General features: G+C 36.9%; 13 protein-coding genes and 1 non-coding gene across 17 annotated transcripts; 6 read left to right on the top strand and 8 right to left on the bottom strand.

The window, feature by feature from the left end:
- Positions 1-9,659: 9,659 nt before the first annotated feature.
- Positions 9,660-12,322, bottom strand: LOC134794136 (lipoma-preferred partner homolog). The gene is made up of 3 exons (XM_063765842.1): positions 11,441-12,322; positions 10,363-10,598; positions 9,660-9,946 (listed from the first exon to the last, which is right to left on the bottom strand). The coding sequence occupies exons 1-3, from the start codon at positions 12,221-12,223 to the stop codon at positions 9,706-9,708; spliced, it is 1,260 nt and encodes a 419-aa protein (XP_063621912.1). The 5' UTR covers positions 12,224-12,322; the 3' UTR covers positions 9,660-9,705.
- Positions 12,323-19,341: 7,019 nt separating this feature from the next.
- LOC134794552 (uncharacterized) lies at positions 19,342-23,061 on the top strand. Its single transcript, XM_063766361.1, has 6 exons — positions 19,342-19,495; positions 19,651-19,907; positions 20,000-20,090; positions 20,521-20,962; positions 21,329-21,462; positions 22,852-23,061. The coding sequence occupies exons 3-6, from the start codon at positions 20,040-20,042 to the stop codon at positions 23,059-23,061; spliced, it is 837 nt and encodes a 278-aa protein (XP_063622431.1). The 5' UTR covers positions 19,342-19,495; positions 19,651-19,907; positions 20,000-20,039.
- Positions 23,062-26,510: 3,449 nt separating this feature from the next.
- On the top strand, positions 26,511-29,967 carry LOC134794489 (uncharacterized). The gene is made up of 11 exons (XM_063766301.1): positions 26,511-26,634; positions 26,705-26,750; positions 26,966-27,000; positions 27,109-27,129; positions 27,232-27,390; positions 27,698-27,878; positions 28,032-28,138; positions 28,417-28,560; positions 28,979-29,137; positions 29,494-29,611; positions 29,798-29,967. The coding sequence occupies exons 1-11, from the start codon at positions 26,587-26,589 to the stop codon at positions 29,836-29,838; spliced, it is 1,059 nt and encodes a 352-aa protein (XP_063622371.1). The 5' UTR covers positions 26,511-26,586; the 3' UTR covers positions 29,839-29,967.
- A 7,811-nt stretch (positions 29,968-37,778) lies between these two features.
- Positions 37,779-41,649, top strand: LOC134794135 (methionine synthase reductase). Its single transcript, XM_063765841.1, has 5 exons — positions 37,779-37,994; positions 38,081-38,227; positions 38,805-39,035; positions 39,701-40,390; positions 41,368-41,649. The coding sequence occupies exons 1-5, from the start codon at positions 37,872-37,874 to the stop codon at positions 41,581-41,583; spliced, it is 1,407 nt and encodes a 468-aa protein (XP_063621911.1). The 5' UTR covers positions 37,779-37,871; the 3' UTR covers positions 41,584-41,649.
- A 2,509-nt stretch (positions 41,650-44,158) lies between these two features.
- On the bottom strand, positions 44,159-49,781 carry LOC134794134 (serine/threonine-protein kinase PAK 3-like). The gene is made up of 2 exons (XM_063765840.1): positions 48,904-49,781; positions 44,159-45,526 (listed from the first exon to the last, which is right to left on the bottom strand). Exons 1-2 carry the CDS (start codon positions 49,598-49,600, stop codon positions 44,733-44,735), a joined length of 1,491 nt encoding a protein of 496 aa, XP_063621910.1. The 5' UTR covers positions 49,601-49,781; the 3' UTR covers positions 44,159-44,732.
- A 10,794-nt stretch (positions 49,782-60,575) lies between these two features.
- On the top strand, positions 60,576-261,050 carry LOC134794159 (myosin-4-like). 3 transcript variants are annotated; one of them, XM_063765874.1, is made up of 23 exons: positions 60,576-60,813; positions 71,656-72,130; positions 76,041-76,154; positions 81,278-81,358; positions 194,909-194,965; positions 227,542-227,610; positions 227,900-227,974; positions 236,763-236,909; positions 245,906-246,289; positions 246,805-247,326; positions 247,790-247,896; positions 248,845-248,977; positions 249,978-250,082; positions 251,021-251,172; positions 252,107-252,317; positions 253,589-253,798; positions 254,183-254,419; positions 254,990-255,175; positions 256,557-257,084; positions 257,719-257,904; positions 258,488-258,556; positions 259,411-259,491; positions 260,226-261,050. In XM_063765874.1, exons 2-22 carry the CDS (start codon positions 71,765-71,767, stop codon positions 259,465-259,467), a joined length of 3,996 nt encoding a protein of 1,331 aa, XP_063621944.1. In that variant the 5' UTR covers positions 60,576-60,813; positions 71,656-71,764; the 3' UTR covers positions 259,468-259,491; positions 260,226-261,050. The 3 variants fall into 3 exon arrangements, with proteins under 3 accessions (XP_063621944.1, XP_063621943.1, XP_063621946.1); XM_063765873.1 differs by lacking the exon at positions 60,576-60,813 and having other exon boundaries at positions 71,641-72,130; XM_063765876.1 differs by lacking the exons at positions 60,576-60,813; positions 71,656-72,130; positions 76,041-76,154; positions 81,278-81,358 and adding exons at positions 90,017-90,090; positions 147,468-147,518.
- On the bottom strand, positions 72,332-74,817 carry LOC134794487 (uncharacterized). Its single transcript, XM_063766299.1, has 2 exons — positions 73,348-74,817; positions 72,332-73,000 (listed from the first exon to the last, which is right to left on the bottom strand). Exons 1-2 carry the CDS (start codon positions 74,593-74,595, stop codon positions 72,365-72,367), a joined length of 1,884 nt encoding a protein of 627 aa, XP_063622369.1. The 5' UTR covers positions 74,596-74,817; the 3' UTR covers positions 72,332-72,364.
- Positions 261,051-265,288: 4,238 nt separating the features above from the next.
- Positions 265,289-270,393, top strand: LOC134794133 (hemolymph lipopolysaccharide-binding protein). Its single transcript, XM_063765839.1, has 5 exons — positions 265,289-265,410; positions 267,406-267,543; positions 267,890-268,090; positions 268,775-269,023; positions 269,980-270,393. Exons 2-5 carry the CDS (start codon positions 267,438-267,440, stop codon positions 270,132-270,134), a joined length of 711 nt encoding a protein of 236 aa, XP_063621909.1. The 5' UTR covers positions 265,289-265,410; positions 267,406-267,437; the 3' UTR covers positions 270,135-270,393.
- Positions 270,394-274,533: 4,140 nt separating this feature from the next.
- Positions 274,534-346,824, bottom strand: LOC134794206 (uncharacterized). Its single transcript, XM_063765952.1, has 6 exons — positions 346,728-346,824; positions 288,856-288,959; positions 283,503-283,619; positions 276,050-276,288; positions 275,250-275,471; positions 274,534-274,899 (listed from the first exon to the last, which is right to left on the bottom strand). Exons 2-6 carry the CDS (start codon positions 288,955-288,957, stop codon positions 274,728-274,730), a joined length of 852 nt encoding a protein of 283 aa, XP_063622022.1. The 5' UTR covers positions 288,958-288,959; positions 346,728-346,824; the 3' UTR covers positions 274,534-274,727.
- Positions 346,825-355,263: 8,439 nt separating this feature from the next.
- LOC134794131 (dnaJ homolog subfamily C member 21) lies at positions 355,264-363,643 on the bottom strand. Its single transcript, XM_063765838.1, has 7 exons — positions 363,232-363,643; positions 361,979-362,123; positions 360,116-360,263; positions 358,961-359,175; positions 357,974-358,198; positions 356,750-357,094; positions 355,264-355,957 (listed from the first exon to the last, which is right to left on the bottom strand). The coding sequence occupies exons 1-7, from the start codon at positions 363,420-363,422 to the stop codon at positions 355,412-355,414; spliced, it is 1,815 nt and encodes a 604-aa protein (XP_063621908.1). The 5' UTR covers positions 363,423-363,643; the 3' UTR covers positions 355,264-355,411.
- Positions 363,644-367,047: 3,404 nt separating this feature from the next.
- Positions 367,048-395,294, bottom strand: LOC134794189 (MORN repeat-containing protein 5-like). 2 transcript variants are annotated; one of them, XM_063765926.1, is made up of 9 exons: positions 395,156-395,294; positions 393,864-393,940; positions 388,342-388,391; positions 388,064-388,135; positions 386,952-387,076; positions 379,182-379,368; positions 375,881-376,048; positions 369,157-369,364; positions 367,048-367,246 (listed from the first exon to the last, which is right to left on the bottom strand). In XM_063765926.1, the coding sequence occupies exons 2-9, from the start codon at positions 393,873-393,875 to the stop codon at positions 367,097-367,099; spliced, it is 972 nt and encodes a 323-aa protein (XP_063621996.1). In that variant the 5' UTR covers positions 393,876-393,940; positions 395,156-395,294; the 3' UTR covers positions 367,048-367,096. The 2 variants fall into 2 exon arrangements, with proteins under 2 accessions (XP_063621996.1, XP_063621997.1); XM_063765927.1 differs by lacking the exon at positions 367,048-367,246 and adding an exon at positions 367,996-368,148.
- On the bottom strand, positions 372,842-372,913 carry Trnas-cga (transfer RNA serine (anticodon CGA)). Its single transcript has one exon. It is a non-coding gene; the product is annotated as a tRNA-Ser (tRNA).
- A 19,073-nt stretch (positions 395,295-414,367) lies between the features above and the next one.
- LOC134794156 (mucin-2) lies at positions 414,368-501,263 on the top strand. Its single transcript, XM_063765869.1, has 5 exons — positions 414,368-414,604; positions 452,026-452,080; positions 495,143-495,227; positions 496,356-499,647; positions 500,111-501,263. Exons 3-5 carry the CDS (start codon positions 495,169-495,171, stop codon positions 500,939-500,941), a joined length of 4,182 nt encoding a protein of 1,393 aa, XP_063621939.1. The 5' UTR covers positions 414,368-414,604; positions 452,026-452,080; positions 495,143-495,168; the 3' UTR covers positions 500,942-501,263.
- A 127-nt stretch (positions 501,264-501,390) lies between these two features.
- On the bottom strand, positions 501,391-508,914 carry LOC134794196 (uncharacterized). Its single transcript, XM_063765939.1, has 5 exons — positions 508,782-508,914; positions 508,148-508,216; positions 506,986-507,114; positions 505,864-506,103; positions 501,391-501,665 (listed from the first exon to the last, which is right to left on the bottom strand). Exons 1-5 carry the CDS (start codon positions 508,827-508,829, stop codon positions 501,585-501,587), a joined length of 567 nt encoding a protein of 188 aa, XP_063622009.1. The 5' UTR covers positions 508,830-508,914; the 3' UTR covers positions 501,391-501,584.
- Positions 508,915-509,146: the final 232 nt, after the last annotated feature.

Below are 509,146 nucleotides of genomic sequence, written 5' to 3'. Positions count from 1 at the left end.
TACTATTTTTAATTTTTATTTCTGTCTTTTCAGCTTGATTGCAATAGAAACATCAAAAGTGCAATTTGTAAATGCAAGGCAGGTCTATCAGGACAATGTAAGCACGTCTGTGCCTTAGTCCATTACGTAAATTCTGCAGAAAGTGCAGAATCGAAAACCAGTCATGCACAACAATGGGGCAAACCAACGTACCGACAGTTACTGGGTTATGATAAAGGAGTGACAATGGCAGAGTTATTTCCAACCCCACCAACAAGTATTAAACTTAATAATTTGATGAAACAACTAGAATCAAAGGATATTTCTACAGCTACGTTAGGTGAATCGTTAGCTCATACACCTTTGTATAAAGTTTTAGAGTTAGAAGAAAAACAAGAGAAAGAAATTATAGCAGCAGAAACGTTGGTCGACTTAGTAAGAATTACTGAAATAACTAAATTAAATGAAAAGATTAGCCAGCTAGTGCTAGAGATTTTTACATTGCAGGGCTTTGCTATTTATTATTACTCCTCTGAACTATCACTACCAAAACATTTAAATGACTTTTATAATGATAAAATTTGTTGTAATGTTGATTCTGGTTCAAATATTTGTTTTGAAACCATTGACCAAGCAAACAGTTCTCGTTGGTACACGGAAAGAAAATTGAGAATAACAGCAAGTAATGCACATAAGCTAAAGGGTGATCGTTTTGATGTAAACAGAGTAATAAATGATTTATTAAGTACAAAAAACATTGAAACATCAGCTATGAAGTACGGTAAGAAGATGGAAGAAGTGGCTTTAACAGAATATAAAAATAAATATTTTCCACATTGTGAAGTATTGAAGGTTGGTTTAGTGGTAAATATCCACCAGCCATGGTTGAGCTGCTCTCCAGACGCTGTTGTGATTTGTGGCAATAATATATGGGAAAAAAAATTAGTAGAAATTAAGTGTCCTGCAACATGTACAAATAAACCTGTAATTGAAAGAGATAATTTAGTTACAAATGTAAAATATTTACAATTTGATGAAAATGGTTTAAAGTTGAAACAAAATCACTCAATTTATACACAGGTTCAGATGCAAATATATGTTACAAATATACCTGTCTGTGATTTGTTTGTATATTCTCCTAAGGGAAGTGTACTAGTGTCTATTAAAAGGGATAATATGTTTTTATCTAACTTAGTTCTTCGTCTAGAAAAGTTTTATTTCACTTATTATTTACCAAAGTTATATGCCAATTTATTAGAAGAAAACAAAGAATAATTTTGTATTTATTTTATGTATAGTAGGTTGTTAAATAAAATAATTGAAGTTCAGTTAACAAAATGTTTTTATTTCCTCTGTTTATAACTTTCAAATTACTAAACAGATAAAGCGGAGTTTATAAATTGTACTTGAACAAATCAACTTGTGTTGGGCCGGGTTCGATTACTAACCCGGTGCTACACAATCTTAATTTTAAAAAGTTGATTTTTTCAAGTACAATTATAATGTTTAGTTTACATAGTGTTAGTCAGTATAAAAATACGTTATAAGCGGAGTTTCACAAAAATGTTGCTTTAAAACAGTACATAAAATATTACATTTATTGTTTAATAATTGGATTTTCAACATTTACTAACGCACAAACAACATAAACTATTTGATCTCTATATTTTAACAGACTAATTGGTATTTTATCGAAAATATGAAATTGCTTAATCCTCTGTATGACTCTTTCTATGTGGATTCGCAATGAAGCAATTTTATATGTTTCTTCTACTTCCTCCGGTGAAAATTGTTGTTCATGAAGAAACGGCGGCATAACTACAACAGCTTTTTTCTTATCAACTGATGTTTTAATAGCAGGAAACCCTTTATCAGCAAGGACAGTATCACCAGGCTCCAATAAATCTATCACTCCGCAATGATTTGTTATAAAACAGTCACTAGAGCGACCTCCATAACATTTAGATACAAAACTTATGAATCCACAAGGAGTACAACCAACTAAAAATTTTACTGTATAACTATGTTTATAATCTGAGTACATTTGAACCCTCTGTTTAACTGTTGGAGGACATTCTGTGTGAATCTCAGTACAGTCTATTATGACACGAGTATTTGGATAATCGATTTTAAATGACTCTGGCATATTAATTTGAACAGTTAATTTTGTGGGCCATATAATGAATTTTTTTAACACAGAGTGTAACAAAAACAAGTAGGTTTCAAATATTCTATGTACGGTTGTTCTGTGTATTTGAAATATAATACTCAATGCTGAAAAACGTAATCCTGTTTTTAGTTTCATCAGTGTAATAAGTAACTTTGTTTTTTTATTTATAAACTTGGTTTCGACATCAGGAAGTAAATTCAAGAGTAGATTAAACACTGAAAATGAAACCCCTGTTGTGTTAATTAAATTTTCATCAGTTTTCATTGAACTTATCCCATGAAATCCAGGGCAAAGCAGAATTTGTGAATGTTGGTCAATAGGGTCACAACTAAAATCCTTCATAACTTTGTTAACTGTAACAATATTTGCTTCACAACTTTTATGTGTCATTATTTTTGATACAATGTTACACTGGACCTCAGCAGTGCAAACACCATTATAATTAAATAAATTACATAAAAAGAATGGAGTATAAATCTCATTTTCACATGATATATTATCATTTTGACATCCGACACTTCGACTGGATGGTTTTTGAGGTTCAAGTTCAACACTATTTTCAGGTCTTAATTTCTGACAGGGCTTATCTTCTTTTACTGATCCTGCTCGTTGCATTCGACGTTGGTGTCTTTCAAATCTTTCAATTTTTTGTTCCAAGTTTTTTATATTTTCTTTAACAGGAAAAATTGTAGGCACATACGACGGGTGTAGAGGATTTTCTGATTTTTTGTTGCCAATAAAATGGGCGCTGCAGATGGTGGTATTTTTAGACGGGAGCCAGTTATTTGGACGTCTACTGAAAGAAACAACGGTTATAGGTTAGGTTCAATGAGCATCGAAAATTAAACTGTCTTCAATAATAATTACCCACAAAATTGGTGGTTTTTATATAAATAAAATCAAATAGTACTTTTTAAATACTTGAATGCATACTTACGTGTGTTTTACAACTGCATTTATCCATTTAATTCTTTTATCCTTGAGCCATGGCATGTGAGTACTATTAGTAGGGAAATAGTAAAATTTTACACCCTTGGAGTTGTTTTTGGATGTATTACAGCATCCAGAAATACAACAATACATTTTGATAACTGAAATTGGCAAAATTTAACACGAAAATTCAGAATTTTTTCCGTGGTTTGATAGTAGAATTTTTGACACTTGAGGTAAAAGTTTCGGATACGAGTCACGAGATGGCAGAGTCATCGCTACGCACGGTGCCTATAGCACTCTAACGCAGCATAGGTTTTACAAATACATATTGGAAAGGTTAAAAATTCAGTGTTTAGAAACCACTGCTCAAGTATCTTACTTTATACATACAGGTGCCTGATGGTAGCCATTCATCGGTAGAGGTCGATTGATAACTATATTGCATACTAGGGCAGCAAAGTAAGAAATACCAGCTAACATGAGGGAACAACTCATAATTTTTATCTATCTATCAAGGCTGAATATTTTTTATTGGGACACTTGAAGCAATCAGGCTGGCGTGTGAGTGATATTTTTACATCTAACCAGGACATTATTAGGCGCAGGGGATAAAGGAACAAAGATACATAAACATAGATATACATAAAAGTCATAAAATCTCTAGACGGAGTAAGTATAATTTTAAGTTTAATACCTATAATACAGTCATGGCATTCTAGATAACATTAAGTACAACACTAACAAATCCAATAACATACGCTTAAAACTATTGCTGTAAAGAAGCTTGTTGTAAATTACAAACTATGTTTTTTACACATTAAACATGGCACTCTGCATAAAAGCATAACCGGCACTACTCTGTATCTTTAGGTATTTAAATAAAAGTAAACAAAATCTACCCTCAAATGGCTGCTTAAGCCAGTTGAGGGTAGATGAAAGTTAAAGTCAGGTCGTTCAGTGACTGATCCAGGCGGTTTTGTATTTGGTTGGTTAACCAATAAATGTTATAACTACCCGAAAATATACAAATTGTTTACTTTTTTAGAGTTCCGTACCCAAAGGGTAAAACGGGACCCTATTACTAAGACTCCGCTGTCCGTCTGTCTGTCACCAGGCTGTATCTCACGAACCGTTGAAATTTTCACAGATGATGTATTTCTGTTGCCGCTATAACAACAAACTAAAAACAGAATAAAATAAAGATTTAAGTGGGGCTCCCATACAACAAACGTGATTTTTGACCGAAGTTAAGCAACGTCGGGCTGGGTCAGTACTTGGATGGGTGACCGTTTTTTTTTGCAGTTTTTTGCATTATGGTACGGAACCCTTCGTGCGCGAGTCCGACTCGCACTTGCCCGGTTTTTTTTAATACCTAAAGAGACAGACTATAGTACAGTCGCCATCAGATATATCGGAGCGGCCGAGGTGTTCACGGTTCACACATATCTGAACAAAAACTCCATTATCAAGATGATAATGTCCATGTTTAGACATTTTTGAGCACCTTGACCGCTCCGATTTATCTTATGGCGACTATACTTGCGCCGCTCTTGCATTTCACTGACATCAACTCCCATTATCATGAGCTTAGAGTCTAATTTCGTGAATCTACTCGCATTCATGAAATGCAAGAACTTAATTCTTAGAAAAACTTATGTTACAATCACATTCTACTCAACTAATACTGCAATACAATTACTAAAATGGTGAGCGCTACACAGCCTTAGCCTTATACGAATATACAAATGCTATTTAGGAATGTTTCAATAATACTACTTAATACGAGGCCGATGCAACATTTATATTAAGAGCCCATCAACGTGCACACTAGCGCCACTGCTAAATAATCGTGATTATTTAAATTTAACGAAAGATATTGAAAAAAGGAGGCCGCTACGTACTGTATTTTGTATTTAATAGTAGTACCTTTTGAATACATCAAACTGGTTTTTATGTTGCTGGATTCGTCAATCTATGAACTCAAAACAAAAACGGCCGTTTTAACTTTGGACGCATAGATTGACGAATCCAACAACATAAAAACTAGTCTTGTATTCAAAAGGTACTTAAATACAAAATACAGTACGTAGCGGCCTCCTTTTTTCAATATCTTTCGTTAAATTTAAATAATCACGATTATTTAGCCGTGGCGCTAGTAATTATAGTAATAATTGGCCTGATGACAGTAACAAAGAATCATGGAAATAATGGTTTCAAAGAAACATATACGTAAATACGATTCTAAAAAATGGCCCAATCTCAGTATAAACATTAGGATTATTAATATATTCAATAAAATAAAACTGCAAAATTCTCTAATCGGCCATTTTGACTGAAACGCGAATCAGAAGCGAGCTAAGAATTGACGTCATCAATGTATGACATATTTCTTAGAGCAACATAGACAACCTCATTGACTGTAATCCATTACGTCCTCACCAAAGAGTTTGGAAGTTCAAAAAAAATATTATTTCGCCACTAAACATTTATTACGTCCAAAAAATATTATTACACGATATAAAGTAAATATTTATTTGTTATTATATAAATAAAACGCTAAATAATACGATATTTCACATAAAAACTTTTTTAATTTTTTGGCTGAATGGAACTATCATTGCCATGTTGGCTGTCGTAACTAGAAAAAATTAAAAAGTAAACCCCGCGCTCGGTGATGTTCACTCAAAATTTACATGTATCTAAATAATTCATCTTAAATTGCAACCGTGTGAAAGTCTTTGTATAAAATGACTTATTGTGAACAATTTTTGTAATGTATTTATCACCCCTAATCGTAATATATGGTGCTGAATTAACAATATCATTCGGATTCAAGGGAAATTCGTAACTGTAAGTATGTAAACAATGTCTACCACCATAATTTATGACGTCACAAATAGCGTGTGAGGCGTTTTCGCGCGAGGTTTAAACTAGCTATAATAAAATGCAATTATTTATGTTAAATCTTATGAGTATAGCTGAAATATTGTGTTTTTCGGAACCAATACAAGTGTACCGATAATATTAAAAGGGATTTCAAAATTTGTCATCAGGCCAATTGGACGATCAAACCTTATATGTATAACCTTTTACCTAAGGAATATATGTGACGTCCCACGGTCAAAGGTACCTTATGGCGGGTATGGAGTTATGCATACCCCAGTAATCTACAATAAATAAGCTATCGATAACACAAAAGATCAACCTTCTAGGTTGCGTAGTTACAGAGATATGATTTTTTGAAAATAATGTTGTGAAATGAGCAACTTTACGATAGAGAAGTTTTAAGTTTAGCCGCCTAAAAAACTATGTTCCTGAAGTAAGTTACATAGTTGACTACAAATAATAATACCTTATATATCTGAGATTAAAAAAATATTGCGACTTGTTCTGTAATGCCAATAGAAACTTTTGATATCGACTGATTTATGTGTATACTAACCAATCTCTTGAAAATAAAGTTTTATTTAATTTTCACGATTGATTGCAATGCGCTCTCAAGATTTAAATTTTATCTATTAGAAAACGACACTGACAGACAGTTTAAGCAAAAAACAATACCGATTTAGAGGTGAAAATGTATTTTCTGACTTTTTCATATAAAATCACAAAATTGAATATTTTTACTTTTAATGTGACACACAATCAATTTTTCTGAGCACATATGAAAGAAATTCTGTCATTCAAATGAAATAAATCCTAAAACCGCAACTAAATACTATATTAAACCCCTTATGCCACTTTAAACTTACATAACAATAACAGTATTTGCTCCATACATTTACGAAAAGGTACCTTATGGAAATAAATCTAATAATACATCACTACAAAATATCAATCATATTACAGTTTATCTTTTATGAATAGAAAATATTAATTTACATTAAACTGCCCCAAATTTAATTAGTTCTTCGTCATAATAATCTTAAAAAAGACCAATAATTTGTATGTAATGAAAAGGTACCTTGTGATTAAGTTACATGATGAGGCATGATGATGATGGAACAGTTAGGATAAACTAATAATATTTTGGGGTTAAGATGGTATAAATCGTCTATTTCCTATCAATAATATATTTCGGTTGCTATTGAAGATAAGCGGCATTGAGGTTCAATGACCTCAGATATTCCATAAGGTAATGCGTCGGATATTGGCATTTTTCAGCACCAACCAATGGCTGATTTACTGCATGCGACCAAACCAAATGAAGATTATTCTAGTTAAGAAAGACTTGATGAGAGTAGCTTTGGTATAATAGCAGGCTACTTGGATTTGTGATGTCGGTCTATGTACGGTTATAATATTTGCGAGGCGCCCCAACCAGAACTGAAATTATCAAATTAGTTTTGCAGAATGCTAATACAGTTCTCTACCAAACTTCTTTTCCCGTATTGACTAGTTTTTTTGGGAATTTTTAATCTTTTTTCCATAAGGTACCTTTTCTACTAAACTCTGAGACGACATTACTAGGCTTATAACTAACTTATAACAAAAATAAAAACAGGTAAACAAACGTTACGCATTAAGGTTTCAGATCACACAATAAAAAAAAATTGAGCATTTTTTCACCTCTTTACAAAACATTTCATATCTCCGAAACTAGAAACCCTCATAAGGTACCTTTTCCCGTGGAACGTCACATATATTTCCCACATACGGCACTTCAAAAATGTGTTCTAGTTTCGATGAGGAAGACTGACAATAGATTTTCATTTTTGAAATGTCAGCCTGGTAAAGGGTTAACCCTTTGACGGCTAAAGCGCCAAAAGGTCAAAGTGTTTGACACGTGCGGCTAAATACATCCCAATATCAATCTTCGCGCATTGCGACAAGTTTTACAACGACGCGCCGCACAGGATCGGCCTGGCGTTTAAAAGGCTAATCTCTTCTGTAAAAACATCTAAACCTTTTCACCGCCAAGTCAATGGCTGTCCTTCTCAGGACAATATAAAACAGCTAATGTCAGAGCAAAGCAAATTGCCCTTGTCAGGGCACGTCCTGTTTCTATTATAAATCACAAACTGTTCTTGTCAGAACAACGCAAACGCCCTTGTCAGGGCACGTCCTGTTTCAATTATAAATGTTTCTTGCCAACACACGGTGTCAGTCGATGTACACGTTATGTAGATTGTTCCCACAGTGTTATCAGTGCCGTATAACATATCAAGTCGTGGCGTGTGGCGCACGAAATTGACTTGATAATCAAGTCAATGGCGGCGAAAAGGTTAAAATTACTAATATATAACTTTGTCCAATAATTATTTTAGCAACCAAAACATAGACCTTAATTACAATAGAGTATATGTATAACGACGATTATTTCACTTATAACTATAAAAATATTGCAAACATCAAAGTGGTCTTATTTTGATTAATATTTAGTAACAACATCACAAAATTGACAAATATGTATAATCAAAAGTACACAACTACTATATACAAATAAATGCATTTGAAACCCATGCAACATTTAAGGCTCCGTCACACAGGCGCGTTTTGCGGGCGGCGCGTGAGCGGGGCGCGCCGCTTTTACATATAAAACGCTCACGCCCCGCCCGGAAAACGCGCTTGTGTCACGGAACCTTTATAATTTTTGTAAATGATGAACAATTTTTCAAAATATTTTTATATTTAGAAAAATGTATATGTCTAGTCGCATTAAAGTACCTACCATTTAATATTCAAGATGTCTTATATGCTTTAAATGCAAAAATTGCAGGTAGTAAGTACTGTACAGTCAGCAATAACAGTAATGATCTGGACACGTTACAGTGAAGACAAATTTTAAGATGTTTTACTGAATAGCAACTTCTGCATGAGGTACCTAAATAAAATGATAATTGGCCTTTCAATCTGTTTAGAAAAGCCTCTCTTATTATCCAAATAATCAGTGAAGTATAAATATAAAGGTACAGTGACTTTACCAAATAGTGTTGTAAAAAAACTTTCAGTGGCAGGGGGGAATGGCTGCAATATCAGAAAAGTGTTGAGGAAATGAGGCGTTTTTCTAATACTTCTGATAAAGCTAAGATGTCGATATGGCATTTGTGAAAAATACAAACAGTATTTTCTACAGTTTATTATAGTTGCCAAACGCGTCATCTCGTTAAATGTTAACCTTTAAGAGCCCATCGACGTGCACAGTAGCGCCACTGCTAAATCATTGTGATTAATTATTTAAATTTAACGACAGATATTTAAAAAAAAAAGGGGGATGCTACGTACTGTATTGTGTATTTAAGTACCTTTTGAATACACCAAACTAGTTTAGGGAGCACACTAGTCGATATTCCGCGATAGATCCTGTATACGCTTAGCATTGCATTCCCTATACAGGTGGCCATCAAGTTAGGTAGCAGCTAGCCTCAACCTTTCTGCCCGGAACCATAGACAAAGGAAAGCAACTCTACTTAATTCTCTTTGTCGGAACACAGGGAAAATCCGCAGTCTTTGCAGTAACAGTAGGCCTAGCACATGATTGGTGCGACAGTATCTCGCGGCGAGACAGACTACCCGTCTTTTTCTATGTTAATTAAAGCGGGACAGGTAGTCTATCTCGCCGCGAGATACTATCGCGCCAATCATGTGCTAGCCCGGCTGGCGCTGAAAGATCTACTAGCAAACTAGTTGATATTCCGCGACAGGTCCTGTATGCGCTTCGCATTACATTCCCTACAATACAGGTGATCATCAAGTGGGTAGCAGCCCCTACCCTCTTGTCTAGAGCATAATGAAGACCCACAGTCTTCGCAGGAGTAGCAGGCGATGTGGAAGCTCTTGTCTAGAGCGACGATGCGGACGGTTTCTTCGGCGCCGCCTTCGGGCACGATCGGCTCGCGGCAGAGCGCGCAGCGTGGCGCGTACCTGAAACGGAGAATATTTTGATTCATAATTCATCCGATTAGGGGAAATACGACGGCAATAGTTGCGACGTCTATTACATTGGTTACTGATTTAAAAGGAAAAGGTTATATGAAAAGTGTGGGGCAGCGGAACTAAAAGCTATGATGCCTCAGCCAAAACGTGATGTGGCAAAAACATGAACTTTTGTGGGGCTACATCTACATGTACGTGTATGTGGGAAGTAACAACGGCATTCTGGGCGTGATCGTGAACTGTTATTTTCGATTGAAATTTTAATATTTTTTTTATTTACCTATTTATTATTTTAACTGTGTACGTCATTTTAATGTAATATGGATCATTTATTCTATCTGCAATAAAAATTAATTAATTGAATTAATGTATCCTGTCAGACTGAGAATGATCTTTAAACTTACCTTTTATGGAAGTCCTCTATGCAGTGTATGCGGTTAACAGCGTCAACTGTGAAGGGGATCCCGTCCAGGCTCTTATGGCACGCCACACAGGTAAAGCAGCGTGGGTGGTATGGCTTGCCCGTGGCCCGAAGCATGCGGTCGAGGATAGGGTCACCGCACACACAGCACTTCTCTAGAGTGGCCAGGTAGTCCCGCTCGCAGAGGGCCTTGCCCTGGACGGCGTAGAATGGTCGACCCTGAAATGAATTGTTTCGTAATTATAAAACTGTGTCCTTGTCTTTAGCACGGGGTGTGGTATAGGGCCACCACACGGCTCTCTACAATATGTCAAGAACGCACACTCATCTTTTTTTGGTCATATCATGTGGTCTAAAAGCATGATCTAGAAAGGCAGATTATCTTGGGTCAAGTGGATGATAAGCGTGCGCGAGGAAAATCACCCACGAGATGGTCTGATGTGCAGTGCATGACTAGGGCTGCCATCTCTAAATTCGCCGAACCTGGACAAAGACTTAAAAAAACCCGGACATTTGGCGTAAATCGCATTTTTTCCTCAGACATCTATTTATATGGTAAATAATTAAATTCAATAAGGTGTTTCCTCATATAAAGTGTCCGGGTTTTCCCAGGGGCACCTTTTGAAAACCCCCCGGACAGCCTCCAAACTAGGTCAAATCCGGGGAAACTCAGACAAATGGCAGCCCTATGCATGACCTATATGGCTTATATTTGCACACTATGGAGACAGAGCATACATGGTCGCAATCCTCAGCATTGACAGACTGAGGAAGAAGTGGTATAGGGTCTTGCATTTAATTGAAATCATTTATTTCAGGCAATAGTCCCATATAGTCTTAGTAGGTAGGACTTGCTATGACTCACACCATAGGAATCCAGATTAATTGAATTTCCCTTTATGAAAGTCCTTTATGCACTATATGTTAAGTGTATATTTATATTTTGTATTGAATATGTTGCATTGTTATTAATTTACTTTTAAGTATCTAAAATTATTAACTTAGGCATCCCCTTGGTCAGTATTACTCTAAAATTATGAGATTAGGTAATTCAAACTTGCCTGTAAATTGATACCACACTGATGGCAGCAGAAGCATTTTATGTGGTATATCCTCTCCATGGCTGTACACCCAGTAGTCTCGCCCATGATCTTGCCCCCGCACCGGAAGCAGTTACCACAGTACAACTCATCATCCGGCTCCGGTGTTGGCTCTGGTGCAGTCCCGACGTAACCACCATATAAGGATGTTCCAGATAACTGACTACATGGTCTAGGATTGATCGGTTCATATAGAGACTCATATGTTGAGGATGTTTGCGAACCGCCATACGTGGAAAAGTCTTGTGCGTTCACTGAAGCCGAGGACGGGGGGTAAGCCGAACCGGGGCGACGTAATTCACTATAGTTGGACTGTGCACCAACATCGCTTATTCTAGAAACTTCAGACCTCGCGTCTCTGTCGCCGTATATGCTCTCAGAGTTCCGCTGCATCGGAATGTTTGAGTAGACGTGATTAGTACCACCCGGTGGCAATAAATTGCTGTATAGGAACACATCGCCGCTCTTCACTCGCGCTGTATTCCTCACGATACAGCTCTTTACGGGCACTAGATTAGAGTAGGTTGAGCTCGTACGGCTCCCATACTCTAGTCTCGATGAGTAGGAAGGCTCGCAGGCCGACTTCACCATACAACTCTGAGGTATTTGCGGCTGCGGCACCTTATTTTTTTTGGGTGGAATCGAAGGTTTCATTTTGGCAGCATTTATGTCGTCCTGGAGCTTTGCGTCCAATTCGTTCGCGTAGATCCGTAAGTCTGCTAACTGTTTATCCAGGGTATTCATTTTGAAAACTTTTTATTCACCTTTATAATGATATTTGATTATTTCCCTCTAGCGAAAATCGTTACCTCTCGCGAAACACAATGCAAAACTGACAATTGTGGATGTATGTTGCCATTATCCACGGACCTAGAGAGTAAACCGGACAGAGTACATTAGCCAAAAAGTGTGTCCACATGAGAAGTCAAGGTGGGCCGTTGCATCTCTTTCTAATTAGGGTGACCATAAGTCATATGTACGTGGGATATTAGGATAACATTGAATATATAGTTTGGCCAGGATCTTTTCTTATTCGTGCATAGTTATAGAGAATCATACTGTATTTTCGCTGTACTAGTATTATGGCCTGAAAAGGGATGGATATAGTTTTTTTTCTCTTCTGTAAAACGCTTCACACAATCTTAGGTACTTAATTTAGTTGTTCTAAAAGCTGTTGCTAATAGGCGTACTGGACCACGAACATGGTGGATCGTCAGGAATGTGGTCCGCCGTAACGTCTGTCTAGAACACGGGTATGAGTGAGAGCATAAATTGTCACTGGAGCATAAATTAAATTATAAAAAATAAATATCATTTATTATCAGGCGACTAAGGCCGATAGATACATACCTCAAGCCCCCTCCAGACTATGCGCGTGAATCGCGGGCGAAGCCGCGAACGCGAGTGTGGAGTCGATTTCGCTGTCTGCGAAAATCGACTCCACACTCGCGTTCGCGGCTTCGCTTGCGATTCACGCGCATAGTCTGGAGGGGGCTTTACAAACTAACATACGTACAATAGTAAAAATCTTACAAGCTAAAAATTATTTCGGCGTCACCGAAAACCATAAACACCGAAGTTCGCAAATTGCGAGCATCTTTCTCTGTCACTGTAATTACTCCTTTATAGGAATAAAAGAGAAAGATGCCCGTAATTTGCGAACTTCGGTGTTCACGGTGGTAGGCCATCTGTGCGAAAAGAGAAGAGTCGTGAAATGTAAAGAAACTAGTGATGTGCCGTTCCCAGTAAATTTTCCAAAGAGGGTAAGCCCTCATTCGCACGAGCGCTTTTTCAACGCGCGTTAAAAAAGCATTTGAATGAAACAAATGGGAATATGTGTATTTGTTCACACGATGGTGGTGGCGCTTTTTATCAGACCTTGTTTTTTTTTTTCGACTTTAAGCGTTAAATCGAATTTAGCGTGTGGACGGATTCAACCCCTTTTGTAACGCGCGTTGAAAAAGCGCTCGTGCGTATGAGGGCTAAATTCCCAGTAACGTTTCTGGCCGCGTAGCCAAGATGCCGATCGCTTACGCTCCGTAGCGATCGAAACGCAACTGTCACTGTCGCACCAATATGGAAGAGTGATAGAGAGACATAATGCTTTTCGTTGTCGAAGCGATAGCGATTGTAACCTTGGCTAGGCCGGCTGGTATCGTCCCAAAAGTCAGTAAATTACTATAAACTTCTATTTTTCTTTTATTATCTATGTGTTTTTTTATTATTATAACAATTTATAAATGTGTCTGTAATGTTTAAGGACTTTGGATTTCAATTTTTGCAATTATTTATTATGTATTGGCTCTCATTTCACCAATTTAAACATGCCGAAATAAATACATACCTATTTATGAAAACTTACGTTTAAGTACGTAATAAGAATTGTGTAAAACCATAAAGGAAGTGGTAAAACTGGTTCTCATCGTGCCGACATCATGGTCACCCTAATGAGTTTGACAATGCCTAACTTGTATTTTTATCGTAAAATGTAATAATTGTGGCTTCCTTGTGAAACGATATTACACAATTAGAAATTATTTCACTCCCACAACCTTTAACGCAACATTTCTTCACCATTTTTAAGAAATTTTGCATTCACGTGTTTTGAAAATATGTCATCGGGTTAGGGATACCAATTAATATTCAAACTTACTACTACAATGTCTACCATATCAAAATTAGTGTTTTTTATTGTTGTGCACATGCTTGGTTAAATCAGTTAATAATATTGACATCATAATTATTCACAAATTTCCTAAAAGATATCAGAACCGCACTCTAAATATAGCACTTAAATAATATAAGAAGGTATTTAATTTCAGTAGTATATTGATATAAATACTACCACAATGGTATATTTTTAACATTGGCAACATGTGCGAGTGAGACACCGCGGCCCACCTTTGCTATCTCAAGTGGACCGTTTTCTCTGTACTGGTACGAACGCCTTTCTGGCTCGGTGATAAGGTTCAATTTAGTATGGCAAAAAAAGTGACAGTTCACTCCTTCTTATAACTCCGTGCCATTATCACATTATCACAGCACAGAATAAGTAATAGTACTTACTGTCCATTATTGACTCAAGTTTTTAGTACTCGAGCTAGACTTTATGATACTATTGTCAGGTCGAGCATTGTCATGCCGTGCATTAACATAGCCTAATCGGCCGCCTTGGTCATTTTCACAGTAAACAAAACTCATGTGTCGAAGTTAAGTGCGACAGAGAGAAAACAAAAAGTTGCGGCGACAAAGAAGCTCGTGCGCGCCTACTCTAATAGCCGGTTTAGACTCTCGCACGAGCCACGAGACGAGCCGCGAGCCGCGCCACAAGACGCGAGTGTGAACGGTAGGCTCGTGACTCGTCTCGCGGCTCGGCTCGCGCTCGCCTGGCTCGCGTGGAGGAGCGGTTTTTTGGGCACGAGTCAAAGGGGCACGCGCGGGACGCGCGCTTGCGTTCACACTCGCGTTCGACTTGTCATTCGATTATAAACCTTATGCCGTGCCGTTAGTGTTTAAAATATATTAGCACGACGAGCTTACGAGCCATGAGACGAGCCTCGAGCCGAGCCACGAGGCGAGAGTGTAATCATTAGCTCGACAGGCTCATGCGCTCAAGGCCACTCGAGGCGAGCCACGAGACGCGCCGCGAGACGAGCCGCGAGCCGAGAGTCTAATGCCGGCTACATACGTAACGATAAATCGTTGCGATAAAACTGTGCAGTCCGACTGTGCGATAAATCGAACGTTCCTAGTGCCTCCACACGCCTCCGATATCGGAGCCGATCATCAGTTCTCCGCAAAGCTCATCAGAAACAACATGTCATCCACAATGGCACTGCTTTGGAGTTAGATTTATGATTTCTCTATTATACAGATGTATAATGTAGGTAAAGCCATACAATTAAATAAAATTATAGTATGAGCGTAGGAAAACATGAAAAATCCCGTAAGTACATAAATAAGTTTTTGCCAAAAATTTCATTTTTGGTACAAGCTTTTATTGCTGACTGTACTTTTCTTACAACAGACAACTAATACTCATCAAGACAATTATAAAAACCCCTAACACTATTAGGTTGCGTTGTTTCATCACAGAGTTCCTATGGCCACCTCCTGTCTCCATCCTCAGATCAGCTCAATGGTGCCATAATATTGGATTGTCATCCGATTTATACATGCAAATTACAAATACAATGCAAATACAAAAAAAAATCAGCTCAATCGGAAACCGGGAAGTGGATCAAATTTAACTTGCTAGATTTGATTACAGACCGACAAACAGACAGACAACAGTCAGGTGAAACTAAATAAAAGCTTGCAAAAACAGCGACTACGAACAGAGAACCCTACTATCGGGTCACTGGCACTAAATGCAGTACCGTCTTGACCATAAGGGCACACGGGGCCCGTGCACACAGGGCCCCGTTCCTCAGGGGGCCCCGAAGGATAGACAGTAACAGTATATATATTTGATTACACATAATAAATGTTAGTTTAATTCACTTTCTTTACTTTCCAAATTCTAAAGTTTATTTTTTTCATTAATGTACTTACTTGAATAATAGGTAACCCACGTGCGCACACAAGCGAGCGACGTGAAATACTGCCGAAATGAACGGTCGCCATCCACACGCAACGATAAAACTGTGCAGTTCGCTTCGACAACGATTTTTCTGATATAATTTGCAACTGCCACCGATCAACGATTTATCGTAACGATTTGTCATACACACGGTTCGATTTATCTGCACAGTCGGACTGCACAGAGGGGCTACCGCGAAAACCGAAATTCGCAAATTGCGGGGATCTTACTCTTTTACTCCAATGAAGGCGTAATTAGAGTGACAGAGAAAAATGCCCGCAATTGACGATTTTCGGTATTGGCGGTAGCCCTACAGTTTTATCGCAACGATTTATCGTTACGTATGTAGCCGGCATATTCAAAACCAAAAAAAGTAAGACAATGTTGCCACTGCAATAATTTGTTTGTAATAGTAAGGCCCCATTCGCACGACAGCTTAAAAAGCGTTGCGTTAAAACCCGACGTTGGCGCTTTTTTACCGTTTCCAATATTTGTGTTCATATGAACGCTTAAAAATCACTTGTGAGTCGTACTGCCACGTACGCATCTCAGCAAAGCCATACTTTATTTGCTATTACGACGTATTATTTGAATATAGCTTGAATATTTCAGGAATTTGTAAGCATAAGTTGACATTTTTAAGGTGAAACTAATAATAATCTTGACGATTAACACCAAAAATTGACACTTGACAGCCAACTGACAGCAGCGCCGGCGCTTTTTCAACGCTTGTGAGAACAGATACACGGATTTCCGTATGGTCTATTCAATTTGACGCCAACGCTCAACGCCGAAAATCGAACAGTGCTCGATAAAAAAGCGCCGCGCTTAAAAACCGCCTTCGTGTGAATACATACATGGTTATCCATTTGTGTCATTCAAACGCTTTTTTAACGCGCGTTGAAAAAGCTGCCGTGCGAACGGGGCCTAAATTCCTTTTGATAAAATAATCACGCTAAGATAATTTATTTATTAAAGCAGATCTTGTCAGTAGAAAAAGGCGGCAAATTTGAAAAATGTAGGCGCGACGGGATATCATCCCATAGAAAATTAGAATTTCGCACCTTATTTTACTGACAAGATTTGCTTGACCAGCTTTAGTAATTTTACTCCTACGATTTAAAAAAGTACTTTTATTTACTTATTTTTATATAAATACAAGACGCGCTAGTAAAAAGTGGCAACATTTTCTTACTTTGTTTCTCGGCTTTGTTTGGTCTTGAATTACGTTTTGCAGTAGATATGATGTTGTATTAAGGCCGTAACACACTATCGCACCGCACCGCGACCTTGGTGCGTCGCACCCATAAGTGAGAGCGAGGAAGAGATATCTGTTTACCGCTCTCAGTTATGGGTGCGACGCACCAAGGTCGCGGAACAGTGCGATAGTGTGTTAGCACTATTACACTATCAGGTCAGGTCGAGCATTATTATGGCTGTGTATTGTTTTGCTTCAACCATGCAAAGCTTAAGCCCCCTCCTCACTCGTGCGCGAATCGCGGCGCGAAGCCGCGAACGCGAGTGTGGCGTCGATTTTCGCAGACAGCGAAATCGACTCCACACTCACGTTCGCGGCTTCGCCCGCGATTCACGCGCATAGCCTGGAGGGGGCTTTAGCTGTTAGTAGGTTAGTACAAAGAGAACATAACTCTCATAGTATTCATAGTTGTAGTGAATTGTCTGGCCAGACAAGGAAAAGTTTGGACTTAATTAAGACATTTTAACTTTCGCGTTTTGAACACATATTAACTCACATTTATAGACGGGTCTAACGAATTTTATTCAATTACCTTGATTTATGTGTGGATATTGTGAGTGTTGCGTGTTGGACTATTGACAATAATTAACATTATGTGTAGTGGGTGGTTTGAAAATGTGATGTCTACCCCAAACTTTTCCATACACTTTTCGTCGGGTAGTTGCACAAATCTCTGTTTTGACATTTTGCTGGGACATTAGTCAGCCGTGACCACGACCAGTGAAACATGTGTCGAAACGTCGGTAGGTAACACAAGGTAATTTAATAAAATTCGCGTTAGACCCGTCTATAAATGTGAGTTAATATTAATTAAGACAGTAAATAAGGAAAACTTTTAATCCATGTGTCGCCATCTAACTGATGTGAAGTGAAGTAGGTAGATTTAAAACTTATAAATATATACCACTGAAGATCAAAATTAGTAAGGTGAGTTTTTATTCCTTATTTCATTCTCATAACAATAAAATTACTAATTCACTTACATGTACATCTCTATTTTAAAACTGGTTATTATATGACTGTATCATATTAAATTATAATTATATGTTGTACGCATGTGCCTACAGCGAGAAAAAGAACTTGTCAACGTTTAAATGAACACGATTGAGCCTTCTACAAATTACAAAATTTGGTTGTAGGTACCTAATTATCGTTAGCCAGTTTTCGTTTCACGAGATTCACGACGATTTCAACAGATAACTATCTATGTCTTTATTAGTACCTAATATTGAGAAAAAAAATAAGTTTATCTTCTAATATGATCCTTTTATTCCTAAGATAAAGTTTGCCAATAAAAAATAAAAAATTTAACTTACCTATAACAAAAATATTGTACGGTTGAAAAAAAAAACTTAAAGTTGAAGGCCTCTATTTTCGGTAAAATAATTGTACCTATGGCGCAAGAACGTTAAGGTACTTAATAATATGCTTTTCACCACACCAGTTCGAATAGGTTTACTTTGCACTTAAATAACTGATAGGAAAGTTGCATTTTATTCACATGTGAGGCAAAGTAATCAAATGCAAATTTTGAGTTATTTTCTTATGTTTGCTGGTAGAATTTACTTATAAATGATGATTTTGGATGACAAATATTTATAAACATTCATTTGAATTTGATTTGGTCTGATTTTGTTTGATATTTTACATTTAATATTTGCTTCGGGTTGGTGTGGTGAAAAATTTTGTGTTTCACTCGGGGGCAAATTTTGTTTAACCCCCCGTGCTTTGAAACCCTCGCAACGCTCAAGATTCCATGTTTCGAAACATTCGCTACGCTCGTGGTTCAATTTTGGAATCTTTCGCTTGCTCGTGTATCAATATTAGCACAAGCGGTTAAATAACAACTTTGCCCCCTTGTAAAACAAATAACTATTTTGTTCTTGTAATTGATGCTGCTTTAATGTTTAAATTGTGTAATTATTGGTTGTTTTTCTATTCTTGTATGTAAATCTAAGAAGCAAGAAAACATTATTATATCAATATTTTTTATAATTTCATTTTCTATTCATGATACAGATGTCAACGACCGAATCAGATAATAAAGCTACCATACTAGATTATCTAAATGAGGACTGCTGGATGGCAGTGCTTAGCTATATACCTGTTAAATATGTCATACAGTCAGAAAGAGTCAGTCACCGATGGCAAGAATTGGTTTTGAAGTATTTGCGACGTAAGTACGAATGAGAAAATTAAGTGGCTTTTCACCTCAGCGGTAGGAACAAAATTGTACTTTGCCGCCCGAAAACAGGGAGCAAAATCAAATCAAATTTAAGTTAGTATGTTTTGTGTGTATGTGCTATGTGTCATTTGGTACTTAATTTACAGGTCTCCGAATTGCTATTCGGCATCCTCTGAACTGGTTATCATTTTGTGATGACGACTACGGTTTGAATGGAGCTTACGGGAATTATTATTTAGGTGATAATGAAGTAGTTGTCGTTCTCAATAAAAGAGCAGCCGATTATTTATCGTTCGCACGTTGGACCAGCAAACTTGGCGCATCTGTTGTAAGCACTTACTGTACTACCATTCACAATATGGAAACAATAGGAGAAAACTGTCCTAATCTTGAAACTCTCGAGGTAATTATAAAGTATCTTAATATGTACTCTTCGTGGACATGGTTATTGCGAGTTTTCAGTTGGAGTATTAAATTACCATTTTGCTTTTACAGATATTCCGAGAATCAGAAGAAAACTTACCAACCATTCATCATGAAAAACTTCAAGTGGTTACGGAGACTATATTTCAAAAAATATAATTGTGTAAGTATTTATAGATGTGGTCTACCTATACCTATAGATTTGCTTCTATAATATAATCGAATCGTTACGTCTTCATTCACCTAAACCAGATTCTGACTTGATCGAGTTTGGTAAGTTGGTATAGTACGTACCCATACTTATAGAGTTAGACCAACACAAGTCTGCAACAATTTTGATAGCACACGCAGTGCAAGTGTTATTTATACCTCATAATTTCATAGAAGACGTTTAAAATAATATAATACTTGCACTGCGTGTGCTATCAAAATCGTTGCAGACTTGTCTTGCTCTAAGTAACTCTATTATCGTGGTTTTGAGATCTAGTACTAGAGAGGTATTGTGAAGTTAGCAACTGTTTGTTTTATCCATTATGTTTTATCCACATTACCTTATTTTAAAGTCCTTAAACTAATCTAAGTATTTATTACAGGTCTCAGACGTATATATCAGTAGTTTTATAGCAAACAATTCCGTGTTAGAAGAATTGGAAATAAACAATAATGAAATCGTGACTGGTAAATGTTTGCTCAACATCAAATCGGCAGCGTTGAAATCCCTGATGTTCAATAAATGTAGAAAATTGAAAATGTGCAATTTGCTCGCCACTGCTAGCCGTCACAATCTGACAAAGCTGGAGTTCATTGATGTTCCTTATAATATATATGAAGATATACATTTAATCCTGAATAAATTGCCAAATTTAGAGCGTGTATTAGATGAAGTTATAAATTGCGATCATTTTTTCGAAGCTGTTTGTCGTCTGAGCAAGTTGAAGTTTCTTGTTGTAATGTATGAGGCGACGGATACGAATTTGGAAGACGTGACGAGGTGCTGTAAGGATTTAACAATTTTGGAGCTCGGAGATTGTCCTAGTGAGTATGATACAAATATAGTCATTTCATTCCAACATAAAAAAATTGAGGACGCTTTCGCCTTTATGATAGAAAAAAAATACCATGTTTAGAATCAAATAACATCAATCTAAGCTGTGAATGTAGTATAAGTATGTGGTATCTGTTTTAGCATACCATTTTATCAAATACTAGCGACCCGCCCCTCCTCAAGAATCACTCTATTGATAGCTGAAAACCGCATAAAAATCCATTCAGTAGTTTTTGAGTTTATGCGAATATACACACATACAAACAGACAGACGCGGCGGGGGACTTTGTTTTATAAGGTGTTAGTGATATTATGAGATCAACTTTTTTCTTACTTACCATGTTTTTATGTCACAGCCGTGTCATCTCGTGGAATGGGGGCGGTGATCCGTAACGTGGGAGCGCGTATCACCAGGCTGGGCATACCCAAGAGCGAATATCTGGAGGATGACGATGTGATTGCCTGCGTACGCGAATGCCCTAATCTCATGGTAACCTGGGCCTCAAGCTATAGAAATTTACAACATACTTTACCTGCGCAACTCCCTTTTTAACTTTTATTTTTTTTATTTATTTATTTAAAATTTAAGTCAGGCAACAAGGCCCATATTACAAATACCTTACAGACTAACATACATATATATTTTATAAACTTAAAAAACTAAACACTATTTATGCGACAAAACTATTTATGTGAGTTTTTATTTATGAGGGCATGAGCTGCATTACTTGCATGTGTTGTGCCAATTACTAAATTACAATATGTTTGAGATCAATATTATTGATTTATCCATTTTATTATCATATGTACTTATCTTTCCTCGCATCATACATTATAGAGGTAAAATATTGTCTGATATATGCCAACCCATTGTAATAGCACTATTTTAAAATTTCGTCAGTGGTTCAGAATTGCTTACTTTCTGTATCACAAAAACCTAAGATCAATGTGGCCAAATCAATCTGCCGGCGTACACTAGCGCGGTTTTCTAATTTCATCGAGAAGCGATTGCATTTAGTTCTAGCAGTCTATCCGGTTCAATTCAATTCAATATCTTTAATGTCAAAAAACACATGTCAAAATATACAATAGGTACACAATAAAATTAAAAATACATAATCTACACAAATTTAAAAGGAATATATACAAATGTCAGAGTACAAAGAACCATTAATTTGGCAAAGGACCATTTGGTTCCAAGGACCATTATGAATTATACGTTGTTTACTTAATTTTCGGAAACTATGAAAATTGTATGAAAAATACAAGTACATATGTCAAAAATTGAGAGACTAATATTGACACGAGTGTTTTTTACATGTCAGAGCGGAACATATTTCGAATTCTATTTGCAACAATACTTTTTTACGTTTACGACAAAAGAGGTTGCGGACGTTGCGTTGCGGTACCGTAATGGCAAAGACATATGTAACTTCGTATAAGATGAATATTCTAAAGTCTAAGGAAAAATCGTGCCTCGGAAATCAAGAAAAAGTCATTCTCGGATAGATGACGCACACACCTTTAGCCTATGCTCGGCTAGATGGCGTGACGACACCGTTTCATATTTAACAATTTTAACACATTGATATCAGTAAATGAACATGGGTCAAAATTATATAAAAATAATAAAATCATTTATCCATATATATAAATTTTTTTGATAATTTTATACGTTTTCGTTTTGAGTTTTAGTCGTGTGTCGATAGATGGCAGTAAATTTACTGTGACTACAAAATTTACTATGACAGGAACCCTCTATACTATCTATTCTCTTTGGTAATGGTACGCTGTCGCTGTCATTTAAAAAGAAAAGTTATGTAGGGAATTCCCCCGGTCAGATTTTGCCAAATAAATTTTAGTATTGTATTTGTCACAGTTCTTGGACTTGAGTGGGTGCTTGCGTCTGAGAGAGGGTATGCTGCGTGGGGCTGATGAAGCACGACACCTCATGCGCGCCCAGCGTTCGCTGAAACTGGTCGTTGAAGATACATTCCTGCATTTTGATGAAGATACGGTATTTTATCAAGTTATTTTATGTTATCAAGCAGTAACAGGGTTGGGCAGTATTTCAATTACATGTATTTGAAATACATTTTTGTATTTTGTATTTGTATTTCAAATACTACATGGAAAAGTATTTTGTATTTGGTATTTCAAATGCTGCACTCACGTGTATTTTGTATTTCAAATACTTCAAGCATCAAAATACATTTCTACAAAATACATTTTACTAAATTCTATAATCCTAAAATGGAACGTTTATTTAAATATAATATACGACTTGTACGAGGGCAAATACAATGCGCGAGCTATTCTGCGCGGAACTTTTCGTCAACAGCCAGGGTATAGGGTCATTGCAGTAGTTTCCGTCCATGCTCTAGTTTTAGACCACTTGACGGATTAGCAAATAATATATTTCATTTTTAATTTACTACTTGCGAAATATAATTTTGATATGTAGACAGATATATATATATATATTGTTTCGACATTAAGGAAATCAGTCCAAATTTGTGCAGCAATGTAGGTTTATATTCAAATTTCGTCAAGTGGACGTAAACTAGAGCTGGACGAAAACTAGCGCAATGACCCTATAAGTTTTTAGGAAAGGATATACGTTAAAAACCGGACAAGTGCGAGTCGGACTCGCCCACCGAGGGTTCCGTGCTTTTTAGTATTTGTTGTTATAGCGGCAACAGAAATACATCATCTGTGAAAATTTCAACTGCCTATTAGCTATCACGGTTCATGAGATACAGCCTGGTGACAGACACAAAAAAATTAAAGGTATTTTGTATTTGAAATACATTATTTTAAACATTGTAATTTGTATTTTGTATCTCAAATACCCGTCACCAAAGTAATTTGTATTTGGTATTTCAAATACTTTATAAAATGTATTTTGTAATTTGTATTTGAAATACGTGGAAGCCAGTATTTTGCCCAACCCTGACTGCAGTAACAAGTTAAAATAAATATACCGATAGAGTCCCAAAGTCCCAATACATTCTTTGACTCTTATCTTTTCGCACAGACTTTAACGAGTAAAAGTTTTCCCAATAATTGCAATTTTGAGGGTAGATTTCATTAAAGTGACAATTTTAATACGTAGTTTTCTATGAGTAGTTGTGCCACTACGTCATCTCATATCAATGAGTTCCTTGCAACGGAACTTATGTTCGAAATATCATTTGATCTTTACTCACCAATTGCTTTTCGGTCAAATATTGCGAGAAAACCTGCTAAGCGCACCCCGGGTTCCATTAGGAGAGTGATACCTATACATATATCTCTGTCAAAAAATTAAATAATTTGATGGTCATGTCATGTATCATTAAGAAAGTAACGGAATATTTAAACTGCATTTGTACTAATTAGTTTCGTTTTTTCTAGCCAGACTATCATGAGCTTAACGTGAGGTATTAGCTGCCGAGGCAACTGTGGGGCGGCTCGACTGCTTCAGAAAGTAAAATTAAAGTTTCCACTTTTTATATTGGTCTTTTTATTTATTTTTCACATATAACCTGGGAAGAGTGTGTTTATAACATTCGTCAAACGTCAAACCAATTTATATAAAGGCCCCAGTACACAATGGGCCATCGCCGACCACTCCAAGGGACGCAGCCATGCGGTAGAATGAGATAGTAATATCACTTGCTCCCTCTAACGCATAAATGCGTCCCTTGGAGTGGCCGGCGATGGGCCATTGTGTACTGGGGCCTTAAGAAAACGGGACGACACTACAGTGTTGCCACTTTTTAATTTCTACTCTTTTTTGCCAAGCTGTAGTCATAATTGTTTTCCTTCGTATTTTCTCGGAAACGTTCGTATTTGTCATGCTACTTCAATCAACCTCGGTAATTTTTGTACCGAGACTGACTAAAATAGCAAGACACGTTCGTAAGTTGCCGTGAAAATACGAACTATTTTTCACTATATTTATTTATTATTCACTAAATTTAATTAATGGCATGGTATTGGCAAGGTAATGCTCTACATGGCTCTTCTTACTACAATATTATTTTCACCTCACCAGCTCGAACAAGGGACTTTGCTACTTAAAAACAGTGAACAAAATCGCATTTTGCTCACGGAGTGAGACAGACATATCATATGTCATTTCAACATGTGAGACCTAATACAAGTTCGAAATACGAGTATGTACTTGGATTCTATTTTCTCTGTCCCTTAAATTTCACGTCGTTAGCAAAAAGAAAGAGACAAAAAAAGTTCAAACGATATTCAACGGTATATTGCTGGTTTATAATAGAACCCCAAAAAACGTCAGAAGGCGTCGTTCCAAATCACGTACGAGAATTAATTAATGAAAATAAACTTTAAAATTTGTTAAAATACAATATTTTACGTATTTTATTGTACAATCAAATATTGTACAGATTATCACGCAAAATAAATAATTTTACTTTTAATAATCTCTACTATGGTTGACAAATAGTAATATCCACAATTCGGTACGTATCTTGCAAAGTTTCTTTGGGGTCATCCATTAATTACGTCACACGAATTTCTAGGTTTTTTTACCCCTCCCCCCCTCCTTGTCACACTTGGTCACATTTAGCAAACCCTGGTGTGACGTCACATTTCTTCAACGAAATCGGCAAATATTTATTTAATATTTTATCAAAATATTTTTGACAAAAGAATAATTAGTAATTTTATAACCCAAAACTGATTAAGAAATAAAATTAAACGAATAAAAACGATTATCGTTTCAAAAACTTGTTATCTAAATGTATATTGGCGTATAAAATAATTTAAATAAATTTTCGGTTACTGATGAAGTTAAAGTGACGGTTCAAAGTTTGTGACTCCTCCTCCCCCTTGTCACAACATGTCACATTTTCTTGACCCCCTCCCTCCCCCTAATGTGTGATGTAATTAATCGATACCCCTTTTACAAAAATAGTTGTCGCTCGAAGTGTCAATAGATGTTCGTTATTTTCATATTATTTAACTGAAATTTATTTCGTTTTGTTTGTGTTTGATTGCGGTATTTAAAGTTAATTGTTAGAATATCTTAAGAAAACATGAGTGAATAAGTGATGAAGTAAGGATTTACCTACATTTTTCAGGTTCGGATTGTCTAATATATGTTCTCACTTCTGAGGTGAAAAGTTGTATGTAGAACACGAGATCAAAGTTATTTACATCTCGTGCGCTTTTGAGTCCTTTACTACGCTCAAGATTCTAAATTAGATTCACGAGCGAGCGTAGCGAGTATTATAGAATCTTTCGCTTACATAGGACTCAAAATAAGCACTCGAAGAAATATCACACGTTGCTCTCTTGTTGTACAAATAATTATTTCAGGTCGGCTGCCTTGTGTACAACCGCGAAAATTGAAAAACGTCTCTTGAATTTTGGTTTTCGCGGTAGCCCCGCTGCCGCTGCCTTTCCACCGACACGTAAATTTTTCCGTATCGAGATTTATCAAAACAATTTTCCCTTTGGTTAGGTACCAATTTCTTCAATTAATTTTATTGTTATTATTACTCCATTTTAACGATGCGATAACGCTATTAGTGCAAAATAAAAAAATCAAGGATTTCCTTCATGTGGCTAGTGTTAGGTGCTGGTGTTAACGGCAAGAATGTTACAGCATTTTAAACGAAAATGGTTTCTAATTTTAATTCTCCAGGTATAAAAAATAGATCAAGATGATATACATTGTTAACTATAGCAATTAAATAAGTCTTCCATTGTTTTAGATCCTAATAGCCAAGCAAAGTAATCAACAGAGTGGCGAAGATGATGGTATGTTGTCTTGAATCCTTAGTGGTTGGCTAAGTGGTTTTAGAAAAAAACCTCCAATAAGTGGTAGACTATTTTCTGTAATTTGTTTTCGGAATCTCATAGCTTTAAATTTGATCATAAGTGGTGGTAATATAGAGGGTAAATTCATATATCAACAGTATCATATCCAAGTAGCTAAACATTGTCATATTGTAAATAAAAATAATTATTTTCAGCTTTTATCCCAACTACGGAGCAGGCCGAGGAGGAGGTAAAATAAAAATTGGTTTTTAACCTTGCGACTTTAATTTCATGTTAGTAGTAGTAGTAGTACACACGCCTCAAATTATCTATCCTATATTATTTTCTGTAATTTCAGTGGCACATGGATTTCATGCCTGTAAGTAAGAATACAAATTTAACATACAATCTATTGAAATTTGGAAGGAGCCGAAAGGATCTTATTGTCAAAAATATTGTGATTTCCAATTATGAATTATAGACTGGGTACCTGCCTGATAGCGTGTACCGCGAGTTGGCGTGGTACGGCATCCTTCAGATCCAGCCGCTGCACCACAGCGCCAAGTTCAAGGTGGCGGCACAGCTAATATGGCAGCATACGCTAGGCCGGCCTCATGTCATCATGGAGAACCCACCTCAGGTAACACACTTTCACACTTTTATTTTATTATTAAATTTTGGGGTGTTTATGTGCTTTTGAGTGCCATGTCGACCCAGCAGTGATCTATTGTGACGGCCCCTTAAGTTCATTATTAATGCCCGTTGAATCCAGACACTTTCAGATTTTTTGGGCCGTAATGTTTTGTACCTAGGGTTGCAACGTGCCGCCTTAAGTTAGGTATTGTACTTCTTCACATTTTTAGGTCACTACCATTGTTGGACCCTTTGGTACTTTGGCGTTCAAAAAAAAAGTTTTGAATGCTATTTAGCTATTTGCTTTCTTACAGTCTACCCAAGGTCCGGGTAAAGTGAGCCGGCAGATCCTGGCGGAGGAGGCGGCGAAGTGGTCGCGTGAGCAGCGCGCGGCACAGGAGGTTCTAATGGAAAACATCAAGAGTGGCGGCAATGGGCTCACCATCCGCACCGTCGTCAGCGCCTCGCACAGAACTGTCTATATTATACAAAACGGTAGGTACCTATATTGTTTCCGAGTGATACTTATGCCTACAAAAATTGCTTCAGTCTGTAATCTACTTCTATGACAGAAGTTTAATAAAATTACGTTGGAAATTCATGATTCTCAATCATAAAGTCTGTTGTTCATTTGAAATGTTGTTCAAGGTAATTACTATGAATGTCCCACTGGCTCGGAGCCTGATCAGGACGCATACCGAACGCAGGCGAATATGCATGAACGGAAATGCACATTTGGCAAGGAGTCTGTAAAGGTAACAAGGGCTTTTTTTCTAGAATAGTGATAAAAACGCGCAGATCTCTTCGAAGAGAGGATAATAATTTTAAATTAATATTTCACACGGAATTCCAAGATATTATTTTCAGAATTGGTAAAACGAGAGATATTATCAAAGATAAAAGATGTTTAATTCATATATCCGATACAAAACTGTATATTTTGAGTAAGAACGTTCTTGGGATATCTCTTGAGTCTTTGCTGTGGGTAAGGTATTAGAATGGTTTTAATATTAAGTAAACCATTTTTTTACAGATAGATGTCGACCCCTGTATCGAAGCTGAAGTGGCTCCCATTGAATATTCTTTCAACGAAGGCTGGATGTTCTGTCTCGGCAATGGAGAGAGGGACAACAACTACTTCAAGAATGGGACGCTGGACTGTGGAAATAAAACTAAGGTAGGTAGGTATACTTTCGAGATAGGTGATCCAAGGTCGTTGTAGAAATATAGAGAGGCCTAAAAACTAAAATACTAATTTGAAGCTCAGCATTGCATATTGAAACCCTGATACAATACACGGTGTTTTTATTGAATTTTGTTAATTTCGGCGTATGGCTAGGTAAAAAATTACTATAAACCTTATAGATAATAAGGTTTATAAGTAGTTATTTTTTGTAATTTTCCTACAAAATATTTTAATGCTGCATATAAATTATGAAAACACCACACATGCAGTTGGCGTATATTTACTATGCTTGGTTAGAACATTTTAAGAGTTTTGGAGTAGGTAGTGCAACGTCGCAGGTCGCATGCTATATATTAAGCTTGAGCAGCTTGGGATGAAGAATTTTGATTATTTTTTCAATTATATTCAGATATCAATGGATGACTTCCTGAAGTTGTGCGCGATCGATAACAACGTAGTCATCAGCTTCGATTACTTTGGCGACGAGCCTCGCAAAGACCTGATACGGAATGCAACATTCTGCAGCACTTGGGACCCCTGCAAGATTTCATATCTGTACCGAATTGAGGTTTGCATATATAATCTATAATCCTCTTCTTAATTGAATTCACAATGTTATTTAACCATATTTAACTCCTCAGACGATATATGACGTAAACAGAGATTTTATCACACACCTAGTTTTATTAAAATTTTAGGTAGGTATGGAATATCAAAAAACTTCTGGCTAGGAGTTAGAGGTTATTGAAATTTGTTAGATTTTGTTGGAAGTTAAGCGACTAAGCGATAAGTTAATTGACTACCTAACAGAGAGGCTAAATTTAAAACTCTCTTGGTTAGATCAATTTAATGCACTGTCCTAATGTCTGTGTGGCTGTCTAAAGGATATAAAAATATTATAATAATTCTTTTTCCATTTTTCAGGCTCCTCCAGATGAACTGACCCCGCAATTCCCCACAACTACTGAGAACCCATGCGATACTACTCCATGTGAAGAGTGTATAGAGGGCTACACAGAAAATAAGGGACATGAGATTTCAAGTAAGTAAGAAAATGATGACAATGTACAGTAAGCTACAGAGATAACTGACCCCCTGAAAACAAGTTTCTGTGAACGGGGGTCAGTTATCTCTGCACTCTGCAGCTTACTGTACATGCTAGTTTATGGTGCAAGTTTCTTTGGATTTTGACCCAAACCCCAATAACCCGATAACTTAATTGTTACAGTTGACGATGCAAATGATAACGAAAAGGAAAAGAAGAAGTAAAGCGAAGCATAGAAGTGTACTATTTCTTGAATTAAATTTACGTCGTTATGTTTCTTTTTAATTTGTTTAGGTCGTATAACTCTCAGCTCTCATCTTGTTTTTTGTTTAATAGCCTATATACTAAATATATTGACACATAAAGTTATAAAAAAAACTTTATGTGTCATTGTCAATCAAAAACGTTTTCATCCTAAACATTAACACTTGAATCCCTCACTATGCTCAGGATAATTAAGATCAAGCACAGTCATAATAGAATCCTTCACTTTGATTACTTTGTCCACGCTGTAAATATATATGTGGTATTATCTATGAAAAGGGACCTTATTGTCGATGGCGCTTACGACACTAACATCGATGAGCACAAAACGTAGTAGTTTAAAATTGGGGATTCTGGCCCATTTTAGTTATTTTGATTTCCAATTTAGCAATTAAGTTTCTTTGATTACTGGAACATTCAATGTTGCTGTCTATCCAATGCGGAGGTCAATTTATGTTATGTGACGCTGATGAACTTATCAGTCATCGGGTTTAAAGGTCCCTTTGTAGTTTTTTTATAAATAACTCGTAAACGGTGACCTGTAGCAAAAATGTTCTGATACATAAGTAATCTGCGTAAAATTGTCTACATTAAATATGCTATACACTTTTTCGCTAGGATCAGTATTTAAAAAAATATTTAAGGTAAAAAGTTAAATATGATCAATTGTTAATATTTTTTGTAAATAACTCGTAAACGGTGGCCTGTACCAAAAAATGTTCTGATACATAAGTAATCTACTTAAAATCTACTCACACCAGAGGATGCTGAAGACCGGACGCTTAGCTAAAACGCTAGGTTGAAGGAGAAGAAGATTGATCCTAGCGAAAAAGTGTATAGAATATTTAAGGCGCTCTTATACTCGAGTTTTACGTTTTCAAGGGGGTGAAGCAGACGAGTGGTAGAACGGGCAGGCGGGCGCCCCGCGCGGCGCACCGCACCATTCCCGCGCAGCACGTCTACGTCCTTATTCTGACGACATCGGTATTCTGAATCGTCAGTTCCGGGATTTTTAGTTCGGCAATTAATATTGAAAAAGATTCATTAGTAAATTCGAATTTTGATGAGTACTTAATGAAATTAAAAACCGGACAAGCGCGAGTCGGACTCGCCCACTGAGCCCACCGAGGGTTCCGTACTTTTTAGTATTTGTTGTTATAGCGGCAACAGAAATACATCATCTGTGAAAATTTCAACTGTCTAGCTATCACGGTTCGTGAGATACAGCCTGCTGACAGACGGACGGACGAACGGACGGACAGCGGAGTCTTACTAATAGGGTTCCGTTTTACCCTTTGGGTAGGGAACCCTAAAAATGGTAGGTAAGACGGTGAGGTCGGTGAGTGTACCTAAATAATTATTAATTATATGTATACAATATGAGTGTATACTTGACTGATCATGTTTTTGTAAAAATCGATTTCGACTGGCAAAACATATTATTTTTTGGCAACCGGGTTTTTTAACCTAATTAGACCCCGCTTAATCCGAAATTGCCGGTTGATTGATCGAATTCTTGACTGGAAGTGAGATAGTTGATATTAAAGGTCCCTTTTTTTTAGTTTTTCGTAAATAACTCTTATACGGTGGCGCATAGCAAAAATTTTCTTAAACATAAGTAATCTGCATAAAATTGCCTACAAGAAAGATTCCGTACAATTTTTCGCTAGGATCAATATTCAAAGAGATATTAAGGCGGGAAAGTTAATTATAATCACTTTTTGAAGGTCTCTTTTTTTAGTTTTTCGTAAATAACTCGTAAACGGTGGCCAATATAAAAAAAAATGTTAAACGTTAATAATCGACACAACATTTTCAATAAAAAAAGATTTAGTATATTTTTAGCAGGGATCAATATTTAAAAAGATAATAAAGAGGGAAAGTTAATTATAATAAATTCTAAGGTCCCTTGTTTTTATTTTTTCGTTAATAATTTGAAAAGTATGACTCATAGCAAAAACAAATTTTACACAAATAATAAACATAAAATTTCCTACAAGAAACATGTAGAACACTTTTCGCTAGGATCAATATTTAAAAAGACAAAGCATCCGGTAAGTCAATTATAATCAATTTTAAAGTCCCTTTTTAGTTTTTTGTAAATAACTCGTAAACGGTGTCCCATAGCACAATAGGTTTTTATGAATAAATAATCTCCATAAAATTTTCTGCAAAAAACATCTGAACACTTTTCTCTAGGATCAATATTTAAAACGATATTAAAGGAAGAAAGTTAATCACAATCAGTTCACAGGTCGCTTTTTTTTCGTAAATAACTCGTAAACGGTTGCATCGGGGGCAGTTGCAAAAAATATTATACATAAATATTGAACATAAAATTGTCCACAAAAAAGGTTTTGTACACTTTTTCGCTACGATCAATATTTAATGAGGTATTAAAGGGGGTAAGTTAATTATAATCAATTTCCAGGTCCCTATTTTAAGTTTTTCGTAAATGACTCGTAAACGGTGGCCCATAGCAAAATAGGTTCTTGATGTTAACTAACCCCCCTTGGCTAAAAAGTGGCCTCCATGTTTAAAATTCATTTGTTTACGTAAGATGTCCGTCTTTGGGTCACGAATTTACATGTGTGTACCAAATTTCAACTTAATTGGTCCAGTACTTTTGAAGAAAATGGGTTGTGACAGACGGACAGACAGACAGACAGTGATCCTATAAGGGTTCCGTTTTTTCCTTTTGAGGTACGGGACCCTAAAAACTAAAAAAAGTGACATGTGAATTGATTGTAATGAACTTTCTTCCTTTAATATCGTTTTAAATATTGATCCTAGAGAAAAGTGTTCAGATGTTTTTTGCAGGAAATTTTATGTAGATTATTTATTCATAAAACCTATTTTGCTATGGGACACCGTTTACGAGTTATTTACAAAAAACTAAAAAGGGACTTTAAAATTGATTGTAATTAACTTACCGGCTGCTTTGTCTTTTTAAATATTGATCCTAGCGAAAAGTGTTCTACATGTTTCTTGTAGGAAATTTTATGTTTATTATTTATGTGTGATCAACAGGGTAAAGACCGGTAGTGATCACCGAATCGTAAGAGGCACACTGAATATCAATATTAAACTTGAAAGGTCCAGCCTGATGAAGTCTACGCTCCGACCTACTCGAGCCCATGTTCAAAACCCCGAAAGCTTTCAACTCGAGCTCTCTAACCGCTTTGCTTGCCTAGAGAACTTGGCTTCAGTGGACGAAATCAACGACGGGCTAGTGGAAACTGTCCACACAGTAGGGTCTAAGTTTTTTAGACCCCGCCGTAAAGATAGACCTCAGAAATTGACCGAGCAAACCTTAAACCTCATGGCTGAACGACGCTCGCTACAGTTGCAGTCTCCCGATGACGCGGAGTCATATAGGCAGCTCAATAGACGTATATCTAAGTCCTTACGACATGATCTGCGTCTCTTTAATACTAACCGTATTAAAGAGACTATTGAGCGAAACCAAGGCTCCAAAGTGTTCGCAAAGGACAAAGCAACGCAAGCAAAGCAAGGGTCTATTGGGCAAAGCCAGCTGACAAAGCTGAAACGGGAAGATGGCAGCATAGCGTCGAGCAAAGCGGAGGTTTTAGGTGAGATCGAGAGGTTCTATGGACAGTTATACACTTCGATCGCAAAGCCCGTTGACAGCTTGGTAGGAGATCCAAGAGCCAAGCTGTCCCGACATTATACCGAAGATATCCCGGACATCAGTCTGTACGAGATTAGGATGGCCCTGAAGCAGCTTAAGAACAACAAGGCGCCGGGCAAAGACGAAATCACTTCAGAGCTTCTGAGAGCGGGTGGAACACCGGTACTTAAAGTCCTCCAGAAGCTCTTTAATTCCGCCTTGTCCGAGGGCATAACGCCTGAAACATGGAATAGAGGCGAGGTGGTGCTGTTCTTCAAAAAAGGTGATAACAACCTATTGAAGAACTACAGACCCATCACGCTTCTGAGCCATGTCTATAAGCTGTTTTCAAGGGTCATCACGAACCGTCTCGAACACAGACTTGATGACTTCCAGCCTCCCGAACAAGCCGGTTTCCGAAAAGGCTATAGTACCATAGACCACATCCATACGCTGCGGCAAGTTATACAGAAGACCGAAGAGTATAACTTGCCATTATGCTTAGCGTTTGTGGACTATGAGAAAGCCTTCGATTCGGTGGAAACATGGGCGGTGCTTGAGTCTCTTCAGCGATGCCATATTGACTATCGGTACATCGAAGTGTTGAAGTGTTTGTATAATAACGCCACCATGTCGGTCCGAGTACAGGAGCAGAGCACGAGGGCGATTCCATTGCAAAGAGGCGTAAGGCAGGGAGACGTTATCTCTCTGAAACTGTTTACTGCCGTAATGGAAGACGCCTTCAAGCTCCTGGAATGGGAAGGACTTGGCATCAACATCAACGGCGAATACATCACTCACCTTCGGTTTGCCGACGATATCGTAGTCATGGCAAAGTCGATGGAGGAACTCAGCATGATGCTCGATGACCTCAACCGAGTTTCACAACGGGTGGGCTTGAAAATGAACATGGACAAGACGAAACTTATGTCAAATGCCAATGTTGTGCCCATCCCAGTCTCTGTTAGGAACTCGGTACTCGAAGTTGTTGACTCGTACATCTACCTAGGACAAGTAGTACAATTAGGTACGTCCAACTTCGAGAAAGAGGTCAACCGCCGAATCCAACTCGGTTGGGCAGCGTGCGGGAAACTACGTAATGTCTTTTCGTCCGACATACCTCAGTGCCTCAAGACGAAAGTCTTTACTCAATGTGTGTTACCAGTGATGACTTACGGCTCCGAAACGTGGTCTTTCACTATCGGCCTCATCTCAAAACTCAAAGTCGCTCAACGAGCTATGGAGAGGGCTATGCTCGGAGTTTCTCTACGTGATCGAATCAGAAATGAGGAGATCCGTAGACGAACTAAAGTCACCGACATAGCCCACCGGATTAGCAAGCTGAAGTGGCAATGGGCAGGCCACATTGCACGCAGAGAAGATGGCCGATGGGGTCGAAATGTGCTCGAGTAGAGACCACGGACTAGCAAGCGCAGCGTAGGACGTCCACCCACAAGATGGACAGACGATCTTCTTAAGGTCGCCGGAAGACGCTGGATGCGGGTCGCTTCCAACCGGCACGTATGGAGGTCCAAGGGGGAGGCCTATGTTCAGCAGTGGACGTCTTATGGCTGAGATGATGATGATGATGATGATTTATGTGTAAGATTTGTTTTTGCTATGAGTCATACTTTTCAAATTATTCACGAAAAAATAAAAACAAGGATTATTATAATAACCTTAGAATTTATTATAATTAACTTTCCCTCTTTATTATCTTTTTAAATATTGATCCCTGCTAAAAATGTACTGAATCTTTTTTATTGAAAATTTTGTGTAGATTATTAGTTCATTTTTTTTATATTGGCCACCGTTTACGAGTTATTTACGAAAAACTAAAAAAAGGGACCTTTAATATCACATATCTCACTTCCAGTCAAGAATTCGATCAAGCAACCGGCAAATTCGGATTCAGCGGGGTCTAATTAGGTTAAAAAAACCCGGTTGCCAAAAAGTAATATGTTTTGCCAGAAGAAATCGATTTTTACAAAAATGTGACCAGTCTAAATTATTCAATTTGATTAATTTTACAGCCTTTTAATATATGTTTACACAATTTATCAATCGTGACTGAATTCCGGATTGGTTAGATGGGTGTGTGCCTTTGCTGCCCAACTTGTTATAAAATGACAATATGACGGACGAATGTCTGAAATGTCACCGTATTTAAGAATTATTTTGCTTTTCTTCGTAAGTATGTTGAAAAACATTGTGTGTATAACATATTTGCATATTTATACTGTGATTACCCATTTTATGAAACGTCCGCTAAACTAGCACAGGTCCGACGCTGACAGTGGTCACGGGCGTACTGGCGTGAGGAATAGGCGCAAGGTATTGCCGCGTAGGGTGTAATTTAGTAGGCAAAATGTTGAATTCATCAAATGATGAATGAAAAAATTAACGTATCGATAAAAGGACAAGCAATAATGAAGATTTACTTAAAAGCTATCGACTGAAGTAAGTTTCATATACATTTTCGTCCTAGTACTTCTAACATAAGGAAATAAAGACAGTGTTAGGCATGTTTTCAACTTAAGATTCTATCGAGAAAATAATGAGCCGTCGTGTTTCTGACAAGCAATAACGTAGTTCAAGGACTGAAGTTATATATACTAGAAAATAATGCATGAAATCCTTGTAAAAGTCTGTAAATATGGTGGTGGTAATCAAAGAAACTTAATTGCTAAATTGGAAATCAAAATAACTAAAATGGGCCAGAATCACCAATTTTAAACTACTACGTTTAGTGCTCATCGATGTTAGTGTCGTAAGCGCCATCGACAATAAGGTCCCTTTTCATAGATAATACCACATATTATATAGGTATTAAATTACATTTAATAGTTATTTGTTATAGTTAGACCGTAAAAAGTCTGCAGCGATTTTGATAGCCCACGCAGTGCAAGTGTCATTTTAAACGTCAAACTTCTATGAAATTATGACGTGTAAATAACACTTCCACTGCGTGGGCTATCAAATCCGCTGCAGACTTTTAATGGTGCGACTATACACAAGGGAGCAAAGTTGTTGTTTGTTCATCGATTCCAATATTTAGGAGCGTGAAATACAAAGTTTTCGCCACACGAGGAACCCGAGGCAGATACTCTCCGTAAAACATTACAAATCTAATCCAATTTAAACTGTTGTGAGCTTAGAGGATATAACCAACGGAGACGCCATGTCTAAAATTTTCGGTACAAAATAGTCTGCCGTTTTTTGCGGGGGAGGGGCACATCAAATGTATACGTACGTCATGTCAGATAAACGTCAGTCCATACATATGGTTGACATGTGGTTGACCATTGGCCGCCTATTTTCGACAGAGGGGAACGCCTGTTAATGGCGGCTCCATTGTTAATTACTCCGAGGTTGTGAGACATATATACTAACAAAGACATATGTAACTTCGTATAAGACGAATAAAGTTTAAGGAAAAAACGTGCCTCAGATTTCAAGTAAAAGTCATTCTCGAATAGATGGCGCACACACCTTTAGCCTATCCTCGGCTAGATGGCGTGACGACACCGTTTCATATTTAACAATTTTAACACATAGATATCAGTGAATGAACATGGATCAAAATGATATAAAAATAACAAAATCATTTTATCCATATATATACATTTTTTGATAACTTTATACGTTTTCATTTTGAGTTTTAGTCGTGTGTCGATAGATGGCAGTAAATTTACAGTGACTACAAAATTTACAATGACAGGACCCCTCTATACTATCTATTCTTTTTGATACTAACATTGAATAATTTTACGGTTTACTCACTTGCTTTTGGTAGCTGTAGCTACCAGCTGTCACCCTTATTTTATTATAATAATAGAGGTCACTGAAAAATATCAAGCATGTGAGTGGTTAGACTCACTTGTTTTAAGTCACTCGCGCGACATGTTACTTAAAACAAGTGAGTCTAAACCGTAAAATTATTTAAATCTAATCCAAATGAATGCTATTAAATATATTTCTTTAAAAATCAACACTTAAAACGTAAAAGTCCTGGTACCAGCTAACGTGAAGAAAATAATCAAAAATGTATTAAATTGCTTTACACTGTAGATGCGAAAATGCAACTGTGAACATCACGTTTGTCAGTCCGTCCGTCCGTCACTTTTTTTTGTAGCATTATTGGTAGTGCATTATTTGGCTGTTCATTAACACGATTCCATAGTTTGACCCAAAGAGAATATAATCACTACGTGTTTGACCTATGGGTTTGACATTTGTTTGACACACACGTGCACTTGTCAGACTTGTCTTGTCATTTCATGATTTCATTCGGCGTCATGGCGTTCGCGTTGCGTGAATCAAAATCGCATCACTTGTAAATTTTGTTTAAATATCGTAAAAATGGTGGTCACATATCATTACCAAGACATGTTCGATGAAGCATTGAAAACTGAAATTATTACTTTACCCGCATGTAAAGATTCTAGCTTAAAACTTGAGTATTTGGAGATTGGAACCTCTGATGTAAGTTTGTGAAACATTTAAATGATTCACACGTGATTTTTGAACTGCATTTTGAATTAATTATTATATGAAATTTGTGTTTTAAGGTTACCGGGCCTGTCTATAAGGAAGCGCCACCTGCCTTACCCTTTGCGCGTTCAGAAGTATATGAAGCTCAAATATTGAGTTCTCGACGCTTAACCTCGGTTAACGCCGACTGCAAGACTATGTACGAAGTCACGTTTGATGTAAAGGTAAGTTTTATTCATAGTTTACAAAACCTGATTCTTACATACAGTATAAACTTAGTTTAGGTCCAATACTTGTATCCTATTCAAGGGGTAATCACGACCTATTGTCGTGCACCTCTACAAAACATTTTCTGAGACAAATTCTGAGAGATAAAAACTTTGTAATATGTTTCTTTTGAGTTTTAATCTTTAACTGTCCATTTTCTTGTACCTCTATCAGTGGGGAGACACTCCTCACTTTTGGAAAATTCGGCTACATTCGGGATCAGCATTGCTCCAAGCAATTATTAGGGTTGGCACCACTTGACGTCCTTTTGCGTGCACAACCACAGATAAGTTAGACTTGAATTTTGACAACCCTAAATAGGCGAAAGGGATAGTACCATACATTAGAAAGGGATGTCCCTGAATTGCTTTCAAACTTCGGTTTTGTAGGAAGTGTCCTTTCTGTATGGTAGTACTATTATTTATTCTGTGCCTCTATTTAATTATTATTAATTTAGATGAATCAAAATTGCATTCGTCTTGGTTATAAAGATTGCATAGTAGTTAATCTGAAACTTTAATATTAACATTTCAGGAGAGTAATTTTGAGTTTAAAGCTGGAGACACAATAGGCATCCTTCCTCGAAATAGTCCAGAGGATGTGAACTCTATCCTAGATCATCTGGGCATACCACATGGAGACCAGTTGTACAACCTTACTGTGGACAGCGGCTCAAAGACTAAGGTGCCTGCGCATGTACCCATGAGATCCACATTGAGACATGTACTTACACATTGTTTGGATCTGAGGGGAGTCTTGAAAAAGGTAATTAAAGTTATTAGCAACCAGTAATTTGACTCGTTAGTTTACACATGGCTAGTAATTGGTAACAATGGCCTAATTTCATGGCAACATGTTCGAGTTAAAGTAAAGGAAAGTAACAATTTTGAAGGAGATGTAAATTAAGGTTCATATGAAGATTGTTAACCTTAATTAATAATTTCAGCTGAATTTTACTTTACAGATGCCTTTAACTCAACAATGCTGCCATGAAATTAAACCATTGTGACTGATACACACACACATTACACATGGCATTTACTTTGGCTTCATTCATTCTCACATCAGATTCATAATTTGGGACTGTCACAACACATCATGTTTGTGTGTGCATGCGTGCGCGTGTTCGTGTGTGTGATTCATGATTTGTGTTTGTGTTATACAACATTTCCTTAGTACCATAATCTTGAACTTAAAGGTGTCTTAATGTAATATTTATTGTATTACTCATACTTAAGGAACTAAATTATTTTGATAATATGGAAATACATGGTAATATAATATTATAATATATGGTATTATGGGAATGAGACAGATCAAGAATTCAATGTTTTGAGATCACTGCAATAAATGTTGAGTACAATCCCAATTAATAATAAGAGTAAATGTTCCAATTATTTCATTGATTAGTTTGATGTTATTTCTTCCAGCTTTTTCTTCTGGCAATATCAAAGCATACCAAATGTGATACTGAAAGAAAAACTCTAGAATATCTATGCAGCAAGGAAGGTGCAGCGGCATACATAAAACATATATTGAACAGAGGCATATGCATCTTAGACATATTTACAATTTTCAAAACATGTCGCCCACCCGTCCATATACTACTAGCCAACTTACCCAGGTTACTACCACGACCATACTCCATAGTGAACAGTGGAGTGAAAGATTCCAGTACACTTCAAATTTGCTTTTCAGTTATGGAATTAAACAACAGAAAGGGACTGACAACTGGCTGGTTGGAATCACAGATTGTAAATGATACATTTGAAAATAGAATGGAAAATCTAAGTATAACAAATGAGAGTCTTAACAGGGTCCCTATGTATGTAAGAAAAAATATGACAGAATTTTCTTTACCTCATAATATTGAAAATCCTTTACTACTGATAGCTACTGGCACTGGTATAGCACCATTTATAGGATTCTTAGAAGAGAGAGAGTTAATGAAATCAAATAATAGTAAAATGGGAGAGGTGTGGCTGTTCTTTGGGTGTAGAGATCCCAATTTAGATTATTTATATCAAGAAGAATTGGAACAGTATGAAGATAACTTGACTTTGACAAAACTTGTAACAGCATTCTCTAGGATACAAAGTGAGGAAGCCAGACATGTTCAGGTTAGTAAATTAGCATATAATTTATTACTAATACATAGTATATTGTATTTTTTCTTACATAGAGACTACTAAGTAATATTAGATTGTTGATCTCCATCTAGTTGTGTGTCTTCTATGTACTAATACTAATTAATCACTGTTGTTCTTATATCAACACAGTGAACTACCATTGGTAGACAAAAGACATTCTTGATTTAGGAATGGACAGTTAACTACAACTGTTAACAAAGTCACATATAATAGATAGAGCCACTTAGACAGACATACGACAAAGGTGCAATGCTGTTTGGCAAGCTCTCCGAAAGTTCACTTAGATTAATAGGCTTTATATCTTTTTAGTAGCGCCACCTACATTGACACACAACTTTGTATGAAGATTAACAGTCTTTTTTACTTAGGTGTCTCTATAGAAGATTAGTTAGCAACCAATGATTAGAAAAGGCATGCGTAAAGCATTCCACAATCAGTGCGCGCCCAGACTCGGCCCAAGACCCGCTCATTGTAATCTTGATGGCATTAGTCTTGATCTATAGCCATTGTAAAGCCAATGAGACATAACAGACGTTTAATAAAACCTCTACATTGTACTACACATAGCAATGAAAGTGGGTACCTTTTCCAGAGAGATTCTGTAGAAATTCTACTTTTTTTCATTGTCTTTTACCAGTCATCATTGTAAAATTGATTTCTTTATTTTCATATTTTAATTAATGTTATTAAATGTAGCTTTTGTTAAATTACAGTGTAATGGTTTTATTATGGTCTATTAATAATAATAAACACAAGTTTGCAAGTAAAACCTTGTGTTCCTAAAGATGAATTATTATACATTTTCTCTCACAACGTGGCAACTTGGGTTCGGCCCGTCGCTCGATCGTGGATATTTGACGATTCTTTAGTAATATGAGGTTGCTAAATAAGACTAGGATCTAAATTAGAATTTTATCTACATCTCTAATTGATATTTTCATTCGCAGGATGCTTTAAATGAGAATGGCAAAGACGTAGCAAGATTAATAGAGCAAGGAGCGTCTGTGTTTGTATGCGGAGAAGCGAAAACTATGGGTGCTCAAGTCAAAGAGTGTATAACTAGCTATTTAGTTGAATACAGTGGTAAAACTCAAGATGAAGCTAAGCGGTGTATATCTCAGATGGAAAAGGACAAACGATATGTGGTTGATTTGTGGAGTTAGTGCAATATTTAATGTTGATATTTTTTGTACAGAAAGTAATTGATTAAATTACATATTTATTTATTAGGTATGAATTTCATTTTGATCAGACGAGAGCCTTACCCATTTCTTCAAGTCAAGACCAGCTCTTTGATGGAATGAAATAGAAAATAAATGTTGGTAAATGGATCGAGACGATCGAGACCATGAGCGTTTCGAAACGTTAAGGTAAATGCACCTATTTATGTCAATAGATTCGAACAGGTATAAAATAAGAAGACGTGATAAATTTTACAAAAATAATTTAATAGGCATATGATAAAAATGCTTCAAAAGTGTCATTGGTGTATAAAACTAATTGCATAGCATCTAGCTCCGAAACAAATTCGTTGTGCGGCTACAGCTAGGTCCTAACTAACTGCGATACCTAACTATAGTCTACGTATGATAGACATTAGACATATATATGTTGGCTGTGCGAGAAATGGTGAACTGTAATAATTATGAGACCACCATTTCTTCTTTTAGCCTAAATGGCTGTTGCTACACCAAGGCAATTATAAGGATTTAATATTGGACACAGATATAATATTGGTTCTTATTTGGTAGGATCGGTATTGATGCTTAATCACGACTTACTTAATTACACTTATTTCAGCTAAATTGTGAACACGTGTTTTATTAAGTAATTACACATAACATGTTTTGCTTTACATAACAAGAACCATAACTTATAATTAAAAAAAAGTTTTATTTATACAGTGGTTGTTCCTATATCACCTTGGTATAACAGCACGCCTTATGGGAAGCAGGCACTCACGGCAGGCCCGCATAGGCCACGATACACGAATAAAGCCTTTACACTTATAAACAAACCTCTTGACCGACCTTAGTGCACCTACGACCTAGGTACGTTTAAGGGCCTCTACAAACTTCACCGATATCACATGCGACTTATGATTCATTGCGGTTTTTGGTCGATCGATCAAATTCCTTGCGCGTTAGTAGACATCAGTGTATCAACATCGCGTGCATATATCGGTGACGTCTGTGGATCCCATTATTCAGATCGGTCAAAAAGGTAGCAGTTTGTTACATCTTGCTATTAGACATAAACTGTAACACATGTACAAAAGGACGATTTTATTTAAGCGCTGTATACGCTTTCGCAAATAATATTGCAGAAATATTAAAATATAATTTCTCTTAATAGCAAGACATACTTATACCTAGAAAATACAAGTTTAGGTCGGCGGTAGAACATAAGTTATGTTACCAAAAACTTTTAACTTTCAAACTAATACAATATTGGATACTGATAAAAAATACTAAAATTACATTCGTCTGCCCTTTGGCATGACGTAGGTAGCTCATAAAAATCTCAGTTCAATTGACGGAAGAATGCCCTTAGCGATAAGACTTAATGATAGGTAAACTGTATTGTGCATTCATGTACTTTAATCCGTTGTTATATGGTCCATTTTCAAATAACACATGTTAGTAAGGGCACCACAGTGCATCAAATAAAATGATAAGAATTTATAGTTTCTAATGTCTCGGTTTAGGATAACTGTTTAAACCTAAAACAAATTATGAGAACTGTTGTCAACTTGTTGTCAATTTCAACCTTCTAGCTAAAAGGTAAAACTGTTGTTTGAATCGATTATTTCGATACACCAAATAATTATGATTAATAAAGGGAAATCCTGCATTTCAGTTTGTTTTATTCCTATTACTATTTACTGTACTGTTGGACTAAAGCAATGTAGCATCTCCGTACTTCCAACAGGATAGAGGAAGTAGAAGATATCCATAAACTATAATTACAATGCTCATAAAATGTGCATGTGTAATTCTTTTGGTATGTCGCGACCTCTGTTATTATAAATTAAACTGTTTTGTGTTACGTCTCTAGATTACGTCAGTGTATTTTTCCTTATAGGATAATGCATTTCAATTTAGCTTACATTACACATACGAATAATTAAACATTGCACGTTCCAGTAGCAGAGCTATTACTCACATTAGATGGTGCTGATTGCTGATCACGAGTTTAAAACTGATCTGGCATTATTCCATATTAGGTAGTGTTAGACCAAGAAAAGTCTGCAGCGATTTTGATAGCCCACACAGTGCAAGTGTTATTTTAAACGTCAAACTTCTATGATATTATGACGTAGGTATAAATAAGACTTGCACTGCGTGGGCTATCAAAATCGCTGCAGACTTTTCTTGGTCTAACTCTAGGTATGTATCTACCTCTATACCTACTTGTGCGCCAAATATAATTCAAACTTTTAAATCGATCGAGTATATCAAAACTTCTTTCTTGGTATTATAAAAATGGAGTAGTAAAATATTATATTATTTCAGTCTACCGATATTGCAGTCTCGATATATTATTTTTAGGTTAGTTATTATTAGGATCCAGTCTGTTTTTTAGAAAAGTCAGGAATGTGATAAAATGCCGCTATTATCATGTATGATAAAACGATCAAGTCTGGTAGAAAAATATAGAAATCAAAGCATAGATAGCTTACAATATATGTTTTAAGACTAGCTACATTCAATATTTATGTACATTTTTGGTAAATAAATAAAAACTTCGCACCAATTCCATTAAATTTGTAAGAAAATGCTATCATTGGACAGATGTCGTATTTTTAAGTATCTAATCAAATTACAAAACGTTATCTCCTTAAACTAAATTTTATAACCCAAATCTAAATAATAATTGTAAATCCATTATGGCATTTTTGTTGTACATATATAATTTTAAAGTTCACTTAATATCAAACGGGAAGCATCACTCTAGGTACGTTAGTGATGTTACATATCTATATCGGAGGCGATAACTTATCTGCACCAACGTGACGATAAGACAAAAGCTAAAACGAGCCGTAGTATTGTCAAAATAAATAATCTTGTGATTCTACGCCTATTCATCAACTGTTCTTAACGTCTAGAGCGGGACACGCGTATACTTAAAGACACTGACGTTTCTAAATAGTCGTATTGTCATCGCGCACAATAGTGCAAAGCCTTTACAATCATAGCGAACCTTTTCAGTCATACGCCAATCGAAAAATACCCTTGGCACCTCATTGTACAAATTCTAAAAAACTGCTACAAAACTATCGATACAAAATAGGGAATGGAAGTTTCCGGGTTCATTCGAAGTTCTTGTGCAGGATTTTCTGCGCGGCTTTTATAAGCGGCGTCAGCGTTCGTAGCTCCATTGCGCAGCGCAGGAAAGGATGCTCTAGCAACTCCTCAGCTGTCGCTCTTAGGTCCACATCTACTTGAAGGCACTTGTCTAAAAAGTCCTGGAAGTTCGCCGACAAATTCTCCCACCGTGGTATCTTCGGCCGCCCCACAGCAGCTATCAAGTATAGCGCTCTTAGCGGAGTTTCTTTCATGTAGGGGGGCTCGCCTTCTATCATCTCGATAGCCATAATCCCAAGCGACCACACGTCCACTTTCTTCCCGTACTGTTTTCTCGTGACTACCTCGGGCGCCATCCAGTATGGTGTACCTACCATGGTTTGTCGTTTCTCGTCACCGACTATATTTGCGCAGAAGCCGAAATCTGTGACTTTGACGCTTCCGTCCATGCCTAAGAGTACGTTGTCAGATTTGATGTCTCTATGAATTGTGCCCTTGGAGTGTAGGAAGGCTATAGCTTGGAGGGTCTCGCGGCAGACCGCGGCGATCTGTCCCTCCTTCATCACGACCTCTGTAACTACATCTGTGAGCGACCCGCCATCGAGGAGTTCCATAGCGACCCATAAATGATCGTAGCTGAGGAACGCGTCGAGGAAATTGACCAAGTTTTTGTGGTTGAAACCTTTGAGCACGTTGATTTCGTTGAGGATGAGATCTTTTCTGGACTGCTTCGTGAGGTCGATGTCTTTGATCGCGACCCGCGACTTGTCCTTACTGTCAATCGCCACAAACACCACACCTGTTGAAGATGAAAAATAGTTTTAAGTAACCACATCATCTCTAGCGATTCCGGTAAGATATATGCGTGAAGTCACATTTAAAGTAAATTTTTGTAATGGCAATTTTGACCTTTTGGACCCAGACAATATTTTTTATGTTAAATGTTTGGGATTTTGGGATAGTCTTTCACATATGTAACTCTGATGGTAGTGCATGTGTAATTGTGTATGGTATCTACATTTTGATTACTTCAGCCATTAGGATGAGGAGGTGCATGTTTACGCCCGTGACTTTATATTTGCAAATTACTACGCGACCTAAGTTGTAGGCAAAACTTTCTTCTGTTTGTTAACTGATAGAGAATGCATTAAGGCCTTAAATCCGCCATTTGTACTTCCTGTGCAATTACAGGTTAAATCAATAAATATTTAGTTCCATTAAAGAGTACCATGTAGGTAAAACTGCCTGCGCTCGCGGTGTTTCACCCTTAGGGCGATACTCGTTTGAACGCCTTGCAAGTAGCGGGTAGTAAGGATTAAGGCAAATTTTTCTTAACTGGAACACCGCGAGCGTAGGCGATTGTACAATTAGCTGTTACTGGTCATTGACCCACATATGTTATGACTCGAATTTATAAACGCTTGCGTTTAAGCAGATCTGCTTAAAGGGGGACAAAGCACACAACACGTTATCCAAAAAAATGCTCCACTCCATGTGTATAGATAGGAATGTAATGTACCTAACGTTTTCAATGTCACAGTACTCATAATAGCAGTGGCAATAGCGCCACAGTGAGTAATCCGTCAGGTGAACTAGATTAGATAAGTGTCAATTGAAGATCTTTCCAGCCAGTCTGGTTGGCGCAAGGCAATTTCTTGGACAGATTTAAATGAATTTATTGCTTGAGATTGCACAGCCTACACTTATGCACTTACAAGGCTGGCTGTCACAGTAATAGGTTAGTCAATGAGAAAGTTTCAATCTTTCGAAGCAACAAGCAATGCAATGTTAGGAATATATACAGGGTGTCCCAGAACTACCACGTCACAGTGATACCGGAGGTAGGTCAACTCCAGAGGATCCTAACCAGCCTAACATGACCCCAGTAAAAGTTGCATGGTTTTACCTACTTCATGAGACCAACAAAAATGCGTAACTTTGTATGGATATTTTCTCGCAATTTATTGCCTTTATAGCCTTTATCTATACAGATTATCTAATACTAGCGACCCGCCCAGGCTTCGGACGGGTTAACAAATTATACACTTTAAACCTTCCTCAAGAATCACTCTATTGATAGGTAAAAACCGCATGAAAATCCGTTCAGTAGTTTTTGAGTTTATCGGGAACAAACATACAAACACAGAAACAGACAGACGCGGCTGGGTACTTTCTTTTATAAGGTGTAGTGATAAAAGGGATAATTCCCATTTTATTCTACAGAGAATATATGCACGCACTGTGTGTGCGTTCTTCTGACGTCACTGGACGTCAGTGCAGTGACACTGGCGTCACGGAAAATATATTCTCATTAAATACTTACATGTCGTCCAATAAATAGACTAGAATAAAATTGGTTTACCCAACTAAAACTATAAATACGAAAGTCTGTATGTTAGTCGTCTTGAAGAGCCACAATCATATCTAGAAAAAGCCACATGTAGCTCGCGAGCCACGGTTTACCGACCTCTGGCTTAAATAAAAGGGTCTAGGATATTTCCATTCCCAAATTTATTAACAATTACATTTTTTAACTTTAGTTTAGGTGTTCAGATGTGGGTGTAAATTATTCATATCCTAGGTGTTTAAAATTATCATTTAATTAAATTATAAATCTGTTATTTAGTTGTGTAATCTCTCTATGTTCTTATCTCTACCTGCTAAGCTATTGCAAGTAATGATGACAGTAGTTGCATAAGAGAAGTAATTGCAGTAAAGGTGTCAATCTTCAAACATTCCTCATTAACATTTATTATTGGCCATTAGGTAAAGTTTGGTCTAATTTTAATGATTAACATTAAAATTTAGTGGGAATTAAGGAAATAAACATTAAATAGATGCACATTAAAATAATAACTGTACCAGTTTCAAATAGACTGTGTGAAATGAAATTCTATACTTTGATAAATATTTCAAAATACATTTAGTTATAACTACATTCCAAAGTAGACAGTTTGCTGTGTTCATTAAAGGTCAAACACTAACTATATGTTATGCTTCATAAATAAAAAAAAAATGAAAGATGTGTGTTCTCTTAAATTATAAGACTACTCATTTTAGCTATACATATGTATAATTGTTGAATAGGGTGATTCACTTTTGTATGGAGAAAAAAAAGTTGTAATATTTTTCCTGACTTTGCTCACCAATGGAGTCTCCCCACACTAAAAACTATCTATTTCAATTTTCAAAAGAATCGAATAACGTTTAGAGGTTGCACAAGTTGAAAAGGTAGAGTGAGAACCCCATACATTGCGTGAAAATGAACTATGTTCTAAAATGACAAAATATAATGAACTGATACTAAAATCGAATGAGAAAACTCAATTTTGCGTCTAAAACACGATAAAAGCACTTTTCCTTTGGAAACAGGTGGAAAAACTGAAAAATCTTAATTAGAACATTTATCGAGTAACCAAAATCCAAGTTCACTACTAATTTTAAAATTTATTTATATGTAAAAGGTTCAGTATCACACTACTCTCCGCTTTGATGGTAGCCGCTTAAACCATTTTCTACCCTCCGATGTAGAGTCATTGGTTATTTGAAAAATCTTTGTTGATGTTGTGCAACCTCTAAATGTTGACCGATTTTAAATTTTTTTAACGTATAATATTTTTTTATCAGTTAGAACAAGAATTCGAGCAAAGTCAGATGAAAATCGAAAATTCGGAAAAATGAAACATCCTATTGTTGAAGATAATGTATATGGTAATATTTTCTTTTATTAAGGTAGGCAACCAATTACTTCTCTCTGCTTAACCCAAAAGAAATTTCAAGAACTTGTACGCTCTCATTCTAACTATAAAATCAATCAATAAAAAGTGGACGTAAAGTAAAATGTGCATAATTAAGCATAATAAAAACTGATGAAAGTAAATTGTTTTGTTTGTTTATACTTATTCAAATTTTAATTGAACCATGGTATAAGTTATGACTTTATGACTAACATATTGGGTCAAAATTATATTAACTTAACAATAATAGGGTTGAAAAAAGGTATCCATATTATAATAGGTTTACATTCAGACAGCAGGCGAACAGTTTTTTTTTGTTGGTTTTTTTTGAGAAGAAGTAAAAAAGTTTATGAATAAAGTAAAAAAAATTGGTATAAAGCAGCACCCGAGTGGCTACTAAACCAATGAAAACCAAGTAAGAAAAACAAAAAATATTTACCTGAGGCCCCAGCACCAAGGTCTTTGACCCTTTCGAACCTCATGTAGGGATCATCTTTATTACAAATTCTCTTCAATTCCTCATATATTTCCTCATCAGTTAGAGTTGCATTTACAAGCTCTTTCTTCCTTAATATAGGGCTCTCTTCTGCCTCATGCCCGATGAGTGTGAGGTCTTCAACTACAGCTGTGAGGTCCATCATGGCATCTTTCTTCTTCATGCCATGCTTGGTGGGTGCCGCAGGCATGGTTTGCCGGATACCATAGGACTCGCTTTGCACTTCCTCCTCACTGCTCTGCCCGAAAGACAGATCAGAATCTTGACTTTGGTGAGCATTTTTCTTATCTAATAACTTTTCTATTTCTAAATCCTCTTCTGTGATGGCTTGTTCTGTTACGAACGGTTTGAAGGGCTCGTTGGGCGCTTTTTCTTTTTTGATGGTGTATATGTGGAACTTGACCGCGGCAGCGGCCGCGTCTGGGTTTTCATGTTGCTCCGCGGGAGTGATCTGTGTGTTTAGCAGGCGCTGCCACGAAGTCGGGAGCCCTTCCAGCATTCCCGTCTCTGAATTCTTACTCACATGTATGTGTTGTTTAACATTTGTGGGCATGCCAATTTCCGTAGCTCGCTCCTCTTTTGTGGGCTTGTTCTTAGCGAACAGCTTCCCGAACACTCCTGTCCTCGAGCGCCCCGTCATCTTGTTTCAGTCTTTTTAACACTTATAAATCACTAGATCATTTCAATATAACGTCACTGTACACTTAAATCTAAATTCCTTGCATGATACATTTAAGAAATTACTTAATTTATCAACTAAAGGAGTGGCTTGCAATCACGAATGGTACTTATCACGTATCTGTCAAATGGACAACTGGACAGCGTCTTGTTCCACGCAGAACGTATAAACAATTAAAGCCGTATCGCCATGTTACAACTGCTAACTAAAAGGTTTGAGACTGGTCATCATTTTGAGACAATCATTTTGTTAATTTATATACCATGTAAAATTGATTTAAGCATTACGTATTAAACATGCTTTTATTTTGATTTGTTGCGTTGCAAGTTGTTAGCGTTCAGTACTAGTAAAGGAACGTTTTCATTCCGCAGTGTTGGCATTCTGTTGTGCAGATAAAAACCGGAATCTCAAGATGATTCATCCAATCGATGGTGACCACTGTGCGCGAAAAAAGTATTTGAATCATATCGAGAGATATTTGTTTGTTCATTGTAAACATTACAAATAGATACACTGATACATCCTGTACGGAAATACGATGATTGATAAACAGTTCAAATAGAATCCGTATGCTAAAAATTCAGAATAAGATTCTAAAGCTTTTCTTTAAAATTCTGGTTTAGCAGTTAATTTTCAGAAGTTCTAAAAGAAAAATACCCTAAAAAGGAAGTTAGTAAATTGGATCACAGTGTGCGTTTAATTCACACCTTCACTTGTTATAAAAGCTAACATTAGTCACAACTCACAAGGGACAATAGCCTATCTTCAAATATTTAATTCGTAATTGGCTCGGCGCAGATTACCCGATATTCAGCCGCCTACACCGCGGCCCGATCTGCGGACCAGAAGGGTCAATGGCCAGTGATAAGCTTAATTTAGCTCTAACAACATCTGTGCGAGACGTACAGGCCAACTACTTGAAATAGTTAACCGCGAACTTTATTTAAGTACTTACCTACTGAAATACTGTCCTTTTAAGTCCAATAGCGGATAGCGGTGCGGTATCTCAAAAACAATTTAGAAAAGTGAATTTTCAGATGAAGAATTAGGCTTGCAGGCAATTTGAGATAAACCGCTAATGGGGTTGGCCGGTCGAAGTATATCAGATGGCGCCATCATAGCTTGCCCTGACAATCTCTAGAATTGTGGCAAAATTTTGTTTTTTTAATGCCCTGGATGCCAGCTCTTTAAGCCAAATCTCATAGAAAAAGGGGCAAGCTATAACTGCGTCAAGCAAATCTTGTCAGTAGAAAAAGGCGGCAAATTTGAAAAATCGCGGGCTAGCAACACTGTGTTCGAATAATTCCAAAATCGCGTGTCATCTGTGTTTTATCTGTGGCCAACTTGTTTGTTGACATTCTGAATCGTTTTTATTTCAAGAGATATTTCTGCTGTGACCTGTTATATTTTCTGATATTTAATAAGATTGTGCATTACCTTAAGCAAAGCGAAGCCTGCAATGTATAATCATACTCGTTGATAGTACACATTACTAAAATTTTAGGTTATGACAAGTACTGGAAGAACATGGGAAGAACTTGGGAACTTTTAAGATTATGTGCAGTTTTTTTTGTTTTAGGGTTAAAAGGCATAAATAAAATTATAACGTATGCCTAAATCTATCCAATAAGACCACACATTGTGTCCTGGAAACCGTCCATAGGCCCACATATCTTAATATTTTCAGCGACTGATTCGACTACATAATTTACAAAGGTAAACTTTTAAAACAGTATTAAGAACTTTGATTATATCGCCGTTCTTTCGCAACATTACCTAATCCTTACATATGTTTGTTGCAGGATTAAATCTCGCTCAATATGAGGCGTTCGTAGTAGGTAGTTTCTCTTCAGAAGTTCAGTCAGACAATACTACTACGGCGGTTTATATACGTGTACAGCTCAACCAAGACGAAAAATAAATTTATTATTTAAAAATGTAACAAAAATATTGAGACCTTAAATATTGATGGAATAGATTATTCTTGTATAAGTTGTCCTTATGTTAGTCATCAAGAAAATATATTATTTAGGCTAATTTGTTTCATGCTCTCAGCTACTGCACATACCTATATACCTATGGGAAATCCTAGTTTATACTTGCTGAAACAGGTACAGTCAGCAGCAAAAGTTACTAAGCGGGCCAGGTGTTCAAAATGATCTTGACGTGACTTTATTATTAAGAGAATAAGAGTGTGTCAAGGTAATTTTGAATACCTGGCCCGCTTAGCAACTTTTGCTGTTGACTGTACCTATATATATTTTTAAAAGAAGTTATAAGTCGCTTTACATACCTGTTTGTTCAATATAAGAAAATAATGTAGTCAGCATTCATATGGAGCACTAGACGCAGTGTAGGTATAATGTTAGAAAAGTATTTTCACATTTCCAAAATGACAAGTCTTGAATAGCCTAATGTGCAAGTTAATAAAATTTCCTAACAGTATTCTCCTGATATATAAATGCCTTGTTTAATTATCAGCATACCAAATATAATTTAGCCGATATGTGTAACATTTTTAGCCCATACACAAAACAGCAGCATGAGCAAAATGTTACCAAACTAGCATGTAAAGATTATCCCTGAACTATAATTATACATACCATACACAACATAACAATATTATAATTGTGTTATATTTCTCAAACATATTTCCTAAACTTTAGCCTGGCAAACACAATTAGCCAGTTAGTCAGATCCAAGAAAATTATACTCATAGCTTTAGCATAAGACAAAGAGTATGATTCACTCTGTCTTTAGACAGTCAGTCCTGGGCCAAACTACATAAATAATCTATTTTATGCCTGCCACAGAACCCTACAAATTATAATTTGAATAGAAGATTAGAATCTCTTAGCACCATGAAATAAAATAGGTACCAAGGGTTAAATTAGACAAATTACTGTTAAACTAAACTAGAAATATTTAGTTTACCCAAGAAATGTTTATTGTAAGTTAATTAAAGTTATATAGGGAAGATAAAAGGAGTTAACATTTTGTAACAAATCTGTTTTATGCTTAAGATGCAATAGATGACTACAGAGTATTATGATGCTTGGTTGAAGTGACCAGGTAACCTTGGTAACTTCATATTTTTTCAATGAATGCCCTGAATTAAAGTGTAGGTAAGTTAAAGTGACCCTCATCTTCTCTTACATTTAAATTAAATAAGCACCCAAATATCATTTGTTTTATTTTTATTATGTATATTGTACAATATATACCAATCAAAATATTACACAGGTAGGTATGTGATATTGATCCAGAAAAGTACACTAATTTACATTAACAAGTGGCATATTATATTGTAAGTATCAAATATTCCACAATTTCCATTTTGCTATGATTAAAATTGAATTCCAACTGAGAAATCTAATAAAATATTTAAATCCAGTAGGCCATCCTGCGGAAGCAATGATTTTATTCATACATTCTAGTTTAATGGCATCTCTTCTTCATGTCGTTTCCTCATGACTGAGGATCGTGACCAATTACTATGTCCCTCCATTTATCGCGAACAAGGGCTATGGGGGTGCCCTCTGCATGGAACCACATGCTTGTTTTATGGAATCCGACCATCTTGCAGGGGCTCTTCCTGTAGCGCGCTTGCCTTCAACTTGCCCCAGTATGATGTCACGTTCGAGGCTGTGGTGTGGCGACCGCATTATGTGCCCAAAGAATCTAAGAGCCCTCTCCTGGCAGATTGTTGAGAGTCGTTTGGTGATTTTGAGTTCTCTCAGAATGGTTTAATGGCATAGACCGCTTCTAATTGTAATTTGATATCTTCAAATTTGTTAATCATTTTGACTAACATGGCTTTTAAATTGTCCGTCCATATTAAATAACAATTTCTAAAATTTTCAATAAGCCGCAAGTGACAATTTGAATTGACGTACGTAGGGCGCGCTCAGCGGAAAAAAAATCATATTCGTTTTAGTTCGTCGTACATTGCTGCTTTTCTTAGCGCAATACTGCTCTTTGAGTGTTGCCCTACTTTAGTTTGCTTTACATTGCTACTGACAAGATTTGCTTGACGCACTATATGATAGCTGGGATCTATGCAAACCTTTGACATTTGCCAACCCTCATTGGCTTAACTTCTGGCATAATGAATAGGTAGATTAGGTAGTACGTAGTACCTAAGGTAGGTTCTACATTCGTGGCTGTTGGTTCCCTATAAGGTGCCTACTTTACTTTGCTATGGCACTGTTGCGGCACTTGCAGCATAATCTCTGAAATAAAGGAAAAAATTAAATGACCTCCGAATAAGGTTATGGTCGTGCTGCTCCCGCATGACAAGACAGAATGTAGCGCCAAGGGTGCGAAACTCCTCCCTTCGGGCAAACTCGGTTCCGTTCGGCCCAGCATTGCTCCGAGCAATTATTAGGGTTGGCACAACTTGAAGTCCCTTTGCGTGCACGACCACAGATAAGATAATGGCTTGAATTTTGACAGCCCTAAATAGCCGAAAGGGATAGTGCCATATATTAGAAAGGGACAGCATAATTCGACCCTGAACCGCTGTCAAACTTCCTTTTTGTAGGAAGTTTCCTTTCTGTACGGTAGTAGGTACTATTATTTATTCTGTGGTAGCGCTCTCCTCTTCTAGGTAACACATATCAGAAAGCGACGCATTATAAGCAAAAAGAAAATAAGCATACAGCCTAAATCTCGATAAACAGTGGCCGGGGAACATTGCTCGTAGAGCCACACTCAGGCCACAGCCACAGGGGTATAAAGGTTTTATAGTACACACAATAAGGGCTCCAACATGGTGAATTAGAATATATAGGTACCTGGGGAAGCCTTTGACCAGCAATGGCCCCTTACGGTATTTTGGAATGAAAGTTTCCTATATTTTCGAAGAGAAATATTTTTCTCGGAGTTGGACCTAAGTAGGTACTTAACTTGACAATCGACCACAACTTTAAGTGTAGAGTCAAAAACTTCGAGTGACGACTTTTAGCTACATACTTAAGTAATGATGCGTTTCTTATCAAATCTAATTTCGACCAAGGAAATACACAGGCGTTAAATTAAAACAGATGTTAGCATTAAAAACAGTACAGGTTGCGTTATTTTCTCGTGTCTAACTGTCTATAAAAAGCTGTTTATTTTGCACACCTCTACACCTGCTCAATATCACTTCAATGCACTCTTGCAATAGATTTGACTAGCTAGTCACCACCGAAACGCTGTAATATCGTAATGAAAACACTTAAAATAGTCTTTGAGCTAACGTGAGAAGGTTTAAAATCAACTGTCAATAAATCATCTCGAGCGGCCAAGTGGTTTTGAGACCACTTATTTTGTAAATTATTCGTAGTGTGGTAAAGTTCAGTCCACCAACTTTCACGGAAGATTAATACAGTTTTACTATTTGCTATGAGGCCGTACCCTAAGTGGCAGTAATAAGGCTCATTTTACCTTAAAGTGATGGCAAAGACAGTTTACATATGAGATAGTTTATTTTGATTTTCTTCTGGATACGCTGAAGTAGCGAAGTAGTTGAACCAGCTAGTGATGGGAAAGGATAGGTAGGTACCTATATCTATAAGATCGGGTATTTTATTTATCGAAAAATTAAAAAATGGGATGAAACCTTTCACCCGAGTAAAATAACAAGGCGTAACAAAAGTAGTGGGGATCTGTTTACGTTCAGTGTCGTGTTCTGATTAGGAAAAAGTAGAAGATAGACGCGAAAAAATATTTTCACCACACCAGCTCGGAAAGGCTTACTTTGCACTTCAAAAACTGATAGCAAAGTTGCATTTTATTCACATGTGAGGCAAAGTAATCAAATGCAAATTTTGAGTTATTGTCTTATGTTTGCTGGTAGAATTGACTTTTAAATGATGATTTTGGATGATAAATATTTAATAACATTCATTTAGATTTGATTTAGTTTGATTTTGTTTGATATTTTACATTTAATATTTGCTTCGGGTTGGTGTGGTGAAAAATTATGTGTTTCACTCAGGGGCAAATTTTGTTTAACCCTCGTGCTTTGAAACCCTAGCAACGCTCATGATTCCATTTTTCGAACCACTCGCTACGCTCGTGGTTCAATTTTGGAATCTTTCGCTTGCTCGGGTATCAATATTAGCACGAGCGGTTAAACAACAACTTTGCCCCCTTGTAAAACAAATAACTATTGTTACTCACGCAGGAAATGGGATATTTTTTGGCATTTGTGTCCGTTTAGTGTTTATCGGGCAAGGACTAATTTGAAGTTCATAACTTTTCAGTTTTCTGCCATAACACTTTCAAAGTAGAAAATCTATTATAAGTAGATTGTTAATTTTTACTCGATGACCGATGATGAAATGTTATGGTTATAGTATAAGTACCTAGATAGGTGTTCAATCGTGTGTTATATTGGAGTTTTTTTAATTACAAAGTGGGTAAGTAGTTAATTACGTTACTTAGTGCTTGCCTTCTAAGTTAAATTTTGCGCAATGGAGATTTGCTTTAACATTTTATTAATGCAACGTATTTTATAATCAGCTTATTTTCGGAGTGAAAGCCATTTTGGCAACTTAATAAAAGCGATATCGATAAGGCCAAAAGAAATTGGATTAAATAGGTATTTAAAACACCGTCCGAAATAACAAGTGGTTTACCGTTAAGAATATCACGCCTGCGTACAGTCAGCTACAGAAATAGCTACCTGAGCGAAGTGGGGGCAATAACGGACCACAATTGCTTGTCAAGATGATATTTAAGGCTTGTGCAGATCTTTATGCAAATTAACAAATGAACGAAACAAATTATGAGCCTCTAAAAATATCTTATTTTTCCATTGTTTATATTCACTAGTAATTCTAGTGTGAAAGGGAAGCAACTCGCTAGGATTTGTTTAACATATTCATTCGGTTTAAGAAAACTATACCTGAATTTTACAATTAACTGTAGATAACCGTGCATTCACGGACCTATACCTAACAGAAAGCTCATATCATTATTGTCCATTAGTCTTTAAAAAAATGTAAATTAGTATGTGACTTGTTTTACTTGATAATAAATGATAAAATACAATTAAAGGCTTTTAAAACGCGCCCAGTAACAGACGATATAGATTGTATAATTTATCTGACTTTAATACAACGAAGTGAAGGTGTCATTAATGTAAACGTCATATTTTCATAGAAATTTTACACTTACGACGTCATTCCCACACTTTATTTTATTATCATTAGGTACATAAGGGGTCATCCATTAATTACATCACACGTTTAGGGGGAGGGAGGGGGTCAAGAAAATGTGACATGTTGTGACAAGGGGGAGGGGGGAGTCATAAACTTTGTGACGTCACTTTAACTTCATCAGTAATCGAAAATGTATTTAAATTATTTTATACGCTAATTAAATAAATAAATATTAATATTATAGGACATTTTTACACAAATTGACTAAGCCCCACGGTAAGCTCAAGAAGGCTTGTGTTGTGGGTACTCAGACAACGATATATATATAATATAAATACTTAAATACATAGAAATACTTAAACAACCATGACTCAGGAACAAATATCTGTACCATCATACAAATAACTGCCCTTACCAGGATTCGAACCCGGGACCATCGGCTTCATAGGCAGGGCAGGCATAATTATCATTTAAATAACAAGGTTTTGAAACGATAATCGTTTTTATTCGTTTAATTTTATTTCTTAATCAGTTTTGGGTTATAAAATTACTAATATTTCTTTTGTCAAAAATATTTTGATAAAATATTAAATAAATATTTGCCGATTTCGTTGAAGAAATGTGACGTCACACCAGTGTGACAAGGAGGGGGGGAGGGGTAAAAAAACCTAGAAATTTGTGTGACGTAATTAATGGATGACCCCTAATCATAATCATAATTAATCATATGCAATAGGGAATATTAGGCAAAGCTCTGCGTAGGTGGCACCTTTGTCACTTTGTGGCGCATACAGTAAACAAACCACATTGACACATGGCCTACCGCAAAACAAGAAAATCGAAATTTCGTTATCTAATCTCTCTATCACTCTTGCATATTCGAGCGATAAAGAGGCAGATAACTAAATTTCGATTGTCGCGTTTATCGGTAGGCCCTTGTTAACAAACCGCCTTGATGCATCAATGTCATATTTTATTGTCTGTGAAAACTTGTAAAAAAAAAGTTTAAGGCACAGTATGTATAAGTTAGTCTATGAATTTACTGAGTCGGTAGTGCTGCACTCTGGCGGCAGAATATTGCAGTAATATCCCCTATTAATGCCATGCAAAGTTATCTTGGTCCGACTCTACATATAGGGTTTTCTTTTGTGTCGTACAGTCGACGTCAAAGATACGTTTACAGTTTTGCACCTTACTCCTTTGTAATAAGGCGAAAAATGTAAACATATCTTTGACGTCGACTGTACTTTCTGTGTGAAATTAATAGGTGAATCTATCGATATCGATAACCTGTACTTCACTACAATCACTATTTTTAAAGTTTTAACCATAAGCGTTGGCTTAGCAGGCTTACGCCCGACGACGAGTAAACAATTCTTTTAGGCGCACGTTATCGTTATTTTTAGTCGATAGCTTTTGAATTCGCTCGTTGGCTGTTTAATACGTGTTGTATGAATGTTGGGACGGTGTTATGCAATGGCGAAAAATAGATATCGTTAAATTAACTCGCTCTAGTAAAATATTAGACTATTCTATGTAAACATACAATCCTACACATTACACGATTTTAGAACAATGTAACTATAAGTACTAATATTTATGTAATCAGTGAAAATTATCAGTTATTTTCTATTTTTACGTTACCGACTCTAGAAGATAAAATAGTTATTATGGACACAAAAAAATACAAGTTCTTTTGTCGATCGTGCTGATGGGATGGAGCAATAGACTAAGACATAATTGACAGGACAAAAATTAGGGCCTATATTTTCGTTTAACTACGGGTGCGGTTCACTGTATATAACAATTATGGATATATTATTGGTCGATATAACGATCAACGGATATAATTTATAAGACATATACATACGAATGACATATTTTTATCAGATATATCTCTCATACAGTATAAGAGGTATTTGCTATAATATCTTTTAACCTAATCTAAGGTAGTATAATGCACATACTTTATAATAAGGTTTGGTATATCATTAATTAGCCATTATGTACCCTATTATAGACATATTATTTGATATTGGAGAGTCGAATCAAGTATGGTATATTTAATATATGGTATATTATAAATGTTGGGTGATTCAATTTTATAGAAGTAATATTTAATGTATGTTATATCATATAATTATTATACAGCTAAAAATTATGTAATTTATAACTTATATTGGGTAATCGTTAGATTAAATTTATTTTATATCTACCCTTAACTATACAATATAAAATTATTTCTCTTGTTGGTATACACATTATTGATTAAATATTACCTAAGTGATATATGTTTCAAAATTATGCCATATGTTGTTATATCGAATTAAAATATATAATTTATTGTTGATGATGATCCTTCCGGCCGGTTTCGACCAAGGCGACCACTTTGACTCCTAGTTAGCTCGGCGCTCGTGCGCCCGAATATGGCTGACGTAGCCGATCTTTGAGGTGAACCCCCGCGCACATTGAGGGCACGTGAGAACACCAGCCACATAGTGGTAGTGAATGGAAGCAGGCTGGCGTGCTTTCAGCTCATTGCGTTTAACGTCGAGGTCAACTTTACGTTGCTCCTCGAAATCGCGCACTTTGTCATGCACCAGCCTGCGCCACTCAGGACGCTGTGCCGCCAAACCTTCCCACTGAGAGGGCTCGATGTTGCATCTTTTCATGTGCCGTTTCTGAACATCTTTGTATCGGAGGAGTTGCCCGCCAAGTTTCCGCTTACCCTCCTCTAGTTCAGAAAAAAAGATGCGCTTCGCCACTCTCTCCTCCGCCATACGCGATACGTGAGGCACCACCGAACCTGTCGACGCATTAGGTAAGCATCTAGTCCACCGACCTTGGTGCGTCGCAGAACTTCGGTATTTCGCACTCGGTCAGACCACTTGATGTTCATAATCTTACGTAGGCATTTGAGGTGGAACTGGTCTAAGGTACGAATGTGATGACGGTACACGCACCACGTCTCGGAAGAATAAAATCAATCAATAAAAAATAAAATAAAAAAAAAATCAAAATAAATAAAAAATATATTAAATTGAATCATTTATTGTTAAAGCGATCATTACACACCCTTTAACTACAGCTATTACTTATTCATATTTTCTAGCGCGTTTGAGTTAGTATTTAACATGTTGTTACTGATATCAATCTAGAACTAGATTAATCAGATCCGGATACCTTTGTTTGATATAATTATTGAAAGTCATAAGTAGTAGTAGTAGTAGTAGTAAAATACTTTATTGTACAAAAAGAAACATAAAACATGAAAGAACACACATCATTAGTACAAAGGCAAAACTTATCCCTTTCAGGGATCTCTTCCAGTTAACCCTTGAGCAATTCAATGCAATCATAATGTAATGATTGTCAGATAATCATTAGTCATAATTCTGATACCTTTAACTTTTCAGGATTTTCGTAAGGTTATTCTATGGATAGGTTCGGTTAGGTTTGTTTTATGGCAATCCTAAAAAGTTACGCGTTTCTGAGAAAAACCAAATTATGACTAACGAAAATGCGGACAAACAATACATTAAGACTTAAAACTTTATGGGAAACAATAGTGACTCTCATCAGATAATATAAAAAAAAACTTATAATATAAGTACTTAATGGATACTTTTATTGGCCGTCACTATGCAGGGAAATAATTAAATCGCGCCTCTTAAATTATAGCCACTACCTAACAACATACATAATGTCATATTTTTGTTAAATTGAACATTATTGCATGACGCACGCCACTTTCCCGCAGCTAGGCGGCAACCGCCCACTGAAACTCAGTCTCGACGTCCTCTCCGTGCGGTCCGCCTGTCGTTTTCCCCCGACTAACCCCAACTAACCCAACTAAACACGCAAAACGACTTTAGGTACTAATTCCAGTGCGCGGGAAAAGCGCCATTTTGGTTTTTATTTTTTCGAATGGGAAGCGACGCGCGCTAGTGTGTAGTGTTCGAAATTTGAATTTTGAAGTGCGTTTCGGTGGTGCATTATTAAGGATTGAAAGGATTTTTTGTCAAGGTTGGTATAGTACATTTTTTTTAAAATAATGGTTGGACTTGCAGGAACTTAAGTTTGGCGCGGGTACGCTGGGGATCGCGCAACGTTTGAGCAGCGTTCATAATATTTATTACAACTTTACTATTGTGATAAAATCTATGATATGCATATAACTAGCCTGCTTAGTTTAATGAGCGTGTCTTCTATATGTGTTACTAGCGCCGTTATTCTAGCGCTAAAAATCATATACCTGTCTACCTACGAATTTGGAATGGCAACTACCTACATATGTTAATATTGCTTCCGTTTGTGCAAAGAGAATTGAGTAAAAGAGGAACACAAGCTTAACTATAATCTACATAAATACATAATTCGTATTCGTTCTATTGATATTAATTAATTAATTAATTTATTTAAATGTTATTGCACGTATAATGAAAATGAACAAATGCCGGATGTAATGCCTCAAGGCATTTTCTCTATCAGTCAACCATTGGGTCAAACAGATAGGTACATATGCTACGTACCTATATATAAAGTCTGTGAAAGGTTCAATTCAAGGAGAATTAAATGTGAAGTTAATGCATAAGAATCCCTTTTAGGGCCACTTGCACCAATAATTAACCCGGTGTTAACCGGTTAAACCTGGCGTTACCATGGTTACCAGTATAACTTGACACTAAGTTAACGGTTTAACCGTTTAATCCCGGGTTAGTGGGATGGTGCAAAGAGTAGGTATTCCCATGCCTGAACTGGAATCGAATCAGTCCTATACAAACATCAAGGGGCGTATTCAGACCGTATAAGTTGTGATATCAATTAGATATCAATATTATTTTCAAACTCGCAATACTGACGTGACTGCGCGCTAGACGCTAGAGGTATATATTACTGTTTTTTTATTTAAAATAATATTTTGCATTTCGAAATAGGGTGTATTTCATGCTGTGTTTGGAAAGCTTTTCCCAATATTTATAATAATATTATGTTTAAGCTAGTCATACACAATGTGAGAATACACGAGGAAGAAGATTGTTTTATGACAGGCCATCTGTCAGTTTGCGTAACTGACGTAGGTAGCATACTCACTAAACTCTAAATCATAATTAGATTCCAAAAAAGTAAGACAATGTTGCCACTTTTTACTAGCGCGTCTTGTATTTATGTAAAAATAAGTAAGTAAAAGTACTTTTTGAAATCGTAGGAGTAAAATTACCAATAAATAAATTATCTTAGCGTGTTTATTTATAAAAAGGAATTTACTATTTTACAAACAAATTATTGCAGTGGCAACATTTTTTGGAATCTAATTATGATTTAGAGTATAGACAAAACATTGTCTGTGTTTCATTAATTAACTGCCTGTAAATGTTGCTCGTAAACATTTTTCTGCAACAATCTTTATTCATACATACAAAACCTTTATTCATACATACAAACAGAAAATGAGGGCAATGTGTAATACTTTATTGTACACAAATTACACAAGATAGGTATATGTATGAAGTTGAAGTCACGCACACAACAAAATCATGTAATGACAGCGAGATTTACAGGCTAAACTAAAATCCTTTATAACCCAAAGGCAAATCCACCTATTTTTATTAAGGAACCAATAAAATTCATCACGTCATTTAGTTGTATGTAGATTTAACTTTCAACAGAACATTTGACACACGCTTTAGGGCCGGTACAGACGGACCAACACTGTAATTAAGAGCCGATACAGACGAACTGCAACCCGACTGCAACTTGTATGGGAACTGCACGCCGACGAACGTTGCAGCTGGCGTGCACGTGCAGTCGCCTTGCAGTTCCCATGAAAATTGCAGTCGGGTTGCAGTCCGTCTTTATCGGCCCTTAATTACAGTGAATAGGTACCTCCTACCTATCTGCTAAACTTACTGCAGAGAAAAGTTACCACCAGTGCATACAAACTTCTATGCAACTAACGTCAGAGGGCCTACCGCGAACCACGTTCGACGTGTTGCCTCTCTGTCGCACTTGTTAATTCGTACGTAAGTGTGACAGGGAGGCAACACGTCGAACGTGGTTCGTGGTAGACCCTCAGTTACGTATGTATAACGATGCACGTAAAATTATATGACAAGTTCTTTATAGCTCTACACATATCAGATTTTGTCATGTATTGTTAAGCAATTTGCTGTGCAATATATTTTTCCTGGTTACTGCATCTTGGTAACTTCCCTAATTGAGCTAGTAACAAAATATTAGTGTCCGACCGAAACATGTTTTTTTGCCGAAACCGAAACCGAAACCGAATGTTCGGCTTTGGCTCTAGTTTCGGCCGAAACCGAAACCGAAACCGAAACTTTTGTAGACTTGTTAAAATCGTTGAAAAAATGTCATAAAACCGCTTTTACACACATATTATGGGGCTGTCAACACCCAATGTCCTTGAAATTGATGTTACTTAAGCAGTTTTTTAAGAAAATTACTAGAGTTAGACCAAGATAATTCTGCAACGATTTTGATAACACATGCAGTGCAAGTGTTACTTTAAACGTCAAAACTTCCATGAAATTATGACGTATAAATTACATTTGCACTAGTAGCACTGCGTATGCTATCAAAATCATTGCAGAATTTCCTTGGTCTAACTCTATTCATTCACCAGTCAAGCTAACATGTAGATACAGGGTCAACCAAAAAACCAACCAAAAACGCGAGCGCAGCGAGCGCGAAATTTTTTGTTAACAATATCGCAAGGCCGGGTACCGATCTTCACCAAAGAGAAAGATCCCCGCAATTTGCGAACTTCGATTTTCGCGGTTATAGCCCTGGGCCTAAAAGTCCGAAGTGCCCCAGTGAGGCGGACTTTCATGCGAAGTCAAAGCCGTGCTTCAGGCTTCAGGATAAGTAGTTAAGCACAGACTCCAACCAATATCCATTGTATTAAAAAGCGAGACCGCAGGCCGAGCATGGCGCAGCGAGGCCAAAGGCTAAGCTGAAGTAGAGGACATGTGGAACACAAACCAATGGTAAATTGAGGTAAAAAGTGAGGCTAAGGTCGAGCATTCGTATGAAAAACTGTACTGGGGACACTTTTAAGGGTTTTTTCTTCGTTTTAATCAATAGTCAGCTGTTCACAGCTTCGCAAAATATTAACTATTGAGAAAATCAACTTTGCGGCACTAGTTGAGCGTAGCCTTTAGCCTCGCTTAAAATTTGCCATTAGAGGTAGATAGAAAAATGAGTGAATAAGAGCGAAAAAGACATCGTTCGACTCGTGCCGAGCTGATACTCGGCCAACGGCTAGGTGCGACAGTGCTATCTCATTCACTCCGATACAATTAGACAGTGTGCGCGTTATAGGTATTGACAGCCTCTTAAGACTGCGTCGACCGTCCTGTGGCGCTCTCATTAGTGGAATTGTGTTTTATAATAAACCAATTAATTTCTGTACCTATACATGAATCAGAGGGGCTACCGCGAAAACCGAAATTCGCAAATTGCGGGGATCTTACTCTTTTACTCCAATGAAGGCGTAATTAGAGTGACAGAGAAAAATGCCCGCAATTGACGATTTTCGGTATTGGCGGTAGCCCTACAGTATATGTAGGTATGTATTAATATTGTTGTCCTACTTATTCCCCAACTTTTGGTCTTTGTCCGAAGTACCATTTCGTAAGTTTCGGCCCGGCCGAAAGGTTCGGCCGTTTTTTGGCCGAAACCGAAACTACAGCCGAAACATGATTTTTTGGCCGAAACTGGCCGAAACCGAAACCGAACCTTCGGTCGGACACTACAAAATATAAGCTTAAATATTCTGGAAATCTGAGTCTAGAGATCCAACTAATACTACTCCGCAAATCCGTTAGGTAATGTGGTGTACCTAGTACTAAAAAACCTAGATAAAAAAAAATAAACATAGTTATAAAATGTAATCAGATCGATATTTGATTATTTTAGTGCATATTTTCGTCATTTGATCGCTGTAAAACGAGGGAATTCATTTGTTTTTAGCGAGCCAATGACCTGATTTCAATAAAGACTTGGCTTTAGTTTCAAAAGATCCGTCTGTGAAAACAAAATAAATCTCTATTACATTGTTTTGTGTCAGGAAGATCTGTCCATTCGCTAATTAGCTGAGAGAAAGAATCCGTTTTGTGTTATATGTAGTCTGTGTTTATATAGAGTTGGTTTGGTTCTACTGAAATTATACATTAATATGAATGTTAGTTATAAATCGGTTTGTATACTTATAATAGATAGAGTGTCAATACTGAATAGCGTTTGGTTTCGTAAGGTGGAAATTTGTTAGAGTTAGACCAAGCTAAGTTAGCAGCGACTTTGATAGCCCAGACTGTTCAAGTGTTATTTAAACTTCATAATTTCATACAACTTTGACGTTTAAAATAACACTTGCACTGTCTGGGCTATCAAAATCGCTGCCAACTTAGCTTGGTCTAACTCTAGAGAAAGGCATTTTAATTTTACTTATACTTAAAGCTCGAAATACATGAAAGTCTAATGGCATTTGGTGTTAGATATAAACTTTCGGTTTATGTTTGATACTAATCGGCCGTTAGTAAAAATACATTTCTAATAGTCATAAAAACACAAGTAGTTTCTATTAAACAGATTTCTGTAGAAACTCTACTAGAGAATGACACTACGAGTTGAAAGCGCTCTAAATCATCAACAACGATATTAGCATTCCTTTTGTAAAGATAAACAAAAGATATGCTAAGAGCGACTGAAATTATCAATAATAGTAAAGTTGCGTGACGTTTCTAATACAAAACCAATAGAGGGCGACGACCCCTCCTTACTATTAATTTGTGGGGCGACCTCCCTTAGCCACTACTGAACCTTTTCTGTGTCAAAGAAACGCCGGACACGTAAGGATATCGCCTTCCGAGGATTTGTAATATTGGATAAGTATTTGTATAATTGGATAAGTAAGTACGTAATGAATCCGGTTATGAGATTTTCGTGCGTGTATTTGCGTAGTTTGTTGTTTGTTGTTCTATTTTTTCACGTTTAAGTTCACGTAGAAACAAACTTTGGCCGTTACAACTAACGAAAATAAACGTGAATGATGATCGAATTGTTGCAAATAGATCTCATCTAATCAAAATCAAAATTGATATAAAGTCAGCAAAAGACTTCAAGTGCCATTTTATACATTGATCAAACTAGATTCGCTGCATCGTATAATTTTGTTTTCTTTTTTCAAAGTCATCAATAATAAAAAAAATATACTTCAAATACCACATATGCAATTTGTTTAGTCTTATGCGACAGGGGTTAATTTGAACCTTAGCAGTTATATTCGTATAAGAAACAAAATTTCATGAAATAATTTCCTGCGCTAACTCTATTTTAGTGACTTGAACTTCTTAATTATTTTCTCTGTCACACGTTTTAAATAAATGACGTGTCTGTTAAATAAATACGGAGAAACCCCAGCCATAATAAGAAACAATAAGCCAGAATAATAAGTATCTTTGGATGGAAATAGCCTGACACCACGAACCGTTGACGAGGGTGGTTCTGGTGATTGCGTTCAAAATGTTACAGCTTTCTGGTTTTCACCGCTTTGACTAAAGTTTTGTTATGTCTTTTGACATGCAGCTTTTTCTGTAGTTTCTCATTTAATATGTCAGACAGCTTTGATTTTGACTGACTTGTGTATTCTTCGGCCTAGCGTAATTAGGTACTCAGTTTAGTATGCTCCGACCTCCTTTCAGGTGCAACCTTTAGGATGAGGAGGACATTGCAAATTTGATTGACTTCACAAGCCTACTGAAAAACTAACAACATGTAATTAGTAATTATTCAGTTGCTTTCCCAATAGGGCCTAACTAGTTTCCGATTGGTTTGGAACTTGGAAGTCAGTGGCTTTCGTAAAGATTAATTCCAACACCAATGCTTGAAGTTATTAGCTAGTTGAGCTGATGATCTCCTTAAGGATGCGGTCAAAAACTGCAATAAAGAATGGGTCCCTGAACTGTTATACACGAACTTTGAACTTGGAACTTTTTGAGGACTTTTGCAGGCCAGATTGTGTGAAAATTGGCGATCGTTTCGCAAGGTAGATTGGCAGATTTGCGGGCTAAATCCCGGCCCTATTATATAGGAAGAATGGAAAGGACAACATTGATTGACAAGTCCGAATAAAAGTAAAAACATGCATTTGGCGTTTCGCGTGGCCTTGCTCCGACGCTCCGGCGGCTCGGCTCGTAAATCGACCGCTTTGGCATCCAGCCATAAAATATTTAAAGGAACTTTGAAGGCCAGCGCTTCTGTAATGCTTTTTTGGCCTGTGGTACATTAGTGAACTGATCGGTAGGTACTCTAGGCTAATAACATTAACCCTAGCTAAAGTTAAAACTATAAAGCTGTATACAATCTATTACGTTTTAGTTCTGGTGTAGAGGTCGGTTTTCAAATCATGATCGGACTTTTAAAAGCACTTCGTGGTTCGCTGTTGCTTTGCTTTGCTGCGTCACTTTTGGTTTAATATATTGAGAAAAGAGATGGAAATAGAGCAACTCCATAAGTAGGTAAGTACCATAGCTACTAAGTGAATTGCCGGGGTAAAGTAGCCGAGTAAGATGGATGGCCAAAGCTACGAAATATGAACGAACAGAGTTTTTCTACTGACGAATTGGTTGGCCCGTGCCAGATTACTTATACTTAGAGTCTGTGCGGAAAGAGAAGATTTGAGTAATGTAAGGGAACCAATACATTCTATGACTCTTCTCTTTCCGCACAGACTCTATCTAAATATCTATCCTCAAAATTTCAAACAATTTGGTGAGCAGTGACCAAAATAAATCATCATCTTCCTCGTGTTGTCCCGGCATTTTGCCACGGCTCATGGGAGCCTGGGGTCCGCTTGGCAACTAATCCCAAGAATTACCAAATAACTTTGCTAAAGCAGACATATGTCTGCTTTTACCGGGTCCCTCAACTTTGGAATCAATTGGGGATTACGCACAACTAATATAATTGTACAGGGTGCAGCAATGCAAAGACAAATCTACATGTAAAAGTATAAAGAGTTCACCCCACCTTTATACCCTTTTCATTGTAGGTACCTACATAAGCGAACAAGGTAGGAATGTGTTTGTTTAGTTTGGTTGCCTAGAAACAGCTTAGGGGTCGACGCTCGACCACAACACTCAATAAAACACAATTTTAAATGCGGCCTTTAATCGCACTAGCACTATACTAGCTAAATATTATGCTTATGCTATGCTAGCAACAGCAAACTGGATCATTTTGTTATGAGGCCAAGAAAATAGTGAAATCATATCATTGTAGGCATTACGTAGGTATCCTATTTTACTTGACTTCCTTCAGATTACGATTGGGCTTTTTTATGTCAAGTGTAAATCATAGAAAGTCCGAGTGGGCTATGCGAGCTACGTCATGAATTATGATAGAGTTAGACCAAGAGAAGTCTGCAACGATTTTCAAACTTTTAAGAAATGACGTTTATATAACACTGGCACTGCGTGTGCTGTCAAAATCTCTGCAGACTTTTCTTGGTCTAACTCACCCCACCTTTATACCTGAACTGTAATTGTAGATTAAGCAATCGCAGTTCAGAATCTCATAGCTTCTACGCATTCATTTCTCTAAATATTGCAACATTATAAGAAATTCTGGCAAAGTTTGCAAGGACGATGTCAGTGGGTGTTTTCTAGATAAAATTGCACTGGGATCGTCATCTGTTTGTCACAGATATTTCGGGACTATTCATGATCCCGTCATACTCATCATTATAAATACGGGATGCTGGAGGCATATTCAGAATCGTGAAATATCATATCAATGTAATATCATATAATAATCATATCATTATTAGTGACAAGTGACAACAACGTCCACTGTTAGCCTAGCGGTAAGGTTTGGCATTAAAGGCTCCGGCCCGACCCCGGCCCGGTCTAGCGTGAGTTATCCTTTAATCGACGGACGGATGGAGGACGTAGTTGGAACCCCGGCTGGTACAATCAGCATCAATAGTAACCTAGCGGATAATACAACGCGCCAAGAGCATATATAGTCAGACCAAGCTAATTTGGCAGCGATTTTGATAGCGCAGTCTGTGCAAGTGCATGTTAAGTTAATGTCATCATTTCAGAGTTTGAATTAAAAAAAATATCAAATGTTTTGGACGCTACATGAGATTACGCCAAATTTTTCTTGATCATTATCAAAATGCCACTTTGAACATCCCGTTTGGAGAATCCTTACATTTCTACTTAAACATTATGACACTCCTTCACTTAGTCACGTCAAAGTCGGTGCCAGAGTATTTTAGTCCAACTAAACTTAAACACTATGTACAACACCCACCTGACCCTAGCCTCGCACAGGTCGCAGGTTCAGCTCTGTAATTGTCACAATTGCACGCGTCCTTTGCGCTTCCTTATTAAATCCGCTCTAATTCCTGCGCTTGCGCCGTCGACTGCACATTAACAGCAACACACTATTGTAGACCGTATCTCGTCGCAATAAGGTCCACGAATTATCAACGATGGTAGGACGGGTTTAATTGTCGCTGTTGAGGATCTTGCGACGAAAATACCTACTATAATTAGTGCGGCACATTGTTGCGGATTGAGATCTAATTTTGAAGGGCTGATAACCTGAGTATGAGGTATTTAGGGCAATCGTTTTCATAAGTGACTGCATTGAGTTTATACTTTAGTTGTAATTAAGTCCAACCACACACATTACGAATGCTGAGGCAAATAGCGAACACGAGTGTGTGAATGCAGAAAGAAACAGAGGGCCTACCGCTTAAAACGAAAATTTGATATTTCTTTGTGCGATAGAGAGGCAGATAACGAAATTTTGACTATCGTTTTTCGCGGTAGGCCGTCTGACCACTTGCCTCGCCTAGTATTTTGCCTCGCCACGCCACTCGCACGAATGTGTACTGTGTGGTTTCAGTACCTATGCTTACTCATTGTTAATCGATTCTCACTCACTCCTGGAAAACATGAAACATTCTGTGAAATGCCTCCAAAAACATTTCATCATAAATCCCGCTTTACCAAAAAAAATTTACGAGTTATTAAGCTAGTAATACATATATCATGTTGACCAAATGCTCATTACCAATACTTATTTTAGCAAGTACAATGGCAAACAATGAGACAGGGCGTGACAGCAGTCATTTGAGTAATGATGTCACCGAGTCCCGCTCAAATGAGCACTATTTTTATTCGCGGCTATCACGCTTTGAATATTTGGGGCAAACCATTGGTGATTTAGGGCAAGCCAGCAAGTAAAAATTACAACCCTTTTTGTCAGGAGGAGAGGCAAACACACACAAACACAACATAACAGATTACAAACCTAAGGCTAAAACGACACTCTGGTGTATTAAAGTATCTAGAGTTTAACCAAGAGATGTCTGTAACGATTTTGATAGCCCACGCAATTAGGGTTGCCATATGGAAGAATTAAAAGTCCTGATAAAAATCCGGACATTTCTTGTAGCAGAGATTTGGCGTAACTTGAACGACGCCCCGGCGGCGCGCTGCTCTCTGCGGTGTACTGTACGTGGATCTACTTTTCCCTTTCCCTTCGCCCGATCCCGTAGCCCCCTCCCCGGGCGCGCATTTTATTTTTATAAGGTCATTCCTAAAAATTCGGACACATGCCAAGTCCGGCCGCAATCCAGACTAAGGGTCAAAAATCCGGACATGTCCGGACAAATCCGGACGTATGGCAACCCTACACGCAATGCAAGTGTTATTTTAAACGTCAAACCGCGATGAAATTAATATGACGTATAAATGATACTTGCACTGTGTGTGCTATTAAAATCGTTGCAGACGTGTATTGGTTTAACTCTAATGGCTCCTCTACACGATGGCCCAGCGCCGGCCACTCCAAGGGACGCATTTATGCGTTAGAGGGAGCAAGTGATTTTGCTATCTCATTCTACCGCATGGCTGCGTCCCTTGGAGTGGCCGGCGCTGGGCCATCGTGTAGAGGAGCCATAAGAGTTTTGTGGATAATTCAAGTCGTTTTTAGGGAAAAGGCCGGCGGGTCTTAATGAGGATGGCTCTTACGCCTTTAATGATAATGAAGCGATACAAATGTAACGCTTCCAGATGGAAGCGCCTATAGCTTATAGGTAGGTTTCTTATGGAAAGTTTCTTAAAAATCTGAATTGGCTTATTTAGTACCGACAACATCTTAACACCTATAGCTGCACCTATTGCGTCTGTGCAGAAGAAACTAAATACACACATACATAAAAAAACTAAAGACCAATGGAGCGCCTCCCGCTTTTTGATTATCAGATGAAAATATCATTCATTCCAATTACAATTATCATTGCTATCTTGAGCCAATTGAAGCACAATATCCAAAATCATCATATACCAATTGGAAGTTTGAGTCACGGTTGACGGGAGCAACCCACAGTCTTCCTACATTTGTCTCGCCATGACCCACTTCTGCTCAACGTACCGTCATGAATCCGACAATGATGCAGTATTATGTAGAAATATTTACTAGTACGCTGTATGATTTGTTTTATTGCAATAAGAAAGTAAGGCAACTATTTTAGTCGGAATAACATGAGCAAAGAGCAATGGCTATTAAAGCATGACGGAATGCCTTCTGTACGTAAATGCTTAACGAAAAGTTTTAGAGATTAGTTACACCCGTGTTGTGTGTCGATACTCGATACTTAGGTACCAGTCTGTCATTCGTTTCATTCCCTTCTCTAAGAAGCGAAACTTATTGTTCAGGTTCTCGATTAAACCAAAGGGTGTCCAAGTAGGAATACTATAGGTACAAAATTCCCAGAATTAATTTTGATAGATCTGTATCCATCACAATAAAATTTCTTTTGTTTTCCAGAATCCTCAACTCGACCGAACCACGCAAAGAACGTCACAGTGCCCGTCAACACGAGGCCATAACCGCGGACGCTCGAGACGCATCCGACACGACACGGTGACGTCACGACATGGCGTCCACCGACACCTCGACCTCCAGCACCGGCCCCGCCGCCGACAAGCGGACCGTCGACGAGGCGTTCCTCAACAGGCTCAAGAACCTCGTCGAAAGGCTCCGGCTCGATAACGCAACCTTGAAGAAGTCCCTCGACACCGAGCGGAGCGGAATAAGAGGACTGAAGGCCCTCCACGAAGCAGCTATCAGAAACTTGAAGACTGAACACAGAAAGAAGGAGGAATTCCTAGAGAAGCAAATCAGAGTACCCTCGAAAACAGAGAAGTGCGAAGATGGTAACAGATTAGCGGATTGCAAAAGGTTAACCATTGAAATTCAGTCTTTAAAAGCAGCTAACAAAGGTCTTCAAGAAAAAGTCAAGGTAAATTAATACAATTTATATTTATACTTTTAACAAAAATAGAGTAAGCCCACTATACCTATTAACACTTCTTAATAGATCGAACCTTTCATTGCGTTGTGTGAGCTGAATGATTAATGATTGAGTAACACAATAAAACGAATTAGAATTCGTCTTATAGTCAACGTAATGTCCAGAGGCATCATGAGTTTGGAACCTGGCTTCCATGTCAGGGTTGAATATTATAAATAATAATTATTGCAACGAGTGTATCTGCACTCTTGTAGCTTTATGTAGACAGAGTTCTACTATAAAAAATATTCCACTAATCACGTAACCTCCTATTAGGACTAAAAACACTTCTTGAAGATTGTGCAAAGTTAATGCCTTCCGTTCTTTATTATTACCAGATAAAGCGTTGCCAATTTTAGAGTTAACCGTGAACTCCTCAGTTTTGACCCATTGCTGTAAGATTCCTCCTTGGAACAGATAATGAAGTTTTTTATCTATTACTGGCAGGTAAGGGCTTCCATAGCGTAGCCCGTAGACTATCGAGCAGGGTAAAGGACACTCTAACATTGTATGGAATAGGGGTCTGCCATATTTCAAGTTCGATGTTTTTCTGCTTATGTATTTAGCATCGCTTTGTCTTAGGAGAACTGCGTACTGAAATTGGCGCTTATCAATAAATGCTTTTATTTTCTTATCATTAAATGCCTCGATCCGGTTCTGGGCTTCGAGTTCTCGTCTGTATTCTGGGGTCAAGCTATTGTTGAAGAGTCGTAGATGTCTAATGTGAATGCCAAGTGTTAAATTGCTCGCTAGTAGTGCAGCCGCCGAGTCTATTTCGGGCTTGTATCGCGGATATGTTATCGCTGACGTTAAGATTCCCTGAAAGCAACACATTCTATTTTAGGGATAAAATATAGGAGTACGTAATAACATAGTTTGCGGTTTGCCAGATTCTATATGAAAACTTATAATAGGTACGAGAAATTTTTACGTGGGTCAACGCAGATTTTTTAGCATAATGATTGCGAAAAACGTGAAATTCATGTCAAGTATTAGGTAGATATTAGGGACAGAGGTGGCAGCTTGTTATTATGTATTTTAGCTAGTTTTCAGGGAAATCGTCAGCTTATTTTAGGACAAAGTTCTCGGCCAATTTTAGATTTCTTACCGAAATAGATTATAGTTTGTGAACTGTTGCAGTGAAATAAATATAAGTAGGTACTTACGTCGATAGCACAGTCGATTATCAGCGAATATATGATTATGAGTAGCACGACTGCTCTGAAGACTGGTCCCAAGAATTTAATAACGACTGTCTGTCTTATGAAGCATTTTACTAGTTCTATAACAGTCGTTGCGGAAGATTGTGTATCTTTCGGAGCCCACCATCTGAGCTCGACTTTAAGAACCACCAATGCTATTAAAAGCATTAAAAATATGTTAAACATGAATATCAAGAACATATCCGTTGAGATCAATTTCATCGTCGTCATAAATGTTGACTGTGGACCAGCTTTCTTTAGGAGGAAACACAGGGAATCTTGCGATAGAGGGTAGGTCGTGTCGATGTATCCGTAGTAGGAATTTTTAAGTATTCGTGAGTTCAGTTCAAGATCCGTGTAACCGTCCATGAGGTCGCTGGTGACCCCTGTGGCCGTCCCATTGTCCAGGAGGTCTCCCACCGTGCTTCCGTCTCGAGGTGCTAAAGCTTTGCATGAAGCGTTTAAGATACTCATCATAGTCGAAGCTAACCTCGAACTGCAATCAATTTGCGCAGTGTCGTCATAGATGAAAGGCTTTCTAAATACGCTCAACCGAAGCTCTCTACCATACAAATTTTCGTATTGACGAGTCAGCAACCTTCCGATATTTTTTTCGTTTGAAACATCTATGATTTGATCAAAAAACGGATTGTAAGTGTACATCCTCAAGCGTTCAGACCACAGTACAAGAATTGAGTTGGGAATTCTTCTACCCCAACATAATTGGAAATGTTCTTTCATGGCATAGTGGAAGTAGCTGTCCATAGTCACTTCTATGTTTATGACAAAGATGACTACACTTCTCGGTTTAAATACTCCTGTTCTACGGAGAGTGTAAATGACTAAATCATTGTTTTCTACAGTTAGTTGGTTGGACGTCACAATATAAGCTGTCTTTCCGTGTTTGTCGATTCTGGGTTTCGTTTCGCTGTTATTGCTGGTCGGGCAACCATCAAGGAGCAACACCGGATATCCGTCGTTATAATTCTCAGTGTATTTCAGTATCCTGCTCTCGAAATAAGTGAACTCGCAGAATATTATAGTGAAAAACCATTGACGGAAAGCATTGTAGATTTTATCGACGACTTGATAAGCAAAATCGGTTTTTGCACTCGTTTCGCTGTGGTACGCTTGAACTTCTTGAAATAGAATGGATGGATTTACACATAGTGAATGTTTTAGCAGTAAAGCTATACCGAGAACTGTTAGCATTTTACGAGAGCGGCTGCGGCGTGGGGCAGGACACTTGACACTGCAGGTTTTAAGGTCAGTTTTGTATTAAAAGGGGCGTTGATATGGTATCATTAAGCGGAATGTCAGCGCTGTTCGACGGCATGTCAATTATCGGTGCAAGGAAAATATTGGCTGAGGCAAATTGTGTCACCAAAAACAAATTAAAATGTGTAACGTTATCAAAGTTTTAATAAAGTTTGCTTTTGATGTGGATGGATAATTACAGCGTAGAGTATAATATAATAGCAGAGATTTTTATACACTGATAGTTACATATATATGACGTTCTATCAGGAGTAGGTACCTAACCGTAGAAAACCGTGCTATAGTTATTATATATGCCATTATTTGGTATTAATTAGGTATATCGTCCATCATATTATCGTGTTTTGAGTTTGGGCCAAATCATGTTCACAGCTTTTACTTTGACTCAGAAAAAATATTATTACCTGATGTAGGGCAAACCTTGGCTTATCGGTGATACTTGGTAATTCGGTGATAATGCATTGTTAAATTACGCTGAGCTCACAATGCTGAAATGTAAGCAATTAAATCGCTGCCAACCCGATTACAAGCATCAAAACTGACAGCTGCCAACGATTTTATAGCTCGCATTTCCTCATGGTGAGAACTGTGTAAGATTATAACGGAGTATCACCGAATTACCAAGTATCACCGATAAGCCAAGGTTTGCCCTAGTACCTACAGTAAGTGCCCCAACTTAAGTAAGTAGGTACCCACGTCGCTATACTTGCTGTATAGAAAAGTGGATAATTGTATTAGGGCAACGACTCTACCTTATGTGCAAAATCTGAGCTTACCACATCTTGCCACGACTTCGCACGAGACACTGATCGAGAACTCAAGGGGTCTTTTATGTAGGTATGTGTTATGTGTGTCATCATGGGAGAGACTAAAGCTCACAGACTCTGTTGGTTGGGCCACCTTGAGAGAATGGATGAAGATCAGAACGTGAAAAGACTAAAAGAGCATATCTGGGCCGTCCAGCAGGAAGACATCCTATCGGACGCCCCAGATATCGCTGGGGCGACATGGTGGAGGCGGATCTGCGCGAACTTCGAGTCAACAATTGGCGAGAGGTCGCACAGGACCGAGAAAAGTGGCGCTGTCTTGTGTCGGAGGCCAAGTCTCATTTTGGGTCGCTGAGCCAACGCAGTAAGTAAGTAGTATATTACTATGAAATCGTGCGTGTCGTGGCTACATGCTACATGTGCTAGTCGTGGGCACAGAATCGTTGTTTATTTTGTATATGTTAAAATAAAGGCTATATTCGGCCTATCTTACTGACTTGGCAGTAAGGAATCGGCGCGACATCAGTAGGTACTGCAATCAGACTAGCGCCTCTCAGAAATACTGTGTGCTGCAGTCAGAAAAAGGCCTAACATGCTTTGTGTGTGTTGCAGGTCGCGCAAGCGGCGGAGTGCGCCCGCGCGGCGGAGCTGCGCGCGCAGGCGGCGAAGCACGCGGCGCTAGAGCTCGCCGCGCGGAAGGACGCGCGCGCGCAATGCCACAAACTGGTAAGTGTTGTGAGGTGATGCCTAAGAGGTGCACATTTCTGCCGCCCTATGTGTTTAAGGGGGTTCCCACTTTATTATCTTTTTAAATATTGATCTCTGCAAAAAGTGTACTGAATCTTTTTTGTACAAAATTTTGTGTAGATTATTAACTTTTAACAACATTTTTAGGGTGTAATAAACTGGTGATATTTTTATAAAATCGATTTCGACTGGCAAATCGTATTACTTTTTGGCAACCGGGTTTTTTAACCTAATTAAACCCCGCTGAATCCTAATTTGCCGGTTGTCCGATCGAAATCTTGACCGGAAGTGAGATATTTGATATTAAAGGTCCCTTTTATTTAGTTTTTCGTAAATAACTCTTAAACGTTGGCGCATAGCAAAAAATGTTCTATTACATAAGTAATCTGCATAAAATTGCATACAAGAAAAATTCAGTACAATTTTTCGCTAGGTTCAATATTCAAAGAGATATTAACGCGGGAAATTTAATTATAATCACTTCTAGGGTCCCTTTTTTGTTTTTCGTAAATAACTCGTAAACGGTGGCCTATATCAAAAAATGTTGTTAAACGTTAATAATCTACACAAAATTTTGTACAAAAAAGATTTAGTACACTTTTTGCAGGGATCAATATTTAAAAAGATAATAAAGAGGGAAAGTTAATTATAATAAATTCTAAGGTTCCTTGTTTTTATTTTTTCGTTAATAATTTGAAAAGTATGACTCATAGCAAAAAAAAAATCTTATAAATTAATAATAAACATAAAATTTCCTACAAGAAACATATAGAACACTTTTCGCAAGGATCAATATTTAAAAAGACAAAGCAGCGGGTAAGTTAATTATAATCAATTTTTAAGTCCCTATATAGTTTTTTGTAAATAACTCATAAACGGTGTCCCATAGCAAAATAGGTTTTAATGAATAAATAATCTACATAAAATTTTCTCCAAAAACATCTTGAACCTTTTTTCTCTAGGATCAATATTTAAAACGATATTAAAGGAAGAAAGTTAATTACAATCAGTTCACAGGTCACTTTTTTTAAGTTTTTCGTAAATAACTCGTAAACGGTGGCCCGTTGCAAAAAACTATTATACCTACATAAATATTGAACATAAAATTGTCTACAAAAAAGGTTCTTTACACTTTTTCGCTACGATCAATATTTAAAGAGGTATTAAAGGGGGTAAGTTAATTATAATCAATTTCCAGGTCCCTATTTTTAGGTTTTCGTAAATGACTCGTAAAATAAGGCTCATAGCAAAATAAGTTCTTAATTTTCTTGTAAATAAATAATCTGCATAAAATTTTCTACGAAAAACATATTGAACACTTTTCTCTAAGATCAATATTTGAAACGATATTAAAGGAAGAAAGTTCATTACAATCAATTCACGTCACTTTTTTTAGTTTTTCGTAAATAATTTGTAAAGTATGACCCATAGCAAAAAAAAATCTGATACATAAATAATTTACATTTAATTTCCTATAAGACACATGTGGAACACTTTTCGCTAGGATCAATATTCATAAAGCTATTAAAGCGGGAAAGTTAAATAATGTGTAGAATTGATTATAATTAACTTACCCCCTTTAAAACCTCATTAAATATTGATCGTAGCGAAAAAGCGTACAGAACCTTTTTTGTGGACAATTTTATGTTCAATATTTATGTATAATATTTTTTTGCAACGGGCCACCGTTTACGAGTTATTTACGAATAACTAAAAAAAAGTGACATGTGAACTGATTGTAATTAACTTTCTTCCTTTAATATCGTTTTAAATATTGATCCTAGAGAAAAAAGGTTTAATATGTTTTTGGAGAAAATTTTATGTAGATTATTTATTCATTAAAACCTATTTTGCTATGGAACACCGTTTACGAGTTATTTACAAAAAACTAAATAGGGACTTTAAAATTGATTATAATTAACTTACCCACTGCTTTGTCTTTTTAAATATTGATCCTAGCGAAAAGTGTTCTACATGTTTTTTGTAGGAAATTTTATGTTTATTATTAATGTATAAGATATTTTAACGAAAAAATAAAAACAAGGAACCTTAGAATTTATTATAATTAACTTTCCCTCTTTATTATCTTTTTAAATATTGATCCCTGCAAAAAGTGTACTGAATCTTTTTTGTACAAAATTTTGTGTAGATTATTAACGTTTAACAACATTTTTTGATATTGGCCACCGTTTAAGAGTTATTTACGAAAAACTAAAAAAAGGGACCTTCGAAGTGATTATAATTAAATTTCTCGCGTTAATATCTCTTTGAATATTGACCCTAGCGAAAAATTGTACTGAATCTTTCTTGTAGGCAATTTTATGCAGATTACGTATGTAATAGAACATTTTTTGCTATGCGCCACCGTTTAAGAGTTATTTACGAAAAACTAAAAAAAGGGACCTTTAATATCAAATATCTCACTTCCGGTCAAGATTTCGATCGGACAACCGGCAAATTCGGATTCTGCGGGGTTTATTTAGGTTAAAAAACCCGGTTGTCAAAAAGTAATATGATTTGCCACTCGCATCAAGAAGGAGAGCGATTTTGATTTTTTTTGTCTAGTCTATTAAGTTGTAAGGCGGATTGCGCGAGCAGATGATTGCCCGCCGCGCGGGAATCCATACTGTGCTATATATTAATTATTAATATTATAAAGGCGAAAGTGTGTCTGTCTGTCTGTCTGTTACCTCTTCACGCTTAAGCCGCTGAACCGATTTAGTTGAAATTTAATATTGAGATAGTTTGAGTCCAGAGGAAGGACATAGGACAGTTTTTATGTCGGAAATCATCCCTGAAGAGAGTGCAAAGGGGGGTGGGATTGGAAAGCGTTAATGCATTGCCTAATAATTGAAGTAAGCAATGCGTGAATTGAATGATTGCTATTAGCATTATCCAGGCGCTATACCTACTTTAGCTGCTGTCACTAATTCCACGCAGACGAAGTCGCGGGCAAAAGCTAGTACACAATAATGCTACACGTTTTTGGGGCTTGGGGCCAGAAAATGCGCCGAAAGATTCTCTCTGACCAAAGAAGCTTGACGGCTCGGCCACGACATTACGCGACTGGCGACAGCGGCAGCGACAACCATAGCTGGGAACGAAAGGTCCGATCGCTGTGTCTCGCTCCAACCCATGGTTATCGCTGCCGCCGTCGCAAGTCGTGCAATGTCGTGGCAGAGCCATGACGCTGACGTTAGTTGCGTGGACCGCCATATGTTTGTTTTTAAACCACGCACGTCAAAAATTTCACAAATGTATGGCCGACAAATTGCCAGTCCTGCCACCACGCCACATTTTTACCCATTTCTCTATCGTTTTCTCTCTTGTTAAAACGTATGCAGTAAATGTTCATTGAATATTTTTGTGTCTTGCACACTCCAGCCACAACAAACATCACGGGTGCACTGAAACCGTGGTTCCGGGTTCCGGCAACGACGGGCACAAACTTAATACGTTAGTACTATTAAAACCGTTGGCTTTTATTGATACTCTAATCAATGAGGTTTTCTAGTAAATTTAAGTAATTTTGCTGTCCTTACATAAGAATGTTAAAAGTGCCTTAGCCATTTGAAATTTTAAGTCATGGTAGGGGAGCCCAAGAGGGATTTTTGGAGTTACTCGAGTGCGTCAGATCAACATAAGGGGGATCTTGCATCCTGTTGAGTAGGTAACTAGCTCCACCATGTATTATGACTCCTTAAAACAGAGCAGCCCGTCAGAATACATAGTAATAATAATCGATCGTCAGAAATTCTCGAGCGCGTCAGATTAAGGACATTAGGGTGTAAATGTATGGGCTCCCTTACATTCCACGACTCTTCTCTTTCCACACAGACTCTACGAGTAGGTATAGTGGATTAATTACTTGTTAAAACGTGTCCATTTCAATAATCTGACGATTTTAGCGACCCGTAAGCGAGTGGCAGATCAACTACTTAGTTGTTGTTGATCAGGCGTAAGTGGCGTAACAATTATTTTGGCTTAACAACATTCTCTTTAGATCCAGTCGATAGATCCAAAATGGATCTAGTGGGAAAAGTTTTTCTTCTTAGATCCAAAATGTATGTTGACATTTAGAAACTGGATCTATAGGGAAAATATAAATATCATTAGATCCATTAAATTTATCGACTGGATCTAAAGAGAATGATTGCGTCTAAATGATCAAACTAAGTAAGTTAGGTTGATTTGTGTAAGACTGATTTTATGTAAATATTTCTCAAATCACAAACGTGCATACAAAACATGCAAATAAGTAATTTTCACGGTTTATATTGTTCGTTGACTAGTGTATTGTGCCTCATTTGTACCTAACCTTACCACACTGATGTCTGATACAAATCAACAACCATTGATTTATGGTGATTTTGGACTCTGTTACTAATTGCCTGATGCTGATTGATCGTTGGCTCAACTTGTAACAAGAAAACACGTAATAAATCCTTTGTTAATCCAAAAGTAAAAGTCTTCCGACGACATTAGTGTCATTACCAAGGTCATCTAATACTAGAGTCTATATACACAAAGAAACGTAAATGTCAGTCCGAATTAACTTGGTTACATTTAACATAATTTTATCCATCGAATCATAAATTGTATAATTTACCTAATGCAGGGACGTGGGTAGTTTATAGCCAGACTAAACTGGAGTTAGACTTATACAAGTTTCCTTATTAAAGACAGGACCTATATAAAAGCTATGTCCTCTGTTCGTGGAGCTAGTTATGAAATCAAAAATAGTTTTTTTTTGTTTGTAGCTGTATCCGTAATTGTTATGCGTATACCTATGACGCAAATTAGACAAAAACAACTAAATGAAGTTATTTAAATAGTTTAAACAGAGAAAAGTGGACTTTATGATAACCATATTAGGACCTGTTACTCTGACGACTCAAATAGGCCCCAGCTCTTACAAAATTGATTAGGAAAAGATCAATAATTTTCATCCGTATCTATTTAATTTTAGTGCTATCGAAACAGGGTCCTAGTTATTTTCGTGTTAGAAAGTTAGTACTAGCTATGTATGTACTAGCAGTGCACTTTCCGAGTTACTTTATAGCGCCTACTAAAAAACTAACAGCAATGTTGTTTGTACGCAGCTGGAGGAAATCAAATCGAAGGAGCGAGTTATATTGCAGCTGAAGAGAGAGGCAGCGAGGGGAGCCCAGGACAGCACACAGGTAAGTTTGACTAAGCTATCATTTTATAGATTTTGAAACTGAACAGAAAAGCTGAGAAAATAGGTATGGTTACAAAAAAAGTAAAACTGCTAATTAGAATCAAATGAAAACGTGATACACGCGTCTCTTTAAGGGGCCCACTGATTAACAGTCCGCCGGACGGTATCGGCCTGTCAGTTAGAACAAAATTTTGACAGTTCCGAACAACTGACAGGCTGATACCGTCCAGCGGACTGTTAATCAGTGGGCCCCTTAACACTGTTCACAGCAAAGCTTATTTGAAACGTTGATCAGAATCAGGACGTGTTTAGAAATTGGTAACAAACATCTAAGTATAGTTGAATCATCGAGAGCGTGGAATTGCATATGTACAAAGAGAATAGATAGTATAGAGGGGTCCTATCATAGTAAATTTTGTAGTCACAGTAAATTTACTGCCATCTATCGACACACGACCAAAACTCAAAATGAAAACGTATAAAACTATCAAAAAATTTATATATTTGGATAAATGATTTTATTATTTTTATATCATTATGACCCATGTTCATTCACTGATACCTATGTGATAAAATTGTTAAATATGAAACGGTGTCATCACCGCCATCTAGCCGAGGATAGGCCAAAGGTGTATGCACCATCTGTCCGAGAATGACTTTTTCTTGACTTCCGAGGCACGTTTTTTCCTTAGACTTTATTCATCTTATACGGAGTTACATATGTCTTTGATATGTAGTAGTATTGTTTGTTTACAGGCATTCTATATTTGAATTTTCTATTTTCTTGTACTATCAGCATACAACCACTACAAATGCAATTCCATCTTCTCGATAATTCAACTATACTTCGCTTTTGACAGACGATTTTTATAATTGTGACAATAATTACCAGAAAGTATTGGTACGTAAGTATAAATATCTGGGAGACCGAGCTTTGCTCGGAAAATATATAAAAACTCAGAAATACGCGTTTTCCCAGTCAAAACCTAGCTAGATCGATTTATCGCCCCTGAAAACCCCCATAAAGCAAATTTTATCGAAATCATTAGAGCCGTGATCTCCGAAATATATGTAAATAAATAAATAAACAAGAATTGCTCGTTTAAAGGTATTAGATTACATAATATGTATTTAAATTACAAGACAAATACCTATAGCATGCGGTGTAAATAGGTATAATTTTGAAGAAAAGGTGATACGGAGTTTCGGTCGTTGGTGGCCCAATACTTTAAAATTTAAATACCTACGACGAAAATATATATTTAGCAGGACAGGAAACTATCCTACCTGATATATCTTTCAGTAGTTGACTTGCTCGACTGATTTTCTCTTATATGGAACGGAACTTGTTGAATATTAGCACATTAAAGCTCGGCAGAAAAAACGAATTAATTATTATCTTTAATATTGTAATACATTATTGAATTCATTTCTTTTTGATAATAACTGACATCAGTTGGATTATTTGATTGACATGACAGTTTACAACATTCTTTTATCGGTGGCCATCAAACAGGCAACCAAACTCCTTGGTGAAAAATGAACCAAAAGGTAACTTATATCGGTAGCGCCACCACAAGTATGAGCGTACAAAATATTATTAGCATTAACTCATTTCCTCCTGCCTTCTCAGTCGTGAATACAAATGCTAAGGGCGGTTGCATAATGTCACCGTTTTGTCATACGTACTTACCATCCACACTGTTAACTGTACATCGGTGGACCTTAATGCCTTTAGTAATAAGGTCCACCGTTGTACAGTCAGGAGTGTATTGCTGTTTGTACGTTTTACGATTTCCAGAAACACTCAAACGCAGTGTTTATAGTTCTCGGAACACTAGCTTTGGCTGTCCTGGGAACTGGTTGAGCCAAAAAGACGATCCTGTGCGGGTTATAAACCGAGGTAAACGGCGCATGACCTCTGTCATCTTATGCTTTTGAATAAGCTTGTGGTAAAATCTAGGTTGTTTAAAGTTGAACATTATTACTATGTCTTCGAGGAAACTTGCACGTCTGTACTTTCATAAGTACAGACGTGCAAGTTTACGTCAGTCGCTAGTCTACGTGAAAAATAACAAAATTCGATATTATTTTCTCTACCCACACGCTTGTTCTTTTAAGGGGCCCACTGATTACCAGTTCGCCGGACGATATCGGCCTGTCAGTTGTTCGGAATTGTCAAAATTTTGTTCTAACTGACAGGCCGATACCGTCCGGCTGACTGTTAATCAGTGGGCCCCTGATATATAATATGTTGTAGGTACCACTAAGAAGTTCAAGATATATAAAGTTTACATTGTGGCTTTACCAAAATAGAAAAAAGAAGATTCGACAGTCACTTTAATCGCCGTAAAAACATTTTAACAAATAATTTATGTATTATGTAGTCAAAGCCGACATTTTCAAAATCAACGCTCACTTGGTTGATCATCTGAATCATCTCATTCATCTCATCTCAAAATGTAACTGGTGTATCTCTAATTACATTAAATAATGATATAAAAATAGTCATCGATAATTCGATATCTAAACCACGAAGGCCTAACAATAGCTACCCAAATTTTAAACAGAAATATCAATTGAAAGTTTGAAAATTCCACCATTTCCGATGGGCTTTTCTCCACGTTGCTTACAAAAGTAAACCAGTGAAAACATTTTCCCCGATCACGTATAATTTCTTTAGATTTTGAGGCCACTTTTATACTGGTTCTCAAACAGTGCGCTTAACAAGCAATAATGTCTCTGAGGGCCTACCGCGAAGCACGTTCGACGTGTTGCCTTCCTGTCACACTTACGTACGAATTTACAAGTGGAACAAAGAGGCAACACGTCGAACGTCGTTCGCGGTAGGCCCTCTGCATTCCCGAGTCGTGTGAATTTGCCGCAGGCTGCGCGGGAGCAGAAGGGCTCTTATTAGAAAACTCACTAACTAGTTGACTATACGCAAACCACTATAAACATGAACTTCGATTTAGTATGGTTGTTATAGATGTAGAGGTCTACTTATACTGGAGATGAGTAAACAGACGAGTAAAATCGTTTCGTAAATAGGTACCGTAGCCCCGGGACGGTAGGTAGGTACCCTAATCAACTTATTAAATTAAATCATGTTATTTAGGTAAATGTAGGGTTAGCGACATGCAATCTATTCTAAGATATGATATTATGTGAGATGTTTGGTTGGTTTTAATGCTTTGGTACGATAACTATAATATAAGCGACCATACGTGGACCACATTAATTACTTGAAAAGTTAACAATATTCTCAAACTTTCCTGTGAAATCAGGATTACTAAGAGCATGCTACCGACCCGAAAGTATCCTGAAAAAAATAAACGAGAATGAAACCTAAACCTAGGTCTAGTTTGGATTTGACTGCTTTCGCTATAAAACCAACAAGACGCTACTGTAGAGGTTAGGAATGGACCAGTACGGATATGATGGTCGTTCTTGTCTACGTGACAGCGTGATAAAACGGTATCCGTCACTTTCAATCGCGCTCTGTTAAAAAGTGACGGATATTTTGTCCCGTGAATAAAGCATCCGTAATAGGCCTGCAGGATTCGAATTTCGAACCCGCGTCCACGACATCAGTTTACCAAAAGCGCCTGACTTTATGATTGCTTACTTACTACCTAAACAATTTTTCACTGTTGTTAAGTTACGTTACATGTTATTTGCGCGTCATCGTGATACTGTTACCACGCATGCGTGAACTGCCATGGCAAGCAGTTAGTTAGCAGTTAGACACGAGTATAGTCAGCGTCAGTTAGCGTATGGAGCTACACGTCAAACGTATCATAAGTTTTACAGAAAGAGGGTATATTTATTATCGTCTAGTACCCACAACACAAGCCTAATGAGCTTTCTGTGCTCTGTTTCTGTGGGACTAGATCGATTTGTGTAAGATTGTCCCGTAATATGGAATTATTGATATATATAAATGTGTAAAATAATTACAGTTTTGAGAGATATATACCGCTGTTTTTTAAACTATTAAAGGGTGGCAGATACTGACTGTGCGCGCGTTATGCTATCCGGTACTTTTCATGCTGACTTTACTTTACATTTGGGTGTTGAAAACATCATTGCCGTTGTAGGCGTTTCGTTAAATCGACGAAAAACCGTTGCAGATGATGTTGGGATGAAAGTGCGAATTTCGTAGTTTTGTAACGATTGTTTAATAGTGTTGGTACAGTTAGAGCTAAAGTAACAACGCGAATGAAGACATCAAAATGATTGCAGCCTACAAAGTGCATTCTGTACCTCCGCCTAAGTAAGTAACCTATAGCCAATAAGTCAGCGGTTCGCAAACTTTATTGGAACCCTTTTGAAAAACGAAATATTTGACGGAGCCCCAAATAAAAAAAATCGTTAGTCACTATTTAGGTAACTGTGGACCAGAGATATAGAAGAGCTGCTTATAGATTTGTTTTCGCTGTTTCTCACGGAGCCCCCACAGAGGCTTTGCAGAGCCCTAGGGGTCCGCGGAGCCCCCACAGAGGCTTTGCGGAGCCCCTAGGGGTCCGCGGAGCACACTTTGAGAATGGCTGCTATAAGTACAGTCAGGTGGGGTTCTATTTGCTTCGGCTAAAAAATGGGTATGACGTATGGCGTGGCGATGAAGGAATTAGGTAAGTGACAACATGACGGAAAAGCAAAATATACTGTATAGATTTCCGAGGACCAGCTTAATAATAAAAGAAAAAGCCATACTACCAGAACCTATGTCTATTACTTATATTAGTTATTAGGTTTAACTAAATTCTACATAATCCCGGATAATGTATTATGTTTAGTTTGCGTAACATAATTTGCATCGATTTGCCTACGTGACTAGCGCTTAATCAGCTAAACAGTTTCCAGGTGTATTGAGTAACTTCTATTTGGACTCTACTTAGACCTGTTTTTAGAATTACGGAGGCAATTTTCAGACGTTATACCTTGTAACTGAAATAATATGAGTTTAGGCCCGTTTCGAACTTTAGGATACGTCAAATATATCGGCTAGATACGATATGGATTGGATATGTCAGTGTCGAATGTGACGTTTCTTCAAACAAAAAAGTCACTTTTGACACTGACATATATATATCGTATAGGGTTGCCAACTTTTTTTTAGTGAAATATAGTATTTTGCTAAATTACATATAAAATATATAGTACACTGAAAGAAAATATAGTACAGTCAAGGAGATGGTATAAAACAAATGAAAAGTATGCCAAATCTCACGCGTGCCAGTAGGCGTGTGTAAAATCATGGGTTGGACTAAAGCAAAGGGGTTGCATTACTTAGAAAAAAATTCATGCGAGTGATGTTATTACGACACCTATTTTTCATGACGTTATCGTACCTACGTTAAAATAAGAATCTTTTATTTGAAACTTTTCTCTAAAATCAAAAATGGCCGAGATATTTAACCCGGAAGTTGAGAAAAATCTAGGACATTAAAAATTACGATGGATGTTGTGTCATCATAACACCTATTTTTTGTTGTGTTATTCTAGAGAATACGCTAAAATAAGCATGTTTTGTAGGAAACACTTATCTTTTAAATCAAAAATGCCCGAATTGTTAGACTTTATATTTTAATATTTGAAGGAAGTGTCAACAAGCGAGCGAAACGAGCGAGCAAGACCTTCCTGGGCAGAGCCGACTTGGATATGATTAGGTTAGAAGACTAAGGCGAGAGCAAAGCTTCGAGGTATTTTTTCTCAACAACCCAAAAAACGTAATTACACACATTACACAGCAACTTTCGTGTTAATATCCCAACTTTCGGGTCAAATATCTCGGCCATTTTTGACTTAAAGAAGAGTTTTTCCTACAAAACATGCTTATTTTAGCGTATTCTCTACGATAACACATTAAAAAAATAAGTGTTATAATGACACATCGAAATTTCGAAATTTTCCAAGTCCTAGACTTTTCCCAACTTTCGGGTCAAATATCTTGGCCATTTTCGATTTTAGAGAAAAGTTTTTCCTACATAACATGCTTATTTTAGCGTTTTGATTGAAATTTTTCTACGATACCTATACATTTTGCACTTTTGGTCTTTTTTTGCACCCCCTTTGCTTTAGGCCGACCCATTGTTCCTATTATAATCCTTATTACTTTGATCATTATCAGATTATCATTTTGGTCATCCATTTCTTAAGTAGTTTGAAATATTATTTCAATTTATTTCGTCGATGCAAAGTTACAAACTTCTGAAACGTCACATCACAAGATGAAAAAACCGTTGACAGTTGGCTGAGCGCTGTACATGAGGACGTGACAGTGACACTGATAGTGTCACTTTTGACATAACACTCTTGACAGTAACATTGACATGTAGGTTCACGTTCAAGCATGCAACACTCGCGCTTGTTCAGTTTAAGAACTTATTTCATATTTATGAAAAAAAAAAGCACAGCGTAAGGACCCATCGAAATATAGTATTTTTGCGTACTATATAGTATCCTAAAAATATATAGTACGCAAGACCGAAATATAGTACAATACTATATTATATAGTACGGTTGGCAACCCTATATCTAGCCGTAATATTTGACGTATCTTAAAGTTCGAATTGGGCAGTTTGTTAGTTTGTTAAACAAACTAACAAACAAGTAAATGAGGTAAACTATCTTCATCATCATCATCTCAGCCATAAGACGTCCACTGCTGAACATAGGCCTCCCCCTTGGACCTCCATACTTGCCGCTTGGAAGCGACCCGCATCCAGCGTCTTCCGGCGACCTTAACAAGATCGTCTGTCCATCTTGTGGGTGGACGTCCTACGCTGCGCTTGCTAGTCCGTGGTCTCCACTCGAGCACTTTTCGACCCCATCGGCCATCTTCTCTGCGTGCAATGTGGCCTGCCCATTGCCACTTCAGCTTGCTAATCCGGTGGGCTATGTCGGTGACTTTAGTTCGTCTACGGATCTCCTCATTTCTGATTCGATCACGTAGAGAAACTCCGAGCATAGCCCTCTCCATAGCTCGTTGAGCGACTTTGAGTTTTGAGATGAGGCCGATAGTGAAAGACCACGTTTCGGAGCCGTAAACTATCTTAGTTTACCTCATTTACTAGTAAGCTACGCCCGTAGCGCCACGTCTAAGCAAATTTGTTATCTTAACCACTCTTAACTGTGTTCGTGATTGTAATGTAATATGGTTCAGTTATCTGTCTGTACTAAAGATGAATTGATTGATTGATTGAAAAAACATGGTTTCCCGGATTGAAGTGAAAATGGTTTGTAGAGGCGTAACGACAACGACCAACGTGTCGTGATTAGTGCTGAATGGATCGAAATTGATTACTTTGATTTAAACTAATTCCCGATGTCCATTAAGCTAAAGTTTTACATACTTACCTAATTAAAAAAACATACTATACCGAGGTACATGAGGGGCTAGCCGAGACCAATCGATTGCGCCGTAGCGAACGAAACGGTAATGTCTCTCTATGACAGAGATTAGCATCTTGGCTCTTCATCTCATGTTTAAATCTCTCTCTTCTTAATCGCTCCCCCATTGCTGAGGATCGTGACTCCACTTGCGCTTTATAAATTGCCTCCAACTGTTTCGGTCTGTGGCTTGATGGAGGGCGGCATGTTTAAATAAGAGTCCGTTAATTGCGTTACACGAAATTTTTGTGTTTATTTTCATAAGGTTTAGTGTGTAGGTACATTAGCGTCTTTACGAGACCTCTGCGTCATTATTTTACTGATTAAAAATTATTTTGAACTCAATAAGATCAGATTCCTTGTACGTTTTTATGGTAGTTACTGGAAGTCAGAGAAAGTTGATTTGAATAAGAAAACACTTCCATAAGCAACTAAATCCCAAGTCCCAATTAGTCCGCTTCTCTAATAGAGCATGGTATCGATAACAAAACACTTAAAACGTCAGGACCACACGTGATAATAAAGAAATGTGCCCTCTTCCCTAATCATAAGCGTGTCTATGGAATAATTAAAAAAAACCGGCCAAGTGCGAGTCGGGCACGAAGGGTTCCGTACCGTAACGGCAAAAAAAAACACGTTTGTTTTATGGGAGCCCCACTTAAATATTTATTATATTCGGTTTTTTGTATTTGTTGTTATAGCGGCAACAGAAATTTTACATCATCTGTGAAAATTTCAACTGCCTAGTTATCACGGTTCATGAGAATCATGAGATACAGCCTGGTGACAAACTTAAAAAAAAAGCCCTCCTTTTACAAGTAAATAATAATATGTACTAATAGAGTTACAGACAAACGGTGTAGACTGAGCCCTTCTTATCGTTGAAATATGTATCGCTCACAGGCAGTTTTTCGCGGTAGAGAAATTTCGATTTTCGTTTTTCTTGGTAGACCAATCTATTCTGATAGAGTCCCGCCGGACCCTAAAAAAGATGCGGGATACAAAAAAGCGTCTGCGTCCCATTATCATCGGTGTGGTCGTGGGCTAACCGTTCCACGTTCAAACTGCCATCCACTTCCATACGGACTCTAGCAGTCGCGGCGCGCGCACGTTGAGACTCCGCCTGTCGCCGCTAGGTTGGCAATCCGTGTTCCATTTGATTTGAAAATAACGCTCATCTCTACTGAGCGTTGACTCTAATCCAGTGAAAAAGTGTTCTGTGACGTTAGTGTTAAGTTTTTTTTAATAAGTTTTTAACTTTGTGACTGTGTAGGTACAGCCGTGTAGTCGTGATCTAACGCTGTGAGACTTTATATTTCGGATTTACTTTCTATCTCTGTAAGTACCTGTTTTATTGTTCCTGTTTATCTTATTTCGAGTTTTCAATTCAAAGAGAAAGCATTTTTTTCGAATCTTTGTGGATTAAGCTGTAGCGTTTATTATCATGTAAACTTCTTATTGGAATCTGTTTGGAATTTTAAATGAGATTTGAAGATAATTCGCTAATTATGCCGTTGTACTGTTATTTGCTCTAATTTAGTAAATTGCGCACTACATTACAACGTAATTAAAATAGTTTCAAATGTGCATGTAGTAATGTAAACATTGCGTTTTCGATTGGCTAACATCATTAAAAATAATTACCTATCGTCGGCAACAATATCAGGAACGTATTATTAACACTAGTTAATTAGGAAAATATTTGACAGGAAACATTGTTCTTGTGATATCGCTACAAAATAACGGTTTATGTTACTGGCCATAGCTGTTGGCGATAACTTTTTGTTGACATAAAACTTTTTATTCGAACGGTTGTTCCTAATTTAAATTTTGTTTATTTTTTAAATAATGATAGTGTGTGAGGACAGTTAGTGGCCGACATCTACTATAGTTGAATCATCGAGAGCGTGGAATTGCATATGTAGTAGTATTGTTTGTTTACAGGCATTCTATATTTGAATTTTCTATTTTCTTGTACTATCAGCATACAACCACTACAAATGCAATTCCATCTTCTCGATAATTCAACTATAACTCCGAGTTCGTCTAAGCTAACTCTGCACAGACTTTTAAGTAACAACGTGTAGGTATTGGTTTCATTATAAACGTCATATTTCAAAGGAATTTGGCGTTTTTGTAGGCAGCTCCAAAATGTTGTTACTGTAATGTATGTGCAGATATAGCTTAGACTCCGACTCTAGGTAGAGACGACATTCTCTAATGGTATTATTTTATTTTACACAGTTTTCAGCATACTTACACCAAATAGAGCTACGTATTAAGGTAAATCTGCACTTTCTAGGTGACGTCCTTAATGATCATCAAGTTCACTAATTTTCCCATTCTAATATAATACTCGTATCTACTAGCTTGATCGTTGATGAGTGTATGTATTTAGCTTTGGTAGCGAAACCAGAAACCACAATGTTCGAGTGAATCATGTGGTTTTACTCATACTTATACGATTGGATATGCACCTACTAATTCCCTATGCATTTTTATTTACTTAGGTAGGTAAGCACATAAAGTTTATCGCACACTTATACTATAAAAGGCAGATTTCCTGCCATTAGGCGTTCTCTACCAGTTAACATTTAAGCCAAACTATACCTAATATTTTATTTATTGTTATTGTCTGATTAGCCTACTTGATGCTTGACGGACGAGGACACGTATTGTCATAAGTACACCGGTATCATTATAATTAGGTGTGTTCGGCAAATATGAAATAACCCTATAAATCGTCAAATAACCTTGTTACATTACACACCGTAATTTTCCCAGTTAATATTACGTTACCTACAGTTTCGCCACACCATAGCTAATAACAAAGGAACGCCTTTTTAATTATAAATACGAGCTTTGAGGGCTTGGTTAGGACCTCGTTGCACGAAACCTCCAGTTATTTTACGATCTATAATACACAGACTGGCATTATGGACATTACCTTTGCCTCTTCAGCCGGCGGGAGTAATAAAAAGTAACAATTTGTTTATGGCATCTCTGTAAGTGCTTAAATGGGAGCGAAACAGTTCAAACAGCTGACTAACGCCATTTGTAGAAAGAGTTCAACGTTACTTAATAGGATTATGAGCAGTACTTTCTTCTGCGTAACAGTTGTAGGTGTTCTGTTTTGTTGTGTGCATAACTGCAATATAATAAAATAGTTTTTATGAATGAACCAAATCTCTAATAACATTTATACCTAACTAATTGAAAATTGGCTACTTTCCTAGTAGTCAAATTAGCTTCTTTTTTAGAACTGTCAAAACGATTTGCTAATATTGAATTTATATGAAAACGCGTGTAGTGACGTCACAGTCAACTCACCTACTTATGATACTTCCATCCGATTTATTAAATAGAAATTGTGTTTAAAAATAATTGCTATCTATGTTTCTCTAATAATGACCTGGTGCTTTATTTCGTGCACGGTGTGAAATAATGTATTATAAGTAGAGGAAAGTACCCAATCGTAGTAGAAAAAGTAACGGTACGGAAGGTTGATTTTTTTTTAATTTTGCGTAAGAATTAAATTTGGCCAGTCTGTACTTTCCACCTGTGAAAGAGGTCGATAATATATCACCGATCACATGATGACTGGAAATTTCAATGCTGGCACAAAAACATCGTTATTAGCGGCACCGTCAAAAGAAAAAATGAATGCACAATAATTCGCTCTATTCATGCCTGGAACCTGTACTCGATAAAGGTACAAGTGCACCCATCGGACAAGTATTCACTATAATAAATAACTGTCATTCACTCCGTCCGTCTGCTCGTAAAGAACTTTCTACTCGTCCGTTGAATACAACGCGCCTTGATAATTGTGCTTTCAAAACTTATCGTGTGTTTTGATGTACATTCGATGAAGGGTTTGGTGATTATAAGGCAAATAAAAAATGTAAATAAATTGTGAGGATAAATATTTAATAATACTTATATTAAGATGCGTTATGGTCAATTTGTAGACATCAGTTTTAGAACCCATTAAAGTAACCGCCGATGCATATTTGTCGATATATAGTGGAGATATTGTAATATATAAGTAGTTACTTACTTTAAAATATTAATTTATTAAAACTTTTAAGCAATTTTCGTCTGGCCGTTGTTGCCTTGACCGGCGGAAATTAAAAAGATTAGTCGGCGAATATGGATTCTAAATTTAAATTGATGTAAACGCTTTCGATCAAGCACAATCAATTTACTAAATTATACTATGGCCATGACACGCCTTCTTAAAATAGCTTGAGTATGGAAACTACGGTAGATGTTACTTCATTAACGATATTTTTACCAATTTCACTTATTTAGTGATCTTTCATCCTCATCTTCACTTTAACAATCGACTCAAATGAAACGCCGAATCGATTGTTTACGTTAATTCGGTATAAGTAAACGTTTTCCAGTGAAAGTAAGATGTTCTTATTTTCTTATCTGTGATGCTGGAATTATTCTAAGATAACATGCACTCGAGATACGTGATATCGCACGTAATAATAGAGACGAGATAAAAATGCAGTCACGAAACTCGACGTGTGACCATGAACACTTAGCACAATTAAATTATCTTTCTGAAAGTGGAATAATAAGATACACACGTTTTTATTGGTAGGTAGATGACATGACATATATAATAGTCTGACGAAAAAGAGTAGAAATTAAAAAGTGGCAATACTTTCAAATCAATACATATAAGAAAACGGGACCATGCTACAGTATTGCCACTTTTTAATTCCTAGGTAGTCTATTTTGTCAGACAAGTGTCTGAAACCCACCCATACCCATTCGCTTTTCAAAACACTAGTATTATCCATCCTTTTAAGTATTTACTACAGTGGAATTGCTTAAATGCTTTCCACATTTGTTTCACAAAATAAATATCTATTTTTGGATTCAAAACACTTGTACATATATAAGAATAATCCCATCTACATATTTCCCATAGAACGAATGACTCATTTACACGTCAAACTTGAAAAAACACCTTCACCATTCAGGTCGCCCGTTCACCTATTGACATATGACCTCGTAGTGTATGGAACACAATTGAATGAATGGAAAAAATAATAACAACACTTTGCATATGTATTCTAGTGATTGATTGTTTGTTTTGAACTCAAATTGCGATCTCTATTGACTAAAAAAATGTTTATTTATACATAATCACTATTATTGTTATTGTTTTTAGGGTTCCGTACCCAAAGGGTAAAACGGGACCCTATTACTAAGACTTCGCTGTCCGTCTGTCTGTCACCAGGTTGTATCTCACGAACCGTGATAGCTAGACAGTTGAAATTTTCACAGATGATGTATTTCTGTTGCCGCTATAACAACAAATACTAAAAACAGAATAAAATAAAGATTTAAATGGGGCTCCCATACAACAAACGTGATTTTTGACCAAAGTTAAGCAACGTCGGGAGTGGTCAGTACTTGGATGGGTGACCGTTTTTTTTTTGCTTTTTTTTTCTTTTTTTTTTGCATTATGATACGGAACCCTTCGTGCGCGAATCCGACTCGCACTTGCCCGGTTTTTTTGTTTGATATTCTTATGCGTATTTGATAACGGTTGCATAAATTGCATTTGATTTAATTGGTGTGAGTTAAAAAATACTTAAGAATATAAATGAATGTAATTAGTTGTTAAATGCTTTTTAGTCGTAAAATATATCTTTGCTTTCACAAATTTCACTCACATTATAAGTTATAACATGAGCGTTACTAAAAAATATTGTTTTTATTTAATTAGAAAAGGCAATAAAAATAAATGAGACCGTAGCATAATTTCTAAAACCAAATATCCTAATTACAAAATTCCTAAAGACAGAAAATCGAAAATCAAAATGTCTAATGTACGAAATTCCTAAAAATGCATGTCCTAATAGATACTTACACTTTTAATCGAACGATTTCATTTTCGAACATCAATATTCCTTTGTAGAAAATGCCTATTGACAATACTTTCAAAGTCAATGTCTAGTACTAAAAAATGACAGTATGTTCTTTGAAACTCAATATTTCTAGTGCTCTTCTTTCTTTCCGAGAACATTTCCTTCTTTATGACATTTGAACTTGCTCCATAGGTCATTGATCTCATGGAGCCAACAAAGATGTTCTAGAAATCAATCACTTTACTCTTAGCTAATTCTTCAGCTCTATATATATAGCATCATTATCATTACATACCTATAAGGTGCATTGGGGTAACTTCGAAAGCGGGGTGATTATGAAAATGGCAAATACATAAGTATCTATAAAACCAGAAGCACTAAGCACTTAATACTTACGCGACGCGGTGGGCAACTAGCATGTATACCTATGTATAGTATATTCTTCGTTTATTATTTTTACGATTATAACTATCAGATTCCGATACTTAGAATTATAACTTGTTGCATAGCGACTATAACACGTTTACCACTTAATCGGTCGTAAGGAAATGGGCAGTAAAATTATAAAATACTAGCTTCCAGTAACAGTTTCATATTCAAGATTACACCATACATTAGGTACATATGTAACTGTATCAGTGTAATAATAGCTTGGATCAACGGAAGCGACGTTCGCGAAACTTTGACGCACCGTATTTGCAACCCAAAACTTATTCAAATGTATACTTTGTTATAGTGTACATAAGATACACAATTGAATGGATTTTCAAATGCAGATACGATGGTTTTTATTTTAGTGCGGTAAAACTCAGGCGACGTCAATATCTCGTGGTTGGCCGTCTGCATCGACTATTGAGTGACAACATTCAATTTCGAACTGAATTCATTCAATTTGATATCAGTACTTTGAAATCTCACATATTTGTCTACGCGATAGACTTGAACGAAATTAATCAGAATCACTATTTTAAATATACCTATTTAATTAATATGCTACTTGGCGCTTAGCTATCACATATAAGTTTTATATTACATGTTTATTCGCGGAACATAACATGTAGTTACATATATAGATATGTAGATATCAACAGGTTATTAATTATCAGTAAGTAGGTATATTTAAGTTTCTGTGGACATTTGTGTAACGTTATTTCAGTTCCGTGACTTCCGTGTCAACTTTATCTTTTATTTTTAGTAACTAGGTAGTGCATCTCTAATAATAGGTATAAAAAAATGTTCTGTTTTTGAATTCATTTAAAATAGTTTAAGAAAAATACACAACAAAATAGTTATAAACAAATACAATCGTTAGCCGTTTGTCCTGGAATAATTTCATTACTTTTCAAATACCTATTCTAAGTGAGAGGTATGAGCACGACAAAGTTTCAAACTAGTGTTTCAGAATAGAATAGACCCCCTGCAGAGACCTTTACGTCAACGAGCACAGATGGCAGCAAGGTTTAGTTTAAGTTAACGAACTACGATAGCGAGATCGCCACGGATACGCAATGTAATCGCGATCGGTCGTGCTGTCGCGAGGTTGACATCTGCTGCGAGCCGTGCGGTCGAAGACACCTAATCAAGGCTGTGAATTAAAAAAAATAATTATAACTTACAGTACTTGGTACACTATCAGATGGAACTATGTAGGTTGCAAAATCTTTAAACAAACTTTTTTTTAATATTGAGAGTTTTAGTTCAGAAACTGATTAAGTGATTAGTTTTCAGTTTTTAGGTAATAAAACATAAGATCTTAATCAGCGATTGAACGTGAAATTGTGTTGACTCATCGTGAACTAATTAAACTTTGATCTTGATTAGCAAAAGAGGTTAAAAAGCTTCAACCTGCACGTTGAAAATTACAATTACAAAGTGTCCAATATACGGCTCCACCGATCGAAGATCTAATTTTCTTCGGTATTGAAATCTATACTCGCGCGTCTTCGTACCGTTACAAATGATTCTGTGCAGTATAATGATACTCGTGACGGCGATGTGCTGTTTATGGAGGAGAGTGCAGGCAGTTTCTCGCAGTGTAATAAATCAACTTATGGTTTACGAGTTATGTTTAGGTGAATTTTGTACATACTTCCTGCCGCCAACTCCAGCGAGATCATTACTTCAGTCAATCATAAACACAAATCTTACCTTAGGTACTTATGCACTTAATCCTTCACAGAGTTGGCTACCTGCATTCTTCCGATGTTACTATGATTTTTACTGAGAGATACTTACCTAAGTTAGACTTGAGTCAGATAAGAATCTTCAGTTTTCAATATTTACTTTTTTATTCATTTTAAAGAGATTTGTTACTTTTATTATGATGTCGCTCAAAGTTGACTTCAAGTTATTTCATTAGCTCGCTACCTAAAAGCACGAATGATCTCTATAAATCAATCTGATGAAACGAAGGCCAGACATCTTCGTACGAAGTTACTTATAATATCCAACAGCATTAAATAGTTAGTGATCTGATATCCAGCAATCTTCTCACGTGTTCAAATTGCATCAATTCGTCGCACAGTTTAAATTACAATTTTGAAATTAATCACCAGGTCAGTTTTATATAAGCCGAATTTGATAGTTCATGCGCGTTGCGTGATCGCGATTCGTTAGGGTTTCGGTCTCCTTGGCCGGTGTAGAAATCACAAATTAAAACGTTTATACGATTCTACAATTTCTAACAAGTTCACATTGTCTGCTGAATGAGTTACTTGCTCGATCAAGCGAGATAGATGTGAGACTTTTTTGTGAGATCTAACGCGGCATTGGCCTGCAAAACTCTGTTAGAACTGATACACGAGTAGGTATTGTTGTTATACTTATAATGTTACTTAAGTGGACAAATGTACTTACAATCTGTTGTAATACTTGTAATGTTTGCAATGCAGACGCTCTTCGAGATCATCTTCTTGGCTGTCATTTGGTTTGACGGTGACACATTGCATAATTATCCGCAACTTCCTGGCTTGAGTAATGCGGGATCATTTAATAAAGGAAGCACGCATTAGTGTTACTTTACTTAGCCTGTCCATCTTTAAGATGAACTTCCTTGTGATTTAGATCCATTGAACCCTTCTGCATTTCCATCTATAGGTATATGCACCAAGTAGGTACAGATATTTGCAAGAAATATGTCAAAGTAGACCAATATGTTCTAGAATTTTGTTTGCACAAGTGAGCTCTGCTCAAGAAGTGGCAATATCTTTGCATTAAAGACAACAAATTGTCCGTTCTTCTTTCAAATGTTGAAAACAAGTTTTATGCTGCTTATCACACGGCTGCAGAATAATGTCATCCATCAAACGAGATATATGAGGTACTGTGTTGCGTGAAGTGAGGTAAACATTATCCCCTACGTGCTAATAAGCCAATTACCAGCCTCTGGGCCCACGGCGTCACGACCTCACGTTCACACCACGCTACTGATATCTTACAATAGGTTTTCTCTCATTTTCTTGTAGTGTCGTATTTACGTTTAATACGTCTGCAAATTGAGCCATGATCGATCACTTTGCCGGTAGCTGTTCGTTTGAAACTATAAGTAGGAACACATAAATGCAGTCTACACTGTATACATTCTTACATGTAATGGCATAACAGTTTGAACAGGAAATTATACCTAATAAGTACTGTAGTTTTTTTTATTACGATATAGAATTCGGTGTAAGGAAACACTAACATATGAAACATCGAATTCCTGTTTCACGGAATCGAATGTATTATCCTTAATATTGACATTTATTTTGTATTCTTTCAATGAATTCACTGGTTTCCATCCCATCAGTGCATTTCGTCTGACGGAATCACACTGTAATCATCTAGGAGCTCCGCAATACAACATCTCAATGCCATCAAAAATTCGGCTCGTTAGTATCGTCTCGTAGTTGACAACTGTTTTAAATAAGAACATATTGTATTAACCACAGACGCTTGAATAGTGTTATAATTATAATGCTTGCATTAATCAAGTTTGCAGTAAAACACGAAACTATCCTGAAACATAAAACGACTTCCAGTCCAATTTCTATTGTATCGCGCATCGCCCGCGCATCGGCCATTTTCCAATTCAGGGGCGTTTTCAAACCGCTAAACGAAAGCGTTTGTCCGTCATTAAAGCCGCATTGTTTCCTGAAGGCAGTGTTTGTCCACGCATGGAGAAAGGTGCCACAGACCGCTGGGTCAGCTAATGAAGGAAAGGAGATGTTCAGTGGTTGATTTAATTAGTTGGTGATTAGGTACTGTATATTTATTTAGGTGACATTGGGTAGTTGAATTATAAGCCGCATGAAAAACTGTAAATATAACACCATCGATCATATTATTGGCGAATTAGAGGCGTTTTTGATCTCGCGATGCTATGGAGAATGAGAATACTGCAATATTGTAATGTAACCAGGTTGAGGTTCTGAGTGAAACAGCCTTCTTTACACTTTGTTGTCAAACTTACATACATATATACTTGGACAATGAGGTTGAGAATATGTCTTTGCCTGCTGCTATCGTCTTCGTATTTTTTGTGTTCGGTTCCTAATAGTAAATAATTTGGAATCTAGTCCTCTAAGGCCAAGCCAAATTACTCCTATTGCTAGACTAGCCTATTAGTACTACTAGACTGTGTTTTATCGACTCTCTCGCCTTCGTGTCCTTAGATTAAAAACCATTTAGGGACCGGACGAGGTAACTTATCATATGCTGCAGGTCTAACTGGCCATTCCTTTCTATCACCCTGTTCAATTTTCTTTACCGGTTATAATGAGCGATTTGACCACAGAGGTGAACGATTCACTGGTTTGTCGTGTTTAATATTCAAATGTTTATGGAAAAGGGTCTTAATGCCTTTCTCATTAAGATGCCTTTTTCTAGAAAACATCGGAAATGTCTCCATTTCCCTTCATCGACGTATACTATCGTAACTCAACGTCGTTTGCCGGCAATGTGCGATGTGGTTTGAGAAAGTCAAATTTGAATTTCTAATATCCTATCTAATAATTAAATTATTATTTTATTAAATACGAGTACGCACCAGTCCGTGCGTGACCAACTATCCTATGAAATGAGAAGATGTACCAGAAAATTATACAAAATTATGTATGTGATAATTCGTGTTATAAGTGACCAGTACCTATCTAACCGGAAAACCATCACGTTTAGCAGTATTTAAAAGATACAGTACAAGTTATTTAGCAACAATAACTTTATACAGTGTATGCTGTTCATAGTTAGAACAATGGTATTTATTAGGGAATACAGGCGCGTCCTAAACGTCGTAGTTGATCTAATTTAATATTAATTTTATTTACACGAGATTATTTCTTAATTTTAAACCATGGAAGTGTAAAGTTGCGTATAAGATACACCGTAGTTAAATAAAAGCATAAGATGTAGTTGCTCTTCATCATGGTTTAAGAGCTTGCGGCCAAGAGTCCAAAATCATTTTCCGTGGGCTATTTCCTATAATTCCGTGGCCGTTTTGAGTATACTTCTTTCTCCCAAAAGGATTATAATTATCAAACAAAATAATACACACTTCTGATTGAATATCTCACAGCCTCCCGTCGAATATTGGCTGCGGTGCGGTGAATCCGCGAATAAGCTGTACGGTCACTTTCTCACCGTATGTAGCCCGCGGTAATGACTGCGCACTTGCTTCTTTCGCTTTTAGAGGTCATGCGAACACGAGGGACGTAACAATGGGCCATGGGCCATGGATAGGGCTTACGGATATGGGACGCTTATTGTTTACCACGAATTCTATTTAGTATGTAACCATTCGGTCTAGAGCTTTTTAGTCGATAGAGAAACTAGCGAAGGCAGTGGTCGCCCGCCAACCAATTGGACTAGAACCATCTCTAAGGACATGACGGAGATAGGCCTAACGCCAGCAATGACTAAAAATCGCAACAAGTGGCGATCAAGTATCAGGAGGGCCGACCCCAAATAGAGAATGCGCCAGGAAAATGATGATGATGAGAAACTAGCGAACAAGACTGTGCCTAGAAGAACTTATTTTTAATTAGTAAAAGAATTTTCAGTTTATACAAACTATTGAAACGTGACAATACTGATAACAAGCCAATGGGTAGAAATCGTGCCCATAGGATCTAATAGTATGTAAACAGGATGCCTTTCACTAGAGCTTTTAAGTTCTTGGTTTGGTCCAGAGAGTTAAGAGCAAACATCTCTACGATTCCTTGAACCGCGTAAAAAACTCGCTTTTTCGCCGTTTTGCTAAAAGATTCGTACTTCTGAGAAATATTTCCTTATGTGGCAAACCAAACAAGGTTAACTTCGTTGCGGCTAAATTAAGTACAAATATAAAATGTATTTTCCTACCGTACAATTTGCAATCTTTTACCATATTAGCAACGAAACGAAATTCGAATTGCATCACAGTTTCTAAAATAACTTACATTGCAGTGATATCAATACAACAGGAGGAAATCAATCACTAAGGTCAAGGCAAGGTATTGTTAAACGTTAATTCGATGTCAAAAATAAAATTTGGACCTTACCTGCTTGTAAAAAAGGCGTATGTTAACAAAGCTATGCACAAAAACATTGCCTACTTCTTGCAGTCGGAACTGTGGAGAGTCGACTGGGCGGAACGAGTGGTTTTAAAATACCTTTGGAAAACTTGTCGTTTTATAATGGGTTTCAGGTGACAAATGTAAATAATTATATCCACTTTACTACTTAATTTATTTATACCGTAGATCGAGTGTCGTCTTTTCTTGAAATTTAACTACTTTTATCAATTTATTTAACTACTTTTATCAATTTATTTCTTTGGTAATTTGTTGTAAGTTGTAGTCTCGTGCGCTGAATTGTAATTCTTCGTGGTACAGTTTAGGATATCCAGATTCCTTTTTAGTGCAAATAAATTATTGTTATACCATTATAAGATTTACAAGCGGTTTAAAATTGATACGAAAAACGTACTTGTTCCAATTCCAACTAATATGGCGGTATATGTACAATGTTTGTATTTATTTAAAAGGTTATTACTCCCAAGGTCCCAAATAGGGACTTGGTTTTTCAAAAACCTCAGTCAACAGTAGTTTCAATTATAGAATCTGACATGGAAATTAAAGTCATTACTCATTTTCCAATTGCATTACAAAATGATTTCGTTTGATATATATGTAACGTTTATTGCATTGTCAGCAGTTTAGAATTTATTGCTGCCTGTTTAATTTTGTTGGTTAGGCCGGGCCGTTTCCTAACCTAGTTTAATGTACTAAAAGTGCAGTGCTACAATAGTTATTTGTTTTACAAGGGGGCAAAGTTGTTGTTTAACCGCCCGTGCTAATATTCATACCCGAGCAAGCGAAAGATTCCAAAATTTAACCACGAGCGTAGCGATTGGTTCGAAAAACGGAATCTTGAGCTTTGCGAGGGTTTCAAAGCACGAGGATTAAACAAAAATTGCCCCCAAGTGAAACACAAACATTTTCACCACATCAACCCGAAGCAAATATTAAATGTAAAATATCAAAACCAAACCAAACCAAATCAAATCCAAATGAATGTTATTAAATATTTATCATCCAAAATCATCATTTAAAAGTCAATTCTTCCAGCAAACATAAGAAAACAACTCAAAATTTGCATTTGATTACTTTGCCATGTGTGAATAAAATACAACTTTGCTATCAGTTTTCGAAGTGCAAAGCCTTTCCGAGCTGGTGTGGTGAAAATAATATATTTATTATTTACCCGAAATAGGACCGTTTTCCTTAAAACATTTAAATTGCATTTAAACTGTAGGCACCAACCGCAAGAGAAAAAAATAAGTAAATCCGCAAAAATTCAGATTAAATCGCAACGCAGTTCAATAAGGTCAGAAATCCTCATTTAATTATAAATATATTAGAAATTACCGTTTAATTAAGAAATTAAAACCATTTATAGCTTTTAAACAACAATTGTATTCAATGAGTCACATTAACAGTACTCTACTTACAAATGAACAATAAAGACGTTAGTGCATTAGTCCTTAATAAATTAGCATTAACGGACTCTACTTACCGCTAAACGTACAAATAGTTTTATTATTGTAATTAAACCACGTCACTTACAACCTTTCAAAGTTGTATCTTCGAAACACGATGGCCAATTAACCTACAAATCAATGCAACTCCTTGGATTTTAATCTCATCCCTTACCAAGCACTCGATTTTATCATCCAGTGAAGTGTGACCTCTAGAACCGTAACAAAAATACAAAATCCAGGCCCATACTTATACTGGTTTCCTAAAGCTATTCTTTCTCTAGATGGAAACAGTCCTGACCGCATCTGGCAAGTTTAGCATACCGTTTTCGTCTCAATTAGCATGTATCTACATTTTGACGTGTCGATAGCTCACTTTGAACTTGACATTCAATCCTTTATGGTTGGAGAAACTTGTCTATGGCTAAGACGTGCTCAAAATGGCGGTAAAGCTAAAATGTCAAAAATATGTCAATACCATCCGAATATTAAGAGTCAGAAATGGAAACGAATTACTAAAATGTAGGTTAGTTTACCATTCTTGGCCTATTTGATATAAACGTAAATAAATATTATAAACCGATTATATGAACGTTCGTAATTTATATTTATTTACACTAACAATTTAATAAGCACCTGGAGTAGAACATTATTTACGACAGCTTTAATCCGGTCAGAGTAAACAGCTTTCCTACTCTATTATAAAACACTATTACTCAATTAGCATGAAAATGTAACAAGATCCCTGTTATAACAACTTTGTTACAATTTGTAATGTAACTCGTGTACCTACCTATTGATTTACACAGGTGTTAAAATTAAAAGTAATGGGCAACTTTACGCGTTGACTGAATAAAATATACTTTATTTGCGATAACTGGCTGAATGAAATGAATCTTTGTTCTTTAAAAAAGTTAAAAAGTGACGCAAGGGCGTATAGGTCCGTCCACGTCTTTCTTTCATTTATGAATAAAAAAATGTAGATATTTGTTGAAAAAGCTACCCTCAGTAAAGGTATGTGAAGAAAAAATCTCTGTCTGAAAAAATGTGACAACGAACTCGGCAAAGTGCGATTTTTAAATAAAATTTAAAAGTGCAGATCACAAGATAATAATAGCGATATATATTGTTTTAACATTTTTGGTGGTCATTAATGAATTTAATGATCGCCGAAATAAAAAAAATATTATATGATAACTATGTAAAAGAAGGATACAAAGTGTGGCATTGAAAATTTGGTTACGGTTGGTTTGAGTCAATAGCAATTGTAAGGAAAAGCTTACCTTGAATTACAACAATTTAACGTAAATGACTTGCACCTGTGTTTAAACACTTCATTTAAAGTGGTAAGTAAAGTACATTTGAGACTATACCTAATACTTGTCTGGGGAATAGGATCACCCTTTACGTCTACCACCAGTTTTGACATTGACATAACGCACACGTCTACGTAATTTACTTTCTGTACATCTCGCTCGCACTAATATGCGAGTACGAGCGAGATGCATAGAAAGTAAGTTACGTAGACGTGAGCGTATTTGTCAATGTCAAAACTGATGGTAGACGTACAGGTGCTTCTGGGCGCCTTGTCCGTTGACAGAAAATTCAACCCAATTTTTAACCTTTTATTTAAGTTTTTGTATTGTGTGTAAAGTTTATTGTCAATTTTTTTAGTCCGTTGTTGATGAAATGAAAAAAGTGATCAAAATAATATTATGTAATATCACCATCACAGGCCTTTGCGTCTATTGCAGACGATTTGCTGTTTAGACAACGGGTTTGGTGACTGTGGAGGCCGACTCGTGAGCGGCACGACCTCCCACATTTTTGGCCACATTTTTTTGGTTATATAATATAAGTTTACCTATAGTGGTTGTTTGTACCTAAAGGTGTAGGTCAAGATACTACATTAGAAGTTAAAGTAAATACTAATCCCCTTATTCATAAACGCGCTACAAACCTCAATTAGGTAAAATAATCGTTTGTCTTTTTCTGTCATTTTGACTTATGTATTTGTAAGAAAGAGATAAAACATAATTTAACTAAATCAGGCCCGTAAAGTTTTATGAATAAGGTGGTAAGTATTCTATTTACTACGTGTTGTTTGTAAGTATAGCATTGTATGATAACTGAGCTGATCTTATAAAATATATTTTTTTGTCGAATGAGTCACGGCGCAGGCCTGACAATAGTCTTGGCTGATCGCTATCGAATCTGAGGGCCTATATACCGCGAAACACGTTTGGCGTGTTGTCTCTCCGTCGCACGTGTAAATTCGTACGTAAGTGTGACAGGGAGGCAACATGTCGAACGTGATTCGCGGTAGGCCCTCTGGTCGACGCCTCCAAGAGCAACGAACTGGTTGAAAAAGTATGAAAACACGAACTCTTCGACTTATTGTATGGGGTTCTTATAACTTTAAAAAACTTTTATTATTATGAGATTGACTATTCAGCAAAAACTATAGAAATCTAAACTCTTAAAAAAAACCGGCCAAGTACGAGTCGGACCCGCGCACGAAGGGTTCCGTACCATTACGCAAAAACAGCAAAAAATTCACGTTTGTTGTATGGGAGCCGCACTTAAATATTAATTTTATTTTGTTTTTAGTATTTGTTGTTGGCAACAGAAATACATCATCTGTGAAAATTTCAACTGTCTAGCTATCACGCTAATATATCACGCATCATAAGATACAGCCCGGTGACAGGCAGACGGACGGACAGACGGATAGCGGAGTCTTAGTAATAGAAAACGTGAACAAAACAGGAACAAAAGGGTTTCCAAAGAAAGGTAACCACCACACCAGCTCGGAAAGGCTTACTTTGCACTTCAAAAACTGATAGCAAAGTTGCATTTTATTCACATGTGAGGCAAAGTAATCAAATGCAAATTTGGTGTGGTGAAACATTTTGTGTTTCACTCGGCGGCAAATTTTGTTTAACCCTCGTGCTTTGAAACCCTCGCAACGCTCAAGATTCCATTTTTCTAACTACGCTCGTGGTTCAATTTTGGAACCTTTCGCTTGCTGGGGTATCAATATTAGCACGAGCGGTTAAACAACAACTTTTCCCCCTTGTAAAACAAATAGCTATTTCACCACACCAGCTCGGAAAGGCTTCTTTGCACTTCAAAACGGATACCAAAGTTGCACTTTGCTATCAGTAATTCACATGTGAGGCAAAGTAATCAAATACAAATTTTGAGTTGTTTTCTTATGTTTGCTGGTAGAATTGACTTTTAAATGATGATTTTGGATGATAAATATTTAATAACATTAATTTGAATTTGATTTTGTTTGATATTTTACATTTAATATTTGCTTCGGGTTGGTGTGGTGAAAAATTTTGTGTTTCACTCGGGGGCAAATTTTGTTTAACCCTTGTGCTTTGAAACCCTCGCAACGCTCAAGACTCCATTTTTCGAACCACTCGCTACACTCGTGGTTCAATTTTGGAATCTTTCGCTTGCTCGGGTATCAATATTAGCACGAGCGGTTAAACAACAAATTTTCCCCCTTGTAAAACAAAACTAATACACAACAACTGGCCAATAACAAAGAAGTGTTCGAAATTCAAAATGTATTGTAGTTGATGGAAGAAGATAAAGATAATACTATTCATTTTTTATGAAACGTAATAGAACATACCATCGAAATGTAACAGCCAGTGCTCTTATTAAAACCGCGAGTTGCGCAACAATGAAATTGAAAATCGAAATATCAAAGCATATCGCCATATTGCGGAGAAAGTGGCCGGTAATAGCAAGGTAATAGCGATTTTATTTACGAGGAGCATTTTATTTGATCATTTGTTACGTGTCGTTAATTTAGAAACAATGTTTCGGTGTCGTGTAATGTTGGTTGTATCATATTGTATCCTGATATTGTTAGGTAGACTTGTGTGACTGGCCATATGCCTATTACGTAATATTAAGCTCATTTATCAATACAAAACTTACATTTTAGCGGTGAAGGAAAGCTTCCGGGAGCTTCCTTGCCAGGCATGTGTTTACGTTCTTGATTTTCATTGAATTTCTGATAATGGTAACTCGAAGCACTTGATTTCATAGTCTAGTCTTTATCATATGTATCCACGATTAATTTAATTGCTAATTAACTTAGTAAAAACAAAATAATAACAAGAATTTGCTTAGGAAAACAAATATTGTAAGGTTGTTTACATTGACTTTGACAGGTATAGGCGCGGTGACGTTCTGATATCGTTTTAAACCGCAAAATTCAAAAAACGTGAGGTAGATAAAAGGTTACAATGATTAAATAATTAACTTCTATTATATGTTTAATACATTATTATAAAAATAAACATGAAATACGTCAGTACGGACGCAATATTTGGAATCATAAAGGGAAAGATGTTAACTCAAACATACTTTTGGTTGCTTTAGTGTGCGTAGGTATCGTTAAAAAATAGTTTCATCAGCATTAATAGATTATGAACGTTAAAGTGTAGGACATAAGGCTTATGTAAACAAAATAGGATTTAAATATTTGAATTTCGAATTCTGTCGCCAGTTTTATGATCGTATTGTTCGGGTATGGTTCCGTTGGGGTCGGCAGATTATGAGCCTTAATGAGTGGGACATATGACTTAGTAAACAAACAAGGATTTAAGATCTTTACTTCTAAGAGGATCATGTCGCTATTTTTATGACTGCATTGATAGCCTCCACCTTGCTAACATTAAACGATTATGAGTATTAATATGCAGGGAATAAGCACTTTCGAATAGTAAACAAACGGGGATATATGACTCTTCTTCTTGAAGCGTTGAAACGTTTGTCGCCATTTGGATATTATATAAGGCTGAGCGGGCCTTGCTTACGGACGGATTCATTCTCTAATCTTTGGCTAGCAATGTCCCTGGCTTTGGGCGTACATAACGCTGGTGGGTGAAGTTTCTCTGCTACTTTTTCTGTGTTTGGGATTACCTGGAATTATCCTAGTAAATTTAAGCTTGGAGATTGTGTGTCTGTGCTTGATTGTACGAAGATAATATCTATCTTTGTGGAATTAAGTTAGGACTATGGCGGAGTTTCTTTGCTTTCTTGTGTGTGGGTTTTATCGTGAAGTTTTCTGTGGGTACTGTGTTTCTGGGTTCAGCTTTGGGGGTACAATACCGTTACAAAGCGTGGATTCAGAATGGCAGTGTTTAAGGGAATTTCATGGTTTTGTTTTATTTTGCGTGGGGTTCTTTTTGTAAAAGTAAACTATATTCTCATACCTTCCTAAAGAGTGTTTTTGCTATTTTTAAAGCCAGATCATTGTTTGGACTGACAGTTTGTCCAGCTAAGCATTCACTCCGCCTAACGGTGTCAAAGGATTGGATGGTTAGGAGTCTTTTGCTCCAAGTGTGAGAGAGCTTGGCATTCCCTTTTATACTTGCACAAGGGATGAGCATCTCACTGGTCTCAAAGTCCAGCTGTTTAGATGGATGTGGGGACGTCACGTGTGCGTCATCCGGAGTAATCTGGGCCCACTGAAGTCGGCAGTAATTGAGGCTAGGTCCCCGCTTAAATATATTTATCTATTTCGGTGCATTGGTACGTGCTTGTGCTGGTTGCAGGGCGGGACTCTGTCGTGATTGATATCATATCTCACAGTTTAGGTCGTGGCAGAGTTTCTCTTGTGATTGGTATATGTGTGTGCTAGGGTACTGATCCTATTATATACATGGAATAGGGCCGGCTTACTTTCTGTATCCTAGCTTGCGAGCACAGAAGGGGGAGCTACACACTACACTGGCCTGTAGGTTGCCTTCTCGGTTTCGCCTGCCGAACTTGACAGCTTCTCGTAGGGACCACACTTGCGTATATTACAAAGCATTAGGTCGATGGTAAGAACGAACTATGCTTTGAATGTACTAGATTAGGGACAATGGGTAGGGATAGGGTAGAAGCACACACTCAATTTGTTATCTACTAGGGTTCCTTTTAGTTCTGGTCTATAAAATTTATATGGTTGATATATATTTCTCAGTACGGGCTTCAAATATGGTATCATTACTTTAGAAGTCGTGCGGTAAGGTGATTAATTGTCTTAATTTCTTAGTGTTCTAATTTATCTGGGTAAAAAGATATTATATTAATTTTATCTATCACAATTCTGGTCTTCTGGAGTAGAAACGAAGTACTGGGTATTGTAATCAGGTTTCCAAGGTATTTACAAAACAAATTCTTTAATATCAAGCTGGGTTTAGGAACACAGACCTTTCTGAGATAGAAAATCGAAGAATGGTTTGTTTTAGGGACCCTTTGGCAGGCAGAAGTAATCCAGAGGATGTTTCGAGCTAAATATATCTACTGGTCTTGATATTCTTAGTCTTATAAAGTTTAATTTTTAACAAATAAACTTAGTACTTCGTTTATACCTCTAAAAATCAGATTTACTGTTTATACTCTTAGTTCTGGGAAATGGGATGAAAGGATTCGTATCCTTAGCTTTTGAATGTAAAAAAGATTAGTAATTTTGATGACTGATGGATACTTTGACACTTCTTTTCATCATCATCTAGGTGCGCTTATCTTCCGAAGTGTTGGTAAAAGCCCGTCTGGCTAACAAGTTAGGGTAGGTGTTCCGACTAACCTTGTTGACTGGACTAGGAGCCCCCAATCCTGCATCGAACGTGTGAGTAGCATCTTCGCAAGAAGCTGGTAGTTAATTATAATCTTGAAAAGTTAGGGTGTAAATGGGCTTATCCCAGGAATGCTACTTATATGTTATCCCGGAGGCTTAATAGGTGTGGCAGGTTTTTACCAACAAATATTTTATATTTATATTATCAATTATCATATATACGCTGCATATCTTCAATATCATTCTAGTTTTGGTTCTCTTAACATCATTTACATTACGCCATAAAACTCGTAGTATTTCCTATTCTTATAATTAAATAAAAGGGTTTCATTCTATTTCTTAGCTACGTCATAAATTATTTTAGTAAGTATATTAAATATTCTTTAATTAAAATCTAGGTAGGTAATAATATCTAAAAACAGAGTCCAAAATTTAGCTTTACTCATTAAAGAATCTAGGTTTCCGCGGTTCACTTCGAGGGGGTCCTAACTGCTAGCTAGACGATCACGACAAGGCCAAATTATAGGGGTAATTATTAAGGGGGGTTCTATTATATGTATTTATTAAGGGGGTATTTATAGATATATATTTGGGGAGGGTACAATTTTGGTTCCGTGACCAAGGGATCTAAAATGTTCCTTTTAGGTACATTTTGGATACAGAGGTTTCTAAAAATAAATAATAGTAAATAGCCCAATGGGTTACATTTTGGTGCCGTGACCAGGATGTAGGTTACCTGGGGTTACTACGGTTTTTTAAGATATATCTATGTAAAAAGTAGCCTTTATGGCTTTTGTTACCGTGAAAGTGGAGTGGGTATGCTTATTTTTGGATTCGTATTCTGTTGTGTTTTAAATAAAAGTCATGAAACATTAATTTTATTACTAAAAAAAATCTATCTAATTTTTCTTTTACTTTATTATTCTATTGTAGTAAGGGTTACTCTCTGTAGACGAAAACAACGTAATTTCAGTTAGCGTATTTATTACAACACTATGTACAATTTACTGATAACATGTACGTAACGAAACTGCTGTAACTTCAGCATGCGTATGCACTTATGCAGCCGACCAAGTTCTAATTTTCTCTTAACATTTCAAATCGATCGGAAGTTTGCATCTCCGACGTCATGATTCTACGTCGACACATCGTTAGCGTGTTCTATCTCGGAGGTGGCGCCATCTCTTGACGAGTTTGGTACTACATTTTTACTCGTTCACTGCTCGCCGTAATTAGGGTTTTCTTTTCATATTTTTCAGCTAAAGATGTGTGTCATCACAACTATAAATCCATCTTCTTGCGTCATTGATACCTGAAAAATAAAGTAACAAAATTAAAGTAGGTACATGTATAGCAATATTAGCGCTTATTACGGTTATTTTCACCGAAAACAATCAAGACTTATTTCTCTCGCGCCTTAGATTCGTTAAGAAATTAGTTCATCGCAGGTATCAATAACAATAATGAAATAAATAAATAAATATTTTCGAGTCAGTTTTTCACATATCCACAGCTGGTACTGCGGGTACTTGGCGGCGAGTACATACTTGTATGAATAAATACATACTTAGATACAAATAATGTCCATGATTCGAAGTAGCCGCGTCTTTGCCACGCAGCATACGTAGGCAGGGTTACTAATAGACTAGAGATAAGATAACATTACCTAAAATAGTCTAGGCCAAGATATCTAGTTGTGTAAGAAGTCATGCTTTAGTCTAAAGTTTTGGGGGCGTGTAACAGTTCATTTACACGAAAGAATACTAAGGTACAGGGGGCGTATTCTGCGACTTTCTTATTTTCTCATCTTAAAAGTCGGCAACACTTTTGCAAACTCTGTTTTGCGGTGCGACGGTAACCATTAGCCTTCCGGCGATTCCATTTCATTTATTCGTTGTAAAATCATGTATATAAAATCAAAAACGTGTTAAATAATTAAATAAAATCAGTCATTCGTCTGCTTTTGCCTTCTATATCATAAAAAAATAATAGATGTACACATGCGTTGATTTAATTGTTAGATCTTTGTTAGACGGCTTGTTTACTGATAAAATATCACTCTATAACCTACATAACAAATAATAGGGACCGTGCGCTTTGGTGGATCTGCCGTCTTGTGGGCTGAATCGGAAGCATGTGTACACATGTGGATTGCCAAGGCAGGTGCTGCCATCTACCGTTCTCGTCGGTACGTTTTCTTGTACAAGGTAGGTTTTGCCATTTCATAGAAGTTGATAGAAGGCATAATCGACACGTTTGCGCCTCGCACCAAAAATCTGACGGCCTACCATAGCTTTGACTTTTATAGAATAGTATTAAGAAACAGATAATTCTGTTAGGTACAATCTTACTATGTGTTCGTCTGAGTGACAACCACACATGCTAGAAATAAGCTTAGGTTGGTCACTGTATGCGAGCATCATACATTTGCTACCATAAGACAGGAAATACGAGCATGTATGTATGTATGAGCTTGGATTTGAATAGGCAATACCCAGGTTGAGTAATGTATGGTATGTTTAAAAATCAGCAATAGTACGTCATACGATAATTATTAGAGATTTAGTGGAACATACACATGTTCGGAAAATTTATCTACATACTCATTGGTACGGAACCCTAAAAGTCACAATATTTATCTAGAAGATCGCTAAAGTAAGTGTAATTACCGTTTATTGTTTTGTCATTATCAATCAAAGCCTCAGCGAGCTACCTTGTGTGGTCTCCTCACTCATTATCGAAGCAGCTCAAATAATTTCATTAAAATCGATTAGGATATGTAACGCGCGAAGCACCTGGACGAACAGTGTGCATACATAAGCATATTTGTACTATAAAGTGGGTATATCATCATAGGTTAGTTAGGATTACAGTACTGTTCTACTGACGGTACTTTTCAATCGTGTACTGAGTACAGTCAAATAGTACACAGTTGATTAAGCTAGCATACTAAATAGGTACCTAATAAAAACGTAAAACGAAGGATTCTTTTGTTCTGTAGTTTTTCTGGGTGTAGCAGTAACAGCAGCCATTTTTGCAGCAAAGTTCTTGAGATGAAGCCAGCAAACAGGGGTCTTCATGTATCAGTAGCAGTCAAGCGCCTTGGTAGTCTGAAATAAGTTAGACAAGTACATATTAGAAAATTCAGTTCAAATAATAGCTTTAGATTTTTAGGCAATATGTCAACATTTTTCTTAAGACATCCATTCACGGGGGCGCGATATTATTTTTAATGCATGTGTAGTGTAATGAAATATGTGGATACTTCAACAAAACCAGCCTGGGTTTGTCACGTACGCAATCATAATCATTTATTCGTCGCAATTCATGGTATTATTACAGATGTTTTCAGGTTAAATGAGTACAGCATCACATGTGCTCTCCCGAATTTCAACAATATTATCGTCAATATAATGACATAGTAAAAATATGCAAAAGTAGGCAGTACTTCATATTTTTCAAATTCCAAAAAAGGTTGAGAATCTTTGCAGGACATACTTCTATAGTTAAGTCACAAATAAGCTAGATTAAGTTTACTTAAGTCAACAGAATTAGAATAGGGTATGTAGGCTAAGCACAGTTTTGAACTCACCGCTCTGCCATCAAGAACTCTCCGCTCAAGCATTTGAAATAGTAGTGTCCAACATAAATCATGAGTTGTTTAGTTTATAATAAGTTATGTATTTATATAATGAGATGAAATACCTTTCATAAATGGAAGCAGTCAGCAGAAGTACAGTGAAGGCACCTTGACACTCCGGGACAAAGTCAGCCTCCGGGTAACACTGGAACCGGAATTATGGAAAACTTAGCTAAAGTAGGGTATATTTAAGAAAATCTACTTAAGTCTCATTAACAGGGTTTATTATTTACTACAGGTAGGGTCTTCACAGTTAAGAAAACAGAAAAAATAAAACTCTTAAGTTTTTTTTTTGTAGAACAAATGGAAAAATTTCAACTTATTTATTTTCTAAGTAGGATTAAGTCTAGAAATTACTGTTATACTTACTAGGGTAGTGTCGAAACACTCGGAGGAGCCTTTGTAGGCAACAATGGGAATTTGCTCCAATCAGCTTAGATGTCACCGGTTAGCAGACAGCCATCGCGTTGGTTTTGTTTGCTAAAAAAATGAAACGTACATTGTAAGTAATATAACTCACAGTTTAGGGGTCGAAGCACATATGCAATACAATACAATTATTGCACACCTCACATATACGTCTTACATGTACTGGTACAGGTTCACATTGATAGACTGCCTTTTCTAACTACCTTACTTTGTAGGTACACAATAGTCAACACCTACCCTCAATTGTCTACACATAACAGTAAGGTTTATTGTGACAACTGGCAGGTCCAGGTTTATGTTCACATATTTTTATTTAAGTTACCAGACAACTACGGGATCATTTTCAAGAGAAAAATACATATTCATCATCAGTTGTCATTAACATGTAAAGAAACCAGTTTATTTTTAGCTGACACTATCATATAGTTATGATTTTTATAATATATTGCATTTCCAGGTTCGAGAAGCACTTATTTCAAAAAAAATTCGTCGAACCATCTTTTAGAACAACAACACTTATAATTCAAAGTACAGTAAGGGCAAGCCTAAGGGTATTTATATGGTAACAGGGTAGTTATACTTACTGTTAAGGGTCAGGAAATATTCTTCAAAATCAGCAAATGGAGTTTTCCACACCATAATTTCAACTTATTTCTCTTCAATAACAGTTTTGTATATCACCAGGGAATCATTTTAATGCAGTTGTCAGCTTACTGAAACATCAAACATAGCTTTTAAATGTTATTGTAATACAAATATTGTAGTGGAGGACTAATATTATGTTAATTAGACAGAGTAAAACGAAAATCAAAGTAATTTTTTTTAAATACAGATTTTGCTTTGATCTCTTTCATTTATCAAAAAGAAATGTCTTTATGTTACTGAATAAAGAGTATAAAGAAGGAAATACAATCCACTAGGCGTCGGCATTATAAAGTAGAATGTTGAAAGTAAAGAAACTAATGCTAGCCATTTACAGATATGATCAGTCAGAAAAATAGATTTAATGATAGGTAAGTCAAATTGCGAACAATTATTTTCTGATTGGTGATATTCAAATGTATTTAACAGGGTCTCGATAGCAGTAACTTGTTTAAAGAAGAAACAAGAACATAACCTTACCTTGCTAGAAGGAATGATTCCCAACGTTCCCAACTTTGTATTTATTTCACTCGCACTGTCACACTGACACTGTCTGTACTTAGGCACGTAAAATAAATAAGTACACTGGATCAGAAATACGGGCACTAATAAAGGTTCCCTGACTATTTAGTTTGATGAAATAAGTAGAAGGAAATTCGTGGGATGATCTGTATTCCATTTTTCTTGGTCTTGTAGGTTCTTCGATAGATGGAAATCATTATGGACGCTCTCAGAGACTTTCTTTTTACCGTAGTATCTTTAAATTTAGCTCAGTGATATAATTTTGCCTTGATATTTGTTAAAGCATCTTTTTTTTTTTGCAGTTTACAACGGAACTTAGGAGCTTGACAGTTGGTAAAATTGCCATAGACAAAAATTTCACACAGCCAAATGTAGAAGTTGTAGGACATTCAGTCTAGAATAGCTTATGGTTTGGATCAATCAATAGATCGATTGTTTAGTTTTTCACATTGTAAAAATGCGTTTTATCATTCAAGTCATTCTACATAAAAATAAAAACTTAAATGATAATATATAAGGGTTTTTATTTTAATTTTGCATTATTCTCGTTATATATTGGAAACTTACTGAGTCCAATAAAATCCATTCATAGATAAAAAAATGAACCCGACCAAATTGCGTAGGTTATGTTTCGAGTACTGTAGGGGCATTTAGAACGTGTTTTTGAGTTTCGTCGCATTGCGTAAGCACGCGGAGGCCCGTTTGTAAAAACGAATTTACTTACACGATCGTAATGGTGGCGCTACTGTCACTAGGTGACAGAACGGGATAGTCTTATGTATTTTTCAGTAGGTGTAAAAGCGAAACCGCTATTATTGTTTGTCCTTGTCACAGTCTCGTGCAGTTGCGTATGTTTTGTCTCTCACGGACGCACGCGTGTAGCACATCTATAGGGTCCTACTATCTAAGGCGTAAGATCATAGATATCGGAAGGTAATAGATAACAATCGTGATGGTGTTGCTACTCACAAAAACAATTATTGAAGAATTATAGTTAAGTTTATTCGTACATATTGCTATAGATAAAAGGATATATTCTAAAAATCAATAAAATAAAGTTCAATTCAGAGCGGGGTGCGCGGGGTTCAAGTTTTGTGATGGAAGACAGCTTTTCACGGATACATTTTCGAGTTTGCCGCCTTTGCTACAGACAAACGTGGTTTGCCAAGTTTTGTTTGCATCTTAGAACTTTAAGTAAAATACGTCTCTGAAACTTTTGACAGTTCTTGGAATTTGTATACGCGGAGTAATTGTATTTTAAGAAATCGTAAAATGAGTCTGTAGATTGGTTTAATAATGGAATTCCTTATGTGAGACAAATAAGAATCATAGTGAGGTTTAGTGAAGTGCATATTAACAAACTGGGGCCATGTTATCTGATCAAAACGTGTTAAAATAAAATATGTCGGCTTCGTAAATAAAACAACTTTGTTTTGGACGAAATTATGGTATGAGGCAGTGATAAAATGAAATGGACAATGTTTCGGACGAAAATAAATGTAGATGCTATCCCGGAGTAGGTTCAGAAAAAGTGCAAACGCGTATTCAAGTGAAAATTGGGTTATTTTACGTGCATTTTGCAGCCGCAAGTAACGAGTGCATTTTGTAAACAAAACAAAATTATGTGTTTCCTTGTAGTAAATCTATGTTAAAATAGTGCAGTGAGTTAAGTCAGTGACGTGAAAAAGTGGTGGAAATAGTACTTATTATCAAGGAATGTGCATCTAACACGTGAGTAGAAAATTTTGTCGAACCTGGTACTTTTATAGGTTATCTTGGTATAAAAAAAATATGTTATCGCTTGTTCACAGTATATATTGCATGTAGGATTTATATATAATCTTTCTAACGTTCCAAAGTTTTAATAAAATGCTCTTTTAATTTTTCTATCTACATGATTCTCGATTAATAGCGTTTATCAAAGAATTTCGTGAAGTTTGGTTGTATTTATATGTGTAGATATTTGCGTTCCTTTTTGAGCTTATTATAATGAAAAAAAAAGTTGTATTTAGTCATTATATGCATTATATGCTATAAAAATAAAAGAAATTCAAAAATGTGATTGTTAAATTTGTCAAATTTGTTAACACCCTGATAGCCTAACGGTCACGACTGTGGGCTACAGTATGTGATTTAAATGTTAGAGGTCCGGGTTCGAATCCCGCATAGTGAAAGCGTTTTAATTTTTTATTTTTTTGTTTGTGAATTGGTTTTAATAAATCAGACAATTTTGCAATGTTATTGCTATAAATTAGATCATTTTATGGCTTCATTATATTTAAATTATTTTAGTTTCGTGGTTTATCTTTCTTATACAAGTTGTTTTGGATATATAGCTTAATAATACAAACTGGAGATGGAGTTATGAATAAAAGTTTTACGGTCAGTAGATTAAGAACAACTAGGTACCTACTTAGTTCCTAAGAGACCTAGATGTCTAACAGTATTATGATTCGGGTTTTGTGTTAGCTAAGTACCTATATTCCAATTGAGTGAGATAACGTACGTTTGAGGTCATCATCGGTTTCGACAACTGGTCCCAAGAATTGACGTAGGCACTAGTTTGTGGTAGTTATAGTGTACAGTGAAATTTCGGGATAGCTTAGTCACATTGCTTGCTGGTAACCGGATATTCGTGACAAGATGATTGTGCTGCCTATTTGTAGAAGATAGAAGAGGAATTCCTTAGCTACTAGTGTGATCAAGTAACAACAGTCGCGGCTACTTCCTACAATCGTTCTACGGACTGCGGACAATTTCAAGAAACAATATTTCGAATAGAAGAAAGAAGAGGAAGTTAATGAACGTTCAATAGAAAAAATTATGTAATTTTAAAAACTTAATCATCATCATCATATCAACCTTTTATCGTTCGCTGCTGAGCATAGCCCTCTTTTCGAGTACGCCAATTTTAAAACTAAGTTATTATTATATTTTAATATGAGGTAGTTAAAATCAAATAAAATTAAGCCCAATGTTTTGTGAAGGGATAATATTGTTGTATGTTTGTAGGTAAATTTTTATTTGGTGTAATATAATTGTGACAGGTCGATGACCTTTAGGTTACTTAATGACGTTATTTGAGTATGTTTTGCAGCATATATGGTAGGTTGCTAATACTGCATCAGGCGACGGGGTCATTCGGCGCACACGTGACAGTGTACTGTCTACGCCAAGGTGAGAGCAGCTGGACTGATTTAGAGGGAAGCGGAGCGCGAGGCACGGGTCATATTCATATTTATTGACAGGAGTGGATGGCGCCGTCTCACGAAGGCCTTCTGTACCAATGGGGTACCATAGGACGACAATATCATCATCATAAAACCATCATCATCATCATTATAAATGTCATATAGGAAGTGGTCAGAATTTTCACTCCAAATCAAGGTCTACTTTGATGCTTATTTATTTGGGAGTATGTTTGCATTGTTTTACGGGTCAATGGGTTAGTCATACAAAGGCAACATACAAGTAGAGTCAATTATGGGTTTTAAATTTATAAAACACGTTGCGGTTTTTGGTTCAGTTTTTTTTTGTGGCTTATGTTCATTGAAACAAAGTTGCTCAGTATTATGGGGATGACATCTGAATAATATGATAATTAACCGGTATATGATTATAGCGAAATAGTTTATTTTTTGGGTTCTTGGCAGAGCAATAATTAAACATTATATCAACTATCTGAGGTTGACAGTGGAATAGTTGAGCGCGTCTCAGAAATTTTTCATTATTTGAGTGTACAGTCAACAGTATTTTACGCTTGTTCTCTTCCTCGATTTCTCGTGAGTCATGACTGAGGGTCGCGACCATCTGCGGTCGGTATTTTGTTCACCCAAACCTGCCATTTTACACAATGCCTTTCTGTTAGGAGGCGCTTGTGTAGATTCTTATTCCCTATGATCGAAATAAATAGAGATAAATAAATAATAAATAAAATTAAAAATAATTGAACAAAAGTCCTGAAGTTAATGTTTACGTTTTTTTAGTCATCTAAGGCTAAAAATAATTAAAGGGTAAACTCGGGATGAGTGCCAGCAATTTTTTTCTTTCCTTATCAGATAGGGATAAAAATAATGGGTTAGTATTGGGTCAAGGCGGGATAGGGGATGTTTTTTTTTGAGTATAAATGTAATAATATGTAAACTTAAAATTCTTTTTATTTCATTTGGATTGCTTACCAGAGCATTGGCTGTCTGTATGAATCGTGTGATAGCGTAGTTGCGGAGGAATAAAAGTTTGTGTGCACTGAGAAATTAAAGTTACGAGGTTTTACGTAAGTGATGTACGAGTGTTTGTATGCTTAGTGGACGAATGTACTTGTTTTGGAAAAACTGGATTGATACAGATAGACAAAGGCGAGAGGGTAATCCAGACTAGATTTGTCGGGTTTTTGCAGGGGAAAAACGATGGGGGAGGGGGGAATACACAATTAGCCAGAAAATTTTTATCAGTAGGTTAGAATCCATTGGATATAGACCCGTTCCAAAAGGGTATTATTTTGTGGCTATTACTCTACAAGGTAATAATACTTATACGACTTCTACACACCTTGTCTTGGCTGAGATATATCCGACATTCGACATATTTTCATGAGCTGTGAGCGTCTAGAAGGACGAGGCTCTACTTAAGAGTAAATTGAAATTATATTTTTTTGTTTTCATTACTATACGTAATTAGTTTTATTACTTGATTATATGGTTCTTAGGTTTAGACAAAAATAATTTTGGTGTACCAAATTGAGGTATTTAATTGTGTCAATTTTAAGTTTGTTTAATGAAAAAAAAACACACCCAAACAAACTTAAAGGTCGGTATATTTTATTCAAGTATAAGACACGCACCAAGAAAACGTGGCTGAGGGTGATAGGGCAATGAAATTTGGTGTGAATTCTGACAATGGAGCATGAAAGCTTCGTACTTATAAAAATTAAAGGTCTCTTCGTTTTGCTTGGGAGGTTTTTGCTGTCTCATCTTATGCTCTTCTACGGAAGTGCGCGGCGTAAAGGGTAGAGACAGGAGTAATACTCGGTGCACCGGGTTGAGCTGGCAAGGACGAGTTAACTATTAACTTATTAGATTCACAACCTAATATCTTTGGCGAAGCGAGGTTGCTGGGGAAAAAGTTGTCATGATTCATTGACGGAGTTCTGATGGCCTAATTTCGGAGCTGAGTCGCTAACAGTCATTTAGTATTGGAAAACACACCACATGGTTAAAAAGGGAGGGGAAATTATCCGACTAATCTAGGGGAAATTGAAGTTTTTTATAAATTCCTGAAGTAATTCATAAAACACTTAAATTGGGGGCGGCTGTGACTGGCCATATGCCTATTACGTAATATTAAGCTCATTTATCAATACAAAACTTACATTTTAGCGGTGAAGGAAAGCTTCCGGGAGCTTCCTTGCCAGGCATGTGTTTACGTTCTTGATTTTCATTGAATTTCTGATAATGGTAACTCGAAGCACTTGATTTCATAGTCTAGTCTTTATCATATGTATCCACGATTAATTTAATTGCTAATTAACTTAGTAAAAACAAAATAATAACAAGAATTTGCTTAGGAAAACAAATATTGTAAGGTTGTTTACATTGACTTTGACAGGTATAGGCGCGGTGACGTTCTGATATCGTTTTAAACCGCAAAATTCAAAAAACGTGAGGTAGATAAAAGGTTACAATGATTAAATAATTAACTTCTATTATATGTTTAATACATTATTATAAAAATAAACATGAAATACGTCAGTACGGACGCAATATTTGGAATCATAAAGGGAAAGATGTTAACTCAAACATACTTTTGGTTGCTTTAGTGTGCGTAGGTATCGTTAAAAAATAGTTTCATCAGCATTAATAGATTATGAACGTTAAAGTGTAGGACATAAGGCTTATGTAAACAAAATAGGATTTAAATATTTGAATTTCGAATTCTGTCGCCAGTTTTATGATCGTATTGTTCGGGTATGGTTCCGTTGGGGTCGGCAGATTATGAGCCTTAATGAGTGGGACATATGACTTAGTAAACAAACAAGGATTTAAGATCTTTACTTCTAAGAGGATCATGTCGCTATTTTTATGACTGCATTGATAGCCTCCACCTTGCTAACATTAAACGATTATGAGTATTAATATGCAGGGAATAAGCACTTTCGAATAGTAAACAAACGGGGATATATGACTCTTCTTCTTGAAGCGTTGAAACGTTTGTCGCCATTTGGATATTATATAAGGCTGAGCGGGCCTTGCTTACGGACGGATTCATTCTCTAATCTTTGGCTAGCAATGTCCCTGGCTTTGGGCGTACATAACGCTGGTGGGTGAAGTTTCTCTGCTACTTTTTCTGTGTTTGGGATTACCTGGAATTATCCTAGTAAATTTAAGCTTGGAGATTGTGTGTCTGTGCTTGATTGTACGAAGATAATATCTATCTTTGTGGAATTAAGTTAGGACTATGGCGGAGTTTCTTTGCTTTCTTGTGTGTGGGTTTTATCGTGAAGTTTTCTGTGGGTACTGTGTTTCTGGGTTCAGCTTTGGGGGTACAATACCGTTACAAAGCGTGGATTCAGAATGGCAGTGTTTAAGGGAATTTCATGGTTTTGTTTTATTTTGCGTGGGGTTCTTTTTGTAAAAGTAAACTATATTCTCATACCTTCCTAAAGAGTGTTTTTGCTATTTTTAAAGCCAGATCATTGTTTGGACTGACAGTTTGTCCAGCTAAGCATTCACTCCGCCTAACGGTGTCAAAGGATTGGATGGTTAGGAGTCTTTTGCTCCAAGTGTGAGAGAGCTTGGCATTCCCTTTTATACTTGCACAAGGGATGAGCATCTCACTGGTCTCAAAGTCCAGCTGTTTAGATGGATGTGGGGACGTCACGTGTGCGTCATCCGGAGTAATCTGGGCCCACTGAAGTCGGCAGTAATTGAGGCTAGGTCCCCGCTTAAATATATTTATCTATTTCGGTGCATTGGTACGTGCTTGTGCTGGTTGCAGGGCGGGACTCTGTCGTGATTGATATCATATCTCACAGTTTAGGTCGTGGCAGAGTTTCTCTTGTGATTGGTATATGTGTGTGCTAGGGTACTGATCCTATTATATACATGGAATAGGGCCGGCTTACTTTCTGTATCCTAGCTTGCGAGCACAGAAGGGGGAGCTACACACTACACTGGCCTGTAGGTTGCCTTCTCGGTTTCGCCTGCCGAACTTGACAGCTTCTCGTAGGGACCACACTTGCGTATATTACAAAGCATTAGGTCGATGGTAAGAACGAACTATGCTTTGAATGTACTAGATTAGGGACAATGGGTAGGGATAGGGTAGAAGCACACACTCAATTTGTTATCTACTAGGGTTCCTTTTAGTTCTGGTCTATAAAATTTATATGGTTGATATATATTTCTCAGTACGGGCTTCAAATATGGTATCATTACTTTAGAAGTCGTGCGGTAAGGTGATTAATTGTCTTAATTTCTTAGTGTTCTAATTTATCTGGGTAAAAAGATATTATATTAATTTTATCTATCACAATTCTGGTCTTCTGGAGTAGAAACGAAGTACTGGGTATTGTAATCAGGTTTCCAAGGTATTTACAAAACAAATTCTTTAATATCAAGCTGGGTTTAGGAACACAGACCTTTCTGAGATAGAAAATCGAAGAATGGTTTGTTTTAGGGACCCTTTGGCAGGCAGAAGTAATCCAGAGGATGTTTCGAGCTAAATATATCTACTGGTCTTGATATTCTTAGTCTTATAAAGTTTAATTTTTAACAAATAAACTTAGTACTTCGTTTATACCTCTAAAAATCAGATTTACTGTTTATACTCTTAGTTCTGGGAAATGGGATGAAAGGATTCGTATCCTTAGCTTTTGAATGTAAAAAAGATTAGTAATTTTGATGACTGATGGATACTTTGACACTTCTTTTCATCATCATCTAGGTGCGCTTATCTTCCGAAGTGTTGGTAAAAGCCCGTCTGGCTAACAAGTTAGGGTAGGTGTTCCGACTAACCTTGTTGACTGGACTAGGAGCCCCCAATCCTGCATCGAACGTGTGAGTAGCATCTTCGCAAGAAGCTGGTAGTTAATTATAATCTTGAAAAGTTAGGGTGTAAATGGGCTTATCCCAGGAATGCTACTTATATGTTATCCCGGAGGCTTAATAGGTGTGGCAGGTTTTTACCAACAAATATTTTATATTTATATTATCAATTATCATATATACGCTGCATATCTTCAATATCATTCTAGTTTTGGTTCTCTTAACATCATTTACATTACGCCATAAAACTCGTAGTATTTCCTATTCTTATAATTAAATAAAAGGGTTTCATTCTATTTCTTAGCTACGTCATAAATTATTTTAGTAAGTATATTAAATATTCTTTAATTAAAATCTAGGTAGGTAATAATATCTAAAAACAGAGTCCAAAATTTAGCTTTACTCATTAAAGAATCTAGGTTTCCGCGGTTCACTTCGAGGGGGTCCTAACTGCTAGCTAGACGATCACGACAAGGCCAAATTATAGGGGTAATTATTAAGGGGGGTTCTATTATATGTATTTATTAAGGGGGTATTTATAGATATATATTTGGGGAGGGTACAATTTTGGTTCCGTGACCAAGGGATCTAAAATGTTCCTTTTAGGTACATTTTGGATACAGAGGTTTCTAAAAATAAATAATAGTAAATAGCCCAATGGGTTACACTTGGACCAAGAAAAGTCTGCAACGATTTTGATAGCACAGGCAGTGCAATATTTATACGTCATAATTTCATAGAAGTTTGACGTCTAAAATAACACTTGCACTGCCTGTGTTATCAAAATCGTTGTAGACTCTTCTTGGTCTAACTCTATTTTACCTACTTGTCAAACGGTCCTATTTCACCAATTTATCCATTATTGCTAGTAGGGTTATAGGTCGAATCTTTGAGCATTTTGACCGCTAGATCAACATCAGTACTCCTAAAACGCCTAAATACTTAGGCTTTCTGAAATTAGAAGATGCTACACAATAAACTTTGTGGCCAAAGTTGTGAAAGTTTACCTAAGATAAGTTCAATGGTTTTATTTAATATGTCGCATTGCAATGCAATGCTAGTTTGTGAATTGTAAACCCTGTCGATTGATGCGATATCAATTTGATCTGCCATATCTGTATCTGACTGTACAAATCAGTAGGTACATAGTCTCTGTAGCTAAGAATTAATTCAATCAATAAAGAAATCACGATACCTCAATAGCTTTTAGGTTTTCGCAAGTATAATTGGTTTGTGCTCACAATTTTAATTGCTCTTGCACCACCTATTAAAATCTACGCAAGGCTATCAACATGCTATCAATCACGCGCGTAGGTTACATTAATATTCATATATCGTATCACTTTCCATATTGATTACAGATTAGCTTGAAACGAGCTAAGCAGAGTAATACTGAAAGGTGAAGGACAAGGGAACATTCCTCTTTCCTCTGGCATTCCTGTTGCAATTGTAGGTAACATTTGTAACTCGACGAGTATTGCCACGCGTATCATCTCTGGCAATTTTAAGTCATTACGAGTATCGTCGACAGAGCATTCGTCCCTCTCGAGATTGCTAGAAAATAAGATTGTGTTATGATGACCATGAACTGTAGGTTTCCTGAGAGCCTACCGCGAACCACGTTCGACGTGTTGCCTCCCTGTCACACCTACGTACGAATTTACAAGTGCGACAGAGAGGCAACATATCGAACGTGGTTCGCGGTAGGCCCTCTCAGCATTTCGTTGCGATATCCTTCATGACTCCATTAGAATCATCCACACAACTTATTGATATCATGCTGTAATGTTAGATAGAACAAAGAAAGTTAAGCATAAGTTACATGAACATAAGCTACACTACACTACAACACTCTTAAAAAACTCACCCCGGTAATATTTAATTACCGTTAAACCGACCAAACTAGCATGTAAAACTAATTTGATAATGTTACGTTGGAGTTACTTCACGGCTTGCTCGAATTCATCGACTGATTTGAATACAATGCTCCCAATGATTCAGAGTCGATCGCGATTTTGAAAGCTCCGGTGAAGTAATCGTGAAGTTTGAACAGGTTCCGTAGACAATGACGTTGACAATTAGAATTTTAATGGTGGTACGCCTGCGGGTTGTGGCGCCATTGTGGTCTATGGTCTATTATATTTGTTATGTTGGTACTTTAGGTACGGCCTTGCTTCTTAAAATTCTTAAGGAGATAATATAAGCTGTAAACGCACATACAAAAACGAATAATATAATGCGTAAATTACCACCACAGATAATTTGTCTCATACTGCCTTTAAAAAACCCAACTGTTAAAAAAAACAAATGCTTTTTTAAATCAGTAGGTATTTACTTATAATATAACTAGAGAAACTGGCAGATTACAAAGCTTCTTTATCTACATGCTTCTAACTTATTGATCGCCTTTTACTTACAAAATCTCGTGCTGTATTGGCAAAGGAAAACCCTTCGTATCGTGCCATGACCATTTTAGTCAACGAGATCGATGACCCAGATGATAAGTGTTATTTCACGGCGGTTGGACTTTTCCTACTTGTTCCGGTCTTTGCCAAGTCTGATACCAATAATTTATTAAATATTTCCTAGTTAAGTATGTTCTTAGAATAATGGTTTGCTATTTTCATGTACAGTCAAGTGTAAAAGTAGACAGCTTATTAAAAATTATGTCCCATAGTGGCCATAGTTCTTAATTCGCTGACATAAGAGCTATGGGACATATTTTTGAGATGATTTGTGCACCCATATTTTTACACTTGACTGTAAATTGAACTGTTTGTAATTTTTCTCGTACATTCGAATAATTGGAAGTTTGTTCATGTTACATTAAATATTTCAAAATGTTTCTACAATATATTACGAAACAAAATTCTGCTTGAAGAGCCTGTTACACCTTCGTGAATTTAGTAACTTACGACAGGGACGGAGCAATACGTAGAATTGAGATAGGTACAGATATTCTCCATCATGTGTCACGTATTGCGTCGTTTCTCTTGTCAGGAAGAATTCTTGTCTAATTAGTGACAATCAGCAAAAATAATTAATGCTTTAATCACGTTAATATTTTAATCACAGACAAAATTATCCACGCACTCGTCCACCTAAGGTTCAAGATTATGAAAGTTATCCCCCGGTTTAAAAGCGAGCGTCTCGCTCGCGGCGTTCACCTGAGTTTTTATTGTTTACAATTTCTGGGTCATCGACCTCACGGAGCTTCGAAAATGTCGCTTCCATTACCATTTAGTAGCTCAGCTTAAAAACTTGCTTTTTAATATTTACACCAACCAGCTTCTAAAAGTTTACTTACTTACTGTTTCTAAACCCATATGTTTAAAATGTGATAAATCTTTGAGTGTTTATGTTAATGTTAACAGATAAATACCTCTGCTTTTAAGGTTTTTAGATAAGATACATAATATATGATGACACGGCCGGTGGCCGACTAACTGACTGATTAACTTTGTGGCCGTAGGTACTTAAGAATCGATGATTAGGATATAAAGTTAAAGCTCAAAAAAGTTAAAAGCATTCCTTATGGTTAGTTGGGGCTTTTTAAGGATAATAACGTAACGTAATAGTGACATATACCTATGTAGTACCTATGTTTTCGAAGAGTCACACGTCACACGGTCAGTGCAATAATATAGTCGGTCGGTGATACGGCATTTAGACAAAAATCCATAAAGCACTGAACCGGTTCCACTCAATTCATTTTAAATTTGTGGCCGAACAATGATAATTTAAATTTGGAACATCTTTAAGCACAGATAGCGTTACGGTTATGTTCTCACACCCACAGATACTTTCACCTAGCATAGACAATTTGTAGATGGCCAGAGTCACGACTGGACCTTGTTCTATGAGATTTGCTACGAAGGTTTTATTGGATTTAATTGCAAACGTGTTTTCGCCTCCAAGTTTAGAATTATTAGGTAGCCCATGAATTTTTATTTGATGACTTTTATTTAGTCAAGGCCCGTCTCTGTTTTTTCTAAGTTGCATTTCTCATATAAATTAATAAATACCTATTTTTAAAGTCTATATCACTCGCGCCTTAAAAATTAATCGATGACATACTTTCGACTAAAGCAGCGCCTATTACGAGTATAATCATAGGCCTTATGTTTGACTTTGTCGTAGCTATCTAAACTATAATACAGTGCGTACAGTGCGTATAATACAGTGCGTTGTATAAAATCTGCATACTATCAGATGGGCTATTGTGATTCCCTTGTTCTCCGAAGGCGGTAGAATGCAGGAAACGCATCCGTGTATTGTGCATGTCTACCTTGCATCCTGGATCATGTTATTAACTATTGTATAAATGTAAATGTAGACTTGTATTTTGATTCATCTTCGACCTTTCAAGTTAAATAAATCCTGGATATGTTGTTATAAAGACGATAATTTTAATTTTGTGAATGGATTATAATGTAATAATCTGGTGCCCTTGAGCTGGAGTGATTTTTCGAGCTGGATGGTCACTGTAGGAACTCTACATACTGTTTCAGCTCATAAAAATGGTCACAATGAGAAATTTATGTTTCAGCAGAAAAAGCTTGAGTAGAAAATGAAATTATTGAACGAAAATGAATTATGATCTAGTTTATGTAACTGATTTTACACATAGAATACTCGTATGTTATGTGGATATCTGTAACATGCGTAATATTATATCACATTTAGAGCTTGACGAGTCCGTTTAAGTTTTCACTTTCAATTTATAAGCAACCTCATTCACTCATAGATATTTTAGTAAACGTTCGTTTACAAACAGATAAAATAATTTCATACGTTTAATTAACAGCAAAGGAAAGTGACACGGTCTGGTGGGCATACATTTGACGGACATACACTGATGGAACCACAATGGATAAAGCCAAAGATAAAAATATTAGGATGGGCATCGTGATCATAAAGTAAATTTTATATGTAGTGTGTCCTAAATAGGCTAACCCAACTGCTGTTAGAAATTTCTGAATACAAAACAAGTGCAAAACTTATTGTTTTTTTTGTCATTAATCAAGTTTTCTTTGTATGCAGATAATTCTAATAAAAAAGCTTAAACTTGTCAATCATTCCTCTTAAAAGTACCTATCATCATTAATCAATTTCAACATAAAATGTCATAACATATTGTATCACAGCTATCGCAGATAATTATTGATACTGGCAATAAATAAAGCAGCCACACCGTGAGTGACATTCTAACATAACACGTCTACTATCAACTTAATGATGCATTGCACAGTATTGACAGTAGGTATAAAATAACTCGTATTTTTGCTGGTAAGTTGGTACTAGAAGACTACGTGTGAATGATTTAAGGTCCTATTCATCACGAGTTTGTTATAACCGGACTGTCCGGTCTGCATTCTCTATTATCCTTTACAAACTAGTAGAAATGTACCTCTAATTACACACGTAGTGTAGTAAATAAAGGTAGTGGACCCCGCAGTAATTCCTCAGCCAGAAAAAACTTTACAGTATGATAAAGTATCAATAAATAAAAAGTATTGTATAAATTTCCAAAGAATAATAATAATAGGATTTAAGTAAATACCTAAAGTCTTAAATCGTTAATATCTTTTTACGGAAAAATGCTCCGTTTAAACTTTCTTCTCCGGACATATTCATGTAACGTATTGCAACAATATATGAAATATCAAAAAAAAAATCCCCGTAGAAATACCAATATTAACAAAATATAATTTTTTGGCGTGTCTTGGACCGGAAAATTGCTCAGTCTAATTTTTTCACTGGAATGTCATTTTATTGCCGATTTATACCTACAAATTGAAAATCTAAAAAAGTTACCATGTAACTATACTTTTTTCAGAAATTGCCTTTTTACTCGCTGTGGAAAATTTCTCTATCCATTTTATTTATTGAATTAAGTTCACAGTTTTCTTTCCATTCAACTATAAAAACATCCAAAAAAAAAACGAGCGTATTAAAAACTAAACATATCGGGAGCAGTATATAGGGAGCGGGGTGTACAAGGGATGATATTTCTTATGGATATTTTGGATTTAAGTATATACGTGACTACTTAGTATATATTTAAAAATAAATCAGGCTGAGAAATTTTCCACTCTCAGTTTTTAATAGTTCTAAAATACATAAACTTGGGTATGCATTTTTTTTTGTATTTTCTTACCCACTACGCCAAATTATATTCTAAGATCATATAAGAAGGAAAAAATGGCAGAGCAATTTTCCGATGAAAATGAGCGTCAAAAAAGGAATTATCATAAAAAAAATATTCTCATGTTTGACAAAAGTTTTAGATTTTTTTCTAGTATCACATACTGATACAAATAACTTATTTGGTAAAATAATTTTGGACGGAGGAATTACTCGGTTCAATATATAAACATATTTGTATTTTTACGTATAAAAACCTAACTTAGGAGTGTTTTTTTTTTTGGATATTTCATATGTTAGTTTCGGCTCATACTATACAATAACCAAGCAAAATTTCATCGACTGAGGAATTAATGCATGGGTCTCCATACAACATCTTGCTTCGTTTACTCCACTAACGGTTGTTATGGACTTGAAGGTCAATCTAATACTGGTTTGGTTTGTCTAAAAGTTATCTAGGGACAACAGTAAGTGATGAAAGTGACAGCCGCGGTTTAAAACAAAGGCATGTATTAAAATAATTCATGCCTTGTGATTGTATTTGAGTTTGACTTATTTAGTTGCTGTGTTATTTATAAAAGTTATACCAAGTTATGTTAGTTAGTTGGTTGTTGTACTTAATTATAAGTTATTGATAGCATAGAGTTTGTATTGTGTTTGTTAAATACTCGTAAGATTTCAGGAGGTTTTTATGTCGTTCAGAGAGAGAGAGAGAGAGAGAGAGAAGACTTTGTCTCTTCTCTATTTGTCTCTAGCATTTTGTCTAGACACTCTGTACTGTAATATTTTCTGTATTTGATTCTGTATTCTTAATATTATTAGAATGACGTAGCTAGTGCTAAAGAAATAAATGTTAATGTTTTGTTCAAAAATCACATACGATATTATATTAAATTAGCTAACGAAGAATCGCTATAAATAAACCGCTTTCGCGCATCCTCTAGAGACATTAAAAGACAAATTATTTCATTTGGTCACTAGGCCACTACACAATACACACTTCATTACCTATTTCACTAGAAAACTATCACCACTTCATGTACTTTAGTGATTTAGAAGTAAAGTAGCTGTTACTAAGTGGCCACTTTAATAGTGACTTTCAGTAAGCTTGCATCTCTCGAGTTGTTTGACACAAACAATGGCTATAATCTTCTTTAACATAACTGTTAACTGTAAAAGCTTGACATCCATCAGCATTTGTGGAACAGAATATAGAAGCTCACAAAACTAGGGAATTATCATTATTATAGCGGTGTGGTGTGGCAGCATTGGGTAAATAGAGCATAGAGAACAATGACTGCGGAGTTTTTTTTAAATCATGGCCGACATTGTTTTAATAACTGTTAGGTTGGCAGTGCCATGGGAGAATTTTATTGCGCTTGGCGTTTTTCACGAAAGATTCTAGATATTGGATGGAAAAAAAAAAGTAAAAAGATTAGTAACTGACTGGGATGTCGCTCGAAAAAAGTAGGTACTAAAGTTATGGTTTGATTTTGAAATGGGGAAGGGTATGTTTTGATATATATTTTTTGAACTAAGCGAGTCTCTAGAGTCTTAGACCTGTCTCTAGACTCTGAGTCTAAACTAATAATAATAAAAAGTAAACGAAGCATTTGAGCCTAGTTATTGTATAACTAGCTGATATCTGAAGTGGAACAATCGCGTACACGCGGGCGTTACCAAACGTATTGTTGTAACTTAACTTTAATATGTCGGTAATTAGCTAGATTGGGGACGTGTTACGGTGCGGCTAGACTTTGTCAGCGACAGGTTGAATTCAGGTATTTTTAAATTACGTATTTTTTTTTATTAGCCTAAAAGGACTCTCCTCATTTTCTCCATTCGGCCCTGTCGCTTTTCATTTCCCCACATTCTGTGTGGATTGCGTCTAAGTCGTTTCGCCATTTCTTTTTTGGTCGGTCGTCTGTAGTGATATGGTGTCCCATGAGTCCCACTCAGTAGCCATTTGCAAACAACTATGTTAAATACATATTTTTAGGCTTGTATTTTGATATGAAATCGGTAGTCAAAGTCGGTTTATTTCCACTTGGTCTTGCGCTAGTTTCATTCAGGTTTTTCACGTCATGTCATCTGACCAACGAGCCAGTGCAGTGGTCTGCCCATTGACCCATGTTCAGCTTAACAACGATTTGGACCCTACTGCCACAGCTGACCAAACATTACTTGTCGGTATAGATGATAACTCTATCGTTTAATCATTGAGTAACATACAACTTAATCGTAATCGATATTTTAGCGTGCGTGCGATCCACGATTTTGAACCGCTATGAACCTGGTTCGTAATTAGGTTCCCAATTAAACCCATCAATAAGCCAATCGCCTAGCTCGTAATGTTGTGATGCAACCCGTAATGAGTGGACGCATCGTTGCAGGAGACAGGTGACCGAAGTGATCGCGGAAGTGCACGTGTGTATGTAATCAATCAGTGTGTGGGTGTTCATTAGACCACACATCGCTGGAGTACACTTTGCAACTTTTTGCTTTGAAACAGCAGCATAGCAGAAATTGAAAGAAATAATGAAAATAAATATATAATTATACAAATTAATTTACGTCAGAACAATTAAATTAAGATAAAAGAGTGTATAAAAGTGACGTTCGATAAAAAGGACCTCCACGGCTAGGAATGCCACGCAAATCCGCGGCGCTGATTTGCTGTCAATACAACACCCTTCTGCAATGCGGATCTATCAGTGACGGAGCATCCATAACTAGATTTCCATCAGCTTGCCTAAAATATCAAATTTACTCCAACTTAAGGGTCGTTCTCAAAAACAGGCATGTCTGCGGTCTTATTGCCGCGACCTGTACAAAATGTATGAAAAGAGTCGTGGCAATGAGACGCAACCGCAAACATATTATCAGAGACTGATCCTTAAAAGTTTGTTTAATTTGATAAACTAAAATTGTTTTAATGAACACGTTCACACAACATTTTATACCACAATAAAATATTGGGAAGTCGTTCGGATATAAGATCAGGTTAGTTAGGTGAAATTATAACTTAAGGCACCTACCTCACTTATTATACCGTCGGGTGACAAGCAAAAGTCACTAAGTACTATCGAAAAATTAAAGTGACAATGCACTTTATTACACTTGTAACACGGTTTATTGTCCAATAATTTCAATGGTGTTAGTTAGTGACTTTTGCTTGTCACCCAACGATACTTCTTGTTACTCTCAGTTCCAGTTTAGCGTCATTTCGCGCTTTTTTCCGCTAGATTGGCCTTTGTTAGCGATAATTAGTTAATTACAGTTTTAAGCTGTGAGATTTAAATCTTGTTAATCATAGGATGTATTAAGTCTTACATCGGAAAATTTCCTTGTAGCTTGCTATGTAAATTAATCTAGTTTTTCGAAGATATTGTGAAGAAACCGAACCAATCTCAACTAGGTTTAGAAAGGTCAGAGAGTAGCTTGTGATTTGTAAATAATCTAGTGTAGTGCCTATTAAATATATTAAGAACGGTTCACTCACGTATTTTAAGTCAAAAACGCTCATATACTTATTTAATAAATCTGTGTCTCACGGAAGTTTTGTTATTAAAATCTAGTGCCTAATATGTGTCTATGCAAAATTATTCAGGTTGGGTAGCCAACTGGACTCTGGGATCCATTACGAGACAATAACGAAGCTTAAATTTTTACTCTCATAATATATAATATACCTACATATAAAGACCCTAATTCATAAAATAATTTCTTGTTATTATAGTTGGTCAAACCAATTTGTCAGTCAGTAAGAACCAGGAAAACTATACTCCTCCTTTTCTTTTGGGTGCTAGTACTAGTGTAAGACAAAGATAGTATGATTCTCTTTGTCCATGATTGAAATGTGACAGTCCTTTGACAAACTATATTCATTCTTTTAAAATTATGGCTTCAGCCCATTGGGGCTATTTCGCCAGTGTCAAGGTCGTAGTAGCAGGGTAAAACGATTGAAATTGTACGGTTAGTACAAGACAGTGTACGGTGATTTAGCTCTTGTATAGTTGAATTATCGAGAAGATGGAATTGCATTTGTAGTGGTTGTATGCTGATAGTACAAGAAAATAGAAAATTCAAATATAGAATGCCTGTAAACAAACAATACTACTACATATGCAATTCCACGCTCTCGATGATACGACTATAAAGCGATAGCGGGCTTTACAAGAAACACGTGGACAACCGGCCGTAGACTCCAAAATGATGGTTAAACGTGCTTCAAGATAAATTCTCCATTCACTGCACACTACCACATTAGTTTACTGTATAATAGGCTATCGATATTACACTTTAAACAATATTAATGAGCAAAAAACGAATCAATTAATCTCGCCGCGTGCCATCAAGATGGCGCTCGAACCGGAAGTCCGACAAACTATATTATTTAAACATTTCTGGGCTGTCAGCTGTCAACAGTGACATTTCTGAAACCAGAAATGTCACAGTTGACAAATTATATCCATAACCGTTTGGTAACAAGAAATTACTATTTGAATAATCCTCCATTAAGTAACGAGTATGGTAATAAAACCTGCGCGGCCGCAGCGGATGCTGCGCCCTACGTCTATTGTTCTCGGTTCAAATGGCTTTGTTATGTCATTTTTCTGCTCCACTGCTGAGGTGACTGCATCTAATTTGAGTTCACATCAAACCTATGATCGCTGTCATCCGGTGTACGTTTGACCTAAAAAAGTGTATTTTTTTCCAAGCTATTTAGGATGTATTAATGTATTTCTGTTACAAGTAATACTTATTTTTAAAACCAATTCAAAAGATATCGAAATTTAGAAAAATATAGGTACTTTTTTATGGATGTTATCATAATTCTTTAATTCACACATAACACTAGGTAAATTATAATAATACAATATTAAAACTAAAGTTAAAACTAGAAAAAAAAATAAAAATACAAACTTAAAATTTCATTAATCTTAACCTACTTATACGGTAAAACTGTGCCCAGCAAGCAGTGATACGTATAATATGTATTTATTTATTTATTCGTATGGCAAAAATACAATCGTTCATAATATGATATACGAGTATAGTATATTATAGCAGTACGCCCAATTGCTGGATCCATTGGGTGACATTGTTGTCTAGGGTGAACAAGTCCCCGGGGTTGCCCTGGTATTTGGTGAGTGGGCATTCGCGGATAATGTGGTCCATGCTCTGCACCGCAGCCCCGCATTCGCATGCTGGCGACTCTCTCCAGCCACATCTGTGGAGAAACTCACGACTTCTACCCCAACCCGTTCGTAGGCGATTTAACTGGCACCAATTTCGTCTGGGTAGTGAGAAGCCTGCTGGTTTTTCTAGAGGGTCGATGTTTGTCATTAGGTTGGCGGGCAAGTTGTCGTTCCATTCGTGGGCCCATCTCTCATTAACGTCGAAGGAGGTGTTTAAGAGTATCGAGGCAGTCTTATGTGGCGGTTGACGTGAAATCAGCCGGTTGGGTGGAGGGTTCTTGAGATCGTCGTAGGCGGGTAGATTTGGGTTGGCCAGAATCTTCTGAGCTTCTCGGACCAAAGCATGTTGCCTTCTTAAGTGCGGAGGAGCTATGTGGCTCAGCACAGGTAGCCACTCTACGGGGGTGCTCTTGATGGTTCCTGTTATGCATCTCATAGCTTGTCTCAGTTGCACATCCACCCGATGCACATGCGCACTGTTGAGCCACACCGGCGCGCAGTACTCTGCTGTTGAGTACACCAAGCTGAGGCAGGTGGTTCGAAGGACATCAGCATTTGCTCCCCAAGTAGTACCCGATAGCTTGTGCAGGATATTATTTCGGGTTTGGAGTTTCTTACCCAGCTTTTCTATATGTGGCGCGTACGTAAAGCTGCGGTCGAGGGTCACGCCCAGGTACTTAGGCGTTGGGTTGTACTGTATAGTTTTCCCTGAGAATGTTATATGAGGTTGGTACTTGGCTGCTTTATTGCAGAGATGAAATGTTGTTACTTCTGTTTTACTTGCGTTAGGTACCAGGCGCCATTTTCTGAAGTATTGTTCAAGCGTGCCCAAGTCTCTGTTTAATATCTCTTCCGATGGTTCAAAGTGGGTACTTTGGCTGGTGATTGCAATGTCATCTGCATATATAAACTTTCGACTGGTGGTTGCTGGGATGTCATGTGTATACAAGTTAAAGAGGAGCGGGGCTAGGACAGAGCCTTGCGGAAGTCCGTTGTTGAGTGTTCGTACACGACTCTGCTTATCACCAAGGCGAACGGTGAATTCACGGTTACTCAGCATATTGTTGATAAGCCCCACCAATCTTTTACAGGGCACCGTCCTCATAAGTTTGTACATCAGGCCTTTTCTCCACACAGTATCGTACGCGGCTGACAGGTCAATAAAAACTGCGACGGTCTTTAGTTTATTTTGGAAACCCGCCTCTATGTGGGTTGTTAGCGAAAGTACTTGGTCTGCACAGTTTCGTCCGCTGCGGAATCCTGCTTGTTCTACTGGAGTGACATTGTCTATAAGCGGTCTTATACGAGTATAAATCAGCCTTTCAAGGACTTTATACACGCAGCTCAAAAGTGCTATAGGGCGATAGCTTTTTGGGTCTTGAGGGTCCTTTTCTGGCTTAAGTATAGCAATCACTTTTGAGCGGTTGAAGCCCGGCGGCAGTGTATTTCGCTGTAACATGTTAGAATAGAATGCCCGAAGCCACCTCCGACATTTTGGCCCAAGATGTTTCAAAAACTCGTTGCAGATGCCATCGATACCTGACGCCTTTCCAAGAGGCAGTTGTTTAAGAACTTGGTCCACTTCATCTTGCGTGAAGTCACATGATAGTTCATCATTGTTCTGCAACGTAGGTTTAAGTTGGGAAGCCTGGAGATTGATGCTTTTGGTTTCTAGTTTTGGGCCTTTCACTCGAGACACATCGACAATTCTGGTTGCTATGGAGTTAGTAAGTAGTTGTGATGCTGAGTTGGACTTGAACCCTGATTTTCCAGTTAGCTTGTTTAGGACTCTCCAGGCTTTTCTACTAGACGTTTTAAAATCCATGGCCTCAACTGTTTTAATCCATTTTTCTCGTCTGTTCTCATTTAGCGACTGGATAAGTTCGGCACCTACTTCATGGTCCCCGGTTCTCATGTAATCTCTGTATAGTTGTTCACTCTCTAGCGACCAACAGGGTGTATATGATTTGCGGTAACCTCTTGGAATGTTCCTTTTTGCTGTAGCATACAGGAGATTGGTGAAGCGTTTGTAGTTTTCTGCCACAGGAGGTATCCATCGTATTGCGGCCTCCATGCCTGCCGTGAACCCGGGCCATTTAGCTTTTTGGAAATTCCATCGAGGTAGGGGCATCGAGTTCGATATTGGTATTCTGATTCCAATCTCCACAAGTACCGGACGATGTTGGCTGTTTGGGAAATCTGTAAGGACCCTGCGAGACGTATTGAGAGGCATTCCGTTACAGTCACCGGTAACAAAGGTAAGGTCAGGATTATAATCCTTTCTCCAGCGTGCAGACCTGAAGGACCCCTTATCTTTCGCATCAAAGACAAGGTGGAGATTGTTATTTTCTGCCCATTCCATCAGTTGAATGCCATTTCGGTCGGTCCTGTTATAACGCCACATGGTATGATGGCTATTAAAGTCACCCGCATACACGCAGGGATGTGAGGAGATGGGGATATTCGCTGACCATGTACACGTTGGTGGTTTATATACATTCACAACAGTGAGGTCTTTAATTTTAACTGTGGAGGCATAAACATCAGGGCCGCTGTTACAGTATTCTGTGATCACTTCGACATCCGTAATGTTGGCGTTCACGTAGGTTGCCACACCGTACTGAGCATGATTTATTGCATGAACCACATTGTATCCTGGGATGGTTCCCCTTTTAAGAAGATCTTGTTCATCCTTAGTATGAGTCTCCTGCAATAGGAGCACATCCACCTTATGCTCTAATAGTAATCTATGCAAAACTTCGCATTTAGCAGAACTTAAGCTTTCTATATTTAATTGGCAGATTCGGGTTACAGGCCCTATATCTCTAGTCTGTTGGCTCGTAAAAGAGCCTTTTTTCGCACATCGGGGCATATTGCAAGGTATTTCTCGAACGATTGGTAGGGCTGTGAGGTCGTTATCGAAAAGACAAGTACAGCAGCCAAAGGTTGTTGCTCGATTAGCGCCACCCAGGGGACACGTGCAGGGTGTTGGTGGCAATTCCTGCGGACGTGAGCAACTTCATCCCCCCATATAATATGTATTAAAATGAGGTATCAAAATATTCTGAGATTAAGTATTAATATTTATTAGTATTAGTGTATTCCTACCAGGGATGTAACGGATGTGGTTTTAACGGAACCGAAAACGGAAACAGATGTTTTCAATTTAATTTAACGGAACCGTAAACGGAAACGGAACCGAAAACGAAAACGGAACCGAAAACGGAACCGGAACCAGAATCGGAGCCTGACTTTTTAACGATGTAGTCGTTTTCCCCTTTCTATAATAAACTTTCAGACAAAGTTTACACTTAGCCGTGTCCCCACTAACGTCATCAAAATAGTTCTTTATCAAAATAGTTTTTTTACACACTAACATTCACCACACACACTACACACAGTCAGTAGTCAGTACGTGAGTCAGTACACAACAGAACACAACCGATTTTAATTTTAATAACACGAATAAAACAAATTAGCATAGCACGTGGCAAGCGGGGCGATGAGCGAATGACTGGTATGAACCTGTTTGTTTTTGATGTAGGTACACCGCCGCCGCGCGAAGCATTGACATCCGTTATAACTTCCGTTTCAAACATAACGGAACCGGAACAGAAACGGATGTGTAATACCAAACGGAAGTTCCGCCTTAACGGAAACGGAACCGGAGCTCCGTAACATCCCTGATTTCTACTCTCTGTATCTTAAAGAAGCATTTTGCGTTAATGCTAATAATAACTTTACATCACACTACACACCTCACTAGATTTTGTAATATTTTTGCAGAACTTTTATACAGCCGTTTTTAAATGCAACTTACATGCTATCTTGCGCAGTATTTCCCGTCACCTTGTCATGTTATATTACAAAAGATAAGACACTTTGACCCAATAAATGTCGAAAAGCTTTTATTTCTTTTGTAACCTGACAAGTTGCACTATTCTACATTGTCTTTTGACAATTCGCAACATGACATTTATTGTGAGAGTCTCAGAATGTGCGGAATGTTGAAGAACAACTTTGTATGACGTAATGCGCTGCTGATTGCTATTTTTTACCGTTTTCTATGACATTACCAGTTTTATTAAAACAAGTAAAATTGTCCTTAAACGCGTATCCAGATTAGTCAATTTTTCGGCAATCTGATTCAATTGCCCGATCGAATCAGGAAGTGCGGACGCAAATACCAATTTGGCTCGCCGAATTCAACCGCCGATAATGACCGATATTACCGATAAAATGAGGTGCGGACGCAAGAATACCAACTTGTGTGGCCAGTATTTTCGTTCTGGGGCATTTTTTCAATTTAGAGAGCTCTAATATCACCATAAATCTAAAATTGGAGATTGACGCCAGTTTCATTTCTGATCAAATCGACCGATTTGATCAGTCCCGTCTGGATACCACTTAAGACTTAAGGTACCGTTAGGATTCAGACTGCACCAGACAAACTGACATAAAATAATGAACTGAACGAATGAGATTAACTGAACAGCTTCATTCACTTGATCCATTCAGTTAGCTTAGGAAAATTATCCCGATATTATATTTTCGTGGTTGTATGTTCTTCCTACTCTGTTATTAGTTATAATCGTGCGATTGCGTTGAAAATCCGCTAGATCCGGCAACCGTTCGGAAACGATCACGAATTAATAGAAATCCGCCACAGCATAAGTTTGGTAAAAACGTTAGATTTACATGTGCAGCGCATGATTGCCAAATAGTACGCTGACACGCGAACGCATGCGCGAACTGGAGCGGAAACGCACTGGGCGGCATTTCAATTGCTTAACGATCACAGGCGCGTCAAACTGCCGTATTCGAACTTCAAGATATTCACAAGAGACGACACGTATTAGATCCATTCTAGATACGTTATAGTTTAGATATCAACTAGTTCTCTTTTGCAGCGCAATCCGGGCAACCAATGTCACTTTTACGTTAGATAGAGTAAGATATCTATTAGATGTGAATTGGATCTCTAAGTCATATCCTGTGGAAATCGTTCAATAGTATCTCCAGAATCGCGCAAATGTCAAATTTGACGGGTTAGATCTTAAACATATCGTTATCGTACCTTGGTGATGTCTAAAAGATGTCTAATAGATGTCTATTTCCGAATCGGGCCCAAAGGCTCACGGCGCGATTCGGGAAATGAGTTAGAGATTCACTAGATATGAAATGGTAAAGGAATGTGACGTTCCACGGCAAAAGGTACCTTATGGCGGCTGGCGCTTACGCTATTATTAACGCCGCTCCAATATTCAGCCGGGGCAGTGGTACTTTTTGCCGTGTAACGTCACATATCTTTACTATTCCATCTAGTGAATCTCTAATTCATTTCCCGAATCGCGCCGTCAGGCGAAACAAGCTGCCATATTAACGGGGTGACTGTCAAATGCAAGGGTAACTTTAAAATTTTAGCTTTATGCCATAACATTTTTTTATGAGGGGTTTTAGAAAACGTCTGACTTTTGATGTTTACGGGAGGTTAGTTACGCACAGGCCACCTTACACTGGATACACGTTTCCACTCATAACACAACTCGCAGGAATACGGCGTGTGCCGCGCCTGCGACTGTTGCCATAACATAACGCTACCTGATCACTCTAGTCTTATAGAATAGAATAGAAATCATTTATTCAGACAACATATCAATACAAATAAAATAACACATCTATATACAAGTACAGGGAAAAAATAAACAAAGCAGTGGAAATAGAGATGTGAAGCCGAAATGGTCTCCACTCAGCTATGCAGCTGGCACGACTAGCGTGGTCAACGGCGCTGATTTTCTGTGGAGCCAGCGGTGTGTGTGTCTTCATTAAATACGACCAATTGTGTTACGTCTGCTTAAACACCTAGACAAAATTCAAAAGAGCTAGTCTAGAGTGGAGATTAAATAGAGAAGGAAGAGTTTTGGTTTTCAGAACAGTTGTTTAATTTACTTAAGTATGCTGTTTTAAACGTACATTCGATATCTCAAACTTAGTGCCTTCAGCATTAGGTGGTCTTAAAACAATGTTTGAGACAAACTGGAGGTATAGTCTGACAAAAAGAGTAGAAATTAAAAATTGGCAATACTGTAGTGTCGTCCCTTTCAAATCGATATAAGAAAACGGGACGACACTACAGTATTGCCACTTTAATTTCTACTCTTTTTTGTGACACTATAAAGCCATACCTATAAGAATATGTCATACCTATCATACCGGGTGTGGCCTGTAACACGAGCAAATAATTAAAACATAGATTGTACTCCTCAAACGGTGACACTTTTGTTCAACAACTGTTAAAAATTATGGAGTATTTAGACTCCCTATTTTTCATAGAAAATAAATATTATCTTCAATGGACGCCATCGCCACGCCATATCATTATGATTGACATTGCTTGTCACGCCTTAAACCAAGGCCCCAACGTTTTCTGTTCACTTTGACGGCGCAGCAACTAGTATCACTTCTCTCTTCTGGCTCTTTTAAAAATGCCATTTGTCAAAAAAGGACAACCATACTGTTGACAAGATGAACTTCAAATCCGAGTGTTGCCTTTTTTGGTCCATCCAGGCTGTGTATGTGTGCGTAAAAACGTGTATGTGTGCTCTTTTAGGGATGTGAAAAGTCGATTTTAATCATGTTATATATCGATAAACGCTACACAGTGGAACGAAATAGCTATTAATTGCTAATGAATAATAAATATATTAGAATATAATAAAATAATTCAATTATTGCGGAACACATATTTTAGTAGGTATTTATGTATTTTAATTAAATATCTGAACTTTCCCTTCGTTCCCTGCTGGGGCGTGACGATGAAATTGTGATCTGATAACCACAATAAAGAATAAAAGCGTTTTTGTTCATTTTAGGTATCGTTAAACCTTTGAAGTAAAATTAACGTTGCAAGAAATGTCGATAGTTTATCGATATGACTTTATCGACATGGTTACAGTAAGGTGGTGTTAAATTGTTAATCGTACACTAAACAAAAATGGCAACAGTGACAGCTCGCTGAGACGGGATCTCTATATATTAAATCTATGCCTTAAACATAACAAAATTCGCAATACATTGCGTCTTAGAATAAACTTTAAAGTGTATTAAAAATCAAACCCCAAGTTATTTTTAAAAGTCGCTGAACAAATGTTGGTCAGTATGAGGAGTACAGCACACTGTTAAATTTTTTGCTCATATTACAGGCCACACCCGGTATATTATAGCGCGCTTCGTTTTGCAAGTTTGTTTGTACATTGTACAATGACGAATCAAAAAAGGAACGAACTAGATAGGTATCATTAGATACAAATATTTAATAATATGTCCGAACTACATGTCCAAACATGTCTTAGCACGTATGAAATATATCAATGTCCTGGTTTCAATTTAGTAACTGGCCGTGCTATAATTACACACTCATACCTTTTCTGGCAACCTGTATCAGTTATGTTTCGGCTACTTTTGGTCCGTAGGCTGTATATGTAGGCTAAATCATGTCAATTGAGACACGTTGACGAAAACGTTTTATTAACAGGTAGGATTTCTTTATAAACTCAATTGATTGACACTTGAAAATACCTAAATGAAATACTAGTGTACTTATGGAACAATCTTTGCTACAAATTGGTCAAAAATAATTTCCATAACTATTTTTTTTTATGTAGTCGGATTTCAACTACATCAATCAGGCGGCTTAGCACGGTCGCGTTTTTATCCCTTGTCACCATGCCTGTCACGTTCTAACAAGTATGTAAGTGCGAAAGGGACGCGCATAGTGATAGTCGATAAAAATGGAACCGTGCTGAGCCCGCTGCGGCGTTGACGCGGGCGTTGTCTCTGTCAAATACCTCGATAAAATGAGTGACAGAGTTCTAATCGCGACAGTAAGACGATGTACAACGACAGCGACACAATTTAAAAATAAATTGGTAGTGATGTTGTAGTTTAGTACTTTGCAGTCGCCACGAATGTTGCCTTTATTACGCCGGCTACTATAATAGATCATTGAACGGTATGCGCTCGAGTTGCAAATGTTGCGGTCGCATAAGTTAATAAATCTCGCAAGCAACGGTGGAAAACACCGTGTATAGGTAATTATGTTAAAACGCTACGCATTTCAATTGATTTCCAAGAAAATATGCCGCTTTTCATTTATGCTCTATCTCCTGTTTTGCTATATTTCTATTAAGTTACTGTATGGGTTTAGCGTTCATTAGAAATATACTTACCAGACGTGTTAAAAAACACTGTAGCCCGATCATTTACATTAATTAAATTCATACAGAATAACTAAAATCCAGGATAGATAAGGGGAGCTGGCTGGAAGAACATATTGATCTCGCAACAGTTTTTATGAATCGAACCAAGTGTCATAAATATTACCTAAATGTTATAAATATGTGGAGCAGAGAGGCACTATTAGGGAACATGAAAAATAATTGCTTACAACATAATGCATAGTCATAGCAAACACACAACGGCTTCACAACTATCCCTATAATAGTATACATATACTCTGTGGAGATTCTTCAAGGAATCGAAGCAGAAAAGAATGAATTCTTTGCTACTGTAACTTAAGCACACGCACTTTTCATAGCATATAATCTCGATTAGCTCTTTGCACGCACTATGATTAAAAAGATAAATATTAGAAATCAGTCAATGACAATTAGCAGCAACCTGTCCGCCTACTCCGTGTAATCGGTTACCATTATCATTATCGTTGAGATTTTTGCTCTCAATGTACTCACAGTTGATTGACCATTTGTGGACTTTATCGTCTGAGCAATAGGGGTTATAAACTGTCAATTAACAGCGTGTACGATGGTACTTACAGTGACACTTTTTACTTACCATTGGTACACTTTAACTCGTTGCAGTAAGGATTAAATTCGGTCAGTTAATTGTGTCTATAGTAGCGCAGTGACCGGCGCTCGCACAGGTTTCATTTAATCACCTGGTTAATATTTATGATAATGGTGGTAAACCGGTCATTTACTACACTAAAATAAAATTACTGTTATTTAATAGCATTTCTATTTACTTAATTTAAAACATAGGTAAAGAAAAATTAATTCCCAGTTATAACTTACATATGAGGCACAAAACATACTGGTGTCAGGGGTGCCATTTTGTAGCTAATGAAACTTGCTATACTAGTCCCTAATACCTAATATGCCTAGGGACAATAGGGACTGCCACGTTACGCTTTTCAGGTTGTAATAAATTCGATGGTACTTCAGAGTAATTTGATACTTCTTTCTGCGTGCATTACATACAACATATGTAGGTAGACATGTTTTCATAAAGATGATAGTTGTTAGTCATCTTTATAACGTAATGTATATTGTCAGGTGCTGGATGGTTTGTATGTATTAATCTCGTATTACATGTTTAACTTACATCTACTTGTAGATGCATGATGCAGTCAACTTTTAGATCTAGAACGTTGTATTTAACAATATTTAATGAAGGTGTTATCAGTTTTTGTGATTGTGATTACGATCTTAAGCTTGAAAATATAAAGTTTAGATTTTATCAAATCTTTGTTTTAGACATAGTAAAGTTATTATAATTCTTCGAAGTAAGGATATTACTTACTTCGAAGAATTATACGTTGACGCCACCGTCTTAAAGTGATCGCAAATCGCAATTTACTTTGCATCTTGTGGCATTTTTTTGTCATTTTATTTTAAATTTTATTGGAAAGTAATAAAGTCATTTTCCGCATAAATGAGATATCTTAGTGCTATCGCCTTGTCTAATGGTTAATCCATAGTCAGGTTATAAACGTGTTTAAAGGAGTTAACTTTAATTAACGCTGACTAGAGTTAGTAGCAATTAGCGGCAAACACTTTAGTAAAAACCTTCAATCGAAGTTAATGTCTTGGTCTTGTTAATAAACTCTTAGGCGGCTCTTTGCTTTTATATTTATCCTATTAAGGAATAAATTTACGCGTACATACTAAAAATATACGAGTATAAACTACTGATAATAATAAAACACATTCAAGTATTTGCCTTTGGTTATAAAACAAGCTATATCAATATCAGTGCCTCTGATTTCAAAATGAAGCCTAATATGCTGATTAAGTACACTCAGCCCGCTGTACGTCATCACGATAACCGAACGTACCAACTTCGAAATAATATTAGGTTTCAAATTTGTGTTTTGTACCTACTACTATAGTACCTGACTAATGCACCAATTTACTATAAAAGAAGTGTAGATAGAATCATAAGTAACATCTATTATTCAAAAACAATGTCAACCACCGCACAATAATCATCGCAGCTAATCTCTTCACGCCTTTGTTTTTGTCGTGTTTGGAATTTTAATGATCATTATTTTTATTCCATTGCCTACCACTATTTATAAATCTTCAACAATAGGACGAGTCATCGGCATTACCGACTACAAAAAAGAAACAAATGCTTTTAACACTCCTACATATGTTTACTTTAAAATTTAACGAGAAAATGGCAATTTTTGGTTAGGCTTTCAACAATGATAGACTTCGTAAAACCGACATAACTAAAAAAGCGTAAAAGCGATATGCTCGATTATTTAGAAATAGTTAAATATTGACAATGTGTCTGTTTGGATAAAATGTCAGGTACCTTATATTTAGTATTGAAGAAATAGTATTTATGATGACATTAATAAACAGTTTCGGTATTGTTTAGAATATTTTAGATCACTCAGGGATGTGTAGTGGAGCCTATATAAATCCTTGTTTCAATTTAGTACTCCACAATGCATTGTATCTAGTAATATGTTGTACCTATAAAATATTCCGAAAAACCCTGTCAAAAGAACCAAATGTTTAAAAGTTCTAACTAAGTACACTGTAAGTTAACTCCTCTAACTTTGTCTCAGAAAATTATCTTCATTTCCCCTTTTTTCTTTATTTTTAAATATTTTACATTAAATCTCCGGGTGAAGAACCCCGTGTCCGACCACAGCTGGACCGTGATCACTGCTGGCCTACATCGGACCACCTACTTTTTCTCGATACCCATTATTGGCTTTCTAGCACTTACATTATGCATGTAATCTAGTGCATTATGAATTTCAAAGCACTAACTGCGAGTCTAGACTAGGGTGAAAAAACTGTCTTACTCAATAGACTTAAGTAATGGTGGTTGTAATACTAGTACTCTGTTCAGCTGTAATTGTCTTTTACAAATAATTACACTGCTTATCGATATAGTTAAAATGAGTCTAACTTCAATATAGAGTTTATATTGGCTATCTATCATTTTCATAATTGATTAATATTTATAAATATATTACTCATTGTGCAATAAAGACTTCAATTGGTTTAGAAATTCTTCCTTCAAGAAAGCCGCACATCAATAAGTTATAAGAAACAATTATTGCTTATTTAATAGCTATATTTTACAACCCTGAAACGCCATGAGAAGCAATAAACAACATGAGAAAGAGAAATCACATTGTAAACAAAAACTAGCTGTATAAGGCACTGCAGAGTAAGTTCCTCCCTAGTATTGCCTTATCAATGCCGGTTCTGATAGCAATCGAGCACTTTCGATTGCTCGGACAGCTTTCCTTGGGTTTGTTTAGTGGATTTGTCTATCTTGGGCTGATGGTTAGACGTAGTTTATTATACTTTGAGGGATTTATGTTCAGGGCCTTTTAAATACAAGTCTACAGTTTTACAAGTTTAAACCGGCATCGGCACTGGTCAAAAGGTCACTCGTCATTGGTCACACGTATGTCAATCCCATCAATATTGTCGGATTAGACTTGTTAATAATCAAGTTTGTAAATGATGAAAGACCCTTCACATGAAATCTTTATCCACTGTTAACCATAAAGCAGCCCGTGATCAACATGGTTATCTCGGTTCGGCGTAGCGCATTCTACTTTTACACAACTTGCACTGGGAACTGAAGTTACTTTTAAAAATCATTGCTTGACATAATCGTTGAGCATCCTGTAATTATAACATACGTTTCCTGCTAAAATAAAATCCATACCCGAAGACTCTTCGATACGCGACATCGATTCGCCAATCACCAATTAGCGAAAACTCGGTGTTTTGCCGAAAGCGCAATTACGGCGAAAGTTAACAGGTGGCACAATTAACTTACCTACACAGTGTATGCTGTAGTAGTTCTATTGCATTTTTGTGCTAATTCCGCGAAAAATGAGGAGAAAAGAATACATGACCGAGGTCTCTTCCAGAAGTCGTCGGTAGCATTAAGAGAAGGTATGCTAGTCTTCTGGACGGAGACGTATTCGTAAGAGTGCCGACAATACATCACGCAAAATGGCGCAAATTATGACGTCAAGTTCCGTAAACCCAGTCTGCGAAAACCTGCATTATCCTATGTCTCTTCTATCGTGTGCTTTACCAATAAAAGGTTGTTTGAAAGAAATTTAAGCGATAAAACCTTATTTGTTACCCATGCCCTGGTTCGTCACAAAATCCGATGAAAAAAGAAAAACCGGGCAAGTGCGAGTCGGACTCGCGCACGAAGGGTTCCGTACCATAATGCAAAAAAAAAAAACAAAAAAAAAGCAAAAAAAAAAACGGTCACCCTTCCAAATACTGACCACTCCCGACGTTGCTTAACTTTGGTCAAAAATCACGTTTGTTGTATGGGAGCCCCATTTAAATCTTTATTTTATTCTGTTTTTAGTATTTGTTGTTATAGCGGCAACAGAAATACATCATCTGTGAAAATTTCAACTGTCTAGCTATCACGGTTCGTGAGATACAGCCTGGTGACAGACGGACGGACGGACGGACGGACAGCGAAGTCTTAGTAATAGGGTCCCGTTTTACCCTTTGGGTACGGAACCCTAAAAAAGGCAATGAACTTTAGAGATTTTAATTTTTTTTACAATTCGTATGATTTCCAATGCAGTATAGTCATCGTAATGTTATGCATAAATATGCAGTTTATGTTCATTTTCAATATGCTAAATAAAACTGCTGTGCTAACAACCACAAACCAGTCTACATATATTAAAGACGAGTATCAACCAGATTCTGTAAAGGGTGATTTCAATGTAAATCCACTAGGTAACAACGTATTTTGCAATTTTTAAGACAGTAGTCAGTAGGTACTTACGTACACTAGCGTAATACCTACTGACGAAACCGATTCTCCGGCGACGATTATCGTAAAGTTCAATTCGTTATTATAATACTTGCAATCAAATGTCAGTAATATTGACAAAATAATTACTGTATTTTTATCAAGCCTTCATTATTTATGTAATTTTCCTAAGCAAAATGTTGCTCGAATATTAAAGAATTTACTATACTATTAAAGTTAGTTGCAATTTAACAACAATGACCTTCTCTTGGACTGCTGGTTGTAGTAGGATCATCCTATAACAAAAGGTAAACATCCGCAATGCATTTATTCCATCTCATGGGAATACAAACATTGTCAAACATATTTTACTACTGTCAAAATAATTTATTTGAATATTTTACTATACGGCACCATCCCGTTAACAAAAACGATAACTTTGTACTAATACCAACACTAATAAATAAGGCCCTAATTGTGCAATTAGTACGAGGTAATGGACTTAAAGTAATCATGTTTTCTTTTTCTTTTCAGGTAAGGAATCTTTTTTGTGAAAATGAGCAGTAAACACGCTGAGCATGTAACATAAGGTGAGTTCTAATTACAACCTAATCACTACATATTTTGTTTGACCGATTTAATTAATATAAATTAATATAAAAATTTAAGGTATATATCACTGAAAAAGATTCTACATCATTTAATTTTAAACAACCAGAAACGTCTGCGAACAATGTTCTTATTAAGCTTAGAATAAATTAAGAAGTGGAAAAATTACTATCTTGGGTGTGACTTTGAACTGAACTCACGGCATCTGGATCGATGCAAATCTTTCCACCATATGGGTCTAGGGGACCATATATTTTACATATTAGTACTTTTTTCGAAAATAAAACACCAGTCTTACCTAGTGAAATCATTAGGCCTTTTTTGTTTGTGGGTACTTTCTGCGAATTGTTTCCAAAGTCATTAGAGCAACTGAGCAATATTTCTAATGAAAAGCATACGATCATGTGTGTGAGAATAAAGCCAACTAGATAGAGTAGTAAATACCTAAACTGGCAAATACGTCATATGTACCTATATGAATAAAAAATAATTGGCTAAAATCCTATTCAAAGTTTTTCTCATGCCGTAATTCGATGGAATTAGGTTTAATTGCCGCATTCGTGCATTTCGTATGATTGCATGCATTCCTCGGATACTCTTCGCAAACAATTACCGCTTGCCTTGACTCATTTACAGTTTTTATTATGAGTATGTACAGTCAAAGAATTAAATTTTCTACCCATTTTGGACTTTGTCATAGTGACAAGTATGAAGTCTCTAGCGATTTATATTGATTGTCACTGTGACAAGGTACACAACACAATGGATCGGAAATTAAATTCTTTGACTGTACTTATTCGAATTATTTCAAATTACATGTGTGAACCAATATAAGGAAGTGTTATAGCTAGGTATCGATTATAAAAAAAAAAATCCTACTTCAAAATTAAACCTGAAATAATGTACCAACCAAGGGAGGTAAACAAGGAAGAGTGTCGTCTCTGAAGTTTTCTGTTAGCGTAAGCCACACAACACATACGATTTCAATCTATTTCCAGTACCTTAAATCCTTATTCGAGTATTGGTGTTGACCCCACGTACTTACGATTATTTGCAGACAAAGTACCGTGGAACTAACGAGACCTTTACAAGTAAGAAGAAGATACTCAGATACAATTTGATCGAAACTAATTGTATTATGTTTTGACATCTTGATGCTTGTTATCGATCCCTGTAACACGGTGTCCAAACGAATCAGAGATCAGGCTTGATCACGAGTCTCGAATTACAGAAGCGGTTGAGAAACCGACCGAGGCAGCCATTCCCATGTACCTTTTGCACTTTATTGCAATTATAATATAATGAAATAGGCTAGATACTATTTTTTGTATCTTTTACCAGACCTTGAAGTCGAAGTGAGCCACGGGTGACCATGTTTAAGTTTATGATCGAAGATGTTTTATAAGCCAAGATGGGATTGGTCTGATTTTATAGCTGATGAACTTACAAATATTATCTTATTAAATAATACCTATGTGTCTTCTGTTTTCTCTATGTTGCACATTTTTATGTATATACTTATTTATTTAATCGTTAGTTCACTGTATTTAAACTGACTTCTGCCTGTTGTATGTTTTTTCTCTTTTGTTACCTGCCGTGACTGTTTCACCGGTGATCTCATCGGAAGATCAGCGCAGGAAGTCGCCAACATCCTGCTTGTTTCCTCCTGTTTCTATGTTTATTATTTTTCTCTATTATTTATATTTTTCTCTTTTATTTTATATTATTTAATACGCCGCGCGGGGTCTTACTTCTTCTTCAGATGGCGCTTCATCCTTTTATGGGTTTTGGTTTCCTCTACTGTCTTCCTCCCGCTGTCATGATTCCTCTTCCGGTTTCTCAGCTTTCTTAGGTCTTCCCCTACACAGTCTAGCCATCTTGGTTTTTTTCGTTATGGCGCCGCGAGAACAGAGGTGTAAAATCAAACTAGTTCCGTCGGCTATAATTACATGAAAGTAGACGTAAAACATATTAACCTCAAGCTATTCATTAAGCAATTACTAGAGCAATTACAAACATATGCACCGAAAGTCCGTTTATAAAACTGTTTAATTCAAATAATCATAGCTATCAAAACCACAAGAGCATAGCGTGATCAGATCAAGATTAAATCTGTAAAAAGGTCTTTTCTACAATTAGAAAAATATAGATTTGAATCTTAAGTCAAGTTTATTTGAGTTTATATTCCTTTAAAAGTTTAAACGTATATGTAATCTTTTTGATAAAGTTGTCCAGCGTCAGATGGTGATAGCTCTATATCGCTTGTCAGTCTTGCTGTGACAGTGTAATGGCATAATAGCTAATCGTTTGTGGTTGGTATTCTATAATCTTTCGGAATGTGGTCTCGATAGAGTTATGGGTATGGCTTTCGTTTGCTTTCTCACTATATTTCATTATTTCTATGAATGTGTAAGGATGTCGATCTAATATAGCTTTTGTCATGCGACTATTGTTCCAATTTTATCCAGGTTCCCCATCGTCTACATCGTTTATATATAAATAATAATATATTCTACTTGACCTCTGAATCTCTGATTGGCCTTTGAACTTTGACAGAATCACAACAAATTATATCAGAGATCGATTTTTAGAGCTCCGCACAACTAGAACTCTTATGGGACCACTTCGGACTTGCAAATCGTTTAAATGCGTTTTTTTATGTGCATTAATGTAGTTAGAACACCTATGTATTCTACTAACTAGTCTAGTGTTATTGAAACAAACCAAACATAAACAAAATCAAACTAAATTCCTTAGGTTTTGTTTAAGTAACGGCAAATAGTCTTTAACTTTAACCATAAAGTTTATTAGCCTTAAAACACTACCTACAGTACCTTAGTTATTATTATTTATCGCACGAGGATACAAAATTCATTAAACGTATTTTAATAGCGTTGAAATGAATGTATAGTGCAATAGTGCTAACCACCAATTGTTTTTGTTAATCTGTATTTCTTTTGAATATTCTTTAGTAATACGAATTCAAAATTTGCTACTCTGCCTTTGGCGTTGAAATGAATGTGTAGTGCAATAGTGCTAACCACCAATTGTTTTTGTTAATCTGTATTTACTGGTGAGAACCTGTAATTGGCTTTTTGTATCACATTTATAAAACCTATTAATATGTTAACAGCTGTTGGATCTCCGAATAGTAATAAATAAATAAATAAACAAATAAATAAATAAATAGATTTAATGAGTGATTAATACATATAATGTGTGGTATTATACGCTGTAGTGATTTTACTGAGTGATATTTTTGCTGCCTAAGAACAAGTCTAAAAACAATTAAAATTATATCTTCGTCTGATACACGATATATATATAATAAAGTTAATAAACGCCATTATGTTTCTTATAAACATGTAGAAGATAAAAATCATGAAACATGTATGCAGTTTATTGTAGAAAAACTATTCTAATGTCTAAACGTTAATATAGTTTATTTTCTATTTATAAACTTTTGACGCTTTGTGAGACATATAAAACATGGGAGTCGCATGTCAAGGGCATTTTATGCGTGTTGTTTTGGGTCAATAACATGTATATTCTTTTACATACCTATCCGACATTCTATTTACTTATAGGCACCTACTATGAACGGTGATACAAAATTAATTTTGCACTTAAAAGCTTCTCTATCGTGAAACTACAACCTTAAGTTGGTATGATAAAGCTTTTATAGCACCGCGAAAATGCAAATTGGTCGTATTCTTTTATGATGGGAAAATTGTTTTCGTAAACACCTATCCTGGAATTAATTTCATTTGACTTTGAGCGTTTGGTGGAAGTAATTAAGGTGTATTTTTGAATTGAACTTTTGAAAGAGATGTGCCATTAGTCACTTTTATTGTTGCAAGGGCGCGGTACACAATTGCGGCTTGACATGACCTTGTGGTTTTTAATTTGTAATAGGCATTAGCTGTTATTTAACCCTCGTATGAAAACTTATATGGTTAGATAGCTGTGCTAAAATGTAACTTAACGCGAAGTAATACGGTCGATGTCAGTTTTAAATGAATGAATTTTAATAGTGATTATATGTCTGTTAATAGCATATAAAGATATAAGTTCACAGGTAGGTCAATGTCGTAATGCTGTTGTACGTTTTAGTTTTATTAACTCGGGCCATAAATATAACTTTTTGCTCCAATTTGAAATAATAACCTTGTTATGCTTTAGTAAACAAAACACACAAGAAAGAAGGCGAAATTATAAATGACATGTACATTTTTAGCATTAAATCTTTAAGGGGCCGGTATATGACGTTTTCGATTTAGACCTCACTTTGTAACCATAATTTGTTCAATAAATGTTTGATAATTGCATTAAATTACACGTACATTTATTCACGAAGAAACCGTGTACCGACTCTTTATGCCATTATATTTTTAATTTGCTGTTATTCTCTACAAATCGACACTAAAAGTATCAAAAAATCAAAATATGGAGTTCCGTTTGAGACAGAAGCAAAACAATTTTGTCTTTGACAGTAATTGAATTATTGTATGATTTTGGAAGCTAGATAATTCAGCTACCAATTTATTATCGATTTATATTTTTACTCACAAAGACAACACAGAAATTCAATTTAAAATGTAAACTTTCGAACAATTTCCATACATTGACGACATCACTCAAAATTCTTCTTCAAGTCAGATGCCCGTTGGGGCTACACCGGAGCACACGTGTACTTCTTCAAATGAAAATGACAGCTTGATTTTCTTGCTTTTGACAATTATATTGACATTAAATCATATACGCACACGAGAAAGCATACCAGTAGATAAAATGTATTTCAAAAAATAGGGTACATAAATATCAGCTCGCGTCTCATTTAAATTTCATTTGCTGTTATTTACGGGTCATTATTGTTGAAAACCGCAGTAAACTATATTAAAACAATACGATTACAGTCGAATTTAAGTATTATGTTCCTTCAAAACTCGCTTAAAATGAAAAAAGTTTAAAGACTCATCTTTACTGATTGGGATCAATTTTTATTATGCTGGTATCATTTTGCGTCATTTTAAAAACGTATTTGACTTCTGTATGTCAATGAATTTTGATGACAACTGTAATCTTGTATTATATTATAGAACTTTTATATTAAAATATTGCCTATTAACAGGAAGAGTTATGTAATTCGTATAAGTAATACCTGAAAGTCTTGTACCTAGATCTGTAATACCATGGATTGCGACGAATAAATTATTATGATTATGCCGTTCGTTCCGTCTATATGTATAATGCGTGTACGTGCTGTTCTCTGAAAATCTTCAAGAAAAAATAAAGGCTAGACCAGCACTAAGTACTAGCAAGTTTTTGCGGCTTTGGAGACCGAGATGAAGCTTTCCTGAAGCCTGTAGGCCAATAGCGTTGTGGCCTGGTTATTGTTATGTATACCTATGTATCGAATGTTTTATAAATTTACTATAAAAAGCAATGTTTTATTTCGATTAGGTCTACATTTTGTGCATATTGCATATCTGAAGTATTTTCGTACTAAACTTGAAACTTCCGTTGAAACTAAATAAAATAATTATTCCAAATGTACAGTCACCTGCAATTTATGTTACACAACGAAGGCCGCAAAAATATCTGACACGATCTTATTTGTAGAACCATAAGAGCATGTCACATATTTTTGCGACCTTCGAAGAGTAGGTACCGTCATTACTCATTATCATCAACTTTGCCCGCTTTTTTTTAAAACACGAATTTCTCAAAAAAAATCACATCATATGACTTTTCTTTGCTCAGCACGTCCATTGTGATCAAACGCATCAGTTTATGTGAAGAAAACATTTTTTTATCGTGTTTTTACCCATTTTTTTGCGTTTTAGAGGGCGGGCAAATAAAAAAATATCCGGGGTTTTCGCCAACATTGCCCACGTCAATTTGGTATTCAAATACAGCTCGTATATATGATGATGATGTCTAAGGATCACTTAAAGGTTTTGGGCAATCCTACCATTCCCTGTTAATAACTTAGCGATAAGTGTAAAAACTTTTAAATAAATTTGCTGGGCAATGTTGCCTACCCGTTTTTGCCCATTTCCAAATAAGGCTCGCCTAAGCATTTTACAAAGGCTAGGGTTGTCACTTTTGAGAAAATCTGTTACAATAGTTTAATGACCAAAAATATGATTTTTGTTGTGTTTTCATTCGTTAACGGGATAAAACATCTAAATAAAGGATAATAAGACAAATTAAATACAGTATATATTTATAAACTTATTTAAGTGTACAAACATAACCTTCTTTTACTTGCGAAGTTGGGTAAATTAGATGAAAGTGACAACCCTAATCCGTTTTTGGTGGTGGGCAATGTTGGTATGGATGCCAAATTACCGGATTACTTTGCCCACCGCTAAAACTTTTGTGTATTTAGGCCTTATTAGTTTAAATCTCAATAGACATAATCTATGCTTCATGTGTTATAACTTATAACTGAAACCCGGAAATATTTGTCAAAGGGTTCTCAATTTTTTCTACTTGCATTCATTATTTATCAATTTTTTGCCCGCCGAAATATACCCTATATTAGACAATTCGCTCAAACTCAAAATTCCCAAGTCAAGTTATGCACAAGTTTGGCATATACTTTGTTAGAAATATAACCAATTTTCTACTAAAAACAGCAGGGTGGCCATAACTATTATAAATTTTTCTACATTAACGAATTTGTTTAAAATTGTCGTTTTGGGCAAAGTTTCCCTGGAGGCAAAGTTGGCGCTAATGACGTAACATATTATTGCAGGTGACTGTACATAAATGTTTCGGTGATTTTGAGATTATTTTCCAGGTTAGTTTACTAACAATCAAGTTATGCAGATACCGATTTCGTGAACGTATAATAAGTAGTAAGGTACCGCTATTGTTTAGCGATACCGATTATTTTTGAAGGTAAAACTATACCGGTTGAAATATAAAGATATTAAAATTACAGCAGGGACAATCATTTTTTATAGGTGTACCTAAACCATCATTGGCCGAGCGTTAGCAAAGGTCTCCGTTTCAGCTTGGGCAAAAATGCTTTTGTATGTTCTCCTTTGCAGATCACATTTCTCAACTGATTCTCGTGAAAATTTGTAAGCAGGTTCGATAGAACTATTCTGTTTCGCTTTATCCGCCAAAATGGAATTGCCACCCTGCTGAAACTTTATTTATTTAAATTCCTATTGAATGGATTTTGCACCTTATGAAAAACCGTATAGAGTAGTAAATAACATTTTACATCTGACTCAATGACATCTTGTTTTATTCGCTTTAATTGTACAAAACGCGTATCTCGACAAAGCAATAGTAGGTAGTAAAACAGTCAACAATCAAACGAATAATAGGTACGTCACGTGTGACATGAACAGACAAGGAAAGCAAGATTAAATGCATTGTTTCTCTTTCATCTTTAAATGGAATGCTTTTACCCTAAAAGGAGGCTAGTGGTCAATACTAAACTAAAAGTCCAATCTTAAAAAAACATGATGGGTCACTGACCTGTCCCAGTAAAGTGAGGTAGTGTGCGTGAAGTGCGCTTGTGTGTGAAATGGGGTAAATTGACAGAATCTGATATTTTACCCACCGCTACCGTCGCCTTAATAGGCCTGGTCCTCCTTTATTGTCTCTACCATTAATTTTTATGGCCAATGGCAATTAAATTAGTCATCTCATACTATTAGTATTCGAAACCCGATGACACACATGTCCTTGGCCAAAATATCACAAAAACTTAATTTATTGTTATAGCACGATTATAGAACCATCATAAGCATCCAAATGTCATCGACCCAATCAGGATGAGATAATTAATGTATAGCAGAAATTACAAGCCAGATATCCTGAGTAATGATCATCTGATTCTACACCTTATATTAAATAGGCCAGAGTCGCTTTTTCCATACTTTTGCTTGACAATTTTGCATTTCTTTATATGGAGCTGGACTTAAATGGAATCTGGGCTTTGATGTCGATATATCAATATGTCTGGGCATCCGTCTGAGCAGACACGTCTTCGATTAGGAACTTTATTGCGATGGCGGTGGGTATATAATTGATTGATGTGTTTAACACGTGTCTTTGTTTGGTAAACATTATGGGTTGGTGTAGTGGTGTGCCTTGGTCACGCTACTTAGGTTTCAAGTTCACCTAATTATAGTTTTTGTATTTAGTTTATTATCGATACGTTTAGATTTTTTTTTATTTACGAAAAACGTAGGTACCTACCTACCTACTTACAGGTTGGTTTAAATATGTTACGTAGTAGGTAAGGTCAATGTGGCGAAGTCCGGCATACTTTTTTTTTTTGACTTTGGAGTGATCTAGTTCCGTTAATTATTCACCTATGTTACTGCTTGTAATCGCATACGATGAAGAATTTAATAATTAATAGTTTAGCCTTAGTGACAGATCATTTCAAGCACAAATTAAGCAAAAACAATGGCATTTTTTAAAATTCGGCGAGTAGACGGACTTCCCGTGCAGTTTAAGGAAAGTCCGTCTAGTTATGATATCGGCCAATATATGGGTGCGTATATGTTCGTAGTCAAATTCCTAAAAAGAACGGATGAAGACAATGAAAAGTGTATTTTAAACTTGTTAATATACGGTTCAGATTCGAAATAAACACCATTTTTCTAAAACAAAGGCAAGTCCGACCAAAATGGGGTAGTAAACCTTTTTTGCAAATAATTAAACATAATTATTTTTTTGTTTTCCGAAATAAAAGATCAATAGTAATTTTAAAATGAATTTTAATCGTTTCTTTTAATATACTGAGATCAAAATTTAATAAAGTAACATCATGCGCAAAGTCTGGAGGATTTTTTGATACCTTATCAAATCGTTATAATATTAAAAACGCAAAAACAGTTGGTAATCTCTGATTTAACGAAATTCCGGCATATGACGGACTTGCCTTGAACATAATAGACGAACTTTCCAACTTAGTCAAATTTTAATATGATAAATTGTGGAACGTATAATTACAAAACTAAGCTAATTTCTGATATTTTAAAAATAGAATAAAGACAGCTGGTTCTTATGCTACCTACGTAGTTACTTTCTCATGCACAATCTTTTCAAAAACTATTTTTAACAATTTTTTTTCGAACGGCTGTCGCACTATGACTTCGAGTTCAAAACACGAAAAGACTTATTGAGGCGGATTGCTCTGAAGTTGGTTGTCACAGCGCCATCTGTTTTACAGAGACGGAACTAGCGCGAAAAACTGGTTAATCGACTGAACTCCAAAGTCGCATACGCCTTCAAATTCAAAAGTTATAACGTGTTGACGGACTTGCCTTGTAGACGGACTTACCCACAGTGACCTTACGTAACTACTGTTGAAAAAAATCATAACCCTCCTTTTGCGTTGCCTTAGTTGGGTAAAAATAGGGCATTTTTTTCTCCTTACTATACTTAATGGAATGGACTGCAACTAACAAATTTAATTATCTATAAAACTCCCATTGTTAAAGGACTACACTTAGGTACTCTGGGACATTTTGCTTATGTTGATAAGTCATGTGGTGAAAATAGTAGATTCACAAAAGTCATTCACTTACCATACCAAATTCGGAACAAATGCTCTATGTGCGTACATAAAATCGTGTTTCCGAAAGTCATGCTTTCCACAAATTACTGTTAAGTGGAGACCTCTAAAATTCGTATTATCATCTTTTTAAGCACCTTTTAACACCTTTACGCAACCTCCTTAACTCAGCTCTGTTAATAGATGACTTATCAAGTATTAATACCGAAACAGCACACAATACAATGGTCTACTTATTGGAATCGAATTGAGTTAATTTGACCTATTAATGTAATAAATAAAATGGTATAAAATTTAAACTATATTTAATAATTTCAAACTTAAAGTAATTGACATGTGCAATTATTTATAATAAAAAGCGTTAGCTGACTGACAAGGTTAGTGACATGTCATTCCCAAAAGACAATCGACACAAAGTATCTCAATAGTAAAATTATTCAATTATTTTATATACAGCCTTCAAGATTAAAGATGATATACCTATATATTTTATGTATTGTCTCATTTTGAGCCAGGTCCTTAAAAGAATTGAAAAAGGACTGCTCAAACAAGTCTCTGAGAATATTTAAGTGCAATCTCATAAAACTGATTCGAGTCTAATATAGACTCGATTTCTTCCAGCTTTAATCATAGACATCATACGAGTTATAACGAGGCACTAAATCGTAGAAATACTCATAAATGTCAATCGTGCATTACCCGTTATAAGCTGACCTTTTGATGTCCAATCACTAATTTGTTTCGTATTGGGAAAATCTTGCATTCACGTCATATGGAGTAATTGGAGTTAGATGGGTGTATATAATTGGTGTAATAATGATCGTAATATAATATAACATCGGATATTGGAGGTGTTAAAGCTTTACTAACGAGAATGTTGCAACTGCAAAGACTTATCGCAAGAATCTGAGTAAAATCCTTCGGTTTTTCTCAATTACTTGTATTTACGACCGTAAACATATATTACATAATTATAACTGCGATTATTCCATCGACATCACAAGAGCATACACCATTATACATACAACCTACACTAATCCACTGAAATAAAATTATTACGTCACTGAAAAGATTGAACACATTGCACAATATGAATATTTCAGAAGCGAAAACTTTTGTTTTTGTAAACTGACCAGCAATTCAGTCCAAAATTCACACCATATAAAGAGCGACACAGCCCTAAAAATGTACCATATCGTTTCAGTAATACCCAGTTTCATTTGCAGCACTGTACTATACTTGATCATATCTTCCATCCATTGTTCACATGTACAACAAATCGACGTATCCTCCTAAACCCTCAATCTGCCCGTCGACAGTGCGTCACGGTTGCGCAATATATCCAACAATGGCTTCATTACTGGCAGATCGTACTGAATAAGCCTAAACGGTATTATCACCATTATCGGAGTCACGACGGCGGTATCGCGTCCGAAAACGTAAAACGTCGCGTATTAAGATGTTAGTTAAGGTAGCGTAGGCGTATAGTTAATAGGGACAGATGCTTCACATCGTATTTAAAATTTTGTGCCGGTAGTTTTGCGTGCACTCAACATGTATGACTTTATGACTTTCAGCTTTTAGATAATGAGCTGGCAAAAGAGTAGTAACAAAAGTAGCCATTATAAGTTTTTTATTAGGCACACAATGCTTGCCTATCTACCTATCTGACCTTTAATTTGGCTGCAAAGTTGCTTTTATCTGGTGTTTTGTAGCTAAATATAAATAACTAAATTAATAATAAATCTCACAGAGCCATAACACGCATTTTATGTCGAATATAAGAACTTTATTAGGGCATATTTTGACCTTTTGTTGCAGAAGAAACTCCTATACCTGCAAATCTTCAGCAAATTCTCCCTTGTAAAGTCGACGTACTGGTGCTCGACGCGGTCCCAGTACATGTCATCTTGAAACTTAAGTCATTGTCAATAGAGGTGACAGCAAGGTGTCATCTATTGGGCGTTAGCATGTCGAGCACTAGTACGTTTACCTTATGGGACAACGGTAGACAATTTCATGAAATGCTCTAATGGTACCTCTGTGCGTATCCAAGATGTGGCACAGTGCCGGTGGCGCAGATATCATCAGCCCGTCGCGCCGTGGGTGCGCGTTCGATGTCCCGGCGAGATACGCTTCTATGTTCCGAGAACCTACTGTTGTTTTAATGCAATGTATTCAGGTGCTTAAGGTTGGCACACTTTAGACTTGTTTAGAGGGCCTAGGCTTGTGAGGACCAGCTTATAACTAAGTAATTTACTATCAAATTAGATTGGCTATTGTGGTCGAACTTTAATTATTGCTCCAAAGTATCCAATTATTGGAGTTAATCAACAATAATTGTTGACAGGAAATTAATAAATTAAGATGACATTGGCTGTTGGCTGCAACTCTGTGTTGTATTGTCTGTGTATGTACGATTGGCAACAGAAGTAGACAGAAAGTCATAATAACATGCACATTAGACAATAATTTTAAATTTATAGACGGTGATCGTGTGTAGGTAGAAATTTTTTTTTGACACAGTAAATAGAAAATGCACTTTTACTGCTACTAACAGACAGATTAACCAACTCTATTCCCTAAAAACACAAACGAGCATCTGAAGTTTTATGTGTAGGTACAGAAGGCAATGTGCCAACGCGAAGAGTTTTCGTTCCAAGCACGCTGAGCGAAAGAGTTTTCGACAACACCACAGAAGAGCTGACGATGACGCGCAAACTCTAAATAGGTACCTATTTCTCGGGGATGCACAAAATTTCAAAGGCAATCGATTTTGCCGACATTACCCTTTAGGGTCATGATATTCCAGTTCCGACACCATGTCATTAAGGCGAATAAACTTTTAATCTATCTCGAAACAAATCAAAGTCGTGGGAATAAAAAACCGTAGCAAATCCGGTAGGCAACTTTGAATACTCGTCTTAATCCTTATTACAACGAGATAACGTCTATCAATGGTTAGTTGCTATCTAGACTAACAGAATGACACTTAGCTGAACATTCGTATGCCTTCTGGTCATTGCAATAAGGTATACAATGGTTCAGTTAACTGTAGACGATGGTACAAAAACCAGATGCATCGTGCAGCTCGGCTTAGCCGGTCAAGGCCCGCCGGTTTGGCTATTGTAGTTGATCAGCCGAGTGGCGCTGGACGTGTTCTGAAGGTTGAGATGAGTGAGAGGTCTGACAAGTACTTTTGGGCAAGGGCTGGCGTAGATTAGTGAGATATTATATTACGCTACAGGGGGCCTAGCCAAGATGACAATCGCTGATAGAAAACGCCAATCAAAACTTTAATGATCTATATGCAAATAGTCGTGTGAGTTTTCGTAGCATCTGTCCGATAGATGTTTGGCGTTTGTGATTTACGATTGTCGCCTTCGCTAGGTCCCCAGGTATTGAACTTTTATAACACACATACAAATTTTATACGGGGTTTTAGTATAGATTATGAAACAAATGGAATACTCTTTTCTCTCCTTCTTCGACCTTTTACTCGCACAATGTTGGGTATTAGGTCTTTTTATCAACCACCCATTTGTATCCAGTTCTTATCTTAATCTTCTTCTTCTTCTTATATTACAAAATTTCTTTTCATGCTGAAAGATTTTTTAAATACCTAAATGATGATTTTACAGACACGTTTTGTGGTCGCATGGCTGCACGCGTCTCGTCAGTTATTTGTTTTTAAATAGCTTTAAATAAACGTCCGTATTTTCAGATTATTGGCTAAACGATTAAAAGAGAACGTTTGGTGGTGTTTGCGGTTTTAGTTAAGGTACATTTTAAAACTTGCCATTTAATTTATTATAGCACTAAAAAAGGATTGTATTATATAGGTAATTTATCTGCATTTTAGGGAACAATTCTCACTAAGAATCTTTGCGTTGTATGCAAGTATTATCAGTACTCAAGTGGACATAAAATGTTTACCTAATGATGATAATTTAATTCCTTTATAAACCTAATAGTCTTGCATAACCTCAGCATTGTTTCCATATTCAGCTCCTCCATACATTTGCAGCTTCAAGTAAAGCCTGAGTCATCAGGCAGGTTGAGGATCGCATTTTAAACAGACGTAGGAATTAATTGACTGTGTGGGGTCGTGCTATTGAATTGCAATTAACCTACTTGCTTGATTAATGTTTTCATTAGAGGGTTAAATCCTGGTTGTTACCTACCTACAACCTATGCGTATTAGGACTAGTAGTCTGTACATACGACATGCAATTATGAAAAAGAAGACTCGACTCACGAGTAGTCTCGTAAAACTGAGTTGGGTTCGTCAACTTTGAGTTATCTTCTTCTTAGTCAGGCACTCTTGACAGAGTGGTCGTCATTTGGATTATAATAAAATAAAAATAGCCTTTAATACTGAAGTTTTGTAACATTATTACTCTATCTACTTAAAAATGTATCTTATCACTATACAATTATATTTTACTATTTTCTAGTTTCCATCGACAACTTCAGCTTGTCATTCGACATAGGCCTCTTCCAAGTCCTTCCAGGTACCGCGGTCTCTTGCTTTTCTGGGCCAGTCCACTCTCCACTCCGCCTATCCTTTTAATGTCATCTGACCATCGAAGAGTAGGCCTATTTCCGTATTTGGATTATACACATACCTAATTGAGACGAACACTATCACTTGTCATGTGTACTTAAGGGGCCGGTATATGACGTTTTCGATTTAGACCTCACTTTGTAACCATAATTTGTTCAATAAATGTTTAATAATTGCATAAAATTACACGTAAATTTGTTCACGAAGAAACCGTGTACCGACTCTTCATGCCATTGTATTTTTAATTTGCTGTTATTCTCTACAAATCGACACTAAAAGTATCAAAAAATCAAAATATGGAGTTCCGTTTGAGACGGAAGCAAAACAAATTTGTCTTTGACAGTAATTGAATTATTGTATGATTCTGAAAGCTAGATAATTCAGCTACCAATTTATTATCGATTTATATTTTTACTCACAAAGACAACACAGAAATTCAATCTCAAATGTAAACTTTCGAACAATTTCCATACATTGACGACATCACTCAAAATTCTTCTTCAAGTCAGATGCCCGTTGGGGCTACACCGGAGCACACGTGTACTTCTTCAAATGAAAATGACAGCTTGATTTTCTTGCTTTTGACAATTATATTGACATTAAATCATATACGCACACGAGAAAGTATACCAGTAGATAAATTGTATTTCATAAAATAGGGTACATAAATATTAGCTCGCGTCTCATTTAAATTTGATTTGCTGTTATAATATAATATGTAAACTATCTTAAAACAATACGATTACATCGAATTTAAGTATTATGTTCCTTCAAAACTCGCTTAAAATGAAAAAAGTTTAAAGACTCATCTTTACTGATTGGGATCAATTTTTATTATGCTGGTATCATTTTGCGTCAGTTTAAAAACGTATTTGACTTCTGTACGTCAATGAATTTTGATGACAATTGTAATCTTGTATTATATTATAGAACTTTTATCTTAAAATAATGCCTATTAACAGGAAGAGTTATGTAATTCGTATAAGTAATACCTGAAAGTCTTGTACCTAGATCTGTAATACCATGGATTGCGACGAATAAATGATAATGATTATGCGGTTCGTTCCGTCTATATGTATAATGCGTGTACGTGCTGTTCTCTGAAAATCTTCAAGAAAAAATAACGGCTAGACCAGCGCTAAGTACTAGCGAGTTTTTGCGGCTTTGGAGACCGAGATGAAGCTTACAGGCCAATAGCGCTCTAGTTATTGTTATGTATACCTATGTATCGAATGTTTTATAAATTACCTATAAAAAGCAATGTTTTCTTTTTATTTCGATTAGGTCTACATTTTGTGCATATTGCATATCTGAAGTATTTTCGTACTAAACTTGAAACTTTCGTTAAAACTAAATAAAATAATTATTCCAAATGTACAGTCGCCTGCAATTTATGTTACACAACGAAGGCCGCAAAAATATCTGACACGATCTTATTTGTAGAACCATAAGACCATGTCACATATTTTTGCGGCCTTCGAAGAGTAGGTACCGTCATTATCATCAACTTTGCCCGCTTATTTTTTAAAACGAATTTCTCAAAAAACATCACATCATATGACTTTTTTTGCTCAGCACGTCCATTGTGATCAAACGCATCAGATTATTTGAAAAAAAAAAATATTTTTTATCGTGTTTTTACTCATTTTTTTGCGTTTTAGAGGGCGGGCAAAGATATCCGGGGTTTTCGCCAACATTGCCCACGTCAATTTGGTATTCAAATATAGCTCGTATGATGATGATGTCTAAGGATCACTTAAAGGTTTTGTGCAATCCTACCATTCCCTGTTAATAACTTAGCGATAAGTGTAAAAACTTTAAAATAAATTTGCTGGGCAATGTTGCCTACCCGTTTTTGCCCATTTCCAAATAAGGCTCGCCTAAGCATTTTACAAAGGCTAGGGTTGTCACTTTTGAGAAAATCTGTTACAATAGTTTAATGCCCAAAAATATGATTTTTGTTGTGTTTTTCATTCGTTAACGGGATAAAACATCTAAATAAAGGATAATAAGGCAAATTAAATACAGTATATATTTATAAATTTATTTTAGTGTACAAACATAACCTTCTTTTACTTGCGAAGTTGGGTAAATTAGATGAAAGTGACAACCCTAATCCGTTTTTGGTGGTGGGCAATGTTGATATAGATGCCAAATTACCGGATTACTTTGCCCACCGCTAAAACTTTTGTGTATTTAGGCCTTTTTAGTTTAAATCTCAATAGACATAATCTATGCTTCATGTGTTATAACTCAAACCCGGAAATATTTGTCAAAGGGTTCTCAATTTTTTCTACTTGCATTCATTATTTATCAATTTTTTGCCCGCTGAAATATACCCTATATTAGACAACTCGCTCAAACTCTAAATTCCCAAGTCAAGTTATTAGGGCTTACGGCGATATTTACATCGAAAGCTGCATTTTTGGCAGAAAGCAAGCCGCTTTGCCCAGTGATACTAGGGACCAATCTGAATGATTTCATCCGAGGAAACACAAATTTCATTCACTAGAATTCAAGATGGCGGATCTTTTTCAAAATGGTGGCTGCAATATTTAAAAAAAATATAGACACAAAACGGCTGCACCGATTTTAGTGATTGATATATCGATCAATTCGTATTGACACTTGTAATCGAATAAAAAATATGGCATTTAAGAAATTAAAGATGGCGGCCGAATATTAAGAAAATTGTGTTTTTTTTTCTTAATTTTTTTCCTTCTAATGAAAATAACAACTAAATATTCTATAATATGATTACATATTCTTTCATTTAAATGAAACCTGATAATATTATCTGCAAAATAAAAGAATAATCTTAACAATCCGGTGAGTAGTTTTTGAACTATACGCATTTCAAAAAGCGTGTAACTGCCGTCCGAAACGGCCCGCTCGCGCGGCTCGCGTCAAAACTGAGAACTTTGATGATTTAAAGGTAAAAAAAGAACTGAAAACATATTTACTTTATTTATTGAGCTATAAATAAATAAATAAATTGTATTTCTGCTTATTATTTGTGACCATCACGGGAAAAGGTATAGCGCCTGGCGCTTACGTCGCTTAGCACCGCAATAGTATTGGAGCGGCGTTAATAATAGCGTAAGCGCCATCCGCCCTAAGGTACCTATACCAGTGGGTTCAAATTTATTCCTCTCTATCATCTTTGCCCGATGTGGTTGAAGTAAAAGAAAAGAAAATTCATATGAAATCAGAACAAAATATACCTAATATAATTAAATTAAATATATAGAGATGAACTACGCCAAACTGTCCCGCCCCTCCAATAGGTACTATTTCAATGTGTTTAGTATTGAAATAGTAATGGAGGGCGGGACAGTTTGCCTTGGTTTATCTATAAGTACCTTTTGTTTTTGCAAGTGCTGCATTGCACTGTGCAGGGTAGACCCACCCTCCGACACGTGCAGCGCATTGTTTCGCAGCCTATTTTACAGCCGCAATAGGGTATTTTCCTACTAGTCAAATCAGTTACTTTTTTTGAACTGTCAAAACGATTTGCTAATATGGAATTTATATGAAACATTACATCGTGACGTCACGGTCAACTCGCCTACTTTTTATATTTCTATCCGATTTATTAAATAGAACTTGTGTTTAAAAATAACTCCTATCTGTGGTTTTCTAATAATTATGTGGTGCTTTATTTCATACATGGTGTAAAATAATTTATTTTAAATACAGTATAATACCCTATGGTACAGGTATGATAATTCACGCCACATCGCCCTAGCATCAGACCATTGCGATTTCCAACTGCCATTAGATGACTTCCAATCCCAAGAGGATGCCAATGGCACAGAGGCATCATCAAGAATGAGGGCATATCACCCCATAAGTGGCCTGCTTGATATGTGAGACGGAGCGCGTGTTTATGTAATGCTCCCCGATGTTGGTGGGATGCTGGTTACCAATTTCTTTTTAGTAGCAAATAGCTCCTTACGTACCAAGTTGTCCGACGAATGTGCTATTTGTGGGTCATATAGGTAGCAGGTGAACTTTTCCGGCATAGCCATGATTTCTTCAGGAAGGCTTTGTAATGTCTGCGATATTTATTTCAAAGCTGGTGTAACTTCAGGGTGTGACAACCACGTTTTGAAGCAAGACTTATTTCCTTTTGTATGGAAGTAAGAAGTAGTGTCACACCCTGTAGAGATCTTATGAATAGGAACACATGCGGAAGAAGCTGATGGCCGCATCGTACTTCACGCAAAAGATCAGGCAGAACAGGGAATTAGGCGTATTTTGATTAGATCTTCCGATACAGATGTTTTGGTGTTATTGATATCATATCATATCATCAAGACTTGTTTCCTTTTGTATGGAAGTAAGAAGTAGTGTCACACCCTGTAGAGGCGTTCACGCCACGAAGAGCGGTTGATCTGTCAGGAACCAAAATATTTGCTATTTATGAACATCGATATAACGGCGTTTATTTGCAGTCCCAGTTAGTAGCCATAACTCTTGCAGGCCACTATCAATTGAAGATTGATGGGGTGATATGCCCTTATTCTTGATGATGCCTCTGTGCCATTGCCATCCTCTTGGGGTTGGAAGTCATCTAATGGCAGTTGGGAACCGCAATGGTCTGATGCCAGGGAGATGGCGTGAATTATCATACCTGGACCATTGCGGCTGTAAAAAAGGCTGCGAAACAATGCGCTGCACGTGTCGCAGAGTAGGTCTACCCTGTACAGTGCAATGCAGCACTTGCAAATGCAACTGCAAAAACGAAAGGTACTTATAGATAAACCACGCCAAACTGTCCCGCCCCTCCATTACTATTTCAATACTACACACATTAAAATAGTAATGGAAGTTAGTTTGGCGTAGTTCATCTCTATATATATAATTTAATTATATTAGGTATATTTTGTTCTGATTTCATATGAATTTTCTTTTCTTTCAGTTCATCCACATCGGACGAAGATGATAAAGAGGAATAAATTTGAACCCACGGGTATAGGTACCTTAGGGCGGATGGCGCTTACGCTATTATTAACGCCGCTCCAATACTATTGCGGTGCTAAGCGACGTAAGCGCCAGCCGCCATAACTTTTCCCGTGATGGTCACAAATAATAAGCTGAAATACAATTTATTTATTTATTTATAGCTCAATAAATAAAGTAAATATGTTTTCAGTTCTTTTTTTACCTTCAAATCATCAAAATTCTCAGTTTTGACGCGAGCCGCGCGAGCGGGCCGTTTCGGACGGCAGTTACGCGCTTTTTGAAATGCGTATAGTTCAAAAACTACTCAACGGATTGTTAAGATTATTTTTTTATTTTGCAGATAATATTATCAGGTTTCATTTAAATGAAAGAATATGTAATCATATTATAGAATATTTAGTTGTTATTTTCATTAGAAGGAAAAAAATTAAAGAAAAAAAACACAATTTTCTTAATATTCGGCCGCCATCTTTAATTTCTTAAACGCCATATTTTTTATTCGATTACAAGTGTCAATACGAATTGATCGATATATCAATCATTAAAATCGGTGCAGCCGTTTTGTGTCTATAATTTTTTTAAATATTGCAGCCGCCATTTTGGAAAAGGTCCGCCATCTTGAATTCTAGTGAATGAAATTTGTGTTTCCTCGGATGAAATCATTCAGATTGGTCCCTAGTATCACTGGGCAAAGCGGCTTGCTTTCTGCCAAAAATGCAGTTTCATTTCGCTAAGCTCTATCACTATATGCACAAGTTTGGTATATAGTTTTGTCAGAAATATAACCTATTTTCTACTAAAAATTGCAGGGTGGCCATAACTATTATATTTTTTTCTACATTAACGAATTTGTTTAAAATTGTCGTTTTGGGCAAAGTTTCCCTGGAGGCAAAGTTGGCGCTAATAACGTAACATATTATTGCAGGTGACTGTACATAAATGTTTCGGTGATTTTGAGATTATTTTCCAGGTTAGTTTACTAACAATCAAGTTATGCAGATACCGATTTCGTGAACGTATAAGTAGTAAGGTACCGCTATTGTTTAGCGATACCGATTATTTTTGAAGGCAAAACTATACCGTTGAAATATATAGATATTAAAATTACAGCAGGGACAACCATTTTTTATAGGTGTACCTAAACCATCATTGGCCGAGCGTTAGCAAAGGCCTCCGTTTCAGCTTGGGCAAAAATGCTTTTGTATGTTCTCCTTTGCAGATCACATTTCTCAACTGATTCTCGTGAAAATTTGTAAGCAGGTTCAATAGAACTATTCTGTTTCGCTTTATCCGCCAAAATGGAATTGCCACCCTGCTGAAACTTTATTTATTTAAATTCCTATTGAATGGATTTTGCACCTTATGAAAAACCGTATAGAGTAAATAACATTTTACATCTGACTTAATGACATCTTGTTTTATTCGCTTTAATTGTACAAAACGCGTATCTCGACAAAGCAATATTAGGTAGTAAAATAGTCAACAATCAAATTAATTAAATAGGTAAGTACATCACGTGTGACATGAACAGACAAGGAAAGCAAGATTAAATGCATTGTTTCTCTTTCATCTTTCAATGAAACGCTTTTACCCTCAAAGGAGGCTAGTGGTCAATACTAAACTAAAAGTCCAATCTTAAAAAAACATGATGGGTCACTGACCTGTCCCAGTAAAGTGAGGTAGTGTGCGTGAAGTGCGCTTGTGTGTGAAATGGGGTAAATTGACAGAATCTGAAATTTTACCCACCGCTACCGTCGCCTTAATATAAGTCTGTTAGTAGCTCAAAATATATTACAGTCCGTCTACGCTAACTTTGCATCGAATTGAATAGAACAATGTACATTTTTGAATTGCTATTGTATAGAAATTTGACATTAATGATGCCATTATACACTTTGTCATTGTAAATGCCAAGCAGAGTTATCTTGGTGCGACTCTATTGAGTCGCACGCGCCGCCTCTCGTGTTTGTCATTCATAACAAATGAAAACAACCTTTAGAATATCTTATACAGGTGACCTGTAAACCAACTATTATACAATAAGGATAGGGTTGACAGCACAACTAAAAGAAACCGTATTTAAGTAAGAATTAAAGGTTAGGTAATGTTATATACAAATTTTCTATACCTTTATTTCGTCATGCCTTTGATAAATCGGTCCATATAATCCTAACGGCAATTTACTAAACTTATTATACTAATTCTATACTTAATACATAACTAACGGAAGTATTTATCTATTACTACAAACGCCGGCGGGGACTGATTTCGAATCAATAAATTCAATAATGATATATCAGTATGCACGCCACTGCACAGAACAAATGACCAATGGTTCTTTATCAACCTCCTATGTCATTCACGTTGCATATAAATATGAACTTTATAGCCGTTAGTAGAAAGTTGATTGTACAGTGATATAATTTAGCAAGATATGTGCTTCTGAAAGTTATTGGTCCTAATAGGTTCCTATACAAACATGATTCAGCTGTAGGACGCGTATGTAACAATACATGTGGGACGCTTTCATCGCCCGTGGTCATGCCATTTTCGGTACCTACGTGCTAAATGAAAACTTTCGAAATTTATAATCAATTATTATTCATATTCGCAATACAGTACCATTAGGTATTAAACATACAGTTTCACCACATTTATTTTAATTTTTAATATATTATTTATGTTCGATGTGCATTGAAATAATATTAAAATTAAATCAATACGTCATTCATTAAATAAACTGTTCATCAAATTATAATACGTAGTTTCATTTATAAAACGATATGTAAACCTTTCATCCCACAGTCAATCTGTCGAGCCTAAAATGAATGACATTTGCAACTCTTTTCTTTCCTCTAGTGCCGTTTATGGTTGACCAGACAGGACTATATATTTATATCAAATATGAGTGAGTAGGTAATATGTACACGCCTAGGTCTTGCTTGCCTAATTCGATCACCTAGTCTCATGTGCTATTATATGTATCTAGGCCGCGGCGCTTGCAAAACTCACGCGCAAGGACAAAATATCATGGATTTGTTCATATTCATATCTACAACCCGATAATTTGGTTATTTTAATACTTACTTATTATGGTAATTATTTTAAAATGTTAAGGAATGTTGATTCTAAATAAGTATTTATGTTTAGAATAAACTAAATATTTCGTTGTGTTGTTTGTGTTTTTAATCGATGTGATATTGTTTCAGGTAATTGTCATTGTGATCAGTGCAAATGTAAAATTCATTTGGGGTGGTAAGTTATCCATTTTTTTGTAAAAATAAGTTGATTGTAGTACCTACATAAAATACTATGTTTATCTGTACTTTTCGCTACTTGTCTTCGTTAATGTACCTAGGCTTGTTGGGAACAATTTGGCAAAAGAAGTAAACAAGTGATGAAAAATGCACTTGACCAAGGCATCGATCAAAATACGTTGCGTAACCCAACTCGTACCTACTATAATTTTGCCATCAACCTAATGGGTGCATGTCAATTGACATTTGACTGGCCGTGGGTTGACAGATAATGATTTTATCGTCAGTCACCTGTGCAATCATTGCATTGTCTGCTGACATTTTGTCATTATTGTATGCTAATAATGTTGTCATTATTTTAGGTCCATTAAAACATGTTATATTGCAAAATATGTAGTTCCGCCACTATACCTACAGAGTGTCCGAAAAATAGTTTCCAAAGAGCCAAGCTGGTACTTAAAATAGCACTTGGCGTGAAAAAAAAAATAATTTAAAAATGTTGACCTGGTTTGAATTTTTAGCTGTGTAGGATGTAAAAACGAAACTCGGCTAAATCATTGTTTTAATCAAACAATTGCAATAACTGCATGCAGTTTTATTCAACCTTGTACCAGTTATATTGATTACTAATCAATGATTAGCTAGCGTTGTTAAACTGTTTGCATTTAAGTCAGCAAAAAATGCGTTCTAATTATTTATTGTAAAGTTTAATTATTTAGTACGTATGTAGTTTTATTTAACTTTTCGTAATGGAGAGCTAAAAAGTTCAAGCGAAAATTCTTGAATGCGTCGAGCCGTCCTTAAGCGCCACTTGCACCATGCCACTAACCCGGGGTTAACCGGTTAAATATGGAGTTACCATGGTTACCAGTACAATTTGACACTGGGTTAACTGATTAACCGGTTAAGCCCGGGTTAGTGGAATGGTGCAAGTGGCGCTTAGTGACAAAAAATTGGCCCGTTTTAAGTAGTGGTAGAGAAAACAAACAAAAAACGGCTTGTTGGTAAATTTTGCTGTGCGCACCTTTCATTTGTATGTTCACTAGGGGGCAAGACCCACTAGTTTGACATTCCTGTACTAGGTAAGTAAACCATAAGGATTAATATTAACAAAATAAATAAATTCTTAGTCAGTCATTCAGTCATACACAAGTTATTAGTTTGTCAACAGAAATACCTACAACTCATTACAAAGTTGCATGCAAGTGTTAGCGTAGATTTCAATCAATTACGTTTCAAGGAATCATAGAAAGTCAATTATTCACTGGCCAGAATTAATCGGAATAAATTAAATGCATTTCCATCGTTAAGGTGCAATGTACGAATTCCTGGCCTGAGAAACGAATGCTAAATTATTTAATGGTTGCTAGAATCTGGTGGTGCGCGGAATATAGATGTGAAATTCACATCTATATTCCATCACATCATGTGATGGAATAAAATAGAATAGAATATAAATAATTTATATGGTATCGAAATAAAACTTAACCTACAAATACATCTTATTCTAATACATTCTAACACCAAAATGGATGCCACTCAGCATTTGCCGATGACTAAATAAGATACTTAGCCATGGCGCTGGTTTCCAAGTCAACTATAGGGCTGTTTGCGGTTCAATTTAAAGCTAGCTATACATACCCCATAATACTTTCCCAGGGGGCGTAGTCAAGATGACAATGGTTTATGGACAAACCAACCTCGACAATTTAAAATGTATTGCGGGATGACTGATTCGAACGACAACATTACAACAACTTTTTTTTTGATAGCCGTTTCTATGTAAATATAAATACATTTACCTTTTATAAATTAATACGATTATTTCTAAAGTTAATGGCTAAATCATTAATATAATTACATTAGGTAATTAAAAAGATATTCCTTCTAGAAAATCTTCCTATCATTGCTACTGTTCATAATACAGGCTTTATACATTAACATATAAGTTTTACTTATACATATGTACCTATTTATTTTGTTATCGAATGTGTCGCTATTGGACCGCAAAGTAGTCTCATATTACAGCTGGTAACTCATACCTTACTTTGAATAAATGAATACACTTGTGCTAGTTTTATAAGTTACGCCCGATATTATAATATTTATTCATACAAGACATAGAGCATTGGCAATCATTTTGTACAAAAAATTCAATTACTTACTATTAGTGACTCGTTTTTATTTTACTAAGCTACTCCATAAAAAAAAGCCGGACAAGTGCGAGTCGGACTCGCCCACCGAGGGTTCCGTACTTTTTAGTATTTGTTTGTTATAGCGGCAACAGAATTACATCATCTGTGAAAGTTTCAACTGTCTAGCTATCACGGTTCATGAGATACATCCTGGTGACAGACAGACAGTCAGACAGACAGACGGACAGTGGAGTCTTAGTAATAGGGTCCCGTTTTTACCCTTTGGGATCCTTATTTAACTGTAATAGAGACCATCATTCGACGCGAGACACCTACTGGTAGTTATGTGCTGAAATACACGAAAAAGCAACATAATATCGGGCATCAATCCACGCAGGTCGGCTCGATTCGGGAAATGAATTAGAGATTCATTAGATATGACATAGTAAAGATATGTGACGTTCCACGGCAAAAGGTACCTTATGACGGCTGGCGCTTACGTCGCATAGCACCGCAATAATACGTATCTCGTTAATCTCTAATTCATTTCCCGAATCGCGCCGGGTGTCACTTGCGCATGCGCAAGTGTATAAAGTGCAGTGCGCGAGGTGAATGACAGTGACAGCGCGTGACAGATGGCGGCACCGTTGACATTCGCCAACATCTTCAGTAGTAGCTAGTAGTAGTAAAATACATTACAAGTACAATATAATTAGTACAATGGCGAACTTACATCTTCACACTATAAATACCAGAGGCGACTACCACTCAGTACCTACATGGTTACCAATCAATGATCTGTCAAACTGTCTGTGTGTGTGAGTATGTAGGTATTTCGTATCGAAATGCAATAGGTACCTACATAATTCACTTCTTTGTAGATCGATCTGTATGTGAGAAATTTCGTGGCCATTATCAGCTTATTGTACATTTTCTCGTTTCACTTGTTTTTTAGCTTATACAGGATGATTCATGAGACGTGAGCAGGACTAAGCCTACACAATCAGTAAATGTTAATGAATCGTTCACCACAATATTTAAGTAAAACAATCACGTTTTTGTTCTGTTGTTAAACTTTTTGGTAAGGACAAATTTATTTATCTACAATCATCCCTTTTTAACCGTTATGACAGCACTTTTAATATGAAAAAATAAAATGTCACACTTAGCGAGATACGATTTTTCAAAAGTAACCAGACTGATGTCATTCAATTTGGCACTTGTAATGGATAAAACGAAGAGGGTGACCATAAATGTCGCAAATAAATTAAAACTTTTTTTAAACAGTATAAAATAAATTAAAGTTAATCTCACAAATACAGGTACGGAACAGTTGCTTATAACTCTCATGAATCATCCTGTATTTTCAGTTTCTTCTGAGCTAAATTTGATACCTAGCGCATTTTACCGACCTCAATCAGCTAGCTTACAGCTAAATGTGGAAGTAAATACTTCAGTAGCTGCGTTAGTAAATTCCACATAACGGTGGCTTTCGTTCAACCCGAGGTGGTAATTGCAGCTTTTAGACGTCGCACAATATTTCACACGTCGCTGTTGCGTCATAAAATTAACAAGAGACGTAAACCTAATTGCGGTGTGTACACAGCAGCAGAAGTTGCTAAGCGGGCCAGGTGTTCAAAATAATCTAGACGCGACTTTATTGGTAAGAAGAAGAGCGTGTCAAGGTAATTTTAAACACCTGGCCCGCTTAGCAACTTCTGCTGCTGACTGTACTCGGTCGTAAGTTTGATAAAGTTGTAAGGTCGAGTCCACAAACATCTTTACTAGCCAAACGTTCGGCTTGTAAAGATGTCTGTGAACTTAATATTAAAATGTCATTAAAATTCCATTTATTAATATAAATTACTAAAAGACATAAACAGGAATATAAAACTGAAACTAACTACAATTAAAATAACTAAAATTAAAAATACCTATCTAAATTTGGTGCCCTCGGGAGGGTGCCCAACACGCAGGCAGCGTTCCCGCGCTGTATTGCGATGGCAATTTTCTGTGTGTGTGTAATAATAATAATTTACTAGCAGGTGACGAAGCTTTTACCTGATTTGTATTTGTATTGTGTCCACTTGAGTTTTCTCTCCTGTGGCCAATAGTTTTGTCAGTACTAAAGTTGAAGACAATAAATTGCAACCCCGAATGCTATACGTACCTAATATGAAGTTACATAATGTTATAACACTTATAACTAATTGTATTTCAATACCTATCTCATCCATTATGACCTTTAAATAACAGGGGCGCGATAAAATGTAACATGCCTACCTACATACATACGACATACGATACGTTCAATTACGTTCTAAAAACATAAACTTTTTTTCGTCAATCGGTACATATATCGGCAAACATCGGTTGCTAATGAGCGCATCGCAAAAAGGTGTCACAAATGATAATTACATGTGTCTTTCCTCCAATGTGTTAACAACTCGGAAACAAAATAAGTGTGATTTTTCATCTCGTGAATTAATCATTAGATGTTAATAATGATTGACAATGCAATAGTACACGTAACGATACGTGGAAGCTTCCTTTTCACTGCAGGCGAGTGGTTCAGCCGCAAAACTTTCAATCCGGAGGTGGCGGGTTCGAATCAGGGCTCGTCGCATCTAGAAACTTAAGTATTTGTGATATATCAGTGTGAAAGGAACTAAACTAGGTGGCCAGTAAGGAGATGGCAAGACGACCCAGTGGCGACTGGCAGGAGCATGCACATTGCACAAAGTTGTGGTGGAAGGCAGGAAAGGAATTCGCCCAACATGCAACAGTGGAACACAAATGTAAGCTGTTAAAAAAAGACTTGGTAAAAAATTACAATCAAGGGCTTGTTATCCCCTGGGTTGGGATGTGAGATTTTAGTCGGTTTTATATGTTTATCTATAATTGGAGTAACAAAGCGAACCCTTGGGTTTCTTTATTGGGATGTCAGATTTTAGTCGCTTTTATATGTTTGCAGAATCGGAGTAGTTAAGCGAACCCCTGAATTTCTTTATAATAACGATCGGTAAAAAGACTAAAAAGCTGAGATAAGGGACTGGGGAACATGATTGACAATGTAATAGAGAACGTAATGTATGCGGAAACCGCTTCCCATTTGCCATGAGAAGTGTAATTATACTAATTATGCAACGTTTAGTACAACCGTTTAGAACGCGGAAAGGGTGGCGGTTCTCAAGCAATTATAACATCTTTAGTTTGATACAAGAATGTGTGGAGAGAAGTGGAGATGACACTTATTCTAGGTTACAGAATGTGGAAGGACCTATCATATAAAGGACTTGGCGCATCGAATGTGATTTGTCTTGAGTTAAAGTTATTTATATCCAATATTTGTTTTGCTGCATCAACAGCTGAATTCCGGTAGACGAACACCGTAGTGGAGAGAGAATGACAGTGACTTTATTTCTAACGTTGTGTTATTGACTAACTAGAGGATAATTAAAAGTGCACATTCGTTGTTAATAGATATGGTTTATCGTTACAATAAGATTCAGACACAATTATTTTGTTTCGGCAGAGAATAATATTTCTTCTATGCAACAAAAAATCTCGAAGACAAGCATCTTAAAGTTTCCATGTATACTATGAATATCTGTTATTTTACGTACTTTAGAGTACCCAGGCCAGTGCGTGTGCTTCCCATAGGCTTTGTCTCTAATTATTAGTTGCGAACAATGTAGTTTTGTAATAATATATTACAGTATCAGCGCTTGTATTATGCGAAAAGACCATTTTCTTGTTTCCTTCAACGTACAAAGAAGGATATAGGTATTATAGGTACGCGTATACTTATTACTCTTATTAGTCGTCTCCGCGTTCGATTCGGAGTAGAAATAATATAATAATACCCAAATTTGAAAAAAAAAGTGTGGCGTACAACTTTTGATGGTACCCAAAACAGCCCATCAATTAAGAAAAATAACCGACCATTGCCATGCATTTATGGCCTAGATGTATCGGACCCTTTGGTCAAATGAACTTTTAAAACAATATATTTTAATCGGTTATTAGGTAATACTTAACATTGATTCTTCTTAAGATCAAACATCATTCACAAAGAATCCTACCAATGTTATTTCTATTAAGAATAACAACAAATGAAAGTGCAAACAGGAACTGCCGAGTGAAAATGTTTATGCAAACGAAGCAAATATAGAGGTACTGGTAGTGCGGTCAAACATGGAGAGGTATGCTGAGCCACTCCATCAGGGATGTTTGCGCTAAAGTGGGCAAGTGTGACGACCTCTGGGTGATTGATTTCATCACGCGATAAAAACAGGATAAACCATACCTCACGTCACCAAACGTCTTCTGATAACGCGTAAATACACTATTGCTTTCATACTATATTTTAAAAAATTCGCAAGCGGTTACTAATCGTAAATGCTTATTTGCCAAGCGGATTACATGTTTTTGGTTTTCAACAGATTTTTTTTAATTTTTTTTCTAAGAAATTCATTTATTACTAGAAACAAGTAAGGTAAACGTACTGGTGGTCGACGCGGTGCCAGTACATGTCATCTTAAAACTTAAGTCATTGTCAATAGAGGTGATAGCAAGGTGTCATCTATTGGGCATTAGTATGTCGAGCACTAGTACGTTTACCTTAGTATTTACTTGTTTTTTTGAAACAGTTTTTCGCTATTGTATTTTTTGACGTGGCACTTAAACGTGAAATCGTTCGTAAAATAAATGAATGCAAATTCAAGTATGGTCATGACTGTCATGAGAATTGCTAATAATAGTTATTTAAAATTTCCATTCACGGTATTACATTTAAGTACTATTGCTGGCGTCATAAGGGTTAAAACAGTTAAAGATTACAAAATACATAAACCATCGATCGCGCAACACGCGACTCGGTTAACTAATCGATTTATCACGAACTAATTCGATTATAAGCTAAGTCACTAAACGTTGTAATCGCTAATCCTAAGGGCTAATTACGTCAGTAGTGAATGTTAATCAACTACCTATTATCAATTATCTTACATCTACAACAAGTACCTTTTACGACGAGAAACGTGCATACGTTCACTTGCGCTCATTTTGTGCACGGAATACACTTGACATTAGACAGAGACTTGAAATCATGTAAACTTCTGAAGTTCCCTAATTCCTATTCCTTTCTTTCCTTCCTTTCTTCTTCTTCCTCTTCTTCTTTATTTTTCTTTTTATTTTTTTCTTTCTTTTTTCCTTTTTAAATTTCTTAGTTTGTTAATTTCTACGGCAAACAAATGTCGTTAAACCTTTTTTGGTCAATAGGTCGATACTACGATCCATGGTCCCACTTCCTTTGAAGTGTTAAAAACGGATCTCACGACTCTCAACAACGGAGTCATTCACCAGTCCCATTCACATTTAAAACTGCCCATGACCAAAACAACCTAACTAACATCGCTTCAATATTGCTTTAAGAGGAAGCCTGTATACGGATATGATGGTCGTTCTTGTCTACGTGACAGCGTGATAAAATGGTATCCGTCACTTTCCATCGCGCTCTGTTAAAAAGTGACGGATATTTTGTCACGTGGATAAAACCATCCATAATAGGCCTGCAGGGGGCCTAGAATTAGCAAAGATGACGTTGATAGAAAACGCCAATCGAAACTTAAATGTTTGGAAATAGTCACGTGACTTTTCATAGTCTCTGTCATCCCAATACATTTATTATTTTCGTTTGGTCGATGGCAGGGTACCCTGGTAGTACCTAGTTTAGGTAGGTTCGTGCAAAATGGATCTAAACAGCATCTTATAAAATAATAATAGTAAATAATGCTGGTCATCAATGGCTATTGCATCGCAGATTATTGCAATTTTTCTTTTTGGTTTGGGTGACTTTATGCATGTTTTTTCATTCAAAAACGATGGAAACAAATTGGCTGTATAAACGTAAGCTACTGGGTAGAAGAAAGAAATTGTACGCTGAAAAAATAAATTGATACGCCTACTGACGCAATTTTCTCGTCAGGGAGGAAAAAGGAGGTACATTGCATGGAGAAATGACCATGTGTCCTCTTAAGCTATTTCGGAGTCGATGGAAGCAATTGACTTACATTCCCTGTAGGTTAAAGTTGTAGAAGGTTAACACTTATGGCTAAGTAGTGGATGTTTGCCTGTTTGCGTTTCCCACGTCTGGTCCCTTTCCGATTGTTTGCGTATCGCATAAGCATCTGTCCTCTACGTTCTGGCTTTAAGTACGGCTCTTAACCTGTAAGCATGTTCGAATGGGTCACCATTTTGAAGTTATTTCCATGACCATGATCTTTGTTTATTTTGCCCAGCGAAAGAGACTATAATTTTTTTTTTGATAGTAACTGGATTGTTTTCCCCGGGTGCTCCTCCTACCCCACTTTTCCTTATTTCTTTCAAAGGCCGTATGTGTTTCAGGGGTTTCCAAAATTTCGATTTAAGGTTCGGTTCGGATAAACTCGCGGCCGTAGTTTGGGGACGTACTGGCGTACACGTACGCGCGTGGCCGTGAGTAGGAATAATAGTACATACATAATTATAAGAATAGTAGTTTAGCAACACTTTCGAATCAGTAATTTCCAGAACATTTTTTCTCACCCATTCTCAACACTCCTAATCCGAAACAAACATACCTTTACCAAACAAATCAATTCTCCGAAGGGCCAGACCAGTATTTTCCATGTCAGTCGGCTTCACACCTCCGCGTTCGTGGAGACTCGTAAATTATTAACAAAACATCACTTCCGCTCCGCTGCACCTGATTGAGCTGTGGTTAAGGTTTTATGAACAGTATTTTAACTCTACTATAACTGTCATAGTATCAATATAATAACAATATTTTACTTAGGATTAGGCGCATTGAGGGTTAGGAAATCAAAACTTTTAAACTCTGTTAAACTAAATATTGACATTAGCAAGAAGGGTTTTATTGCCTTTTTAGAACTATGATAATACTTACGCTACCATACGCATAAGGGTTGCAGATATGTTATCACACCAATACATTATAACATTAGTTAATGCCAGGAAAATAAATCCTTGGTGAAATTAATCTCGTGTTACGATCGTTTTATGATTCGAATAATAAATTTCGCGCGCATGTAACATTGATCCGGTCGACTTTTTGAAGTTACAATACTCATTGTTATAATATCGTGCTACAGCTTTTCAATAAAACTGAATAATTATTGCTCACTTTGCCCTTTTATAGGACAAGGCAGATTTATTGCCCACTTTCCTTTTAAGCGTTTTCTAAAGACGATATATTGTCACCTCGCGTGATAAGTCCCTATTTTATACACTTTCTAATTCAATTATAAATTTATGCTTTTATAAAAGATATAAAGCGTTTAGTTAAAACCTCCCACATTTATGTTAAATTTGTGCCGCCAGATAAACATGTTAAATAATTCGAATTTTATAGTCTTCAAAGTAGAACATAATAATTAATATAATGCTCGTCGACGTCACCATCCCTCACGATGAGAGTCTCGTGAAGGCCGAGAAGGACAAATCCAGTAAGTACCTAGACTTGGCTCACGAGATTACCGCCATGAGGGATGTTGACTCGACGATCATTGTTCCGATAGTCATGTCAGCGAACGGTCTCATAGCGAAGAGTCTCGACCAACATCTTGAGAGACTCTCGCTAGGTGGTTGGATCAAGGGTCAGATGCAGAAGGCGGTTTTGGACACGGCGCGGATAGTCCGCCGGTTCCTCTCTCTGCAGCCCTGACCACCGGCAGTATTGAGGGTCCTGCCCCGCTGCTGGCGGCATCCTAGGTTAGGTTTTTTTTATACCTAATGTGTTTATATGTATTTTTATATTTTATTTTTATATGCATATTGTAAAAAACATAAACTAAGAGTTGAAATGAATAAAGAAAATATAATAATACTTACACTCAAGTGCTTCATCTAAGCTAGACTATAATATTATAGCGACCTAGAAAGCAATTGACCGGAGACTGGCCTATACTTTGAATTATAATTCCAAGGTTTTACTCACGTTGGCACTTTTATCGAGTGGCCCACTTGAAAAGTAAGTGTTACTTCACTTTACGTGTTCATAAATGTGGGTCATTCCACGTAAAACTTTTTTCTAAAACTTCACAAGTATTTTATCTAACTTAATTGTTATTTGAGTGTATCTTTAGAGTTAAAAATAAGTCATTATTATTTTAGAAATATCTCAAAATATTATAATTAAAAGAGATTTATTCGGTAAAACGAATAAAAAGGATACACATTACAAATTAAATTACAAATAAAGCTTACACATACAAATTAAAACTATAAATATAAAAGACAAACCGCTCCCTGCCGTTCCTGGTGCAAAGGTGCCCATGATGCTCGCAGCAGTTCCACGCTGGATTGCCACGGACAGCCTTTGCACAAGGAACGTCTCGGAGCGGGGGCCTTCCCCTTTCTCTCTGAGTGTGGTCTGAGTCGACCAGTCGACGTCCTAAATCGCGCGTGAAGCACTTCGCATCGGCTCCTTATTTATCCTTGAACATTTAGTGAACATCAGTATCAGTGACAACTTATTTTCCAGCATATGAGCATACAAAAAAATAATAACGAATTGCGAGGACCTGTCAAAAATCGGTGTTGCAAATACGCAACCTGTACAGTTTTTGTACCCTGTTAATGCAGTTTATTCTTGAGATTATTTCCCAACAATTATACCAACCTTTAAAAAGTGAATAAAATTGAGCAAAAACCTTACAAGCCTGGTTTCCTGCTTTACTCCCTATATACCGTATTGTTCTGTTCTTGGCCGATTCTCATCGGACACTCTCTCGCTAAGAAGCATAAAATCCTAAGTCATCTAACTAAAGCAATCCAATTTGATTCTTGAGAGAATTAGATAAGGATCAAAGCAATATAAACTTTATACTGGTTTGTATCTTTTTGTACTTTGAACGTGTGAACTGGTGCACAATGGCCTATTGGGAACTCTGAGATTAAAAAAGTACCATATTCATTCCGCATTGATCGACCAGACCAGCCTCTTGAGGCGTTACTTCTCATTGTTTTTATTAGCTCATGACATCGTTAAGGTGACATTCGAATTGAGACTGCAGCAGCGTTGCTGTTGCAGCGTCAACAGAATGTCACTGTCAATTTCCTATATAAATTGCATTTATGTTGTTGCAACAAAGCTTTCGCAATTAGAACGTTCAATATGGCACTCATTTTATGAAAGAAATTGACAGTGACATCGCCCGGGCTAACTCTGCAGCAGTAATTTTTCAGTTCCCTCACCGGCCTCTACATACAACAGCGTTACTACAAAACTACTGTTCGCCACGCTTATTACAAAGGAGGCCTAAACAGAAAACTTCGAAAACAAGCTACAAGTAAATTAAATTCTCTTGACGCTTTAATAAACAGTAAACACGGCACTAACTATACAACGCAATTTTTTCTTTACAGTTGTATGGTGCGAGAGGTGGAACGTTATTTCGTGAGACATAAGACCTTAATGTCTTACATAGCCATTAAATCAAGCCGAATTGGCCTCCTGATCTGCCAAACGGTCGTGCGACGGTCGCACGGTCATTTCTTAATTACTTTCATTGTTGCATTGTATGCAAGCCTAGCACATTGGCAACTTGAGAACGGCCGATTATCCGCAGAGTTTGATTGTCTGTTATTTATCGTTGCAGATTGCTGGTTATGGGAGACTGACGAGATTGCGTGCTTTTATTATTGCAGATACCTCGTTTTGCAGTTTTTGTTACAGGGTTAACCCCCTTTAGGCAAGTTGCATGCGGCTTCTAGCACTATACAGCAACGATCCAGATAATATTTTCTATATCTCCGATATCTTCTGTCTTTTTGTGGACAGAAACGAGAATTCCTGTTAGTTTTAGGAAACCCAGTACCAGAAGTCTCCCGGTCGCGATGTAGGAACACATTACTTTCCATATTGAAAAATGTTCAGTTTATTTTCAAATTTGAATTCATTCTGTCCTAAAAAATGCAAAAATTAATAACATAAGTATTATTATGCTTTGGAGGATTACGGAGCATTACTAATTCAGCTAACGTATTGTAACTGTGTAGTTTTATGAATGGGAGTTTACTCATTTGCCTCATTCGGTATGCTGAACATTTGCTTTCGACATAGTCATATATCACCGAAACTGGCTACTGATACTCATCTACACGTGCCCATAATTCTTTACAACGGTTTTGTTTTAATTTAAGTAAAAATATGGTTGTTAATATGTATTTAAATATTATTTACACGACAATCTAGTTTGATTAACTTAGATTCTACAAGTCAACAATTGCCAAACAATGGGTTGCAAAACTTGCAAATGTGTAATAAATCCCTTATAAAATCTTAGGAGTAAACTCTATGGACATATCCGAAATACCATCAAAACAGTAAACACTCTTCTTTATTTACTAGACTCTGGTTTACACTAAACTGATATTGTATACCGGCATTCACTTACAGAACTGATATCTATGTAAGATAAAAGACAGTAAAAACTTGCCGAATAACTTTAATCAAAACTGAATGAGACATGAAATATTGCAGTAGGTCTGTAGAAACCGAAATCGGAATAGCGTCACGTAGTATCGTTCTCATGGAGTCTCGCATGCTTTGAATTGTTAATTGTTTATTGCTAAACGAAGTGCTGAATTTTTATTGTGCTTTAGCATAGGGCCATGCGTTAGGCTAGTTGGGTTGCATAATAATTTTAGTTGGAACTGCTATCAGTCAAACTGCCTGATTCGAACTTTAAAGGGGCCCATTGATTAACTGTCCGCCGGACGGTATAGGCCTGTCAGTTAGAACAAAATTTTGACAGTTCCCAACAACTTCCTCAATGAATAGATCTAGAAACGATATGAATTAGATGTGTCAGTGTCAAAAGAGACGTTTTTGTTTGAAGAAACGTCACATTTGACACTGACACACCTAATCCACAACGTTTTTAGATCTACTAATTGACGTATCTTAAAGTTCGAGTCGGGCCGTAATATATTAATATTTTTACGTTAACTTACGAAAAAAGAATGCATTCATATCATTGCAAATTTGCTATGAATTTTTTTTTATGTATTTTCATTTTTTTTGGTCAAATTATTTCGTCAAATTATTTCACATAATATATATGCTGCAGTTTAAACGTTGGGATACCACTAGGTGGCTTACTTGGCGATGATATCTTTTTTCTTAGTGCAATTTTCACCAACCAAGAGATAGCAACCAAGAAATCAAAACAATTTTCGGTTTTTGACTTCAATATTATGTTTTTATGTCGATTTGGTCAAACCGTACGAAAAATAATACTTAGAGTTTACATAATCTTTTGTCTTATTTTTATTTAGTACGGTAGAGTAGACTACAAATTAATTAACCAATTAAAAAACCAACAACATAGTTACGCACTATTACTTTGTATCTCGTCCGTGTCCGATACAGGCCTGTCCAGTTTCATAATCAAGTCCTTTACCGGGTTCGAATCCAGTTTGTCCACGCCGAGTACAGTTAGCGCCGACTTTGGAAGGTGGCTAGGATTTCCCGCAACCCGACTCCATGTGAATGCGAACTTCCTTGTCGCTTGAAAGCGATACGGAGTAATATGCGTGTAACTGTACTTGCGGTATTGCGAAATTATTATCATGATGATGATCCAATTCAAAAGCGGAAACCTATATTTCCCCACCAATTCGGAATACAAACTCGAAGTACACTTTTACGCGTAAGCTCAAACAGTATTTATTAACAATCCAAAAGCAGGCAAATACCTCCCCAGCCCCCAAGTCCCATTTGTTTTTTTAAAATTAGATTTAATTTGTACGCAAACTTAGATTTAATTTTTATGTTATCTGAATTAATTCACAAATGTTTTCACGATTTTTGTTTCTATAACGTTTCTGTATTACTTTTTAGTCATTTTTGTCACTGGTGGTTGATCATACCGTGAGTCTGCGCGCGCACTGCTAGGTCCCGGCAGAATACCAGCGCTGTGGCAGCAATGCTGCAGCATATGCTGAGTCGGCGCCTTTTCGCGACTGTGTAGTCGCAATAAAAAATCCTAGTAACTATGTAGTTAGTAATTAGTTTAGTATAGTACTTAGACATAAGTTTTAGTTTTATTCTTATCATAAGTTCAATTTTTTTGTCACGATAATGTTTTGCAATAAAGTTTTTATCTATCTATCTATGTACCATGAATGGAGAAGAAACATTAGAAGGTGATAAAAAGATCGAAAGATAGACAAACGAAAGAATTACTTTTTGTTTTCATCGCCAAAATAGGCAAATCGGTAAATTTATGGATGGTAATTACTGACCGTAATTTATAATGAATTGGCCCATGGCCGAACCATGTCCACCAATATGAACAACCCCGTGAGTCCCGTGACCTACCCATGACCACCCCCATGAGTTTCTACATTACATACTACTGAGAAGGCAAGGAGCTATGGCTCTCTTCAAATACTATGAATAGTATTGAGAGAGTAGTTATAGTCTGAAGACTACAAGGCATTTAAATTCTACTAATGTAGTATACCCTATAATGGACGTGGAACCGGTAATGGGACAAAAAACCACAAATCCTCTAAAATAAGTATCTAAAAGTAGTTTATAAACACTGGCTGTATATTATCATAAATAAGAGTCCTAGAGCTGTTTCATTTTGAACTTTATTAAATTCGGTTATTTTTTAAGAAATTGGCGTCAACCCAAAAGTTGTCGTGTCACTGAAAAAAAATACCACTAACAATTTTTAACAACTTCACTAAAGGAGGTGAGTTAATTTATTAAACGTTAATTAATTAATACTTGATGAAAACTAGAATGTGTTTTGTTAATTGCATTTACCATGAAATAAGGTATACAACACACTAAGTTGTGACTCCACAGATGTAAAAAAAAAATGTGGTATTTGGCCCAATCCCATTATAGGAGCTGTAAAACTGCATACCTCCTATGATTGACAATTTACATAATGATGCTTGCCATGCCATAATTTCATGTTTAAACAATACAGAAGTAAAATGTAGTTACGAAATATGTCAGGAGGTAGGCTCGGACTTCGGATAAATTGATATCGTTTTTACAAACTTTTATTTTACTTGCCCTGTTAGTTTGTATGTTAGTTAGTGTGGGTCAAATCTTGGAAGCTGAATTTGAGCCACTTTCAGATTTCTTCCGATTGACTTGAAATTTTGCATACTTTTGCTAATCGGATGATAATGCAATATTACGATAACATGGATCTGATCTGATGATGGAGACAGGAGGTGGCCATGGGAACTCTGTGATTAACGCAAACTAATTGTGTTTGGGTTTGTTAGAATTGTCTCGAGGAGTATTAGTTAGCTGTGGAAAGAAAAATACATTCAGCGATAAAAGCTTATACCAAAAATTTATTTTTTTGCCATAACTTATTCCATATTTCAATATTTTATACTGATAGAGCAATGTCCATTATAGGGGGCCCATTACTGGATCCACGTCCATTACCGGGGCGCCATTACTGGAGCTTTGGTGTCCATGACTGGAGAAAAAAAACATAGTTTTAATTTGTTAAGTATGTGGAAACTAATTGCAGTATCTTTGATACAACACGCCTGAAACATGAAAGGCGGATAGGACATTCATCTTTTAACACGCTAAGCGGTAGAACTCTTACATGTGTCAGGGAAATATCACAAATACTCAAAATTTCCACTTAAGTGTCCCATGACTGGTGCTGTTACGTTAATAGAATTTAATACCTACGAGTTGTCCATATTTATACCACTCGATTCTCAATTTCTATCACCCGATTTCAAAAATAGCATTACATCATTTTCAACAGAATTACGAGTAACGAAATCGAGCGCTCGAAATTCAAAAATTGGCTGCCTGATATCCAACACCATCCATACAGCCCTATTGTACATTATCCATCTAAAAATCCAGTTTGCAAGTTTCTAAGATATTCTTATTGTTCTCCCAGCGCCAGCGTTCTGTAACTTCTGTATAAGTACATTATGATGATCTCTTAGTCATCAAGCACCATTGTCAATTGTGATGTACGAAAACAAGACAATCTCGTGTCCACTTGTTCAGCAGCCCGCTGAATACAAATGATGTCATTATGTAATTCACGTCGTTTACATTGACGTCGCTTTAACATGTTACATTGTTCGCGTGAAAAGTGAAATGGTGGAAAGTTAAGTAACTTTTAAAGTTACAAGTGTATGTAAAGGGACTACGACGCTTATCGGAATAAATGTGTAATGAGTCTCTTGGACATGTAGATATTTTACGTAGCAATCGTTATGTACTAATATTTAAATTAAAATAGTATGATCATAAAAATGCATTTATTTACATAAAAGATATATATGATCACAATCTATTCTCAACAATCTCAACATTAAACAAAATTATTGTTTTCGATTACCACTTTGCCGGACGATATCAGCCTGTCAGTTGTTCGGAGATGTCAAATTTTGCGTTTAACTGACAGGCTGATATCGTCCGGCGAACTGGTAATCAGTGGACCCCTTTATTTTCAGTATTCACATTTAAATATTGAATTTCAATAGCCTCAGTTACACGTTGCGGTAGTAGACATGCAAGCAATAACATGTTAATCATCGTAAACATATATTGATTTGAACTATAGAAGACAACCTTACGTAAAATTCGCATAATCATGCAATTATATTGTCGTTTGACCGGATTATGCCGCGTATCTTGTTACCTCTCTCACCTTTACATAACGGCTGAAAGGGAATGTCAGTCTCATAACCTGTGTCAATTATTGGTCGCGTGGTCCAGCAGGGCTTATCAAAAGTCTACTTTATTACTATAATGATAAGGACTTAAGATAGTCAAAGGATAAGCTCTTTTGTGACTTGTGCGGCTTGGTACATTATTTTATTTGCATTAACACAACACAAGTTACAGCTTTTGGATGATTTGGGTTCCTTTTTGGGCGTCGTTCAAAATCTTCTTCACAAATACTCAGTTGGTCAGGTATTTGTACAATTAAAACAAGTACTTATGATCGTTTTAAGTTACTGGAATGAAAATATGCGAAAATAAACCTTGTTCCGTGCGACTTAAGTATTAAAATATATTAAGAAATACCCAAGCATGTATTCAGGGAGATTATTATTGAATTGTTATGTAGCAAAACCAGTCTAGGCATCTGTCGGTCACCTGTCGTAGGCAGCTGAAGCTAGGCGTGTAATTTAGACATGTGTTTGTTCAAAAACGGGATGAAGTGTGCTATTGTGACCGAAATAGCAATGCAGATGTATTGAACTATGCACTATTATTTTAATAAGTTTAGTAATAGGAAGAGAATACATTAACCTAATGTTCTATTAGACTTGTAAAACACGTTACCGCACATACACCTAGCAATTAGCTTTGTGTAATGTCTTAATTACTGGTACAGTACACGCAAAGTTTTAAACATAGGTATTTATAACAATCAGTGGTTCGAAACTGATTTTGATGAAGCTACAAAGCTGTATAGTATGTAAGTAGAGTAGATACGTGTACTTACTACGTTGACAATGTTTAAAGAGTAAATAGATCTGACGACGAAAAAATCTCAAAATAATGAAGTAATTTAGGGTTAGCTATTGCCTAGTAAAATCTTCATCCTACGACATCACTTGTTATTAATGAAGTTAAAAAATCCTAATTGATTTTGTCCATCTTTCCTAAATTCTTTCTATTTTTGCTACATTAAATGGGGCTGACCTGATTGCTAAAACAAGATAAATTAATATTACACAATGGGTAATTGATAATGTATCACCCGCGGAAGATGTAAATGAAAGCACCTGTTATAAGCGTCCAAATGAAGATGATGGTCGAATTATTCAAATAAGTGCGAGACGTCCGTGAGAAATCTCTTGGACATGATGTTTTTCGGTCAAAGTGTTAAGATCGAGCGATTTTTTAGTACATCAGTACATCACATACAAAAGCTTTAATAAACTAAGCGCCACTTGCACCATCCCACTTGGGGTTAACCGGTTAAACCGTTAACCCAGTGTCAAATTGTACTGGTAACCATGGCAAATCCTAATTTAACCGGTTAACCCCAAGTTAGTCGGTAGTAGTACTAAATTGAATACTTACAAGTATTTTTGCGTAGAATGATTTAGAATCTACATATAAGGACGTCAAATTCTTTGGTTCTGTTCAGATCGTTCGTTGGCTAGCATGATTTGAATGTTAAACATGAATTTTAAATATTAACAGTCATATTATTATGCCGCTCGCTATCCTAGATACAATCATTGCCTTCGGTTTTAGCTTGCTGCTAAATATGAGGATGAAAAGCATAGACGGGTAGTCCCTAAGTATAAGTAAGCATGGAAGTCCAGTCTTAGAAAAATAGATGTCAAGACTCGTTTAGACATCTACTGATCATCTACTAGATCTATTAATTGACGTATCTTAAAGTTCGAATCGGGCAGTTAATCATAACCAAAAACAGCAAAATCTCAAGAATTCCCTAATAATGATTCAGAGAGGATTTGTTTATAGTGGCGGATAAAGAAAACGTTCTTCGCTTATAACTTAGATCTCATCGAGAGAAGAAAGATGAATAGATATTAATGCAAAACGAGATTGCAATAAATATTTTTATTAACCCCATTAGTCACGCAAGATTGCTTCTATAAATACGTTTCAAAGGCAGTACCGAAAACACAGGAATTCCTTTAGATTTCTAGATTTATAGAAGTTAAAAGCTCATTTAGACAAATGATATTATTAGTGTTAGAGCTCTGTTACTTTTACTCCAATTCACTAAATTATTTTTTTTATAAAATATTCACTTTATAATGTAATTTCCTATATTAAAAGTAGGTACTGAAATAATTAGTAGAGTGGATAGTCCAGGTACGGCGTAAATAATATGGACCACCTCCATCAATCACTTAACTATCGAGCAATAATGGAATTTCACTCTTTATCTATGCATTATTTAAGGTACCTATAGACATGGTAATTTCCTGTCCAACTTTATCCGCGTTATCAGTAAAAAGTCGTAGGGCGCGGCCGCTTTCTTGCTTGCGCAACTCTTACGTCATTTGACTCATTTGACACCCAGGGACAAGACATGAAGGGAATGATAAATATTTATGCATTTTCACATTTTCTTTTAGTAAAAGTTAGTTGTGGGAGCGAGTTGCATCACTAATAGGACTTGACGTCTAATTATGTTAATGTTAATGTTATTTATTTTTATTTATGACTAGTAACAATTAGCGAATGATTTATGATTAAATAATGGCATCGCATGCGAATGTGATGTTTCGATTATAATTAAGAGGTTACGGTAAATAAAGTTTCAAACTTACTTTTAACAAGGAACGTTTGTTACCAACCTTATAATTTTATCGTGTAAAAGCACGTAAAATTATATACAAGAAAACTGATGTGTTTAATTAAAACTACAAACTTCGTAACGATTATAACTAATTGGTTATGAGAGTTATGGCATGATTACTTAATTATGAATGTATTTAGTAATTAATTATTATCTCGTTATTTAGGAAACACGAATTATATATTACATTTAAAGAAGATTTGTTGATTTGTGATTAAAAAGAGACGAGGGACTTTCTGTTTGACAGTTGCTGTTTATACCCTATCGAATTATCTAAAACTCTAAAGAATACATATGATAAACAGTCACTATCTAATAATCAAATTAACCTCAGAACCCCTAGTGTAAATTTCATTCGATACCGTGACGAGCGTGCACGTTTTGCGTTGTATATTTTTGTATAGTAACAGCACCAGTCATGGGACATTTAAGAGGAAATTTGGAGTATTTATGATATTTCCCTTGTACATGTAAATGGTCTTCCGCTTAGCGTGTTAAAAGATGAAAGTCCTATCCGCCTTTCATGTTTTAGGCGTGTTGTATCAAAGATACTGCAATGAGTTTCCACATAATTAACAAATTAAAACTATGCTTTTTTTCTCCAGTCATGGACACCAAAGCTCCAGTAATGGGCCCCCGGTAATGGGCCCCCTATAATGGACATTGCTCTATCAGTATAAAATATTGAAATGGGGAATAAGTTATGGCAAAAAAATCAATTTTTGGTATAAGCTTTTATCGCTGAATGTATTTTTCTTTCCACAGCCAATTATTATTGTATTAGATTTATCGCACATTTCTTAAAAAATAACCGAATTTAATAAAAAATCAAACATAATCAGCTCTAGGACTCTTATTTATGATAAAAATATATCCAGTGTTTATAAACTACTTTTATATACTTATATTAGAGGAATTGTGTTTTTTTGTCCCATTACTGGTTCCGTGTCCATTATAGGGTATACTACTATATGGAATTTTAAAATCATGCAGGACGTTATGGAAACTCAAAATCCCATACAAAATGACACTTAACGCAAACGCGTACGTCACGTTACGCTATCGAATGAAATTTACCAATAGGTACACTATTAGGGGTACAGATATCAATGGAATGATATAGGTAGTTTCGTTAGCATAAAAAACGCGTCAAAATCAAAAAAATCAAAATCAAAAAATATTTATTGTATGGTTATGGGTCGATTTAGTTATAACCGCAGAACAGTCACAATCACAATTGATAATTGCATAACGCCATCGCGTGCTATTCCATCAGAACGGACTTTCCAATATAATTAATAGTTCCAAGTTTCACGCATCAACTTATTCGGTTCATTTGGAAGCTCGGCGTTTTAAATGGTTCCAGTTTTCGAAGTTCTTCGTTGTAATTAAACCGTTAAATTTTCGCAGTGTTTCATGTTAAAGTAGTTCTTTAAGATTCGCGCTTTGCATGATTACTTACTGATGCCAGTGATGACTGGTACGTAGGAATACAATATTAAATGAGTCCCTGTTATTAGGACGCAATTAATTTACGCTGATTAGATTTTGATTTCAAGTTTTCAACACATAAACAAACTTGTGTAAAATATATAGATACTATCATCAGAAAAATACAATTTTTCCTCACGCTTACGTCATCAGTGAAGTCATGTTGCCGGCAAAGTGATGATTGTTCCAATCAAAATGCAAGCGGCATGGCATGATGCCACACAGTCTACCATGCCGTACCAGATGTGGTTGCGATTCATTGCCTCCATCCATATATGGAGAGATATTAATTATAGCTGTAAGTATGTTGTATTTAATTAGAAGACTGACTTGAACTGAATAAGTGTTCTTTGAATGGATTTGCTGTTGCATGAAGTAGATACAAATAACGTTTTCTCGAATTGAAATGAAAACTAAATTGGACATGCTCGGCGCTACACTGTCTCTCAAGTTTCTTTAGGTCTACAATTTAGAATTAATAAATTTTATTGACAATCCAAATGTTTACAATAAGTACTATTGTAAAAAAATATTCCAAACTGAAATAGACGTCATATACGAAAGAAAAAGTGACCATGGAATATAGCTTCCAGTGCCAAACATAATATCTATATTTGGGTGATTATCTCAACGATTTTTTTTTGCGGCGGAGCTGATAATGACAATGTGGACGAATTGTTTCACAATGGTATTTTTTTTCTGAAAACCTTACACAAATTATTATCTTAAGCCAAATCGCAAAATGTTATAAAAGTTATTGTTATTTATAAAAAAATTTTTTTTCACCGCAAATTATAATTTTGGTGTAGTGTCCCGAATCCGTTTTTCTTGAATGATTTCTATAGTAGAACCATAACATCCATTGATTTAACTAAAACTTCACAAACTTTTACTCGTTATTAGTCTACGTATATTATAAGAAAATAAAAGTGAACATGAATTGATACTCTAAACTAAGCATTAATAGTTGTCCTGGTAAAATAGTAAATTTTGGTGGTAAATATTGAAAATGAATTTTATGGTCGAACGAAACGCAACAAGGCTAACAAACGAGGAGTAACCTGTTAATTCAGGTCTGCTCCGGCACTGAGCGATGATGCACGTGTCGTATGTAGAGATGGGTAACTACCCGGGTAAATACCCGAAAGCGGGTATTTACCCGGTAAATACCCGATATTTACCTACCCGCGGGTAAATACGCGGGTATTTTCGTTTTTCTTTTAAATTTAATGAGTTTAATGGTATGTGAGTATAAATAAGATTAATTTAAGTATTTTTTTATAATGTTACATAAAATGTATGTTCAAACTAATTACGAAAAGGTTGCTATGAGGTGAAGTTCGATTTTAATATATCAGTACAATTATGAAAATCGTGTAAAATTATTCCCTGGCTTCCGGAAATGTTTTAAAACGCTTTTAATATACATTAGAAAGATGAAAATAAAGACTACTTATGAATGATCATAAAAAAAAATTGTGCAGTATCACAACTTGGGAAGCTCATAAGTCAAATACAGTTAGTTTTAGGACAAAAATGTATATAACCTTTTTTGTAGAAAATTATGTCTACTTTAGTTTGTACATACAACACTTTTCGATATTAATGACAAATTCCAAGAAATATGAAAAAGTTATATTTTATCCCCCTCCCCCCAACCACACCCCCCGCCGACCGAAGTTGGAATGTGTATTATCAACGTATAAGTACGATAATTTACTCAAATCTAAAAAAAATAATCTTATGACGGCCTTTTTTTAATATTTATCAAAATTGCACTAAAAATTCCTTAGTTACAACTGCAGGTTTCACTAAACCATTTCATTTTAAATGACACACAATAATTACAACCATTAACTCGGTTTATTTCTCCACTTTTACACAAATCGACATGTGCAACAAGAAATGAATCTACCCGTCCATTTGGGTAGATACGGGTAAATACCGGGTAGATGGGTATTTACCGGGTATTTACCTGGGTGGGTAAATTGGGTAAATACCCGCGACCCATCTCTAGTCGTATGACACTAGATCTGTCCATCAAACGCGTAAGTATCTAATTTTGGTGTATTAAAATACTTTTTAATGCAATTTTGGTGGTGTATCTAACTAATGACCGAAAAGTAGTTGTTTTTGTGTGAACTGTATTTAAAGCAAGTTTATAGTTTCTTTTTTAAAATATAAACTTGAAACTGAAGTGAGTGAAACGGTTTACTTTTAAATATACTTTTTTGCAATGGTTCTAATTTTGGTGCATCAATTTTGGTGGTAATTTGAAAACCACCAAAATTGATACTTATGAGCCATAACTAAGTAATTTTGTATTTGCTGTCATATATTTATATTTTGTATTCACAGCATTAATTACTAAGTGGATTGATTACCAGTACAAAATAAATACTTTACAATAAAACAAATTTTCACTTTTTGTAATTGCACTGACTTTAACCTACATTATTTGATCATGTAATGTTTTCATTTACCCTCAACTGACTTAAGGAGCCATTTGAGGGTAGATTTCGTTTACTTTTATTTAAATACCTAAAGATACAGACTATAATAGGGATGGTGGCCAGTAAATCTAATTTTGGTGGCAACCAAATTATTAAAATCATAATATCTCTAAAACTACTATGTATAATGAAAGGCCATTACTACACAATATTGATTGTGACTAGTTACGTATTATCGATACATAATTTAGACATAAACTACAAAAATAAAAAATCCCACCAAAATTAGGTAAATTTTGGACCTGTTGAAATTCACCCATTTTCTATCATGATTGTTATAATACAAGCCATAGTACAAGCTTTGCTTAGTTTGGGGCTAGGTTGATCTGTGTAAGATGCCCCCAGATATTTTATATTTATTTTATTTATAATAATGATTTCGCCTACTAAATATTTGAATAATAGCCAAACTTACCTGTCCAATCTCACCTGTTCAATAAGTATATTATCCGTTTTAACCATAATAGTGCTGCAAATATCCTAAATAAAGTGATTAATCAACATCTCTTCGAGCAAATTGCCACGACTGTGCCATTTTTAACTACTTAGGACAAATTTTATTCAGCTTACAACGTAACTGAAAGCGACATAACTTTGAAAGGCGTCAATGTATTCGCAAATCTCTCATTGACCATAATTGCACATCCTCAGTGCAAAGTCATTTATCATCTGACCAGCTTCCGATCTCTTAATCCTTAACGCTTTTTAAATAAGGTTTATAGTTCCTTGGTATTGCTAATCTACTAAAACACTGACAATCTTAGTTATTCTGTGAGTACAAGCGTTGTATCAAGGAATTAAGGATGAAAATTGTTTGACTGGGATGCATGACGAGATGGCACATCGTTGTGAGATCCCGGATGCTGTACAGTCATACTCGTTGCTTTCCTGTATCCTGCTGGGTTAATGCGTCTGATGTTACTTTTTTTTATAACTACTGCACTAGTTCTATGGATTCTGCGTGACACTTAGATTCTTGTTAGAGTGCAAAGCTTTTTCTCACATTTTTTCCATTTTTCAAAAGGGACTGATGTAAACTTAATATATTTAGTTTGTTACTAAAAGTTACACATAAATAACTTCTACTCGCTATATTTTCTTTTATTATAATCTTCAGCAATAAAAACCATTAAGTAGGTACCTACTAGACACTGTCTGGTAAGTTGATAACATGAAACTTGGTAACAGGAACATTAAATATAGCAGCATAATAGATATGTTGCTTTAATGTTCAGGCCAAGTTTCAAGTTACCTATCAGCTTATTGGTTTAAAACGAGAGCCTAAAAATTCGATTCGATTTTATGGCTTTTTGGCAGTTGGTCTTAGGCGTGGCGGCGGGTTATTGTCACTAAATAAATAAATAAATGAATGAATGAATTAACGAATGAATGAATGAATAAATAAATAAATAAGTAGGTACTATTGGTCTATACTTAACATACTATACTTTGTTAGGATTAGATAATTTCTTTAAATAATAAGTTGTCACATTTTTTTTTCATTTGTTACAGGCACCAAGAATGGAGTGTGGTGCCGCTGAGCTGAGTAGAAAACTACGAGTCGACCAGGTAACTACCATTCTTTAACGTGTAAATTATGCATACCAACCGCTTTTATGGTTTCTAAGATCTTACATTTGCTTAGCAAAAGTGTTACCAAATAGGAAAACTAGACTTTCCCTTTTACAGAAAACTTACACCGAGTTGACATGTTTTCTAATGCGCACTAGATGCTATCACTGCTATCAGTGAGAATGAGATGAATAATTACTGTCATTCCTGCGTTTCATACCCATTTTCATTTTATTTTTATTTAATAGCAATAGTTATACACTGTCAATTGTAATGTCAGTAGGTACTTACTTATAATAATAATGTAATTAATTAGTTTAATTACAGACTATCTTTGGCCTATAAAAGTAAGAGCAAATGCAACATTACCGTTATATTCTGGCTTGCCCTTTAAGATCCCCGTTACAGTACAAAATGTACGTTCGTTATTCACTTTCTAGTATTCCACTCGTATCTATTTGACACCTGTCAAATTACAGTAGGTCGGCTCAACCGGTTTGCCACCTGTTTAAAAAAATAAACAAACATAATGGCTTGTGGCCTTTTTAACGATACCAATTATGTCAGTTCGATTATCTACTTATTGAACGTTTAATATTATAATTTAAAGTACATGTATTTTAATATCGCTCTTTTAAATTAAACATGACATAATTTTATTTATGTTGAACGGTAATTGGACTTACTGTCATGAAAAAAGAAATTATATAATGAATCTTGTTTGCGAAAGCTTTTTATCAAGAATAATTTATTAGCTTACAGAATTCGAAATCCAGGGGCCCGATTTTTGAATTTCGACCGCTCGATTTCGTGTATTTCGTTCAATAATATCTCCACTACTAGGCATTTAAATTCTATTAGTAGAATGTGAGTGAGTATTAATCTATTAGTAGATTAGTAGAATCAGAGTGGTCAATACCACTCGATTCCCAATTTCTATCGCTCGTATTTCAAAAATTAGCATTTCGGTATTTTCCACCGATTTTCGAATGCATAATTTTGGCTTGCGATTCAGGATCTCAATCCCTGTTATAATAACCTATATACTTACTAATTGAATTAGTTCTTCTAATTCCTTTTAAATTACTCCTAGACTTTTCGTGGCCTAAAAATATCTAAAAAAGAATCCCCAAAATATTTAATAGACGTTTAGACTCATAGAGTCATAGAGTCAATTCAGTCACTAAATGAAACAAGATAGGCTTTAAATATTTGTGAATATTTTGGAATTAAAAAAAGTAAACCAATACAGATGGTGTTAGAATCCGATGAGAATCTAATAGTATCACTTGATAGCCGCGAGCGGTTTATGTAACGGTAACGCGTGAAGTTAAATGTCGAATATCGATTAATCGAGTCGTAATATCGATACGTTATCGAATAAAAACAAGAGCGTGAACGGTAATCAAACGAGATTTTAGATTACCGGTTGGCTTTTATTAGATTTTTAACGATCACTTTTTTCTCTAACCTTACTATTTGATAAATCATTGTTTAACAATAGGGATTTGGAGTCAAGTTGTGTTTATTTCGTTATTTTTATAAAGTGCGAAAAAGTTATGTAGGACATGCAGGTACCTATTTAAAAAATATTTTTAGAGCTGCGAGGTTAACGTCCACCCGTCTATGACGAGTAGTTTATTTATAAACCGTTATTCGACACAGGAGGGTTTTCCTGACGAAAAACGGCTCATTACATTATGGTTCCTTAAGATTGGTATTCGACATCCATCCATCCTCAATTTATGTCCAGTATTCCTGTCACCGTATACAAGCGCCTTAATTCAATTACAGTTACCTACGAAACCCACCCTACTGGAGTCACATGTCATAATCATAATAATAGCGCATAGTTATTTAATATACATAAGTAATTTTGCATTTTACCTGACGTAAAGACAAGTGGTGTCAACATTAAAATGCAAGATCCTAGACTCTGTAATTTTACAATATTCTAGATTCTCTTAGGGTAAACCCTCCAGTGAATGAACACCCCCCAGTGAATGAACAAAATCACGTTTTTTGTCTAAAATAAGAAATACAGCAATTTCCACCACTTTTCGTATTTTTTTTCTTATTAACAACTCTATTGTCTATGCAATGGCAACCCGTGATAAATTTATTTTCGACCAGTTTGAATGTAACTGGCATTTGAAGTTTACAGGTTTCTGGTTTTGAAGTTTTGTAAGGAAAAATTAGATCCCAGGTAAGAACAGTGTACGTTTGGAGCAACATATGAAGTGCTTATTTAATGTTTACCTGTACAAAGTTTAGTTATTTGGTTAGATTAAGAGTTAAACCTTCTATAAATGTACACTTTGTCGGCGTATTATGCGATTAAGTCTTTATTTTTTATAGTTCCATTACTGGCTTATCAAATGTTCTGAAACCAGTAAATGAACGGTGTGTTCATTTACTGGTGTAGTCTAGATTTACATTTTTTTCTAAATTTATATGTAAACGAAATGGTATTGAGCTTGTTTTTTGTGATTCTGCATAGAAAACGATTCTGATTCATTCAGCCAGTATTGGAACAAACCAAATGTCTATAGTCCATTTACTAGATTTTTCATGCCTATGTATGAACAATAGAAAATTTGGCTTGTTCATTTATTAGATTTCTACTAATTCTATGTATGAACAATGTAACCACGAACAACGCAATGACAAGTTTATTATTTTAAGCATTATTTGCTAAGCCTGACCTATTTTCATCAAAATATGCAGGTTATTTCTTGTTTTATAAATTGATTCTCTTTTTCTTATTAATATGTAACAGGTTTCTGTGTTATTGGTGAATAACCATCATTTTATTAAATTGAAATCAATATGGAGGGATAAAAAGATATGAACGCTTTCGCTATATACCTACTAAAATAGAGCTAGAAACGGTTTTTGTGTTAAAAATGTTTTTTTAATGCTGATTAAAAAGATGTAAATAATGTTCATTCACTGGGTTTTGCGGTGTTCATTCACTAGTTTTTATGTTCATTCATTAGGTTTTTGGGTACTTTTTGATTAATTCTGCTATTACTCAAAAACTATGAAAGTAATGAAAAATCGCAGAAATTACTTTCTTATTTATTAAATGAGGATTGATTAAATTGCAGTTAATTATTCCAATTATTAATGAATGCTGAGAAATGATTTTTCTAACTTCGATAATTGCTTAAGTGTTCATTCACTGGAGGTCTTACCCTACTTTACTTCTTTATTTACTTATTAGCATTGGCAAATAAGTTAAGTCTAACTGTAATTTGCAGGAAAATACGTAGAAATTTAAGCCCGATATGCAAGACGTGACGTGAACAAAAAAACCTACAGCTTTTGCGAACACTTCTACTAGTTAAAGCTACCTGCAATTTAGAAGAAATTAACTGCTAACTCAATGAAGACATTGCAGTGCGATCCTTAAGCAATCAGTTTAATTTTACGACCCGGAATGATACCCAACCAACCCAGCCCCCGAGCTACTGATAATTCGATTGTTAACTCGATGCAGTTGTGCAATCGATTCTCACATATCGATGATCATCGGTTTGGAACTCGAGCCAGGGGCGATCAATGCGTTATTTATTTGACTTTCTGTTTCGTAACATAGGAAATGCTCGGTCATTATTCTTTTTGTGATTGCAAATGACACATGTGCTACTCATTAGGTAATGGAAAAGTAATTCTTTACAGGTTACAAGAAACTTTCCTGCGCCTTTTATTGGCAACGATGATATTGCTTTGCTATGTTGAGCCTTTTATGATATCTGATCACGGAATGAAAGAATTATACAAAAGCAAAAATTCAGCAAATTATACTAAAATATGGTAAAATTATTTTCTTAGCATTATAAAAGAAAATTAGAATTTTATCTGGTTTGGGCAACAGAAGCATGACAATTTAAAAAAAAATGCGCATGTCCGGCCCTATAGCTATTGTTACCTACTAAAGGCTTAGGTTAACATATAACTATTTATTAAGAATAAGATACATAGAAAACATCTATATGTAACTTAGAAACAAATATTTAAGAATAACATAAAAACAAATTACCTTATCAAGATTCAAACCCAGAACCAAATTCATAGACAGTCTCGCCGGCTAGACAGCCATTATAATGGACTCATTATAACAAGAAATACGCATCGAGTAGAATCGTCGCATTACACAACGTAAGTGATCGTACGGATAATTATTTTAACAATCGATCGTCGGTAGAAAGGAGGTCGCGTAATTTACGAGCCGATTATCTTAAACAGGCTTAATGTGGGCTCCTGTGGACGGTGACAGAGAAACTGGACAATGAATGAGGATGGCCACTTGAAAACAAGGGTTTACCTACGTACAAATTTACAAAACAACATATTTTTTAAGCTGGAGATGTTCCACACGACACAATAATTACTGTTGATACCAAGTATATTTGAGTAGGTAACTGTAATTGAATAAAGGCGCTTGTAAGTATACGGTGACAGGAACACTGGACATAAAATGAGGATGGCCACTTGAGAACAGGACAGGAGGACGACAACAAATACGTTTTATGCAACGGATGGTCACGAACGAACTAGAATGGTCACTCGGGCTTATTGAGTTGAAATAACAAAATATCCTTTATAAAAAATCATGTCGAATACCTATCTTATGGAACCATAAAGTAATCAACCCTTTTTCGACAGGAGGGTTTTCCTGTCCTGCTGTCCAGCGAATTTCGACTATAACCCAAAAACATAAAATAAGTCAAAAAATGAGTGAACCGACGAATCCATCATGTTTCACATTGACTGATTCATACTTCGAACCTACAAGTGACTCATTGAAGCATTTATTACGGCGTATTGGAGGACTGACAGATACACAGACAGATATACAAGCAGCCCTCCGTTATTGTTTATTGTCTTATTGTGATGATTGGGACTGAGATGTAATGAAAGCTAGGCTCAAGCAGTGTCGAGCGAGAAATAGAGAAAAACTCTAAATAGCACCAAATGCAATGAATGACTGAATTGTGTACATTCAAATTAGAAAATTATGTATCTCTTTTTATTTCGTTCCAATAAGGCAACAACGGTAGAGAGACCTACGCTATATTTTGATTTAAACAAATGAATATTATGGGATAATTTTACACTAAACGTCCTGTTGTAGGTACTAGATGAGGATATATACTTATATATTTAAAAATCATCTATAACTCAGGAACAGATATTTCTTATAAATTAAATGCCCTTACCATACAAGGTTTCGAACCTGAGACCTCCTGCTTTGCAGGCAGGGTCACTACCGACTAGGCTAGGTGGCCGGGCCGTTAAACACATTACGAGTATTTAAAACTTCTAGCTGGCACTACTTCTCCACCCTAACACCATACGGTAAAGAGCCTGTAATGAGCCGGTAAAGAGCCTGCAGCCCGCCGTGGGAAACGCGACTCATCGTGCCATTGAGATTTTATTAACCCAGACCCATAAAGAGGCAAGTCTTGTTTATTATACGCGATTTTAATACTCACTGCAAGCAATTTATGCCTCAAATCGGCGTAAACATTTAGCTGACTTGGATAAGTTTCTCTTTCGCTCTATAGGACCTAACCCAATGAAACCGTAGGTATTATTCAATATATGACGTTATGTAATTCACAAATATTGTCAGATAGTATAAAATACTTTGATCGTGAATGAATAGTGGTTGAACAATGGTTGAAGAGGCTAGAAAGTGGCTAATAGATATACGAGTTAGTTTGAGAAGATACGAGTCCATTTATTGCACTTTCGGCCGTGTCGTTACAAAGTGCTTTTCATGACTACTGTGAGGAAATTAATTAAGTATACAGGTTGCTTTTGTTATGACTGACCAAACTCTGAGGAGTGAATATGTAGGTCATACTGGACAATTTTTACTATGGGGCCAACCCCCAAAATCGCAAAAATCAAAATCTGCTGTTCCATAGAAAACGTTAACTCTTCTTCTTCTTCCTCGCGTTATCCCGGCATTTTGCCGCGGCTCATGGGAGCCTGGGGTCCGCTTGGCAACTAATCCCAAGTATTGACGTATTAAAACATTAACTCTATTTCATCGAAATGTAGGTATGAGACGGCACAAGTTTTTCGCGATTTCTGGGTTGACCCCATAGTAAGTTGTTAAGTATGACCCACATATTCACTCCTCAGAGTTAAGTAGTCAGTGATAACAAAATTAACCTGTATAGGTAAACAAGTGTTTATCACGTCACGGACGGGAATCATTATTCCACGCAAACAAAGTCGCGGGACTCGCGAGTAAAAGAAGAGGCTAGTAGCATAAAGCATAATAAATTAGAGTTAGATCAAGAAAAGTCTGCAGCGATTTTGATAGCCCGTGCAGTGCAAGTGTTATTTTAAACGTCTATGAAATTATGACGTATAAATAACACGTGCACTGCGTGGGCTTTCAAAACCTCTGCAGACTTTTCTTGGTCTAACTCTATGAATTCGTTGCCTGTCAAAATCGTAAAGTGCTGTAGCGCAAGTCGGTGCGCCCGCGCACGCGACAGCGGATAGTCATGTTTTTGTCGTCTCGCTTCCTCGCGCTTACCCTTAATCGCATACGAGTTTGTATGTGGAGCACCGCGCATGCGCGACCGGTGCCGATGTACAGGTCTTTCGGAAATTGGTACGTTTTGTTCACTTATGCTGGTATAACCAGTATAGGCGTGCTCTGATGCCCTGAGTGTAGCGTAATTACATAAATATGTACCTGCAATAAAATTTTACACAACAAAACATTATTTCTGTAGGTACTTACCTATTTAACTAATTCCGTGACCGATATATTTGCGCGCTTCGGCGTGTATAATATTATCGCAGGTGACTGTGCAACCTGTAATTGTTTTATAGACCCTTGTTACGTTGAGAACTGTTGGTCAGTCCTGCCTCAAATCGATCTAGAAATCAAAGTAACTTAGTACTTTGGTTTTAAGGAGTGTCGTTTATAATACTGGAGACTGACTGTTTGGATGATATGATCTATCTTAGCTAATCTAGGAGCAAAATCGAATTTGCTCCTAAAGTAAAGTTGATTAATATAAAGTGACCCGATCTGTCGAACAAGTTTGAACAAGATCGGCTCACTTTAGGTATATTTCGTCAACTTTACTAGGAGCAAAATCGAATTTGCAATGAATAATTTTGACGTAGCTTAGTTCATATTCAGTAACCGTCTGCGATTGAACAATAAAACTGTATCTCGCAATAAAATCGCAATGCGACACACTTCCAAACTGTCATATTGTATTTCAACATGATTTATTACCCAAAGCTCAACTTTTACCTTAACTTTTCCCACATTTCTTTTTTAAAAACCTCAGCCTAATTTGTTCCTTTCTGAACAACCTACTATTAAATTTTAAGTCAATGAATTCTTTGGCTAAATTATAGTTCGTTTTTTGTGTCCCGAGGGTCCGTGCCGGGCCTGAACCTGTTTGGGTGTGATTCATTCAGGAATTTGTAGGGCTGTGGTATACCTGGAGTTTTTTAGAGTCGGGAGGTGGGTCCATTCATATGGGTGTCGTGAGTCGTGACATGTTGAGTTTTTGTTAACAAAAAATAATATGCATAAATATGTATAATAGTTTAGTTTTAAAGGATATCGTGAACTGTAATGTCAGTCGTGAAGTATCTGTATCATCTGTATGTTACAACTTCCTATTGGTTTGGTGATTATTTATTGTGATACCTACTTAATTGAATGTTTATTTGTGAATCTAACTGTTCAAGTAAATATCAAAATCATAATTAGAGTCAGAGCCGGAAGTTATAATGAGCTTTTAAATAACTTCCTACTACAGTAGGACCCCGAAAACTTACCCCCTGTTCGGACTAGTGGAGCGTTCGGATTATAGTTACAGAGAATTTATCGGGTATTTTTATGGAATAAAACAAACAATATTGTGTAATTAAATGTGTATTTATCTGTAAACGTAACATTCATTATACCTTCTTAAAAAATCCAATATTTTAGTTTGTCTAGTAGTATTTAATGACAAATAAAAAGCTTTATCTCGCATTTTTCGTAAAATCATTTGCGAAGCGAGTGAAGAAGTGAGCGGGGGAGGGCGTCCGGATTACAGAAGGGTTCGGATTAGAAGGGGTTCGGATTAACACGTTCACTGCGTTACGGGGGCTTTTGAACCCCGTACGATGTCATCAATCAGTGCGGAGGCTAAAAATCGTGTCTACTTGCTGGTGCGGAAGCTGTATCTTGGATATTTTTATGACTACGATAAAGACAAATATACATTTGAGTTTCTTGTCAAAAGTATAACCAGGGGCCGATTGCATAACAAACTACAACTAATATTACAAGCGAAACTCCTTATTTAATATGCTGAATAATGATGAACCCTCATAGTACAAAAATAATATATTTTCCTTTGGTTTTTAAAATTAAATATTTATTCAACGGTCAATCTTACGAACCACGACATCCATGCGAGCCAAGAAAGTGCTGGCAGTTAGTGCCTTTTGTGACGCAAGTGTAAATGTGATGTGCACATGACTTGCCCTTAAAACTACTCTGTATGGCTAACAAGGCAGTGGCCATATAAGGACCACGTAGCACCATTGGTCACGAGCAGTGGGCATATAAAAACCACCTGGTTTTTTTATTGAATTAGGGGTAATAAAAAAAAATCAAGAAATTACTTTTCATTTTAAGCTATTACCTACCCGAATCAGTAATCAAAAGTAAAAAATTCGTCAGGCCTGTTTAAGGGTTAAAACAAGTAATATACTTTATCTACACACATGTCATTAGTGCTCTATAATGCGTTCAGAAACCGTAGGAAATGACAAGCTTTATTACAACCAATTTTACTATGAGAACTTTCTTATCTGTGGTAGTAGGAGAATTTGTACTTTAATGTACATAACGTTATAGATTTTTGTAGGTTATGAGTTTAAATTTGGAACAGCTGTCAAAACTCAAGTAGGTCTCTATTCTAGTATCCATAGATATTAAAACAGTTATCGATACGAAACGTCAATTTAGTATGTTTTTTAAATATAAACCGCACGATATTTGATCTCGGTGACATGAGAATAGGGACTTCATTCTTTTGTCTAGGAATTAAAAAAAACTACGGATGTAATAATAAATAAATATGAATAAATAAATAAATATTATAGGACATTTTTACACAAATTGACTAAGCCCCACGGTAAGCTCAAGAAGGCTTGTGTTGTGGGTACTCAGACAACGATATATATAATATATAAATACTTAAATACATAGAAAACAACCATGACGCAGGAACAAATATCTGTATCATCATACAAATAAATGCCCTTACCAGGATTCGAACCCGGGACCATCGGCTTCATAGGCAGGGTCACTACCCACTAGGCCAGACCGGTCGTCATTGACGGATGTGTGACATGCGTGAAAAAAGTTTTCATTCACCGCTTTTCGTACAGTTTCTTTTCGTATATTTGACGTACAGTTTTTCTTTTAGTTAGTTTTAAGTATGTGTTTAGATAAAGTAGTGTATGTAACTGTACATAATTAGGCATTAAAACACTCGTATGATCCTATTAAGAAACTCACTAACGTTCGTTTCTTAAACCCACACTCGTATTTTAATGCCTCTCATTATGTAGCAGTCACATAAACTACTATCACGACATAATCATATCACTGAATGTTATGTATTGTTAACTGCTGCTCAGTAATCAATTTTGACACCAATCAGTTCCAGACATGTTGTGTCCGAAAGTGACGTTTTTAATATTAAAACTTTAGCTTTCAATCTGAAAAACGATATCTAGTTATTACTATAGTAAGCGCTAAAATATCGTTTGTTTTATTTCCCATTACTATTGATTTATCGACATAAATAAGGTATGTGCGTTACGGGGTTTGCTAAGCCCCGTAGTTTTTCAATTTTAGCGCGATACGGGGAGAAAATAACCCCGTTCTTTCATTTCTCTATAATTTCATATGTTTTTATCGTATCTACGTTCGAAGGGAACATGACGTAGGTCATTTCATTCTCTTTTAATTAGTCAGAAAAAACTTATATAATTAAATATTTCAGGACTTTATAGCAGTTTTAAGAGACTTGGGTGTACGGGGCACTTTTATACCCGTAACGCACCAAGGTGTAAACCACTACGGGGCGGATTAGGCCTCGTAACGCACTAAATTTTAGGTAAAGGTTTTGGCTTGCCGCAGTGAACGTGTTAAAGAGGTCCTACTGTAATTAATACTTAGTACGTACAATCAGCTAAACTATTAGCTTACCACCTCTGCATACAAATAAAAAAAATTGAAAAGAAGTTTACTAATAGTTTAGCTGACTGTACATATACATATCCATATAAAAAACAAGCAACTGTGTTACTTAATCCTAATAATATATAGTTCTGGTAATCATAATATGTATGTGCTTATATTTTATTTATAATATTATTTTTTCCAATAAAATCGGTTTTTAAGATAAAAAAGCTTTAAACGAAGCTATTTAACAAAAGTCGTCGGCCTCATTACCACGAGTAATAATTCGACCTTTATACATATTTATGTCATGTCCCAGAGCAAAAATGTCAAATTTCCCAAGAATGTTGCATCACAGAAGTCACGCATAAAAAGACATGTTAACGACAGTTTTTAATTGTTTAATTGGTAAATTACCCCAATCATCCTCGAGGTGCCGTCGAGGAAGCGACCGCATTCTCAGGTGCGAGATTTTGCACGTTATGTTATGAATTTTAGGGATCCTCATGTAAAAATAGGTACCTATTAGGGGTCATCCATTAATTACGTCACACGTTTAGGGGGAGGGAGGGGGTCCAGAAAATGTGACATATTGTGACATGGGGGAGGGGGGAGACACAAACTTTGTGACGTCACTTTAACTTCATCAGTAACCGAATTTTTTTGGGGGGGGAGGGGTCAAAAAACCTAGAAATTCGTGTGACGTAATTAATGGATGACCCCTTAAGTAATTTTACGGTACTGTGCGGTTTAAGAGGAATTTCCTACCGCGGACGCTCCGGCTGTGGAACGAGCTTGCCGAGGTTTTCTCAAGGGGCTACATTATTATGAAAAATGAGTGTACCTACAATTTTTAAAGGGCATGTTACACCCCTGGAGTTGCAGGCGTCCATAGGCTACGGGTATGCAGCTGCATACCCGTAGCCTATGGACACCGACGGTGGCAAACAAGCAGCTGCTTGTTTGCCACCGACGTTGTATAAAAAGTAGGTACGCTTAAGTTGGTAAGCTCAAGTGAGCGGGGTTTTGTCAAATTCCTTTAAAAACATAATCTGAAATCTAAGGATTTGTGCTGGAGTGGTTGTCTTGTGAACAATACGGCCAGTGAAGACTGTTCCCCTGGGTCAAGAGCGAGAAAGAGAAGACCAGAGGAGAGCCAAAAGCAGATGACAGACGGCGGCATTGGATTCATCACTACCCCAAAACTAAGATAACTGGATTGTGACAATAGATAAATAAATAGTCCAAAAGTGCCAAAAAAGTGAAATGTAAGTACGAATAACGTGAGTGTATCTGACTGGCTTTGTCTGTCCTAACCCTCCAGGAAGACACAAGCCAAATGTTTGTACTTAATACATTTCATGGTCATAAGTTATACCTACTTTATTGCTACAAAAACCAGGTTACCAGATGCCGAATCGCTCTTTACCAGTTTTTTGCGACCCCGCAGATATTATTTTTACCTTACGAGTTCATTTTATAATTTCGTTACCTTGTAAGGGTTCTTAGCGTGAACTTTCTCGCATAAGCTACTTAATCATTTGTGATGCAATTTTCATATTTAACTTTCTGCCATAAATAACAGATATTTGATTGTAGATTATTTCATGTTTTTATAGTATTGTAAAAAGGAGGATAAATGTGGCTATAATAATGAAGAAACTTTCATAATGATTGTACTACTTAATAACTAGATCACATACCTATCTATGTACTTACATATAAATGCAAATACATCAGAAAACTACCTTCCATTAAAAAAAACATGCTCAGTTTAAAAAAACTGACAAAAGTTTTATGCAACAAACGCATTCCTAAAAAATACGCAATGATCTTCCTTTGGAATTGAATTGCATTCCTATACAGTTTTGCATGGACCTACGTAAACGTATGTTGTATGTACGAGTAGCGAGCGACCGGGACTTTTGACCCTGCCTCTCATCGTAGGGTTGGCACTTGGCATTTTAGACGGTCTAGCAACTTAGAGCGGGTCTCTATTGTTTCCCAAATAGTTTTAAGTCATAATGTATGGTTTGTCCGAATTTTCGTTAGTCATAATTGGTTTTTCTCAGAAACGCGTAACTTTTCAGGATTGCCATAAAACAAACCTAACCTAACCTAACCTATCTATAGTATTTATGACTTAAAACTTTATGGGAAACAAAGGGACCCCACTTAGAGCATTTAGTAACTGGAGATGTCATCGCTGTCATCATTTTCTTTACGAAACAGTCTGCGCGTTTTTGCGGGGGAGGGGACGTCAAATGTATTGCTATTTCTACATGATTTGTACGTAACGTACAAATAGCCATACATGTCAGTCCATACAAAAGTTTGCAAAATTGTGCAAGTTTTTCGGCAGAGGGGTAAGCTCTCAATGGCCACTCCAGTTATTAAATGCTCTAAGCCTAGCAAAGATGACAATCGTTGTTAGAAAATGCCTATCGAAAGTTAAACAAATGTACTTACATATAGAAATAGGCATGTGGCTTTTCGTAGCAGCTGTCATTTGCATTTTTGAAGTGAAAACTTCTTTAGCGGCGCTGTGCACTTTTTGTGATGGGGAAAAAATGTTAAACTCGCGACAGCGTAAGACGTAAGACGCTTCGTAAGACGGACACGTGACCTGATCGAAAAACTGTTACAATATCATTGAGTTTTCACTTCTGCCGGCACTCCCGGAGTGCAACCCGTTGTTTTTTTTCGTTTGGCGTTACTTGTCGGTGTACTATTGCGATCTTGGCCTAGCCCCCAGCAGTATTGCAAAGTATGCATACATTTCCGTATTCTATTACATGAACTTGCATGTCAATAAAGATTTTTTATAATTTATTTTAAATCTATATTGCCCTACATCCTTATTAGAGAAACATGCATTTCATATATACCTAGGTATCTAAATTACTAATCGCCACTTGCACCATCCCACTAACCCGGGGGTAAGCGGTTAATCCGTTAACCCAGTGTCAAATTGTACTGGTAACCATGGTAACTCCAGGTTTAACCGGTTAACCCGGGTTAGTGTCTTGGTGCAAGTGACACATTCAAATCACTCTCTCGCTCATTTTAACTCTTTGACCAAGAGGAGCCGAGCTATTTTCGAGTTAGATTTCGTAATACTGATATTACAACACCTTGTAAAATATTTCATCCATTACTTTTACTTCTAAATAATAACACAAACACTTGACGTGCGTAGGTGGACCACATTTTAAAGTCCCACAGTTCTACATTATCAATCGTGAATTACAATATGAATAGATCGGTTTTCTGAAATCGTTTAGCAATCGCATCAATCAAGATTAACTTTCTACGCAATGCGTAAGATAATCCCTTGAGTTACTGGCAATTAGACACAGTTTAGGGCTTTGTGTTCTACTTATTGCAATATGTAGGCAACTGTAGAGAAACAAGCTTTTATTACAGTCATGATCTATGCACTTATGCAGTATAAATTAAATTAGCATCATCTTCCTAGCGTTGTCACGTTTACAACCGCATTTGTAACGTTGTAGCTTCTCGTAGTTGTTGCGCTATTAAAATTATATTACCTACTTACATATAGCGTAAAATCCTTAAAACTAAACGTCGATTGAACCAGTATACATTTTGAAAGTCTCGGGAAACACAGAGATTTTCTGGATAGCCGGGACTAGACGCCTCATAGGAATCGCGAGTGGACCGAATGGTCGCTTTATGGTGAACACTGAACCCTTCTTCATAGATGGTAAATGAAGAAGGGTTCAGTGTTCACGTTAATCTTTCGTTAACCGGCGAACAACATGATCATTTGTTTGTTTTTGTTACTCTCTCTCTCTCTCTCTCTCTCTCTCTCTAAAATGTGCAAGAACGATAAAGAGGCAAATAGGCGAAGAAACATCGAAGACATTTGTTATAGCCCTGTAAACTTTGGTGGTAGCCCTATGTCCGCGGTTGGAAAGTGGTGAAGTGGGTCGCGCTGTGGGCGGGACACCTGCTCGATGCTCGTGTGACCGACGTCTTTACTTGTACCATTGCCCACGCTGTTAACTGTACATCGGTGGACCTTATGCCTTTTGTAATAAGGTCCACCGATGTACAGTTAGGAGTGTTGCTGATTGTACGTTAAAAACTGGACAACAAAGAATATAATACTCACTAGGAGAAGAACGATAACTCCATACAAAAAAATGTCCCTTTCAAAAGTTCGTTTATACTACTAGCGCTCTGGTAGGATACCATTGTAATTAGAATTGACAACCCGTTTAGCCTAGCGGGTATTGGCAGTAATCCAGTTCAGGAAGCTAATGGTCCTGGGTTCGAATCCCAGAGAGGGAATTTATTTTTGTATTTTTTTCTTTTTTGTTGGGGTCAGGTTTTTAAGAGCCCATCAACGTGCACACTAGCGCCACTGATGAATACATTAAACTAGTTTTTATGTTATTGGATTCGTCAATCTACCCGTCCAAAGTTAAAACGGCCGTTTTTGTTTTGAGCTCATAGATCGACGAATCCAGCAACATAAAATCTAGTTTGATGTATTCAAAAGGTACCTAAATACACAATACAGTCCGTAGCGGCCCCTTTTTTAAATACATGTCGTTAAATTTAAATAATCACGATTATTTAGCAGTGGCGCTAGTGTGCACGTTGTTGGGCTCTTAAATTAGCATTTCACAAATAAGTAAAAAAATACGTTAAAAGATAATGATTAGGTACTATATTCAGAAATTCGTGAAATATAAAAGGTAACAAAAAGTTACGTATTATTAAGATATAAATATTTTCATAATACATATGAATACATACACTGATATGGCAAATGGTTACAAGTTGTTATTACATCTATCCGGTTATCGGACATTTTCTGCTTCACAGCTCCGCGCAGCGTTCTTGGTCACCGGGTAACTAGTTTGGATATGCGGCAGATACGTGCCCTTCTGAGCTTTTTCCAAGAAATCATATGACGGCCCAGGATTATATTATTATCTCACGCTCAAGCCATCTGCTGATTCACTTTCTAAAACAAAATAGTCAAAAAATTAAACAATATAATCTATCTTCCTAATTACTAACGTCGCTAATTCCTAGGGTTACCAGCTTAAACAATGTGGGGTTTTACATCTATGTTGAATTTTGATTATAATTTCGGACGCGATATAGCGTCCGCGGGACTTACGGGGATAGTATGATTAAATTATTATATTTGAATTTGGTAATTAGCACGCTCATTTATATTTAAAGATTAATATATATCTTACCTTGAAATTATCGCTGTTTCTGATTTACTACAACGGTTTCCACACACACATTAGGGCTTTCCATAATCCGGATAAGAATTGTTGATGAAGTCGCCATTGCCGGATACATACAGCAAGGAAGGAAGAGAGACAACGGTTTAAATTAAACTAAGTCTGTGCGAAGACGCATTTAGATATGTTGCTCGTACATATAAATACTTTTTATTTTTAAAATTAATAGGTAAATAAATATATTTCAAGTGAATAAATCGTTTTATATGAAAATTGATATTTTTGCATTAAATGACTTAAATGACAGCATTGACAATACAGACTTTTATCTTGTCTATGTTCTTACCGGCCAGACCCAAATCAAGGCCTATCAAAGAGGCCAATTGACAAAGATTTTTTTTTATTTTATCAAGGAGGGTAGAGGCACGTCTACCCTTCGTAGATTTTATGAACATAGACAAAGACAAACTGAAATATAATAGATAATAATATACATATATCAAAAAATAAATAATAATTTACTTATGACTATTTCATAAAATACAAATCAAAATATATTTGATAAAATAATTTGATTTGTTCCTAGAAATCGTATCTATAGACAAAGCCAGTTCTAGCAATGTTGCTGTAGTAAAATATTTTGATGTTAATTACTGGCAATCTCGTCTGGGAACGGACAACACATGTACAATTTTGAAGGGTCACATCGTTTCAAGGAAGTCAATAGGCCTTGCTGGACAAGTTCGACAACATTATTTCACCGAACATGTAGTTTTGCAGGCTTTTGTCTATGGGTTACTTTCAATGCTAGCCATATCACGATGAACCCCTAGTGTAGATTTTATTCGATACCGTGACGAGCGTCCGCGTTTGCGTTATGTCTATTTTGAACAGCGCGCCAAGCGGGACGTTTTGGAAACTCTAAATCCCATACAAAATGAAACTTACGCAAACGCGTACGTCACGTCGCGCTATCGAATAAAATGTATACACTAGGGGTAATGTACGTACTACCTACATTGCTCTCTTGCGTTATATGTATGTAGGTAGCTTCTCATTTCACATATACCGGGTGTGGCCTGTAATATGAGCAAAAAATTAAACAGTATGCTGTACTCCTCATAGTGACCAACATTTGTTCAGCGACTTTTAAAAATTACTTGGGGTTTGATTTTTAATACACTTTAAAGTTTATTCTAAGACGCAATGTATTGCGAATTTTGTTATGTTTAAGGCGTGACAACTTGACAAGCAACGTCAATCACATTGATATGGCGTGGCGATGGCGTCCATTGAAGATAATATGAAAAATAGGAATCTAAATACTTCATAATTTTTAAAAGTTGTTGAACAAAAGTGTCACCGTTTGAGGAGTACAATCTATGTTTTATTTATTTGCTCATGTTACAGGCCACACCCGGTATTGTTGCCGCGTTGACTTCAGTTAATACCCAAGTTACAAATGCATGTTTTAATTCCTCTTGAACACCATGCACAAATAAAGCGGACGCTCATGTGTAAATGAAAACTAAAGCAAAACACATAGGTTAAAAACTCTAGTTAGTAAAAAAAGGAAAAGTTAATGTAGGTACCTATAGATAGAATAGAAGTTGCAGAAACAATAACATAATTTACATGATGTTATATTTAACTTTTGTTTCATTAATAACTCGTAATCTTGAGGCTTTAACTGCCCCATAACATCTCCGTCGCGGAAATACAACCGCTGATATACAAAACCATGACAGATAGCTATTGTTCTTTTAAAAGTAGGTAGCTGGCAAAACCTGCCATACGATGCACCTACTTTTACCGGACACGGGCAGAATGCACCGACAATCGGAATCGATTCGGTAACGATTTAACGAATACTTTTCGATTATTCGATTGCGTAATGTGAGCGATGGCTTCCTTTTACGACCGGTTGTTGTGCAATTGTTTATTTTAGTTGTTTTCGCGTAAAAGGCGTCGTTATAGCATAGGTCAACGTAAACAAATACCTTATTAATATGTAGTTAAGTATGCGAAAATGAGATTCGCTATTCAAAAGGCGTAAGGTCGATGTGGAGAAGGAATTTTTACAAGGAAATACCGTTTACAATTTCTTCTGTCGCTTTACTTTCTTTCGTTTGTACATATTCACTTACAGAAGTTTGGTAGAGCAGAAGGAGTAAAGCTCTTCCTCTCTGACTGTGTCTGAGCGTCGTACGTATATAAATAGGAGAGTTCTTGCCCTATGACTATGCGTCTTCCCATCAATAAATCTTATTATATGCCGGTCTTCTCCACATTGAACTCACAAGTTACCTTTCCTGACATAGTTAACAGTTGAATAATTCTCGTTATTTGCCTATGACGGTCCCATCATTAAATTGTATATACCGGTAATCTCCACATTGACTTAAAGGGAAAAATCCATGACTTCTGCTGTCCACACAACGCATCTACAAGAGCTACGACAATCTTACCACATTGTAGGGTAGGTATGCTATTATTAGGTACTGTGATTTTCTGCAAGGTATATTGTATGTAGATGACATTGTATACAAATGCAATTTCTAAGCCCTGACACATTTATTAAGCCCCATAACGACTACTACATACTACAAAACACATATTTTAAATATTTATTCACGCAGCACCGGTTTCCAATGGCCGGTAACCGTACACATTGCGGTTAATCTTTATCGCCGTGCTCAACCAATGTCAAGACATTAATTTGACATGATATGTGGACTATCCTGGAGATGATGCGTATCTACGTTTTATTACATGCATTATATTGTAACGCGTAATCAGCTCTCGTTAAGTCATTTTACGACATGCAATGGACTTGATCTTGCAACTATGTAAATATGTAGGTACAGATGTAGTGCGTAATTATTTTCCATAGTTGTTTCACGGAAACATACGAACGTGTGTTGCTATTTCAGTCAGTCTCGGTACAAAAAGTACTGGGGTTGATTGAAGTAGCTTGACAAATACGCACGCACCGCTATGCATCACAGAATTAGTTCATTATGTAGCCCGATAGGCATCATTAATTACCTACATTTGCCAAGCCAAATTAATTATAGTGCCACCAATTACCAAAAAAAAAGCCAAGAGGCAAACACTGCGAGCCGACCGACCTGTCCAAGAATCCGTCTTTACGTGGTTTTTGTACAGTTAGCAAAACTATTAGCTTAGCACCCTTGCAGATAAAAAAGTTGCATACCTACCTTTTTATGTCACAGAGTGTGTGACCCGATAGTTTGGCAACGGTAACTCATGTGTTACTTAGTGCGCCAGCATTGTCCAGTCTAAGGTGTGTCTCCATAAACCACGAATACTCGTAGGTAGTTATGCGTCATAATCAATATAATCATGCATGCTGGGGTCAATTAGTTGAACAACAAAACAAACATCTTTCTTGACAATGATATGATAGCCACCGAGTAGAGTGGACCAACTCCGTATTGTCTGAGCGGTGTCACTATCGAGTGTTCGTAACTAAATCCCGGTGTCGTTATTTAAATAACAGATTGTTAATTATGCAAACATAATTCTTGACAGAAAACGACTGGATAGAACAGTGAGCATTTTACTCCTATTGGTATAGCAATTCAGAGTTGATGCCTATCGTAGTTCGATAGATAATTGACAAACTTCGTGTAGTCAAAAGTGTATCAAATAGTGAATAGAATCAGGCGTTACTTTGCGGAAATCCATAGTAATTAAAACCAAAATATTATTTTGCTAATCCGCGAAAAGATAACGTGCTAGTCAATCAGTGCTAACCCGTTATACTTACTTGCGTATTTTTACAAACTCTAACTAATAATATAATATATTATAATATATTAATTCTTATATATATAATATATTAATTCTTTCTGATGAACACTATCAGATTGAATTAAATAATATTTATCACTTAGCAGTTTCGAATGGTTACGATAAGTCTGTTGTGGATGGTATCATCAGGAAAAAGCGGAATAGTATGGTCAACACTATGTTGTATGCGGCACGATCCTCTGAACCGATTAAAAAATATAAAGCGAGCATAACTTATGTTGGCAAGTTGTCTGATGCAATTTACAAAATTTTGAAGTCTAACGACATTCCTGTGGCCTTTAAGACAAATAATACTTTGCACTCAAAGCTTTGCAATGGCAAAGATAAGATCGAGAATGGGAAAAAGTCTGGAGTTTATAAGCTTACCTGTGACGATTGCAATAAAGTGTATGTGGGGCAAACGGGCCGTAGTGTCACTACTAGGTATAAAGAGCATGTTGCGTCATATAGACATAACCATCCAGAGAAGTCCAATTTTGCAAAGCACTTATTAGATACAGGTCACACTTTATCTGAGAATCATTCTTTTGATATTTTACATGTTTGCGAAAAGGGATTGCGTTTGGGTGTTCTGGAACAACTGGAAATAATTAGGTACAACAATAGGGGCATGATTCTTAACGAACAATTGAATGTTGCGTCATCGCCGTTATTACGAATTTTTCCATCTCACTCACACTTGCACGGTAGGGGGAGTGGTCAAGGTATAAATATGGCCGACCATTCTGGACAGGTCATTCCGTTGCCGGGCGTCAGACCGTCAACAACTCCTGAGGATGCCTCGTAGAGAGGCGAAACACGTGTCGAGGTTTATTCTTTTGGTGGTGGTTTGTTATATTTATTTGCGTATTTATTTTTGCGGTGGGAGGGTGGGAATATTAATTGCATGTAAAAATACGCAAGTAAGTATAACGGGTTAGCACTGATTGACTAGCACGTTATCTTTTCGCGGATTAGCAAAATAATATTTTGGTTTTAATCAAAAGTGTATCTCCAAATGTTAGGGCCTAGGGGACACTTCATTGAATATATCGGATTAATGCCAATATAAGAAAAGTAACACCATTAAATATTGACAAGCCGGGTCACAGCATAGCAGCTCCGTGTTGTCTAAGGTGTGTCTTCATTGCGTATGCGTCATCAACGTGCTTTCGGTCAACCCATGAGATGTGATAGTATTTTATAAGTTTCTATTTAAGTACGAAGTTTCACCTGTCCCAGAGTCTGTGACTCATTGGCTTTTCGATGTTTGCTTGAGCTTAATTTTCTAATCATTACCTATAATACATTGTTATCGAATGATAGATGCTGAGTTTCGTAATTGTTCTTGGCTTCAGTATAGGCATGATAATGATTATCATCGAATGATAAAATATTCCTGCCTAAGGGCTCTTTCCCATGGAACATCCCGTTTTTTGCGGGTACGGTTTTCTACTGGATCCCGTTTTAGTAGTATGCGTGCGTATCCCGCAAACAGAATGCTCGTGTGAACGTTACTATATTAGCACGTATACTACTAAAACGGGATCCTGCAGAAAATCGTACTCGCAAAAAACGGGATGTTCAATGGGAAAGAACCAAAAATGTGTATTGAATTAGTTTTTGAAAGACTCTTTTTATTACTTATTTCATTGATTAAATATATAATGGAGCAAGAGATACTTACTATCTAATATTTACCTAGGTCTTAAGTTTACACCCACGTGAGCTCAAAATACAAATGTTAACAGGGAGTTGAGTGAGACATTTTAGCCGTTTACAACAAGAATGTAGGCTTTCAATTAAGTTCCATAAAAGTCCCTTTTGAATCCATAAATTTCAATAGAATCCAATTGTTTACTAACCACATGCTGAAAGGAAACTTCCCTTATCTGGAACAAACTTCCTAGTTGGCAAGGCAATGCATTCACCCGCACTGTGACATCCTCAGAAACAATAATGCACCAAACGGGATACTTGAGGATGATAGGATACTGTATCATCTGAGTAATTGCAGGTCGGACCCCGTCATTAGTTTCGCATATCATCGCGCTGACCCTAAGGTCAACTTTCCCGTGGCAATGGCATTGTTGGCGAGGGTCATAAGGTGTTGATACCGTTTGGGAATAAATAGGCCATTGGTGACTGTTGATGGTGCCAGGCATACGGTCACGTTTATCATATGATAGCGCGAAGATGCAGCATCTACTCGTACCTTGTGTCTATCTGGGGTTTTATAATTCTGGAGAAATTTTAAGCAACGGCGACTAATTTACTGAAACGGCAGTATGTGTGTGTTTATTTTATTCCTGTTTAAAATTCCATGCCGATGCCTGCCATTGCCATGCAGATTAAGATGACAATAATTAACGTTTCCTCGTACTTAATATTCATTACAGGATCAATTATAGAGAGCTATTAGCAAAAATATTGAGAGATAAGTTCATATATATGTATGTATCAAGTCAAGCGTAGATCAAGATAATTAGAACCTAACTCAGGGGTCACCAAATAGCGGACCGCATTCCGAATTTAACCAACCTATTTTGTGGTGTACAGCTGTACATTACATTTGCTTATTTAATAAACTCAAGTAGAAACGGACCGCTATAGTCGTTTTATTTCGAAAAATCGGACCCCTGAAGAAACTAATTGGTGACCCCTGCGTCCTAACTGATGCTGATGTCCTGATGGGTCACGATCCCCGAACCCACGAACAATTATTACTATTTAATAAGGTGGTGGTACTAGTGCTCGACATGCTAATGCCCAGTAGATGACACCCTACTGTCACCTATATGGACAATGACTTAAGTTTCAAAATGACTGTGCGTCGTGCACCAGTACCACCACCTTATCAATTCATAAAGAAACATCTAAATTGTTTGTCGTAGCCAGAATGTTCTTTCCCCCATATGCAAGTGGCTTGCGGTTGCGTTTCCCAAAGCAATTTCGTTTATCGCCAAACGCTGCGGTGCGCAGTCACACACACAATGCGCGAATTTCACATAGAAAGCCCAGCCGGATTCCCATCTCACTGTGTTATACTTATTCGGAATATGTTCATTTGTTTGATCGCAGTTGGAAGCTGACCAAAATTACTTTCACTACATTGTGCGGTAATTAGTATTCGGATGAGGAAAGCTGCGAGATCCGAGTGTTGTTCAAATAATAGTAATCTTGGCTGGGTGATACTATAGCTCATTAATAAGCGTCGTGTGATATTACGAGATTGAATGTGATAAATTGGGAACCGGTGTCGTAAGTTCCATGCAGTTAACTTTAGCCGAGATATCTTTGACCCATGAACTATTACTATCTTTTAGCTATTCGTCGCATTTTATATAAAGTGTCGTTATTAATTCATCCAATCGATTTAATAGCCGGCGTTCTATTGAGTTTGTAGAGTCGCCATCAGATATATCGGAGCGGCTAAGGCACTCACAAATATCTGAACACGCCTCTATTGTCAGGGCGTTAGAGTTCGTGTTGAGATATTGTGAACACCTTGGCCGCTCCAATATATCTGATGGCGACTGTACTATATAGGAGCGGCACGCAATAATTGATTTCTTATTTACTTACAGCGCATTTACTAGCTAGACGCATAACCGAATGACAAGCTAAAATCAAATCAAAGTATATATTTGTTTGAATAATCTAAGTTTAGTCTTGGTTTGGTTATTGTTTATTTCTTGTCTTATGTTTTATTTACTGTCAGATTTCATATTTCATCGTCATTGTATACTAACAATAAACATCAAGAAACATGGTATGTAGTTAAACAATACTTAAAAGTTATGACTAGTGCTTTAGTAATGCACTACATTTTATTACTAAGGCTTGGTGATCGGTCAAAACTAGACTAGATTTCGTATTGTTAACGAAATATAATCAAGTAGACAGCTGGCGCAGTTAAAATATTACTGCCAATAATTTAACTCTGTCATATGCGACTTTATTTGTTCGAATTCTTAGCTTTTCAGAATACTTTTTTTTTAATTATGTAGGAGGCAAACGAGCTGACGGATCGCCTGATGATAAGCGATTACCGCCACCCACGTACACCTGCAACAACCTGGGGTTGTAAGTGCGTTGCCGGCATTTAAGATTTTTACTTATTGAATCAATATATTATAGGACATATAGGTAGGTATTTAGGTATAAGGCTCTTGTGGACTATCAGTCAGCTGTCAATCAGTGACATTCAACCAGAAACACAACACAGATCATATCCATAACCGTTTCATTACAACTCCTTGTTGGTGGAGTAATTTAAGTAGTATGTCTGTCCCAAGTCTGTCCTCCAACTTCTTATTGATACGAAACAAAGATGTGACACGCTGTTATGGATCTACAAATAAGATCGTGTCAGATATTTTTGCGGCCTTCGAAGAGTAACAGATTTATTATTGCAGGTGACTGTAGCTACTTTTTTCCTTTCTTGATCCAGTTTTAAGTTTTCGAATGGATCACTTTCATTCAACTTTCTATTCAAAATGACCCATTTTCCTTTCCCTCGAGGTGGTATTGAATTTGACTCGGGTCTCTATTGTTTCCCAGAAACTTTTAAGCCATAATGTATTGTTTGTCCGCATTTTCGTTAGTCATAATTTGTTTTGTTTAGAAAAGCGTAACTTTTCAGGATTACCATAAAACAAACCTAACCTAACCTATCTGATAGAATAGGGTGCCCCTTAATACGCCTAACATTAATTGTCATAATATGAATTCGCATAACAGTTTTGACATAACATAATTGTGCATAACATTGAACAGGCATAATATTAAAAAAGCATAACACTTATTGCGCATTATAATGAATCCGCATAATTTAAATATGCATAACATTATTAACTATAACTTTGTTTGGCACAAAATGAATTAATCAAGAGAATAAGATGGTTCGGGGCAAAACCAACTCGGTTAGGTCAGGTTCACAAGGCTAAGGCAGGATCGAGCGAAACAAAGCGAAGCTTTTGTAACAAGTATGTAATAATCTTTTTGCTGTAAAACATTAGGCGTAGTAAGTTCGTGTTCTTTTTTTTAATACTTTTTGGTTTTTTTAGGTTTTAGAAATAATTTTCATATTTTGATTTTTTGTGCAATTTTTTTATAAATGCAATTTAAACCTTTTTTTTTTTAAATGTAATAATCATTTATTTACATACAATATATATACAGTGGTACTACTAAACGAAATTAATAACTAGCTTAAATCTAAAAAAGGCCCTTTAGGCATTGTACCAAGGATGCTGGCGGCATTTCCTCGCTGTATCACAATGCTGATACGTTGTGCGAGGTAGCCGCCAGCTCTTCGGTCACCAGTTACGTCAACCAGACGCTTCGCGATTTCTGCGAACAACTTATGCGCGCTGGGACCCCATGGACCTAGAGTTTCAACTCCAAATGGTACAAAATGGTACTCTCTACCGAGGCTCTTATATCTGTTACGTTTTAGAATTTCGGCGTTTTCCGCCGCTCCGCCCGCTTTTACAGTAGTCCGTTGGAGGTGGGACGGTGCCAGTGTGTCTACGCAGGTAGCATCCCACACCAACATCCGTCCCAAGCTCCAAGGAACTAAGGACACTCCATCGGGCCTCTTGCCATCATCTCTGATAATGCCAGTCGGCTCGAGAAGAGCAGGCACATTGATGGTGGCAAGAGACCGACGGACTATGTCATTAAGCGACGCATGTCTTGAAAAACGGCCTGCACTTTTTTGACAAGATAATCCGTGGTGTCCCAGTCGGTCCACGTCCGTGCCACAAGAGCATATGTGTGGCGTACACACCGAAACCCCGAGTCGCAAACCAGTCGCCAGTCTAAGGGAGGCCGGATCCAAGAAAGTAGACCTATTTTAATGATTTTTTTATCAAGCTAAAGTCAAAAACTCAGGATTCGAATCACTGAACTCCCTAGAGAAAGGCCGCAAGATTGCAAATAAAATTTTAGCCCACCGTATTGTAATATTTGTGATCTAAAAAAGCGCTACATTTACTTAAAACTTCCTTCTCTGAACTTACTGAACCTTAATTCGAGCTGCCCTGTCTACATTTTTATTTATTTGCCTTTTATATTTATACCATTTAATAATTATGCAAAGTAACTTTATGCTTATTATATTTATCCCAAGTCATCGTTATGACACTTATGACAATATACGTTATGCGTATTAACATTATGCGTACTCAGTTATGCGGAATAATGTTATGCGATTTAGACACTATGCGTAACATACGTTATGCCAATTTCAATTAGGAGAATTACGTTATGCGAATTAATATAGACCCGATAGGATAACCTTACGAAAATCCTGAAAGTTAACGGTTTCAGTTTTATGACTAATGATAATATGACGAACAATCTTCTTCGTGGTCGTGACCTCATGTCTGAGGGACGTGACTCCTATGGGTTATTCTTCCTACCACTGCTCTCCAGGCCTCTCGATCTTCGGCCATCTGCATCGTTGCCTGACGTTGACGTTGTATGACGAATACATTGTGACTTAAAACTTTATGTGAAACAAAGGGACCCCATTTGACTCACAATACTGGTTTAATTATGGAACCGCGTTGTCCTTGCAGTCCTGCGGCTGTTTGTGCAGCCGACAGCTGCCCCAGTTCCCATGCCCCGCTGGACATTACTGTAATTCGTCTATATATTTAATTCTATACGCTATAACTTATACGCTGGTTTATAGGACAGGGCACAGGGCTATTCCTACAGCTAGCCGAGGTTCGTCGCGAAGCGAATAAAGGATGACTGAGTCATCATGACTCACGTTAGACCGTGCCGTGTCCGGGCCGGAGCTTCCGGCGCATCGTTTTCTATGGAAAGCATCACGTGTCATCTCAAAGAAAAGTAAGCTCCGGAAGCTCCGGCCCGGACACGGCCCAGTCTAACGCGAGTCATCCTTAATATGCTCTAACTCTTTAGCAGTTTCTATGTTGGTAGGACTTTGGTTTTTGTGTTCGAATCGCACTTTACAAAAATATAACTAAGTCAATAAACGTCTAAGAAATTGGTAATTTCAATTACCCGTGGTTCTAGTACTATCACGATCGATCGCAATTCTGAAAGAACAAAAAACCGTAAGTGTGAGTCGGATTCGCTTACCGCGGGTTCCGTACTTTTTAGTATTTGTTGTTATAGCGGCAACACAAATACATAATCTATGAAAATTTCAACTGTCTAGCTATCACGGTTCATGAGACACAGCCTGGTGACAGACAGACAGACGGACATACGGACAGTGGAGTCTTAGTAATAGGGTCCCGTTTTTGCCCTTTGGGTACGGAACCCTAAAAAAAATCACCTATCTGCTATAGCATGCTATATTGACTTTTTAGTAATAAAGGTAATAGGCATTACAATCCCACTCTAATCTAAATATATAAACGTGAAAGACCTGACTGACTGACTGACTTAAATCAACGCACAGCCCAAACCGCTGGGACTAGAAAGTCCAAATTTGGCAACTAGATTCCTTATAAGGTCTAGGGGTCCACTAAGAAAGGATTTTTCAAAATTCATCCCCTAAAGGAGTGAAATGGGGGTCCAAAGTTTGTATTATAAACGTGAAAGACCTGACTGACTGACTGACTTAAATCAACGCACAGCCCAAACCGCTGGGACTAGAAAGTCCAAATTTGGCAACTAGATTCCTTATAAGGTCTAGGGGTCCACTAAGAAAGGATTTTTCAAAATTCATCCCCTAAAGGAGTGAAATGGGGGTCCAAAGTTTGTATGGGGAAACAAGATTAGTTAGACTATTTTATTCCAAATTTCACAGGAGTACTCCTAAAGATAAATGACTAAACACGTGTTTCAGGTTTTTTTGAAAATTGAACCCCTAAGAGGGGGAAAAGTCCCCAATAGGGTTGATATCTCAAAATATCAATATGGGTATCGTTTTCATAGTATTTTGAGACGCTAATAACAAAAATGGCATCAAAATTAAAATTAACGTAGCCGAAGTGAACAATCATCCCCCTGGTGGGGGTGCAATGGGGTTGAAATTTCAAAATATCAATATGGGTATCATTTCCATGGTTTTGTGGGACGCTAATTACAAAAATGGGATCAAAATTAAAATATAACGTAGCCGACGTGAACTATGGCCCCTGGTGGGGAATGCTAATTACGAAGATAGCATAGACGGTTGTAACATACACGCTGATTTACAGCCACACGTGATCCAGACTTTTGAGAATGCAATGCCTTAAAGTAAATTTTTTTAGCTATTAGCTCAGGGAAAATTTCACTAATACCTACAATGGCTGTTGAATTGTTGGATATTGATGGGACCATGTTGGCTCACACCGTAGTACCTATAATTGGAGATGGAGCCTGTCAGGCCGCGTAGCCAAGATGCCAATCGCTTACTCTCCGTAGCGATCGAAACGCAACTGTCACTGTCGCGCTAATATGGAAGAGTGATAGAGAGACATAATGCTTTTCGTTGTCGAAGCTATAGCGATTGTAACCTTGGCTAGGCCGGCTGTTTCGCGCCATCTCCTATCTTCTGTATGATACGCAGGTGATGGCCAGGGAGGTGCGCGAGCAAATCGTTAGTCACGTGGTGGCCAACTGGGAGGAGTTTGTTATTATGTCTCATTAACAGTAACGGTGATAATTACTCCAGCTCCGTTGAATACTGCCTTGAAATGTCGCGCCCGTTTACTTACGGTAGTCTCTGCGAGTTGGTAGCGGCAGGACAACTGTTTCCGTGGGAAGCAGTAGCTAGGTATCAGCATCAGCAAGCCCACCCCGAGGTTAACCGTGACACCTCCGCTAGGTATCAGCAAACCCACCCCGAGGTAAACCGTGACACCTCCGCTAGGTATCAGCAAATCACACACACTGATACACTTCATCCATGTAAAACTCCGCACCACAATTCTCTCTCAAGTTGCCGTTTAATGTCGTCCGAAAAACTGTCCTTATATTTTTCCCAGAGACTTAACGGGTCAGTAAGTTGACAAAAAACTAACATTATTATGAAAAGTTCACGCAGCTTGAAGGGAGAATCGCACAACGCAGCTTCCTCTAAAGTTGAGTCCCAATGTTTATCGTCCTCTAGCAATCCAAGGGAGAACCACTAATGTAGTGTATAAGGAGGTGCTATAGGTACAAAAGGCTACAACTACATAAATAAAAAATATAAATTAAAAGGTGTTAGGTACAAAACGTACATTAGATTATATTAAATAAGTCGAGCTCGATTAATCGATATAATTACAATTGGTGTCTTCAAGTCAAGAGTGAATACTGTGAATACGCTTTTACTGAAATAGTGAGCTACACCTTCGTAGGGTTGCAAATAGAAAAAAAAACAAATGTTTTTTTTTCAAATTTATGAAAAAAAAACATGAAAAAAACCTGGCACCATGGTTTTTTTCTAAATTAGGTTTTTTTTTTCAGATGAACAAAAATATGCCACAATTACGGTTTTTCGTGATTTATTTGTATATGTAACTTAAAACTAAGTAATTTTTGGGGAATCCCTGAATTCCCCGATGCGGCGACGAGAGGCGTTGGTGTTGCCAACAGTAAATTGCGATAACTACCACTACAAATTTCATTTATGTTGTTATTAATCAAAGTTGTTAAATTAAATTGGTTTAATGGTTAACATAAACTGACATAAAGTCTAAAACAAGTAAAACAACCGTATAAAAGTATTAACTGCCTTGCAAATGTTGAGTTTTCATACTTTAGAAAAAAAACGTAGACCAGAAAAAAAACGTTTTTTTTTTCACGGTTTTTTTTCATGTTTTTTCTCAAGTCAGAAAAAAAAACCGTTTTTTTACAACCCTACACCTTCGGCCTTGTCATCACTTTCCAGCAGGTGAGACTAAGGTCAGTCACTGTTCAGTCCGTAAAAAAAAAAAAACAAAATTAAAAAAACTCTCATGCGCGTGCGAAGCCGCGGGCAAAAGCTAGTATATATTATATGTAGCTGCATCCCGCTCGAGCTATATCGCAATAAGGACTCCTTCAGCTTACATTTGCACTGGTCCTTGAGCATTAGACTCGCCTGTACCTAGGCATACTAAGGAATAGTAGTCTAGATTAGATCTAGTAATTTGTTTCCTTGGTAGCGCCGCCCGACACTTTAATTATGATATCTTGTTTGTTGTAATTTGAACTTTGTGCGGATTTATTACATCTAGCCTGAAATACTGTTTCTAAATTCTTGCTAGTGTAAATGTTCGTTTCTAATTCGAAGAAATGGCAGTTATCCATAAAAAAAATGGTTGTCTGTAAAGTCGGTTTACGGACGATAATTTTGCGTGATAACATCATAAGAAAACGTGGCCGTAACGTTACCATGGAGATACGTCCACAACGTTACCATGGAGATATGTCCACAACGTGACACTTTTTCGTGCATGCTACCGGTGTTCATCGATTTATTAGACGTTATCACGTCAAAAACAAGGGAACTAGGAGTTATGTTGGAGTCTTATAAATCATCTGTTAAATAAATATTATTTTTGGTAGAGCTGATAAAGTTTAACAATAATTCGTGGCTCTGATTTGACAAAATATGACGTCGTTTAGCGCCATCTAGTTCTTATGTAAAACTCAGGAGCACGATTTTTTCTCAGACTTTACACCTTTCCTACAGTCAAGAACGCTTTGTTTTTAAATAAGCAATGGTTTTTTGTACATACATTTGTATTTGTTTCTCGGAAACGATTTACGACGTACAGAGGCGAAATATTTACGAGTACCTAGTTAGATTCCATTCTAACTATTGTAACTAACGTTCTAACGATTCTAGTCTAACTAATGTAGAATCGGTTACCCATACATACTCTCTCCTCTGCCCACCTAGTGTCAAAATGATGTAACAAATATTACATTGTTATATTACAAATACAGTCATGCATTATGCTAAAGGGCTTGTAATACGGTAAATGTTACGAAATTTGACCGTATAATTTATGACCGGCCACCAAAGCTAATCGTTGTCAATAAATCAGTATGGAGATTGAAAAAGGCGTCATTTAACGATACAGTTACAGCGCATAAATTTGGTTACTTGCACCGTATCAAATTCTATCTCGATAGCCATAAATAGGGTAGTTGCCACATGTTGAATGTTTTAATATTATGGTTGAACGTGTAAAGAAAAATAACAATAGTCATAATAACAAAGTGGGTTTAGAAATAGGTACATACCTACACACACACGAACACACACACATATTTTAATATGAAAATAAGGCCTATAAGGTAAACGTACTGGTGCTCGACGCGGTCCCGTCCCAGTACAAGTCATCTTGAAACTTAAGTCATTGTCAATAGAGGTGACAGCAAGGTGTCATGTACCTATTGGGAATTAGCATGTCGAGCACTAGTACTTAATGTTGAGCTCTTCCGAGCACGAAATGAAGTTAAAAGGGAATTACCACTCTATTTCAATAAGAATACTTTTATCTGAAAACTGTATTTCCCGAAAGGATTTTTTTTTTCGTAGGTTGGTAAAATATGACGTAGGTAATAGTGTTTAAAAAAATTACTTAATACATATAGGTAATACATAGGTACATATTGATATTGTTAGATGGAATAAGAGAAACATTGAACTTTGCCTATGTATTATGAATGATTGTTATGATTTTTATATTAAGCGATTTTCATTTGGATATAAATAAAATTTAAAAAGTTAAGATAAACATTGGGGCAAGAGAAACAATTGTAAGGAAAAAATACTTACGTAGAAGGACTTTCCGCATACTGTTTCTCTTGCCCCAAGCAAAATAAACTATGTTTTCTTACCCTACATGACCTTAACACAATCAATACACTGTTTTATCGACGATTGAACAGCACAAGCGAACTAAAAAGGAGTAATTTACAAGTTTTTGACATTAAATGTGTTTAGGACTGTATCCGCATTGTTCAGGCCGTGTTCAGTTCCTGTTGTTACTAACTCCAAACTTAGCTAGAATTTATTACTAGTCGCTACATGTTTGAACTACAAGTCCGGTTAGGCTTTAAAGTTCAGAACAATAAATTGTAGAACAATAGTGCAATATATTGTGCACACGCTTAGTACAACAGTTTACTTATATCGGTTATTTCAAGGACCTCATATACCTTGATTATGTATAATGCTTCTGATAAGTTAATATGTTCATAAACTTGCTACAAATGCAAGTTTCGGTATAAAATACTAGCATAAGAATAATACTAACACTGGTTAATTATTTTAATGGCTTTCTAATCCTCACTAGTTTTTACGAAAGCGACTGGCTGTGTCTTCCAACAGTTCTCAGCCAGAGGGACTGTCTCTGTTTCAAGTACCTAATTCTACTATTATTTATGTATAGTACATTGTATACCAAGCACAGTAGTACTTAGTACAATTTAGTAGCACTACACTGCAACTCAAAATCTGGGGGTTTTATTAAAAAAATAATACTCTGAAGACCTCTACTAGTATGAGCGTCATAGCCTACAAGTATGATGAAATACTTGGCTGAAGCTAAATCGATCGTTTGACTGATTAAATTTTCACTTACGCACGTCACGTTAACCTCGCAATATTAAAAACGAACTACGAATGAAATGAAAAGTACAGTTTACCAAGTCACGATTTTTTACAATAATTTATTCAGCATGCTCATTAAATCGGACATGGGCAAGATCAAACGAAGCCATCTTCGATGTACATCTCGATCGATCCGTTTGCGATAAGTCGATAACTCGAGCTTTCTATCGACTTTCGCTAGTTCATGTCCATACTGGCAGCTCTAGTTTTTGCTTTCGTTAGTTTGCTAATTAAGGTATAGTGAAATACTTGCTTTTGAATAACCTTCTTAGTTTGTTTTACTTTTGCTTTTAATTAACGGTTTTTTTATAATGATTTGCACGTTTTACTTGTGGGACTTCTTATAGCTAGACAATAAAAATTGTGACAAAGCTTGAAATTATTAATCAACGAACTTATATTAGGGGAAGATGGGTAGGATTCGTGCACCGGGAGGCTTCGTACAGTGGTCATATCTCGACTATCCAACATGCTGAAGCGTTCATATTTGTATAGGCTACCCTCCAAAAATGATGGTAGAATTCCCCTATAATCAGCTTTAACTAACAACCAACATGGGACTTTGTTGAAAACGTCACAATGTCATCAATATCAGGAATATCACGATGGACTACCGATATGTTTTATAATGTGTTTAAAAACTTGAAGATGGATGTTGATGACCTTTGTTTTTGAGTTTTGTTTTTTGATGTTTAATTTATTTTTTGTCTTGTTACAGAGTAAAGAGAACAGTGACCGTGAAGATTTGAAAACGGATATACAACACAGAAAAGAAACATTTTATAGGGTGAGTAAATAGTGTAATTGTTATTAGACCTAGACAAGTAGGCCAAAGGCTGAAATACTTATAAAGTTTTTATGGCATTACCTCTTAATTTGTCTAAATTTCCGAGCGTCTCTTAATAGGTCGAAATTTCCGAGTGTCTAAAGAGAAACCTTGAAAAATTGATTGTGTTTCATATCAAATCACTAAAATTTTAATTTGTAATAACATGCATATTTAGTAAGAAAATAACTAAAATACCACAGATTAATTACCTTTATTAGTTTAATTACGTAAATGCTTTTTGTCGTAGGAGGCTCCCCCGGCAGACTCGGCGGTTTCGTCCGCGCCTGCCTCCCTCTCGCCACAACCGCTCACCGATATGTGGGTGAGTATCTGTTGCTATTCGATGTTATTCAGGCGCTATTACTTTTTCTGCTAAGCGCATTGTTTGATGCCGGTATTTCGGCACTACTTTGAAAAAAACTCGTAATTTCTGTCAATCAAAATAGAAATATAGTATTTATGAGTGTGATTCATACAAAGTTACTACCTTTCAACTTTGAGTAGCAGTGTGAGATACGAGATTTTTACAAAGTAGTTAGTGCCGATTTGCTTTATTTTATATAAAGTAAACACGGGTCTATGAGTAAAATATTAGCAACCAGCAACAGGTAGTTTTTTATTGGTGTGCTTATAACATGAATCAAATATTTATAGATTTTTGTGATAGTGATTCAGTCAAATTGTGTTTTTTGAAAAAGTAATTATAGCCAGCCTTTTATGAATGTAGTATGATACCTTTGGGTATGGTGCTTTACGCAAGCTAGCGTCCCCCTTCCCTCCCCCTGCCGCAACCCCCCCTTTTTGCATGAAAGGAAGGAACGGCATGGAGGGAAGGGGACGCTAGTGAGGGCAAAGCACCATACCCAAAGGTATCATACTAAATTCATAAAAGACTGGCTATAATTTGTTTGTCTTCCCCATACATTAGAACACAACTTAACCGAATCAATAGGTAGGTATGTTTTGTATGATGATTGATGTTCGTGCTTGACTATTTCATAGAGCTAATTCTGTTCACTCGGCGACTTGGCTTGTGCCATGAGTCCTTTTATATCATAATGTGGGTGTCAGATTATGATGTAAATGACGTAATTGTCTGTACATGTACATAATAGATGTCTGTTTGTATGTACGGTAGGTGGTCACCGTGAGCACAGAATAGAATCCATACTATCCATACTTCCATACTAATATTATAAAAGGAAGTCTGTCTGTTTGTTACCTCTTCACGCTTAAACCGCTGAACCGATTTAGATGAAATTTGGTATAGAGATTGTTTGCATAGGAGAGTTATTATCCCAGAAATCATCTCTTAAAGGGGTGGAATTTTGTATGGGAACTTAACAACAACTGCTTTACAAACTTTGTCGATAGGAACTGTCCCGCCCGCGCGGTGTAGCACCGGCGCTGGTGCACGATTTAGTTGAAATTTGGTATAGAGATAGTTTGAGTCCCGGGGATGGACAAAGGGTAGATTTAATTCAAGAAATCACCCTTTAAGGGGGTGAAAGGGGGGGTCAAAGTTTGTATGGGGAATCAAAAAAACGCAGATTGAATAAAATAATACGTACCCTAAATTACTAATTCCACGCTGACGAAGTCGCGGGCAAAAGCTAGTAGATACCATAATAGTGGTCACTGTACTTTGTATTGTGTCCTCAAGGATGGAGCCGCGTTGGTCACGGGTATTGTGTCTCAAGAAACACTCCTATTGTTTATGTGCAAGCACATTCTGGTTGCCTTAACGGTAGCTGGTGACATGATATGTGGTAATGTTTGCAACATTTGACATGACCTGTGTAACTATTAATAAAAATATGTATGATTGATTGTAGCATATTAGGTAGGTGAGGCATTAAGGTCTTATAAAGGTGTCTTTGTAAGTATGTGTCGCAATAAATAATAAGAGCCGGACCAAGCTAACTCTGCATGGCATTTGCAGTGAAAAAGTGTGGCTATGTCATCATTAATATTAAAATATCTTTCTATGAAAATATGATGTTTATAATGGAAACTCCCTCATTCAAGTTGGTTGTTCAAGGGTGGTTGTTGGTTGGTTGTTGGTTAGTTGGTTGGTTGGTTGGTTGGTAGGTTGGTTGGTGGTTGGTTGGTTGGCAAAGTTAACTTAAACGGACTCTATTCTGTTTTATTTACCACACTCTGAACTTAAGTTGCTCAAATCTCCCCGCTACACAGTTTAATAAATGGACCGCAGCACATTACCATAAGAAATAATCACAGTAATATGTAAAGCCTCTATTACACTTATCAATATGCATGCGCACTTAACATAACGTACGTGTCATGAGAACCAACTTTATAATTGCGTGATGACAACGAAAGTAATTATTATATTACCATTGGTAATACGGGTAGTTGATGTTTCCATCATAGATCACCTACTCTCTAGACAAGGCATACATATAGGATTCTGGACATGCGGCGCCATCGCATAAAGTACTTATTTGGCGCGAGTGCATTGCATAGTGTGTCATACGTAGTAATATAAGAATTCTTAAATCTCAATCTGCTACGCACATCATCAAGAGCAGCGTATATTAAAAATATTTATCTCGTGAAATTGAGTTCCAAGGATAAACAATATAAACTATTATAAACATGCCAAATATTAAACAATTAGGTACATAGTGGTGTTTAAGTTTATACTTTAAATTAATACAAATCAAAATTGGTATTCAATAAACTAACATTTATCTGATACGGGTCGCTAGACCCGGCGGCTTCGCACGAGTAAACCAAAACCTTAACAAATTACACACCTAAACCTTTCGCGAGAATCACTCTATTGGTAGGTGAAACCCACATGAAAATCGGTTCAGTCGTTATTGAGTTTATCGCGAATATACAGACTTACAGACGCAATGGGGGACTTTGTTTTATAAGGTGTAGTAAAATGGCGCTACCGGCGGGGACGACGGGGTACAATGCATAACTGATTGAAATAATATACTCGTAATATTATTTCTGACGCGGAGTCTGTAGGACGTAATCTATGATTTTCAGAAAGACACGATCATAAACATGTAAACAAATGTTCACCTTACTCCAACGACACAACGTAGAAAATTGCAAACACGTTTAGATTTTCTGTATAATGACGGATTTTTATAGTTAATCGAAGGAAATTGCTACTTATTACTTTATTAGTTATGTAGAAATACGGCGGTAGTGTGTCCGGTAGAAATAGAAATGCGTGATTTTGCTTTCTATGTACGGTGGCGTTCTAAAGTGCATGGATAGATGTCGACCGTAATGCCTTAATATTACGGTTGAAACATGTCCATGCAGTTTTGCACTTTTAACTACCTCATTACAGTCAGTATGGCTGACAGACAAGACTTACATTTTAATTACTTGATGGAAAGTGTGGAGTTTTTTAGTATACTGTTTTTTTTCTTTTAAAGAGGATAAACGTAGGTACTATACAAACATAGATGGCGCTGCAATAAATAGTAGCACACCGTCAGTTTAAACAAACAGCTCATACTTAACTTGACTTTGCTAACTCTACTTGTGTGAATTTAAATATTTTGTATAGTATATGGTTTAAGGTTTATGGTTTATGAATTTATTTCTCCAAAAGAATTATAATTCACTTATATCAGAGAAATACAAACAAACATTATGTACATTATTTACAAAGTGCACGAATAACATAAAATACTTATAATCTAAATCAAAACAAAGTGACTTATTTCCACAGTAAGTGACGTATATACAGTCACAATCATATATATATCGGAGCGGCCAAGGTGTTCACAATATCTGAACACGCACTCTAACGCCCGGACAATAGAGGCGTGTTCAGATATTTGTGAGAACCTTAGCCGCTCCAATATATCTGATGGCGCTGTACTCCCAACCCCATGAATTAATAATATCCAATGTAATTAACTAAATAATTTAAATACCTAATTAATTTATTGACCCAAAAAAAAACCAACATAATAATAACAGCATAGGAAGGCACGGCGCAGGCTTCGTCATCATAGATAGCTCATCCACCTCAGGTTTCGTCAAATTTAAATTAAATATTACTTATCACGATGAAAGGAAATAATACTCTAAAGCCTCTGTAATGTATAATGCCTTTGAATATTCTAAATATCATGGGTCAAACCGTTATAAAGTTATTATTGTCCTAAGTACCTATACGAGTGACTGGTATACAACACGAACAGTTCAAATGCTTTAGTATTGTATACCAAAACTGGAAGACCTTCGTGTGTGTATGACAGGTCACGAGTCTTTTCTCGTTGGAATGCCATATTATGTGCAAGTTAATTGTGTGTACATATGTTATTTATGTAATACAATTTAAAAGACAAGTGAATAGGTTATTGCACAAACTATGCATCTAAATGAACAATATAATTATAAGCTAGCTGGTATATAGCTGAGGGCAAGAGTAGGACAAAAAAGGAGGCCTCTGCCTAGTAGTGGGATGTAGCTAGTAGTGAATAGTGGGGCGAGAGATAGTGCTGATTGTGGTGAAATTGGCCCTCAAAACAGCTGTCAATAAATGTATATTAGTTTAAAATAGGAAAAACTGGATCTTAATTTCCTTGGGATAATCATTTCTCTGCTTTAGCACACTTGCACCTGATATACATATTTATACAAGCAAAATTATGTACGAGTAAGTCAATGCCGACCCGAGCAAATCCCATGATTTTCTTAATATTTGAAAATTCCAGGTTTGTGTTGATATTTCTCTTACTAGTCCAAAAATGGTGTCTGGTATTTAGCTAGTGCTAACACCTCCACTAAGCCGGATTTAGATTAACACGTGCGTAAAATCCGCATATCAAGGGTTACCATTACCAAAATAACTATGATACTTACTTCCTTCCAGAAAATTGGATCTTATGCAACAAGACGTAAAGGTCATTTTAGAACAGTAATATTAGATCACTTACGGTATTCAAATATCCTGATATGTAAATAAGATTTTACGCACAGACTTTACTGAAGGAGATTAGGCAATCGTATTTGTTAGCTTTAATAATGTACTTTAGGGGCTTTCATTTGTCTTCGCTTGGATTCTTTTGTTTTTGGTAAACATGTGAGTTTCACTTAAATTGCCTTTAACAACATGGTAGTTAGTCGATTTGTGACGTAATGTAGGTACACTATTTAGAACATATTATGTAAACATTCGGTGTTAGGAAAATATTCAGGAAATATTTAATACCTAACCTTCTTTAAAAAAACTAATGTGAATATATAGGTATGTACAGAGAATTTATTCTTATGTTACAATAGGGTATTTTCCTACTAGTCAAAACAGTTAAGTACTTTTTTAGAACTGTCAAAACGATTTGCTAATATGGAATTTATATGAAACATTACACCGTGACGTCACGGTCAAATCACCTACTTTTTATATTTCTATCCGATTTATTAAATAGAACTTGTGTTTAAAAATAACTCCTATCTGTGTTTTTATAATAATTATCTGGTGCTTTATTTCATGCATGGTGTAAAATAATTTATTTTAAACACAGTATAATACCCTATTGATTTAAATTTGACTACGTTAGTTTGCATTTACTTCACAATCTTCACATACATGACGACGAGCTGTGACTGTATGAAGACCCTTAAAAAACTGTAAATAAGGACCTCTCTCTCTACCAGTAAAAACGATTTCAATTATTTTGATCAGTACAACATTCACATCGAATCCCGTAATATATATATACATGTATAAAAGACGACCGGTCTGGCCTAGGGGGTAGTGACTCTGCTTGTGAAGCCGATGGTCCTGGGTTGGAATTCCGGTAAGGGCTTTTATTGGTGTGATGAGCACAGATATTTGTTCCTTCATGGATGTTTTCTATGTATTTAAGTATATATCGTTGTCTGAGTACCCACAACACAAGCCTTTTTGAGCTTACCGTGGGACTTAGTCAATTTGTGTAAGAATGTCCCTATAATATTTATTTATTATGTATAAGTCAGATCAATGTGGAGTAGTCCGTCTATCAGGTAAGACCGCTTCAAGCTCTTTCGTCGTTTCCAACTCTCGTTTATACATACTCCACTTTAAGTATAGGTCAGTAGAGTAGAAGCAGCGAAGCTCTTCTTTTCTGTGTCTGAGTGACGTACGTATACAAATACGAAAGTTCTTGCCCTATCCTACTAAGGCCCAAGGTCCTACCTATAATACATCTTCAGATCGATGAAATTTAAATCCTATTCGATTGGAATAGAGTCGCTTTTTCTTTGTTTCGTTCAATTTTCCAACAACGCAAAATCAACTCTATTTCCTACACTAGGTTCAATATTCATTTGTATGGCTGGGCCTTAAGGGGCCCACTGATTAACAGTCCACCGGACGGTATCGGCCTGTCAGAAAAAAATTAGAACAAAAATCCGAACAACTGACAGGCCGATACCGTCCGGCGGACTGTTAATCAGTGGGGCCCTTTAGGAGGTCATGACGGTCGTCCCAAAATTTTATATGCCGGTCTTCCTTCACCACATTGACCTTACGGCACGCTTTTATGTCAGCTAACTGTACCTAAGCAATACGCCCTAGCAATATGTATCTGTAGTATATGTACCGACTAGCTGACGTCACTGATAACGTATTTGATTGCATAGATTGCCTATCTAATCAGAAGTATAGTGTTTGTATTAGATAAAGAGATTGGCGGACAATAGGGTAGGTTTATCAGTGAAGTTCATCTATTTCGCTTTCTCATCGTGTTTCAGCAATAAAGGCTTCGATTATTTTTATGGCTTTGCCAATATACTAGGTCTAGACTAGCAATTCTCAATCAATGAGGCGCGCCTACATTAGATAGATAGATAGATAATTTCTTTATTCATACCCACAACATACACGGCATTGAAAAAGTACAAGATAAGAACATGCAAAGCAACTTAATTACTAAAAACTATTAACTATTACATTAAAAAATTATGAAGCCATGTGTCGTGGCACAGAAAAGGCGCTGGCTCAGCATTGTGATGCGGCAAGCCACATCGCTGGTATTCTGCCAGTACCTTACATACAAATATGCAACGCTTATTTAAAAATAGTTGGTACGAGTAATATAAGAAAAAACTACTGTGCAATTTGTGTGTACATTATTGTGTGAGTGTATGTGTGTGTGTGTGTGTAGTTTTGGACATTTAGTAACGTGACAGTATTAAAAATTTCGTAATTATTAGGTACTACCCGAATAGTGCGGTTGGCAAAGTAAAAAGTGGTTTAAGAAGAAAAAGAAGGGAGCAAGAGTGAGTTTAAGGCATATGCTTTTGTTGGTTAAGAAGTTGAAGTCGATATTTTATTTTGAAAGTTGACGTTGAATGTCCCATTAGGGGACGGAGTGACACAAATAAAACCCACAGGGTTTCTTCCTACAAAATGGAGGCATAATTTTGCACCAAAGGCCACATAATGCAAGAGTGCATATTCATAAGTTTTTAGTCAATAATCATCTTCCTTGGATTATCCCGGCCTTTTGCCACTGCTCATGGGAACCTGAAATTCGCTTGGCAACTAATCCCAGGAATTTGACGTTTTTACGAAAGTTACTACCATTTCATCTTCCAACCTAGAGGGGAAACTAGGCCTTATTGGCATTAGTCCGGTTTCCTCACGGTGTTTTCCTTCACCGAGTGGCAACTGGTAAGTATCAAATGATATATCGTACATAAGTTCTGAAACTCTCATTGTTCCATCTCCAAATTGAAAGACACATGCTCTTTATTATATCAATAGTCAATACATATCTACAGTCTATTTGTTGAAATATTTGCATGCTCCGGTGTCAATTACAATAATAGTAACAATATATTGTTGGCATTCCAAACTTTGTTTACAACATTCCCATAATGCCAATCCTCTTGAAATGTCGGTGTTGACATAAAAATCGAGTGACATGGATCTCAGGAATCCGTCCGGCCTTGAGTCTCATACTCATAAATGTCAGCTGGTCGTCGACAAAGCGAGAAGCCTTATATCGAAGGAGTATAAGCTATCTTCGCTTGTCGCGTTAGATCATCTCTAGCAAGCAGGCGCCTGCGTCATCCATTGTAATGCCATCTCGAGTGCAAGCACGTGAAATCAAGCTATTGATGAGATGATGCCTGTCGTAATTATGAGAATTTTCAGATATGCACATTGCACAGTCAAAGGAATTCCGATATGGATCTCTTTATTATCCAATACCTATGAACAATATTTAGGATACGTTTCGGAACTTTTTGTAGTAACTTTAGTTATTTTTCCTTCAACCTTATTTTATTTAATGTTTATAAAATTCTATTTTAATAACTTGACGACATTATCTAAGGAAAGTAGGTACTTACCACTTGAAAGCTATGCGTCTAACTTCATTTGCGTGTTACCGAATAGTCAATACACAACACTAAATATTAATCAACGTGCAAACGTCTGCTGTAATATCAATGCAAACCATTTGTTCTACGGAAATGATTGTCATAGTTAATGAATTCAGTAGGAAATGGAATAATTCTAACTATTACATCCGACAATAACCGATCGTAGACAATATGCCTTAGGAGTTTCACAATTCGCTGGTTTCCATTACAGAAGGCCTTGCGATAGAAAACTATTCTGATAGCGTAGTTTAAGCCAGGTTAACTTACATTTTCAGAAAAAAATGGAGTCACACTTAGGTACGTAGGTAGTCGTCTTTCATAGTCGTCAGTTGAATAATGCTCTGAAAGTATCTGTCGTTACTTATCAGTTCAACCTAACTATTAGAATGTTATAAGCTCTTTTGCCGCCTTTAACTGTTACGTTTGTATATACATACTTCCCTTACAGAAGCTCGGTAGAGCAGGACTGAAGCTATTCCTTTTGAACTGTGTCTGAGCGACGTACGTATTTGAATACGAGAACTACGAGAGTTCTTGCCCTATGACTATGCCGGTCTTCCCAGCAATAAATGTTATAATATGCGCGTCTTTCCACATTGAACTTACAAGTGACCTTTTCTGACATAGTCATCAGTTGAATAGGCAATGCTCTGAAAAAATGTTATCGTTATTTTTAATTTTAGTCAATTCTCAGAGAAAAAGTATAATAACGATATGTTTATTGTCAACAGTCATGTGGGCAATGCCGCGCGGCGCAAGAGCGCGCGGCGTCGGCTGCGCGGGAGTGCGCGCGGCTGGGCGAGCAGCTTCGGGACGCGCGCGACCAGTTGGAGTTGATGGAGTTCAGATTGCTGGAGTTGGACGCGCTGCCGGACAAGGTGAGGTTAGGTTAGAGACATATGAGACCGCGAGCCACGAACAGGCGGCTATATATGATGATCCCTCAGGGACGTCAGCTGCCGCTCCGTTGGTGGGTTAAGGAATGGCAGCCACGGAAACATGTAAAAAAATAAACTAAATTTTGTCATCCCTGGCAAAGTATCAATCGGGAGGCGATGACTGAAAAAATATTTTTTTTACATGTTCATGTGATCAACTGACGGTCTTTCCACCGCGACGATACAACCGGCTGACTCTTTTTTAATTTATGATAGCATCTAAACTATCATCTGACAAAGTATCAAGCGGGAGGCGATGACGATGATGATGATGATATTTGCTCCTGGCCCGAGGTCTATATGGGGCAAGACCAGGCCCCGTTGACAACATGCCAATCGCTAACGCTCCGTTGCGAACGAAACGCAACTGTCTCTATCATACTAATATGGAAGAGTGATAGAGAGACACAAAGCGATTCAATAGCGATGTGCAAGCGATTGTCACCTTGGCTAGGCCGCCCTATGCGCGAGTGAGCGCGGCTGGACGCCCAGCAGAGTTTGCTATGGGATGCACGCGATCAACTGAGTTCACACTGCTGGAGTTAGACGCGCTGCCGGATAAGTTAAAGCAGACAAATAGTCAAGCATCGATGGACAAAGTTAGTAGATGAGGATCCGGTTAGAGTAGGCAGGGAGGATTATAACGGTCGAAAATCAAGTGGGCTTAAAAGAGTTTATAAGAATTGCGACGCGTCTGTACTAAATAAATGCCATCACCGTGTTATAAAGAGTGTCCCGTTAATAATGATACTTGTAAAAAGGTAGGTACTAGGTTACTGTAGTAGTGAATACTGTTAAAAATATGTATTATAATATCTTAAGTAGGTAGATCTAATGGAAAATAACGAAATAGGAAAATGAGTCACTCATTTGTTAGAAATGCAGAACATGAAACTTCAGGAAGTGATCTAGAGGTTTTCATGATTACTAATCGTACTCTTGACTTAACGTTTTTTTCTGTTTAACTCAGATTTCCTCTTTATTTAACCCAGTAGTACATAAATCTTAGGACATTAATTGATGTTATCCAAATCGCATTTTCATTTTATCGATTCTGATTCTCGCTAAAAAAATCAATACCTACTCGTATGTCATAATATATCTTATTGACTGAATGAGTATATTGGACACTTATTCATACAGTATACAAATTATGTGTTTACCATCGGATTACTAATATGTTACGACTCATATAGCCTTTTATTCTGAGTCATCTCATAAGCAAGATCATTTAGCAACTTACTTTACTAGTATCATTATTGCAAATCTCCGTCTTTACAAACTTCCTAAAGTGATACATAACACTATTCTAACGATAACAATATACTTAGAACAAATTGAGTAGGTATTATCTGTGTACTCCATAACCCTGAGAGCGAAGAAGGCCGGCGCCCACACTTTCATACTGTTTACTAGTTGCTAGTGAGCGAGGCATCGTGGCGAGAAGCGCACGTGTAGATACACCTTTATTAGAATTTATTCGTGCAATAAATTGAATTTGGGTGTCGCGCGAAAAACAAAAGAAAATCGCGTGCGATTATCTGTGATGCGTTCGACATTCAAACGGATTTGATTTTGGAAGATTGTTTTTGTTTTTATTTCTGCGATTGAGTAATTGGTGAATCAAGTGACATTGGATTTGACACCTTATTGGATTGTGATAAGTGAAATTGTACAGTATTAAACAGTTCCAAATGTGCTTAATAGTTTAAGTGACAAATTGGATTAATCGAGAGGATGCTTATTGCTTGCGGACCTTGCAATAACGTAAGGGTTTTTATTGTCATTCAAATAATTTATATTATGCATTTAACTTAACAGGTCCTTCAATGTCTTTCCGTTAAAATGATGATTGATAGGTGATATCATGCATGTTGAAATAAAAACATAGAAGTCCTATTGTTCGGCCATTCTTAGAAAATATTTCTGTTTACAGAGTACCTACCTATTTAACATAAACTCCATACACGATAGTAATCATTAGTAGAAAAACATACATTTTGAGAATATAGAGGCGCTGCCGCGAGCCATACATCATACACGGTTACACCTACTACTTGGTCCGGAACGTCTTGTAAGGACTAAAACCACTAATAAAAAAACTTTTATATTCATTCACTACAAAATTTATGTAGCGGCTCACAAAAGATACCTTTCATCAAAATTATATGAGGTAGAGTAGGTAGTGTCTAAGTAAATCTGTGAAGGATAGACGGGCATAACGGAACTATAAGGTTTCCGTTTTTGCCATTGTGTCTACGGTCCCTAAAACGGACTTCGTCATCGAAATCTGAGAACCACTCCCAGTTGAAAGCAAAGCAATACATTTCCAACCCACTAAAACTACAATAATACAATAATAATATATTATGATCATCATTGCGTAGGCATATAATCAAGTAAGACGTATTCGGGTGTCATAAAAGCGATAGAAGCAGTTATATAAAATGGTTTGAACTTCTAAAATCGTGATCGGCTGCTTATATGGTGCGCGAAGGCCGCTCTAGGAATAGGATCCTCGCATTTCTAATGTCATGTCTAAATATGGGGACTTTGAGCTAGCCATATACCTATTGGTGTTGTTTGTTTCAACTGTTTTAGATAGGTATTTCATATTCTAGTGATAGTTGTATGCATGCAGCTAGTCAGTAGGTATTTTGGATAAATAAGTTCACTCCTCCGAACGAAAGTTTTCTGTCGTGAAGACGAAAGTTAAAAAATGTTGTGCACAAAAGCAACAATTATGCTCCTTAACTTTGAACTTTGGGTTATTCAGGGGAGAACGTGATAATTATGATGATGACTAAGTAATTATATGGTTGCTAAATATGACTCTTTAAAAATGTTTGCATAAGTTTTAGCACATTTTATTGCAGCGTCGACGTAAAAAATACTGTCTGTATGTAAGTATTGATATTTTGACGCTGTCTTCAATAGATTTTGAGGTAGCGCAAGTAAACATTGTAATAGTCACGAATTGCGTTTTAGCACTTTTAGTCATTACATAGGTGTTAACGAGTTCGTCATAATATGCATCTTCCTTCCGCACCACTCGGGATATGAGGTGTCCAATTCAATTAACACCTCCATTATTTTGTAATCTTCTCCATTGTAGGTACAGTCAAGACATTTAATTTCAGTACCATTTTGTACCTTGTCACTCTGACAGATAATAGTCTCTAGAGTCGGACCAAGAAAAGTCTGCAGCGGATTTGAGTGCTCTGCGTGGGCTATCAAATCCGCTGCAGACTTTTCTTGGTCTGACTCTAGCGATTTTCATATTGATTGTCACTGTGACAAGGTACGAAATGGTACTAAAATTAAATTATTTGACTGTACTACCAAAAACTGAACTGATCCATGGTAGACCTTATGTGGTTGTAATAAGGTTCTGGCAATGCTACTGTAATCTTGAAAACCATACGGCGTCATTCGATATTGTTGTTACTAACGGCCCGATTCGAGCTTTAAGATATGTCAGTTAATAGATCTAGAAACGATATGAATTAGATACGTCAGTATCAAATGTGACGTTTCTTCAAACAAAAACATCACTTATGACACTGACACATCTTATCCACAACGTTTCTAAATCTATTAACTGACGTATCTTAAAGTTCGAATCGGGCCGTAAGGGAGTAAAGTTCGAATCGGGCCGTAAGGGAGAACTTGGCTCTGAAAAACAAGTATAAGCGACAACTCGGGATCTGATAGCAAATCAACGTACATAATCGGAGTTCATGTATGCATGCGACTGCTCGATTGGCGATGGGGTCAAGTTTTTTCATAATAGCGCCTCAAATTAAACCATTTAAAATTAAACCTTGCGTGAACGACATAAAGACTGTGTAAAAAGATATCATGAGCGCAAGTACTTTTCACTCTCGGCCCGTATCAAACTCACGTCCTTTCCGAATCGGATTGATTAACTTACCTAATAATTTTGACGGTCAATCAACTTTCGCTGCCAAAGCGAATTGATTTGAGACACGATAGAGTCCCCTCTAAGGTAAGCCAAAGGGCTCTTAAATGGGTCTCTATTGTTTCCCATAAAGTTTTAAGTCATAATGTATTGCTTGTCCGCATTTTCGTTGTCATAATTTGGTTTTTCTCAGAAACGCGTAACTTTTCAGTATTGCCATAAAACAAGCCTAACCTAACCTAGCCTAGCCTATCTATAGGATAACCTTACGAAAATCCTGAAAGATAACGGTATCAGAATTATGACTAATGATAATCTGACGATCAATACATTAATGACTTTCAATAATTATGTCAAACAAATGGTAAATTGTATGGGAAAAGCTCAAGGAGTTGGATTGTAGAGCAATGCACCCATCAGTCTGATGCAGCTAAAAAAATCTGTGCTCATCTTAAACTACGCTGGGGCCCTTGGGCACATTAAAAGACTTTGGGGCCCTTTTGGAAAGTAAAGAAAACGAATTAAACTAACATTTTTCTACTATGAGTAATGCAATTTACTGTTACTGTCTGTCCTTCGGGGCCCCCTGAGGATGGGGGCCCTGGGTAGTGGGCACGGGCCCCGTGTGCCCTTATGGTAAAGACGGTACTGAATGTGCACCCTCATTGCACGTATTTGCTGTGAGTACCATTCATAATTAATGAAATAGACATTTATAAACTTTATTGCAAAGAGATAAACTCTATAAATGGTCATTTGTGCGTTGCTACTACAATGGTTATACTTGCTTGATGTTTCCTAGTGGGAGACATGTTTTTATTCAAATCATTGTGTTAAGTGTTTGCAATGCAAAGCGCATGCTTGAATTAACATTTATACGTACAAGAAACTGCATAATGCAGTAAGACTGCATTTCTACAGAACCCATTATTTTTACAAAGGAACAATGAATCCCACATAGAACTGATATGTACTAAAAACAGTCGTAAATGGTAGTGCGGGTCAAGAACAATCGTTATTATAAATAGTACATTACGATACACGTGCGAAAAGTAGGAAAATAAAGTAGGAATTACATTTTCGCACGTGTATTGAAGAACGTTTTACAGTACATATTTATGGCCCTTTCATGTTTCGACATACGCACGTATACTTAGTGCTAGTTACCGCACTAGGCCGATGAAGTAGCACCATATATTATGTACTGTAAATAAACTAGTGCATTTCTAACAGGCCCTATAGGTATAAGTTCTGTAATGCATTTCTAACAGGCCCTATAGGTATAAGTTCTATAATTATATATTTTAATTATGTTCTATGTATATAGTAAATTATTGTTTACGTTTTTGCTCTAAGGAGTCTAAGGCTAAAACGAGTGAACTAAACTTGGAAAAATTCTTCCACTTAGATGAACGACCTAGAGTATAGGTCGCAGCGCAGCTGACATTAGATAAAGATAGTACGACCGGTCTGGTCTAGTGGATAGTGACCCTGTCTGCTAAGCCGATGGTCCTGGGTTCGAATCCCAGTAAGGGCATTTATTTGTGTGATGAACACTAATATTTGTTCCTGAGTCATGGTTGTTTTCTATGTATATAAGTATGTATTTATCTATACAAGTATGTATATCGTCGCCTAGTACCCATAGTACAAGCTTTGCTTAGTTTGGGGCTAGGTTTGATCTGTGTAAGATGTCCCCAATATTTATTTATTTATTTACTTTACTTATAGTTTTATTTGTATATTTTAAGTATACATGTTACAATGTGTTCTTAAAGTGTAAAGTCCGAAAAATAGACACATTAGAGCTATCACATTGATGCGTCTAGCAGTCCCCTGTCATATATTATTGAAATTTATTGAAATCGATAAAATAATAAGGTTGGTTAGTAAAATTGTTAATTAAATATCGTTTTTGCCGTCTTGAGTTAGATAATTTATTGAAATCGATAAAATAATAAGGTTGGTTAGTTTAATTAAATATCGTTTTTGCCACATTGAGTTAGGTCGTACTTTATAACGCGTTAAAGTTAATTTATTAGGATTACGGGAGGTTAAAGATTTTCGCAAATCAAATTATCTTGTGCAGTGGGATGGCAACACTATAAATTAGCAGTTTTATCGCTGTTCACCTGTTTATTGTTTTAAATTATAGGCTTCGCATATCGATTTATCGCCCATTGAGTCATATCAAGCTCTTGGGAAACTGGGGTTTATGTGGGGTAAAAGTGTTCAACCGTGAAATTATACTTTCTGAGTTTCTTGTAGTAGAAAATGCCAACTTCACCCTTTTTTTTTAAATTTCTTTAATTTCTCATATATATATCATATAATTCACAATCAATTATTTTTTAATTGTTTTGCTAATTATTCCAATTAAGCATAGACAAATGAATACAAAGACACGTACCTAAAGGCTTGCAAAATAATATAGCAGCCGCAAATTCGACTGTTGAAGCACGGAAGAGGACTGTAGGGTCTTCATCTGACAGACAGAGCCATCTATTTTCATCTTCACATCTATCTTACCTAGCTACACTATGGGCGTTCGTTGGTTTGATTGCAAAGCTCCTATGGCCACCTTTCGACAAAAACGGCATTCCAGATCAATAAAACAAATAATGTACAAGGATGAAGGAACTCCGTCAACTAATAAAGTCCCTTCCTGCTAACCTTACTTTTAATTGTCGGCAACATAAACGGCATATTATACTCGCATATTACATGTATGTTCATACATGGTTGAATGCACGTAAATTTACCTAATACAGTAACGTTATGCTGGCAGTATTTGTAATCTCAGATCAAATCTAAACAAACTTAATTTCATATTTTGCATGTAATTCTCTAAAGCGTAGGGCACGCTATGAGGAAAATAATAGGTAGGTAAAGCAGTTTTTCACTGTACCCGGTCGCAAAAAGCTCTCTTTATTTTTTGAAAACAGTGGAAAAAATCGGCTGAAAATCGAAAAAAGAACAAAACGAATTACTCAAGTGAGTGCAATGTAATATTATGTAGTATATTAGGTATGACACAAGTTGTCTCTTTCGCTTAGCTGATAGGTTAGTTTTTAAGGGACTTTTTAAATATTACATTTACTTGGACTTGATTTATCATGTTTTACAATTATAGTGTTTCCCTGAATTACTTTAAGTTACAGACAATTTTATCTGATGATCAAGAAATATTGATATGCTGATTTTGCTCATAGTGTACTTAATAAACACATTTACAGGTCGTCTAAAGTGTAGATCATTAAGTTAGCATGTGGCAATTAAGATAGAACACTGATTAGCAATGTGTTTCGCTCCTAGCCACACTCTTTTCAACGCTTCACCTGAGGGCCTATCGCGTCACGTTCGACGTGTTGCCTCTTTGTCGCACTTGTAAATTCGTACGTAAGTGTGACAGGGAGGCAATACAACGAACGTGACGCGATAGGCCCTCTGAAGGGCATGTAGAGCGTGTAAATTGCGCAATAGAACAAGTTTTATCGGTAGATATGCGACTATAGCTGGTCAAGCAGATCTTGTCAGTAGAAAAAGGCGGCAAATTTGAAAAATGTATGCGCGAAGGGATATCGTCTCATAGAAAATTTGAATTTCGCGCCTTTTTCTACTGACAAGATCTGCTTGACCCAGTATATTTATGAGTAAAAAGGCACAGTCGAAGAATGTAGGTGCGGTTCATAATTATTTAGCTTGCAGCGGCCCTTTGTCGGCGTATTAAGGCTGTTATAAAATTTGTACTCAAACTTATCAGGGCACTGATAGAGTTAGACCAAGAAAAGTCTGCAGCGATTTTGATAGCCCACGCAGTTCAAGTGTTATTTTAAACGTCAAACTTCTCTGAAATTATGACGTTAATATTAACCTAAATTTACCATTTCAGTTGGAATTATCTGCGGGCTCAGCACGGTTCCATTTTTATCGACTATCACTATGCGCGTCCCTTTCGCACTTACATACTTGTTAGAACGTGACAGGCATGGTGACAAGGGATAAAAACGCGACCGTGCTAAGCCGCCTGTACCAGTTCCGTTAACACCACTCCGCTGCACCAAAAATACTATAAAATTTACGATGTCTGCTCATAAGTAAATGCTCGTATAAATATTAACTTATTATTATGAATTCGCGTCAGGAGTCAGGAACCGGACGCTTAACGTCTTGAGCGTAATACGGATCAACATACAGGATATCCGTAATTGGGGCGGTGAATGTGATTCGTTTAAAAAAACTGCACTTAAAAATACTTAAGTTCGTTTTAAACTAGTCTATAAGTAAAAAAAACATCGTGCAACTGTCTCAACAATATCCAGAGGACTCTTGCTATTTAAATTATATTAAATAATTGATCTTGGTTTCTTGACTAGCACATACCAATTTGCTCAGCGTAGAAGCCGGAGACGTCTAAATCTTCATGGTAATGAGCTCCGATACGAAGTCCGATAGTTCCGGCAATTTTCATTCGAAACTGCGACCAACTGGAGCCCAACGTTATGACGTGCCACCCAGAAATTTATAGCATTATACACCCTATTTCATTGTGATAAGGACAAGATGTGAATAAATATACATTTGTTCACTAGATTGGCGCAACGCAGTTTCTTAACGAGATGAAAATGATATTTTTATTTATTTACTCAGGTATACATATTTTCTCTCGTAAACACGTATGCTTTGTTTGCTTATATAAATTATTTATGAATTATAATAGAGCGATCTTATTTTACTTGGATATACAGAAACAAGCGATGACTTTTGCAAAGAGTATCAGCTCAGGTAGAACATATATAAACCAAGTGCCTTGTGGTGTGGGTCTTTTCCAGGAATACAAGTAAAGGGTTCACTCACTCTAAGCTAGTCGCATTTTAATTCTCTTACTCCACCCAAATTCGATTTATGATGAAGTGAAACAACCCATAAGGATCCTACTTGGATTACCTATCAAGCATTTGTAACACCCATACACCCATTTCGATGTCTAATAACGAATCACTTTCTTCCACAGGCAAGGGACAACCTAACGGATTCCGACTCAGGCTGCGTGTCCCCCGGCTCACGCATCAAAGACTCCGCGTCCCCAGAGCTCAAGCGAATGGATTCCGGATACAAATCCCCCGCCCCCAGCTCCCCCCACCCACGCCGCCATGTCACAACCCCCCATGACGACTTTAAAGAAGACTTCGCGAAGGCCCAGGTCCTCGCGGACATCCTCGACCGCACCTCCGAGTCCAGTGACTCGTTGAGGAGCAATCCGGTGAAGGAGCATTTGGAACAGATGATCTTGAACGCTGGGTCGGTGGAAGACAGGAACTGCTTGGAGCAGGTGCTGATGCTGCTGTATAATCTTCAGGCGCTGAGCAGTTCTGTTAGCGAGGATGAGTGCTATCAGGTGTGTATTTTTATATTATATCATGGTATAATAATATACTCCGCCTGGTACTCTATTCCCGTCTTTTCTAGGTCACCTAACTGACACAAGCCTACGTCATCATGCGACAGCGCTATATGACAATATGCGATAGCGCTATATATAGCGGCCATGTTATTGTGACGTAGGCCTGTGTCACTCTGGGAATAGAAGACCATGTTTTATTAGACCATGATATTATATCATACATTTCTTAAAGTCTGTGCGGAAAAGAAGAGTCGTGGAATATATGGGAACCAATACATTCTACGACTCTTCTCTTTCCACACAGACTCTATGAATTCTGCGTAAACGTTGCAGCCTATTGAAGCAATCTTCAGTATGATCGATCCTTCATAGCAGTGTTTTAAATTATAGAGTAGTAGCCGTTTAAAAGTAAATGATTTGACATTGACATTAACATCCTAACGTCAGAGATGTTTTTCTCACGTTTATTTGAAAATAAAAATCCAAATTTATTATAATTCCTCTTCCAGATCAAACCAAAAAGAATATGTGACCTGAAAACGAAACAGGAAACTGATATCACTTCGCAAAAAATCCAAAAAGCAATCGCAACAGTCACCCCATATCAGCAGAAAGGGTACAAGTGTGAATCCCTCGAAAGCCTTTGCAGTGACGAAAGAAAACCTAGCAACGTTTTACAAGAAAGCGGGATTTTCGAGGGCGTCGAAACAGAAACGAGGAGCACACAAACAGATGTCAACGACAGTTTTGAATGCTCCGGCGAACTTAACACAGAAATCCAACGACTGAATAGCATTAGGGAGAAGTTAGAGAGACAGGGAGTTAGAAATAGGACGCTTAATAGTAAAGAAGAGGGCGATAGTTTAGAGTGTAGGTGTGTGAAATTGGGAAAGAAACATAAGCAGTATTACGAGAGGAGGCTGAAGTTCTTGGAGGGAAAGATCTCTATATACGAGGCGGCTCAGGACGTGAAAGAAGCTAAACTTGCACAGAGGTTGCAGACGGAGTTTATATTAGAGAATAGGATACAGGTAAGTAACACTTTGAAAGTATTAAGATCAATGAGTGAATTAACTATTTCTTGTCATTATTCTATCCTTTCAGCCAGAAACAAATTATGTAATGCGCTGTATATAAAATTATATACTAGATATAAGATAAGACATCATACCATTAAGGATTGGAACGAGGAAAAAAATAAAAATAGTTGGAATGTAGTATATTAAATTTAGATTGAACATTTGGCCTGATGTGTACCTATATTTTTTTTATTAGCCTGGTTAAGTGTCCCACTGCTGGGCAAAGGCCTCCCCTTGCTTCCTCCACTCAACTCTGTCTTTTGTAGTTTCCCGCCAATCAGGATACAATGCGTCCAAGTCGTCCCGCCATCTCCTTTTCGGTCTGCCATAGTTTTACTTTTTAGAATTGATAAACTGTTTATTTTGAGAAAAATAGGCGAAATAATGTTATTAAGCTTTATGTTTTCTGTCGCAGGAGCTCGAATTGCAACTTTCAGAACTTCAAGACAAATACGAGAGGCTCGAAGAGGAATGTTGTGAATTGGAAGAAATAGAAAATGACACCCGTTTGCACTGGCAGCAGTGAGTTCATTTATGTATTCGTCACTTTCCCAACGCGTCGAACATGCGTCAAGCTTCATTAAGCTAATTTAACGATGTGGTCGTTTTGTAACTATGATTTCATTAATTATTGGATGAATAATGAATAATTGAATTAGCTATCTAATTTATAGGTACCGTTTTAAGAGTATATTTAGCGTGTGAGGTCTATTTCTTAGGGCCAGGCTACATTGGATGTGTATTGTATGCAAGACGTTTCCGTTCTGAATAGTACTTATATACATCGCTTGCGTTGCGTACCGTCGCATTATTACGAGTAAGATGTAAGCAATGTACCTACATCGAAGGAAGCCGAAGCGTGCTACATTAGGTATGCTGTATGCATAGTTCTTTAAGTAGAAAACGACTGTCAAAAACTAATACTCAAACTCCTTCGGTAGGTTCACTTCTTCATTTCCACTACATTCACTTTTTATACTTAGCTACAGTCGCCATCAGATATATCGGAGCGGCTAAGGCGCTCACAAATATCTGAACACACCTGTTGTCAGGGCGTTAGAGTGCATGTTCAGATATTGTGAACACCTTGGCCGTTCTGATACATTTGATGGCGACTGTACGTTACAGATGAAGTGCATAATTGGTTTCCATCGTATTTTCTCGGAAAACGCTAACGTTCGTATTTGTCATACTACTTCAGTCAACCTCAGTACTTTTTATATAGTTGAATTTTTTTAAGCTGACCGTTTAGGACTATGAGAGCTGATAGTTCTAAACGGTCAGCTTAAAAAAATTCAACTATACCAAGACTAACTGAAATAGCAAGACACGTTCGTAGGTACGTTTCCGTGAAAAACCGATGGAAGATAATTATGCACTACGTCTGTACCTACACTAAAATGTCGCCAATTACTAATAGTGCTTAGCTTACTTTTTTGAAATTTTTTAAAACGTTACTTTATTGTACAGGTTGGAGATGGATTATGAGCTTTGTTCGGCGCAACTACGCGATATGACGGAGCAACGAGAATGTTCGCGAGCCCAGGCCGAGCGCCTGATGGCAGAGCTCAACAGGAACGAGTGCGCACTGAAACACAAACAGGTGAGTACCGCTCAAAAGCACAACCTTTTTCTTGTTCGGTAGGTAAATAGCCGGGTCCACACAGAGCGAGCATATACGCGGAAATTGCCTCGCGTTGAGAGGTACATCTATGAGCTTGTTCGGTTCGGCACAACTATGCTAACCTTTCGTATATGTGTGGGTTACTAAAATCGTGGGTTCGAACCTCGGTCTAACAAAAACTTCCTAAAACAATGAAAAAGTTGACTTTCAAATGTGTGTAGGTTCCTATTTATTTAAACAGACGATAGGTAAAACAATGATTTATATGTATGTATACCTATGTTTTTATCAAGAACTTTTATGACGGACTGGCTGAAAAAGATGTGATTCCATCCTCTTTCTTCCAGTTTTTTTACCATCTCATTAGAAGATTTTCGTTTTGCTAGTTTATGTACCTACCTAAACGTGACAATAAAGCGGAAAATAATATAACGGGTTTTCAGTCTCTGTATTTATAGCCTTGTTTAGCAATTAACAATGGCGGGTGGAACAGTGATACAATCTAATTAAAACACAATACCTTTGAAATGAGCCGACACCAAAATGTACTAGCGACATTCTTTGGTAAAGTGGTCAGTACCTACATTGTTCGCGAAGGAATGAGGACAATATAGGTACTTGCCGGCCAAGGCCAGCAAGAGTGCAGGTCAGTTTGATTAGTGGATTATCGATCGTGTGAGGAGATCGCTATATCCGCCCACTCACGTACTGATGAATTGATTACCTTTAATTAACTGTTGAGCTGTCGCTCTATGAAGTATTTTAGACGGATTGCGGTTTTAATTGGGTAATTGAATGGAGAAGAAGTGAATTTGATACTGTGCGATAATTGGGAAGTGGGAACCTAGCCGTTCTATGTGTAAACGTAATAAAACAGGCGCTAAGTGGTGCTAATAGGAATTCTATATACATACTTACGTATTTTCTGCCATGTCTGCCAAGTTATTTTTTTAAATTTAACCAATTTTTCGTGTTCTAGGAGGAGCTCCGCTCGAGACTGTGTAAACTGGAGAAGGCTGTGCCAGCTCTGATCGCATGGAACGTCATTAATGCGGTAGGCGCCTACATTCCACCTGGCAAAGAGGTATGTTATACAAATTTGAATTTTTTTTCGTCTTCGTTGACTTGACTATAGTCTGTAACTTTATGTATTTAAATAAAAGTAAATAAACAGTTTGTACATTTTCGGGTAGTTATAACATTTATTGGTTAACCAACCCAATACATAACCGCCTGGATCAGTCACTGAACGACCTGACTTTGACCTACATTATTTGATCACGTAATGTTTTCTTCTATCCTCAACTGGCTTAAGGACTCATTTGAGGGTAGAATTTATTTACTTTTATTTAAATATATATAAGCAAATATCCAAACATTTATGATATTAAAAAGAACTGTCTAATTGTCCATAGCTAGTTTTTAAATCAAAGCTATTGGGTACAATTTATAATACCTAATCAAATACATTAGGTCCAGGTACCGTCACCCACACTGTTAACTGTACATCGGTGGACTTTATGCCTTTTGTAATAAGACTAATAAGGTCCACCGATGTGCAGCTAGGTTTGTTGCTGTTTGTATCTACAGGTGCTTATTATATTTGCAATGTGATTGGATGAGAAGTCTTTAATATTCAATTTATGATATCATGATATTGAGAAAGTGCTCACGGTCGATATAATGAAGTGTGTTTTATATACTTACCTACTAAAATTTATGTTTTTCAAGGTTTTTCTTACCAAATTATAATATTTAGCAGTTTCTATGTACTTGTACCTAAAGCAAGACAGTTCCAATGCCTCACCACAAAATAAAATCAGGGAAAGTCGACGTCATCCATTAACGCTTAAGTTTTACCCCCTTATTCTTAATTTTAATGGGGCTAAATTACATGGCCTCTTTATTACTCGATTAAATAAAAATTTGGCGTCCATGCAATTTAGCAGCTCCCTGTACAAGCCATGAAACTGTTTTGATAATTTCACATAGGTAATATTAACCAATCGTTTGTGCCCTCAGCGCATGCTGGCAAGCCGGTGCCCCTTCGGCAAAGACACGCGGGCCGTGATCAACCAGGTGCAGAAGGAGAAAAGTGGGGCGCTGGTCAAGTACGGGACGTCACGGTACGACGAACTGCCGGGCGTCGCCGACATGCAGGAGATGGTCTTCAAGTATGTTTATACTAAAACAATACAAGTATCAATAACTTAGACAAAGATCATTGGGAGGGAGAAAAGACCCTCTGGCGCCTATTTCACAAACTTGACAATTGACACCTGACACTGACAATTTCCTGTAGATTTCGGGGTCGGTAAGTAACGGTAGGGCGGAAGCCGATCGGACGTCCCAGGTATTGCTGGGGCGATGCTGTTGAAGCGGACTTGTGCGATCTCCAAGCCAATAACTGGCGGGAGATAGCACAGGATCGAGACAACTGGCGTGTACTCGTGTCCGAGGCCAAGACTCATTTTGGGTCGCTAAGCCATTAAGTAAGTAAATATACTACTACTTACTTACTTAAACGTTGTAAACGTTGTAAACCTAGTAACGTTGGTAAGTAGAATATTTACTTATTGTACCATCAATGTACGGTGATTTGTTAATGCCAGACGACGAATATCAGCGTGGTGAAACAGGGGCTTGTTCGCGTAGTTGGCTAACCGGCACCTTAACCGTGCCTTTGTTTTCAGAAAAACTTCTAGATACGTTCTAGGTAGCTATAAGCTCAGTTTATAGCCCAATCTCGGGCAGCTTTGTGTAAAGGCCCAACATCGTGAAATGATTCTGGGGAAGCTCGATGCATTTTAGTGCTGAATTATGACAAAAATCATTCGCTTGCCCTTGTCCCATTCACTTGGGTTCGGCGCAGCGTGTCTTTTTCTTCCATACCTCTCTGTCGCCCGTCATCTCATCATTCACTTGCGTTCATTTCTTATCATCTCTCACACAGTCCATCCACCTTTTCCTCGGTTTTCCTTTCCTCGTACCTTCCTCCACATTCATTCGTAATGATGAATTATGACCATCTAAGTAATTAAATGCGATCCTAGAATGTAATCAGTAATCACACTTTAAAAAGCAATAATTTCTCAATATTTTTTTCAGACTGTTAAAAGAAAAGAGAGAGATAGAGAACCAGACGAAGACAGTGACAAACTCGCTAAAGGCCAAAGTGAGAGAACTGGAAGAGGAGCTAGAGTCCACTAAGATACAGATCAGAGTGGCGGAGTGTCGGTGCTGTTCCAAGGGGGACCAGATCCAGGAGAAGATCTCCGAGCTGAAGGATAAGATAGATGGAGAGAGTCAGAAGGAGAATGTAAGTTACTCGCTAAAGGCTATGCCAAAATAATATACAACATTTAAACTTGAATTAGATACCACTAGCTTTTCGGTGAAGGAAAACATCGTGAGGTATGCAGGTGCATACATCTGCGAAGGAATTCAAAAGGTGTATGTGAATTCCCCAATCTACATTGGGTTAGCGTGGGGACTATAGCCCAAGCCCTCTCGCGCATGAGAGTACACTCTTCTACATACATACTTATATTTATTTTTAACTTCACTTTCGGTCGGATAATGTTTTTTTTATTACAATTAAACCATTAAAAAATAGTGTAGAGAGTATAGAAAAAGTATCTATCATCATTCATTCGGCCTATATACGTCTCACTGCTGGGCACAGGCCTCCTCTTATGCGCGAGAGGGCTTGGGCTATAGTCCCCACGCTAACCCAATGTAGATTGGGGACTTCACATACATATAGCAGCAAAGTTACGAACTTGAACTGCTTACTTACATAATTTCACCTAACATTGTTTCTATTACCGCACTAGTTCCAAATCTCGGATTTCGAGATCATATTCTTCGAAAACGATCTCATTGTAACATCGTTATCAGACCGTAGGAAAGAATCTAGTACAAACTACATAATCACTATTAACATGCTTTTAGATATCCGAAACACGGCCTTATGTGAGAAGTAATAAAGACGTTGACCTATATTTAACATCGCAGTCATGAAATAAGTCCTAATTGCTTAGTTCCTCGAATTCATTGGAAATTTATCTCTAATCGTTTTGGATGTTATCTGAATGGTTTTGTGGCGTTGATTGCAAATCTTATTATTAAGACATTAGAGTTTAACTTCGTTGAACCAGCTGGCTGGTGTGAAATGCAACAACTATGCCATCGCTTAGAGTAGGTAGGTATGTGTTGATTGTCGATTGTCAAATACATACCTAATGTACAAATGTAAACTTACCTATAGAGTTAAGCTACAACTGCCACAAGCTTGTGAAAAGTTTGGTTTAAATATATTTACGCTTAATAAGTCCGCTGGATGCGGGTGGCGCAAGACCGGTCATTGTGGCACTCTTTGGGGGAGGCCTATGTCCAGCAGTGGACGTCCTCTGGCTGATATGATTATGATGATGACGCTTAATAAGATGTTACGCAGATGTTGGTTGTTTCTTTTCGGCAACCTAAAGTATTTAGGTACGAATGAAGAAACACCTTAACTCGTGCAAGGCTTCTTCTTGCTTATGAATCCATGCAGCTATGAACATTAAACTACATAACTGTCAACAGCTCCCCGTGGACCCAGCGACAATGGAAAAAATCCAAAAGCTTCTCGTCATCGAAAAGGAATTGAAGGCGCGCGTCGCCGAGCTAGAGAGGCGGGAAACGGCCTACCTCGAGATGTTGACTCAGGCCGACGATATGTGGGCTGAGATGGAGGGCGGCTACAAGAAGAAAATTGAGGAGGCGCACGCGTCTGAGAGCTGCTTGAAGGGACAGGTAAGAATAGTCATGGTCATGGTACATCCCTCAGATCGCTCAATGGAGATGAGTTGCTGGTAGACAGCGAGAGGCGAGTGATATCTAAGTAGGTCAAGATTAGGTAAGTACTAATAAAAGAAGAAGGAGGCGCATTATGCGACTATAAGCAATTTGAAGGTATAGGTAAGGCATTAGACCCACCGTTTCTGTCAATCTCCAAAGCTAGATATAAAGTCTTGAAGGTATAATAGAGTACTCGTTAATTTTTCGGATCACTATCAGAGATAGACACCGATCTTTTTTCCGAGACCGAAATAGTCAGGGAAAATCTAAATAGTCCTTGATAAAGTCAAGATTGTTGAACATATTGCAGTGGTTAATAGGTTTTTCTTTTATTTCTAGGTTAAAAAACTACAAGATGAAAAGGACCAATTCAAGAAAATCATCGAGCCCCTAAAGAAGACGATCAGAGAACTTGAAGAGTCTGATTCATTACTGAAGATAGCCCTCGAGAAATCTGAACGGGACTCACAGAAGCACAAGAGCTTGAACCTGAACCTTCAGAACACGCTCTCGAAAACTCAGGCAGACTTTAGGAAGTCTGAGGCCACTTTTAAATCTGTTGAAGCTGCGTTTAAGGTAAGTCAGGTACTGTGTTGATAACTAGGTATAGAATTGGGTGTGTTTGATACATACATACATACATCACTGGCTCAGTGACCCAAAGAGGATCTTGGCCTCTGACACAAGAGGGTGAGGAGGGAGGGAGGAGGGTGAGGGTGTGTTTGATACAATGGGAATATTACTGCAATGTTCTACCTCCAGAGTGCAGCACTAACACATATTGTAAACCATAGAGTAAGTTATACATATTATGCCATATTGTCGTAAACAGTTCTTTGTCAAGTTTTTACAAATTATTTGTGAATAAATAAGACATTGATGCATCAAGGTTTGTTACTGTTTATCCTAGTGGCGACCTTTATGCAGAGTTTTGCACAATATTCCCTTGTATTAAATTCGCAAAATTAACCTTATACTTGCCACTTTATCTGTAGGCATCCTATATCTGAGGCCAAGTGAGAATAATATATGACATATTATATGTATATTAAATTATCGAGGTATAAAACAAAACAAAGCTGACCATTACGATGTGTGTTCAATAAACCATAAAGTCTTATAACTTTAACGATTACTTTATAACAGGGTGAAGTTGAGCAACTCCGCAAAATGAACAAGAACATCGAAAAGGAAATGAAGACCACGAAGGAAGCGTCGCGGAAAACCGAACTAAAGTTCTTGAGCGAACTAGAGTCCGTTAGGAAAGAGCTGCAGAGAGCCTGCAAGAACCACCAGGATCTGGAGGTCACCAACGGTGAACTGAAAGAGGAGGTTAGTCATTCAGCCGTGGTTAGAGAAACGTGACATGTACGACTAGCATTATCGCATGAAAATATAAAATAAAATATGTTTTTCTCAAAAATGGACGGCAAAGTCGACTTTGCCGTTTAAAAAATACGTCGCGAAGCGCGTAGTTTATGGCCAGTCAAAAATTAAAAAGTTAAAAACATTGCAGTCTCGATTTTGGGACTGCAATGTTGCATACAAATTCCATTATTTGTCGAGTTCCAAACTTTTTAAAAGTTGAAATGGCCATATCAAATGAAGGCACAGGCCCATTAAACAGCCAAACAGATGATTAGTACCGCGACTATTTAGCTGTCTCAAATAGGTTGGCGTATTTTCGGCAGAAAAATACACTTCTATTTTTTTATTAAAAAAATAAAAAGGCGGCAAAGCTAAATTTTTCAATTGTTTCTACTTTTTTCTGTGAAAATATATACGTAAGAACGTTGCTTTTGTAAAATATTTCTATGATATTTATATTTCTTGCACCATTTTTGAGAAAAGCACTATATATGACTCGGCTGGAAGGCTACTTGCTGGCTTCGGATTCAATTAAACGGACTCCCAAGGTCGTCCGTTTAAAACGAATCCTCAGCCTGCAAGTAGCTACTTCCGAACCTCGACAATAATGTACTATTATCAACTCTTAGCCATAATTAAATAAGCAACTTTTAAAGTGGGATCAACCTTGAAACCGCAAAATAAAAGAATTAGCTGTTGCCAGGCTGTTGCAAGTGTTGCATACGTTTTAGATGTCGATGTTTTCTATAGGAGGTTTCCAAATATTTTTTCGAGATTTCGTGGTTGGTCCCATTGTAAAATTTGCTGAGTATGACCTATATACTTATTAATCACTTCCAAATATTTGGCTAAGGGTTAAGAAACACCCCGTATGTATTTTGTTTTATATTTCTATTAAATAAGAAAAAAATCTCTAAGTGCACAACATTTTGAAATTTTTGTAATATTCGTAATATGAGGTCATACGTTTGTTGCATGTTTTTCTAATGTAAGATGAATCTCCATTATTTTTTGTAACGATCAATATTTATACAAACCATTTGGTGTTTATTATACTTGATACCATTGATAAAATACCATTTAGTATTAATAGCGACGCATCTTACATTGGATTCGGTAATATGTATCATAATCAAGTATCTAGTTTGTAGATATAATTGTAATAGCTTAATATTTGTATTTAGCTTGGCCATTGCATGTTTTAACGCTTTATTCGTTACCGCTTAACCGTTCACTAACGCGCTGCATCCCCGCTTGTCACACGAACGTCGTCGCGCCACGCATGGAGTGTCCTGTAAATATCGTGCATGGATCCAAGCCTCTCTAAGAAGACATGTGTTCTCAGGTCGAATCTCTGGAAAAGCAGCTAGCATTAACACAAAAAGCTTTAACCCAGTGCAAGAGGAAGTGTGATGAGAAGATCAAAACGTTAAGTCATGAGCTCTCCATTAAGACTGAAGAGCTGGAAGAGTTACGGAGCGAGACGATGAGACAGTCGTTCCATGCGTCTAGGATAGAACTGAAGCCAGATAGAAGCGAGTATGTGGACGAAGGTTACTCCATATACACTGCCGTACCAAAGAAGACAGACTACGATAGGATGCATCACAGTATGAGCTACATAACATCAGATTCGAGGTGCTCCTGTCCGGCTATGAGGAGCCAACTCGTCGGGCAACTGATCGAAGACCTCTTCGACAGAATCCACAACACGGTCGACGATGACCTCACTAGAGTGTGCAAAGAAATCAAAGTCACCGGTAGAGAGATGTCTGCTGAAACCAAAGCGAAAATCACGAATTACCTCTTAATGGCGATATCTAAGGAGCTGGTCCGATCGATAGGCGACGCGGACGCGAAGACTGACACTGAGGTACGGTATCATTTGTGACTAAAACTGTGTGATAACTGCATTGATTAATATTTCTAATGCGATTAATCCAATCCATATTAATGGTTCTGGTAAATATCATGTTTAATATTCTTATTTTGTATTCAATTCCTCCCATTGTCACATCATCCGAACATAAAACCAGTCAATCATCTATTCTGATATTGTTATATTGCGTGTTGGTGTTAGATTTAAATCGCTGAGAATTGTATTTATACAAATTCTTACTTTTCTGAAATCTAAAACAAAGACGGATTTTGATAGCTCCTAAAACCTTGCCATAAAATGACAATAGGTACATATAAACATCCTCGAGAAATTGATCGTTATTGCCGAGTGACAAATAAGGTCTCAGAATTGTAAACAAATTAAACAACTAAAGAATAAAGAGATAAAGCAGAACAAATTCTATTTGAAACATATAAAAAATATAAGGGGCCGATCTGACACAAATCGATTTAGTTTCAAACAAAGCTCTTCTACTTAACCATAGAAATGATCAGTCGTAAACCGACTATACTATTTAGGCGCATACTATTTAGTGACATATCAGCGATTTTAATTTACCGCTAGCACCTTCACCATTTTCGACTTTCTAGAAGCTCAATTATTCCAGGAATGGCGGCGCGCGGCGTCCACAATGCCGCTGCCGTACCGCGACGCGCGAGGCTCGCGGCTCGAGGGCAACGCCGGAGTGCTGCAGGGCGCCGCGCGGCTGGCGAGCGTTAGTTGCGCGTGTGCTGCGGCGCGGCTTGCGGCCGCGCTGCCGGATATCGCTGATGGAGTCAAAGTGTGTCAGGAAGTAAGTTCAGCATTAACCTCTCGGACGGCAAAGCAATATTTTAAATTATCGCGGCGTGCGGCGAGCAGCCGCGATGTAAATAACAGTCCCGTTATGTAACCAAAAATTGTAATCTCGCTGATATCATTGGTTTGAGGTTCAAACTGAAAATTACTTCTGTACTTAATTGGAAAATTGAAACGGGGCCGATTTCGAACTTTAAGATACGTCAAATATTACGGCTACATACGATATGGATTTAGATATGTCAGTGTTAAAAGTGACGTTTTTGTTTGAAGAAACGTCACTTGTGAAGTTTTGACACTGACATAGGTATCTAATCCATATCGTATCTAGCCGTAATATTTGATGTATCTTAAAGTTCGAATTGGGCTGAAAGGATCTATGGATCAAAAACAAGGGTTATTGCATTATCGTATCAGGGGCTCAAAACAATATCACAGAACCGGTAGGTTTTGTTGCTCCATCGACAAGAGCTAGACTCTCTTAAATATATGATGATTATGTTGTGAAAGGATAATTTATATTTTAACTAATTAGGTATTAACTGAATATTATAAACTGTATGGTTTTATATTTTCAGGAAGTTCTGGATCACGGTGACGTTAAAATTATGGAGGAGCAGTTGGCCAATGCCATCGAGAGTATTGTTGTAAGTAATAATTGAAGGGATGTTTACAAAAACAACATAACTGACTACACTGGTTGACACCTGAAACGATTAACAATTTTCTTAAAAAAGTGTTAACCGCTCTAAGCAGTTATGTTGTTTTTGTAAACATCCCTTCAATTATAATTATACTGCTTTTATAATTACTTACCCACAGACAAGACATCCTCCAGACTGAGCATAGTAGCGCTACCCCCTCTGCCACAAATATACGGTAGTTTTACTCCATTTGTCTTTGAACGGACCAATCACGGCACGGGACTCGCTCACCTCGTCCCCCGCACCCCAGTATTTTTGGCAGCATCGGTTTCATGAAATAATTGCTCTCTAAATTCCGTCTAGAGGATTCCTAGTCTATGCTCTTACCTGACTAAACCTGGCGTGTTTGTGACGAGACCTGGTTCGCCGGCGCCGCACTCGCTGACAAGAGGCAAAAACGACGACAAGGTGTCTCAGTACCGGTTTCCGCAAACTTCTCTTGTCAAACCTGTGGTGGACCATGAGACCATCAAAATTTTATCAATCCAATCTACTCCGCAATTGATAGAGGCAAAATTTGACCTAACTTTGTGAGATGATGGAGTAGGAAGACGGTCATAAGATTTCTATACTAAAGCATTATTATTGTATGTATTGTCCCTACCGCATAAGCGTTTTGACATCCTTAGCTGTAAGTTTATGGATGTGACTGAAATAAAGAAATTATCATTTATATCAAGCCTGTCTGAATTGTCATCTGATTGTATAAAAATTTGGTCTCCATACCCCATAAAGAGTTTTAAGAACGGTTTCTTTGATAGATAAATAATATTAATTACATGTTGGTTTTTTCACAGAATTGTCCATCTTGTGCATTGGGTACAAATGCGATAGTTTGGAGCACGGACGTCTAGAGCCGCCACTCGTGCAATTGTTTAGTAAGTTACAAACATTTCTTGTATAAATTACACGCGTTCTTTATATGTACAATACTATAGTCGCCGATCTGAGGAAGGGCCTTGCTTTTCAATCTACACAATGAAAACAAAGGGAAAAACTTTTGAAAATAATTATTTATCCTCTTAGAAGTAAAAGAAAGTTTATAAATTCTAAAGTGCAAAAGTTGTTGTACCGGTGATAAGTTAGCTCTGTCAGAAGAAATTTGGTATCCCTTATCCAATCTGTATCTTCTTTTTGTATCTACGAAAACTAAATTCTGTTTTATTTAAAGTTTTGGAAAGAACATTTTACCCTCTCAAATGTAAATTCAAAATGTCTACGTGACAGTGTCTGCGTCTACGTCTACGTCTGCGAACGATGCTATTAACCTCTCGTGTGCCGTGATTATTTTTTTCTAATATTTTCATCGTACGCAAATCCGCGCTCCGGCACACGACGGCTTAAGCTTAGAATAAATTTAAAAGTGGAAAAATTAATGTCTTGGGTGAGACTTGAACTCACGGCCACTGGCTGTTGCTGGCTATGGATGAGGTCTGGGTGGCTTAGATGGCAGAGCGCTGGAGTATCGATCCAGAGGCTGTCAGTTCAAGTCTAACCCATGACAGTAATTTTTCCACTTTTAAATTTAATTACATCCAATATACGCCTGCTGAAACAATCACGTCATTTCTACTAACCTTTCACAAGTAATTAACGATGTTATTTGTTACAGGTTTTAAATCTCCACCGACCTCAATCAGGTGCCTTCAGTAGTTTAGCCAGTATCGTACGAATGTAAATATATTGTATTATATCACCTACTCGAATACGTATCGAAATAGTTAAGCGACATATCGAACAAACGTAACTATATCGAATAATTTAAGAATACGCTTAGGTACGTAAGAATGTCTCGACGTGTATTGTATCTTTATTTATCTTTTCAGTGCCAAGTGTTTTCTTGCGTGTAAATAATGTTTTTGGTTGAGTAATCACGCATAGAACTGAGTATTAATAAGTAATAACCGCACAGTGCCTTAACTTGACGGATATAATATTTTTAAATGAGGTTATTAATATATTCGCACGCAAATTAAAGTACCTACACACAGTTTCGGTTCAAGATATTAGAACGAAATAAGGAAATTATGGAACTCTGTTCAGTGCGTTTTTATTCATAGGTTGACGGTTTGAAAGAAAATATAATTTTATCAGTATACTTGTATACAGTATAGGTTTTCAATAATCACGGAAGAGCGGTGCCTCCCAACACAGGCATATATTGCTTACCGGGAGACACCATCCCTCAAATTATATGTACAGTTTTTTTATGAAATAAAGAATTTTGTATTTTGTATTTGTATACTTAACGACTTTGTTAGTCGAGTGTCAACAGATTTTTCTTTGTTAAACCGTCATATGCTACGTTTCGTTTTAGACAGAAGTTAATCGATGTAACAAGACTCACAAATTAGCGAATCTATGTCTATTTGTATTGTAATAATTGTAATTTTGTTTTTATTTACAAGAATGACGAATTAAAATTATTATTTAAAAATGATGATGTTTTTTATTTCTACACCCTTTGAATAGCAGCAATGAAGAAGAAATGTGGAAAAAACGATTTAAAAAAATATTTATTTCTACTTGACTTACTTGGTTAGCCATTTCAGTAGATAAGTAGGTTAGGGCCACTTTCACCATTCCACTAACCCGGGGTTAACCGGTTAAACCAGGAGTTACCATGGTTACCAGTACAATTTAACACTAGGTTAACGGTTTAACCGCTTAACCCCGATTTTGTGGGATGGTGCACGTGGCCCTTAGCAAACTAAATGTGGTAGTCGTACTCTCATGCATGTCTCATGTAGTTAGTAGGTAAAAATGGCTTAAGTAGTTAAAGTGTAACGCCCTTATGCATAAACACGCTACAAACCTCGATTAGCTAATAATCGTTTGTCTTTATCTGTCATTTTGACTTATCTATTTGTAAGAAAGGGATAAAACATAATTTAACTAAATCAGGCCCGTAAAGTTTCATGAGTAAGGGGAAGTACTTAACCATTTACGGGCGGGACAAAGACAGAAACAGAGAAAACAGCTAATACCTACTCAAACCTTAGAGCAGCGGTCGGCAACCTTTTAGCAGCCAATAAGGGCCACATAGTAGTTAACGAAGTGGACGCGAGCCGCACTTTGTTAATATTTATGACTTTATCAGACATAGTCATTTGTCTATATTACATACAGAATAGCCAGGAAGGCTCGCGGGCCGCAAGTGAGAGGTTCGCTGGCCGCATGCGGCCCGCGGGCCGCTGGTTGCCGACCGCTGCCTTAGAGGATATAACCAAACGGAGATGCATTGTCTGTAATTTTCGGTACAAAATAGTATCCCGATTCTTGCGGGGAAGGGGCACGTCAAATGTATACGTAACGTAAAAATAGCCATGTCAGATAAACGTCAGTCCATACAATGTGTATGACCATTGGCCGCCTATTTTCGACAGAGGGAACGCCTGTTAATGGCTACTCCGTTTGGTTTCCTCTAAGACTCAAACAGTAATAAAATACCTGGTCTACGATGGGTTTCTATTTGTTTTTTACAGAGAAGAAATAGAATAAACGGCAAGTCTTGCTGTGGCTCCCGGAAATAGGAAATAATCTGAAAATAAGGGTTTGAAATGGACGAAACACTCAAGATTCTATTTTAGCCTAGTAGGTAAGCCTACATTATTATAAACTTTGAAAAAATACGGGCTTTGTTGTCATTTTTCGATATCGTTTTAAAATTAAGTGTGACTCTGTGGGACTGCGTTCACTGCGTTGACTTGTGTAAATTATGAATTACTTTTATCATAAAAAACCGGCCAAGTGCGAGTCGGAGGCGCGTTCCAAGGGTTCCGTACATTACCCAATTTTTAACAATGTATTTTTTATATGTGAAACGCGAGTGAATTGCCTTTAAAAAACCGTATAGGGGTCGGATCAAAAACCAAGTAATTAGTCCGACTCACGCTTGACTGCACACTTCTAATAGGTTTTCCTGTTATCTATAGGTAAAGAACTATTACGTATATTTTTTCAAAATTTTAGACCCAGTAGTTTTGGAGATAAAGGGGGGGGAATGGTCATGTTTTGGCTATTTTCGTAAATAACTTATAAACTACTATAAGTTAAAATTACAAAAAAATATATATGAAATTCACAAAATGAGCTCCTTTATTATATAGTTTAAAAAACATTATTTTTTTTAATTTTCTCATTTACCCCTTAAAAGTGGCCTCCATGTTTAAATTTCTTTTGTTTACGAAGTTACATAATTATGTGTACCTCAACTTAATTGCTCTAGTACGTTTGGAGAAAATGGGCTGTGACAGGCGGACAGACAGACGCACGAGTGATCCTATAAGGGTTCCGTTTTTTCCTTTTGAGGTACGCAACCCTAAAAAGAATATTAAGGGCCAAATGCAAGCACCATCCCTCTAGCCCGGGTTAACAGGTTAAACCTGGAGTTACCAGTACAATTTGACACTGGGTTAACGGTTTAACCGGTTAACCCCGAGTAAGTGGGATAGTGCAAGTGGCGCTTAGATAGGTAAATTATTTTGGTCATAAAACTCACGGCTTAAGTAGATGGCGCTGTACAGCTTAATCAAAGCGGTTGTCAACCTTGAGGCGGAATTACAACGATTTATTTTGTATGTTTGTTGGCACACATCAAGGCGTGACAAATTATCAGGACATTCAGGACCAAGATAACGAAAATAATTTTAAGTCGATCATTTATTTGGAAGGAAACATAACGGAAATAAAACGAAAAATACGCACTTGTAACATACTTTATGAGGCAAGTGCGTATTTTTCGTTTGACAGATTTCGTTGCTGAGGCCCGATTTTTGAATTTCGACCGTTCGATTTCGTGTATTTCGTTCAATAATATCTACACTATTAGGCTTTTAAATTCTACTAATAGAATTGAAAATAAGTGGTCAATGTCAATACCACTCGATTCGTAATTTCTATCGCTCGTATTTCTAAAATTAGCATTTCTCCTTTTTCTACAGATTTTCAAGTGACGAAATCGAGCGATCGAAATTCAAAAATCGCCCCCTGGAAATTGTAATTTGAATTACAATTTAAATTAAAGCGAAATAAGAGTGAGTAAAAGTTTTGTATGTAAACTTGTAAAGTCCCTATATATTTTTTCTTTGTAAGTATAACAATTTATATAGTTTGTCAAAGGACTGTCTCATTTCAAGAAGATCATACTATCTTTGTCTTACAATAGTACTAGCACCCAAAAGAAAAGGATGAGTATAGTTTTCCTGGTTCTTACTGACTGACAAATTGGTTTGGCCAACTATAGCAATGAAAACTATAACCAACCAAGATATTTATGTTACTTATGTAGGTACTTAAAATGTTCATGCAAATAATAAATTTAAACGTGTTTTTTTTAATGAGAACTAGGTACGATTGTATGGAAGCGGTTTTTTGGGTTCGTGTAACTTCCGATTTCGTCAGTTACGCCAATAGCTCGATATTATAACTGTACCGGTACTTTCCGGTAATAATGTTTTGTCTAGCTGTAGGTCAGCTTTAGTGATAAAGCTTAGGGCTGCATAATTCATGCGTATGAAGAATTCATTTGCTTTATTCTATACCAATTCAATCTTATTGACGCGCGCTTGCATCTTTATCTATCCTCATATAACAGAAAAGTGTGCACGTGAAGCCAATCTAATACGAACAGTACGAAGTGTACGAACCCGTCAAGTTCAAGAATCGACCCCCGTGTTTTGCATTTCGTCGGGGATAGTGTAATACCGCGTAACTAACAAAATCAGTAAGGTCCAATTTCTTTGTTACATTGTTTGAATTTAGAACTCTATCGACTTTGTTAATTACGCGGTATTGCACTATCCCCGACGATTTTGCTTATTTTGCATTGACTGTAGGTAAGGTGAAACCTCGGGCATTAAGTAGTGTGTCGGCTATAATATACATACCTAAGATAGTTCATTAGCGACATTTTGATATCATAGGTAACAATGTTACTGTTAACATTTTTGTGTGCTATTTTACACATGGGTAAGTTTTACAGTGTACCTACTTACTTATTTAATTTTTGGTGTAAATTATTTTTCTAATGACTATAAAGTTTAAGGTATGGTATAAAGTATGGAGTACCATCATATCATAAACATCAAATGCTCATGAAATATGATTTCATGCTAGAAAGTCAACTTTTGGTTTAACAGAGTGGACCAAACTATTTAGAGACGGTCTTAAACTAACTGCACGAACTTGGATGTGACAAAGTGTAAAAGTGCTATGACTACATACTATATTACAAAAGAAATTGATGTTTACATATGATGGCGCTTTCATATTTATTTCTATGTCACGCCCTCGCCGGACAGAGAATGAAAGACTTTGAAGCAGGCTATTTCCATCATCCGACACATGGAGATGGTCGAAAAAGCTCTTGACTAGCTTAGCTAGGTAGCTCTTGAGGGGGCGATTACACATAAGATCCCGGTGGGTCGAAGTGTATCGCAAGGGCCCCCGTAATGATAAGTTACCTAGTGGAAAGTTCCATTGCCAGTCACATCATACATTTTATTTTTCGTGTTTGTTTGACCGTGGTGGACGCTGAATTGATACAGTCGACGTCAAAGACATGTTTACATTTTTCGCCTTGTTACAAAGGAGTAAGATGCAAAAGTGTAAACATATCTTTGACGTCGACTGTACCAAGGAATGCGCTTTTTAAATGCATTACTTTGCAGTTTATTATGCTGTCTCCAAGCCAGCAACTAGCTACGTCTATACCTATGAAGAAGAGGACGCGTTGTTTCGCTTACACATCATTCCTGCCGTCTGGTCTGACGCCGCCTTGCGCTGTCAACTCGAAGGTACGGCTAATGTTTAAGAACTCGGACCTTGCAACAAATAACATGCGACTTTCGACAATTGCCGGCTAGGTGAAACTTTGCAAATTTAATCGGTCGATCGCATGTCACAATGTAACGTATATCGCGTGCATTTATCGGTGACGTCTGTGGAGGTATTTACTATATTTAATCTCTTTGAACCAGAGTTGCCAAAAATATAAACTCTAAAGTATTTGAAGCTTCGAGCAACACCGGCTTCCGACACATCGGAAGGGAGGGGCCCAAGCGATATCTCACCGTACAAATCTTTCTGCCATTTTTCGCGGGGGGAAAGGTGCACACAGTCGCACTTCTCACACACTTACATACAAAATCCAATCCGTAATGACGACACAAATACATAGAAAATGACACACGTCAAAGACAAATCTTGCAAACCTCGATCTCTTTTTGTGTACGGACGAGTGACAAATGTCACAACACGCACACTAACACATTTTTGTTGAAGTATGTTATTGTATTCTGAGAGATGAGAAGTCGGATTTGTCGCTCGACCGATCCGCAATTTGTACTGAGCGAGCAAAATCGATAAATCCAACAATTACATGAGACTAAAATATAATAATTGTGTTTGAATGTAATTAAACGTATGATATGTAAAAAAAATATTACATGTGAAATGTAACACTTTCTTTTTGTAAATTTGATGTCCCCGACCTCTTTTTATAACAAAAAACCGAGCAAACAGGCATTTTTGTGCAGCAGTGTTCACGCGCTCGTCTGGACTCGGTCTAGTGAAAAATCCAAGTGCAACTAGTTTTATTACCCGCGCTAGATTAGATTGACGCGCTAATCTTGTACCTCGGCAGAGGGGAAATAGTGCGAATGCCGCCTCCCTTCCGTGTTGCTCGAAGATTTGAAGTACTTAGACGACTCAGTTTACTCTTTCTGTGCGAAGACTTATTTATTATGTATTTGGAGGCGTAAGTATAGGTTTAGCCCTTTGAATGAACCGTCGTTGCTCAAAATGACTAAAAAAAGTAAATAAATATGAGTAAATAGGTATGTGGAATGTCAAAAACTAAGTTAAGCCTTAAAATGTGAGAACTCCAAAATATCGAGTTTTTACGACCACTACTTTTTATTCTTTAAGGCCAATGCGGCCAATTTCGTTATACGGGAAATTCCGTCAACAAGCGTTTTTTTCCAAAACAGTACACTATTGGTAATTTCCTCGACAAAGCAGCGATTGCTGAAACTAAAAGCAATCCAAAGCTTACAAAGGCAGATACGACGAAATACGGAAGATCGTGAGTAGAGATGCAACGGATAGTTGTTTGGCCGGATACCGGATGTTCGGCCTGACCATCGGCCGAATATTCGGTATCCGGCCGCCGAATATTCGGCCGGTGGAACCATACCTACATTTCGGTTTTTCAGGTACGCATTGTGCAGGTTGGCAGGTTTTGACCTTTCGTAGTGAACGATCGCGCGGTCTCATTTCTAGGTTCGAAATGAGTGGGCGTATAGAAGTGGAATGTTTAAATTGTTTTAAAATAATAAACGAGTACGATTATGACCGTGACTGTTTCCTAAATTCAATTTGTTCACTCCGAAATCAAGCAAAGTTACTATCCGGATAGTAGGTCACTATCCGATATCCAGCCGGTAAAATTAGGGCCGGATAGGCCGTATACCGGATAGTAACCGAATATCCGGTGCATCTCTAATCGTGAGTTCAAACCTCCTCGTCACTCAATCGTTAGGAAAACGAAGGTAATATCCAGTATTTTGGAAGTAGTCTACTTAATTCAAGCACAGGCGCAACGTAAATTTGGACAAAAATCCTCTCGCAAACTATTTTTTAAGGGTCCTTACTAACGAGTATTTTGTTGATGCCGCTGCACTTGCCGCTAATTCTGTCGCCAAAAATGTTGACGCAAATCCGCAAATGATCAACGACAGGGTAGTGTTTACACTTTGCTTGAATGATTTACTTAAAGCCACTTTACTCAGGTGGCGTTTTGGCTTCCCCTACAAGCAGTGGAATGGCTCAGGCTATGCTGGGAACGATGAAAGTACACAAACTGGCTTCGAGCGTGTTCATCGGGGCAACTGGCATTCTTTCTAAGGGAGACTTCAAGTCATTGGACGGTAACGCAGTGTTCATACTTGAAAAAATTGTCTACGACGAAGTTTTGTTTTACTTACTGTTAATTGAGTTGTCCTTTTGAGGTGTGTCCAGATTTAAACTTTACCGATTTTTACATATTATTAAATTGTACAACGGGACTTAATCGCGTATTTAAGTTATAAGATTTATCTCCGACGTTTCGAGGACGGCGTTGACCCCGTGGTGTCCAGATGTAGCAAATGCGCGGCACCCATACGCGTGCTGCATAAGAAATACAAGCAATCTTTCCATAAATGGCTCGCAAGCGGCACTTTCGCTACATCCGGACGCATCTTTGAACGTGTTGTAACTAAGTATGCCTGATAGGAACGGACCTGGCTAATACCGCGCTGGAATATGCTGCAGGGGAACCAAACAATGCTAACAATGCAGAGGACTGCTTGGCGATGAACGAAGTGGGCGCCCTTGAGGACGTAAGCTGCTCGCGCTTGCTCCCTTACTTCTGTCGCAAGGAGAGTACCAAGAAATGCAGAGTCACGCATGTCAAGTCCCTGTGCAAAAACCATGGTAAGGGTTAATTACACTTTGTCGTTTATTCGGCGAGTTCGTAAATGCTTGTGATCGCATTGCGAAGTAGGAATGTTTTTCTCATGCTGAATAAATATGGAAGTGTTCCTTCTGAAATCCTATCGGAGTATTTAATTAATAATTGCAACTATAGCGATATAAAACATACTGGGTAACCAATTCATATTGAAGTGGAAATCTGAAACGAGTAAAACGCCCTTTCATAGATACGAGTAAACAAGGAGCCACCTCAGAGTAAGGGAAATAACTTTCCTTGCGGTCTTTACAATGTGTTGAGTAATTAGTAAATAGGTATGAATATTTGTGTCATTAGGTAGGTATATTATATTATTTGTGATGCGACTGCAAATCGCCGTCCATATCGTTTAATTTTAAAGTAAGGAAAAATCTAACTAAATATAGCTGAATTATGATTTTTCCTCTCCGCCTTATTTGGCCATAAAGCGTGATTTTGTGTCTTTTAAAACTTTTTCTGTTCCTAAATATTTGACGGTTGAAGTGGACAACCAGTGCCCTGTTTATCAAAAGCTTGTAACTTGTAATACAAGTGGAAGTCCCTTTTTGACATCTTTTGTTAGAAAGGGACTTCCACTTGTATTACAAGTTACAAGTTTTTGATAAACAGGTCTTGCCTTGATTTTTATTAAACTATGATTTTGCTAGGGTACCAGTGGGAATCTCACACTGGCAGCTGCTACAAGTTTCACGGGGCCGCCAAGACCTGGCGCCTCGCCCTGGCCACGTGTCATTCAGAGGGAGGGCATCTGGCCATCATCAACAACGAGATAGAGTCCAAACTGCTTAAGAAGATATACAAAGAACACGTAGAAAATATTGATGGAGCTAAAGAAAGTAGACATGCTTTAATTGGCTTTAGAAGATGGGATGATGGCGAGTGGGCGACTATACATGGTGAGGACCATGGTCTAATAAAACATGGTCTTCTATTCCCAGAGTGACACAGGCCTACGTCACAATAACATGGCCGCTATATATAGCGCTATCGCATATTATCATATAGCGCTGTCGCATGATGACGTAGGCTTGTGTCAGTTAGGTGACCTAGAAAAGACGGGAATAGAGTACCAGGCGGAGTATATTATTATACCATGGTGAGGACATTTTGGATTTGCGTTGCTTTATCCTTTGACTCACTTTATAAAATGGCTTAGCTAATCTTGTACTTAGTAATTTGTAGTCACCTCGCCATTTTACAAATTCTCGTCAAAGTAACGACGTGTGACGTCTTGCTATTTATTTCATTGTAGAGATCAATAAAGATTTTATTTTTTATTGTCGACTGAAAGTTTCATCGTGTATAGTTCGTTTTTTTAGCATTAGAAAAAGGCTACGCGATCTTGACGTGTCTTTTAATTGAAAAACGCTTTTTTAAAATCAGTAACTATTACTTATGAAAGCAAAAGAATGTAAATAATCGTATATGATTCATAATTGTTACATATTTGCCGTGACTTATTTTTCAAGTGTTTTTCAATAAAAAGACGCGTCAAGTTTGTTTACCTTTTTTCTAATTCTAAAAAAATGAACTATAGCTACAATGCCGACTGTAGGTACAGTCAAGTATAAAAATATGGGTGCACAAATCATCTCAAAAATATGTCCCATAGCTCTTATGTCAGCAAAATAGGAACTATGGGACATATTTTTGAATAATTTGTCTACACCCATATTTTTACACTTGACTGTACGTTTTTCTGCATTTGAATCCCGGGAAAGGACATAAGTAGGATGTTTTTTTCAAGAAAATCATCATTATTTGCAGATGAATTGGGCAGAAACTAAGTAGTTCTATAATAGTTTTGTTACTAATGTGTTATTTAGTTTCGTATTTGTTTTGTTATTGATAGGTGAATCGCTGGTCAATGCTGGATTCAGCCAATGGTCGCCGAGCGAGCCCAACAACTCTGGCGGAGAAAAGTGTGGCTCCATTCACGACAACGGACTGCTCAACGATGCACCATGCGACGAACCATTCGCATTTATATGTGAAATTAGCCCTTAATACACGATATCCTTTATTATTATACATGTTGATAGGCCAAATGTCTATTTCTCTAACCATATTACAACGTTTTTCAAACGGGAAGGATAAGATCATAGAAAAGATGTATTGTATTTCCATACAATTTATAACCTAAAAATGCCAAATGTCGCAAATGGCGCATGTCGTGTATTGAATTGACATCTATCATCGTACCTACCCTTCCAGTTTGAATATTTTTTATAGATGCATATTATTCGACTAACTGTCAAATTGCGCGGGATTCCATGATCTAATATCATCAATATATAAATAAAACACTAAACATAGTTTTTGCATCATTTTATTCATTTGTATACCTTTGCAAGGTATTTATGTGTTACATAGAACGGACACTACACTCTCTTCGCTTCAACGGTCCAAGACAAGAGGTTAATTCAAAATATATCGACTGCTTTAGGACGGAAATATGTCCTTTGAGAGAGGATAATGTTCAGAAAATCGTCCTTAAGTTAATAATTTCAAAGTATTCGAAGTAGGTACTAAGGTTGACATTATTATATAGATAATTAGAAAGTAGGAAAGCCTTTAGCATGATATCGTGTTGATGGCTGATATTTTCATGTAAATACACCAATATTCGTTGCTAATTTTCCTCTATTTTATCCAAAAGGAGCTAAAAATTTGCTCAGCAAAATGAAGGCACAGATTACACAGAGATGCTTATCGCATTTAAGTATCGAATGCGGGGTTATTGACTGCCCAATACGCCAGTTAACCCTGTGTAAACGAGCCCTTATTTAGGTTTGACGTCCTTAGGCGCTGTTTTTTGCGAAATAGACTGCCATCTCTCCAAAACCTATCTAGACGTCATTGAAATTATACTCGTTAATTCATTTAACACCTTGGTTAGAATTCTTTGCAATATTTAGTGGTAGATTTACATGAAACATTAAAGATGATCACACAATGAAGAAAATGTTCATCACGTTGTTCATCGAATCCATTACAGTTTGTTCAAACAATCGCAATTAATTCATAATTTGGCTTCGTAATTTTGAATTGTATATTTCAGAATAACGGAAGCTCCTTGTTATTGAGCAAACATTAAATTTTGTCACTCGCTTTTCAATTAATAAGTGAAACTCGTATTCTACTTTTCTGACGACATAATAATCATATCAGTTTGAATTAAAGTTAGATAAGAATCCCTACTTCTGATTATAAAATTGTTGGATCGCATATTTGCACAGTTGCCATTAGATACATCTGAGCGGCCAAAGGCGCTCACAGATATCAGAATATACGTCTATAACGTTACAGTGCACTTAGAATGCGTGTTCAGATAGTTTTGAGCATCTCGACCGCTCCGATTTATCTGATGGCTACTGTAATACAATTTTTTTATGATTAAGGAGGCAAACGAGCAGTCAATTCGCCTTTAAATCACACCAAAGCTTAATATCAAATTATATTTCATAGGTACTTAGGTGTAACTCGACGAAACTCAGTAAGGTGTCGAATCCACAAATATCGGATTTCAAGCCTGACCAGGAATATAATGATCACGCGCCATGTTGCGGAATTTCACTGGAACTATTTTATTCATACTATATTGAACTGTCACCCTATGCATGAGAATAACAGCGCCCTCTTGACAATGATCATATATTACTGGTCAAGTTTTACCTACAATAGATTTTTTAATGTTATTTACGTGCTTGATACGAAATCGGTAAAATGATTTTTTCTACCGCAGATCGCCAGAGAATAATTTAATCACAAACTCTAGTGTCACTTATTGGTACAGTTACACAAATTTGCGATCATACAAACCAGGTAATATTCAGCCAATCAGATTCCTTAAATAAAAACACTCACTAAATAAATACCAATGCACTACCGTAAGATAAAATAGAGACAGAAAAATATTCAAAGTTCGCAAATATGTTCGACCAAATATGCAAATATGTTGATACATACATCAATATATGTATTGTATTAAAGTAAATTAAATATCGATTCCCTACCTCAAAGCCTCGTCAATAAATGTTGGTATAAGTATATAGGAAGACCGTAATCTTTAATAATAAGGTCCATTCTAATAAAAATAATTAACATAGGCTTAATAAATTAATTTAAATAGTATCACACGACAGCCGTTATAAAAATTATAAATCGATGATTATTCACACACCCGACCCTTCCAGCCTACTTATAGGGTAGGATACTGTCACTAAGTTCTAAAACATCCATCAAATAGTGCCAACATCCACCAACCAACCAACCAACCAACCACCAACCTACCACTCAACCAACTCATTCCTGTGGATGCACTTTTTTAGCAGCCACCTGCATTTGTTGCCAACCTGTCAACAAAAATCCTCAGGATCGATCACGATCTGTAAGAGAGACCCCACAACAGCATTTCCCGAGCGTCAGCGTCTAGTCAAATCTATGGCTGCTGCTCGACGCAACGTTGGCGCAGCTGCTGACCTAGCCAAGGTTACAATCGCTATCGCTTCGACAACGAAAAGCATTATGTCTCTCTATCACTCTTCCATATTAGTGCGACAATGACAGTTGCCTTTCGATCGCTACGGAGCGTAAGCGATTGGCATCTTGGCTACGCGGCCTGCGCAGCGACGCCATTTTCCATAGCGCTGACTAGAACGCCAATGCTCAAAAGATGTTAATGTGGGGTCTCTAACATCTCTGGAGTTACAAGCATTGAGGTGCCACATACTATTGTAATGTTTTTTGCTAATATCATGTTATAAATAAATAATGTGATGTTGGCACTAGTGTGGCATCCAGTAACCTACCCTACTATAATATAAATAGCAAACTTTACCAATACATAGGTCGAAATAGTTGTACATTCCCGTATTAAAATACTAGGTACCTATCTACGTTTCGTATCAAATTTTAAATGTTTTCACATAACCAACAATGATTTCATCTGGGAAAGAGCTACTTGTACGTCCTGCCTAAAAGTGATCATAATATTGTTAGATCAAATTACATAATAACGCAAAAGCATTCCATTCAAACCACCTCTGAGATCATTTAATTCAATTCAATTCATACCTACTTACTCTACGAGTATTAAGATCGTTTCTGAATTTTAGAGTAGATTATTTGGTATAGAGAAGGCACCGCTCACTCATTGACCATTGAGAAGCCATCTTAATACTGTATCTACATTACCCGACCATCATATAACTTAAACTAAAAAGATAACATGCCTGATCTTATCTTCGTTAGATTCGGAACATTTTTTATGATAAATGTCATGTTACGGTGCTATGATTTTTTTAATCATTTCGAATGAATTGTGCTGGGGTGCTGTCACGGCAACGGTTCTTTCTCATGTCCCTTAACTGACTAACGTTCTATCACACAGATCATAACGGGTCCCAATTACCATGAGACAGAATAGTTCCGCCTGTCAACGAGTGGCAATGAAGCGTTTGCCTAGTGGTAACCATAACCATGTCACTTGAACTTCCTGAGGCCACTGCCCAAGACGTTAATGTGGAGCCAAAATTCTCTGAATACTGAGGCAGCATTTTCGTCAGAGTTGCAGATCATTAGCTGCTATCTGTGCTATTTTATTACCATATATATTCCACAAATTTTAGTGTTTTCCCAGTAGTATCCCAAATTAGCTCGTGGTCCGCTTTTGTGCCCTCTAAACCCAACCCAAACCAGAGGGGGACTAGACCTTATTTTGATGAGCCATTACTTACTCAGGATGTTCCGGGTGGAACCCATGACCTTCAGTTTGGAAGCCTCATCAGCGTTGATATTATCTGCTAGTAAGCTGCTTTATCTGCAGTTATAACCAATATCTTTCAGATAATTTTGGCTCTACAACAATTCAAGACAGGTTAGAATGAATCATAGTGCGATCAGGTAACTATATGGCGCCAATCGCAGTTCCAGCTACGGCTCTCGTCTTTGGTCGAAGCTAAAGTGTCTACGCTGGGAAAAGTGGGCCATTCGTTGTTTGCACGCGGCCAAGCATGAATCGAAAGGCCAGAGCCATTCTTTGAGCATTTCAAATGTTTACTAATTTTCTTCAGGATCTGAACTATAAATGCTAAATATACATTCACAGAACATCTGCAGGTCGCACTACGAAATACACGCAAGTAGTTAGCGAGCTTATTTTTAGTGTTTAGAGTTAGGTTTGCGACATGTTCGCCAGATATGGACGCAATTTAATGAAATGCCTGTTTTTTCTTCAGTACGGCTACCACCAGTTTTGACATTGACAGATTAACTCGCGTCTACGTAAATTACTTTCTATACATCTCGCTTGCACTAATATGCGAGTACGAGCGAGATGCATAGAAAGTAAGTTACTTAAACGTGAGTGAATATGTCAATGTTAAAACTGGTGGTAGTGCTTCAGGAAGTTCATCAACGCGCTGCGTCGCTAACGTTTGAAACGCTAAAAGACTGCCTAAGAGATCCAAAGCCGAGAGCGCTAGCTGTTCAATCTTAAAGCTACTACTAAAATTCTCTAAGCGATCAAAGATCGCAAGCTAAATTTGATTTCAAAATTGTTAAAAAAATAAAATCTGCTAGTGATTAACGTTTATCAGGCTAACGGGGGCGGAGCACGGCCCGCACCGTCCGGAAGCGTTTCTCGAAGCCCAGCTTCAGGTAGAGGTTCCTCGAGGCGTCGTTCTCGGGCCGGATCACCACGAATGGCTTGTAGCCACGCGCCGCTACCTCGTTAGTGAGGCGCCTGGCTAGGTATATTCCGTACCCTTTCCTGCAAAACAAAAAGATACAATTGTCATTACGAGTATAATAAAACTGTTGAATTGTCAACCTTTGTTTTTTCTGTCTACCTTTACTGATACTGTAATTCTGTTAGATGTGTGTGATTCAATTGGTGATTCGTAGTATGTTAAGAAACGAATTTTTGTAACGAAAATTGGAAGAACTAAATCGCAAATTCCTAAATATATGCGGAACTCCTGACACCGGTTTCTTAAATAATTCGCGGCACTCAATATCTTAACTTGAGGAATTAAGGCTCAAAAACTAAAGAGACAGTAGATTCACTCGAGCTCGTATTTAGTCTCTAAGATTGAAAGAACTAAAGAGCAAATACAATACCTGCGGAACTCCGGACGAGTCTGCATCGAGAACATAGCGCCGTAGTACGATTGCACCATCCACGCGGCTAACTGGCCCTCCACGAAGATACCATAGGCCGGCAACTCAGCCACCAGCTTTTCAAACACCTCGCGACATTCGATGTCGCTGGCCGGGTACAGGTCGTACACCGCCTTCATGTCTTCGGGCTGCAGGCGGAGCAGCTCCACGTCCGGTGGTAGCCTAGAAGTATAATTTTAGCGTGAGTAATCAACGTAACAATAATTTATGGTAGAGTGCGCTGATATTCTTAATGATAAAGGTCTGGTATTCCCTTAAACTTACCATGAATGAAATATATTTCCAAGTAGAAGATCGCCAAGAATAAGACACCGTTGGCCGTCTCCTATATAAATAGTGCTGGCATTAACCGGTCATCATACGGTCTGTAGGCCTTAGTACACACGCAGCGCATATTGAGTATGCAGCACTGGATCGGCCACTAAAAGTTGGCCCTATAGTTTGATTCTACGTATGACCTAAACAAATTTCCCACAGACGCAGGACTCGCATATTTTTTGTCTAGTCCTCCTCAGAGCACTATCCGGCATTACTCATCAGCAGCATTATCCGGCGGCGGCGTGACGCACGCATAGACATCCCCAGTAATCTTGTCATGGGCCTCGTACACCCGCTGGAAGCGGTTCACGATGGCCTCGTGGGTGAAGTTCAGGTACAGCGGCTGCGTCAGGTCCAGCAGGACGTCTTCTGACGTGAGGAGTACACGAGTTGTCGATTATGGCCTCGAATAGAAAACTTACTCATCAGCAGCATTATCCGGCGGCGGCGTGACGCACGCATAGACATCCCCAGTAATCTTGTCATGGGCCTCGTATACCCGCTCGAAGCGGTTCACGATGGCCTCGTGGGTGAAGTTCAGGTACAGCGGCTGCGTCAGGTCCAGCAGGACGTCTTCTGACGTGAGCAGGTCGACCAGCTCCGCGCGCTCCGACGGGCAGAACACGGTCACGCTCTCGAATATGTCGTTGGCGATGTTTGGCTGGAAGTAAGAAGAGTTATGTTTAATGATTAAAGTAATACGGCCACAGTAAAACAGCTAATATTTTTTGTGAGTTTTGCACTAGGTATCTTTTTCGGGATATTAATTTCACGCTATCGTGTCTCGAATTCTCGTAATGTAGTGGTAGTAGTAAGCTAATCTATTATACAGTGAGGTAAGTTTATAAGTATAAGCGAATATTACCCATGATAATAATAGGTACTTACTATGTACTTATAGTACCGTAAAATGGGGTGAGTTGGGTGAAATTTGACTTTCAAACCTCGATAAAATTTTATTTTTACATGTGAAAACTGAATGGTGTATATAATATGGGTAGTTCTTAGTAGGGTATATATTTTGGGTAGTTCCATTTCATAACTTTGACGATAAAGAGGAAAACCCACCTCACCCCGTAGTGCCTCGTATTTGGGGTGAGAGGGTTTTTCATACAAAGGTGATTTTGGAAGATTGTTGGATCGATTTTATGTGGCTCGAGAAGCTCGTCGGTATTGACGGTGATCTCCTCAGATGGATTAAGTCCTATCTAAGAAATCGGAGCCAGGCTGTGGCGCTGAAGGGTTACACTTCCCATTTTCTCCCGGTACCGTCAGGGGTGCCACAAGGTTCGCACCTTGGCCCTCTTCTTTTCATTTTATATGTCAATGACATGGCAACCTGCTTCAGAAACTCGGAACACCTTATTTACGCTTATGATACAAATAATTTTAAAGCTATATCTTCTGAACTGCCGTGTCACGCGCATCTCATGTAACTTTAAAAGTTGAGTTTCGAGATAATTACGTTTAAAGTTTTAAAGATTCAAATGCTGTTATCGTTGACGGTTCATCGTAATTTTTTTAATTTTTCTAATCTACATGTGGGAAATATGGTCACAGAATAGGAATAGGAATTTAATTGTTTTTTCGCATAATTGAATAGCTTTCATTTTAATTAAATGGTTCCGCATGATCAACTCTTCCATACTATAGTGGTCACACGAAGTCATGTAAGTCAAGTTACATGACATAGGTACGCGTGATTAAACGTGACACGTATTACTTGACCAAAATTGTTGTTGTATAAACCAAGCGCTCGGCCAGTCATGCCTAACTACGGCAACTTAAGAAACGATGGTGATATTTTGGTTGTGTCAGTCATGCAACTCAAGTTAAATGAGTTGTGCCTGACGCCTTCGGCAAAAAAATTAAGTTACATGAGTTAGTCATATGATTTTCTCAGTAAATAATGAAGATTCTCAAAATTTTCTTTTAGAAGATATATCTTTAATGGTTTTTAAGACGATTTAGACTGGTTATGCGTAACTCATGTAACTCGAGTTAACGGAGTTAGGCGTGACACGGCAGTGAAGCTGATTGTCATAGCCTACAACAAGACCTTGACAGTTTTTATGAATATTGTTCAAATAATTATCTGTACCTAAATTTAGATAAATGTTTTGTGATAAATTATTCCCGTAAACAAAATGTAATCAATTTTAACTATTCAATAGCTGGGAAGCATATAACTCGTGTTAGTTCTATTAGAGACCTAGGTATTACCATGGACTCACAACTTAATTTCAATATTCATATTGACAAGATTTGTAACCGAGCCTATAAAGATCTAGGTATGATAGTACGGATGGGTAAACCCTTTAGACGCCCCTGCACTCTTAAAATACTATTTTGTTCTTACGTCAGAAGTATTCTTGAGTTCGGGTCTGTGATCTGGTGTCCTCAATACCATGTCCATATTAATCGCCTAGAAAGAATACAAAATGTTTTCTTGAGAGCACTTTGTTACAGGACATGTACTCCTCTGGAATCATCAGCCAAGTCAGCCAAATATTTCAATATGATTTTCCTTTGTAATAGAAGACTCTTTTTAGACACACTTTTCTTCTTCAAAATCAAAATCAAAATGAAATCAATTGCCCAAATTTGCTACAAAATATTATGTTTAATGTACCGCATCGCTCCTTACGTCCTCGTAATTTGTTTTATGTGAGTTTCGCACGAACTAATTATTCTAGACATACTTTTACCGTACCTCTAAAGGAAAAAACGGAACCCTTATAGGATCACTCGTGCGTCTGTCTGTCCGTCCGTCTGTCACAGCCCATTTGCTCCGAAACTACTGGACCAATTAAGTTGAAATTTGGTACACACATGTAAGTCTGAGACCCAAAGACGGACATGTAACGTCAACAAATTAATTTTAAACATAGGGGCTACTTTTGGGGGGTAAATAAGAAAGTTAAAAAACAAAGTTTAGCAAACTATATCGTGTTATATATCAAACGAAAGGGCTCATTGTGAGAATCTCAAACATATTTTTTTTATAATTTTAGGATAAACAGTTTAGAAGTTAGTCAAGAAAATAGACAAAAAATTACCATTCCCCCCCTCTATCTCCGAAACTGCTGGGTCTAAAATTTACACAAAATAGTTCTTTACCGAAAGATGACAGGAAAACCTATTAGAAATCTACAGTTAAGCGTGAGTCGGATTTAAGAACAAAAATGCGTGTAGGTAATTTTAGGGACACAGCAGCAATGGTTTAAGTGAAACGTGGCGTAGACAGCTATTGTGAAGGCCCTAGGCCGATATCTGCATAAGGCCGAAGGTCCGAAGCGTCCCGAAGAGGTATGCCTTTTAGGTTCAAGCGTGAGTCCGATTGAAGACAAAAAATGTCGACTAGGCTGTATCTGGCACACAGCCGCAATGGTACTTGTATCAACTATTGATTGATTAGGTACTTGTACTGTAGTGACGTGTTCTAGCACTAATATCTGGGAGACCGAGCTTTGCTCGGAAAACATAAAAACTAAAAAAATGCACGTTTTCCCAGAGATAAGACCTAGCTACATCGATTTTTCGCCCCCGAAAACTCCCATATAGCAAATTTAATCGAAATCGTTAGAGCCGTTTCCGAGATTCCGAAATAAATAAATAAATATTGGGGACATCTTACACAGATCGACCTAACCCCAAACTAAGCATAGCTTGTACTATGGGTACTAGGCGACGATATAAACATACTTATATAGATAAATACATACTTATATACATAGAAAACACCCATGACTCAGGAACAAATATATGTGTTCATCACACAAATAAATGCCCTTACCGGGATTCGAACCCAGGACCATACACAGAATTGCTCGTTCAAAGGTACCTATAATAAGATATGTATTATCTCTTTTCGACCTTCGCTTTTAAAACACTTGCGGAAGTTGTGGGAAGCGCGAACCCGCCTTCAGTCTTCGCATTTGGACACTTGTACTATTGTTTGGCATTTAATATTCCTATTCAAGCTAATTTGCTACTTTGCATAGTTGCAGAGATATAAGCCACCGCGCTATAACACTTCATGTGGGTACGAGTATTTCAAAGTTTCACTCACGTTTCACGTACAAAAAAAATTGCTATAAATTGTGTGATGTACGGAACCCTTGAAACGCGAGTACGACTCGCACTTGACCAGTTTTTTTTCAAACGAGTATCAAAAACCTATAATGAGTATTTCTGTGACATCGATCCATTCATGCACTCTCTTGCAGCTTTAAACGATCCAAACAACTGTTGATAAAAAAATTATCACCATAATTAGTAGTATTATCAGCTATGTTTTACTTATTTTCTCTTCGCAAAACGATTTTGTATCTTTTGATGTTTACATGTTTACATTATGAACCTCCAGGTCTGTTTTTATATATTTTTGTAAGTTATATCTATATTTTTATGTATGACTGTATGTGTTCTGAACAATAAATAAAAATAAAAAAATAAAAACATAATACCTACCTACTCGTAATTACTTAAAACAATCCCATTCGAATTCTATCTACCAACAAGCCGATTAACCCAATTAAAGTTCTCTATAACGAACTCAAAACCGGCACACGAGAGACAAAATCAAAGTGCGCGCTTAAAAAGGTAACTTTTCCTCGCAAAGCCAACACTCGTCGAGAAAACCCTTGTCGGGAAACTCGCGCTTGAAATGGCGCGACAAGTCGAGGGTTTCCACGGATTATCTCCAGCGTATCTCATTTTTAACGGATTAACTTGTGCTTGTAATATTAACTTGTGCTTAAATTACCACACTTATTCAGAGATTTTTGGTATGTCTAACACTCTGAGGGGTGAATTGTAGGTCATATTAAACAAGATTTTTCTATAGGACCAACCGTAATCTCGCAAAAAAAAATCTGCTGTTCCTTAGAAAATATTGACATATGATTCGCTGAAATGTACGAGACGGCAGATTTTTTTTCGCGATTTGGTGTTAGTCCCATATTAAAAGTTGTTTAGTATGACATATTCACCCTTCAGACTCCTGAGAGTATGGTCAGACGCTACAAAAACATCCTGTATGCACACAAGCTTCTAGCTATGGAATATTTTTTGTTTTCAAATACAGATTTTAAACACACAGATTAATAAAAAAGGAGTACCTTTTTTAGAGGGATAAGGAATTAATCACAAAGCGATCAGGAACAGTCCTTTAACTAAAGGGTTATGTCCTTAGGTGAAAGGTGACCCATACCTGAACGATTGCGTAAGCGTAACGCACACAATTAATAAGCAAAAGTTGATGTCGGGGAACCAAAGGTGCTGAAAACGACGTTGTCGTAATTAATAATCAATCAACTGCTAAAATTTACGATGATTTTAAACACCAGAACGATTTGTTATGAAGATGTTATATGGTTAGAATTTTGCTGTTAAGTTCCTCGTTCATTATCTATAGGAAAGGAACAGCTTGGCATTGAAAGTGTTAAAACAAGGCTGAACAGGAACTTTCTAAAGCATAAAATACAGCAACTTTTACTTGATTCTTATCGTTTGAAACTTTCTTGGAGCCTGCTTGTGGGTCATTTGCGCTGTTAACAATGAAGTTCTTCGGACCGGAACGTTAAGCTTGTAAACTCTCAACTTTTGGGACTATAATTATTCTAATCCGCTTATTTTATCTGAAAATGGGTGAAAACCCTTAAACAGGTTGTGTATCTATAAGTACCACATAGCAAATGATTTTTTTTTGGCGAGCTGAGTAAATACAACGACCGCAAAATGTCATTGCCGTAAAGTCTATTAAGTGGGTTATATTGTAACGTAAAAAATGACAGGTGTCAAAACAAATTTCTTTGAAAATTTAGTTGTCAAGTTCAAATCGACAACAAATGGCAGTTTTTGTACGTTTCTCCCGCTGTATAAGTTCGCTACGCCGAAAAAAAGTACTGTAAGTATTTTGTTTTGTATTTTTATGGTAGAATATTAGATAATGTACGTGTAGTAAGTCATAATTTAACTTAGTTATTGTTTTCTGATAAAATATTCGATCTAAAAGTTTGTGGTTCGTATGAACCCTCTGCCCGTCTGGGGCACGTTCGAGTGGTTTATAAGTGGCCTCTGCCCTGCAAGGAGTTTACGTGACATTTAAGGGTAAGATTCATTACTATGAATGAACCCTCATAGTACAAAAATAATATATTTTCCTTTGATTTTTAAATTAAATATTTATTTAACGGTCAATCTTACGAGCCACGACATCCATGCGAACCAAGAAAGTGCTGGCAGTTAGTGCATTTTGTGACGCAAGTGTAAATGTGATGTGCACATGACTTGCCCTTAAAACTACTCTGTATGGCTAACAAGGCAGTGCCCATATGAGGACCACGTAGCACCATTGGTCACGAGCAGTGGGCATATAAAAACCACCGAGTTTTTTTTATTGAATTAGGGGTAATTAAAAATAATCAAGAAATTACTTTTCATTTTAAGCTATTACCTACCCGAATCAGTAATCAAAAGTAAAAAATGCGTCAGGCCTGTTTAAGGGTTAATTATGCCTATGTTAGTAATATTTATGGCTGCCTTTAAATACCGTAAAAGTATAAAACATTGCCCTTTACCATAACTTTGCCCACCGCGTCACAGTTCAATAAAAGCGAAATACCTAACTTAAAAGTAGTTACAGATACACTTTCTGAAGAAAGAAATCAGAAAGAGACTCACTGAAAAATGATACATGAGTTTTCTTACATCGTTATATTTAATATGCTCGAATTCAATGAAGGTACATAAAGGAGGCTTTGACATGATAACCATTAATATATTTTAATAACAATGGTAATAAGTAAAGTCGCTGAAGCAACGAGTTTTTTTAGAATGCGGTCACTTAGGCATCGTCTGGAGAAAGAAATTATTCTCAATTATATAGACATCGGGGCAACGGACTATACAGTTTGCTGGAGCGACACAGAGGGGACTGGTAAACTAAGCCTAGTCTCTACCAGTGCCCTGTTTATCAAAAGCTTATAACTTGTAATACAAGTGGAAGTCCCCTTCTAACAAAAGCTGTCAAAAAGAGACTTCCACTTGTATTACAAGTTACAAGCATTTGATAAACAGGGCACTGGCGGTTCATTTGCCAATTGATGTTCGTTTCGGTTCATTTACCATGCAGCCCGTGCATGGAAAACTCAACTGTACATGGTCACGACTTTCAGACACGATACAAAGACAAGAAGAAAAATATTTGCGACAAGAGATAACCTCGTGATCTTATTAACTATGCATAGCTACAGTCGGAACTCTCAGAATGACCTTCGGATTTTAGAAAGAGACATCGGGTATCGTATTGGCGGTAACACGCGAAGGTGATACTGCTGTTCTGGTTTCTTATTAACTCACAGTTGATAATACCAGTCACATATTTCAATTCATATGGTAAAATTATACATTTTATGTATGAAATTAAATATTTACCTACTAGTTATGGTGGTATTAACTACTCTATATAGTTTAAGGCTGAAAAGACGACTGCACTCTCTGGGTGTTGGATTGCAACTAAATCAGTAAGACACTGAATAATTTTACGGTTAAGACTCACTTGTTTCCCTTCTTCTTCTTGTTTGTTGTTTCCTTGTTTGTGTCACTTGTGTGTTGTTTCTTGTTTGAGTCTAAACCGTAAAATGATTCAATGTTAGTATGTCTCACAACAGTTTAAATTCAGTAAGACACTGTCATTTTCTATTACGCGATTACGTCCGTTTTTACCCGAAAAACGAAGGTCATTCTGAGAGTTAACGGACTTGTACCTACCTATTATTATTGTACATTCCAAATTTCATTTTGAACTTTTATGGAATCATTCAAAAACAAAACACTTGCTTTTGGAAATCATTAGTAAATAAGTCTTACCGATCCAGTACATCCGGGGAAGTGCAGGCAAATCGGGTCCTCGGGCCAATTCTTCGCAACATAAAAATGGAAGTCCCACACCTTGTTGTTTAGATATGTTTGAATCGTCTGATGAAACTGTGGACAGAAAACTCACTTGTTAATTGCAAGAATAGCATCGCTCGCAGACGTTTCTGCTTGTTAAAAATTAAAATTCAGTTGTATGTTTTTTTTTGCTGTCGCTATTTTAGATGAGATTTCATTTAACAAATTCTGTATTCTGTAACTAATAAATTTTCTCACCTTATTTCAAACAATATAAAAATTGCTTAACCAAAACTACATTCAGACTTCTTGAACTCTGTAATACTAATGTGCAACGCAGCCTAAAATTACTATCTAATTATGCAAATACTTGCAACGAAACAATGCCGTATAACATTTAGAGTAATAATTCTTTTACAAACCGTTAATTATAGAGTCCAAATTTTAATTAAATTCAAGGGCAAGAGTGTTTGAGATGATATCATAACATGTTTCTTACGAAATCGTTCATAATTAGACATCTAATGATATTCGGCAGGCTGATAACTCTATTTGAACTCGCTAGGTGCAAAAAATCTCGTCACGGATCGTTAAGATTCAGGATAACATCTTGACTAACACTGGACTATTAAATTTATTCATCTTCATATTCTACATATAAAAGATGGTAACAATACTCCGAAATCATTCGCATCTCATTCGAAGAAACAACAACATGTACTCTAAGGTAAAAACTATTTGAGAATTTCTTTCAGGATAAAGGCCTAAAATATTTAGATGAAAAGAACAACTGGTAATTTCATTAGAACTTAAAACAAACCGTCAGTTTGAAACAAGTCTAATCCAACTTTTATTAATCACTGTGCTTTTTTATTCCTATCTATAAAGATAATACAAAATCCTTTTACATTTTGAGATGGTACCTAGTTCAATAATGAATAATGGGTTCTTTGTTAACAGGTCGCCCTGATCACCTGCCTATTCGGCCTTACCCGTGCCAGTGGTAAAGCTGCACTTGGACTTCCTGGCACTACCTTGGCAGGTCTTGGCTACGCCGGTGGCAACGCTCTGGGCCATGGTAACCTGGGCGGCAACGGCCTAGTATCAGAATACAAGTATAGCATCTCTCATCCTCCCTCCGCAAATGCCCATGGCATCAACGGATACAACGCGGGTCTTGGCTATGGAGCTGGTCTTCGCGGACTTGGTCATGGCTCCGGACTTGGTTATGGAGCTGGACTTGGCCATGGAGCAGGCCTTGGCTACAGCAACGGACTTGGATATGGCGCTGGTTTAGCCCATGGAGCTGGTCTTGGCTACGGCAACGGTCTTGGATATGGCAACGGATTGGGCTACAGCAACGGTCTCGGCTATGGCGCTGGGCTAAGCCATGGCGCTGGTTATGGAACTGGTCTTGGTTACGCCGGTCGCAACTCAGCTCTTGGCCGTAACGGCGCTGTAGTATCAGAGTACCAGGTCAGCGTCACTCATCCTCCCACCGTGAATGCCCATGGCGCCAACGGCGCGTATGGCGCCGGCTACGGTAATGGCGCTTATGGCGCTGGTGCTTATGTTGCTGGTGCCTACGGCGCTGGTGCCTATGGCGCTGGTGCTTACGGCCCTGGTGCCTACGGTGCTGGTGCCCACGGCGCTGGTGCCTACGGTAATCCTGCCTACAATCAGGGCTCCTACAAAATCGACGCTTACGGTGCCAACTATGCCAACGCCGGTTGGTAAAAACTACCTCAACGACATAAGTGATATTTTGTGATATTATAAATTTGTGATAATGTGAATTTGTGATTTGTGATATTTTGTAGTAAAATTCAATAAATCATTTTGTAAATTACTTGTATTTCAATGTTTTTACAAACGCGTAATACAAGTTTTCTAGAGCGCTAGAGCTCTAGGTAGGTATAATAAAAGGCAATCTTATTTTCAGGTAAAACTACTGTAGTGGAATATTTCTAAAATCACATTTATAACGTAGTGACACCAGACCGCACCTGTACTGCCTGTAGTCCATGTATTTATGCTAAAAAGTGTAGGTAGTACATATTTTGTACTCTGAATAGGCACCTAACTGCTCTGCGATTATCGCAGTAGAGGGGCAGAATTTGCTTTATAAATGCAGGAGACAGGGGAAATCCCTTATTGCCACATGCCCGAAGCCATAGGAACTATCTTTACCTACATACGTAAATCGGTATTCCAGATTTCAAATGTGTTCCCACTCCCCAGTTTAGACAGCCAGCCGCCTGGAAAAATCGATGCTTAACCTTAATAACTGGAGTTGCCTTTAAGAGCTTACCCCTCTGCCGAAAACCTTGAACAATCGTGCAAACTTTTGTATGGACTGACGTTTATCTGACATGGCTATTTGCACGTTACGTACAAAATAGTCATGGTCTAATAAAACATGGTCTTCCATTCCCAGAGTGACACGGGCCTACGTCACAATAACATTGCCACTTTATTTCAACATAACATGTTACATGGGTACATTATACATATGGTTAATAAGTTAAAATATTTCTTTATAATTTTATAATTTTCATTTATATGTATTTTAGCTTAAATTTTACAATAACACGTCATTTTTAATTACTCGTTAGCAATATCTTCCGATTCACGAAAGAAATTTCAGACTTTCGGGTAATTCTGTTTATACTACTGGCAACACAGGATAGCGCTGTGCACATTTGACAATTCGGATCTAGATAACTTTATGCCCTGACCGTCATCCTTATCGAACGCGTGTTAATTGTTATTTCCTTCTCGCTCAGTGTCAGCAGTCGCAGTGTTTTCCAAACTTTTCACGCCGTAAGCTTGGTAATTAATGTGTAACTCTGAATTAGTTTTTCAAACGTTTGTCTTGTATAGATAAATAAAGTTGAATTTAATACATTAGATTTGTTTTATTTTACTATGTTTCTACATGAATAACTTAAATTTATTAACTTAATGCCGTTAAAATAATTTTCACCGTTGGTTAAAATTCTCCCACATTTCAAAGTTTGAGAACCTGTAAACAGCATGATGACGTAGGCGCGTGTCAGTTAGGTCATACGCGAATCTCGGAATGGAGTACCAGGCGGAGTATATGATTATACCATGAAAATAGTCATACATTTGACGTGCCCCTACCCCGCTAAGATCGGCAGACTGTTTTGTACAGAAAATGACAGACAAGGCGTCTCCAGTTACTAAATGCTCTAAGATGTTAACAAAATAAGCGGCTATTCCGACGTTTTGGTCGGCAGGCCTGTCATTTCAATACATTAATTTGCATAAAAAGTAAATTAGTGATCGTCTGATCGTATTTTTAATTAGTGATCTATATTTCAGTTTGATTAATGGATGAACTTTACTCGAAAACCTAAACATGCTTTTTAAAGAATAGATATTCTATCAAATGTAATTTTGACGCATTTAACGGTATTTATTTAAAGTAGCTAAGGCGGGGTAAATGAATGCATCAATCAGTATTAGATCTCGGATACAGTAACTATTTAATTACGTCACAATATCATTATACGATTGTTTTTCCTTAAATATGAGAAAAAAAATCAGGCATATGAGCTGCATAATATACAATGCCCGTTGTTACAGTTTTTTTTTTTTCAATATTTTGAATTACTATTCTAAACTAATATTCCCTGAGGAAATTATTTGGTTCAAACTACCCAGAATACTTTTCCTTTGACGTACAGCAATTAACATTCAGTACACAGTGCTTCTATTGAGAAAACTTTTTTGTTAACCCGATTCCGGCCTCACCTCACTTCGGCAAAGAGATCAACAGATAAACTACTTACAGCATAAGTCACAGACAATAAGGCCGAAGGCTAAACAGGACAGAAATAATTAATGTCTGCCTATTTATAAGACATTTAGATTAAACAAGGCTCTTGGAATGCGAAATTACATTCCTTCTAAGGAGTTGAGCGTGGAAGACAAAGATAGAACTTTGGACTATTACTGAAAAGGCTCGTTGGAATCAAATGAATAGAATTAGAATATTTTTTACAGCTTCCAGACATTGATGGTAGTAAAAGATGCCTTTACCAACTATTTTTGGACAGTGTTTTTCAAATAGTCAGTAAAGTGCGAAGGTACCTGTAAAATTTCGAATACTTTGCGCGTTAAAAGTATAACTATTCGTCGTTAAAAGTATAAAGATATAAAATCTTCGACGTGAGAAAGACATTGCAATTGGTTTCAAAATTAAAACTACTTTTTTCCCTCCAGTCATGGACAGTATGACGCCATTTCTTTTGCAACAAACAGAAATAAATGAAACGTCAAACATAGGGATTGCAATCCGGTCTGGTTTTGAATCCGGCCGGATCCGGCCGGATTTTGGCCTCAATCCGGCGGATCCGGCCGAACCCGGCCGGATTGGTATTGCGGATAAAAAATTCATCAAGTGATCAAATTGATCATGATTTTATGATGTTTTTTAGCGTTAATAGGTATGCGAAGTTAAGGATATTTTTTAATAACGGCTGTTTTAAGTTTCAAAAATCAACGTTTTTATTACTTTACCACTAAGTCTTAACCACTAACCACTAAGTTTTGACGGTCAGACCGGTCGTCAAATGTCAACATATGTATATTCCTCTAATTACTTTTAATTCGACATTTAACTTAACTGCTGAAGTGCTGAATGAAGTTTTATAAATATTTATTCATTATATGTTAAATGCAGGTAACACGTATTGCGAGTATAATTGGGCTATGATGGTTTGTACAAATTAAAACGAAAGAACATGTACATTCAATTACAATGTAACAAAACAATAAATTAAATATAAACCAATCCAGTAGGTACTTACGGTGCACGGAAATGTCAACGCTACGACGACATATATTTCGTCGGCTAGAAGACGGGCGTCAACTAACAAACTAGTTGTTGTGTTGCTGTTTGCGATCGAGAAAATTCGAATATTGGCGAGAACTTTGAAATTTTAACAGTGTTTTAAGCTTTGATTCCCTTTACAGGATCCGAGACCGGATCCGGTGAATTTTTCCGGATCCGGTAACTTGAAAAATGTGCCGGATCCGGCCGGATTACCGGATCCGCCGGACCGGATTGCAATCCCTAGACAAACATAAGAAGCTCTATTACTATTGTTTAAATGTTTAAAAACTGATATTAAATATGTACCTACTATACTCATATTTTGTCAGAGTGGCAAATTAGAATTTTATCACCGCTCTGTCTCGCCTTGTTTCCGCCCTCCTCAAAATGGTCCAAAACCATCTTAATACTTAAAATGCGAATGCTTAGCTGAGTACGTAATTAAGAATTAATTAAAATATATACCTTAAGAGATTCAGGCATATACTGCACTAGAACATCGCCAACCGCCGGGAGCTCTTCTTCCGTTACCAATCGAAAGTTCTTCCCCTCGGGCGCGATTTCCATCTCTGCAACAAATATTGTCATAAATATCTCTTTCACTGCAAATACTGGTAAGGATTCGTGGAACATTGCTGAAACCTTTTTGGTGTAAAGGTTGTTTAATGTTTATTTCGTTGTGTTTTGTTATCTTCCAAAAATACAAACTTGCTGATGTAATGTCGACATGACTGTCTGGCCATTTGTAAACCTTATGGCGACGAGATAAGATTCAGTTAAGAGTGTTACAGGACACTTTTACAATCAGCAAATATAGTTTAACAGAGAATACTTGATAAATGACAAGTATTTATTTATCCAAGAAGCTACTTATTTCTGCTGCTAACTTGAAGTCCTACGACGGAGGTAAACTCTGAATTGGAATCCTTAAGGAAAGCAAAATATCGTCGGTTGGAGCAAGCTCAGGTATGAAACTCGATGGCCTCATGACATGGTCGAATCACGGTAAGTGTCACTTCATGTAAGAGGTATGAAAAGATGGTGGAAATTAAATGTAACCACAGAAGTACCTATATTCTGATACTGGCGCACTGTGAGTAACGATCCGTGAAAGCTAGAGAATTTTCTGTCTCGTTATTTTCTGTTAGTACCTACCTACACACATCGTTTCCATAACATATAAAACTTAAATTAATACAGCTCTCTCAGCAAATACCGTAAAATGGGGTCAGTAGATGCAAAACTGACATTCAAACCTTGATAACATTTTATTTTTACATATGCAAACTCAATGGTGTATATAATAAGTGTTCCGGACGTTTGTATTAAAATACAAACGTCCGGAACACTTATTATTTTAGTTTTTATTTTATTTTGGGTAGTTCCATTTCATAACTTTGACGATAAACAGGAAATCCTACCTCACCCCGTAGTCCCTCGTATTTGGGGTGAGTTGGGTTTTCATACAAAGGTGATTTTGAAAGATTGTTGGATCGATTTTTTTTTATTATGAGTATTACTATAGCTCCATTTTAAATTAGAATACATTATTTTTGTAGCAGTAGCCTTAAAATCCCATCTCACCCCCTTTCATCCCTTCTCTCCCCATTCATAGCCCAACTCTCCCCGCGAACCCTACTCACCCCATTTTACGGTATTACGTCATGTACCAGATAGGCAATCGACTTTATAGGGGTCTAAACTGAATCGGTTCTGCGATAAGCGATAACACTCGGAAGGGATGAAATCCCTCAAGAAATCTTATAAGGCTGTCTGGGCTATAACATAAATACATACCTACCTATATTACAGATTGTAAAAATATATATACCCTAACCGTTGTTAATAAAATCTTTTACATGTTTTTTCCAGTCAAATTAGATCCATAAAAAGCTTTTGAAGAATTAAAATGATTCCCAGCAAGCTGGAAATCATTTTAATACTTTCATTTGGTCCTAAATGCGTATAATCCGAGTTTGCTCCATCCCAGGAGGTGTGGATAAATTTTGGAAACCTTGGGAGATACATTTTACCTTGGATTGACAAAACCACTCGATGTAGAAGGAACCAACCATCAATTAAAATGTCACTACCAGAAAGGTTGTTATGAATCAGACCCCGGGTGAAAAAAAAAATCAAAGTAGCGACCATTTTATACAATCTTTACTACGAATTCATATTAAGGTACCTTTCGGAAGTTTCGGATCCTCAGATGTAAATTTTTATCATAATGAGAGCAAATTTTCCGTCGGACGTACCGTTTTTGAACTAACGGAAAAAGAGTAAAAAAATTCCACATCTCCTGGAATCGAGCAAACTCGGATTACATAATTTAGATCCGAAAAAAGGTATACACATGCAAGTCAAAGTCGTCTTGTAATACATAGAATAAATGCGTCTTCCTTAGAACTTAATGAAATCACAATACGTTCTGTGTTCTGTTTACTGTAACCGTAGACAGCGAGAAAAGAGAAATAACATCGTTTCGCGACTCATTAAGGTAAGTTAATCCGTGTTCTCGGAAGCTGTTAATTAAGCAGAAAATAACTTAATTCACTCTTAATTAAATTCATACGTCAAGTCTCGGTGTCTTGGAAAATAATTATGTTATATTTTATGCGTGTTTATATATTTTTTCGGCGGAGGAATGAGATGAATTATATTCACTGAAAGCTATTAAAGAAGGAAGTTCGAGAAAATGTTTTAAATACACCATAATTTTTTAACATTTTTCAATGAATATTTAATACCTTTAAAATTATATTTAATGTTACGCAATCGCTTTTTCACGCCGCGCGCGTTTCCGAAAATGAGGCGCGGAGGGCTGTGTTCAGCGCTTCAGCGTTGAATAAAAAGTATAAATAATGGAGATACAGTTCTGCAAGTATGGAATGTGTTATTGCAAATATCCTCCTCTTATATAATATTAATTTTGGTTTCTTAATTAATACTTTTTGAGATATTGGGGAAATAACTTTTTCCCCCCCTTTTTTTGTTTATAACTTTTTATATTTTTTGTGTGCTAATACATTTTTCTAGGCATCAATCCGAATCTAATGAGGTATCACACGTATTTTTAGGAGTATAGTATCTCTATTTTTCACCGCTTTCAGTTTCTCGAGTAGTCTTGTACAAAAAAGCTTTTTTAACGGATTTTTCATTGTAAACGAGTCCGGAGGTCACGTTATGCTGGTCAGCAAAAAATTCGATGCAGCAGTGTTAACGTCCCAAAAGGAATACGTGACCACATGAAAAGCTCGGCAAGCTTCAAAAAGGTCAGATTTTATATTTATATTAAATTAAAATTTCTAGGAAGGTTATTGGTTTAAATTTAATTTTCGATGCAGCAGTGTTAGCGTCCCAAAAGGAATACGTGACCACATGAAAAGCTCAGTAAGCTTCAAAAAGGTCAGATTTTCTATTTATATTAAATTAACAATTCTAGTAAGTTTATTGGTTTTTTTTTATTTTCAAGACGAGGGTCAAAACGTCGCTTACAGCTTAGGCGGTTGATGAGAATTTATGGTTGAAATGAAAATCTGGTTGAAGGTTTGACTGCGACTGATTTTAAGTTCAATATAAGTTCACCGTTTTCTTGTTTAACGCATAATTAACGCATGTTAATTTGAGGTTTAAGAATTAGATTTTAATCTGTCCGCTTGAGTTACTTAATAAACAAAAGTGAAACCAAACTTGTTTGCGCGACGACGTGATAATTGGATTGAATTAAAAAATTGTGTAATAAATTGATTTTGATTACGTAAGCAATGTAGCTGTTAGAACAAGTAGAGGGTGGTAAATTACACAGAGGGTAGAAAAACGCCTCGTTACTGTTCTAACAAATGTATACTACACGTAAACAAATAACCCTAATCCCCTATTATAACCATCATATTAGCGTGTCACACTAATGACCGAGGGAAATAGTTTACCCATGATTATATTAATTTGCACCTAATTGTATCACGTTAGCACATGCACTCGGTCAAGGTCATACTTGCCGCATGCACGCAATGCAACTCTAGCCTAGTCAGGCTATAACGCTGTAAACATACTCGGCAGTGCGGCTACAACGCTGTCGGCCCGATTCGAACTTTAACATACGTCAATTAATAGATCTAGAAACGATATGGATAATATGGATTAGATGTGTCAGTGTCAGAAGTGACGTTTTTGTTTGAAGAAACGTCACATTTGACACTGACATATCTAATCCATATCGTTTCTAGATCTATTAACTGACGTATCTTAAAGTTCGAATCGGGCAGTGTAGGTTTGGCATCATTCCAAGGTCCTTTAATGGGAATGTTATGTAGCCAACTAGCCTACAGTTTTCTGAAGATAACTTTAAAATGTTTTACAGCAATCATGAAATCAGTTTTACGAAAATACATGGAAGGAACTTGTTTGATCTTGGACAAATATTTTTATGCGCCTTAAGTGATTATAAATTATAAAAAATCGTGTATAAAGGAGGGAAATAGATCGCAATGTGACGTCACGCTATAAAAAATGGTTTTAAAGTGTCATTCTATGGAGCTTGCTAACTATGTAAACAAACCGCCATATTGAAATTGTCAAAAATGATGAATTTACTAGTGACTTTTGTTTACATAGTTAGCAAGTTCCATAGAATGACACTTTAATATCGTCATGAATGATAATATGACTTGTAATTAAAATAGAATAGAATGGAATAAAATAAAAATACGTAGGATTTTTAGGGTATTCTCGGAATTTCCATTACTTAATTAATTAATTTAATTTGACAATCAGTGAAGAATAATTAGGTCTGTTTTCGATACGTTTTCCTCTAAGACATTGGTTCCCAAAGTTGACTGGGCTCCGACCCACCTAACAAATACTGCCAAATTCGGGACCCACCAGTTTCGCGACCCATAGTTTGGGAAATGATGCTCTAAGAACAATAATACACAACTGTTGAATCTGAGACAGTAAATTGAATGTGCGTTAATATGAACTACATAAATGTATTGTTTAACTTCGTATAAAATATAACCCCTAACTAACCAATAATTTAACCCCAATCGTAACCTAGCAACTGCACAGCTAACCACAGAGATGTTGTCTATGCAAATTCCGCACGTGTATTACAACAACGTGCCGTTCAAGGTCGCCAGTGCACGCTGTCACGACCACTCAAATGCAGCCATTTTATGATAATAAATATCAGTGGCGGTACTTCCATACAAGCCCAAAAGCCGGGCTTGCCTTAGTTGCCTTACCGAAATTACGTAGTGATAAGATCACTACGTAATTTCGGTAAGGCAACTAAGGTAAGATAATCAATATAGATTATTTTTTAAACCGCGCGCCAAATGAACTCTTACTATTAAATTCAAGCCACAGGCGCGCGGAGCGCGGCGCCAGCGTGTTGCAAATTTTTGCCGTGGTGGCGCCTCGTCCGCGCGAAAGAAATCAGGCGTAGGATGTTCTAGCTATCCTGCTCGCACTCGTCGGCTTGCAGCCGGGCTTGCTTTTTCGTCTCGCTCTAGGCGCTCTTAGCCTACAAACCGCCATAGAACGATGTAACTATTTGTTGGTATGTATAGCAATTTTATAAGGCGATTTAAGCCTGGCTTTTGGTGTGAAGTTAGCTGCATAAGTTCGCACGGGCACGCGTTTACAGTGTATTATTAATTTATTATTTAGTCGAGTCGAAAGTAACGAAAGCTCAATTTATTTAAGTGAATTTGAATTATAAGTAGTGAATGTGGATTTGTTCGTTTGTTGTGACGTTTATAAGTGTCAACAATTGATGAAGTTGTTCCTTGTGACGGTATGAGATGCGTCCACGTATTACTCAACGAAGGCAAGCTAAAATCGTTAAACTTTGTAGAAAAACGGGATATCATGTCCGCGCCAAAACCAACACCCGACTTGTGTATTCTCAGATAAGTCAGTCGCATTAAGAGAAAATTTTGTACGGCCGTTTACAAAACACAAGGATTGTTGGTTTACTCCAATTAAGGCGTAATTAGAGTGACAGAGAAAGAAGCATGCAATTTGCAAACATCTGTGTTCGCGATAGGCCCTCTGATTGATATGTTTGTAAAATTCTATCTAGTAGTTATAGTAGTACCTAGTATGCCCTGTGCGCTATGATAGCTCGCCGCGATACGCTAGCAAATTCATGAGTCCAAAGAGTGAGATTGGATATTTATTACGAAAACATATCTTTCGGCTTGCGTTACTCCGAAACCCTAGGCACGCCACTGATAAACATGAGCTTTTATATTATGCAAGTTTATGGGCTCAGGTTGAGGACGGGTTGGTTGTTTTGATTATGCAAATGCAATTTTATATGAGTTATTTGACTACTAGTAAAGTTGTTAACATGCATTATGTGTACATATCGCTAAAAAACGTTACTTTAGGTTTTTCGAAAGGAAATAAATAAGTTTTTGTCAAAAATCTCATTTTTGGTACAAGCTGACTGCACTTTTTTACCACAGGCAACTAACACTCATCGAGACAATTCTAAAAACCTAAAACACAATTAGTTTGTGTTTTATTCATCACAGATTTCCTATGGCCACCTCCTGTCTCCATCATCAGATCAGCACGATGGTACCATAATATCGCATTGTCACCCGATTTCATATGTATGCAAATTTTCAGCTTAATCTAAAATCGGGAAGTGGGTAAAATTTAGTTTCCAAGATTCGACCCACACTAACTAACATACTACAGAGCAAGTTAAAAAAAAAAGCTTGTAAAAAACCGAAGTTTTGGTCTGCTGGTGTGATTTTATGCCAAGTTATCGAATATCAGACCAGAAATCGGTACTTAGAACACTAACATGAGTAAATAATGTACATACTTAGATTCAGACCGAGAAAAGTCTGCAGCGATTTTGATAGCCCACGCAGTGCAAATGTCATTTTAAACGTCCAACTTCTATGAAATTATTAAATAACACTTGCATTGCGTGGGCTATCAAAATCGCTGCAGACTTTTCTTGGTCTAACTCTAGTACAATCAGGTGGAATTAAAACTAAAATTTGGTATTAGAAAATATCTAAATCCTTCTATTAGGATTTTAGTCGTGCTAGTACTAGAAAAAATACTACTTATGTTATCCCTCCAGTTGATCTTTTACTCCATTTAATTGGGGCAACAATAATTCCAACACTTATTGGTGTAACAAGATACAAGCTTCCAATTAAAACTCTCATTCAAAATTCATATCAATAGCATTAATTCGTATCGGTCAAACCAATTTGTCAGTCAGTAAGAACCAGGAAAACTATACTCATCCTTTTCTTTTGTGTGCTAGTACCAGTGTAAGACAAAGATAGTATGATTCTCTCTGTCTATGATTGAAATGAGAAACTATACGGCGTTTTCGTTCAGCACTGAAGGTAAACTTGTCACGGCGGCCGTGCATTCAGCGGTCGGCAACATGCGGCCCGCGAACCTATCACTTGCGGCCCGCGAGCCTCCCTGGTTATTTTGTGTGTAATATTGACAAACGACAATGACTGATAAAGTCATAAATCTTAACAAAGTGCGGCCCGCGTCAACTTTGTTAACTAATATAGTCTGTATCTTTAGGTATTTAAATAAAAGTAAACAAATAATTTGTAAATTTTCGGGTAGTTATAACATTTATTGGTTAACCAACCAAATACAAAACCGCCTGGATCTGTCACTGAACGACCTGACTTTAACCTTCATTATTTGATCATGTAATGTTTTCATCTACCCTCATCTGGCTTAAGTAGCCATTTGAGGGTAGATTTTGTTTACTTTTATTTAAATATCTAAAGATACAGAGTATAGGTATGTGGCCCTTGGCTGCTAAAAGGTTGCCGACCGCTGCATTAACTGATCGATATGATTGCACGGCTTGTATGGCTTCTATATTGTCCGACATGTACGACTTGTTTAAGCATGTCACTGTTACAACTGTTTGAATGTCACGTTCACGTTATGTACGTAGGGTAGGGTAGTTTGGCAGGGTGAAACCACAAAGCCACGAGTGTAATTAATAATTTATGCACTAATTAACTAAAACAATTGAATACGAAACAGACCGCTACCGCGTTTATAGCTAGAACTACAGTTACATAAGATAGGTATAGATACATTAGCCACCTTCCATTTTGCACGCAATTACTTTACGGATTCTATTTCCATGCTTATTTGAGGAAAATGAATCATTTAGATTCCTTTACGTGGGCCATTTAAAGTCATAAGTAAGCTTCTTCTTCAGGCACGAGACCTCAGGACCCTCCTCCTACTAGATGGTGTGCTCAAATTACGGCACCTATGCAATTAAAACTGCACGAGGCCATGCGCTTAGCGGGGAACAGAACCCTATGGAGGAACCTGGTCTTCAACAGAAGGATATGATGTCACGATCCTCAGTATTGAGGGACCGACTGAAGAAGAAGCTAAGTACCTATATTTTCAACACGCCAGCTCGTAACGTTATAAAGGCTCTCTTTATTCTTCAAAAAACGAATGAGAAAGTTGCATTTTATCCACTAGCTAGAGTAGCAAAGTTATTTTATGCTTTGAGCTGATTCTTCATGTTGGCTAGTAGAATTGGCATGTAAATTATGATTTTGTATGATAAATGTTTTTATTTAATATTTTACAATTGTATTTTCGTTGGTATGGTGAGCTATTGTATTGTTCCAGGTAGAATTTTTATGAAATCTTGATGGTCATCGCTAACCGAGTTGTCAGTAACTCTCTGGTACTATTTAAAGTTTTAGAAACGTAGTTAGTTTGAAACGATTTTGTAAGACTTTTCGCATTATGGTACGTGTAAGTTTACATTTTATGTGACTTAAAGTTATTTTCATTGTTGCGGTTCTACTTCTCATTTGTAGGTATTTTGTCTACAAACAACCTGACCCACGATATATTTATATAATTCCAGAGACTGTTAAATAGTGATGTCTGAAACTTAGAACACTATTTGTGTGTTACAGGCCTATTCGGATTTCGAGATAATCCCAAGATCTTGAGACGATTAAGAGATCAACTAGATCTACATTAGAAATCGACTAGATGTGACTTGGATATCTAAGTCATAACTTGTCGAAATCATTCAAGAGGACCTCCAGAATCGCGGAAACGTCAAATATGACATATCTATATTACAAATATCTTTAAATTATCCGTATCGTAACTTGTTGAAGTCTAGTAGAAATCTAATTCATTTTCCGAATCGAGCCGTAAGACGACTTTCAAAGTCAAGTGTCACTGAACTCAAATTTAGCTACACGCACACGAGGGGCTAAAATATCGCGTGATATTGCTACAGTAATCGCAATAAACCGAAATATGTTAAATACTATGCGTGACTTAGAGCTGGAAGTTAAGGCATAATATTATTGATTTATTATTTTTACACATACTTAAACCCAAACACTTTATGAAGGAGAGCAAGTTTATTCAATAAATTTTAATTCTGTGAACGTAAGTATACATATAAATTCTACTTTTAACTTTGTTTTTGCAACCACATAAATATTAGATAAATTAGATTCAATTGTTTCAAATTCGATTTTTATAAGTTCAAGGGTCGGCAATCGGCAACGCGCGTATAGCTAAGCTTCACTACAGTTGCAAGCTCCCGTAGGCTGCGGTGCCTGCTTTAAATCAGGCGGGCAGAACGCTTGTTTGCCACCGACGTAGAATAAGAAATTGTAAAACGCTAACAAGTACCTACCTAAAGTACCTCCAAAATAATTCCCTTTCATTTTATCATGTCAACTTTAATTTCGATTGAAGTAAAAAAAATCAGTCTCAGACCGCTAACATTAAGGTTTTTGTGTTGCCCCAAATAGCAAAATCCCCTTAAACCATTTAAATCTATGCCTAAAGGCCGCTTGCTAAGGCAGATCCAATTAAAACTGGAAACCGCGGCAAATATGATACAATATATCTAGATAAAAAGTTAAGGGCAAAAAATAAATTACCTATTAATTTCATATCTCCGCGCGCTGATGCCAGCTCTACACGTCCTATTCGATATAAGTGGTTTCCCGATCTGCAAATAAAAGAAAAGTATCTCATGATACTTGGCATTGCTATGCCTAATATAATCCAACACAATTAACCAGATAATTGTAGACCTTATCTCGACGCAGTAAGGTTTACGAATGACCAGTTAATTGTGTCGTTGGTACAACGAGAAAACAAGCAACCCATTTAAACCATGCAATAGATATTTTAACACAGATGTAAAGGGTTTTATTCGAGCAGTATATTTGTAAATATGTTATACGCATGCTTGTTAATGTTTATTTGGATGTTTAAACATGCTTGGTTACACCTAAACCTTCCTCGAAAATCACTCTTATATTGATAGGGGAAAACCACATGAAAAATCGTTCAGTATTTTATAACTTATCGCGAACATACATACAGACAGACGCGGCGGGGGATTTTGTTTTATAAGATGTGTCTACCTATAGACATAGATGTAGAGTGAGCAGTAATTTTGACTTTGCCAAAACTTTGACAAAAAGTTGTGGTTAAAGATTTTTTTTATTCATCTCAAAAGAAATTTACATTTCACTTAATGAGATACATGCACTAATACTATTCTATGCTAATTCGTTAGTTTGCGCCCGTGAGCGACAATTTGATTCTATTTACAATTTTTAAATTCATTACACTAAGTAGTAAGTATATACAAGTAGGTAAGTAGGTAGGTAAGTAAGTAACAATAACTAAATACCAAAAGTTGTGTTGAGTTACAGTATAGTGGGTAGAAGTAAGTTTAAATACATACTTAAGTTAAATTCATACGCGCACCGCTGTACAACTGCACTAAGTAATGGTCAGCGGTGACTCGCCAGGGCCGCATTTAGGTTTGGATTATAGGGATGTTATTTACAATATAAGTTTTCAGGTTAGTTTTGAAAGTGCTCATGGTGTGAGATTCTTTTATATGTTTCGGTATCTTATTTTACATCCGTGCCCCTTCAAATTTTATATTTTTGGTGCCAAAATTTTTTGTGCGGGGAAACTGTACTACTAGATGGTCTGCGTTGCGAAGTCTACACCGTCCTTTTTCTCTGTTAGTGAAAAAAACAGTTTCACAGTGTATCTGTTTTTTAATTATTTTTCTTATTAACATACATGTATTAAAATTATATATTTGGTTAAGAGATAGGATCTTAGTTTCTTCATATACTTTTTTAGTAGGTGTAAGGAAATGGTAGTGGAAAAGTACCTTGACAATCTTATTTTGTATGACTTGAAGATCCTTTAGAGTCGTTTTCGCGGCGTGTCCCCATATTTCGATTAAATGATCTAGATGAGATTTGACAAGTGAATTATAAATATTATATCTAATTTGGCGCGGAAGACATTTCACAATACCACGAAGTGATCCCAAGAGGGATGATAACTTTGATCGAATTTTGGCAATGTGAGGTTTCCATGTGAGATTACTATCCAAAATCAATCCTAGATATTTTTCTTCAGAAGAATGTTTTAGTTTGGTATTATTTATGCTTAAATCTACATGGTTATTAATTTTCTTGTTTTTGGATTTAAAGATGATATAAGAAGTTTTAGATATATTAACTGTAAGTAAATTGCACTGAAACCATCTGTGTATATTATCAAGGTCTTCTTGAGCGAGTGCTAAAATGTTTTCCAGCGAATGACCAAAGTAAAAAATGCACGTGTCGTCTGCGTATAATGAAATTTCACCGTGTAGTTTGAGTTCACTGATATTATTAACGTAAATTAAATATAATAATAATGTATAACAAAAAGTTCAATTTTTTTGCAAAACTTTTTGGGTTCTTTTCCACAAAATTGCGTCCAATAGCACTAGAATACGTTCCAAGGTCTGTGCCACTTCGTAGTATACTTAAGATAGCAATATCTTGTCTCAGCGAACTTAGATCTTCCCGCTAAGCCCGGTAATATTTGATGACAGCGGTGGGAGGCCAACTAAGCTGTTAAGTTATTCATTGCATCCCAAAATGTCAACGGTTGTGCGCCATCATGGCAACCAAACTCATTAAAACGGATTTGAATGAGAATTGAAAACAATCGATGCAGATTTTCGCAAAATAGCTTTTGAATTTCATACGTTTCTTGACGTTACTTCGAACTAGGTATGTGCCCACGTACCTGCTTCAAAGTAACGTCACAAAATAATCTTAGGTAACTACCCAGCACAGATACCACCAGTTTGAAACTGACCATATTCGCTAGCGTGTGCGTAACTTACTTTATATCCATCTCGCTCCTACTCGCATATTAGTGGGAGCGAAATATATAGAAAGTAAGTTACTCAGACGTTAAGGAATATGTCAGTTTGACACTGCTAAGGCAGTCCTGGTAAGGCTACAGGTACCTAAAATTTTTCGCCAATAACATATCCATGAGTTTTTTAATCACTAAAATGTTCAATTAATGTATTGGTTTAAAAGTTCGAGCGCTGTGTAACAATTGGTAAGGTATGACAACCGAACTTAAGGAATGAAGATCTCTTTGCTTGGAAACTTTTTTTTAACATATTGAGTAAGTGTCGCTACCAATCTCCCGAAGACGAAGTAGACTATTTATTTTTGTTAGTAACACAAAACACAAACATAAACATATGTACATAAAGAAAACATTATTTATATCTATGGGGAAGTTTGATAGTCTAGTTAGTACATCGCTAAAGCTAAAGGTCGCTGGTTCAAATCTTTTTCTCTATTATAAATGAAAGCTTTGATTATCGTCAGTATCGCAGCCTACCAGCGTCAAGAGCCACGCCTGATCCATCTGCGGCATTATTCAACAGGCCGTAATGCGAGCCGGTCACGCGATTGATTCTTCAGCCGTACATAACGTACATTTGATTATCGTGAATTGTTCATGATACGATACAGGTCAATTTCATGTTTTCAACTAGGGAACAAATCAAATTATTTTATGAAATATTGTTTTTTATTTCCACTATTTATCTAATAGAAGGCAGAGGACCGCCAAACATGGAAATTGCTCCACCGACAAGAGTCATACTCTTAAATATATGATGATGATTTATCTTAGGTCATAGGTTAGGGTTTTATGATATGAAAATAAAAGTAAAATATAAAAACACTTACAAAACAATAAAAATATAAACACATTCCTATAGCAAGCGGGGCAAGCAAGGCCCAAGCTGCCTGTGGTCAGGGCTGCAGACGAGAGAGGAACCGGCGGACTATCCGCGCCGTCTCCAAGATCACCGCCTTCTGCATCTGGCCCTTATTTATTATTATTATTATATTTACTTTTACCTTAGCTTAAGTTATCTTTTATTCTTTCAAAATAATCTAGAGTTGACTGCCCATACAACCATTTCCAGTCGCCGTTACGACGCGGTGTTGATGTCGTAGTCAGATCGTATAATCCGCCGTATTACATTACGGCTAGCCGTTATCAAAAACAGGGGCGTTTTGAAATGCGGCGGTTCGACGATTAGCCGGATTGTCATTGCGATACGTTCTTCAATAAGGCGGCCAACGTTTAGCCGCATCGTACTACTATTTTAGATTGTAGAGTGACCAGTTCTTTCGGTCGCCTACGTAACCGGAGTTTGACAATGTTTGCAATTTAATTTATTTTTACCATGGTCCCACCGCACTACATGTGTTTCTTTTCCAAAACATTTCCTTCACAACTTAAATAGACGGAGCCCCGCAAGCGGGGCTCCTATTTCTGGGCGGTTTGCCCTTCGGGCATCTGAAGCTACCTAACGAACCTAACCTACTTACCTACCTACGCTTTTTTCCCCAAAGTGTAATGTTTTCACGGACGTCTCACTAAATCAATAGGTAGGTAGGTTAGGTTCGTTAGGTAGCTTCAGATGCCCGAAGGGCAAACCGCTCAGAAATAGGAGCCCCGCGAAGCGGGGCTCCGTCTATTTAAGTTGCGAAAGAAATGTTTTTTGAAAAGAAACAGTCCGACGAACTCCAGATTTGATGGACACCCCAGCGTTTGTCAGGCAGCGCCACGGGTGTTAAAAATGGGAACTAAAAACTGTCAAAGCGGCGGCTAATGACTCGCTGTATTACATTACGGCTAGCCGTGTTGAAGAACGTATGGCGCCGAATACATTCCGGCGGATTCTCATTCAGCCGCATTCAATCCGGCTAATCGTTAAACCGCCGCATTTCAAAACGCCCCTGTTTTTGAAAACGGCTAGCCGTAATGTAATACGGCGGATTATACGATCCGACTGCGACATTGACACATCTTGTGTCGACACCGTCTGTTTCGGTCACAATTCCAGTCGCAGAGTCGTCGCCGTGTCGACACAGTTACCAGAAATGGGGAAGGGTCGACACATGACACAAAGTGACATAAAGTGTGGTCGCCGTGTGCACACATTGTTTCGGGTTTGCGACTACTTTATGCCAAAATCATTCGTTCATTCGTTCATTTTGTTCCTGTCAAATGGAAACTGTCAGATGGAAAAATACTTAAATAAAAATAAGTGACATTAATACGCCATCTCTAAAACGGATTACAAGACGTAATTATATATTGTTTGCATTTATATTACAATAGGACTTAAATTATTATGGGGAATTAAACTGCTCGAGTGATTTGATAAACTAAGTGTAATATAATCAACGCGCCACCACATTGTTTTAGTTTAGCCGGAAATGAAATTGTTTACTTCTCAGTGCCTGTGTTCATAACTATATTATTTGAAGCATTTTTAGTACTTCGATGCGTATACTATACTTAAATAACAGAAATAACGCTTTACATACTACGAAACTTGTTAATTATGATGTATAAATATGGTTTAAGGCTGAGAAATATTGCAGTCACAAAGTAGTTGCAATGTTTCGACTTTGTGTCGACTCTGTGTTGACACATGACACGCGCTGTCAAAAGTAATAACAAAGTTACTGGTATGTTACTGGATTTGCAAAATGGCTCCTTGTGTTGATTTGTTTTCAGATATTCTCAAAGTGTAAAAATGCCGTGGTCAGAGATGGGCATTAATCGATTAACTGTTTATTCGAATATTTTAATGGAATAAAAATAGTTAATTCTCAAATTTTAATCGCGATTAGTTTAGTCGACCTAACATAGATTGAAATTGAATTAATCTGAATATTAATCGAATAAATTATCGATTAAATCTCGATTGAAAGTTGACAGGGGGCCATTTTTGTACGTAAAAATAATAGAAATGTCTTGCATGCAGATGGTAGCAAAACACTTTGTCATAAAAGTCGAGATGGGTGTCGATATATAGGTTTTAGGGAGTGCCGATTTCGAAAATAATGACCATTTTGGAATCCGAAATGGCGGCCATGCACTGTGTCATAAAAGTCGTCATGGATGTCGTTTTATACGTTTTAGGGGGCCCCAATTTTGAAAATGATGACCATTTTGGAATCCAAAATGGCGGCCATGCACTATGCCATAAAAGTCGTCATGGGTGTCGTTTTATAGGTTTTAGGGGGCGCAGATTTCGAAAATGATGACCATTTTGGATTCCAAGATGGCGGCCATGCACTATGTCATAAAAGTCGTCATGGATGTCGTTTTATAGGTTTTAGGGGGCCCCGATTTAGAAAATGATGACCATTTTGAAATCCAAAATGGCGGCCATGCACTATGTCATAAAAGTCGTCATGGGTGTCGTTTTATAGGTTTTGGGGGGCGCAGATTTAGAAAATGATAACCATTTTGGATTCCAAAATGGCGGCCATGCACTATGTCATAAAAGTCGTCATGGGTGTCGTTTTATAGGTTTTAGGGGGCGCAGATTTCGAAAATGATGACCATTTTGGATTCCAAGATGGCGGCCATGCACTATGTCATAAAAGTCGTCATGTATGTCGTTTTATAGGTTTTAGGGGGCCCCGCTTTCGAAAATGATGACCATTTTGGAATCCAAAATGGCGGCCATGCACTATGTCATAAAAGTCGTTATGGGTGTCGTTTTATAGGTTTTGGGGGGCGCAGATTTCGAAAATGATAAGATTTTCAATTTCAAAATGGCGGCAATGCACTATGTCATAAAAGTCGTCATGGATGTCGTTTTATAGGTTTTAGGGGGCGCAGATTTCGAAAATGATAACATTTTCAATTTCAAAATGGCGGCAATGCACTATGTCATAAAAGTCGTCATGGATATCGTTTTATAGGTTTTAGGGGGCGCAGATTTCAAAAATGATGACTATTTTGGATTCCACTTTTATGACAAAATACGTAGCCGCCATCTTGGATTATAAAATGATCATCGTTTTCGAATTCTGCACTCCCTAAAACCTATAAATCGACATCCGTGACGACGCAAGTTATCTTTATTTTCAGATCTAACAAATTGCTACAGAATACAAAGGACAAAAAAGAAGCGAGGAGGTAATGAAACAAGCAAAAATACAGATGATTCCTCGACGCAATTGGGTGATTCTTAAATTGTGTCCAGATTTTTTTTGTCATAAAAGTTTTTATTTTTCACATATTACTCTCACAAGTTCCGTGACATTTCGACCTTGTAATTTTTTAAGTAAATGTTTTTGTTTATCTATGAGGATCTCACTAGAATAGTATAATCAAGGTATGTTTATATTTGATGAATGAAATAGTAACGCAAAAAAAATATATATATTTGTGTCTTATATTCCTGCCGAAGACTTTTATTTTACCTTTTCCTTAGAACTACACAAGTTTGGCCAAGTAATAAGAATTTAGGGCTCTCAATTTTATTTTGACTTCTACAACAGTAAAGCTACGAGGCCATGTTTGGTATCGTTTTCGTATAAATTCGCAGTACCAAATTTAGTTAAGGTATCACATTGACACCATTCCGAAGTAAAAACATATAAACTTATTAAAATACTTTCTTTTAAACTCCTCTTCACGCTTAACTGCTGAACAGTTTTAATTTAAATTTGGTACACATATATTTTGAGTCCCGAGCTCCCGAGACAGGATATAATAAGTTATCTCAAAAATCATCCTTTAAAGGTGTGAAATGAGGTGTAGGGGGGAATTCAGAATTGACTTCTTGAAGTTAATGGGTGGATTTCAAAATCCTGCGAAAACTTATGGTTCGGTCTTTATAAAAAAAACTAGTAGGTTGTGCGAGTTGCAACTTTTTTATATGTTTTTAAGAACTATTATCTTCATGTTCCTTCAATTACCAGCTCCAATAACTTAATAGTTTTTTTTATATAAAATGTTTTATGTGTCTAAAATCATCACCGTCTACCGGAAAAATCTGAACCTTATTGTTTGCAGTGGAAATTATACCATACCTATCGTACGATTGCGATTTTTCTTTTACTTATATCTTTTCCATGTTGTTGTTTAACACATGGGAAAATATGCAATAATTCCTTCACCGAGAAAGTACATTTAAAAATATTTAAAATTTTGTCACGAATATTCGTCAACACCGTCATGGTAATGTCAATGTGAGCTTATCTCCGTGTATGAACAACGAAATACCGCTAAAGGTCCTTGCCCTATTTTTCACTTTAATATAGAATGCCAAAAATGATTTCACTATAAAGTCACATCATTAAATCGTGAGAAATATTACGAACAAATTTGTAAAACGTAGTTTGTTACAACAGAGCATCATCACCGTTATGCTTTGGTTTAAAAAAGTTACAAATGATATATTAGAAATAATTATTGAAATGAATGGCAAACTGCATGAAGTTTATTGTGTAGCATAGACATTAACTACTATTATTCGTATTCTAGAAATAAAAACAAGAAACTCTCAAATCGTCAACACCATACCCATCATCACCGGGAAAAAATGACGACCGGTGATGATTTCATGTGTATGGTGATGACGGTTCTCAGAAACTTTTCTAGTTATTTTGCTATAATTCATTATGAAATTAAGCTGTATGTTTGAGAAACGTTCTCTATGTCTTCTAACACTATATAATGTCTACCTTATAAATGTAGAATAAATGTAGAAGAAGATATGACTATTTTTTTCACACTAGAGGATGGTTAGTTTTAAATAACATTTTGACTGAAGTAGGCAAAATTTAGGTCACTTAGAACTTAGAACATACAAATGTTTATTTTTTATTATCTAATAATGTAAATCGTGCAACTTAGAGTCTGTAATTGCATGTTAGTCGTGTTAAAACAAAGTATTTAAACAAGCAACATATATTAAGTTTTAAGCGACCATAGGCTACGGTACTGGCTCACTATCGTAATGGCCTTATGTTTTTTGATAATATTATATTAATTGATGTATATAATTACAGCAATTAATAATTATACCATTGGGTAGTCACCGGACCCAATACCTAACATTTTGTAACTTATGACATGCATTACAAGTAGGGGTCTTGCAACTTATAAAACACTGATTATATATTAATGTTTAGCTATCAAACAATATATATATGGATTTAAATCATTATAGCTATTTTTAAAGTTAATTTATAAAACAACAAAAATACAAACTTATGCAATGAATCAAATAATCAAAAAAAAAGTAATATATCATAAAAAATAAGCTCACTGGTAAGCCAGCAATTTTATAATATGATATAAATACCAAGTTATGCAGTAGATAAAAGAAGATGCGGGTTTAAACTGATAATAAGAGTACAATATTGTTAATATGATTTAACATTGAAAAAACCCAAAAAAATAAATGAATACATAAATTGCCTATTTCGGAATATAAATTATTTAAAATTATACAATACAAATACTTGTTATATATTTATTTATATGAATAAAATGTATCTTTTATAATTTTCTAAAAATAATTTATGTAGCTAGTCTTATGTTCAAAAACATGTTATTTGTAATGTTTATTAAAGTTCTAAAGCCTTACAATTAAAAAAAGTTTTTGTTTTTTTAATACGTTTTTAATACATATATAAATTAGTTCCCAAATCGTCATTACCGTACATGCAGTGTCATTACCGTCTATAAAAGAGTCATTACCATACCATGATTGTCATCACCATCTTGCGTTTTTATTTTCCGAAAGCGATGACTTCAAATATAAGCCACAAATGATTGTATAAATACCATAAATATCCTCAATATACAGCCCCCTATTACTTTACCTAGCTAGAATCGTGTTAAATTAAACATTAAAAAAAAATATTTTTTTGTATGGTGAAATTTTTGGTGATGAAATCCACCCTAATACTGTTTAAGTTTAGGTTTGAAGTCATGTTTTTTCATCATTTTTAACTAAATCAAAGATGTAGACCATCCCAAATTTCATATAAATCGGTTCAGCGGTTATTGATTTCCCGTACAAATTTCCACGCCACTTTTCACACCTTCAAAAGATGATTTTGGTTATAAGATCTATCCTATGTCCTGTTCCGGGACGCAAACTATTTCTATACCAAATTTCAACGAAATCGGTTCAGCGGTTAAGCGTCAAGAAGAGTTTCAAAAAAACCGGCCAAGTGCGAGTCGGACTCGCGTATTAAGGGTTCCGTACATTAAGTCCGACTCGCGCTTGACTGCACATTTCTAATAGGTTTTCCTGTCATCTATAGGTAAAGAACTATTTTGTGTATTCAGACGGACATACATACAGACGCACGAGTGATCCTATAAGGGTTCCGTTTTTTCCTTTTGAGGTACGGAACCCTAAAAAGATTTATTTTTATTTTGTGGAATGGTGTCAATGTGATATCTTAAATGGATTCAGCACCCCAGATTTATACGAAAACGATACCAAACACGGCCTAGCACCTTCACTGATATAGATATATCAAGATAAAATTGAGAGCCCTAAATAAACTTTCAAGAGCGGATATCTCAAAAACTATTCAACATATCGAAAAAATTGACTGAATAAACTTGTAACAAATTAAATTAACTTTCATTTTGTCTAAGTGGCCATGTCGCTGAGATGCATAGTTTCCGAAATATAATCGAAAAACGGGAAAATGGGACCTTCAAAGCCCCCTCTCTCCCCCCCGCTCAAGGGCTACGGCCGGGGACTTTTGATATGTTCACCTCCTAACTTGTCAAACCGAGTTACGGAGTCAAAAATTGTGTTCCGAGCATTTCCCTCTACAACTTTTGGAGCATTCGTTGCCTGACCTAAGTAGCTTATTGAATTTCTTTAAAAACTTTTCTGTAAAAGGTTGACGGGTGTTGGGTGTTTATATGGTTTCGGTCGATTATTATCATTTGCATTGCCCATGATGACTTGCTAGAATTACGAGCACACGAGACACTAATAGTAGTTTGACAAACCTTGGTTTTCAAGAGGTATTTTATATTGACATTTGCTGTCACAAATTTGCTGTCAGATTTAGTCGCAAACCGCACGCAAAGTGCACACAAATGTGTCGACACCTTGTTACGGAAAAGTGTAGACACGGCGACGACACTTTGTTTCGAAACAATTCTAGACACATTGTGTGGACTCTGTTACGACACATCTGACATTTAGTTACCACTTTGTGATTCTGCGACTGGAATGGTTATATGGGTGTTTAGGTTACTTCTAAGTAGAATGCCCTTCGACCTTGGTTGTAACCTGCAGAAATCTTTGGAATCTGGAAAATTTGGTAATTTTTACTGAATTTTATGAATAATTTCAATGCTTGCCGCTAAATCAAGTCGAATTGAATTGTAAAAGTTAGAACTAAACTTTTGTTCAGAATTCTATTGATATTTTAACTTAAATTAATTAAGAAGATAGAACTCATACCTATAGAAATTCGTAAAATAATGTTATACGATTGATAGTTTTCTTGTTAATGTTATAAGACTCAATTGTAATTTAATTGCTTCTGAAGTTTTCAAATTAATATTAGAAGTACTTTAACTATTGAGATAATTTAAAGAAAATTATAAAATATGTTCGGGACGTAGGTACCTACCTACCTTCAGGACGAAAGAAAATAAAATTTTATTAATATTTCGGATATTGACTACAAAGTTACATTATAAAGAGTTATGATTATGAAATAAGTAGAAATCCAGAATCATTATGACAGTGTAAATAATAAAGAATTAAATTACTTAGGCATGGATGGTATAAAAGCGGAAACTCAATCGAAAGTTCCTAATTAATTTATCAAAATGTTATAAGTCATGTCCGCTACAGTGTTCTCTTCCAAATTTCGGATTGATATTTAAATTCAAAGTTGAATTAGTTACGCAGAGTGGGTGATGGGTTCATATTATTTTAAGGCCAAATATTAATGATGAAGGTTTTACGCCTACGTGGCGCGTACATACTACCTACGTCAAGTTAGTAATTAATTTTCACTTTTACAGCTAATCAGTACACCTTTTTAAGTATAAAACAAAGTTGCCCTCCGCGTCTGTATGTTTTGTATGTATGTATTTTCGCGATAAACTTAAAAAGTACTATAAACGGATTTTAAGGGTTACTAATGTATTACCGAAACTTTTTTGCCAGATTTTCATATCCCAAACAATTTATCCCAAAAATATAAAAGCCAACTAATCATTTCCCAACTAAACAAGTCGCATATAAATATTTTCCAAGAGAACGATATGCAAAAAAATATTTTGACATTTCCTTACTTTGACAACATTCATTTTACCAAATTTTAATCACTCGAAATTATTAGTTGCCAAAGAATACAAAAACCATCACAAAACATGACAAATGTAACAGTTATCAAAAAAAGAAATTGCCAATTTTTATTTGAACAAATTTTAATTACTCCAAATGAGTACTTACCAAAGAATACAAAAACCAAAAATGCTTTCTATTTTTTCAAACTTTCTATTTTCTGCTCTGAGAAATACAAGGTAACTAACGAACCTATATATCTAGGTAAAACTATAGGTAGTCCTGTAGTGTTTTTATTTCATCGGGGGGCTCCGATATCAATCCCTTTTTTTAAAGCAAGTGAGACCCGGCATCCGGTCGACGAAGCCCCGCTTCGCGGGGCTTCTATTTTCTGCTCTGAGGAACACAAGGTACCTAACGAACCTATCTAGGTAAAAATATAGGTAATACTGTAGTGTTTTTTCAAAACGGGGGGCTTCGCCCCCCGAGCCCCCCTCTTGCTAGCTTTCGTGTGGTTTAGACTAACGCAACATGTTCAAAAGTATGAGTAATTGATAAAAAAAAATTGTGGCATATAGCAATCCCTTTTTTTAAAACAAGTGAGACCCGGCAATCGGTCGACGAAGATCCGCTTCGCGGGGCTTCTATTTTCTGCTCTGAGGGACACAAGGTAACTAACGAACCTATCTAGGTAAAAATATAGGTAATACTGTAGTGTTTCCACTTTACCTAACCTAGCCGAAACACACTTTTAATAACATAATGTTTTGGATAGACATAATTTGTCAAGTAGTGGTTTTGCAATACATTTATTTGAACAAACATTTTTTAAGTAAAGATATTTTTGGACAAAATAATTTTGTGCAGTGATTTATTTACCAAAAATAAATTTGAGCGAACATTTATAGTCTAAGTAAAACATTTGGGAAAAAAACTGTTGTCCTTATAAAAGTTGTAAAGTTACAGTTTGGGAAATGATAATTTGTCGGATTTTAAGTTTGTCAAATGTTTATATGGGAAAGATTGAGTTGACAAACGTGCAGTTGGTAAAATTTGGTTGGGAAACGAAATTTGTTCAAAAAAGTTTCGGTAAATTAAAAGGATCCCGGATTAGAATGCAGTTTTCGCTTGTCAATAGAATGATTCTTGAGGAAGGTTTAGGTGTATAATGTTAAGGTATTGTGTAACCCGTGCGAAACCCGGCCAGGCCCCAATTTCACCACGGTGACAGGTCCGACAGTTGTAAAACATCACTGTTGCTGACGTCACAGGCATCCATGGGCTACGGTTACCGCTTACCATCGGGCGGGCCGTATTCCTGTTTGCCACCATCATGGTATTATTACAAAAAACTTTATTATATCGAAAAAAAACAGATATTCCTCTTGCTAAGTTTATGACAATTGTCACAAGAAACACGACAATTGTCACGAAATTCCGACATATAACTCATTTCCTGTCAAGATTCACCGACAATTCTACAAATATGTCAACTAGAAAAAATAATTCTTGTTTCACAACATAATTGTAATACACACAATTGTAGCAAAATGCCTGTCATGTTTGTAAGTATTTCTATAGAAAATATTTTATAAAATTGTAATATGTCACCTGTCGCTTGACAATTGTCGCTCGACATATGTCACTGACAATTGTAGCCGTGGTGAAATTGGGGCCTGGTCGTTAGTTTCATGGTAGGTATTATAGGTAGGTAGGTAGGTATTATATGTTGACGAAAATAACGAAAATCATCTTAAAATCAATACCGGAAACGGTAGTATATTCATATATCAACATAACTATAAATAATATTCTCAATAGATTTCGAGGAAACCACAATATTTATCGGTTTTACCTTGGTATGCCGATGGCGGAAAGGTTCAAGAATTTATGATTTATGATGAAGTACAGGTACATATAATGATATTAAACATACTCGAACTGAGGTAAGTTGTGTGAGGTAAATTGCTGGTTCATTTCCATTAGTCTATGGGCCCGATTCGGATTTTGAAATAGACATCTATTAGATATCTTTTAGACATCACCAAGATACGATAACGATATGTTTAAGATCTAACCTGTCAAATTTGACATTTGCGCGATTCTGGAAATACTCTTGAACGATTTCCGCAGGATATGACTTAGAGATCCAATTCACATCTAATAGATATCTTACTCTATCTAACGTAAAAGTGACATTGGTTGCCCGGATTGCGCTGCAAAAGAGAACTAGTTAATATCTAAACTATAACGTATCTAGAATGGATCTAGTACGTGTCGTCTCTTGTGAATATCTTGAAGTTCGAATACGGCAGTATGAGTACGATACTACTGTCAAGGGTTAAATAAGCAGTCAATAGCAGTTATTTCATTACATATTTATAGGTAATTATATTTGTAGGCACAGTCGCTATCAGATATATCGGAGCGATCAAGGTGCTCACAAATATCGGAACACGCCTCTATTGTGAAGGAGTTAGAGCGCGTGTTCAGATATTGTGAACACCTCGGCCGCTCCGATATATCTGATGGCAACTGTACATTATATTGTGGATTAAAAAATATACAGGCCTATTCGGATTTCGAGATAATCACAAGATCTTGAGACGATTTAGAGATCAACTAGATCTACATTTGATATCGACTAGATCTGACTTGGATATCTAAGTCATAACTTGTCGAAATCTTTCAAGAGGACGTCCAGAATCGCGGAAACGTCAAATTTGACATATCTATCTTACAAATATCTTTAAATTACCCGTATCGTAACTTGTTGAAGTCTAGTAGAAATCTAATTCATTTTCCGAATCGAGCTGATATTGGGATGATGGGTAATTTCTTAAGGATGAATAACACACACTTCGTTCTAAAGAAAGCATCACTTATCACAGGAAACGAATTGTCTTCGTCTCGGGCCGGACCCGGACCGTTCTAGCATGAGTTAAGCATGACTCACGTTAGACCGGCCGTGGCCGATCAGCCGTCATAGAAAATGATATGTCGGACGCCTCGGCTCCGACACGGCCCGGTCTAGCGGGATCCTTTATCTACCGGAGACAATTACCTGCTTCTTACAGCATTTATATCAAAACGTAAACAGGTTATAAAGTTATTTTCTAAAAACATTGCCTAAAGTAGCTTTGAATGTTTATATATATTTCAATCTAGGATAAGCGGACATTTTCTGCAAAAGCTACATCGGATAAGCTTTTCGGTTCGTTAAGCCGTCTAACCCGTTCAGAAAGTTATTTCAAAATATCCTAGAGGTAAATGTAACGATAACGATATAAAAGATTATTAGGATCAGGCGATTAATGGTAATAAGTTTACCACCATTTTTTCAAACGACCATATTTCCGAAAGATTCGATTTGATTAAACTTCTACCTTCACCAATCGATAGATATGGAATGGTTTTTTTCCTTATAGTATTTCATTTTTGGAGTAAAAAAAATGGAATTTGTTGAACGGCAGGCCAACTCTGCGTCATTCTGGGTCGTGTCTCTACTAGTATGAATCATGTATTTTATCCGTATTTAAATAATGACTCGTAAGTTTTTTCTTACATTGCGTTGCCTAAACTAAAACGTTATCCTCCAAGGTTGCGCTAAAAATAAACGCACTGCCTTACTAGCTAAACTTTACCTAGCAATTTTCACGTTTAGCTTAGATTTTATCCATTGGGGTCAAGGTCTAATGTTAGCATGCATTGCTGAATTTAAGGGTCAAACAGATCACTGTGTTATGTCTTTCCTGTAGACATACACAAGAGTTAAGGGCTATAAAGGTTAATTTTCTTATTTAACCCTTATCCACGTGAAAAGTTAACTATTGCCCACAGGAGAGAAAAATGTACTGTTCGCGCGAACACACTAGTTTTCTCTCCTGTGGGCAATAGTTAACAGCTTGTGGGCATGTAAGTAATGATTTTATCATAGTTCTTTAAATAAAAGGAGGACCTTTTCACGTGGATAAGGGTTAAATAAGAAAATTAACCTTTATAGCCCTTAACTCTCGTGTATGTCTACAGGAAAGACATAACACAGTGATCTGTTTGACCCTAATATGGATTTTTGAAAAGGTACCTACATGGCATTGTGCTATGAATAATCCAGAGGCTACTTTTTAAGTTGACTCAAACTATAACGGTCCGGGTCCGGGCCGAGCCTTCCGATACATCGTTTTCTATGACGAGATTACAAGATGCTTTCTATAGAAAACTTAACTGTCGGAGGTTTCGACTCGGACCCGGACCGGTCGTCCTAGCGTCAGTAATTCTTATGTCTGTCTGCTAGGCAATTTTTTGTATGCCGATCAAAAATATTTGTACCTAAATAATGGATGTTTTCTATCTAAGTACTTACGTATATTATTATATTATGAATATTGTCTATTAGTACCCATAATAGTTTCAAGCTTTTTTAGCTTTTCTTCGATCTAAGTATGTACCTAAGATTATTCACTTAAATGCAGAGTATAAGAGTTTTCCAATAAGCCTTCATTTTGCAGAGCATACCAGGGCTGGCATTGAAACGGAAAAAAGACGGGTGGAATTTAAGAATTCGATTTATATTAAAGGTTCGGCAGGTATTTAAATTATACGTACATTAATATTTACATATTTTAAGACTCAAAACTAAGGGATTGATAATTTTTCTCTTTCTTATATTATGTTTGCTTCTAAATTATACTCATGATTTCATTTAAATAAATTAAGAAGAGCTAAGAAAATCATTTACTTTTCTAATGAGTCACGCACGTTCACCGCAATGCTACACGCTTTCAAAATGCAAATATACAACGACGAGAGAAAACATCTACGCTACGGCGCTACGCAAACATCTACGGCCTACGCGTCGTAGTCGTGCTACGAAAAATTAAACATTTCTTGGCTAGCGGTTCATTTCTTAAAACGCAGAAAGCGCATTGAAGGGTCTGCTATCTAGTGGCCTATATAATTCAAATATGATTGTAGGTATATGGTATATCTAGTAACGTGAACTGTGCCTTGCCCAGAGGTCATACCATAGAAAAATATAGTAAGACAAGAGTGCTCACTCCATACATAAGTTTTGGTACCAAACAGACTATTATTTTCATAGTCGACATCTAGCATCGAGTAGCGGAATTATCAGTATTGCTACTTGACAATAGATGTAGCACCGACCGGAAAGTCTTATGTTGTTGAACATTAGACTTTACATCTATTGTCAAGTAGCAGTACTGATGATCCCACCAAAAACATAAATGTAAAAAAGGAGAGCGAAGTTCAATACAAAAAATATGCTTGGCTGTGGGCTTCGCCGCAAAAAGAATGGAGATGTAAATGAGTGCCAAGTTCTATGCAAAATCCAAATATGTATTTATAGGAACAAAATAACGTTATGATACTTATAACAATTGCTGTTAATTAAAAAAATGTGAGATCTTAAAGTAGGTTAGATTTGACTTGGCCAGTTTTTATCAGAATTAAAAAATATATATATATGTTGAATAACTTTATAAAATGACTGATGTATGTAATGTCGACTATGACAGTCTTTTTGGGACCAAAACTGATATTAGGAGTGAGCAATCTATGTATTTTTTTCTCTATGGTCATACTTAAAAGTGATTAACTCTATTTTTTTTTTATTTCTGTCACAGTAACACGAATGTCAGCAAAATCCAGCCGTTTGGGAACCCTAGCGAGCATTGCGTATGATGGTTGCCGCCGTTGCCGGGCGGCGGCCGGCCTTGAGTCTGGCAAACCACTGCAGTGCCCATCGATCCGTTTAAAACTCTTTTTCTATTTCTCTTTGCAGTTTTTTTACTCCGAAAGTCGTCAGTTTATTAAAGGGGCCCACTGATTTACAGTTCGCCGGACGATATCAGCCTGTCAGTTATACGCAAAATTTGACAGCTCCGAACAACTGATAGGCTGATATCGTCCGGCGAACTGGTAACCTGTGGGCCCTTTTATGATCCAGTTTGGAGGAGCCTAGAGGTAAGTTTCCGTATAAAAGTAGGTATATTTTTTACCTTTGCGTCTTTGGAATATTCTTGATATAATAAAAAAAAAATTGCTGTCCCACACAAATCAGCGGCATCACATCAGCCGGAATGTATGACGCAGCCAAATTTGTGTCGCGATTTCGGCATTGGTCCCATAGTAAAAGTTGTTCAGTAGGTATGACCTATAAAGTTTCTGCGCTAGTGATTAAAATTTCACCCTCTATAATTTACCTATCACGAGTCACATTAATTAATTTAATAGACGGTAATAAGACTTTTTCTTAGATATTAATAAGCAGTTACAATAAGAATATTTTGATTAGTTTAATCGCCTTTTTAGTCTCTTGGGATTATGACTTTATCTGTCTTAACTTTTTAACTGTCCATTTTGTGATTATCTGAGTCCCTTTTTAAGGTGTAGTCAATTGTAATAAAACCGGAACATTTTATATTACCTACACAAATTGGCTTAATTCGGTCAGTCATCTGGAGACTTTACTATATATATTGTCCCAGCTGCTGCTAGTTAAAACGCAATTATGCCAGCAATAATAATTGGGCAAATGAACTAATTAGGTATTCTAAATTATCTAAACGCCTATTGTTTCGAAAACACAATGCATTTGCAAATTATGTAATCTATACATGCCTGTTATGTCGATTATAGATCTCTCGTCCTTTTAGAATAAAATAAACTATAAACGTGTAGTGTAACATAATATGAAACACATCTACAACTCATCACTTGTGACATGACACCTTCAGCTTATCTACACCCCCTCCCCCCTTTTGTTACACTTATCTTTTTTAGACTAAAGTTAGCTGACACAATCCTGCGGGAACCGAAAGATGTAAACACTAATAGGCAATAAACGATTTCTGATTCTGATTCGATATAGATAGAACGTTTATATTCAAAAGAAGGAGTCAGACTAACAGCTAGTTATACATATACAATAAAACGCCTGCATTATCAAGCTCAAAATATTTAATAAAAGTATTAAAACAATATACGCGATATAATCCATTTCAATAGTTTTATTTCATGAGTAACTGTCGCGGTAACCGAAGACAATATTAAAACTTCTTTATTTTAAGCCTAATCTCTGTAATAATTACTCCATTGTACGGTAAGTATACCTCGTTAAATAATCCAGGGTTAATGCTTGTAGAACTTCAGCTCGGTTTACTCCTTTGTAGTTAGAGAGACAAGCGTTAGGTGATTTATAAAACATGTCGCACGCTCGAGTAGCTGCAAGCGTTGTTAACCTGGCAGTCTTAATTTAACGGTTTAACGAGGTCGAAGGGAAAGAAATATTTTTGCAACGGCCATTGGGCTTTGATATATATTGTACCTGAATTAAGAAATATATTTTTCAACGCAATAGCTCGTAAATTATTTCTTTATTCATCTAAAACTGATGAGAAAGTTGTATTTTATTAACAAGAGCGGTAAAGTAATTTGATGCAAATTTTTGTGTTGTTTCCGCATGTTAGCTGGCCCCAATTTCACCACGGTGACAGGTGCGACAATTGTAAAATCACTGTTGCTGACGTCACAGGCATCCATGGGCTACGGTTACCGCTTACCATCGGGCGGGCCGTATTTCTGTTTGCCACCATCATTGTTTTATTAAAAAAAACTTTATTATATCGGAAAAAAACAGATATTTCTTTTGCGAAGTTTCTGACAATTGTCAAGATTTAGAAGAATTGTAGGTAATTCTTGACAGGTAATGAGATGTCGGAATTTCGTGACAATTGTAGTGTTTCTTGTGACAATTATCATAAACTGAGCAAGATAAATATCTGTTTTTTTCCGATATAATAAAGTTTTTTTTAATAAAACAATGATGGTGGCAAACAGGAATACGGCCCGCCCGATGGTAAGCGGTAACCGTAGCCCATGGATGCCTGTGACGTCAGCAACAGTGATGTTTTACAATTGTCGCACCTGTCACCGTGGTGAAATTAGAGCCTGGTAGAATTAACTTATAAGTGAAGATTTTGAATATTTGGAATTGATTTGTAATATTTTTTACAGTTAGTTACCTTGCGTTGATGTGGTGAAAAATGCTGTGTTTCACTCGGTAGGAAAGTTTGTGCCCTTGTGCCTTGAAACTCTTGTAACGCTCAACATTCCAATTTTCAAACCACTCGCTACGCTCGTTGTTCAATTTACGAATCTTTCGCCTGCTCGGGTATCAATATTAGCACGAGGAGTTAAACAACAACTTTGACCCCTCGTAAAAAAAATAACTATTTAATCCATGATTTCATGTTTTTGGCAAATTGACTGAAAATAAATTTCACTGGTAATTATTTGTTATAGGTTTTAGTTCTACTTAGAGATGGGTAGGGGTGAGTAAATACTGAGTATTTACTCGGTATTTACTCAAAGCACCCGATAAATACCCGTATTTACTCATTTAGGTGAGTAAAAACGATTGCTTATAAAATATTCAAAAAGTGAGATTTAAGAACAAAATTGTCTTTTATTGAAGAGTGCTAACGTGTATTAACAATATCTATAAAATAAAAAGCATATAGGACGCTTAATTTAGGAAAAAAAGGTAATTATTAGTGAGAGGCAAATTGTGATAATGCATATCCCATATAACCATTCCAGTCGCAGAATCACAAAGTGGTAACTAAATGTCAGATGTGTCGTAACAGAGTCCACACAATGTGTCTAGAATTGTTTCGAAACAAAGTGTCGTCGCCGTGTCTACACTTTTCCGTAACAAGGTGTCGACACATTTGTGTGCACTTTGCGTGCGGTTTGCGACTAAATCTGACAGCAAATTTGTGACAGCAAATGTCAATATAAAATACCTCTTGAAAACCAAGGTTTGTCAAACTACTATTAGTGTCTCGTGTGCTCGTAATTCTAGTAAGTCATCATGGGCAATGCAAATGATAATAATCGACTGAAACTATATAAACACCCAACACCCGTCAACCTTTTACAGAAAAGTTTTTAAAGAAATTCAATAAGCTACTTAGGTCAAGCAACGAATGCTCCAAAAGTTGTAGAGGGAAATGCTCGGAACACAATTTTTGACTCCGTAACTTGGTTTGACAAGTTAGGAGGTGAACATATCAAAAGTCCCCGGCCGTAGCCCTTGAGCGGGGGGGAGAGAGGGGGCTTTGAAGGTCCCATTTTCCCGTTTTTCGATTATATCTCGGAAACTATGCATCTCAGCGACATGGCCACTTATACAAAATGAAAGTTGATTTAATTTGTTACAAGTTTATTCAATCAATTTTTTCGATATGTTGAATAGTTTTTGAGATATCCGCTCTTAAAAGTTTATTTAGGGCTCTCAATTTTATCTTGATAATTATATCTATATCAGTGAAGGTGCTAGGCCGTGTTTGGTATCGTTTTCGTATAAATCTGGGGTGCTGAATCCATTTAAGATATCACATTGACACCATTCCACAAAATAAAAATAAATCTTTTTAGGGTTCCGTACCTCAAAAGGAAAAAACGGAACCCTTATGGGATCACTCGTGCGTCTGTATGTATGTCCGTCTGAATACACAAAATAGTTCTTTACCTATAGATGACAGGAAAACCTATTAGAAATGTGCAGTCAAGCGCGAGTCGGACTTAATGTACGGAACCCTTAATACGCGAGTCCGACTCGCACTTGGCCGGTTTTTTTGAAACTCTTCTTGACGCTTAACCGCTGAACCGATTTCGTTGAAATTTGGTATAGAAATAGTTTGCGTCCCGGAACAGGACATAGGATAGATCTTATAACCAAAATCATCTTTTGAAGGTGTGAAAAGTGGCGTGGAAATTTGTACGGAAAATCAATAACCGCTGAACCGATTTATATGAAATTTGGGATGGTCTACATCTTTGATTTAGTTAAAAATGATGAAAAAACATGACTTCAAACCTAAACTTAAACAGTATTAACTTCAAGAAGTCAATTCTGAATTCCCCCCTACACCTCATTTCACACCTTTAAAGGATGATTTTTGAGATAACTTATTATATCCTGTCTCGGGACTCAAAATATATGTGTACCAAATTTAAATTAAAACTGTTCAGCAGTTTAAGCGTGAAGAGGAGTTTAAAAGAAAGTATTTTAATAAGTTTATATGTTTTTACTTCGGAATGGTGTCAATGTGATACCTTAACTAAATTTGGTACTGCGAATTTATACGAAAACGATACCAAACATGGCCTCGTAGCTTTACTGTTGTAGAAGTCAAAATAAAATTGAGAGCCCTAAATTCTTATTACTTGGCCAAACTTGTGTAGAAGGAAAAGGTAAAATAAAAGTCTTCGGCAGGAATATAAGACACATATATTTTTTTTTTTTGCGTTACTATTTCATTCATCAAATATAAACATACCTTGATTATACTATTCTAGTGAGATCCTCATAGATAAACAAAAACATTTACTTAAAAAATTACAAGGTCGAAATGTCACGGAACTTGTGAGAGTAATATGTGAAAAATAAAAACTTTTATGACAAAAAAAATCTGGACACAATTTAAGAATCACCCAATTGCGTCGAGGAATCATCTGTATTTTTGCTTGTTTCATTACCTCCTCGCTTCTTTTTTGTCCTTTGTATTCTGTAGCAATTTGTTAGATCTGAAAATAAAGATAACTTGCGTCGTCACGGATGTCGATTTATAGGTTTTAGGGAGTGCAGAATTCGAAAACGATGATCATTTTATAATCCAAGATGGCGGCTACGTATTTTGTCATAAAAGTGGAATCCAAAATAGTCATCATTTTCGAAATCTGCGCCCCCTAAAACCTATAAAACGATATCCATGACGACTTTTATGACATAGTGCATTGCCGCCATTATGAAATTGAAAATGTTATCATTTTCGAAATCTGCGCCCCCTAAAACCTATAAAACGTCATCCACGACGACTTTTATGACATAGTGCATGGCCGCCATCTTGGAATCCGAAATAGTCATCATTTTCGAAATCTGCGCCCCCTAAAACCTATAAAACGATATCCATGACGACTTTTATGACATAGTGCATTGCCGCCATTTTTAAATTGAAAATGTTATCATTTTCGAAATCTGCGCCCCCCAAAACCTATAAAACGACGCCCATGACGACTTTTATGACATAGTGCATGGCCGCCATTTTGGATTCCAAAATGGTCATCATTTTCGAAAGCGGGGCCCCCTAAAACCTATAAAACGACATACATGACGACTTTTATGACATAGTGCATGGCCGCCATCTTGGAATCCAAAATGGTCATCATTTTCGAAATCTGCGCCCCCTAAAACCTATAAAACGACACCCATGACGACTTTTATGACATAGTGCATGGCCGCCATTTTGGAATCCAAAATGGTTATCATTTTCTAAATCTGCGCCCCCCAAAACCTATAAAACGACACCCATGACGACTTTTATGACATAGTGCATGGCCGCCATTTTGGATTTCAAAATGGTCATCATTTTCTAAATCGGGGCCCCCTAAAACCTATAAAACGACATCCATGACGACTTTTATGACATAGTGCATGGCCGCCATCTTGGAATCCAAAATGGTCATCATTTTCGAAATCTGCGCCCCCTAAAACCTATAAAACGACACCCATGACGACTTTTATGGCATAGTGCATGGCCGCCATTTTGGATTTCAAAATGGTCATCATTTTCAAAATTGGGGCCCCCTAAAACGTATAAAACGACATCCATGACGACTTTTATGACACAGTGCATGGCCGCCATTTCGGATTCCAAAATGGTCATTATTTTCGAAATCCCATCTCGACTTTTATGACAAAGTGTTTTGCTACCATCTGCATGCAAGACATTTCTATTATTTTTACGTACAAAAATGGCCCCCTGTCAACTTTCAATCGAGATTTAATCGATAATTTATTCGATTAATATTCAGATTAATTCAATTTCAATCTATGTTACGTCGACTAAACTAATCGCGATTAAAATTTGAGAATTAACTTTTTTTATCCCATTAATTAGTCGAATAAACAGTTAATCGATTAATGCCCATCTCTGACCACGGCATTTTTACACTTTGAGAATATCTGAAAACAAATCAACACAAGGAGCCATTTTGCAAATCCAGTAACATACCAGTAACTTTGTTATTACTTTTGACAGCGCGTGTCATGTGTCAACACAGAGTCGACACAAAGTCGAAACATTGCAACTACTTTGTGACTGCAATATTTCTCAGCCTTAAACCATATTTATACATCATAATTAACAAGTTTCGTAGTATGTAAAGCGTTATTTCTGTTATTTAAGTATAGTATACGCATCGAAGTACTAAAAATGCTTCAAATAATATAGTTATGAACACAGGCACTGAGAAGTAAACAATTTCATTTCCGGCTAAACTAAAACAATGTGGTGGCGCGTTGATTATATTACACTTAGTTTATCAAATCACTCGAGCAGTTTAATTCCCCATAATATTTAATTTAAGTCCTATTGTAATATAAATGCAAACAATATATAATTACGTCTTGTAATCCGTTTGCGAGATGGCGTATTAATGTCACTTATTTTTATTTAAGTATTTTTTCATCTGACAGTTTCCATTTGACAGGAACAAAATGAACGAATGAACGAATGATTTTGGCATAAAGTAGTCGCAAACCCGAAACAATGTGTGCACACGGCGACCACACTTTATGTCACTTTGTGTCATGTGTCGACCCTTCCCCATTTCTGGTAACTGTGTCGATACGGCGACGACTCTGTAGGGCTACCGCCAATACCGAAAATCGTCAATTGCGGGCATTTTTCTCTGTCACTCTAATTACGCCTTCATTGGAGTAAAAGAGTAAGATCCCCGCAATTTGCGAATTTCGGTTTTCGCGGTAGCCCCTCTGCGACTGGAATTGTGACCGAAACAGACGGTGTCGACACAAGATGTGTCAACACCGCGTCGTAACGGCGACTGGAAATGGTTGTATGGGTAGTTGACAATTTTGTTTTAAATAAGAAGGTATTTACTTTAAAAATATGGTACTTAAATTCTATCGATGTTCTAGATAACTGCATGTCGTGCAAAAGTGCGTGTTTACGCGGCACTTACGACCTTTTATTAAGGGTTTTTTAAAGAAAACTCAAAAATGGCTCAACCGATGAAGTTCAAAATATTGTTTTTTGTACTCTATTATACGGCTAATCTCCCGATATGTTTTCATATTTTTTCTGAACTTTGGTTCTAAAGTTATAGAGAGATAAACATTATTTTGGCCTTTCGAAACGGTTTTTTTCCAAAAATATTCAATTTATCCAAAAATGTTCTTAGAAACATTCCAGTTATTTTTAAAGACCCATTTAATGATGTGCAACACGCTGGTGGTTTCTGAATTTTTTTTTGTGTCAATTAGTTACATGTATGGAGTGCCCCTCTTTAAAATAAATTTCTTGCAATTTTGAGTACTTAATCCAGCAGCGGCTTACAAAATGCACCTATATTTCAAATTTATATGCCCCTTTCAGCACTCTAAATAGTTTATACCCACCAATTTGGGTATAAACGAGTAAATACGGGTATATTGAGTAAATACTGAGTATTTACTCGGTATTTACCCGTGAGTATTTACTCACTACCCATCTCTAGTTCTACTAGATAACAGGAAAAGCTATAAAAATCTACAGCTCCTTCAAAAAAAAACGTGTTCCGAAAATAAATTCAGAATAAACAAACGACGATCACGCGGCATCATTTTAATAAAACATCCCTCTAATCTTGCGCTTTTGTTTCTCGACTTGACCTTTTTTGGGCTTCACATTTTCCCAGTTCAAATTTCGAACGGTTGAAAACGGTTGCGCAAAGTTGGGGAAGGTAGCAAAGTTTTTTGTTGCCACGACCACGCTCGTTCCTGGTTGGCAAAGCTTTACTCTTGCCTGGAAATTTTTTATAACTTACTAAGTTGCTCATTTAATCGTATCGAAATTATGTGCTGGCAACTATGAGATACTTTGGTTGTTGATAATTGTTATATAAATCTAATAGGATTTAAATTTGGGCTGATAATTATCATTCATCATTGCTTTTATTTCCCCCACCACACACTGATTGTATTGAAAATGTCGAACTCGTTATCAAGAACGATAGCCTGATTCCGATTTTAATTTCTTGTTCTGAAACTGTTATGATTCTGTTCCAAAAATGTCAAATTTCTCAGCTGATAGGAATGAATTACATTACATGTCTAAAAATTTTATTTTTTTAACAAGCAAACGTCTTCGAACGATGCTATTAAGCTTAGAATAAATTTAACAGTGGAAAAATTACTGTCTTGGGTGAGACTTGAACTCACCAAACTTTTGACTTGTCTTGATAATATGGTGGGAAGATTTGCTAGCTATGGATGAGGTCTTGGCGGCTCAGATGACAGAGCGCTGGAGTATCGATCCATGAGTTCAAGTCTCACCCAAGACAGTAATTTTTCCACTTTTAAATTTATTCTAAGCTTAATGTATAAAAATTGTTTGTAATAGTTCTATAACTAATGAGTGCACGAAAAACAAGGAAGTAGAATAACCTCATTTAGCGTGAAAGTTTTGTTAACTACGAACGAAACGTTTCCGCTAATGAGGGTTTTGGCTCTTTAATGGCGGGGAATGAAACAAACTGCACTTTTAAATGGAGTTCTGGTTTTATGAAGTACCACTGTCCACTGTGTAAGCTGACAACTTAAACCTTATTGCTTAAGATATAATGTCTACAAATGATCAGGAATATTGAATTGAGTCTCACCAGTATAAGGTGACCTCGACACTATTAACAACTGTTCGTGGTCAGAGAGCATACTTATACTGGATTATCTTGGCTTTGGCCAATATGGAATAACACCCATGAAAGGTTGACTTTATAAACGAAACAGTGAGTGTGTTTTGAAACAGACGGATCATACTAATTAATGTCAGTTCTGAAGGGACATTCAAAACAGCAATATTTAACGCAGTAATTTGAATGTAGACTTTTGTTTTGCTTTTAATTATATAAGGTGGTAGTACTAGCGCTCGACATGCTAATGCCCAATAGATAACACCCTGCTGTCACCTCTATTGACAATGACTTAAGTTTCAAGATGTCATGTACTGGGACCGCGTCGAGCACCAGTACCACCAACTTACATAATTTAAATATGACTCGTGCTATTAATATTGTACATGTACTTTATCTTTAATGTGCTAAATGTAATGACTGTATTTATACCAATAAAAACGACCTATATATCGTTGTCTAAGTAGGTACTTACCCACAACATAAGCCTTATTGTGCTTATTGTGGGAGTTAGTCAATTTATGTACTTAATAATGTAATAGGTACCTATTAACGTGCGTAGGGACGTATAGCATAGGCATTTGATTCGTCAAAGTGACTGTTATTACTTTGCACTTTAGTACCTATCCAGGTCACACCCTGACGATTCGAATAGACCCCTAGTCCATATTGAGTCTGAGATGTGTTTATATTTCTGAACACACTTGAGCAGGATGTAAATGTTTATGCAGCCTCCACGGGATGCATCTCGAATAAAGAAGCGGCCCATAAATTTATGTTAACTTAGAAACGATTCTAACCGTGGTAAATGCTACTTCAAAATAGCTTACACGTGTCCATTGTATAAAGCAATTTAGTTGAATCTTTTCACTTCTAGGTCATGTCGTAGTAACATTATGTTAAAACATAAAACATGGCCGCGTCAAAAACTGCCAGGGTCCCTCTATGACATTTGGTCGAGCACCCCCCACCTAGGTCTGACCGTTTGGCCGGACCGTCATATGTACATTTTTCTGACCGGAAGCGGTAGACCAAAAGTCGGAATTTTCTGGGGGTAAGGATACTAAGAAATGTCATATGTCCAAGAATACATTTACCTAGGTCAAATAGTCTCTTTCCAGGCACGACAGGACAAGGAGATCGCAAGACGAACCGGAAGTGCCTGGAAAAGCTATTGGTCTATGAAAGAGCAAATGAAGGGAGATTTCCCTATTTCTCTAAAACGAAAGCTCATGGACATGTGCATTCTTCCCATCCTGACCTACGGAGCACAGACTTGGTCCTTGACAAAAGTTCAGAAATCCACCCTCAAGGTTTGTCAACGCGCCATGGAGCGTAGTATTCTCGGCGTGAAGTTGACCGATCGCATCAGAAACACTATACTACGCTCCAAAACCCAAATAGCTGATGTGGCTGAAACAGCCGCCAAGCTGAAGTGGGACTGGGCGGGACACGTTTGCCGTATGCCGGATGACTTGTGGGCTAAAACAGCAACCAATTGGGTCCCACATCAAACCCGGGGTCGCGGCAAACCTCGAAGGCGTTGGCGAGATGACCTCGACTCCTTTGACAGGAACTGGTGGGAGACGGGTCAAAACCGGGATACGTGGAAAGGGTGGAGGGAGGCCTTTGCCCAGCAGTGGGACACTCTAGGCTCATATAAATAAAATAAATAAATAAATAAAGGATACTACACCTAAACTATCGTGAATATTCATGGTACCTATAAACTACGATAAATAAATAAATTCACGTTCTCGAGAACATTCTCAGAAGTTACCGAGAAAATCTCATGTGGAAAGTTTCGCAACTTTGGAAAGTTCTCGTGCGTGCATTGCTAGTAACATACAAAAACTTTGAATGAGGAGAGGACATTTGTTGCATCATATTTCAATTTAATTAAACAGAATAGAAATATAGACGTATTTTAACTTAAAAAAGTTATTTATGATGAATAAAGAAATGGACAAGGCATAATTAACTTTCTACCGTAACTTAACTGAAGAGACTTATCATGTTAATATATTTTAGGCAGCCCAAGATTCAGTTCAGGTCATAAAAGAACTAGCTAAGCCTGAAGAAGCATTAGTTAAGTAATTTCTCATAACAATTCAGTAAACATTTTTCTCGCCTGCCAGGCCCATATGAAAACACAAAAATTAATAAATGCTTTATACTTAAAGGCTACACATACATAAACCGCATTTTCTCAACAATAACCCAAAGAGAAGGATTGATTGAGTGAACGCGCTCTTGTATCTATCTATTCACCTAACACTGAAATTTTCAATCACAACATTCCCTGACTGAATATTTTTATTGAGCCAAAGCTTTTAAATCGCAAACAGAATTTTTTGAAACAGCGTAACACGTGGCGGACATTTTTGCAGCGAAAATGTCGCAGCGAATGCAAACATTTTAGACCTCGCTGACGACTGAACCTAATGGAAAATCCATTATGGCGCTGCCTCGGTGATTCAATTTGATATTTTTTATTGATGTTTTAGGCTTAAAAAATAAGATCGATGAAAGAGTTTGCGCGTGTAAAGAGAACTATTTAATTGTCGTAATTAGATGCCTATTTAGGTACAAATTTTGTTTCTTAACCCTAACTTAACTTTTATTTTTTGTAAGTACTTACCTACTTCATTTATGTTATAATTGGTCGGTAGTGACCCTGCCTACAAATCTAGAGGTGATGTGTTCGAATCCTCGTAAATGCATTTATTTGTGTTTGTTCACTGCGTTATTAAAATTTCTTTATTAAAGACAACATATGGTCCAAACATTTGTTAGTTATTGCTTATAATTTATGTTAGTAACAACAGTAACCTAATAAAATATTTAATAATTTATAAACAAAAGTGACTTTGTCCGCTGACCCATTGCCCATAACAGAGGACAATCTAGCTTATTAGCTATCATGTTTAGAATGCTGTTGGTACTCCCGCGCACTCTGTCAAGCAGTGAGGCCGTTTTCTTGCGCCACACGGCATTGAAACCGTCTGTGCGCGCCTCGACGAACATGGACGATGCGCTGCAGAAACGCGGCAGTCTCAACAGCATCCTAAACGCATTATTGTATTGAATGCGCAAGGCATTGTAAGCTCGCTGAGTATATCTAACCCACAGACTTGACGTGTACAATGATGTACAATAAGCCTTAAATAGAGTGATTTTGACTTCATCTGTACACCGAGCAAATCTGCGGGCATGTTCGCTCTAACTGACAATGCCCTGCGCTCCCTCTCCATATCTAAATCATCCTTCAAGTCTTCGGTCAGCAAATGTCCCAAATATTTGAACTGTGTCACTCTTTCGAGTGGAACACTATTAAGGATGATAGGTGGTATAAAGAAAGGACATTTACTTCCCGCCTTAAAGACCATGATCTTTGTTTTACTTACATTGTAAGTCAAACCATGCGCTGTCGCGTACGCCTCACACACCTTGATTAGCTGACGCAATGCTATGGATATTTAATTTATCTGTATTCAAGCAATTATTTATAACGTATGTATGCACAACTAAGTAAAATTCGACAAGTCGAATAGAATCCCAAATTGTTATTTAAAAGTTAATTATATCCCCCACTTAAATATGCGATGGTTTCCAAATGCTACTGCAAGATTTACTCGTAAAAGTATAACGCTCTATATCCGTGCAGTTCAGTAAGAACTTTCAGAGTAGGTAGGTAGTATCTATTTAAAATTCATCAAGTACCTATACTAGTAACTTTTTACGGTATAGCGTTCTTTGTTAACGCTACAGCTACTTAAAATAAGCGCTTGGAGACGAGTCGCGTGACTTCCAAGGCGGCTACAGCACGATTGGTACACCAGTTTTACGGGTTTAATGAAACTTTCCCATACGCCAGGCGAAAGTAAACCTTATCTCAATGGTATAGAAGCTTTGACAAATGAAAGTTTTCACATCACCTGTTCGAGTAAATAGTACAAACTCACTTTTATTACTTTGTTATTCAGGATAAAAACCGTCGTAGTGTTATTTGACACTTTGATTGCACTTTAGTATTTGAAAATGGGATGCAATCTTTTGAATAAGTACTTGACAAAATAAGTTAAGAAGTTTGAAAGTAAAATTACAATTTGGTTATAGTGGTTATTGTAACTACAGTTTTTCCTTTTCCTTTCAAAGGTGGTTTATTTCTGTATTAAAATTTTTTTTTACGTTATACAATAATTTACGGCTAGCGTTGGTAGTCCGAGCTTATATTTTGACACGCCTTGGGAGTGATATAAGTAGGCAATTAGTTATATTTTGACAGCATGATCCAAGATCCATGACACACCGCGAATAACTGAAATAAAATACATATTTTGTCGAAATGTTTTTTTAAGGTATCGCGATCCAGAGACCAAAGCCTCGAGCAAATGAAAAAAAGAATTTCATTCGAATTCGAAAATGTATTTTTTTGTTATTCCATTCTCCAATTATTTTAAAGAAGTCAGTCTATAGAACGTATACTACACTGTTTAGGAAATGCAAGTCAAAGTTTGATCGTCAACTAGCAACTTAGCAAGTGTCGGAGCAGACAATGCCATTGTTATCTACTACCTTGACAAGCACAAATTCCTACTTTGCACATTTCTGTTCCACATTTCCAATGGCACAGCATTTTCGATAGTAGATGGAAACACTCACTATTCAATTTCGTATTTAGTTCGTGACTGAGATACGTATGTGAATTTATATAGTAGTGTTTCTACTTAAAATAACATGGAATAGTTTGATTTGTTTCTATTTAGGTATGCTCCCTATTCACTACAAAGCACAAGTTGATTTAATTGAAACGAGATATTGAAAGCTTATACCTATATAAATACTTTGTCAATGTCATAACTAAAGTAGATCTATAAAGCCCTATAAAAATAACATACCGAATAGGCATACTTACGAGTATTAAAACTCGAGGCAAAAAAATATGTTTATTCATGTAGGTATATTTATACATTTTCTCATTCAGAATCTTCTATTACTGTTATCATTATCATTATCATGTCTACATAATATCGAGCCTCTTTAATAATATTTATTAATAAAAAACTTTAATAATAAAAATCACTTGTTTTCGTGCCCTGAGTTGGCACACGTGGGTACCTATGTTAATAGGTACAAAATCTACATTTTAACTTCTTAAGCGCAGTAGAGACTAAAAATCTCAATTCGTCAAAAATATTCAAAAATAAACGAAGCTATGAACAATTTTAACTTTTAAATCGTTTTCCCCAGGCGTTGGTTTTTGCCTGAAAATGTTTTTTCAAGAAAAAGCGTAGCTACAGAATGCTCTGGAGTATTTCTTCAAGTGTAACCACTTCGGGTGACAGCTCGAGTGTCTAGAGAGGTTGGAGGCCATAATGGTTTGCTGGATTATTTTTGCAGATTTACGGCTTGGATGTCTCTAATTTTTGATTGACTGGTTTATATTGTTAGAACTAGCTTGCAACAATAATGTTGGCATGTGCGTTATGGAACATAGAGCTCCTATATGTACCAGGGTACCAGTATATACTCTGGCTGTTTAGAATAAGTTTTCTACGACAGATGTCACTTTTGTAAATAAGTCATTCTGCTCTGGAAGTTTGCCGATTACATAATATATTTGGAAAACCTAATATGGTATTTTATTCATTGATCTACGGAATCTCCAACATGGTAGCAGAGCGTTATGATTATGTACAGTCACCTGCAATAATATGTTACTCTTCGAAGGCCGCAAAAATATGTGAAACGCTCTTATGGCTCTACAAATAAGATCGTGTCAGATATTTTTGCGGCCTTCGTTGTGTAACATATTATTGCAGGTGACTGTAGTACTATTTTATGGACTGTATTACAAGTAGAAAACAAAACGTATAAGAACCATGTATTACTTATAAACTACAAGTAGTGTTCCTATATTATACTCTGTATCTTTAGGTATTTAAATAAAAGTAAACAAATAATTTGTACATTTTCGGGTAGGTAGTTATAACATTCATTGGTTAACCAACCAAATAAAAAACCGCCTGGATCTGTCACTGAACGACCTGACTTTAACTTACATTATTTGATCGTGTAATGTGTTCATCTACCCTCAACTGGTTTTTTGTTTACTCTTTTTTAAATACCTAAAGATCCAAACAATAGTGTCTATAAGTATTTATCGTATTTACAGTAAAATATATCTATAATGATACTAAATAGAATCACGCGTTTACACAAGCATTAAAAAATACACAGTAGAATCTTTTCTAAATTCAGACGTCTATTATTTCGATCTTAACGTACAAAGGTGCTTCAACAAAAGCTTATCAAGGCTTTAAACAACTTGAAAGGCACATTACCATCGGTGTGTAAGTGACACCTTTGTAAGCATTAGTGAAATATTATACACAAAGGAAACTACTACAACACACTTATTATCCTGTCTACGATAATATTGTGTGCTTACATTGTATGGGACAATAAATTATATTTGTTCAAATCTTACATCATTAATTTATTTTTTTCCACGTCATATAACATTTAATGAAAGCTAAAATGTTTTGTAAAATGTGTTTGGTACCTACTATAATTGAGCAGTTTCTATTTAAGTTATGTACAGATGATTAACTACGCTTAGGTAGACGCTAAAATTACGTATTTAGGTACCTACAAAATTTTTACAATTCACCCTTACGTAAACGTAATTACTTCAGTGGAGACATAACCTACTAATCAACGATTAATGACGGCACCTGGCGGATCCGGAAAAATGCCGAAATCGAGGAGTTAGTGGCCGAACCCAATATCGTCGGCGAAACGAAAGCCCACAGACTTCGCTGGTTCGGTCACCTACTCAAAATGGGAGAGGATCGGGCTGACAAGAAGGCGTTCTGGGAACGACCGACTAGTAGCCGTCCGGTGGGTCGGCCCAGGTATCGCTGGGAAGACAGTGTGACAGCGGATCTGCTTCAGCTTCGCGTCAGTAACTGGCAGGGAGTTGCGCAGGATCGGGACAGGTGGCACGCTCTCGTTTCGGAGGCCAAGATTCTCTTTGGATCGCTGAGCCAAAATAGTTAGTTGAATCGTAGTTTGGTTATTTTTGCTTTTGTAACAGGGTTACGTTATGTAGATAGCCACGTAATATCAAAATTACGCCACAGTATACCGATAACCTAATATGTAAAATTAACGAAGCAGCACAACATGCATAGTTTATATTAACTTAGTTCACAGCCTGCAGTCAATTTGTGTTAAATATGAACTAACTAACTTGATACGTCCATATTTCCAGTAACCAAGCGCATATGATCGAGTTATCTCGTCAGTTGCGCGACTCATCAATATTGTAAGAGACGTGTATGCTGTTATTCCGAATGCATAGTCGGTCAGATGAAATAGTAGGATTTTTTTTAGGGTTCCGTTGCCTAAACGGGTACAAACGGGTCCCTATTACTATATAAGACTCCACTGTCCGTCTGTCCGTCTATCCGTCTGTCTGTCACCAGGCTGTATCTCTTGAACCGTGATAGCTAGACAGTTGAAATTTGAGAGGCGGGGACAAGTAGGAATGATTTATATGAATTTCATACTTATTCCCATCTGTGCCACCTTTATCCTAGTTTGATCTTCTATGTGTCTAATGTTAATCTTCTTGGTTGCTAATGTTATGTTACCGCCCAGCAAATGTCGACTGTATGATAAATACTAGTAATTTAGCCATAAGAGTACATTTATACAATATTGTTCTTAGAAATATCTTTGAATATTTTCCAATAAAGTTTAACAAGCTGTAGCTTGAATATTAACGTAGTTTATCCGATTTCTTTTTCTCAAAGATGAAGAATCCCGTTTTGTTTCAGCCTTTATGAATAAAATATAAACAATTGAGACCCTTTTTAATATGAATGATGGCCCAATTCGAACTTTAAGATACGTCAGTTAATAGATCTAGAAACGATATAGATTAGATATGTCAGTGTCAAATGTGACGTTTCTTCAAACAAAAACGTCACTTTTTACATTGACACATCTAATCCATATCGTTTCTAGATCTATTAATTGACGTATCTTAAAGTTCGAATAGGGCAGTGAATTAACAAATAACATACTAAATTATTAATTTAAGGGATTTAAGGGTCTTGATGTGAGTTACAGTCAACATTCAACCTGTTAGTTATGAATTAACAAGTATTGATTTATATGTGAGTTTCACATAAATTACAAACTGAACGTTCGACTCCCTGGCTTCGTGGGTAAGCCATGGGAACAGCCTAGCCTAGGGCATCAATCAAATTAGGGTGCTAAGTGAACCTGAATGCTGACAGTTCCCGTCTGCCGTCCCGTTCCATCACTTTGGGTGCGAAAGAGCTGTCAGGGCTTGTATGTAGTTGGGTAATTTAGTGTAAGTGATAGGTTCGGAAGGTCGCGGTTTATAAATGAGTTATAAAAAGCTTTAGAGAGATGTCGGTTTTCAGATGAACCCGTCTTCAGGGACTAGGATTTTTTTTATAAATGAATTTGGGTTAATAATTCCATCGATAATGTCAATGGCTGATTCAACGAACCACTCCATGAATGTACAAGAAGGGCTACAATACGGGAGGAATGGCGACGGATTGTGAAGCTTGCCACCGGCCCTGATATGACGACCACGACCACTCTGGCAAGAGTGTGACGACAAAGAAGATGAAGTCAATGGCTGGCAGACATAGTAGGTAATGCAAAAATTATAATTAGGGACCGTTATCGCTATAACAAAAAATCAAAATATCTCGTACCATTCACAACATTTCTTTGATATTATAGAATAGTATTTAGGTAAGGAGGACGATTGATCACATTAGCTAAATTAAATGCAAAAATATACATAAACAACCGAGATACCGAAATTAAATACCGGTTAATGAAATATATACGGGTATTCGGTCCCTGATTATAATCGACGTTTCAGATTGGGGAAAGATATTCAAACTCGCGTCAATATAGGGATTGGCTACGTCTAGGGCTACTATTCACCGAGCCACTAGTAATGTGTTTGTTATAGATTGTATGTGCGCTCGTATCAATACCTACAATTTATAACCAGAAATCAGACACAAATATTATAACGTTAAAAAACATGTAGATATCAAAAATTTATAAAAGCAAAAGCTCTACGAACATGTCCAAAAACAAAGCCAAAGTAAATTGGCAAATCGGTGCATTTTCAGACTTTCATTAAAATCGTCCGTTTAAATTCAAACAAACAGCGAAAACTAATCCATTTAATTAAAATGATGCGAACAGCGAATAGTAACTCCGGTTCATAGTTGCACAACTATTCGGGCTATTAATTATGCGCTGTGAATTATTTTGCCACAGAAACTTTAATAATGTTGGACTTATTTGTGTAAATATGAACGACTAAAGTTTTAACAGTACGAAAACATTTAGAATCGCGTATTCTGTTGAATATTTTAATGGAACGATTCATTAAATAAAATGACCGATAAAAAGCTGCATTTTAAATTTTACAATTTTTCATTGATTTGATACAATTATTATCTTAGTAGCAAGATAAGCTGCAGAGATAATTGACCCCGCAAACAAGTTTCTATGCAGGGGGTCAGTTAGCTGTACCAATAAATAAGCACGATCGTGACGTACTGAGAGTACCATTTATTATATCGATATGAATTCGATAACAGATTTTTAAACTCTTAATGGTGCTCAGAATTTAATGGAAAATTTTCATCATTAATTAACCGAATTAAACACAAATTCCCAGAATCAAATCTATTATTAAACTGCCTAAGAATTCACCCTAATAAAATAAATTGTATCAAAGAAAAGCGAAGATAAATAATATAACAAAGAACTCCAAGCTGGAGCTACAAGGTTCTTGAGAAAGAGTTTATAAATTCGCAAGTAACTCTTTGTCAAAGGGTTCACATTTTCCGGAACTAGGCTACTTCGCTATTATGACGGCGTAAACTTATTTCTTTACAGTTTTCCCTTGCGAATTGATAAGGGTATAATAATACATATGTATATGAATACAATATTTCGCAACAAAAACTATATGCTGTTTTGGAAACATATGATGATGATGCTCTCCTGACCGATTTCGGCCACAGCGACTGTGTGCTCTGGAGTAGGCAATTTTTAATTCGTGTTATTAGAGTGTAGCTGATCCACTCTCTGGTGCGCCCTTAGATGGCTCACGTACCCTATCTTCTTGCTAAATACTCGAGCGCATTTTGGGCACACCACCTATATACCTGTAGGAAATTGAGGCTGGCGGCCGAGCCTTTAGCTCATCTCGTTTTTTGTCGAGCTCACTGCGGCGTTCAGCCTCAAAAACGCTAACTCGATCACGAATGAGGCGCCACCATTCGGGCCGCTGCGCTGCCTTCCGCTCCCAGTCAGAGGGCTCTAGTTTGCATCTCTTCATAAGTCTCAACATATACGGCGGATTTTACTACTACTACCTGCCCTTATATAGAATCGTCCTTAAACTGCACCTTCGTAAACTTTATTGCAATGACATAAGGGCGACCGATTGCTGAGTATCATAAAGCAGTGAAAAATGGTCCCAACCTGATTAACCTGTGGCCTATTTTATAAAGCTACAAGTTACAATTTACAAGCGGAAGTCTCGTTCTAACACATAGGGTTAGAACGAGACTTCCGCTTGTAAATTGTAACTTGTAGCTTTATAAAATAGGCCACAGGTTGTAAATCTTTGATATTCGAATAACCAATAAGTCATGTGAATAAATAAATAGATATTTCCCAAGCACGTGAAGTATTCGCTAATTAATGTAAAAAGGAATATATCATGCGAATAATAAAACCCTATAATATTGTAAACGAGTTTCCAAGGGCATACATAATTAACATATTGGAAAATGAGCACGTGCTCATGCACGTGGATACATTTTTCATATCCACGTGAATATGACGTAATACTTCATCGCTCGATTTTAGAAAATTATTGTACTTACTAAAAATCGTCGAGAAATCTAAATTATTTAGGTAATATTTGATAACTTAAATTTGTAAGTAGGTACGCTAGATATCTGACTTAAAAATATTTTAATTATAACCATATATTTTTGAAACATTTCATGAAAACGGAACATTAATTTTTTTTCATGGTTGTCTAGTTATTTCTATTGCATTCTTAGACACAGACAGATAACGTTAGAGCATTATTAACGACTAATTTTCAAGAGAACGGACGTCTAGTTTCGTTTATTAGAATATAGGTAATATTTATTTAATCACTGTTGATATTAAAATAATTGCAAGCTCAGAAATATGTTTTATCTTGTTTTTTCAGTGTAAATACATTTCATGAACGCTGTGAAACAATTTATCTTACTTAGGTATTAGTAGCTATACCTAGATAACCTAGGCTCTGTTGAAGTTTAGAAGTCTCCGAGACCGGAAATGAAGCCACCGTAAACAGCGAAGCAATATCGAGAACTTTTGTCAGTGACAAAGATATTGCCTTTGCTTCTTAAAGTTCTTGAAATCTCCTTAATAACTTAAAAACCTTAGCTACCTGAAGAAAGTTTGCACAAAATATTTAAAAAAGAGATACTTAGCGCCACTTGCAACATCCCACTAACACGGGGTTAACCGGTTAAACCGTTACCGTGATTACCAATTTGACACTGAGTTAACGATTTAACCGGTTAACCCCGGGTTTACAATAGTGAAAGTGGCGTATAGATAACTCAAATTGAAAATTATAACTTATGAACGGATACTGTTTGTTTAAAAAGGAGGTTGAAGTCATATATGTAATTTGTAGCTTTATAAAATCGGATCCATCCACCCATTGAGCCGGATCGGATCTGACGCAGGTTTGACTAGTGTGTCAAGCTAAACCGGACGTCAAAAAACCGATCAAGTGCGAGTCGGACTCAAGGGTTCCGTACATTACCCAATTTTTAACAATGTATTTTTTTATGTGGAACGTGAATGAAAATGTCTTTAAAAAACTCGTAGGGGTCGGATTAAAAACTAAGTAATTAAGTCCGACTCACGCTTGACTGCACATTTCCTGTCATCTATAGGTAAAGAACTATTTTGTGTATTTTTATTTAAAAAAATTTGGATCCTGTCAAACAGACAGACGTTTTTTTTCCTTTTGAGGTACAGAACCCTAAAAACAACAATGCAAAGTTAATGTAGGTACAGAAATCTTGAAATTAAAAGCTTCATTAAGTAAATTGTTTGCAAATTCAGTTTGGCCCAGTCGCATCTGTTTCATGCTAATGAGACCGACTTCGCTGTGAAATCTATGTTTGGGGAGAAACTTGGAATTAATTCTGCATTTCAGAACTGCAAGACTCTGTTTCCTATGTATCAGTGGCGGCGCGTCAAACGTATCTATTATCGAATAACTGACTGACCCACTTATGAAACATGTTCACATTTACTACGTCATCGGCATTAAGTACAATTTTTTTAAAGATTTAAAAAGTAAAATTATGATAATGTGAAAATGTTCTATGGTGGGTCATAAATCAGTCTCAAGTTTGTTCGTTTGCACCTTTTGGGCAATTAAGACTGAAGTTCATAACAATCAGTGTTAGCGGCTCATGCTCGGTGCTCGCGAAATGCAATCACAGTCACCTCAAGTAGGTATCTCGCACTTATTTGTAAGCGTAAAATGCGTTAAGATACAACTCAAAGTCAGACAAAGTCGTATCAAAACATGACTTATGATAATGTGAAAATGTTCTATGGTGGGTCAGGAATCAGTCTCAAGTTTGTTCGTTTGCACCTTTTGAGCAATTAAGACTGAAGTTCATAACAATCAGTGTTAGCGGCTCATGCGCAATGGGTGCTCGCGAAATGCAATCACACTTCACAGTCACCTCAAGTAGGTATCTCGCACTTATTTGTAAGCGTAAAATGCGTTAAGATACAACTCAAAGTCAGACAAAGTCGTATCAAAACATGACTTATGATAATGTGAAAATGTTCTATGGTGGGTCATAAATCAGTCTCAAGTTTGTTCGTTTGCACCTTTTGAGCAATTAAGACTGAAGTTCATTACAATCAGTGTTAGCGGCTCATGCGCAATGGGTGCTCGCGAAATGCAATCACACTTCACAGTCACCTCAAGTAGGTATCTCGCACTTATTTGTAAGCGTAAAATGCGTTAAGATACAACTCAAAGTCAGACAAAGTCGTATCAAAACATGACTTATGATAATGTGAAAATGTTCTATGGTGGGTCATAAATCAGTCTCAAGTTTGTTCGTTTGCACCTTTTGAGCAATTAAGACTGAAGTTCATAACAATCAGTGTTAGCGGCTCATGCGCAATGGGTGCTCGCGAAATGCAATCACAGTCACCTCAAGTAGGTATCTCGCACTTATTTGTAAGCGTAAAATGCGTTAAGATACAACACAAAGTCAGACAAAGTCGTGTCAAAACCAGACTAAGACCTAAACAAATCGTTAAAACAGAATCAGCCTTTAAAACATTTATCTACATATGTAGTGCATACTTGTTATCCTTCGTATTTTGACGGAAACTTGCTATTTCAGTCAGTTTAAGTACAAAAAATACTGAGGATCGTTATGTGCTTCTACATATAAATAACAAATGCCTCAAAAACAAAAGACGATAATAAACAACGCGCATAAAAGTCCAAGTTGCAAAACTGCTAACAGTAAATAAGTAAGATGTATTGGCTGAAGGCTTGGCTGTAAGCCGAGGGCCCACTTGGCCTCGGCTTTCGGCGAGGCCTTCGGCCGGTGCCAAATTACCTGGCGCTGGGGCCAATCAGTCTGTGCAGGATCTCTATTCGACATGCACGAAGATATGACCATTTTGAAACTTGCGTGGATATCGGTGCAAAGCTTACACTGATTGATACTACTGAAAAGTACTTAATTATAGTGATTATAATATTGTTTCTTAAAGTAAGCCATAGATTACTGTTTCAATACAAAACGTCGCATCGACCTTTTTCAGCTGATCCGGAACCATCGTCGTGACAAAATTCTGTCGATTCCTCGTGGATTCTATAAATAAATAAACTTTCAGCAGGCGTATTATGGACTCGTATATTATAACGGCTATGTATGATGATCCGTCATGGACGTCAGCTGGTGCTCCGTTAGTGGGTTGAGGAATGGCAGCCACCGAAACATGTAAAAAAATAAAATAAATTTTGTCATCGCCTCCCGTTTGACGGCCTTTCCACCGCGATACAACCGGCTGATTATTTTTTTAATTCATGATAGCATCTAAGTATCAAGCGGGAGGCGTTGATCGCCGATATTTGCTCCTGGCCCGCGGTCTATAAGTAATACACAGTACCAAAGTACCTATTTAGCTAATAACGGTCATTCGTCATAGACTAATTAGTTAGGTACCAAAGTTACTGCGGTAAAGTCCATATAATACCCATCAGATTGGAATGAGCTTACCTGGCGTTAGGTATCATTTTACACATTACAATCACGAGATTGAAATCGTGGATTTCGCGGTTTTCACGTGCCCTCATTTGGTTGAAACTGAATTGCGTGGGCGTGCAAAATCTGCTTGATCGAAAATGAGCGGTTTTACGTGGGTTTTGTTTGAAAAGTTTTTAGGATCCTAATTGAGCTACCTTTGAAATTATATTTTGGTCTCAATCATAGCAAATATACATTGCCTTATTTTATGAATAATAATAATGCCATTCCTCCATAGTCCCGGTTACTAATCCACTAGCAACTCAACCCAATAGCCCGGTTTCTTTTTGTACCTTTTTTAGGGTTCCGTACCCAAACGGTAAAACTGGACCGTATTACTAAGACTCCGCTGTCCGTCCGTCCGTCTGTCACCAGGCTGTATCTCACGAACCGTGATAGCTAGACAGTTGAAATTTTCACAGATGATGTATTTCTGTTGCCGCTATAACAACAAATACTAAAAACAGAATAAAATAAAGATTTAAGTGGGGCTCCCATACAACAAGCGTGATTTTTGACCGAATTTAAGCAACGTCGGGCGGGGCCAGTACTTGGATGGGTGACCGATTTTTTTTGCCGTTTTTTGCATTATGGTACGGAACCCTTCGTGCGCGAGTCCGACTCGCACTTGCCCGGTTTTCTTACAATAGTCCTAATCAGGATAATCCATAATAGTCAGGGATAATCGTCGGTTAGTGTCACATTACATTTAGAGTACCTAAATTGTCTTATTACAAGGTGCCTCTACGTGTTGGCTTCGGCCCCACGCACGCCTTCCAAATGTCCGGGACCCCATGGTCCCGATAATTCGTAAGAGACAGACATAATAACTGATATCGCAAATCAACAATCAATCGAAAAAGAAAACTCGGTGAAAAATGCAAGTGAAAATTAAAACCAAATATTCAAAACCTTACTTAAGGATTTATATGCTCTTAATCGGTTACAGAAAAGTAAATATAAAAACCAGTAAAATTTGTAAAGAAAAATAATCGCAGCTTTAGCTTTATTTTCTAAATCACTTAAGAGGCTTTTGCGATTATTCGCGAATTACACGTGTAAATCTCGTCGTTGTTCGATTCGAGATAAGGAAAGGATTTTCATAAAGTAAAGTAAACTAAGCGATAAGATTAGGTGAGGAGTTTGTTCAGAATGCCAACTTTCAGAATATAGGGCTGCTATGCATAGGGGTGTTACCAGATTTTTCCTATTATGAGCTCGACCGTTGTGTAGTCTCATATCTGGACATTTTTAGGTTAGATGTAGGGTATGGCAAAGATCAATTAGATTTTTGAAATACTTAAAATTTATTATCAACGGTTTCTGGGGAAAATTGCGATAAGCGGCTATCGTAGCCTATATACGCCTGCAGGCCCAGAAGTGTAACATACGCGATATCAACTTTTTAAAAACCTGTTCATTCTTTGAAGAAACCCGTACTGTTCCCTCAAGAAAACCTCGCTGGGGAACTTATTGACTGATTTTGGCAACATGATGATAGCAACCGTAGGAATATCCAAATGAAAAACAAAAGCGTATTTTAATATGTTTTGTTTCTAAGAAATTGGCATGAAAATTGTTAATAAAATGTGATTACCGCGGCGGAGCGAGGAAAATCTTGTTTCTTTATCGATTTATAGATTCTAATCATTGACATAATATAATTAAAAAAAATCTTTATTCTATATGATTCTGTGCATTATATCATTACATTCATGACATTCTACAAGATGTGTGCAACGTGATTACTGATTACAGATTCAAAAAAATCTTGATGAAAATTTATAATTTCTGAGATATGACATCATTGACATCATATGGTGTCATGCGTCAATCTCACATAATATTATAGTTACCGTATATGTATATTAGGATGGCCATAGTGACAGATGATGAAAGCGTGACCGTCATAGGCCCACTGCTAGCAATTTGGTAGATTTATTGAAAAGGATTGTAAATAGGTTAAAGCCATCGTTTTTGCTACTCATTGTCTGTGGCTTGTTTCCTATGTTTTTAAAATATTTGTATATATTAAATAGAAGGTAGCTACAGCAGGCGCTCGCTCGGTATTCCGGCGCTCGCCAATCCGGCACACCCAGAAATCCGGCAATTAGCGACTCCGGTGACCCGGCTTTACCCGCCGACCCGGAACGCCGGATTATAATATTCTGAATATGTACATCATAATACACTATTATTGGGTGTCAACACATTTCTTTTGTAAATAATGTAATCTTATTTTTTTAATTCTTCGTCGGCAAAAGATAGCCAAGTTAGTACTAAGTAGCTTATGCTATCTTTATCCACAGGAACCATTTTTTTTAATCTACAAGGGGAGTTCGTCTCCCTTGACACTCCATTGTGACGTAAACCCATTTTTCTTTAACGGTAATCCACTGAGTAGTTGTTTGAATAGCCATAGACAAAAGATTTGTCAGGCGTTTCGTCCCTTAGTTGAGACGGCCTTGCATTTAAGGGCTGTTATTCTAAATCGTTTGCTTTAGTAAAACCAGGATAAATTGACCTCCTAGTTTCATATAGTTGGTTCGGAACAAGAGGTAAAGCTACGGTAAAGCTATATATATAGGTGTTCATGATTTGTGAATGACAGAAGAACGATGCTGCATATATATTTGCGCATTGTGTATGATTATTTGTTTGACCATAATAGAAAAAAAAATGTTACGGCTAGTTTTGACATCTCCAAAAGGGAATTTGGATATTTATGTAATTTTTTAAATGTAAAATAATAGGATTGTTTTTACGTATTACTGTGTCGTTATAGAATAATATGTAATAGAATATTAACTTTCCTTGCGGTATATAGGGATCAAAGCTACCTAATTAATATAACCTAGATACCTTTTAGTCAAGTTTATTATATTCAAATGAAAACGATATTTTAAATTGAGAGACTATTTAGACTTAGACGTATTTTTAAAATATTATAATAATTTATTTCATTATGATGAATAATTTGCGTCAAGAGTGCTCTTCTTCTTCTGTGCCATTTTACAAAGAAGTACCTAGACAATTTGGTATTTAATTGCTTACATAACCCGTCTATTTAAAAGTTTACGACGTTGAACTTAATAAAAAAACAGGGGGTTCAGATCCCTTGTTTCCTATAGGTTAGGTACGCGAATTAAAAGTAATTTTACGGTTTGCCCTATGGGTCGTAAAAATAAATAATTGGCTAGGGCTCTTCTGTATGATGTCAGACTACTATCAAATAAAGTTCCGGGTGTCAATTAAAGTACGTCTAAATTTAAAAAAAGTTCAACCGATTACAGAAAAAAGATTTATTCATTCAACCGATTACAGAGACAGTTGTGTCAACGATCTCCGACCGACCGGCATTGGCCTTCTAATAACCTATGGTAGTTTTATAGCTATTTCACTTTAAGCGAATTAAAGAATTTTTTTTTCAATATTGGATACTAAAGAATGAGCCCATAGTTTGTGGACCTTATTAAAAACACAAATCCGTCGTTTGTATTCAATTCCCTGTGAAGACAATCAATCAGGAGTCGAAGACAAGAATTCAGGGCTATTACTGAAGCTGAATTTTCAGTCCTGTCATATCTTTCCACCATTTACTAGGGTACCGGCTAGCATGACTGCCCGATTCGAACTTTAAAATACGTCAATTTTTAGATCTAGAAACGATATGGATTAGATTTGTCAGTATCAAAAGTGACTTTTTGGTTTGAAGAAACGTCACATTTGACTGACATATCTAATCCATATGTATCGTTTCTAGCTCTATTTATTGACGTATCTTAAAGATCATTTTTTTTTTATGGATTTTATTGTTTTCCTATAATGTAAACCATTGAAATCCCTGTTTTATGAGTCGTATAAAGTCAGTTAGTTTATTTTAGTTTGGTAAGGGCTCTGTTTACGTCAGGGGAATTATGAATTTTGCGCTTTCAGAAGGAAATACACGGTCTTTAGAACTTTAGCGAAAATAAGAATATATTTTTCTGGAAGATATTTTAAAGGCTAAAGCTCTACGTCTAATAAGTGAGCAAACCCTACCCTAGTTTTATTACGTTTTTGTGTATCAAGACAAAAAATACGTATAACATGATTTCTGAACAAAAACTTACTACACATGTAACATCTGTGTCACCAAGTTTAAGCTATAAAAGAAATCCCGGTAACCTTTATAGCAGACCCTACTTTTATTGCAGTTTTCGAACGCTCCAAGGGCAGACGTAGACATGTCTGTTAGTACTATTACATGTACATGCATGCATTTTCTGTTAGTATTATTGATTTTATTTAGAAACTGGGATGTGCTTAAACACGTTTAGTCTAAAAATAAAATCTTTGTTGACCTCTCAAACACTACCCTAGTTTAAAACGGTTTCAGAACGCTCTGAGGGCTGCCGTGATGTTAGAATTTGAGTTATACCTAAAGGCCCCAGTACACAATGGGCCATCGCCGGCCACTCCAAGGGACGCAGTCATGCGGTAGAATGAGATAGCAATATCACTTGCTCTCTCTAACGCATAAATTCGTCCCTTGGAGTGGCCGGCGATGGCCCATTGTGTACTGGGGCCTTAAGAGGTAGTTGTGGTTAAGGTAAATTCCAGAAAAAAGCTTTATTGACATCTAAGTACGTTATTGTTAAGAAACCGACTATTTTTAGTACGCATCATTACTATTACGCATAACACTTCAGACAGATCCCTGGAAACCTACCCTAGTTGGATTGTGGTTTCGGAACGACTCCCGCCTTACTCCCGCTTCAAGGGCAGACGAGCTTTAGAGTTATAGCTGTTAGATAACTGCTAATAGGTACGTGAGTTGTGCGCGTTTGCGGTCTCTTAACACATTCAACACCAAGAACCCGACTGTCGGGTACACTGTTCGTAGCGACTACGCGCTACATACGACGAAACCGTGGCTACGCGCTACGAGCGTAACCCGTAGCACTTAGTGGTATTGAATGTGTTAAGACGTTATGAAACTTTCTTGTCTCATAATGTTTATGCGGCTTTAATATAAGTTAAACAACAGAGGCAGATATCTCGTATACCGGGTGTGGCCTGTAATATGAGCAAAAAATTAAACTGTAGGCTGTACTCCTCATAGTGACCAACATCTGTTCAGCGACTTTTAAAAACAACTTGTGGTTTGATTTTTAATACACTTTAAAGTTTATTCTAAGACGCAATGTATTGCGAATTTTGTCATCTTTAAGGCGTGACAAGCAACGTCAATCACAATGATATGGCGTGTCGATGGCGTCCATTGAAGATAATATTTATTTTGTATGAAAAATAGGGAGTCTAAATATTTCATAATTTTTAAAAGTTCTTGAACAAAACAAAAGTGTCACCGTTTGAGGAGTACAATCTATGTTTTAATTATTTGCCCGTGTTACAGGCCACACCCGGTATTACTCGGGTCCTTTTTGGCTAAAGTAAAGACTAATAGGTATGAACTAAAGCAGCGGTCGGCAACCTTTTAGCAGCCAAGGGCCACATAGTAGTTAACGAAGTTGACGCGGGCCGCACTTTGGTAATATTTGTGACTTTAGCAGACATTGTCTTTTGTCAATATTACATACAAAATAGCCAGGAAGGCTCGCGGGCCGCAAGCGAGAGGATCGCGGGCCGCATGCGGCCCGCGGGCCGCTTGTTGCCGACCGCTGAACTAAAGCACTCAAAAAACTTATCTGAGATCAAATGTCAACACATTTTCCTATAAACCTATACATATAGATAATCCTACTTGAACATTTACAACCGCAAAATGAAACGAGATGGAGGTTTTACTGCTATGAAACGAGTTTTCGAGATTTTTTTTGCCTTAACCTAAAGAGCGTAAGGAGTTGATTTTTGAAAATTTTCCGAGCGGCAATAATTACATTGAGTATTACCATCAGTCATTACTTGTGACGGTTAATGACGTCGCGACAGTAAGTACGCCGTTTTGAATAAAAACAAATGACGACGTCGAAGTGGTGAATTATTTTCAAAGGGAAAATAAAAGTCGTTTGATAAGCTAATGTAAGTTGATTCATTAGGGTCTACACTAACTAACCGTAAACCATGCAGTCGTATCAAAAATACACGCTTTAGGTCAAGTACGAGTGAGGCGTTGCTGGTAATGTCAAAATGTGACCAAAACAGGACCCAATTTGTAAAAGTCTAATAAATCTACAGATTTAACTACAAAATACATCTAAAACCCCGCATTACAATTATATCTAATATACAATATGAAAGCTTGAAAATTTTGAAAGGAGATAGAATAAAAGTGCCAGACAAACTTGGCACTACAACACATACATACTACGGTTAAAACCGTTACCCTATAAAGGAAGAAAGGAAGTTAGAACATTTATAAATAACATTTGTGAGTCATCCAAATTCAGTAAAAAGCTACCAAAAGAAGTGACAATCAAACAAACGATTCTAGCCGGCAGAATTGGCTGCCCAGCCGATAGGCGCTTGCTACGAAACAACCACTGTTACTCCGGTGCTACGAAACTGCCTTTTTCTGTCAGATTAAAAGATAACGCTAATATATGGGGAACTGGCTACACCAGTAATGATATTTCTCATGTGTATAATGAATAAAGATTACTTTTAGACGCTGGTTCGCAAGTTAATCAACGTATATGACAGCAAACGTGTACGCTACATACCTACCTACTTAACAATTAAATACGATCAATTAAGCCGTGTACTGTACGAGGTGCAAAACGCGACACATATTTTGTAGTCACAAATTAAATTATGCACATCGTAGTTTCTGATATTTATGGTAGATGAGGGTTAAAATAGAACTAAAATTACCTGTTAATGTTGATTGGAAAGATTTCAGCTTATAGTTGCGCTATTAGACAACCAAAATTTAACTCGATAGCCGCGCATACCGATTCCGGGAAAATTTTGCATATTTTCGTCTAAAACATAGAATTAAACGCCTCAATAGTGGAATATGTAGGTTACAAAAGAGCACAGACTAGTTTCCGATGCCAATTCGCAAAAATCTGCTTATAACGACCGTATAGACCACGAAACAACGAAAATTTTACTAGGCAGCACCGTACCGGTGCAAAACTGACATATTTTCTAGTGCTAAGTTCAAATGCGTCTTAAGTTAAGATCATCAATGCAGACTAGAGTAATCCTGAATAGTAACCGTTAGAATAGAACAAAGATTAGGTACCTTTTTATATAGAAATCGTAAGCAATGACGAATACACATCGGTTTGCTACGAAACTAATTGTAAGTCCAAACCCGACAAACCTTACGCCGCCGGTGCAAAACTAACAGATGTTCCAATCAAAAATGGAATCAAACGCGTCTTAAACTAAGGTAACATTACGGACAAGTGATCATGGAATATGAACGTTATAAAATATATCAAAGAATACCTTCACATGCCAATTCCCAAGCTGCGAACTTATAACGACTGCATGTTTGCTACGCTACGAAACAAAAGTTTCAACTTGATATCTCTGGTCAAAACTGGCATGAATTCTAATCAAAAATGGAATCAACCGCGTCTTAAACTAGGGTGAAAATGGAATATGAGGGTTATAATAGAACAAAAGGTTACCTTTCGATGCTAAACGCCGGAGCCCCGGGGAATGCCGTGCGGTCGTGGGTCGGGGCGCCGGCACACTGGCCGGGTGACAGTGGGGTGCGCGCGCTTGCGGTACGCGCATGCGTGCTGGGCGAGGGGATGCCGCAAGCGATTAGTTGCCGGTGTTGCTAGGGGCGAGGGGTTGCGGGAGTTTCTGGGGTTTTAAGGGCCCTTTATAGCTGCGTATGAATGCGTACAAAAATGCACACTGCCAGTGTCAGCACTGTCAACGTCTATGAATACATATTTCGTCGGGTGACAAGCAAAACTCACTAAGTATTATCAAAAAATTAAAGTAACAATGCACTTTATTACACTTGTAACACGGTTTATTGTCCGATAATTTCAATTTAGTGACTTTTGCTTGTCACCCGACGATTTATTGTTTGGCATGCACTAGTCTCAGTAATATCTGGTGTAGAGTAAAAAAATATTTGACTATTTGTTACAGCTTACGTTGTCGTATCAGGTCACATCAGTTTCTACAATAGAATTACGAAGCACTATGAATATTACAATATTTTTAAATAAACAGTTCACTGTCTTAATTAAGGTCAAATACCGCTCGACATGGTTTTCTAAACATTCTGAGTCTTAATTACTATAATTACTTAATGCAAGATGTCTTGTCTCACGGGGGTTTTCTATTTTAAAAGTCAACATGAATACTTTATGCAATTGAAATTTTACCCTTATGTGAACATTTCAGAATTAAGGAAAGTATTCATATTGATAATAATGAGTTATTGTTTATATAAACAATAAATGCATATCTATACTTATTACTAAAACGTGACTAAAATTCATTCAAATAGTAAGAAATTATAAGAATTTGTATGGGTATATTTTTACCGTGTACTTGGCAACCCTATTATACGTACACTAAAATCAGCTTAACTACAATACATGTGCTATATTCTTGTGCATTTACATAAATACTAAGGTGAGCGGAGAATTTTATGATCAATTTTATTCCATACCACATTCTATTTCTAGATTTCATGTTCCTCCATTTTCATTTCAATTTTAAGGGCGTGTATAACCTGAATGTTTCGTCATTAATTATTACAATGACAACAAACAAAATATCTATTGAGTCATCATTGTCATCAACTAGACATTAAGTATAGTTACCTAACTAAAACAAAAAACTTTCATCGTGTATCTAACGGTTGTATTCCAAATTTAAATCTGCCATTTTTTGTCGTGCGTGATCGCCTTTTGTCATAAGTGGGTTTAGTTTTTTTTAAGCAGTGTTAGAATCAGCTGGGCTTATCGATCGTTTTCACTTTCGTAGGCTAAAAGTTCTTTGTTTTGGCTTTGGTCCAACGGTTGTTACTAAGCAGTAAGCGCTAAGTACTAGCACTTAACGTATCGTTTTACATGGGCATATTTAGACGATTTTTGTGAGGGATTTGAGGATATTGAGTTGCTTTTAGGGTTTGACAGCGTTAGGTCCTGTCAATAACTTATTTACGTAAGATTATGTTATTTATGTTGTACCTATTTGTCTCCATCAGCTGCAAAGTAATTACCTAAATATAGGATTTTACATCTCTATCACGTAAGAATAAAATTGTTCTCTAAACGTATCAAATAAATAAATTGCTGACTAAACATAATATGTATACTTAAACTAATTCAATATTCTGTTCTGAATAATTCTTTTTTTTTTCATTTCCTGATTATTTATTTTTTAAATTTATTGCACAAAAGAGAACATCATGTACAAAACGCGAACTTAATGCTATGAGGCATTCTCTACCAGTATATATCTATGTAGAGTAACCTTACTCTACACCTACATTATTACAGTTCACCTGAACTATAATAGGTAATGTTATTTTTACCGTAAGGTACCGTACCTAAGCTTTCAGCATCAAATAGACAGTGACGGCCGAAGTGGCCGAATATATTTTCACTTTCAGCTTCTTAGGCAGAGTCTATCCCGACTAGGCTAGGAAGCCATTAGATTTTAGCTTTAATTCGTCATTTATTTAAGTGATTCCTTTGTGTAAAGAAAGGGTAGCTTTCATGAAACCTTTCGATAAATATCTGGAGAGTTATACATAACAACAAACAAAAAAAAACTTACTAATTCGCTGTAAAAACTTGTACATACATATTTATAAAATGCAAACGAACAACCTTGAAATCCCATTGCCCGAATTCACGCTACAAAATTCACACCACCGCATTGAGGCGTTAAAAACAACGCTTGATTTATCCTTTAGTCTATGGCACTGCAGAGAATGGAGTATATTCCCATTGCCTGCAGAAAACCAGAATAACCGTGATCTCCCATTGCGTACAAAAGTAACTGAGGTCCAGGTCACAAACATACTAGTCCTGAAGACAAATGCTTGGTAACAATTTGGAAATGGTTTAGGTCAAGGTTTCGAAGCCTGCAGTGTCCTGGGAATGTCCGCCAAAAATTGTAGGATTTATTCAAGTGCTGCGGCTCATAAAACAAAAATAAGTAATGCAGGATATGAAGGTTTCTAAATTGTATATACATATGTACCTACAAACAACAATTAGGTAATTCAAGTGATTATAGATCTCTACGTTTTTCGTGTTTTTACTTTTTTTATTTTTTTCAGCTGGATGCAGGCTAGTTTAGCTCTTTGATTCTTTTAATTACACTTTTTAATAATAAGATGTGTAGTTTTTTAACTTCACTGCTTTAATAAGTATAATCTACGATGACTTATAGCAACCTGGAACTATATAAATATAATGCAGGAAATTAGCAGGATGCGAAAACCGTCCATTTCGAGTTTGATTATAAAGCACAACTTAGATTAGCCATGTAAACCCAGAGAGTATCCAATAAATCTTCTTCAATTGCTTGATAAATAAGAAAAGTCGTAGTTTTCGCCCTTCACGAGAATATCGAGGTCGAGATGATTTATTCGGTCCAAAAAGACGATTCAAGTACAGACTGGATCATAATATTATAGGTAACAAACATTGACATAGATATCTGGGGACTGGCCTTACGGGCAAGAATAATGAGGCATGACAGGAGCCAGTACAGCGGTGTGACACCGGTACAACGCAATTGGTTGATGAGTTCGCATCACGCGCGCGATTGGTTGATGAGTTCGCATCACGCGCGCTATTGGTCGCAACTAAGTGCGTTAGACTGCACGATTGGCTGGAATTCGTGAGTCACACCGCTAAACTAGTACCATTTTTAGTGCCCGTAAGGCCAGTCCATAGATATGTCGGCGGCCGATCGTAAGATCAGGCATATCGTGAAATTCCTAGGCATATCGTGAAACGTGAAAATCTTTGACTCCTTCCCTGAGTCGACGGAGCCCCGCTACGCGGGGCTCCTATTTGTGGGCAGTTTGCCCTTCGGGCATCTGAAGCAACCTAACGAACCTATCCTACCTATCTATTGAGTTAATGTGACTATCGTCAAAACATTACACAGGAACATTACGATCTGCCTGATCTTACGATCGGCCGCCGACAGATATATACGTTAATGGTAACAACATAAATTATACGTTGAAGTAACGTTCAGTTTGTACGACCCTGCAATTTAATTAATAGACTGAAGATATCGACAACTCTTTTACTTACCTACGTGTGCTAGACAATGTTATAAGATATTGTAAGATTAGATGCATTATGTTGTAAGATAATGCAGTTCCGTAGCTGGGGGGAAGGGGGCATTATGGGGCAATGCCCTACCTTAAAACATCATTGCCCTACCTTAAGAAATACTATCAACTTTGATGATATAGGTATTGCGACTCTGGCTACGGCCCTGAGATAATGTATAGTGAAGGATACACGCTTAAAATTCGTGGAAAAGGGTGATAGTAGATAATCAGTCAAAGGTTTGAATAAAATATAACATAGGAGGAAACACAAAAGGGGATTTAATAACGTGTAATATAATACGACCTATATTTAGTAGCCGGATTTTATAATTAGACCGTACAGTTACATATGCTCTCTAGAAAAAAAAGTAAAAAAAAAATCTTGATGCAAATCCGTCACCCTAACCCTTTCTGTGGCCTTGTCGGATCGGACAAGACGATAAGAAAACGTGAATTTATTGTAGGTCGTTTTTGGGGATCTAACATCATATCATGGTCCTTCAGAACACACAAATGTAAATTGGAAATGTAATTTACATTTTGATTTTCTTTTACATCATATTACACAAAAAACCGATGGTGGCCGAGTGGATCTGACGTCCGATTTTAAATCCGGAGGTCGCGGGTTCAAATTCTGACTAGTACGAATGAGTTTTTCGAAACTTATGTACGGAATTTTGATATTTACCACTAGCTTTTCGGTGAAGGAAAATATCGCGAGGAAACCTGCATACATCCGCGAAGAAATTCAAACGTGTATATGAAGATTGTGAAGTCCCCAACCCGCACTGGGCCAGCGTGGGGACTATAGCCCAAACCTTCTCATGCTTGAGAGGAGGCCTTGCCTAGTAGTGGAACGTATATAGGCTACATTATTTATTTATTATACATATTACACACTACACGAGCATACCTACTTAAAATTACAGTTTAACGAATACCTACTTAACGAGGGTTTGGATTGGGTCGGTAGTTCAAAAATTTAGAAGTATGTAAATTCAAGTTCTCAAATTCGGTAGTTAGGCAACAAAAATTGTGAGGTTTGACATATTTGTGTTTATGAACTATAATATAACCAAATATAACCAAGTCAAATAGGTTAAACTGAATCAGCATGAAGTAAATTTTTGTGCAAGCATTTAATAACTACTTAGAGTTTTCAACAAGCTTCGGTTTTCACATAGAAACGTTTTTAAATCTTTTTACATAACTTAGGTAGCCTGGCTGTGTCAGGTGAGGACAACAAACGATTCTAAACTTCGCTAGCTTCCGGAACACCTCTAATTAGTATTCAAAAAGTTGATCTGAGCTAAAATATAAAGTCCCTAGGCGTGCGTAGGTAGTTAGCAGTGATCGTTAATTTTCCAGCAATTTTGGTGCAGCATAGTAAAAATAAAGGATTTTCTTCAATATTTTTCTAGGGAGAGTATTGGTTAAGGTTAATATTACTGTTATTAATCCTAATTATCTATTCCACCTAGAGTAGGGCATACAGATGCTTTTAACCAACAATGCTGCACCAAAATTGCTGGAAAATTAACGAGCACTGGTACTTAGTGTGCGGGAACGATTATTTAAATCCCAGCTATATGATATGAGCCTATGAGGTCTAACTCGTAGATTCTTTTGATCGTTTACCTCCATAAAATTGATAAAAAGAGCATTTAAGATTTTATAAAAATAATTTACCTAGGTACCTTTAATTGTTCACAGGTAGTTAGGAAACTCCAGGATGGCTACATAAAACCTTCAAATTAGAAACGACCGATAAAACGTAAAGGTATCATATTACGGCCGGGTCAATAGGATAATGCTTTTGAAAAATTTTAAGGGTGAGTACTTTGAGATTTTTTAGCTTTTTATAGAATACATGCTCGAAGGGCCTGTCGCCAACATCGAAAATATAAAGTTTCAATGTTCTGCTTAGTACTCTGCAGATATATATCTGCAGGTTAGTAGCTCCTGTATGTACCTACACTTAACTACATTACAATCTTATACATCCAATTTTAGACAAGACGAAGATTTTTTTAAAGAAAGAAGATGTGCATTCAGTTTTTTTTATACTATTAGTGAAGTCTAATCTAATAAACCAATTTGTCAGTGGAAAAAGACGGCAATGCAATTTAAAAAATCGCTAAGGTTCGATCTCCCATTATAATTTGGAAAGGTGCGCTTTTTCTACTAATAAATTGGTTTGTCAGAATCTACCTTATACTGAAACACATCCAACATGTCAATAGAAAAAGGCGCGAAATTAAAATTTCTATGGGTAGTCGACTCGTCACGCCTACATTTTTTAAATTTGCCGCCATTTTCCACTTTATTTCGCTGTGCGAAAGTATTCTTAACCAAGTGGTTGGTAAGTTAATGGAATCCCAAAACGATATTACACTCTGGCAAGCTAGCTTTGTCAGTAGAATAGGCGGAAAAATAAAAAAAAATTGCGCGTAGGCCCTCATTTTTTTATTTCACGCCCTTTTCTACTGACAAATTGGGTTTGCCAGAGTTTAAGTAAGACTTTCTGGCGATTGGACCATAGAGTATATTGAATAGTAGGGATTGGACTGTTTGAATTTTTCGCCAATCTGATTAAATTGTCCGATCAAATTAGGCCGTTCGGGCGCAAACGCCAATTTAGCTCACCGAATTCAATCGCCGATTATGTTATGACCGATAAAATGGGGTGTGGACGCAAGAATACCAATTTGTGACGATTTGCGTTTGGGGGCATTTTTTTAATTGAGAGCGCTCAAATATCACCATAAATTTAAAATTGGTGAAAGTGGCCAAATTGGTGTTTGCGTCCGCACCACCTGATTTGATCGGACAATTTAATCAGATTGGGGAAAAATTGTTCTCGTTTGGACACGCCTTTAGTTATTCAAACACGATTTGGACCGCAAAATACTAACGTCAACTGCCACTGTCAACGTCAAGCTTAATTCGACATTTGCTTTTTTAATTATTTACTTGGCTGGGGAAATTACAGGAAATCTAATATTAATTTTCATATTGATTTGAAAATTAATACTCAGTAACTGCTGATAAACTTGTTGGATGAAAGGTAAAAATAACTTAAGCAGATTACTTTCTACTTAAGCAAATAACTTAAGCAGATTACTTACTATTTATTGGACATGAGATCATGATTTTTAGTGTTAAGTACCGGAATTATTAAAAAACGGGCCACTTGTTTACTATTGTTTGTACACATTTATACAAGTCAAGAAGTGTCCATTTAAATGAGGCCGTCTTGTTAAAAAATAAAAATGTAGCTCACGTTTGGGCACAGATATCTATTTATTACAATTAAAATAAATCAAATAAGTACAAAGAGTGTGATTGCTGGAGACTGTTCTCTAGTTTTTATTTTATTTTAGACTACATTTAGGTACTTACCTGTACATGTACAAAGCTCGATTGGAGCCAAGCAAATCCCTGACACTTATCATTTGTCATTCTTAAAATGTTTAACTCTTTTATTTCTTTTACAGAACATATCTTCCAATTCAAAATGTCAAGATTCCGAGCGAGGAGGCAAAACAATGGATACTTCCAAGTGCCGAGTGATGACAGCGGTTTCTCCGATGCACAGTTCGATATCCCTCCTCCGAAGATCCCGTGGAAAGCCATCACATTAGCTACTTTCCTTTTCATCGTTGGTTCTATACTATTATTAGTAGGTAGCCTGATAGTTACGGGACATATTGATACCAAGTATTCAGACCGACTGTGGCCTATGATAGTGTTAGGAGGAATTATGTTTTTGCCAGGAATTTATCATATTAGGATAGCTTACTATGCGTATAAGGAATATCCGGGTTATAGCTTTTCTGATATTCCGGAGTTTGAATGAGTATTTCTGGCTATGCTATAAAGCCATGCTGCCATTAGTTATAATGTACAGTCACCTGCAATAATATGTTACTCTTCGAAGGGCGCGATACATGCTCTTATGGCTCTACAAATAAGATTGCGTCAGATATTTTTGTGGCCTTCGTTGTGTAACATACTATTGCAGGTGACTGTACTTGTTGTATAAATGATATTTAAGGAGTGTTAGGTGAATCCTAAAGTGAACAAGATAAATTTAAATGTTTAAACATACAAATACATACACTGTAGACGTTATAGATCTTTTAATAATTATAATTAATAGGTAGTCTCAATTATTTTATTTAAGTGTGGGAAAAGGTTATAATTATGAATTTCCTTCTTTCCTTGGACCAGGCTTTTATTGTGCAAAGGTTTAATATTATAATATAAACCAATATAGCTATTATTAAGTAAAGTAGTTTTGTAACACTTGTTAACACATTATTGCTACTTTATGTCACAAATTATGTATAACGGAAAACATGGCTGTTTTAAAACCAGGCTTTCACCACTGGAGTTTCAGCTGAATAAACATAATTATGTTTTAGTTTTTGTCACTTAGTGATTAAAATATTTAAAAGCTTTATTTATATTCAAGGCTCTTAGAACTCCCTTACTGTATAAAATTATTATTTCAAAGGCATGATTTGCAAGGACTTATAGTGAAATTGACATATATTTCAGCTTGTAGTTTAATTTGTGGTGATTCTACATTATACAAAGAATATAAAGATAGCTAGACTAGTAAGTATTGTATTTATCATAACCGCCTGGCACCTCCAAATATACAAATCATGATAATGAAACATTTCGTTTGCCTGTAATTAATAATAAGGGATTATTACGCTTTTAAGTTTACAATTGTTTATTGTATTAGCATAATTTTATTATGTTTTTAATTGTTATGTCAAAGACAAAAATATATTTGCTTATAAATTTTTGGTGTAGGTATGATATGAGGAAATTGTTCAATGAAATGGTAACTAAGACCAGTGCCTGAAATGAAATAACTGTTTTCTTTATGCATATTTTATTGACAGTGATCATAGTTTTAATAAATATGTAGATTGATAGTCACTTTTAGAGAGTAAAATAAAATCACAATGATTTCCAATGCATTAATTATTAATACTTTCCACCCTATCTAAATTGATTGCACATTTATCTATTAGAATTAGATCTCTTCCCTTTTTTAGTTTGTATGAAACTAGCTTGCGGGAGTGGGACAGAGTGTCCCGTCTTTTTGAGGTGCTCAAACAATCTGTTCTTTGAGGGAAAGTCTGTTTGACATACGGCGCATCTGAGGTTGAGTGCGGTGCTCGAGTCTTCTGTTTCCGTGGTTTTGATTCGTACGGGTTTGCGGTCCATCTGTTTCTTGGGTTTGACGTTTCTGGACATTTTGGGTAGCGCAGGCTTGTCTTGTGGTAGCGTGGCTTCGCCTAGGGCGTCATCAGTGGGGGTTGTGCTTGAGACTTCGTATAAGTTTTCTGTGGATGTTTGTGATTGGGAGCCTTTCTTGAGATTAGCTTCCTTCTTGGCCTGTATTTGGCTCTTGAGCATGTTATACTTCTTGTTCTTGCGACTGCGCGCCGGGCCCTCTATTTCGTTGAAACTCATTTCGTCGTGGCTGTCGTTGCCTTCGCTCTCTGGCATGGGAATAAATGATTTCTTCTTGTTTTTCTTCTTTTTCTGGCTTTTTGGTAGAGCCTGTTGAGCAAACAACTTTAAATTAAAGACATAAAAACGCCTGGTAGGGGGTCATCCATTAATTACGTCACACGAATTTCTAGGTTTTTTGACCCCTCCCCTCCCCTTGTCACATTTGGTCACATTTGGCAAACCCCTCCCCCCTAGTGTGACGTCACATTTTTTCTACGAAATCGCCAAATCGAATTAAGTAAGTACCTAAGTATTATTAATATTTTATCAAAATATTTTTGACGATATAAATATTAGTAATTTTATAACCCAAAACTGCTTAGGAAAGAAAATTAAAAGAATAAAAACGATTATCGTTTTAAAAACTTGTTATTTAAATGTACAGCGAATAAAATAATCAAAAAAAAAATTCGGTTACTGATGAAGTTAAAGTGACGTCACAAAGTTTGTGTCTCCCCCCTCCCCCATGTCACAATATGTCACATTTTCTGGACCCCCTCCCTCCCCCTAAACGTGTGACGTAATTAATGGATGACCCCTAGTTTGCAGTGACGGGATTTCAGGGGTTAATATTGGGCTTATAGTTGATCACTGTGGACAGGTCATAAATTCAACTTGCCCACTAGTATTAAAATATATGATGCCGGTTGTACACACTCGCCGAGAGCCTCTCGCCGAGTCTCAACAAAAAACCGACCCAGTCGGAGAAGGCCATGACGAGACTAGAAGGGAGCAGTATGTAGTACACCCTCGTTCCCGGCCTGTCTCGGACTCTCGACGAGTGTGTACCTGTGTACGTCTGGCATGAGTCAAGTGCCTACATGATAAATTAAAACTCACCTGCACTTTATCAGAATCGTCACTCAAAGTCTCCCTAATGTCGTTGTCCTCAATATCCGAAGTGGAGTTACCCACGTGGTCCACCTCACTCTCAGTCAACCCGTTCACTTCCCTCGGCTCCTCGGTTTCAAGCGGTGGATCATTTTCCTCATCATGTTCGTCACCTGATATCTCAATATCGTCGTCTAAGACCATGTTCGAAACATTTTCTTTATGTTTCTTGCTGTTTTCGTGGTTTTCGAAGGATTTCACGTTTTTGAACAGTTTGTTGCAAGCTGAACAGTATAGGTTCTTCATTGCCGCTTTTGATTTTGTTTTGGGCGTTGCTTTCGACGCTTCGCTCGCCTGTAAATGAAATACAGAATTGGTACGCGCTAAGTGTAGCCGATAACACAGGAAAAACCGTATGGGGCTGTCCATAAATTACGTCATCGTTTTTTGACGATTTTTGATTTTTGAAATAATGTTCGTAAAATATTTAAAAAATAAATGAAATTACCCTGTTAAAGTGCAAGAATAATGTTTCTTTTCATTCACCCGTAGATCGCTACTGGGAAAAATCCTTTAAATGCCAAAAACGTCAACTGACGTGCCTGCCTTATATCAATTTTGTTCTCTCTCCTTAAATACCGGTAAGAAGAGGGAACGAAATGTTTCGTTCGCGAAGAACGATGTAATACCGGTTAATCAAGCTTTCACGTGAAAAAAATAGCAATACTTTCTCGTTCTATCCTGCTTTAATATTTTCACCGGTTAAGTTTGTTCCACAAAAACAAAAGAAAAAGGAATTTGGCATAAACTGGTATCTTGATAGAACCCGGTAACCGCAAACGGAAACGAAATTCTTTTCGTTCCCGGGTGAATGACGTAAACGGTTTGAAAAAAAAAACGGTTTCCGAGCCCTGCCCTTCACCAGTGGTGCGAAACTCCTGACATCGGCCAAACTCGGCTCAGCATTGCTCCGAGCAATTATTAGGGTTGACACAACTTGACGTCCCTTTGCGTGCACGACCACAAATAAGATAATGGCTTGAATTTTGACAACCCTAAATAGCCGAAAGGGATAGTGCCTTAGAAAGGTTAAAGTGCTTTAGAAAGGGACAGCATGATTCGACCCTGAACCGCTGTCAAACTTCGGTTTTGTAGGAAGTTTCCTTTCTGTACGGTAGTACTATTATTTATTCTGTGCCTTCACTATATAGTTATAAAGTAGTAATGACTTACTTCCTCAGTTTTCGAGCTCTCTTCATTGCTACTCTCCATACCCCCCTCACTGATGGTGTCATCATCAGACGACAGCCCAAACTCCTCGGCAAGCAACGACTCAATTTCACTCAGCTTCTTCTGGTAATCTTCGCTTTGCATGAAAGAGCTCTCGCCCTCTCGCTTCTTCGCCTCTTCTATCTCTTTCTGTCTTTGTATTATTCTTTCGCGTCTTAGCTGCTCGGCCTGAAATCAGAATTTCATTTGTTATAGAACATTGATGCATTTCAAATTTTCAAATGTAGTGCTACCACCAGTAGTGTGACCATGAACGTTAGAGTGTTCCAATTTGTGACTTAAACTAGAATTTGAAATTGGCACGCCAGTAAGGAGGTGCTGCTATAGAACACGCACGCTTCCTTGCGGCCTAAGTCGGAAACAAAGTTGACATAAACATTCTACGCTAATAAATAGGGGGTTCTTGGCTTGGATCAAATCTAAGTCTATCGGTACGTCAGATCTGGGAAACGTACCTGTTTTGCGAAAAGAACGCTAACTTTTTGCAGTGCGCGAATAATTTGGAGAATAATGGCCCACTATAGCTACTGAACGGATTTTCATGCGGTTTTCACCTACCCATAGAGTGATTCATGAGGAAGAATTCATTTGGAGATGTGTGGCACATCTCCAGTTCGCCAGATCTGGACGCCTTATAATAAGGAACAGGATGCAGGTCCCAAAACCGTAAAAAAATGTCGTGCCTTTGAGACCTATATATACCCGACAATTAAAACTTATTTTATTACTTACTAGCCACCCACCTCGGCTTCGCACAGGTTAACAAATTATAAACTTAAACCTTCCTCATGAATCACTCTATGGGTAGGTGAAAACCGCATGAAAATCCGTTCAGTAGTTTTTGAGTTTATCGCGAACAAACACACAAACAGACAGACGCAGCGGGGGACTTTGTTTTATAAGGTGTAGTGATTACAACTTTTGACAAACCTTCTTTTTATTCTCCTCGGCTTTCTCCTGAAGTTGCTTCGTATGCTCAATGACCCTCTTGTCCTTCCTCCGCACGAAGCTGGCCAGCCTCCTTATCTCCTCATTCCTCTCCTTACGCGCTTTCTGTCGTATCTTGTTGTTCTCCTTTTCCATCAGCTTTATGACTCGGCGGTTGTCGCCCTGGGTTATCTCGTATTGGTCCAGCCATACGAAACCTGTTGGAGGAGATCATGATGTACATGTACAGCCTGGCAAAAAAGAGTAGAAATTAAAAAGTGGCAACACTGTAGTGTCGTCCCTTTCAAATCAATTTGTATAAGAGAACGGGATGACACTACAGTGTTGCCACTTTTTAATTTCTACTCTTTTTTGCCAGGCTGTATAATGGGCATAGGCATATAGAATAATTATATGACTTTGAACTTTGGCAGCCATTTAAGAAGTGTAATACTCTTACGATAGATGTCACATGGCGCCTCCCTTAGGCGCATATGGTGGAAATATTTGCTGACCTCGAGTGAAGTCTAAGTTATAACCTAAATCTTTTTAAGACCTATATGTGTAATGCTATAGCCAGGGCACACAATACATAATATGGCCCTAAAATCATGGATAGGTAATATGCAAAAACATAACATATTATGATATTAATATAAGTAGACATTGATATCCAGAGAGCATCAGGAGCATTCCACGGGCTGTCCCGTACAAACGCATTTTATTTCCTGTGTTGCCACTATTTTTCGGCATTTAAAGCAGGCGATTATTTTTCTGTGCATATTTTTGACATTTGTCATAGAAAAGGAAAATTTTATATGCATATCTTCAGAAAATTTGCGTTTGTACGGGACAAACGGTAGACAATTTCATGGAATGCTCGATCAGACTCGATAACCCTATCGAGTCGAGACCACCCGGTCTTTATGGTTCTGTTACTAAAACCTTTAACCACTTCATGTTGTGCCACTACAATAACCATACTTTCTGTACTATAGTAGTAAAGTTTACACAAAGCATTTGAAGCTTACATTATCAACAGTGATAGATATGCCCGATTGAAGCCAGTTCTGATAGTAGAATAAGTAAATCTATAATTAATGAGTGTGCTTATTATGCTTACAATATTGTTAGTTCTAAAAGCAAAACTAAACTTACTCTTATTGGTGGAGAATGACATCCAAAAAGCATAAAACTCGTGGACATCTTCATAAGGTGTAGTAGAGTTGCCAAACTTTGGGATGGCATTCAATTCCTCAGGGTCGTCAAGAAAGTCTGTTTCCTCGGCAGCTAATTTGGAGAATACCTGGAATATTTGGTATGGAAATGATAAGTGGTATGGAAGATGTAAAATATATACACATACCTATATAAATACTCAACACTTAAGTTAGTCCCATCCACTGTTAAAGTATAATGATGAACTTAAGTAAAATCTTCTACAAAAACATCTTAATAATGTATGTGGTTGACAAAAAATACCGGTAAAAGGGTATACACCCACTTGACAGAATTTCATTTGCCATAATTTCATTTGCCATAATAGTCAACAGCCATTATATTGTTTCCCATAATTACATATATGCAATACTTATTGTTTTCTATATTAGTCACGTGCCAGAAACTTTGTTTCCCATAAAATCAATTTCAATAATATCATTTGTCATCATCATTGTAAGCCATAATTATCACTAGCCATAATATAATTTTTTTACAGAAACCAAATGCTACTAGAAAAATGGGTTAGGTTAGGTTTGAACTGCGACCCTTACAGAAAAGTAATGCTACTGGAAAAGTGGGTTAGGTTAGGTTTGAACTGCGACCCTTACAGAAAAGAAATGCTATTGGAAAAGTGGGTTAGGTTAGGTTTGAACTGCACCCCACACAGAAAATAAATGCTACTAGAAAAGTAGGTTAGGTTAGGTTTGAACTGCGACCCTTACAGAAAAGAAATGCTATCAGAAAAGTGGGTTAGGTTAGGTTTGAATTGCGACCCTTACAGAAACCAAATGCTACTAGAAAAATGGGTTAGGTTAGGTTTAAACTGCGACCCTTACAGAAAAGAAATGCTATTGGAAAAGTGGGTTAGGTTAGGTTTGAACTGCACCCCACACAGAAAATAAATGCTACTAGAAAAGTAGGTTAGGTTAGGTTTAAACTGCGACCCTTACAGAAAAGAAATGCTATCAGAAAAATGGGTTAGGTTAGGTTTGAACTGCGACCCTTACAGAAAATAAATACTACTGGAAAAGTGGGTTAGGTTAGGTTTGAACTGCACCCCACACAGAAAATAAATGCTACTAGAAAAGTAGGTTAGGTTAGGTTTGAATTGCGACCCTTACAGAAACCAAATGCTACTAGAAAAATGGGTTAGGTTAGGTTTGAACTGCGACCCTTACAGAAAAGAAATACTACTGGAAAAGTGGGTTAGGTGAGGTTTAAATATTCTATTAAATAATATTATTACAATTAATAATATGGACAACAACACGTATGGCACTCGTACGTTCTGGAATCTAATAATCGGGTAAACAAAGAGTATGTCACATAATTTTTATGGTAAACAAACAATTCGGGCAAATGAAATTCGGGCAAATAAAATTCGGGCATATGAGTATTATTTTATATAATTTTCGGACAAACAATAGACAACCCGGTAAAAGCATTAATATATAAATTCTCACATGATTCAATAAAAGATGAATGTTGAATGAAAATAATTTACACTCCTTTTTTGGAACTTTCTTCACAGTCACAATAGATCAATGGGACACTCAAAGGCCCTCAACACCCCAATAATAATAATATACCCTTCATACAATAAGCTGCCAGGTACCACTTGCCGCCAAGAACTTATTTCATAGGTTCAATTTGTAAAGAATCTTTTTAACAGCTGTTGGATTATTGTTGAATTATGTTAAAGACAGTACTATTGAAAAATGTTTAGAGATAGTCGAATATGACTATCTCTAAACATTTTTCAATAGTACTGTCTTTTACAGTAAATGAACAAATATTTACTTCAGAGTAAACTCCATAGAAGCCTTTAGGATCATCTCCAAAGCCTTTGTAGCAGGACGGACTGAAGTATGGGTAAACATCGAGACTGTCATCATTGTATGAGCTGCCGGCACCTCGCAGTAACTGCTCCCTGTGGTTGTCGTACCTGAAAATTAAAATTCACCATAGGACTACACTATTTTCCACACAGCCATATGGGAACCTAAGTACTGTTGTTTATTCTAGTTTAGTTCAGTGCATCGTCAACAAACTGTTTTACAGTTTGACGAAACTCTAATTATAGGTACACTGTACTTTGTGTTTTTTTAAATAAACAATATCAAGACCAAAGGTTGGTAGCATATACTTATGTAACTGGCAAAGTTAAAGGCACGAGATCTCAAGGCCCTCTCAATCAGATGATGTGCTCAAATTACTGCACTGCAGTTAAAACTACACAAGGTCATGCACTTGGAGAAGAACAGAAGCCTGTGAAGGAACCAGGCGGCCTAGCCAAGGTGACAATCGCTTGCGCCTCCCTATCGAATTGCTTTGTCTCTCTATCACTCTTCCATATTAGTGTGACAGTGACAGTTGCATTTCATTTGCTATGAAGCGTTAGCGATTGGCATGTTGACTACGGGGACTGGTCTTCAACAGAAGGACATAATGTTACAATCCTCAGCATTGAGATAAAGACTGAAGAAGAAGTGCAATATAGGCAAAGCACAAATTGAAATTTTAAAATAATAAAATGTAAAATTTTAAAACTAAAATGAAAAATAATTTAAGAGTGCAATACTTGTTTAAGAGCTGATATTTTTCACTGCCTTAGCACACAAATATTAATTGCTTTCCTTTTACAAACTGTTTAGTAGCTTTATTTAGAATTTATCGCCATACTTTGTAATCTCAAAGTCTGTCTCTCACTGGTATTAACAACACAATGTTGTTGTAAAATAAGACATGGGTTAAACTCCTGAAACTTCTGCAACATGTTAACTTAATTGTATTTTCCTGATTTTTGTTACCTTTTACATTCAAATTAAAAAAATTAAGTATACTTTCTCGAATTTTCATGCAAACTATTGGTAAGTCTGTTATGGTCTTTAAGAACACGCGTGAACACGCGAAAAAAGAAAAAAAAGCATGGTATTTATAGTTACCTTATCTTTGTTTGATTATATTAATCCAAGGTCATTATTTTCTAACATTTTACAACACAAATACCAACTTTTTCTGCACATATTGTAATGAAAGGTTGACATACTTACCATGCTCTTTCCTGAGGATCAGAGAGCACTTCATATGCGGTTTGCACGAGTTGAAATTGCTCCTTCGCTTCCAGAAGGTTGTCCAAGTTTTTATCCGGGTGCCATTGCAGGGCTAACTTGCGATAGGCCTTTTTAATTTCTGATGCACTCGCCTCCTTCGCTACATTTAAAACTTCGTAGTGGCACTTCATTTTGAGATCATTCTATTCTACTTGTTAAGTTCACAGCCTGTTATAAGTAAGGTTAATAATTCGAAACTAAAAATATTATAATGAATTTTAAAATTGTAAATTAACAACTAGCGACGATAAACTAACAAATTATTGTAAAGGAACTGCATATTCAGTTTTTCCTGGGAAAAACAGTATCGATCTATTTTGAAGAAACGTTTCGAAGCACATCACCGATTTCACCGAAGTTGCAGGTATTACCCGACCAAACTTAACTGCCGAATATACGTACAAGCATTCTTGAACGCAGTTCGTCCATTTGACATGATAGAATAATAGTAAAAGTTTACCATGTGGCAATTTAGAGACGAAACGAACGAAACGTTTTTTGTGTCGTCGGTGAAATGGTCCGAATTGCAGTATGTATTTAAAAACTCCAAGCGGTCCGAAAGCGAATTATATGCTGGTCAAGCAAATCTTGTCAGTAAAAAAAGGCGCGAAATTCAAATTTTCTATGGGACGATATCCCTTCGCGCCTACATTTTTGAAATCTGCCGCCTTTTTCTACTGACAAGATCTGCTTGACCAAGTATATTTCAGATTTATAAAAAAATATTTCCATATTGCAAAAAATGTGCGGGAAGAGAAGAGTCGTGCAATGTATTGGTTCCCAATCCCATACATTTCACGATTCTTCTCTTTCCGCACAGACTCTAGTTTGGGAAACCATTTCCGTCAGTAGAAAAAGGCGACAAATTTAAAAATGTAGGCGCGAAGGGTAATCTTCCCATATAAAATTTAAATTTCGCGCCTTTTTCTACTGACAAGGTTGTTTGACCGGCTATATATTTTCCTTGCAATTATAGTCTGGCAAACCCAATTTGTCAGTAGGTAAATAAGAACAAAAAAAAGCCGGTCAAGTGCGAGTCAGACTCGCGTTTCAAGGGTTCCGTACATAAGTCCGACTCACGCTTGACTGCACATTTATAATAGGTTTTCCTGTCATTTATAGGTAAAGTTCTATTTTGTGTATTTTTTTCAAAATTTTAGGACCAGTGGTTTCAGAGATAAAGGGGTGATCCTATAAGGGTTCCGATTTTTCCTTTTGAGGTACGGAACCTTAACCAAACGGAGTGGTCATTAACAGGCGTTACCCTCTGTCGAAAATAGGCGGCCAATGGTCAACCACATGTCAACCACATGTACGGACTGATGTTTATCTGACATGGCTATTTTGACGTTACGTATTATATTTGATGTGCCCCTCCGCCGCAAAAAACGGCAGACTATTTTGTACCGAAAATTATAGACATATACAGTCTCCGTTTGGTTATATCCTCTAAGTACGGAACCCTAAAAATATAGGTAAGACAATGACAGTATAATTCTCTCTGTCCATGGTCTAATAAAACATGGTCTTCTATTCCCAGAGTGACACGGGCCTACGTCACAATAACATTGCCACTTTATTTCAACATAACATGTTACATGGGTACATTATACCTATGGTTAATAAGTTAAAATATTTCTTTATAATTTTATAATTTTCATTTATATGTATTTTATCTTAAATTTTACAATAACACGTCATCTTTAATTATTCGTTAGCAATATCTTCCGATTCACAAAAGAAATTTCAGACGTTCGGGTAATTCTGTTTACGTTACTGGCAACACAGGATAGCGCTGTCACATTTGACAATTCGGATCTAGATAACTTCATGCCTTGACCGTCATCCTTGTCGAACGCGTATTAATTGTTATTTCCTTCTCGCTCAGTGTCAGCAGTCGCAGTGTTTTCCAAACTTTTCACGTCGTAAGCTTGGTAATTAATGTGTAACTGTGAATTAGTTTTTCGAACGTTTGTCTTGTATAGATAAATAAAGTTTAATTTAATACATTAGATTTGTTTTATTTTACTATGTTTCTACATGAATAACTTAAAATTAATGCCGTTAAAGTAATTTTCACCGTTGGTTAAAATTCTCCCACATTTTAAAGTTTGAGAACCTGTAAACAGCATGATGACGTAGGCCCGTGTCAGTTAGGTCATACGCGAATCTCGGAATAGAGTACCAGGCGGAGTATATTATTATACCATGTCTCTGTCTATGTTTGAAATGAGACAGTATTCGGCTGTTGGAAGAGTGGTTGGAAGGCCAGGATGCTATCCCAAATTTATCCCCTTGAGCGCCAGGAAGACATCGACAAAAACGCTCCTCTCTCCCGTACAATCTTTTAATGTCGCGCCTTTTTCTACTGGCAAAGTTGGCTTGCTCAGTACCATCTTTACCATAGTTAGTTAGTTAGTTAGTTTATTTATTTCATAATGATAAATTACAGTATAAATTATTCTTACGCTAATCTATATGAATTTACATTATGATCGTCAATAATTTAGCATGCAAACGTAATTATACAATGTCAACAATGATAATCAAATTACAAATTTATAATTTAAAAAGAAATTTGAGAACTATCGTCAAATTGAAAAAAACTCAATAAATAACAAAATACATGTCTAATATCTCATAATGATCGTCATACTAAAACTAAGAGCGGTAATCATAGGTAATAAGTTCAGAACGAATGTCAATCAATTTTACATAAGCTAAGTATAATGTCAAATAGTTATTTCAATTTTAATTCCATGTATTCGTCCACTGAATGTAATATTAAGGGCACACGGGGCCTGTGCCCAGGGCCCCCATCGTCAGGGGGCCCCGAAGGATAGACAGTAACAGTATATTTGATTACACATATTAAATAGAAGATCATAGTAGAAAAAAAAATAGTTTAATTAGCTTTCTTTACTTTCCAAAAGGGCCCCAAATTCTTATGTGCCCAAGGGCCCCAGCATAGTTTAAGACGGCCCTGGGCTTGCTAGAGTAGGTTTAGAATCCCTTTACTGAACCAACCAAATCCAATCCAAAACCGCCTGGATCTGTCATTGAACAACCTGACTTTAACCTGGCTTAAGGGGCCATTTGAGTGTATATTTTGTTTACTTTTATTTAAATACCTAAAGATATAGACTATAGTCTAAAGAATTTGAAGCTTCTATCGGGATGGTTGCTTAAATTAGTGGGCACGTTTCCGGACTAATCTGTATCTGTCCATTTAGCATAAAAGCAATTTGAAGGATTGATTATCTAATTAAACATGATTAAACAAGACGAAACTATCAAATTACCCCCCAGCTGCCTTGAGATATCTCTGTGTAATTATCTTTTGCAAAATGGATGCAAAATGTGGACCGTCACGACCTGCTGTCACGAGTGGCCCTTTTGTGGCATAATCAGATAAAATGCACCCTCGTTTCTCAATCTGGTAAGTTGGAGTGAAATTCGTTGTTTTATATTGGGGTTTTGTCCGTTACGTGAGTTAAGCAATGCATAGCTTTTTTGTATAGACATCAATATTCCTATTTGGGGCGCTTGTAATTAAAACGAAATAATTTTTATTAGAAGCTTATTTTCAGCGGCGCGTAGACTTGTGTACATACTACGTACCTATACCAACTTACTTCTTGTGGGTGTCGTTCTTAGTGGGTGTCTGGTGCTGCTGATTATCATTATACCCTAAACTTGTACATTTATAATTGTCTAGGTATGAGTATTTAGAGAAACAAGCGAAATCGGAAAAACCTTTAATCGCTAATTCTGCCAATTACATTATTGGACCGATCAAACATGTCTATTTTTCCTTCTTTATTTCTTTCTCAATGTATTCAACTGGGAAGTCACCGTAGTGCGACAAAAGACGAAAGGTGAGAGCTCTGCGAGAATTCCTTGGATAGGAAAGCGAGCGGCCCTTCTTCTGGTATTTTGAGGATTCGCCTGCACCCTGCGAAGCAACAACGTGTCCAATAGCCTCAGTATGTCAGAGCTCTTTCTCACTGCAATATCCCGTTTTTTGCGGGTATGGTTTTCTGCAGGATCCCGTTTAGTAAGTAGTATACGTGCTAATATAGTCCACACGAGCATTCTGTTTGCAGTATACCGCAAAAAAGCGATCATTACGAATTTTGCTGCACGGTTTTACCATTACAAACTGGACGAGTCGTCCGGTAAAAAACAGGATCCAGTTTAGTGATATGTATTGTTTAATGAGAGTGTTCTCACTAGTTTCCTGCATACAGTCTTTTGCCGAATGTGCCCAGTATGCTCATTCCCATGGCTGTACCGCACGATTGTGTGAACACACCTGTGATTTTTGCGGGATTCAGTAAAAAAACGTTCCCTCATAACTGGACCAATTCCGCCCGGTTCCAAGACAATTTTTGTATAGAAAATTTATAGGTAAAAGTACCAAGAGCATACCCTAATCACCTGTTTTGTACGGTAAAAGGTCAATCGTATGGTTAGGTGTATACGCACGGTGTACGGTATGAATGAATTAGACAGCTTTTAAGATTAATAATAATATTTATTATTCAATAATATAACGCTATTTAGTATAATTATACTATTATTCCAATTATATTGTCTGTTTTAGTCGACTGTTTTTAAAATAATCGAAATGTAAGTACTTACCTATAATAAATGTCACATAGATAATAACACAATAAAATACCTACATGAACAATAGGTTTTATAAAGCCAAGCAAAGTTTTCTCACTACTATTCCAGAAAATATACTACTAAATATAATGTATAGGTACAACTAGCCTAAATAACTAAATAAGATTAATTGCTAAAGCTTGAAGTCGACGTAGAATCCGCGCGTAGGTGGGCAAAAGCGGTGTCCTGAAATATGTCGGAATGAGCATTTATCATGGATATGCTGACTACGGAATTGAAGGTTTAGTTGTGTGCAACGGGTTTTTATACTCAGAAAGCAATAATTAAATATCTACTTTAACTATACTTTATAATTATTAGACTAAGATAACTTTTACGGGAAACTAACGCGCCATCGCCATTGCCAAACCAATAATTTTATTCCAAAAACACTAAAGACTTTGATTATTAATTAAAAAAAATCATTTATTTCAATAATAAATGAATTAATTAATTTGAATAAGGTAGGCACTAGAACGTTGTTTGAATTGAAACAAAATACGTACCTACAACAGCACTTTAATGGTCCTCCAGATTTTCATGGTGCATTTATAAAAATTGAATCATGGCGCTGGAAGTCTAAGAATATATTGCCATATCTTGAGCCAGTTATTATGAATAACGGCAGAAACTTAAAACATCAAACCTTAAAAGACTTCACGGCAAAGGAATTCCAAAGTCTCATTGAAATGCATCCCTAGTACTTTGTACATTGGTATACCCTACTTTGCCGAAAAGATGCAGCGAATAATCAGAAACTTTAACATTAAGCTCAATGTGGGGATGACCTTCTAATCAGGTATTGCCACTGATTATATAATAGTTCTTATAACTCTTACAGGAAACTCTTTCGTCGCTTCTAGCTCTTGCGTTTGTACACATATTATAGTTGGTCAAACCAATTTGTCAGTCAGTAAGAACCAGGAAAACTATACTCATCCTTTTCCTTTAGGTGGTAGTACTAGTCTTACACTAGTACTACCACCCAAAAGAAATGGCTGAGTATAGGTAGTTTTCCTGGTTCTTACAGAAGGCCGGCAAAGCAGAAGGAGCGAAGCTCTTCCTTTCTGACTGTGTCTGGGCGAAGTAGGTACGTATACAAATACGAGAGTTCTTGTCCTATGATGGTCTTCTCAACCAATTATTTTATGTGCCGGTGTTCCCCACATAAACCTTATATGAATGATCACTTACTGAAGCCTTGTCCTCAACCACCAAATGCAACTTGCTTCTAGAATAAGCAAAGCTTGGTTGGCTGGGCGCCGCTCCTTCCACCTCCTTATTTGGCTCCGTTATGGGTGAGGACCACTCCTCGTACAGGTCCGGTCTGGGTCCCAGGGGCCTCATGGGATTGGTGCGGCACTTATCCATGATCCACTTCTGTTCGTGGGCGCCGGGCTTTCTGAAAGCACGTAACTCACGTAAGGTACTTTAATCGACTTCATAGTACCTAAAATTCTCTTAGTTTGGGAACTTAATCCAATATTAAGGGTATATTTTGGTGACAATGGCTGAATATTTGAGCGGTATAGTATGGAGTCTAGCTTCAAAAGTCCGGTTCTTCTTGCAAATAAGACTGCACTGCATATTCGAGTTTGTGTCTGTGCTAAACGGTTTAAGAATTGAATAAATCTACCAATTAAATTTCCGAGACTTCGGATGTGAAAAAGTATTAAATTTATTAAAGCTTCTTTGCATTTTTTAAACTTTTTAAAGGGTGGGGCAGAAACAGGGTTACGTGCCTTAATTGTTCCTAAAAATTTTTAGCTTCTCGTCAGACCACAGACCAGGGTGGGGCAACTGCCCCACCTTGCTCCACCGTGAGTACGCCTATGGGCTTTAACATTTACTAGTTGCTTTTTGATGAAGGAAATCATCGTACGCATACGCCTGTGCAAAGAAAATCGAAGGTGTATGGGAAAGTCCCATCCGCGTAGTTACGTTAGCATGTAATATATAACCCAATGAATCTTCTTATGCATTAAGTTGAGATCTGTACCATTTACCTATCTAGAAAAAAATACTTAAGTACCTAAGTACTTACTTAGGAACTTAAATTAAAACCTAGGTTACCTATAGGTAATTGTGGCATGAAAGAAAAATGAAAATTGTAGGTAATGCGTCGAGTAAGATTCAAACTTAGGAATGCTAGCATCATTTCACTAAACGCAGTGATGTTGGGTGAGAGAATATTAAAAAAATTAATATCGCTACCAAACGTTTCTTTTTAGTGCAAACAATAACTCAACAGTATCCAACAGAAGAGTAATAACTCACAATTACTGCACAGCAAAATGCTTAATTAGAATAATTAGGGCAAAACGGGCACAAAATTCCGGGTACATAATTTTGTCATATAAGTAACTTCCCGGCCTTGCGAGCTTCACTTTTCCCCCGAGACCACAGATAAGGGATGATATTTACATTAATTACCGAACAATCGACGAACGACCATTTAGACGAACCAGTTTAAAGCGGTATCCAGACGAGATGATCAAATCCACCGATTTGATCAGAAATGAAATTGGCGTCAATCTCCAATTTAATCACCAATTTTAGATTTATGGTGATATTAGAGCCCTCTAAATTGAAAAAAATGCCCCAGAACGAAAATACTGGCGTCACAAATTGGTATTTTTGCGTCCGCACCTCATTTTATCGGTAATATCGGTCATCATCGGCGGTTGAATTCGGCGAGCCAAACTGGCGTTTGCGTCCGCACGTGCAATTCCAAGTCCAAACGATCGGGCAATTTAATCAGATTGGCGAAAAAATGACTAGTCTGGATACGCCTTTAGACTCTTCCCGCATGGGGTGAATTTATCAGAAATTAAGAACCCACCGGATTGTCTGTGCTCACGGAATATAATCTATGGCACCATCCAAAAAACGTAACCACAGAGATTCCGGTTCTTAGTTTCAGATAATTTCAGTCCTGTCAAGTGCGCCTAAGTGTAAGGCCTGAGTGGACGCTCGAGTTGAGCGTGCAGCGGGGCGGGGTGTGCGGCGTGCATGTTAAACAAATGCAAACGTATAGGAGCGGCCTTAGTGAACGCTGCTCAAATCACTTGTGAGCCCGACGCCACGATGCACGCCCCGCCGAACGCTCCGCTTCGAGCGTCCACTCAGGCCTTACACTAAGTGTGATTCCAAGTCGACAATGCCAATATCAACATTTCCAACGTCAGAATCGTATCGTCTACCATTTGCATTTAACTTGACGGTTTGTATTCTGTTGGTTAAAAAAGATTTTATTAAGTTGTAGGTGTTATTAGTGATTCCATAATGGTATAATTTGGTTAAAAGTAGTTTATGGTTTATAAAGTCAAACGCCTTAGACAGATCGCAAAATATACCCGCCATCTTTTGTTTTTCATCTAAGCCAGTGACAATTTGGTCAAAAATATTAACGGCTGCCGAGGTGGTAGACATTTTCTTTCTGTAGGCGTACTGGTTCTTAGTTAATAGTTCATTCGATTCTATGTAGTCCATTAGACTAGATGAAATTATTGACTCCACCAATTTAGAGATGGTTGGTACAATTGCGATCGGTCTATATTTGTTGACATCATCGGTCTCACCTTTCCCCTTAAATACGGGACATACCCTTGTGTTTTTCAACACCTGAGGATATGCACCTACTTCAAACATATTGTTAATAAGAGCCAATAATATGTCAGCTATTACTGGCCAGATACATAAAAGTATGTTTAATGATATATCATATGTATCAACAGTAGCACGCATAAAATAAGTACTAGCCAAAAAACAAAATAGCGAGAGATCTTTAAATGCCATGTGCTTTTACTTCGGTATCTATCAACACGCAATAAATATGCTTTACCTACATATCTACATGCAATGTGCTTTACCCACAATGAAATGAAAAAAATCACTAAGTAATTCTCTGCAAGATACGAGATAATTCGGTATGGGGTGACCCATAGCAGTCGGCAAAAGCAAGCCAAGGGTTTATAAAATATATTTGTTAGGTAGGACCTTTTCTGTAATACCATAGAAAGTATTTTTCTAACAAATGGAGTTTAAAACATACTTTAAGTCTAGTAGTCCGATTCCGAACTCATTATTCTTCACGGGCTTGTAGGGTTCCTTTTAATGGTTCACCTCAAACGAGTGTTGAGTTAAGCAGTGGGAATATCTGCCGAGATAGCGCGACCTTTACCCGACTCCGTTTTGACAGATCTCGCTCATGATACATTATAGTATACATACACACAGATATCTGTGTACTTATTATTAAAGGGATTCATATAGGTACATGCATAGCCGGTCAAATAAGTTTGTCAGTAGCAAAAGGCGCGATATTCAAATTTTCTATGGGACGATTAAACTGTCGTCTACCGAGCTGTCAAAAAAAAGCCACTCTATCTACCCCGCCCGGAGATCTCCATCAATATTTTTTTACGGCCGGAGATCTCCGGCCATTTTAACCTCAGTCGAAAAGCAGTTTTTTTTAAGTAAATGAAATTAAAGCTGCTTTTCACCCGCCAATTATCTCGGGTGCAAAAAATCGATCTGAACTTAACAAATACGGGGTCTCCGGCGCGTGTGGGGAGCGGTAGACAAGGATAACGAACAATTGGCCGGAGATCTCCGGCCTGGGTAGACGACAGGTTAAGTACCCTTCGCGCCTACATTTTTTAAATTTGCCGCTTTTTTCTACTGACGGAAATCGCTTGGCAGGGTATAGCTTACCGGTACAGGCGAAGAGTTTTTATTTTAAGCATAAGATGATAATAATAATAACTATTTACTATGAATAATAACGGTAGCTTGGGCCTTGCCCCGCTGCTGGCGGCACCCTAGGTTAGACTGAAATAAATGTCATATACTAAGAAAAAGTGACCAAGGCCTCCAGTGCCCCAGGCTGGAATCGAACCAGCGTCCTCTGCTATCGCGGCAGATGCCTGAACCACTCGGCCACCGGGCCACAGCGACATTAGTCAAATTTTCCAAGTATATGCACTTCCTACTGAAGGCTTGTGGCGCCCCCTAATACACATTAAAAATATTTTCTGAAAAATAATTTAATTTGTTCAAATACTTCATAGTACCCTAGGTTAGGTTTTTTATAATGTGTTTATTTGTATATTTTATTGTTTTGTAAGTGTTCTTATATTTTACTTTTATACTCATATTATAAATAACCTAACTTAAGACGAAAAATAAATAAAGAGATTACAATAACTAGGTATGAAGTAAAAAAAAAAAATTATAAACCCCTACCGTACGGTATATGCAAAAATAATAATCCAGTGTAGGTAGTGATTGCAATCCGGATTATTCGAAGTTCAAAAATCCGGATTTCGGAGCGTTTGAAAATCCGTTTTAAAATCCGGATTTTGAAAAGAAAAAACCGGTTTTTCGGATTTTTTCCCACCAGTACTAATTTGCTCAAAATTAATGCTAATGCGAAATAAAAAGCGGTGCACATGAAGCGGTAACGCGGGAGAGCTATTGCCAGCCGGGCATTGCGCGTCGCGCACTCTCTCGCACCTGTATGCTTGCCCCGCGTCCGCTTTTTTTATTGGCGTAGCAGCCCAAGTAACAAAATTTGGTACTATAAAAGTCCTGAGAACGTTTTGGAGCGTGCTAATTAGTGTTCATGATTAGCACTATAATGGTGTTGTCTTCTTCTTTGTCGTCACACTCTTGTCAGAGTGGTCGTGGTCGTCATGTCAGGGCCGATGGCAAGCTTCACAATCCGTCGCCATTCCTCCCGTACTGTAGCCCTTCTTGTACATTCATGGCCTGGTTCATTGAAAATGGTGTTGTAAACGTTTACAAAACCCCAGATAGGCCCTAGTTTTATCACTGATTTATTCTATAAACATTACATAAAGGCTCTCACGGTGATAAATCAGCTCTATGGTTGAAATGTAAAAGTGACGAGAAACGCTCTTTAGTACTAAAATAGTGCTGTCTGCAACGTTTATGTCGCAATTTGGAATTATAAAAGTAACCAATGAAACATGTTTATAGTGCTATTTTGCACCGTAAACGATTCCAGTGATCTTTTTTATCATACTTGCGTCGTGGGTGCCTAAAAAATTATATAAGTTCATTCGCCATTGTTTCTTAAACTGACATTTGTATTTAGGTAATAAAAAGGATGTACTAAAAAGCATTTGTGGACCGTTACTATGCCGGTACATTGTACATGCGAAAATAATTGTATCGATAGAATTATTATGCTGATTTCAAATTTGACAATGAGCTCTCATAATTTTCATGTTTTAATTAAATTAAAATTAATAAAATAAGGACTTGTTCCAACTGTGGCTGCTATAGTACACATAGGCTCCAGCCGTGCCGCTAATGTGCTATTATGGCAGAAAACAGCAGCCATTTTTTAAGTTACGATTTAAGTTATTTAGCAACGTACCAGGTAACTTTTATGGTACTATATAGCACTATAGAAAAACTTTCATGACTTTTAGAGAACTCTTCTAGCCTTATAGCGATGTTAAGAGAGCTTTTAAAAAGCTAAAACGTTACGTAATGGTCGTGCAAAGTCCTTTTATAGTGCAGATTGATCCTCTAATAGTGTTTACGATACTGCTACAATACTAGTACTGTAAAAGTTACTTTGACGCATTATTAGTGCAAAATAGGTACATAAAAGCATCAGTAAAGTCGTCTATAGTATTAAATAGTACCATAATCGCTTTTCAAGAGGTCAACCGCCGAATCCAACTCGGTTGGGCAGCGTTCGGGAAACTACGTAATGTCTTTTCGTCCGACATACCTCAGTGCCTCAAGACGAAAGTCTTTAATCAATGTGTGTTACCAGTGATGACTTACGGCTCCGAAACGTGGTCTTTCACTATCGGCCTCATCTCAAAACTCAAAGTCGCTCAACGAGCTATGGAGAGGGCTATGCTCGGAGTTTCTCTACGTGATCGAATCAGAAATGAGGAGATCCGTAGACGAACTAAAGTCACCGACATAGTTCACCGGATTAGCAAGCTGAAGTGGCAATGGGCAGGCCACATTGCACGCAGAGAAGATGGCCGATGGGGTCGAAAAGTGCTCGAGTGGAGACCACGGACTAGCAAGCGCAGCGTAGGACGTCCACCCACAAGATGGACAGACGATCTTGTTAAGGTCGCCGGAAGACGCTGGATGCGGGTCGCTTCCAACCGGCACGTATGGAGGTCCAAGGGGGAGGCCTATGTTCAGCAGTGGACGTCATATGGCTGAGATGATGATGATGATAATCGCTTTTTGCATATCTATTACAGTGCAGCACTTTAAAGATTCTTTTGTATGATCCTATAAGCGTTCTAAGAGCTAAATTATAGTACTTAAAAGGTCTTTAATCTTATAGAAACAAAACGCTTTGTTAAAAACCTTTATAGTACAAGCAGTCACAATGGTTACCATTATAGGCCTACTATATCACTGTTTGGTGATAAAATGCCTTAGTTATAGAACCTTTTGTTACTTGGGAGTGTACGTATGTATTTTGTTTTTATTGTTTTTTAAAGATTTTGTTATTGGCGTAGCAGTGTACGCATTCTGTTTTTTTTATTTTTAATAAAAACAACTTAATTTGATTGTTTGTTTCACTTTGCCTTTATGCCACATATTCCTTTCTTAAAATCCGGATTGAATCCGAACTTCGGATTTCGGTCAAACTAAAATCCGTAAATCCGGATTTGAAAAATGTTCACGGATTTGCAATCGCTAAGTGTAGGTACCAAAAATGCCTTACACCATTAGCGTAGGGGATTATTTAAATTTTTAATTTAATAGTTATGTGCGTATGTATCGTTCTGGAGCCTTATGACTTAATTGTGACATAATGTCCCGAGTAGTCCCGACGATTGGGTTGGGTTCGGTTTAGATGGTTTATGAAAATGAAACTAGTACCTATGACGCTATTGCTACAAACCTTCTAATCCGACTTGAATCCTCCGCCGAGTACACAATTTTGGTGTCCGGGTCGTAGAAGCCATCCCCCGTGTCATAAAATCCTGGTCGGATTTCGCGGGTCGGCTGTTCTGCCGTGAGGTACGAACGACCCGCCGGTTCAAGTCCGTCGTTTATCTCTATTGTAAACCTGGAGGTGAGAAAAGCAGAAGGATAATTACTGCTAGTTAGTGATTGAGAATATTTATTTATTTAAACTGTATTGCATAAAATACAAATAAAATGTACAAATGGCGGACTTAATGCCTAAAGGCATTCTCTACCAGTCAACCATAGGGCTAAACAGAGATGTAATAAAAATGGTGCGAGGAGAAGAGTAAGAGAATTCAATTAGGAACTAATATCTATCTTTAATCTAATATAATAATGAATATGTTTCTTTTTTTCTTTTGTGTTATGAAAAGGAAACCGACCGATTTCCATAAGGCTCTCTTGTCTCTGTCAGAAGGCTTACTTTTGAAAAACCATTGCCTGTGCAAAGCTTCGAAAGAACTTAGAGAAGGAGGCGTACAGTAAATACAATGCAGTAACTGAAAATGTTCAATTAATTCCTTCTTCATCTTTAGATCAGTATTAACATTTGAAATCTGGGTGTATTTATTCATCGAGAGCGCAGTGAAAATATGAACTACCTACACAAACTCGATATCGAATATCTAAGTAGTAAGTAAGTATCAAAATTTGGCAGTTCGCCCGCGTTGGCAACGTTGCTACTTTTCACAAAAGTGGCCACATGGTAAACTTTTCGATTTGCTTCATATACAGTTATCATTTGCATATTTCGATATGAGTTAAGGATGAATACAATTAAGACGCCAACATGAAAGTATTATTTGAGTTTTGTTGACATGTTTATTTCTTTCGTGGGCATAAACTTCGCATATTTGCAATTACAGTGTCAACGAAGTCATAAAAGTAACGGTACCTTACTCGTTTCTTGTTAATTATCCAATATATATCTGATAAAATTGGTTTTTCTGATAACGATCTTTATTAAATCAAACCAAACAGCATGTTGGTTGTTTAGGGGTCCCGTAAAGGCTATTATGAATATAAGAAGGTAATGTTGATAAAATTAAAAATATCGTATATGTACCTACTTATGTAAGTAAATAATCGTAGCTACTACTCGAGATATTATGGACTTTCAATTCTCTAACTAGGTAATTTCATTTTATTGGGATATCTTCCTTGCATTTTTTATTAACTAATAAAAGATCTTTAATTTATTTTCTTGTCTTATTGATTAGTCAGAGTTAAGAAATAACATTTAGAAAACAATTGGGAAGTTTTCACGATTAGATCACCATATTTTTCCGACTTACAAAAGAACCCCAAGGCAGACCAGTAAAGCTCGTCTCAAGCAATAATTTAACGCAAAATGAGCAAAGAAATGTTCAATGTTTTGCGGCTTAATTCATATCCGTCCATTTGCGAACAGAATGGCGTGTAATTTTCGGACCAAGTTCGCGTTCTACAAACGGGAGGAATAATCAAGATGGATCACTTGTTTTATGCGAATTATAATGAAAGTCTCATATGCGCCTGTTTAGAAGTCGACAACGTTGTTGTAACGTTTGTCATTGTCATATGATAAGATTGATAAGGTTTGTCAACAATTTTATGTCGTCTACGTACATATGAGTCGCTTAACTTCAAACTCGGGTAAATCCATTTGTCAGATTATACGATTATGGTATTAAGAAAAGGTAATAGGGTAGATATTTGCTGAAAGGGTCGAATGGATTTACCCGAGTTTGAAGTTAAGCGACACATATAATAAGTTTACATTAATTCATTATTTTGTACATTAATTCCTAATAATGGGGAAAACCCTGTCCTTGAGAAATCTACGGACATTACATTTTCCGGTACGTTGTTGCTATTTTCAAAAACTTTTGACCGTGTCTACCATTGATTCGACGAAACATCGTTTTTTGTTCAAATAGTCTTATTTTCTATATTTTTAAAACGTACTTTTGAACTGAAATTACGAGTGGCAAGGCTGGTTATCATAGAACAGCTGTGTATAGGCTATTTGCATTATTCTCGTTTCGCAAAAAGCTTTCTCTGTGAGTAGGTACCTAAGTAATAAATATCAGGCGTTTTGTTACGCCTAATGGTCGGGTCTCTACACAAAAGGAACATTATTTGTTGGTGCTATATTTGTATTTTTGAAACTACACAAAAACATGATTAGTAGCGCATGTATTAACCTGAGCTATCGTCCACCTACATAAAAACAATACACACTTTTTTTTTTGGCAGTCGTGTAAAAAATGATTATTACCGATATAAAAACTATGCTATGTGTTACTTCTTGAGACTTACACTATGTATCTCCATGGTAAATTTGATATTTCACCGGAAATACAGTCAACGTTACTTGCACTTTTATATGTAAGTATAATTAATACCTATATTTGAATTTATCAAAGTTCTTACATATCTTAAAACGTCTCTTGGCAAGCCACAGAATTAAACAGCGTCAAAGTAAAGTGCACACCGATGTGTGAAACGTACTCGCAGTACCAAAAGCCAAATGCAGCATTCCCCAGAGCCCACTAACTCCAAACCAGAGCGTGTAGACCTAGATTAATCTCATTACCAATGAGATTCAATTTCGAAAATGTTCCGCGCAAAAGCGGCACTTTCGGGACTCGCGCTGTGATCATAGGTATAATTGGTAGCGAGAATACTCTGAGGTGAAGTTTTGGAAAAACGTTATGTTGTGTTTTCAACCAAAGCCTAGAATAGGTTATAGGAGATGACAGTGGTAGTTTTACACTTTATCGTCTGCGTGGACAGATCTATCCTATGTCCTTCCACGGTCCTCAAACTATCCCCTTCTACTCCAGCCCATCTGGGAACACCAATATCCTCTTCACCATCTCCCCGCGCACCCATTTGCCGAATATGACTATTAGTATAACTACTTCCAGTATTTCCTATCTTACCTCCTATCTGGCATTATGCAGTAGGTATGGCCAGCAGCCTCAGCATTCTCCAGCCCGTCTGGGAACACCAATGTCCTCTCCACCATTTCCCTGCGCACCCATTTGCCGAATATGACTATTAGTATAACTACTTCCAGTGTTTCCTATCTTACCTCCTGTCTGGCATTATGCAGTAGGTATGGCCAGCGCAGCCTCAGCATTCTCCAGCCCGTCTGGGAACACCAATGTCCTCTCCACCATTTCCCTGCGCACCCATTTGCCGAATATGACTATTAGTATAACTACTTCCAGTGTTTCCTATCTTACCTCCTGTCTGGCATTATGCAATACGGCCAGTCAGCCTCAGCATACTCCAACCCATCTGGGAACACCAATGTCCGCTCCACCATCTCCCCGCGCACCCATTTGCCGTATATAACGGCTCCGCATGGGTATCGAAGTTCGCCTTGACCGTGGAACGTTCCGTCGTCGAATTCGCCCTCATAGATTACACCTAGAAATTAAGACATTTAGTCGGTATAACAATGATAGATAAGTATGAAACATCGTCAATCGCATTAAAAGTGAGACGACTTCCGAAAATTACTATGAAAACATCGCAAACAATTTATCATTTTGTGGTAAAATATAAATATTCATTCATATCAACGGTGAGAAGTAGGTTTCCTATTCCACGACACTTTCTTTATAATGAGTAGGGAAACATTGCGTTTTCACACCCATAACTTTATGTCTTAAGTAAAAAGTAACACATTCAAGTTTCGATCGTAATCTGTGGTTATTAGGTTTCAATTTAAAGTGGCGGTAACTGTTATATGGTTGTTTTTTGCTTAAAAGTTTGAGATGGTAACGGCCGTGAGACCGGAGATGACCAATATTGGCCACCGCAGAGACATCGTTGCAGAAAAACATAGTTTGAGCTTCATTTGTTTTTAGAAATTGGATCTAATACGGACGATGTCAAGTTAAAAAGATATGATTAATTGGTAAAAAAATTAATACAAATTAATATAGGTAGGTACCTACCTACCTAGGAGCATAGGTAATAGAAAAGTGTCGGGTACGTGATGCTATTGGTAATAAAACTAAGAATCCGATATAAGGCATGATAACGTTTGATAATTTAGCTTTCATTCAATTGTGTATAATACAGAGGGCCCACCGCGAACCACGTTCGACGTGTTGCCTCTCTGTCGCACTTGTAACATTGTACGTAAGTGTGACAGGGAGGCAACACTACGAACGTGGTTCGCGGTAGGCCTTCTGATTTCTGCAGGTAATTAAGGTAGATGTCATATATACGCCATGTCCCCGACAAAGTAGACCATTTTGTAGAATACCCTTAAACGGTTTTTAAACGGAGTTACGGGTTATACACATTAATTGCATGCTTAAATAATGACTTACGCTAGACCGGGCCGGGCCCGGGCCGAGGTGTCCGATATGTCATTTTCTATGACGGCTGATAAACGAAGCGCAGGAAGCGCTGGCCCGGCCCCGGCCTGGTCTAGCTTGAGTCATTCTTAACTCGTTCGCGTCTTTCTTTCCTCGAAACTAAGCTTATTTTTCCGCTGCATCCTTACAGACGGGAAAAAGTTTTTTAGTACCTGAGACTCGAAGAAAAACGTGATATATTACTTAGGGCATACTAAAAGTTCCTGGACTGGCCACTTAGAAAAAATAAGTCGTCTCATATATCAGAATCCAGAAACTTTCGGTATGGCCCACGTATAATGTACCCGGGTAAATCTTTATTGTATTATCCGATGAAGAGACCTTTTTCTGAAATGTGTTTGACCCAGGACGTGCTCGGGTCACAAGAACGTGAAGGAAGAAATATTGCTCAGAATATTCATAGAGATTAAAATACAGGCTCCTTTAATAGCTACCTACTATAGCTACATTAACTGTAATTAATGATACGGCACCGCTTTATGTGGCCTTGTAGCGTTGCCAAATGAATTTCTGAATTAATGGGGTGTATACCAGCAGTAAAGAACAGATAGGTTGAGTGGACCAGTGAATTTAATTATTATGTTTTTAGGTAACATTTCATTCAATGCCATCTGAACAATTCTATAATGTGTAAAGCTTTATATGAAACAAATAATTAATTTGATTCGTTCATAAATGATAAAAAAAGAATATGTATTAAGGGTTAATATGTGTGTAATGTAGAGACCTTAACTATCCTTAGTATCCTTACTACCATTCTAAATGAAAATATTATTCAGGTTCACTAAGAGCTAGAAAGAAAATAGGTAAAACTGTTATATTATTACGGCTTAAATTCCCTCACTTTGACTTAAAACCTCTTTTCTCTTATAAAGCCACTATATCACGAGTTCATACGAGCGGGACTATAAAAAGTTTAATATAAAATATCGTTCCGGTAAATGTCCGTACGTGTATAAGCTGAAAACCCTGTAATATCCCCAGGCGCCTTTAAAATATGTCCTACATTTTTTTACTTTCTTATCAAGCGTAGCTCGTGTTTCCAAGATATGCTTTATTAATAAATCATTTTCAAGTTAACTTGGTTATGTTAGCTTGTTCATAACAATTTTTGTTGGTAGTCGTCAAAAAACAGTTTTAGGGAATTTTCAAAATCATTTGTTAGTTTTTGGAATAATATTGGAAGCGTATTCTATTTGTAATAAATTAGCAGGTTATAATTTGATCTGGATTTGTTAAGGATATACCTATGATCTCATCTGTCTGTGTCAAAAGTGTCATTTCTTCAACTATAAACATCAGTGTTCATACAAGATTTGTACTGACAGATCATATCCGTATGGATTTGTTATGTAACAAATCCAGATCAATTTTGTAACCTGTTTTTACAATCATAATACGCCTCCTGGCGGTGTAAACAGTAACAGGGGCAAAAAATTAAAATGTAAGCTTAAACTAAACAATATTTGCTTTTAGTATACTTGAATGAAGAGTTAGGTAGGTAATTATTCTGGGCGGAATAAATACGAAATTACAACTTATCCCAAAAAATGTACGTAATATTCCATTAACTTACGAAATTACGTTCTCGCAACTCATCATCATCATCATCATCTCAGCCGAAAGACGTCCACTGCTGGACAAAGGCCTCCCCCAAGGATCTCCACAGCGAATTGTCATTCGCTGCCCTCAAGCAACGGTTTTCCGCGACTTTACCCAGATCGTCGGTTCATCTAGTCTGGGGCCTTCCCACGCTGCGTCTTCCGGTCCGGTAAGAGGTTGCTCGCGAATCCAACTTGGATGGGCAACGTTTGAGAAGCTACGCAACATCTTCTCGTCCAAAATACCGCAGTGCCTTAAGACGAAAGTCTTCAACCAGTGTGTGTTGCCAGTGATGACGTACGGCACAGAAACGTGGTCGCTCACAATGGGTCTCGCAACTCAGTGGAAGATTTTTTAGAACATATATTGAAATTGCGGTTATGTTGGTCAGAACAGGGAACTATATGTATCCACAAAATTTAATCAAAATCTGATGGGAAAAAAATTAACAACAAAATAAAAATCGCCCCATGAAGCAGATATACCTAGTAATTCACGTGAAAACAGTTTTGATATAAAATTGTATGAGAAGCTTCCCAAACAACGCTTGTGTAAAGTATCCACCGCTGGGAAATCTTAGGTCTTGCCTCGCTGAGCCAGTCTCGTTTGCACAAGGGGTGTATTTATAAACGGTAAATGTGATACCAATTTTAATAACATAACTTCCGTGAGACAGAAACATGTCCGTACTTCCCATAACTTCGCTTCTACAATGTGCCGATTTTTACAGTTTATTCGGAGTTTCCATACAAACTTCGCGGCGTGCCGATTAGTATGGAACCGCCGAGAAAAAGCGGCGTAGAAACGCCCTAAAGAGTGTAAGAGCCCTAAAGAAAAGACAAAGAGTAAAGAGTTCCAAGCTAAGTTGGCGGCGATTTTGATAGCACAGCACATACTGCGCAAGTGTTATTTCAACGTCATAACTAGGTAGCAGTTTGACGTTTTAAACACTTGCACAGTCTGAGCTATTAAAATCGGTGTCAGGTTAGCTTGGTCTAAAGGGGCCCACTGATTACCAGTTCGCCGGACGATATCAGCCTAGTGTTGTTAAAAGACTAGTCTTGAAGACTTTTTAACCTTAAAGACTTGCAAACCTTGAAGGTTCAAGCTTTGAAGACTCAAGCGTTAAAGGTTTGAGCTCAAAAACGGTTCAGAACCTTAACGACTCAAGCTTTTTATGAGCTCTTAAGAGTAAGTCTTTAAGACTCGGGCTTCATAGAGAGCTCAAGCCCCCGGACCTCGAAGGCCTGAGTCAAGCGTTAAGAGCTCAAACAACGAGCGTTACCTATAGGCAGAAAGTATTATTGTGTGATTGTGTATTTATTTTTAACCCTTAATTTGACGGTGTCCGGTGTGGCGGTCTACCTAGTTTTTAGACTTCCGTACCCAAAGGGTAAAAACGGGACTCTACTAAGACTCCGCTGTCCGTCCGTCCGTCACATCACCAGGCTGTATCTCATGAACCGTGATAGCTAGGCTAGACAGCTGAAGTTTTCATAGATGAGGTATTTTTGTTACCGCTACAACAACAAATACTAAAAACTACAGAACCGAAAGCTTTTAAGACTTAAACCTTCAAAGCTTAGGAGGCTTTAAAGCTTGAGGCCTAAAGACTCGAGGTTTCTGTGCTCGTAACCAGCAACGCGAACTTATTAAGTTGAGGCTTATATGGTCGAGGCTTTAAGGTTCGAGGCTTCTAGACTCAGAAGTCGCGACTCGAGTCTTGTAGTTTACGCCTCGAAGCTTAAATTCACAACACTATATCAGCCTGTCAGTTAAACGCAAAAGACAGATCCGAACAACTGACAGGCTGATATCGTCCGGCGAACTGGTAATCTGTGAATCCCTAAACTCTATTTTGTTCTCGTTTTTTTTTATGTCAGATTTTGATAAAATTTGATGAGTATGAAGAGCTCTTCTTTCTGGGCGGAATAGGTACTTAAATACAAAATCCCAATTTAGAACGAAGAATGTAGTTTGTAGAATGTTTTCGTAACTCAGGCGAATATTTGTTTTAGGGTATTATGGTGTAGGTAATTGCGCTTACGAGCTACCAAGCTATAGGTACATTGTAAATAACACGGAACGATTCACCATTTCTTTTTTAAATTTAGAAAACAACAAGTACAAATTAAAATCTTAATACATGTACAGTTGTACACGTGCAAATGCGACACAATGATATTGAAATCACATTGGTAAATATTTAAAGTTTCTGAATATACTTACGTTCAAGATGCGAGAAGCTACTTCAGTAAATAATATCACATACAATGCAATGTAAAATGCTTAATGGCTTGTATGTTCCGAATAATATTTCAACCGTCAAGTTTAATAAGACGTCGAGTGTACTAGCATCTGCCCGCGACTTCGTCTGCGTGGGATGAAGACGATTATTGATAATAACTATGTCCCTCTCCGGCCCTCAAACTACATATGTGTCGCTTAACTTCAAACTCGGGTAAATGCATTCGACCCTCTCAGCAAATATCTACCCTATTACCTTTTCTTAATACCAAAATCGCATAATCTGACAGATGGATTTACCCGAGTTCGAAGTTAAGCGACTCATATGTCCATACTTAAAATCATCTAAATCAGTTCAGGAGCTTAAGCGTGAAGAGTTAACAGACAGACACGCAGACAGAGTTACTTAAGTAAGTTAACTAAGTCGTTTTGCATCAAATAGTTGTGGTTTACAAATGGTTAATACCTACACATGAAAAAAAATATCATCAAATAACAGTTGCCTCTGCTGCTTACTTAGAGCATTTAATAACCGGAGTCGCCTTTAAGAGCTTACAACTCTGCCGAAAACTGTTGTATGGACTGACGTTTATCTGACATGGCTATTTGTAAGTACGTTACGTACAAATCATGTAGCAATAACCATACATTTGACGTGCCCCTCCCCCGCAAAAATCGGCAGACTGTTTTGTACAGAAAATGACAGCCAAGGCGGCTCCAGTTACTAAATGCTCTAAGGCTGCTTATGACCGGAGCGAAAGACAGCGTTATTAGACTTTTTGAATTCTGGGAATACCCCCAGAGGCGTATTTACAAATTTGGCGCCCCGGGCCATTTTGATTTGCCGCCCCCCTTCATCAGTGACGATAAAGTATTTTATTTAAGAAAAAAAAAACCTGCAACAAGTACCTTTGGGGTGTGAAAAAAAAAACTAAACATTTACTCACATAGGCATTTACATTGTTTTCCTATGTACAAATTGGTTGACAAAATCATCAATAACGCTGTCGTAATCTAAAACGTTTGTCAGCTCAGCTTCTATATTAAGAAGAGCTAAGCTATTCAGGCGCTCTTCGCTGATAGTGGAACGTAGATAATTTTTTATTCTTTTGAGTGCAGAAAGGTGACATCACTAATGTCACTATTCTAGATACAGATTTATATGGGCCGTTTTTGTCACTCAATGACGATGCGACCTCGTTATATTTGCCTGATCTGATCGGTGACCGGTGGGTACTGCTGGGTTTTGGCCATTGAGAATCAAGGTGAGACATGGCAGTCAGGCTGGATATAGCTAAGGAGTTCGGTCGGGTCTGGCATCGAGTCTGCTCGAGGGACTATGTTATACAAATGGATCGCTAGCTTTTTTTCCGGTAGACGCACATGAGCCGTATAGTAGACGGAAGCTGCTCCGATAGTGTGGACATTACCGCTGGCGTTGCACTAGGTTCTGTGCTGTCATTGCTGCATATCAATGATAATCATTGCTATGCAGACGACAGTAGTAGGGATGCGTATTACACAGGCCGTACCATTATCCCTCATTCTGTGGTGCTGGAAAGTCATGAAGTATTGTATTTGTATCTGATATCGAGAGCACTCTATCTGTACTGAGTTTCGCCATGGGATCGGAACAATTTAGTGAGATTCAATACCACGAAGACACAAGAACCGCCCGTATGTATATAGTCAGATGGGTCATAAATAATGTTAGGTACGTAAGTGAAAACGCGAGCGTAGCGAGCGCGAAATTTTTTCGAGAAAATAGTAGGTAAATTTTTAGGGTTCCGTACTTCAAAAGGAAAAAAACTGAACCCATATAAGATCACTTTGTTGTCCGTCCGGCCGTCTGTCTGTCTCAATATAAAGGGTCTTGACATGACAGAGGGCGGCAAAATCGACAAGGCTTGTTATTTAAATTTTACAAATAAATAGGGGAGCGACAAAATTCTGGTCGACCCTATCTGAACAGCTAATAAAATATTTTTATGACCCAAATTTGCCGCCCCCTAAAATCTGCCGCCATAGGCTTCAGCCTACTCAGCCTAGTGGTAAATCCGGCACTGCGCCGTACTAATACTTCTTGAACGAAAATGTTGCTTAATTTAGGTACTTGTTGGTAGATATTTTTAGCAATTGGTGGGGTTTGAAGCGTTCGTTTGTTTATTAATTTAAATGTCAATTAAAATATAATAAAAAAATAGCTAAGTTTGATTATAAAAGGCGCCCAGAAAAAGCCGCAAGGGGGCGGCTTCGCCGCCCCCCTGCGGCCTGCCGCCCCGGGCCATGGCCCCCTTGGCCCTATGGTAAATACGCCCCTGAATACCCCATTTAGACGTAGTGACCCTAAATAACGTCTTACCCAATATAGATATAATAAGGAGAACAAGAAGATTTGAAGAGAATAGTGGGGAATAGCTGCTTGGACAGTAACCTGCAGCTTCAACTCCAGGGGATTGGGCTGAATGAATGCGACAAGTGATCGACAGTCCGCATGTTTCTGGCCGGGCGTCCCTACACAACATCTATTCAATAACTATAAGATACCATTTGGCAACTTGTAGGTCCCCTGGCCGCTCATCCCGAGCACGTCCCAGGTGCCAGTGTAAGAGGAACCGGTAGGGAACGTCTTCTCGGCACGTCTCACCCGGGGACATCGCTGTATACTCACGTGATGCTGTCTCACTTACGTAGGTACATGAGCGTATCAGAGGTCGATCCGTATCTAATGTCAAAACCGTCTTACGCCGTATATCTTTAAGGTAAAAGTACCATTTGGCAGCTTGTAGGTGCCCTGGCCGCTCATCCCGAGCACGTCCCAGGTGCCAGTGTAAGAGGAACCGGTAGGGAATGTCTTCTCGGCACGTTTCACTCGCGGAATGTCCAGCGTCACCGTTCTGAAGAAAAACACAAAATACACTAAACTTAAGCCGGCATACAGGTGGTTTATAATTTGGAAATAAGATATAAGTAAGCTACTTTTCATGCCAGAATTTTCCACCAAGGGGGTCAAATGAGGGTTGAAATTAACGAAGTTCAATGTGAGAGGAGTGGGACGGGAAGAGGTTTGGAAGTTTAGCGACTCTTACCCGGAAAGTAGGAAAGTATCGTTTTTGCATTAACCAGGCCAAGGGATATATATTTCCCACATACGGCACTTCAAACATGCGTTCTATTTTCGATGAGTAAGACTGGCATTCTATTGTCATTTCTGAAATGTCAGTCTGGTAAAGGGTTAACCCCTTACTTAATGTAAAAAAAAAAGTTTAAATTTGAACTATCAATAGCGTTGAATATTGTAACTGTCATATATGGCTGCGTATGCGGTAAAGGGTTTAATGAGCGAAAGAGAAGTCGGTTTCAATCAAAAAGTAATTACGAAATGTCTCTAAAACAACCCGTATCTATCCTCCGCTAATGTAAACGTTAAAGCCATCTCTATTTCAGTGCGTCTCATTAAAAATTTAGATCAAACTGTGACATGTCTCTATCTCTCTCGGTTTAGTGTAGCACTTTAATTTGCTTAAAATCCATGGATTAATAATGAGGACCGTGCGCGTTGGAGGGTCCGCCATCTTGTGGCCTGAATCGGAAACATAAACATGTATATTGCCAAAGCAAGTGCTACCATCTACCGTTCTTGTAAATTTTCTTGGACATAATAGGTTCCGCCATTTTGTGGGCTACATCGGAAGCATAAACTTCACATTTACGCCTCGCGCCAAATATCTGACGGCTCCTATGCTGCCCCCTATAGTTCATGCACGCTCCCTATATGAAAAAGTAATGTTTTCGTTGACTGTATACTAAGTACTTATACTACACTTTCGAGGAAATAAAGATGGAGGTATAATTTGTGTAAGTATAATAAAATCAATATTTACTTGCATTCTTCTTTGTGGGCTTCTGAGAATTTTCGCATGAGGACTTCCCACTGTGACACTCGTTTTTCGGAACTACGGATTGAAATGAAATTGATTAAATAAGTTTTTTTTTAAATAATCTTATGACAGACCAATAAAATATTTGCATATATTATTTATGTTTCTATTGGCGCTTTCTATCAACGATTGTTGATAATGAATTCCCATTGATAATCAATTCCAATTAATAAAATATTAACTACTTATCTATCGATACTTATATATTAATCAAGAGGCACCTTGCAAGTGACGTCTTTAAGGGATCACTTTCACATGCACGCACCGTACTCTGCAAAAAAAAAAATACATATTAATGGTGATATTTAAAATATCACTATCTTATCTTTTTCACCCCTGACACTGATAGGTACAATTTCCTTCTTCGAGACTCACACCTCCTCCTCCTCAGTCGTTCACTCTTGACAGAGTGGTCGTGGTTGTATGATGAGACGTATATATCTATCATGGACAACGCAGCCCTCGCAATGCGCCTCTACTTGCCACGGTCTTCAGCGTAACGGGAACATTGGACTATGGTGGTTTGTGTCGCAGATATTATCAGGTCTGTCCAGCGCGTAGGTGACCGACCTCGTGACTCAAAATTCGTCTAAATCGGCTCAGCGGTTTAAGTGTGAAGACGCAACATACAGGAGTAACTTTTGCATCTATAATATTAGAATTGTATAGATTAGTATGGTATGAATGTCCATTTACCGAAACCTTTTACCACCTAAGGATATTTAGTATGCATGGTTTGATGTATCCTAGTACTCAGTTGGTAGTTGTCTTATTAGACATGGCTGCCGAATCGATCAATTACTTTTGCATAATTGATTGACGTGATAAATTCATCAAACAGATAATATAGCCCGCAGGATCGTGAGATGTATCTTCTGTAACATTATGTAGCTTTAAAATATCTTATATTTTGAGTAGGTATTCTATATTTCTGTTTAAAGTTGTAAAAAATAAAGGCGCAATAATTTCACTAACATATCCTTGTCTGAGTACCCACAACACAAGCCTTCTTGAGCTTACCGTGGGGCTTAGTCAATTTGTGTAAAAAATGACCCAGAATTTATTATTATTTATTTTTATTTTATTAATGTTCATGTTCGGGGCAACCTTTTATTCATAAAACTTAGTAACCTCTTTTATAAACCTTTGTTATTTTTTTGTCCCTTTCTAACAAACAAAAATGTCAAAATGACAGAGAGGGGCAAAATTATCAACGGTTTGTTAGATTTTACAGCAGAAACTTAGCAAACGGAGTAAAAGTCCAGCGGGTCAGCTAAACGGCCAAAACCGTGTAGTTTTCCTATTTTTTAAATTAATCTTTAAATCGATTAGTTTAAACATACGTATCGACATATATAGGCGATACAAAATTACACATTAAAATAATACAACTTCACATTATCAAATGTTGAAATCGAATTAATTACCTAATACCTATTTACTTACGAAATATGTTCCAAATTTTCTTTGATCCTATAATTAGATTCTAGCTTCATTCAATATTACATATACCTACACGTATTACGGTAAGTATTTTATATATAGATCACGACGAAATCCACTTATAAGGGTGCCTAATATTATAATATGCTAAATTTTGTGTTTAAAGGACCGAAGCATTACCATCTCGTGATGGAAGGCAAATGTTTGGGTTACAGAGTGGCGAGACAAAAGCATAATTACCCCATTCAGAATGGACGGGTTATATAGTTTACATAGACCGATCATTAGTTAATCTGTTATGAGAACTTGATACAAAGAGACGCGAGGAAATTATTACCACAGTCATTGTATAAGTTTTATTTGTAATAGATGCTGCAAATAAAGTTTTAATTCGTGAGGGTGTGTTGTGATAAGGAGCACCAGTATCGTCTTTACCATAAGGGCACACGCGGCCCGTGCCCAGGGCCCCCGTCCTCAGGGGGCCCCGAAGGACAGTGACAGTATATTTGATTACCCATAATAAATAGAGAGATCAAAGTAGAAAAAAAATAGTTTAATTCGCTTTCTTTACTTTCCAAAAGGGCCCCAAATTCTTATGTGCCCAAGGGCCCCAGCATAGTTTAAGACGGCCCTGACGAGCACTATGAGGTATTCTGTGATCGCATAATATAACAATGATTCTAATAGTTATTTTTTTACAATAGCAGAGCAGACGTGTTAATATAGATATCCGAGCAAGCGAAAGATTCCAAAATTGAACCACGATCATCATTGCGAATCTGCTGATGAAGATTATTGATAAAAACTATACTACGTCCTTTCCCGGGCCTAAAACTATGTCCATGCTAAATTTAATCTAAATCGGTTCAGCAGATTAAGCGTGAAGAGGTAATAGACAAACAGGCAGATAGAGTTACTTTCGCATTTATATTATTAGTAGGGTTTTTTTTAATTTGTATCTTTTTAGTAAGGATCAGCCTCAATACATTTACAGCAATAGAATGCATAAACTGTTTTTCTTTGGAAAACCATTATAGCCGTAGTAAACCTTAGAAAGGGAGATTTCTCTGGTTCAGTATAAACGGGGTTTGTCATTCACGGCGCGAGTTCATGGTCAAAAGGACGCACGCGCATGCATTATGTACGATCTTGGTGAGATTCCAATGGCTTGCTTTGTGCATGTTAGTCGAAAGTTAGATTTCTGGACTTTAGATCATTCGTACCATCACGCTCCGCGATTGGTATGCCATTTAGGGTTCTAGCTAAATTGGTTGTTCAATACTTGGGCTATGGAATGTCCAATTTAGCTAGAACCCTAAATGGCTTAACATTCCCCCGCTCAAACGGTATCACCAGGCTAGGGGTCGCGGGGTTGGATAACGGCCGGCGACGAAAAAGCTGGCCCACACTGGATACACAGCCGTCCCCAAAAAGACGTGCGATCGACCGCCCCACAAGGTGGGGCGCGACCAGATACAGCCTCCGCAGCCGGAAGGCGGAAGAGGCCACTCGCACCCCCTTCAAAAGGGTGTCGAAGGATAACACAGTCAGCTTAACATTCCCGTGCGGTGACTGTACATGTACATGAGATATTTTCTATAATGTTAAGGCTTATTATTAACCGGGCAACTAAAATTTGAAACAGGAACTTTCACTGGGCATATAATAATATAATTTGGCTGTCCATTAATATTTTAGCACCAATAAATTTATATTAGCCTCAAATTTAAGCATCATATTATTAAAAAACTGGCAGCAAAATCAAGCCACCCAAAAAAAATATAGGGAACTTGAATTGATAGGTTGGCGTCTAAAATAATAAGTTGGCAACTAATATTGTAAAGCGATCATAAAATTTGGTTGTTTATATATTTTGTACATAAACAGAATAACATAAGCTTTAAATACTCCATTTTAAAATAATTTAAATTTAAACATTTAATTTGACAAACTTTAAATTGACTAATTTCCTAATCCACAAAACACCACAAATTTATTTACGTATTACGTATACCCTACTATACTTATTTAATTTATTATTATACATATATAATTTATTACGTATACCCTACTATACTTATAGTTGAAATTCCTAATCATGAAACACCTAATGACCAATATACCATTAGGTCTTTAAATTTTTAATTACTAATTTCAATAGTTACCACGTTCTTCCAGAGTCAAAAGATAGGTGCGACGACGAGCGAAGCGAGGAGGAGCGTGTTAGGTTGACCGTGTAGTGACAAAACAAAATATTTTAAAGGAACTTCTTCTTTAAATTAATAGGTAGCCGTTTTCTTTTTTTTTTAAATGTGCTTCATAAATAGTCTCCAATATAATAATTCAGTTGCCAAATAAATATTTGGTACCTGCCTAAAAATAAACAAAAGCTGTAACGGCATTAAAATACAACTCATATTGATATATTTTAAGGCTCCGTTTTAGTTGCCAAACTATTAATTTTAGTACCCATTTCTATTATTTTAAACTACCCAAATTCGATTAATTAGTTGACCGGTTAAATACGTGCCTAATGTTAATTTCCAGAGAGGAAAATGGGGACTACGTTTGTATGTAGAAGCGGTCACATGAATTCGTTTCCTTTCCTCTTACACTTCTTAGACTGTCATGAAAGAGACGATTCTAATTAAATCTTGTTATTATACGACTGAAGTGCGAGCGAGATGAGTAATGACATGACTCCTCAGTGCACTTCGGACGCTATCAGTGTACGAGAGATCGTAAAGGCCGTATGCCGTATCATAGCAAGCCCAAAACCACAGAATAAGTAATAGTACTAACGTACAGAAAGGAAACTTCCTACAAGACCGAAGTTTGACAGCGGTTCAGGGTCGAATCATGCTGTCCCTTTCTAATATATGGCACTATCCCTTTCGGCTATTTAGGGTTGTCAAAATTCAAGCCATTATCTTATCTGCGGTCGTGCACGCAAAGGGACGTCAAGTTGTGTCAACCCAAATAATTGCTCAGAGCAGTGCTGAACCGAACGGAGCCGAGTTTGCCCGAAGTCAGGAGTTTCGTACCCCTGCCAAAACTTTAAATTGTAAAATTAATATCTACCCCTATGTCGTGATGAAGGTCCGGTTATATTGGCACTCGATAACTCGGCTCGCCTGCTCTCACACATCCAATGGGAAATCATGGCTCATTCAAAAAGGGAGTAAGTTCATTATAATTACTTACTGATTTTGCTGTTTTTAAACGAAATGTTCAAATAGAGAAACTTAAGTGTCAGGAAGTAGGGCTTTAGGATCTTGTGGTAAATATACATACATTTAATTTTGCCGTCTAACTGTATTGTTATTAGAGATGTAACGGATAGTTGTATGGCCGGATACCTGACCATCGGCCGAATATTCGGTATCCGGCCGCCGAATATTCGGCCGGCTGAACTATACCTACATTTCGGTTCTTCAGGTGCACATTGTGCAGGTTTTGACCTGTTCCGTAGTTAACGTTCGCGTGGACTCATTTCAGGGTTCGAAATGAATGCACGTGCAAGTGAGTGGAATGTTTAAATTGTTTTAAAATAATAAACGGGTACAATTATGAACATGACTGTTTCTTAGATCGAATTTGTTTACTCTGAAATCAAGCAATGTTACTATCCGGTATCCGGCCGGATAGTAGGTCACTATTCGGTATCCGGCCGGATATTAAAATATTGGCCAGATAGGCCGGATACCGGATAGTAACCGAATATCCGGTGCATCTCTAATTGTTATGTACAGTCGTTATCAGATATATCGGAGCGGCCAAGGTAGCCACAAAGCCCACAAATATCTGAAAACGCCTCTATTGCCAAGGCGCGAGGCGTTAGAGTGCGTGTTCACATATTTTTGAGCATCTAGACCGCTCCGATATATCTGATGGCGACTGTACAGATCGCGATACAGATTTAACAACGTGTTATGGCCTCTCCAAACGTCACTGATAATCGCATTCGATTTGCGTTCGTTGTGGAGACCCTGGGGCCTTTGTCCAGCAGTGGACGCCCTTCGGCTGAGATGATGATGATGAAAAAGGTTTACCAGTGTGGGTGATGGCAGGCGTGGCTCACTCCGCGATTTCGTCGCTTTGCTACAAGTAGCTAAAAGTACATCCGTTCCACACCAATTTTGGTGGCTAGCCATAAGCCGCGCGTGGCGCTGTCGCCACCTAGCGGCCATATCTGTCCTGATTGTAACAGACGCGTTTTGTTAGAGAGTGAGTCTTCTGTAGCAAGTACTATTATTTATTCTGTGGTGATGGTATAGTTAGATATTGATAGTGTACTTACATTACATTCCATGATTTCGCTTTTTACCGTAGATGTTAACTGTTCAACACTGAACACTGGCTTGATGTGTGGTACAGCTGTAACAAAATGACAAAATGTTAAACTTTTTGTTAAGATGTTAAGACTGACTTGCACTTTTTTTTAGAAATACATAGCTATGAAATATGATGCGGAAGGGTAGAAAGTAACACCACTGTAGTCGCGTAAATACTGAATGCTTTAATAGGAAACTGTTGGCCTTATGTACTAATTTACATCCTTTGTCTGAGGTCAATCATGTGGTAAATCGCAATGAATCATAATAATATTAATTGTATTTTATTGTGTCGTCTCGAGTTACATTGGAATGCCGATTATTATTGAAGCGTGAAAGAGAATTATAATTTATCTATTTGTCAGCTGATCAGCTGTGATCAGCTGTGTGGCCTCACTACAGCTATGCTACTTAGCGCCACTTGCACCATCCCACTCACCCGGGGTTAACCGGTTAAACTGTTAATCCAGTGTCAAATTGTACTGTTAGGTGTTAACCATGTTCAACCAAGTCCAGGTTCAGCCGGCTACCCAGGCCGGAGATCTCCGGCCAATTGTTCGTTGCCCTTGTCTCCCGCTCCCCACACGCGTCGGCAACCCCAGATTTGTTACGACCAATTTTTTTTGCACCCGAGAAAATTGGCAGATGAAAAGCAGCTAATTTGATTTTAAAAAAACTGCTTTTCAACTGGGGTAAAATGGCAGTAGATTTCCGTCCGTAACAAATACGGGGTACAGAATAATTGACGGAGATCTCCGGCCAGGGTAGATAGAGGGGTGCTTTTTTGAAAGCTTGGTAGACGACATGTTAACCCGGGGTTAGTGGGGTGGTGCAAGTAATACTTAGATTTGAACCACGGTAAGTGTTCATGCCAAGTGCTACGTCAAGCGGTTGACGCTCCTAAGGGGTTTTTTCAAAAGCGGGATAGTTTTGAAAATGACAAAATAGAAGTGCTTTCTATTGTAGCAATTGAAAGCAGACGTGTTTCAGGTTATAGATATTGGCCATTTGCAAAATTACCCCGCTTCCGAAGTTATCATAATGCACCTTATGAGATAAGTATGTAGAGTTTGTGCGGAAAGAAAAGACGTAGAATGTATTGTATCCTTTACATTACACGACTCTTGTCTTTCCGCACAGACTCTACGTAGTTATATTATACCGCCAGCTCAGTGCAAATGCAAACATAGCGTGGTCGCAGTCTATCAAGAGATTCACAACGCAAAGTAGTCAGTGAAATTGTATTTTTACAACTTGCCTTTCTATTAAATCCTTATCAGTTCTCCGTATCTTTTCTATAAAATTCAAATCTTAAAAATTAACAATATAAAAACACCAGCACATCCCCGAAATAAACAAACATAATTATAATAATATAGGGGAAAGATGCCGTTCACGGAATGTGACACTTTTGTTTAGATTTGAAGTTTTTAATTATTTTTATAAAACCGAAATATCTATGAGTAGGTTATAATAGTGTAGGTTTAATTTGTAAAGTGAGATATGATTTTAGGACAAGCGCGCACTACGATTTAAATTTTTCGACACGATCTTAGAATCGCGTTGTGTATATATTTTTTGTCGTAAATGCGCGCACCTTCGAGCAACACCGGCTTCCGACACGTCGGAAGGGAGGGGCCCAAGCGATATCTTACCGTACAAATCTTTCTGCCATTTTTTGCGGGGGGAAAGGTGCACACAGTCGCACTTCTCACACACTTAAAACATACAAAATCCAATCTGTAATGTCGACACAAATACATAGAAAATGACACCTAACACAGACAAATCTTGCACACCTCGATCTGTTTTTGTGTACGGACGCTTACGAACGAGTCACAAGGAGGGTCACAAGCACAACACCCACACTAACACATTTTCGTCGAAGAATTTTATTGTTTTCTGAGAGGTGAGAATTAAGTCGGATTATACGTCACAATTTCATAGAAGTTTGACGTTTAAAATAACACTTGCATTGCGTGGGCTAACGCTGCAGCCTTTTCTTGGTCTAACTCTATCTTGGCTCGATTCTAAGTAGTTTTTGAGTTTTTCTCGTAGTGAATAGAAATAATAAAGTGCATCTGTGTGCTGTAAATCTCGCGAACCCCCATGGCTCTGCTATTTTGAAAGTATTTACAAAAATTTAATCTACAAAAAATCTATATCATTACCTACAAAATTTCACGAGAATCGGTTGAGAAATGTGTCCAGATATATTTTTTGCCCAAGCTGAAACTGAGACAGACCTAGATTTAGACCAAGAAGCGATTTTGATAGCATACGCAGTGCAATTGTTATTTATACGTCATATTTTCATAGAAGTTTGACGTTTAAAATAACACTTGCATCAGCATGTGCTATCAAAGTCGTTGAAGTCTGCAACAGTCATCTTGGTCTAACTCTACGCCATGTTTACACTCAGTCAATAAATTCTTCGATTGTATTGACACACACATTTGAGTCCATGAACACTTGACATGCATCGAACCCACCAAAAGAAAAAGTCTCAACAAGGGCCTTTGTCTCAACATGTCCAAACAATGTTTAAATTAGTTACGATATTGTACGATTCGATCCAGAGAAAGTTGCACCAACTCGTCAGGTCGCCGTCCAGCTCAATTTAAAAACTAAAATAATTCAAATTTCGAAAACTCCAGTAATTTTCTCGTTTCAAAATTTGCAACCGCTAAGCTCATTTGTTTAAATTTCAGTTGCCGATCTGATTTAAAGCTTAGTAGTGGTATGTAAGATTCAGTTTTCAGTGCTCGGAGATTCTGCAAAGCTCATGCAAAGGCCATAGATACACGACGAACTTTTTCTTTTGTTTGAGGATTCCTGGTTTTGTATTCGTTTGGCTTACGGAGCGCTTGCATGTTGAATGCTCAGATTAAACCAGCTTATGTAACTTTATTTAAAAGCAAATAGCATACTTACGTAACTTAAGTTTGCGTAACTCAGGGGTATTTTGTTTTGAACACAGTAAATTTGCCCTTACATTATTGTACAGTATAGGAAACTCTATATATCCACCAAATTTTATAGAATTCAGACGAAAAAAATACAGTAAAATGACTATCGAAGGGAGTTCTTATATAGTTCTTAAAACGTTCGACTCGCTTAAACTCGTTAAGCAATTGCAATACTCCTGGTAAAAATGAATCCAGGAACGCTGAAGCTTTATTTGATCGTAACGATGGCTGCCCCCAGTGGCGGTTACTTTTGTTGGTTTTGTTATATTTGTTGTCCCATTTGTTATAGACGGAGTGAAATGTGGTGCTGTGCTTTTGTAATGATGTGGGGAACTTGTTAGGACTCAGATTTCATTTTACAATAATAATTAGGTTTTCGGAAAGATTTATTTATTTCAACTTTATTGCACAATAAAAAAAAAGTAGGTACAAATGGCAGACTTAATCCCTAAAGGCATTCTCTACCAGTGGGTGCAGTGTTTATTTTAGATTTATAAGGTAGCTTCTGCCCGCGACTTCGTCTGTTTGGAGTGATGATGATGATGATTGACAAAAACATAGGTACTTATGTTCTTAGAAGTTTGTGTTGTCGAACGGTATTTAGTGTCACTTGCACCATTCCACTAACCCGGGGTTAACCGGTTAAACCTAGAGTTACCATGGTTACCAGTACAATTTGACACTGGGTTAACGGTGTAACCGCTTAACCCCGGGTTAGTGCAAGTGGCCCTTAATGTCAAGCTCAGAGGGCCTACCGCGAATCACGTTCGACGTCTTGCCTCCCTGTCACACTTACGTACAAATTTGCAAATGCGACAGAGAGGCATCACGTCGAACATCAGGCTCAGAGCGCCTATCCCTCAGGCTGGGTCAACGTAGAAAAAAAAAAAAAGGGTCGGTTGCACCAAACCGTCTGTCACCGTTAAAGCGTTCGCTAAATTTTATTGTATGGGAAGTTTCATACATCTCTGCTGCGTGACGTTAATCAGTCTGTTAACTGTGGTTGGTGGCCCTTAGCCGGTCAGCAGACGTAAATAGTGTTAAAAGTCCATCCTACATTACCTTGGCGGTACGTGCCTTCGCAATTTATGACGTTCGTTATCAACGTGCGGTTAAAGAAAAGTATTAATAAAGTTTTATAGACGAATAAACCTCTCAACGGCTCGATTGTGATCTTTCTATGTTTTATTAATGTCCAATTTCTTAGACTGGGATGTTAAAAGGAACGTTGGAAGACTGCGCTTTAAAGACTGTGTTAAGCGAGATATGTCAGCATTTGAAATCGACCACCATGCCAGCTGAAGACCGTGATGGATGGCGCAAGCGTGTTGTGGAGGGGAGAAGGCTATGCGACCAAGCCTGGTTTAATGCTTTAGATAGCAGAAGGGGTCACAGAAAGCAAACCGAGACTGGAACCTCAGGTGGCATGAGCTTTTTCTGCCAAAAATGTGGGAGGTCGTGCCGCTCACGCATCGGACTCCACAGTCACCAAACCCGTTGTCTAAACAGCAAATACAGCAATGCATAAATCATCGGTAATAGACGGAAAGGCCTGTGATGATGATGATGTGATGTTTCTTAGACTGGAAAATCGTAGGTTAAAATTTATATCACGGATTGTACGAATACAAAATTAATACATTAAAATGTACACCTTTTTGTTTAGCGTTATAGAGCAATCTCTTCGAAACAACCCGTTGCTTAGCAAAACTTTGGGGGTGCCTACCTAATCAGTTTCTTAATCAAATTCAGTCTTAATATCAGAGATCTCGAAAGTCCTTTGCATCGTCAGTCGTTGGCTTGCTATCTACCAAATAATATTTCTAATTTAAAGTTAAAATATTTCTAATTTTCAGAAAATAAAATTATGAGAAGGATAAATTACTAATCTTTGAGACAAGAAATACGTATACCTAGAAATATTCTTTCCAACTCACCGTTCTGTCCAAGTTTACACCCTTATTTATTCTTTAAATATATAATAAATCTTCGTTAAATAAGTATTGCTGAATGAATTTATCATTGTCAATACCTTCGCAAATTTATCTTTCCGCCCGAACAAATGCGCGAAGCGAAATTTAAATTCACCTCGTCGAAATAAATCAAGCAAAGCAATTCAATTAATAAATCACTTGCTTCCAGAGACTACGGTATTCCGAGATGTTTGTTTCGGGGTGTAGGGTCATTTGTAATGGTTAATTTAATGTAAAACGATGGATTGTTTTGTTAGGTTTAGGTTTGTTGATGTTAAAACACTTCAAGGCACTGATTATGTGATTTAGTTTGACTAACGGTGTTCTGATTTTCAATTAGTTGACGTCAGCGAAATAGATGGTCGGGGCCGCTGCCTCCCGGCAGTTTTGGAGACTCAGTACCATGGCCAGCAATATACTAAAAGTTGGTAGAGGTTTCCGCCTCTGAACGATTTATTCGATCGTGGGTGGTTTGTACATCACATATTTTAGGTATAAGCAACTAACCACTCTCTAGCAGGCTTATTTATGACGGACTGGGTAAAAGATAACTCACGCTAAACCGGGCCGGGGCCGGACCGAGGCGTCCGACATATCATTTTCTATGACGGCTGATCGGTGATCATGTGGTGCTTTCCATAGAAAACGAAGCGCCGGAAGCTCCGGCCCGGCCTCGGCCCGTTCTAGCGTGAGTCATCTTTTATCCACATGATAATAGTGCGATTGAAGGCGACCATTATCACGCTATCATAAAAATAAGTGCGACTATCATATTATCCAGCCGGCGTATTATGGATGGTTTTATCCATCTTTATCCACGTGATAAAATAACTGTCACTTTTTAACACCGTGGGATAGAAAGTGACGGACACCGTTTTATCACACTATCACGTAGACAAGAACGACCATCATATCCGTACAGTAAGTAGGTACTTTATCACATTCAACACGACAAAACTATACAGACATTACACACTTATTTCCATAGTTCGCACAATTTAAATAACATGTAGAACTTTCATATCTCGTAAACCCATCACTGAAACAGATCGAGTAGACGTGACGTCACAATAGTAACAGAGTTTAGGGCTGACACCAAATGACACGTAATATAATCCGCGACATGGCTTCTCTGGCTGGATTTAGGGACCTTTGCAAATAGTCAGGTATTCTGCTTTGGCTTTTATGATAAATTTCATAAAATGGTATAATAAATAATTCAAGTTCAAATATTGTGCACTAAAAATTTAAAATAGAATAGAATCAATTCATGGCAAAAACGTTGTACATGCAAGTAGTAAATGACGACACAGTCAAAAAGATGAAAAGCAAATTAACAACATAATTATAACATACTACATTATTAGCCACGAAACCGTTCCGATTACAGCATGGTGCTATATAATACTGGCCATAAGTGAGTGAAAACACGGAAAGACACAACATTTAAACAATTAAAAATTAATAAATACGGTCAAATTATATATATTAACTACTATTACCAAATCTAAGACATTACATATTGAAAATTAATGTGTCTGTTAGAACAGAGCTTGCAAATTACCCACTGCCGATTTTGATTATTTATAGTCCGGGTTCTCTCGGTAGGACCTTTTAAATAGCCAATCGGACTCATAAAACGGTTTGTAACACATCTTGCATCTTGGCATCATGAAATATGTAAAGTATTCGTTCGTGCGTTGTAACATGTTGGTATAGGTAGTAGGTATATTTAATATGACAGACGACATTTGTTTTGAAACCATCTCCATACGACGACGTACGGTATCATTTTTCATTTGTTTCTCGTGGAATAAATATTTCTATTTTGACAGCCCTAAGTAACAGAGTAACATGATCTCTCTACATCACCTACTATACTTGATAGGGAGCTCCAGAGAAGATTGATGTTTCTACAAAAGTAACAATTCCTTCTTACAGACGGAATAATCATAAACTGTCGCATTGTATAAACAAGATACTGTGATACAATCCCCAATGCTGTAGATTTGTATACAGCGTGAGTTCGTCGTCGATGTAACAAAATCTGGAATCGAGAAGAATACACATACATACATATTGTACACTTCTTAAACTCATTATTGTTTGGCCAGTTAAAAGGTACTTATGGCCCATAAATAAATCGTCGGGTGACAAGCAAAACTCACTAAGTACTATCAAAAAATTTAAGTAACAATGCACTTTATTACACTTGTAACACGGTTTATTGTCCGATAATTTCAATGATGTTAGTTGGTGACTTTTACTTGTCACCCGACGAAATATTCTACTAACGTCGTTTACAAATGCTACTCTTTTAATTTTTTGAGACTTCTGGGTAATAAATAATAATAAGTAAGCGAACGCTGCGTGCAATGGGTTTGACTGACACCGTTAGCTAACATAATGTTAAGTATTAGGTGATGTTAGTAACTTCTTTTCAGAAGTTTAAAAGCATTTTGAGAAGAAAGATTTTAAAAGAGTAGATAGCTGTGTTCATAAGTGACACATGAAATGTTTCTTTATATAAATAATATCTATCTGAATATAAACCCCCGTTGAACAATTTCCTGCAGTAAAAACACACATTCCATAATAACACTTTTTTCAAGAATTTATCACACTCCATCTCAGTTGTGTACATTTCGCATTGTTCTTGATAATGTTAAGTTATGCAACATACGAAGGCGTGAACCACCGTACTTAACGGTTTTGTCTCTAGATATTTTTTATTTATTTTCCTTAGGAATCCCGTAAGCTTAGAAGTTGTCCCTTTAAACAAATGAACCGTATACCGTCGCTACGGTACCGTTGCACAGGTTGTAAGTACCTCTACAGGGAGTAGATATTCTTACAATTGACATGATAACATGGCGTAAAATGTCAGTAAGTATTTTGTTTCTTTTAACTTCGTAATAAGTATCTGGGAGACCGAGCTTTGCTCGGAAAACATATAAAAACTCAAAAATGCGCATTTTCCCAGAAAGAAGACCTAGCTAGATCGATTTTTCGCCCCCAAAAACCCCCATATAGCAAATTTCATCCAAATCGTTAGAGCCGTTTCCGAGATCCCCGAAATATTATATATAAATAATCAAGAATTGCTCGTTTAAAGGTATTATTATATAGATAGATTAGATATAAAAATAGCAAGGAATTTAGCCAAATGACAGTAGTTTATAGAAAATGGCAATCGAAATTTTAATATTGTTTGGAAATAATCACGTCACTTTTCTTTCACATCTGTCATACAGATAAATTTTGCGATTTGAAATGATGTAGCGTTAAGGTGACAGTCCATTTCCAACGACAGCTGCACTACTGTTGCGACGTTACTGTCATTCATTTTACTATGGAAATTGACAATAACATCGACGTGTCGGAGCAGTAGTGCAGCTGCGGTCAGAAATGGAATGTTACATTTAAGCTTGCGGAAAGAAAAGAGTCGTAGATTGTATTGGACCCCATACATTTCACGACTTATGACTTTCCGAGTTAGAGTCTGTGCTCTTACGTTATTTATACTTTTTATCGTTTCGTAGGTAAATTTGGTATCGAATACCTACATTTATCGAGTCGAGTGTTTACGTACTTATTTTTCGTATTTACCTACTGCAAAAAGCTACATAGTCATCCTATGTGTGTCGAGAGGAATCATAACGACAATCATTCCTGAATACGCGTTGCGACTATTGTCGATTTAGGAATGGGTATATTTAGGATTTATTTATAACGAAACGATTGCTGAGTGTAGTTTACTATTAAAGTGTACGACAAACTCCGCTAGTGGCACAGCGTCACACACCGCAACGCCATAATGCCGGTACCGTAGCAAAAAACGATGACCAAAATAACGTAACAAGTCCCGTAAACGCACTGCGGTATTCGAATCTAGCTCGAATTAGTCTGATCGAATCAAGAAAAAGAAAGAAAGATTGAAAGACAGACGGATAAACAAAAATACCGATGAGATTATGTGGTTTTCTGAGAATGTGGGACCGGGACACATAAAATATTATTTACAAAAAAAATATTAGAATAACAAGGTACCGTTATATATATATTGTTTTGTTTGTTGTATATTGTATTTAAAAAGTATTAAGGCTTATTGACATTTTTTATCGTCCTTTGGGGTCGTCCATTAATAACATCAAACAAAACTTAGATTTTTTAGATTAACTACTATAATTATCATAGACATACTATACTATTTACTATACTAACTATACTTTCATAAGCTTCACAGTTTTAACCCAAGAAAAGTCCGGTACTTTTATTAAGGTTATTATTTTTCTTTCCATACAATTTTGTATCTGATCGCCCTCGATAAAATCCAAGAAAACACGTAAAACTAAATCTATGCTTCAAAGCACCACCGCTACCGTTTTGCATCACTGGATATAAAATAAAAAACGGAGATGCAAAGTTATAAAGTATTTGTCACCTTGCTAAACTTTTAGTACCATTTTTACGCTCCCGTATACTAAGTACTAAATTTTATTGTCAAGCGCGATCACATTGTAACATGTGCATGAATTTTACTGCGTTTTGTAACCCCTATCGCCTAGCGAGCTTTTAGCTCCAGGTCGACCGATATAAGTTTGGTATCCACACTATAATTAAAAACTATGAGCATCAAAGACAATTGTTATAATGGTTGGGATTAGGCGATGCGCTTCACAATAGAGTGAACAACAACCTAGGTTTAATGACGGTCGTTTACGTGAGAGGAACATGTGTCACAGATTAAGATGGACGTAAGTGCACGTACTTAAATTTTAATCACAGCTAGTCATGCTCTTTCTGGTTAACATGGAAGTTAGCGTCACAATGTGTTAAAATGATTATTTGACTACAATGACCAAGTTTTTTGTCTCTTGTTGTCTATACTACTATTGGAGTTTTATTTTTTCAATCAACGAAAACCAATTCATCTACTGCAACACCAAATCGTTGGCCCAATATTACAGGGTTCTATGTTACATTTTCAAAATACATAGTTGAAATTCGGCTTAATGACACTCTCGGCACTATAACAATGTCCAAATTTCAGTTCGATAAAAGTGAAACATAGAACCTGTAATATTGGGCCAGCGAAATGCCAAACTATGCTCAGTACCTATATATTTGTCTTTTAAAATAAAAGTAGTAATATCACTTTATGTTTTCACCGCCGCGCCGGTTTTAGGCAATCAAGGGCCATGCATGTCACAGCAATTTGACAAGCAATTTTTAATTTACATGTATTTAAGTGACAAACGCTTTCTAAACAGTTTCTAAATATTTTTTTTAAACTTATACGCATGCCAATAGATATAAATATAAACTTTTTCTATAGATATATAGGTATAATAGATACACCACACGGCCTAAACATTAAGGTAAAAAAAAAACCTTAAAATTTGAATATAATTCTTCAATAAAATTGTTGTAGAGCTCCATTAGAATAAGATTTTTTAAATGAAGTTGAAAGTTATTAGTTATTATCGACATCGCGGACAGAGGCTAGTACAATTGTAGTCAAATTTTGATCTATGCAAATTAAACAAACATCTACCTACCAAATAGGTATATGTCGAAAGCCTTAAGATTTAATTACGCATGTTGTAAGTAATATTTCTCTATCATGTTTCTTAGCCATAGCTTTGTATAATAGCTGCCTATTGAAACAACACTTAAATAGTTACTCGTAGGTATATGGTAATTAAACAGTTAGCTACAGTGACGAATTTAATCTGCATATTCCAAACACAATCTGGCAATTAAAATATCCCTCAATATTTAGTTGCAGGTGGAGTCTCAATATGTAGGTCGACCATCATCATCTTCATCATTCGCTTGCCCTTATCCCATTCATTAGGCGCAGCATATCTTTTTCTTCCATACCTCTCTGTCGCCCGTCATTTCATCATTCACTTGCAATCGTTTCATATCATCTCTCATACAGTCCATCCACCTTTTCCTCGGTTTTCCTCTCCCGTTACTTCCCTCCACATTCATTCTATATTACCTTTCTCGTAATACCTTTCTCGTCATTAGAAAATAGAAAAATGGTTGTCTTATTTCAAGGACATAATCTGATAAAAATGTAGAAATTCTCTTTTTCTTTTTCTATAAGGAGGTAAGGTTTACTCGGGTAATTCCGAATGTCGAAAACTGTCGGATAATTCCGAAAAGAGACTTTTATTATGATGGAATTAAGGGTGATTTTCATCTGAATTTCGGAATTATCCGACATTCGGTAATAACCGAATATACCTTACCTATATTTATATTTATACTCTTACGTTTTCTCTTGAATTCGTGAACCGACAGAACCGTATTTTTTTACCAAGTGATCCTTTTTTTAGTAGCAAAACATTACCACTTATTTACACTAACTTATAAAAATAGATATATTTTTAAAGAAGAATTGTAGCTTCAATAAAACTGCATCCTCCCCGACCGCATTATTTTCAAAAATATGTATATGTTTATGAATAAAATTCATCTAGGTGAAGGTACTTAAACTCGTCGGTATACAATTTATATGACTACCAAGTAAGTAACATTGAAAAAGAAAGCTACTTATATACAAATGCATTTTCAATTGTGACTTTCATCATCATGTCATCAAAATTTAAGAGCATGGCTTTTGTCGGTGGAGTATGCGCCAGTTTTCGAGGTCCTCGGCCAGGACAGGCTTAGGTCCCTGTAATTGTGACTTTAACTGCAGGTAAATATATACCAACAAATAAAAAACTTCACCCTTTAATTTTAACTTAAGTTTTAGTTCAAAAATAAACTCCAATAAGTCCTATTATTCAGAAGCAATTCCGTAGCTACTTTGACCGGAACGGAACTAAGTAGCATCGGAACGCTAGGCACGTCGCATGCAAATTTGCCCGACGGCGAACGCTGGTCCTGTTCCGATGTATGCGCGAGCGCAAGTGAGATGAGTTATTTGGCATTTGACGGCCTCCCGTCGGCCTCCTAACCTAGTCGGTAGTGACCCTGCTTACGAAGCAGGAGGTCCAATTTGTTCCTGTGTTATGGATGTTTTCTATGTATAAATGTATTTATTTATATATAACTATTTATTATATATTTCGTCTTTTAGTACCCACAACATTATTTATCTGACGAACCAGTGTGACTTGACCTTAAGTTATTTTTTTTATTATCCTACTTTGGTGTCCCACTGCTGCGCAAAGGCCTCCCCTCGTTTTCTGCACTCGGCCCTATCACATTAAGCTCAATCAATTAAGCTGATCGATTGGTTGACTTAAATTCTAATTACTTTAACATTGAGATATTATTACTAATTGATTTTATAGTTCTTCTCTATAATATATAGAAGCCATACCACACAAAGAAATTGTCGACGTAAAATTCATGGCGCTTACGCGTTTAGGTCGCGAGATCCACGCTTCGCTTCTGTGGTGTGTTGTCAAAATAACATCAACTCATAACGCAAAATACTGGTTTTGTGTTCGGTTATATATAATACGTTAGTAATAATAGTTCAATGTACTTAAACTTTAACATTTTGGTTTCTGAGTCCTCAACTTGCCCGTGTCCAGTGGAATCACAGCGCTGTAATTCGTTGATTTATCGCCTCCTTTCCAAATAACCTCTTGATTAATTTGCGGATCGGAAAAAATCACAAGCTGCGGATTTTATCAGCCAAAATTCTCCTGCTTTTAGTGGGTTGAAGCTTTTAATGTTACATTACATGGAAACGTGGCGGTATAAAGTAGGTAAGTACATATTGTAAACTAAACAAAAAAAAATCCCATTGCACATTACATTACAGAGCAATAATGGATATCGTGGTAAAATTTTAAGGTGTCTGATTGTTACTTAAGAGCTTTTGATAAAATCCGGACATCTTATAAAATTCTAACTATCCTTTGATGAAATAATATTTAGTAGCTACTTACCAATTTTAGGGTTAATCTTTGTTTTCTATGAGCAAATGTACAGGGAGTACAAATGTGTGTTTCTGTGTGTAATATGCTCGCTGTCGCATTATGATATCCAACTTCAGGCGGCATTTCGCCATTTTAGATAATTAATAAGTTACCCAAATGTCCAGAGGCTTTTCGGACAACTGCACCTAATAACCAGAATCCAGCGTCACAGAGACGCCATTCCGGATATTAAAATTAATATTTCAAGTGCTTCTCAAAGAGGTTTAATTCCCTTTAGACGGAGGTGGCGCTAGCCACATCTGTTACTGAGTGACGCTGGGATGAATATTTTAACTGAAACTAAAACCGCTAAGTCTGATAAATATTGCACAGTTCACTTAACAATATCGGGGGAACGAGCTTTGCTCGGAAAACCTATAAAAACTCATATATGGGCATGTTCCCAGAGATAAGACCTAGCTAGAATTGCGCGTTTAAAAGTATAAAGGGGCCCACTGATTAACAGTCCGCCGGACGGTATCGGCCTGTCAGTTAGAACAAAATTTTGACAGTTCTGAACAGACCGATACCGTCCGGCGGACTGTTAATCAGTGAGCCCCTTAAGATGTTCGGAGTATCTAGTTTACCTACGTTACTATAATAGTTAGGTATAGGTAATATATTTACACCAACCACCACTTTTATTTGTTTTACTGTATAAATTATATCCTAATAAGTACCTAAAGCTCCTTTCAGAGCTCACCAAGAGCTGACTGACAAAAAAACGTTTTCTTTTGTATACAGGGTGTCCCATAAGTGACACGTCACAGTGACACTGGAGGTAGACCAGGCCAAAAGGACCCTAACCAACTTAACATGACCCCAGTAAAAGTGGCACGGTTTTCGAGTTATTGCCAAATTAAGGTTTTTCATGAATTTTGACCGTTTTTAACATTGTTAGTGCCAGTGTGCACTCGGAAAGGTCTCGAAGTACAAAAAATTACAAAAAAAAGGCCATACCGTTCCCCGGACCTAAACCCATTAGATTTTTTAATTGGGGATACTTAAAAGATAAATTTTACTCCAAGCCAACCCAAGAGGAACTACGGCGGCGTATGTTCGAGGCAGCACGAAACATATCCGAAATTAATTTAAGGAAATTAACTTGAAGTTTTACAAGACGATGCCAAGCGTGTTTACGAGCCGGGGTAAAACAATTCGAGCACCATTGTAAAATAAAATTATTTTAATGAATTAATGAAAATTCAACCTGCAGTATTTTATTTTCTTTGAACCTTTATCAACTCAATGATATCCTTAAAAAGGGAGATAACCATTTTCCATCTCTTTCTTTTAGGCGTTCGGTAAATACTGAATAGGCGTTTTTTTATTTTTGTACCCAGAATTAGATATCTTAACATAAATCGTTATTTTTACTAATTAGCAACGGATTGCAGATTTCCTAGTTTTAACTTATTTTTTATGAGGCTTTCGAAAGATGATAATAATTCCTATTTTATTGCAGGAAGGTACATGTGTCATACCATTTTTGAATCTGCATAACATGCTCAATAACTTGACGTTATTTGCTCATTACTTTTCTAGTATTTTTTTTTCATGATAGATGGTCAAAGTCGAAATTAATGTTTCGCTGTGAATTTAATTCAAGATTAAATCAGTACTTTTTTGCATTTTACACTGTTTACCGATAAAATACCTATTCTGTTATCTTAATTAACTATACATGATGCCGTACACATAAAAAAAAATTATGGTGCTCGAATTGTTTTACCCCGGCTCGTAAACACGCTTGGCATCGTCTTGTAAAACTTCAAGTTAATTTCCTTAAATTAATTTCGGATATGTTTCGTGCTGCCTCGAACATACGCCGCCGTAGTTCCTCTTGGGTTGGCTTGGAGTAAAATTTATCTTTTAAGTATCCCCAATTAAAAAATCTAATGGGTTTAGGTCCGGGGAACGGTATGGCCTTTTTTTTGTAATTTTTTGTACTTCGAGACCTTTCCGAGTGCACACTGGCACTAACAATGTTAAAAACGGTCAAAATTCATGAAAAACCTTAATTTGGCAATAACTCGAAAACCGTGCCACTTTTACTGGGGTCATGTTAAGTTGGTTAGGGTCCTTTTGGCCTGGTCTACCTCCAGTGTCACTGTGACGTGTCACTTATGGGACACCCTGTATAAATGAATGAATGACACAAACTGAAAAATTAAACCGTATTTTTAACGACAAAAGTTATTCAAAGAGGCAGCTAGGGAGAGATTAAGACTTCAAGCTGCATTCGTATTGCCTGTTGCAGGAAACCATTTCACTCAGATGACCAGCATAAGCGTGAACTCAGATTACTTATATATCTAGAGGTCTTTGAGGCTAATTTATACCGGTATACAATTATTTTTAGTGATGGAAAGAACCAGCTCAGGTGTAGCACGGTCGAGGCCTTTATGATGCACTGGAGACATTAACTTTCCCACGGACTGAATATATTAAATTCAGAGGACTTAGGCGAATTATTGATGGTAAGTAAGGTCTGTATGTAACAAAGTTCACTTGAACTTCAGAAACTAGAGTCTGCATGTGCGGAAAGAGAAGAGTCGTAGCTCATACATTTCACGACTCTTCTCTTTCCACACAGACTCTAACAGATAAAAAAACACTAAGTAATACAGAAAGAAGTAGAATACCACCCAACTATAGTCCAATAAAGGATGACTCACGCTAAACCGGCCCGGGGCCGGGCCGTAGCTTCCGGCGCTTTGTTTTCTATGGAACGTGATCACCGATCAGCCGTCATAGAAAATGACATGTAGGACGCCTCGGCCCGCGCACTAGCGTCTAGCGTGAGTCATCATTAAGTAAGTATTAAATCTGTGGTTAACAAGTTCAATACCATAGTCTAATAAAACATGGTCTTCTCTACCCAGAGTGACACAAGCCTACGTCACAATAACATTGCCACTTTGTATAGCGCTATCGCATATTATCATAAAGCTCTGTCGAATGATGACGTAGGCTTGTGTCAGTCAGGTGACCTAGAAAAGACGGGAAGAGAGTACCAGGCGGAGTATATTATTATACCATGTTCAATACGTATTTATATTTACTACTGATCCATAATGGCTCAATCAAGACGAAATTTTGAGTTGTTGTTGAGTCGTTGCTGGGTCAAGTTTTGGGTCAACCTTTAAAGCCATCCCACACTAGCGTCTTTTGAGCATCGGCGTCTAATCAGCGCTATGGAAAATGGCGTCGCTGTGCAGTTGCGTCAACGCTGCGTCGAGCGGCAGCCATAGAGTTGTCTAGACGCCGACGCTCGGGACACGCTATTAGTGTGGGGTGGCCTTCTAATATGTATAAAGATTGAGGGCTTAGGATTGTCTAATTCGTATAAATTAATACTTCAACTCGACAGTAGTTCGAAATCATTCGCAAACCATATGTTTTGAGTGCGTGTCAAATCGGGGCCCAGAGAACAAATCGACGCGTCCATATCGACTTATGAATAACTTTCTGGCTATTGTGCGTCTCAAAGGAGTCGAAAGTAAATTTCTCCTAATGCGGCAGCCTGAATACATGAGCGAGTGGACTCACTTTGTATGGAGACGAGTCGGTCGACGCAGCGTAGAATAGAAAGAGCACTGTGGCAATAAACGCTCATGTGTGAAAAACGTCCGTCGGAAACCGGCGTCTTTTCTGTGGACATTACAACAGCTTAACGATTTGGATACATTTTTCTTATACAACTTTTAAGAACTAGAAGGGTTTAACATGCTTATAAGGATAAAGTAAGACAATTCTGATTCTGATAAATGATATCTACAAGAAAGACGCATAACCTTAACCAGACGGTTGATAGGTATTTTCATACGTAATGTGATTTCCACAGTATTTATAAAATTGAAGATTGTGCTCACCGGACACTATCAAGTTCATAAAATGTCATTTTCCCAGTGCACAACTAGACGTCTGTCTAAAACGGGCTATTAATAAATAATAATTTCATCAAAAATCATGGACATCGAGGCACCCGCCGTTTATTTCTACTTTCATAATTACTATTAAAATATGTAGTAGTTAATATGATATCCTTATCGAAAAGAAAACATACAGGTATCAAAAAAACCGCCTTTTATTGTCGAATATGTCGATAAGATTCATTATATGTGATTGCACATATAATGAAATGATTATACAAATAATCACGTAATGCAACACAAATGGGTTCTACATATAGGTACTCGAAATATTAATTTCACGTTAAATAGAGTCTGTGCGGAAAGAGAAGACGATTCTTCTCTTTCCGCACAGAATCTATGAGAATATGTAGGAAATTATTCTGGAAAAATCTCTACCTACTTATTAAAAAACTTAATTTTAAAACGCGCAAAACAAAGTAGCGTTATAATAGTCGAGTGCGCTCGCTGATAACTAGTTTATATTCACTCGACCGCGCACTTGACCTACGTACTCGACCGGACGATTATATTCTTGTTAATTGTTCGACAAGCGTGTCTGCTTGTTATTCACAACTGCTAGCATAAGTCTGACCTATGTTTACTCACAGTTATTACGATCTTAAGGCTCTAATTATACTAGAAATAGTTATTCATAGGTTTGTTAATAGTTCTTTGATGTAACGACGCTTGACTGATTTCAATGGTTGCGTTTAGATGTTCGCGTGCATAGGTAAGCTAATGGCCCTTAAAGTAGGATTTGTGTCCAATTTGCGTGAGAATTATTGAGATGTACCGTGTCTAACTTTCCTGTGTGATTAAAATGTGTCTGTTTCTCTTTAATTGCAAGAAAAGGTGAATGAAAAAGGCATAGCAAAATAACTCAAAATATGCGTGGAGATCAATACAAGCCTTTTTGACCTGCGGGCTCAGCACGGTTCCATTTTTATCGACTATCACTATGCGCGTCCCTTTCGCACTTACATACTTGTTAGAACGTGACAGGCATGGTGACAAGGGATAAAAACGCGACCGTGCTAAGCCGCCTGGTTTGTTAGTTCGATGTAGTCGGGTAATGTAGTCTTCAAAAATGTATGGGTTGCATTATTACTTCCGGCATTCAGTACGCAAAATAACGCAAAAAACCATTAGTAAACAAAAATCTCTACCAAAACCTAAAAAAACTGAAATAACGCACTGAAAGTTTACCTACATATTCCTAAATGTATCAACTGAACCAAAACATGATTAAAATATGCATGTTATTAAATATAAAGTACCCACAAAGTACCCATACACACGGATACTACAGTATTTATTTTAATTAACGACTAAAATTAATGAATAAAAGTATTTAATTACGCAAACTGGTGTTTCTGCATCACCGAACTTATTTACATTGGGTCGACGCTGCCTTTTCATTTAGCTTCAGTATTTGTATTTATTTAAGTATAGCCCCAAACTGGCTTTCATTGTAAATATTGCGGAATAACACAAAATCAACCAAACCGCAAAGTAAAGTCAATATTTTAAACTACATTATAATAATCCCTTGGCGCTCGCCCGGCACTGATATAAAGTAAATATGATATCGGTGACGTTTATTACTTTAAATAAAAAAAAAATATTGGGGACATCTTACACAGATCAACCTAGCCCCAAACTAAGCAAAGCTTGTACTATGGGTGCTAGGCGACGATATACATACTTATATAGATAAATACATACTTATATACATAGAAAACACCCATAACTCAGGAACAAATATTAGTGTTCATCACACAAATAAATGCCCTTACTGGGATTCGAACCCAGTACCATCGGCTTCGCAGGCAGGGTCACTACCCACTAGGCCAGACCGGTCGTGAAATATACATACTTAATAAAGGATGCCTCATGCCACCTATGCTAGACCAGGCCGAGCCCGGGCCGAGACATATCATTTTCTACGACGGCTGATCGGTGATCACGTGGTGCTTTCCATAGAAAACGAAGCGCCCGGAAGCTCCGGCGCGGCCCCGATCCGGTCTAGCGTGAGTCATCCTTTAATCTGACGATTTTTTCTAGATATAAGGACATAACTGTATTCTATTGAATAAAATTGTAGTAATTTAATTATAATAATAGAGACCTACCTAAATTTTGTATTGATATATAAATTAGTAATTATGTTAGTAAATTGTAAGACAGCTACAATCATATTGTAACACCCTCACAGGGTAACATGTACGCTTCCTAACATTAAGTACTTATAAATAAATAAATATTAAGGATTTTTTTTTACACAAATTGACTAAGCCCCACGGTAAGCTCAAGAAAGCTTGTGTTGTGGGTACTCAGACAACGATATATATAATAAATAAATACTTAAATACATAGAAAACAACCATGACTCAGGAACAATTATCTGTATCATCATACAAACAAATGCCCTTACCAGGATTCGAACCCGGGACCATCGGCTTCATAGGCAGGGTCACTACCCACTAGGCCAGACCGGTCGTCAAAACACAGACTTTAAACACACTTATAACACCATGTATTTCTTTTCTATGCATCAATGTACTGTACATGTATGCAATAAATGAAAATAAACAATAAACAAATAAATGTGCAAACATATAAGTACCTACGTCGATACAATTGTGAGTTGTGAGACATTTGGACACAAAACACGAAAATATGAATACCTATTAAGGATTTTAACAACCTTGCTAGAGCGAAAAAATGTAAACTGAAATAAATGTCATATACTAAAAAAAAAATAATAATAATGAAATAAATAATGAAAATAATTTAATTTGTTCTAATCTTCTAATACTTTTCATAGTAGCGATAAAATGCTTGGAAAAGCACCGATATTGTTAAATTGGTTATCCCAAAAATAAGTTATGTACAAATATGGAAATGAAATATAATTATATACTACAATTACGAGTATGTATATAATATATACTGCTTTTATATCATTATAAAGTCAGATCTGCCAATAGTGCAGTATCATTAAAATTTTCTGAAAGCATCCCTCTCATTTATTTTTGTCTCACATATCGCATGTTTTAAACTACTTGTTGTCACGCTTGACTGACTAAACTATAACTCTTTTTGAACCCTCAGGCAAGGATTGCGACCCTTGATTTCGGGACCACGGTCTAACCACAAACCCGACTAATCAGTCAAAGACTAAGAAAGGGTTTGTTTATTTTACTTTCCATTCAGCATTTTGCAAGATCTTCAATTATATCAATTATGCCAAAATCCTAAGCTCAGTTAAAATGCGTGAAGTTTTTATAATATTATAATATAATTTTTAGTATATTGTATTATTTTTTATTAGACTGGCCAAGCCGAAACAGGAGGGAGTATGTTTATATAGTTATACATGTAATTTATATAGAACTACTAGATGGCTAAAATAATTGTAATTAAATATGTTATGTTATGTCGCAAGGTTCGTCGTTAAGGACGTGACAATATAATTTAAAAGAAGAAACTTAATATAATACAGAAAATCTAATTAGATTTTAAATATTTTCAACACTCCAAAATAAATCTATTCCCAGCCTCCGCAAACTGCTACCTATGCAAAACCTTGATGGATTAAAAACAAAGTGTCAAACCTTTCCGGGACTAGGGAACTAAGTTAACACAGATACGGTGATAAATCGGTCTTGCACTCGGGGGACGAAAGTGGAGTGATAGTCGGTGGGGGCACCGAGACTCTCGCAGTGTGTTGCTACCTTTACCCGTCGAAGCCCGTGCGCGCCGCGCCCGCGTTCGTGCGATTTTAAAAAGTTACGATTCCAATTTCGACATTTCGGTTGCGTGCTTTTAAATTTGGAACTTGAGATGTTTATTTGATGTTGCTGTTAGTTTTGCTGGCAGTTTGATTGTTTTTGGTAAGTTTTTTTTGATTGTTTATTTTTATTTTTCAAATTCCAGGAGTTGGCGATATATAAAAAAAATATCTTACGAAAAAATGTAGGCTGACTGATACAATTTGAAAATATTATTATAATTATAAATAGAGATTAAGTATCATTTAACGTTCTAGTTTAAATAATAAATATAGGTAACGTATCTACATTGAATTTTGCAGATATTTAAAATATAAATTAAAATCTTTCTGCTTTATTTTATATTTCCCAGCGTTTTGTCTGTTTCCTAACATATAAGCTCAATTTCCTGAGCTCCAAGTAAGCTAGCCAGCAATGTCGCAATTTAAGCACGAGTGCGCAAAGCTCTTTTTACTGGTTGCCCTGGGATTCGAGCATTGACTGCGAGCAAAAAAGAATACAACAGTTAAAGAGCTTTGCTGTGTTTTCATATTGATGTAGTGCAAATATCGTTAAGGTAAAGGATTTGCTCTTTGGTTGAATCTATAAGTACGAATACTTTAAGCGTAGATTTTTTTGATGGATGGTCATTGTTTACACAAGAATTGTTAATATATTTGCATTGATTTTCTTATTTTCATTTTATATGGATCGCTTTGGAGCTGGTTTAACTTAATACGACACCAGCAAACGTGAATTTCTATAACAGAAATTTGATAGTGTTGTTATTAAAAAAAAACTTTTTTTAGAATCTTTATCCTAGGCATTTTGGGCACAAATAACTTTAGTTTCTGTAAATGAATTGTAAAGTTTCAATTTATTATTAGCGATATTCACCATTTAATTTAAAGAAATTGTTTAGTAATCTATAAATACCAATTTTTTCGTAATATTTTTTAATATTCTCAATTTTATTTTATAATACAATATAAGTAAGTACCGTAATAATGTTACTTTTTACAAATGAAACGGGATCTCATCATAATAATCTCCTAAAATTATAGCAGATTAATTCAATCATCTTGCGGATTCGCGACCGGTTCCGAGTTCAACCACCCCGCTTATGAATGAAAACATGAATATGAACTAATACACTTAGGCGTACGGCTAGCGAAAAAGCTACTCGATGCAATACATAGCTTGGTCAGTCGACGTCAAAGATATGTTTACACTTTTCGACCTTACTCCTTTGTAATAAGGCGAAAAGTGTAAAAATATCTTTGACGTCGACTGGTCAAAAGTAGGTTTTACTTTTTTACACTTTTAAAAATTAGCAAGTAAAATTTGTTCTTCAAGTGTTCAGGAAACAAACTAAATCAAACTAGTGTTACTTAGTTTTGTGCACTTAAAATTTGCAAATTGCGGAAAGTCTCCAAAAATTGGAAGTGTTCATTTCAGGAAACAAAATAGATTGAATGATTCCCATTAATATTTTTAATTTGTGGTTTTAAAGTAGTTTATAATATCTGTTTTCAGTAAATTATTTGTTTGGATAAATTTGAAATCTACTCTACTCGTTAAAGACTTTATCCTCTTTGCTTTCTTTTGGGCCACCTACTTAGAAAAAATATTACGTAGGTAGGTACAGTCGAATTTTAGAGCAATTTCCTCTGGCCGTAGAAAGAGCTCCTTTCTGAGGTTTTCTCTGGGGCTTCAGCAAGAAATGAACAAGTTTTTAAAGAGCCGGCAAAGCGCCGGTGAAATATCTGGAGCAATGGAGAATTGTGAGCGTCCATAAGATACTTTGAACACTTATCATAGCTAGGACCACAAAGATCATTTCTCTGTTTCGTAAAGGCTCTTTAAAATGTGTGTGAAATATTAGATTTATCCACAAATGACTTTGCACTCGAGAGGATAAAATGCAACTTTTCTCACCGATTTGAGAGCCAATCCGACCGTTGTAAGGAAAAGTAAATACTTTTCAATAAATTTATTGAATGCGTTGTTTCTTCACGTTAGCTGGTAAAAAAAGATTTTAAAGAGATGATTGAATGGTACTTAATATCAGTAAATATTTAATAAAATACGTGATGTTTCCATCTAGTATTTTGCTCACTAGTCACTATGGGTGAGTTGACCAATTTTTGTTAAACTAGGTAGCTTGATTTGTTTGTCTCTTCCATTGAAACCCTCGTAACGCTTAACAACCCACGAGTCAAGACCCCTAAATCTTGAAATCTTTCGCTCGCTCGACTCTCAGCATCAGCACTATAGGTAAACAACGTAAAGAACAACTTTGCTTCCTTGAATAACAAATAACTATTTTAACCTCTATTTGCTTTGCCGTGTTTGTCGTTCAAAATCCGGACCTTACATTGCGTTTTTGCATTTACATTAAACAAGAATATATTTTAAAACTTAATCTTAGTTTTCCGGGAAGCTGGCTAAGCTAGCAGCTAAATAAAAAGCTTGCCGTGAAAGGGGTTGTGTTAAGCTTAATATGCTTCGCTTACAAAGGAAATGAAGTTTTGCAAGCTATTTAATGCATAAAACATTTAACATTCATAAAAAATCGCAAAGTAATTTTAATATCTTAAAAAGCAAGTTTTCTATTCTTTAAGTAGGTAGGTATAGCAATATCTTTGTTCTTAAATTATTTAAAACTAGCTGTGCCCGCGGCTCCGCCCGCGTGTAATTCGGTCTGTGTCAGTAAGCGGCTAATTTCTAATCCTAATTTCTGTCCCTCTACCCTGGAGGCGGAACTTGAAGTAAACTTGACATATGGATATGCTAGAGGACTGAAGTCCAGATAAAATATTTTACAATTAGCTACCACTAAATAAAACTACACTCCAAAATCAATAGTTTTATTCGCCCTTATTCAAATTTTACACGTGATTTAAACTTAGAGAATATAACCAAACGGAGTGGTCATTAACAGGCGTTCCCCTCTGTCGAAAATAGGCCGCCAATGGTCAACCGACGATTATCTGACATGGCTATGTTTACGTTACGTAGGTACACATTTGATGTGCCCCTCCCCCGCAAAAAACGCCAGACTATTTTGTACCGAAAATTATAGACATGGCGTCTCCGTTGGTTATATTCTCTAAGGATTTAAACGACAGAGTAAGTAGTAGGTGAATATCGGACGATACAGTAAGGTACACGCGAAGCCGCCTGCCTGGCTAGAGCGCCACTTACCGTGGTCTTCTTCAGATTCCTGAGGAAGACCACGTGCCCCTTGTAACCTCAATGCTTTGCGAAACTTTCGCGAATGATTCGTTTTTTTTCGGGAAGGCATGGTAAATGCGTATAAAATGCGAGTCCCAAATCGTTTGACTCCGTAAACAACCATCAGTGCCGGATTAAGATATTTTGATGCCCTAAGTATTTCTAGACCATGGTGCCCCCTCTCCCTAGGGTCATCAAGATTACATTGAATTTTTTTGGTAAATTGAGTGACGTTCATTGCTGCATTTCAGCTGAGAATGGAAATCAGTCACATCATTTTATCACGAAAATTGACAGTGCCGCAGCAGTAACGTTGCAACGGAGTACCTAATGCTGCTGCAGTCGCCACCCGAATGTCACCTTTATCATAAACATCTTAGAATGTTATTGAAAACGCGAGCGAAGCGAGCGCGAAAATTTTTCGATATAAAAACGCAATTTGATAGACAGTTGTACATTTTTACTTTTAGTATGGAAATCAGTCACATCATTTTATCACGAAAATTGACAGTGCTGCAGCAGTAACGTTGCAACAGAGTAATGCTGCTGCAGTCCCCACCCGAATGTCACCTTTATCATATCTTAGAAAGTAATTGAAAACGCGAGCGAAGCGAGCGCGAAAATTTTTCGATATAAAAAAACGCAATTTGATAGACAGTTGTACATTTTTACTTTTAGTACGGAAATCAGTCACATCATTTTATCACGAAAATTGACAGTGCCGCAGCAGTAACGTTGAAACAGAGTACCTAATGCTGCTGCAGTCGTCACCCGAATGTCACCTTTATCATACCTCAGAAAAGTATTGAAAACGCGAGCGAAGCGAGCGCGAAAATTTATCGATATAAAAAAACGCAATTTGATAGACAGTTGTACATTTTTACTTTTAGTACGGAAATCAGTCACATCATTTTATCAGGAAAATTAAATGTCACCTTTATCATATGTTAGTAAGTTATTGAAAACGCGAGCGAAGCGAGCGCGAAAATTTTTAGATATAAGTAACGCATTTAGATAGACAGTTGTTCATTTTTACTTTTAGTATGGAAATCAGTCACATCATTTTATCATGAAAATTGACAGTGCCGCAGGAGTAACGTTGCAACAGAGTACCTAATGCTGCTGCAATCGCCACCCGAATGTCACTTTATCATAAACATCTTAGAATGTTATTGAAAACGCGAGCGAAGCGCGCGCGAAAATTTTTCGATATAAAAACGCAATTTGATAGACAGTTGTTCATTTTTACTTTTAGTATGGAAATCAGTCACATAATTTTATCACGAAAATTGACAGTGCCGCAGCAGTAACGTTGCAACAGAGTACCTAATGCTGCTGCAGTCGCCACCCGAATGTCACCTTTATCATATCTCAGAAATATATTGAAAACGCGAGCGAAGCGAGCGCGAAAATTTTTCGATATAAAAAAACGCAATTTGATAGACAGTTGCACATTTTTAGTTTTAGTGTGGAAATCGGTCACATCATTTTATCACGAAAATTAACAGTGCTGCAGCAGTAACGTTGCAGCAGAGTAATGCTGCTGGATTCGCCAACCGAATGTCACATTTATCATATTTTTGCGAATTTTTGGTGCCCCCTAGACATGGAGCCCTAAGCAAGTGCTTATTTTGCTTAAAAGGGTTAATCCGGCACTGCAAATGACAGAGGTCAATGTTTTTTTTCAAAGTACCCACCTTCGTGGCCATTATTAAGTGCTTAAGGAGGCGATACGTATGAATATGGATGCGATATAATTACGATTAGGTATAATTCATGACGGAGAAAATAAATAATTTTAAATATTTTTTTGCAATTATACGCGTGTTGATATGTGTGTTTATTTTACCACTACGTAACTATGTAAACTCATTTTTAGTTTTCTTGGTTACTTAAGTAATGTTTACTCAGCTCCCCTAAATATGGCACTGTGCAATGAGGGGCAATTAATTTATTGTCGTTTAATTTTGTTTATTATTAAATCAACACAATTATTCAATTAAATTTGTTGATATCCGTACGATTGATTGAAATTTTAGAAGAGGGGTCTTCTAAACTTAGAGTTAATTTGGCAAAATCCTTCCTTGGTGGCTTATTTATGTCATATCGTATTAAATTCAGTGCCATCTGTTAGTTTACCAGGGTACTCTATAGTGTTACCACAGCACATATTTGAAAAAAGTTTGCCCCTCCTTCCTAAGTAGCGCCATACGATTCAGGGGCAAACTTAAGTCAATCGAGTGTTGTGGCTACCCCCCCTTTTAGGGGTTGAATTTTTATAGCCTATAACCTGGCCGGGAATTTTCTCGACAGATTAGTAAAGTTTTCATCAAAATCCGTTCAGCCGTTTTCACGTGATGCGCGTTCAAATAAACAGACAAACAGATAAACAGATAAACAGACAAACAGACAAAAATTCTAAAAACTGTTGGAACGTGTTCTGTTATCGATTCTAAGTATCCCTAGCCAACTTTTTTTCAAATATCTTCCATGTACAGACTTTCGACCCTCTTCAGCTTTATTATATGTATAGATATGTATGTAGTATTTTTCAAAAATTAGAAATTTAATTAGGCCCATTTACAAAGGCTTGAGGAACACGTTAAGAATATCATAGAAGGAAAAATAGGGGGAAAGAGAAGAAGAGGAATACCGTGAAAAATTATTTAAACCCGATTAAAGAAAAGGTTCAGGTCGTGTCATACCAAAAGGTTAAGGAGTTGGCAGAGAACCGGACGAGTTGGAGATGAAGGAAGAGCACAGTTCTTAAGTATAAAGAAGAAGAAGGAAGAAGACTATCGCTACTATCATGTTGTAACACTTCAAATGAGGTTATGATATAGTTTTCATTTATAAAAACTGTTGGAGTAAAATTATCCAGTGAGGAGCAAAGTAGGCACACTTTACGATACCCCTTCCTCGCGTTATCCCGGCAGTTAGCCACGGCCCATGGGAGCCTGGGGTCCGCTTGGCAACTAATCCCATGATTTGACGTAGGCACTAGTTTTTACGAAAGCGATTGCCATCTGCCCTTCCAACCCAGAGGGGAAGCTAGGCCTTATTGGGATTAGTCCGGTTTCCTCACGATGTTTTCCTTTACCGAATAGCAACTGGTAAATATCAAATGATAATTCGTACATAAATTCCGAAAAACTCATTGGTACCTACGAACCGGTACATTTTACCATACCAAAATTAGTAAATTGATAATCAAAAAAAGAGGTGGTTTGAAAAGAAAAATAAGTCACTAGAAACTTGTGGAAATAGAAAAACACACGTGACCCAAACTTTTTCGATTCAAAGTTACTTCCGCGTACAGGCTACAAACAATTCGTTGTTTTTTAATGCAGAATCCGTAACAGCAGACTGGGTGTAAATAATTTGTTTCGATGTCAAAAAAGTAACCAAAACTAATAAGACAAAATTCTTACAAAAATAAATAGAATATATAAAAAAAAAAAAAAATAAGTTGACAGGATCAGTGTAAAATGGTGTAGGTACTTATTTCGCGGGAAATCGTATTAAATATCATCGTATGAGTGAATTGCAAAAAATTTGTACATAGTTAAGCACCTGTAATTAGTCTAAAGTTAATTGATTCCATTGTGTTACCACAGTTAAGCCATTTATATTTAAGTTAGATGCATGAAAGTGTGTTAGCGTATGCTATAGACATACATGTGTACGAATTAAGTACAATAAATACAATACAATTTACATATTTCATTTTCGTAACAAATGAATCAATTAAGACTAATCACAGCTTCTTAATTGTGCTTAATTACGTACAATTTTTTTGCAATTCACTCGTATACGTTCTACTGTATTTATACATATATCAGTAACCTCAAAGCAACTCAAAGTCACCCAAAGTTACAGTTATAGCAAAGACATATTTTCTCGAGTCACGAATCTCACTAACCCCATGAGGGCGTTTGCCTCATCACATTGTTTTGTTGAACAATTTTCTTTCCCACATTAAAATTATAAGGCCACGCCGTTGAAAAGCGGAGCGGTTTAAAATAATAAAAAAGAAGATGTGATGCATTACAGGGAATAAATGTTTTTAGTAAAGACTATTGAGAAACATTACGTTGCTTCACATAGAGTTGCGTCTAAATAACAGTAGGTAACTCCTCTTATGATGATTACTAATTACACGACCAAATGGCAATAAAAAATGTACACATGTTATAGAAATAATAAACAAGCTTGAACTGGAATGATTTTCGTTGAAGGTATCTGTTATAACATATATAATTAATTGTATAATAATTTTATTGTATGAGAGAACACTTGTGTGTATGCTAAATGCTAAACGTGTACTATGTATGGACAAAATTATAAAATAAAATATCTCGAAGTTATTGGAAAAAAACCGGGCAAGTGCGAGTCGGACTCGCGCACGAAGGGTTCCGTACCATAATGCAAAAAAAAACGGAAAAAATGCAAAAAGAAAACGGTCACCCATCCAAGTACTGACCACGCCCGACGTTGCTTAACTTTGGTCAAAAATCACGTTTGCTGTATGGGAGCCCCACTTAAATCTTTATTTTATTCTGTTTTTAGTATTTGTTGTTATAGCGGCAACAGAAATACATCATCTGTGAAAATTTCAACTGTCTAGCTATCACGGTTCGTGAGATACAGCCTGGTGACAGACGGACGGACGGACGGACGGACAGCGAAGTCTTAGTAATAGGGTCCCGTTTTACCCTTTGAGTACGGAACCCTAAAAAGACGTACCTAGGTGAAGTGGAAAACTCGGTTGGAACGAAGTTAAGAAAGGGTATAGTGACGGAAAACTATTACACTTTTTTTCGCCTAGTCGCCATCCGTCAAGTCCGTACCGTGCGATAAAGAAATATGTTCCAAAAAAGTGGTAATTATTCCTTTACTTATAGAATTTTTCTAGAATTTTCCAAACTTTTTATTATTTTCTGTAATTTGCCCCTCTCTCTAATCACCTAACCGCTAATCTCAAAGCGTGTCCTTAAAAATCTAGTTCAGTTGCAGTGCGCATTGCAGGCCGATGAATTGGGTCAGCGCTGTTTTGACGGGTTGCCGATATCATACGCTCCACTAATAGGCTTTTCTGTTTTCCAATAGTTAAGCCTTAAGTTAGAGGAGAATGGTTCCACGCCCTACCGCGATACTACCGGCTGGTTTTTTTAAAATCACAATGGCAACTTAACTATTATCTGACAAAGTTTCTATCAGGACGCGATGACTATTTTTTAAAGTATTTGGTGGTTGCCGTTCTTCCACCCACCAACGGAGTGCACCAGCTGAATTCCACGAGGGTTGAATTTAAACTATCGTGAGACATACCAACTTTGAGCTAATTTTACGGTTTCACTCACGTACCTATTTCGGTTTCCACGAGCGTTCATTACAAATTGCCGAGTTATAATAGTTGATTTAACAGTTATACTTATGGCTCTGTGAGCTGTATTATTCCATACGCAAGAATTTTTTTTCCCAAACTGAAAAGGAGGAAGGAGATCTAAAAACGAGGTGCTAGGTCAATCAAAAGTATTTAAATTTGGCTCCACAAAAATTAATATTTTTTTACCTCAACTGTGATCTTCGCTTTTGGTTTCCAACCTACTAGTTTGTGTGGTTTACTAGGTCTAGAAAAATAAATAAATTACTTAGGTACTTTGGCAGTCACGATTAAAAGGGTTTTTCCCAGGTTTTTCTTTTAATATAGCAAAAACTCGTCGTATGAGCTGGCTTTATCATTAATCTCACTTTTTGTAAATTTCCTTTAATGATGTAAACCTATTTCGCCTTTGATTGACCTCTTAAGAAACTAGTGCCCAAAGAAAGTTCCTTCGAGCTTTCCTTTCATCAACACATACCATAATTCTTTCATTACCAGCAGCTTATGTTGCCGTATATATGGTGCATAGGGGTTATTTAGATTTTTTTTTGTGGGCGGGATGATAGTACCTAATGTTCGTGATTATATTCGAAGATTTATTGATTTCCTAAAAATAGATCAACGCTTCATAAAGGTAGGTTATATATCCAAAAATAATTTGTTTTTAAAATCTGCATTTTTTTTCTAAAAATGGGGTATTCTGGAAAACCGTAAACATTGTTCACATGTTATTATGAATTTGAGGTAATCTCAATAATCTCATGTCAAAATCGAACAGCAGTGGGCTCTGACATTTGATTACGGTAAAAATACACCTACCCACTGCTATATGTAGTTCGTTTTTTTAGCATAAGAAAGAAGGACTTGACATGTCTTTTAACTGAAAAACGCTTTTTAAAAATCAGTAACTATTACTTACGAAAGCAGAAGAATATAAATCGTATTAAAATTAATTGTTACGTATTTGCCGTGACTTATTTTTAAAACGTATTTTTCAATTAAAAGACAAATCAAGATTGTTTACCTTATTTTTAATGCTAAAAAAACGAACTACATATAGCAGTGGGTAGGCGACCGGAGCGAAAGCATGCGTGACATCAGACTATATAAAGTGTATGTGGGGATTGTGGGGAAGACCGCGATAAGGCAAAAAATCTTGTATTTGAATAAGTACGTTTTTCGCTCAGATACAGTCAGAAAGCAAAAGCTTCGCCCCTTCTGATCTACCCACCTTCTGTACAAACACAAGAGTTAGAGACGATCAATGAGCTTGTAGAGGTTTTTTTTCTGATGAATTTAGTAGATTTTTTAAAATGACGGAATTAATACAAATTTATAGTAAACATATTTATGTAGGCCATAAAGCGCCGTGATTCCATTGAATGACCTTTGAATGATTCGGGAGTTTTCCCTGCACCAAAACACTACTTACTCTATTTACGAAATAACCCCAATATCCCTTAACCGAGTCTTCAATTTCCTTTTAATCTACACGAATATGGCTTTAGCTGGCAACCCGGCGTGAACTATTTCCGACGGGGTTGCCAGTCCTTTCACTTGCGTTTAAATGGCGCCTTTTCAACGACAACCTACTTTCCGTGCTAGTATGTCGTTGGAAATAAGTGACCATACATTTTCTTGAGGAGGATTTTTTTACTTTTTTTTTTAACTTGCCCTGTTAGTATGTTAGTGTGGGTCAAATCCTGGAAGCTAAATTTTGACCCACTTCCCGATTTTTCGTAATACGAGTATGCATGCACCATCGCCCTTTGATTACATTACTATTGTGCGACATAAAATAGTATAAATTAAATAAAATGGAACTAAAAAATTCCATATTAAATTGTTGCCATGTTTAAGCATTTTACGTCAAAAATGTGACAGTTACTTACGTAGAGCACTTTCTGCGCCCTCATTTAATTTCTACTATTTTATATCACACTGTACACTGCGCAATATACAATATTTAACGTAATAAATATTTCCAAGGTTTTAAAAAATAAAATTTTAACAAAACAGTCTTTTAAGTGAGAAGAAAAATAAATACTTACGCAGCAAATCTAATCAGCAGATTTAGTTAACAAAAGTGGAGATCATATCTCGTTAAAAACCTTTTATACCTCACAATGGAAAGAAAATACCTACAAGTTGTGTTGTATTTAAATTTTATCTTAAAATATGATTTCTAAAAAAATTAGTAGCGAAATTTCATGTAGGTACTTAACATTTTATAAATACAATACATGTACAGCCAGCAAAGTTATTAGCTTGGCAACTCTGCATCCAATTATGTATGCAGGCGTGCTAAGCTAATGGTGTTGCTGACTGTACACAAAAGAACCGTAGACAAAATAAATCTCGGAAAGCAAACCACTTGAAAAAAAAGTCAAAATTGGTTGCGTCTGCTTCAAACAAAACTAATAAAAGTTTGCCGTATATAACCCGGAGTTGTAAACTGAAACTGATTTTTATTTTAAACTCCGCTTCATTTTATTCTTAACAAGTTTCGTTTTACAACTTTATTGCCATGAAAAATCCTAAAACACAATATCCCACAGACTCCACTAAGCCAAAAAAAAAACTGAAACCTCAAACAAGTTCAACAAAAGTCAAGTCATCACAAACTTTCAAGGCGAGTAAAGTCAACGGGACTTACAAAAAGCCGATTCCATTTCCCATACTTATTTGAACAAATGCAGAGCAAAAAGCCTCCGCCAAGTTGAATGACCCCAGACTATTTTTATCTCATGATAAGTGAGAGAGGAAAAAAGCGAATTCGAGATTCGATTACCTCGATTACGAGCGGCGCCGGCTCTTGGACTTGATTTTTTTTATTATTTATTAGGCTAAAGAGTTTTTGTGGCTAGGGCTGGCCTAATTTTTTGGTACTTAATTCATTGAGTTAGAAAAAGGAAAATTGAAGCGTTAAAAATGCCGCTTGGCTTAAACTGTTTTTTTTTTTTGCGTTTAGTTCTCAAAAGCTAAGTAGGCTATTTAGTGAACAGAAAAACTGTTTAATTACTGTACTTTTAATACAGCTATTACTGTGGTGGCTTCGTTGTTGCCGCCAATGTACCTATCTGTCAGTCTGTCTGTCGGTCTGTCTGTCGGCCTGATTCGAACTTTAAGATAGGTACCTACGTCAAAGATTCGCTAAAGATACGACATGCTGCCCAATTCGAACTTTAAGATACGTCAATTAATAGATCTAGAAACGTTATGGATTAGATATTTCAGTGTCTAAAGTGACGTTTATGTTTGATTTGTTTGAAGAAACCTCACATTTGACACTGACATATCTAATCCATATCGTTTCTAGATCTATTAACTGACGTATCTTAAAGTTAGAATCGGGCCGATGGATCAGATATATCAGTGTCAAAAGTGACGTTTTTGTTTGATGAAACGCCACTTTTGACACTGACATGAATATGAATACAGTTTTGGATAAAACTGATAACCGCGGCAGAAATCCGCGGCAAACGTCACCAATTTTTAACTAGGTATTAAGGAAATTGACAGACATAGCTCTGTAGCTATATTAATGCCGCAACAGTAGGAATGCAGCTGCATTAGTCACACGAATGTCACCTTAATTATACGCCAGTCAGTTATACGACTTATACGTAAAAGCTTTTATAATTAAGTCAGTATAACAGCTACAATACAATATGACAGCTTTAAGTACTTCCAAAGTAAAGTAAAAACACTTAACTAGTACACCATAACACTCAACCTTATTTTCTAGATATAAATCCACGTATTTCAAATATAAATGCGCATTCCGGACTACTTTTATGGCTCGTTCGCAATTTAACTTACAGCATTAAACTATCTCAGTCAACAAACAAACATAAAAAGTATAAAAACACACCATTACTTACTTATATAAAAGTTTTATTACCGTGAGTTGAAATACAAATTTAACTTTGCCATTTTCTATGAATAACAATAACTGTAAGTTTTGAATTTATACAGTAAGGTATCATAGTTAGGTATATTGTAAGACAGTTTTTCATTATAGGATTAGCACTTCGGAAACTAAAAATACTGGTTTCTACAATAACCCAAAATTTTTATATTTTCAAAAAAGTAACGGTCTATCAGTATTTTCGAGATATTTTATCTTTAGTTACTTATATGTACATACATGTATTGTATTTAGCAAATGTACTAATAAGCATAGGTAGGTACATCGGGGTTTTTGGTGTGGGAATGATTTCGTGTTTATTGTAAAATCATTACCAAGCTATGAATTTAACTATGAATAAAAAAGTTGTAGTAGTTTTATTAAGCTCCAAATGTGCTTAAAAATGGTAAAATAGTATCGGTTTTTACAGTATTTACCTATTTTTTTTTCTAGTGTAAAACATTCCCGCACCATAAACCCCGATGTATGCGAATTAAGCAAAGACATATCCGTACAAAGTCACCCTTTTTATTATAAATAAGTATCTTTAAATCGAAATAAATCTAAAAACATTGTGAAGAATAAAAATAAAACACTCAGCTAAAGATTATCTCTACTCTTTTTAATTGAATCTACAGAAGATTAAATTCGCTAGTCTATTTAATCAACTTCCCACTCAAAAGATCATAATAAAATTTACATAAGTAAATGAATAATACAAAGTAGGTATGCAACCTGAAGCCCGCGTTAAAATGTATTCATCCCACGGGATTCTACTTATACTTAGACTATTACAATATTTATCAAGTCTTCCGGTCAGAGTTCTTTTAACATTTAGTGTTGGTAGGAACTAGAGTCTTTCGAGAAATTTGAAGAACTCGATTAATTTTCACGAGATTCAGCGTTTAAACTTCCAAGTCATAAGTACCGAGTCGAGTCCTTTATCAAGACCTTTTAAGCGCTAATCAAAAGTACGAGTCTCCGAATAAAGATTTCGTTGGCCTTCGTCTACAATTTTGTAGTAAAAAAACAGTAAAGAAAATAAACATTATTGTATGCCTCTTGAAATTTTTTGGTAATAATTTTAGAGTTTTCTGAAGAGGACTTAAGTCTCTACAAAAAACTCGGATCTTTAACGAGTTGAAAAGAACTCGAGTTTCGACTTAATTCCACGAGTCTGAAAACCCGAGTGAAGTCTTAAAGCAGAGGACTCAAAAGACTCAGTCTTAACCAACACTATCCAAAATGTATTAAAAACCTAGGAACTTACATTTATTCCTACCGCTTTAGGTACTTTAAACAAACAGAGTGCAGCGTTCAAATTTCCTTACAAACATAATTTTATTCGCCTTATTACCAAGGGATAAAATGCAGAAACATAATCATATCTTTGCCGTCGACTGTACATTTTGTAGGCAAATTTAATGTCCAACGACAAAGTCTCTCAGATTTACCCACATTTAAATGCTAAAAAAGCGGAGCTGACTTTCCCTCACGTAGAGGAGACGCGCAAAACGGGGCAAGTTCATTATGAGTATGGTAAGCAGGACAGTAACTCGGGACAGTAACTTGTGCGAGGTTGCCATCGCTCCCTTGGGGGCACGGATATTATAAATGAGATAGTCGAGTAATGAAACGGTTTCTCTAGGTGTAATAAATGAATTTAATAATGTAACTAATAATAAAGGCACTCAAGCGTTAATACCGCATGTAAATCTAGTTTTACCTCAATGGATGTTTCATTTTTGTTGGTGTATCTATTCTTTTGTTTCCCATTTATTTTGTGGAGAAGTATACATATATTATGATGTGCACTTACAGACTAACATACATATAATATTTGTAATCTTATTAACTAAAAATAATTTTGGCTACACAACAGTTTTTTGCTGCGTCACATAATTCTGGTGTAGGTTTTGGCAGATTCCCACGGAACCTCGTAAAATACTATACCATTCGGCTATAACTCCTGTTATGTTATAATGTCTGTTATAAGTACCTAACTGTAGGACTATAGCTGCACGATAGTTAGTAATTTAAGGGTCGGATTCGCATCCCAATTTGCGGGTTGCGAATAAATTACCACTACGTCCTTTGTGCGTTTACCTTAACATTCCAAGCTGGCTTTAAGGTTTGATGAATTATGCATACTATTAGTACCTACCTAAACTTGCCGCTATCTGGCTATGAGGCGTATACCATAAGCATCCTGAACATTGATTATCATTAGAGTGGACTTGAGACAACTGATTGCATATATTTAAGTTTTTAATTTTGACCTTACAACACACAGCAACACTTACGAATCCAAAATAGGTATCGACGTTCTTAAGAACCAATAAATCTTTTCTTCTATCTATACGAAACTCGTTGAATTTTCCCTTATCACCCCATTTGTGTTTAAATATCTACCTGCCTATCGTTATAATCATTATTCACTTGCCTTTTTCCGTCCACTTGGCGCAGCATAATATCTTTCCCTTCAATAAGTACTTCTCTATCGCCCGTCATCTCATCATCACTTGTGTAACTTGTGTTCGATTCATATCATCTATCACACAATTTATCCACCTTCTCCTCGGTTTTCCTTTCCCCTTTCTTCCCTCCATTTGTTAGAAATAGCACCACGAGTAAAATAAAAAATTATAAAAATTAAACCTCCATTCATCGCGAACTCAAGCAGAAACTCGTCAATAGCAATTTCCTTGACAAATTGGATTCTCACAAGAAATAAAACAGATTTCCCATACATCACTTTATCACTAGACGAGGCAATCGGGCTGGGGACATCGACGGATTGATTGAAAAATTGCCTCCGATGAGAATCGGGAGCGAACCTACCACCGCTAATCTATACTTCGTTTTTTAGCATTAGAAAAAGGGTAACCAATCTTGACATGACTTTATTGTAAACAGTTTTGAAAAAATAAGTCACAGCAATTATGTAACAATTATAATATAGTTGATAGCTAATGGAATGGACTGTATGATGAATCGAAGATATAATGCAAACACGCAGATATTAAACAAATATTATAAATAATTTATTTAAATCGAAACACAAGATCTTAATAGTTAGGCGGTGACAGGCAGACTCCATTGACATAATAAATCAAAAGGTAAATCAAAGGTTTTACAAATAATATGTTCGAAAGAGGTCGCGCGCCAGCCAGTCGCCAACAATAGTACCTATACTAGATGACCCGGCGAACTTCGTTTCACCTACCTATATCTATATATTTTTTTGCACTTTCTTTTTTTTTCTTTCATAACAACCTTCTCCTGACATAACAAACACAACACAAAAAGAATCAGCGAAATTGGTCCAGCTGTTCACTCGTGATGCCGTGACCAAGGGAAATAGGGATTCATTTTTATATGTAGGTTTATGTATAGATATATTATGATAATTTACATTCTTTTGGTTTCATAATTTAGTTAGGTACGATTTTTTAAGCGTTTTTAATAAAGAGACAATTCAAGATTGTTTACCCTTTTTCTAATGCTATAAAAACGGAGTTATAGTAGTTAATCAGAATGACAAGGTAACGGTTTACGAAAAAAAAAGACATTTAATTAACATGTCTACTAGAGGTTTATTAAGAGCCCATCAACGTGCACACTAGCGCCACTGCTAAATAATCGTGATTATTAAATTTTACGAAAGATATTTAAAAAAGGGGGCCGCTACGTACCTACTGTATTTTGTATTTAAGTACCTTTTGATACATTAAACTAGTTTTTATGTTGCTGGATTCGTCGATCTATGAACTCAAAACGAAAACGGCCGTTTTAACATTGGACGCGAAGATAAAAAACAAAAATTTCATTAAATCTTAAATTATTACTATACGGAATGAGTATAGATTCAGTGACACACCTACAATAGGTACGTATCGTTAACAATAGGAATAGTATTACTAAGACATGAGTCTTAACATCAACAAATATCAACATCATCAACAATATATTGTGTGTGTTCGTTTAAATAAATAATAATGATATGTTAGCTTGAAAATGGCTGGATGGAGTCTATTGATCTATTTGTCAATGAAAGAATAAATACCTAAAATTATAATATAAACATAAATGTTGTGTTAAAGTAAATATTTTATGTTTTATGTTAATGAACACGAACAATTTAGTTTCTTATCATCGTTTCAATAATACAATCTGAAACTTATAAGCTTCACTGAATCTACGTATAAACGTAGAATCAAGTATTTTGTAGTTACTCCTATGTAGTTGTAATTTCCTTTAAATTTCGTCTCAGACAGGGTAGTAAGTAGGTGTGGATCCGAGTAATAGAATGAGGAACGCTTCAAAACCTAAGTAACTACATACATATTGTAAATACTAGAATGTGTTAACAGTTTTATTTTTCAAGTTGTTATAGTTTCAGGTTCACAAACCTTTGCTTTATTTATTTTTCTGCTTGTTGTTTATCACAACAACAAAAAAATCTTGGGGAAAATTGAAATACTGTATCAGAATATTATAATATGATAAAGTAATTTCACGGTGTAGTGAGATTTCGGTAACAGCATGTATATTAAATTGAATATTCTGTAGTCTGTGACATGATTTTTAGATAACCATGTAACTGACATCTAGTTAACATTGATTTTAGTGTGTGTTGCGACGAATTTATGTAACAGCGTTTTCACATCCGATATCCTTAAATATAAATATAACTATTTCGAAATAAGTAAAATTTAGAAATAGTTATTTACGATACAAGTGCGGAAAAGTGGAAATTAGAAACGAGTGGCGATAAATTAGAACACGACCGAAGGGAGTGTTATAAATCGACACGAGTTGCGAATTACCTGTTCGCACGTGTATCGTACAACGTTTTACATGACATATGGCCCTTTAAACTTTTGACATACGCACTGACTGACTGCCGGTCTGGCCTAGTGGGTAGCGACCCTGCCTGTGAAGCCAATGGTCCTGGGTTCGACTCCCGGTAAGGGCATTTATTTGTGTGACGAGCACAGATATTTGTTCCTGAGTTATGGATATTTTCTATGTACATATTTAAGTATTTGTTAATTATATTTATCGTTGTTTGAGTACCCACAACACAAGTTTTTTTGAGCTTACCGTGGGACTTAGTAAATTTTTGTAAGAATGTCCTTATAATATTTATTTTATTATTTATTATTTACTTGCTTTTGCCCGCGACTTCGTTTGCGTGGAATTAGTGAGAGAAGCTAAAGCTAAAGCGAATAGCGCTTGGATAATGCTAATAGCAATCATTCAATTCGCGCGTTGCTTACTTCAATTATTAGGCAATTCATTAACTCTTTCAATTCCACCCCACTTTGCACTCTCTTCAGAGATGATTTCCGACATAAAAACTATACTGTCGGCCCGATTCGGATTTTGTAATAGACATCTATTAGATATCTTTTAGACATCGCCAAGATACGATAACGATATATTTAAGATCTAACCTGTGAAATTTGACATTTCCGCGATTCTGGAGATACTCTTGAACGATTTCCACAAGATATTACTTAGAGATCTAATTCACATCTAATAGATATCTAACACGATCTATCTTAAAAGTAACATTGGTTGCCCGAATTGCGCTGCAAAAGGGAACTAGTTGAAATCTAAACTATAACGTATCTAGAATGGATCTAGTACGTGTCGTCTCTTGTGAATATCTTGAAGTTCGAATACGGCAGTATGTCCTTCCCCGGGACTCAAACTATCTCTATACCAAATTTCAACTACTTAAATCGGTTCAGCGGCTTAAGCGTGAAGAGGTAACAGACAGACAGACAGACAGACAAACTTTCGCCTTTATAATAATTAATATTAGTATGGGTTTATTTAATCATGAGGCAAGCGGCGTTGAAAGAAGGTTAAAATTCTTTATTAATTTACTTCTCTCTGGTAGGTAATTCAATTTACAAGGGACGAGTATAATACATCTTAAGATTTTGTGTGGGGAAGTTATGTAAAATAAGTACCTATGTATAGAATCTGGACAAGAAAAACGCTGTGACATTGTAAGTAACCTCAATGTCTAGCAGACATCCTTTGTCTAGTTACCTACTTTGCTAGAATAGTGTGACTTAGATAAATAACGTTAGAACGGCGAAACGTGAGTCCTCCCTGGGCGAAACCTTATACGAACTGCATTGCTGGGTTGGAAGCAAAATTATTTACCTACTTTACGGGATCTCGGCAGAACACCAACATTTTGAGAACAGAGGACATACGATAGCCAAGTCACGTTCCGTTATTTAGTTAAGTACCTAAGCTACCTGGTTTACCTAAATATTCAAGTATGAAATCCAGCATTTGTTTCTACCTGCCAAATAAAGCTAAATTAATAATACATGAAATTACCCATCATTTATTATTAAGCATCATTAAATTCATTGTTTTGAGTTTTACGAGAGCACGAGAGGTATAAACAGAGCCCTCCAGATGTTTATAGAACAAGCAAATCACAAATTACGTCTGCAACTTTACTAATAACTATTATAATTTGAGCTCTAACTCGGTAATAGCTGTTGGTATTCGCAAGTGAAACTTACACTGGTTGGATGAAGGCAGTAAGATTTTGCGAATAAAGGTAGAACAGCGTTTTACGAGAAATATCCAATATTAATGACATGGCTGCGGCAGTAATATCGGGATGTTTGTATTGCTCCGGGCCGCTCGTAAATATGGGTAAGGTTCCGTGGGCAGGCCGGAGCTTCCGGAGCTTCGTTTTCTATGGAAAGCACCAGTTGATCACCGATCAGCCATCATAGAAAATGACATGTCGGACGCCTCGGCTCGGGCAGGGCCCGGTCTAACGTGAGTCATCTTTTAGTCTATAGTAACGGTACCAGTCTTGGAACATTTAAGAGAAAATTTGAAGTTATTATTTATTTTTCACCGACAACTGCAAAATTTCAACCGCTTCATGCGTTAAATGTTGAATGTTCTATTCGTGCTTTATGTTTTTCATGTATTTAATTATAGATACTACCATTGATTTCAATATTATTAAAAAAATAAAACTATGTGTGTTTGCTCCAGTCATGGGATGTATGTATGTACATATTTATAGTCTCATAGTTGTATAGTTGTATTTAAATTCATTCACAAAAATATAACCCAGTTACTACGGAACCTTTAATCGATGACCTGGCATGTTTTGCTAGTGTTTACTACGCGCATCATTACGCACTACGTGGGTTCGTTATATCGGAATACGAGAAATGGTAGAGGAGATAAGCCGTTGACGGTTGCCACAGGGCTTTAAACACGTATTCTATGGAGATAAAATATGTAGGCAAACATTATACTTAGAATCAGTCTAAGTTAATTTTGCCCCGACCTGAACATAGCAAAGAGAGGGAGTGTCATAAAAAACGTCACATTTAACATCAAATACTCGTAATTATCACTATAACTATGACTATGGGCCCAATTCGGATTTTGAAATAGACATCTATTAGACATATTTTAGAAATCACCAAAATACGATAACGATATGTGTAAGATATAACCTGTCAAATTTGACATTTGCGCGATTCTGGAGATACTGTTGAACGATTTCCACAGGATATGACTTAGAGATCCAATTCACATCTAATAGATATCTTACTCTAATATCTAACGTAAAAGTGACATTGGTTGCCCGGATTGCGCTGCAAAAGAGAACTAGTTGATATCTAATCTATAACGTATCTAGAATGGATCTAGTATCGTGTCGTCTCTTGTGAATATCTTGAAGTTCGAATACGGCAGTACACCTTATTATAAAACAAAGTCCCCCGCCGCGTCTGTGTGTATGTATGTTCGCGATAAACTCAAATGCTACTGAACGGATTTTCATGCGGTTTTCACCTGTCAATAGAGTGATTCTTGAGGAACGTTTAAGTGTATAATTTGTTAAGGTTATATGTAATTAAAGAAAATATCATAAACATTAAATCTTGCCAAAATCGAAGCACTTTCTCAGAACCAATATAAACATCCATAAACTGGAACTCTCAGCCTGAGGCCTTTGTTTAAATCGTTAACTGGTCCTAAGTATACAATATATACTAGTATTATAATGGATAGAATCAACCGTGGCCTCAGGATTATCTGATTACTTTGAAAGGCTTTCGTAGATCATATTTGATTTACGAAAATGATTATTTTAGTGATTAAATTTAATGCTATAGCCCTTGTCTTGATTAAGTGATTTAAGCTACGATTTATAACTGGCTGGAAATTCTATTGACTTATTACGTAATAATAATATTTGCAAGTACATATTAAAACCATTTTGTACTAAGTTAACTAAGTATATCCATAGTGCCATTTGGTGCTTTCCATAGAAAACGAAGCTCCGGAAGCTCTGGCCCGGCCCCGGCCCGGTCTAGCGTGACTCATCCTTTATTGTCCTAATGCCAGAAAATCTAGGAAAACCCATCATCATTTCCTCGTCCACTTTTTTCTTAACGTCATTTACACAAAATAAATACCTACGGAAAATGAAGTTTTTTTACCAACATTTATTATTTTGCTTGGCTTTATTCAAATAAGGTATAATTTCACGCGGAAATAAGTATCACAGTAAACTCGCAACAGTACGGTGCTAAAATCTGACTTTATAATTATTCCCAGTACAGTAACTGTATACGTACAATAACAACTTTTTATGTCATGTAGGAATTAAAGTAAAAAGCGAAGAACAGCCTTGTTAATTACGGTGGCAATTGAACTTGGCCCATTCAATGTATATCAGCTGAGTGTGAATGTCGACTAGAGCAAGTAAGGCTGTGGTTTCTAATTAAGCGGGATGTGCGTTTACTCGACTTTATGAATGTTTAAAATCACTACACCTTATAAAACAAAGTCCCCGCCGCGTCGGTTCAGGCGGAGTATGTCACTTTCTTAGGACGTCACATTCTGAGGACGTCGCATTCTGAGTTCGTCACTTTCTGAGTACGTCACTTTATGAGAACGCCACTTTCTGAGGACGTCACTTTCTGAGTTCGTCACTTTCTGAGTACGTCACTTTCTGAGAACGCCACTTTCTGAGTACGTCACTTTCTGAGGACGTCACTTTCTGAGAACGCCACTTTCTGAGTACGTCACTTTATGAGAACGCCACTTTCTGAGGACGTCACTTTCTGAGTTCGTCACTTTCTGAGTACGTCACTTTCTGAGAACGCCACTTTCTGAGTACGTCACTTTCTGAGGACTTCACTTTCTGAGAACGCCACTTTCTGAGTACGTCACTTTCTGAGGACGTCACTTTCTGAGAACGCCACTTTCTGAGGACGTCACTTTCTGAGAACGCCACTTTCTGAGGACGTCACTTTCTGAGTACGTCACGTTTTTTAGCATAGGTACGATATCATCATCATCGTCATATTTCCAAGCAGATGAAGTCGCGGGTCGAAGCTAGCGCAACATATTATCTACAGTCCGTTAACTCTCAGAATGACCTTCGGATTTTAGAAAGATACTTACATCGGGTATCGGCGGTAACACGCGAAGGTGATACTGCTGTTCTGCTTTCTTACTCACTCGCAAAAAGTTAGGGATACCTATTGTCTCAATGTAAAACAAGCCCTAATTTAATGACGTTATGCTTAATATTTGGTTGATGACTATATTGCGATTTGACTTTTTGTCATAATCTAAATAAAATAGAATCAAAATTTGAAAGAAGAACGTCACACCGTCATTTACTACTTCTGGCTGAAATTATACAGAGTGGTAATAACAACAGTCACATATTTTTTTGTAGGTAAGTATATTTTTTATAGTTTTTTTTTTATCTCTAGTTTTAATTAAAATTTACTTTAATATAAAAAAAAATTGAAACAAAAATTTTAAAATTAATTTGTAAATAATTATACAATACTTAAAAGTCACATATTTTAATATGAATTTAAATATTTACCTACTAGTTATGGTGGTATTAACTACTCTATACAGGGTGGTACAAACCTGATGTCCAAAATTTTGAAGTGAAAACTTCTTTAGCAGCGCTGTGCACTTTTTGTGATGGGGAAAATATGTTAAACTCGCGACAGGTCACGTGACCGTAAGATTCGTACGTAAGACGGACACGTGACCTGATCGAAAAACTGTTACAATGTCATTGAGTTTTCACTTCTGCCGGCACTCCCGGAGTGCAATCCGTTGTTTTTTTTAAATTCTTCACTACGTGGGCTATCAGATTACTAATTTGGGAACTTTCCACCTCGATTCCTTTGACCGGTGACTCTGTCAAATTATGACTATTGTCACTTTTTTTTACCTTTAAAAAAAAACTTTGGGACTAGCAGTTTCTAAAATAACCAAAAGTCGTTGAACTCGCTTGTTTTTTTTTATTAGGTAAAATCTAAACTTGACCTGCTTGAACGTAAAACTTTGACTTTTGTCTTTTTTTTTCCAACTCGCAGCCAAGTGAGGATGCTGATTTTTTTTAGCAACTGGGTCGTTTGTTAGGGATTATTTACAAAAAGAAACATTCAAAATGATCAATAGTTTTTTTAAATAAATTAATTGGTTCACCCCGGAATTTCTTAACAAAAGTTAAAAGTTTAAAAATTCATAACTCGAAAACTACGAAAAATAATATAATATATAATATAATATATAATACATACATATTCTATAATTGAATTGAGGAATCTAAAAAAAATTGGACGTCGTAGTATATACCAACCTGTATAGTTTGAGTGTTGGATTGCAAGTTGCAACTAAATTAGTACGACGCTGTCATTTTCTATTACGCGAATACGTCCGATTTTACCCGAAAAACGAAGTTCATTCTGAGAGTTAACGGACTGTAAGTGGTCAATCACATTTGTCATTAAATAAGAACAATAAAAACTACACTCATCCTTTTCTTTTGGGTGCTAGTACTAGTGTAAGACAAAGATAGTATGTTTATCTCTGTCTATGTTTGAAATGAGACAGTCCTTTGACAAACTATATACCTAACCTTTTTGTAGTTTCGGATTTTAAATAGAACAAAAATCAGCGATGTCAAATCGGCGACACGATAGATTTTTATTGTGAGGCTAAAAGTACAATGTAATATAAATTGAAAAATTCATCGTGTAACCTATATAGGAAGAAAACAAACAAATAAATTACATTAAATATATGCAGAACATGAGAACTATGAGAGTATGGATCACTCCATACGCAGAAGTGATTGATGGCTGAACATATATTCTGAAATTCGGCAACGATATGAAGAAAAAATCCTTAGACGCCTATTCTCCACAGGTGACACGAGAAGAAACAAAACTTGTCTAAAACAAAACTGCAAGAGCTGATTTTTATACGCAGATATCGTAAATTTACACTATCATCAGCAAAAAACACGTGAGTTTATGGAGACATGACAGAAGACGCGGTATGCTGAAGAATATGTTGTCACGAAAGGAGCGGCAGTCCGTTTAAATGTAAATATGTGGGAATGAACCTTCTACTGGTGTCAGCGAGCTTGCCGTGATATCTTCACCAGCTAATCACAGGGGCGAATGATAAAATCATGGTTCCTACTGTGCGAAACATTTATGTGTATTGAATCGAAGCTGTTGCCGGCCTAACTCCAATCTGTGGCTAAATGTTTTGGTGCTTGTAGTTTCTAAGTATTCTGAATTAAATAATCTGATTTAAACATAATTAAATTGTTTTTTTATTATTTATTTGTCTATTTTCACTTTATTGCACGTAACATAGGACGTTTTGCCAAATGGAATTCTCTACCAGTCAGGCGTAAGGCAAACAGAGATTGGTATTGGTATGTAGGATATAAAAGCGACCGTAGGTATGTCGAACAGCTAATCTGGTTGCTGGCAGTATACATTTTTCGTGCAGGTATATTATACTGTTAAATCGTACCTATGCTAAAAACGTGACGTACTCAGAAAGTGACGTCCTCAGAAAGTGACGTTCTCAGAAAGTGACGTCCTCAGAAAGTGACGTACTCAGAAAGTGGCGTTCTCAGAAAGTGACGTACTCAGAAAGTGACGAACTCAGAAGTGGCGTTCTCATAAAGTGACGTACTCAGAAAGTGACGAACTCAGAATGTGACTTCCTCAGAATGTGACGTCCTCAGAAAGTGGCGTTCTCATAAAGTGACGTACTCAGAAAGTGACGAACTCAGAATGTGACGTCCTCAGAATGTGACGTCCTAAGAAAGTGACATACTCCGCCTGAACCGCCGCGTCTGTTTGTGTGTTTGTATGTTCGCGATAAACTCAAAAACTACTGAACTGATTTTCATGCGGTTGCGAATAAATAATGCGATGATGAAACAATATGTGTTTTTGTATGTTTTTCCTAGACACAGTTAAACATAGAAGCATAAAACTTAAGGGGCTCAGACAGTTCGCCGAACGATATCAGCCTGTCAGTTGTTCGGAACTGTCAAAAGTGACATTTCGTCAACCAAAAACGTCACATTTGAAACTGACAGATCGGTATCGTATCGCTGTGACATCTTATAAAGCATTTTTCGAATTCGGCCGTATTTCCTTTTCGGATGCAGTATTAGCATTGCCGTGAGAACCGCACAGTTAAACGATGGGAAACAGTTACTGTTACACTACGGCAATTAACACTGCATGGTGATTTGACGAATAAATGGTAAGTATCTAACGGAAAAAATAAACAAAATAACTGTTTACATTTTTGACAGAATACCAACTGTAAAACTCCCGTTTTGAACACAAACACAAAACTGATCAGTGATCACTCACACAATTAGAATTAGAACGGCCCGGGCCGAGGCACCCGACACGTCGTTTTCAATAGAAAGCATCACGTGATCACCGGTCACCTGACATAGAAAAAGAAGTGTCAGTTGCCTCGGCCCGAACCCGGGCCGTATTAGCGTAAGTCGTCCTTAACACCACTTTTACAACGGTGCACGGTGCTAGTTTGACCTTAGAGCATTTAATAACTGGAGTCGCCTTTAAGAGCTTACCCCTCTGTCGATAAACTTGCACAATTGTGCAAACTTTTGTATGGACTGACATGGCTGTTTGTACGTTACGTACAAATCATGTAGAAATAGCAAAAATCGGCAGACTCTTTCGTACAGAAAATGACAGCCATGACGTCTCCAGATACTAAAAGCTCTAAGAGTTTGACAGACTCGAAGACAGACAAGAAGTTGTAGGTACACATTTAGAGTGTCTAGGTGAGGTCACCTACAGTTAGGTCTGGAGTGCTAACCCACCAAAGTTACAGATTTTCGAGTTTGTTACTCATGGACATAAACTGCTAAACACAGGCTAGGCTTCTGCCTGTGTTTTGTTTGGTGATTTGTTTCACGAAGTTAAGTACAAGCGTAAAATGCATATAGAATGGATACGCTCTACCCCGCTTTTAAAGGAATTGTCTCACTCCGCGGCGAAAAATTGATTACAGATTGACAGAATTTCAGTTTGATAAGCAACGCGATGTCTGAAAGTTGAAAAAGCTTGGATACTTGTCAATTTAGAAAAAAAAATTGCAAATTTGCGTCTTAGAATAAACTTTAAAGTGTAATAAAAATAAAAACATGAGTTACTTTTAAAAGTTGCTGAACAAATGTTGGTCAGTTTGAGGGGTACACCCTACTGTTTAATTTATTGCTCCTGTTACAGGAAACACCCGGTATATCTGCCAGTAAATAACTAGACAACCCTGTATTCTCAGGAAAGCATTATTACATGGACGGCATACCTAATAGATATTAACTAAATATAGTCGCCAGGTGACCTGAGATTCTAGACGACGTTATTGGTGGACCATAATAGCATCGCTGCTAGCGGCAGGAGTAATCTATTTAAAGCCAAGAGGTAATCGTATTAAATGCTTTCCAGCTAATAATTTTAGAGTAAATTCATTTTGAAGGGGAAATACATGTCTACAGGTATTCTACAGGGTTACTAACTCACTATTACTTAAAAGCATACGTACCTACTGTAACTACATAAGCCTGATTTAATTATATACAAGTCATCTATACTCTATCTATCTATCTATACATATAATAAAGCTGAAGAGGGTCGAAAGTCTGTACATGGAAGATATTTGAAAAAAAGTTGGCTGGGGATACTTAGAATTGATAACAGAACACGTTCCAACAGTTTTTAGAATTTTTGTCTGTTTGTCTGTTTATCTGTTTATCTGTTTGTCTGTTTATTTGAACGCGCATCACGTGAAAACGGCTGAACGGATTTTAATGAAAACTTTACTAATCTGTCGAGAACATCCCCGGCCAGGTTATAGGCTATAAAAATTCAACCCCTAAACGGGGGGGTAGCCACAACAGTCGATTGACTTACGTTTGCCCCTGAATCGTATGGCGCTACTTAGGAAGGTGGGGCAAACTTTTTTCAAATATGTGCTGTGCTAACACTATAGAGTACCCTGGTAATCTAACAGATGGCACTGAATTTAATACGATGTGACATAAATAAGCCACCAAGGAAGGATTTTGCCAAATTAACTCTAAGTTTAGAAGACCCCTCTTCTAAAATTTCAATCAATCGTACGGATATCAAAATTGTGTTGATTTAATAATAAACAAAATTAAACGACAATAAATTAATTGCCCCTCATTGCACAGTGCCATCTTTAGGGGAGCTGAGTAAACATTAAGTAACCAAGAAAACTAAAAATGAGTTTACATAGTTACGTAGTGGTAATCTCTTAGTATTACGTACCTACTATTGCAAAAGTTACAAGGACCAGGTTTTTCAGTCATTCATTTCCAAGCACGCAAAACTAACTCGACAAAGCCGTAATCTCCCCGTAATTCCATTGTCCCGTTTGTCTGGAAGGCGTTTGTCGCGCTAATTCCTTTGTCGCAGTAAAAAGGCAGCAGGTAGTTAGCAGTGATTCAGTTATCGGCGAGGCGTTTCAGCGCCTTCGCGACTGTTTTTACAAAGGGCTGTTTTAAGCGAAGCGACACTGCAACTTTTTTTTTAATGGTATAAGAGGCATACGAGCAGACGGATCATCTGATGGTAAGCGATTACCGCCGCCCATAAACAATAATTAATTAAATTTAAAAAAAAAATATGTATTTTACCTAATTATAAGTTGTATACGTCATATGGATTCCTTATTGTCGGCAATAAATGTCTTTTGTTTTTAATAAAATTTCTAGTTGTAGGTAGGTATAGTGGTTTTTATTTACTAAAATACTTACATCAATCCTATTGCAAGTATTGCAACACCTATGGCATAGAATAATTTACCAATGCTTTCGTAGAATTTTGCATGTAGATAAACGTTTCGTATAGCAAAATATAAATATTGCTGCTATAAGTAGGCAGATAGTAGGTAAGTAGATAAATCATGCAATTTATTTTAATTCCAGTGTATCGTCTTGCTCCCGCTGTTAAGCTTTATACTTGCGCCGCGTCTTTGCTGTGTTTTTCTTTTTATGTCCAATTTCCCGTCCCGGGCTATGGCGTTATAAGAATTCAGGTGTTGTATGGAATATTTTTGGAGAAAATATTACGTGTGATAGGATATTTACATGTAGGTACATAATTTCAATTTATAAAAAGAAAACAAAAGCGCATGAGCTGATATTATTTTTCTTTGGATTTACCCTTTTACTTCGAAATAGGTATTTAATAAAGGAGGTCCTTTACCTGCAAGTTCGTAGTAGAAAGTTGTGTAGTGTAGAATTGTTTTCAAGAAAACCTACCTACTGAATCATATTTATTCACACAAATAACTTAAGAGCTCTGCTCTTGTCGGTGGAATAATCCTTCCTTTCATGAGCCAGTCTTTTGATTTCCTCATACGATGCATTCTTTTTCACTTTATCAATCAATCAATCAATCGTAATTTATTTCGAACAAAAGTCCATAATCCATAATGTGTTAACTTAAATCTAGGGTTAGTACAAACAAAATTTTACAAAATGGGGTATGTAGCTGCACCCAGTGCTTCAATCCCGGTGAGTCCCACCGGTCGGCCAACGTGCACAGAGCCTCTACCATCAGTTTTGAGATTGACATAACGCTCACGTCTACGTAATTTACTTTCTGTACATCTCGCTTGCACTAATATGCGAGTACGAGCGAGATGCATCGAAAGTAAGTTACGTAGACGTGAGCGTATATGTCAATGTAAAAACTGATGGTAGACGTACAGGATGGTATTCGAGCTGGCGCGCCACCACTTCAACAGCCTGCACCGCTTCCTGTTGACTTTAGTAGGTAACCAATATGTTAAAACTTAGCATTTTCTTGTATTGTATACTGATTTGTCAACATCATATCCAAATCGCAAAAAAATGGTTAAGAGCAACACACCACCAATTACGAGAAAATTCGTTGAGGAAAAGCAAAACTTTGTGCTTCTCACTTTACAGCCAAAAATTTATGCTTACCCCACTCTAGAACTAAATGATTCGCTCCATTTAAACTCGACTCGTATAAACGTCTCTGAAAAATGAAATAAACTTTCCGTAAACAAACTAATTTCTAAGAGAGTTGGAGCTATTGCTCAGATGTCACGAGTTTATTAAAGTTGTGTCGACTTATAAACGACTTTAACTTGGCCTCGGATGATACTTTCATAATGAACACGGCTAAAGGCCGCGATTCCAAGAAACATTTATGCTTTAGGGGAATAAGGTAGGTACTTAAGTTTTTTTAACATATTTTATAAATCTTGTATTGGTTATACAACTAATTAACAGGCCAATTCGAATGTCAGATGCACATCAAACCGATATCAGATGCAGATTTATCTCACCAATATCAGGTGATCTTGGTAGCGAAATGTAAAGTTAACATGTGCACTCTTGGCAACCAGTTCTTTTAGGACGTACGATTAAATATGTGATGCTACTCCATGAACTACTGTTGCATATCTACTTATACGGTCTGAGGTCCGTTTTTCCGAAACGAAAACAAAAACTCTTTCCAAATAAACATAACGTCCATCAAGATTTACAAATGCACTAACCTAACACAAAATTTGTAAAAATGTTACATAGTTTAGTTTTATACGCACAAAATTTCTACCACACCCTTAAGAACTTTGGCAATGAGTTAAACAACTTAAGAGGGAATAAATTGTATCTGTTGGGTGTAAGTAAGAACGAAGTTATGGCGCTTGAAATGCAGATATTTGAGCCGAGTGAGCGTAAAGAATGCGCGCAAGAGAGTCGCAATTTAGCTTTAATTTGTTTTAGGCTGTCTTCTGTTCTACACTTAATGGCTACGTTAGTGTAGTCGTTAGTGACGTTCAATCTTTTCGAGACCTGAGTTTGACTGCCGGTTAAAAGGAATTTTGTGCGTACATACATACATACATACATCACTGGCTCAGTGACCCAAAGAGGATCTTGGCCTCTGACACAAGAGAGCGCCACTCTGCCCTATTCTGCGCCACTTCACGCCAGTTGGGTATTCCGAGGGCGGACAGGTCTTTTTGGGCTTCGTCACTCCAGCGGTATCTGGGACGCCCCGACGGACGTTTTCCGCCCGGGTGCCCCACATACGCTCTTCTCACAGCACGATCCTCCCCCATCCTCTCCAGGTGACCGAGCCAGCGGAGTCGTGTGGCTTTGATCTCGCCAATTATATTGGGCATCGCAACAAGCTCCTCTAGCTCCCTATTTTTCCTTCGCCTCCAAGTCCCATCTTCCTCTCTGATAGGCCCCAGAATCTTCCGCCAGATTTTCCTCTCCGCCACTAAGAGCGCCGCTAAGAGCTTTTCGAGCTTTTGTGCGTAAAGCTCGAAAATAAATATTTTATGTGTGTATTGACATATAATTTTTATTAATTTAGATATAGCTTTAATTAGTGCCTACTCATATTTAGTGCTCAGTTTGAGACTACATTTATCTTTGTAGTTATAAAAAAGGTTGTGCAGTCTTACAGTATATTGTCATACAAATAGGCTATTAATATGCACTCAAAATATAGACTACCACACTCTAGGTATAATAACGCCTTGAGTAATACCAAAGTTAGATGTGAGCAATTTGGCGCAACTAAGAGGGAATACATTCTAATCGCCTACCAAACACGGGCGTGTCGACGACTCATCCACCAGTACGGTTACCATCAGTTTGTCACTGACATAAACGCCGTCGAGAACGTAATTTACTTTCTATACATCTCGCTCGCACTCGCATATTAGTGCAAACGGGATGTATAGAAAGTAAATTACGTTCTCGACGGCGTTTATGTCAGTGACAAACTGATGGTAACCGTACTGGTCTAGAATGTGCAAGATTGTGCGTTTGTCCTGCTTAAGTACCTAGATGATCCATTTTCAAAGTCAAGCATTCTTTTTCACTCACTTTTCATCCATTACTAATTTTATTATTTTAAATACAAATACAAATGCGTTTATTTCATTACTTTGTACATAAGTTCTTAGGTATAGTATAAGGGTTAGGTAGGTAATTAGTCCATCTTAAGTATAAGTATTTTATTAACTTTATTAATTTAACGGTCGAAAAGTGATCGAGTGGAGACCACGGACTAGCAAGCGCAGCGTAGGACGTCCACCCACAAGATGGACAGACGACCTTATTAAGGTCGCCGGAAGACGCTGGATGCGGGTCGCTTCCAACCGGTACGTATGGAGGTCCAAGGGGGAGGCCTATGTTCAGCAGAGGACGTCTTATGGCTGAGATGATGATGAATTTAACTGCCGAGTGGACCACGCAGCGATCGCCGTGAGCGTGAGTTGTATTGCTTGAGTAAAATTGTACTAAGTAGTCAGTTCATGACTTGAAAAATGGAACACTGGCTTTGGTTACTTGACTCGTCAGTTTACGTGCAACGCTAGTAACGCTACTAATGGGAATATTCAAGCAGACAATTCCCAGTTCGACAGAGTTGGAGGACAGTCGGCGAAGTTAACTTGCCATAAAATTATTTGATACTTCGACAAAGGATCTGCATTTTCTGTCTAGTCAAAGAACAGTGGAGTGTAAATTTATTTGATTAAAGAGCTGTGTTCTTGGCAGTTGAAAATTATTGTGGGGCGTGAAAGCATTACGGAGTAGACGTTATTTTATATTACTGCACCTGAATTTTACTGCCTGACAGTCTCAATTGAAGTCTCGTATGTCTTAATAATACTAGAATAGGTTTAATCTAAGGTGGTAATCACATATATTACACATTTAATCTTTCAACTCCTAGGGGTCTACATTATTCAACCGTAGAAAAATCCTGAAATTTTGAATTTAGTAGGTATTTGATTTTCTTTGCTGTCTCAATATATTATCACATTGGTGGTAAGCAAGGTTCATCATCATCATCATTTCAGCCTATATACGTCCCACTGCTGGGCACAGGCCTCCTCTCATGCGCGAGAGGGCTTGGGCTATAGTCCCCACGCTAGCCCAATGCAAATGGGTAAAACCATCTTTCAAAATGCTACACAAAAATAGTTTTCAAAGTAATTTGGCAATTCGACATATTTGTGACTTATTCAGATTTGAGTCATCATCATCATCATATCAGCCAGAGGACGTCCACTGCTGTACATAGGCCTCCCGGCCTCCCCCAAAGAGTGCCACAATGATAGGTCTTGCGCCACCCGCATCCAGCGGACTCCCGCAACAGGTCGTCAGTCCACCTTGTGGGAATCCAGATTTAAGTTAATATCTAAAATATATCTATGCAAAAAGACATACACTGTTAAAAACCAATCTCCACCTTTTGCCATGGTTTGCTTTTATATTAAATTTAAAGTCTTAACGAGTACCTACTTTTTTATAATAAACAGAACAAAGCACATAATTGTTTATGTAGGAAATAAAATTCGTTTATTAAGCTTTTCTGTTTATTATATAGAAATAAACTTTCGGAAGCTATCATTCGAGTAATAATTCTAGCGCAATATTGCGTACAATTCGTCAGAAATTTCAAATAAATAATAGCAATCGCCTTTTCTATTTCCGATATATGAAATTACTTCCATCGGAACACCGAAAAGCAATACGGGAAATGTATGCTCCAGTTGGCAAAACAAGCTTGCGTACCACACGAACAAACATTGAATGAGCTTTTTAATTTGAAAATACAGTTTTCCTTATTTTTCTGTATAAAGTACTTTTAATTTAATCAGAAGGGCTAAGGCTTTTTATCATCTATCATCATGCCTGTCACGTTCTAACAAATATGTAAGTGCGAAAGTGACGCATGACGTGTAGTGTAGACAAGTAGTAAAAATGCAACCATGATACCGCCGCAGGTTGTAAATAGTTTTTCAATATAATATAAAATCGGTGTTTGAGAGTTTAACTCTGAATATTTTGATTCAACAAGTTTGTTTCATAAAACATAAAGTACCTAAATATTTTACAGCAGCTTTGAAACCAAATTTACGGAAATATAGGTAAATGTTGCTGAAACTTCAATAACTTTTAATCTCTATCCACCAAGAGGCCATATAAAAAGGAGTCTCGTTCCATTCTAATTTGAATCTTTATTTAGAAAATTATAATTGCATATATCGGCCCGATTCGAACTTTAAGATACGTCAGTTAATAGATCTAGAAACGATATGGATTAGATATGTCAGTGTCAAATGTTACGTTTCTTCAAACAAAAACGTCACTTCTGACACTGACACACATCTAATCCATATCGTTTCTAGATCTATTAATTGACGCATCTTAAAGTTCGAATCGGGCAAGTCTTGACAAGTCTCGATGTCTGGCCGGCTAGAGGATAAATCGGCAACAACTCTTTAGAAGGCGGTGGAGTGTGAACACTATCAAATTGTCTGGACGCTTTAGTAGGTATAGCTAAATTGCATCAGTGTGATAAATTACATCTAAACAGTTGTGCACTGATATCATGGTCGCATTTTATCACATGTCATGTCATGTGTCACTTTCGTACTTTCATACTTGTTAGAACGTGACAGGCATAGTGACAGATGATAAACAGCCGACCGACCATATTAGCCCTGTTGGTCATATAAATACACAAAATATTAGTATTTAATATCTACAATGGGTGTTCTTTGCATTATGAACGGTCTTCAAGTCTGCTTCTTCTTAAACTTAATATGAAATGTCGCTATAAGTGTTACGATATTTCTTATTTAACGTAATAATTTATAGGTGAAGGTCACGCCTAACCGCTTTTATTACCGCTTCGGGCTTTCCGTTACATTCCAATATAATCCACCTAAATGTGTTTGGAAAGTGAAATTCTAATTTATTTCTATATTTTCGAGGTTTAATATGACAGGATGTTTTTGCTTTCGCTTCTTAAATCTATCTTATCTAAGTGTTATTTAGTGTAAGTGGTAAGGTCAACAAATACCATTTAATTTTAATATGAATAATGCAGCTTGAATGCACGTCGAAGCAAAGTTTCAACGAAAAAAATAGATTGTGGGTCAAATCGGTGTTGACTCAGAGAAAGTTTTATAATTCCTTATATTTACCTCATAGACTTACATGCCCACTAGTCCTTACCTACACCTATTATACAACATTATGTATATGAAATTAGATAGGAAATCTAGTGTAGACTTCAGGAGCTTTTTCCCATTGCCAGTACCTACTATAATATTTTCTGAAGCACTCAACTGAATGAGTGAACTTTGTATCTCGTGCAATCGTCTCTAGAAAGCTTTACATCAAAGTTTCACATTTTTAAACTTTAACAGCATTCTTTTCAATCTTCTTTACGTTATGCGTTATGAGGATGGAGGAGGACCGTTTCTCCATACAATCTTAGACCCCATTTTCCTTTTTGGCTATTGATATGACAAATATGTTTGATGTAAGTACCTATAATTATCAACCATAAATTATGCTCCTTTGACTTTAAAAAAAATTTACTAACAATAATTTTTGATTATCGCAAGAGTAAACTTTATTTCACATTCATAAGCGCATTATACTATGCGTACTTGTAAAATAAACTATTTGTATCTTAGACAGGAGCGAAATAAAATATCCATATTTCTTTGGTAATGTTGCTGCCTCTTAAGAGGCCATTATGTGATGATACATCATAATTAATCACGGTTTTCATCAACGCCATTCACATTTCATCCGTCCATTATTTACGCAATAATTGTTTTTTCTACCCATTCATTTGTTACCCCAAGGCTGCCTCAAGGTCCTTTTGTAACAGAAATGCTAGCACCAATTTCTTCATTGTGTTCAAGATGGCGTCCATTACGATAAGGCTCTATTTAAAGATGACGGGTAATTACAGATTTATGCAATGTAAAATGTAACCTTAGCTATCATATGTAGTTGCTTCACGATTTGCAAGAGCCATAAGTCAAATTGCATGGCTGACATTTCTCTATCAGATACTTTCATTGTTGCATCGCATGCACAATGGGTGTGGTCTGAATGGATTGATAATATAACAATGCTTGGGGTCAGGTTTGTGGAACGGGTTATGTAAGGGCAATCAGCCTGATTGTTCTGTTATGATACTGCTGAATTATTTGCCTTAGATTCATTTCAGAATTTTACTTTACAAAACAAACTTATGGCGTTTGTTTGTTTACCGCATGTAACAGATACGCAGTTAAGTTAACACCAAAGTGATCCAGTGTCCCAGTTTTAAGCATTTCAATAAAATCCCCTCCCACGCAGGTAAATCCCTTCGTTTTGAAGGGAAACGTGCCGAGCAATTTAATACTTAAAAAATGTGAGTGACTCTTATAGTATATTAAATATAATAATATACCTATTATGAACGATTTTAATGTATTGGGTGACTAGAGTAGACCAATTTAATAAGCAGCGCTTTGTAAATAGCTTGGCCGGTGTTCTATCGATTTTGCCAAATTAACACATTCGACACCGCGTACCCGACTCTCGGGCACTCGTAAACTTTACTCAGATGCCGGCATACCCGCTAGTCGGGCAAGAGCTATAAACCTACACGCGACGCCGAAGTGCCCGACAGGCGGGCAAGCATTGCATCTTCACTACCTCAGGGCTGCCACTGCCACTAACAGAAAAAAATTGTAAGTCTTCTTATTATTATGTGGTCGAAAAGTTGGTACAGTTGATTATTATATTTTATTACTTCACTTTGTATTTTTATTTACTTTACCTAATAATGGGATTACAAAATAAAAATTCTTATTAGTTGGTTACGTGAAATTGCATACACGGGTATGTATCAATAGGAGTTAGAATTAGGAGAAGAACAAAACGGGGAGCCTAAACAGATGAGACAGCAGATTTAATTTTATCCACGTACTTATACGAAAGTTACTTGGCACAGCCCTGAGCGTCCGCCGCTTGCCCGACTAGCGGGTTCGCGGCGTGCGGCATTGAGTTGCACGTCGTTGCCCGACTAGCGAGTACTGTCGGTTTCTGGGGTATTGTTTGAAATTTTGCCTGGTTGCGAAAGTGTTAACTACTCGTACTATTAATAGGTACTCAGACAGAAACGTTTGCTAGGAAAACTTATGTTATTATCCCATTAATGTACAGCGAGCTGCTAAATTGAAGTCATTTATAAAGTGTCCATGCAATTTTGTAGCTTATTTGTAGTAAATTTGTATATCTCTATTACGATAGTTTGCTAAGCCTAAAGCCTACCGCGAACATCTAAAATCGAATATCGTTATCTGCCTCTTTGCCGACGGCAACGAAATATCGATGTTTGAACTTTAGACCGATTTCTGATACATTCTGAAATCTCTGCATACGTGCTTTTCTAAAGTTATCGTAAAATTGTACTTCTATCTATTGCTATTATACTTACAGTGTGGAAAAATAAGTCGGGCCCTGGAGGGAAACTATTACCTTAAATCCTTAAGCTGGCTCATTTTACTCAAAGGAGATATTCCTTTATTTTGAAAAAGAAACAATACTGCATTCAAAGATTTTCTAAAACTCGCTTGGCTCGCCCGGGACTCGAACCGATTAAAAATTCCATAAAATAAACACTCGCAATTTAATTCTACTAGTCGATACAGTTAATGTTAATGATAACATTTCTCCAAGAAACATAAGGTCTTACACTCGTCTGTCGTATAAAATATCCATAAAATCTAATATATAGTAGTCAATATTTTTTTAGACAAGCCAAATTGAAGAAAGAAAGAAAAATCTTTAAATGCAGTTTTGTTTCTTTTTAAAAATAAAGGAATGTCTCCTTTAAGTAAAATGAGCCAGCTTAAGGATTTAAGGTAGTTTCCCTCCGGGGCCCGACTTATCTTTCCACACTGTATAAATTAAAACCAATGTAAAAGTAGACCTATTGCAAGATTGGATTCTTGAAGAAAGACTCAAATAAAATTATTACAAAAATAAACATTTTATCTCAATAGGTCACGTTGCACATATACCTACGAATGTCCTCACGATTCTTCATTTTGCAATAATAGAACGGTCTTTATGTGGAGAGTAGACTTCGAATTTAAAATTCGAATGCTTATTTAAAATATGCAAACAAATATGAAAGATTTGATGGCTGCTCATGACCGTATGCTCAAGCTCGTTCGTCGTGATAAATCAAAAATACGCTAAAACTGTCGATTTGCCCGTCGCTCTAGTTCGGTACAGGATTAAATTCAATTACGCTGCTTTGCTTTGACATATTCCTGTCGGCTCTTTTTCAGCGTATAAAGGGGCCCACTGATTAACAGTCCGCCGGACGGTATCGGCCTGTCAGTTGTTCGGAACTGTCAAAATTTTGTTCTAACTGACAGGCCGATACCGTCCGGCGGACTGTTAATCAGTGGGCCCCTTGATAAAATAAATAACATAAAATAAATAAATATTATAGGACATTTTTACACAAATTGACTAAGCCCCCCGGTAAGCTCAAGAAGGCTTGTATTGTGGGTACTCAGACAACGATATACACGGTGGCCAAAAAATAAGTGCATTCCCGATTTCGCGATTTCGGGGTTGGTCCCATAGTAAAAGTTGCTCAGTATATCCCAAAACCTCCCTGGCAACGTGAATGCACTTATTTTTTGGCCACCCTGTATATGTATATTTAAATTTTTTGTCTGAATTGTTATTAATTTCAATTTATTTCTTAACAGGTCTAATTTCATCAAAATCAGCCACAAAATTGTCCTGGGAGAGCATTCATAAAAAGTAAGTCCTAGAAAGTATTAATATTAATAACACTTTATCAAATAAAGTACTACGGAACTACGGCACGTTGTGTCTTAAGGGGCCCACTGATTAACAGTCCGCCGGATGGTATCGGTCTGTCAGTTATTCGGAACTGTCAAGATTTTGTTCTACCTGACAGGCCGATACCGTCCGGCGGACTGTTAATCAGTGGGCCCCTTTAAATAACACGATTTATTGTATCTTTCCCATAATGGTGTTCCGGATGGGAGGCGTGCGTTAAATCGAAGCCAACACTTAGAGTCCCTTTTGACACTTTAATGAGATTTAAGGGGTACACGACTTATTATTATTCTTTTCACTTAAAAAGTATTATAACAAAAAAAAACCTAAACCTAAAAATTAAGGATACTATATTCTAGGGCTTTGCCTCTTTGAACGGCCAGCGTAATATGGTGGACTAAATATGCGCCGGACCTGGGGTCGCCGCTTTTTTCTCGGAGGCGTTGGCCTAACTTTCTTTTAAATGTTTTTCGCTTTATTTATCTTTTTAAATCTTAACAAAGACCACAATTGCTACTTTATTAGCGGAATAGAACTGTAGATAGGTAATTGTAATTGGTAACTCATCTATGGTTCTATTCTTCATTGGTTCAGAAAACTAAACCAATGAAGAGAATAGAGAAAAGTCACCAAGAGATTTTCAGTTCAATCTCTGGGTCTCTTTTAAGACATCGGTTTACTGTAGATGAGGCTTTTAAGAAAGAAAGAAATCTGTAAAATACAAAATATAGATATCAATTTGATAACCGTAGTTCCGATACAGGTGTTACGCCAGGTTATGTGGCTTACGTGACTCGATTGACCAAAATGGTTTGCGGTCTCTGTCCAATTTGCTTATGCCGACCGCGCGGTAATGAAATAATGATCGTTACGTCGCTGTTTGGTAGGAAGGATGTGCGGGATATATGGGAGAGTTCTGCCTTACCACATAGCGGCGTAACAGAAAACGGAAATCTACTTTGAATTTTGAATTTGCGCAAGAATACGGGAACAATTTGATGAGTTTTCCAATGGCTGTTACAGTCAGCAGCAGAAGTTGCTAAGCGGGCCAGATGTTCAAAATGATCTTGACGCGACTTTATTGTTAAGAGAATAAGAGCGTGTCAAGGTAATTTTGAACACCTCGCCCGCTTAGCAACTTTTGCTGCTGACTGAACAGTGAATATGTCGCTCCTTGAGAAACACAGTGTCATTAAGCGAAAAACGTGTTTTTTGGGTACAGAGCTTTAAAATTTTCGAAATCTTCAAACGTCTAAAACTGCCGTATTAGTGATAAAAGTAAGATTATTTTGTTATGTTTTGTTAGATTTTTAACTAAGCATGTTAGCCATTAGAGTAAACTGTGGTTTTTTTGTTTAATTTCTAAGATAATTCAATTAAAAGAAAATTGTAATGTCACTTTTCCGTTTATTTGTGCTTAATGTCACATGACCTCTTCGCAATATTAATTAAATTTCTGGAAAAGTGACACTATATCCAGTTATTTGAAGTAAATTACCCTTTATTTCAATGAAAAAGCGCATGTAGAACCATTTTACATAGATGCAAATTAATATTTATTACAGTAAGCGATTTTAAGTCCCAAAAAATAAGAAAACCAGACTATTTTTTCTTTAAAACTATAGTATTCTTAGCTTGTTTTGTTTGGCCATATTTTTACGATCAAAAATTACCAAAGTAAATAAACAAAGGGGAGGATAATAATCGGGGGATTGGATGTAAGGGGCCGTAATGTCATGTTACGGATCCCAAGCCAGCCTCTCCTGCTCGTGGTCACCCTGTTGAATAACAAACGAGTGTTTGGCGATCCACCAACCCGCACTGAACCAGCAAGATGGGCTTATGGTCCAATCTCATTTGACATGTACGACTCCTCGTTACGGCGCTAAGTGCCCTGTAAAAGTGGTGCTAAGAATCCCCGGACGGAAGATCCTACCCACAAAAAGATTTTAATGACCCATGCAAGAAAAAATAACTCCAATACCTATAAAGGCCGCACTTTGATAAACGAAGAGCGTCTCCCTGAACTGAAACACGGCAGCTTAATGGGACGTTGTGGGGTTGTCAGAAGTTCGACGAGAGGGCGTGAACCGTTTACCATTTTGGAACAGCCAGCGGACAATATGGAGTAGGGTTTGTCATCAAAAAGAAGTGGAAGGACAACATTGTCGGATTATCAAATTACTTCGACAAGGTGGCTGTGTGACGTTAAGTATATCCCAAATCCCAAAGTCTACATTAACCCCAATCAAAACCTACGCATCAACATCTACACATTGCCATGATAAGATTGAAGAGCATTAAATTACGATATTATGACCCCCTAAATAAATCTAGCGACGAAAAGCAGGAAACAAGGACCATTGTCCTTGGTGATTTCAACGCTAAAGTCAGATCAAGCACAGATTGGATAATGTCGACATAGTTGGACCACATATGGCTTTGGCAGCAGAAACGACCGTAGTTCTCGGCCTATTCCATTTGCCTTTGGTCAAAACATGAACATATGTAATTCCTTCTTTCTCAAAATCGCTGGACCTGGACTTTACCTGGCGGAATATCACACACGGAATCGACTACTTATATATTTTAATTACACAAGTTTATTAACAAAAGTTTAATTAGAGATTTATTTATGTAGGTAGGTACGTACGATCAATAGGTTTAAATTTAGTTCCGATCACAGACCCGTGAGGGCAAAAATAAAGTTTAAGACTTAAAGGTAAAACACCTAAACAGAGACATACTCTTATTTGTAACCACAATCAGTTTAACTTAGAATTAAGAAGTAATTTTGACACCTTGTAAGAAGATACCACAAATACACATTCAGAAGCAGTACCGTCATTACCATAAGGACACACGGGGCCCGTACCCAGGGCCCCCATCCTCAGGGGGGCTCGAAGGAAAGACAGTAACATTTTTATTTGATTACCTATAAAAAATAGGAGAGCATAGTAGAGAAATGTTAGTTTAATTCGCTTTCTTTACTTTCCAAAGAGGCCCCAAATTCTTGCCCCAACACAGTTTAAGACGGCCCTGTTCAGAAGTTCAAATTCAAAATAACAATATTGTAAATATTTTAGAAACAGCCAGTAGAAAAATTAAACCAACCCGGAACAACAACAAAAAACTCACATGCGACACATTACATGATTAGAACTAGCTCTTCTGAAGGGGGTACGAATTCTTCGTAATCGTCAGTATAATTAACTTTGGCTGCTATTTAACTGATCACCAGATTTAGTAAAATTTAATACCAAAAAAATCTATTTTACCACCCTAAAATCATGAATGATCACCAAAATTATAACACCATTTTAATGTGAAATGATTACCAATTTTATTACATTTTACTATCCTTTTAAAGGAAATGACACCAAAATAATCATTATTAACCCAAAAATAGTCAATGATTACCAAATTTCAATCCCCATTTTAATGTGAAATGATAACCAAATTTTTACATCTTGCTATCCTATTAAAGAAAATGACACCAAAATAATCATTGTAAACCCAAAAATAGTAAATGACCACCAACATTAGAACTCCATTTTAATGTAAAATGATAACCAAATTTTTAAATCTTGCTATCCTATTAAAGCAAATGGCTCCAAAATAATCATTGTCAACGCAAAAATAGTAAATGATCACAAAATTGTAACCACATTTTAATTAAAAATGTGCAATCATTTAATATATCGTTATCCTATTAAATTAATTAATCCACTTCGTCACCTTTTTCTAGTAGCATTTTATTTCTGTAACAGTCGCAGTTCTAACCTAACCTAACCCACTTTTCTAGTAGCATTTTGTTTCTGTAAGGGTCGCAGTTCAAACCTAACCTAACCCACTTTTCTAGTAGCATTTCTTTTCTGCAAGGGTCGCAGTTCAAACCTAACCTAACCCACTTTTCTAGTAGCATTTCGTTTCTGTATGGGTCGCAGTTCAAACCTAACCTAACCCACTTTTCTAGTAGCATTTCTTTTCTGTAAGGGTCGCAGTTCAAACCTAACCTAACCCACTTTTCTAGTAGCGTTTCGTATCTATATGGGTAGCAGTTGAAACTTAACCTAACCTACTTTTCTAGTACCATTTCGTTTCTGTAAGGGTCGCAGTGCTAACCTAACCTAACCCACTTAACTGATAGCAGTTTAACTTACTTTTCTAGTAGCATAACGAAATGCTACTAGAAAAGTAGATTAGGTTAGGTAGGTATGCGGTGCGGGCTACGGGGGGTTGAGCGGGAGGGACTAGTAATTTTGGCATCAGTTTACTTTATTTGGTAATATGTATAAATTTTTTGGTAATCATAGTGGTTTATTTAGGTGAAAATATCGCATTAATTTGGTCTTCAAGATTTGGTGATCATTAATGATTTTTGGTGATCATTCAATATATTTGGTATTTGAATACAATTTGAAGTGCAGTCGTAATTAAAGTGGTGGTACTTTTGTATTTTTAGGCCTTATTTTTTTTGGTGTTCAGTAATTTTTTTTGGTAAACATGATTTTTTTATTTAGGGTACCAAAGTATTTTTTGGTGGTCATTATATTTGTAGCCATTAACTTTATTAACAGTATCAACTAAAAGAGTAGTTTTAACTTTATTATAATAGCTTTAAACTTTGTTGTCTTGAATTGCGTTGAAACATTTTCTACTGTAACAGAACAATAGTTTTATGGGTTTTATTAATAGGTAGTGATAATAATAATTAATGTGTGTTTTGTGATACCTTGTCAGAAATAAAATTGGAACATAACAGACATCTCAAAAATAACTTGCTATTTTTGATTAAAGAAAAAGTATCACACAACACATAAATAATATTGTTTGGGATAAATAAATATGGGAATCTTACACATACACAGTTAGTTCAATAGGGCTCGTAATGTGGCTATATCTATCTAATTATAAATAGTCGTCTAGTAGGTACCCATAATACAACCCCATTATGAACCTTATTGAACAAATACAACACAGTGACATTAAACAACGAGTGACATTCATTAACCACACCGTTATAAGCGTTTTGTACCAGTTGTAGTGGCTTTAAGCTTAAAACGACATTTTTCACTTAAGCACACCAAGTGTCGCTATGGTAAACTAAGCTAGCAAATTGACACTACACAGATAATGACGATCGACCTGCTAAAACTCCCATCAGTTTCTTAAAATCACAATGTCACTTAAAGAAAAAGAACAGTACGTTTTTATTTTTAGTTAGCATTATGGCTTTGAGTTTTAAGCAATACCGTCATTATAGGTATAATGTCACTTTACTTATTTCAAAACGTTAAAAAATGCAAAAGTACAAGTGTTTTTAAAGGGAAAAGTACAATATTGCTTAAAATTGAGTTTTGATTTTGATACCATATTATAAGTTCAAAGTGACATAGTACGTATAGATACACTATTTCTTATGAAAATGGACGTACTTACCATTGAATCTCATAGCAAACCGTCACTAAGCAAAAAATTACAAATTTCTTCCTTTTAATGACATTGTTCCAGGCTCCTATTCCCTCTATTCGCCATAACGACATTAGCGCCCTCTGGCGGTTCTAATAGAGCTAGGGCGATAGGTGTCTTCGTATTGCGTGCGTTACGATTATATGAACTAGATGGCGTTACTAACTCAAAAACCCCATTTTTCGGATAATGACGTTATGTTTCTCAAGGAGCGATGTTACGAGGCGTGATGCGGTGTTTGGTCGACTATTACTTACCCACGATAAAAAAGAAGGAATTTTTGGTGTATAGGCCAACCTGCACTTCAAATTGCATTCTATATATTTGAAGTTATGATACCGAATGGGTTTGATTTGATGCATGTTTTTATTTTATTTAGGTACCTTTATTCACTTATTTAATTATATGCACGTATTGGAATACACTCAATAAATTAATCTATAATCACAACAATTTAAAAAATGTATACCTAAATAAGGTAAACGTACTAGTGTTCGACATGCTAATGCCCAATAGATGACACCGTGCTGTCACCTCATTTGACAATGACTTAAATTTCAAGATGACATGTACAGGGACCGCGTCGAGCACCAGTACGTTTACCTTATATTATATCACTTTTTCCTCAGACGCTATAAGTAAATCTTGTCTTTTTTTCACGAACCCCACAAATTTCATAAGGCAAAAAGTAAATGTAATAAATAACAAAACAATCACAAAACACGTAAGACCCGGATTTGTATGCCTATCGCGGAATTCATCGAAGCTGGGGCCCGATAAGAATATCTTATAAGGGTTTTATATAGGGCTGCCATACCCTTCCTAAACTTTTAAGGGGCCCACAGATTACCAGTTCGCCGGACGATATCAGCCAGCCAGTTGTTCGGAACTGTCAAATTTTGCGTTTAACTGAGGGACTAAGGAAATCCCTGATTATAGATAGGTAGAGTTAGACCAAGAAAAACTCCGAGTTTGATAGCCCACGCAGTGCAAGTGTTATTGAATACGTCATAATTTCATAGACGTTTGACGTTTAAAATAACACTCGCGTGGCCTATCAAAATCGCTGCAGACTTTTCTTGATCTAATTCTATAAGTCAAAATGGCTCCAATAAAATAAAAAAAATTGCATTGTCAATCTTGTCATATTCAAAAACAATAACTGTCAAGTTTTATCGGGGCCTCACGTGACGAGGCAAGAATGGTACATCCTGTGTTGACATGTACTTCGAGTTGTTGTTACTCAGTAAGTGGTTTTGATGGCATCATTCCTAATTGCTACAGGTCACAGTACTTGAGACACTGAACGCAGGGTTCATCCATATTATCATTTTAGCAGTTATTAATACAACTATGAATATGAATACGTCCATGTTTCTCCGTTATCCTTTCAAGTGGCATACGTCATTTTTGAGTTGTAGGAATTTCGATTATATTTTAATTAATCAAATTTCAAATTTAAATGATGTTCATAAATTGTCCGGGAGCCGGTTCCTGCCACTTCAAGGTTTAAATGGTTTTAGCAGTTTTTTTTTTAATTATTGAAGCCACAAACAGTAAATTATCAAAACCAGTGTGGCTATGTGTTATTTATAGTGGTTTTAACCGTCTCAAAAATACCTATTTCCGTATTCTAGACAGTCAGTAATAAAATCCAAAAATTCCCGTGTGGCAACCCTGACTCTATGTAAGCCGGGATGGTGTTTATACTTGTTATTGAATATTTTTGCCGATGCCGGGATTAATTTCCTGTTTCTTACATCATTAACATTCTGACCAGCATCGGGATGGAATGGGAGATTGGTCTATCTAGATTCAGGAAGTAATTTCTTAGATTATATAACTAAACTAACTAACTAATATGGCTCAGCGATCCAAAGAGGATCTTGGCCTCCGAAACGAGAGCATGCCACTTTTCCCGATTCTGCGCCGTTTCCTGCCAATTATCGGCTTGAAGCTGACGCAGATCCGCTTGCACACTGTCTCCCCAGCGGTATCTGGGCCGACCTACCGGGCGGCTACCAGTCGGTCTTCCCAGGTACGCCCTCTTGGCAGCCCGATCCTCTCCCATTCTTAATAGGTGACCGAACCAGCGAAGTCTGTGGGATTTCGTTTCGCCGAAGATATTGGGTCCGGCCACCAACTCCTCGATTTCGGCGTTCTTCCGTATCCTCCACGTGCCGTTGTCTCTCTTGATAGGTCCCAGGATCTTACGAAAGATCTTTCTTTCCGCTACCAGGAGCTGACTTTCCTCTTTTTGTTCTTAGATTATATAATTATATATGTATAATTATAAGTAGTAAAATCAGGTAGGTAATAAAATCACCCTTTATATGATATTTGATTGCTTTAACGCTCGTAAAACTAATAGAAGTTCATATCATATAAACATTATTATTTTGTAGTACGGCGTCACGGTAGACCTCGTCGGAGGTGGCGGGACGAGCTTGACGCTTTTGACAGAGACTGGTGGGAGACTTCTGAGGATAGGGATACGTGGAAGAATAAGAAGAAGGCCTTTGCCCAACAGTGGGAACAATATGGGCTCATAATAAAAAAAAGTTGTAGTTAAATTTATTGATGATGTGGACGGTTAACTTACACCCTAAGCTAAATTTAATGCCTCTAAAACTTAATAAGATACTTTAGTGAGTATGTATTTTAATTGACTCGTTAATTTATGAATGTAAGTCTTCCTCAGTCAAAAGAAACTACCTAGTTACTAATCCCCTTATTCCTCTTATTCCTTCCTTTAGTTAATTTATAATTTTTATCTCTTTCTTACAAATACCGTAGTCAAAATAACAGATAAAAACAAACAATTATTTGCTAATTAGGGCTTATAGCGCGTTTATGAATAACGCCATAAATGAATAGCAGAAAAAACCTCGCTTTGTTAGCGTTTTCCACGAATAATTCCAAAGATATTTCTCAGAAATCTGCATTCATAAATATGTAGTTCCCTAACTTCCGCGGAGCAATCTCAAGATTAAATTAATTAAATCATCCTACTTAAGCCCCTCGCTAAGTTATTTCCAAGGAATATGGGTCCGTTTCAGAGTTGATTCAGTTTTCCGCAAAGAAAGCGCGAGGCATAGATTTTAAACACTGGTTTGTGATGAACGTAGTGCCGTGATCGTGGCACATTACTTATTTCTTAGGGTTCCGTGAGATTTATGACATCTATCCGATATTCGCATAATAATCTTAGGTAGATTTTTGTTTTGTCATATGCAGCCGCATAATAATCCTAGGTAGATTTTTTTTCAGCCGCGAACTGTTCCCAGGAATTGGTAGATTATTTTAAAACTGTAACTTAAATTGAAACGCCTACTGATATTAAGGATACATCCTAATTACGGCTGAATTGCCGTGCCTTATTGCTGACGGGAAGCTTTCAGCGGGAAAAGTCAATTTATTAAGAAAATTTACATTGACAGCTGTCACGGCGGTTCACATGTCTGACGGCATTAATAACAATATCGACAAAATGCTGCATAGGTATGTCATATTTAACAGTAAAGTAATACGGTCCGATTCGAACTTTAAGATACGTCAGTTCATAGATCTAGAAACGATATGGATTAGATATGTCAGTGTCAAATGTGACGTTTCTTCGAACAAAAACGTCACTTTTGACACTGACACATCTAATCCATATAGTTTCTAGGTCTATTAATTGACGTATCTTAAAGTTCGAATCGGGCAGATAGGCATGACTAAAATTATTCCCAAGAACTGTTAAGTGATACCATTTGACAATTTTATAATTCCTGCATTGGCCTTTTTTCTTTTGCGAAACTATGTTTAAAGTAAAATTAATCCTCAACGCGCGGGTCCGACTCATACTTGACCTTTCTGATTGCGTATCCAATATGCGTGTAATTAACTATACTTAGTAACGACATTGTTACGTGTCCGTTTAGTACATCTTTCTTTTGATTTCTGGTAAATCATTAATACTTACTATAAATGTATACTGAAGAAATATCAGTTAAGACTTTACAATATGCATACGTTTATTTACTCATGACGCTGTCACTACCTTTTAGTTTGTCATAGGTCCTCTGTAAAAATGTAATCAATGAGACAAAAAAAGAGTTCAATATAGTACCTTTAGGGTTGCCTAGAAGGAACCCAAAGGGATTTAATTCATAATCATAAGACGCAAAAACTTTTTGCCACATTGAAATTCAGTCAGCCATAAATAGTAAATTCTCACACGAAGGAAGCCGTTCGAACATTGAAATGATTTTAACGGCGAAAGTGACAGCGTAACTGACGTTTGACGTCGTTGTAAGTGCGTCATCGACGTCTAGATAGTCTGTCTAGACTATTAAATATTATATTAATTTGGTTCGGACTATTCTGCGCTATTTTAATATTAAGTTACGCATGTTGCTTGGTATTTTGCTCCTAAGGGGCCCAGTGATTAATAGTCCGCCGGACGGTATCGGCCTGTCAGTTGTTCGGAACTGTCAAAATTATTTTCTAACTGACAGGCCGATACCGTCCGGCGGACTATTAATCACTGGGCCCCTTAGGAGCAAAATACCAAGCAACATGCGTAACTTAATATTAAAATAGCGCAGAATAGTCCGAACCAAATTAATATAATATTTTATTAATATAATATTAGTGCGGCGGACTGTTAATCAGTGGGCCCCTTTACTGAAATGATCCACAACACAAACAACCAGCACAGCCAGAATAAAACCGGACCAAGCTAAGTGCCCAGAGTTTCCAATAACAAAGCGTGAAAATGTCATCAGAAGCGACACACAGTTCTAAAGTCGATGTAGAGTTAGCTTAGACGAGCTCTAACGAGACACGAGTAGCAAAACACAAAAACAGATGAGCGGTCCGCGGGCAAAAACAATCGACGACATATCTAAATAAGCCAGGACAAGCCATGATTTCTAAGCGCCCCTTGCATCTAACTCGGGGTTAACTGGTTAAAACGTTAACCCAGTGTCAAATTGTACTGGTAACCATGGTAACTCCAGATTTAAGCGGTTAACCCCGGGTTAGGAATAGTGGAGCTAAGGGTTGCTGTTACGCAAGCAAATATATTTGAATTTCGAACGTGAATTAAAAAATGTTCGAAGATCGGTTTTACTGGGTCTCAAAAAGTCATATAACACTGTGGTATAAACGACAACACGTCCACTACAAGGACAAAACATGCTCTATTTATAATATAAATTCCAATGTCTAGTTTTTCCACTTCAAGCCCTAGGTTTCTAGGGAGATATGTGTTTGTGGTAAAGCTGTGCGACTGGAAAACGCGTTTATCTCAATCGACGCGAGGCTTAATAACCGTTATTGATTGCATCGACGTTCTCGCTTAAAGCCGGCTACTCACACACCTACCGCAGACCCGTTATCGGGCGCGAGACGTTGATTCGGATTTTTTTACTCTACCATTCGTGGGTTAAGGCTCCTCTTCACGTTGGGCCAACGCCAACGCCAACGAGGGACGCAGCCATGCGGTAGAATGAGATAGCAATATCACTTGCTCCCTCTAACGCATAAATGCGTCCCTCGTTGGCGTTGGCGTTGGCCCAGCGTGAAGAGGAGCCTTTACACCGCGATTTCGTCGCGTCGCTAAAAGTACATGCGGCCACACCAGTATTGGTGTCTAGCAGTAGTAGTTGCCGCGCACCGCTATGGAACGGACGCCTGCTCGCGCTTGCGCTTGTATATCTCGTAATAGCCGCGTTTTGTTAGAGAGTGAACCTTCTGTACCTAAATACTATTATTTATTCTGTGACTCTACACATTGGTGACCTTCAATGTGAGAACAGCCCACTAAACATAAATGACTTTACAATGTCAATAACATTTTATTAAGACCTAGCAATTTGCAAGTTGCAAAGCATTCTAAAAACTTCCGGAAATTTCTGGAAACTTTCACGACGAATTTTTCATGCAAGTTTCCACATAGTTAGTTCCTGTTCAGATTAGGGATTTTTATTCAATGTTCTGTTGACGAAAGTTTCATTCTACATTTACGTCACTCATTCGTGTCATAGAAATCGAAACTAAGCGCCATTTGCACCATTCCATTAACCCGGAGTTAACCGGTTAAACCTGGAGTTACCATGGTTACCAGTACAATTTGGCTCTAGGTTAACGGTTTAATCGATTAACCCCGAGTTAGTGGGATGGTGCAAGTAGCCCTAAGAAGGTTTAGCAATAAACGTGCAAAAAAATACAGAGAACATTTTCATGGGCACTTTGCAATTTTTGAAAATTCTCTTTGACACACTGCTAATAAGGCCTCAAAGGAAGATGAGGATGACCCTGTTTCGCTACATACGTTGTAACCTACAGGTCATAGAGACGATCGAAGGAGACGGAAAAATTTTGCACTTTTGCCTCTCTGCAATCTAGGTGCCCTTTTTTAGGTACAACATTACAGTTCAGTTGCAAGTGTGCAACCGGCTTTACAACCATTATTGATCTACATCGACGCTGCAGCGGCGGTGCCTAATAAACGTCGTTATGATGGCGTTTATCGTGCGATAAATCATCGTTTTATGACAAATAGCGTCAGAAAGTGCATTTTTGTAGTAAAACGTCATGGGCGATGATTTGATAATCGTTGATGATGATGACAAGTGAGTGTCGGACACAATTAGTTATGTATTCGTTAAATTAGGGCAAATTTCATTGCGCTGTAAGGGGCAAAACAGATCGAAGCCAAATGAGTGACAATGGAGACAAATCACTAGAGCTGTAAAACTAAGTTTTCATGATTCACAGTAATGAGGCATCGACAAAGAAGAGAAAGCAGAGAAGATTAAGATAGCTTTATTATCTTTGACTCTGCATCAATTATATACCTTAAACCTAGGCGTAACTCCACTGAAGTGAAAATTAGCAGCAATTTTACACCAAAATGGCCAAGGCGATTGGAAAACGCGTTTATCAGAATCGGGCGACGCGCGAGGCTGGTTAATAACCATTATTGATTGCATCGACGTGCTTGCTCCTTTACAACCAGTGAGATGCCTATACAAGTGGTGTTATGATCGCGTTTATCACGTGACAAATGAGTTCATATCAAGAACATCAATAATGATAATTAAATTTAGACAAAACGAAAGTATTTATAGAGAAAGAGGGCGTGCGTGGACTTTGGGGGCAGGGGGCAGCATCTATTTATTGCGTAAAGAGTCAATGTTAAGTTTAAGTTTTCGGTTTAGACCACAAGGTGGCAGACCATCCCACAGAAGGCTGTTGTTGACAGAAAATACCCGATACTGTCTGTCAAATCATGTACTTGACAAGTTGAGAAGACAAGTTTCGTTCTATAAGGTCCTTTTTTGTCGCGACAGCGATCTCGTTGGCGCAAACTACCGAGTTATCGGTCTATCAATTGTGGGCATCATCAACCTTTTCCAAGGAATCAGTTGTGACTTTCCTACAACTCTAAATAGCAATGCCATGGTACTTCTCAGTGTAAATAATTGGGAACTACGAGTATACCCTATATTGCTACAATTTGGTTGCTCAACGCTTGGCTGCTCATATGATCGAGCTTAATTATTAATTTCGCTCCCAATACGAAAGCACGGTTTATGCACTTATCGTCAAATGGGAAACGAATATTCTCGCAAAACATATGTGGCTGCAAATTTGCATTACTACGTGTTAATTGGCCCAGAACTGGTTTCATGAACTCGCAATAACCAAATCTAAATTATCGGTTTCGAGCTGTGGTTAACCTCATTAAACAAATTTTGAAGATCATATTTGCATATATTTTTAGTCACAAATTGATCATTACATTCAATGTACTGGACTACATTCGGCGACAGCAAACTAGATTCCAATTATTTATATTCATATTCAACATGATTACCAAACGTCGAGTTCTTCCAGACGTTGTTACTCACTTACATGAAAAGTATTACATTTTGGATAAAATTTAAATAGCTTTTTGTCAAAATGAATCTACTGTGATGTTGATGACAAGTTACAATTAGATATTATAAACTGATATGTTTTCTTTTAGGTGCGTTAATTAATTAATTGATCTTACTTATCTAATAACTAAATGAATGTCTCCATCATTTTTCATAAAATAATCTTCATCAACCAACCTCATTCCACCAAATCTCATAAACCCCACAAAGTACGAGGAAAAATGGTGTGAGAAGTAAATTGGTCGCTGGCTCATGAAAGCCGGGCTTTTGTCTAGAATGTAGGGCACTCGGCGCAGATCAACAAATCAGAGCAGACACCGAGTACACTTCGTTGCATGCTGGAAATTGGCCGCTTAGTTTACTCTTCTACTGGGTATTTTTTACACGAAAACCATTTTTTAAGAAACAAGGTAATTTAGTTAATAGGTTTCCTATCTTATAGTGAAACGAACCAAATTCTCATACATTTTCATACATTTTCTTTGCTTGCGAACCTATTTTCCCTTCTTTTGTGATACGTGATGTTATAAAAAATGTTACATTGTCAATCAAACGTGCTTTAGGGTTCTGTAGTTTATTTGCATGCTAATAAGCATATTACACAATAATTTGGTTAATATTGCGTTAACATCAGCTTAATGCAGATGATACAATATAAGATGTATGCTTTACTATATATTTTGCTTTCCATTAAAAATATACGAGTAGGTACCTACCATTACAACAGACGCCTTTTAGTTATGTACAAATCTTTGATATAAGACAGATTGTGCCAAGAAAGAAATCCATTATGAAAACTTACTCTGCGAAATGTCGTTGGTTTGCCACACTTGTTTCTTTTCTTTGCCACCTAACGAAGCGGATAGTGTAGCTATTTTAGTCCAGGAAATACCAACAACAATCTAATGCGGTGTCAAACTGGCACCTTATAGGGAACGAGGTTTCATTTAATTAAAAAATAAAACAGTGGAAACAATGCTTCGTGTTTGTTTTTCCTACTTGTTTGTAAACTGTTTTGTTATTTGCAAAAACTGCGCGTTTTAAACGATTTGCTTTGGTTCCTGAAAATTACATTTATTAAACTAAAGTAATTTACTTAACATGAATTCAATGACGTCATATTTTGGTGTATAGAGTTGTTGTAAAGACATTGTCGCGAGATGCAACTACAGTTTTAACATCCGAATGTCATCTTAATGCTGCTACAGTCGCCGTCCGAATATCTTAATACGGTTTTAATATTCCATGTATAATTTTACATAAAATATGAAGCATACCGCTGTATTACACGGAAACCTTTTTAGTTCTAATGAACATTGATGGCGCCACCGGCTTTACTGGCGAACACTAAGCACGCTCAAAATTCCATGCAGTTCCATTTTTTATTGTGATTGATGAAGTTTATGTGGACATTTTTTACGGTTATCGTTAGTAGCTGTGAAATATGCGGTAGTTTTTGATGCTTAGAAATTTTATTTAATTAGGGTATTTCCAGTAGATACCTACGACATTTCGGAGGTTTCATCAAGCGTATGTGTATATGCTAGGTTAAATAATATACAAAAATATCACGACATACATTCAAAATTTTTTGTCATGTTTAAACAAATAAATATGCTAGATTTTGCAGATTATAAGTCTTTTAGTTACTTTCAGAGACGAAAATCAGCCTTTTTTTAACATACGATAATCCGACATCTACTGTGGCGTAAGCTCGGCAAAAGCCTCATAGGTACAGGATTTAATACGGAAAGGAAGCATACCGGTGACAAATAAAACCTGTAACAAAATTAATGATGGCCATGCGGTCGCTGTAATTTTCAGATATAAGTATTTTTCTATTACGATTTTTCCAATCACTTCAGCCTTTGGTAAAAGCCGCCGTGGTTGAAGCCAAGGCGATTACTTTTGTTAATTTGTACCTGGGCACAACATGGATTTTTTTAAAGACACGTACGTACACGTACAGTCAGCATTTTCAGTAGCGGATGAAACAACGTGCCTTAAGTATCCTTGCCTCTGCCATCCTTGAATACTTTTCCAAATAAGGATAGGTATATCTCTGAAGTTTGCATTCAAAAGTTTCACAATCTAATTGTCCTACATATAAGTAGATACAGGCATATCTGTAAGATCGTCAGTTAAGCTCAAACGTAAGCGATACCTATGTATGCTTGATACATTGTTTAAATTTGAATAATGTACCTTTTTAGGTAGATACTTACTACTTAATAGAAAAGTCTGTTAATTCACTAATATTCCTGACATGTTTTCGTATTCCGGCCGCATTCCTGACAAACAGTCAAAATTTCTGACATCTGGTAACCCTACTCTTACAGCTCGATCCTCTCCCATCCTCTCCAGGTGACCAAGCCAGCGGAGTGGTGTGGCTTTAATCTGGCCAATTAATCCAATTATATTAGGTGCCGCACCCAGCTTAAGCAACTAAAGTCAACCTGTGGGAATTTAACCCTGATAACGCTTCAACAACCTTAGAATTATGCACTAAAACCACCCACCAATTTCCGCACATCAGCGAACATATATTTAAGTTGGAGCGCATAAGCTTGCAATTTGCCGCCGTTTGCCTCATTAGTTCGAGATTACTCGATCGATATCTAATAACCTCTAGATGGCGGTAATGTGTAGACGCGGAAATGGCTGCAGGACTTTAAAGTTCTGCTGACCTTAATACAGTCAGATTGTACTCGTTATAATAGGTACAGTTGCATGAAATAATAATTATCATAGAATGAAGAGTTCTACATAAGGTAGGTTTAGGTACTTTTAGTTTGTATGTTTGCTGTGTTTACCTCATAGATACATTCGATGTCGAAAATATTTACATCCGACATTAAACAAAATATTTCACTTGGTTTCTAATTGAGCAATTCCAATCCTCGAAAATTCTGGTAAGTACAATGACAATGCGTCTATTCTAATAGGAATAGGTCGTTATTTTGAATAATTTATACAGGGTAAATCAGCAGACGTGAACAGGATCAACCCTGCGCGTTCAGTAAATTATAAGCAACTGTTTCGTACCAGTATTAGTGAGATGAACGTTAATTGACGATGACGACCGGTCTGGCCTAGTAGGTAGTGAAGCCGATGGTCCTGGGTTCCAATACCAGCAAGGGCATTTATTTGTGTGATGAACACAAATATTTGTTCCTGAGTCATGGGTGTTTTCCATGTATTTAAGTATGTATTTATCTATATAAGTATGGATATCGTCGCCTAGCACCCATAGTAGAAGCTTTGTTTAGTTTGGGACTAGATTGATTTGTGTAAGATGTCCCCCCCCCCCCCTCATTTTTTGTTTTTTATGTTGACAATTTATTTTCTTCATTATTCAAATACTGTCATGACGTTTAACGAAGTTTTGTCTTTATTAACTAGGTATTGTAAAGTGTAATGAGTGTGATAATTACATTTTATCCTTAACAAAAGTTAAACACCAGGAAAAGGTTGTGGTGAATGATCCATTAACATTTACTGGTTTCGTCCCGCTCTCATCTCATGGATCACCCTGTATTACTATGATTATTCTAGATCATTATCATGATGCGTCTCACAAGTGACAACACAACAACAACGATAGAATCAAACAACCCTATTAAGGTAACGGCTCGCATCTAAACTTTTCCAGATCTAAACGGGACAGACATAACAGTCAAAGCTTATGTAGACGTAGCCTGCCACAACTCCGTTTATCTTTATTCATATTTTATGACCATCTTTAATATTATGACTTTAGTTACTACTTACTAGTAATGTGTTAGTTGCTAAAGCTTTTCCTCTTTCAGTATAATTTGAACGCGGTACAGTCACCTGCAATAATATGTTACTTTTTGAAGGCCGCATATGTGACACGCTCCTATGGCTCTACAAATAAGATCGTGTCAGATATTTTTACGGCCTCCGTTGTGTAACATTTGCAGGTACATAACCATCATTTTTGACTGAGTTCAGCTTACAGCTGTAATATACATATATCCACAAAACAATGGTATATAAAAGGATATCCTTTTCAGAATAATGAATAGGTGCCTAATTTATAGTTTAAGAGAAACTGTTTCTAAAAAATGAAAATTGCTTGGAATTAAATAACATTTTGCAGAACGTTTAAACATTCTAAGAAATATTGATACTGCGAGGTAAATTTCTCAGTCGATACTTAAAATAAAAATATAATTCCGATTTTTTATTGAATTGAACTGGGAATCTTAAAATATCTCATTCCCTTTAACAATTATCATTGTCAGTACTATATTTTCGTCCTACGTTTAAGGGTCAAACAGATCACTGTGTTATGTCTTTCCTGTAGACATACACAAGAGTTAAGGGCTATAAAGGTTAATTTTCTTATTTAACCCTTATCCACGTGAAAAGGTCCTCCTTTTATTTAGAGAACTATGATAAAATCATTACTTACATGCCCACAAGCTGTTAACTATTGCCCACAGGAGAGAAAAATGTACAGTTCGCGCGAACACACTAGTTTTCTCTCCTGTGGGCAATAGTTAACAGCTTGTGGGCATGTAAGCAATGATTTTATCATAAGTTCTTTAAATAAAAGGAGGACGTTTTCACGTGGATAAGGGTTAAATAAGAAAATTAACCTTTACAGCCCTTAACTCTCGTGTATGTCTACAGGAAAGACATAACACAGTGATCTGTTTGACCCTTAAATATCTTAAGTTTTTCATCCAGTTTTTGCCACGGACCGTATAGTCATGTCCATTACAAAATTGCATTGCACTTTTACGAGTGCTTTGTGAGTGCATATATAGCATTCGTAATGGTTGTCTGGGATACTGGGAAAACATACGGATTCTGATCCGCGTATAGTTTTTTAGAGATATACGGACCGATTCGAACAATATGCTTGTGAGAAGTCACAGCGTTTCGATACCGATCTTTACAAGCTTTTATTTACTTTCACCTGTCCCGTTGTCTGTAATAAAATCTTGCAAGTTAAATTTGATCCACTTCCCGGTTTCCGATTGAGCTCAAATTTTGCATACATGTATAAACCGGATGACAATGCAATATTATGGTACCATCGAGCTGATCTGATGATGGAGACAGGAGGTGGCCATAGGAACTATGTGATGAACAACGCAACCTAATTGTTTTAGGGGTTTTTAGAATTGTCTCGATGAGTATTAGTTGTCTGCCGTAAGAAAAGTACAGTCAGCGATAAAAGCTTGTACCATGAATGAAATTTTTGCCAAAAACTTTTTAGTATCGGCACTGACATTGAAAGAACACTTTTGACACTGACATATCGGTATCGTACCATTGAGACTTCGTCTAAGCATTATTCGTATTGGGTCGTTAGGAGGCAAACGAGCAGACGAATCGCCTGATGGTAAGCAATTAAGTCGCCCATGGACACCTGCAACACCCGGGTTTACGTCTATATCCTCTAGCCGCCCAGAGACCTATAAAAAAGTCTCCTATTCCATTCTAATTTGAACTTTGTGTTGACAAAATAAAATTTCATTTTGCTTGGCAAGGTGTGACGTATGGGCGGCTAGAGGACTCGTATACGTTATACAGCGCTTTATCCCTCCGTGTGATTTGCGTTTAAATGTATAGGTACTGCGAATGTTTGCACATTAATTTAGTCTTTATATTCTTTATATTACATTAAAATATTCAATGATACGTGTCGTTTTTGGATTGAATTTCCTATTGTATTATTCTGTTTCTTTTGAGTAGAATATTGTATTGATGGTTCGCCTTAGAACTCGACTCGTCATTAAAGTCGGCTGTAGATGTTAAAAATCTGGACAGCAACATCGATTTTGACATTTTCAGCAGTAATGTATTCGACTTCATTGCTGCAGGAAATACCGAAAATAAATAAATATTATAGGACAGTTTTACAAAGATTGGCCTAGTCCCACAGTACCTAAGCTCAATAAGGCGTGTTGTGGGTACTAGACGACGATATAATATATATAATATACACATATATACAAATACTTATATACATAGAAAACATCCATAACTCGGGAACAAATATTTGTGATGAACACACAAATAAATCAGGATTCAAACCCGGGACCTCCAGTGCTTCGTATAGGCAAGGTCACTACCGGCTAGGCTAGGAGCTAGGAGCCCCAAAAGGTCAGAATTTTTTATTAAATTTGACATTTGCGTCCCGGATTTTTGACATTTGCGGCAGCCATGCAGTCGGCAGTAATATCGCACTGCAATACTGCAGCAATTATGCGGGTGTAATCTGAATCCGGAATGATCCGAACGGTACTTGCCGTAAAATGGGGTGAGTAGGGTTCGCGGGGAGAGTTGGATTATGAATGGGGAGAGAAGGGATGAAAGGGGGGTGAGATGGGATTTTAAGGCTACTGCTACAAAAATAATGTAGGTATGCCAATTTAAAATGAAGATATAGTAATACTCATAATAAAAAAAATCGATCCAATAATCTTCCAAAATCACCTTTGTATGAAAACCCGTCTCACCCCAATTACGAGGGACTACTGGGTGAGGTGGGATTTCCTGTTTCTCGTCAAAGTTATGAAATGGAACTACTTACCCAAAATAAAATAAAAACAAAAATACAAAGGTCCGGAACACTTATTATATACAGGCGTACCCAAAGGGTAAAACGGGACCCTATTAACTAAGACTCCGCTGTCCGTCCGTCCGTCCGTCTGTCACCAGGCTGTATCTCACGAACCGTGATAGCTAGACAGTTGAAATTTTCACAGATGGTGTATTTCTGTTGCCGCTATAACAACAAATACTAAAAAGTACGGAACCCTCGGTGGGCGATTCCGACTCGCACTTGACCGGTTTTATGTTTCATTTGACCTCAGAAATGCGGCTTTAACATCCATATGAATTCCAAAAGCTCCAGTTGATTGTGCAAAAAAACTAAAAGCTGTTTAATAATAAAATTGTTGATAAACAAATAAAAAAATAACATATATTCAATTATCGGCCGTACAATACTGCAGTTTTATACGCGCCTATATCACCTACGGCCGTTTTACGCCACGTTACTCGCGTTTACGGTACGTTGAATCACAGATAAAATAATATCAGATACGGCACGAACGAAAGCTAACAGGGGCTGCAGTTCCATACGTGGCTAAGAATAATAGGTAATATCTACACTACGTTTTTAAGGACGTTTCTAAATGACGGATTATATATGTCTGCTACGACGCCACCCTCAAACAAAAGTGAAGCAATATGGGATGCAGTTTCATACGCGCCTATATTACACGCCCTTTTACGCCACGTTAAGTACTCTTATTTACACTGCGGTGAATCACAGATCATATAATACGAGATACTCAAATAAAAGTGAGGCAACTGGGGATGCAGTATTAATCGCGCCTATATTACGCTACGTTACCCATGCTTACAGCACGTTGCCCACTCACAGATTCAAAAATCAGATACGCCATTATAAAATAAAGGTGAAGTATGACTATATCATTGGTTTTACACAATCTTACATATACTTACATCACGCTGTCCGAGTATAGATTAAGTTAACCAATATCCTGCTCATTTTAGCTAGCTTTTTTTTCAGTTACACAGTCCTAAATAATAGCTAGTCTAATAATAAAAAAAACAACGGGGTGCACTCCGGGAGTGCCGGCAGAAGTGAAAACTCTACGACATTGTAACTCAAAATATTAATAACAGCGCCATCTAGTGCAAAATATCTGCAGCACTATGTATGACTTACTTGACTTGACTTACTACAGTTATATTAAAACCAGTTTGAGGGAACTCACTAGATGGCATTTAAATCAAAAAACAATGACATTGTCCGTCACACATGACGTCACGCGTTACGCGTTACGCTGTCTCGAGTTTATCATTTTTTCCCCACCTCAAAAAGTGCACAGCGCCGCTAAAGAAGTTTTCACTTCAAAAACCGACCAGCAAGAAGGGAATATAGTTCGGTTTCTGCTCGCTTTTCCCTCGCAAGTGTCATATCTCTACATAATCTGGGAGCCAATCAGCTCGAAGCGCAGTGTCGCTATTGTCCATTAAATTGAAAATCGAACTGGCCGGTACCATTTCGAATAAAACCAACGGCACCCAATCGGCTCTTGCGTTTCGATACTGATATTCTTTTGAAAATGGAATCTATGTTTGTAAAAAAGGTGAAATTAACAATCAAACTTCGTGTTCAATATTCAAAATTAATAAAAACTGAACGCAAATTATTCATCAATTTGATCGAAATACTACTATTGACATATCTCGATCTCAATTGAAGATAAATTTAGTAATAATTTATCATTAACGTCATTGGTTTTGAAGAGCGAATTATAATTATCACTGTCACTTCCTAAGTATAATTAAATTATTCTAGCTAATTACTACCGGTAGGAATTTAATCTTCGAAATATTTTGTTAAATATAATATAATTTTCCCATCATATTAATTCAATCATCTTGTAGCCTCTTTGAGCCTCATATTTCGGTTACATCTTATCACGTCGACGATATTAAATTACTGAATATTAAGCTAATAAATTGATACAGGAAAATGGAAATTTCGGTAGAACGAACTTCCTCAACATTGCCTTAAGGATGACTCACGTTAGACCAGGCCGTGTCCGGGCCGGAGCTTCCGGGGCTTACTTTTCTATGACATGACAGGTGATGACGTGATGCTTTCCATAGAAAACGATGCGCCGAAAGCTCCGACCTGGACACGGTCCGGTCTAACGTGAGTCATCCTTTAAGTTGCGGTGGGTTCAGCCAGCAAAGTTTTAATAATGGTAGCGCTTTTTAGGGTTCCGTACCCAAAGGGTAAAACGGGACCCTATTACTAAGACTTCGCTGTCCGTCCATCCGTCCGTCCGTCCGTCCGTCCGTCCGTCCGTCCGTCCGTCCATCTGTCACCAGGCTGTATCTCACGAACTGTGATAGCTAGACAGTTGAAATTTTCACAGATGATGTATTTCTGTTGCCGCTATAACAACAAATACTAAAAACAGAATAAAATAAAGATTTAAATGGGGCTCCCATACAACAAACGTGATTTTTGACCAAAGTTAAGCAACGTCGGGAGTGGTCAGTATTTGGATGGGTGACCGTTTTTTTTTTTTGCTTTTTTTTTGTTTTTTTTTTGCATTATGGTACGGAACCCTTCGTGCGCGAGTCCGACTCGCACTTGCCCGGTTTTTTTAAATCATAATACCCATACCTACTTACATAATAATATTAAGAGTAGGTAGGTATGTAAGAGCGTACGACTTTCAATCCGGAGGTCGCGGGTTCCAACCCCGGCTCGTACCAATGAGTTTTTCGGAACTTATGTACTAAATATCATTTGATATTTACCAGTTGCTTTTCGGTGAAGGAAAACATCGTGAGGAAACCGGACTAATCCCAATAAAGCCTAGTTTCCCCTCTGGGTTGGAAGGTCAAATGGCAATCGCTTACGTAAAAACTAGTGCCTACGTGAATTCTCGGGATTGGTTGTCAAGCGGACCCCAGGCTCCCATGAGCCGTGGCAAAATGCCGGGATAACGCGAGGAAGAAGAGATGAAAAGATGTTCATTGAATATCTTAGTAATGGTGTATAACATCTAATATGTACGTGCATTTTTAGCAAATAAAATTTTGAATTTTGAATTTGAATTTTTCAGACTGTATTTATTATATTAATGCCCAGTAGGAAGTGGAACATTCTACAAAAAGGTTTACTTTTTCGGGGACATGACGCGTATGGCAGCTACCTTTACGGTTACCATCAGTTTGTCACTGACATAAACGCCGTCGAGAACGTATGTTACTTTCTATACATCCCGTTTGCACTAATATGCGCGTACGAGCGAGATGTATAGAAAGTAAATTACGTTCTCGACGGCGTTTATGTCAGTGACAAACTGATGGTAACCGTACTTAATAACTTACGGTAATCTGTATTATGTACCTACCGTTGACTTTAAAGCTAAGTTATCAAACATTATCATACCATATTAAATATATCAAGAACGGGTCACTTACGTATTTTAAAGTCAAAAAAAGCTCGACATGTTTCACTCCGTACCGAGGAGTGTCATCAAGAGACTTAAAATACGTGAGTGACCCGTTCTTACTATATTTAATATGTCGGTGTCTCACGGAAGTTTTGTTATTAAAATTATCATGCCAAATATCGGCTTCTTACTGCCCTGATTAGATATGTTAGTGTCAAATGTGATGATTCTTCAAACAAAAACGTCACTTTTGACACTGAAACATCTAATCCATATCGTTTCTAGATCTATTAATTGACGTATCTTAAAGTTCGAATCGGGCCGTTACCTTTATCAGGAGTGTTAAAAAAATAGCGTCACGTACCCCACACTTTTCAGGAATGCCCCAAGTGCGCCCAGTGCGGCACCCTGTATAACAGCAGTTGTTTCAGAACGCTAACCACGTTCGACGTGTTGCCTCTCTATCGCACTTGTAAATTCTTACGTAAGTGTGACAGGGAGGCAACACGTCGAACGTAGGCCCTCTAAGTCCAAGCTGCTTCGCAGTACGTCAGCAATTTCCTCCGTTTGTTTGCTTTTCAATAATTTAATGGATTAAACTGCCTTTGAAGCTTCTAAGAGATTTTCAGTCAGAGTAAATAAAGGAAAACTACTAAGCTGGCGTTCTCCATAAACTTATAATTGCCCACAAACACAACGAAAGCATTCACAAACGTAATGTATATTAATATGTATGTACATGTGTCAGTTGTATTTTGGTTGATTACACTTTAAAATTGTAATATTATTTTACAAACAAAATTTGAGCAACATTGTGGGGATAAGTGAAAAAAAATCAAATACATCATAAATTTTACTGTAGTTCACATTTTATTACCACAATATGTCTTAACTTTATTAATCTATGCAAAGTAAAAAAAAAAACCGGCCAAGTGCGAGTCGAACTCGCGTCCCAAGGGTTCCGTACTGCACTCTTTTCGAACGGGTGAGCATAGCGAAGTTCTTACATTCAAGGCCCTTTTATTTAATATGTAACACGATATGGTTTGCAAAACTTTATTTTTTAATTTTCTAATTCCCCCCAGACCGCCCCGCCCCCCCCCCCCCCCAAGTGCCCCCATGTTCTAAATTCTTTTTCACATCACCTATTCGGAAAAGGGCTTTTTCTTCCCTGCTAGGAGGGATCAAAGTGACACTTTTCTTCCCTGCTAGGAGGGATCAAAGTAACACTTTTCTGTTCTAGCACACTATTTTTACATATTTTTGCACATAATGTTTTTAGCTTAAATAATCTGTTTAAGCATCAGATTGTGTCAACACTAAGATTTTTTTATTTTCCTTATAGTTGATGTGAAAAGCAGTATGTGCCACACGGGTATCAAAATTATTTCGTCGCGGGCGTTAACACTTGAATCCCTCATTACGCTCAGGATTTTACTTTATTGTAGAATCCATCGCTTCATTCAGGATTCAATGTACGCCCTTGACGGAAATATATCATTTTGATCCCTTGTAACACAAACTACTATTGTTTTCATTACATTTCCGTCTTTGGGTCACAGACTTGCATATGTGTACCAAATTTCAACTTAATTGGTAATCCAGTAGTTTTGGAGCAAATAGGCTGTGACAGACGGACGGACAGACAGACGCACGAGTGATCCTATAAGGGTTCCGTTTTTTCCTTTTGAGGTACGGAACCCTAACTAGTTGAGAAAATGATCACTGAGTTAAAATTAACAGATTGGATTGCAGATCGCAAAATTTATAGTAATAACACATCTGGTACCACCAGATGTAACCATAACCACAGAATAAATAACAGTACTACAGTACAGAAAGGACACTTCCTACAAAACCGAAATTTGGCAGCGATTCAGGGACGGATCATGCTATCCCTTTCTAATGGATGGCACTATCCCTTTCGTCTATTTAGGATTGTAAAGATTCAAGTGATTATCTTATCTGTGGTCGTGCACGCAAAAGCACGTCAAGTGGTGCCAACCCTAATAACTGCTCGGAGCAATGCTGAGCCGAACGGAGCCGAGTTTTCCCGAAAGGAGGAGTGTCTCCCCAGTGCCATAACTCCCAAATCGCAGCCCTGATCAGTCGTTGGTGGCACTGCAAGCACGACATCTCGTGACCATTATAAGCGTCGTTGGCGGTCCACGGGATAGGTACACTCGCGTTCAAAAGTGCATGGAGATGTTTCAACCGTAATATTAAGGCATTACGGTCGACATCTATTCATGCACTTTTGACTGCCAATGTACCTACATGCTAAGTTCCGCCTTCACGAAGAACATACATATTGATGAGCTCTAGCTACTGCGCTAATGATGTAAACAGGGAGAACTGCCAGGTATTTGTTCTAAGTGAGAATTAAGATCTTATTTTTTATTTTTTTCTCAAAATTTGTATTTATTTAGCGTACCTACTTGAACTCCTATACCTACCTATTTACTTTACTCTTAGTATAAAAAAAAAATTAGCTTCACCACCTGGCACCTATTTCACGAATACCCTGACACCTGACACTGACTATTTTCATTTCTCGGTAGGAAAGTAACAACAGTTGCCATCAGATATATCGGAGCGCCCAAGGTGCTCAAAAATATCTGAACACGCACTCTAACGCTTTGACAATAGAGGCGTGTTCAGATATTTGTGAGCTCCTTGGCTGCTCCAATATATCTGATGGCGACTGTACATAGCGTCAACGAGCACTTGTTGGACAACATACGGTGAGTTGTCAATATCTGGAGACATTTTTTGGACTAGCTAGTACGGCTAAGGATTGAAATATAAAAAAATAAGACAAACAGATGCCGCTCAAGAGAGTGAACATCGATTTACAGATGTAGTGCATAATTATTTTCCATCGCTTTTCACGGAAACGTACGAACGTGTCTTGCTATTTCAGTCAGTCTCGGTACAAAAAGTACTGAGGTTGACTGAAGTAGCATGATACATATATGAACGTTTCCGTGAAAATACGATGGAAAACAATTATGCACTATAGATGGTCAAGCAAATCTTGTCAGTAGAAAAAGGCGCGAAATTCAAATTTTCTATGAGACGATATCCCGTCGCACCTACATTTTTCAAATTTGCCGCCTTTTTCTACTGACAAGATCTGCTTGACCAACTATACATCTGTGCCTACATACATTTGCCATTATAACAAATTTACGTCAGTATTTTTTTTTCCTTTTCCTGTTATTAAAGACCACAGACAAGACATCCTCCAGACTGAGCATAGTAGCTCTACCCCCTCTGCCACAATATACGGTAGTTTTACTCCATTTTGTCCTTGTGTGACGTCCGTGTCTTCGAACGGACCAATCACGGCACGGGACCTCGCTCACCTCGTCGCCCGCACCCCAGTATTTTTGGCAGCATCGGTTTCATGAAATAATTGCTCTAAACTCCGTCTAGAGGATTCCTAGTCTATGTTAAAGACTAACTGTACGGCTACCACCAGTTTTGACATTGACATAACGCTCACGTTTACGTAACTTACTTTCTATGCATCTCGCTCGTACTCGCATATGCGAGCAATAGTGCAAGCGAGATGTACAGAAAGTAAATTACGTAGACGTGAGCGTTATGTCAATGTTAAAACTGATGGTAGAGGCTCTGGACTGATTCCAAAACTCGTCTGCAAAGTGAATACAAGCCAACTTTGTCCGGTTTTATCTAATGGAACTTTTTTAACACTTTTAACTCTATTCAGACTATTTTTAGCGCTTTCAGGTTTCAATTCTTTTTCTATTTCCCAATGGTTTGCACTAAAAGTGTATTGATTCCGTATTTTCCGGACGTTTTTAGTAATTGTCGTGAAAATGGGGTCGTACCCGATTAAACGTAAATTGACGTTTTCTTATTATAGTTTAGTTCCCTTCAAAGGCTTGTTCAATTGTGTAACTTATTGTATTGAAAGAAAGTATATAATTGAGTGAGTTTTCTATAGGAAAATATCTTTGCGCCACTTGTATCATCCCACTAACCGGAGGTTAACCGGTTAAACCGTTAACTTAGTGTCAAATTGAACTGATAACCATGGTAATCCAGGGTTAACCGGTTAATACCGGGTTAGTGAATAGGGTTGTAAAAAAACGGTTTTTTTTTCTGACTTGAAAAAAAACATGAAAAAAACCGTGAAAAAAAACCGGGTTTTTTTCTGGAGTACGTTTTATTTCAAAAGTATGAAAACTCAAAATTTGCAAGGCAGTTAATACTTTTATACGATTGTTTTACTTGTTTTAGACTTTATGTTAACCATTAAACCAATTTAATTTAACAACTTTGATTAATAACAACATAAATGAAATCTGTAGTGGTAGTTATCGCAATTTACTGTTGGCAACACCAACGCCTCTCGTCGCCGCAACGGGGAATTCAGGGATTCCCCAAAAATTACTTAGTTTTAAGTTACTTATATAAATAAATCACGAAAAACCGTTATTGTGGCATATTTTTGTTCATCTGAAAAAAAACCTAATTTAGAAAAAAAAAACATGGTGCCAGGTTTTTTTCATGTTTTTTTTTCATAAATTTGAAAAAAAAAACATTTGGTTTTTTTTCTATTTGCAACCCTATTAGTGAATGGTGCAATTGGCCCTTATTAGGTAGTAAATTCTGAAATGAACGAATGAAATGTCGCCACTATCACAAAAAATTGTGTTTCGTATTTATATTCAGTAAATGCCAAACTACAGTAAAATAAATTCGTTAAATCTGTCCATGGACGTGTGAATTGCATCGTCGAACAGACATAATATCTCGTTGGAATGAAACAGATGCCCTCACTTAGCATTCTGCAGTCCACAGTTCAAAGATACTGAACAGTAGGTAAGGTAATTAATTGACTATTCTGAATAAACATAGCGATAGCGATACGTCATTGAACAGTGCGCGAGGAAGGATAATATTCGTCTTAGTTAATGTTACACAAAAAGGTTGGGTTGCTGGTGATTTATTACTGATTAATTGCCCGACTCGAACTTTAAGATACGTCAATTAATAGATCTAGAAACGATATGGATTAGATGTGTCAGTGTTAAAAGTGACGTTTTTGTTTGAAGAAACGTTTCTAGTTCTATTAACTGACGTATCTTAAACTTCGAATCGGGCCGAAATTTCCTGAGCGTAATTTTTGCGTACGTTTAAACTCGTAGGAGGATTTGTTAAGGTGTTATAATATATTTTAGAACTTAAGAATATTTTTTCTAACCCCACAATTTAGTTAACAACAAGTTAAGGGCGATGCCGGTGGCATGGTGAGAAACTACCCTCGTTTTCAGCATTATTATCAAATGATGGATTGCACACAACACTCACTACGTTATTCGCTAAAGGTTCGTCCACACCGAATTAGAATAACTCATATGAATTAGGATTCTACTGCTAGCTCTCTCTCTCTCTCTGTGGTGGCTCCCTTATGACTGCGGATCGTGGTCATCGGTGGATGTGGATGCTCCACAGCTGGTTTTTATGATCTGCCTCTAACGGTGCATGTTCATCGCGTCTCTGACAACCGAGCAAAATTTGGTTGAGGATGGGGCCCCTTTTAATTGATCGCTCCATCTAGTTGGAGATGGTCCCCGGCTTCGTTTGCCCTTCGTGTTTCCAACAATGATCAGCTTTTCAAGGCTTTCATCTCCCCTCCTCATTACGTGGCCGAAGTAGGACAGTATGCGCTGCTAGCTATCTGCGCTAATAATATTACTGTAGAAAATATGTCTACTGTGTCACTGCGCACGTAGTAAATATTCATATTTTCCGCTACGATGGTTCAAAGCGTTGATTGGAGGCGCAATATATTTTTTTGTAGTTTTTTGACGTCCGTGTTTTTCCCAAACAATTTCACAAAGCTATTCTCGCTACAATATCTGCATAAAATGACTACAGGTATAGTCTGGCAATTCAATAGCGGTTCAGTGTTAAACCTGTGTAATTGTTTTATTTTCTAAGGTTAGACTCTTGAGTCTAAATATATTGATTTGCTTATAGATAGGACGTTTATAAAACTAGTGCCTACGCCAATTCTCGGGATTAGTTGTCAAGCGGACCCCAGGCTCCCATGAGCCGTTGCAAAATGCCGGGATAACGCGAGGAAGAAAGAAAAAAAAGGTTGTAGATGGACGTGCTGTATTCAAAATAGGCGGTTAATTTTTCCCTTATCTACCTACTCACTTTATTAGTAGGTGTATAGAGTCGGACCAAAAAAAGTCTGCAGCGGATTTGATAGCCCGCGCAGTGCAAGTGTCAATTATACGTCATAATTTCATAGAAGTTTGACGTTTAAAATAACACTTCCACTGCGTGGGCTATCAAATCCGCTGCAGACTATTCTTGGTCTGACTCTATTATGTGCAAAATCGATTCTAAAATTCAAAATCTATAAACATAACAGTAATATGTATAATCGACATTATTGACTTTTTTTCTCATTCAAGTGGCCTGTCACGTAATATGCCTGCGAGCATAAAAAATGCTAAAAAGTTAGTATTCAGAATAGGTAATCAATATGTTTCGTGACTGAGCTAGACACTTTTACATAAATTTTGGGTCAAATTTGCAAACCTTTGGACCGATATTGTATACAATACGACACTTTCTCCGTCCGGTGAGTCAGCTCCTGATTTATTTGGAGTAAGGTAAATTACTGTAAATGTCACGTTATTCTGTGGGCGGTTATTGTATTTTCTACGTTAAAATGGAGTCTATAGGATATTGATATTACATAAATTTACCAGAGAATCAGAGACATATTTGTGTTAGGTTCAAGAAGTACTCTCGGCGTTCATCTTTAGCTTCAAGACTTTTTGGTATTCAGCATTTTTTTATAATTTTGTTATAGTTTCAATCCAAATCTTCATTCGCCTTTTATATTTCTTAAATTTACTCTTTTTGGTGGTAAAATTTAACATTGATTGATGGCACCTACTTACATAGCCATACGGAAAGAGAGACCTAAGCCCTCCTACGTGTACACGTTCAACGCAGCTGGCCAACTTTATTGTCACGCGTGCAACAGAGTATTTACAGAGACAACAGAGCAAGTTCCGCCTGGCAAGCCACATTAGGGCTCACGTTAGACAACGTTCATAATGTTTATTTAGGGTCGCAGTCATCGAAAACGATATTTTACCGAACATTTTACCTGTAGGTACGTAAATCAAGCTGCTGTGTTGTACTAACATTTCTCGTACAATCTATTAGATAAATATTATAGTTCGCGTCAACAGCATCCGCTAACTCAGTTAGGTGTAACTCGGACCCAACTGTCTGGGGTCTTGTTTGTTCTATTCATCGAGCCATACCGCGCAGTATAATATCGTTCGTTCTAGAACTAGTACCTATACTAGACTTCTGTTCACAACTCACAGGGGAGACGGGGTAAAACGTGTAGCTAACGATTATTTTTGTAGGAAATCAAGAAAACGCAATGGAAAACATTGGAAAATTAAACGTTTTATTTAAGTTAAATTATTTTAGAATATTTTCTTTCATATGCACATGTGTTCTGTTGCTATTAAATTCTTTACGCTTTTCTTTTTTGTTATTTTATCAACACATAATTATCGTAATAAAACCCTTTAAAAATCAATATACCTAAGAACTACAATTTTGGGTTAGCCCCTCTTAGGAAACAAGACAAAGAGCGATCATCCATTCGTAAAATAAAATGGTTCATTTCTAATCCTCTGCTTTGACCGAAGTCTAATTGGTAGAAATGCCTTATATCATTAAGTCTACCTTTTGTACGATTGTTTTTTTCTTTTGTACAGTAAATATTAAATAATTAAATAAATCCTAAACTATTTCAGTGTTAATCCATGAACTATCTTGTCTGGTGATCGTGCCGAACTGCCGAGGCCGATGATACCTAACATACTACGTGCTTCGATAGACCACTCTCGATATGCTTAAGCGGCGCTTCTTATCTTATTAATCTTTCTTCCTAAGCATATCACGTCTGCTTTTGAGCTAAATAATGAAAGGCATGCAACATCTTGAGTCTATAAGATAATTAAGTACCTAAGCTGAAACTTTTACGTATTTGTATATTAGGGACATATGTTTAATTTGAAAAGTTCTGTAGGTAAAGTTAATTCATTAAAAATATCACATAAGTAAACAAACACGTAAGAATTACGTTATATCAATAACAGTTATACATATTCGAGCAGTTCAATACTGTCTGACTGAGTTTACAAGTCTAAAAGTTGAAAAATTCAACTCTACCACCAAGTGGATAGAACGACAAATTCTAACTGTTCGAACTGACGGTGTCTAGGCAAACACAGTGATTATCATTTTTCCCGCAAATAACGAGACTATTAGCCCGGCCGACGACCTAGCCATGTAACTATCGTGTACCGAGTCTACCGCTCAAGAAAACCAGTCTTACATATGATCTGTAACATAATTATTCTATCTGTTTACGTTGACGCGCGACCGTTGATTGTCCTTCGGTAAGCGGTGGAATTTAACTGACGCCCGCCCGTGACGTTTTATTGCACAGTCACCAAGTAGCCAAGAAGCTCAAAAGTATCTGAACATGCACTTTAAATTCTTGCTAATAAAGGCATTGTTAAGATATGAACAATTTGGAAGCTCCGATATATCTGACGGCGACTGTAAAGGCGTAGTATTTTATATTGTTAAGGCGGTTAAATGCTTAAAAGTGAACCGGTGTTACTGTAAACACAAGATCTGAAACGAGATTCCTTAATTAGACTGCGCAGTTTTAAGTCCTAATGGCATGGCATCTTCTTAAACTGGAAAGTATGTAAAGACGAACGCAGTTTTATCTCAATTCGTACTCTTTAACGAGTGATCGATGAGAATAAGATCAGCATCGGACTTGCTATTTCCTTCTGCTCACTGCACGGATATTATGGTCGTGTATGTCTACGTGACAGCTTGATAGAAATAGCGTCCGTTTCTTTCAATCACGTGGTGTTAAAAAGTGACACTTATTTTATCACGTGGATAAAGCCATCCATATTTCGCCTGCTAGTTTGCCTGAGGTTCCGATTCGGTGTTCGATTGGAATACCTATTTGTATAGAGATACGACCTTTTGGTTTTATGTCGTGAGTACCGTTCTTTCAGCGGGGTTACGTTTGTCTAGGGCAGCGGTCGGCAACCAGCGTGCAGCGGCCCCCGAACCTCTCACTTGCGGCCCGCGAGCCTCCCTATTTTGTATGTAATATTGACAAATGACAATGTCTGATAAAGTCATAAATATTAACAAAATGCGGCCCGTGTCCACTTCGTTAACTGCTATGTGGCCCTTGGTTGCTAAAAGGTTGCCGACCGCTGGTCTAGGGTTTTGAGGCTTTCTTCAAAGTAGTTTAGTAGACGTTAAGTGCTTTATGACTTATGACAAAGTTGCATAGTAAAGGCAGACTTTTAAGCACGATGCCATCCAAGCATGCTTACTTCTTATTCGCTTTTAGACTTAATAAATGTAATATGTACTCTTTATACATATGTAAAAGCTTACTGACATTTTGTAATGTAGATACCTAGGTACAGTAGGTACTCTCAATAAGTACCTTCGCGTGCAGGTGCCGTATTTGGGAGAAATAATGGGAATGACGAAACATATACTTTAGAGAATTTGTTTAGCTTTTTACATTTCATTTCAAAATTGTGGGTTGTCAAATTGATTAGTATAGCAATATCTCATCGCCCATGAAACGTAACTAATATATCTTCATTTTATGTAATATCTATACCAAATCACAGTCCAAATTGATACAAAAAGCATCCTACTTCCCACGTGTTTGCTTGTGTGCGTGCCGTCACGCGAGTATCGAGATAGACCATCTTTTTTGTTCAAGTACGAGTGGGACTTGCAAGCCTAGGGTTCCATAAGTAGTGCATAATTATTTTCCATCATATTTTCACGGAAACGTACCTACGAACGTGTCTTGCTATTTCAGTCAGTCTCGGTACAAAAAGTACTGAGATTGACTGAACATGACAAATACGAACGTTTCCGAGAAAGTACGATGGAAAACAATTATGCACACATACGTAGCAACGTAGGGTGAAGCTGGGACTAATTTGGAATTAGGTAAATACTTACCTACTTATACTTACGATTTATACAAGTATAATAAGCTAATGTTATTACCTTTTTTTACTGATTTATACAAAATATATTATATAGCTCCTCGCAACGGGAGAAATTAGTCTTTTACTCTATGATTATACAAAATGAATTTCCATTTTTTTCGTGAAAAAACCAGAACTTGAGACAACACTTTACCACAATACAGAAAAAACGAAATCCCAGATAAAATACATTATAATTTAAATAAATTGAAGTTCGATTTGCTTACTATAATGCTTCAAAATAGATGCGATGTTTCATTAGGTATTCAATCGAAAGTCAGATATGCAAACGGAATTAATTTTAACTACTAACCTCAGTTAGGTCAACTTACATTTCAAATTTAATTCAAATATACCTTATACATAGTTTTTTAGATAAATGGCTTTGACTTACGAACAGACGGACGGACGCACAGATAGATCTGACGATGTTTGCTATTTTGGCTACGGAACTCTAAAAGCGATCTATAGGAGCGACGAAATTGCATCAGTTTATGATTATGATTACACGTGACGTATTGTGTTGCGCCTGACAATGATTAATTAAGCGTGGCTTGAATTCTAATTAGGTACGGCGCTAACTTGGATTTATGGCCTAATGTCTATAAGTCTATGGTCTTAACTATAAACCTAAATGTTTATGATTTTAAATTATTGGCGCTTATATGTGGCCGTAAAAGTAATTATAGCTGGGGAGCCGACGATGCTAAATGTGTAGTTACTCGAGCGTCGTACAGAGCTATTGGAATCGAAATATTAGATGAAAAGAAGAAAAAAAAACTATATAAAGTTTTTTTTCCAGCGAGCAGGAAAGCGTCTACAATTTTTTTTTAAATTTCGGGAGGTTGGTGGAGGGTTAAAAAATCGTTAAGCAGTTTGTGGATTTGGTCGTTTTTGTCCAAGTTAATGCTATATTTTTTCTATAACTTAATATAACACTTATTTGTAGGCATGTTCTTAATCTGACGAACGCAAGTTTGACGCCTAATCTTTACATTGTAACCGTCAGATTAAGGAAATCCGTACAAATAATTATCAGATTTAGTAATAGCACAAATATAGCGTTAATTTGGACTAATATGAACAAATCCACAATCTGCTTAACAATTTGTTGAACCCCCCCACCAACCAATGGCTCAACATATACGGCTAAAAGGGGTAAAGGTAGACTACACGGGGTAGCAAGATATCACTCATATCTTAATCTGACGCGCTCGAGTAACTACCAAAATCCCCTCTTGGGCTACCCTACTATTACATGATAACTGTATTTTAGGTATGATAAATGAATGAAATAAAATTTTTATTTATCTGTATTGGTACAGCATAGGTAATTTTTAACAATTAAATAGGTGCCCGATTCGGATTTTGAAATATACATCTATTAGACATCTTTTAGACATCACCAAGATACGATAACGATATGTTTAAGATCTAACCTGTTAAATTTGACATTTGCGCGATTCTGGAGATACTGTTGTACTGTTGAACGATTTCCACAGGATATGACTTAGAGATCCAATTCACATCTAATAGATATCTAACACTATCTGACGTAAAAGTGACACTGGTTGCCCGAATTGAGCTGCAAAAGAGAACTAGTTGAAATCTAAACTATAACGTATCTAGAATGGAACTAGTATGTGTCGTATCTTGTGAATATCTTGAAGTTCGAATTCGGCAGTAGTTTTTTACAAAAACATTTTTTGACTTACACATTTTAATGTTTCTTTAACAAACTTAAATATTATTTAAAAAATACAAAAAATGTAGGCACTCAATTAAACCTTATTTTAACGATGTTGCTATGTAGATAACTTCCCGTTTATCATGACAAAATAGCAGTATTACGATGAAATTGCTTACAAAGTGTAAAAATTACAGCATAAAAGTTACAAATGAGCGTTATTCTCGTTTAGCCGGTCATTCACTCTAATTAGCTGCAAACACGCGAACGAATTAGTTATTAAATCGTTCGCAACTTGATTGAGAAGATTTTGAGCCACTAATTTATCTTGGAGCAAGATAAGCGGAACGTTAAAAAAAAACTTGAAAATTTTACATTTTGTAGGAAGGTATAGGCTGTTTTACGAAAGCGAGTGTAGATTTTAAATGAATAATTTTCCAGTGAAATTTCTTATAAATCAATTTAATTATATGTACTTAATCTAATTACACATGAACTGAATTTGTAGTATCACATACCAAATTCTTCTCTTATATTCCCGAATGATCTGAAAATGTCCATAACAATGATAAGACAAAGCCATCTTTATTATCTCCGTCCCCGGAGTGTGCGCTATCAGCGATGTAATTGCCACCATTTTGAAGCAGCCCTCTATTCCCAAATCGCATAATTATCGTAAATCCCCCCCCCCCCCCGAACTTTGGTCCAATCATAATTAAATACATAAAGGAACACGGTAACATTAGATAACTTACCTAATGTTACCGCCGTGTTGCAGTGTTGCTCCACAAAAGTTAACTGCGTTGTTGATGCAAATTTACCGCTTCAAATATCGGTTTATTAGACAGTGAGAATTAAGTATTCTACGTTCCGCTTCAAAAGTGACAAACTAACGCCAAGTTTTATTCCTGACTCTAATAATTATAATTCTTGCTGCGTCTTACTTGATTTAGTTTAGGTTCTTCGTTAATAAGTTCCCATAACTTGGACTTAACTAAATTTTCCTTGAGATAAAACTTTCTTACTCGACCTTTATTAGAAGTTTGTTGGGTAATGAGGATTTATTAGAATAATAAGTCTAATAAGCCAAGTATCTCATATATCAAATACTTTTTCTGGTTTATTTGTGGATTGGACATTACACACACCTACATTTAAACTGTGTAATGTATTTAGACACTCATTTTATATATTACTTACTTTAGTTGGTCAACTTTCACCTAATTTCATAAATAGCTCTAAATAAATAATAGTTTATTTATCTTAAAATTATACAAAAATATACCTATATGATTGATATTTGTACAATGGATCCAAAAACATTTTTTTTTATGTTACACGTCCGTATTTAGGTTTACGACATACAAATTTTCAAATAATTTAGAGCAAATTGGTTGTAACATTTAAACGGACAGATAAACACACAAGGTTCCTTTTTTGAGATATGAAACCCAATATCTATATATATAATCATCATTTCAATTATTTAACGTATTCTCAGAGTATGGGGACTATAGCCCAAACCCTCCCATGCTTGAGAGGAGGCCTGTGCCCAGCAGTGGGACGTTTATAGGCTAAATTATTATACAGGGTGACCTTAGCCATTGGACAAACCCTGAAATACCACGTAGGGTTAGGGCCACCCCACATCTGGCGTCTTTCGGGCGTCGGCGTCGGTCAGCGCTATGGAAAATGACGTCGCTGCGCAGTTGCGTCGACGTTGCGTCGAGCAGGGCCATAGAGTTGTAGACGCCGACGAGACGCCGACGCTCGAAAGACGCTAGATGTGGGGTGGCCCTTACTTCTCAGAAATGCTCTAACGGTAATATTTTTTTTAATTAGAACAAAAGATAAAAAAATCAATTATCAAACAAAAGTTATTTCCATTAATCGACAACAAAAAGAAACATACTGTATTAAGCAGCGGCAGTGCTTTTGACAAATTGTTTGAAAATGTGCGGCAATGATGACATTTGCTAAAAGTCAGAATCTTACTATAATGTCATAAATAAAAAAGATAATCAAAACGGTCGATGAAGGTTTCATACTATTTATTACCTCAGGAGCTACTAACACATACAGGTTGCTCCAAAGTAAAAAAATCGTAATTTGTTAATTTCTTCGTAACCGCTACACCGATTGTTATGATACTTTGTATACTGGTTCTAAATACCCTAATGCATTTGTACTTTTCGGCTTTATCCAATGGCTAGGGACACCCTGTATAATTATTATTCTCAGTGTACCATCCCTATATCTATCTTTAAAAATCTTTTTTATTTATAATTATTAGACAGTATATAAGTATTAAAATGCAGAGAACCATTCCAATTTACTCGTTTTGCAAACTTTTACAGGCTACTTTACATCCACTTCATCCGGAGGATTGACTTAGAAGTTTCAGTTTCAAATTAAGAAAGATCTATTTGCTAGTAATTACCTAAGTTTTTTGATTGATGGTGGAGACATTTAAGAATAAAGATCTTTCAAAACGAATATCTTGAAGAAAAAAAAATGGTTGTCTGTAAAGTCGGTTTACGGACGATAATTTTGCGTGATAACGTCATAAGAAAACGTAGCCGTAACGTTACCATGGAGATTTGTCTACAACGTTACCATGGAGATCTGTCCACAACGTGACATTTTGTTGTGCATGCTTACGGTGTTCATTTTGCTTATTATATTGTAGCAGACGTCAAACTACGGAACTCTACACACTGAGCATGGCCCGACATGGTTTTGGCGAATTTTTTTTTTACATACCTACTTAACAATTTAAAACATAATATACTCAATCAATGCCTGGCCTGAACGCAAATAATTTAAATCATCTGCCTCCACAATAAGTTACATACTTACTTACATAAAATTACTTAGTTACCTAAATAAAATTACAAGTGTAAAAACCTTAAATATATTGAGTACTGTACGTGTACAGTTAGGAGCACAAGTGGTTCTCACAAGCAAACCATGTGCAAAATAATGCTCTTATTCTATTTACATGAAATTTAATTTCATATCATTTTTAAACGCTTCTGCTGCTGGCATGTAACGTAGTAGTAAGTACCTACTTGGTAAGTAGCACTCATATCTGTAACAGGCTTACGCTTGTTTGCCACCGCCGTGAAACCTATGAACCTAATTACTAGTACATTATCAACTTATTTTAAGCCCCTATGTCAGTGAACCGAAAAAGCACCTTTATTCTTACAAAGATATTTGTATAATTCCAAACACGTAGGTATCCAGCCTACTGCGACAACGCTCCATTTGCCAGAGAATTAGGAAATGTTGGCACAAAACCGCTCTCTACAGACTCCACAAACTTCTAACTCAATTTAAGAACGAGACTTTACCCCAAATATGTTAAGCGTTCAGGCAAAAGTTAGCCTTTAAAACACTCTTCAAAGCATATGGGCTTTTATGAACACCATTACCCTAACTTTGCTTTTTAAGGACATTATGAGACTCGTTGTCAAACTTGAGTGAAATTAAAGTTGGAACAATGAGAAATCTTAAGTAATCCTAAGTAAGACTACACAGATGCCGCGCATTAAAGCGTAAACCATAAACGTAAACTTATGAAGAGTGCGAGGTCACCATACAACTTATTTATAAAGTGCAATTTTACATTGTTAAATGTTAAGCCGCGAGCAGCGCTGTTGAGTTGCATTGCCTCCTACAACATAATACATGACAAGTCCCTCATCAATTTAATTGATAAAATAAGTGACGTATGTCACCGCATTACTGCCGCTAGTATGACGTTAATTCCGTTACTCTTCAAGGAAATTTACAGATATAGCGGCGGCGACAAAGACGCTGTAGCTGCAGACTTCCCAACGTCACCTTAATCTAGCTAGCTGCTAAAAACCTTAAAGGTGACTTTCGGGTGGCAACTGCAGCTGCATTCCTGCTATTGCGGCATTAAGGTGACAGTTCATTTCCAACGACAGTAGCACTACCATAGTAAATTTCCATAGTAAAATGAAAGGTAGTGCAGCTTTCGTTGGAATCCCTGTCAATCCCTTTGATAAAATGAGTGACGTCACTCATGCCATCCCAATGTCACCATAAATGCTCCATCTTATAGTCGAGGTGATCTGTGAATACGGGCTACAAGTTTCCCGCAAAGTTCGTAAGTCTATTCCTTATACTCTCGAGGCTTATGAGGCAGTTTCGTATCGTTAGCACTTTGAAATTCCCTCTGTTGTAATTTTGCAGAAATATCCGAAGTTGTGGGTTAAGATTTACTGAGTAAAAGTTATGGAAGTTAAACACACTGAAGCGTAGAATCGTAGATACTTTTATTCGTAATACTTGTTTAACAAAATTGCTGCCCACTGCGTTACTGCAGTAAATATCAGAATCGATGTTAATGCTTGGATTTTATCACCAACAGATCTCAAAAGGCATTAATCGGCGAGTCAAACTCGAAAATATGACCTAAAGTGTCACAGAGTCATAAAGTCTGTGCATTCTCAGTCAAAAACTCGTGTCATCATTTCTTACGACCCAGATCTAGATTACATCACATCATGTCAGTGTCAATCACCGGCGGAGGCTCCGACGTAATTATCTCACGATTACAGCGCATCGACTCCTGCGCAAGTGAGCACTCCATTTAATGCGCTTGCGCTGGCGAGTCGTTTTCGCGCAAACCAGTCAAGAGTGACCTCGAGAGGTTTTTTGTCGAGAAGCTGCTTTTTGAGATAGACGGAAATCGCTTTGCATGGTAGTAGTCTAAATAATCGATTTTTAATGAGATTAGTAACAGCTCAATACATACATACATATTTTTGAGAGATTATAGAAAAAAGGTAGGTACAGGTACGAAACTTGATGCGTTTTTGCATAAAAATGTGAATTTATGGGGTTATTTCTACACAAAATCAACGGATATTTTGATGATTAATAGAAGCAACAGGCGACTCTGATTTTTCATACTAAATTAATAAGGTAGCTTTGTGACAATCCATACGAAATCTATGTAAAAAAGCTATAATAAATGGAAAAAAAAGTTTGTAAATTTCCGTGATACTCGGTAAAAAGAATATTTTATTAAAATATATGATATATGTAGATGTTTTTCTGAGAACACCCATACCTGTAGGTACATGCGACTAGGTAAGCATCAGAAATAACACTCTGCGCATAACGGCTTGCGTCAGGTGATTGCGGGGACTCATCCGACCGTGCTATGTGGTTGCTTACAACGCATACAAGTGTCAAGTTTGCCATTTGTCTACCTATCCCATACAACTTTGTACCAACCTCATTTCTACATTCTTGAACATAAAATTTCAAAGTTATTTTGCATTGTTGTAAGCCGTTTCAAAGCAAGTTTTGCAGGCTAAATAAATCCTACGTTACGTTTCCGTCTGTGAAGTTTAATGAAGTTTAATACACTATTATACTGTCCTGCGCATCGTTATTATTATTATTATTATTTCTTTATTTCAGATAAATTTTATCCATAGAATTGTTAGTTTGGCTTTTGACTACGTTAATTACTTACTACTACTACTACATTAAATAACTATTTAATTATTATTAGGTCAACCCAAAATTTCAGGAAGGTACAATCCTCCCTCTCTGCTATGACCTTAAGTATACTGTTGTGACTGCCCCGCACCCGACACAACAGAGACGCTATTCGTTTACGCCGGATGGCATAGAAGTCATCAGTTCGTTCCGCGGCGAACATCCCTGAAGCGCTGCAGTAACGGGGCAGTCCCAACAGCATCCTGAAGGCGTCGTTATATTGGATTCGGAGGGCGTTGTATGCATTTTGAGTATAGTTGACCCATAGACTGCTCGTGTAAAATACTTGACAGTACGCCTTGAAAAGGGTAATTTTGACTTGTTTCGAGCAGCGAGCAAATCTACGGGTCAACATTTTACTCCGCACCGCCAGCGCCCTCCTTTCCCTTTCAATGTCGAGGTCATCTTTCAAATTTTCACACAGGATGTATCCCAAGTATTTAAATTGTGTAACTCTTTCCAAGTGATTTACCATTCAGTTGTATTTTATGGTACACATTGGGATTCATCCTGTGTACGGCTATCCCGTTTATGATGCCATAACCATCTCCGGGATTAAAATCATAAATTTCCATATTAAGCACTTGGTCTTTCACCTGTTTTAATATCCTTACATAATTTAACTCACTAAGTTGATTGACCTAAATTCCCGGCTGGTCGGATGTCAGGTGTCCCACATATTTGTCGGTAAACAACTTGTCAAAATACAACGGAACTTGCGGTTCACAGCGTGGGGTCAAATAAATGAGTCTGCACAAAATACCGGAGTGTTACAAAGAAAACTAAGTCCATCACCTCCCGCAGTGCCCTTTAGACGTAACTATACAAGCAAAAGAAGCAATGTAAAATGAACAAAAAGAATTGTGTGTTGAGTCAACAGCCGGCAAGAAACTAGTAGTTCTAGTTCTCGTGACAATGACCGTGCCGCGACTGGTCCGACAGGTTTATTTACACTTTTTGTTTGCGATTGGCGATTATAATTGCCATGTTTTGTGTAAAAAACCTTTTTATGAGCTAACTTTCTTTTCTTTTGTCGTTTAAACGTGAACCAAATTCACTGTATCTGCGCTTCGAGTTTTTGACGCTCTTTATCTGGACATAAAATTTTGTTTGCGTGATCTGTTATTACTGGTGGTCAAATTTATCTTACGTGACCAGTGACCAGCCCACTTTGGGCGTTTATAACTGTGGTTTTGTATCGAGGCAAATCTTGAATCTAAAAACGCGTCTTCTGTAGCTATCCTATTTTGATTCATATCAATTTTATCTTACATAAAATATTGCATAAGCAATAACTAAAGAAGTTTATTGTATTGAGAAGGAAGTATTTGCAGTTAGGTCTTTCATAATACGCGACACCATAATAGACGCTCAGTTCAATTATTGATCGATTTTGGTCAAGTTTATTCTGGGTGCTCAGACTAGTTGTAAAGTGTAGATTTATGCATCGTGTTGTAGACAAATTAATTACAGATGTATACAGTTGAATAATGCATGGAGTAATTTGGACTTCTGAACTAGGTGGCGTTATACTGTATCCTATATTTTGCAGTACCTAATGAAATTGTCAAGCGGTAACGTTTGACAAGATATAAGTATACAGCTATATTTTATGTTCATTTGCTAAAATGACTACTTAAAATAATTAATAGTTTCTTTTTGCACATCTCACAAGTATGCTAAAACTTCTTAAAAAGATACCGCAAGGAGAACAAAAGCACGTAAGGTAAAATATGCTGTTTCACTCTGAACTTGCAATGTTCATTTGTTATTCACTGTTGCACCGCAGGTAGGAAAATTCAATTGTTAGGTATTCTTTATGTTGTACTTTTTATATTTATTAGCTTCTACGTGGAATGTATTTCATTCGTAGTTTATTTGAAAGATGAAGCACACTTAAGTTTAATACCTCTATACAAATCAAGTATTTTTCTTATATTTATTATTGTAAAATATGTTATAAGTAGATTAAACACGCATGGTTTGAATCTGTTTTGACTTTTGAATATAACGAATATCAAAATCGCACGCCAAATTACAAACAGAGCGGAACAATGTTTTAACTACAAATAACAAATATGCTCTTCTCAGTCGATTGTTGACACTGGCCTGGTCCCATTTTAGAGAAGCTATATAAAACTTTGGTCTCTAACCGTTTTTTAGTTTTCCGTACAAAACTTTGTTCACGGAACACTTATGGGATCACTTCGGGCTTGCAAATTAGTTAAATTGCGTTTTTTTTTTCTTAATTTCAGGGTCTTCGAGTGTATGGGCGGACGAGATGCGTGCGACACTGTGTGTGCTGCTTGCAGCCACCTGCGTATTGGGTGATGAAAGCAGGTATGTTAACTGCGCTTCATGTGGATCTGAAGTGGATAACCTCGGTCACCACGGGCTCGCCTGCTCTTCGGGTGCCGGCCGCCTGTCTCGCCATTACGCCCTCAATGACATCCTGAGAAGGGTGCCCGTCAGTGCCGGCGTTCCCGCCGCCCTGGAGCCCCAAATAGTGCGGAACGACGGTAAGCGCCCTGATTCCCTGGAAGATGGGTCGTGCGTTGGTATGGGACGCTACTTGCGCTGACACGGTAGCGGCGTCCTACGTCCCATCGACCAGCAGGCGTGCTGGCGCGGCGGCGGACACTCGGGAGCGTCAAAAGGTAGCTAAACACAGCTGTCTCGGCGCTCAATACGAATTCGTCGCATTTGGCGTCGAGACGCTTGGTTCGTGGGGCAGAGGTGCACAGATGCTCCATAAGGCGCTCGGGAAACGGCTGAGGGAGGCAACGGGCGACCCCCGCGCGGGCAGCTTTCTCGCGCAGAGAATTGCCAACGCAATCCAGCGCGGGAACGCTGCCTGCGTGTTGGGCACCCTCCTGAGGGCACCAAATTTTGATAGATATTTTTAATTTTTAGTTTTAGTTCATTTAATTGTAGTTAGTTTTAGTTTTATATTCCTGTTTATGTCTTTTAGTAATTTATATTAATAAATTCTATTTAGGTATGTTAATATTTTTTCCATATTTCAATTTAAAAAAAGATACGTCACTCTTTTTATAAAACCACTGTATGATGCCAAAGTTGTAATTACTTAGAATTAGTTGTTTTATGGGAAATCTAGATTTAGTTGGTGGTATGATACTTATAGGTGACTTTTCCCCTAATTTTGTTCACCTAGCACTAGTTCTAATCTAGTTATATTTCTGACTAGCTCTTATTTACTGGATTAGAATACAATACAGAACTTTGTTTCATTGTGAACATTTTAATAAAATTTGTTATAGCTTAAAAGTTTAAGTCACTTAAATAGATGAAAAATATTAGACAGCGGAACCCCGAAAACGAGCAAACTTCTATATTTAGGCTAATGAACGTCCATTAGTAATGCTGAAAATAAATGAGACGTCCAGACTACCACTTTTTGCCGTAATTTATACTTAGATATTAATACTTTTTTTATATGTATTTCAGGGGCTCCAAACGTCCATACATCGCCGACGCGGTTGGCAATACTTTGCCACCGCCATCAAATGGGCCAGCGACTGTCGGCAGCCCTGTCAACCTCCTAACCCCAGACCGCTATGAGTTCTACACTTTCGACGAATCCGGAGAACTGGTTAAACGACTCATGACTTTACAAGAAATCCAAGCCATAGTTGCGGCTGGTGAAGAAGCGGAAGGACTTGTTACGTTTGCTAATGATAATCAACCGACGATTGCATTCAATTTCAGTCAACCGCCTTACACTAAAGTTCATAGCGTTGTCACTAATGTGCAGAATGTACTCAAGGCTCAAATGGAAGCTCATAAAAATAATCCACAGTTGAATCCTACTTTGGACACACCTGATGTATCTGATTCTTGGAGTCTTATTTTACCATCAATCTTTGGAAACACTGGAGTGGATATCGTACCAGACAAGACTTCTGCATCTTTTACCACCCCAGAAACAGAAACAATTGAGTTCGACCGTATTAACTTTGATGACAATATTAGCAAGGAAGGAAGTAATCCGATCGGAAGTTCCACTACAGTACAACATGTTGCAAAGCCATCAATAACGGAAAAAGTTTCGTCTACTACTGAACTGCTTAAAGAAGCTCCAACAACTGCTAAAACTACTTCTAAAACAACTACCACAACGACAACCACTACTACGCCTTTACCTACTACTACTACAACTACAACGCCTAAACCTACTACAACAACTACAACTACTAACAAACCCACCACTACTACAACTACTACAACAACTACCACAACTACTCCTAAACCTACAACCACAACCACAACTACTAGAAAACCTACCACTACTACTACTGTGAAACCTCGCACGACGCCTACTACTAGACGTACTACTACCACCACTACTCCTAGACCACGAACGACTATTTCAACTACAAAATTGACTACAACTTCTAAACCAACTACTAAAATTACTACAAAACCTACCACAGTTAAACCTATTTCTACCACTCGACGACAAGTTGCAACTTCAACTTTGAAAAACACAGAAAACCCTTCAACAAAAATTCAAACTAGCACACGCGCAACCTCTACTACAGAAAAAACTAGCCCTGTATATGAGAAGATTAGTACGTTCGTTCCAATTTCTACAGCAGCTTATGTAACTGAGAGATCTACACGAAAACCTACTCAGACGACTAAATTTGTAAGCACATCGGATAGTACTACAAAACGGCCAGTATCATCAACTTCAATGCTTCAACAATCAACTACTCTAGAGGCAAAAACGCAACCAACTATTACAACTTATAAACCAACAACAATAACAAGCACACCAGCACCAGTTTCATCTACTGTTAAAAGCACTGAACTTGAAACAGATGATTCTAGTACCATTACCACTCAATCTGTATCTCCTTCAACTGCAATCTCATCAACAGAATTTATGTCTGTTGACAACCAGCCACCGAAAACCATCAATGATAATGTTGAAGTTTCAGAAGACAATGATATTAAAGTCAATGAACCCATTATTCCTTTGTTTGATGTTGCACAAAGTATCAGTCAGATTGCATCAGACCTTGGAAGTGCCAACTACCAACCTATCCCAACAACAAGTGGTTTATTAGATACTACTCACGCTATGAATATGGATTTAGAAAGCAAAGAAAGTTTAGAATTGGACATCCCATCCGAGACTAAAAATGAGTCTCAAAATAAAACTACTGATGTTCAAAACGAAAATGATAATTTTGTCAAAATATCTACGATTAACCCCCACCAACAAAATAATAATTCGCCACCGGTAGTCAATGAAACCATAAATAAAGTAAGCAACACAGTAACAAAGACTACTGTTGGGCAAGAAACTACTACCACAACCTCAACTGAAACACCTATGGATCCTATTTTGTCAGAATCTATGGATGATTTATTGTCACAAGTTGTGAATCAGGCTCCTCAATCTATTGTTGATACTGAAAATAAAGTTCAGGAGTCGAATAAGATTTCGACAACAGAAAACTCTGTAGACACAACTACAATTCTTATTACTACTAAAACCGAGATTATTTCTCAAGATTCTACTAAAAACGAAATGTCTTCAACAACCGAACCAGCGCTGTTTGATACAACCATTAATCAAAATTTAATAAAGAATGAAACAAATGACGATGTCACTGAAAAAGGAGATGATAAAAAAGAATCTGAAACACAAAAAGAAAACATAATTAATACCAATAGTGTTTCTGCAACACAAAATGATTTAACAAAAATCTCTTCTTCTGATAGCAATGATAAACCATCAAAACCTCTAAATTCTCAGGAAATTCAAACTCTTAGTGCTGACAAACAGAATAATATAATTGCCGTTATAAATGCACCCAAATTGCCTGCAAAAGAACAAATTTCGCCAACAAGTACTGAAACTGTATCGCCACAAGAGGTTTCACATAAAACTAGCTCAGAAAATCAAAATACAGTAAATAATAAAGTTAAAGGTGGCCAAAAAGATGAAACGGTTTCACTCCCAAAGGTAGATGAATTCAAAAAGAAGATTCAAAAAGTCAATATTGACTACAAAGAAATAGCCAATGAAAGAAATAACTCTTGGAAGCTTATTTCAACAGTTGCACCGCCAAAAGCAAATGAGATACCGAAAGATAAATTTAAAACTGACGGTACTAACCCAGAGATCCCTGATAAAGATATAATTTTGGATGTATCTAAGGAAAATCAAGGACTGGAGGTGACCACAAAAGATTTAAGCGAAGATGTTGCACAGTTTACTGAACTTTGCAATGAGCTTGCTTTCCGGTATTGGAATGCTATCGCTGAAACCATTCCAAATAAGAGGAGTTTTGTTTTGTCTCCGTTTTCTATCACATCAATGTTGGCTATGATGTTCATGGGAGCAAGAGGCGCAACTTCGGGTGAAATGAACGAAATACTGAAACTTGATGACATGGTTACTTTTAATCCACACTTTACCCTAAAAAATATTTCAGATTCTATAGAAATGACACCTGAGTCTGGAGTTGCTATCTCCGCATTTATTAGAGAACTTTACAGCGACCGAAATAAAGGTCAAATTCTTACTTTTTACAAGGAACGGGCTCAGCATTTCTACAACGGTCATGTTGAAGAAATCAACTTCAAGTTGATTAGCGATATTATAAGAAGAAGGACGAATCTGTTGGTAAAGAGGTACACTTGGGGAAAAATAATTGAGTATATGAAAGCTAACACAATCACCATGCAACCTCCACTTGCTGCATTTTCAACTAATATTTTCGAGGTAAGTTGAATATGTTTTTTAAAAACTTTAAAAAAATGTCACATGATGTTGATCCTTCTCTGTGGTGCAACTGGTAATACTGTTGTTGGTCTACTTTTTTAAATAAAAAAGACTTTGAATTACATTGAATAACTGTTTATGGTGAAGTGATCCCAAGTAAATTTATGATAGAGTCTGAGCGGAAAAAGAAGAGTCGTGGGATGTATTGGGCCCCATACATTCCACGACTCTTCTCTTTCCGAACAGACTCTATTTATTCGACCTTATTGTAGAAATTTTAATCGGCTTATACAAAGAAGTACCTATTTTTATTTGCAAAAACACTTCTAATGATTGATGGCGTAAGAACATATTACTCCCGATTCTAGAGGATTCAATTACATAATATAATGGAATTACATTCAAACAAGTAAACAATATTCACAAACATATAAATTAACTAAATGTTAATTCTCAATTTCAGACTGACTGCACGGGCTCATCGGTAGAAGGCCGAGACGGTGAAATGTACTTCGTGGTCTCACCTAACGTGCGTCAACGTCGCCTGGTCCCTGTGCCAGCCGTTCTCTACAAGAAAGGTTTCCTCGCTGGCTACGATCCCGTTCTTGACGCCACTGCTGCAGCCCTTGGCAACACCAACTCAATAATCAGCACACTCTTCCTTATGCCAGGCCAGCAAGGCAACGTTGTCCACGCTGAAGATCTGGAACTACTGGAAAAACGATTACTAGACTCCAACCCAAGCACACCAGCGTGGAACCGCCTTCTCAGAACTTTATTACCGCGGATTGGATTGGAACTGCAGATCCCGCGTTTCTCCCACAAGTCAATCTTTAATGTATCTTCAACTCTTAAAAAGATGGGACTGAAGGACTTATTCGATGCCGACCACGCTGATTTGGGAGGTCTGAATGGCCCGTCTAAGGATCTTTACTTGTCGGACATGGTGCAAGCTACAACGTTTGTAACTTGTGGCGAAGGGATTATTGGTGAGCAACATCATATAGAAGAGTATCCTGACAGCATTGAATTAGCCAGAAGGCGTAGGACGTCTCGATGGGCGACGGGATGGGATGAGCCAAGGGATTACCAGAGAGCATTCCATGATCCCCATGACGTAGGAGATGCCATGAATCTGCCGCTACATTTGCGCCCAAGACAAGCTCGTCTCCCAGCAAGGAACGCCCAACCAGCGAGATTAAAGTTTGACCGGCCGTTCCTCTACTTTGTAAGACACAATCCATCTGGCATGATACTCTACGTCGGCCGGTACAATCCACGGCTTTTGCCTTGAAGTCGTCAAAAAGACTGTTAGCTTAGTTTAAAATATTAATTCCTCCAAGGAAAGTGATATGGGGATACTGAAGTGTAGAAAATATGAAAGCTATGAGCATTTACGTGACAGTATTACTTATAAGTGCATTGGTATGCAAGTGGCTTGCCAATTAGTACATGCATCTTGTACGGCTCTGTGTACCTTTCTCCTGATTTGGTAATTTAATGTGTATAAAATAGTGGTAACTGATATCAAGTTCAATGCCTGAATGTTGGTATTACAGCTCTTTAGTAAATAGTTTGTCGAGACGTCTCGTCAGAATTTTAGTTATGATTTTAGAATAAATAATGATGTTTTAATTATTAAAGGTGCCTTTATTTTTAAACCTTAAAAGAGTTAGACCAAGATAACTCTGCAACGATTTTGATAGCACACGCATTGTTATTTGTACGTAATAATTTCATAGAAGTTTGACGTTTAACACTTGCACTGCGTGTGCTATTAAAATCGTTACCTACAGACTTTTCTTGGTCTAACTCTATCAAATTTAAACCTTTATTAAAAATTACAACACAGGAATAAAATTAAACAAACTTAATTAGAGAGTTACTTATTGTTACAGGACCCATCTATAATATTTTCCGCCAGTAGTAGTTGTTGTTTATTGATAAAACTCGTGGCAGAGTTCGTAGAATTTCTTTACTTCCATGCAGTCTGGAGTTGGAATAATATTCGGACAGTTCTGAAAATAAACACTGCGTATCTAAAGTTGACGTTTGGATGGCAACTGAAGCTGCATTACTGCTGCGGCATTAACGCGAGCGCTATCACTGTCAATATCCTTGACAAAGCGAATTTAGACTAGAGGAATATTGTCAAAGTAAATTATATAGTCAGTACATTTACTGCCATCTTTCGACACAAATGACTAACACTTTTAGAACGCCATGTGTCTTTGATCCTTATTTTTTCACTGGTATGTGTTAAATTTGTATAATGTCAAAAAGTATCGCCATCTACTCGACGATAGGCCAAAGGTATGGTGCCATCTTTTCGAGCGATGGCGTCATACCTTTGGCCTACTCTCGAGTAGATGGCGATACTTTTTGACATTGTACAAAAACACATATTAACACATAACAAGTTTAACACGGTGTTCTGCCTTTTCGCAGAACTATTTTTGGCGGAATTTCATTTGCCAACCAACATTTCGCCGACGTTTCACTTTGACAACTAACGATTAGCAAATTTTTGTATGGCAACGTTTCAATTGGTAGAATTAATGTAAAGCAGATTATTATAACGCCTCTAAACTTTTGGGAGACTTATCATTTGTCAAATCTTTCACTTGGTCGAACAACTCTTGGACGAATAACGTTTCGTTGGAGCTACAGTTCGCTTTTCATACATTAGGCAAGTTACAAATAAGAAAAAGATACATACCAAACAATCAAAAATGGCCGAGTTGTTGTACTTTTTATAATGTATATTTTAATATTTGAAGCCAGTGGCAGCGAGCGAGCGAAGCAAGCGAGCAAGACCTTCCTGGGCAGATCCGACTTAGATATGGTAAGGTTAGAAGACTAAGGCGGGAGCTTTGCTCCCGCCTTAGTCTTCGAGGTTATTTTTTTTTCAACAACCCAAAAAACGTAATTACACAGCCACATTCGGGTCAAATATCTCGGCCATTTTTGATTTTAGAGGAAAGTTTATTAAGAAAAAAGTGATTATTTCAACAAAATCATGTAAATGATTCTAAGTGTTTTGAAACCCCTATGTTTTGTCAATTTCTCAAAAAAAAAATTAAAGTCCCAGAAATTTCATTCATTTTGTCAGACTGTACTGTACCAAAGGGGGGCCGCCCTTTGGTACAGTACAGTCTGACAAAATGAAACAATTGGTAAACAATAAACAACTAAGTGTCTGATTTCAGAGGTCTAAACACAACTGAATTCAGGAAGAAAATGACAAGCTTTCTGTTAGAACATTGTTTCTATAGTGTCAAGGAATATATTGAGCACAATAATGCAGATAATTAATATTATTTATTATAATCTAATTCAATATAAATTTTATGTAATGTAATGATAATCAAACAATGTAATGTGATGTATTGATAATAGTCCAATTGATGAAGTAATGAAATGTCCTATACAAACTTTAGAGTGTAATTTATTTTATCGTAATTGTTATTACATGTATTAAAATAAAATTCAATAATATAATTATTTTCTGTCTCGCATATGTGCAAGACTGAAAATTATTATTGTTAGGTAATATAAAATTTGCGCATCGTTTCAGTACGATAGAATACTGGACAATATTCTACAAGAACATCCTGTAACTATAATTAAGTATTCTTGCAAATAAATGATATTGATTGATTGATTGATTGATATATTATGCCAACTAAAACATTCTACGACATGAAAGTTGGCATTTTGAAAATTGGCATTATAAAACACAGACCAAACGTTTAGTTGGTAAGTGTGCGGTTGGCAAATGAAAAAAAAAGATTTGAAAAGTTGGGAAATTAAAATTCGGCGAAATAAAAATCCGCCAAACGTGAGTTGGGAAGTGATAATCGGCCATACCATTTTCGGCGATAAATAAGAGAACCGTTTAACACATAACACAGTAAAAAATAAGGATATAAGTCAAATGGCGTTCTAAAAGTGTTAAGTAATCATTTGTGTCAAAAGATGACAGTAAATGTACTGACTACATAATTTACTTTGACAATATTCCTCTATTTCAAATTGTCTTTGTCCTTGATAAAATAAGTGACGGATTGAACGTTCTTAATCGCGCTAATGCCGCTACAGCTGCTGTTGTCATTCGAATGCGATCTTAAGATAAGTAAGTATTACTGATTCACTTCCATTCACATACAACTAGGAAAATACAAGAAATGAATGGAAGGAATACTAATCCGTAGTTGCAAATGACGAAACCATACGACATAACGAAGATGAAACACTAATATTCTATCCAAAAAGTCCAGAAAATGCCCATATTTAAAATAAATTTCTCCAAACAATAGCTATAGTGTGACATAAAATAATAGAAATGAAATAAAATTGAACTAAAAAAATGCATTTAAGGTCAAAAATCTGACAGCTACGTAGAAAGTGGCGCCTTCATTTAATTTCTACTATTTTATGTCGTACTGTAAAAAATGATCGATAATAGGGGATATTACTGCAATTTTCTGATGCCAGAGTGCAGCACTACCGATTCAGTAAATTCATAGACTAACTTATACATACTGTGCCTTAAACTGTTTTTTGACAAGTTTTCACAGACAATAAAAAAATGACATTGATGCATCAAGCCGGTTTGTTAACAAGGGCCTACCGGTAAACGCGAAAATCGAAATTTAGTTATCTGCCTCTTTATCGCTCGAATATGCAAGAGTGATACCTAGAGAGATTACATAACGAAATTTCGATTTTTCTTGTTTCGCGGTAGGCCATGTGTCAATGTGGTTTGTTTACTGCAGGGGGGGGACACTAGGAATGTAGTTAACGTCAGTAAAGATACAGGCGACTTCTATATCTTGCTCCCGACAACATTAGTTGACTTCCGATTACACAAACTACGTCACCAGATGTCACTATAAAATTTATATAATTTTAGTGGCATTAATATTTAAATTAAAATAAATACGAATTAATATTTGTAATTATTATAATTTTCAATTAATTTTGCGACAAAATAAGAATTTTGTTAAAATGTGATTAATTATGCTGTTTGTTTATGCTGGCAACACATGCATAATCGCCAAGACCATGCCAAGACATGCAATTTTTTTGCTGTCACTGGAAGAGGGTACCTAAATTTAAAATATTTTAGTGATGGTTGAGCCATTTTATTCGTTATGATTCTGGAGGAAATTCGATTATAGCCCGAATGAAAACACATGCCCTGTTGTGAAAACCCCCAGAAAGTGCGTTGAGTTGTATCTCTGTTGCTCCGCCTTGTCGTTGAGAAGTAATTCCAGTTCTCTGCATTCGCTGATTTATGTGTTGTGTATTGTGTTTGTTATTTTGTGTTCTGTGTTATTTTCTTATTAACATGTATTTTCTTGTGTGTGAATGCTTTTTTGCCTCACGCTTTCTTTTCTATTGTTTACCTAAAATTGTACTTTCCTAGCGATAATGTGGTGTAAAACATGTATTACTCTCGGCAGCAAAGTTTGCTCGCTTCTCGTGACTCTGCAACGGTCAAGATTCCACTTTTTTAATCTCTCTATACTCTACTAATTTTGGAATATTTCGCATGTTTTGACCTCGATATAAGCACGAGAGGTAAAGAGAACAAGTTTACGAGTACACTTACTCTGTTGTCTCTGTTACTATTTTCCCTGCACTTATTTAATTACTTACGCTATCAACAAAATTAAAGCAATAAACATTTTACTTTAATATTCTGTTTTTTTATTCCATTATTGATAACATTAACCTTTTCCACATAATGTTAGGCCTACTTGGGCGGTTTACAAGTACACTTTTTGTTTATTTTCTTGTAAACAATTAAAGTTATTTGTTACAAGAAACCAAACAAAAATGGACTTGTAAACCGACCAAGTAGACCTAATATTATGTGGGACGAAAGTACACGTATGGATGCATATGTAGTTGTGCACGCACACATACATACTTAGTTTCGGGGGGCAATCAGAGATGGCGCTTTCAAATGAGTTTCCATAAAATGCTTCAAGAGGGCTCTCTTTACCTATATACTTACTTTACTCTTTGGTTTACTGTATGTGCCACAAAGGTGCCACCTACGCAGAGCTTTGCCTAAAGCCCCCTCCAGACTATGCGCGTGAATCGCGGCTTCGCGCCGCGATTCGCGCACGAGTGTGGAGCGGGCTTATTATACCCTATTCTTATCGACCGACTAAGAAAATATATTTTGATGATAAATATACTTACCACATTAATATAATTCCTGAGACAAGCATTAAAATCCTTGAACTCGCAAATAGGTATCGGTAAACTCATTCTGAAATTCTGCTTGCACTCAATCTTAGCCTTTAACATGACATCGATGAAATCTGGATTGAGTTCAACCCAGCTGGTCAAATGTTCGTAGTATTTTTCGATGGATAGTACTGTATTATCATCGTCTGACTTGAGATCGTATTTCGTTAGCATGCAATCCCAATAGCGACACTGTAATGGGACACGTTAGAATTTTCAGTAGGTTTTTTTATGATATGGGAGTCAAACGAGCAAAGGAATATGAACACATGTAAACAGTAAATTAAATATTATCAATTTCCATATAAATTCGTGTTCGCTGAACACCTACCATTCCGAAAGTCCTTGGAACTTGTAACGCCATCTACAACAATGATTAGGAACTGAGCTTTCTATTTTATAGTACGAGTTTTTGTTATTTCTATTATTGAATCTATCTTAATTTTACAATGCGGCACTTTGAGAAAGTCATCTTTTGCAATCATTATCATAACGGTAATATGGTTTTCATTAACTTTCATTTCCAAAACACCGAAGCCTTCGTAAACTTTTTTCAAAGGCCGGGTTTACTGTCGTTGAAAGCAAAGTGATTTCCAACGGAACACAGAGATGGCGCTACAGGTACCTAGGTAAATAAATTAATTCTTTGAGCGTAAGTAACGAGAACTTTCGTAAAATTAATAAACTCAAGCAAGCCGAGCCTTACTATATTAATGTAAACATTCACCAATCATAATGAGAAAAGTATTCATTCAAATTATTAATTGTTAACCTTAAAACTAGGGTTTGCAATCCGGATCCGAAATGTATGAAATTATCCGGATCTGGATCCGGATCCGCGGATATTCCCATACATTTCGGATCCGTCGTGCAAACCCTACTTAAAACGTTTGAATCCGCTCTTCCAAACAAGGATCTTATAAACGCGAAATCAAAAATACATAAAGTCACTTACAATTTCAATTTGTTAACACTCTTTAATGCAAAATAACTTGATGTTTGTTTTATAGCGAAATATTTTTAAGGATAAGTAATATGTATATTATATTACTTTATATTATAAAATATACTTACTCCAGTTCCCGAAAGTCTTTGGAGACCTGTAATATTGCCACGGTTTTCAAAATTGACCTGGAACACGGCGCCACAGCTCTTTGCTACATCTCGGTTGAAGAAAGGAGGCAATATGCAACATTGCTTATACTGTCAAGAAAGTACCAAATCAAAATTTAACTCCACTAACTTAGAGTTATTTATAAAAACAAACATAAAGAACAAAGATACAATTTTCTGGTCGTGTTTTGATTTCAGCTGTTTTAATACAAAACATATTTATGAAATGGGAGTTCGTATATTGCAATAAAAAAATCTACTATGACTAGCATACAGGCTAAAAAATAACTGCATTCCGGTTGCCAGCGAGGTTTTGGGATTATACTGAGCAACTTTTACTGTGGAGCCAACCCCTCAATCGCGAAAAAAAATTTGGCTGTGTCATACATTTTGGCTGGTCCATTTTCTATGGGAGGGTAAATTTTTTTTTCGCGATTTCGTGGTCGGTCCTATACTGAAAGTTGCTCAGTATAATCCCAAAACCGCCCTGGCAACGGGAATGCAGTTATTTTTTAGCCACCGTGTATACACGATGTGTAGGTATTCATATAGTAGAACACAATCTGGTATTTCTGATACAAAGATTTGTGTAACTACCCAACGAGAAGCAAACATCAGTGTAACCTGCGTTGAGAGGTAGGAAATAAATGTACCAAAAAAAAGTAAATCAAAAGTAACCTACCTATCATTAATTTAACTACTTATCAAGAGCCTGTGTCAGGCGTGGCTCACTCCGCGATTTCGTCACTTTGCTACAGTACGGTTACCATCAGTTTGTCACTGACATGACACAAACGCCGTAGAGAACGTAATTTACTTTCTATACATCTCGCTCGCACTCGCATATTAGTGCAAACGGGATGTATAGAAAGTAAATGACGTTCTACTACGACGTCGTTTATGTCAGTGACAAACTGATGGTAACCGTACAGGTAGCTAAAAGTACATCCGTTCCACACCAATTTTGGTGGCTAGCCATAAGCCGCGCGTGGCGCTGTCGCCACCTAGCGGTCATGTCTGTCCTAATCGTAACAGACGCGTTTTGTTAGAGAGTGAATCTTCTGTACGTAGTACTATTATTTATTCTGTGCCTGTGTCAATATCAAAAACCTTGTATAGTTACCATGTAGGGTTGTATATTGCAATGTTCTGTCCATTCTGCTCCATCTATTGGCTCTAATTGGCCATATACCTGAAAGTTTGATCTAACTTAATTATTGTGAGCATCATAAGTGAGCGTAACTTTTTTTTTTTCCATTTTTATATATTGTGACCTTTTTTGCCACTTTTGTGTTATTTCTACTCAGAACCACGAGCTCTTTCGATCCTAATGGGATAAAAAAATGTCCCAGAGTGTTTTTCCTATTGAGTTTTACCATTTCCCCATATACTTTGTATGGCGGTAACAAAAATGAAAGTTTGAAAAATGTATGGAAATTTTAGGACACTTTTTTTCTCCTATAAGGATGAAAAGGGCTCACAATCCTGACTGGAAATAACAGAAAAGTGGCAAAAAAGGTCACAATATATAAAAATGGCAAAAAATAAAATGTACCTATTAAAAACGAACGTTTTTCGACTTAAAATACGTCAGTGACCCGTTTTTAATACATTTAATACCTAAAAGAAACGCTCAAGTATTAGGAACATGATTTTTATTAACAAACTTACCCACATGAAGCTTCTATTATGACATAAATTTGAATAATGAACATTTCACATTACCTATCTAAACCCACAAATCGAACAACACTTACTTTTGTTGCGACAACCACTATCAAAAATATTATATTCACACTTTCCATTGGTTAAACAAAAAAATATCGAAAAAGCACTTTCTGGTCGGCACTCGTCACGGACTAAACTTAAATGCCACACGGGGAAACAATGCTTGAGCAATTCAATAACAATCGTATTGCAATGAAGACATTGTTTAGGAAACATAGATGGCTAAAGGAAAACTAGGTTCAAATTACCTAATCAGGAAAACTAACAAATGAATAGTTACATTTTTTCCTATGCCCAAAGGTTGAACCTAAGGATGAGATCGCTGTATACCTATAAAGTTTAGTTCTTCACTATGTAGGAAGAATACCTGATTCTTGATTATTATTATTCGTAC

This window comes from Cydia splendana, chromosome 10 (genome assembly GCF_910591565.1).
Source record: "Cydia splendana chromosome 10, ilCydSple1.2, whole genome shotgun sequence".
In the NCBI taxonomy this organism is placed as follows: domain Eukaryota; kingdom Metazoa; phylum Arthropoda; class Insecta; order Lepidoptera; family Tortricidae; genus Cydia; species Cydia splendana.
Note: the sequence above shows the minus strand (reverse complement) of the source record. Positions and strands in the feature narration are given on the sequence as shown.

What these genes read in the sequence shown, in the direction of transcription:
- LOC134794136 (XM_063765842.1), bottom strand. Translation starts at nt 12,223, where the DNA reads ATGAATACCCTGGATAAACAGTTAGCAGACTTACGGATCTACGCGAAC. An exon ending in AGTGTGGTATCAATTTACAG is followed by an intron (nt 10,599 to 11,440) that starts GCAAGTTTGAAT and finishes AATTCATTTCAG; the next exon opens with GGTCGACCATTCTACGCCGT. An exon ending in ATAGAGGACTTCCATAAAAG is followed by an intron (nt 9,947 to 10,362) that starts GTAAGTTTAAAG and finishes TCTCCGTTTCAG; the next exon opens with GTACGCGCCACGCTGCGCGC.
- LOC134794552 (XM_063766361.1), top strand. Translation starts at nt 20,040, where the DNA reads ATGAAAAACTTCAAGTGGTTACGGAGACTATATTTCAAAAAATATAAT. An exon ending in ATTTCAAAAAATATAATTGT is followed by an intron (nt 20,091 to 20,520) that starts GTAAGTATTTAT and finishes TATTTATTACAG; the next exon opens with GTCTCAGACGTATATATCAG. An exon ending in GCGAATGCCCTAATCTCATG is followed by an intron (nt 21,463 to 22,851) that starts GTAACCTGGGCC and finishes TATTTGTCACAG; the next exon opens with TTCTTGGACTTGAGTGGGTG.
- LOC134794489 (XM_063766301.1), top strand. Translation starts at nt 26,587, where the DNA reads ATGTTACAGCATTTTAAACGAAAATGGTTTCTAATTTTAATTCTCCAG. An exon ending in ACAGAGTGGCGAAGATGATG is followed by an intron (nt 26,751 to 26,965) that starts GTATGTTGTCTT and finishes AATTATTTTCAG; the next exon opens with CTTTTATCCCAACTACGGAG. An exon ending in TTGGCAAGGAGTCTGTAAAG is followed by an intron (nt 28,139 to 28,416) that starts GTAACAAGGGCT and finishes ATTTTTTTACAG; the next exon opens with ATAGATGTCGACCCCTGTAT.
- LOC134794135 (XM_063765841.1), top strand. Translation starts at nt 37,872, where the DNA reads ATGGTGGTCACATATCATTACCAAGACATGTTCGATGAAGCATTGAAA. An exon ending in TGGAGATTGGAACCTCTGAT is followed by an intron (nt 37,995 to 38,080) that starts GTAAGTTTGTGA and finishes TTGTGTTTTAAG; the next exon opens with GTTACCGGGCCTGTCTATAA. An exon ending in AGGAAGCCAGACATGTTCAG is followed by an intron (nt 40,391 to 41,367) that starts GTTAGTAAATTA and finishes TTTCATTCGCAG; the next exon opens with GATGCTTTAAATGAGAATGG.
- LOC134794134 (XM_063765840.1), bottom strand. Translation starts at nt 49,600, where the DNA reads ATGACGGGGCGCTCGAGGACAGGAGTGTTCGGGAAGCTGTTCGCTAAG. An exon ending in CCTTGGTGCTGGGGCCTCAG is followed by an intron (nt 45,527 to 48,903) that starts GTAAATATTTTT and finishes CATCTTCAACAG; the next exon opens with GTGTGGTGTTTGTGGCGATT.
- LOC134794159 (XM_063765874.1), top strand. Translation starts at nt 71,765, where the DNA reads ATGGCGTCCACCGACACCTCGACCTCCAGCACCGGCCCCGCCGCCGAC. An exon ending in GAAAACTACGAGTCGACCAG is followed by an intron (nt 194,966 to 227,541) that starts GTAACTACCATT and finishes GTCTTGTTACAG; the next exon opens with AGTAAAGAGAACAGTGACCG. An exon ending in CTGTTGAAGCTGCGTTTAAG is followed by an intron (nt 254,420 to 254,989) that starts GTAAGTCAGGTA and finishes ACTTTATAACAG; the next exon opens with GGTGAAGTTGAGCAACTCCG.
- LOC134794487 (XM_063766299.1), bottom strand. Translation starts at nt 74,595, where the DNA reads ATGCTAACAGTTCTCGGTATAGCTTTACTGCTAAAACATTCACTATGT. An exon ending in TAATCGACTGTGCTATCGAC is followed by an intron (nt 73,001 to 73,347) that starts GTAAGTACCTAC and finishes TGTTGCTTTCAG; the next exon opens with GGAATCTTAACGTCAGCGAT.
- LOC134794133 (XM_063765839.1), top strand. Translation starts at nt 267,438, where the DNA reads ATGGCTCAGGCTATGCTGGGAACGATGAAAGTACACAAACTGGCTTCG. An exon ending in GTCCCTGTGCAAAAACCATG is followed by an intron (nt 268,091 to 268,774) that starts GTAAGGGTTAAT and finishes TGATTTTGCTAG; the next exon opens with GGTACCAGTGGGAATCTCAC. An exon ending in CGAGTGGGCGACTATACATG is followed by an intron (nt 269,024 to 269,979) that starts GTGAGGACCATG and finishes TGTTATTGATAG; the next exon opens with GTGAATCGCTGGTCAATGCT.
- LOC134794206 (XM_063765952.1), bottom strand. Translation starts at nt 288,957, where the DNA reads ATGGAAATCGCGCCCGAGGGGAAGAACTTTCGATTGGTAACGGAAGAA. An exon ending in TCCCCGGATGTACTGGATCG is followed by an intron (nt 276,289 to 283,502) that starts GTAAGACTTATT and finishes TCTTACTTCCAG; the next exon opens with CCAAACATCGCCAACGACAT. An exon ending in CCGGATAATGCTGCTGATGA is followed by an intron (nt 275,472 to 276,049) that starts GTAAGTTTTCTA and finishes TTATACTTCTAG; the next exon opens with GCTACCACCGGACGTGGAGC.
- LOC134794131 (XM_063765838.1), bottom strand. Translation starts at nt 363,422, where the DNA reads ATGAAGTGCCACTACGAAGTTTTAAATGTAGCGAAGGAGGCGAGTGCA. An exon ending in TCTATGGAGTTTACTCTGAA is followed by an intron (nt 360,264 to 361,978) that starts GTAAATATTTGT and finishes CAAATATTCCAG; the next exon opens with GTATTCTCCAAATTAGCTGC. An exon ending in CCGAGGAGAATAAAAAGAAG is followed by an intron (nt 358,199 to 358,960) that starts GTTTGTCAAAAG and finishes TTCTGATTTCAG; the next exon opens with GCCGAGCAGCTAAGACGCGA.
- LOC134794189 (XM_063765926.1), bottom strand. An exon ending in GATTCAAGTCGGATTAGAAG is followed by an intron (nt 369,365 to 375,880) that starts GTTTGTAGCAAT and finishes ACGTGCTTTCAG; the next exon opens with AAAGCCCGGCGCCCACGAAC. An exon ending in TGGTTGAGGACAAGGCTTCA is followed by an intron (nt 367,247 to 369,156) that starts GTAAGTGATCAT and finishes GTTGCTTCGCAG; the next exon opens with GGTGCAGGCGAATCCTCAAA.
- LOC134794156 (XM_063765869.1), top strand. Translation starts at nt 495,169, where the DNA reads ATGCGTGCGACACTGTGTGTGCTGCTTGCAGCCACCTGCGTATTGGGT. An exon ending in GTATTGGGTGATGAAAGCAG is followed by an intron (nt 495,228 to 496,355) that starts GTATGTTAACTG and finishes TATGTATTTCAG; the next exon opens with GGGCTCCAAACGTCCATACA. An exon ending in TTTCAACTAATATTTTCGAG is followed by an intron (nt 499,648 to 500,110) that starts GTAAGTTGAATA and finishes TCTCAATTTCAG; the next exon opens with ACTGACTGCACGGGCTCATC.
- LOC134794196 (XM_063765939.1), bottom strand. Translation starts at nt 508,829, where the DNA reads ATGGAAAGTGTGAATATAATATTTTTGATAGTGGTTGTCGCAACAAAA. An exon ending in TAGTGGTTGTCGCAACAAAA is followed by an intron (nt 508,217 to 508,781) that starts GTAAGTGTTGTT and finishes TCAAACTTTCAG; the next exon opens with GTATATGGCCAATTAGAGCC. An exon ending in TCAGGAATTATATTAATGTG is followed by an intron (nt 501,666 to 505,863) that starts GTAAGTATATTT and finishes GTTTATTTTCAG; the next exon opens with AACTGTCCGAATATTATTCC.